Source organism: Sorex araneus, chromosome 9 (assembly GCF_027595985.1).
Source record: "Sorex araneus isolate mSorAra2 chromosome 9, mSorAra2.pri, whole genome shotgun sequence".
NCBI classification, from domain to species: domain Eukaryota; kingdom Metazoa; phylum Chordata; class Mammalia; order Eulipotyphla; family Soricidae; genus Sorex; species Sorex araneus.
In genome coordinates, this window is record NC_073310.1 from 51,415,528 (window position 1) to 51,982,455 (window position 566,928).

Below are 566,928 nucleotides of genomic sequence, written 5' to 3' on the forward strand. Positions count from 1 at the left end.
AGCCCAGTGTGACATGTTCCCTGGCCCCGGTGCTCAGGAATAAGACTGACTTCCTGCTCTGGGTCTGGCAGGGTCTGGCCTTGGGCTGCCCGGGCCCTGGCTCACAGGTTTCTCCTCAGAAAGCAGAAGGAACAAATTTGAGGCAAGCCAGGAATCACAACTCTCCTCTTGGAGGTGCAGGCTTGAGGGGGAAGGAGAAGGAAGGTCTTTCCCCAGCAGCCAGGAGGAGGGCCCTGTGGGGAGGGTCAGTTGGGCTCAAGGCAGTGACGTTGGGAAGCGCAGAAGCAAGGCTCCCAATGCAGCCTTCCCACCATCACAGCCACTTTCCCACGGCGTAGGGGAGCCTGCAGCCCCCTGGGCACGGGGTTAGGGAGACACAGGTGGAGCCACTGCAGCCTCAGGACCACTGAGCTTGACTGCGTCTGGCCAGGAGATGGAGCAAGGGAGGAAATAGCGCACCCAAGGAACCTGATTTATAGTCGTGCAACTTTAATAAAACAGCTCTTTGACACAAGGCCTAGTAATGGCTCTCTGGACCCGATTCAATCTATCATGTCACCCTTTGCTTGTGGAGATGTTACGAGGCTGTTATGGACTCTGTCCAGAGCTCTCCTTTCACAAGTTCTTTGCTCAGAAGAACAACCGTATGTTGGCTCAGCTGATGCTCAAACCTTTGGAGGAATGTAGGAGGAAAAAAAGATTAAAGTGACTTTAAACCACAAACTATGTACAAAATGTATTATGGACTTCCATTCGCGGCTTGCTCTCTCCCCCACCCCATTCCCTCAGACAGCTTGAGGCGATGGTTTCCAGAAGAGCCTGTTGTTTGCACTGAAAGCTGCTTTGTAGAACAGTCCATGAAAAGGTTCTGTGGGTCATGAAACAGCTGGTCTCTTGACTAGGGGAAGGGTGGGGGAGGGGGGATCAGGTCTGGCTCTCTAGGGGACTCCTGCTTGAGCAAAGGTCAGAGGTCAGAGGACAGCACCAAGAGGTTTCATCGTGAGGTTGAAAACTGAGGTGCCAGAGTGTCCTTTGGCCCTCCTCTGCCTCCCTATGTTATAGAAATTTTTGTAGGAGCTTGTCTACTGTCTTTGTCACATTTCATCCTAATGAGTGAAGATTCCCATGTGGCCTTGAGACATCATCAACAGCTTCACCTTCTGGGAACTCCAGGTGCCTCAAAGTATTTGGAGCATATCGTGAGGTCATGGGCAGGAAGCTTGTTTTCCATTGAAAGTCTCTGATTTCTGCGGTCTCCCCCTTGCATGTCCCCTATGTGGTCAGTGTCCGTGGCTTCTCCTTCCAGAAGACTGTCTGGTCTCATGCCAGATGCTGAACTCATGGCTTTTTGCTCTAGTGGTAAGAGGACTCAACCCCTAATCTGGCTAAATAGAAAGTCTTGGACCCTTTATTCAGCCTCAGACCTCGGGGTCCTACAGGTGAGCTGGAGGAGTTGTAAAATGCCTCCACTGAGATGCTGCTACATCCTTGCCATTTGAATCTTGTCTTCACTAGAATCTCGTGTCCTTCAGGGAAATGCACATTTTGAAATTTTTTTTTAATTTAATTTTTTAATTTTATTAAATCACCATGAGATAATTACAAGCTTTCATGTTTGGGTTACAATCACACAACGATCAACCACCTATCCCTCCACCAGTGCACATTCCCCACCACCAGTATCCCCGGTATAACCCCCCTTTCCCACCCTCTCCCTGCCTCCATGGCAGACAATATTCCCCATACTCTCTCTACTTTGGGACTTTATGGTTTGCAATACAGATACTGAGAGTTTATCATGCTCGGTCCATTATCTACTTTCAGCACACATCTCCCATCCCAACCGATTCCTCCAGCCATCATTTTCTCAGTGATCCCTTCTCTATTCCAGCTGCCTTCCCCCCTCCGCTCACGAGGCAGGCTTCCAGCTATGGAGCAGTCTTTCTGGCCCTTGTATCTACTGTCCTTGGGTGCCAGCCTCATGTGATGTTATTTAATTCTCCACAAATGAGGATATGCACATTTTTCAAAGCATCCCTCTGGGAGCCCAGCTTCTGCCACCTGTCAGAGTGTCTTCTGCCTAGGCAAAAGGGTGTGTGGAGCCTGTTTCCACTCTCCACATAACATGTAGGTTTGAAGCTACACATCTTTCTTCATTCCTGGTCCAAGTTCCCATCTCAACTTAGCTTGGAATTCTAAGTTCTGTATTGCGCATGAAGAGGGCAAGTCATCCAGGCAGAGAGTCCAAGCAAGGACTCAGCTGTGAAATCAGTCGCAGAGATGTGCAAAGTGCACAGCACTGAGCCAAGGGGTGGGAGTCAGAGCCCCCAATTCTAATTCGGTGTCTCCTCTGAGCCCAGTTGTTTGGGCTGCTGAAGCAGAGTGGCCTATGTAACAGAAATGTGCCGGGTCACAGTTCTGGCATAATGACACAGAATGTGACACAGAGTGTGACACGGAGTGTGACACATTCTGACACATAGTGCTGTTACAGAGCAGCATTATGGTGTCAGGAGGCTTGGTTCCTTCTAAGGGTTGAGGGAAACATCTCTCAGGCCTCTCCCTTCTTTTCTGGAGAGGTGCCCGTAATCCCTGGCCAATCCCTGGCTTCTAGGCGCATCCTCCCAACCTCTGCCTTCATGTTCACATGGGCTGGTTCTCCCTTGGTGCGTATCTCTGTCCCTTTCTATAAAAACAAACCCAGCTTCACTAAGCCGATTGCATCTGCAAAGAGAACTGTTTCCAAACAAGGTCATGTTCAGCGGAACTGGAGAATTAAGACTCTCACATGGAATTTTTGAGGTCAGGGACACAATGCAACCGCTGAATGCCACCTTGGAGCTTGAGGGAGTGGGTGAACGCTGCGTCTTGTTTTCTCCCTCTGGGATGTTGCTCGTCTTTCAGATCCTTTCCTTCTCCTGAGCACGGGGAGTCTCAAAGTCTAGAGTGTGCGGTCATGTTTCATTTGCTCTCTTAATTGGTTTCAAGCAATTTTTTACATTGAATGACATTTTTATTATTTCCATTTGTGGGGAGGGTGGTTTCTTTGGGGGTGTTTCCCCAATGGTGCTCAAGAGGCCATGGGGCTCCTCCTAGGTATTCTTGGCCAACCAGGTCAGTAGTCCAATGGGAGGCCCAGGGGATGTGGTGCTGAGCTGGGGGTTACTCAGGCCACCCCAGTGGTGCTAGAGGCCTCCTGGGCAGCATCAGGGATGCTCAGGGGAACAAGTGGTGCCAAGAATCAAACCAGGGTCAGCTACATGCACAAATTGCTCTTAACTCCCAAACTTTCTTGCCAGTCCTCATCCTGTTAATCTTTTCACCTTTTTTCCACTTTGAAAAAGAAATCATTCAAATTGAAATTATTACCATCTGATATAAAATAACAATGCTTTGTTTCTTTGTTTATGGGCCACACCTCAGAAGGAGCCCTGTGGCTCAGGGGTTACTCTTGGCTCTGTAGTCAGGAATTACTCCTGGCAAGGATCGAACCAGGACAGCTGTGTACATGGCAAGCGTCCTACTCCCTGTACTATCTCTTTAGCCCCAACAGTGGTATTTTTTTCAAAAAGGCAAATATGGCTCTATCTATAATATGAAAATGAATCAAAGCCATGGAGTTCAAAGTAGCTATATTATTAATGGCAAAGCCCATAAGACTCAGAAACAGTACTTTCAGTTTTAGTTGGAATTTTATTATTATTATTTATTTATTTATTTGATTTTTGGGTCACACTTGACGATACACAGAAGTTATTCTTGGCTCTGCACTCAGGAATTACTCCTGGTGGTGCTCAGGGGACCATATGGGATGCTGGGAGTTGAACCTGGATCTGCCACGTGCAAGGCAAACGCCCTACCCGCTGTGCTGTCACTCCAGTCCCAATTAGTTGGAATTTTAATTTAAAAATAAATAAACCTTTTTAATGTTAGAACTTTATAGAAAATCTTCTCTGGTTATATAGTTTAAGAATGTTTTAAAATTTTGTTTTTGTTTTGGGCGCCACCCCTAGCTGTGTCTACGGATCATCCCGGTAGTGCTCAGGGTATGAGGGATCAAACCCCCAGTGGCTTTGGAGGCACAACTGTCCTACCTGCGCCTCATCTTTCTGGCCGGGTTATGAATTCTAAACTAGAGTGCATCTTTCTTGGCCTCTGAAAAACATTACAGAATATGCCAAGAGCCAGGAAATAAAATGTTTTTATGAATTTCATATTTGTCACTAGTCACCCACCCCAAGCCCTTGTGATACTTCCGTGGTGGCTCCTCATGTCACTCTGTTCCCTCTCATTTCAATAGGGCTCAGCAATTCAGGTGGCCTTGGACGTTAGGACGGCATGAAAGCCTTATGCATTTGAGATGGCCAGAGAGATAGTACAGGCCCAGGGCCTGGCCAGAGGCATCCAGATGGGACTCTCGGGCTGGGTTTCCAGTTGTGGGCAGGAACAGGGCAAACAAGGAGTTGAACACAGATTGCGAGTTTCCCCACAAGCAAATCCCAAATGTCCTGCCTGGCTCTAGAATATGCCCCAGGCGAGCACTGGACTCAGAGAAGAATAGGGCCCAAGGGCACAGAGCAGGCAAGCCGAGTGCTGGTCATTGGGGGCTGCCCCCAGCCGCAGCTCCCGAACCCTGTGTGGCACAGAGAGCTTTGATCACACAGAGTGGACCCTCCCAGCCCTTCCCCACTTTGACTCTCTCTCCTCTTGGATCCATGTGCTTCCTTTGCTCTGGCAGACGTGCAGCCTCATGGTGGGAAGGGCAGCTGGGCTGCAGTGAACTCAGGCAAGTGGCACCTGTTTACTTCAGGGAGAGACTCCCCCCCTCCACCCGCAGCCAGCAGTCCTGTCGGCTCTGCTGAGATTCCTCATTTGCAGTTTTGTTCAGGGACTTGGAAGAAGCTCCCTCCTCCCCTCCCCTGCACACCCCATCCCCACAGCTACTTGGCCAGGTCCTTGAGCTTCCCAGTGTCCAGCTCCAGCAACTTCGCCCCACTTACCACCATTGCTCCTATCTACAGAAAGCTGAGATGGCTCAGAGGATGGCATACATGCCTCCATGCAGGACCCCGGGTTTCATCCCTGGTACCACAGGGTCACCTGAACACTGCTGGTCCTGCCTTCACCTGCAAATAAACAAATGTGGGAAAACATAGCCTTATTGGTATTATGAAAACTTGTTTATTGTATTCTAGTCAGAAATTGAAACAAATACATCCCCACAAAGTCAGTACACGCTCCCCCTTTAAAGGCCACTTACCCCGTACCCCATCCAAGGCTACCAAGAGTGTCTCCCACACCCACCACATCCTAAACTCTTTTTGTAGATCAGCTATGCCTTCCCGAAGCAAGGACCCACTTCCCCATGGAGCTGACATATCCTCCTGAAGGAGAAGGGGACTGTTGAGGGCAGAGAAGGCTGTCCTGCTCAGGCAGCCAGACAGAGCCGACTCAGCCTGCCTCTGCCTTTATCTCCAGGTCCTCCGTGACTACATGATGCCCACATGCATGGCATTGGGCCAGCGCCCTCTAAGTGCACCCCTGTAGATGCTGAAGTCCTCCAGAAACACCCTTCCAGACAACACACCCAAATAACATCCCACCAGCCATCTGGTCAACCCACGTTCCAGTCAAGTTGACAGATGGACATAGCTGAAGAGGCATGTGTCATTCATGACATCTTTCAAATGACTTGCTTTGGCCAAATCCCTGCAGGATCTCCAGGCAAGGAGCTCCCACTAGCCTCCCTCTCCTTGGTAAAAACAGGTGCAGAGAACATTCGGGAAATCAGGGCTCAAGATGTCAGGGAGGTTGGTCTGTCTCTGTTTCAGACAGCTGGGGCCTGTTGTCTTCCTATCAGTGCTCAGAGTCAGACATGGGACACCTGTCAGGTTTGTTGTGCTCAAAGCCATGTGCGGTTCTGCCTGTCTTAAGCCCGGCTCAGAGCTCTAACTCTGTCCACAGTTGGCCCTGTAGGTGACAAGCATTAGCTGTCAAGGAGTCACAAGTGCGTTTGTTGGTGCTCTTGAGTGGAGAGATAAGCCCAACAGGTAACACCACCTCCAGTGTCCGTACTGTCACAGCTGCCTATGCTTCTCGCTCCTACCTGTCCTCCTCCCCATCCATCAGGGCTGAGTGATTGGAACGCTGTTGCCCGTCAGATGCAATCACTGGCCACTCACCATGCGGCCAGCTGCTCCACCTTTCTCCCCTGATGAACTGATGGCAGCATCTCAGGACTGTCTGCCAGGGAGAGCTAAGGCAGATGTCCCGACCCAGCAGAGACTCCGTGGGTGTTAGCCCCACACCCTTTCACGGTCCAATTCAAAGGGTCAAGCAATGTCCTGTTGCTGGAGAAGGCCAGAACCAGGACTGAGTGGGCACCAGGTAGATGCTGCCCAGTGTGCACCCCCACAGAGCTCAGATGTTGTTAGGGCACAGGGGGCTGAAGCTTGAGGTAGTGTCAGGAGGATGTCAGGGGTGTCTGCTATAACTGCCCATGCTAAAGAACAAAAGAACACCAGAGACAATACAACGCATTTTATTTGGGAATCTCTCAGCATTTTTATTTTTTTGAGGCAGGGGATGCCCATACAATATTCAGGGGAGCTAGGAGCCATTTCCAAGTGTTACCGGGCCTTCTGGGCTGAACCATCCAATTGTAGGACATAAGGGGGCAGTGCTTCTCAGGTCCTGCTATTCGGGGGACTGCGGGGCCATCCCTGGCAGTGTTCCGGGACCACACTCAGGGGTCCTCAGGGAGACTATACAGCACTGGGCATAGAATCAGCATCGCACACGTGCAAATTATGTGCTCCTAAACCCTGCATTATCTCTCTGACCCCTCTTAGCATTTCTATAACATCTGCTTTTTAAAATTCTCTGGCTTGGGTTACTAGTAAAACAAAGTGAATTCCCTAAGCACACCTGGATAGACAAGAGACGGGAAACGCCATCAGCAAAGTGACTCACTGAGAAATGAGCATTGTTCCAGGCACAGGACATGGACGGACCCTAGCAAAAGGTCTCGAAAATGCATAGCCTATTCATGGAGCAGAAGCACTCAGCCTCAGTGAATCAAGCTCAGGCACCCCTCGCCTCAGCTGCCCCTCTCTTTAAAATTTATCTTAAAGACCTAAAGGATATGTCATGGGGCTGGAATTGTAGTACAGTGAGTAGCACATTTGCCTTGCAACAGACAGACCCAGTTTAATCCCCAGTATCCCACATGGTCCCAAAGCTGACCAGGACTAATTCCTGAGCACAAAGTCAGAAGTAACCCTGAGTCCCATTGGATGTGGTCCAAATACTAAAAAAAAAAAAAGAAAAAAAGAAAAATCATGCCCCTTTTTACAGATTAAAAAGCATTTCAGAAAAAAACACAATTTGGGGCCCGAGCAATGTTTCAGAGCGGAGGGCCCTTGCCTTGCATATGGCTGGCTCAGGATTGACCCCTGGCACTCCATATTGCCCCTCAAGACTATCAGGAGTGATATGAGATCAGAACCAAGAGAAACTCCTGAGCACTGCAGGTGTGGCCCAAAAACCAAAAAAAAAAAAAAAAGATAATTTGCTCAAATTTCCACTAATCCACATGCCCAGGAGCCACATATTTCACATCTACTCCACACATGCACACACATATAGTCCCACATACCTCTCACAGACAACACACACACACTATGACTTGCAATTACACACCCTACATGAAGTACCACCCCAAAAACTCCATGCACACCACATACACACAAATATGCACATTCAAAAAATGATCAAAAAGATTAAAATAAAAATATGAAAATTTACTAGTATCCATGAAGTCTTTTGTGTAGTTTTCTTTCTATTTCTTACCTTCCTTCCTTCCTCCCTCCCTCCCTCCCTCCCTCCCTCCCTCCCTCCCTCCCTCCCTCCCTTCCTTCCTTCCTTCCTCCCTCCCTCCCTCCCTCCCTCCCTCCCTCCCTCCCTCCCTCCCTCCCTCCCTTCCTTCCTTCCTTCCTTCCTTCCTTCCTTCCTTCCTTCCTTCCTTCCTTCCTTCCTTCCTTCCTTCCTTCCTTCCTTCCTTCCTTCCTTCCTTCTCTGTCTCTGTCTCTCTCTCTTTTCATAGAGGGCTTGGGAATTGGGCTACTCTCCACTCTGGGCTTAGGGTCACCTTCACTCGCTCCAGGTGACAGAACAGAGTTAACTAGCACCTTGTGTTTCCCTCAGTTCCTGGGAGATACAGTGGGTGTGTGGGGAACACAATGAGGGCATCCTCATCTGGGATGGAGACGCAGGAGGAAGGAAGGCAGCTATCATGCGACCTTTCTGGAGCTGCGCATGGCAAGGCACACAGGGTGAGGGTGCTTCTCCACCTCCTCAGCTTTGCTTGGGGCTCCCCCATCACTGTGATGGCTGCCTCTCTTTCTGGAAACCTGGGTCCAAATCTCCATGCTTTATGACCCAGAAATCCATCGAAGACTTCAAAGAGAGAGGCACTCAAGCCCTGGTGTGAGGATGCCCACTACTGCGTGATGAATACTGAACCAAGTGACCAGAAGTTCCTGCCTTAGGGACTGGCCCTGAGGCCTCTGCCTGCTGACCAAGTGAGGCCCCCTTGAAGCCAGCCCATCTTCCGCTGCCCCTCCCAGTGAAGGGCCAGGTTCGGTGGGGACCCGTCTCAGGAACCTGCTTCCTTCAGGGCCGTGAGTCTGTGGTTGTTTCAGACTCACTACCCCACTCTGTCTGCTGGTCACTCCATTACAGGCAGGCATGTTGCTCTCTGGGCTTGTCTACAGCACTCATCCCCATTGTAGTGATGGGCTCCCTACTCCTGAAGGGGAAAGTGTGGAGGCTGGCTGGCCTCTTTACTCCTGTATCTCCAGCACCTGCCACAGGCCTGAGGAAGAGCAAGTGAAAGAAGGACCATGATTGAGTCTTAAGGCATCAATTCATACTGCAGAATGCTCACGAGTACAGTGTGGAATGAAGAAATGTCGTGTCTGTATCCAGCACAGCGTTAGCAGTATGAAATATAAAGGAACAAATGAAAACCCAGACCAAAGACTGAATGGTCATCAGCATTATTCTTGGCCATCTAAGTGTCTTCTTTATCTAGGCATTTCCAGCTCCTCTATAATAGTGTTACAATAAATATTCACTTCCTGTATAATCAGATGTGTGTGACAGAACCATGTGGATAGCTCAGTCACTATGAGAGATATAGGAAGGAACTGGGGCTTTTGGAACTAGCTACAGTTGGGGCCCAGGGTCTGGATGGTTGTGGCATCCCAGGAAATGTCCACAACTCAACTGGGACATTATGGCGGGCATTTCTGGAGTGGCTCGCAACCACCTGGAAATCCTCCCTCCTTTCTTATGGGGCCCAAGAGGCGAAGTGCAGCAGAGATGGAACTTGTGGTTTTAGAAAAATCATAATTGTTTGCTTTCTTCCTAACAGACCAAATTCAGGATACACGAGTCTTTTCTTTTTCCTCTAAGTCACCATCTCTTCCCCCACCCCCCCCCATTATGGGTAACATCAGAACCTATTTCTTGGTCCCCATAGTCTTCATTCACTGTTTTCAGTGTGTTCTGAAAAGCACAGGCCCTATAGGGGGTGGGGGGTATCTAGCACCCACCTCATCAGCCTTAGGAGTCCCTCCAGGCCTGGGAAGCAGCACACAGACGGGTGACCCATAGATGGTCCCAGGGAGGATGGCACCAGGGGGCAGAAGGTGGGGTGCCCAAGAACTTGAGATCGTGGTTTCAAGTCATTTTATTGTGTTTTAGTGAAGCAAGGTAGTTTTTATTGAATAAAACTTGCTTAGAAGGACATGAGAGGAGAGAAAGAAGGGAATTTTGTGTTCTAGAGAGAACACAGGCTTCTCCAGGGTGGAAACAAATGAGCAAAGAAACATCCAGATAAGCAAGTGAGATATGTGTTCAAGGGAGAACATGGGCTTGAAGAACAAGCCTCACGTCCGTTTAAAACTTGTTTTTATAGTGAGGGGCTGGAGAGATAGTACAAGGGGCTTGCCATGCATGCTGCAGACCCCGGTTTTATCTCTGGCACTCCCTACCATCCCCTGAGTGCTAGCAGGAGTAAGACCTGAGCACAACATAACTCCCTACTCCTCCCCCCATCCCCTAACCCCCACACCAAAAAAAAAATGGTGGTGGGTGGAGGAGTACTTGGCCCCACCTGAGGCACTTTAAGTTTTACTTCTGGCTCTGAACCCAGGGATCACTTATGGTGGGACTATGGGGCCCATATCCTATGCTGGGGACTGAACTTGAGTTGGCCACGTAGAAGGCAAGCACCATATCCACTGTACTCTCTCTTTGACTCCTGGCTTCAAGTCTTGATCTGGAGACTTCCATTGCTTGATTCTATGCACTCGCATTTCCCCCTCCATTTAGCCTGGAATGTTCCTGTACTTCTCTTAGCCAGTTTTAGGGAATGGTGAAATTTATAGCAGTGCCTTGGGGGTGGGGGTGGGGTTCTGTTCTCTGGACTTCTATCCATAGGTTTCTGTTAAGTCATTGCCTAACAAGGAACTGAGTGGCGAGACAGAGTGACGCTCGGTAGAGAAAGGACAGGGCAGTGGAACATAACGTTTGGCAGATCCTTTTGTACTGTGTGGTTTCCCAGGGCAGAGCTTAAGCTAGGAATGAAAGTTATAAAGTCTGATTTCTGTTTTTACTTTAAAAAGAACTTCTAAGAACAGAAAGTGAACCAGAAGGCCTCCATGGAAGGCAGTCCTGAATTACCTACAACTGAATATCTTAACAGGGCTGTTTGCTCATGGGACAGTCTATATAGAGAGGGTTCTTCAGGAGATGTGGGAGGGGTAGGGGGTCCCAAGCAGTGGTAAGAAGTCCCAGAGCCACTTGGTGATATTTGGCCACCTGGTTGGAGTGGTTCAATGCCAGAGCCTAGAGATGTGACTGCTCGGGCCCTGTGGGGCTAGCGGGGCAAAACTTGGTGGTGCTCAGGGGTCCATGTGGCATTAGGAACTGATGTTGGGTTCTTGGGCATGCTGACCTGACCTCCCTTCCCAGTCCCAGAAAGAATGCTTGCTCTAAACTCCAGACCAAATAGACAATCTGTAATCTTTACCCCAACACTAAGAACCTGTGTTTCTGCTCTTTGAATGTTTGACTCTGGGAACTGCTTGAAAATTATTTGTAATTCATCCTCTGCATCTCTGCAGCCAGGCCCAGCAAGAGCTGAAAATGCCCTCCTGCCTCCCTACGCACCTCCAATGATGGAAATGTGTCTTGCTTATGGTTGTCTAGTTCTTTCAGGAAAAGCTCTCATAAGGAGTCTCTTTCCAGAATGTCAGGACCACCCATCGTCTGCTTTGCTGACAAGAAGGATGAAGATTTGATTCTTCAAAGATTCCTATTCAAGAACTGACGTGGGAATTGAATCACCTGGAGGAAAAAGGATTGGGGGAGGGAGTTGGGACTGGCACCTCCAAAGTGTTTTGGGTGATATTGGTGAAGGCATCCAGTTTTGAGGTTTTTGGTGGTGGTGGTCGCAGCTGTTTCTCAGACATTGTCAGATCAAGTGATTTGGGAATCACGGAAGCATCATAATCTCACCAGAGACAACACTTATGATGCTGTAGGTTTGGGGCATTTAATGATTCTAAAGTAGAAGGCACTGCTGTGTACTCTGCATGACTGTGACTGGTCATGTGGGTGCTCCTGTAAGTTTGGCCCCAAATTTCCTCTGTCAGGACTTTGCTTCCTGAAAAGACCTAATATCACCTCAGAGAAGGGCTACATGCTTCCCGGGACCATTTTTTGGTGTCCTTGGGTACATAGAGAGTTAAACTCCCTTTTCCAACCTTTGTTGCATTTGGGCGTGGCCACATGGCTGAGGTCTGGTCAAGTGAATGTGAGCAAGTCCCTAAAATCTCCGGGGCAATCTCCTTCACATTCTTATGACATGGGAGAGGCCACTAAAAGACATTAGATAATGGAGTTTGGTCTTTGAATCACTCATCTGGTGTTTTCAAATGATATTTAAGCCTCTTATTGTTTCAAGTCACTTTGATTGGGGGGGTGGCCCATAGGGCTCACCCACCCCACCAATATACTTATGTGTATTTCCTGCTAAACTAGCCAAAGTGGATTTTCTTTTTATTTCTTACAGAAACTCTGCACATTTCATGTTCCTACTGTCAGGAGGCGAGGTGGTGTGCTTTGTCGATTACACAGTCACATCTGCAGGTGGGCCATGCCAGCTCGAGGCCGCGGGCGCATGCAAACCTCTCCTGTAATGCAGGAGATAGAGTGAACCAGCGGGCAGCCCAACCTGGCAGCCTACATTCTTCAGGAACACCTAAGTCTGGGGGGGAACAAGTAGCTTCTCTCTAGGCACGGGGGAGCCTGTGTGTTCATTCCTGGCCTGAATCCCTGACACTGAAGACATTAGCCACATTCAGCCTGGTACCTTAGGACTGTCTATAAAGAATCCTGCCCCCTCTTCATTATAAATCAGCTCTGATCAGGAGACCTGAGAGCGAGAGTCCCTTGCAACTTCGTGAACTCAGGCTCTGATGTGACCTAGCTACTAGCTTCTAGCAGGTCAGGTCAGCTCACTGCTCTAGGAGCCTCCGAGCACAGACCAACTGGAAGGCAGCCATATTCGTATCACGTGACTAACTTGCAACTCAGGTTTGATAGGACTAGGGCTGGACACATGATCCAAGCCAACACTAGACTACTCACACTTGATTGGACTAGGACTGGGCACATGACCCAAGCCGGCCCAATGGGATATTTAGTGCCTGAAATCTACCCTTCCAGAGTGGCCTGGCCCTGGAGGCAGTTTTTATACTGTGCTGGGAACCAATTGTTGAATGAAGCCCGTGTATACTGATAAACAGAGGGGAGGTGAGTGACTGGAGAGACTTCCTGTGCCCGGCTGCATCCCAGGCCTAGAGTCCAACCATAAAGCCTGGATTCATAAAATAAATAAAATTCTCCTAAAGTCCTTCCTATAACTCTGAAAACCTAACAGTCCTAAGTGATGCTAAAAGAAGTAGGAAAAAAAAAACAAAACTCTCCATCCTTCCCACCCTGAGACTAACCCTTGGCAGAAATCTAGGTACCTCCTGCACTGTTGTGAATACAGCACACAGAAACACAACCTGGGAAAACCGCGGCTGCAGAAATCTCTGGGGGCTGATGCATCCATGGAAAGGACCCGACTGCTTTGACAGTGCAATAACCTCGGCTCTGAGAGAGCCCAGACACCTGGGGTGAACTCCCCACATTGCCACTCTAGACCCCAGGCCCACCCGGCTGCAAAGCTCAGTGGACCCCCCCAACCCCCCCAAACCTGAAATTCCTGGTGGACTGAGCGTCCGGGTGCACATCTGCCCCAAGGAGCAGGGTCGTGTGCGCGTGAGTGTGTGCGTGTGAGAGTGTGAGTGCGCGCGGGTGCGCGCGCGCGCACACACGTGTTGCTGGAGCAGGTGACCCATGACGCGGCGAATCCAGGGTTGCCTGCGCACATATGCGCCCCGGGCGGGGCGCGGGAGCAGCTGCAGAGGCCGGGCCGCCCGCGAAGGGGTTGGGGGCCCCCTCGCACCCCAGCAGCCCGCCCCACCCGGCCCCGCCAGCCGGGCCTTTCAGAGTTAATTAGCTTTCATGAATATGGATGGAACCGCCGAGTGAATGCGGCAGAGAGGTCGCAGCCTGACCCCGGCGAGGCGGGCAGAAAGAAAAGCCCACTTGGCCCCGCTCCGTCCCTAATTGAAAGGCCGAGCGGTCAGGAGCGGCGCCGCCGCCCCGTTTCTCCCGGCAGAGGCTGGGGGCACCCCTGGGAGCCGTCCCTGCCTCGTGACCCGCGGGGATGTCTGTGCGCGGGGTCCCCCTTGTCCCCATCGTCCCCTTGACACCGTCGCCCTAATGCTATCTGCCCTGGGACTTCATCCCGCGGCTCCCCTTCTCCGTGATGGTTTTCATTTCCTGTCATTTGGCGCTGGAAGCATTTATGGAGCATCACATGGTTTCGTTTACACAGGAAATCAGCTGCAGTTGCGAGAAGATACCCACTGACTCCGGTCGTTGGTGTTTGAAACCCTCCCCACTCCCCAAACACGGAGACTGGAGGGAAAGAAAAAAAAGGACCCGCTCGAGGTATTTTGTTTAGACATCGGGTTCCTTTTGAAGCCCAAGTCCCCGTGCTCCAAAGTGGCCTGTGATTTAGACGGAAGATGCAGTCGCTTATTCTGACACGTGCTCCGGTGGAGAAAGCCCAGCTCGCCACCGGGCTCTTGCTGTTGTTGCAGAGGGGCAAGCTGGGGGGAGAGGACAGGCGAGGGGTGCGGCCCGCCGTGCCCGCAGCTCCGCCTTCTGGGGGTGGCGCGCGGGGTGCTGTAGGGTGCAGGCGGGTTCAGGCTGAGGCTCAGGGCAGGGGACAGCGAGGGGACCAGGCCGCCTTGCTCCTACTCTCCCGGGAGGAGGGCTGACTGCCCCCTAACCCCCTAGGACCACTCTGAACACTGCAGTGCCCTTCCCCGCTTCCAGGTCCACGGCACCTCTTGACCTAGTTCCATCCCATCGCCCCAGGAATCAGAGAGGCGCTGGTCTTCATCACAGACAAGGAAGTGGGTGCGTTTGTGGTTGGTGCTTTAAGCTCCGCCCTCTGGCTACCACACAGCGACGGACTCCAATCTAGAAGCACACCCCACCCCACCCCCCAAGACAGCCCTCTGGAACTGCCCTCTCTTGAGTAGGGTGATTCCTGTTACCCTTCACCCGTTCCTAGGGCAAGTAGACGGCCTTTGGCAATAGCGCCACCGTGTGGCCAGAATCCCCCTCAAGCGTTTCCTCTTGGTGGTCGGATGGAGCATCATTCAAGGAGCCGCAGAACAGAGCGGGTAGGATGGGCTTTACCTCCCTGCTTCCTGTTCCTGGAACAAGTTGAAAACTCGGGAGTGGCGGGTGGGGGCAGATTCTCCCTCCTTCTATGAGTCCTACTAGTTCTCAGCTATGGGGCTATTCCTTTCATATAAGACTGAACCCAGAAAATACATGGAAAATACCCTTGGTAAGATATCACTGGGGCCCCTATTTTCGGTTACCGGTTACTTATCTTTCCCCAGTGGGCTCCTGGAGAGAGACAAGAGACACATCCTGAGACTCCAAGAAGACAGGAGCAGGGACTGGGGTCCTCATCAAGGGCAGAGGGGGTGTCTTCTTGTGGGGTGGCAGGGGAGGGGCAGAGTACTACACACTTTCCAGGGTGGGGCGAGCAGCCAACCTGGAGTCCCCAGTGGGCCCCAGAAGCCAGGCTCCCCTCACCGCGGTCACCCTGGGTCCAGGCAGCTGAGACCCATTTCAGGGAGACTTGGAGGCAGGCCCTCTGAGACTGTCTTCTTCCGCTCCTCTCCCCCAGCCCAGAAAGCCACAGCCATCTGTCTGAACATGAGCCCCACATTTCTAATGGGCTGCAGGGGGAGGAGGGTTCAAGATGTCAGGTGGCCGCCCTTTTCCGCCTCCAAATATTAAACAGTGTAATGTGACCCCGTTCTTGAAACCAAATATTTGCAAAGACACCCAGAAGCCACCTGGCTTCTCAATCTCCTCAGCAGGCAGGACGTTTGTGCTGTGAAAATGCCACCAGGAAGGCCTCTGGGCTGGTGAGGGGACGGCAGACAACTTGCCCTTCCATTCTGCTGAAGCCTGACCCCACAGCTGTCGCAGGCCTGGGACTGGACCTGGGCATGTGAGCGGAATGCAGGAACCCCTGTTCCTCTCTGCAGCAGGCGGTCAGGTTCCGGCAGCCCTCACCAAGCTGCTTCCCTTCCCGGAAGCTGCATTGACCTCACGCTGCTTATTACCTAATTGATGAACTGTTTGCGTCAGCCTGGTGCATGGTGCTCCCCTGAGCTCTGACAGCTACCCCCTCCGGTTAGCTGGAGGACCTTGTGGAGAGCTGTGAAACGCGGGCTGAAGGCTGGGCTTTTGCACTGCCACGTTTGGCTTGTTGGTGGACTCTGCTTGACGTAGGTGCTGGGTGCCAGGGCAGTGCCCAGGGTGGAACACCCAGACCAAGCCTGCCCTCCTGACCCTGGAGCCATCTCCCCACACCTGCATCCCTACTAGTTTGCACTCTTCTCTCTGAAATCTGCAAGTCTGAAATGCATGAGTCTCTAGAAGGCAAGGGGGGCACACGCACAAACTTAATTACGCTTAGCCTTAGCCGAAGCCTGGCCGTGGTCCCTGGCTTTACCCTCTGAAACACAGAGAATTGGGGAGAGGAAAATTCAGAGGCCTGCTAGCATTTTATCTCCCAAACCTGAGTGTGGGGCTGGTTCTGTCCAGGTGGCTGACTGCTCTGGGAGCAAAAATGGGGTGCCTGCCCCCACAGTTTCACCCCTCTGGACCCCATTTTAAATAGAGTGACATTTCCACGTGTGTTCATTCCTGCTGCATTTACCAAAAAAAAAAAGAAAAAAAATTTAAGTGGGGGGAGAGGGGGAGAAGCCCTTTCTGGTAATACGCCAGCACCAGCGATATAACGATGTTGTTTAGCAGCAACTGTGCCGTTCGGTGTTGTTGACAGTAAAATAAATTAACATAATAAACATAATTCGCTCAAATACGGGAAGGCAAAGCAGATGGTTAGCACATTTCGGCAGGACCTGTTGGTCCAAGTTTGCACGGATGTTTAGAAGTGATGCTGCTGCGGGCAACAGATGCTCACGGGGCGGGGGGTGGGGGTGGGGGGAGACACGTGACGGGCACAGACCCCCAGCCTCCCGGGAAAGGGGGCATGGGGCGGCGGCAGCAGGTGGGGTCTGGCCTGGCGGCCGGCCCCGCCTCCCCGCGCCCCGACATTAGCATTCCGGGCCGGTCGCGCCCCGCGCCTCCATCCTTTGTGTGCCTGGAACAAGTGAGCTTTTTCCCGGGGGCGGATGGCGCCGCGGGCCCAGCTCCTGCCCACCCGCTTCCCAGGCCCTTCCGGGGCCGCGGCGCCGGGAAGAAAAAGTTATTTGCTGAAGGGGGAGGCCCCAGCCCCCAGTCTGGGGAAGGGGATGTGGGGGCGGGAGTCTCCCCCTCCTCCACCGAGACAAGACCCCCTCCTGCTCAGCTGCCGGACCGGTCCCCGAGTAGCATCCCTAGTTTCCCGAACAGCATTCAGACGCCCCTCCCTCCCGCCCCCGGCAAGGTCCCAGAAAGCTTCTGGAAATGTCTCGACCCTTCTTGGTTAACCCTGCAGCGGGGATTGGTGCTGGAGAGTTGCGCATGATGCATGATGCAGGCTGCTGGCGACACAATGCCCCGGCCCCCGGAACAGGCACGGGGAACCCGCAGGTGGAGTGTTGGGGTGACCGCGCCCAGCTGTCTGCGGGCCTATTAATCCTGACTGCCTGAGGGGTCCCGGGAACGGCTGTCTGGGAGCGCAGGGTAACACCCAGACCTGGGGCTCAAAGGCTCCCACTCCGACAGCAGAGACTCCTCTGGCCCACCTGGCCTCTGCCCCATCCAGACTCCCCGGGACTCCTTCCACCCGCGCGCTCCCCCCAGATCCTAAAGGGGGGGGACTCGGAGGCAGAGAAGTTTCCTTGGCATTGGCCATGGGAAGTTTATCTGGGAAGGGGGGAGAGAAGGAAGCGGCAGGCTCAGGAGGGACTGAGGGGACTGGGGGAAGGGAGGGGGCACACCAGAGGCTGTGCCACCCACGGGGCTGACAGGGGTCTCTCTCAGGTTCCTCTGAAGTGGTCAGGCAGCTGTGGCTTCAGGGAGGAAGCTGGGCGTGCTGTGCTCACAGCCAACCTGCACTCCACGGTAGGGATCCCTGCACCCCACACAGGGCATCCCTGCACCCCCACGCTTGGGGACCTCTGCAGCCTGCATTATGAGGATCCCTGCACCCCCACCAAATGTAGGTCCTCACGGACTCGCCAGGCCCCACCTGCTTTGTCACATTTGTTCTCCCTTCACTCCGCCATGGCCCATTTCGTATCTCTGCAGAACTGAGCTCTCCTAGTGCTGATCTAGGTGATGCCAGCAGTTTAAACAGGGTCTGCCCAGGGACCTAACCAAGGATCTGCCCAGGGACCTAACCAAGGATCTGCCCAGGGACCTAACCAAGGATCTGCCCAGGGACCTAACCAAGGATCTGCCCAGGGACCTAACCAAGGATCTGCCCAGGGACCTAACCAAGGATCTGCCCAGGGACCTAACCAAGGATCTGCCCAGGGACCTAACCAAGGATCTGCCCAGGGATCAAACCAAGGATCTGCCCAGGGATCTAACCAAGGATCTGCCCAGGGATCTAACCAAGGATCTGCCCAGGGATCAAACCAAGGGGCTGGTCAGGAATTTCTAACCAAGGGGCTGGCCAGGGGCCTAACCGAGGAGCTGGCCAGGACTCCGTGCACAATCACCAGGACTGTCCCCGCCTTCTGTAAGACTGCCCGGGGCCCTATCACCCCATCTTTCTCTGGCAGCTCCTCCCTGCACTCTGTTATCTGGGGCCTCCCTCATAGGCCTCCACAGCCCTTAGCACTGCTATTGTCCGTCTGCATCTTCTTGGGTGCTGAGTGTCTAGGGGAGTGTTCTCTGCGCATCTAGGCCATTGAAGAAGAAAACCTAATAGGGAGCATGTTCTGAAAAGCCAAGGATATCACCCACATTAAAGGGATTTATTCCTTATTAAGCCTTGCAGGGCTTTTAACTTACCAACCACTGGGATGTGCTAACACGCCAGTGAAGGATGATGGATTGGAACCTGCTTCCCCAACATCCCTTCTCTAAATAGTTTTTAAAAAAGCCTTTTGAATATAAAGGTCCCTTTTTTCTTCTACAGCCTAGAAGACTGGTTCAACTGTTAGAAATTTAGTTGTTACCAGAAGTCTGGGTCTAGAACATTACAGTAATAAATGCTTTGTGACCTTGGGCACTTTTCTAGCATAATTCTTAGGTTGCTTTGTAGTGGCCCAGGCAGAGTATACTCATAGCAAGTTCTTCTTTCTGACATTTATAAACAAATGTTTCTAATTGGTACTTACAAGCCCCAAGACCAGCAAAAATTTCCCTAGAGCCACACCCAACAACCACCTTAAAAACCCTGAGGTTTCCAATTATGCCAAATCCGGGTGACCAGCAGAATACAGGCGTCTCAGGACTGTATGTACCATGCTGGTGGATCATCCCACAGCTATTGCAAAAATCTGAACTGGGGCTCTGGCAGCTGCGGCACAGATGTTCTGCATAGCAGCTAAAGCATTGTTTAATATCAATAAACACTATCTCTGAGACACAAAACGTGAGCGAGCACAGAGCTGGAAATGGTGATAATGAGAGAGCCCTAAAGGCCATTTGCAGGAAAGAGGGTAAGACCCAGCCAGGCCTCCCTCCCTCACTCACTCCCAGACTGCCCCATTCCAGAGGGCTCCGGAATTGGGGTGTTGAGAGCTGGCAGGCTCCAGCCTTGGATCTCTGTGCCAAGTAGCCAATTTTCTCCTGGAGCTGGATGCCTGGAGTTTGTGCTAAACCTGGACACCCCAATTTGTGGTTCTCCTGATCAGAGCCCACCCTTCGGCACGGAGCTAGCAGATGTCGCCTAAGGATTCAACTCTGCCTGTGCTGATATCTGAGTTGAATGATCTGTGCTCAGCTCTCCAAGGTGATCTGGCTCCAGTTGGATTTAAAGAAATCACCCACTGCTAAACACCGTTCCCCCAGGACATCCAGCAAAAGCCTCCCTGCTCTCCTTTCTTCAGAGCAGGTCCTCCCTAGAAAGAACAAAAGACCACACTGAATCTTAAAGTCGATGATGGAAGATGATAGAGCAATTCACTTGTCTTCCAGTATCAAAGCCAGTTCGCAGAGTCAGTGAACTCTGGGCCTGGAGGGAACCTAAGAGATGAGCTACTCCAGCAGACACAAAAACCTCTACTAATGAGTGAAAAGACTGTCCAAGGCTATATGACCCAGTGGAAGTAGCCAGTACAGGATCCCAGGTCAGTCTGATGTTTAATCCCAGCATCTATTTTGATTGATCTTTCTCATCAAAGTAGTTGTAGCTCATCTTTTTTGGTTTATTTTTGGGCCTACCAAGTGGTTGGTAATCAGAGGGCCCAGGGACCATCCCCAGTTATTCTTCGCAGACAGGCTAAGATGCTAAGATCTATATTTGCCAGGGACTACCAGAGGCACACAAAGGTGCTTAGTGATAGTTGGGAACCTTTAGCATCCCTTAGTGATACTCAGGAAGCCGTGTGGTGCTGGGGATCAAACCCAGCTAGGCATGTGTACCAAATGCTGTGATAGCTCCTGACTCTGGACCTCATATTTTGTTTGTTTGGTTTAGGGCCACACCCAGGTATTACTCTTGACTCTGTGTTCAGGGATCACTTCTGAGAGCTCAGAAGACTATATGTGATTCTGGTGGTTGGAGCTGATGGCTGCACGCAGCAAGTGCCTTATCTGCTATACTAACTCACGGTTCCTTAGGCCTCATCTTTTAGGGTAAATCATTTTGGGGCAACTAGTACATCCTCAAAGGGAAAGTTGTCAGTCAATTTCTCACCTGGGTCAAACCTGAGTCAAACATGGGCTCTGTGGCCTTGAGTTCAAAGGTTCCAACCTGTTACATGGGAGTTTATAGACCCAACCAAGTCCAGGAACATTTGTCCCAGAATATAGGCACTCAGGAGCTTCTGAAAGCTCTGAAAGGACTAGGATTACATGGGTGATTCCAGCTGACTCTGGCATAAGTTGGGTCTGTGTGAGCCAGTGTTATGCTCAGCTCTGAAAATGGGTCCGGGGGGGGGGGGTCAGAGCAGGCAGATCCTTCCCAAGGACTTCCCAGTTCCATCTGAGTCAGGGCTGGCCTTCTCAGATCACCTGTGCATCCCAACTCCTGTTCTGGGCTGGCTCTGGGGGACAGTACACACTCACCAGCCTGGGACATGGTGACATGTCTTCCTTTGTCTCTGACCCTCAGACAAGAATGATGCCCTTCAGCCCTGCAGATATCCTGACATCAGTCTCCCTGTGCCAGGGAGGTGGGCACAGAGACAGAAAGGGTTCCTTGCTGAACTGGTTTCCTTTCTCATCTTTCCATTTTGGCAGGTGGTTGGCTCTACTGTACCGTGGACCTCTGGAAACCAAACTGGCCATGGAAAGCAGCTGTGACACAGCCCCTGCACTCCAGTGACCCAGTCTCATCAGAGAATGAAATGTAGTAGACGGGCATGAAAACAACCAAGCCCTTCTATCAACAGAGAAATGGGATATCACTGAGGGGAGTGGACCATATACCCAGGAAAACACGAGAAAAGGCAAAAGACATTTCTCTGTGACCCTGGGAATTCTTCTCTGAGAAAATGACATTTGAGTGATGTCCTCAAAATCCAGTAGAATTTGGAAGAAGGAATGCTTGGTGAGATCAGTATGCATGCCCATGGGCTGAGCCTTCCAGGGCATATTGGAGATTGGGGTCCCCTTCTAGGTGAGATGTGGAGGAGATGAGATGAGCCAAGCGGGAGAGGTGTGAAGTCTTGAATCCCACTCTTTAATCCAATAAGAAGTTTGTTTGGAAGAAAGAAACAGAGTAAAACTTGAGCCCAATGCTTCTATAAGGAGTGGGATTGTATGTGACCTTCTGCCAGTCCTGATATGTGATGCTTCAGGCAGTGCTGATTATTGAGTGCTCAGTGGATGGTTGAGGTAAGAATAGTCTTCTCATAGAAGTCACTGTTAAATATTAGACCCCAGGTAGCAGAAAAGCCCCAAACAACAAGCTTAATGCTTATGCTCTCTCACATTTGGAAGATTCAGAGATGTCAATCCCGTAAGACATCACATCGTGTTTCTTAGTGTCAGGGATTCCCATCATGTCTATTGGCCACACATGTTTCTATTCCCAATGATCCTCCTGGTCCAAGATGGCTGCTTCAGCTCCAGGTGATTCCAGGCAACAGGAAGGAGGAAGGGATAAGGACCAAGGAGTAGGGAAGAGCAAAGAGAACTATACATTCCTGGATGGTTTTTCCTTCTGCAAAAGGGGCTCGGTTGCTACACTCGACTGTAGAACTCACTGATCTATTGAAAGAGGCAGGAGTGATGTTATAAGGTCTTCAAATCTAAGGAAGCAGCTACTCTAAGAACATTCTCTTTGTAATATTGGCTGCCTTTTGACCTTCTTGATTGTGGTTCTAGAGAGTCTGTGTGTAGGGATTCTGGGTGACAGTTTCTGATAAGCCTGACTTTTAGGTTATCTCCATTGAAATGCCTTGAATATGAACAAAACCATGTTGGCATCCGTAGACCCGTCAATGCACCAGCTTAATATCACCAAGTGATCCCAAAACATGTGGAAGCAAAAACATGTTCTCCATTGGACTGTTTAAGGTTTTTACACACACACACAAACCCTGTAAAACACTAATAATTATCATTTATAACCATTTAATTTCATGGCAATTTGATGTATAGCCAGAGATAACCAGAACACAATTTGGTAGTTGAGGTGGGGTAACTACCATAATCAAGCCTAATGCCTTGGGAGGAGGTACGGAGCCAAAGCTGGGAGAGCCCTGTGAAGACTGTTAATAAAAGCTGGAAGCACCTCAAAGAGACTGTTGATGAGAACTTGGAAGACAGTGAGGAAAATGTTAATAGAGACTGGACAGAAAGCTTGGCAGAATTGGTGTCTACAGTAACATGGAAAGTAGGAAGAGTACCCAGTGAACTCATGGATCTGGCGGAGGAGATTCCAGGCAAAGGAAGAAACATGCCGTTGCCTTCTCTCAGCTGCCTGTGATAAACTGTGTGAAGAGACAGACAGAGCAAGGAAGGAATCTTAAGGTGCAAAGCAGAGCTCAGAGGAACTATAAAGTGGCCAGACCTTACTGGGTATCTCACAGTGAGAAATGGTTTTAGGACAAAGGTGATGTCCAGGCATTCTCTGTATAGCATGGCCTCAGGCCAAGGTTGTGGCACTAGGGGTTCTTTAAGATCCCCAAAAGATATGAGGGTATATCTAGTGGTTTATAAGTCTTAAAGACATGCATCTAGATTTCTGCAGTCAGACAATGGAGCTGTTAAGAATGTTAAGGGCTGAAACTCGAACACAAAAGTTTTCTAACATAGTTCACGGTGCACTGTACCGCTGCACTATAGTCCCATTCATCGATTTGCTCAAGCATGCACCAGTAACATCTCCATTGTGAGACTTGTTGTCACTATTTTTGGCATATCGAATATGCCACAGGTAGCTTGCCAGGCTCTGCTGTGCAGGTGGGATACTCTTGGTAGCTTGCCGGGCTCTCCAAGAGGGACAGAGAAATCAAACCCAGGTCAGCCAAATGCAAGGCAAACATCTTACCCACTGTGCTATCAGTTCACAGTGATTCAATTAAAAAAATAAAATAAAGAATGTTAAGGAATTGGAGCCAGAAGGATAGTACAGTAGGTAAGATGCTTCCTGGCATGAGGTCTACCTTGGTTTGGTCGGGGATACCCCATATGGTCTCCTGAGCCCTGACAGGAATGACTTCTGAGAGAAGAGCCGGTAATAAGCCCTGAGCACCACTGGGTCTGGCCTCAAAACAAAACAAAACAAACAAATAGAATGTTAAGGGCATTACCCACAGCAACTTCTGACTAAGAACAACCAGGATAAGCTTCCTGAGGGCAGGATTTGTTCCAGGCAGGAAGTTGGTGATGTGAGCCTGGCTGGACTCACCACTGCTGTGGGCCAGTCCCTGAGACAGCCTTCTTCTTCTCTCCTCTTCTCTTTTTCCTTCATGTCAGGTGGATAATGTGCCAAATGCATACCAAGATTCAAGGGCGGCACATGTCACAAATGTGTGAACACCCAATTATCATGCTTATGACCCAGAAAAGGATACTCTCCTCTTTTGGATGGAGTGTTCAATGAAATTTTCCTATCTCTTGTTAGTATAGGAAATGTCTGGGACAAAATAACCAGTTCCTTTGATTATTATAATTTTTGTTCATTTATTTAACACCTTTTGTGATTTAACAAGTAAGCTCTTGGTGACTTGATGACCCTATAATTGTAAAAAATGATTTTTTAATTAAAAACTTGTGCCACAACTCCAACGTAGATTGCTTGGACAGAACCCCCAGAGCAGGGAAAGTTGAAGAGACTTTCTTCTCTAACCATTCCTGCTTTTCCTCACTCCCTTGCAGTCCCTGCGAACCTCATAAGAACCAGGCACCTAAGTGAGAGCCAGGTCACAAGCAAGAAAGCTCTAAAGTCCACTGCAAGACACCATCTGGGGAATCCATGGTTTCTTCTGTTAATTGTGATCTGGGTTCTCCAATTCAGTTGTCCCCATTTTGACTTGGAAAAAAATCATTGTTCTTGTGTGTCCCAACTCTGTTACCATGGAAGTAGACTGGGAAAGGGGCCCCAGGTAAGCTGGTAAATGCAATCAGCCCTTTTAAATCTTGTCCACGCGAGGGCTAGTAGTCAGATAAATCACAGAAATGGCCAAGGGGCAGGCATAATGATACTTGCAAGGCTACCCAGATCAGTAATTTCCCCTTGGGCCCTATGCTTTGCCCAGAGTAGCTGGCAGTGCCCTGGCAGGTGTCAGAAAAAGCAGCAGTTCTCACCCATGAGCATGTGGCCTGAGAACAAAGATTGAGCTCCAGAAAGGAGAGACTAACCACGAAGCATATGCAAGAGACCAGCAGGCCACTGAGAACATCAAGACATGAAAGGACAGAGCCAGTGAGAAGCCAGCACGGAGCCTGGACAGAGGGCATTGAGGAACTGAAAACTTCTTTCACAGCTGTCAATTGTCAACTGCAACTTCATAAATATCAAGCTTATTTTTTAATATTTTAATTGGAACTCTGATTGACAGTACTATTAATAATGGTTTCTCACTCATGTAATTCCAATTCCACATCCCAGTGTCCTTCCTTTCAAACACACTGCACCTCCAAACACCCTCCCCACTTCTGCTGTTATGGGTTTTTGTTGCTACCTTGTTTTGTATCTTTCTGTAGCTGGATCAAGAAGTTGCTGTATATATACACAATGGAATATTATACAACTCTAAGAAAGAGAGATATAGAGAAATATTGGCGGTTTTATGTGCTCATTCCACATGCAGTGACTCAAGGGCCCAATTAGGAATTAGCCCACCCGTCATGGGGATATCCCCCTGACCAAATCACCATTGTTTGTAGTATGTGTGTGCTGAGGGCAGGAGGGGGTCTTGAGGGGGGAGGAGATACGAACATGGGAATCTCTCTCTACTTAACCTTCCAAACAAGAGGACCAAACAGACCTCAACATGCTTTAGGTAATGAGAAGCTGGTCCTGAACCGGAACCAGAAGCTATAATGGGAAGAGGCTTTGGGGAGGGGAGTTGGGGGAGAGTCTTTGGATATTGTGGAACATGTATGAGTAATTGGCGCCGGAGGGCTCTCTGTGGTGGATTAAATATGGCAGAAGTTTTTTGAGGCTCACCCATTGCATTCTGGGTATGGAACACAAACTAGCTGAGTTTTAGGATTTTTCACTAGATGTGACTTTATAGTCCCATTTAACTGCAAATGAAGAAAAAACCTTGTAGTTTTACCCCCCCCCCCAAACTTCCCACCCTGGGACCTACAAATAATCTGTCAGCACTTCAATTCCAGAAAATTCAGGGGATACTATGAGGGATGATAAATCTATAATCTTGTTTTGTAGGAATTGGGGGCTTATATGGGAGGTGGGAGCGAGCAACCAAATAGCATAGAGACCTGACCCCTGACCCCATGCTCAGCCCCAGCTCTCCCTCGGGGTTTTGGAGCATGCCTCTAGGTGGGAAAGGTGACAGAGGCTTGTGGACTTTGCTGTGACCCCTGTGGAAGGCTGCAGGCAGAAGAACCCCAGGGGCGAGAGAGCACGGGGTGCGTGTAGCTCTTAGACAAGGCTGTGAAAACCACTTCGGAAGAAGTGAGTTTCCAGGTCCCACTGAGTTTGTTCCCAAGACCTTTGCTATGGGAGTCTCTTGTCCATGGGAAGAGGAAGCACATTCTGCCAGTGACCCCAGGGATGTCCCCCATCTCCGCACACATTGCAAACAGCTTCCTACTCTAGAATCTCCCTATACATTTTCTTTTTCCTCATAGCTTTGAGACTGCATCCAATTCATACATCTCAACTCTTTCAATAGCACATTTACCTCTGTCCCCCAAGCACCGGTTTCAAAATGATGATTCCACCAAACCTCCGGGATTAAGATGGAGCTTCATGTGAATTCCACATGGCACAGGTTGGACACAGGCAACGCAGGACAGAGCTCAAAGGCTCCTGGCCGCCTTTCCCGCATTCCCTTTTTCTGCTCTGCAGATGCCAGGACCTCCGTTTTTGTTTTTCAAGTTCTTCCTCTGAGTAACTGAACCAAATGGATTTGATTGAGCACCATCATAATTGCCTGGAGTTAAACAATAATGAAGTTTTACTGCACCTCTGCAGCTCTGTTCTTATAAAAAGACAGCTAAGTGAAGTGTGCCAATTTAAGAACCTGGAAGCAAGGTTCCTTTGGGGACAAAAGCTAGAGCTGTCAAATATCCAGATGCAGCAAGAGCTGCGCTCCTCATTGTTGGAACGACAGCCAGCAAGAGGCAACAAAGGCAAGTTCAGTGGGAAGGAACGTGGGGGTGGAGAGTGCTCCCCAGTGGAGAGGTGGGGGGGCACAGAAGAATTGGCACATGAGTCCAGTCTTTATTTTCTCTTCAGAATTTTTTCCTTCATGAGCAAGTGCCCTGCTGTTGTTATGTCAGGATTTTCCAAACCATGTTCCAAGTAGACTCAATCGACTGGTGTTTGGGAGACAGTGCTTGAAAGCAAACTTTAGGGCCAGACCTCAGCACTCAGGCATGTGTGCCTATGTGCATGCGTGCGTGTTTGTGTTTGTGTGTGTGCGCGCGCGCGTGCTGGAACTAGAGTGCTAAGGCTCGGGACCGTGGGGTGCTCGGGATGAATTCTGGGGCTCCGGCATTGGGAGCGTTCACCCTAGCTGTTTAGTCCCCTTCAGATCTACCAGGCCCCTTCAAAGCTCATATTTTTTTACACCAAATTTACCTCAGCCTTGTTATAGAGGGGACCCCAGGCTTCTGATGGAGCCTGTCTGCTTCCTGGGCGTTGCTTGTCTATGCCCTCCTTTCCCCCCCGGCCCGTGCCCAGACACGGTCCCACATGCTACTGCAGGCAGGAGCAGGGCCAGCGCCTTGCCCGTGGTGTGTCTGTGCACATGGCCGCTGGGCTGCCTCTTGTGGGCCTGCAGTCTGGGCCCCGGTGTACCTCTGGTTTCAGGAAGCAACGTGGCCTGGGCCCTGATTGCAGGGGTGGAAGCACAAAAGCACCACAGGTCCTTTCTTTGCCAACAAAAAGGCTGCAGTGGATCCTCTAAGTTTCATTTCAAAGAAGACTGAGAAACCCTCTCATTTCCCCTAAATGCTGCCTTCTATTTATCTCTGCCCACTGCTTTCTGCACCCCACCTGCTTCGGAGGTGGTCTAATGGGCAAATGACTTGTGTCCTGCTAATCAGTTCCAGGATCTGGGGCAGGAACGTGAAGGCTGCCAGCTACTGCAGGGGCCGATGCACTGTTATTGCTGCCGCCTCCTTGTCCCCTGCCTAGGCATTGAACAGGCCTGATCTCTGCCTCACCTTAGGCCCAACACTCAGACTTCTGCCAAGCTCCGATCTGGGTCCAACTGGAACTTACTTGAATAGAATTCCAAGAATAGCTGTCCTCTGTCCCCTATTCACCCAGACCTCCCCAGTTGGCCATCTGGGACTGGCCTGGTGTGGGGAGTGGGCAATGTGCCTAGTCCCCTGTAGCCTTGCCGTGCCCATCAGCTCCTTACATGAATCAGATGAGTCAACTCTGGGATCAAACTCAGGGCCTTACATAAGCAAGGCATGGAATACACACACACACACACACACACACACACACACACACACACACACACACACACACACATACTGGTCTCCCAAGTGGTACTCAGGTGCCTGGGGGCCACTGCTAGAAATGCCCAGCTGACCAGGCCAGGATAAGATCCTATTTGGTCCCTGAGTGCTGGGGACCATCAGGGCTATTCAACAGTGCTCAGGGGGGCCTCTTGAATAGCATCCTGTGATATACTCCATGTCCTGGCAGGGCATGTGGTGCCAGGGATCAAAATGGCAACTGGCAAATGCCCTGTAAACCCTGGACTATCACAGCCCAGGACTGGCTTTTTCAAGGAATACTTTATTATAGTTAGAAAAAAGTGAAATTCTTGTCCTTCTTAAACTTTAAATTCTGCTTTCCAGAAATCTAGTATTTTGGTGATTGTTTGGGTGCCACACCTAGCTGTGCTCAGGGCTTACACCTGCCTGTGCTCAGGGATCATTCTTGGTTGTGCTCAGGGGACCATATGCAGTGCTGTGATCTAACTGGTATCAGCTGCATGCAAGGCAAGCACCTTAACCCTTGAAATAGGTCCAGAGCTCCTAGCAACCAGTTTAAAACATCTATTAATGTATTTTCTACTTAAACAAATTTGTATCATTAGCATTTTAAAAATAAATTTGTATTGAAGTAGCTGCACTAACATACGCCTCAGAGACCTGGGCCCTATGAAAACAGAATGAGAACACTATTCGGGTATCCCAAAGAGGAATCGAAAGAGCTATGCTAGAAGTATCATGTTTTGTTTAAGTGAGTTCCGACCTCTGTCGATGATCAAGAATCAGGGATGCTGTCTCATTTGCCAAGGTGTCAAAAATCAGATGGGCCAGACACGGAATGCGATTCAGAGACGACCGCTGGACTAGAGCTGAAACCAACTGGATTCCACAGGACATCAAAAGACCGCATGGCTGCCCACCTATGAGATGGTCAGACTTCTTCTTCAAAACCCTGAATTTTTGAGGCTCTTCGTGTTCCTGGGGTAAGCAGATACCGTTGGGCTACACTAGCATGCGACAGGGACAAATGGAGATGTTATGGCTCCCGCTCGAGCAAATTGAAGATCAATGGGATAACAAGTGATACAAGTGATTGAAGAAGCACCAGGCTACTTCATATGCATGTGTTTCAGGCTTACAGCGTTATAACTCAATATTCAGGTAGTAAAGTCTAGATTTCATCCATCACCATACTATTTTAACTCTTGGGGGGTTTGAGACACACTGAGCTGTGCTCAGGACTTAATCAGGAATCACTTCTGACAGACTTGAGGGATCATATGAGGGATTGACCCAGGGATTGAACCTGGGTCAGCTGTATGCAAGGCGAGTGATTTACCGCTTTACCTGCTATACTATCTCTGCAGCTCCATCATCAACATACTCTTAATCCCTTTGCCTTGTCATCACCCTCCAGCCCCTTTCCTTACTTCAAAAAAAAACACCCAATCTTGTTCACTAAGAGTTTGATTCATTTTGTTTGTTCATTTGCTATGTCTCTTTGTCTTTCACACATGAATGGAACGATCATGTATTAGTCTTTCTCAGCTTGTCTTATTTCACTGAGCATAATGTCACCAAAATCACAAGACTTTATATTAACTAACTTAGAACTTGGGTCCCATTTGGAGCTTTTGTCTTACTCACTTGGTCCCTTCAAAAGCATGAAAGGTTTCATGGACCGCCGCCCCCTCCCCCCTCGTCCATTCTATTACCCTGTCCCTTCCCTTGCAACTTAGACTAGGCAATTTTTCTTTCTCCCAGTTTACTCAAATGTCCCATCATCTTGGGGGAAATATGACTTGGAAGTATTCATTGTTCAAATGTGAAGTTTCCTCAAATGTCAGTACTGAGACTTGGCTCTAAGTGTATACAATTTTGCTCAAAGTGCTTTGAAAATGGCATGTACAATTTTAGGGTTCAGGGTGGAAGGCAGCAAAAATGTCTATCCAAGGCATGATTTTTGTAAAAGATGAATTTTTGGGGAGTGGTCCTGAAGCCAGAATAGAAGTAACCTTTGTATGAGACACTTACATGGGACCATCTACGTAAAGATGGTCTTCTAGGGACATCTAATCAGTGGGAAAGAATTTAAATTGTTTTATGGTGACTTCTTTGCCTGACCTTCCTTTTTTCCCAGAATCCATTTAGTTGATATATTTAAAAATGGCATCTGAGACCACATAGTGATTTAGTTAGAATTTCTGCGTTTCTATTATGTGTATAGGAGGCATGCATGTTATTAATGCATTTCTCTTGATTTTTTATCAGTCTGGCCCATGCTTTTTATTTGTCAAGTCTCTCAGGGCCCAAAGGGGTACGAGATTATTTCTTATTATTTATTTATTTATTTATTTTTGCTTTTGGGTCACACCTGGCGATGCACAAGGGTCACTCCTGGCTCTGCACTCAGGAATTACCCCTGGCGGTGCTCAGGGGACCATATGGGATGCTGGGAATCGAACCCGGGTCGGCCGTGTGCAAGGCAAACGCCCTACCCGCTGTGCTATCACTCCAGCCCCTTATTTATTTTTGACCACACCCATCAGTGCTTAGTGCTTATTCTTGGCTCTGTTCTCAGGATCACTCCTAGAAGGTGTGGAGGACCATATGGTTACCCGGAAGGGACTGAACCTTGGTTGGCTGCATGCCCAGCCAGTTCCCTACCCACTGCACTATCATTTTGGCCCTCAGGATGATTTCTTTGTACCCCAACAAGCACCAGATACCATGTTGATGATGTCGCCTGGTACATTTTAAGAAGAGTGCCTCTCTTTGTGCCCTGCTCCTCTGGTCACTGTCATTCTGGAAGGCAGGTTTAGAGCATGGGTCAATGTGGATCGCCAGCTTTGCAACCTTACCCTCAGCCCAGCGTGGCCAGCGCACCTCCATTGTCTCTCTCCCCAAGCTGACCCAAGAGCCTAGCTCTGTCCTCAGCTGCTCTGGGCCTGGGGATGAAGTGGGGGTGACTCGCTTTCATGGCCCCTTTCCCACCCCAGCCAGCCACTTGCTTCTGAGCCTCTGCTATTCAGTCCCTGGAGATCATCACCTCAAACTGAATTTCTCCAGTGGCAAGTTGTCCGTTTTGTAAAACCATTCTTGTTTTGCGGGATACTTCCCTTAGAAGTGATTTTTCAGCTGTGATTTGGAAGAAAAGGATCTTGCTAGAAAATTAGGGAAACTTCAAGCTTTAAATAAACATATACATCATGAACTTTTACAATACTAAATTATTAACAAAGTCTCTGGGGAATTTTTAAACAAGTCTCCTTCCCATGTTGTCCCTCGACTATAAGCAATGATTGTTAATGATAGTCAGGGGACCTGAGTTACCTGTTAAGAGCATCTTGGGTGTACCCCACCATTTACAGGCCTCGGTTTCACTAATAACACAGGTTTGGCATTGAGCAGCTTTGGCTCAGCTGTTGAAAACCAGTAGTTGTGTAACGCTGCCTAGGCAATTTGAAAGTTGCCCTTTGGGATCTATATATTTTAATTTCAAGACCTTAATTCACAAGCAAGTTTATTCAACGAGGAACAGGCATGGGGAATTGAGCAGAGCTAAGGAAAATGTCCACAAGGCCAATTATACCAGCTCTGGACCTCTCCCGGCTCTGGTGTTGGCTATGTCAAACCTTTAAAAAGCACACTTCCTTCTTGATGTGCGGGTTTGGTTTGCATGTGTGTTGAAGAGTAAAGATCTCTGCTTTCACTCAGGTTGATTTATTTTTCTTTTCTTTGGTAATTGTTAAAAAACAAAACGAATCCCCTGTGAGCTTTTGGAACTTCTGGAAAAGTCCCAGTGCTAAGGATGGATGGATTGGAGAAAAGTTGAGAGTTGAACTGGAAATCAGGTCTCCACATCCATTTTTATCGGGGGCATTTGGGTGCTTGGGGACCCCCTGGGGTGCAGGGAGCCAGCACGAGGCCACCCTGGGCAGTCGGCAAAATAAACCAAACCAGATTAGGTTTGTTTGGGCAGAAGGCACAAGAGAACTTGCTTACAGGATGAAAGGAGGACCTACCGATAAAGAGGCAAAGAGTCTCCCCTTCTAAGTACAGAAGAAAAAGAAACTACAAGCAAAACTGACTAAAATGTTTAAAAAGAAAACGTCTTTATCAAAGTTTCCATAGCCCCAAAAGCACCCTCGTAAGCTTTGAAGCTTAAGCTGCACCAGCTCCGGGCCCTAGAACCAGGCATTTCCCAGGTACAGCATCACTTCTAGGGATACCCAAAGGGTTCTGCGGAGGTTTTTGTTCCAGATCAGCATCCTGTAGTCCTGAGTGGACAGCTTTTAGGGCTTCTTGGGCCAGAGGAAGGAGGAAAGTCCTTGACATGTGAAGACAGGACAATTGTGGCCTCAAATGCCCCTGACCTTGGGCTCTGCATGGTCCCCTTGCATACAATCTCTCCATCTCTTCAGAATTCCTACCTCTTACTTTCTTTGTCACTAGAATTAGTGCATTGTCCTCAGCTTGACATGGAGAGGCTGTAGGCAATGGAAGAAAGGGTTTTATGTATCTTATGGCAATTCAATTAAAAAAAGAAAAAAAAGAAAGAAAGGGTTTCCCACTAAGTCCACAGACTGACAAGGGAACGGAGATCAATAGGGGTCATTCAGCAGTTAACACAGGGCATTCACGAAGCTCGCTGTCTTTCAGTGAATCACTAGGTAACTCATTTCAATATCTAGGACATCATCTTTACGACCCCAGCACTCATGTCTTTGAGATACTTCTCCTTTTTGTTATCATTGCTTTTCCTGGTTCAATTTTCATGGGAGTCAGTGGGGTAAGATGTCCCTTATTTGGGGTTTATGTCACATTTCCTGGGATACTATGTGTTTCTACTCCTCCCAACATGCCCCTGCCAAAGTTACCAGTCTCATAAGGACTGCCACAGTCTGCCAGCCTTTAAAAGTGGGGGAAATCTTGCCAAAGTGTTTCCTCTATTTCAGTTGATTTAATTTCTTTATATTACCACTTTCTAGACAACATTATGGTGACTCACATAAGGTGACTCATGGCAGGGGCCCTGGGAGATGTCTTGGTGGCTTAAAGCACTTGCCCTGCAAGTACTAAGTTGTGAGCTCTAACCACCTGCTGGTGCTGGGGGTTCCCAGGGAGAAAGGGCCTGGAAGATGGTACCATGCCTCAGGAAGCATCCAGGGTAAGTAAAAAGCTATGAGCTTAATCTCAGGGGTCATGCACGCTTCAAGATGATCCTGACCACCTCACAGTCTTGGGTCCCAGAAGAAGGAAAATTTGCAGGAGGAATTTTCAGCCACACCTGGTGGTAATGGCTATTCCTGGTTCTGTGCTCAGGAGTAACCCCTGGGTTGCTCAGGCGACTATAGGTAGAACCAGAGATTTGAAGCATGATTGTGGCCATTGCAGCTGCCTGTAAGGGCAAGTGCCTAATCCTCTGGTATAATCACCCCAGTCCCATTGTATTCACTTTTTTTGCCATGCCCAGTAGTGCTTAAAGTACTTGTTCAGTAGGGGCTACTCTGAGCTTTGCACTCAGGTACTATTCCCAGCAGTGCTCAGGTGACCATATTTGATTTCAGGTATCAATGTGTTCTACTGTTTTATGAATTCCAGCTTTTTCCAGGTTTACCAACCTGAGTTAACACCTATGAGATCCCTTTCACATAAAAGTCTGTACATATCCAAGGACTGGACAGATAGCACAGCAGGTAAGTCACTTGCTTTATATGCAGCTGACTCAGTTTGATGCCCAGCATTCCATATGGTCCTCCGAGCACTGCCAGGAGTGATTCCTGAGAGCAGAGCAAAGATTAATCCCTGAGAATTGCAAGGGATAGTACCCAAACGAAACAAAACAAAACAAAACAAAACATGTACATACCCAAGCCTGAAGTAATGCTGTAAGGAAGTTGTTCTGAGACTGTGTTCCGCATCTAGAAAGAAAGTCTTCCACCTGGTACCTCATGCTTCATGGTGCCTGGCTGCAGTTCTCTAACTTTGTACATGTAAATTGTTTTCACTCACTGGAGCCTTGAAGAAGGTATGATTAACTATGTCTGTATACACAAAAGAAGATTGTAAAACATGGATCTTTAGAAGGTATGTTAGCAGAATGTGGGCCATAGGAAAGTCCTGCTCTGGAGATAGTTACCTGTGAACATGGCAGCAAATGATCGAACATTTTCATGCTTATCCCCATGGCAGGAACCACTTCCCATATTCCCTGGAGTATTTCTGGTATTGTTTTCTTAGGGTTCACCCTTCCTGGGGCCTGGCCAGCACTGCAGGCCTAACAATTTGGTGCTCAGACTAAGGAGTTCTTGAGGACCACAAGGACTAGATATCTGGGGGTCCCTTATGTATGTTTAAACATTTGGTAGCACTTAAAAGGACTAACTCCTGTACCAGTTTAGGATTTGGGATTTGAAACTTAGGACTGACTGGTCAATTTCTAGTCTAACGTTCCTTCGTGGAAAAGTAGGAGGTAGCTGCTGGGGTTGCTGAGGGAACACTGAGAACCAGTCTCTGGGAGTGGCAGAAACAAGGAGGATGGGGAGCATGGTCCTCCTGGACTCAGTCTTATTATTGCTGGGTCCTTATTCTTTCCCACCGATTGGGGTCACCGACTGCCACAGCTGTGAAAGCATTTCTCAGTGGACGCCAGGTCTATGCCTCACTCTGTCAAAAACTAAGCCCTGGGATTTCATGTGTTGTGAAGCCAAGTGAGTGATTGAACTCCATCTTCCTTTCCAGCTGTCCAGTTCCATTGCAAGTGGCCACCTCACCTTGTAGTCCTGAAATCCTTCAAGCCCTGAACCCAGCAAAGCCCCCACGTCTGGTCCTCAGTGACTAGTTCATCTCCAGAGACCTCAAGTGAAAACTCAATAGCTAGTTTCTCTAGTGTGGCCAAGATTCTCATCCCCCAGAGTGAATTGTTAGACCCTAAGCTCAGCCTCAGCAATCTAGATTCTTCTCTACCTCCCTTGGGCTCACTTACTGGAACCCACGCACAGCTTGCCATGTCTGCCTGCTGAATGAGTATGTATGGTGGTCCCATTAGCTAGAACCAGGCAAGCTGCAAATATTTTAGAAATGCATTGATTAAGTGAAAGAACAAGTGAGTCATAGATATAGCTCAGTAGTAAGAGTAATGCCTTGTTTGCATGAAGCCCTGAGCTTGATCCCATATAATAACAAAAACAACACCATAATATATATATGCCCCCGTGCCTGGCTGTCTTCACTAGGGCTACTCAGATGGGGGTGGGTTGAGTTTCTCTTCCCAACCTGAGCAGAGCCCTGGCAGTTGAAGACCTCTGGAACCAAGCCATACTCAAGGCCTCACCCATGAAGGAACCAGCAGAGAAACCCAGGTGTGCAGGACCCAGGGCTGAGAACTCCAAGCCTGCTCGAATCGGGACTGGGCCTCCTCCACTCAGATCCCCCATTTTCCAGTAGCTTGGCAGCCACACCCACAAACTGCCTCTGGCACCATGTTATCCCATCAACGGCCAAGATCCAGAGACTATAAAACAAAGCTCCTGGAAGCACGTGGCCATATCTGAGGCCATGCGACCTCTTATAGCCTAGTTCTCCCTCTCAGAGACCCTGGCAAGGTATCGAGAGTATCCTGCCCGCACAGCAGAGCCTGGCAAGCTCCCCGTGGTGTATTTGATTTGCCAAAAACAGTAACAATTATGGGTCTCATTCCCCTGACCCTGAAAGAGCCTCCAATGTGGCACCATTGGGAAGGACGAGTAAAGAGAGGCTGCTAAAATCTCAGAGCTAGGATGAATGGAGGTGTTGCCCGCTCAAGCAAATTGATGATCAACAGGGTGACAGTGATATAGTGATATGAAAGCTGAATTAGAGTGATATTTAGTAAGTTCTTTCCTAGAGTTCTGAAACCATCTATAGCTATCCAAGATGAATGGGATGTATAGGATGTATACATATATATATATAATATATATACATATATATGTATATATATACATATGTTTTTTCTGGAAGCAGCAGGATCACAGGTTTATAGCTAGTACCCTTTGGTCCTCTTTTAAAGATCAGAGTGGGTTATAATTCCCAGGTCCATCTGTTTCAGATGATGAATGGAGAGAAAGATTTGACACCTTGGACCCATTCCATTCTAAATTGCGGTCAGAGACTTTTTGTGGATGACAGTCTTCCATGAACGGCTCTGTCTGAGCTCTTAGATTTTCATGCTAACCTAAGGCCTCTAAGTACCTACCAGAGGCTTCCATGATAAGCAGGTTTATATTTAAAATCATGGCTTTAGGGATTTGGTTCTGTGTTTTCAGGGCATTGCTTAGAACTTTTCTTTTTAATAAACAAAATAATGGATAATCCCAGGATCAAAAAAAAAAAAAAGATAAATGCTTCAGTGAGACTTAGCTGAGTGACTATTTACAAGGAACAATTCACAGACTGTCCCAACCAAATCTCTGCAGTTCTGAGCACCCTATTATGGATCTCAGGACTAACGTTACAGAAACAGGCCACAGTGGTTTATTCGATGGTGTCCAGCTCCTTCATTTCTGGGGACAGGAGGAAGCTGGCAGATGATCATGTGTCAGTACATCCCTGTAGAAAGCTGCTTATTTGTTAAAAGGCTCGTAGCCAAATGAGGAGAGTCTTATAAAAAAAAAAAACTGCCTGAAAAGGGTCTTTGAGAGAAACTTTCCCCTCCTCCATCTGAACCCAAGAGGAAACAGGCCCGAGAGAGCACCAAAAGACATCTTTGAGTCTGGAACTCAACTGCACCCCTCCTTAGAGGCACTTAAGAGTGTTGGAGCTCGTGCTGGTGAAGGAAATGGGGATGTTACTGACGCGAGTTCTCTCCAGAAACCTGGGCCTGCTCAGCCCTTTCTATGATCCTCAGTCCTGGTTCATTTTCCCCGACTGGACCTTGGTTCTTCCTCCTCAACATGCTCAGAGACCAAGGCTCACCCCACCAGGCCCCCTGGACTCGGAGGGCCTTTGGCTGTGCAGACTCCGCGTCTGCCTGCAGCCCACCTGTTCTCCAGCCCTGTTCCTGGATAGCCCAGAAAGAAGGGGAGGAGCCCCCTAGCCCCCCAAACTCTGGTGGGTGGGGGTGGCTAGAAGCTGCACAGCTGGGATTCATTTGGCATCAGCCCGGGGCGGGCAGCCAGGCCCAAAGTGGAAACTTGTTCTCCGTTAGCTATGGGCCAACTCCCTGGGCCCCACACCTTTCACACGGAATGTTCTGGTTTCTTTGGAAAGTAACTCTACACTCCGCCATCCACATTGAGGCAAGGAGTTGCGATTTTCCCCTCAGTCTATGGGAAAGGAGGAACAAAAATGAAGCAGCTTGCGAGAGTTCCCTTTTTGCCCGTTCCAGCACTTATTCCATGGCCTCCAGCTGGAATGCAGAGCATGTACCTCTGGGCGCATGCTGGAACAGCTGGAATTTATCAATGGACCCCTCTTAACCCATTAGTTCCAGGAGCTCAGATTTCCTATCCGAAGCACTCTTTTTTTTTTTTGCCTGGACTCTGAAAGAAGGTGGACACCGGGAAGGGTAAGATGCTGATCTGAAAGGCAGAAAAGGGCTTCTCCATGCACTGTGAGCTGCAAATACGGCTGCTTGGAGGGAAAGGAAGATACAATACAAATGGCCCTTTGCGGGCTGTTCTGACAGGTATGCCGAGGTCTCCGGTTTGCTGTCCAACCCAGGTCTTTGCCGCAGCCTTTGGAAAACAAAACCTGAAATGACACTCGCTCACTCTTGTCCGTCCCTGAACCCATTCAATCATGGGGAGATCTCGGTCAAAAGATATGAAATCCCTCTTCTCTCGGGAAGGGTGCTGGGAGATCCTGAAGAAGCTGGGCTCCTCCTCCTTTTGTGGTTTTGCTCTTCCCTGCGGACCCAGCAAGAAGGTGGGAGTGTGGGCCAGGAGTGGGGTGTTAGCAGGAGCAGGAAAGAGCAGGCAAACGTCTCCACTCCCCCTCTTGTCATCCAGTCTCCCTCCAGAGAAAACTATAGGCCTCCTGCGGGTAGCCAGCTGCTGAAGGCCTCACCCACCCGCTGCCTCGGACCAAGCACCCAAGTCTCTCTCCACAGAGGGTGGAGTGAGGGGCACGCACACGAGAACTCCTGCTCCAGGCTGGATGTGGTTGGAATATGTCCTGGATTGGGGGGGGGGGGGAATGCTGCTATTTTGCCATGAGTTGCAAATGTTTGGGAGTCAGTGGTCAAGTTTGCACATGTCTGTCTGCAATTCCCCTAGCTGGCCCCCTACTCCCTCTGCTAGACCCTGATTCAGATCAGAAGAACAGAGGCTGGTAAGCACTTCAGTGGGGTGCGCCTGTTTGGAAGACCCTCCAAGGCCCAGAAGAGTAGGGAAGGTGCAAGGACTTAAGAGAACACAGCAGTGCCTAGCATTTGTAATGAAAGTACTGGTCATAGAGGCAAACTGGGGCATGAGAGGGGCACTGAGGACATTTGCTGGAGGCAGTGAACATGGGTGAAGGGATGAGTGCTGGAACACTGCATGCCTGAAATACAAACTGGTGTAACTTATGGTGAATAAAGAAATATAAAATTCAGGGGTCGGAGCAATAGTCCAGAGGGGAGGGCTTTTGCCTTACACGTGGCTGATCTGGGTTCGATCCCCAGCATCTCATATGGTCCCCTGAGCACGACCAGGAGTAATTCCTGAGTGAAGAGCCAAGAGTAACCCCTGAGCATCACTGGGTATATATATATAATATAATATAATATAATATAATTATATATATAATTAAGCAATATAATATATATATTGCTTTTTGAGTCAAGCTACCTGTGGCTTATACAATATGCCAAAAACAGTATCAACAAGTCTCACAATGGAGATGTTACTGGTGCCCGCTTGAGCAAATGGATGAACAATGAGGTGACAGTGCTACAGTGCTGTACATATAAAATTCAATTTAATTTTTTTTTAAAAGAGAGAGGATGTGAGGGCGATCTGGCTGCGGCATCTGTCATGTCACCCCGTTGATCATCTGGTTGGATTTGGCTGATCTGGCTGACCAGGCGGGCGTCCCCTTCTTCCCTCACCACTCCAAATGCGTCCCTCTGAAGCTGTCTGCTCAGCTGAAGAGGACGGCATTCCCTGAAGAAAGACGACAGACCGTTCTTGGGTCGAGGGTATGTGAGGGAATACGAGTAGCTGCGCTCCTCTGCTTAGAACCTCAATGAGCTCTCAAGGTCCATTTGTAGGAGAACTTAGTGGAGTCAAGCTTCCAGACTCCAGACACATCCAAATGAAGTGCTGCACGTGGCAGTCTGCCTTTCTAAAGAAAAATAAAAAGATTGGAGAGAGAGACACAGAGAGAGACAGAGAGAGAACATGGCAGGGGCCTTGCAGATTCAGGGGTGGGGGGGGTTGGTGAGAGCAGCTGGTCTCTCCTAAGGTAGAGGCCCCTTTTCTGCACTATTATTTGTGGTCTTGGAGGTCTCAGGACAGGCATGATGGGATACTGGGATGAGGTGTGTGCTCTTGGCTCCATCTTTCCGTGCAAGTAGACGGGCAAGGTGAAGTCAGGGGTGTGCAGTGGAAGGCAAGAGGAGAGGGTGGGATCAGCTCTTCGGGGGCTTCTCCAAATGCTGTGATGTGAGGGACAGGAGACCCCGGAGGGCTCTCCATCTGGTAGGGTGGGGGACTGGTCTCCTGTGAAACGTGATTCCTGTCTCCCCAACGACGGCAGCTTCCGGGCTAGCAGAGCCGGCTCCTCTCAAACAGGCGGGAGGAAGAAGGCAAGAGCAGATGGGTTTGGTGATGGACCACATGGTCCCTGCTTTCCTGTCTTGCCCTGGACCTGGGGAAATTCACCTGTAAGGCAGCAAAGACACACAAAGCTCACAGAGGAGAGACGTGAATCCTCCGTCTGGCCCTGGCTTTCATTTGCTTCTCAGCGCCTCCCAGACAGCCTGGATTTATTTCCAGGTGCGAGAAGAGGTGGGGGAGCACGTGGGAGGACAACGCCAGCAGCTGGGCAATGAGGAGGGTCTCTGCCATGCAGCTGTGGGACAGCCCATGCATGCACACGGGAGCCGTGAGGGGGTGCCCAGGGTGGCAGGGACCCACCAAAAGCCGACAAATCAAACAGCCCCCTAGATATACCTCCCATCCCGCCGCAGGGCTCAGTACCTGGAAAGCCCTGATTTTTGAGAGAGAGAGGAAAGAGCTGACGGGCTTTCTTTCAGATGCAGCCAAAGCACACAAGCCTCTCACCGACTCTCCTGACAGATCATTTCTGGGTTGGAACCGCAGGGATAGGCCACATGCTAGCACGTGGGCAGAAGGAACCCAGTGGGCAGAGGGAGCAGCGGTAGGAGTGGGCAGGACCTTTCCTGCCCATGATTCCACCCATGGACACCAGCTCTCTCTCACGCATCCTGGCTCTGCCTCGTACACACCCTGTTCCCGCTGAGGAGAGAGAGTGCTCACTCCAGAGAGCCGGGTCTGAATCACCTGCTTCAGGAAGTGTGGACCTCACCCTCTTTGTGCTGACTTGGGGGTGACATGGGCCTGCGTGATTATGCTGCTTCTGGGAGACTGTTCTCCAGAGCTTTGTGGCCAGCTCCCCTGTGCCAAAGGGCCCCAGCACTTGCTGTCCTTCCCAGAGGGGCCAGCACCAGCCAGCCACTCCCGAAGCCGTTCCCCCTTCCCCAGGGACACGTTCAGCCTCAGGACAGAAGAGCACAGGGTGAGGGGCTGGCCTGCAGTCACGCTTCAGGCCTGGGCCATCGGGCTCAGCTAGGTCGGTGCTAAGGTTAGGTGGGGCTTCCTGGTCCACGCGCCACCCCCCCACCCCCCCCCTCGCCCCATGCTGCAGTTTCCTTTCTCAGCTTTTGTGGTCTGTGTTCATCAGCAGACACTTGCCACTGCTGCGATTTCACTGTGGCCACCAGCCCCCTTCTGTTCCGTGAGCAGAGACCCAGCCAGGGAGCTCTGGAGTCCAGCTCACAGTCCAGCGGGCGCTGGGCAGGAGGGAGGCATGAACAGGCATTTCCCAGTCTGCAGCCCCGGCTCCCTGGGCGGGCCTGAAGCCCCCTCTGCCGGCCACTGGCCTCCAGTGCAGCCGGGCAGTAGCTGGGGCAGGGCGCCCGGCGGGGTGGCTGTGAGCACGAGAGAACGCAGAGAGCCCAGAGGCCTTTGATTTATTTCTTTATCTGTGGCTCACAGGCAGGAGTTGTCCAGCTGGACACACTGGAACTCAGTTTCCTCATCGGAACGACCCACACTCTGGGGTTGTGTGCATCCAGTTTAGATGCATTCCTGGTTAGGAGAGGCGGGGTGGGGTGGGGGGCAAAGACCAGGGCACAACACAGCTCCCATCACGCTCCCCCAGCATAAGCAGTGCTGCTCGGGTTTCTGCCTTTGCTTGATTCTTCCTGGAGCGCTGCAGGGGCAGCTGCAGTGCTCCTGCCTGCGCGCGGGGGCCGCGTCTGTGAGCGGGGGCAGCAGCCACGGGGGCGGAGATGGCTTCTGCAGACATGCTGACCTGCCAGCCCACCTCAGGCGCTCACTTCTCGCCCCATTTGCCCAGCCTTGGGACCTCACCCGGGGGACCCGAACTTGCAAGTTGGAAATTCTAAGGCCGTCTCCCTGAACACACATCACGATGACATTTGCACAGGCCGGCCAGGCACGTAGCACCAAGTCGGGCCACACGGAATAAAAATAGTCCGATGACCTGCACGGCAATTTTTTTGTTGTTGTTGTTTTTTGGTTTTGTCTCTGGGGCGGATTTCCTGAGGAGTGCAAAAGCCCCGAGGCCTCACCGCTGGCCTCAGGAAATCCTGATCCCCAGATGGTGGTTAGAGCAAATACCTCTGCCACCTCCCGCTCAGAACCAGGGAGGCCTAACTGCAGAGCCCCCGGCCTGCTGTCCCTAGAAGGCCAGGGCACAGGAAGCTGGCTTGTGTGGTCACTGGAAATCATCAGCCATAATCTCTGAGCTGACCGAGGCAGAACTGCTGATGGCTGGGTCAGGGCGGCCGCACCTCACTGAGGTGGGCATGCGGAGCCCCCTTCTCTCATGACCCCTCTAGTTTGTGGTCAGCTGCGACAAGTCAGTGGCCAGAATTATTGAGGGGACCCAGGGACAGTCACTTCTTCAGGTCACGAGGGTGGGCGTATTCCAGACATGCCTCCTGAGTCAGGAGCTTCACTCCTTCCGCATCAAGTCTAGCTTCCCTGGGCAGCTCCCTGAGGCCTGTCCTCTCTGGCTTCATTTTTCCCTTTCCACGACAGACCTGTCTGTCCGCCTCCTCTTCCACTGTGCCCCTGACAGATCTGACAGATCTCTTCTGGTCCTGTCTCTTGCTTTCTGAACCGGCACCCATGGCCTGCCGCTCCTTCCTTCCAGCCCGCAGCACCCAGGCCACATCTAACTCCTTCATCTCTGGTCCTGTGGAATCGGAACTTCATGATTTCCTGCTTCTTGGACCTCCTGTGACCTGGCAAATTGGGCAGTGTGTTCTTCTCTGCAACTGTGCCATCAACTCTGAGGAGAGGTTCAGGAAGGCTGCTGGGCCTGTCACCTGCAGAACCTATAGCTCTGCTCCCAGCTCTGTGCTCCCTGTTGGCTCGGTGATAGAGGATTCTCCCTCTGGGGAGTCTCAAGGTCATGGTGAGGGGACTTGATTTTATCCTTCCAGAGGGCATTTTGTAATGTCCTGACAAGGTTTGGGTTGTTAGCACAGGGCAGTGTTCTGAATCTCTACTGGGTAGGGGCCAGGGATGCTGAAAAATATCCAACAATGCACAGGACTGTCCCCACAATACATCCGAATGTAAACCACGACAAATGACGCGAAGCTCACCTCTCTGCTCTAGTCTCTTACCTGTAAAGGTGGAAGATTGTGAAGAAAAGCACCTGAGCGGAGACGTGTGTACGAGATGGAAACTGCTAGTGCTATTTCCGTTCCGCACGCCAGCCCGCTGCCCGCTTTCCTTCTGGGAATGAGGGTACCGTGAGGAAGAGGGCTAACGGCAGCAGCGGGTGCTTATTGTGAATGGATCTTATTGAGCCTCATGGAACCCCCACTGCATGGCTGTCACCACTTTCCTCAGAGGGCTGAAACCATCACAGAAAGAGCTCAAAAGATTTCTGGATGGCCCCTCCCTTTAAATGACTACCTTCAGGGCAGAAGTCCAGTGTCTGTCGAAGTTGGACACGTCCATTGTACGTTGGGAGTCGCTGTCCGGAGCTTCTCTGAGTCATATCCACCAGCAGTATGGCCATGGGCAGCCCTTGGAGACTCACGAAATCCCCACAGTACATATTCACTAAGTAACTATTGATCATTTGATATTATTTAAGGCTGGAGCGATAACACAGTAGGTAGGGCGTTTGCCTTGCATGTGGCCTACCCGGTTTAGATTCCTCTGTTCTTCTCGGAGAGCCCGGCAAGCTACCGAGAGTATCTCACCCACACGGCAGAGCCTGGCAAGCTCCCCGTGGCATATTTGATATACCAAAAACAGTAATAACAAGTCTCACAATGGAGATGTTACTGGTGCCCACTCGAGCAAATCGATGAACAACGGGACGACAGTGCTAACGTCCTATAGTATTGAAATATAGAAGCCTAACATTCCTTCTGGTAATGCATCAGAACAACCTCCCAACGATAAGGAGATGCAGGCTGCATGCCTGCATCGGAAGAGCTGACATAGGAAAGACGTCATATCTCTCCCAAAGCACAGTCCAGGAAAGGGAAAATGGCAAACGAGTAGGCAAGAGGTTGGTTGCCATGGGCAGCGCACGAGGAAGTAAAGCTTCCATCAGTTCACTTGAAGGGGAGCACGCCACAGCGCCTCACCGTCCTCCAGGCCCCTTCCCACTGTAGTCGTGTCCCCTCTCACTCCTCTTCCCTCCCACAACCTTGGTCCCCCCCCACCCGCCCCTGTGCCTATTCACAGCTGGATTGACTCCAGATCCCTTCTGCCCAGAGACAGCTCACTATTCTTCTGAAACTCCCCTCCCTGTCATTCCTCACTTGAAAATTTCAGAACAACTTCAGACTGTCCCTGCGAAGCTTGGAAACCACATCACGGGATGCTTGGAAAGCACTAGAAGCCGAGTCTACGACCCCTGGGGAGGCTGAGACCTGTGAGTGAGTGGGCTCATGAAGACGTTAATGCCCCAGGCACAGGAAGAACCCGTGCTTCTAGTAGAACGCTTCTCTACAGAAAACCAAACCACCAGGACCCAGGCAGACAGCCCCAGAGCTGTAGCCCAGAGCCACAGTCACGGCATAGCTGTTCTTCACTGCAGTGCAAAGAGGTGTCATCTACAGGAAAATGTTGCCAAGTTCTCTTTGGGGGTACACAGGCCCATGAAGGTGGAAGGCCAGGCTTCAGCCATATACATGGACCAAACTATAATTGGCCAGTGTCTTTCTCTGTTTGAAGGGGGATGAAATCATTGAGCCTCATGACTTACCCAACTTTCAGGAACGTAGTTGTCATCATCATACATCATTTCCCCTCCCATCTGGAACCCACGAGATTCAATTTGTATTGGAAATGCTTTCTCTTTGGTTCTCTGCTGAGAAGCGTTCTGCTAGGAAAGGTTCTTCCTGTGCCCTGGGCATTAAAGCCTTCAGGACTAATGACACTGACAAAATTCTCTGAGCAACACACAGGAGACAACCTATTCTTTCTGGGAGGGAAACATCAGTCTAATAAGAAGATAACGTAAGGCCTATTCCCCTGTAAATAAAACAGGCCACATCAATTTCTCTTTTGCCTCTGAAGGATGACCAATTTATCAAGCATACACTGAATGATGTTGGTTCTTTTTTTTTCCCCCTGGAGACAGCAGCTCTTATGATAAAGTATTAGTGCTCTAGCTACATTATTATAAACAACATCTAATCTATGAGGCTAGGAAACAGATGCATTTCTTAGCAGTGTGTCACCACTATCTAGAATGAACTAGAAAATCTAGACTCATGTAAGTTTCTGGCTGCAAATTTCAAACAATTAATATTCCTATCAACCCATGCAACTCAAAATTGAGTTGCTCAATATAATGATTAAATTCCCAAGTTAAAACCAAATGTGACAATTCTTCTTTCAGACAGACGGAAGTGTCTGAGACATTGGGGCTTTGGGGTGAATTTTGAATGAAGTCCCTTCATCTCAGGACAGCGCTCCAATCTTGCCAGGCCTTCCTGAGGAAGATGAGTCACGGCTGCTTTCTGCAACTCAACATTGTGGCTGTCCCCTGTCTCTGAGTTAGTATTAAGGAGGTGGCAGTCATGTCCAGACCAAGCCTGCACTTGAAATGGGGACAGAATCTCTGAACGTTTCCCCTCAAGATCCCTTCAGTGAGTAGGGCTCTTGCCTTGCATGCAACTGACCTGGGTTCGATCCCCAGCATCCCAGAGCACTGCAAGGACTAATTTCTTAGCGCAGAGCCAGGAGTAACCCCTGAGTGTTGCTGGATGTGGCCCCAAACAAACAAATGAAAAAAAGAGATTGGGAGAACATAGGCTTTCATGGGAGCTGATCGGCAGTACAACCTTGTGGTGTTTACCTCGCATTAGCCAATCCTGGTTCAACTCTCAGCCTCTGTACAAGGTCCCCTGAGCTCAGAGCAGGAGTGGTCCCTGGGCACCACAAGGTGTGACCCCAAACTCCAAAAATGAAGTGAAATGAAATAAAATATATGCCCTTGAGAGTTGCGTCTGTGTTTCACTCCCCTGAAAGCTGAGGGGAGTGAAAAGTGAGGAGGGCAATGCTGCTGATGAATAAGCCATTTTAACCACAGGGCAACTCCAGGATTGAACATTTTATCTCTGATACCTCAGCCAAGGAGTGTGCTTTTATCGTTGCATTTGCAAAAACCATCTCAGTATTCAGCTTGCATTTGCCTACATCATTTGTCTCCCCGGTCACTACAGAAGTGCTGTCTTTGATTGAGTCTCTGTTGGTTCCCCTGGATACTGATGGACTCTAAAGATGAATTTCGCTCGACTGAATGTGGCCCATTGCATTTAAAGTGAAAGAGCTGGAAAGACACCATTGCTCACGGATAGTGAGAGTCAGGGAGAAGTGGACGCACAGACATGTAGCTTGGGAAGGCATACACTGCTGCCAGCAGGGCGAAGATAGGGTGGGGAAAAGAAAGGCACTATCAAAATCCCTAGTCGAGCCAGCCAGTCCATTCCCAGTTCACTTGTCCTAAAGCAGAGAAAAGAGAGAAGCTGCGCTCAGGAGCACTTGGCACTGACTGATGTTCAGCACAGGGGCACTGAATAAGCAAGCAGCCCTGCAATGCAGATACACAGCCACAAAAATCATGGTCGAGACTATATTACAGATGTATTGCCCAGTGCTGAGAGACACTTAAAAAGGAGAAGATGTCATGTCATGTGATTTTAACTGTATATGAAAAAGGGCATATCATATATCATTAACAAGGACTACCTTTTGTCTGGTGGAGTAGAGAGTTTTTGCTTTTCCTTTGTATCTTTCTGAATATTCCATTATATATGTATATATATATGTATAATGCACTAATGTCTATGATTAGAGACAAAGAAGCAATGTGATTATGGAAGAAGAATACTATCCAGGAAAGTTTCCAGAATTCTTATATAAACTTTCAGCACTGATATATTATACTATATTCCATTAGACCAATACCAGAAGGTTCTTTTAGTCTACTCTAAGGGATTTATTAGCAGTTCCAGTTATGATGTCCTTATAATAAGGAGAGACAGGGAAGGGAAAGTCAAGGTTTGCAAAGCATGGGGAATTAGAACTTTAAAAAAACATATAAATTTATTTATGAGATTCTACCTTAGAAAGATATATTTATGCTTTGATTTGGAATTCACCAAAAATCAGAGAGAAAAATGGTCAGCTTTGAGTCCTGGTAACGTTCATTAAATTTTCTGTGTCTATAGGACAGAGCTGTGAAACTAATACTAATTATGGCCCCTTAAACCTCTGAGTGGATTTTGTACCTGAAAGAGTGAGAGGAACGTGGACAGCTGGAGTTGGTGATCTGCAGACGTCCTCTCCTGGCTCCCTACGACTCAGCCTTAGGCCTCCAGATAAAAGGTATAGCAGCAGAGATCTTTGATAGCTGGCACCGTGCACTCCTACAGTCCCCTTTGCCTGCCACAGACCAACTGTGTGTGTATGCACACGCATGTGTATGTAGGCTGCGAGGTTCCTGCTTTGGCACCAGGATGGGTAAACCCAGGAAGGGGCAGTGTTGTGCCACTACCTTGCTCCTTAACAAATAGCTGCTTCCTCTTTTCATAGTTCTGAGTGCCCCATTTCTTAGAACTGCAGGATGCGTTGGAGGGAACATCAACTTCCATCAAACCATCCCCACCTCCATCTCCCCGGGTATTTCTCAACAGAGTTGTTATTGGCATCAAAGTTGGAAATTTTTTCGTTGCATCCACAACGATGGATGGACCCACACTGAAGCGCTTTCCTCTTCCTGATGACCCAGTGGGTCTCTTTCTGATCCTGTGACACCCAGAAATGTCTCCTGCTCTTCCAGGGTCATTCTGAAACCAATGGTTTGCATTCCAAATAGATTGAATTGACTTTTAAAAACCTTTAGACATACTCTCTCCTCTGTCTGCCGGTGACCTCCCCTCTCAGTGACTGAATACTTATGCATTTGCATGGTAGCTTTCCTGTTGGTTAGTCCCAGCTTTACAATACTCCATCCCTCTGCGAAGAACCAATTTTCTGGTGCATATAAAGGACCTGTGGTCTTACTCTTGCTGGTGATGTCACACCATGTATCTAAGTCAAGGATCTAAAATTTTGCTATTTTACTTTTTATTTTATTTTTAGGCCACACCCAGGACAGTGCTCAGGGCTCACTCCTGGCTCTGCACTCATAGATCACACCTGACAATGTTCAGGGAACTCTATGTGGTGCCAGGGAGTAAACCCAAGTCGACTGTGTGCAAGGCAAGTGCCCTACCCACTCCTGCCCCAGGGCCCCAATATTTTAACTCACTCATTATTGTACCTAATTTAACCATTGTTTTAACCTATAATGGGGAAATGAGTCAAAGGACTGGAGCCCACTCTTTACCTGCAGATGTCCCTGGTTCAGTCGCTTGCATCATGTGGTTTCCTGAGAGCTGCCAGGAGTAACCTCTTACAGCCGAACTCTGGACCTTTATAGCTTCGTCCACGAGGAACTAGCCACAAAGCACTGCTGGGTGTGGCCTTCCACCAAACTACAGAGTTTACTGCTATTTAGTCATGCTCTAAGGTGTTGTGATACAGTGGTGAGTGAGTAAGAAATCAATTAAACCATCATGTGAATAATAGACAATTGTAAGCTGAGACGCATGTTCTGAAGCAGGGGGAAAAATTTTGGAATAGATTTTTTTTTTAAAGCAGCCTCTTTGAACAAGCAGTCAGATTTTTAGTGAAATGATGCTTGAACAGAGATCTGCAGACCACGCAGGAGCTAGCAGGTTGGAAGGGTGGTGGGAGTGGCATTTGATCATGCCAGATGGAAGGGGCAGTGCATGCCAAAGTCTGATGGGCCTGGAAGGAATTAAAGGAACTAGTGTGGCCAGAGCACAGAGAACAAGGGGCATTTGAATAGGGGCTTTGTGGGCTGGCTGGAGAATTGGTTCTTATTTTAAGAGCAATGGAAAGCCCTTGGAGGGGGGGAGGCTGGGGTCAAATATGCAGTTTGGGAAGAGCATGATAGATCTATTGTGGGAATTCGACTGGGACAGAATCTCCTCGGCCCCAAAGAGACAGCCACCATAATTGTCCAGGCAGCCCTGCCCACAGTGATGGCCATAGAAGTGGGGCGCAGGGGGTAGATTTAGAGCCATTTATTTTAGAGAGAGGAATTGTTGCCTGGGTCTTGGTGACAGGTTGATTTGGGTGACAAGCACAAAGGAAGCACTAAGGAAGGCTTCCTTGTTCTATTTCAAAGATGGACACTGAGCCTGTTCAGGGGTGGGGAACCTCCAAGAGGGTCAGCAGTGGCTGGCAGCCAGAGCTTGGGAGAGACACGGAGTCGGTGGTGGTGGAGATGATCTGAGAAGTCGAGTCGGGCGGATGGCCCTGAACAGAGAAGCCCAGAGTACTCTGAATGTTGGACTCACGGGCCTTTCTGAATGTTTATTTTTCACTGTGTTTTCCTTTTCTTGATGGTTCTGGCCCCGGCAATGGGAGCAAACTTGGAGGGTGGTTCAAGAGATCTGCTGTCAATGCCTGAGGAAAACAAGAAGAAACCAGAACTCATGAGTTTTTGTTTGTTTTCACATGTGTTCAGAATAGGACTGACAGGTCCTATTTTATCCTTTCAAAATGTGAAATAACTGCACAACGTGTACATAATCTGGGATCAATTAGAGAACCTACAATATAGATAAATCAGGGATTAAAGTTCTAGGCAAAAAAAAGTCCTCAAGCGTTCTGACCTGTTACACCCCCAGAGTGTGGCAGAGACCTTAGCTCTAAAGGGAATGATGGGCTTGACTATGTCTGACCTCAGGAAGGTTCCTGAGGCCCTGGCTGAGGATTTCTCTTTGGTAATGCACATGTGTCTCTCTCACTGCTTGGGGTTCTACTCACTTTGAAAACTTACAAGGGGGTTGAGATGCTGTATTTTCCAGTGCCAATAACCAGTTTTATGATTTTTAACAACTCATTTCAGCTATCCAGATCAGACCCCACAGATTTCTGGCTCATGGTCACCCAACTGCCCTCACTTCAGAGATCAGTCATAAACCCTGGGCTTCTGATCAACAAACTGGCAAACCAGGATTTTTGGGATAATTTTCAAGAATATCTCATAGAACTGAGGAACACATTTCCTTCCTTCTGATCAACAAACTGACAAACCAGGATTTCTGGGGTAATTTTCAAGAATATCTCATAGAACTCAGAATGCATTTCCTTCCTTCCTTCCTTCCTTCCTTCCTTCCTTCCTTCCTTCCTTCCTTCCTTCCTTCCTTCCTTCCTTCCTTCCTTCCTTCCTTCCTTCCTTCCTTCCTTCCTTCCTTCCTTCCTTCCTTCTTCATTCCTTCCTTTGTTCCTCCCTCCCTCCCTCCCTCCCTCCCTCCCTCCCTCTCTCTCTCTCTCTCTCTCTCTCTCTCTCTCTCTCTTCTTTCTTTCTTTCTTTCTTTCTTTCTTTCTTTCTTTCTTTCTTTCTTTCTTTCTTTCTTTCTTTCTTTCTTTCTTTCTTTCTTTCTTTCTGCAGCCACACCTGGAAATGCTCAGGAGTTACTCCTGGCTTCACACTCAGGAATAACTTCTGGCAGTTCTTAGGGGACCATTGGGTTGTCAGAGATTGAAACCAAGTCAGCCACATGCAAGGTGAATGACCTACCAATTGTATCTCTCCAGCCCTGGAAACACATTTATTTTCTTTCTGGGTCACACCCAGCGATGCACAGGGGTTACTCCTAGCTCTGCACTCAGGAATTACTCCTGGTGGTGCTCAGGGGACCATATGGGATCCTGGGAATCAAACCCAGGTTGGCCACGTGCAAGGCAAATGCCCTACCTGCTGTGCTAATTGCTGCAGCCCCCTGGAAACATATTTTTATTTAATTTTATCTGTTTATTCTATCATAGGGGATTTTTTTAAAAAAAATTTAAAAAAAAGAAAAGAAAAGCTGAAGAATTCCATGGGATGAGGTCAGCAAGGTCTCAGGTCAGAGCATCCTGTGCAGTTGGGGTACAACATGTCTTTGTGCCAGTGGGCTCATTGAGGTTTGAAGACTTGCTTCCGGTCAGAGAGAGAGTTTTCAGCAGAGGCAGGATTCAAGTGTCAGGTGCTGATGTCAGCTCCGGTTCCCTTAGTTCTCATTGTGGGGGTTGAGGGCAAAAGTCTCACTCCAGATATGATCCCTGGAGCCCAGTTACACCCAAACAACAGCCAAATGACTTGCCCCAAAGACTAAATCAAAAAGACAATGGAGCAGAAATACTGAAGATATTTTCAATTTGTAGTTGTGTGAGATGTCATCAGCCATCTTTGCAGGTCTGGCAAGATGAAGGTGAATTTCCTCAGTTCTTTTCAAGTTCTCTGTCTGATGTTGCTGGGATCTTATTCAGGGGTTCCTGTGTCCCTTCCTGATGCAAACTGAGAGTCCTGTGTGAACTCTTGGCCCTAAGACACTCTCTCAGAAGCTTCCTCCTGCCTGGTTAGATGTCTCAGCACAACTTGGATGAGAACGTGGTAGTAAGTCCCCATCCACTGGCAGGGCCACGCTCTGATGCTCTCTCTCTCTCTCTTTTTTTTTTTTTGGTTTTTGGGTCACACCCGGCGATGCACAGGGGTTACTCCTGGCTCTTCACTCAGGAATTACCCCTGGCGGTGCTCAGGGGACCATATGGGATGCTGGGATTAGAACCCGGGTCGGCCGCGTGCAAGGCAAACGCCCTACCCGCTGTGCTATCGCTCCTGCCCCCTCTGATGCTCTCTTGAGGAGAAAACTTACCTCTAGCATGTGGGTGCCCTCTCATACCCCTTCTCTAACATACCTTAACTGTACTTTTCTCACTCTCTTGGGCCTAAGAGTTTTGTGGGGGAGGGAAACCCAAATTGTCCCATTGGGGCAACTCTCCCCTAGAGTCAAACGCACAGATCTCTCCACGTTGTCTCAAACAATATTCTTTCTGGAAAATCTTCCCCAGTCTTCCTCTAGCCCTCACTTCCTCTGCTGATGGCCTCCAACACCTCCTTCTAGCAGTGTTTTGTTAAACCTCAGGCAGTTACTGCAGGAAAAACAGATACATATTTAAACTCTTCCATTCCTCAAAGCTGTCCCACAGACACCCCAGAGGAGCTTTATATCTGCTTCCAGGACCATGACCCCGATGTGCAAATACCTTCCCTCCTCTTCCTCCTGGAAATGCTTAGATGGAGTCTCATTTCCATATATGGCCCTGGGCCCTCTGCCTGCCTGTCCCAATGGCTCTGCAGAGAGCTGTCAAATTCACCCGCTTTCAAGGGTTGCTGAGTCATTACAGGATTGCTGGGCATTTGGGTTGCTTCCAACACTATTATAAATAGCTTAGCTTCTGCCAGTTACTCTTGTATTCAATCACCCAAGCCTTAGCTGTTTAACTGTTTCTGGGGCATAGTTTGACCTCACCAGGGTAGGGATGTGGTTTAACTCTTTGAATCCCCTCAAGTCCACAAGAGTCCAGAGTGGAGAGAAGAGCTCGATGTGTGTGCAAGTGTGTCTGCACATGCATGAGTGCATGCATAAAATCACACACTCCATGCACATGTTTTATTGAATTTTTTCCCCATAGCACCCTGGGCTGTAGGTGCCAATATGCATCTCATTTCATAAACAGAGAGATCAGCCCTCCGGGGGGAGTGGGTGCTTTTCCCAGTTACACAACCAGGAAGCGTCTCTGGCCTTGGGCCCGGGTTGTACTGGCTCAACTGCTCTGATTAAACTGGGTTGGGCAGAGTCTGGGAGGGGTGTCTCCCGTGCCCCCAGCAATGTGACTTTGAGTTCTTACCAGCTGATGTGCAGCTCAGTAAGAAAGACGAGCCCTGCGCAGGATGGGTAACTGAAGGCGAATGTGCACCCTGCTGCTCATTCCATGGCCAAGTGGAGACTCTGAACTGCTATTCCAGTGCCTGGTCTGCAGGTGCTTTCCAGACCGGAAGGCGTGTTCCCGCTCCGATTCCCGCTGAGGGAGGGAGGGAGTCAGCATGGAGCCACGCTCACGGCATCAAGCTCATGGAGCTCTTGGTTCTGCAGTCTTAGAAGGAGCTGCTGCTCTCTGTGAAGCCCCGGGCCTGCCCCCAGTGGCCCTGGGCTGACGGGCAGTGAGCAGGGCCACAGCCAGACAAGCAGCGCAGAGCCCTACTGTGTGCCGGCATTAGTTGCTAAAGTGTTGCCAAGTGGAGCACGGGGTCCGTCCTCTGTGAGTCAAGTGGTCTTACCCAGGAGGCTCCCTTGAGCTCATCAGAGACCGGAGTGAGGCTTCAGCATCACACCTGATGTGGCCACCTGCCTTCCCTCATGGTGAGAGCAGTTAGGTTTCCCCACGACAGTGCTCAGGTCCAGGGAGGAGAACCGGAGGCCTCCAGGGGACGCAGACTAGCTGTCTCAGCCGCTGCTTTTGCACAAATACGGAGCTTCAGATTCGCTCTGGATTAGAACTGCCAGTTATCAAACGTCTTTGAAAGTAGCGAGAGGTTTCTTTCTGATGAGAAAAATAGCTCATTCTCATTTTAGAAACTGTCACAAAGGAAACTCCAAACTGTCCATTATCTCATCACTTAGAGATAACCCAACATTAACGTTTTGGTAGATTCTACACGCTTCTTTGTGTGCATGCTTTACACATAATTATGTTCATTTACATAAAGTTTTGGTGACCTACTTTTCTCATTTCACCTTAGGAATATTTTCCTGGACATTACACCTTTGCAAGCATGCTTTTGAGAACAGTGCACATTTTGTTTTATATCATGCCACACTTACCGTTTTGTATAATTGGAAGAAATTCTGAGACTTCACATTTTTGGAAGTTGAAATAAGGTCTTCCCCATTCCCCCCCACCCCCAACAACCTGGTTTGTTTAGTTTTATTTTGTGAAATTATCTAATAGGGACCCCCCAGACCTGGAATGACTGAACCAATGATGTGAGAACCTTGAAGTTTCTCAATTGATTGCTTGTGAGAGGAGCTGGTTCTTCACAATTTCTCGCAGTGGGCTTCCCTCCTTCCGCTCTAGTTTGAGAGCTCTCACTGAACATTTATAATCATTAATAAAATTATCAAGGCCCACCAACATCTGTTTTTTCTTCTGACTTCCAACTGCCATCATTCCTATCTGATGAGTACATTTAGAGAGCAGAGTTTCGTGGAGACACCCACTGGGAACGGTCACCTTTCATCCTCCCAGCACCCTCGGGCAGTGTGTTCTAGAAGCTTTGGCTTACATATTTTGCCGAAAGCTTCTTCATACTCGGCTTTCACCAGTATATGACTACTTGGGTGCCTTCACTACCATAAGGGAACTTTGCAGTGACAAGAGAAAAATCACACACCTTTAAAGAGTACATCAGGGACTGGTGCCATAGTACAGTGGGGAGGGCATTTGCCTGAACATGGCCAACCCGGGTTTGATCCCCATCATCCCCTATGGTCCTCCGAACACCACTAGGAGCAATTCCTGAGTGCAGAGCCAGGAATAGCTCCTGAATAACGCCCAGGTGTGACCCCCAAAGCCAATAAATAAATAAATAAATAAATAAATAAATAAAGAGTACATCAATCAGGATTCAGATGCTAATGTTGAATTCCTTAGACTAGCACTCTGTAATTATTGTTTTGAATTACTAGCTACCTCTTTGAGATCTGCCAGCTTTGTAGACTTTCTGATAGCGTGCATGAGAAGGATGACTCTTAGGAAGGATTTGAAAAAAGGTATCACTTTATAACAGAGGATGTAATGTGGTCTGGCTTCAAGTCTTGTCTGACATCTCTGTAAATCTTTAGCTTGTGTTCTCTATGAAGTGGATATTTTAGTTGTTATCATCCCCTGTGATAAAACTTTACACATCTACTCATTGCAGAAGACATCATGGAGGATAATTTATATCATATAAATAATTGGAGGACATCTCAGTTGATAACATATGGTCATTTATCTTACAGCACAATTGTGTTATAGCCAATTAATTATGTTGTGAAAAAGTTCCTGGCAAAGAAATTTACAGGGAATCTACCAAGATCCCCTGGTCAAGTTCTATTATTGCCTTTGCTTTGTAGATAAGAATAGAAACCAAGTATGTGAGTTGCTTCAGTCATATTTTAGAAATAGTGACCTTCACTTTGAGGCTTGAACTCCCTCTACCACCACCAGTCCAGTCCCTGTGTCAGGGTTAACCTTGGGCCAGGTCTGGGTCATTCTACTGTGTGTAGCTCTTGCCCTTAGTTCTGAGTGAGGAACCATGAACTAAGGACAGTTCCTTAGCTCCATGATTGTGGAGTCAGGGGACAAACCCACTGGGGCCAAACCAGCACAAGCAATGAAAACCTCTTCACCTCGTATAGGCTGCTCAGAATTGAGGTATTTGTGATGTGCCAGACTTTCTGCAGGGATGAGGATCAGAACAAGCTTATACACTAGGGGGTAGGATACCACATAATAATTTTACAAGATTAACTATGTAGGGGCCATAAAGAGATGAGGCAAAGATCTGAGTCTTAGGGAAGGGACTGACAGGCAAGAAGAAAAAAATTCAATTGAAGGGGTGTCAGATCAGAGTCCTAAGAGGTGAAGGAGAGTTGTAGCTGCTGGAAATTGCAGAAGGGGATCCCCAACCAGAAGACCCAAGTACCCCAAGAACGGAAAGAAGTAGAAAGAATGGCGGGGCATTCCAGGTGGGATGGAAGACTGTTGATTTCAATGTGGGGAGGAGGTTGGTGCCAGGCTCAGGGTCTGCTCTGAGGGATTGGTGTTTGTGTCCCACCATCTAGGGGATGATAAATACTCATGGGAAGGGAGGGGAGGTTGTGCATCTAAACACGAGATGAAGAGACTTGAACTGGGAGGGGCCTAGAAATGATAGTGATGGAGCAGATCAGGGAAGGTTTATGGAGTGGAGGCGGCTGGACAGAAGGGAGAGATTTCACTAATGATTGGCCGGAACCCGTCTCCTTCCCGTCTTCTGTCTCAATCACTCTCTCCCCCTTGCCAGGGCACCCGTGTCCTTGGTCTCAGCCACCACCTGGGCCCCATCATGGCTTTTCTTCTTCTCAGCGTTCACTCCTGACCAACTCCCCAGCTCCTGCGATGATACCCCCATGCCTTTTTACTGCAGGTAGAGTTAGGGAAGAGGGGGACATTGTGATCTGTCACTGGAACCAGGACACGTCTTATGTGAAAAGAAACACTGGAAAAAATTGGTCTAGACAAGGGCACTAACCAGGACCATCCTGGATCTACCTGCACTGGACTTCCTAGCCAGAGGGAGCATATATAAATGTAAGTTCCACCACATCATCTCAGCTGACTGGCTCTCTGCAGACAGTCAAACCCAAATGTCTTCCTTTCCTTCCAGAACCCTCTGCTTCTGGAAGGGCTCACATGATCTTGACAGCCATCCTCTTCATATTCCATTTTGATCAGTCCCTTATTTATTTTTTTTTGCAAGACCCCTAAGAACACTGGTCTTGTCCATCTCTGTATCTTAGGGGTTTTGACTGGGAATAGCAGGTGATGGAATAAATATTTATGGAAGGAAGGAATGGATTGGTTGGTTTTGAGCCTGGATGCCTGAAAACTGATTCCCTGGTTACACATAGATGGAGACCCCAAGCACCCCAGGATATGGACACCTAGTTGTTTCTTTTTTTTTCACTTTTTTTTTAATTTTAATTTTTTTCTTTCTTTCTTTATTTTTCCCTTCCCCCCACCTCCCCAGCCCCCCACCCCACATGTGTAACTGGTAAATTTCACTTTACTTTCACTTTACTTTGATTCCATTCAATATTTCAACAAAAAAATTCACTTAGTTGTTTCTTTTTTGGCCTGGCCCTTTTTATTCTACTAACAAGTTTTTTAGAGGGTAAACTTGTAGAATAGCAAACCAGGTCAGTCCATGCCCCATGTGACCTGGTCATGTGACTGAGTCTCCCCATCACTTCCTACCCAGATTACAACCACATCCTCATGACCCATTTGCCTAATTCCAGACTTAATCCCTCCCACCTAATTTCCACATTTCAACTAGAGTAGTTTAGATAAAAGATGTCAAATTCTTTCTTGTGTTAAGTGCTTCAGCAGCTGATCTTAACACTGAGCATGGCCCTTAAGCAAGTTCATTGTTTTACCTGTTGTACTTGACAGCCTCCACATCTTGTCCTTCTGGCATGGCATGGGGCCTCCCACCCTCAAGTCTCAGCTGGATTTCTCTGATGCCCCTCAATTCTGTCCCATCTTCTGGTCTACTGGGGAGCTCAATCTCCCTTAGGATTTTTCAGAGAGAGAGAGAGAGACAGACAGACAGACAGACACAGACACAGAGACACAGAGACAGAGAGAAACAGAGAAAGAGAGAGACAAAGAGACAGAGAGAGACAGAGAGGTCTCTTCTGGGGTCTGAGAAGAAGGCACCCGTACTCCTGGGTCTGAGTTAACTGCCTCACTTATAGGGTCACTTGTAGCAGTTCTTGTCACTAAATATTTAAATAGCCTGCTTATATTTTAGGTTCCCTTATCCATGGATTACTTCATAGTGGTTTCAATTACTCACTGTCCATGGTCCAAATTATTAGGTAAAAGAAGATACTGAGAGGGAGGGATCACATTCACATAATTTATATGACAGCGTATTGTCATAATTTCCCTATTTGATAGTATATCATCATTTTCCCTATTGCAGTTCATTTTAGCATACAAATTTAATAAACATCTTTATAGGTATGTTAGAATAAGGAAAAACAGACCATATGTAGGATTTGGTGCTTGTTGATGGTTCGAAGAACGACTTTGTCCATTTCTGCTCCACCAGGATGAAAAATCTCCAAAGAAGAATCAATTAACCTGAATGTGGGCATTAGGGAGATAGCATAAGTGGTGGGACATAAGCCATGCACGAGCAAGGCTGTGGGTTCCAAGTCCACCCCACATCCTAAGTTTGAAATGTGAGCACCACGGGGTGTAATTCTGGTGGTCTTAAACAATCCAGGTTGAACTCTGTTGAGTGGCCCCTGAACAATGCTGAGTGTGGCCCCTATAAAAACCAAAACAAATATTGGAAGTGAGGTACAAAGACAATTTCCTACCTCAGACCTTTGGGGCACAGCTGAGTAAGCTGTCTGTGGCAACTGTCTCTCCAGGGGAATGTTGTTGCTTCTTAGAGCTTGCTAGTTATTATCAGAACCCAGATTCTAAGAGAACATATTAACATACAGGAAATGAAAAAAAAAGTTTTCCCATTAGAGATGCAAATTATTTTTGGTGGCAAAGACTAGTCACACGCGCTAAGGGTGTGTGTGTGTCCCTCCCACACTTGGACTACATGGGAAGTTCTTGGTTATGTTAAGAATTTAGGAGGATGGGGGCTGGAGCGATAGCACAGCAGGTAGGGCATTTGCCTTGCACACGGTGGACCATGGTTCTATTCCTAGCATCCTTTATGGTCCCCCGAGCACCTCCAGGAGTAATTCCTGAGTGAAGAGCCAGAAGTAACCCCTGTGCATGGCCAGATGTGACCAAAAAAAGCTGTATCACTGTCATCCTGTTGCTCATCAATTTGTTCCAGGGGGCACCAGTAAGGTCTCCATTGTGAGACTTGTTGTTACTATTTTTGGCATATCGACTATGCTATGGGTAGCTTGCCAGGCTCTGCTGTGCGGGCAAGATACTCGGGCAAGATACTCATGGTAGCTTGCCAGGCTCTCCCAGAGGGGTGAAGGAACCGAACCTGGGTCAGCTGCATGCAAGGTGAATGCCCTACCTACCCACTGCGCTATCGCTCCAGCCCACCCAAAAAAGCTAAAAAAAGAAAGAAAGAAAGAAAGAAAGAAAGATAGAAAGAAAGAAAGAAAGAAAGAAAGAAAGAAAGAAAGAAAGAAAGAAAGAAAGAAAGAAAGAAAGAAAGAAAGAAAGAAAGAAAGAAAGAAAAAAGAATTTAGGAAGATAGGAACCAGGTTTGAATATACGTTTGAGATGTTATTAGCTCACTCCCCTGCTCCCACGGTCTCCCCTCTAGATTGACACAAAAACACACATGTTCTTGAGCAGAGCTATATTTTTTACCAGATCCCCGAAATGAACTTTGCCATCCTGTTGGTTTGTCATCATTTAATGATTGCAGTAAATCTCTAGCACACGCTGTGATGGGGAAGTAGGGATCAGAACCCTTCAAGGAATCTTCAAGGAGTGCTTGTTGCTGGCAGCTTCTGGGCGTGGCGCCTGCTTATCCCAGTGCAGGTTTCACGTCAAGATCAGGTCCAGCTGTTGACCCAGTAAGTCCCAGGGCTCGACAATTTTGCTTAGAAGGGCGATATCCGCCCTAGGCTGGCCTCCCCTGCTTTCTCCCAGCTCCTTCATCTAGGCCGTCCCCTTCCAGGGCGAGGAATTCCTAACATCCTTTGCAGGTTCTGCCTCCTCCTCCCGCTCCTGTCTTTCCTCTTACCCCAACATCCCTTCCAGCAAACGCTGGACATGGCTAACCCTGCCCTGGAGCCTGCTTCCTGGAGGCCCCCTCAGGAGGCTTCACCAGCAAGTACAAGACAGTATCTGTCCATGCTAATGTGCATTTAATATGTGGTGCTATAACAAGTGCTTAACACAGAGCAGCAGAACACACTATTGAGAAAAATATGTTTTTCTTGCTTTTAGAGGCTGGTTTATGCAACTGTAAGCCAACGCAAAGCTAAGCTGGGTCCCAGTGCTTCAAGGCAACTGGAAATGCCTCTTCCATCAGCTCCAAGTCTGGAGTGGTTCCATGTCATTCTTATTATGTGGCTGTCTCCACCAGACCTGATTTTTTTTTTTTTTGTGAGTCCTTGCCACAGGAGAGTAGAATGGGCAATGTGACAGGCAGGAAATGGAGCCTGGAGAGTGGTCCAGCTTGGAGCTCAGGAAGGGGAGGCCTCTGGGCTTCCACACATGCCTTCCTTCCCTGGGCACCGGGGCAGAGGGGCTGGAGGTCCTAGTTCACCAGGCTGAGTGGCAAAGGGCCTTGTTTTCTTCCAGGGAGACAGGGAGGAATTGGAATGCTAACTGTAAACTTCTCCCTCACAGTCCTGACAAAGAGAAAAAACAATCTATGAGACCCCAAATTTAAAAATCTTTTCCCCAATCATACCATTTTCTCTGGTTATTCAGCAAGCTGGAGAGATGCTTATGAATCATCCCCAAGTGGAGCTAACTTAATAGTTAGTAAATAGAATTTCGTGCTTTTCATCTGCAGAGAGCTACCTTGATGTTAATTAATTGATTCTAAGAAAGCTCTTTTGTTCTATACAGAAAGTCTGGTAGGGTGGGGGGCATTTATTTGAATGAAACCCCCAAACACAAAAGCATCGCCCACCCCAAACTCCAAGTATGCATACAAGGGAGGGATCCGCATAAGCAAGTCTTTCTGTGTCTTACAGATCCTTGGGTGGCCTCATGTCATTGCATGGTCTCTCTCAGTTTCCATCACTGCATTTTGGTCTCTGCGTCCTGTATCTGCTTCTAGAACATTCGTGCATCCCTGGGCAGTGACAGATTGAACAGAGGTAGCAGGGTACAAACTGAACCCCCAGGGCCACTGGATTCAGGTGTTTTTTTTTTTTTAATTTTGTCACGGGAGGGAGGGGTGGTGGTGTGTAGAGCTCACACCTAGCAATGCTCAGGGGTTACTTCTGGCTCTGCACTCAGGAATCATTCCTGCCGGTGCTCGGTGGACCATATAGGATGCCAAGCATCAAACCCGCATGCAAGCATACGCCCTACCCTCTGCACTATTGTTCCGGCCCAGGATTCAGGTTCTTTGCACTGTGGATACGGTGTCACTCAGGTGTTGGAGAGGGTGGATTTGAGGGACAATTTCTTATCCCACCCCCAGGCTGCAAAGCCTGGCCAGTTGCTTCTTGCAACGCCTCCTCGATTCTAGTGATGAGCAACAGCGCCACCTGCTGGCCCACTGCTCCTTCCTTCGCGCCGCAGCACATCCTTCCCCTAACCCACCTTTTCCTTCTCTGTCACGCCCAGCTCTGACTTGTGGCATCGCCAGTTGGAGGAAGGCACCGACAGGTTATTTCCAGTTGAGAAAGTGTTTTTTTCTGAGGGCCATTTGTATTGGGGCAACAAACAATCGGATGAAATGAAGTGTCGAAGAAACTCAAGGCTTGATGAAGCAGCCCCAGGAACAATATGCTTCAGACAAGGAACAAGCTCAGAACACAATGAGGACCAATCAATAAATTGTGTTTATTTGGAAGCTTTTATTTTGGAGTCCTATATGGCAAAAGGACAGGTTTAATGTTTACAACAAGTATCAGAAATTGAGATGTTTTTTAGTTCGACTATTTCGGAGTAAAATTATAGATAAGGTTCCAAACCATCATCAAAAAATTGCAGAGCAAATTGTTCTGTATATAAACTGTACATAAAAACAAGGCACTATACATTTGGGGGAGATATGAAGGTGGGGGTCGCAGAGTCCTCAGAGCCCGTGCCAAGAAGTGGACATTCTCTATAGGTTGTAGCACCGGAAGCAGTTCAGAGGCCAAGGGCGCGACCTCACATGGCAGGCGACACTTCATTGCGTGTGTGAGGCTACAACTTGGGGCAGTGCAAATTCCCCAGAAACAACTCTGTCTACCTTTTAATAGTATTTGACACCAAAAAAAAAAAACCTCTTAAAAGTGAATGAATACATATTTTGCATTTGTTAAATACATATTTGATTTATATGGTGTTTATATAAATATATATATTTTAGAATCCACAAACTATCAAAATAACACTTTATAAAGAGAACTGCTTAAAAAAAATAGGCGTGGCTTAGCTGGATCCGGAGGGCAGTGGGATCTTCGCTGCAAGGAACAGCTGCTTAAGTGCACAGAAGGATATCCATTCACATTACCTGCTGGATGGTGGAAAGAGAGTTTCCAAAGAGTTCTTGCCAACATTTACAAAATACACAACTCTAGGACAAGCAGTAGGGCTAAGAACTTCAAATTTTGAAAACTCTGATTAAAGAAGTTATTTATTTAATATATATATATATATATATGTACCAGTCCAAAAAAAAAAACCCACTTTCCTGGCCCAGTGGTCTGGAAATTGACAGGCGAGGTTCCAGCAGCGTGGGATGCTCAGAACAGACCTTTGGCTTTCTTCAGGTTCACCTGCTTCCAGGAGGGCAGGGCGCTGTATTCCTCCCTTGTCATCTCTAGTGCAAACTGCAGGAATGGGGAGAGAGGTGGGGGAGAGCATGGGACAGAGGCTAAGGTGGGCGCCTTGCATAGTCACCACTGGTTTGATCCCTAGCATTGCACGGTCCCCCAAACACTGCCAGAAGTCACCCTCACACACAGACTGGGAGTAGCCCCTGAGCACCACCACGTGTAGCCCAAACCACACCATCCCCACCTTTTTAAAAAATTTTCTTTCAATTTTCAAACTTTTCTGGGGCCAGAGAGATAATACAGTGAGCAAGGCCCTTGCCTTTCATACAGCCGACCTGGGTTCAATCCCTAGCTTCCCATATGGTTCATTGAGCCCACCAGGAGTTAGCCCTGAGCACAGCCAGGGGGAGGAGTGCTGAGTATACAGGCACAGGGACTCATGCTCATGATGGACCTGATCCTGGTTCTATGCTCAGCACCGCTTGTCCCCCACTAAGCACCAGTTACTGCTGGGATGGCCCTGGTGGGTTCAGGGGCTAAGTCTGAGGAGCCTGGAGCCAGCCAGCCTGTTGGCCTCACACACTCACCTCGAAGTCCTCGTCCGTGAGATAGATCTCCAGCTTGAGTGGGTCCACGCCCTCGGGCAGGGGCCGGGCCAGCAGGTCAGCCAGTGGGTAAATGGTTTTACAGAGCTTGGCTAGGACGTCCTCCACCAGGGTGATCTGGTTGGAAACTTCTGTATCCTGGAAGAGAAGGGATGCTGTGCGAGGACATTCCCGCACAAGCCACACCCCAGCTGGGAGCACTGGAGAGAGCCTGGCTGGGAAATGCAAAGCGCTGCCCGGTGTCCCTGACAGAGGGCTCGGCTCCCCATAGCGGCTGCCCGGGAGTCGGCTTCCGGGTATTTAGGGAATACCCGCCGCGTGAACCCTGCAGTGAAGATGACCGCGGTCTAAACATGAGAATCTTGCAAGTCATGGACCTCATGGACAAATGCTTTGAAATAATGAACGTTAAGGGGAACCACCTTCTTTTCCTGACCCAGTTCTCTCTCTTTGTAGCGGGAGTGGGGATGCGGGAAGTGGGGGGCATTCCCAGTGATATTTGGCCTGGGCGTATGGGCTGGATGGTTCAAGGTCTAAGTGCCACATTGTGCTGTTCTGGGAGACCAATGGGGTCCCCCCCAGCAGAGCTCAGAGGACCATGTGGTGCCAGGGATACAGCTGTGGGCCTCTGTACACCACCCTTCTCCATACCCGAGTCCCAAGGTTTACTCAGGAGGAAAGGAAGGTAGGAAAGAGCATCGAGAATACCCTGGGGCTGAACTGAGCTTTATGCAACTTCAACTTCCCGTGTGCGTTTCTTTAGAAGAGGTTGTTCCGGGCAAGTGATCTTCCTTGTTCTACCTGGGCTCCCGGTTGGCTGTCTGCCACTTGCTTGACTGGGCAATACAGGGCTGACAGTGAGGCAGGCTCAGTGACAGTGACCTGAGGTCCAGGCCTCGACTACTACACTGGAAGAATAAGGGTAAGAGTGGAATGTAGGGGCTGGAGAGATACTGTGGGAAGTGAGGGGCTTGCCTTGCATGTGGCTGACTCGGGCTTGATCCCTGGAACCACGCAGGAGCACAAGCCAGGAATAACAGCCCCTGAGCATCGCTGGGTATGCCCCCGGCCCCTCCCTCCCCCTCGAAAAGAGGAGTCTAAACAGACAGGCATGAAAACGAAAGACGAAGCAAGGTGTCAGGTGCCGAGTGCGCCCTTGGTGGAGGCTCATCATGACATGGAGCTGCCCTGGGCCGCTCTACGGCCAGCACAAACAACAGAGAACGTGGACAGTGGTGGACAATGGTGACGCCATCTAGGAACTCACACGGGCTACAGTTGCTGTCTTGTCACCGTTCTGAGTCTGTGTTGGCTACCAGGCTTCCCTTTCCCCGTCCTGGGCAGATCATGTTCATTGACTAAAAGGAGGTGCAGTGAGCATGCCGGGGTGCAACTAGGCAGCCCTGACCATCTTTCGGTTACTTTGTTCTCTCCACTTATTCATTCCTCACGTCCTCTCCCCCTCAAGAAGCCACTTTCGTGCCCAGAAAGAAAGTGAAAAGGGAGCAAACCCGTGTCCCATCAAGCCCCCAAGGGCCCTCAAACTGGCTATTGCTGGCAGGTTAACTCGGACATCCCTTTGAGATAGTAAAGCGGGGAGGGCGTTGCCCTTGCACGTTGCTGACCTGGGTATGATCCCTGGCATCTCATATAGTCCCAAGTATCACCGGATATGGCCCCCCAAACGAAACAAATAAAAAAGAACCAGAAAAACCAAGAAAATCTCCATTGGGGCTAGAGCAATAGTACAGCGGGTTTGGAGTTTGCCTTGCACACGGCTGACCTGGGTTTGATTTCTGACATCTCACAGGGTCCCCCAGAGCACCGCCAGGAGTAATTCCTGAGTGCAGAGCCAGGAGTAATGCCTGAGCTTTGCCAAGTATGACCCAAAAAGTCAAAAGGGAAAAAACCAAAAACACCAAACCAGACCAAATTACTCCATATTATTGTAAGTTGTTTCCTTTTCGTCTGTGTCATTGGAAATGAGGCTAGGCTGGTGGTTGTGTCTCGGGAATGAGAAGCTGTGATAAACGGTGTATATGTAGATTCAAGGAGGTCTCATAAAAGACTGTTCTCCTGAGACAGGACCCCCATGGCGACATGCCAGGAGAGACGAGGCACCTTCACCGATTGAGGACTTTGAACCTGTCAGTTCATTACTGGACCCTTCCGGAGCTCCTCTGGTCAATGTCTGACAGCTGAGGATTCTGTTCGTGTCTTATACAGACTCTGAAAATCAAGCGATTTTCAGCTAACAGAAGGAAGCAACGGCAGCTTTTTTTTCTTTCTTATCTGCCCTAAAATAATGAGATTCATCTTGGACTTTCTGAAAACATGAACACCCTATGCGGAAATACACCCAAAATGTTCCAGTGGCTTTTCAGGGTTTCCTTTCCCGATCTAACTCCACGGAGACTCAGGCGGGTGAAAGCAAAAAACACAACAAGGTTCTCTGTGTGAAAATCCCCTAGGCTGACCCCATCCCTGAGGTGTGTGTGTGTGTGTATGTGTGTGTGTGTGTGTGTGTGTGTGTGTGTGTGTTGGGGCAGGGGGTGGGGGACATGCTCACCATTTCTGTGATTTCCGCGATGTCCTCTCGGTACTCCCAGCTGGGAAACATGTTGGTGAAGGTCAGGGGTTCCAGGCCAGCATGGATCAGGTAAGCCTTGGGGGGTGGCTTCTTGGTACCTTTCCCTGCCATGATACAAAAGGCAAAGGTCCGTAGATCTGTGCGCTTTCATATGTTCTTTATAAAAGCGCTTTGCAAGAAGGAAAGCAATTTGCACATACTCGGGGAGACTAATTGAACACATCCTGGATGTTCAGTGAGGAATTATTGGCAACTTCATATTATATAAAATTATTATATTATACATTTATGTACAATTATTATATTATACATTTATAATATAATACAATTATTATATTATAAATTCTAGGCAGACAAGGTAGCAGAAACTGTGACTTGGTTATTACGAATTCCAGCCCATTTTGGGAGACTTCCTGCTTTCTTGACCTTGTGACACTGTATGTGAACTCGTGTGTGTGTGTGTGTGTGTGTGTGTGTGTGTGTGTGTGTGTGTGTAGGGAGGGCTGTGGGTCTCACAATAGGACTAATTCTAATTTCAAGAAAGGATTCGAACCACCCAGCGTATTCCACAAACCGACTTGTGCCTTGTACCTTGAGGGAAAGAACTTAGTATCCTTAGTATCTTCACATGTAAGAGAATAATTAATTCTGAAAAACCCTGGTCCACTCACCTCAGGAAGGACGGACCTCCAAGAGTTGAAGGGAAAGTACAGTGGTTCCCCCAGCGGCCCGCCCCCTCCCAGGAAGCAGCAGGCGGTGGGCAGGAAGCGGCTGGCCTCACCTCGGCAGTACTGCAGCACCGTCTCCATGGCGCTCTTCCTGTCCGACGCCCAGCGGATGCGGGCAGAGCCCGTGATCTTGTTCTCGATGGGCCACCAGCCTTGCCAGAGGTACACCTCGTGGTGATTGTCCACCAGGAAGAGCGCTGTGGGGGGTAGCAGCAGTGGTTAGGAGCCTCTGTGGGTGCTGGGTGCCAGCAGCCTATCTCTGGGGGACAGGCCCTGAGAGGGTGGAGGGGGGTGTCTCTGTGTCACCTGGGCTCCTGAGAGTAGGGAGGGCTGTTTGGCAGGGGGTGGTGATGTGGTGATGTTCATGCCTGAGTATCTCTCCTCCTCCTCCTCTTCCTTTCCTCTCCTCCTCCTCCTCCTCCCCTCCTCTCCATCCTTCTCCTCCTCTTCCTCTTCCTCCTCCTCTCTTTCTCTCCTTCTCCTCTCCCTCCTCCTCCTCCTCTTCTTTCTCCTTCTCCTCCTCCTCTCTTACCTCCTCCTCTTCCTCCTCTTACACCTACCCACTCCTCCTCCTCCGCCTCCTCCCCCCTCTTCTGCTTCCCCTATCCTGGTCCTCCGAGAACTGGTAGCTGTGGGCATTGGCATGAACATATGTGGCTTCCAAGGCTGCTGAAGCCTGTGGCTTGCCCATCATGGGCTCTCACGCCCCACCCATGACATTTCTGCCAGTCTAGGAGCCCACGGTTCCTTTCCAGAGCAAGTCCCTCTGAAAACCAACAGTGGAGCCTCTTCTCCTCACTTGTCTTGGCCACTAGCTGCCAGCCTGCCTCAGTCCACATGCTGCTGGCATTCACCACCGACTCAGCATACTTCTCTCTGTCCCTGCACCTGCCCGGGTCTGAGTGTGGAAGGCCAGAGGACAGAGTGCTCCATCCCGAGCTGTGGGGGGATGGCCGTGGAGGAGAGGGCTGCACTCAGCAGTGCTCAGGACTTCCTCCTGCGCTGACTCAGGGATCACTCCTGGCTCGGGGTGCCCGGGTTCAGACCTGCTTGGCTGCATGCAAGGCGACAGTCCCTCTGCTTAGTAGCTCCCACAGACTGATACCACAGTTGCTCCAGCTAAGCTTTCTGGGTGGTACCTTGGGGCAGGGCCCCCACTAGCAGCTCCAGGCCCTTGCACCCTGACTTGGGGGACCCCTGAATAAAGGGGAAATTCCTCCAACTACAGAAGGCAGGGAGTTGTCCACACAGCCCCATCTTGCAGTGACTCTTCCAACCAAAACAAGGCCCAGGTGTTCTGTCTTGAGGTGGTCCTGGACAGAAGCAGCCTTGATCTAGTTCTATAGCCTATCAACAGAGACCTCCTGCTCCCTGACCTTGTTCTATGGCCAATCATTAGAGACCCCCCAGCCCCCTGAACTTATTCTGTGGCCAATCAGCAGAGGCCCCCAGCATCTGCTTGGACACTTGCTTTCCCAAGTGGGTCTAGGACAGAACTCTGACCAAGGGCAGGTAAAGCAGATGTCCTCTGGGGCCTTGGGAAAGCTTTTACATTATATGATAAGAGAAGAGCCATGGCCATCTCGGTTCTTTGTCCCAGTCCCTCCTTTTTTCTGTCCTGAACAAAAGTGTGATGGCTGGAGCAGAGGCGGCCAGCCAGGGCCAGCAGGGAGGAAGAGCTGGGAAAACAAGGGAGAGCAAGTTGAACACTGTTGTTTTGCTCAGCCTATGCCTAAGTGACATTTGGGCTAATAAAGTAACCAAGTGGCATTTTCTTATACTACTAGATGTGGTAGCACCTTTCTTTGGGTGCAGGTGGAAGAGGAGGTGTGACAACGTAAGCAAGTGTTCATGTAATGTCCTTGGCTGAATGAAAGCTGCCTGTCAAAGGTGACAGTGACCTGAGAAGGCTTTTGGGGAAGTGTCTGCATCTTCTGCTGCTGCCGGCAGGATCACCCCCCTCCGCCCCACCCCCTCGGCCTGTACCTGGCTGTGGGGCGCTATATAGATCTTCCTGCAGGAAAGGCATAGAATTGACCACAGTGGGCTCTCGGGCCGGGTACATGAACTCTGTGGCTGAGAAATCTCCAGAGGAACTGCTGAGGATGAACAGGCGGGGCGTGAAGTTGAAATTTCCAGGATCTTTGAAAAGAAAGAGAGAAAAACAAGAGATAAAATACACGGCCATAAATTCCAGACAGACTGGAGAATTCATCTAAAATATACAATAATCAGCGAATCAGTACAAAGGTGGGGAGAGCTTCAGTGAGCTTGGAGATGGGGAAAATCTTTAAAATTGCAACAGTAGCAGTAAGGAGACTTATGTGATGGCAACATCCAAGGGGAAAGCTACATTATAAACAAAACCCTGATAAAACAGACAAGATGAAAATGCAAATGATGGGGTCAGAGGGATAGTACAGTGGGTAGGGCAGTTGCATGCCTCGCATGTGGCCGACCGGGTTCGATCCCCGGCATTCCATATGGTCTCCCAAGCACCTCCAGGAGTGTTTCCTAAGTGCAGAGTCAGGAGTAATCACTGAGCATTGCCAGGTGTGGCCCCCAAACAAAAACCAAACAAACAATACAAACCAAAAACTGCAAGTGTCACGGGAAATATGGAAACTTGTGAAAATCCTTGTTCTATAAGGGGATATAAAAGAAGATAAATGTCAATAAAAATGGGCAGAAGGCAAATAAACCATTCGCCAAAGTAGAAATATACCAGTAGAATACATATGGAAAGCATTTAACCAGACATTGGTTTTATTTTGGAGCCATACACAGTAGTTTTGGGGGCTTATTCCTGGCTTATTCCTGGCTCTGAGCTCAGGGACCACTCCTGGCATGCTCTGGGGACCACATGGGGTGCCAGGGGACCAAACTGGAGTTAGCAGCAGAAAAGGCAAGTTTGCCTTATCCTTGTGTTATCTCTCTGGCTCCCATATCTTTATTTTAAATGACATTAAAACTACTTAGAGAGTAGTTTTCCCTCTGTCAGCTTTGAGAAAAGACTGAGTTTATGACTGTGCTGGGGAATGGCACTTTTGTACATTGCTGGTAAAATGTGGCACAAAACTGCTGATACACACACACTCACTCACACACACACTCACTCACACACACACACACACACACACACTTTATCTTATTTTTGTGTGTGTGTGGTACCAGGGATTACATTTAGGACTTCCTACATGCAAGGCAAGTGCTCTACCACTGAGCCACCCAGCCCCAGCACCCGTCCTGCACTTGTATAGCTTCTGTAAGACTTGGGCCCAAACTAATGCAGCATCATTTCTTTATGTAGGAAGTAACTAGTAATGCAGGCAGAATTTTCTAAAAGAATTACTTAGGGGCTGCAGAGATAGCACAGGGCTTAAATAGGTGCTTATGACCAACACAGGTGTGATCCCCAGCACCGCATGATCTCCTGAGCATTGCCAGGGTTCTCTGGAGGACCAGCAGGGGCTGGTCCAGCTGATCCCAGCACCAAAGGGCCTGAGCAGCACCATGACCTCAGGCCCTTGTGTCCAACTGGCAGTCAGTTTGAAAGCCCCCGCCTCCCCAGTGACTACAACTCTGTTATGTTATAGCAACAAACCAGAAACAACTCAAATGCTCTCACTAGGTTGAAGCAGAGAACTGTCTACAATAAAGAACCCTCAGGAAACACCCCATCATCATTAAAAGCCTAAACATGAACTCCTTGGGAAATTATTCCTAATAAAGGGAAGGAAGAGGTTAGAAAACAGGATGCATCATGCTCTCCAGATCTTAGTTTTCAAAAGGAAGTTTCTAGGGTCTGGAGTGATAGCACAGCGGGTAGGGCATTTGCCTTGCATGTGGCTGACCTGGGTTCAATTCCCAGCATCCCATATGGTCCCCTGAGCACTGCCAGGGGTAATTCCTGAGTGCAGAGCCAGGAGTGACCCCTGTGCATCACTGGGTGTGACCCAAAAAGAAAAAAAAAAGGAAGTTTCTCTAAGTGTATAAGTGAAAGAGCTGTTCATGTGGTTATCTTGGATAGACATGGTCAGTAGTGACTTAGTTTCTCCACACCATCTGGTCCGTTCCTGGAAGTGCCCCTCTGGTACTCCGACTGTGTGGGGGTGTGAGAGTGAGAAGCGTTCAGTGGGAAGGGTCCTTGGGTTGGGGCGCTGATCAGAGCAGCCCACAGGTGGCCCAGGACTCTCAATCAAGACCCCCAGCCACCCCCTGATCAAAGTGTGCCACAGGACCAGAGGTTCTGGCCACTGCCATACTGTTCTGTGCTTTTGAATATATCCCACAAAGCAGCATCTCTGTCCGAGTAAGTCAGCACCTTATCATCAACTAGGTTTTCGACTAGATGGTGTTGCTCCCTTACAGGCTAACGGGAGCACCCTGAGCTGAGCAGTGCAGTGTGGCTCATGCATGTCCAGGGATGATAACCTTTGAGAGACCTTGGGGAACCATACCCCTCGCCTATGTGGGAAGATGATCTGAACTGCCCAACATAATTCCAGCACTGAGAGGCATCATTATTTTTGGATTAGGCTTTGGGCGAAACCCAGCTGTGCTCAGGGCAATAGGCCTTATTTTTAAAAAGCTGCACCAACATTTTGAAAAGTGGAGAGAGCATGCAATGGAGTGGCACAGTGCAGGGCCGTCTGCCCAGCTGCGGGCCTCTGCTTCTCTGTGCCTCGGTTTCCTCACAAGAAGTCACATGTCAAGTTGTGAGCATGAAATGAACGTGGGTGCTTGGATGGTGCCGGAATCATCCTGGAAGCTTCAAAAGGGTGAGTTTCTTCTACTAATCTGTATTTAAGTGACTATGTATCACTATCCTCTTGGTGCCCCGAAGGGGGGCTGAGCTATAAAAGCCCAGCTCCTGTGGTCTACATTGTCACCGTGGTCCACACTGTCACCACACATCGGGTAGTCTGTGCCTCCCCTCTCCTTCTGCTCCCCATAAGCATACCCCCACCCACAGCCCTGCATTCCCAGGGGCCCTGTGTGACTTTTCCTGCTGGCAGCAAATCTTTCTCCTTTTTACATAACCAACCCCTTCCCCTGGTGACTCTGTGAGGAAACATCCGCTTTTTTCTTTAGCACTGCAGGCACCTCCTGACCAGCTGGGAGGTGTGTGGAGACCCCGCTGAGGTTGAGGTCACTGTGCAGTGCTCCCTGTCAGTGCTCTGAGGACATCCAAAGGCTGGGGGTGGGGGGATTACCTTGAAGCATGCAGTCGTAGGCTTTCCTGTCTCTCCTTCCCAAGGCGTCCCAGAATCCCAGGGGCTCGGCTCCTTCGTCGCACTCGTGAATGGTCACTTTGCTGCTGCTGTGCAGGCCAGCCTCCAGAGGACACCTGTGCGGGAGAAGCCCGGCTGTCTCATGAGCCCGGGGAGCCCGGGCAGCAGCAGACCCGCTCCAGGCCGCACGGCCGGTCAGCTCCCTGTCTCTCTTCTCCTCTTCTGGCCGAACCCACACGGTCACAGAAACACGCGGGAGCTCGGAGAGGGCTGGTGTGGCCCTGAAGGGCAGGGCGGACAGTCACCTGGCAGTCACCGGGCCTTCCCCGGGTGGGGGTGCATGCCTGCCATGCCGCGTCCTTCTCTCCTGGGCACAGAGACTGACGCTGGTCACTCCAACGGTCAGGTCTGGTCTGTGCACCCACCTAGGTGACTGTGACTGATGGGGGTGGGGGGTCGTGAGGTCCTCACGGCTCAGTGGGGCAAGAGAAAAATCACTCTGGGCCGCGAATGCCTTTGGCACCTCCCGGACACACTCTTGGCTGCTCTGCTCTCCTCCTCTCCCAGCTGCTGGGTCGGGGTGCTGGGTCCGGGTGCTGGGTCAGGGTGCTGAGTCAGGATTCTACGTCTGGGTGCTGAGTCGGGATGCTGAGTTGGGGTGCTGGGTCTGGGTGCTGAGTCAGGGTGCTAAGTCGGGATGCTGGGTCAGGGTGCTGAGTTGGGGTGCTGGGTCTGGGTGCTGGATCTGGGTGCTGAGTCAGGGTGCTAAGTCGTGATGCTGGGTCAGGGTGCTGGATACTGGGTCTGGGTGCTGAGTCAGGGTGCTAGGGTGGGGTATGGGTCTGGGTGCTGAGCCTGGGTGCTGGGCCTGGGTGCTGGGTCAGGGTGCTGGGTTGGGGTGCTGGGTATGGGTGCTGGGTGCGGGTCTGGGTGCTGAGTCTGAGTGCTGGGTCCAGGACCTGGGTCTCAGAGTGGTGCAAGGGCTGCATGGACACAATGCACCATCCAGGCACCCCAAGAATGGGTGTCACCCCACTCGACTTTGGTGGCTCCTGGCGACAACTGCTCTCTGCTTGGATGTCAGCAGGATGCTCCAGGCCCCCCACCCCCAAGGAATGAAAGGGGCTCCTGGGGGCCATGTCCATTCCGCATGCGCTGCTGGGCAGCGTGCCACCACTGCCACTGCGTGGGTCAGGAGACCCAGCTGCCCCAGCGCACCCCCACCTGCTCTCGGTGTCTCCTCTCTCCACCGTGTTTCTCTGGCTCCCCCGGCTCCTTCCTGAGTGCCCCTCTCTGGTCACTTTCCCTTTGTCAGTGGCCAGCGTGGCTGCAGCCTGGGGACTCCCAACCACTCATGCAGGGGCGGTGGAAACGCCTGAGTGCTGAGGGTACCACGGGCGCTCATGCAGTTCAGGGGCGCCCAACTCTCCTTCAGCTCCAGGCCTTTGGACACCATGCCCCACGCTCACAAACTGAAACTGTTGCGGCACAAGCTGGGCCTTGGACCCAGGGCCTCACGCAGGCCGGCCAGGCAGGTCCCCCAAGGCACTGGATATACACCCGCTTTGAATACAAAGGGCTCCAGACTTGCTACTTGGCTGCTGGGTTGCACCTAGGGAAGAAGCTACGATGGATTTGGGGTGCTTCCCCCGCTTCCGTGCTTCAGACGGGCCCCTCAGAACCCTGAGCAACTCGGGGTATGAGATGGGATGGGGTTGGGGAGGGTTGGAGGGTGGAGTCCTCAGAGCGAACTGTCCCGGACTGTCCCTGTGGCTTAAGAGCTCTGGGACGTCCGCTGGGGCTCTTGGGGGCCCCTTCCCACCTGCCTGGGAGGACGCCCCTTCTTGTACACGCTGACCCCCCCAACACTCACTGTTCTTTGATTCTATTAGCCGCGGTCCTTCCAACCTCCTTCGTGTGGGCCTGGGCTTTGCATCCGTGCCACAGGTAAATGAGCGCCTTGTTAATGTTGAGGACCACCATGGACGTCCTGGACCTCAGGCTGCTGCAGTGACAGGCCACTTCCAGCAAGTTTCCTTCCATGGGCACTTCTCCCCGCACGCAGTACAGCCTCCACTCGCCTGCAGGGGGCGCCAGCGGCACGGAGTTAGGAGGGGTGCCCGGCGGGACTATGGAGCTGGCTACTACCCCACCGCCAGCACCATCTTCTGAGTTAGGGGGCGTCAGTGGCTCTCTTACGGGCAGGCAGTGGGCAGACTGGCAGTGGTGGTCTGCCCAGAAAGCAGCTCCTTCTGGGGGCAGAAGCAGATTGCCCACAGTCCACTGCTCTGAATAAACTTGCTCACAACATCCACATTTGGGACAGTCCTCCTGCAGGTATGGTTCAAATAGATTTTTTATTTTGCTTTTGCTTTTTGGGTCATACCCAACGATGCACACCAGTTACTCCTGTCTCCGCACTCAGGAATTACCCCTGGCGGTGCTCAGGGGACCATATGGGATGCTGGGAATCGAACCTGGGTCAGCCTGGGTCGGCCGCGTGCAAGGCAAGCACCCCACCTGCTGTGCAATTGCCAGCCCCATAGATTTTTTTAAAAGGATGGCCAACAAAAATCTTATAATTCTTATGATGATTTTGTGGTTACATGATTTTATCTATTTTTTTAAAATCATAAAATGCTATCAATTATAATGCTATCTCTTAAAAATGAGCCACCAATTGTCTTCTCTCCCTCTCCTTCCCGCTTCTGAGAAAGATTCACAAGAGCAGGCCTTGGAGGAACAGTGGCTCTCAGCACCCCGCAGGCAGAGCTGGGTTCCCAAGGCGAGTCCAGAGGAGGTGGGGCTTCTGAGCGCCCCATAAAGCTGATTTATGAGGCCCAGCATTTTAGGAGGCTTTCAGGGGTGAAGCCACAGCTCTGAGAACAGAGACAGCCTGAGAGCCCCGGGCTATAAAAATTCCTTCCTGGAGAAGAGAAACAGCTCATTCCTGCAGGAGAAGGACTTACTCTGTGCATTTTCTTCCTCTTCTTCCCGTCTCCCGGAGTGCACCACCATGCCCCCCTGGAAACACTGCAGGAAACAGGGGGGCTCCTTGCCCTGGAGAACCTGGACCTGCCCACAGAAATAGGGACGAGTGAGAGGCACATCTGTGAACGTTAGGCGTGCTTCAGGCAGAGACCCGGCCCCACCAACAGAGGCCCCAGGCCCCTAGAGGGGATAAAAGGAGAACTCCAGCCCTCAGCTCCCTCTCACAGTTAGCTGGGCATCAATTTTCCCAAATAAAACTCAGATTAAAAATAATTCTCTATCAATGTTTGGGCCACAGCCAGCAGTGCTCAGGAGCCACATGTGGCTCTGCTGGGGGACCATACACACACACAGTGCTGGGATTTAAGTCAGGGTCAGGACTAGCCTCAAGTTCGGCAAGTTCCTGCCCTCGCCTGTATCCTTCAGGCCTCAGGGTTGTTAGCTGATGCACTTTATTACTGTCATTTTTTTTTTTTTTGATTTACAAAATTGTTCATAATTGAATTGTTTCAGACACGCAACATTCCAACAAGGGCCGGCAGAAAACTGGGACTGCAGTCCAGCATTCTGAACAAAGGCTGACCATGATGTGATAGATTTGAAAACCGTTGTGTGGGTTGCTGTGAGGAACGCGGATGAGAGAAAGATGGGTTTTTACATGTGTCTGTGACATTTCCTGAGGTCATGTGAGAGTAAGAGGGATCAATGATTCCAATTTATGAGCATTTTACAGTTCTGGAGCCTCAAATTCTTTTCAGGCTGGTTGTTCCCACCATACTTCTAAGCAGACATGTACTAGTGGTCGCGTCTTACCGAGGCAGGTCCCTACAACTCCTTATGAACTGTAGCTGAAACAAAAAGAGCAATTTTTCTTTTTCACCTTTCAATTCTTTGATTATTAGCAAATGCAAATTTAAAAGAACCCCCCTTCATTGTACTGGTTTTGCTTTACTATTTGTAGATATAACATTCTGCTTAAGATCCTACTGTGTGTGTGTGTGTGTGTGTGTGTGTGTGTGTGTGTGTGTGTGCATAAAAGGTGTATCCTGCCCAAGGGAAACAATATTTGAGGCAGAGCCTGAATGTAGAGATGCCGAATCAGAAAACTAAGCTGCTTCTGTTTTTGGTTCTTGTTCCAGTGGTTCACAAAACACATGTATGTTGGGGGAAGAGTTTTTCTTGTTGATAAATAGATGGACCACATTGCATCCCGCAACTAAATTCTGGGATCATTCACCCATGGGGCTCCTCTCGCCCCAAAGGCTCTGGAGGAAGCTCTTTGCTGCCCACTTCCTCCTTAGGGGACCAAGCTGCCGCTCTCGATGCGCTGAGGACCTACCTGGGCGCCCCTTTCTTCATCCAGCTCCACCGTCATCAGGGCCGAGGTGCCCTTCTCACTCACAGTCGAGTGCCGGCCTTGCCAGAAGAAGTAGACGCACTTCTCTTTGCCGGCTACCCTGATGGCGTGCTCCCCCTTTTGCCGACTTCCCACTGTGAACACAGAATGGCGGAGGGCCCGTAAGCAACTGACAAGTCCAGGGAAGAGCAAATGCCCGCCCTCATTTCTCATGTCTCTGAGGACAAGCAGCCTAGAAATGGCTTTGGGGCCCAGGGTTATATGGCATCCATATAACCCAAGGGGGTGTAAGTGCTCCCCACCGCCCCCCCATCGGTGGGATAGAATAAAACCTCCTTTTTGGTGGGATTGGTGTTTGAATATTACCTGTAATGAACTACTGTGAACTACTTTTATGAAAATAAAATAGATGTAAAACTTAAAAAAAATTGGTGGAAGGTGTAAGCCCTTTGGTGGTGGTGGAGTTTATTAATCATAAACATTAATACTATTGAAACTGTTACCTAAATTATATTAAAATGAATTCTTTCAAAACTAAACAAAAACACCCTCCTTTTCTTCCTGCGAACTCATCCTGTGCCTCCAAACTGGAGGAAGAGGATTCAAATTCCCTTCCTATGCTCTAAGAAAAGATGTGTGTGCGCACGCGTGCGTGCGTGTGTGTGGTGGGGGGTGAGGGTGGGCTGTTCGAGGGGTGGAGCTGATCACCCCATGTGACGGGAAACCAGGACACAGCCAAGGCAGAAACAGCGGCTCCCATCGACACAAATGCACTTTCCAGATTGCACCATTCTCTGGCAAGAGATTAGCTGGTGGAGAAAAGATATGGAAAACAACAGCTGGGCCGGCTGTAAGCACAAAGGAAAAAATGATTGGTCTGTGAAAACTGTTCTAGTAAAAAGAAAACTACTTTGAAATTTCCAAGTTTTGGCAGGCCGAAAGGGATGGACTGCTGACATATCACTTTCACTCAATAATCTGGGATTTAAATAATCTGTTGCCAGGGTAGCAGCCAGGAGGAAGGACTGGTCATTTAAACTGTCTGGATAAATAGAAAGTGGACAAGTATTAGCAACACCCCCAAATGCGATCTTCCCAAAGATCAATCTGCAAAACTAGTTGGTCAAGTGGTCAATTCAGAGAGGATTTCAAAATTGTTTCTTTTCAGGCTGTTTCTCATTGCAGATAGCCCTTGTTTAGCCATACAACAAATATTTCTTGAGCATCTATTGTGTGCCAGGGACTCCAGGATTCTGGGGCTATAGAAAACACCACCTCCATTCCTTGTATGATCATTTCAGAGCAAAAAGTCCTATGAGGAAAACCAGCAAGATGCGCGACATGTGGTACATGGGGTGTATGATTGGGCAGGATGGATGTGGCATGGGATATGAGGTGGATAGAGTGGTAGTCCACACAGGGATGGTGGGAGGACCCCGTAATGAAGGAAGGCCTTTTGTCAAGAGGGGTGAATGGGCCCCAGGGCAATGACAAGGTAGGAATGAGATCAGGAAATGCTCAGATGCTTAGGGCTGGTGGCATTTCGTGGGGGCCAACCCAGAGAGGTTTTTGATGCTCTGATATCTCCACACCACACAATTAATGACTGCAGCAAATTCTCTTATCCTCCTTTCCTTTGAACTCCATTCCCATTCACCAAATCATTCTTGTTTGAGGTTTAAGGTAAGAGGAAAGCACACATATTTTAAGAACTGCAAAGGTCAAAGGCCATAATGGTTCATTTTGCACTCTATAGCAAAGGACTCTACTGTAAGAGTTTTCATAAACGATTTTCATAGTTTAAAAAGTATTTGGAGGAGAGGCCAGAGAGATAGCACAGAGGGTAGGGAGTTTGCCTTGCACATAGTTGACCCAGGTTTGATTTCTATCACCCCATTCCTGAGCACTGCCAGGAGAGACCCCTGAGCAGAGGAGCCAGGAGAAGGTCCTGATGAGCACTGCTGGGTATGGCCCCCAAACAAAGACAAAGAAACAAAATATTTGAACTAAATGAACTTCTGTAACAATACTGTTAGTCAAGTTGTGTACTTTTCTGTTTCTGTTTTTGGATACCTGCAGTGATCGAAGGATACCTTTGGTGGTGTTTGGGGTCCATGGGTAAAGGGGGTATGACTCTGGCCTGTTGAGCTACTCTTCCACCACCCCACCTCAATTCTGTGAAGCAGGCAAGTGAAGTGAACCATTAATAAACATATTGCAAACACCATCAATTATTTAGAAGCCACTCAACTGAAATTCCTGCTAATTTAGAGAAGCCAAAGCCTGTCTTTCATTAGCTATCCCATTCTCCACAGTAGTGAAAATGAGTGTTGAGTAGGTTATGGGGAACGGAGATACTCAAAATAGGCCACAGCAGTTGATATACACCTTGAAATTTGCTAGCATTTAATTATACTGTGTAACATCACAGAAACTGGCACACATTCAAAAGAACAAAAGCAACCAGTGCTGGCGTGGATGTGTGGAAAAAAGGATGCTCTTTCACTGTTGGTGGGAATGCTGACTGGTTCAGCCTTTCTGGAAAACAATTTGGACAGTCCTTCAAAAACTAGAAATTGAGCTTCCATATGACCTCATAATACCACTTCTGGGAATATATCCCGAGGATGTAAAAAAGCACAGTAGGAATGACATCTGCACCTATATGTTCATTGCAGCACTGTTCACAATAGCCAAAATCTAGAAACAACCCAAGTGCCCTAAAACAGATGACTGGTTAAAGAAACTTTGGTACATCTACACAATAGAATACTACGTAGCTGTTAGGAGAGATGAAGTCATGAAATTTGCTTATAAGTGGATAGACATGGAGAGTATCATGCTAAGTGAAATGAGTCAGAAAGAGAGGGACAGACATAGGACTGCACTCATTTGTGGAGTATACAATGACATCACATGAGGCTGACACCCAAGGACAATAGATATAAGGGTCAGGCAGATTGCCCCATAGCTGGAAGCCTGCTTCATGAACTGAGGGGAGAAGGCAGATGGAATAGAGAATGGATCATAAGAAAATGATGGGTGGAGGAATCAGTCAGGATGGGAGATGTATGCCGAAAGTAGATAATGGACCAAACATGATGACCTCTCAGTGTCTGTGTTGCAATCCATAATGCCCAAAAGTAGAGAGAGAGTATGGGGAATATTGTCTGTCATGGAGGCAGGAGAAGGGTGCGAAAGGGGGTATACCAGGGATATTGGTGGTGGGGAATGTGCACTGGTGGAGGGATGGGTGTTTGATTACTGTGTGATTGTAACCCAAACATGAAAGCCTGTAACCATTTTATGGTGATCCAATAAAATTTTTAAAAATACCGTGTAAGTGTATTGAATCACCTTGTTTATATTTTATCATCCTAAAATGGACTTGAGCCTTTCCCCCTAAACAGAACTGTATTTCTTTGAAAAGATGCCATGAAACCAACTTTTCTGTCATTTTCCTTACACTTTTTGTCAACATACCCATGTTTAATGCTCTACACAACTAAGTCTTTCATCTATTTACTTATTTTTGACTTTAGTGAACAATAAGGTTTTGAGGACCAGAGTAGCAGCTCCATGGTAGAGCATTCTCCTTACATGTGTGTGGCCCTAGGATTGATCCCTGGAAACACGCGCGCGCGCGCGCGCGCGCACGCACACACACACACACACACACACACACACACACACAGAGTAGCAGCAGGACTTCCGAGTAAGATCTTCTGGGTTTTTTGTTTTTTTTTTGTCACACCCGGCGATGCACAGGGGTCACTCCTGGCTCATGCACTGAGGAATTACCCCTGGTAGTGCTCAGGGGACCATATGGGATGCTGGGATTCGAACCCGGTCAGCTGCGTGCAAGGCAAACGCTCTACCTGTGTGGTGACAATTCAGGGGCGAAAGCCAGCAGATGGCTCACTGCACCCTGTCGCTAGCACACCGCAGCATGAATAATCCTCTCCTGTGTTTCCCTCACCTGCCCCGTCCGAGGGGCAAAGGGGGAGCAGGACTCGGGAGCGGCTTTTACTGGGGGTCGAGGCCTGTCATCTCTCCAGCCGGCGCAACATGGTCTCTAAGCTACTACAGCTGCAGAGAGTTGTTGCAGGCCCAGAGAGCATCAGCGAGCCAGACACCAGGAGAACCACACATATGCCCAGTGAGGCTGAACTGTGAGCTGAGCGTGACAAGTTCTCTCTTCCAGGTGACACAGTCCAGCCTCAGACAGGCAAGGAAGCCGGGCTCCGGGTGCAGAGCTGAAGGTCTCAGGTGCTGGCCCCTCACTGCTCCCTGGGACCTACGGATTTTTCTTCATGAGATTTGGTTTCTTCCAACAAGGGGGAGGGTCTGCCCCACGGCCCAGAAAGAACAGATAAAGGGCCACATGGAGAAAGAATGGAGAATGGAGCACAGAACACAGACTGGAGCCCTGCTGGGCATCCCACCCACCCCAGGGCTGGGGTGGACCCCCAGGTTGGAGCCCAGCAGGGCAGCTCTGGACACCAAAGTCTGTGCAGTCCCTTGGTGTTTGGCTTCCCCTCTGCAGGCAGGTCAACTGTCTGTGGAGGCAGCACTGCCTCGTGTCAGCTCTCCTGGCTCGACCTGCCCATTCTGTGAGAACCTCTGCTTCTTTGAGGCCAAACGGTCTCCACAAAGACTAGGTCCCCAGAAAGTGCTGTTCATTGATTAAGACACTTATTATTAGTTTGAGTTTTGAGGATACACCTAGTGGTGCTCAGGGCTTCCTTCTGATTCTATGCTCAGGGGTCACTTCTGGCCTTGCTTGGGGGACCACATGGGGTGCATATGGGGCACTGAATCAGGGTCAGCAAGGCAAGCTCACTACCTGCTCTACTATGTCTTTGGCCACAATAGACTTATTTTTTTTGTTTCTTAACTTGTTAATCATCGGGGCACCCCAGAGGGGGGCAGGCGAGAACCCTCCCCACCCTAAGGGACCCAGCTCCAGCAGCCGACCTTTATTACCCAACTGCTGCCATGCTCCATTATAAGACACTTCCTACCCATTTTCCATAATTACCAGACTATATTTGATGGAGTTCAGACAGTGGGCAACAAATCATAGAGAGTAATATATATATGTACATATATGCATACACACATATATATATTATATACATATAATATATATACCTATATACCTCTCAGAGAGCCTGGCAAGCTACAGAGACTATCCTGCCTGCACGGGCAGAGCCTGGCAAGCTACCCGTGGCATATTCGATATGCCAAAAACAGTAACAATAGATCTCATTACCCTGACCCTGAAAGAGCCTCCAATCATTGGGAAAGATGAGTAAGGAGAGGCTGCTAAAATCTCAGGGCTGGGAGGAATGGAGACGTTACTGGTGCCCACTTGAGTAAATCATCGAACAATGGGATGACAGTGATACAGTGAAATGAGGAAAGAGATCAAATGACTGTAAGTCTGTAGGAATTTGATCAGTCTCTGTTCCCTGTCAGCCTGAAGGAATCTCATCTGGATCCCAAAGGGGTTACACAGAGGTAAGGGAACAATCTTGGGAGCTAAATCTTAAAATCAGACTGACACATAAACTCTTCCTAAATGCTGTGGGATGAAGGACACCATGGGAAACCTGGACAATAGTTCCCTCTTGGCAAGGAAAAGGGATTCCCGTCTTTAATTCACTCACTCTTCTTCCTCAGCACCTCTAGCACAAAGAATATAATTAAGTGTTTTGCTATAAAGAGTATTTCATGGGCAGAAACCATCAAGAGCCTGACTATATATTTATTCTACCACATCCACAAGCCCAGCTGGTGCGGCTGCAGAGGAAACAGTCTCCTTTATTTAGAATAAATCCTTGTGTGTGCATTGCTTGAGACTTTACAGCACCGTTTGGTTTCAGTATAGGCTTCGCTTCACTTTCAAGCAGCATCTAGCCACAGACTAAGTATCACTTGGAGAGAACTCGTCAAGCTTTCCAGAAAACATCAGTGGACAGGGAACTGGAGGGAGGGGGTTGGGGTGGGAACTTCCTGTGTAAGTTTCAGGCCAAACTGGACACATCCTGGGGCTTGGTGATGTCCAGGGTGAGGAGTGGCTAGACTGACGACGGGGTAGCCAGCACGCAGGGCGGTGTCTGCGGGGCTGAAGAAACGTAATGCTCACTAACCTGCGGTGCTCACCGTGAACTTCCACTTGACCACATACGCGTCGCCCTCATGGAACTGCCCGATGCTCTGTTTGGGGAGTCTGCTGTAGTCAAACTCCAGGATGTGCCAGACGTCCACAGAGGCGATGGCAATCTCAAACTGCCTGCGGTCCTCCCCCTCCACCAGGCCGTAGCCCCGGCCCACGTTCACCCCGTCCAGCACGGTGCTGGCCATGGTCTGGGACACGGGGACCATCTGCATCACATCGTATGGCTTCACATCGGCCCTGGACTCCTCCTAGGGGCAATGCAACACATGCTCAGGGGCTTGTGCTCTGGAAACTGGTTTTCACATTTATTTTTAAATTCCATTTTAAAACGTTGGGGGTGGGTTTTTTTTTTTTTTTTTTTTTTTTTTTTGAGGCAGCCACACATAGAAGCACTAAAAAACTAATCCTGGCTCTGTTCTGGGTGGATCATATGAGGTGTCTTGGATTGAACCAGGATCAGTCCAATGCAAGGCAAGTGCCCTATCCCTGTATCTCTTTCTCTTTCCAGCCCAGCTGAGTTTGTTTCTCCTCCTTCGCTTTCTCCTTCTTCTTCTCCTTCTCCTTCTCCTTCTCCTTCTTCTTTTATTTTATTTTTCTTTTTTGGGTCTCACCCAGAAATGCTCAGGGGTCACTCCTGGCTCTGCACTCAGGAATTACTCCTGGCAGTGCTCAGAGGACCATATGGGATGCCAGGGATCACACCCTCATCAGCCGCATGCAAGGCAAATGCCCTACCCGCTGTATTATCGCTCCAACAGCAGCTATTTCTTGTCACCCACTGTGCCTTTGTTCGTCTCCTAGAATTACATGGTGAACTAGGCTTAGGAGGGGCCAAGAGTGACAGTACAGCAGGTAAAGTGCTTGCCTTGCACATGATCAACCCAGGTTTAATGCCAGGCATCCCATATGGTCCCCTAAATTGCCAGGAATGATTCCTGAGCACTGCTGGGTGTGGCTCCCAAATCACAAACAACAACAAGAGCCAAAGGAAGCTGGGCTTGCTCTCCCCAAGCCAACTCGGGAATGCTTTTGGTCTTATGGTTCATCCACCCCGCCCCCACCCTGCCCCCCTTCGCTGGGACCCAGACCAAGACCCCAAGAAGTGAATGCTACCTTCTGTTGGACAAGTTCCCCAACATTCTTCTCATTGGGTTTCTTCAGCTCGGTCCAATCAAGAAACTTCTCTTTGAACAAAATCGTCTCGTTGTGTTCTGTAAGCCTCCCAAATATGGCCCAGTCTGGCCGCCCCTGTCCTTTTCTGTGGGTTGGGGGGAAGAGGAAAAGAACCACAATTACCTATGTGGCAACAAAGACACATAAAACATAGCCACGACAGTGCTTAAAGAAACAGAGTACAGGAGTGGAGTCCAGCAGTGCTGTTGCTGGGGGTCCTATGACTCTCTTTGGGTCTCTAGGCCTTTTCAAGGGGGCCACAGGTGAAAATCATATAAAAGGGAGACAGGGGATCATGACAGGGCATCACCAGTCAATGGGGATGCTATAGGAAGGAAACAGACTGAAAAGGGGTCACGGAGGGAAGGGGCTGAGAACACTGATCTAATGCACTGCAGGAAAGTTTTAAACTACAACCATTATCTCAATCTGCTTAATCCCTTCCAAGTCCCCCATCTCTATGAAAGACCTAAAGAGATGGAGAACTGGAACAGAATGTAAGGTGCTTGCCTTGAATGCAGCTGACCCAGGTTCCATCCCTGAAACCCCTACGGTTGCTGGGGAATGGCCAGGAAGTATTCCTGAGCACAGAGCTAGGAGTAAGACCTGAGTACAGCTGGGTAAGACCCCAAACAAATAAACAAATGAAACTATAGAGATCATCCAGGGCCAAATAGAAGATAGCACCTGGGTTTTGAGTGATTAGCTGAGAAGTGGAAAATTAGGAGGAAATGCATTGCTCTGCACCTTGATCAGTGGCTGAATTTCTGACCTGGGCAGGCTTTTTCAAGATGAGAAAGTAGTTTGCTTAAACAATTGCTTTTTGGCTGCCATGACTGCACCTGAAATGCAGTGTGTGGGAACAATTTGTTCACTTCAAGAAGCTAAATGAAACACAGACATCTGTCAGATTTCCATAAAGAAGTAATAGGATAAAGCTAAAGAAATGCTCTCCTGGTGTCATTACGGTACTCCATGCAGTCACTGATAGAAATGGAAACCGATGGTGAGTGGCAGTGGTAGCCATGGTCAGAGGCATGCTGAGGGAGCCTGTGAGGGGTGGCACCACCTGAGTACCTGGGAATCAGCGGATTGCATTCCCCCGGGTCCAGTGGGTTGATGTCACAGTTCTCATAGTCAAAGGTTCCATTCCACAGGTGCTTGGCTAGCTGAAAAGCTACTTTCCGTTGTGCTAAGGTGACTTCTTTTCCATGCCAGACGTAAACCTCACTGCCAAAATCAAACACCAACACCTGGGAAAATGGCACAGAACCAGTTAACTACAAAGGAGAGAGAGATATCAAGCAAATCAATCAAGCTAAGCAATGCTGGGGCCGGAGCCATAGTACAGCAGGGAGGGGGTTGGCCTTGCATGTGGCTGACCCAGGTTCAATCCCGGGCATCCCATAGGGTCACTCAAGCTCCACCAGCAGTGATTCCCGAATCAGCCAGGAATAATTGCTGGGTGTTACCTCCCTTACCCGCCCCCATCCCGATTTAAAAAAATACTGAAGCAATCTATGCAAACTCAAAAGGGGCCCAAGATTCCATAACCAACGTAGCCTTGCCCAGGGCTGGGGTGGGATTGCTGGCTCATTGTCCTAGGCTAGGGTTCCCTCCTTGAAACTTTCAAACTACCTGAACTTTTGCTTCCTAGGAGTTATTCAAGCTATCTTCCGTCTTCCCATCCTCTTCCTTCTCCCCACTTCTCCTCTTTGGTTACTTATACATGCCAGGCACTAGAGTCCAGCAATATTTTTTTGTTATAATTCCAAGACCCACAAGGTGTCTTGCTCACACCCATTGTCAAACCCAGTGGGATATGCATGAATGAAAGTATTTCTCATTCTCCTGCCAATGTTATTTTCTATTCTTTCTTCCAAAAATAATCTCTCCTCCTTCATTTATTTCCAGCCATGCAAAACTACTTATTCCCAATCATGCCTGAGTTCACCTTGTTTTAAAAAATCATTCCTGATTATCTCTCTGTGACCTTGCCTTCACTCCGCACTTAAATGACTGTACAGTTTTGTACTGTATTGTACAGTTCATCAGGACTTAGAATATTCCTTTTTAATACATTTATTTTTGCCCAATAGGATTTGAGATATTTTTTTGTACCTAACCTTTTTTTTCATCAACACTGAAGTACTCACAGTGCTAGAAATGTATGTTTACTCATGAAGGAAAAAAATAGTACATTATTTGACAAATCCATAAATTATACAGACAGGCATCTATAAATCCTGAAACTTAAGGACTGAGAGATACTTTATTTTAATGCTTTAAAAAAATCAGAGGAGAAGAGTAAATTTTATTGACTATAAATGATGCTGTACAGTACACTGTAAATTTAAGGTACACTGTAATGGTTTATATATAGTGAAATGATTACCAGCATACATTTCGTTAACAACATCAATTCTCAAATGGGTACAGAAAGAATAACAATACCAGGAAAAAATTAGCAAAACAAAACAAAAACTCCAAAACAAACAAGTCTGAAACCACCACAAAACTCCAAACTCTATATTATGCCTAAAATAGCTTTAATGATCAACTGGCCCTCCTCTGAGCAATATTCTAAATTCCATAGAAATAGTTAAGAGTGCAGTAATGGCTTGAGGTCACAAATAAATATTCCTTAAAAAGATGCCAGTTGATGTGAACACGGGCTGGCATTTTGTAGGGGTACCTATGCCATTAATGGGCAGCCCTGTGCGAAGGCAGGGTCCATGCAGTGTACCTCTTTGGACTGCAGAAGGGAGCATTTTGGGATTTTCCCCCAGAAGTCATCATCAGGAACCAGCTTGTCATCCAGCAGGCGGTAAATGCAGTTTGTCTCTATTATGGCTGTCTCGTATAGTTCATCCTCTTTGGGGTCTCCAGCAGCTTTGGGGTAAGACAAGAAGAGAGCACTCTACGTCACACTGGCAAAGGGTTGGTTTTGGAAACATTAAGCAGAGGAGAAAGGTGATTAAAGTCATGCCACTCATTCTCCAAACACAGCATGGCCTTACATTGGTAACTGGCTTGGCCACCCAGAAGTTTCCAGAAGTCTTTGGCTGCATGAGTGTGAGTATTAATTCCTTCTTCAATAGTTTGGATATAAGTTGCTCTACAACCAAGCTCTCTCTTGGTCTGAATTAAAGTGGCAAGTTCTGAGGCCTAAAACCAAAGGGGAGAGGGTGATGAGACACACAATTACTGGGGTAAGCAAGCAAGCCCCGGGCTGAGTGGAGACCCCTCACCTGAAGTGGAGAGGAGGATGGCCATGTTTGAAAAAACCCTTGAGACCAAAGGGGGCAGTAGACATGGGGGTGGGGGTAGGGGTGGGGGGAGCCTAAAGGGCTGGCAGGACCTAGGGGGGCGGGGTGTATTTTAAATACAGTTGATAAAGTATCATGGGAAGACCAAGTATATCAGTTTCAGAGCAATAAATATCCTTCCATTTAAAAGAGCATTTATACATTTTTTTAAAAAAAATACCCATTGTCTTGGCTTTTCTCCCTGAGATTCATATTCAATAGGTCTGCAGAAGAATTTTGCTGGCAACTGGGATAAGAAGATTGACAGAGGCACATTGGCTCCTTGCTTCCATGGGAGTAAAACAGATCCAAGACAGAAACACTGGAGGTCCTACCGTTTCAACACCCCACCTCAGCACCCAACCAAAGCTTTTGTGAGACAATGCCGCACCAGGCATTGGAGAAGTGCCATCATGACCAGAGGCAACTGGTAGAACATTCTATGGGTATCTAAAGGAGCGGCCGAATGAAAGTATTTCATTTTTCAGATACCCACCTTTGCCTTTTCTATGACATTCGCAAACTCTCCGACCCACAGGAAGCAGAAGTGGGGGGACAGCAGAAGGAAGCAGTCCCCGCTGTTCAGCGATGAGGCGCGAGGTTCCACCAGTCTCGTCTGCACGTGTCTTCTTCCTGAACGCGAGGCAGAGATTCACTGTCTTTTCTTTTTTTTTTTTTTTTAAACATGTTAATATCTTTTTATTAAGCTTCTTTCCAATGCATTCAAATTCTCTCACCCCTTCACAACACAATATTTTATAAGAATTAATATAACTTTCTTTTTTTTTTATTTTTTTTTTTTTTATAGTTTATTTTTAATTAGTGAGTCAACGTGAGGGTACAGTTACAGATTTGTACATTTTTGTGCTCATGTTTCTCCCTTACAAAGTTTGATAACCCATCCCTTCACCAGTGCCCATTCTCCACCACCAGTAAACCCAACATCCCACCCCCCCTTCCCAGTCCCGTCTCCCCCCACCCCACACTGCCACTATGGCAGGGTATTCCCTTTTGTTCTCTCTCTCTGATTAGGTGTTGTGGTTTGCAATAAAGGTGTTGAGTGGCCATTGCGTTCAGTCTCTAGTCTATATTTGGCCCGCATCATCTTTCCCCCACATGACCAACAACCACATTTTACTTGCTGTTCCCTTCTCTGAGTTGCCCAGGATAAGAGAACAGCCTCCAAGCCATGGTGACAACCTCCTGGTACTTATTTCTACTATTCTTGGGTGTTCGTCTTATAGTCTATTATTCTATATTCCACAGATGAGTGCAATCTTTCTATGTCTGTCTCTCTCTTTCTGACTCATTTCACTTAGCATGATACTTTCCATGTAGATCCACTTATATGCAAACGTCATGACCTCATTTTTTCTAACAGCTGCATAGTATTCCATTGTATATATGTACCAGAGTTTCTTCAACCAGTCATCTGTTCTAGGGCACTCGGGTTTTTTCCAGATTCTGCCTATTGTAAACAGTGCTGCGGTGAATATATAAGTGCATATGTCACTTCGACTATACTTTTTGGCTTTTCTGGGATATATTCCCAGCAGTGGTATTGCTGGGTCAAATGGGAGCTCAACCTCAAGTTTTTTGAGAATTGAACCAATCCCAATGAAAAAAACACCATTAAAGACATCATTGCTAAAAAATTCCCAGAGCTAGAGAATGTGGACATCCAGATACAAGGAGTCCGAAGGGTGCCAGCTAAAAGGGACCCAAATAGAAAATCCCCAAGGCATATCATAGTCAGAATGATGGATGCCGTGGATAGAGACACAATACTGCAAGCAGCAAGATCAAAGAAGGAGATCATATACAAAGGTGCACCCCTTAGATTCACAGCAGACCTATCAGAAGAAACCCTCCAAGCCCGAAGACAATGGTGGGATATAGTGAAAAAACTTCATGAAATGAATGCCTCACCAAGAATACTCTACCCGGCTAAACTCTCAGTTAAACTTGAAGGAACCATACATTATTTCATGGACAAGCAACAGCTCAGGAACTTCATAGACTCAAGACCAAATTTAAAAGAAGGACTCAAAGGGCTACTATAAGACAAGGAAAAAGACCTATAAGAACAACAAACCCTACAGAAAAATGGCACAAAATCCAATGACAATAATCTCTCTTAATGTTAACGGGCTAAATGCACCAATCAAGAGGCATAGAGTGGCAAAATGGATTCGGAAACTAAACCCAACCTTCTGCTGCCTACAAGAAACACATCTGAATAGCCGGAACAAACACAGACTAAAAATCAAAGGATGGAAAACAATCCTGCAAGCAAACAGCCCCCTCAAAAAAAAAGCAGGGGTGGCCATACTAGATTCACTGTCTTTTCAGGGAGGGCGATTCTTCCCACTGCATGGACCAGCGAGCACCCCTCAGCTGATGCAGGGAGGACAGGAGTCTGGCTGACTCAAGCTCATTCCCAAGAGGCAAGCAGGGGGACTGATGACTGGCCCAGTGCTTTCCCAGACATCACTGTGTGTCCGGGGCCATTGCCAGTGTCCCTGACCAGCACACAGAGAGGACGAAGGCGCCCTCTCCAGGAAAGCGAGCACATCTGCCTCTTTCCCTCCCCACCTGCCATGTCTAATCCTTTCTGCTAGTCAAGCAGCTGGGCAGGGCATGCGTCACATGGCCTGTGCTTCTTTGGGGTTTTCACTTTCCACCATAGTAGAGTTAAGAAAAAACCCATATATATTATACGTATATATATTATATTATATGTCAGGCTGGAGCGAAAGCACAGCGGCAGGGCATGTGCCTTGCATGCGGCTGACCCGGGTTTGATTCCTCCACATCTCTCAGAGAACCCAGCAAGCTACCAAGAATATCTTGCCTGCATGGCAGAGCCTGGCAAGCTACCCGTGGCATATTCAATATGCCAAAAACAGTAACAAGTCTCACAATAGTGATGTTACTGGTGCCTGCTTGAGCAAATTGATGAGCAACGGGATGACAGTGACAGTGACATATATGTCAGGAGGGATATGGGAAAATTGGTGGTGGGAAATGTACACTGGTGGAGGGATGGATGTTGGAACACTGTATGACTAAAACTGAATCATGAAAGCTTTGTATCTCACAGTCATTCAATTAAATATATATATATATATATATATATATATATATATATTTTGAAATTTGGAGTAGGGGCTGGGCCACATCCAGCAGTGCTCAAGATCTGTGCTCAGAGATTGCTCCTAGCAGGGGCTCAGGAGACTATATGTGGGATGAGAGCTGGATCAGGCAAGCACCTTATTCTCATGCTATCTCTCTAGCTCCCCACAGCAGCAGAGTCTTGAGAGGGCTCGGGGGAAGCGCCAGCTTGCCTTATTTCCTATATCTGCTCCTGAGTGCTGGTTTAACTCATTCATCAATCACATTGAGGGCCTAGCGGCTGGGTCAAGCATGGGGAGTGCAGCATGGTGATCTGCATTTGTCACTTGCCTTTTTTTTTGGGGGGGGAGAAGGTGTTTTGGGTCATACCCAGTGGTACTCAGGGCTTATTCCTGGCTTTGTCTCAGATATCTATCCTGGCAGTGCTGGCAGACCATACATGGTGCTGGGAATTGAAGTGGGGTTGGCCGAATGCAAGGCAAGAGTTAATCTTGTGAGGGGTGGAACTAGGGAAATTGGGGACATTGGTGTCAGGAAATGTACACTAGTGAAGGGATGGGTGTTGGGCTCTTGCATGACTGAAACCGAATCATGGACAACTTTATAAATTTATCTAATGGTGATTTAATAAAAGAATAAAAAGAAAGCAGTTGTTAATATATATATTTCTAAAAACAAAGACTTTTAATCCATGTACTATCTCTCCAAGAGCATTGTGTAGAAATACACTGGAAACCTGTCACGGAAGTAGAGGGATTTCCATTCTTCCCTCTCTTGATTTATCTAAAACTGTGGCAACCTGAGGCAGCTAAGTTTCTCCTCACAGCCCAAAGCTTCTCTCCTGGCTGGTCAGGGACCCCCTGCTATGACGAGGAGTGAGAGCCAGGATGCCTTCATTTGCCTCTGCTTTCCCATGATTCATCTCTGAGAACAGGGCTCTAGGCCAGCTTCCACAGGTATCATCTCAATGAGGAGGACCCAAAGCATCAGGGTAGAGGTCAGAAGGTGAGGGGAAGAGAGAAAAAGTTGGGGTTCTGGAAGACCTGAGTTCAAATACAGCTCTGCCATTCAGCAGCTGAGGTGGCCCCAGACAAGCTATGAACTATCCTCTGAGCACAGCTGTACTTCCTCACTAGACTGGTATGCCTCACGCCTCCTGGGATTCTGTGAAACTCACAGAAGAGGCAGGCCAGTACCTAATCATTGGTTTTCGAAAAGCACACATCCTTGACCACGAAGGGGCTGATGGGACTTCTGGAGGCTATTGACTCAAACTCCTGCGCAGTGCAAAATTCCCCCACCCCGACTGCCTCCACCCACCTTTAATCTGTAGCAGCATCAGCTTCTTGTAGGGCACTGCGCTGTTGTTTGAATTCTGCTCCGTCAGGTTGACGCTGCGCAGACTAACGTTGCTGAAGTTTTCCTTACTGGCTAGGCCGGCCAGAGTCACTTCGGAGAAGTTGGAGTTGGAAGACACTGGGTGGGGGTTGAGAAAGGGAGACACAAGTCAGGGGAAGCAAGAGGTTCCAGTGAAGTGACAAAGTTTACACCTGGGAGTTATAAAACAGTTTATAGACAAGTGCTGCACCCACTGCCACGCAGAGGTCAGAGGTCACAATGGGGACTAGCTACTTTGAGATCCAACCTGGAGCTGGACTTAATCCCTGCAATGGCACTGCAATTGCTAGTGTTTACTTTACAGTAGGTAGATGTGAAGAATGTTTTCCCACAGGAGCACCAAGAGCTGCCTTTTACCAAGAGTCTTTACATGTAGCAAAACACTCTGTATGGGATGGATTACTAAACTTGCTTTTCTGGAGGCAAAGTGACCAACTAGACGATCTCTTGAGATTGTTGCCCTCAGATTTAAGAGGGTGATAAGATGCTGGGGGGTTCTGTGTGGGCCAATGAGCATGTGTCAGTCGTCACAAAGTCACCCTCACACCCCTAAAAACAAAGGTTGAATAAAAGTCTGTAAAATTTGCTCCAATAAACCTTTATTTCTCCAACGCATTGCTTCTTATTTTAAAATGTAAGTTGGAAAGTTCAGAAAATTATTTTGCTGGGATTAGGATCTCACACTGTTGAAACCTGGCAATTGGTGGGACATGGTGATTTTGAAATATATTTTAGGAAACTACTAGTAAACCACTTATGATAAAAAACTCAATCACTTCATATACAAATACTAAAGTTCTAAGAAAAACTTTAGTGGAAATAGTTTTATGAGTGCTATAGGAAACAGTAAGAATATGCAAACACAGCCTAATTTGCATGCTATGATCATTTCCCCCCATCCCACTATTTCAGAACCATGGAGCCCACATTCTTGGGCCAATGAATGCAAAACAGGTTAGTTTAGCCTGACATGGGACACAGGGGCTGGATTCTAATACCTCCTCATTCTCCATTCATGCCCTCATCCACCTCCTCACACTCTACACAACCCTTATCCCAAATCTGGGGACCCAATCAAAAAGATATTGAAAAGCACTGGTTGATATATTATTAACATAAACACCGAGGCTTAGGAAAAGCAGTAACTTAGGACATTGTCCTGTGAAAGCATAAATGATTTGCACCAAAGAAGGCTTGAGAGAGTGGAAAATGGTTTGAATCACAAAGCCCAGAAACAACATTTGCCCCCAAATTCTTATTTTTATTTGGGTGTGTTGATTGGGGAGGGACTCTTGAGAAATGATTAGGAGACCTAGGGATGACTCCAGGGTTATTTTTCCTAGCCAGGTAGACTAGAATGTTCTATGATTGGGCCTGTACTGTGGATGGTGCTGCTTGGGCCCAGCAGTGTTTAGGGTCATTAAGGCGACACCCTGTACTACTCAGGGTGCTGGGGATCAAACGTGGAGTCTCTGTATGCCCAGCCCCTGTCCCAGCCCTTGAAGCCATCTCCTCAGCCTCTCCTCCAGCCTTCTGAAGGAAAACTCAACAAAGCAAGTAATTTGTGTTAACCAGAGGTGTTTGTTCTGTGCTATGGATTTAGGAAATGCCCTAAAATTGCAAGGATAGGATGTGTGTGCACACACTAACTCATTATTGCTTAAGGTGTAGCTTCTGAATACCCAGAACTGAGCTCTGCCAGGCAGAGAAAGGAGCCAACTTTCATCAGAGCACCAGCTCCTCACCCAGAAGCAAGGAGATGGTTCCAGATACTCACTCTTTTCGACTTTCATCCTCTTTGACTCCATGAAGGCCACATTTAACCTCTGCTCAGTATATTCCTGAAGCAGATCTTCTCTCGCTGCCAGCATTTTCAAGGGGTTTCTGGAAGACTGAACCCGGCGTTTGGGCCTAACTGCTCGCTTGTGTTCTGCCACGGAAGAGGTCAGCCTGAAAAGGAAATCGGGGCTGGCCTCAGTCTGTGGCCCTCCACATCATCTGGCTTACTATAGCTCTCTCCCCTGGGTCTCCACACCCCATGCGACCTTATTTCCAGATTTTATTATAAGTCTTACAACTCCTCCATCCCCTTCCACTTCACTGAACTAAGTCTCAATATCTTGGAGATGAAAGAAGAGGCATGTCCATTTCAGCACCAGGCCCTGCTCTCCGGCCAGGGCAATGCCTGCCTGGGACCTATCGAAGCAGCTCTATCCACCTCTGCAGAGACTTCCTGGGCCTTGTCACAGCCATGTCTGTGTCCCATTTCTCTCTTGAGGAGCCCCCCATCCTCTGCTGTCTCCAGCAAGCCCCTGGAACTTTACAGGTTGCCACTGTCTCTGGATTTAATTCTCTTTCCTCCAAACTTCTCCTTTCCCTTTCCTCATCAACTTCCCTCTAACCAGCCTCATCTTGATTTATTGCTCCCTTGGGAAAGTAACCAAGATACTGTAGAATGCACTGAAATGAAAGAGGCTCTGGGACTGGAGAGAGAGTACGGCAGGCAAGGTGCTTGCCTTGCATGTGACTGACCTGGGTTCAATCCTCAGCACCCCATTTGGTGCCCTGAACTCTGCCAGAAGTGATCCCTGAGCACAACCAGATATGGCCCCCAAACAAAACAACAAAAAGGCGACGAACCACCTCCGCCACCATGTAAGCTCATTTACTGGCCTTGTTCCAGAGACTCATATAAATCTTGAAAGACATCAACTAGCTGCAAAAATTTCTCAGAGAACGTTCCTGGCTGAGACATCTGGGGCTCTCTCAGAGGGGGTGATGAAGAAATGGTAGTATAATCACTCTGCATACAAATTGTCAAAACATTATTTAAATGTGGTAAAATGGCCAAATTTGGGTGTGTGTGGGGGGCTACCCAGTGGTGCTCAGGGTTCAACGAACCAGATGTGGTGCCAATTTCATTTTTTTTTCCAGTAGAAATTTAAAAGAAAAATGGAAATTGGCAAGCATATCTGAGGCACAGCTGAAGTAAAAGTTGATAACACCAACACAGGCTTCTGGAAGACACTGCACTCTGATCATTTTGTAACACATGATGATAAATAAGGGGGGGGGTGGCAAAGAGATAGTACAGTGGTAGGGTGCTTGCCTTGCACAGGCCAACCTGGTTTGATCCCCAACACCCTGTATGGTCTCCTAAGCACCACCAGGAGTGCCTCCTGAGGTCAAAATCAGGAGCAAGCCCTGAGCACCACCAAGTGATGCCACAAAACAAAACAAAGAAATGATAAATATGGTGGCGAGAGCTGTAGGCTTGGGCTTATTCTCTCCTGCCTCTCCAAGAAACCTCATGATTTCACTTTGAGGGAACTGCCACACCCCACTTTTTGCCTTCCCCTTGGCCCTGAAGCTCTGGCCCATCAGCACCTTCCCTTCCCCTGGTTGCGCTGGGGGTGAACTTAGAGAAGCCCAGAGATGCTGCGAGGGCTGGGCCTACCCTGAGAATGCAGGCTCACTCCTGCATTTTTGAATGCGGGAACCCGTCCAACCTCCACAACTGTCCTTTGCTGAAATCAGTGCAACTAGGATGTTTTTTCTGGCATTTGCCCTCAAATAAAATTCTAACACTATCCACACTTTTATTAAGTGATTTAGTCACATTCTTATTTGAAGAGAAGAGAGCACCATAATACCAGGTGAACTGCATGCAGAGAGACCCTTGCACATCACAGAAAGCCAAGTCGAAGGTTTAATTCATTTTCAGGTTTGTGATACTGACTCCGGGTGATTCAAATCTCTTTCACACGTAGGAGAAGGCATTTAGCATAATGGAAAGACAGAAGGCTCTGTTAAATCAGTCACCAAAGACTTGCCAAGAAAATGATGTCAAAAATGAATATAGGATTTTTCTGGAAGGGAGCAAATATGCCAGGCACAGGCTATATTGCCAACTTTGTGCCTGAGAGCACCATTGCCCATGAGTCAAATCTCTCCCCATAGCTTCGGCCCCACTCTAGGGCCCATGGTCTGGCTGTCAGAAGGTCTGAGTGCACGAGATGAGGCATGAAAAGAGGTCCCGAAGTTAGCAGGTCAAGGAGCCCAGGGGAGGAAATGGAAGGACTCACTTGGGTGCACAGGAGTCGAGAATGACGTCGAAATCCTCATCGAGTGACACTGAACTTCGTAACCCTGCACAATCCACGCTGCGGTAAAATTTGGCAAAGGTTTCATCGTCGTCTAGTTTCATCACCTCCTTAACAGATTTACCGGTGACCGTGAGGATTGTTTCTTGCATCCCTGCCACTATCAACAAACATACACACACAAAAGATTTGTGGAAGAACGTTCCTCCCATGACACTTTGCATTATTTTTCACATATGTATGTAAAATATATAACATATACATGTAAATATATATACACATATATTTCTAAATTAATTTTTTAAAAATTGAACCAGAGTGAGATACACAGTTACAAGGTTCTTCATGATTAGGTTCAGTCATCTGTTCCAACATCTGTCCCTTCACGAATGTACATTTCCCACAATGTCCCCAGTTTCCCTTACACCCACTTCCCCATGGCAGCTACTTTTTTTTTTCTCTCTTTCTTTCCTCTCTGTCTGTCTGTCCGTCTGTCTCTCTATCTCTGTCTCTCTCTCTCCTACTCCCCTTTTGGGCATTTTGGTTTGCAGTACAGATACTGAAAGGTCATCATGTATATCCCTTTTCCTACTTCCAACACTCAATTCCTCTTCAAAGTGATTATTTTCAACTAGTATTGTCACACTGGTCCCTTCTCTACTCTAACTGCCCTTTGTTTTCCCACACACTTGTGGTAAGCTTCCAACCACTGACCAGTCCTCCTGGCCCCCCATTTCCCTGGCCTTGGGTATTGGATAATTAAAAAAAAAGTATGAGACTAATATTGAATATCCACTTCATATTATCCTAAAAGCAATTTTTCCTGTAGGTTCCAGGAACAAGTAAGCCTGAGAGTGAGGCTGTGAGGGGCTCGGATGGGTCGGGGTGGGGGCAGTGTAAGAATGTTTCCTTCCTGGCCTTCTTCTGAAAGGGATCCCTCAAAACCAAGTTTGTACCCTGAATGGAGGTGGGGAGGGAGCCCTACCTCAGTGCCCTGTCCATGGAACATGTCTGGACTTGCTCCTCTCTACCGCAGGCGGGTTTAGATGGGGGTTAGCACAGACTTTTTTTTGGCAAAGGACCACATTGGACATATTTTTGGCTTTGTCTGGGAGGCCACTGGCCAGGATGGTATCTGTTCAACTGCTGTTGTGTGCACAAGCGACATCTGACAGCATGTGAGCTAGTGGGTTTGATGGTGTTTCAATAAAACTTTATGTACAAAAACAGGTGGCAGGCTGGATTTATTTATGGAATCCTGGCAAAATGGCTATTATATGATGTCTTATGATTATTTATTACATGTGCAATACACTTTGAGTTCTTCCTGTTTCTTGCATTACAAGGCTCCATATATTCCTTTTCAACTTTTTCTTTTATTTTATAAGGTAGTTCAAAATATTTGATTCCATTTAATATTCAAATGGAACACCACCATTACACCTCCCCACCACATTTGGGATGTTTCCATCCCAAACCCCAATCCCTGTCCCAAAGCAGAACTGAAACAACATATTTTGTATTGTTTGTTATAAAATCCACTGAAAATGCTACAAAAAAGTATCCATAAAGGAAAGAGTTTAAAGATTGTTCTATTTTGACAGGGGTCCCATTTTTATATTTCACTTGTTTATTTATGGTATGACAGGGCTATTTGTTAGAAGTCCCTGTCAATAGTAAGGATTTCTAGGAATCAGTAATTAGTTTTTCAAGATCTGGGTGTCTTTATTAAGGGGTGAGGATATTTAGGCATCTTATTCTTTTATTTTATACACATTATTGACTTTTATAATGAAATATTTTTCTAATATTTTTATCAGAATTTTTTTGTAGGAAGTGACTTGCAATAATATGATATAATATCAACCACTGGCTTATTAGAAAGTAACAACAGTTACTTTTTACTAAGTTCCATAGATCCAAGATCACATTACCTTTGTAAGTATAATGATCTGCATTCAAGGTTAAAAAGTAAAATTATAGAGGTCAAGAGCTTGGCTAGATGGCATCCACTCCAAACAGTTTTTATATCTAGCGAAGGATGTTCTTGAGAGTTCCCAGTTTAGCATAATATCAGGGGAATCAGAATTTGGTAATCCACCCAGTCTTTTGTTTGTTTTGCTTTGATTTTGGTTTTTTGAGCCACATCCACCAGTGCTCAGGGCTTATTCCTGACTCTGTGCTCAGGGATCACTCCTGGTATTGATCAGGGGACCATTTGTGATGCTAAAAACTGAACCCTGGTTGGCTGCATGAAAGGTAAGCATTCTTACCTGCTATGCTCTCTGGCCTCTGTTAGTTTTGTTTTGAGCCCACATACATAAGTATTTTTACCCGCAAGTGCATAAGTATTTTTAGTTTCTTTTATGCTTTGTTTTGTTTTTGTCCATAGCCGGCAGTGTTTAAAGATTACTCCTGGCTCTGTGCCCAGGAGGACCATATTGGATGCCAGGGATTGAACTGGGTCAGTCTCATGTAAGGCCAATACCCTGCCCACAGTACTATTGCTCTGGCCATAGCACAAGGGTTGTTTCTGGTTCTGTGCCCAAAAAGTGGCTTCCGGTGATGCTCAGGGAACCATAGGCGATGCATGGGATTTGAACTAGGTTCAGCAAAATCCAAGACAAGGCTCCGTAAGTCACTGCACTATCTCTAATTCACCCACTCTTGGTCAATGACTATTTAAAAAAATATAATGAAAGCAATGCTAGGAGTATAAACTGGCAACGTCATATAGAAGATAATTTGAGAGAGGAGGAAAAAGTATTAGAAACATTCTGAGAGAGGAGTGGATTTCCCAAGGTCCTCAGCTATTCCATGAAACAGGAATCCCGGTAACCATGGAAACAGGAAGCATCAAAACCATGGCATCCCCCAAGCTTCTGGAACATACCTTTGTTATTCAACCTTCTCAGGAAAGTTTCCAGCCTGTCCAACTTCAGATCTGACTCTAACTGCATGTCTGGTCTGGCCTCAATGTCTAGACGAGTAAAAACCATCAATGAGAAAGAGCCACTAAGGGACTTTTCTGATCCGAGACCCACTGGCATCCCGCACACATTGGTGACTTACCTTCCAGGGGTTTGGAAACTGGCGTGGTGCCCCTGGTTTTGTTGCAAAGTGGGGATGAGACAGGAGTTATGGCCGTGGGGGATGCCAAGCCTGCAGAACAAACAAAGGGGCTCTTTAGCATCTAAGGATCATTTCTGGAAAATTGCTGGATCTCCTCCATTAGTCTCAAATCTCGCAACAAGCTGTACCCACAATTAACCCACAAGCACGCCTGTGGGCACATCTAAACGTGTATTTGGCAAGTACCTTGACCTGATAAGACAATGGCAAAGGCAGACCAGATTTTACTGTCCTAGGAGCTGCATTGGCGAACGGACTGTCCCTTCTATGGTGAACATGAAGATGCATGAGAAACGTGTCTGTGCCATGGAGACGAAGATAGTGTTTGTGGTGATCAGAATGTCTGTGGACACGAGTTATGAGCTTTGAAGGCGCTCTGAGAGGTGGAGAGAGTGGGGAAGAAAGCATATTTGCACCATCCGCCAGCACCCCATCTCCCAGAGAGAAGTGGAGAGTAAGCTGGACCACAGTGAATGGGCGAGTGGCCTGGCACTGGAGACCTCCACTGGGCCACAGTGAGCTTGGCAAAGTCTGGCCCCTGAGGGTGTCACTCAGAATGGGGTTCTACTGAGCCATAATCTCAGGAGTGCTCCCCTGTTATAGGAAAGACACAGAAGAGCGAACGTTTAAAGTCATTTCAGATTGCTGGGAGGCCATATCTGTTTTGCAGGGTAGCTGGGAATGGAATATACATTTTTGGTAACTACTTATTGAGAATGTAGAATATTTATTTAAAAGTACAAGTGGCAAGGGAGATAGGAAAGGGAAAAAAAAACAAAGAAATTTCAGTACAAAGAGGTTATCTGGCTAGATCAAAAAAACTTGATTAAAAAAAAGTGACTGCTTTTCTTTATGTAGAAGGGATTGGAAAGGAAATTGGTGCATTTATAAAGAACAAATCAGGTATTAGTATTCTTTGTACTTGATTGCAATAACTATGAAGTCTCTTGAAGATGTTGCCACTTTAAGCATTTCTTGCAGACCATCAAAAGAATATATGTCAGTAACATTAAAAAAAGAATGATTTTGTTTCTTTTCATGAGTTGGATACCATAGATATGTATCATAGATAAAAATATTTTGTTTTTGGGGGCAATACCCAGTGATGCTGTGGGTTACTACTGGCTCTGCACACAGGAATTACTCTTGGTAGTGCTTTAGGGACCTTATGGGATGTGAGGGATCAAACCCGGGTCAGCCACATGCAAGTTAAATGCCCTAACTGCTATACTTATTTCTCCAGCCCTTCATAGATAAACATTTTAAGGGGAAAAAATAGGATTTAAAAGTCAGGTGAAACTATACGCATAATTCTCAATATACTCATATATCTGTTTGATGATGTCAGTCCATATTCATTAGAGTTATCATATTGGCAAAGATTTTCTTCTGTAAATGAGTTTATCTTCAGGAAAGATAAGTAAATGCCAGCATCACAAGTAAGCCACAATGAGAAATTGAACAGTTCGCTAGTACCAAGTTCTTGACTCTGAAGCCAACACACAAGCCTGGCTCAGAAGACAAGCAGGAAACTTGGCCTTCAGCATTGCCAGGGTGCCCCCTGCTGCCCCCTGAGGCAGGGGCATGCAGGAGGGCTCTGGGAGGTGGGGCATCCTTCTTGGCAGAGAGAACTTGTCTGCTGGGAGAGGGCAGAAGGAGTCAAATCGCACAATGTTAAAACAAAGCATTTGTGTCCCTCTTTTTCAATGACTTCTACGTGCAATAATAACCAGTCACTAACTCTCTTGGCAATATTCTCAAACCTCTTTATTTCTTCCAGGAAAACCCTGTCACATCACACAAACCAATGTGTGGGGTGCCAACTCACAGAATCTAGGAACATATAAAAAAATGAAGGAAGTTCTAGGGCAGGTGAGAGAGATTATAGTGTTTTGGGGGGCAACAGAATGAAAATGATGGTACAGCTTGCCTCAGGGTAACTTGTAGGTAAGTAGAAACTCCTCGTCATAACCTGATGAGACAGGAAGTCTCTGTGGTGTGGTACTGATTGAGACTATTTCATTCTGCAGTGAGTCTAAATGGAATGCCAAATTACTATGAATCAAAACTGGGTGGTGACTCGAAGCATTTAAGCTAGTAGGTTGTAGCAAATACTAGAAAAAGAGGATGCAGTTCTTATATTAGATTGAAAATGCAGGGAAATGATTTCCCAAGCCAGCTACCTAGCACCATTAAGAAAAGATATTTGATTTATATGGGGAAACTGCAAAAGTAAATTTATCCACTAAGGGATGGTGCTTCTCTGGCTGGGTTCTAAAACTGCAAGAGAAAACCAAAACCTCCAGCATTGATTACTTGTGTGTGTGTGTGTGTGTGTGTGTGTGTGAGAGAGAGAGAGAGAGAGAGAGAGAGAGAGAGAGAGAGAGAGAGAGAGAGAGAGAGAGAGAGAGAGAGAGAGAGTTGAAGATTTTTAAAATGCTTGTTTTTAAGATGGCAGGGGGTTAAAAAAGAGTTAAGTCATTAGATTATAAAATCAGAAGAAGTTGCAAGATATGAGTTCTGGTTCAAGTTCTCATCTTGAGTTTTATTTAACTAATGTTACCACCTGAGGGCCTGCTTTTATGAGCAAAAACAGGGATGGGGTTCCTCTTAAGAGTATTTTAACATGATCGTACAGCTCTGTTATTTGGACAAGAGAACAGTAAATTCTACTTCATTCTGTGAAAATGGAATACCGGAGTTTTCCAACAGTTCTGTGATTAGTTAACAATAGATTTATTAGAAAGAATTCTTCCACCAAGATTTAAGAGAATTGCAATCTAAGAAGTTTCCCTTTCATCCTCCTGCAAATATTTAAGATCCTATGATGTCAGATCTATTTAAAAGGGGAGGATCCTAAAAGGTTTGAGAAGAGGGAAATAAACTCAGAAGGCTGAATAATGTGAAAACCTTTTCCACCATTTGTGAATTTTGCTGGAAAATAGTTTAGAAAATAAAGATATGTGCATGTAGGTGGGGTTTAGACATTGACCATTTTCCTACAGGACACAGACCCTGAAAGCTCTCTTTGGTGATTTTACAAAATCAGTGATGCCACTCAATTTCATAAATCTTTGGAGATAAGTTCCAAAGCGAGTACTAAGAAGAAGTCAAAGGCAGAAAACTGACCATCGGCTGAGAGAGTTCATTTTCTTGGACTTGGATACATCTTTTAGACATTTAACAAAATTTATGTGGAAATTGGGCATTGTAAGCCAGAGAACTCTCAGTATCTCAGAAATGGACCTAGGAAATGACCCTAGAGTTGAGAGAAGTTAAACTCTTTCATCGAGAAAGATTATTCTTTGACTTAACTGATTGCCAGATGGCAAGCAAATGGACATAACAAAGGTATTTATGGGGAAGGAATGAGATTCACAATTGCTTTGGAAATCAAAGCTCAATTTCCAAAGGGCCAAGTTCTCAAATGTGAAAAATTGACTTATGCCTCTTATTGCGACCCTCTTTATGAAGAAAACGTTTTCAGAAAGAAGAGCTTATATAAATTACCCACTTCCCCAATGTTTATGTAAATTCAGTAAGAGTAAGAATTAAAAAGACTATTTTTTTTTACGATAGACCTATTGTCCCCGGCACCGAATGGACCACGGTGCATGTGCACGCCAGCAGACAGGCGCGCGCACGCGCAGACATGCACAGAGCCCACCCACACTGACCTTTCTTCACCATCCTGCCAGCCACGGTGAACTGCGTGGAGTCGTTGGCTGCTCCTTTGCCTTTTGTTTTCCAGGCTTCTTCTCTCACGGTGATGAGGTGCTTTCTCTCTTCAATAGTCATCTGGCTCTCTCGGCTGTCACTCACCCGCTGCTTACAGACAGCACCGAGGAGACAGGGAGGGAAATGACAGATGTGAATTTCAGCCTGCAGCAGTTCTTGGGAGGAAAAACTTGCAAGCAAAAATAGGAGTACTGCAATGTCTGAAACTATCCACCACTGTCCGAAAGCGGTTTGACTTTTTAGCTTGGCCTTCACCATCAATAATACCCAAACTCCAAATGCAAAGGTTTTCTTTCAGCTATTTGTTTGGAATACTGCAACACTTGAATACGCTTTGTAAACATAAACAATAATAGATAGGTCTTTATGCCAGAAACTTGACAGCGTTTTAAAATTGTTTTGGTTTATCTAGCTTGTTAAATTCAGTCTAATAAAAATATTCATGTAGACTCACCACGAACATGTCAATCTAGAAGGTCTTGTCTGCTGAAGGTCATAGAAACGCAATCAGTTATAAAAAAAAAAAGGGAGAGTGACTAGGAATAGGAATAGTTATCAGGAAGTGTTCTGAAATTTGGCACGACTTTTCTGGGAGCAACCAGTTTATATCGTTTGGTAACCATCCCAGCCCATTGAAGTGATAGCTAAATCAATATACCGGCATAACCTCTACGTCAAAATAATCTGACATGGGGGGCCAGAGGGATAGTTCAGTGGTTCAGGCACTTACTTGCCTTGCGTGCCAGTTTCACCCCCACCTCCACCAAAGATGGTCTCCAGAGCACTGCCAGGCCTTACTCCTTAGCACGGAACCAAAAACAGTCCCTGAGCACTCGTGGGTTGGTCCCAAACTAAAGTAATCTGACTCTGAGGATGAATTGTGCTAAAGACACTCATAAACACATATACAATAGTTTATATCATATATTCATAACTTATAGATATAGGTATATATATCTATCCATCTATACTATATATATGTGTGTATGTATATATATATATATATATGTATGTATAGAGAGAGAGGGGAGGAAGGGAGGGAGGGAGGGTAGAAGGAGATCTAGAATTTAAGGAGACCAAGATAAAAAGGGTGGTCCTGTGGACAGTCTGAGGGAGGGTGATGAGGCTGTGATAAAAGATTAAGGACAGGAAGGAGTTTTAACACCAGGCTCAAGGCCCTCAGGATGACCAGGGCAGAAAGGAGTTCAGCAAGAGAACAGTGTCAAGTCCCACGACAACCGGGCAACCCCACCGTAGGGCAGAGTTTGCTTTCCTTCCTGCTTTCACACCTTTCCTCTTCTTTGGGGAAAGAGACCCATGCAGACGGGCAAGTGTGGTGGGTGTAGTGTTGAAGAAGGAAATGCTCCCCCTAGGACAGAAGGAGCCTCCCCCTCGCTATCCACTATAAGGTCATTCCTACAAAAGGACAGTCTATGCTTCTGTTCTGACCTCAGAATCTTAGCCCTAAAGAATACCATTTCAACTAGGGCATTTGCCTTCACAAAACAGGGAGTTCTCCTTTAAAGTCTTCTGTTCGCTTCTCCAGTTCCTCTGCCCACATCAGGCACGGTCCCCTTGGAAAGAAGTCAATGCACATCAGAGTGAAGGCAAAGATGCCCACAGATCCGGTGAAGACCCGGATGAAAACTATACCCTAAAGGGATAAATGGGTTATTCTTTCTTCTAGAAAGTAGTGTCCAAATTCATAAAGGTAGAAGGTAGAGACCTACATAGCCCACTTTTCTCAAGCCTGGAATGATGGAGGATACGGGAAATCTTTCTTCCTGTTAGTGTCAATAAACCACATCTGCATTCACATCAGTTGTCTGGATCCAAATCGGTAATGTATAACCAGAGCTGAAAGGGATTTTGAGATCCTTGGTAATTGAAACTGGGTTAAAATCTTTACCTAGAAACATGGTAATTGGATGTGATTCAGGCATGGATTCTAGATGGGATGGGCATATGGGCTGAAAGGGACATTACTGGGGACAGTAACACAATTAGACTATAGACTGTGGATTAGATAAACAGCATCCATGCTAAATTTCCTTAACGTGGCCACTGTTTTAAGGTTATGGAAATGCTATAGACTGAATGTTTGTAGTCCCCAAGTTCTTATGTTGGCATTAGGAAGAGATGAGGCCTTTGGCAGATGAGCCGGCCATGAGGATAGACTGCTCATGAGTGGTATCAGTGACTTTATAATAGACCCAGAGTAAGCCTGAACCCACTTCTACCACATGGACATGGCATTAGGGAGCAGATAACTGCAATCTAGGAAGTGTGTCTTCCTTAGATATTGAGTGACATGGTATGAGTATGTCTTTGCTATGATAGTGGGAGGTGATTTTTGGTTTCTGAGAATGTTCATTTTATTCCCACATAAATTAATGGCAAGAGCATCCATAATGAAAAATCACCTACCAAATCATACTAAGTAGAAATGTTCTACATTTGGAGAGCAGGAGAAACCTTGATTTAAAAAAAAAATAACATCTATATGGAGAAAGAAAGAGAAAGAGGGAAAGAGCCAGGCAGTAGAGGGCTGAGAAAGAAAGAAAGGAAGAGGAAGAAGCAGAGGTCAACATTTTGAGGCCCTAGGGAAGGGACCTTCCTATAGGGTTTTATACTCTATGCAAATAAAACGTTATCAAAAAAATTAAAAATCCTTTACCCCAACTTTCCCACTCATGATTGGCAATATGACCAGGATTCTAAGCCATGCCCTAAATCACATACCCTGTTTAAATAAACTGAGTTTCACTTGCCAAGAAGTGTTCCATCAAAACTCAAATAAGTGAATACATTTTTCTTGAAAATGAAGTTTTGGGAGTGAAATTTAATGAAATCAATATGGCCCTTGGCTAAAAGTATTTCACAATAACAAAGGGAGTGCCAAGAAAGTCTATTTCTTTAAAAATCTAGACATCACTAGTTCTGTGGTCGATTCAGTAACACATCTCCAAAGTCCTTGGGTGTGGTATAGGGTTGGTTAATGACTCAGAAAAATGGTATCCACAAATCAGCAATTTTATTCCCAAAGCAACAAAATCCCCCGACATGCCTATGAAAACATGATAAATGTGAATTCTAGGATAACACAGCTCTGTCAGCATTTAAAATGCCTAGCAGTTTCCATATTTATGTTATAAAAGCATTTTTCTTCCCTCAGAGTGATAGTATAGTATAGCATTGAGCATGAAAACTTTTGATTCTCGTTCACCTAGTGGCATTGGTTCAGGGGCCCCTAGTGATGCTATCTGACTTTGCATGGCTTTATAATGGAACACAGAATGTACATAGCCTGATTATTCACTGCATCAAAAGTCACATTAACATTTAAAATTAAAGATGAGAACAAGATGGAAACCTTTATCCATTAACTTTGGTTTTCAACTTCATTTTTTTGTCTAGTCTTGTTTTTCCCTTCTAAGTTTCTGTTTCCTCATTAAGAGAAGGTTGTAGTAATTATGGTGTCATTTTCCAGCTTGACTAGAATAGTGAGAAGCAGAGAAGCTCTACCCCTTATATCCTTTATTCTTTCAAATATAGATTCCATTGTAGAGAGATGGAGAGCAGGAGGGGAGGAAATGAGTATGTGTGCATGTGTGCATGCATGTATGTAAATGTGGGGGAAGTGTGTCTAAAAAGTGGTGTGATAGTTGGGAATAGCCAGAAACTTTGGGGGAAGCAGCTCAAAACTGTGCAAAGGCTCCATTTTTAAGAATGTTTTCAGGTTACCACATTGTTACTGATGAATTTGCCTCTAAACACCCACTGAGAAATTGTAGTGCAAAAATCATTAAGAGTTTCTAACATAAGAAGGTGATATACAAGGTGAAGAGAAAATGAAATGAAATTCATCAGTTATACAATTGGGGTGGGGGGCGGAGGGGTATACTGGGGATTTTGGTGGTGGAATATGGGCACTGGTGAAGGGATGGTGTTTGAATACGGTATAACTGAGACATAAACCTGAGAACTTTGTAACTTTCCACATGGTGATAAAATTAAAAAAAAAAATAAAAAAAAGAAGGTGATATAATATAGAAACAACCTTTCCCCCAGGGCTAGTGCAAATTGGGGGCAAAATTCTTCCACAAATGATTTGTGTACAGAAAATACTATGAAGTGGCTTAGTTGTTTTCATCCAATTTATAACTTAGTTACCAAATTTAAACAAAGAAATGATACAAGTCCATGTCAAATTGAACAAAAATTAGATGAAGGGACAAATCACTGCTTAGTTTTCAAATGCTGTCGCCAGTTAGAATTTTTTGCATTGTTCAAGAAAAAAAATTTAGCTTTTACCCTCAAATTAAGTGATTTCAATCTACTGTCAGTGTTCATGACCTCAAGTAACTTGAAAAAAATATGAAGCTTTAGAACTCAAAGCAACTATCATCTGGCCACTGTCTACGAGCATAGAGGAAGTTACAAGGGAATTCCCAGACTTTCTGCTCAGTTATGCTGTGGGCTGAACACTGTTCTAAAAAATAAGCCTGCACGGCAGACCCTGGCAAGCTACCCGTGGCATATTTGATATACCAAAAACATAACAAGTCTCACAATGGAGACGTTACTGGTGCCCGCTCGAGCAAATCGATGAGCAACAGGACGACAGTGCTACAGTACTACAGTGCTGTTATTGGTGGTGGAGAATGGGCACTGGTGGAGGAATGGGTACTCGATTATTGTATCACTAAAACGCAAGCATGAAAGTTTGTAAATCTGTAACTGTACCCCACAGTGATTCACTAATAAAAAATTAAAAAAAAAATAAAGAAGTGTGTGTTTATATGCAAATATATTTACACATTTCAAGAATTCAACAATCCTTTCTTTTAAAGTTTAACATGGACTTACCTAGAGGAAACAACTCATTGTCTCTCTTGGCGATCAAACAGTAAGCTTACCCCAGAGTTTTCAGGGTGGACATTGGCTGGCTATGTGGGGCCTGGGCTCTGACTGAGCATGAAGGAAAAATCACCTTAAGGAGAAGTATGTGGGCTCTCCACATGTAAGGAGGCCAGATGACAATAGAAGGAGCCACCAGACACTCATGTCAGGCAGCACCCTGACACCCTGCACTCTCATGCTTAATCCTGTTTCCTCAACTACCAGTGCTCGAGGAACAAACAGTGTGATCCCAAGCCCAAAATTTTAGTCAGAGACCACCAGAGAGGAACTCCTGTCCTGGAAAGCAGACAGAGTGACTAGGAAGTGACCAAGAAGTGACCAGGTGAGATCCCACCGACAGTGGCAGGAGTAGAGCCTGGACCCACGGCAAATCGGCAGCAGTTACTTTCATAGTGTTTTCCAGCTATGCGCTATGCCAGAGGAATAGAAAACCATCATGGGTTTGGGCCTGTTTAACTCTAAACATTATTGTGATTAGGTGCCAACAGAACCCTGCAGCCCAGTCTCCTGAGGTGAATTCAGAAGGGGCATAGCAGAACGGGGACCCAGGGGCAGGAGGTGTGTGGACTCTCATTTCAGCATATGTCCACAGGGCCTGCTTCTCTCTGCACCTCACCTTTCTCCTTATCTGTTCCACACTCCTCGCTGTCTGCACATCCTCTTACCTGACCAAGATAGACAAGACAACGATGAGGGGAGAGGGGTGAGGGGAGAGTTGGGGTAACCAACTCTCTCGGTACTGCTTGACATTTCATTTAGGAAATAAAGTATGGAAATTAAAAAGGGAGGCTTTCATTTTAGATCAGTTTCACAATGATGAGGTGAAAAATTAAGACTGTGAGGTCTACCTGCAATGCTGAGCCAAGAATTTGAGAGGTGGGACTGACCTGATTATAAGAAGAACTGATTAAATCCCACAGCAATCCACACCACACACACACACACACACACACACACACACACACACACACAGAGCACTCAGACACAGAAATGCAGCAAAAGGAGTGACTTTCCCACATAAAAACAAATTCTTTCCTTTGGCTCAGAAATTGCAATGAGACTTAATTGCAATGAGATAGGCTTTTCCTCACCTGATTAATAGATACAAAAGACAGGTGTTTATGGGCTGCAGGTATAGCAGGAGAATAAGTAGAAGCATACACAGGTTCCTACAGAGCAAAGCAAGAGGATTAGAGATGAAAAGAGAAGATTTATCAGAGCGGGGTAGGGAAAGAAGAGACCAAAAAAAACCAACCCCATGATTTATCTAGCAATGTTAATTTACTCATTGCAATTTCAGTTGTGAGATCTTACTATTTCTTTTAAGAGTGCTACAACAAACCTACACAAACACAGTAGATACAACTGAACCAGTTTTGTGCAGCACTTAAATAGGTTAGTGACAGTGTTATTGCTCTTTATGTAATATATTCAGGTATGGAGAGGGAACCTACGATTTTTATCCATAGTATTTAATATAAAATATCTTCTTCCAAATGTTTTCATTACATGATTTTTTTTTAAAGAAGACAGAACCTTAACCCACTATCTCCATTCAGGATAGTGGGAGTATCTCTCCTGGGGAAAAGGAAGCTACCGAATGAGCCAACTTGTAGCCATAGGAAGAGAATGACCCATGAGGAGAAATAACAGGCTAGCGTGTAGAGGACAGCGATGCTATGCTAGAGTCAGGCTTACCCAAAACAGATTAGAAACAGCACTATCACCTGCACGTCCTCCTTCTTCCTACAGGTTAAAACAAATAGGAAATGTTGCAGACTGTTCGAAGAGCAGGGTTAGGGTGTCACGGTCATTTGCAAGTTCTCTGTGTCTGGCTTTGTTAGAAGCTTTTTCATGCTCACACAGTCCAGTGACACAGACACCGAGGAAACGCAGCAGCAGCAGCAGCATGATTTCTTTCACCTGGTGTTCCCACCGTCAGCCTTTTCTCTCCCCTCCTCATTAGACTGACTCTATTTCTTGTGATTAGGAATTGGCCATTTCAAGGCCAGCCCCAGTGAGAACAGAGATGTGGCAGGTTCATCTTCCTTTTCAAGACCAGTGCTGGGGATGGAGAAGGCCTAATTGGCCTGTTGCCACGGAAGCAGGAGGACATATCAGTCCTCACTCACCACCGTAACAACCAACTATAAAATGGGATTTTAATTTCTGGGAAAGAAGTCTGATGTGTAGGATGATTATTTTCACAAAAAGGGTACAGGAGCCATAATACTGAATATGTATTATAATATAATACTGAAAATGAGGTGGGACTTTTAAATAATTAATTAGGTGGTGAAAATCAAGAATGGCAATTTAGTTGTAACAAAGGGTGTCCTGCCATGTCACTTTTTCCAAAACGCTGCTTTGTTTCATGTCCGATGGAATGAGTTTCTCTGGAACAAACTATCCACCAGCCAGGCTCCAGCGCACTCATTCCACACAGTGTAGAGCCAGCCGAATCAGCAAGCCAAAGGGTTTCACCATCCCAGCACTAATCATGTACGGTACAGAAGCAAACGTGTGCATCAGGTTAGTGCTGCCCTACATCAACTCAAGAACAGGAGGAAGACTAGAGAAGATGGGAGGGGAGGTGAAGGAGAGAGACTCCGAGCTTTTTGTCATGAGAAAGGACAGTCAGCTAAGTTATCAGTCCTCTTCTGGTCTGCATCACCAACCCTGATTCTGGGGGGAAAATGTGGAGAAGAAAACTGCTGGGAAATTATATATCTTCTAAACCATGATGATCTTTAAGTAAAAAGAGAACAATACTTAGTTCCTATATCTATTAATAGTTTCAAAGGAATATTTTCTTACCATATAGGACCTCAAAGGAGATGCTGATTTAGAAGATAACAAATTTGTTTTGTTTGGGACGTATTTGTAGAGACTAAAATAAAATGGTTATAAATTTTCTGGTCATCCTTTAACATTTCTTTGAATGTGGCTACTAGAAAACAAGATGGTGACTTATATGGCTCACATTACTTCTATTTTTTCTCATTAGAGCCCATTCCCTGGAGGTGGTGTAGGGGAAAGAGGACCCTCCCAATGATGTTCCGCCCCGAGGTACAGACCTGCTCGGGCCTGGGGGTATCCTGGGCTAGTGGGACCATGCCTGGGAGTCTTGGGGGGTTATGTGGAGTTGTGGACTGATCTCGAACTCACACATGCTAGGCCTATGCTCAGACACGAACCATCTCCCTGACCCTCGCATCACATTTTGATCAGCGGGCAGGGACTTGGGGGAGGTGGTTTACAGAGCCTCCTTTCCTCCCCCAGCTGCAGCTCCAGGGGCCAAGCACAAAATCCTGAGGAGGCCAAACTGGGAATTGTTTGGTAGCCACTAGCATATGCTGTTTGAGGGTTAATAATTGAGGCCCAAGCAATTGGCCCATCAAACTAATTCTTTTTTTTTTTTTAATCTTGGTGGAAAATATGGAAGGTTCTGGAGCTTGCTGTCCAGAGCAGCTTTGGATGGGCAAGTCCAGAGTCACTGCTAGCAACACAGTCCCCTCTGTCCAACATTCACAGGTCATGGGGCGGGGGGCGGTATCTTCCCATCTCAGGCAGTGTCTAGTCACCCAGCAAGAATCGAGGCTTCCTTGGGCTCGTGGATGCATCAGGCCTGAGACACCTCCTCACCTACCACATCTGAGCAGAGCGGAGGGTGACAGGCCCTGACAGCTGCTGGCCCTGAAGAATCGAAGTTGAGGGCGAGTCAGGGGCCATGTGAGAACCACTTGACCTCAACAGAACCTGAGATTTCTCAATGTCTGCTACAAAGGCCGAAAATAGACAGGTTTATTTTAACTTCAAAGAGGGGACTGTCTCGGGCCAAAGTGAAGTAGGTCACTGAGGAGGAACAGGATTAGCGAGTCCCTGACTGCTAGGGTCCACTGCCTCCTGGGGCCTAGAGATGTCCCTTCACACCTGAGCGCAGTGTTCCACTCCTCTGGCGTCCAGCTGGGGGCAATGGGAAAACTGCTGCCTTGGGAAAACCATCACTGAGCATCACTGTGATGCCAACTCAAGTTTCTAGTCAGCATACTGTCTATTTCCTCTATCTGGGAGCTCTTTAAGCATTTCACTTTTCAGTTTTTTGGTTTGTTTGTTTTGATTTTGCTTTCTGGGCCACACCCAGCGATGCACAGAGGTTACTCCTGGCTCTGCACTCAGGAATTACCCCTGGTGGTGCTCAGGGGACCATATGGGATGCTGGGAATCGAACCTGGGTCGGCTGCATGCAAGGCAAATGCCCTACCCGCTGTGCTATTGCTACAGTCCCACGCTTTTCAGTTTTAAGTTCCATGTGGCCAAACAGGGAGTTCAGCTTTCTGCGTCTTCCTAAATGATCGAGAGGTAAATGTGGAGGTATTTTCAAACCAGTGACTTTGGACCTTCAAATCTGTGGACATTGGGGCTGCATTATTCATAGTACTGGGTTCTCTTTCATCTGAACATTGCCTTTTCTCTCTAAAACCGTGTACAGATGCCTTTGAATGCCCAAGCACACTTGAGACCTTGACAAGTGGCTGAGAACGGAATGTCTTTTAGTCACTAGCTTTAACACTGTAAATGTCTTGAAAGAGAATTCAAATAGCTGTCCTAGTTGAACCTATGAAAACACAGAAATGCCATCACACTACAGGCAGACCTCCCATGGGGACAACTGCTGAGCAGATATGTTTCTGAGTGCATGAATGTCACATTCATAGCCTTTCCACAGAGGTTTCCACAGAGGTTTTATTTGTCTCTGCAACAGCAAAGGTTCATCTGACTGCAGTGTTTTTTTCCTAGTCTGTCTAAGGACTTTGGTTTGTTTGTTTTTGGCTTTTTGGGACACTCCCAGCAACGCTCAAGGGTTACTCCTGGCTCTGCACTCAGAAATTACTCCTGGCGGTGCTGGGGGATCATATAGGATGCCCGGGATTGGACTCAGGAAGACCACATGCAAGGCAAAGGCCCTTCTTGCTGTACTATAGCTCCACCCCTGTTTAAGGACTTTTGATCTTAGAACTCACTGGTGCTCAGCCTGCCTTGTATCAACATTTGCAATACCCATGCCAATCGGCGAGGTTTCCCATAGGTTTGAAAAGTGTGCACAGTTGGTTAAAGCTGGTAACCGTTACCGCAGTTCTTAACTCACCTAGACATTTGCACATGATATTCTGGCTTGGGCTGGTACAATGTGGTTCTTAATTTCATCAAAACGTGTATCATGTTTTGTTGTGTATCCTCAAAACAGGTGCCTATAAAGTAGGCTCAACACAATTACCAAGAATCTTTTGCAGATTACAATGATGGCCGGAGTCTCTATACTTTGACGTCTCAGCAAGGGGAAATTTGAGTCTGTAGTTTATGGGTGACTTGTAACTGTTCACTAACAGTCAATTGTTTTTATTGTAAAGGCTTAATAACATTGTAAAATTGGATTTCATCGAAGGAGGTTTTTAACCAAAGTAAAATACAGAGCTGAAAAATTAGAAGCTTGCTGGTGGCATTGCGTATGTGGTAGGGTAACCAGTGCACAGCACCTCAAATTTATCAGTTTTTATCAGGTTAAGCTGCTGTGTGACAGACTTTATTGTGTCCCCTAAAGGCAGGAAGTGCCAATGTTCCACAGAGTAGCGATTTACAAGGCCACGCATGCTCAACTCTTTATGTGGTGCATTTTGAAGCGTGATGTTAGAGAGAATGGTTTTCCCAAACATGGAGAACATTACCTTCTTCTTGAGTGACTGATCCATTTCTTGTATGTTCAGGCTGCTAGTGACAGATCCTTTGCCAAATTCCTGCTTTCTGCTTAATCTGTTTTTCCAATCTTCCTCTCCGCTTTTCTTCAATAGTGCTAACCTAAGGGAGAAACACACCAACCAAAGGTTTCAGCCCTGAACTTGGAACATAACCATCACTTAGATAAATTTGAATCGTTTAGACAAAAATGACCTCAACTAATGAATTCATCTTCTTGAATTTCCTTTAATCTGAAGAAAGTATTTCTAGAAAAATAATGAAGGTGCTCTTTTTCTAGGATGACCCAAGGATAGTAAAACTGATTAAAATGCACCCTGAAATCTGACTTGCCAGATCAAAGATGTATTTAACATCACCAAAGGGATGTTCTATTTTCTCTTGTCCTCGATCTGAGAATGTGGAGATCAAAGGAAGTGTCCCAGGGAAAATATCTTCCAGTGATCTCTTCTGGTCACTAGATGAAGAGACATTTCATGACTAGTGCTGAATAATAATTATTTGCAGAAAACATAGGAGAAATATGTTGAAAACTTAAAGATATAAGACATTGGCAACGTCTCTTAATATCATACCTTTCAATTATAGATACAAGTTGATATTTCAGACAGCATCTTTTGGGGCTGGAGAGAGTGGGTAGGGCACTTGCCCTGCACATGGCTGACCCGGGCTCCATCTCTGGCATCTTATATTGTCCTCTGAGCGCTGCCAGGAGTAGTTCCTCAATGCAGAGCCAGCGATAACCCCTGAGCATCACTGGAGATGATCCCAAAGCCAAAACCAAAATCAAACAAAAACCAGCATCTCTTCCTATATCCTAAGTCATGTTCTTCTCCTCCAAATGAACTTGATCTTTTCAATCTATCTTATTATAGACACTATTCTCTAAAACCCATTTAAAAAATGATTACTTAAAACTTCCCCAGGGAAAACCTATATACAAAAAAAGAATCTTATTAACTGAGTTTTTATATAACCTACTTCAGTTCAACTATGATCTAAAGCTGCCTGGACATTATAATCTGTGAACATTTACTATTGCTTACTATCTTTTGTGAACATGAGCTCTTCCTGCTAACCGTATTAAAGTGAATGAGAAACAATTAGGCATGTAAGCTGGAAAAACACAGGAAGGAAAAAAGGCAAAAAAGTGGTGATCAAAACATCAGGTCTTGGGGCTGGAGCAATAGCACAGCAGATAGGGTGTTGCCTTGCACGCGGCCGACCCATGTTCAATTCCCAACATCCCATATGGTCCCCTGAGCACTGTCAAGGGTAATTCCTGAGTGCAGAGCCAGGTGTGACCCAAAAAACAAAAAACAAAACAAAACAAAACAAAAAAGCATCAGGTCTTTTTTCTTCTCCACTGAGCCTGATGTACAGTTCCTTATACTTTATTAATGTAGAGTCATAGTATACTTTATTTTAGTATTTCAAATTTTGGGCCAAAAACTGCTTGGAGACCCAGGCCTAGCTTCTGAAAAGATAGATTGCACTCACCACTGTCCCCCCACTCTGCTAAAAATACCTTACAAAAGGACAGAGTTTGGAGAACTTTCAGGTTGGGTCCCAAATGATTTGGGACAATTTAACAGAATCAAATTCACCCACATGAACTGGGCTTGAGGATGTGGTTTTTTAATTTCGTATTTTTGTTTGGATTTTGGGTCATACCCGGCCGGTGCTTAGGGCTTACTCTTGGTGGGGCTCGCAAGACCATATATGGGATCAATTTGTGGTTGGCCGTGTCCCTTAATTCTGTACTCTCTCTCCAACTCCTGTTTTTTGAGGATTGTCTTCAAAAGAAGTTTCCAAATGTTTGGAGCCTCATTAGACAGTAGTATGGTTTCCTGGCTGGATGCACTGAGGAAGAGTAAATGAACTTAGGCAAAATGAAACTGTGGTTACTGTTTTCACATATAGCGTCCTGTTCCCCAGTGATCTACAAAGCAACTTCCAAGAAATGACAGAGTGCTTTCCCCAACCCAACAGGCTGGCACATGCTTGTGGGCCGGAAGATGAGGTTCCCACCTAGGGAGTCTCACCTCCCAGGCTGGGTCTGTTTCCCTCCCTCCCTCCGTCCATCTGTGTTCTAGCCCACTTGACACATTTCTGCCCTAATGTTTCATGAACTGCCCAGACTTTTGGTTTTCTTAGTTTAGTTTTTTTTTCTTCTTTTTAATATTCATCCATTCTAAGCAGCTCACATCTTGCTTTTAAATGTGCTGGCAACATCCACATCAGGTACTTCCAAAGATTACAGAGTAACCCAAATAATAAGGGCGCGTGTTCAACTGAGCCCACATGGTACTTGGAGCCAGCCCTGGTCTACCAAGAGCAATTGATGTATAACTAGAATCAACATGCACTGAAACCAAAATGCATTATTCTTGTCCCTCTCCATTTCCCTCTAGGTATTCCACAGGCAGAGGAGGGGGTGGGCCCTTCCTCTCTCCTGCAATACCACACCCCTCCTGGCTCAGGGCACAACACTGGGCATTGGAGAAGGTCGACCAGCAAACGTCTCGTCTGTCCCATGACATACATTACTGCTTTGCAATTCAAACAACTGTCAGCGCTTTCAACATCCACCCCGTCCAAGTGCTATTTGCAGGGCTGTGATGTTGGGAGCCTGAGCATCTGCTTAGTCTGAGGCTGAGAGCCCAGTGAGTGGCACTGAGTTAGCCTATTAACCCCAAGGCTGGCTGGGGGCCATGGTGCTGTGAGCTGGCCAGGCCGCCTAGGGCAATGTCTGCCCCTTTAGCCACAGCCCACGCTTTTGTAGCAGGGAGAACTGGCTTGGGACGGCTGTCCAGAGGCGCTGCTCCAAGAGGCCTGCAGGAGGAGGACAAGTCCTTCAGGCTGCCACAGCAGTCAGGGATAGGTCACAAATGGGACTGGAGAAAGACACGGTTTAAGGACACTCTTTCAATCCCCTTTAACATTGCTCCTGCTTCCCAGAACACCTTAGCACAGGTTCCAGATAGATTGTATTGCACTGATTAACACACGATCGGATGTTCATCTGGGTTGTGCCCTGATCTTGGCCTCGGTGCTTTTGCAGGTGGGTGGAGGGAACTGATACACCTTTGAAATGAGGACAGAGTGAAAATCAGAAAAGGAGGTTATGGGGGAATGATACCTCTCTCCCACAGTCTTACATAGATCTGGGGCCCTCTATTGGTGGAAACCTCCCAACTACTAGAAAAGAACCTGGACATGCTGGGGAAGCTTGAAGGGCAGAGGCTGGAGGGGCTGGGGCCTGGGGGGAGGGGGCACTCAGGAACCCAGCCAGCCCCTATAAGGCAGAAGCCTGCCAGCTGTGAGAGGCAGGGGGCGGGTTCCTTAATATCTCGGGAGTTCAGCCGAGACCTCATGCTCCACAAGCTTCTCCAAGCGGAAGGACAGCTTTCCTTACCTTTTTTAGTCATCTTCTCCCCCAAATATGACCTGAAGCACAGGGGCAGTTGTTTCCGTTATTATAAAAATAAGATTTCCCAAAGCCTGGTGTACTTTGAAAGAGGTAACAAAGGTTTTACCCCTTGATCACATCAACATTAATTTGATCTCCATGAGTTCTCAAAGAAATTGCCAAATAGAGATAACTTAAACCCAAATAAATCATTTAGGTGGCTAAGAACTTTTCTTAATTCATCTGGTGGGGAGAAAGAAGATTGTATTCTAAATTTTACATGAAGCATGGTTCAAACTTGACATTTCAGAAGTCAGGTAGGATAAAAAATAAAAAGAAAAGAAACTTGGAGGTTTGTTTTCTTCAACAAAAAAAGGAAAAGGAATTTATAAGTGTGTTTTCTTCACCATCAAACGTACTCTATAAGACACATAGCTTGAGGATTGCCCAATGATTCTCAGTTGTTACAATTTTCTAAGCCTTTTCCTTGAATGAAAAATGGAGATCATTGCCTCTTTCTTGTTTTGGTTTTTGGACCACACCTGGCAATGGTCAGGACTTACTCCTGGTCCTGGGATCACTCAAGGACCACTCCTGGAATGGTTTAGGGGACCATATGGGGCACCAGGGATAGAACCTGGTCAGCCACATGCAAGGCAAGCGCCCTACCTGCTGTTCTATTGCTTTGGCCCCCACCATGACCTCTCTCTAGAGGCAGGTGGTGGGGAGATCTGTGCCAAATGCCAAGACCAGACCAGCAGCCTCTGTGGTCTCAGGACACAGGACTCAACAGGTTCATGCCCTGTACAGAGAGAGACATAAAATCCAGGAGGAGGAAGGGAGAGTCACAGGGCAGGTCTGCTGTTACACAGAGAAAGGATGCATAGAAATCTACCTCGTCCTATTTCTCAGCCTGACTCAGGGAAGTGAAAGCAAGATTTAAAACAAGCCACTCAACAGGCACAGGAAATAGGGACAAGAATGCTGCCGGAGGTGGAAAAAACATTCCTAACATGACCAGTCATATAAGAAGGATTGGCGGACAGACACATACCATATCCAAAGTTCTCTGCCCCATGGGTGGTGTAGGCACTGAGGTGGGCAATTGCCAGTCAAAGCCTTAGAAAGGAGGATACCTATTCTTATTTTCTACTGTGATTTTAGTCCAGGAATATTGCTGATACATAAAACTTGTGTATAAGCGATACTTATCATTTACTTCTTTCAGAGGTATCTTTTCCTTTTTATCTAACCAGCTAGCAATGGTTAGATTTCTGCAAGGGAATTCATTGATTCTGGTTTCTTTATACTGGCAACTGCCAAATTACCTCCCCGAGTCAATAATTTAGAATATCTATTGTTCTATTTTATTTATTTATTTATTTTTGCTTTGGGGGCCACACCCAGTGAATTCAGTGATTCTCCGGGGGCTACTGCTCTGTGCGAGCAGGACTTTGAGGTGCCAGGCACATAACCTGAGTCTCCTGTATGCAAAGTATGTGCTCAGCTCTGAGAGCTGCCCCTAAGATATCACTTTTTTATCTCAATAATTCCTTATGTCCTAATAATTCCTTCATTCTAGTGGGTTTTACAAATTGTGAGTTTTAAGTAAGGTGACAGAAAATATGGTTTATAATATTACTAAGTTGTTAAAATTAAGGCTTCCTAGTACTTTATGAATAATGTTAAAAATCTTGGCTTGAATAACAGAATGAAGAATGTTCATCAAGATTTGATAGGCAGTCTTTGGTAGGTTGAAATGTGTCTAGAATAGGAAGAGTGAGTACACGGATTCCGCCAGACCATGGAATAATTGAAAACAGTGGGAGGTATCAAGGAAGACTCTAATGAGCAGAATCATAAAGGACAGACAGTGGAAACAGATCTAATCATACTGAAGAATCAACAAGAATTTCCTTACCCATTTTTCTATCATTATTCCATCTTTGCTATGGAATTCAAAGGCGGGTAAAGCTCAACAAAGGAAATATGACTTGAAATCTTTAGCACTGATTCTTTGCATCTGTCTAATTTAAAGTATTCAAACTGGACATACTTTATTATTATTATTATTATTACTGCTACTTTTAAACTGCTGTCACAATCCAGTTAAAATCCTTCACACACATATCAACCCTTTGTCATTCCTTTGAATGAAATGCAGTCAGTGTTATCTGATGCACAGGCGTCCTATTTCACAGCTCTGGCCTAGCAGAAAATTTCCAAGTGCAGCTCATCCATTTTACTTTCTGAAAAGTCAACAAGACTTAGTGTCTAATCCCATATACTGAACATATGAATTTATCTTCATTCTCCCTCTTAGACCAAAAGCCCTGAGCCACGTGTGTGCAATTTAAAGCCACAGATATATGTTGGACAGGGAAGGTGCTAAGACGAAACCTCGTTTCCTGTCTCCTGATGGTCAGGGAACTGGACCTGGAAAAGGGAAATGGAATCACAAACGAGAGAAGCAAGCTCCGTCTGTTTCTGCTTCTTTCCTCATCTAGATCTGAACGGGCACTTTTCTTGAGCCAAAGCATGGGGATAGAAGCAGTCCCTATTATTCTCTCATAAAAGCACACTCCCTCTGGCATTGGAGCCAAGATTTCATTTTTTCTTATTTCTTAGATCATTCCCTAAAAGTGAGTAGCAAGCCCCTCCCTACCAGAAGGAGCTGCCAACCGCTGGCATCCGATTACCTTTCTTTAATGGACATGGTTTTGCTGGGTGAGTCGAAGCTGTCCTCCATCATTGGCACTTTAATCTCTCCAGAGGCAAACACAGCATTTGGATTCTTGTAGAGCTTCTCCTGGGCTGCTTCTGCAGGATCCGGCTGCTTCCAAGATCCCGGGGTTGCGGGCTGAGCTACGTTTTTCCCGGCAGCTGGGCCCGTCTGCTCACACAGAGGCTCCCCAAACTCTGTTGCTGGGAAGGAAAGGAGCAAGGTCAGCACATACTCCTCCGGGCAAACAATATTCCAGCTATTCACCCCTCAACACTTCTGCACTTGGAGTTCAGTCTGTGGGGGCACATGGCGGGTTACCCAATCCAGGCCAGTTTATGCAAATCTGCAGCACACGCTCTTCTATGAGAAAGCCCAGTGTCACAGTGGAGTATTTCACACAGACAGTCCTTTGGAGACAAGTGACCTTTGCCTATGTGTGAGACACAGGCAACCAGCTTCAGACACAAAAACTTTCCATGCCTCCCCAACGGGACTCTTCCCATTAAAATCTGCTAGACTCACAAACCCAACCAACAAGGGTCACTTAGACAACATCCTTTGGGGGAATAAGAAAAGCAATGCAAGTCCCAGTCAGTAGACTTGCTAGCCTGCATCAAAGCAATGCAGAGGAAGATTCTGCTCAAAGAGCTCAGTTTGAGTCCTGACTCCCTGCACAGTCCCAGCTCTGCACCTTTGGGCTCAACAACTTGCCAAAGGGGCCCAGAGAGCAGGCTGCTGAGTGAGTGAATGGCTCAGCCATCAAAAGCTCTTATCAAGATGTGCCAATGAGGGGCTGGAGAGATAGTACAGTGGGTAGGGCACTTGCCTTGCACGTAGCTTACCCAGAGTCAATTTCCTGTACCACATATGATCTCCAAAGCCCCACCAGGAAATTCCTGAGAATGGAGGTGGAGTAAGCCCTGAGTATGAGCAAGTGTGGTAAAAAGAAAAAAAGAAAAAAAGAAAGAGAGAGAGAAAAAAGAATGAAAGAAAGAAAAGAGAGAAAAGAAAGAAAAGAAAGAGAAAGGAAGAAAGAAAAAAGAAAGAAAAGAAGCAAAGAGAAAAAGGAAAGGAAAGGAAAGGAAAGGAAAGGAAAGGAAAGGAAAGGAAAGGAAAGGAAAGGAAAGGAAAGGAAAGGAAAGGAAAGGAAAGGAAAGGAAAGGAAAGGAAAGGAAAGGAAAGGAAAGGAAAAAAAGAAAAGAAGACCAAAGAAGAGAAAAGAAGAGAAAAGAAAAGAAGACGCAGAAGTGAAACAGCCTTGGGTGCTTTTAATGCTGAGAATGTCTAGATTCACGGTCAAATGAGATTCAGAAGGAAGAGTCTGGGACACAGTAGCGTCACAGTGAGCTTTTGATCAATGCTACTTCTAAACTGCCTTCACCACCTAGTTACAGACACACTCACAAGCTCAGGCAAGCCACCACGCAGAAATAAACAACTACTTTCCAGCACTTGAGAATCCGTGGCTACTCACCTCTCAGCGAAAACCTTCTCTGTGCAACATTCTCTGTGTTCACCTTCTCCTCAAAGGGCTGCTTGTCCTTCACATCTGCGTTCCCCTGGGAAGTGATTTTAGCAGTGGAAAATTCCTTCGGTTCATCACCAACATGAGCAAAGGGAGGATGAGCCAGTTCCTGGCTTTCTTTTCGGGGCCCAGCATATCTGGGTTCTTTCTGACTCTCTGCTTCCCGGGCTCTGTTGAGGATGAGGTGAGATGCCTCTGCTTCCTCAAAGGACCCAGACTTCCTAACACCCCCATCTCCACCTGTCCACATTCTCTGTCTTTCCGATTCTCCAACCTCTTTTGATGTGCCTTTGCTCCCAGACCCCTCTCCTGAAGGCTGCCAGGTTTGAGATTTCAGAATGCTTCTGACAGGAGTGTCTGCATTTTCCAGGGAAGATGGAAACTTATAATCAGTGGCACTGGTGTGGTCCTCCACAGACGACTTTGTCCGGAGATCCCCTGCGTACATGGGTGTGACTGTGGGTGCCATGGTAGACACTGATTTGTTCACAGTAGGTGAGAAAGGAATGAACTTCCCACTCTGCACCTAGGAAGATGCAAAAAGTAAAAATGTTCAATTAAAAATGCTGTCTATAGGGGGATGGGGGGTAGCACCAGGGCTGAAGTACAGACTTGAACACAGCTGACTTTGGTTCGACCTGAGACAATTCACATGATCGCTCCCTGGAGCACTGCCAGGAGTGAGCATTGAGCATAGACTGGATTAGCTCCTAAGTACTACCAAATGAGTCTTAAACCTCTCCACTACCCCCACCCTAGTCCCCTGTAAATGCTGTGTCTAGAAAATCCAGTTTAAAGACAGACATTGACAGCAATACTAGATTTGGGCAATGGAGGGATAGTACAGTGGGTAGAACACTTAGCTTGCACATGGTCAACCTGGGTTCGATCCCCAGAACCACATATGATCCTCTGAGCCCACCAGGAGTGATCCCTGAGCATAGAGTCACATTTTTTTGGGGGGTCACACCTGATGATGCACAGGGATTACTCCTGGCTCTGCACTCAGGAATTACTCCTGGCAGTGATCAGCAGACCATATGGGATGCTGGGAATCGAACCCAGGTCTGCCACGTGCAAGGCAAATGCCCCACCTGCTGTTCTATCTCTCCAGCCCCAGAGCACAGAGTCAGGAGTGAGCCATGAGCATAGCTGGGTGTGGCCCTCAAACAAAAACAAACAAACAGTCCAAACCCAGAAGAGAAACATCAGGTTTGGTGCAGTTTCATTGTTGATCTTAGCAGGACATTTGCACAGAATTAGTTACATGCTTCCCATCAAAGTTGTCCGAGTGAGCAGCAGGCATGCATACTATTTTTCTCTCCAAAGTGGACTCACTCCAAATGATTTCAGCAAGCAAATTATGAAAACAAGAAAGGAGAAATCTATTTGGCATGATTGAGTTTCCTTTGGAATGAAGTTATTACCGAATCACTGACAGACAATACATATGTATAGCTTAGTCAATACCCCTTAATGGTAGTACTGCCTAAGTGTCACCCATCTCCTGTATTTAAAGACCCTCCACCCAAACTGGAACCGGGTCACAGGTACCTACCTGCTCCACCTCTCCGAGAGTGACGGGCTGAGTCTGATAGCGAGCGTTCATTCTCCTCTGTCTTATGTCTATTCTGTTCCGGGTAGAGATGGCTTTTGAGACTGGCTGCGACAATTTGTTAAACAATGCCAACTTCTCTGCTAAGCTGAGAGTGGAGGAATCAGGTTCACCTTGCTCAGCAGAATCACCGCCCTCATTTGCCTGGTCTCTGGCTAAAGCTTTCTGATGAGCAGATGCCTGTAAGCTGAAAGGGATAAGAACTCGATGAGAAAAATGCAGACCAAGCAAGAGCCCACCACGAATTTCATACATTGGCTTTTCTCCAAAGGGTAAAACGGGCCTCACCCCTCCCACTCCACGGATGCATTTCAAACAGGTGTGGGCGGTTGTTTAGTTATTAGAGAAGAGAATGGCATAGTCGGCGGGCGGCTTACGAAGAGCAGAGTCTTGAGTTCTAAACTGCCGCTACCAGTGGAATTTCCCGTTTAGTGGGATCAGTTGTACTGCCTGTATCAATAACAAATAAGGCTGCAGGGACGTATGACAATGGCATATTCATCTGAAAGCATTGCTCCCATGGTGGCGTTTCTGTTTTAAATAATTATGAAGTAAAACCATCTTTCTGCCAGAAATCTCTGAGCCCGGGGGCTTGATTTTCACTTGCTCGATCAACACATGGGGTTTAATTTTAAAAAGTCAACTGCTCCTCCTGTTTTGGGTCCTTGCCTAGGTCTCTCCCCAGAAGGGGATAAAAGTGGCTGGATGCTTTGCCAGGTGAAGGGAAGGCTTTCAGGACAGCTGGTGGCTGAGAGCCTTGAAAGAGACCAGACAAGCACCTCCATCAGGGCCAAGCCAAAGAATATCATGCCTTGCTTCCGACTCGCCATCCACGCACAAATTGTCCCAGCCCAAAGAGCAGTGTTTGTAGGTCCTGGGGTGTCATGAAGATGTGAACAGGGCACCCCAGATCTTCTGTCTTTCCTGAAGCTTAGTGGCCAGAGGGGCAGATGGGAAGGAGGGCGAGCAGGAACCTTCTTCCCTGGAAGAAGGGAAGGGCTATGGCAGCGCTGTGTCTGCACCCTCATTTCACTTCTTTCCATCTTTTTAGTTTTTCATCTTTCCCTTCTTTTTTTGTTAGCATTATCTGTTTTGGCCTATGTAAAGGAGACTGGAGATTTCCATGCTTCAGGGGACATGGTGTTAAAACATAAGAGCAAAACAGACAAGTTTCGTATCATGAATGATTAGGGCCAAGCACTGCTTTTAACATGGATTGTGTCCACAAGGAAATACTTTTTTAAAAATGAGGGTATAGAAGAATTTTAACCCTCCTAACCCTGTCCCCCTTTTGTGACGAAAAGTGCTCTCACTTTAGATGAAGAATGACATACTTTAGGGACGAGATGATTATGAAAGACAGAAACCGAACGAGAGGATCAGTGAGTTAGTGCCATGCTAATTCTAACACATGAAAGCAGCAGGTTGACACGGCTTTCTCATGCAAGTCCACTTATCCATGACCAAGTGAAATGTCACGCATCGTAAAACCGCTCACGACAGTAACTCGTTTGTCAAACAAGCGAAAGGCATTCAAGGTTCTGAGACGCATCCACCATGTAGCGCCTTTGAACGTGGAGCCACATGCAGCTATTTCTGTCCGGTACCTGGCAGGTTGCACAGGGCTCTGAGCTACAGTGGGACAGGGAAGTCTTGCCATAACAGGGTGGGTGGCCACAGAGCACGAAGCAGGGATAGGTTCACTTTAAAAGCAATTGTCAAAGGAGGCACATTCATAGGAGAGAGAAGAAAAGAAGCATTAAAGGAAGCAAGTTTCAGTTCAGAAATGTTACATCAAATATGGTAACCAAATTATTTGCTTACTACTTTGGAAACATCACAATTTTTTTAAAAGCAATTGCAAACAGGAACCAAGAGACAAAATAAATGATATAAGAATAGATCTTAAGCCCTGAAAGGTTGAAACATCAGGATAACATCAGCTTTAAGAAAAAAACCAAACATTTTTCAAAAGCTTTTTCGATCATCAGCAAATCAATAAGTGGCATCTATATTTCAGGATGTTTTTCTCATTCTATTTTTGAAAAGAATCTGTGTCCTCATATAATCTAAGCACAACAAAGTAGATTGAGTAAGTCCATTAAGGGAATGATTTTGTTTATATATATGGATCCTGTTTTGTTCCCAGGGACAGCTGCTTTGTTTTACTTATTTATTTATTTGTTTGTTTGTTTGCTTGCTTGGGTGGGGGAGGGGGTGATTTGGGCAGCATCTGGTCATGCTCAGGGTTTATTCTTGGCTCTGAACTCACATTTTACTCCTGGCAGTGCTCTAGGGACCATATGAGGTGCCTGGGTCTAAATCAGGCAGACCGTGTGCAAGGCAAGTGTCTTAACCCCTGTGTGATCTCTCTGACTCTGTATATCAGCTTTACTTCCAGCTGTGCCCCGTACTAACCCCTGTACTATCAGTTCTTGGGTAGCTGCATTGTATTTTACAACATCCACTCGAAGATCTAAACTCAAGTATTCTCTCCCAAGGTACATTAGAAAATAAAGAGCAGAGTGAGATTTTAACCTAAATAAATAAAAATTCAACACTCGGGGCCTGTAAAAAGGCTCGGTGGCTTTTATTCCTCCTAGCTACTAGACCTGTTCATGGCCAAGGGGATCCTGACAGTCCCCCAGACACTCCAATGCAGAGGAAAACCAGCAAATTTGATACAAGCTCCCACTGAGTGGAAGGCGCATACTTATTCATACAGATGCTGAGAAGTTGGGGACAGCTGGAGAAAGAAGCAGAGGCAGCTGGTCTAACAGTCATCGGGCTGTGAGCTAGTGGTCTCTGAGGAGTCAATGGCCTGAATTGCAGGAACATCATTACCTTAGGAAGGATGTGAGCGTGTGTGTGTGTGTGTGTGTGTGTGTGTGTGTGTGTGTGTGTATAAAACGCATTTAAAAAACAAACATGATGGCGTGGGCTGGGCCCTTGGTACAAGACAACAACAACAGCAACAAAACAGATCAAAGTTTTTGGTTGGGGAAAGCCGTTATCATTGAATGAATTACTTCAGGAAATTCATTCCATACACAGTGGCTCATGCAGCTCAGATTTGACTTTTCAGAGTTTAGAAAGTCATCCAAGGTCCAGTGAATGGAAAACCTTTTCAAACTTAAACAAACTGATTTAAAAAAAAAAAAAAAAGGACGCTTATCTTTGCAAGTTTCATCCTGAAATATTTTGGGATAAATTGATCAGGGGTTTGCTGGAAAACAAGGAAGGAGGACAGGAGCATGTGTGGAATGCACCAGTGCTGAATTGAAGACTACAGGGAGTCACTGACGAGAACATGGGGGTTCGCTCTATTGACCCATCTAAACTTAGGCTTTAAATTGTCCTTGAAAAAGAGATTTTAACTGTAACTGTACCTCACAGTGATTCACTAATAAAAAAAAAATTTAAAAAAGAGAGAGAGATCTTAAGAACATGCATATTAAAAACAAAATGTTAAAGATTCCTTTCCAACTTGTTCCAGAAGAGGCACTGTTAACATTACAAGGTCCTGCAACAACAGAAGATCAGTCTGGAAACATCCACGTCTCGTCTCTGTGACTTAGGATGCAAATCCGTAAATCTTTTTTTTTTTTGAGAAGGCAGTGGAACAAGGCCCAGAGGTCAGTGGGGAGACTTACGTGGCAGCGATGACGACCTCTTCCGTGGTGACAGGCTGGGTGTGGGATCTGTCTTGCAGACGCCGCAGCCTTTGCTCCACTGCTGCATTGCGGGAGCGACGCTTGGGAACGTTTTTCTCATCCAACGATTTTTCCATTTCCTAAAACCAGAAGCATAGCTCAGGTCTTCTAAACCCGAGGAAAGGAAATCGGAACAGCACTTGGTCCCCATATAGAACGCCCCCGAGTGGTGCAGACCAGTCATAGTTGTGGGCACCACATTCGCCAAGGACCCAGAGAGAAGTACAGGAAGCAGAATGTGATGTGGGCCCAGCAGTCTGGTGTCGGGGTGGGCAGGCAAGAGGTGAGAATAGTGGCACCCATCCCCACCCAGATGGGAGAGGCTTTCTCTAGGACCTCTGGGGTACACCTACCCTGAAAAGCAGCCTCTTGGCAGCCACACTCAGCTTGGCTCTCTCATCTACCTTTTCTTCATCTGTAAAAAGCCATAAAATAACAACTGAACATCCAGAGAACACCTAGGCAAACTGTCTGCAAAGTTTCTTAAAGCTCGCTTGGAAATCCACCTGAATATAGGGTGAACTAAATATTCCAGAACTTGCCAGTTTATGCTATGAACTAGAGATGTATAAAACATCATAAATTAGATGGATCAGAAATAACAAGACTGGCACTTCTTTCACTTCAGCCATTCTTTTGCTCACCTTTTAAATGAGAAAGAACTGGTACACTGCAATTAACTTGACAAGGCTGTCTAGACGGTAATTTCCTACTATGATATTTGAGGTATTGAGAGTTAAGAATAGATTTTATGGCCAAGAGTCTTTCTCCTTACAAGTAAATGGCAGTATTAATAAAAATCTGTTTCTTTCATTCAAATCGGTCTCCCCACCCCGCCAACCATTTTGCTCATACCATAGTTCTTGAACTCTCAAAAATAAGAGAACGTGTATCTGAGTATTTTATCTAGCATTTATTCTAGACTCAGAAAGAAAATGTAGAGGAAAGCAAGAAGTTGATGGCACTCTAGCCTGATTCTCTTAAAAGACAAATATAATCTGATTCTTTCAAAAGACTTATTACTTAGATCTACTCTTGGATGAGATGACCAAAAACAAACAAACAAACAAACAGACAAACAAATGGTACTTGCCATCAGCAGTTGGTATTTCTGGGTTTGAAGTAGACCTAGGAAAGATATTAGCAAATGATAATAATGAAAAATTAGCTGGTGGAATAGAATATACAGAGGGTTATATTAAAAGTAGAAATACAAGTGCAATCCACTTCCTTAAATATCATCTTGGAGCAACTGTGTGTGCACACGGTTATTGGCAGACATGGTGTGTAAGTGTGTGCAGGCAATCCAGACAAGTGGACACCTCATGGAGACACACTAGGATCACACACAACTCATTAAACGCAACCATTTTAGACAAACCCTGTCATTTCTGTGCATAGGCATATGACAATGAAACTCAAGTATGACAAGGATATAGACATTTACATAAAATAACTATAAAATCCCTGAGTTATTTTCACTGTAAAGGCTGGTAAATCCTCAGTCTGGATTCTGATTTAACAAGGGCATAAAACATCGAAAACACAAAGTGAATAAAAGCAGTATTTCTTGTCAATGTCTGAACACAATGTAAAAATGTGTGCTGGGATATAGTTGTAATGGTCAATTTTCTTGCAAAAATACATTAATAGAAGCCAAGTAATTGTCCTTTACAGATAAGAAGGAGAGATGATGGAATCACCACACCCCGTTTAAACAGCATCAAAATCCCCATGGTGGAAAGAATCATTTCTGTACAATTTAAGCTCCTGGGCTATGAAACTACACATACACACGCCTACCTATCTGATGCCTGTCGTTCTGCTGAGGTTATAGGTTGAGTTCTAAATCTCTCTGAAGTCTTTCTACTTTCACCAGGAGAAAAATAACGTCTGGGTTTCCGGGAGCCTCTCTCCCGTTCCACACTGGCAGGCCAGCCACTGCCTTCGGTTGACCTTTCAACCCGGGGTTGGCTTTTAGATTCACAGGGAGAGAGGAACACAGCCGGGGACAGAGAGAGAGAACAGAGCAAAGGTTTATGCATCTCAGGGAGTCAAGACACAGACACTGCCAAATCCCCCTGCATGCCTCTACCATGCACGGGAAGGGGGTGGAACATTCCAGAGACCCCCATCCTCTACTCCCCATTAGTAAGCGGAAGCAGAATGGTAGTTGTGGAGCCATTTCCTTGAGGGTCTGCCCGAACACTTGTGAGCTAAGCTTAGCTATGACTCAGTGTAGGTCACTGCACACGTGGACAGGTGAATCATTCTGATACGTGCAAGTGACACATTGGGGAAACATCACCTACAGTTCCGATTTCTTGCTGGCACTGGCCGACTCCAAAAAGGCATTTCGAAGCTGGGCGACTGACACCCTGGTGTCCAGCATGCCAACTTCCACTGGGGGCTCCCCGGCTTGGGCACTCTGTCTTCTGGAAGCTGGGTCTCTCGCCCTCAGGGCCTGGAGCTGAGAGGGGCCCGTGTAATCAGACAGGGAGCGGATGCGAACCTTGTGCTTTTTCGAGGATGCCTCCTTCGCCGGACCGATCACATCAATCTCCTGGGACACGGGCTCGTTCTGAACATACAAGACCACTTCGCTCCTGCCCATTCTTTCTGGGGGCTGGCGGTCGGCTGGAGGGGGCACCAACCGACTGTCCGGGTTGTTCCATGATTCCAAGGTGACGGTACTGACAGCCGGCTGACCCAGGCCCTCGTTTGCAGTGTGCTCTTGGTGGCTTCGTGAGAGCCGACGATTCTCCAGAGCCAACAGCGTTTTCCGGCTTTTCTCAAGCACCTCGGCAAAGAGCGCATCTTCGTCCGCTTGGGGTTCACAGATGTGGAGATCGGGGCTCTCTCTCCTTTCGCCTTCTAGAACCTTCATGGTGGGAGGAGGCTGGAGGGTGTTGGCGGGGGCTGAGCCCAGCCAACTCTGCTCAGAGCGGTTCTCTGGGGCTTCCGAAGACACCAGCTTGGCCGGATGGGTGGGCTCTGGGGGTTGCACGTAGCCCCGTAGAGGTTGCCGGGGGGCGCCGGCAGCAGCCTTGCTCACCACCCTATCAAAGGCCGAGTTTTCAGACTGAAAGGACAGGCAATGCAGGGGGGCAGGCTGTAGTCTCCTCTGAGTCAAGGACTCGGGGGCAAGTTCAGGGCTGCTGCGTGCACTCTCCTCTTTCACCAATCTCTCTCTAACTTTAACTCTTTAAGAAAGAAAAAGGATGTAAGTTGCCATGGTTACCAGCTGCTCGATGGGAGGAGGGCATGCGAGAATCAGAGAGCACCAGCCAGTGGACCTCAAGCCAGAGAGAACAGGTGACAGAGCATCTGGGGGAGGAAATGACAGGGATGCTTCCTGCAAATGACTTTTGCTCTGGGGTCACAGGTGGGTAGGTTGGATACTGCTCTGTGAAGAGGAAGGACTCAGGTCAGGGAGGAGGGCTCCTTTGGGACTCCCTCCCTGGACACCCAGAAGCCACAGAAAAATCCATGAATATGAGCCACCTGTAAGCAGGGGCCGCAGAGTGAGCCAGTGGCCATGGCAGGAAACCTTCCCCAGGGACGGTCTGCAGGAAGCTACAGACGTTCAGCTCTGACCAAATATAACTTCCTTGACTCCTGGAAAGGTGAGTGCATTTGTGATGATTTATTATCACTTTCAGTATTAAGCTCAAAACTCAACAATCACTCCTTTGTGCATAATCGTGACACATTCACACCCAATCATCCGCTGACTCAATCATAAGACCTATGACCAGCGTGGACATGGTCACTATTCATAATAGTAGCACCAAGTTGTTCAATAAAGAAATGTTTGTTAAAAGAATTCATGAATTGGGAAGGGTCTGTGGCTCACGCAGCCCTGGATTGCGCCCCTCCTCTCTATAAATTGCAAAAACAAATAAAGAACTAATGAACTGAGTACTCTCTCCCCTTAAGAACGACTATGATGTCCTTAATTAAAAATAATTTTTTTTCAAAAAGATAAAAATAGTTCTGGTTATTCTAGAGCTATTTAAATACCTGAGAGCAGATTTTTGTTTGTTTGGGGATCACACCCAGCAATGCCTAGGGGTTACTCCTGGCTCTGTGCTCAGGAATTTTTCCCGAAGGTTCTTGGGGAAACCATATGAGATGCTGGGGATCAAACCTGGGTCAGCAGCATGCAAAGCAAATGCCCTACACACTATCTTATCACTTCACTCCCAGATATTTATTTTTAATTCACTTTTTGGTTGGTTGTTTTGGGGGGGGCCACACCCGATGGTGCCCAGGACTTATTCCTGGTTCTGTGTTCAAAAATCAGACTTGGTGGAGCTCGGGGCTTGGGAGAACATATGTGGTGCAAGGAATCAAACCCACACAAGTGCCTTACCAGCTGTCCTGTCCCCCCATTACCCAGGTACTTATTTTAAAGTCTGTTTCAAAGTCATTCTTTTCCCCTTAATGCAGTAGCAAGAGAGTTTGACTGTTGAGTTGTAGAGATCTTGGTCAAAGTCTGGCTCAGTTTGATCTTTCAAGCTGTCTGATCTCATACAGAATGTCCATCTCAATTATTTTTCCTTTTAATTGGGAACTGTGATGTGGTGGCTGCAAAGCACATATCTTAGTGCTTAGCAAAGAGTTTGTCTGACAGTTTTAGCTAGTTCTTAGTTTAACCTTTTGAAATAACATGTTGTGACAAAGAAGAGCCTATTCAAGTCGTTTGAGAATAACTTACTGATTGGGGATCGATCATCTTTAAAAAGTAAATAATGAGTTTGAGGGATATTTAAAAAAAACCCTCTCATTTGCTTAAGGTTAGTTAGCAGAAATAATTACTTATGTAGAGGAAAAGAGTTTTTTGGGGGAAAGAATATTTCTTTAAAGGACACAGACCTCTTGCTAACTCTGCTAAGTACCCTAAGCTTTTCAACACGAGACGGAGTATCCATGGAGATTTCATTAAGGAGTCAGAGACGCAGAAAGGGCAGGTACAATTCAGAAAGTAAAAAAAGAAAAACAGTCTCTGAGTTGTTATTTTTTCCAGAGACTAGCCAGGGTGAAGGTTTTCATATTTATAAGCTTTGTTAATCAAAAAAGGCTGAAATGCGGTTCCAGTTCTCCTGTGGAATGTGTCCTTCTAATCAGAGACAATCTGAATGTTGTCTTCAAAAGAGAACAAAGTGACTGTTAGAAACGCAATAGATGGGAGCTTTGTGCTGTCAATGACTTATTCATTCTTACTCCTTCTGCCTCTCCCTGACCCCAATCTTAAAATAAAATTAAAAAAAAAGAAATGATAGGGGGTTCCTGTCTGTTTTTAAAACCACATGCCCGAAATGTAACTGTCAAAGATTATCAACTGGTTTAGAGATGAAAAAACAGAAAACATGGAGCTGGAAGAGACAAGTGGAAGTGAGTGGTGCTGATCGGCGGGACGTTAGCTGATTAGTCAGACTCCAGAGCAACCGAGAGACACGACATTAGGGTGGGTCTCGATGCTGCCCCGCTGGAGTCAGGGAACAAGAACAGGTGCCACCAATGGATTAGCAGCAAGAAAAAAAACGGGCTAAGGAGGGAAATGATTAGTGGGGATTAGGGCACACGTCGGAGAAAAGCCATCCTTAGCAGCAGCCCCTTGGACACATGTGATTTTGTGGTTTTCAAGTGCGCGGTCATGAAAAGAGGGAAAGGATAAGGGATCGTGGGACCATTCGTGGAGGAGCACAGCAGCTGAGCAGGAAAAGGGGAAAGGAAGCCACAAGCTTCAGCTTGACAGATACCTGGAAGGCCAGTTGATAAGTGATGGTGTGTCTCCTTCTGAGTCTTTCTGGAGAAACCACTCATGTTTGGGTTTCCCTGTACTATCATGCACAAAAAACAAGACTTTAGATAAGAGCTCTTCAAATGTCATCACACACATACAAGACTGAAGCATCATTTCAGTTCTGAAGGCTTTTGAAATGTAGAAGCATATTTTCGCCATGAGGTTTTTAATTTAGATTTCCAGAACACTGGAGCCCTCGACTAAATCAAGAGATAAAATTAAAACTACTGAAAGCCCACCAAGTAGTTTTTTCCAAGCAATTTAAAAGTGATAGACATTGTACATGCCTATGAATATTAAACACCATGGCTACAAGTACTAATTCAAATCTGGATAAATAGTGTGTACCAGATACTACCTATAAACTGGATATTGGATCTGTATATTATAGACATACTATCCTACAGATATACTATGTTATAGATATACTATCTATATACTGTAGATACTATACATAATAGGATCTACTATGGTAAGATCACCAAGCTAGGCTCAGAGAAAGAATAAATGTAAATCAGGCATCATCCCAGCCATTAAAAAGTTTACATGGCACTAGCCAGACTCATAAACGATTTGTACATTCTCCAACATGCCATTGGAGATAGAGTAAGGTTGAATATGGCAAAGTAATTATGACAAAACTGGAGCGATAGCACAGTGGGTAGGGCGCTTGCCTTGCACGCCACCGACCCAGGTTTGATTCTTCTGCCACTCTCAGAGAGCCTGGCAAGCTACCGCCTGCCAGATATAGTCTGGTATGCCTGCCCGCATGGCAGAGCCTGGAAGCTACCCATGGCGTATTCGATATGCCAAAAACAGTAACAAGTCTCACAATGGAGACGTTACTGGTGCCCACTCTAGCAAATCGATGAGCAATGGGATGACAGTGATATAGTGGTACAGTGATAGATGTTTTAGAGAAAAGTTGTAGGGAAGGAGACTCTTATAGCTTTGTAAAGCAATATAAGAGAAAGATTCAAACTAATCACTTGTCTTCTCCCAAAGTGCAGAAGGGAAAAAAAAAAGAAAGAACTCTGTGTGCTAGCTAGATGCTTCACCTGCTTAAAACCTTAACAATTGATTTCTTCATGATCAAACTGGAAATACATTTCAGTTCAAAGTGATTTCCCAAAGAAAAGACCATTAAGTATAATAAAATTATCTTAACTTTCTTAAATCCATTTTAGTTGGAGCTCCAGTTCACATTGACAGCACCAAAGATCGCTGGACCTTTTTGCTGAGACCTCTGAAATGGATTGAAGTTGAGGACTGGACCCCTGTTTCTTTAGTAACACCCTCCTGACTTCCTCAGCCCATCTTCCCTACCCCAGGCGCAGCGGGCATTTAGCCTGCAGTAAATAAAGCATCCAGATGTCTGGAAAAATCCTTTTATTTCCAGCCACACAGTCCAGCTTCTGAATGTCTGTTTAGTCATGGAACTAGCTGAGCCTATTTCTGCAGCCAAGGATGGACTCACTGCAGCGTAAAAGAGGAAAAAGTGGGAGAAGAAGGAGCTTTCAATACGTGTTCATTTGGTTCTGAACCCTAAAGAGGGCAGTCCCCAGTTATAAAAGCAAAACTCTGGGCCATGAGGGGGGCTGTCCAGGAGGGTGAGGATGTCAAGGGAGGAGGAACCAACAGGCATATGGTGACATGGGCTCCGCCTTCGTATGCACGCCCACTCTCTGACCTCCCCCTTTCATCACAACCACCCTACAGTTACACTGGGTCTGCCAGGATAACACACTCTGAGGATACTGCTAAAGGGGCCGGAGAGACAGTACAGAAGTTAACGCTCTTGCCTTCCACCCTTCTGACCCAGATCAAATCCTAGCACTGCAGACAGTCCTCTGAGCACTGTCAGGAATCACTCCTGAGCACAGAGCCAGAAATAGTCCCTGAGCACCAGTGGGTGTTGGGCCCAAACCCCCAACAAATAAAACTAAAACACAGACAGCATCACCATCAAACACGAGCTTAAGAATTTGCCTGCACTCCGACTTGCTGACTCAGCATTTATAGACTGACAATCAGGCACTGGCTAAGCTGCACTGATTCATCACAATTTTGATCTGGAGTGAGCCCCCAAAGTACCATTATGATAATGAATCCTCAAATTTTGATCTTTCACGTATATATATATATATATATATATATATATGTCATGAGAAATAAATAAGCCTTGCATAGATATTGTATTTTTTATATAATAGTCCTTAATGTCTTGATAGTCCTGAACAGTCCTTAATAGTCCTGCATGGCAGAGCCTGGCAAGCTCCCCGTGGTGTATTTGATATGCCAAAAACAGTAACAACAAGTCTCACAATGGAGACGTTACTGGTGCCTGTTCGAGCAAATCAATGAACTGGGATGACAGTGCTACAGTGCTACAGTCCTTAATGTAATGCTTAACTTTATTTTTATTACAAAGGCTTGCTTAAGAGTAACTGTGGGATGAATTTGTTTTATAAAACTTACAGATTCTAAGTCTATAAGACTGTTAGGCTACACTAACTAAATTAGGTCCTTGCAAATAAAGTCAAGCATTGAGCTTAGGGGTTGGAAGGATGGTACAGAGATTAAGGCCTTGGGGCCGGAGCGATAGCACAGCGGGTAGGGCATTTGCTTTGCACGCAGCCGACCCAGGTTCAATCCCTGGCATCCCATATGGTCCCCCAAGCACCGCCAGGAGTAATTCCTGAGTACAAAGCCAGGAGTAACCCCTGAGCATTGCTGGGTGTGACCCAAAAAGAAAAAAAAAAAGATTAAGGCCTGGCATGTCACTCAGCTCTCCTTCATTCGATGTTACCCAATATGGCCCCCTGAGCACACGCAAGGGTCCCTCCTGAGTACGCAGCTAGGAATAGTCTCCTGAACACCACTAGGGGTAGCCCAATCAGCCCCTCAAGGCTGAGGTAGGGAATGGGGTGGAGGCTTCGAAAATCCCTCTCCAGCCCTGCAAGGCTGATTTCCAGTTTGGAAAGCCCAGGAGACTCGAGGTTGGAAGTCCTGGAGATGCTAGCCCCAAAGGCTGGCGTGTATGTAAGCACGCAGGAACACAGAGTCAGATTCCTGGCATTGCACCATCCCCCAGCAACTGGGCAATATGGCAGAACCAGTGGAAATTTTTAAAAACTTCTCGCCTGGGAGTGATTTAGTTTCCCAAAGCATAGTGCCTTGGATTAGAGAGTCAGGAGTAATGAAAAGGTGGACAGGCAGAGTCTTCTCGGGGTAGAAGCAGGATGAACATGGGAGATAACTGATTTCGTCCAGGCTCCCTCCCTTCCCAGATAACCTGGGGCCTGATGGTCCACCCACAGCAGCTCCAGGCCAGTGAGGGGACAGCTGGAAAGCTCACAGAGGTCACTGACAGTGTGACTGTAGTATTCATGGCCGGGGGTTTGGGAGACATAAACTTTCCAATTCCCAGTGGGGTTTGGAATTTTTATTTTTTTAGGGCGGCACCCATACCTGGCAGTATGGAGGAGGGACCCTCTGGGGAGCTGGGGAATGAATCTCGGTCAGCCACGTGGAAGGCCAGCACCTTCTCCCCCTGTATGATGACTCTGCTTTGGGTTAAGATAGCTCTATCTCTTGCTGAGACTCGCCCCAGCCCCCAACAGCACAATCCAGGACTTTGCCTTGGTCAGGCCGAGATCAGCTTTGCAGGGCTGGAGGGTGAGTTTCAAAGCCCCCCACCCCACCCTACTCCACGCCCTGAGCAGCTAATGTTTTCTTTTCTTTTTTTCCCCCATCCACTTATCAGGACTCCCACCCACAGTTTAATAACATTTATGAGCACACTGATTCCAGACCACATAGACGAACTCCAAACTCAGACAAAGTGGAGGAAGTCTTGTCTTATAAACAAGAACTCCCCAGTGCATGCTCTGCTGATTGGTGCCACTGGTCCATGATTAGATAAAAGGCTGCAGCAGAAAGAGGAGAAGCAACATCACTCTGCCTGTGGTTTAATTCAGCTGATAGCTGCTCTGTAAGGGCACAAGTCCCGTTTAGATTGTGGGCTGACAAATGGGTTTCGATTTGGCTATTTCAAGTAGGACTTGCTATCATTTTGGCGACACTTAAAGAAAACACAGCAAATAGCAGGACATTCCAAAATGATGTACGGAGCCCTTTGGTATGTGCTAGATGCTAGACAGTAGGCAAAAAGGAGATTAAACAAAAAACAAAACTATAAAACAAAGTATCTAGCTTTGGATGTTTCTACTAAAGTAATGGCATCGTACCACATCCATGGGGCCATATTTTGAGGACCCCACAAAATTGCCACAGTCCTTTGCTGCTGGTGAAGCTGCCTCTGTGAGACGCCTCATTTGGTTCATGCTCTTTCTCCCATCGTTCCCTTTGGCAGAACCTCATCCACCCGAAGCCAGACTGATAACATTAGGGCTCCCTACTCGAAGCCAAACTTCAGCTTTTTAACTGCTCTGGGAACCTGACAATCTGATAATGAGAAAAACAGACTGGGTTGGATGTGCCAGAGAACGCACAGGACTCCAAATGTGATTCTAGCTCCTATTAAGACAGGGAGAAGTTTGTAAAAACCCAGGCGTGTAAAGAAGGCTGTGCCAGTGGGGAGGAAGACTCTGGACGCATTCTAGTTTGTCAATAATTCAAAGAGAATGAGATACCCAGATGCAATCTAGCGACTGCAGAACACAGGTAGATCAGCACTACCAGTGCAATGGACCGTTTGCTTTCATTAATGTACCCCAAGATTGGACGCGGCTATCTGGCAGTCACATAAAGAACTCACTGTCAAATAAAATTCTTAGGTCTGTTTCCCATGAACTGCTGTTAAATCAGGTTTGCCCAGTTTTATCCCTCTAAATACTGAACTTGATTAAATTTCATCTTGCAATTTCCAACCATTGTTGCAGGCCCATGTATTTTTGTCTTCAGTTTCCTTGTCTTCCTCCTCGCCCTCTTCTTCTTTATCCCTCTCCTCCCCTCTCCTCTCTCTTTTCTTCCTTTCATCAAACGTACTTACAAGTCCTTCCTTCAGAAATCTCATCACCATCTCAGGAACACTGATATCTCCTAGATTAGTTAATGAAATGTCAAATACAATCAGGTGCTTGCCAAAGTTCAACTTGGAACCTGAGACGTTAGAACTTCTTGTCTGGGTAACTACAACCACTGCAATGGCTTCCTTAACTGCTATCCATTCTCTTCCAGACTGACCCTCCGCACTTCCTCTGGAGAGTCTATGGTTGTTTTTCTGGGGGGGCCACACCCAGCGGTAAGTTCAGGTCCTACTCCTGACTCTGTCCTCAGGGATCACTCCTGGCAGTCTGGGGGACCAAATGGGTGAATAAAACCACAGTCAGTCACGTGCAAGGAAAATACCCTATCACTGTTCTGGCCCCAGGAATTCTTTTTAAAGTATATAATCAATCAGCCTCGCTTTAAAACCCATCATCCTCAAGACCCATGGAAATACCTTCTCCCTAAGGCACTGTCTCCACCTGCCTCATTCTAAAGTCTGCATTGATGGTTTGGGTTTGGTTTGGGGCTATACTCACCGGTTCTCTGGGCTTACTCCTGGCTCTGGGCTTAGGGATCACTTCAAGTGGTGCTCTGGAGACCATATAAAGTGAGGCAGATTGAACCCCAATTGACTACATTCAGGGCAGTGCCTTGCCCGCTGTGCTATTGCTCTGGCCCAGCCTGCGCTGATTATCTGAAAGCACTCTGCCCTCTATGTCTGACGATCTTACCACACCCTTAAAGAGACTTGATTCTTCAAGACAGAACAAATGCGTGATTTTGATTTCCCATGACACCCAACCCTAGAACCTTATTTAGGCCGTTTGTATTATAGCTATTCAGCCCATTAAACAAAACAAAACAAAACAAAACAAAAACACCATGTCCAGCAAGGAACATAGTGGTCATCACCATGTGAAAGTTCAATATAGTTTTCTTGAAGGATTAGCAAAGCTTACCCATGAAATTGATCTATTCTTTCAATACTCGTGAAGCATGAGTAGACAAATAGATGCTTGACAAATCTGAATCCTCCTAAATTACTTCTTTATTTTGTTTATGAGGATGAAGCTTTAAAAAACCCTTACACAAACTCTTAAAGTGGTCTCTATGATATTTCTGACTCTCCTAAAATTAACAGCCTTTAAAGGACAGTCATTTTTTTCCATTAAAAAAATGAATCAGACATAAATAATGAGAGGAGAGTATCTGAATATAGGATGGATATATGATTCAGGCTTATCAAAGTAGTTCTAATATTTTGATTCAGTTACTTAAGTTATTTTTCTTTGTTTTTCTTTTTGCTTGGGGGCTACACCAAGCTATGCTCAGGGCTTACCCCTGCCTCTAGGATCACCCCTGACAGCTGTAGAGGCCATCTGGGATATGCCAGCATAGGCCCCAGGCAAGGCAAGGGCCTTGTCCACTGTACTACCGCTCCAGCCAGAGTTATTTAAGTTCTTTAATCTTTACGGCTTCTTTCTCCTGTATAAAACAGATTGTTAAACTAAAGAATCTCCAGGGTTACTTTTGGCTCTGATAGCTTAACAATTCTTTGAAACAGAGAATTTGGCTTTTGTGGTTTTGGGATGAATCAGTTTTCCATGGGTGAATATGGAATATATAGAATCATGGATGAGACAGTAACTCGGTGGTAATAAGATTCTTTTATTTTTTTATGATGTGTCAACTGGCTATCAGATATTGTAGGAAACAAGATGTCACTCTAGCTTTCATAGAGGACAGGAGCCACTCATGGTTGTATCCCTGAGTATGTAATAGTATGCTTTAACTCTTCCATGACCCCTTAGAGCCAGCAGACTAAATAATGTCTCCAGCTACCTAAACAGAGTCAGAACCACCACAGAAAAATCCCATTTGGGTTGCTGGAGGGACCCAAATATATATGTCGTGGGAAGGGTGTCTGCGTGCGGCCAACCCGGGCTCCGTCTCCAGCATTACATCTCGAGCCCTGCCGGGAGTGAGCCCTGAGCGTGGGGCCAGGAAAGAGTTTGTGAGCTTGGCCAGCTGTGGCCCCTCCCCCAAATGTCTGCTTCACCACGTGTGTGTCCGGCTCCGCTTACAGCAGACCCAATCATTATAAAGTATTATTAAGTTAAGAAGAACAGCTATGAACTTTAGCCTCTTGTTGAAAGGAACAGTTTATCTGCTTAAAGCTTTCTGAAGGGGGAAGCTGCTGTTGCCTGCTGTGTTTACATGCACGGGCCTATGAACAGGGCAAAGTACATGGACACAGGAAATGCATGCGTGTGCATGTGTCAGACGTTTGGCACCTTAGGATTCAGCAGTGAGAATTTTAGGGGATACTCAGATTTAGTCCCAGGAACAAAAATTAATATTTTCCAGACTGAAAAGGAGTTAACTTAAAACATAGATATCAAGAGGCAAATACTAGCTGGGCAGAGGAGAGCAGATGTTTGTGGGGACAGGTACTGAGAGGTGAAAAGATCCCATCCCCATACAAACCTGTGAGGGGTCAATAGAGGTCTCCTGAAGAGAGAGAGAGGGAGGGAGAGAGAGATCCTTGGATATCTGTTCTAGAACATTCTGCTCTGACATGAGATATATACCAGAGATCAGGGCATCTTAAATTTTCCCCCCACATAACAGAGAATCAACATGGGTAGGAGCAGCCAGAAACACAATGTAATTTCTGACATGGTTGATTATGAATTGCTGAGTGTTCAGAACAGTAAACTACTGCCAATGTTTTGTCACCCCCACATTCAGGTAAGAGACTCTCTCTGGAGTTGTGACTGCAGCTATAGCTGAAGCTAGTCCTTGGCCCTCTCTGCCCTCCGGGAGAGGAGTGGGGACAGGAACACAAGAGTCCAGAGTAATTCTCCCGAGTGAAGACGTCCCAGATTGCCTAGCAGGAGGCCAACCCTGACTGGATCCCCAACATCACTAAGGTTCCCTGAGTACCACCAGGGTTAACTCCTGAGCAGAGCTGGGGTAGTCCCTGAGCAACACCGGTATGTCCTCCCTACCCAAACAGAGAAGAGTGCTCTCTCTCTCAGTATATCTCTTCGGTAGGCATTTCTAAACATGTAAAGGGACAGTTAAGCACCCAAAACCATGTGGGCTCGAGGCACTGGAGGCCACTGTTACACTAAACCTGATACTAGCAGATGGGAAAATGCAATTGGCTGGAAGAGCCCAGTATAAGAAAGACCTCTGCCTTCTTAAGGGGCTGGAGTTAGGTGCATGGCCCAGTTGAAATGAATGAGTCACCACCAGGAAATGGGGTGAGTCACAGTGAGTACAGGGGATGGCGGCGGAGGCTAAAGAAAACAGCAGCTATGGGACTTGAGGTAGTGAGTTCTCCACTCATAGAAGCAATCAAATCCATCTCGGGTTTGTTTATAGTGAAAAGCAAAGAAAGGCGGTGACTAAAGGCAGAGGAGAGACAAGGCCAAGGACGGCTTCTAAAGTGAGTTTTCACCCCCCCCCCCCGGCATCCCTCCCCCCTACACACACACATTCTGTTTATTTGATTTTTATCGGGGCCACTCCCTGAGCTGCTGGGCAGTCCAGCCATACAAGGCGGTGCCTGAGATTTGTGTGTGTATCACGCAGTGCTGGAGTCACACTCAGGGCTGTGCCACGCAGGGGGTGTGCTCGCCACTTGAGCTAGCTTCCCAGCACTTCAGTTTATTATTTAATGTATTTATTTCATTTTCTTTTCTTTTTTTTTTTGTGGGGAGAGGGGTTGGCTCACATGTAATGGTTCTCAGGGACACTCCTAATGGTACTCGGAGGAGAATAATACTTGGGACTGGCTTTAAATTGGAGTCGCCCCATGTAAGGCACGTGCGTTAGTCCGTGAGCTCTCTTTCTCATCCTTATAGTATTTTTATTGCGTTTGGGTCACACCCAGCTGTTCTCAGGGCTTACTCCTGCCTCTGCGCTCAGGAGACCACATCCCCAGGATCAAACTGGGGTATACCCTCTACTATCTCTCAACCTCTCAATTTATTATTATTATTATTTTTTAAAAAGACACAATAACAACAAAAGAACATGACAGCTCTCATTTCAACCTTGTAGACAGTTATCGAAAGTCATAAAAATGTCATTTCTCTGGAGAGCAGAGAAGCCCCTGGAATGCCCACAACCCCCCTCCACATACCCCATTCTGGAAAATAAACTAAATCATAAAAAATTGGGAGGCAGAGGGGAGAGTGGGCGTGGGCGCAATCGCGGGTCTTACCTGGATCGACCCTGGGCAGGGAAGGGCGGGTCCCGGTCCCCAGTGCCATGGCTCAGGGAGGCCAGGGTCACACTGGCCATGGGCTTCAGCGACCTGGGCGCTTCTCCGAGGCCGCTGTCTCCCGCGGACAGCAGGAAGCCCGCGGACGTCTCCCCGGCAGCGGCGCTCAGCTGTCCATCCCGCCTCTGGTTTTCCACGTTGAGCAGCATCTCTGCGTCGGAAACACGGTAGTCCTTGGACTCAGGCACATAGGTCCTGAAGCCCACGATCTCCGTCCTGGGGTAGGCAGGGCTGGACTCCTTGCCAGACTCATCCCATTTGTCTCCTCGGCCTGCCCTCTTGTCGGTGGCATCGGGGTCCTTCCTGGCCTTGCTGTAGCGGTAGGGAGTGTCGGAGTCCACTTCGGAATCCAGAGAAATCCCGTATTTCTCCGCCAGCTGCCGTCTCCTCTCGGCTTTGTACCTCGCGATCCTTTCCGCTTTGGACTCCAGCCCTTGGGGGTCCATGGGACCCGAACTGTAGGAGTCCCCCTGGACGCCCGGGGTCTCTGCACAGGGCTGGGAGCGAGTCTGCTGCTCTGTGGAAGATTCAGACGTGTTCTCTTCTTCATTGGCTCGGCCTGCAGGGACAGGAGAGCATATTACAGACAGGTGATGGTGAATGACACATTCAGAGCTTTCTGGGCTGGACTATTACACACTCAGACTCCTGGAAGGAGCTGGAGGGGAGGTCAGGGATTGACCTGGGAGGCTGAGGCAGAGAAAGCCTGACCCTGCTCTTTGAGCACCCCCCCCCCCCAATGCTATATGAACCACAGTTCAGTCTCTCACATCCGGGAGCTCTTCCATCCTTGCTCAGTACCCGCATTCCCTTATGCATCTACTGTTTTTGAGTTTACTATTTCATGCACGAGGCCAGATGACACATTCAGAGCCTCCAAGAAAAGACAGCAGAGAACTGAGCTGCTGTAATTTGACAAGTGACACATTGTGGCTTCACAGGGTCTGACAGTAACCATGATGATAATGGACCCTATTAATATTCACCAGGGTCTTTTGGTGTTTGCTTTTTTTTTGTTTTTTAAACAGAAGTGAGTTTTTTTTTTGAGTTTGTCTAATTTTATTGTTATCAAGAATGCAGACAATTTCTTTTTTTTTTTATTTTTTTTTTATTTTTTTTTTATAGTTTATTTTTAATTAGTGAGTCAACGTGAGGGTACAGTTACAGATTTATACATTTTTGTGCTCATGTTTCTCCCTTACAAAGTTTGATAACCCATCCCTTCACCAGTGCCCATTCTCCACCACCAGTAAACCCAACATCCCACCCCCCCTTCCCAGTCCCGTCTCCCCCCACCCCACACTGCCACTATGGCAGGGTATTCCCTTTTGTTCTCTCTCTCTGATTAGGTGTTGTGGTTTGCAATAAAGGTGTTGAGTGGCCATTGCGTTCAGTCTCTAGTCTATATTTGGCCCGCATCATCTTTCCCCCACATGACCAACAACCACATTTTACTTGCTGTTCCCTTCTCTGAGTTGCCCAGGATGAGAGAACAGCCTCCAAGCCATGGTGACAACCTCCTGGTACTTATTTCTACTATTCTTGGGTGTTCGTCTTATAGTCTATTATTCTATATTCCACAGATGAGTGCAATCTTTCTATGTCTGTCTCTCTCTTTCTGACTCATTTCACTTAGCATGATACTTTCCATGTAGATCCACTTATATGCAAACGTCATGACCTCATTTTTTCTAACAGCTGCATAGTATTCCATTGTATATATGTACCAGAGTTTCTTCAACCAGTCATCTGTTCTAGGGCACTCGGGTTTTTTCCAGATTCTGCCTATTGTAAACAGTGCGAATGCAGACAATTTCTATAAAATATTTCTAACACTTAATCAATAATTAAAATAAATATATACATCTTTTCATTTGTAAAGTTTTGATGTTATTATCAATGAGAAAATAAATTTTAATTTTTGCAAAATGAGAAATAATTTATTTACGCAAAAGATACAGTTATCAATGGAAACATTACAGAATTTTTTAATTTTTAATTTTCTTTTTTTGGGCCATGTCCAGCAGAGCTAAGGGTAGGATCTTGGTAGGATCCTGGAGATCATATGAAGGGCCAGGAATCAAACTGGGACTGGTTGCATGCAAAGCAAGTGCTTTAATCCCTATGCTATATCTCTGGCTAAGAAATGTAATTGAATGGAACAAAAAAAAAATTGGGGGGGCTTTTTGGGTCACACCCAGTGATGCTCAGGAGTCACTTTCCTGGTTCTATACTCAGAAATTACTTCAGCAGTGCTTGGGGAGAACATATGGAATTCAGGGGATAGAACCCAGGTTGGCTACATGCAAAGCAAATGCCCTACCCACTGTACTATCACTCTGGCCTAACAAAATCTTTTTTTTTTTAAATTGATTTGGAGCCATATTTGATTGTACTCAGAGGTTACTCCTGATGTAGGCAGGTGGATTAGGGACAGGTCCCTGTGGCAGTGGAATTCCTGGGGAGTAATAAAACCACCTAGCCCTAAGGTCATCAGGACTCACCTTGTGGCTAAGCAACTAGGACCTGATAAGACCTTTACCTGGCACCAAGAGACCCAGGGAAGGTTGGACCCCCTCAGAGAAGCTCCAGCAGAAACAAAGGCCACGAAAGGAATTTCAAAGAGGATCATGGACTACTCCCAACTCTCCCCTTGGCAACGGACTCTTACGTAGAAACCCCAAGTGGGGAAGCTTGAGGAAAAAACACTATAAAAGCCACCTTGAACAAAGGAAGGGTGCATGCTGGCTGAGCCCATATGCTACTTGTGCCCACGTGGCCAAGCACATATGGTGCCCGAGAAACATGTGTCACCCCATCTCTCTCTTGAGATGTGTACTGACGCTCTCTCCATCTCTGGAGAAGCCAGTGTCCTCTCTTGAGCATGTTACTCTCTCTTCCTTTGCTCTTCCTCTGTTCCCTTCATAAAAGCCTCCAAATAAAATTTGTTTTTACTTCACTGCTCTAACAGAAGTGAGTTTTGTCCTCACTGAAGCACACAAACTACATGTGGATGATGTTTAACATAAAACTACAGTTAGGATGGGGCTGTAGTGATAGCACAGCGGGTAGGGCATTTGCCTTGCACGTGGCCGACCCGGGTTCGATTCCCAGCATCCCACATGGTCCCCTGAGCATGGCCAGGAGTAATTCCTGAGTGCAGAGCCAGGAGTAACCCCTGTGCATCGCCGAGTGTGACCCAAAAACCAAAAAAAAAAGAACAAAACCAAAAAACTACAGTTAGGGGTGGGGGGCAGAGGGAAAGTCCAGTGGGTAGGCCGTTTGCCTTGCAAAAGCTAACCTAGGTTTGATTTCCCCACATCCCACATGGTCCCCAGAGCATCCCGAGGAGTGATTCCTGAGTGCAGAGCCAAGAGGAATCCCTGAGCATCATTGGATGTTACCCAAAAATAAATTAAAAAACAAAACAAAAACCAGTCAGGTAAATCACCACAATTACTACCTTATGACAACAAAGTGATCATTTGACAAACACTCCTTTATACGCTTTTAATATTTTATATAACAAATTTCTTCTTTTTGATACAATAATGCATGTAAAATTTATTAATATTTTATATAAAACCTTTTCCTATAGTTGGAAAGTTTACTTTGAACGCATCATTTTGTTCACTGTATCACTGTCCCTGTCATCCCATTGCTCATCGATTTGCTCGAGAGGGCACCAGTAACATCTCCATTGTGAGACTTGTTACTGTTTTTGGCATATCGAATATACCACAGGTAGCTTTCCAGGCTCTGCCATGCAGGCGGGATACTCTTGATAGCTTGCCAGGCTCTCCGAGAGGGATGGAGGAATTGAACCCGGGTCAGCTGCGTGCAAGGCAAAAGCCCCACCTGCTGTGCTATTGCTCCAGTCCATTCTATATTAATATAATCATAAAATCATTTTTATTGCTTTGTGTCAACTTTCATAGAGATTGAAATCCTTTATCTTAATTTCTGTGAAGTTCTTGTGTAAGATTCTCAAAGTACAAATGCTATTTGTTATTTACTTGTCAACTCACAGGGTCATTTATATCTGATATGAAAGTTCTTTTCCATTCAACCTGAATGAAAAACTTTAACCTGTGTCTTCATATTTCTAATTATTTTAAAAATTCATGGTGACTTGGAGATAATTTGGGGTGATGAAAGAGAGAAATTATCTCCTTCCCTGGCCCACTTCTATTTTGTGACAAAATTCTTCCTTTCCTCACTAACCTAGTATTGTTGATATAATACATCAACATTTTATATACACTAGGATTTATTTCTGGTTACAAATCTGGTACATCATCTATTACCACTTATTTATAAGTCATTTTTCTCCATGTATGTAACTCAAAAAAACCATCTGAGTTTTTTATTTTCCTGGCAATAGAAGATCAGAATCTGTAGAAACAAATCAACTGATCTTTTCCCAAGTGAGATCAACAACCCTCTCAGAAAAATACACCCTGAGAGAGATAAGGTAGATAAAATAGATCAAATAAATAAGCACCAGCTCTAAAAAGCTGCAGTGCAGAAAGCTAGAGGCAGAGGAGGGGACAGGAAGTGAAATCCTGGATCCCACACCCTCCCAAGGTCAATCTGAGTATCTGATGCCCAGAACAATGACTCGTAGACTAAGAAACACAGTCATATTGACACATGATCTAGTAAGAAATAGGCCATTAATTTTAAATGACAAATATACTGAAGGAGTTTAAACCAGCTCACTGCCGGGAAGCCTGGGCATGCTGTTTAAACCTCATGAAGAGGGCAGAGCCGTCCCTGTGAAAACTAAGGCACCAAATAGTGCTACTTACCCTAAGACCTGAATCACCAAACAGGCTTGATACCTAATAATTTAGTTTAAGCTTCTCTTAGAAATGTAACCTATTCGGCAGTCTGGAATGATCTGACCCACACTAATAAGTTAACCAGTACTAATAAAGTGTCTGCCTGAAAGGTCCCTTCAGACTCAAAAGGAGGGTGACCTAGACTTGATCCTTGTTTGCTGTTTCTTCTGCCTCTTTTATCTTTTTTTCTTTCTTGGTCTGGGGACGACATCCAGCAATATTTTAGGGCTAGTTCCTGGCTCCCTGTGCACTAATCACTCCTAGCAGTGCCTGGGGGACCATCTGCATTAACAGGGATTGAACTGGTGTTGGCCTTAAGCAAAGGAAGCACCGTAACCCCTGTTCTCTTTCTCAGAAGGGGACTGCTTTCTAAACGGGTGTGAGACCACTGGCAAGCAGGGCGTGGCTGATGGGTGTTGAGGTTTTAAACAAATGCTCCTATTCTGTGAGTATTAATTATCTCTGTGCAGTTTGCTCTCCACACCACGACAGGCTGCAGGGCCCTGCCGTAGCACTTCTGCTCACCAATGTGCGGGCTGGCTGGGTCGGAGGCACGCATATACCGGGGCTTGTCTTCCTCTAGCAGGCGGTGAGTCACCAGCCCCGTGCAGCTCTGCAGGAGGATGGGCTGTGCGTCACTTTCAATTCCTTCCAGCCTCCTGGCAATTCTCTCTTTTCTGTGCAAGACACGGAAAATGGCACAGTGAGCAAAGTGCACGGGCTGCTCTGCCAAGCCCTTCGACTACTTGAGTATATAGCATCAACGGCTTACCTTTTCATGGCTGGATATTCTTTTGTCTTTGGTTCAAAGAACTTTCTTAATTCTGAAACTGAAGCAGCACACAAAAGAGAATAAGACAGTCGGGTATTTAGTAGTGATGCATTCACTTTATCCACAAGGCAGCAGAGTTTATTTCACTCAGATTTTGGTCCTTGGTTCCCACCCAACAGCAAGATACAAAACTGACACAGTTCTGTTTGTGCACGCACGCATGCGCGCGCACACACACACACACACACACACACACACACACACACACACACACACACACCCTAAAAAGTAAAACCACAAGCATCAAAGATAGTGATAGTAATGAGTTCTATTTCACTAAAGAAAAGCTGAGATGTTTTAACCTAATCATTTAAAAATTTTATTACATTTCAGTAATTCAACATGCTATCCTTTTTATACAGAAAACCTCCAGCATCTACTTATGTAAAGACTGGCATTGGGAACCCCAACAGACCCACCAGCAAACTACCAACACGCTACTTCTGTAGCGTGTTGTAATGAATTCATGCTACTCCTGTTTCATGGTATCATTTAACCTGTAAATAGCTCTAATGCCCTGATTGTGTTTCCTCCTGTCCCGACTGTAGCACGCAGGCCTCAGTTAACCATGGTTGTAGTTCCCAAGCCTCCCTTGATGGGCTCGCTCTGAAAGAAAATGCTAACTTTGGCTTCCGTGCTCTCATTTAGATGGATGATGGCGAGAGTCATTCCCCTGCCTTTCCTGGTAATGCTAGATGACCAGGAAAATGCTTCTGGGGAGAGTGTGCAGTCTCATATGATCCTGACTACAAGGATCCTGCAGAGATGCGAAACAATTGCTGCTTTGGGGGAAACAGCCAAATTTGGTAGAGAATAAAGGTCTGTCTTTTTGTGGCCTCCTTGGTCACGTGAATTCATCAGCCTCTTCTGAGTGCTTCCCATTGAGTGCTGGGAGAAAGCGTGGATCACTCACAGCCCCAGGCCCTGCACATATTTTGTGACAGGCTGAGTCAAAGAAGAAATTCAAAGAAGTGGTTGTGAATACTTGGCTTTTCATTGTCCATGGCTTCAGATAGCCTTTCATTTTTTTTTAAAGTGGTCACTTTGAGAAATGATTGTGAATCACACCCACGGCCTTCATATTGTCTCCTAATTATACTCAGTGATGTTAGCCATGTTTTTGTGAGAGTTACGTTGAAATTTTAGTAGGATTGACTTATGTTAAAACACAGCTATCTTCAGGGGCTGGAGAGATAGTTCAATAGGTAGGACGCTTGCCCTGCATGTGGCCGATGCATGTTCAATCCCCAGCATCCCATTTAGTCCCCTGAGCACCACCAGAAGTAATTCCTGAGTGCAGAGTCAGGAGTGGTCCCTGAGAATCTCTGGGTATGACTCGAAGGTTAAAAAACAATAACAACAACAACAACTGTCACTGTCACTGTCATCCCGTTGCTCATTGATTTGTTCGAGCGGGCACCAGTAACGCCTCTCATTGCGAGACTTATTGTTATTGTTTTTGGCATATCCAATACGCATGGGTAGCTTGTCAGGCTCTGCCGTGCGGGCTCCATACTCTTGGTAGCTTGCCGGGCTCTCCAAGAGGGGCGGAGGAATTGAACACCGGTAGGCCTCATGAAAGGTGAAAGCCCAACCGCTGTGCTATCGCTCCAGCCCTAACAACAACAACAACAAACCTAAGTTTGGGCTGGAGCAATAGTACAATGGGTAGGACATTTGCCTTGCAAGTGACCAACCCAAGTTTAATCTTTGGCATCCGATATGGTCCCCTGATACCATCAGGAGTAACGTCTGACTTCAGAGCCAGGAATAGCCCCTGAGCATCACTGGGTGTGGCCCCAAAATAACAACTAACAACAACAACAACAACAACAGAAAAACAAAAACAAAAATAAACCATAGCTATCTTCAAAAATGTGGCTTTCCCCATTGGCTTTTCCAGGAACAGGGTGGTGGAAGGCAGAGGTGCACTTGCTCTTCAGAGCGCAGCCTGCTCCCAGCCAGGGATGACGGCCAGGAAAAGACAGTGCCTCGTCCTGTTTGCCACCTTTGGGCCACTAAGAGCTGACCTGTTAACATATTAGCTATTATGTGTGATGGTGATGAAACTTCAATGGGAGGTAATATACATCTTAAAAGTATTTTCAAGGATGATATAAAAATCCAAACATTAATTATATTATGTCAACCCCAAAGAAGAGAATGGAGCCTTGTTTTTCATAAGGCTACTCAAAAGGTGATTGCAGCCCAACCCCAAGCCCTCTGAAAGGAGTGCCTCAGATCCCGAGAAGCAGAATGGTTTGATAGGGTTCTGGCAAGCATAATGAGCTGTTTTTCTCATCCAAAATTATTTCAAAATTATTTGGTCCTCTGATCTAAATCATGTCTTTCCAAAATGCTTTGTCTTTTGGGGGTGAGGGGTGGGCAGTGCCCATGGGGCCGAGGTACCACTCTTGGCAATACTCGGTTCAATGCCCAGGGCCAGCTCTGCAGTGTAGCTCAGGCCCGGAGGTGCTGGGAGCCACCTGGACCATACCTTCTCATACAGTGTGGGGGTCAAACTCTGTATCTTGCACATGCCAGGTATTTGTCGACTCCTGAACCACATACTCAGTTCACCCCCAAATTCTTACTCTGATATCCTCACCTCCAAAGTGACAGTATTAGGAGGTGGAAGCTTAGGGAATGAGGTGCTCATGTAATTGGGACTATCCAGAAAAAGGACAAACACAGGATGCTCTCACTTATTTGTGGTATACAGAGTAACTGGATGAGAAAATACAAGGCGGGGGATGGGGGGCATGGGAACTCAACCACACCTGACTCCAGAATATAGGAAAGAGAAGGACAGAAAGGGAAGAAAGTGAAGGGGGGGTGTAGAAAAAAGAAGCAGATGGGATGTAATGGGGATAGGGGGTCAAGAGCCTCAGGTATATTAGGGTGCAGAGGTGCGATAGAATTATATATCCAAACCACAGTCAGTAACAAGGAAAGCAGAAGATGCAAATTACAACGAAACTTTAAAAAAGTATCTGTCAAGGAGGCTAGGGTGTGAGGGTGGGAAGGAACCTGGGGACACTGGTGGAGGGAAGTTGACACTGGTCATGGGTCTGGTGCTGGAACAATAAACAACTATAAATCATGGTACCTTTTTTTATTTTGGCTTTTTGGGTTACACCTGGTGATGCACAGGGGTTACTCCTGGCTCTGCACTCAGGAATTAACTCCTGGCGGTGCTCAGGGGACCATATGGGATGCTGGGGATCGAACCCAGGTTGGCTGCGTGCAAAGCAAACACCCTACCCGCTGTGTTATCGCTTCAGCCCCAAATCATGGTATCTTAATAAAAAAAAGTTAAAATAAGAATCCCCATAGAGCTGTATATTTAAACTTTTTATCATTTTTAGTACTGAGGATTGATCAAATGAACCCAGATGAGGGCCTTAGAACTAGGCCTCCCACAAGCAAGGCAGGTGGCATACCACTGAGCAACATTACTGCCCTCCCATAGAGCTTCTCAGCTCTTTTCACGAGGTAAGGGAAGTTGGTCATTTATACATTACTCAGTCCATCTGCTTGTTTGAGGAGAACAATCTTTTTTTTTTTTCTTTTCTTTTTGGGTCACACCCGGCAATGCACAGGGGTTTCTTCCTGGCTCTGCACTCAGGAATCACCCTGGCGGTGCACAGGGGACCATATGGGATGCTGGGAATCGAACCTGGGTTGGCCGCGTGCAAGGCAAATGCCCTACCCGCTGTGCTATTGCTCCAGCCCCCGAGGAGAACAATCTTATGAGCCATACAGTCTATGATATTTGTTATCATCATTTAGATGATGAAGTAAGCAGATGGGTAAGCAGAAAAATATTCCTATAACACACACACAAAGCGGCATGTAACTTCCACTGGGAAAACTCTGAGGTATGTTTTTTGGGGGATACTAATTTGAGACTAAAAATCACTTTCATTAAATTTTCATTTTTCTTCATAAATTATGCAGCTGAAGACATTAAAAAATTCCAGCATTAGAGGTGAAAAAAACCCTAAGCACAAAGTGGCTCCCTGACATTCTCTATTTTCCATCTTCTAGTCAGAAATATCAACTAATTTTGAGACTGTGCCAAAGCCCTATTCACCAGAAAATGATACTTCGGCTATTGTCATTAAGGCCCAATTTCAATATTCTAAAAGGACAAAGGTCATAATAGAAGAGAGTGGGTCAGACTTTGGTCAGATTACAAGAACTGGAACCCAGGAAACTGGAGGCAGTGAGATTCCAAGTCAAAACTCTCCTGAGTCAAGTGAACTTACTCTCCATATGATCTGTGTTCCTTTGTAGACAAGGCAGAATGATCAAGCCACCAATGAACAGGGCATCTGGTAACCGTTCAGTGTGGGGGGTGAGATGTCTTAGGGAAGCAACTGGCAGACACTCGGGTACACCTCTATCAGGTGGAAGATTCCAGATGCTATTCTGGAACACAGCCAAGATCACTTGATGAAACAGTTTTGCTGGTTGCTTGGCACTGCCCAGTGGTTGGCCCCTCTGACTCTCATACCAAAGGTCAAAACATCTTTGGTTGCTGTGACAGAAAAATGCTCCTGTTTTCCAAAGCGTCTCTCTGGGATAAGCTGTCCCAGTCTGAGAAACACTGATCTAAGCACAAAGACTGGGGTTACCTCTGTCCTTACCATATATGCCCTAGGAAATGCCAGGGACAGGGACCCCAGGTCCCTCACAGCCTCTTCTATAATCAAGCCTGGATTCCCCAAGTTAAAACTCTTTCAAGCCTAAAGCCTCCTAATCTTGGTCCTGTCTATTTATTAAGGGAATGAAGGGAGGTCTTAAATCAAGACCAAAACTGAACTGAACTATATATCATGTTAGTGACATTTTCTAGTGACCCTGAATTGAAAAGGAAAAGGTAAAGATGTCTCAGCCTACTGTTTCTAAGAAAGATATTTTCAGTACCGTTCTTACGGACTGATTTGTTTGGGAGTTTCATCTGGCTATGCTCTAGGCTTACTCCTGGCTCTTCACTCAGGAGTCAGAATCACTCCTGGTGAGTCTTGAGGGGCCATATAGTTCACCAAGCATCAAGCCCAGGTCAGCTGTGTGCAAGACAAATGGCCTATCTTTCCAATCCAGAAATATATTTTTAAGTGACCAACTTTTTGCCTTAATTCTATAAACCTGAGATTATGAAAGGCAAAAAATGTGGACAAGAAAAAGAAATAGTAAACATTTTTTGATTGACCTCCTTTCCCTGTTTTTAATTTAAAAGGAAAATTAGTAAACACATATGTCACATCATCACTGAATTTCATCTATCTTGAAGTAAAAACTCAATTGTGTAGGAAGATGGTGTTCATTCAAATTGCTGTACTTTTCCTGGAATTAAAAACACCTCACTGGGGCTGGAGCAATAGTACAGCAGGTAGGGCATTTGCCTTGCATGTGGCCAACCTGGTTTGATTTCCAGCATCCCATATGGTCCCGTGAGCACTGCCAGGAGTAATTCCTGAGTGCAGAGCAGGAGCAATCCCTGAGCATTGCCAAGTGTGACCCAAAAAGCAAAATAAATTAAAAAAAAAAAAACCTCACTTCAAAATGTAATCTCATGGGGTCTGTCAGTTAAATTTTTGACTGGGTTTATTAAAATTATTAAGAAGTAGTTGATGCTAAAAAATCATAGAAGATACTTATGCTATGAAATCAATATCATAAATACTATTTCAGTCTACAGACTAACCACAGTTTTCTTCTGATTAACCCATGCTATTAATGCAATAATAAACCTGAACATAGCTTATTATTATTTATAATTAGCCAAAAGATGATTTCTTTCCACTAAAATTTTTATATAATTTCAAGCTAATAGAAAAGTGTTGATTTTAGCATGTGCTTCATAATAGTTTAAAATTTTTCTATATTTGGTTTATTTTATCCCTCTGTTCTATTTTCACATGTATGCTTCTATATACATGATTATTTGTATATTTATTTTTCTGGATTGTTTTATTGCTGCACAATACTCTTGTCCTCTACATTCTTAAATGTGTTTCCTAAAAAGTAAGAAATATCACTGTCACTGTCACTGTTACTGTCATCCTGTTGCTCATCGATTTGTTCGAGCGGGCACCAGTCACGTCTCTTTGTGAGACTTATTGTTACTGTTTTTGGCATATCCAATATGCCATGGGTAGCTTGCCAGGTTCTACCAAGCGGGTGCAATACACTCGGTAGCTTGCCAGGCTCTCCGAGAGGGGAAGAAATATCAATTTTTAAAAATTCAATACAGGCAAGAGGGATAGTACAGCATGTAGGGTGCTTGCCTTGAATGTGGCTGACCTCAATGTTTGATCTCTAGCATCCTATATGGTCTTCTGAACTCGACAGGAGTGACTGCCAGGAGTAAGACCAGAGCACCACTAGGTGTGGCCCCCAAACAAACAAACAGACAAATGAAAATTGGATTCAACAGCCATAATTCAGTTGATTGTATGTTCTGGTCAAAAGAAGTACAATATATAAATGACTCAAGAAAGTAATATTCCTAGTCATCATACAACAAAAATATAAAGAAGAATTTAACCTTTTTAATGTATTTTTTACTTTTCTTTTAAATACATTGAGTTGTATGTCCAGGATATCATTTCTTATTATTCCTGTTCTCTCGGTCTACTGCTCTTCTTTGAGTAGTACTGTAGCACTGGCGCCTCATTGTTCATTGATTTGCTCGATCGGGCACCAGTAATGTCTCCATTGTGAGACTTGTTACTGTTTTTGGCATATTGAATATACCATAGGTAGCTTGTCAGGCTCTGCCTTGGTAGCTTGCCAGGCTCTCCGGGAGGGACAGAGGAATCGAATCTGGGTTGGCCGTGTGCAAGGCAAACACCCTACCCGCTGTGCTATCACTTCACTCCACTCCAAAGAAGGAAGGAATCCTTCTTTGAGCAATTCTGAATAATTCTGAATAGTTCACCTGAGGCAATATGAATTCTAGGATCTATTTCTTCAGTTTTTCTTTCTTTTTTTTTGTTTCATTTTGTTTTGGGGCCACACCTGGCAATGCTCAGGGGTTACTCCTGATTTTGAACTCAGAAATTACTCCTGGCAGTGCTTGAGGGACCATGTAGGATGCCGGGAATTGAACCTGATTCAGCTGTGTGCAAGGCAGTTGCCCTAGCTCCTGTACTGTGGCTCCGACTCCTTTCTTCAGTTACTTCTGATGAAATGCACTGGGTATCTTCCAATTTAAGAGGACTTAACATGAGGGTTATAATAACTTATAAAGTAATTTAACTGACTAGCATTCTTGGAAAAATTCGTAAATTCAGCACAATTTTATATGCCACATGCTTTTCTTGGGAAACACTTTACTTCGCCAACTTCTGAAAACCAAGTTATTTGATAAAATTATCATTGGCTTCAGTCTTCAAAACTGAATACAGCAGAATCTTCCTGAGAAATGTAAGTGATGAAAGATTATAAGAACACCCCTCTCCCTGCCTGCATCTGACAGTTTAAGAACACAGTGGAACTAGAATATTCTTTTTTTAATTTTATTTTATTGAATTACCTTGAGATAGTTACAAGCTTCCATGTTTGGGTTACAATCACACAATGATAAAACAACAATGGAATACTATGCAGCTGTTAAGAGAGATGAAGTCATAAAACTTGCTTATAAAAAAACTTGCTTATAAAAAAAGCAAAAAAACAACAATAAAAAACTGTGGAAGTGAGATAGAAATGATGACTAAAAAGTCTGGGGTTCTTTTTATTAAAAATTTATGATTGTTTAAGTCAGATAACTACAATAGTGTTAACATTAATTTTTTCCAGTTATTTTTGGACATACCTGGCAGTGCTCAAGGCTTCTCCTGGCCCTGTACTCAGGGATCACTCCTGGCGGGGCTCGGGGGACCGTATGGGGTGCCAGGGACGGAATGTGGGTTTCCCACTTGCATGGTGAGAACCTTACCTTTTATAGTATTGCTCTGACCCTAACAATTATGGTTTTGATGTACAAAACTACCACATCTCACCACCACCAAAATGCCTAAGACCTTACACCAATATTCTTATTTCCAGTCCATTTCTTCATCCCTCCCATCCCCATTCCACTACCCTGCCTTGCTAGGTAATCTGAGTTTTAAAATCTAGGGCAAAAAGTTTTTCATAGTTGGGAGTCTGTCCATTCACCTGTTTTGTTTCTCTCTATACTACATATGAGTGATATCTAGTATTTGCTCTTCTCCCTCCGACTTTCATTTAAAATGATATCCTACAATTCCATGCAGGTTGCTGCTCCGTCCCTCTCGGAGAGCCCGGCAAGCTACCAAGAGTATCCCGCCCGCATGGCAGAGCCTGGCAAGCTACCTGTGGTGTATTCAATATGCCCCAAACCGTAACAACAAGTGTGTGTGTGTGTGTGTGTGTGTGTGTGTGTGTGTGTGTGTGTGTGTGTGTTGGGGAGGCTGAATCTCAGGCATGCAAGGCACTTGCTTTTTAGATCAAACCCAGGAGTGTGCTCCACCCCTGAGCTATACCCCAGCTCTGACACTTTATAAAGTAGGTTTGAAACAAAAATCTTATGAGTTTAGCAATATAAATCTGGTCGCCTTTTAGTTATGAAAATACTTTTATGACAATATGATAACTTTTCTAATAAAACTAGCTATTAAATGCATCTGTTCTTATTAGTTTTTTTAATCTGAGCACTGTGATTTATAAAGTTTTCAATAATAAGAGTTTTGGGCATTCAATGTTCCAACTCCAAACCTACTACCTGGATCAGAATCCCTCTACCAATAACCTAAAGTTCCTTCCCTCTCCGCACTTACCGCCTCAGCAAACTTAGTTTTTTAAAAGTTTGCTTATTATAGTTAAGGTTGATTGTTTAAACTGGTATTGTCTTTAGGGGTTTTTGTTTTGTTTTGTTTCTGTGCCACATCCAGCTGTGCTCAGGGCTTACTCCTGGCTCTGCTCTTAGGGATCACTCCTGGTGGGTCAGGGGACCACATCTGAGGTTGACCTGGGTCGTCTGTGTATAAAGCAAGTATCCTACCTATCGAACTATTATCCCAAACCAACTCTTAAGATTTTGACGTATGTAGTTACCTCAGCCTTAGACCACAGACATGACCATTGACCAATGTCCTAATAGCCAGTCTGCCTCCCCCAACCCGTACCCCTAACCTCCCCTCCCACACCCCAGCACACATCCTGCAAACACCCTGTACACACTTCTCCTTCCTTGGCATTCTCATTTCTACACTCTAGGATAATTAGAAAATATCAGGGTAAGAAAGTAAGAGGCAGAAGAACAAACACAGATATTGCCAATTATCTGTAGTATGTAAAGAGTAACAAGACAAGGGAAGGGAAGGTTTTAAATGTACATGGCTTTAAATTTTGTGACATACAAAGTTGCACAAGCTCAGAGACTGAGAAAAGAGTCCTCAATGAAAATCAGATGAATTCAATACTTACCTGCCCATCTGCCCGGGACTCTAGTTAATCACTGAGGAAAAGACTTACCGTTAGGAAATGAAGTTGAAGGTACAACTTTTATGTGGTTAGCAACTTCTTTTTTATCTTCAGGCAAGAACCTTTTCTGAAATCTAAAAATAATTTTTTTCATTAGTAAAGTGTGCATATCATCATCATCATCAGCAGCAGCAGCAGCAGCAGCATCCCGTTAATTGTCAATTTTCTCGAGTGGTCTCAGTAACGTCTCCATTCGTCCTGGCACTGAGATTTTAGCAGCCTCTCTTTACTCTTCCTTCCAAATGGTGCTGCATTGGAGGCTCTTTCAGGGTCAGGATAATAAGACCCATCATTATTACTGGTTTTGGCATATGAATATGCCACAGGGAGTTTTTGAGGCTCTCCCATGTGGGCAGGAAACTCTCAGTAGCTTGCCAGGTTTTACCAGAGGGAGAACTAGGCTATAAAATGTCATGCGGCTGCTTGGCTCCCAGGAGCTTGGTCTTATAGTCTCTGGTGTTGTGCAGAGTCAACAAAAATCAAAACATAGAAAAAATGCAAAAGACCTCTGAAGTTCTATGATGGTATGACAGTACAGTTAAGTAGGCATGGAGAGGACAAGTGAGAAATTATAATTTGGAGACTTCATTAAACTTTTTTCTTTTTTTAATGTAGATTAATATGACTTTTTATGTGTGTGAGTGTAGTTATACGTGACTGTATCTTTGAGGACTGGAGCGATAGCACAGCGGTTGGGCATTCACCTTTTACTCGGCTAACCCGAGTTCGATTCCTCCGCCCCTCTCGGAGAGCCCGGCAAGCTACCAAGAGTATCGAGCCCACGCAGCAGAGCCTGGCAAGCTACCCGTGCGTATTGGATATGCCAAAAACAGTAACAATAAGTCTCTCAATGAGAAGACGTTACTGGTGCCCGCTCGAACAAATTGATGAGCAAAGGGATGACAGTGACAGTGATCTTAGGGGGCAGGTGGCAAAGAGTCAGGGGGTGAAGCATGCTGAACCAGAGCAGAGAACCTTGGTTCAGACTGACCATCTTTTCTCTAGCTCCCCTTTTCTCAGGACTCACTTAACCTTGCCATGCTTTGATACCTCAATAAAAGACAAATTCAAAGACAAAAGGAACAGGAAATAGTTCACATTGTATGTTGCCATTTAGAAAAAGAAAATCAGCAACTTTTCTAAGTGATTGACAAATGTTCCTTCTGGGTTGAAATGATGTCAAAGTATGAATGCCTCCAAAAACCCAAGAAACCAAGGCATGATGAAGAGGTCTGAGAGGTTCTTGAAAATTTGTCTGACGGGAAAAGAGAAAGTAAAAAGGGGAAGAACAGATAAGAAGAAAAGAATAGAGCTAGAACTAGATATTTTTCTTGTACACTAAGTATATCCCACGTGTCACCTCGATTATCTTTACAAGAACCTCACATCTCCTGAGCTTTGAACTCTTCAGGGATATGCTGATGGCTGGAGGCTTGAGAATTCCCTCCTTCTCCTCGCTTATATTCCCTGCCTGCAAAGCGTCTGTCTCAGGGTGTTTATTCCCAATACAGTCAGTTTCATGCTACCCCACAGGCCTGAGTGAAGCTAAAGTTGGAAGGGGAGTGCACCCAGGAACTGGTCTGGAGAAATCTAGGGAGACAGGGTGCTGACATTTCCAATGCCACGGCCACCTCTATGAAGGGGAAACAGGGCCCTAAACACACACTGGGGAAAGTTAGACTTACTAAGTCCTGAGTGTCCACTGGACCTGCGGGCATCCATGACTACACAAGTGGAAGAGAGGTCAGAAAGTGCTTCTGATGTGAAACACTGGAATAGTCTATCTTCCAGCTGTCAATCAGAGTTCTAGGAAGTGTGCGGAAATGCTCCCAAACATGCAAGTGTCCACTTCAGTGTCCTCAGAGCAAGTTTAGCTGAAATCTTAGTCACTGCTAATAGTGTGGCCTGGCTCATGTTGCTAAACGAGTACCAGAAATTACCATTACTGAATAAACGGGCTTGGGAATAAGGGTTTATAAAGCAGCCCCCGGGGGTCTAAAGATCCCAGGATACCTTCAGTTGGAAAAAGGATCAGTAGTGACTTAAACACAGTCCCATAATGCTGACGCAATTCATTTAAGTCTTTTGTTCCAATGGATGATTTTAGTATAAATTGAAAATTGAATGACGTCAGGAATGTAGTCTACTTAACGAATGGCATGCTAGTTGAATGGACTATTATTCAAACATTTGTTTAAACCACCTGATACTGATCTGTTTTCTTTGGGCCACCAAGATCTCCTTAGGGGAAAAATTCATGTGAAAATGAAATAAATCTCTGAAAAATTCAATTTTGGGGGGCATTGGATCCACGTCTCTTGTACTTCCAAAAATAAACCACTCATAAATTTCTATTTCTCCTCTGCTTAGGGAAAAGATCATTAAAGCCACTAATGAAGACTAACCTATTGCCTCCGAGTTAAACACTCTGATTAATGTTTTTAGAACTGGACTCGCAAATCATCCCCAGACACTCCTGCTTCTTTCTCGAAAAAGTGACATATGGTTCTTGCGCCAGCAGAAAGTTTGGCCTTCTGAGTTGGTCAGAGCCCAGTGGAAAAACCAGGATAATACTAGGAGAGACTTAGGCTTCCTCTCATGACTTCCAGACACGATGGCTGCTGCCTCTGCTCAGTCCCCTGCTCCTTCCTGGATCTCAGACTCACTCGGACTCTTGCTTCTGGCCTGGGGCTCAGGTTCCCTGTCACTTCCTCGAGAGGAAGTCTCTGGCCAGATCCTTTCCTATCACGCACCAAATCAATAATATACACCTTTGCGACTTTCCTCCTTTGTGTACTCAATATTTCTATTTGAAGCATTTATTACCAGTGTCTTATTTTATTTAAAATTAGGTGCTTTAAAAATCAATAAATATATGTTGAATAAGTTAAATACTATAAATACCATTATATTATAAAATATAATAAATGCTATATAATACAATATGTACTATGTATAAGACATACTTAATACAAATATAATACTTAATACATATATAATACAATGTATACTATATAAAATACATACATGTAAAATATATACTATATACTATATACTATATAAAATACACTATATACTAGAATTCACCCTGAAATAAATTATGTCTATACTTTAGACAGTATTGCTATAAGACCAGGGCAAAGCGTATTATAAATATTAAGAATCATTGAAAGGGCATATATTTATTAATATCAGTTAAAAATTTCATTCCCTCCCCTTTCTTTTTAATTTTCTCCTTAGAATGATGAGGAAAATATGTCCCACTACCTCTGCTCACCTTTCATACATGTATGAAAACATTATGTATTTGCAAGCATTTATTAAGCATTCTACTTTCAAGGCCTCCTGTTTAGGTGAATTTCATACTGGAATGTATGAAACCATCTTTACATTTGGTTTGTGCTTCTACTGCCTCTCTCCTTCTGCCACATGCCCACTAATTTCAGAGGAAGAACACGAGCAGGCAGGAAGAACAAGGAGAATATGTTAGAATGTGGGATTCTGGCTTCAGAAAGTCACCTAATCTGTAATGGATGCAAGACCACCAAATATCCTTAGGCTGGGAAATTTCTTTTCTTCACAGAAAAGAGGTGGACACGAACCAGCAGTGAAAGAAAATTGGTAGACACTAACTAGCAGTGAAAACGCAGGAACACATACATGCCAGCAGAGAACTCTAGACCAGTACTTCTCAAGCAGGGGCCATCCAACACTCTGCGGTCCCTTTAGGATAGTCCAAGGAGGTACAAGTGAAAAATCACATGCTTGGAAGAGCCATAGCCCGAGACTGAGAGGCCAGCTGGTGGGACAGAGGGAGGGAACAAGAAGAAAGCATGGTTGGAGCTGGCCATGGTTGGAAAACACTGAGAAACTCTGCTCTAGACCTTTGGTGAATGAGTAACTTTCTGATTGTCTAATGGCAAGAAAACCAAACTCCCACAGAGAACTTCACACACAGCTGAGTGAAGGCCAGAAGCCTACACAAAGGCACAGAACCTCCTCTCCCCGGATAAGTGAAGTGAACTATACTTGTATAACATAAAGACAAGTTGATAGAGGGTCATGGACACTTTGGTGGTGGTGGTGGACAATAACTTTGTACATATACAATAAACTTGAACAGTATTGTCACTATATAACCTAAACTATAATTTAAACCATTCAATTTAAAAGGCACCTTTTGTACTCTGTTATTATTATGTGTGTGGGGGGGTGGGTGGGTAACTCTCAGCTGTGCTCCAGGGCTTACTCCTGGCTGTATACTTAGGGGTTACTTCCACCAGGGCTTAGGGACCAGGAATGGAACTCGGCCAGGTCGGCTGCAAGCTGTACTATCTCTCTGGTTTTTAGTGCCGCTTGTGATTTTCACCCAACTCTCTTCATCTCTTCTACAATCTGTTCTTTATAACTGATTTTGTCTTTATACTGATCTTTATAGCTGATGACTCTCCGTTCGTTCCTGTCCTTCCCTAACCTACAGAGAACTGGCTTCTGTGAGATTCGCTTTTAATGTGTCCCATTAACCTACTTAATGGGCCTGCAGTGTCAACAAGGGGGGACATTATTCCAGTGAGAGCAGGATATTCTGTCATTGCCTTCTTTGTCTTACACAATGTGAGATTAGAGGACAATGCCTATGCAACTCCACAGGGTCCCTGAAATCTGTTGCTCTCCTCCTGGGGGTTAAAAGACAAGACATGGGAGCTGAAACCAATGGCCTCAATGTTTTCTCCACTGGTGTCTGGTTAACTAGAATTTTGGAAGGAATCAGCTTCTACCTCCTGCCCCTTCACATGCTACCATGGCAAGTGGTGGGCATAATTTTATGTTTTTTTTTTTTCTGTTTCTATTTAATTTATTTAAAGGCTGTTGGGCCATACTCAATGGCACTTGGAATCGCTGTACTTGAGATCTCTCCTGAAGTGCCTGGGACTGAATCTGGACTTCCTGCAGCAAAACATGCCTTTACCCCCACTTTGAATGATCTACTTGGTTCTTGGGTGAGGTGGGAGGCATGATTTTAATACCACTTCTTTTTTAATTATTATTTCTCAATTCTGGGCCCACTCCCAGTGTAACGCTGTCAACCAGGCCAGCTGGTACAATGTTTGGGCCTGGTGATGCTGGGGGCCACTAGATTCATCCCCACAGTGCTCAGGAGTCTTGCAGGGGTATCTGCAGTGCTAAGAACTGACCTAAGGGCTTTGAGTGTGCATGGCAAGTGCCACTGACCACTGTCCCAGCACCCACGGTTTTAAAAAGTTGTGTCCCTCTGAACGTCTGTCTACTGCAGTGTCTACCCTTCATCTTCCACGGTTTTACAGCTTGGAAACAGGTTCTGTCTGCCTTTGTTTCCATTTTCTTAGTCATGTATTAGTTCTTCTATAGCCAAGACAACCTTTGAGGGGCAGAGCAGGAACTGAGCTGCTACGGGCTCAAATCAGTGTTCTCCCAAATTCCAGTGCTGAAATCCTAATCCGTAAAGGTAGTGGGAACCTGTAGGAAGTGATTAGATCTGGGGCCCTAATAAGTTGAATCTATAGAGAGCCAGAGAGCAGACAGAAAGCTGACTGTAACCCGGAAGAGGGCCTGCACAGCAGCATCTGGTACTCTTTGAGTCCTGCCCCTCCATTACTTTGAAGAATGAGATGTTACTAAGTCATCAGTCTCTGGGACTTTGTTATGGAAGCCTGTATAGATGAAGACATTTTTCAAAATATTGGGGGAGGAGGGAAAGGGGGAGAGAGATAGAGAGAGAGAGAGAGGGGGGGGGGAGAGAGAGAGAGAGAGAGAGAGAGAGAGAGAGAGAGAGAGAGAGAGAGAGAGAGAGAGAGAGAGAGTGAGCTCAATCAGACCAGCCTGCCAAGGTCCCAGTCTGCTGCTGCATCACTGTGGCTGCTTCTAAGGTAGGGGTGAGTCTCCTTAAAGCATTTCCCTGTCTCATGCCAGCTCACCTTCCACTTTCAACTGCAGACCAAGGCTTAGCTGGATGAGGACAGCAGTGAGACAATTCACCCCAACACTAATAAAGAAACAATGTCATCAAGAACATCACGATGTGAGACATCAAGAACAAGAGCCTTTGAGTGGAATGGGGTTGACTGGAGTCGGTCTCACAGTGTAGCTTGCAGTGTCAGGGGGTCTCCACTTGAAAATCTCATACTCCACTAGGGACAGTAATCAAGTAAAAGCTCTATGCAGTACAGCTGTGTTGCTTGGCACATGGATGTGGTGGGTGGGAGTTAGGGCCATACCCAGTGGTGCTCAGGGGCTATTCCTGGCTCTGTGCTCAGGACTTGCCCCTGGTGATGTGGGGCTTCATATGGGAGGACTGAATCAGGGATGTAATGGAAAAAGCCAGAACCACAGCAAGAGTCCCCACTACCTATAATACCTCTTTGGCCCCTCTTCATTATATCAATGATGATATTCCGTGGAGTTTTAGCACACTAGATAAATCAAACCAGTAACCTTAATATCATGCTGCAGGGAATGGAAATGCAGAAAGGCAAGAGACCAGGCATTAAGGATTTACATGGGGAAGGATGGGTAGAGCAAGAGAGGAGTTAAAAAGGAGAAATTGTTCTGTTAAAACTCTAAAACAGTATATGCAGCCAAACCAGGTTCAATCCTTGATCCCACATATGGTCCCCCTTGCATTGCCAAAAGTGATCCTTGAGCACAGAACCAGAAGTAAGCCATGAGCACCTCTGGGTATGGTCCAAACCCACCCAACCCCCATTAAAAAAAACTGAAAGCATATTTTAAAAAGATTTCAAAAAGACAGTCTACTCTTGGAGATAGGAGGTAAAAGATACAGCAATGCAAGTCTACTATTACAGAAACACCTGTATCAGGTTCTGCAAAGAGTTTCCACAAGCAGCACACACTACAAAAAAGAATCTCTGCTTGCTGAACATACTGTTTAGTCCCCTTACTTCATTTAGTTTACTAACTCAAATGTTGGTGAGAAAACATAGTCAAACATTTAAACACGTGAATTAGACATTTAAGAGAATGATTTCATTTTTTAATTCAAAATTTTTTAAGGAATATTTTTTAAAGATAATACAAATATTCATAATTTTGTTCGATTTCGTGTGCAAAAAAAAATAAATAAAATTTACCTTGAAACTCTCCTTAGATTTGGGAGTCCAGTGAGGCTTAAGTATTTCTTGTTGAAATCTAGGAAAAGAAATAATGTAACATTGAAACAGCTATATTAGGAAGTAAAGAAAGAGAGAAAGAAAGACGGAAGGAAAAAAAGAAAGAAAGAAAGAAAGGAAGGAAGAAAGAAAGAAAGAAAGACGGAAGGAAAAAAGAAAGAAAGAAAGAAAGAAAGAAAGAAAGAAAGAAAGAAAGAAAGAAAGAAAGAAAGAAAGAAAGAAAGAAAGGAAGGAAGGAAGGAAGGAAGGAAGGAAGGAAGGGAGAAAGAGAAAGGGAGAAAGAGAGAAAGGGAGAAAGAAAGAAAAAGAAAGAAAGAAAGAAAGAAAGAAAGAAAGAAAGAAAGAAAGAAAGAAAGAAAGAAAGAAAGAAAGAAAGAAAGAAAGAAAGAAAGAAAGAAAGAAGAAGGAAGGAAGGAAGGAAGGAAGGAAGGAAGGAAGGGAGAAAGAGAGAGGGAAAAAGAGAGAGGGAGAGAAAAGAAGAGAGAGGAAGAGGGAAACAAAGAGGGGAAGAAAGAGGAAAAGGAAGAAGGAAAAAGGTTTGAAGTGATAGATAGTACAATGGGCAGGTGTTTGCCTTAGAAGCGATCGACCCGGGTTCAATCCCCAGCATCCCATATGGTCCCCTGAGCACTGCCAGGAATAATTCCTGAGTGCAGAGCCAGGAGTAACCCTTGAAAACCACTGGGTGTGACCAAATAAAGACATAAATAAATAAATAAATAAATAAATAAGAGGGAAAGAGATGAGAGAGAAGAAAGAGAAAGAAAGGAGAAATATAAGGAAAAAGAGACAGAGAGAGGAGAAAGAGAGAAAAAGAGAAAGAAAGAAAGAAAGAAAGAAAGAAAGAAAGAAAGAAAGAAAGAAAGAAAGAAAGAAAGAAAGAAAGAAAGAAAGAAAGAAAGGAGAAAGAAAGGAGAAAGAAAAAAGAACATCAGAACATCAATTGGAAAATGAAAACCATTAACTAGAGAAGAAGTAATACAAAAAAAAGTGACACCTAATAATCATAATCCACAAACACATTTTAAATTAGCAAGTTTTACCGTCCCCCCACCCTGAAAAGTAGTCAAGAAATTCTCTTGATCAAACAACAAAACCAAACCAGTTGAATACTAAGTATCATTTAAGCTCACTGTGGCTATAATAAAGGCTCAAAGCAATTAAATATTAAATAACAGTTGTAGACTCAGTGGGGTAGGGTGGGGGAGTTAAGCTAAGTATTGGTCAAGGTAGCCAGCAACGTGCAGTGTCAGCGCCGCCTGATATAACAGAGGAGGCTGAAGGCGTATATAGCACAGAGAAACCGACACAGCACAGGCGGACACCTCAGCTGTGATTTTACAGCCATATTCAAATCCGGACAATGGCAATGCATCAAATTAACTGTGAATTTATTTATTGTTAAAGACAAGATCTATAGTATGTAGAGATAGTTGGTAGCAGTTCCAAACAGCAGAGACACATATCCTGGGAGGATGGGCTAATATAAACCAGACATAGACGAGATTTATAACCAGTCTCATGGCAAGCAATCTGTTGGACAGCTTTTGACAGTGTAATCATTTGTCCACCAAGAAAACCATAAGTAGACCACTTAGAGAAACTTCTCCTAAGAAAGTGCCTCATATTGTTTAATATGGGGCGAGGGCAGAGGTGGGGGGGTAGTAGGGGGACTGTGGAAAAAAAGGTACAAGCTATACCAGATGCTAGAACGTTATTATCCAGCAAACTATATCCTGATTCTTAGAATTTAGAAATGCTGACCAAGTAGAAAAATACAATAAAAGGAGTGGCATAATGCCAACACCAAGATTTCTCCCCTGATTTATACAAGTATCCCATCTATCTGAAAAAAGAAAACTCACGCAACTATCAAATACTGTATTAAATAAAAAATCCTGAATCAAAGCCTGGAATTGTTCCTGTCACTTCCTCATAGAGAACCTGGGCTAGAAAATAATATATCATCACTGTCATCGCTGTCATCCTGCTGCTCATCCATTTGCTTGAGCAGGCACCAGTAATGTCTCCATTTTGAGACTAGTTGTTACTGTTTTTTGGCATACTGAATACGTCATGGGTAGCTTGCCAGGCTCTGCCGTGCGGGTGAGATACTCTTGGTAGCTTGCCGGGCTCTCCGAGAAGGGTGGAGAAATTGAACCCAGGTCGGCTGCGTGCAAGGCAAATGCCCTACCCGCTGTGCTATCGCTCCAGCCCAGAAAATTATATATATATATATATATATGTATATATATATATATATATTGTATTGTGACTCAATTTCAAAGGTAACATGCAAAATGACCTCATTGTTTCCTTCCTTTCTCATTCCATTACTGTAGTGAGCTACAGTAACTTCCAGTATTCCATGGAACCCAAGCCTTTTCATTTGCTTGGAGTCCAGGAGTTACAGGGAAACAAGAATCTGCCCGTATCTGAAAGGAGGCCACGGGAAAGGTAATATTTTGTTCTTTCTCATGTCTGTTAAGATTTCATAAAAACAAACAAAAAAGACCAAAGAAACAATCACCAGTAAAGGAACAGTATATCTACAACTTGCTCCCAATTTTGAGTTTTCCACTGTGCCGTGCAATTTTTCATTTCATGATATAGCAATCTCTTTTTCTTCAGCCATCACGAGGTAAGCCAACTGAGAAGCTCAGTTAGCTGTCTAAAGGGTGCACTGCAAAAACTGTGCAATTAACTGCAGAGAAGTAAGGTGGAATAGGGGAGACAAAGGCATTTACTACATCAATAAAAGAAGCACAAAGGGGCATTTTCTGTCTCTCGTCTTACCTTGTTTGCCAGGGTACTTGCAAGCTCCCAAACAGCTGGAAATCTCTGGGCTTCTGAACATGGTCGCATGGAGAGTTCAGTTAACAGAATATGCTCTAGGGCTTACTCTCCACCAGCAAATTCTCCACTAGCCCCAGTGCTCAGGCCATCTGGGCAAAACTCAACTGAGATTTTTCACAGGGCAAGGCGAGCGCAATCAGGCAATTGTGTCCTTGAGAATACAGACAGCAGCGGCACAGCAAGAAGCTGCAGGCTGGAAGAGCTCAAGCCCCTCATCAGATTCTGAGCAGAAATGAGGCATGTGGATGCTGAAACACAGTTTTTCTGTGATGGGACACTTAAGATGTTACCACTTCAAAGCAAAGGCCCAATCACGTCTGATGCTTCTGCTAAGCAGCCTGCGCTGCCACCTAAGCCCCCACAGGGGCACGGAAAACAACTTCTTTCCCTTAAAATAAACAAATGGAGAGGGGAAAATGTGCAGACTCTGAGCAGCCAGGCTGCTCCATGGCTAGCTTGGGTCGAGTTCAGTGAAATCTCATACTTAACACAGAGCCAACCCCCGTTAACAGTTAAGATTGATGAACAACATATGAGTGAAATTGTGGGAAAAGAAAAGGCAGATATTACTAGAAGTTCAAAAATTTTAACTGGAGGGTGGGGAATACAGCTCAGTGGTAGAGACTGCCCTCGGCTTAGCTTCTTATTATTAAAAAACACGCCTAATCTTTTTTAGAGGTGGTCTAGATTTGCTGCTATACTGAGAGGTAGATTTCTTATTTCCTCTCTACTCTGATTTATGATCCGTCAATATTTCCTGCTGGGGCAGTACACTTTTTTGGGGTGGGGAGTTGAAGAAGGGAAAGGGTGTTCCCTACCAGTGCTCAAGGGCCTGGACACCACCCCCTATAATATTGGACCCAGAAGCGGGGGCCCCACAGTTCATTGCGCAGGCCCAGAAATGCCATGCTGGCAGCCACTAGACTCACACCCAGTGGTGCTTGGGTCCATGTGGTACTTTGAGCTATCTCCCAAGTACCTGGAGTGGTACTTAAAAAAATTATTATTAAAGATGAACTTGCAATGATATATCTAATCACCTATTCATGATTTCCACTACTGGGTTTTATATTCCATAGGTTAGGACAATTATATAATGCCACATGTCCATCATTATAGTAGCAGACAGCTATTTTCACTGCCTTAAAAATCCTGTGCTCTGCCTGAATATTCTCTTCCCCACTTTCCCAGCAACCACTAATATTCTAATGTCTCTGAAGTTTTGCTTTATGTGGAATGCTGCATAGACAGAAGCAGAGCTTTTAGCTCTTTCTATTGGCTTCTTTCTCTCAGTAACATGCAAGTAAGGGTCCTCCATGTCATTTCACAGTTTAACAGCTTATTTATTTTTTAGTGCTGAATAATATTCCATTGTCTGGTTGGACCACATGTTCTCTGTATAACTTCTGAAGGACATCTTCACTGTTAGCGACTTTTGACAATTACACAGAAGGCTGCTACAAATATCTGTATATAGGGCTTTATGTGACCATATGTTTTGAACTCGTTTGGGCAAATACCAAGGAACACAGTTGCTGAATCATGTGGATAGTATGTTTAGTTTTATAAGAAACTGCCCAACTATCTTTCAAAATGATCATGATATTATGTATCTGCAATATACGAGTGGTCCTGTGGCTCCACTTCCTTGTCAACCTTATTTGTGTCTATGTTCTGGATGACTGCCATGCTAATGGATTATTGTGGTCATTTGCATTTTTCTGAAAACATCATGTGCTATACATTTTCATATTTTTTTTTTAGTGAGGAGTCTATGCAGGACTTTGACATTAATTCAGTTGTTTGTTTTTTTATTGTTGAATTTTAAGAGCTCTTTATATTTTTTGGATAACAGGTTTTGATCAAATGGATCCTTTGCAAATATTTCATGTCTGTGTCTTTTCTGATTTCCCTAATGCTCTCTTTCATATGGACATTGTTAAATTTTAATAAATCCCAGCTTATCTGTTATTTCCTTCACACAGCATACTTCCTGTGTTGTATCTTAAAAGGTGTCACCATAGTGAGGTGCTCTTCGTTTTCTCCTCTGTTATCGTCTAGAAGCTTAGTCTTTCGTGTTTGGTCTTTAGGATCATGAGGCACTTAGTGCTCATGTCTATGAAGGCTGTAAGGTCTGTGTCTACACTTCCTTTTCCCCATGTGGACATGCAGCTATTCCAGCACCAACTGTGAATATGTTATCTTTGCTCCATTGGGTTGTTTATGAGTCTGTGTTCTGCACTCAGAACCCTCTGCTCCCTTTCTTTGCCCATCTCTCCAGTCTCAGAGACAGTGACTTGGTCTATGTTCCCCCCTTTCTTATGGCTTGCAGAGGAGTTTCTGGTTCTTTATCCCATCTGTTTCATTTTATTACTTGTTGAATCGGAGTTCTGACTTCCAATCTCCAACTAAGAAGAATCAGAACCTGTAGCATAATCCTATTTACTTTCACCCTATGTTTTGGACTGAACCTGGCAGTGCTGGGGGCTACTCTAACTCAGTATATGGACACTCACTCACAGGGGTTTCTTAAACAAAAATTTGTAGCTGTTGGTCCCAAGCAGTTAAAAAAATATAACTATAATAGGGGTCGGAGAGATAGTGGGTGAGGTGCTTGCCATGCATGTGGCTAACCTGGGTTCAATCCCCAACAACCCATATGGTCCCCTAAGCCCTGCTAGGAGTGACCACTGAGCACAGAGCCTGGAGGAAGTCTTGAACACTACCAAGTGTGACTCTAAATCAAACTGAATTCATTAAAACAAATTTATTTATTTATTTTATATTAATGAGTGCTGGATATCATTGGTTTGTCCTTTCTCCCTTGCCACAGAGTTTGGGTTTATCTGGTAATAATCTCTAAACAATTCTAGACTACATTGGTATGTCCTGCTCCCCTTGCCATTAGGAGTTTAGGTATATCAGTCACGCCCATCAAAGTGCTCCCGAGTCACTCCCATTCCTTTGTTTATCTGTAACCACTTCTACCAGTTTATCTGCTCTTCCTCTAATCAAACTCTGTTAATTTGTAAGGTCAGACCTTGCTAGGACAGTGAACTTGTATTGTAAGTTAATATCGTCTTTCTCCTCTCTTATGTCTTTTGAATAGTTTATTTTAAAACAATATCTTTTTTGTATGGACAAAGAAAGACATTTATTAATATGCTTTGGTAACTTGGGATTCAATTGGCTTCAAATATTATTCATTTCTGGGCATCTGTTTTCTCTACTTAAGCCTCAGCTGCCCTTACTTCCTAGCACCCCCAAAATCAGGGTCCCGACGAGGGACAGGACGGACCCAGGGCAAGCGGTGAGTTATGTGCTACCCTGGCATCGAGATGGGCCTGGCCAAAGTGCCTAATGCTTAACTATATGTTAAGAACTTGGTCATGGACATGTCATGTCATGATCCAAAAGCAATGATGAGACTAGGACCCTGCTAGGGCTAGGAAAGACTAATCTGGCCTGAGCACTGTAGTCTGAGATCGAGGTTACCCCAGGAGAGCAATTCTATAAGCTTAATGCATCTCTTGCTGTGTCCATACAAAATGATTTATAATATGAATACTTATGTTAGTTGGACAAAGAGAGGAGACACACACCCATGGGATTCCACTCTTGGGCGGATGTCCTGCTGAGAGAGATTCTGTCCTAGTGAAAGCATCCCCTAAGGGATAGGACTTTACCCCCTAGGGCGGGGGGGGGGGGATTTAAGGTGGCTGTGAGAGGGGGCTGGGGGGAGTGCTGGCGAGTTCCAGGGGAGATCCAGAGAGTGAGAATGAAGTAGGAGGAGAATCAGAGGAGAATGGAGATAGGAATGGAATAAACTGCAACTGAGACCAACCAGTCTGGTCTCCATTCCTTCCTTCGCCTGCCTCATCATTGCCATCAACCTCCCCGGAGTGGGGGAAGCGGCTGGAGACTACAGAACGCAGGTGGTGGGAGAGTCAGCGCTGTTGCCCTGTGCCCCATGCCCAGCGCGGTGCGGTGAGGTGCTCCTCGCCCCTTTCTTTTTCTTTTTTGTGTTTTTACACAAATGAGTAATAAAATAATCAATCAAATAAACACAAATTAAAGCAAAACACTTTTAGAATTAAAGCAAAAAGCAATTCTAAAAATGAAAAGAAGCATTAAAGAAAACCTGGAAAATTTGCCTCATGTATAAGAGGAGGAAACAGAGGGTAGGAAAAGTAATTTGCTCATGGTGAGACATTTGGCTAGTGAGGGAGCCACAGCTTCTTGGGAAACAGGAGGTCAAGATCATGATTTGCCCCCAGTCACCTCCACCAAGAGGCCAAGTTCTGCAGTTTGTCTGTCTGACAGCTTCATGCTAAGCACTGTACTTGGTATGTAATAGGCTTATAGTGAGTGACTGCAGAATGGCCATATGAAATAGTGAATACAATTCTCTGAAGGGTAGAGCTCACACTCTAAAATGATTTGCATTTATTTTTTAATGTGATTTATTTTTTTAATTTTAAAATTTATTTTATTTTATAAAGTAGTTCACAATATTTGATTACATTTAATATTCAAACACCAATCCCACCACTGTATTTTGGATGTTTACATCCTGAACCCCAATCCCTGCCCCAAAGCAGAATCGAAATAATATATTTTGTTTTGTTTATTATGAAAGACCACTGAAAATTGTGCTTTCAAATCAGGATAAATCACTTGAGCTAAGTACTAGACTGCAAACTTCACTTGAAAAGGGAGAATTATATGACAAAATTAAGACACATTAGCAGATGGGTATTGGCTGGTATCAGGGCCAATGGTAGCACCTGGCATTTCTTTTATGCTAAAGTTTTCTCCAAACCTTAAAAGCTCGGAAGAAATACAGAAAACAGGACAGGGACAGAAAAAGTGAGCAAGGGCCATAAATAAATGTAGCAGAAACTTTATTGCTAGATTATAGCTAATGAGGAACAAAAAAGGAAAAAAAGCCACTGGAAGAAGAGAATAGGGAGGGAAATATAGCAGTAGCTAATTTTGGACACGGATAATCAGATGGCATGAGACAGTATGTATGTTTACATATAATATTTTATAAAGAACTTTATTGAAAAATGCAGTATCACTTGTTCATCATCATTCTGCTCCTGGGAACGATTCATCTTATAAAATAGTCAATGTTTTTGTTTCTACACAGGATGATCTCCCTTATCTGTGGTCTATAGAATAACTAGAGGAAGAAATGTAAAGTAGCAAAGAGAGAGTGCATAGATCACCCTTGACCCCAGAGCTTAGGGAGGAGCAAGACAGAGAAAGAAAGAAATCAAGGTGGGAAGGAAGATGAGAAAGGGAAGCAATAGGGACCGGGGCTTTGGGTCTACTGATGATGTGGGAGAGTTTATAAAGCACAGACTCAGCAACACTGAAAACATGAGATCTAAGCTGCAACTACTGAATTTTGTAAATGTGCCTGGCGAGGTGGCAGGTGCAGGGTGTGGAGGGGAGGGGAATAGGTGGGAACGCTGACGGAAGGGGACTGACAGTGGTGGTGGGACTGGTGTTAAAACATATGCCTAAAACTTGACTACTATGTCCCTGGACCCTCAAATTAGAAATAGTAAACAAATCAAAACATTATCTTAAAACGCAGACACATGTTTATGTCCCTCCCCCCCATCTTTATTTTTTAAAATTTCCAGACTAAGTGAATTGTTTTTGTAATTACCAAATGCTTCAGTATAAATAGAGATGAAGACTTGGGTTGCTCATCAGGGTGGAAATGATTATCTGGAATTGTGCCCACAGACCAAGGGCATGTGGGCCTGCCTCTCTATTCTACATGCATTTCTTGGCTACATAATGACAAGCACCAAAGTCCATGATAACATGCCACACACATCACCGGACAAGCAATGGCGTCACTGTGCTTCTTATCCTTGGACTCTGCCTCACTCCCAGCCACTCCATTTCTTCAATAGGCACACACAAAGAATGTATTTCTCCTTAACTGAACACTCCTACTAAATTTTTTTTTGTTTTTCCTAACTTGTAAACCAAAGCAATTTCTATTTTGGGGGGAGGGTGGTGTTGGGTCCTTTCTGACAATGCTCAGGGTTTACTCCTGGCTCTGAGATCAGGGATCACTCCTGGCAGGGTTTGGGGGACCTTATGTGGATTGTATCTGCTGTACTCTCTCTCCTGCTCCTTCTGCCCTTCCAAAATCAATTTCTTTGCAGAAAGAAAGAGGACAGAAATGTGAAAGATTGGTCAGGGACATTCTGTAAGAGGCAAAACAAGGAAAAAGAACTCCTGGGCTTCAGCAGTGGGCAATGATGATGGGAGTTCAGGGAAAAAAGAACACCTCTGAAATCGCCAAGGCACAAGCTAAGGCACAAGATAATGAAGGCGTGAGATCTTCAGGAAGGGGCAGTGCCACTGGCAGGGGCTCGGGACCATGCCCAGCAACACCAAGGGGCAAATTCTCCTGCCAGTGATCTGCTCACAACCCCAGGATGCCGCTACAAGAGCGAATAGTCCCCCCCACCCCCTCATGCCAGGGTCATAATCCTGGAATACAGGATATAGACATTATGGAAAGGGAAACTGTGGAACACCCAATGAATAGTGAGGGATTTTTGCCCCCAACACCTAGTATGATGATCTAGGGGTAGGACCCCAGAACCTTCCCAAGTCTTCACTATGGGGCCTTGCATACCACCAAGAGTCCTGAAGTGTTAGATGCCAAAACCGGTACGAGACGTGCTTCTGAACCCCATTTGCAGGTGAGAAGCCTGAGGTCAGCTGTGATGGAGGAGAAACATTCAGGCTTAAATGGGTTTCCTAAAATGTAGCCCTAAAGATAGAACCATCTTTTTCTACTCAGCCAGAAAATCAAAAGGGTAAAGAGGGGACTGGAGAATTGGTACAGGGGTTAAGGCACTTGTCTTACAATCAGGTGAACCCAATTTGGTTGCTGGCACCACATATGGTCCACCGAGCCCAGTCAGTAGACAAGCAGGAATAACCGTTGAGCACTGCTAACGTTGGGGTCAGGTGATAGCGCAGGGATGGAGTGTGTGCTGGGTAGGCAAGCTTGACCCCTACCGCTGTGCAGTCACCCAGGCACCATAGGAAGGGAGGAGTAACGCTGGAGCATCAGAGTTTGGCTCACAAAGAAAACAACAAAACAAAATTATATATATATATATATATATATAATATCTTATATATTTATATTATATGTTATATAATGAAAACAAATCATCTGTCTATTTTAAGAAGAAAATGAGCAGAGATTTTGATAGATAACACAGGATAGTGGGAAACAGTGACTAAGAGCTGTCTGCATGCCCAGTTGTGTGACTGGCACTTTTCTCAAAGGGAGAATGCCATGCAGCAATTTTAATGAGCTCTGCTGAGAGCTGCTAAAGGCAATGGCAGGACTGAAATTCCCCAGTGAAGGATGTGTTTTATAGTCTAGTAAAGAAGCCTTTCGTGAGCTAGATGCAGTCGTAAATAGTATTCTCATTTCTCTGGATTTTATTTATGTGTGTCAACTGGTAAGCTGGGGCAGAATCGCCTGCCAGGGCTGATCCTCCCAGTGGGAAGCTTGTTTTGTGCTTTTCATTTCCCTCCCCTCCCATTCTGGTCATCTATCCACTCCAAACCCCTTCTATCCTTACATCGTTCCTCGTGGGTACTTGGGCAAACGCTTTGTGAATTTTGGCTACAGGTAATATTTAGGACAAGTCTGCACATAAAATGTTGTGATGCATTACTCTGTAAGGTAATTTAAAACAGGCAAGTACTTGAGATAAAAAGACAAAAGTATGCTCAACAATGGGAAATGTTATGATTCACAGATACTCCTTGGTAAGATAAGATTCATGGAAAGAATCAGGTCAGTCTTACAATATTCAAGAAAAAAAAAGGTTTTTTTTAAAAGAAAAGCTTGCAATATAAGGAGAGAGAGAGAGAGAGAGAGAGAGAGAGAGAGAGAGAGAGAGAGAGAGAGAGAGAGAGAGATTGTAGAGGTATAAGGGAAACTGGGGACACTGGTGGTGGGAAATGTACCACTGGTGAAGGGATGGGTGTTGGAACATTGTATGAATCCAATCATGAACACCTTGTAACTGCATATCTCACTGTGAGTCAGTACAAAATTAAAAATGAGGAGCTGTAGAAATAGCACAGCCCCTGTGCTATTTGGGTAGGGTGTTTGCCTTGCACATGGCCGACCCTGATTCGATTCCCAGCATCTCATATTGTCTTCTGAGCACCGCCATGAGTAATTCCTGAATGCAGAGCCAGGAGTAACCCCTGTGCATCGCCGGGTGTCACACAAAACAGGAAAAAAAAAAATGAAAAGGTTGCAATCCTTTTAAAGACTTCTTCCTATTTTTAAATCAAGTATTCAAATGAGTTGGGTTCAGATTTGTAATAAAAATGGTGTTTTATCATTCCAACTTCTGGCCTATTTTGAATCCATGGCTAAATGATCCTTAGGAAAAATAATCCAGGTAGGTATTGTATAGGATGGCCAACAGTTTCTCAAAGCAGGAAACAAACAGACAAAGAACAACAGGCAGATCTATGTTTAAAAGATATACTGAAACATATGGCAATGACATATTAATCAACTTTTTGAAAAACAGAATTAGGGGCGAGAGCAATAGTACAGTGGGTAGAGACTTGGCTTGCACACAGGCCGACCTGGGTTTGATTCCCAGCAACCCATACGGTGCCCTGAACAGCACCTGGAATGACACTAAGCGCAGAGCAAGGAGAAACCCCTGAGCGCCACTAAGTGTGGCTCAACCTGCCCCCACCCCGCCCCCCACCAAAGGGAACTCTGCTTCAATGAGGATGCCCCTCCAAGACATTCTGTCCCATGAAAAGAGCCAGATATCAAAGGTCAAAGGTTGTCTGGGTGTACCTCCAGGCGGTGTGAAGAGAAGCCGCCTTCACCCAGACCCAAGGCCTAGGGGTGGGTGGTTGACTGGAGCCAGAGAGAAGAGCAGTGCTGAGTAGCTGTTTCAGGGCACAAAGTCTCAGCTGGGAAAGAGGAAAAAGATTTCAAGCAAGAAGGTGATGGTCACATAGCACCATGGATCCCCTTTATGCACTGAACCCTACACTTAAAAATGGTTAAAAAGCTTCCAGGATAGAGTTTCCCTTACCACTGGCTCCCACCCCCAGAGGTGATGGCAGAGACCATCACTAACACAGACAGGGACCTACATATGGCCAGTCCTTGGCGGGCCTCGAAGGTACCGGCTGTTTTTCATCTATGAAATACCAACACACCAAGAGGCTTTAGAGAATGCTGGCAAAGGTAGTTAGGGTGTAAAACTCAAGCTGGACAGCAGATCCTTGGGTGCAGAACAGCATCCCGAGACCCAGCAGGGCCCAGCACCCTCCCTCATCACTGGGTTTGGAACCGCAGAGGAAGGGAAGGGCTGACAGGGTAACTGACATTGAGGGGGTGGGAGAAGGCAGAGAGGCCTCTGTGAAGCACAGTCACTCAGCACTCCCCACTTGATGGTTTTCACATGACCTGGAAGCTCGGAAACACTGAATCATCCTACGTGAGACTCTTATGAGCCTGAAAACCCAGATGGCGGGGAAGGGGGCGTGGCAAATAGCTCTTGCTTGCTGCGCAGGAGCATAGCTGGTCTGGGGTGCTGCTGGAAGGACTTCATGGAAAGGGCTTGGAATGAAAGCTTCTGAATTTTCCTGTTCCCAAAGGGCATCCTGACATGAACCATAAATTGAATAATCTTGAAATCCTGAGAAAACTACACTGTCCCCGCCCCCTCGGGCCCCCTTCGCCATACCCAACATCTAGTCTTTGCAGGTGCATTTAGTAACCGGTTTATTGGCGGCCAAACAGAGAGCTTCAATGCCTCTACTGGTGGGGCTGACAAGGGTGGTGCGTAGTGCTTGTCTGTGACAGCTTTTCCCAGGAATTATAATCAGCAGGAAAGCAGACTCCGTACTCCGAGTGGCTGGCATGGGAAGGTTATGAGAGAGAAGTCAGAGACAGCCTAGTCCGTGTGTTGCAATCACAAGACACCGTTATGCGTGTATTTACGAGTACTGAAGTGTACTGATACTCCTATCAATGTATGATATGATACAGGGCACCTAATATCACCAATGGCTAAGAGCCACATGGGTGTCGGCTGATTAAAAAGGAAGGGCTCCCTGTCCAAGATGACTCTGGCTTACTCCACAAGTTTGTGAAGCACCTGGACAAAATTGGATGGATGAGTTTGATGAAAGAAGTCTTCTCTCTTTTTAATGCTCTGGGCTTTTTTTTGGTTTCATTTGAGGGCTATAGCCGGTGATGCTCAGGGCTTACTCCAGGCTGCACTCAGGAATTACTCGTGGAGGAGTTTAGGGGACCATATGAGATACTGGGAATTGAACATGCAAGGCAAGTGCCTTAGCTCTTGACCTATCTCTTGGGTCTAGGAAGGCTTCTTGGAAAAGGTACCTGGTTATGAGGAGAGAGGCATACCACGTAGGAGGGGTATTGTATGCAAAGGAGAAGGGATGAGAATGATGCCTACAAGGGTGTGAACTTGTGCCTCATTTAGAATGAAGGTGAGCTGGGACCCCACTAGGCTTTCCAAGGTGAAACAGGAGGCAACGGACTGATTCTAAGTTCATTATTTGAGCTCATTATGGATCTACTGTAGCTACTCACCTATTGAATAACTAAAGAACCAAATACAAATGATGAGAAAACACTACAGCCCATACTGACCAGTGATCAAATAATCTTCTTCCCCTTAGAGAGGCAAAACATTTTCATAATTGCTAAAAGTAGTGACTACCCCTCAAAAATCAAAGACTTTTAATCATGAAAGCTTTCTACCTACTGTTGAAAATCCAATCTGAAAATGTACTGCCTATATGCTAGAATTCTAACTTCTTCCTGTTAACTCAGATGCAAATATTTCAAGCAACCCTTTAAAAATTCACAAGGCAAGGGCATTCAACTCAGAGTTTAAGCTGCAGCTAGAGGTTCTGCCTACTCCTGGTCCACGCAGAAACTAGTCTTTGTTTCCTCTAAGGCTCCACTTCGTTTTCTTGTGAAAATCTGCAATGCATGAGTCTGGCACTTGTCTTGCATGCTGCCTACCTCAGTTCTATCCCTGACACCCCACATGGTCCCTAAGCCTGCCTGGAATGATCCCTGAGCGCAGATCAGGAGTAAGCCCTGAGTACAGCCAGGTGTGCCCCCACCCCAACCGTGATCTAAATAAATAAAGAGATAAATAAAATCTGCAGTGCAATAACTCCTGCATCCTGCACCCACCCCCCGCACCCCAACCCATGCCCCAGCTACCAACACGCTGTGCACAACAGAGGTTTAGAGCCTTCCAAAAATCTTAATGGTGCAGCAGTCTTGCACAGACCAAAGATGCACATGTTTGAACAAGTAACCCAAGGTCATAGCCAGCCTTGGGGGAGATAAACCGCCAACAAAACAATGCACACATTTAAAAAGTGCAAATAAATCAAGAAGGAAATGAAATAAATAAAATGAAAGGCAGCATTTCTTTTACCTGGTGGGGGTCAGAGGCTTGACCCTTGGTCTGCACTGCACGAGGAAGCAGAGACCTACGCGCATTGGAACAGAACAAGGTCAAAGCAGTCAGCAGCGGCCAGAGCAGCCTCCCTCCCTGGCATCAGTCCCCACACACAAACCCACATGATCTCAGCAGGGAGCCAGCCCTGCGGCGGCCAGCAGCCGTATTAACACCTGATTTCAGGAGGGAGAGAGGAAGCCAGTGTCAGGGTGGTGAGGCTAGATTGTGTCTTTCTCTTGGCACGGAAATGAAAAAGAGGGGCTGGGGAGAGTATAGTGAGTAGGGCATCTGCCTTATGCGCGATGAACTTAGATTTGATTCCCAGCACCCTGTATGCTCCTGCAGAGCCAGGAGTAAGCCCAGGTGTGGCCCCCAAACAAAAACAAAGAGAGGAAGGAAGAAAGGAAGAAAGGAAGGAAGGAAGGAAGGAAGGAAGGAAGGAAGAAAGAAAGAAAGAAAGAAAGAAAGAAAGAAAGAAAGAAAGAAAGAAAGAAAGAAAGAAAGAAAGAAAGAAAGAAAGAAAGAAAGAAAGAAAGAAAGGCTTTTGGACAATGAAGCAGTTGTGTAGTTACCTACAGCATAATTAACTAGGGCTTGCCTTCTTCTTTCCTTTGTTCATTTGTCTTGCATGAGCAAAACTGTTTTGCTTAATTTCAAGAACTTGAGTCTGAACAATTTATTTATTTATTTATTTATTTATTTTAGTATAGGAACTGGGAAGATTGCTCAAAGAGCTGCAATTATAATTGGCATGTAAGAGTCTGGGGTCCAAGCCACAGCATCACATGGCACTCCTATACTACCAGAAAAGACCCCCTGCACAAAAGCCCAAGCTGGGAGTAAGCCCCAGCACCCCGGGCATGGTTCCAGCTCCCACCTCCAAATTTTCAGTTTAGAAAGGTACCATTTTCCTTAGCTTCTAGAGAGTGCATCACATTTTGGAGAGGAAAAGCACCTGAAGAGAAAAGATGGATTCAGTTGAAAAGTTTTAATCATGCAGCTATTTTCCTGGCCTGCAAGGGAGTGCTATTAACCCTCCACACGTACTCTGTACTCTACTCTACTCTTAGGGAGAATGGGAAGGGAGAGAAGGCAAGGAATGCGATTTGTAGAGAGCGCTTGTGCTAGTGCTCATGTGCTCACCTTGCATTTACCGCATTTACCCTACAGGCCACCAGCCGTGAAAGTGACTTGTCCAAGGTCACTTAGGCTTTTTCCCTGGTGGATTTGGTCTTTATGGAGGGATAGCACTTAGCACATGCCACCCAGGGAAGTGTCCATTTCATCTTGGGAGTGTGTGTGTGTGTGTGTGTGTGTGTGTGTGTGTGTGTGTGAGAGAGAGAGAGAGAGAGAGAGAGAGAGAGAGAGAGAGGAGAGAGACTCCCCCCCCCTTTGGAGTCTCCATTGCTCCTGCTGCTGTGTTGCTATAATCAGCTTTCTCAGAACATTTCCCTGTGTGACAGTCCACATGTCCTAGGATGGTGCTCTTCCTTCTGACCTTCTTACTTCCGGGTGACAGTCCCAGGCTACCCGACATGTGACCGCATCACTAGAAAACCTTTGCCATGAAATACGAATGCGAGCCTAATATATGGTGGATTACTGGGAAACCTCAAATTTGTCTCGAGAAAGCACGTGCTCTGGGGATGAAATGTCCAGCCAAACCCTGAAGTCTGTGAAGCCCAATGTCCTGCTCTGTCCTTTGCAAAGTCACCTTCGCTTTCCCATCCAATCCAGGGTGCATGTCTGCCAAGGGGAGGGCATGACCTGCCACACCAGTGGCCCAGCGTGAACTGGGCAGCACTGGGCCACGTCTCCAGGGCCTGGCGCTCAGACTCTTTACAAGAGCCAGTGTCACCCTTTACCTCCTGTCCCCAGATGCCAGCACCTCCATCTGCCTAATAAGGCAACGTTTGAGTTGACTGGTTGGCTTCTAGTCACCCACTGTTCACTGTCCAAACCCTGGGCACAAGCAAAGCCAGAGGCTACCTTTTGGCAGACAAAGGGTTATCCATTGCCAAGAGCTTTGAAAAGGCAGCACTGTTGGTCCATTTACAGATTAATAGAAATTCTCAGGAGGACCCAGCCAGACTCAGCTCTGGGGGTAGGGGACTAGGCAGGCAGGGTAAGGGAATGCCAACCTCAGCTCTGGCCTGGAGCCCCAGCTGTGCAGGTAAGACTCCTTCACCTGCCCTCTGCTTCTCGCACTCCCCGGCCCCATCAGACAAGGAGGTGTTCGTCTTCAGAGCAACTTACAGAGCAGGCCTGCAGATTCACTAGGATTCAGGAAAAAAGTAGCAACTGACCTTTTCTAGATAAAATGCATACCCTGGGCACTCCCTGCTTCAGATGCAGGGATCAGCCTCGGTGCTCCAGAAAAGAAGAACCCCTGAAAAAGGAAGTACTGTGATTTCACATAAAGAGGCCGAGCAGCTGGCCAAACTGCGCTTGAATACGAATATCTTGCCTTCTCCGAGGTTCTGGACACAGCCGCTCCCAGCCCGGCTCCTCGGCCTTCTTCTATACATATAAGGGAAAGAATAGGTGGGTGGTGATTAACAGAGGCACATCCATCATTGCACAGGTTTCCGTCAGCCTTTCCTCACTGGTCTCTGTCACTCCGAAGGCATGCCACCCACTGGTTCACTGAAGCTTGACTGTTTCCACCACAGTTTTGAACACAGCCTGCCTTTTCAAGCTTTGACACGTATCCCAGAGAGTCTGAAGATGGGGCCACATGCGCAGCAACTCCCGAGGCCACAACTCAACACACGACATAGTCCAGAGTTACATGGAACACCCAGAATTCCATAACTGGAAGTGATCAGGGCAAACAAAGAACTCACCCCAAGGGTCGCATCCTTTCTCTCTGCCCCCTCTATGTAGGAACTTGCTTCCAGGCTAACAGACCTGTCCTTCATAGCTGCCTAGAGCCCTAGGGTCTGCAGGGCAGCCAGGCTTTGCTCCTTGGAGGCGTGAAGTTTGGAGTGTAAGAAACAGGAGTCACAGAAGGGAGCTGGAGGGGCAGTCCAGTGGGAAAGCTCGTGTGCAGCCAATGAGTTTCATTCCCAGTACTGCAGACGGCCTCCAAGCAGCCTGCGGGAAGGGATCCCTCCGCACAGCCGGGAGCAGTCGGGTGTGGCCCAAAGAGAGGAGGAAAATGTGGGTTAAAAAAAAGAAAAGGAGTCATAGAAACACATGGGGATATACGTACTAAATCTTTTTTGTGTATTTACAAATCTAGTCAGTCCCTAAGGGATTTTCTACCAGGGGTTATCAGAAATCTATCTAGAGACTCATGGCAAAAAGAAACAGCAAGAGCTGTGGCATACTTGAAAGCCACACTTAATCTATTAGCTCGGGGCAATGGTGGGAGTGAGGGTGGGTGGGAAGAGGACAGTGTTGAGAGTCATGGAAAGCAGAGTTTAAGAAAATAGCACCAGGGTCCAGAGCAATAGTTTAGGGGCACAAACACCTGCCTTATCAGTGCTAGGTCATGAGTTCAACCCCCTGGTGCCACCTCATGTGCCAAACTCAATCCTGGCAGCTCTGGGGTCTGTGAGCCTTAGGGCTGGGAGTGATTTCTGGCTGCATAGTGTCCAGAGGCATGACAACAAAAGGGCGGACCAACTCCTAACCCCATCCCACACCACCGCAGCAAACTGTAGGTGAGACCACAACTAGAGAGTAAAGCCCCCAGGAGGGACGTGCACACACCACAGCTAAAGGAAGGCAGCACAACTAAAGTGGAGCACCTGGGCCCAGTGAGTCTGGGAGCACCACAGCAAGGGGTGTGTGTGTGTGTGTGTGTGTGTGTGTGTGTGTGTGTGTGTGTATAAAACCTCAGTCTAAAATCCCAGTCATCACAACTGTGACAACTAAGCAAATCACTGGGGGTAGCAGGGAGTCAGAGGTGGTAAGAAGTTTTAAAAAAGTAACACCCCCTCCTCCAGCCCCCTCAAATGTCTCTGGGTCAACAATCAGCAACCAGGTTACTTCGAGGGCAAGCACTTCGGGGCTTGGCTGCTGTGCAGCTAACCTCCCATATATTTATTTTTATTTATTTTCTCTTGGAGGGTAGGTGGATTACATCCTACAGTATTCAGAGGTGACTTGGGTTGGTGCTTGGGGGGTCCCTTCCTGGAGGTCCTTGGGTGAGTTTGGGGTACCTGGGATTGAACCCCGATCTTTGGCAGGCAAAGCATCTGTTCAGCTGTGTGAGCCATCTCTTAGCCCCAATGTCCCCTGCTTTAAGGCCAAGGTAGGGAACGTTCACATACTGATCTTTCCCCTGAAGGGCCTGTCTGACTCATCAACAGTCCCTCCAGAGAGGAGGCCAGGAGAATAAAAGGAGGTGAGACCATTTAGCTATTGTCTACCAGGCCACAGAATACTCGGGATTATCGAAAGAAAGTGGTGGAGAAAGAGTCTCTCCAATAACCAACAAGGATGACTCAGCTTACTTTACATTTATTCTAATTAAGTTGAACATTAAAAGAAAAGCCCTCCAGTGTCTCTCCCCTTCACAATAAAGATATTCCCGGACCTACCCTCCCATTGCTCCAAGGGCCGGCTGTTCTTAAGCTGAGTTGTCTAACAGGTTTCCAGGACAAGAGAACTATTCATAGACTTGGACATGCTAAACCTGCGACGGACTCAGTTTGGAAGGTATATATTTAGTCAACATCCATCTAGCAGAATTAGATCCATCACATTTTCCTCCTAAACTTGAAACTGTGCCAATTACATAGGCAGAAAATGGGCTTGTTTTGGTTGGTTTTGGGGGGCCCTACCCAACAGTGCTCAGGGCTTACTTCTGGCTCTGTACTCAGGGGTCACTCCTGGCGGGAACAGGGAACTATAAGGGGCGCAGGAGATCAAACAAATATGCAAGGAAAGCACCTGCCCACTGAACTTGCTAGTGTCAGAATGATGTTTTTTTCCTATCAGAAATTTTCTGTTCAGAAGAAGAAACTTCTCGGTTTAACATGTACAGTGCACATTCCTGGCTACTAAACGGTGTTTGATAGAAGGTGTTTGATAGGATCATATCTGATCATTTATGGTGTTTGATAGGAGGCAGAAAATAATTCGGTTTCACTTTTAGTCTTCATTTGCTGTCGATTTTTTTTTAAAGCACCTCATTGGGTTATTTTTTTATGGCTATATTTTTTAACCTGCATACACTGTGTTAAGATTAAAATATGTTGATATACCCTTAAATCTCCTTCTGCATATTGATTTACTGCCCAGTTATTCACACCTAAGATATTAACTCAAGCACTAACCTTTTTTACAAAAAGAATTCCTTGGGGTAATACTCAAAGAACTAGCATGCATGTTTTGCATACAGGAGGCCCAGGTTTAAGGACCTCTTGGAACCACCCCTTAGCACCAAGCAGGGAGTAGCCCCTGAGTATTGTAGGGTGAGGACTGACAACAAAACAAAACAAAACAAAACAAAACAAAACAAAACAAAACAAAACCACCAAAACTCAATTCCTTAACTACCCTACATCATCCCCTAGTGGCAGAACGAAGTTGGTACACTTTCCAAAGTCAATTTTACAAACATTCTTCAAAGAAAGTCCTAAGTTAGGAGATGTTTGTTCATAGTCACTTTAATACGTCCAAGATATGTAAGAGCTTAAAGTTAGATAATATTTTATTCATCTCCTCAATTATGTATTGAGTATTTTAGAGGCAAAGCCCTATTCTGAGCAGACGAAATAGTGAAAATGAAGGGAGGGAGAGTGAGAAATTCGTGTTCTTACTAACAACAAATAGAACTGAAACAAAGGCTTTATTATACGCTAAATGAAAGGGACTTTGCCGTTTTCATATATTCATTTATAAAATTAAATATTCATAGTTATCAATTGAAGCATCTCCTAATAATACTAGGACTGGAGCAATAGCACAGCGGGTAGGGCATTTGCCTTGCACGTGGCTGACCCGGTTCAATTCCTCAGTCCCTCTCGAAGAGCCCAGCAAGCTACCGAGAGTATCCCGCCCACATGGCAGAGCCTGGCAAGCTACCCATGGTGTATTCGATATGCCAAAAACAGTGACAACAAGTCTCACAATGGAGATGTTACTGGTGCCCGCTTGAGCAAATCGATGAAGAATGGGACGACAAGTGCTACAGTGCCAGGTCTATATAAACATGTGTATACACTGAATATGTACTGAATACACTTTTATACATCATAATCACAGTATTCTGAATGCTTTATTTAGAATTTCATACATGAGGCATATATGAAACAATAAACATCAAATCCATAGCTGCAGAAGATGATTATTTTTTGTTCTATTTTTGAGCCACACCTGGCAGTGCTCAGGGATGACTCCTAGCTCTACACTCAGGGATCACTTCTGGTGGGAACAGGGGACCAGATGGGTGCTGGGGATTGAACCCAGATCAGCTGTGTGTAGACAAGTACCCTACTGGCTGTACTATTGCTCCAGTCAACATGATTTTTTTCTTTTTTTAATGGCAGTGTCCAAACAAAAATGATGCAATTAAGTATAAAGGTGTGCATTCATCCTTTCTTTCCTTCCTTATTCTTTTGGCTTGTTTGTTTTGAGACTACACCCAGTAGTGCTCAGGACTTACTCCTGGCTTTGTTCTCAGTTCTCAGGGATGACTCCTGGTGGTGCTCAGGGGATGAACATGTGGTCCCAGAGATCTAACCTGGTCGGTAACAAGCAAGAGAAGTGTCCAGGCCTCTGTACTGTCTTTCCAACCCAAGACACTAAGTGCTCAGAGATATGACAAACTAGGGCACCCCACAGCACCTCCACACCTACTTGGAGCACTGGGCAGTGGGTGAGTGAAGCACAGTGTTGAGAAGGGACCTACCTTCCCCGCCCTGGGAACATCCAGTGCCTGGGTGCAGTGGCTGCCACCTCGACTGGGTATGGACCACCCTGCACTCACTATCTCTGCTCCCGAAGCTCATGGCAGGCAAACAGGCTCCTTGGAAACCATGCCAGTGCTTAAAAGGTCTCTCTGTCCTTTACAGGCTCATTGTTTTTCAATATATTACATCACCTTGCATAAGCAAATAAAGTCACCACAAGGGGCAAGAAGTGTCTCCTTCAGAGCAGAAGCACCCAGGAAAGCCGGAGGCATGAGCTTCTTATTTCTGTTTAAAGTTCTGCCTGTTGTAATTAGGGTCAGGTGCTGTTCCTGGTGAATTCAAGGGTAGAAGCTTAAATGTCCTAGGGTTCTCACGCATGAGGTCTCTGGGAGAGATGCAAGAAACAGCAGGCTGTCCTCGGCAAGATCTCAAGTGGATTCCCGAGGCTGGGTGGTTCAGCGGGGAGGCCACTTACCTTGCACACAACTAGGTTGCGTCACCAACACCAAACATGGCCCCTCAAGCCCTCCTGGAATGAGCACAGAGCCAGGAGTAAGCCCCAAGATCTGTTGAGTGTGGCCCAAGACAGATAAATAAATAAATAAAAATAAATTCAAAGTAAAGTATGTTCCCAGTTGATAGTGCATATCAACAACTACTGCTAGAGCGTGCACAGTGGGTGAGCTTTGTTGGCTAAAATATCTCTCAGGAAAAAAAAAAACATAATAGAACTAGTTGATTCTTTTTGGTTTGTTTGTTTTGGGGTCACACTTGGCAATGCTCAGGGGTTACTCTTGGCTCTGCCATCAGGGATAATTCCTGGCAGTGCTCAGGGGAACCATGCAGCGTATCGGGGATTAAGCCCACCACATGCAAGGTAAGCAGCCTACCCGCTGTACTACCTCTCTGGCCACAAACTAATTGATTTTCAAGCTCAATATGTGACTTACAACAGGAGCAAACAACATTCAGACTTTTTCTGATGCTTCTTTCATGGCCAGTGCCTAAATTTAAGTTCAGGCACTTGTTTAGGAGTTCACCTCATTTTTTTTACGTTAGGGAGGGAAACAAACAAGAGTTCTTATTTATTTATTTATTTATTTATTTATTTATTTATTTATTTATTTATTTATTTATTTTGGGGTCACACCCGGCAATGCACAGAGGCTACTCCTGGCTTTGCACTCAGGAATCACCCCTGGCGGTGCTCAGGGGACCATATGGGATGCTGGGAATCGAACCTGGGTCGACCGCGTGCAAGGCAAATGCCCTACCCACTGTGCTATTGCTCCAGCCCCAAGAGCGTTCTAATTTACTGATTTGCTATATTACAGTTAAACAATCACAGGGCTTTGGATACTCAAGGTCAAAATAGTTATCAAAACACCCGAAGGAGGCTTAGCCTTGTAAGTCTGGGGCCCTAATCGCTGTTTACCATCCTGGATTGCAGGCCAGTTGGGATTTGCACAGTTAGAGGACACTTAGGCAGAAAAAAGAGGTGCTGTTGTTTTATCCCAAACTCTATTGGAAGGCACTGTTTTATTTAAGAAAGAATCTCACGATCTAAAAAGGGCAAATAAGGTACAAACTTTACCTCGATCCTCCTGCGGGTTCACAGGTGACAAGCTGGTGAGTGTCTGAAGTTCAGCAGCCCAGAAGCCATCATGAGAGCAATAAAATTTGCTGGTCCGGTAGTTTCTAAATGTTTCCTCTCCTGGACCGAAGGAGGGCATTTTCACTGCACACCTGCCCTCTTGGAAGTTTCCAGGCCAAGGGAAGCCAGGTGTGAAGTTCCTGGCTCCCAGGCATCGCAGGCCGCTGTTTTTCACTCAACTCTGACCAGATTGCTTATCAAAACCCAAATATGCCCAGTGCCCTCCACTCCCTGCTCTCCTGCCTCCTTTATCAGACACAGGAATTCACTGTGCTTGGGCAACTCACCTCCATCTCTTCCAGGAAGCAAAGCTGTACAGGGACATTTCCCACTCACAAAGACCGTTCCGGGAAATGGGTCCGATAGGATGAAGGATATTTTGCCACTACACCTATGTTAAGATAGCCAATACATACATCCTCAATTTTTATTACCAAAACAGATTAAAAATATTCCTAAGAAGTCCTCTGCTTGGGGTTGGGGCTCTGGGGTAGAGCCTCGCGTGTGTGATCAGAGGAAGCGTTGGTGGCTAAGAGGGGGACAAGGCCCTAAGTGGTTAGGATGGGGGCCAGGGCATCCATCTCTTCTCATGATTCATGTGAAAGGCCTGTTTGGTTTTACACAAAACGACTGCTTTCAAGTGCTAGGAACCCATCCAGGTGGTGAAGTTGGATTCCAGCGAAGGAAAGGGTGAAGTGAGAGAGAAAAGGCCGAAACAAGATTCTCCCGACATTCTTCAGGCGACAGATTTGGAACATGAGCTAATGCACACACCAGCCCAGCCAAAGCAGAACAAAAACAATGCTATCTCCAGCTGCCCTGGGGCATCTCTGGAGCACGTAAGAGCCTCTCCCACTTCCAATCTCTCTCTCTCTCTCTCTCTCTCTCTCTCTCTCTCTCTCTCTCTCTCTCTCTCTTTCTCTCTCTCTCCACCTCCCCCTCTCCTTTCCTCTTTCCTCCCTCCCTGCCTCCTCGCCTTTCTTTCATAGGAGGCCTTACAAGTTAATATATCATTCTATTTAGCTTTAGAAAATATTTGATCATGATGATTTGGCCAAGGGGGAAAAAAAAAGAAGCTTCTCTAGCAAGAATATTTCATCTCTGTCTTAACTCGTTGGAACAAGTTGGGGATGAGATGGACAGGAGGTGGCCTCAGCTTGACTGGGGGGGTCCCCACCCCACACAAGCCCAGCTCTTAACTTATCTCTGCTGGCTGATCAAAGTGCTTTGTTCTCCTGCCTGGAAAACTTAACAAAGTTCTGACTCCCAAAGCTTTCTTTCTTCCACCTTGCCTTCACTGTGTAGGGGCCGGGTGTGGGGCCTCACAAGGAGTGGTCTGGGGCCACTTCTCAGCCATATTCCACCCACAAGGCTGGGTGGTTCTATGCTTGGACCCCTCACTCTGGAGCTGCTCAGGCTCAGTGGTGCTCCAGGGCATCTAGGGTTACACCTGTTGAGCCAGGTGGTACGAGGCCTCTAACTCGGGGTCTTGCACAGGGCACCCCTCTGATCCCTGGGCTAACTCCCAGATCCCTCTTCTTTTGTTATTGCTCCTCCTGCTGCTGCTAAGTCCTCCTTTTTTCCAACTTTTCTTAGTCCTCCAGTCAAACCAAACCAACATCAATTCCCAGAAGCTGGCAGAGAGAAGATTCGCATTTCCTGGGGCTCTAAAATGCGAAAGAGAGGGCCAGAGCAATAGTCCAGAGGGGAGGGCACTTGCTCCACATGTGGCCCAAATAAGCATCTATGAGTGTGGCCCCAAAAGCTGTGAAGGGGGTTTGAGTCAGTATTACGTAGTGTGTTGCTAACGGGACTCCTCTTTCTTGTAACTGGCTGTTGCAGATAGAAGTGGTGGAGGGGGGGAGGGACAGCGCTTGCCCATCCCCCAGTGAACAGATCTAACACATCACACGTGGCACCAGAGACACTCGCTCTTCAGTACCTTGGGCTAGGAGAAGCTTAAAGAAATCACTGAAAACTTGACATTCTGGCCATTGGTTATGGATGACATCAACTAGAAAGCAGAATGAGGCCATCAGATTCTCTTGAGACCTGGTGGTAGAATCACCTTCTGGGCTGCAGGAGGCTCTGGGTGAGTGGTTCACTGCAGCAACTCTGGGCCAGTGGCCCATTGCAACAACTCTGGGTGAGTGGTTCACTGCAGCAACTCTGGGTCAGTGCTCCACTGCAGCAACTCTGGGTGAGTGGTTCACTGCAGCAACTCTTGGCCAGTGGCCCATTGCAGCAACTCTGGGCCAGTGGCTCATTGCAGCAACTCTGGATGAGTGGTTCACTGCAGCAACTCTGGGTGAGTGGTTCACTGCAGCAACTCTGGGTCAGTGCTCCACTGCAGCAACTCTGGGTGAGTGGTTCACTGCAGCGACTCTGGGTGAGTGGTTCACTGCAGCAACTCTGAGTCAGTGGCCCATTGCAGCAACTCTGGGTCAGTGGTTCACTGCAGGAACTGTTACGGTCTCCCACTGAGCCCAAAACCTCCCCAGGCTCCAGTCACACCTCAGTCCTCTGGCACCAGAATCTTTAGGCAGGGTCTGGGCTTGGAGGTCTTATTAGAGCTTCCAGGTGTTTCAGGGTACTGCAGGATGAGTCCATCCTTGAATCTCATCTGATGGAGAATTTGCACAGCACACAAGTGTCCAGGGACAACATGGAAGGCCCCCAGTCAAAAATTCACAGCTTTTCTGGAGTATAACAGGTAGGATACTTGCTTTGCACAAAGCCAACCTGGGTTTGATCCCTGGTACCCCATATGGTTTTCTGCGCCTGCCAAGAGCAATCCCTGAGCACAGAGCCAGGAAAGCTCAGTTTCTTAAAACATCAGCTTTATTCACATTGATTACAATGTGCTGGTGAAAGCTAAATTAGTATCAGTGAATGTAACTCAAGTTTTATGAGTCCTCAAAACTGGGAGGGAGGTGAAGGGGGAAGGACCTGGTTGAAAAATTGTGGAGTATAACTTTATGATACAAATCTGACTAGACAAAATCCCAGTGAACAAAGGAAGAAAACTGAGACAGTGGAGTAGTACCTAAAAATCCACCAATTGCTTCCTGGCTCTACGTAAGGGAGCTATTACTAGGGATAGCCAGAAAGGCCACTAAACCTAATCCATGGATGCATATATTCTGTAAGTTCCGGCTTATTTGTTTCTAATCACTCAGATAAAGAGCAACTCATTTTAAGAAATCTAATGTAGTCACATGACTTGGACAGTGCCCTTGACATCTGGGATACTTTTTTTCCCTCTCAAATCTTTCTTTCCTGGGTCCATTTCTTGCTGTCATAAAGATACAAAACTCATGTGCTAACTTGAAAGCCTTGTACTTCCTCGTGCCTTTTATCCTCTGTATTGGAGACATGTTTCTACAACTGTACATTTGTCATCCAAGGAAAACAACCAACAGCATCAGCTTAAATAAGTTCCCACAGCAGAGGTAAATTAACCCCCACCCCCTCAAAATTTATTTGTACCACTGTTTTTTTCCCAAATGCTACATGGCATTATTTTCCTCTAAATCCAATGCACCCATCAGATGCTGCAAAGTTCAGAACTGGAACTGAAAGTAATGATAAAGAGGAAAACATGCTGGCCTAGAGCAATGAAAGAATGCATCACACTATAATTAGCGAGTGGCAAATTAGAATGAAGTTCTTTTTTAAAAAAAGTGTTTTGGCTGCCAAGGAGTTCTATCCATCTTTCACCCAGACACTTTGGGGCCCAAGTTTGGGAGGGGGTGAAACAGGAGGCAGGATCAGCAACTATAAAAGGAAGTTCTAGGCTCATTCCAGGATTGAGGCCAGGGATTTTTTAAACACAGCATATACAGGATGCCCCAAGCTAAGAGGCTACAGGGCGAAGGGCTTTAACCCTCAACTAATGTGTTTGCTTACATGACTTCTGAGCTGACTACACCCCCTAATGGTGAAGGTCAATAGATTGATCTAAGAATCTGGGATACAAGATATATTAAGTCTCTTGAAAAAAGGTGAAGTAACTTTTATGCCAAACTCATAAACAAACACTATCGTAACCATGATTCTGCAATTAAAAAATGTCTACTGGGAGGAGCACTGGTTCAGGTGCGTACCTCCTCCTGTGGCATTATCTAAAGTTCTTTCCCTCTCTGTCTGTCTGTCTCTCTGTGGTGCCAGGGGTTGAAATGGGCCTCACCCTGCCAGGCAAGTGCTCTACCTCTAAGTTACCTCTCACCCCACCTGCTAATTCTCTTTGTTCCAATTCACTGCCTGTTAGAGTCACTGTCAACTCAACTTAGTCCAAATCACTGTCAGGGTTTGGAACCCAAGTGACAGATTTGCTTGTGTTCTTTCAAAACCTGGGGCTTAGATGAGAAGATTCTCTTTTGCCCTTTCTTACTGCTCGTGATCTGTGAAGCTCCTAGCAATCCCCAAAACCACTGAAGAAAGGCAGTCCTCATTTGTGGAGTTTAGATGATTTTTGCAGCATCTTTCACACAGGAGCCCCTTGTGGGCTCAGCCCTAACCCTGCCCCTGCCCCTCCCCTGACGTGGTCCATCTTAGGAGGCAGCCCCACACCAGGATCTTGTCTGACTCCTCTTCCCTGCCCCACTTCCCCAAAGCCCAGAGCAACCCCACGTGTTTCTGAAAGGCCTGGGAAACATGTGCACCATCAGACTAATTTCTTTGGGAACAGAAAATACCTAATTCTATTGATAAAGACAGTTATGCCTGTGGGGCCAAGCCTTCTAAGTCAAAATGTGCAAAATTCTGTAAATTTGGAAATTGCATTTTTCTCTGGCTTTGTAGCATACTAGTTAAAGATGCAGACTGTCCAGCCAGAAAGATAATGAAATTTAATTTGAAAAAGAAAGAGAGGAGAGAGAACAAAGCAGTCAATTAAAGTCTCTTGATCCTTAGAAGAGAATGAAAGACTTGTCCAAGGCTAGACTGCTAGGGGCTTTCTCTGCTTTCTGCAGGAGATAAAGGACCCTCTGAGCAGAACTCAGTTTCTTCTTTTTTGCATGAAGGACATTTTAGTTCCAGGTCAAAGGGTACTTTATGATGGAATCCCACAAGCCCTGCCTTTCTGTCTCATCCTCTTGCACAATACACAGAAAGAAAACAGAAAATAATACTTCTAACCCTTTCTTCTTTATAAAGAAGAAAAATAGGGGAAAGGGAAAAAAAAAGTTAAAACCATTTTCTTTCCCAAATGACTATAAATAGGCACCATGGTCTTTCCAGGAGGAATTTGGGGAGCATGGGGTACATAGGTGCTAATATGGGGTAAATGGGGTAAATAGGTGCTAATGTGCAACTTTCCAAACAAGAATGCAACAGCACCAAGCAGAAGCTTGAAGTCTCAGACATGGGAAAGTCATTTTGGCTCCAGACGAAAAAAATTCTCTCCAGAATGATATAACTTCTGTCAGGAGTTCATCGAATTCCTTCACCTGTAGTTTTGAATCATACTTGGTGTTCATATTTAATGGGGCAGCCCTCGGGATCAGGAGGGGGGTGATGAAATGGCTGAGGAATGAGTTGCCCTCTCTGTCTCTGCAACAACATCTTACTTAATCAAAGCACCCATCCGGGGCCAGCCAGGCCACGGTGGGAACAAAACATATATTGAACAGCACATTTAAGGGGTACCAGAGGCCAGTGTTTGCAAATGACCTAACTATTATTTTTGGATTTTTTACGTGATTCATATAAAATTATACAGCTAATAGATGTAATTCATAAAGCCAGAACTGGGTGTGCAAAGGTGACTCATAGCTGAGCCACAGTGCAGACCTTTCAAATCTAATTTAACTTATAATTCAATGCACATGATCCCAGTCACGCAACAAGGTAGGGCTCCATGAAAGAGTCCAGTGTGTAACCCACCCTAACTGCCAGCTTGTCACTTACCCCCCTATTTCACTTTATGTAAACAGAAAGGCCTAGAAACCAAAGAGATAGTATAGCCAGAAGGTGCTTATCTGAGCCAGGTACAGTATTTGACGCTGCACATGGTCCCTGAAGCACCACCAGGAATGGTCCCCTGAGAACAGAACCAGAAATGATCCCTCAGGGACCCAAAATATGCACACACACACACACACACACACACACAGAAACACACGTGCGTGCGCATGTATGTGTGTATGTGTGTATATGTGTGTGTATGTTTAGACCTGGTATAGGTAAAATTTATTCTTGCACATAGCTATTCATAAGTCCCAATACTTGTTTGTTCATTTTCCTCTATTGACTTCAAGTGACACTGTTTTCCAGTTCTGTACTAGGCTCCCCATTACACACTGGGAACCATTTCTGGCTTTCCAATCTCCTCCACTCCTGTGCCAGTACCACCTTCCGATTACTGAAAGCTTTGCGGATCTTGCACGCTTATCCACGGGAGCTGTAGAATCCCCTTGCCTAGCTTTCTGCTTTTGCTTAGTTTTGAGGGGGCTGCTCCTGGCAGTGCTCGAGGAACCGTGCCGAGGATGAAACCTTGGCATCTCACATACAAAGCTTGCATTCAGCCTTTCAGTCTATCTCTGTGGTCCTGATATTATTGGTCTATTTTATTAAAAAAAATTACCGGGACAGTCCTTCGGAGGCCTGGGGACCAATCTACTGATAACTGGCTGCCGTGCTGCTCAGACCTGATGCTGGTAGGGACCATCAAAGGCCACCTTGGCAGTGCTCAGGGCCTCTGAGGCCATAGCCAGTGATATTGGGGGACTCCAGAGATGTTCTAGGAGATGCTCAGAAACCCCAGGCAGTGCTGGGACCAAAGCAAGGTTGACCAGATGCAAGGCAAGCTTCTTAACCCTTGAACTGTTGCTCTGATGCCCCCTCCCCCTTTGTCTTACTGCTGTCATTCTTGCTCCAAATCCATCTGATCACAGTGGCCCTTAATGGCCAGTCTCAGTGTCTCCATCTCTACCCTTCATACAGTCACACACCAGCTATCCCCACACACCCCACATCCCTCATCCCCCATCCAGAGTGTCCATCATCCTCCCTTCATGACCCATCCTACCTCCATCTCTCAAAATCCTGCCGCTCTCACACCTGAATCTTCCTGGACACCCTCAGCATTGTTCCCCTGTCTGCTAAGTCCTCATCTGCCTCGCCCAACCATGGTTCCTAAGTAGATCCTCATCTGCCTCGCCCAACCATGGTTCCTAAGTAGACACTCATGGAGATGCTTCTGAGTGGCATACGGGGCCTCCACAACACCGAAGCACTGCCTGCTCAGCAACACTGCCCAGTTGCATTTGTGCATCAGAAGATGAGCTGGTTCCTCTTGCCGTGCACAGCAGCTTCTGTCTACTCTTACAACACGTCACATCCACTTTCTTTTTGCCTTACAAAACATGAAGCGCTTGTAAGACCCTGCCTTTTCTTTTCTTCAACATTTCCGGAGTGGACCTTCTCTCTTTTCCAGCCATTTCCTTGGGTTGCACCTAGACCCCTCCTATGGCAATTCTGTGTTGCTTTTGTTCTGTGAAAAGGAAACTGTGCTCACTCTTCTCCAATGGTGCCCCCACACTCACTTACACTGGACACAGTGTGGGTGTGGCTCCATCTCACAGAGGGACCGCACCAGGGAGAAGAGTCAGCAGTTACTCATCCCTGACTGCTCCCTAGCCAGGACAGGATGTGATAAGAGTCTCTTTTTAGCTTTGGCAGCCCTGTCCCAATGACATGATGATTCAAATGTCTCCCCCGTTAAGATAAAAGAGGAAAGAAACCAAAGCTGAGGAAGCAAAGTCCTTGGATTCAAGGGGCACCCCAAAGACACCATTGCTAGCATTGCTGTGGCTCAGCCAGCTGGAAGACCCCCTGGCTCTGCTGTATCTTATAGGTGAAGAACAGTGAGATACTAAAAGTCAAGCAAACTTGGAGAACTTCTGGCCTCCAAGAACTGGTTGACTAGTCTGTTTATTTTGGTTTGTTCTTTGAACCCAGGAGGTCACTCCTGGTACTTGGTGAACTATGTGGTGTCAGGGATTGAATCCTGGTGTTCTGCATGCCATATATGTGCTCAACCCACTGAGCTTTCTCTTTAGCTCTGTCTCAGCCAGAGATTTGAAGCAGCATTTCATTTTGGAAAACACTGACTTATTCACTTTAGTAGAAACTGTTGACCTCAGTGAATCCAGAATTTTCTCTAGATGAATGAAGATGCAGCAATTCATCAGCAGGTTGACACCTGAACCAGTTGAACATCCTGTTTCTGGTCACGCACGCGTGTTTTAAGGAATCTTCTTCAAGGTACTGAGATCACATAAACACCTTACTTGATTTTTAAAAGCTCATTCAACCCCACGTAGAGTTGGAAAGATTCCTTTTTCTGCTTGTGGGATATAGGGGGGTTTTATGGCTACAGGGTTCTCTTGGTAAACCAGCTAGTTAGACCTAAGCTCCACCTCCTCAGGAAACTGGCTTTGGAAAGAGCACTTGAAGACAGTGTCACTTTCTATTATTACAACTGATATAATACATCTTTCAACAACTTGAACAAATTCAAGGATATTAAATCATTTCCTTAGACTTGAAGGAAATCACTGGTTTATTATTTCATTTGCTTTTAACAACACTGAAGGTACAGAAAGCATTATAATTAATTTTTGTTTAAAAAAATCCTTATGACAAGTCTATAACTGAAATACGCAGATCACCTCCTTGAGGATTAGTACTCACGGGTGCTGGGCTAGAGCAATAGTACAGCTATAGGGATTCTGCCTTGTATACAGCCAACCCGGTTCAATCTACAGTATCCCATTTGGACCTCAGAACACCATCATAGTATTCCGAGTGCAGAGCCAGGAGTAAGCCTGAGCATCGTTGGGTGTGGTCCCCAAAGAAATGAAACCAAACCTATAAACAACCCACTACTTGAAAGGTGCTCAGTAAACCCTGCCCTGTGGCAAGTGCTGCTTTAGGAGTATTACATGCATCAAATCTTTTAATCCTCTAACTTGAGAGCAGGAACTATTATCATCCCACTTTGCAGATGAGGAACAGAGGTTAAATTCCCTAACATAGTGACCGTCAGTGTTGGACTCTTAAGCCATGTAAGAGCAACCAAGTAAACCTGCAGTTAGACATCAGATTTGAACTGTCAATGACGTGAATCATGAATCATGTAGCAAGATTTCAGGTCAATGACAGTTTCTATTTAAGGAACCCTCCTCATTTTTAGCTTGCCATTATTAAGAATGATCCGGTCATAACCATCTTATCTCATTTTCTTCAGATGGAATTACACAATTTTGCTGGCATTTGCCTCCTTGCTTTTAAATCTCTTAAAATTATCCTCATTCTCTCTGCAATTTCTTAAAATTCAGTGGTATATCTAGCATTATTTTCCCCATCAGCACTTAAAGCAGAATCAACGCAGCACTGGATTATCTGCCAGATTTGACTTCAACTTTATTGGCAGTACTGTCTGTGTTTAATTACTCATTGCATTAAAAGCTGAAATTGGCTATCACCCCTCACCGTCAGCTGCAGTATAAAAATGGAACCATGTAAAATAATCGTGATGACTTTTCTTTACTGGAGAAGCCCTGAGTGAATGAAATTGTTACAAAGCAAATTTTCACTAAGGAGCTTAGCAACCTGAGCTTCTGGTTTACTTGTGTGTCTGTGAGTATGTGTATGCATGTATCAGAGCTAGTGTGCCAATTAGGATATAACTTAGCATGGGTCAGATCTGGGTTGGATCCCTGGTACCACAGGTGCCCAAGCATCACTGGATGATACTCTTGAGAGGTCTCCTGATCACCAATGGGATGGTCCCAAGTCCCCAGCACCATAGCGTGTAAGCAGCAAAGCCATCACAGGGCCATGCACAGGGCCAGGCTGCCTGAGAATTGCTGGAGGAGCCTCCAGGTCTCTTGAACACCACTAAATAGAATTTATTTATTTTATATTTTTCCAAAGAAGAAAAAAACAGAGGAGAGAAAGAGAGAGAGATGTGATTAAGAAAGAACACTGTTGGGGCCGGAGTGATAGCACAGCGGGTAGGGCGTTTGCCTTGCACGTGGCCGACCTGGGTTTGATCCCCGGCATCCCATATGGTCCCCCCAGCACCGCCAGGAGTAATTCCTGAGTGCATGAGCCAGGAGTGACCCCTGTGCATCGCTGGGTATAACCCAAAAAGAAAAAAAAAAGAAAGAACACTTTCTTCAATAAAAGCCAATAAAATTGAATTTAATTGAAGCATCAACTGAAGTCTAGAGTCAGAGAGATAGTGCAGAACTTGCCTATTCAGCGTCAATACTATCAACATCTGGCACTTGCCTGGCATGTTATGGCAGCCGTGGCTATGGTTCAAATCCCTGGCACCAGAGAGTAGCCCCGAACATTTGCAGATGTGGCTCCAGACCCCCTCACCCATAAGTAAAATCAAATGAACTAAAGTTGATGCTTCCCCTACACTGTTTGCAAAATTATCTCATTATACCCCTATAATTAAATATGCTTCTAAGAAAAATCAAATTCAATTTTTTGTTTATATCTTTATCAACGTAAAGCTAATGGCTTTCCTGTTTTTAAGGCAAAACCATGTAAACCTGCTCCAGAACACTGAGGTTTAGGCAATTGTGTCATAAATGACACAGATATTTCAAAATCAAATCAAACCAACAACAAATTTATTCCTAGGGTATATCTCAGATCAGGACAACCTAACATAGAAAACATGTAACAACATTAGGATTTGCTATACTGCACTGATAGAACCTGATATAAAATGTACATCATGCTGTGTATTTCTCTTAAGAGGAACAGGTATTATTTTAAATTTCAATAATATTAGTCAGTGCTTTTGCACAATCCTCAAATGAAAGATACAAGGTGCAGCCAGAGAACATCCAAGTAATGCTTGATCTACCTGAATCAGGTCCACAAAAAGGTGAGGGGCACTGGTTGATATTCTCTTATGTGCCAGGTTCTCAACAGATGTGTGTGTATGTGTGTGTGCGCATATACACACACACACACACACACGCATGCATGCATGCATATTGTGTTCCTACTGTCTATTCAAATATAAGTCTGCTGGCTGGAGAGATGTTTTTAGTCCTTGGTTTGAGTCTAGCACCAAGTGATCCCTATAGCAATGCTGTGAGTGACTCCAACACAGGGGACAGAGTAGCACCTGAACACCACTGGAAGCAGTCCCCCAGGCCCCGCAAACAAAAATCTATGCCAACTTAACCTGTGGTTTTTAATATTTTTATGTTGAAAACCACATATAATATGGTCCTGGTTTGATGACTGTAAAACCATGAACCAGAGAACAAGCAAATTCACATGAAGTAATTCTATTAACCAAAAAGTCTACAGGAAGCAAACCAAGGAAACCAACTGTTGACAGTTATTCTTAGGGACCAGCACAAGGGGTTCCTGTGCCTCCCACAAGTCTCTGCTGTCTGTGACTCCATGTTTGAATAGGAATTAGACTTTTCTCAAATTAATTTATGAGGTTCTCTTGGGACCGGGAGTGGAGATGGGACGGAAAGGGAAGTGGTGGCTAGCAGCCTTACAGAGACCAAATTTGGTAGCAAAAGAGAACATCTGATTAAGGAGAGAGCTGCCTACTTGGGAATTCCCCAATTTGGCAGAGATGTTAGGAGGTTTTCGGGCGCTAACTCAGTCTATGTCATGGATCCTGTGAAAAGTCCTGGTAGTCTTCCATCGTGTGATCATATGATGGGGTTGCACCACGACAGAATGACACATGAGAAGACCTCGAAGGGGCTCCAAGGGGCTCACGTGAGCAAGAATGCAGAGACTGTTTTGGTGAGAGGCTGATTTATTCTGTCCTCTTCAGGGGGAGAGAAGGCTCAGCAAGTCTGAGTGAACAGAAAGCACTAAAACAAGCCCCAACCCCAACAGCTGTACAAAGCACCAAGAAAGATGACGAGCCCCACACATCATTCTTAGGAAGGGAAGTTTACTGACTTGCTTGTCAAGTTCCAGTTTTCCTTTATGTCAGAAGACCATGGAAAGGAAAACACTGTCTTCTTTGACTCCCACTGGCTGTTTGCAGCTCCCATAAAAAAAGGACACACTGAAGATAGTGCCACATTGGCTGCACACTGGCTGCACAAGAGTCAAAGCAAGGTCAGATGGAGCCTTCCAGGGCTTTGCTAGCCACACAGACCCCAGGCTGGACCCACTCAATCAGACACAGAGCCATGGATGGGTTATTCAGGCACAAAGATCCTGGCCGACCCCAGGGAACACACTGGGCCATTGCATAGTTAATAGTCTCCTGTCCCTTTTCTTCTAGGTGGGGGTGGCCCTGTAGGGAGACCGCAGGGTTCAACAGCCAAAAGCATGTGGCAGGCAGAGAAACTAGTGCTCAGGAGCAGCTCCGAATCCAGGTAACCCTGGCAACACTCAAGTGGCCAATTCCTAAGTAGACCAGAGTGACGGACAGTGATCACAACCCCCAGTGGAAGCATGGCCAGAGGGTGGGCAATGGATTAGCCTGGGAGTCTCAAGTAGAAACCACAAACGCTCTTCTGTGAATCCTCGACAGACTGACAAAGACACGAGGTACACAAACACCCCTCCCTCTGTCCATGTTTAAATTCTTTCATAGGCTTCCCTTGCTGAAAAAGACATTTTTAAGAACAATTTCAATACCCTCAAAGAGTTTTATTTTTCAAATGGTGGGGAGGGGCGGAGGAGGGGGGAAGGCAATGCCTGTGTGAGAAAAAACAAGGAATGTGAGGATTTGGATCTCTGTAATTTGTTGAGCTGTCCAACTTTAATGACTTTTCTGCCAAAATGATTCTGGCCAGTTGAAAGTAAAACTAACCAGACGTATAACAAATGTTTACAATAGGGGTCAAGAGTGTTTATTCGTCGGCAGTTAACTTTGAAAACAGAAGAGCTCTGACTAGGGATGCACCAAAGACAGCTGGGGCTGGGATTTAACACTCCGTGCAAGAGTCACAAACTCACAGTCCCTTTTTACCTGCCACCAATCCCCAGAATGAGCCATGAAGATAGACAAGACACTATCACCCTCCTGTGTCGATTTTTAAAGGCCAGAATTCATATACGTACACATGCACACAAGCACTTTAAGTGACACTGTTTCTCTCAGAAAGTCAGAACTGCCAATGATGATGTTAAAATTTCAAATTTGAGTCAATCAAACACTGAAGCAGAAGCTGAGGCTTGATATTCATACACATCCACGAAAATCCAATAGAATGCCATGGGCTGCTCACTTTCTGCTCCAGATTAGTGGCAAACTACCCTATGAAGTGTTAACTGGGTCTCTTTCTATTGCTTTTTATACATATTTGTATGTAGTTGAAGAAAACAGATATAAACAAAGGTAAAGGGGAAAAAATGACTTGTTCAGTCTAGCAAGAGATAGAAGACCCTGGCCACAAAATACAATGACATCTATCTACACATCATGCATCTATGGTTCAGAACATAGCCATTAAAAAGAGCATTTACAGTGTCAACAGCATGACTAGCAGACATATGTAAATAGAAAGCAACATCTCTATAGTCTTTAAATCTCATCATTAGATACATTAAAATCAGCAGCACTTACAGCAGAAATCATCTGTCCATGACTCTATGGCTTATGTCTTGACTGATCTTAGTTGAAGATGAAAGGTGGCAAAAGAAAATGACGGCATAGAAGATAGGAAGGAAAAGATGAAAAGAAAAGAGAGGAAGAGAAAGAGGATGAGAAGAGAGATAAGGCTAAGAAAGAAAGAAAATACAGAGAAAGGAGAAGAAAGGGGTAAGTTGGGAGGGGACAGGAGGAAAGAGGAGGGACAGAGGAGGCTGACTCTCTTTATAGTGTCCCTAAACTTAACTTGGCCTCCGCCCCCACCCCTACTCCCCCTGCCTGACCAAAGGCCAGGTGGTGGCTAGGAGAACCACCGTGTCAGTTATTTTAAACATTTAACTCAGCAGCTGAGCTCAGTTAGTTTTGATATATAGTCACCTAATCCAATTAAACGTTTATTTCATCCCCACTCGATGCAAGGGTGAACGGGGTAAAGGAGTAGTGATCAGTCCCCACCTTGGGAGCCTGGTGTCTCCTAAGGATGGCTCCATTCTCTTGTGGAAAACATGTCTTCTTGTATTTCTTGAGTGAAAATTCAATCAGGTCTATTTTAATTTTAGATTAACGAAAAAAATGTAGGGGAGTTACTTGCCTTTCTCATTTTATTCCAGATATCAGGACACTTGGATTTTCCATTAGCCTGTTCATGCAGGCAAACTGCTATGACACGGTGACTCTTGGGGGAGGGTTCCAAGTAAGGAAAGCCTAATTCTGAGGCTGGAACATTCAGGAGGCCAGTCAGAAGAGAGTGGTCTCAGGAGGGCTCTGGGTACAGGGCTGTCCGGAGAGCAAGTCACAAAACTTCCAGAGAACATCACACCAACCGTCCTGGCTGGGGCTCATAGGGAGGGGGAGGCCACCAACTTAGACACCTGGACGGCCTCGCCCCTTCTCAAGCATAACACCTTGTGATTCCAACATCCGCCTGGGATATGCATTCTCCTGTGCTGTGGGTTTAAGGAAAGCATGAACTCATACACACTCACATTCTTGCACTTAAGAGCCCCGAGAACTTCAAGACAGTGTAGGTCAATTGTCGTCCCTTGAGTGAGAGATGAAGGCACTGTATGTTCCTGAAGCAAAGGTCATTCTTCCCATCAGAATACTTAACCTTCAGAGGTATACAAGCTGAAGACACTGGAAGAAGATGCCGTATAATAAGTAGCCACAGTCAATTCTCTAAACAGGAAGGAAGGAAGGAAGGAAGGAAGGAAGGAAGGAAGGAAGGAAGGAAGGAAGGAAGGAAGGAAGGAAGGAAGGAAGGAAGGAAGGAAGGAAGGAAGGAAGGAAGGAAGGAAGGAAGGAAGGAAGGAAGGGTGGGCAAGTATTGTGCATGGAACCCTGAGTAAGCACAAAACTCTCACTGATGTTCACAAAAGGCTCCTACTCACACACCTCACAGCCCTGGGTCATATCCCCACATGTAAAAAAGTTCAAAACCAAATGCAGATGGGAAGTATCATGTTGAGTGAAATGAGTCAGAAAGAAAGAGACAGACATACAAAGATCACACTCATATGTGGAATATAAAGTAGCAGAATGGGAGACTAACAACTAAGAGTAGTAGAGATAAGAACCAGGAGGTCTGCCCCACAGCTTGGTAATTGGCCTCACATGCTGGGGAAAAAGGCAGCAGAGACAGAGAAGGGAACACCTAGTAGAGACTATTGGGAGGACCCACTCAGGTTGAAAGGTGCATGCCAAAAGTAGACTATAGACTGAACATGATGGCCACTCAATACCTCTATTGCAAACTACAACATACAACAGGAGATAGAACAAAAGGGAATGCCCTGCCGCAGAGGCGGGGTGAGATGGTGGGGGTTGGGGTGGGGGTGGTGGGAGGGATACTGGGTACATTGGTGGAGGAGAATGGGCACTGGTGGAGGGATGTAAACAAAATGCAAACATGAAAGTTCATAAGTTTGTAACTACCTCATGGTGATTCACTAATAAAAATTTAATAAAAAAAGAAAATAGAAACAATAATAAAGAGGTTTCTCGCAATACTCTATGACTTCAAGGAGAATACAAACTTTGTAAACAATGACAAAAGAGCCAAAGGCCATGTTAGGAACAGGAAATTACAAAACCCCTTGACCCTGTGCTGCATTCACACTCCTCCTGCTTAAGAGCTCAGTCAGCAAGACCCACTGGGGCCCCAGAGTGACGGGACCGGCCCTGCTATGCTCTTGTCAGCAGCGCATCTGTAAACCATGGGTCTCTGAAAACTCAGCTCAGTTGGGGAAGTGAGACTTAATGTATCCAGGGCCTCAGAGAAGCTACGAGACTGTCCCAAGTGCTGTACATTAGCACTGGAGATTATCCTATGGATTCATGGAAGGGATGGAACACTGGGTGGAAGATGGTCCTCTGAAAGAATAAGTTTCCATTTCCGGTTAAAGGCCCAATAGTTTGAACTTTTCCCTCCGCTAACCAACCATCACAAATCTCAAAGCTTTGCCAACCCTAGTGCATGGCTGCTCTCTGACTCCTCTCAGCAGAACCCAAGATTGCAGTCGGAATGGGTTCAGATCAGGTCAAGGTACAGCTTCAGTACAGAAAATTCTAGAAAAGTACCTGCCATAGGAGTATGTATGTGTGTGTGGAGGGGGAGGCAGTGTTAGTGGAATCGGGAGGAACACTTGGGACATTGATGGTGGGACATTGGTACAGTGGTGAACGGGTGGGTGTTGGAACATCATATGATTGAAACCAATCATAAATAACCTTGTCACTATGTATCTCGCTGCAATTCAATTTTTAAAAATTAATTAAAAAAAAAAAGAAAAAGAAAGAGCAAAGTTCTAGTGGACAGTGAAGAACCGGAACTGGACCTGACCTGAGGAGGTGGTGAGCCACTACAGAACTGAGGAGCCACTGTGCCCCCAGGCACTTTGTCTTTCCTTTGCTTTCGTTTTCAGGCCAGACCAGAGGAGTGCTGCTCTCCCGCCTCTACACGCAGGGATCACTTGCTCAGGGGACCCTACGGGATACCAGTGACCAAGCCGGGATCAGCAGTGTGCAAGACGAGTACTCTGCCAATTTTAAAGTCCTCGCCTTCTATAAGAGTGGGAATTTAAAATCAGATTGTACTTTTAGTTGTGTTTATTCTGTAAAAAAAGTTGTTATTCTATAAAATCATGTGTTTATTCTGAACTTTTTGGGGACTCCGAAGCCCTTTAAAGAGATGATGGCAATGGATATCTCCATACTATGAGATAAAAAAATAAACAATCCCCCCTCACACACACACAAACTAATACCACATTTCATGTAATTCCCAGAAAATATCCTCACCATCTAAAGTATCCATGGACCTGTTTGAAAACATCTGTTCAACAAAAAATTACCTTTTACTATGGTTCTCTGAAACACAACTTCCTGGCAATAATTTTGGCTTTCCTCTGCCCTAAGTAATCTATCTGTCACTTTTTTTTGTTTTTTAATTTGAGCTCACTAATTATAGAAATCATTGCCAGTTCTCACATTAGGCATAGAAATGAAATGCATAAAATTAACCCAGAAAACTCTTTCCATTAAAATTTCTAGGTAATTAATTTTCTTCAAATCATAGTGCATCCAGTCGTCTGTTTGCCATTTTCATCTGGAGGTACTGAATAGCCTATAAATCAAGACTGCTTTTCAATCTTGTGTATGAAAAAATGTGAAAAATAATATTGACATACAGTGTAGGCAGGAGAGCAGCTAATGTACTGTTTGGCATGTAATTGGCTTCACTTGGTGGTATATGTGACCCTGTGAATAATGTTAAAAAGAAATGCACAAAAAAGGCTTATGGGCTCCAAGATGTCTAAAATGACAGTTTCTCTGACACCAACGTTTACCAGGTACAGTTCAATCCCTTCTAAACTCACCTCAAAGCCTTTATTTTTATAGTCCTGCTAAGTTTAATAAACGTTTTCAGAGATAAAAACTATGAAAGAAGTTGATTCAAAGATTTATTTCTGGAGCAGCTTGGTTGAATGATATTAATACCAACCTTTGCTTGGCAATGAATCAACATTTTATGGATAGGATTTTATGACAGTGAAGAGAACACAAATTAAAAAAAAAATAGATTGGTGTCTGACTTGTACTTATATAAACTGAACAGGTATGTGTGTGTGTGTGTGTGTGTGTGTGTGTGTTTAAGTTCATTAACTTAATGGCTAAACATGAGGAAAAGAGAGAACTTTAGAAGACAAACAGGAACATAAATAAACCAACTATGTTCGTCCTTTGGGTTAGAAACCAAAATATACCTTCGAACAGATACTTTTTTTTTTTAAAGTTGTTTTTGTGACCACACCAACTGATGCTCAGAGATCACTTCTGGTGTAACTGGGGAATCTTATGGGGGTGCTGTGTATGAAACCCAGGTCAGCTGCATGCAAGGCAAGAGCCTGCTGTACTATCACTTCAGCCCCTGGAAGGTATTTTTTTTAAGTTTGTTTTTAGTGGGACCTGAGTGATGGTACAGCAAGTAGGGTTCTTGCCTTGCATGCAGCTGACCTAGGTTCCATCCCTGACACCTCATTTGGTTCCCTGAGCCATGCCAGGAATGATCCTTGATTGTAGAGCCAGAAGTAAGCCCTGAGCACTGCTGGGTGTGCCCCCAAAAGAAAAAGAAATATTAAAAATTTTTATTAGTCTTGAGGCAACATGGGTTACAACAGTGTTAATATTAATGTTTTAGGCATACAATGTTACACCACACCCACCACTAAGGTGCCAAGATCCCTCCAGTTCTGTTCCTAGATCCCTTCTTATCCTCCCCGTTCCTCTCTGCTCACCCTCTGCTTAGTGACTTCGGTTCTGATATCAGAGTCTAAGGATCTAAGCATGCTTTGCATGGACCGTTGTCTATCCCTTGCTTTGTTTCTCCATATTCCGCCTATAAGTCAGATATTTGTCTTTCTCCTTTTGACTTGTTTTGCTTAATGAGACCCCCTTAACAGTTCCATCCAGGCTGTTGCAAAGTGAAAGATTTTATCATTTTTTTTTTAAATGGGCTAGACCAATAGCACATCGGGTAGAGTGTTTGCCTTGGACATGGCCGACCTGTGTTTGATTCCTCCATCCCTCTCAGAGAGCCCGGCAAGCTACCGAGAGTATCCCACCTGCGCAGCAGAGCCTGGCAAGCTACCCGTGGGGTATTCGATATGCCAAAAACAGTAACAACAAGTCACACAATGAAGACATTACTGGTGCCCACTCGAGCAAATCGATGAACAATAGGACAACAGTGCTACAGTAGTAATCCTATGTGTATACGTACACAATTTCTCTAGCCACTTATCTGTTGGGCATTGGGTGGATTCTAGATCTTGGTGATTATAAATGGGGCTGCAGTGAACACATGGCAGGGATTTACTTATGTCTTTAAGTTTGTTGAATACAGATACAGAGCTGCAGATCAGGAGACTGAATCACTCTGGGGACTAGAGTGTGATTTTATTAGACCTTAAGCTCCCTGAAGACAGGTATTGTTTTCTCCACTGTTCTTTCTCTAAGACCCTAAAACACAGTGAGCATTCAGAAAATAGCTGTCACTAGAGGCCAGGCTTGACAGTGACCTGGACACTGTTTGTTCCTCTTGTGCACAGGAAAATTCTGTCTCAGGCATTCCTACCAGAGTTTGCCATGACTGCTCTAGGGCTTCACAGGAGAAAAAGCAAAAGATAGTGAGTATAAGTCAGGTGAAAGAACATTAAAGTAAAGAAACAATAAGAGCTTAATTTCAAAATATGGCACAGAACAAAGGATTGACGATGAAACTGGTGATCAAGCCTACCCAGTCATAGGAGTGGGCTGAATACTTCAGTAGAAGCAAACAGTGAGGGGACACTTTAAAAATACGAATTCTTGGGGCTGGAGTGATAGTACAGCGGGTAGGGTGTTTGCCTTGCACGTGGCCGACCCGGGTTCGATTCCCAGCATCCCATATGGTCCCCCAAGCACCGTCAGGAGTAATTCCTGAGTGCAAAGGCAGGAGTAACACCTGTGCATTGCCAGATGTGACCCAAAAAGCAAATATATATATACATATATATATGTATATATATGGATTCTTAATCACCACCATGCTATCGCCACAGGTTTGGAGAGCTTCATCCATGAGCGAATCTGTTGAAAAACTCAGGTATGCAGATTTTTGTGACTGAAAGCTCAGGGTCTCATGGAGTCGATGATGGGCGACCTCCCCCTCCACTCCCTGTTCTTCTGGGTTACTGGCAGTCATGCCCACAAACTGCCTCTGGTGCTATATAAACTAATTTATGGCTGTTATTCAGAGAATCACAAATAAATCTCAGAAGAAATCAACAAGCTGCAGAAATTCCTCTGAACCCCAAAGTCACCATCCAGTTAAAAATTTAACTCCAGCTGTATCACCCTATTTAAAATTTTAGAATTTCTAGAGTGTGTGGCCCTGATGTCTCATAATCTACACAATAAGGGCTCAATGGCTCCAGGGTGAGATACAACCAACTTTACACACTTTCTTCTAAGGAAAACTTTTCTGATCATTTTTAGAGAATTATTGACAACAAGCAATACAAAATAAATTATTTAGGGCCCATTATTGAGGCAGGCTTTGATGGTGGTTTGGAAAAATCAAAATAATGGTGGTGGGTAGGGTGTAATGGTGGTGGGATTGGTGTTGGAATATTGAATATAATAAATTATTGTAAACAACCTTATAAAAATAAAACTGAGTTTAAAAAATAGGGATTCTTGCTCAGGATAACTGCAACCTGTTCTTGCTCCCTGCTTAAGCCACCACCTCCCTGACACAGAACCTACTCAGGGAAGAAGAGACTACTTTCAAATTCTGGATTCCAGACTCCAAAATAATTCCATGGACCTTAGAAACCTTGCAGTTCCATGCTTGTTTTAACGGAGGAGGTTCAGAGAGATTGAGAATCAACCCAAAGTCACGCAGCTGTTTATTAAAACCAAGTATTCTCTTACTTACTCTGCCAATGCCTAGCAGTCCTCAGGGTCAAACGCCTTCAGTTTCCTAATGCCACTTGCTTCCACCATGGAGAATCCAGTAAACACTTATAGGACAAGTGGTGGGGTGTGGGTGGATAGGATACACAGCTTCCTTCTATCTGTTCCCCATTCTATCTTCTTATTGTAATTTCCTTTTGAAGTAACCATCAATGTCTGCAGGCTCCCTGAACCTTCCAGAGAGAACTGATACCAATCCAAATAAATTCCATCTCAAAGGGGAGGACCCTGTGATGGGGCAGACTGCATTTCATAAAGCTTACTCACACTCGTCTAAACGATCACAACAATTTTTATCTAATCAGGGAATTTTTAAATATTCAACACTTTTTATCAAAAATGTATGAAATAATACAGCCAAATGATCATGTGTCTGTGTGTAGCTGAGATGAACATCTGGTGGAAATTAAGACTTCGAGCCTAATTTGGGGGATATGTACCTCTTAATGACAAGTTTCTTTTCAAACCTGGCTCAATCCTACAAAGTCATTAGCGGTGTTAGGTATGGAAAGCAGTGCTTGCAAGCCAATAACAGACATTAAAAAGCCATTTGTCTTTGGACTTTATAAGAGTAACTGTTAGAAAAATGAATTCATTGCAAAATAAAGAAGCAGCAGAATTTTGTGCCCATCTTAGTACATAGAAAACTGAAAATCAATTGCAATGAAAAATTCTGTTTCTAAGAAAATCTGTACATAAAAGAAATACAAAAAATTTCAAAAGTCATTTTACCTCTTATAAAATACCTCATAATTCAATATATTTGAAAAAACTAAAAATCAACTGCCTTCAGTTTGATCTGTGGCTGGTGAGCTATGTGTTTTCTTACTGAGTGTTGAATCTCAATATTGTGCATATACAATGTAGGTGTATTTGGAATTGGGGGTTTACTGGTGTAAAACTAGGTATAGTGTTTTCAGAACGTGTGAAATGATCAGGGCTTCACATTTGAAAAGATTTAAAATCCTAAAAATAAAAATATGACTTATTTGTTCAATGGCCATATTTATCTGAGTTGAAGCTATTTGCCAACTTTTCACATTCAGAACCAAACTAAAAGTCCAGAAACAGGAGTCTTCTGATGACTTAACAGTTCACAAAGTGAAAGTTCAGTATTTTTAAAAGCCCTTTGGATCTTTAATAAGAAGCAAGTTACTATATTTTAAGAACATCATCCTGTCTATGTTGCTTGTCAGGGATACAAATCCTAACACAGTTAACCAGAAGTGATCAATAAGATGCAAATGAAAAGATTCTAGCTAAAATGAGTACATGGTATAATTCTCCATGTAAAGAGAAAAATAAAACTTATTCTTGATATGAAACCTGAGAATTCATATTTCTTCCTGAGAAGGAAGAGGAAAGCAACTGAAATAACAGAAATGATTCAAAACAGAATAACAGTGACAAGAATGCTCAAGAATAGAGCAATCTGGAGAGACCCAGGGTCAAGGCTGGAACATGAGCAACCTTAGAAGATTCATAATGCACTGTAGCACTGTAGCACTGTTGTCCCGTTGTTTATTGATTTGCTCGAGCGGGCACCAGTAACATCTCCATTGTGAGACTTCTTGTTACTGTTTTTGGCATATCAGATATGCCACAGGTAGCTCGCCAGGCTCTGCTGTGCGGGCAGAATACTCTCAGTGGCTGCCGGGCTCTCCGAGAGGGACAGAGGAATCAAACCTGGGTTGGTTGTGTGCAAGGCAAACGCCTTACCCGCTGTGCTATTGCTCCAGTCGGGAGACTCATAATGAGATCCTTATAAAGTGGGGCTCATAGGTAAAGGAGGGTGTGGGGATTATAGCAATGAGTTGTTCATGGAGGTTACTATGAGTGTTACTATGAGTGTTCAGGAGTGAATGGAGGGTGAAAGAATTGAGAGCCTGGCTTATGAAGAAGCTTTATTTAGGATGGAAGAAACTTGAGTATGTTTTCAACACTAGAAGCAGATACCAAAAGAAAAGACATTGAAGATAAGATAGAGTGGCAACATGTAGAGAGTGGGTAGAGAAGACACAAAATGCATAGAAGGGATTAGCCTTGGAAGACCCCTTCTACCGCCCTAGGAATCCTGCTTTATCCCCACTCAACCTGGTAGCTGCCATCCCAGTGGTTCCACAAAAAAGGAATTTTAAATAACCCAGAGTGGGTCTTTCAACCAGACATCAGCACCTCTCAGGTTCTTGTTGGCCGGCTCTCTGGCCCTGCCCAGACAGAATCAGAACCGTATATGAATAAAACCTAGCAGGGTGTGTGCTAAAATCTGAGAAGTACTTACTTAAAGCAGTGAAATATGGGTATTGAAATCAAAGAGATACAGAATCAAATCTAACTCTACCCTACCTTTGTGTCCACACCCTTGGGCAAGCCTCTCTAGTCAGATTTTCCTTCTGCAAAATGAGAGGCCACGATCCAGGCAGATCTCGGAGATCTTGCAAGTTCTGTTCCAGGCCACCATGAGAAAACAAAGATAGTAAAATGCAAGTGACATGAGATATCCAGTTTCCCAGTGCAAGGAAAAACAGCTTTTAAACTATGCTGCAGAATCAAGTACGCAAAAGCTTCATACTTTAAAATTTACAGAGTTCAATGCAAAACACCAGATTTCTGAAACTAGCCTTCCATGAGTTATAAATCTCCTTAGAGGTGGAGGGTCTTGGAAAAACATGGAATCTGTGAAACACAATAATATAATCTAGGGCCGGAGCAATAGTACAGCAGGTAGGGTGTTTGCCTTGCACATGGCGGACCCAGGTTCAATCCCCAGCATCCCATATGGTCCCCCAAGGACCACCAGGAGTGATTCCTGAGTGCAGAGCCAAGAGTAACCATTTAACATTGCTAGGTATTACCCAAAAAGCAAAAATAATAATAATCACTGTATCACTGCCATCCCATTGATCATCGATTTGCTTGAGCGGACCCAGTAACGTCTCCATTCATCCTAGCCCTGAGATTTTAGCAGCCTCTCTTTACTCATCCTTCCAAAAAGTGCCACAATAGAGGCTCTTCAGGGTCAGGAGAATGAGACCCATCATTGTTACTGTATTTGGCATATGAATATGCCACGGGAAGCTTGCCTGGCTCTCCCCTGTGTGGGCAGTAAACTCCAAATATAATAATAATAATAATAATAATAATAATAATAATATAATATAATAATAACATAATCTAGGCCTAGGGTGATCTTTCTCAGGGCCACTGTAAAACTGAAATGAGAGAATGACGGTAAAGAGTGTGGCATCAAGCCTGGTATTTGGCATCCCCCACCCAGTAATGGTGGGTAGAAAACATGGAATCTGGTGAAATGTCCCCTTTCCAGCCTATTTGTATACAAGTTTCATTATCTCCAGGCCTGAACCCCTTCAGGGAAGGAGTTCTCAAAGGACCAAGGGAATCCTAGCACATGCTCCTGAAGGGGGGAGGGGGTGGAGTGGCGGGGGAGGTCCTGGCCTGGAGTCTTGCCCACAGATGCATGGTCTGATATGGCATTCATCTGAGCACTGTGATTCAGACTGTGATAGGCAAGCAGCTCCCCCAAAGCCAAGCGGGAAGCTCTCTTTCACCCTATTCACACAGAAAACCAGTTAGATACAGGTTCTGAACTTATCTGGGGATTAAAGGATCAACTTGCAAAAGAGAATAAGCAAGTAACCAAGCAAAATACATTCCTCCTTCAAAACACTGCCTGTGATGGCAATGCTCTAGGAAAAGGAGCTAAGGAGCTCTCTGAACTGACCTCAAGGCACAGAATTCCCCTCTGAGGTCAAGGTCTGCACTCATACCACTCGGGAATACAACTGAATGAATGCCTGGGCAAGTACATGGCAAAGCAGGCCACTAGCTAAGTGCCTTTGGTTCAGGCAAGGCTCCAGCAATGAAGTGGCTGACTTCATTGAAAGGACCTTAATTTCCAATTTTGGCAAAGGAGCATATACAGAAACCCCACCAGGCTTGTAAGAGTAAGACAAATCTTTCTACTTGTTTTATGAGATCTGGACCCAAACCCAGAACTTATAACACCAACATCCACTTGTGTAGTGAATCATCTACAATAATGGCCAGACCATTTTATAGAACACTGTTAAATTTTCTTTCTTTTTTGAGGGGAGGGGTGGTCTTTGGTGTTTGGACCACACCCACAACAATGCTCAGGATTACTCCTGGCTTTGAATTTAGGAATTATTCCTGGCAAGGCTCAAGGGATGGTAGGATTGAACCTGGGTCTGCTTTGTGCAAGGCAAGTGCCTTTCTTACTGTACTATCTCTCTGTCCTCACAACAGTTAAATCTTCATATGGAAAATCAACAAGTCCTACTGTTGCCCCTTAAGCTAATCAATTCATATTTGTGGGACACCCAATGGGTAGTGGGCTGAGCTAGATCCTTGGGAGGCAAGAGGGCTGGCACCCAGGGGCCTTCTTGGGCACCTCCTCCAGAGGCAGGAAGTACCAGGATGTTACAGTATGAGCAGAAGTCAAGCTCTGGATGTAGGCACAGACAAATTCAAGATTCAAGGAAGGAAAACAGCAAAACGGTGCCTCACAGATCCCGCATGGTAGGCTGAGGATATGGTCAACCTTTATCCTTTGTCCATTTCCAACCACGGAGAAGGAGAAGCCACAGATCAAGTTTTTGTTTAGGAAACTCATTCTGAGGATGGTTAGGACAGCAGAGAACTTTGGGGTCGAACTGGAATAATTAGAAACAATTCAATCATTCACGTAAGGGGAAAGGAGGCTCAGGTGCTGGTGATGGGCAAGAGCATCAACCAAATTAGACTGAATGGGTCTGTATGGAGAGGACATGGACAGTGATGCAAATTCTTTTTAGAGCTACAAAAGAAAAGCATCTCGTATTTCAAAAAAGATCTCAGTCAGGGGATTCTCCTGGTCACAGAACACTCATAGAGAGTCCTAAAGAGCCTAGAGGGAGATGTCTTTGTGGGTGCCACCTTACTAGAGAGAGGCTTCAGGTGGCCCTTGTCTAGCAGTACACACAGCCCAGGTGTCTCAGCCCTGTTTACCCTCTGGAATTCTTTTTAAAGGTACCTTGTGGCACCAGTGTGGTGCTCATCTAAAATAGCGCTTCTCAGGCAAGAGAGGTAGTTCAAGGGTTAAGGCATTAGCCTTGCATGCAGTTGACCCCAGTTCAACTCCCGGAATCACAGATGGTTCTGATAGGAGTGATCCCTGAACACAGAGCCAGGAGTAAGCCCTGAGCACTGCCAAGTGTGGCCCAAATAGACTCAAGCAAGGCATGCACCCAACCTTGTACAACATGGTCCCTGAGCAGCACCGAGCAGAGCCCTGGAGGTCTCCAAGCACTGAGCCCAGCATCCAGGGCTGACTTGGAGGTCCCTGGCGCTGCAGGGCCTGAGGACCCCCAACTCTTTGGACCCTAGCATTCAACCATCTGATTTGGTGGACTGAGAATCCTAGCCTCTGAAGGCCCCCTGAGCACTGCTTGGGAGGTCTAAACCAACCACCCTGGCAGTACCTTTTGGGGTTACCCATGTTCCACTCACACAGGAGGCAGCCTGGACACAAACCTCTCTGTGCTCCTGTGTCCCCTTCCTCTTCAGAACAGAGAGAGGAGCAGTGCCACGGGATTCCCCAACCACGCTCAAGTGCCCTGGGAGGTGGGGAATGGTTGCCTCCACACACCTGCCTCCTGACTTCCTTACAGAAGGTAGGCCCGGGGACTGTAGGGGGACTGTACAGGACACAGATGGTCACTGTTCTCAGCTACATCTCCCCACTGTCAGCACCGTTCCTGACATGGCACCAGGAACCTGCCCAAATAGTTTCAAACGCCCCCTAGGGTTAGGGCGCTGCCTTGGGGTGAGACCCATGGCAGGATTCACTGATGAGGCTCCTCTCTATAAATACTCTGTTATTCTACTTGATAAAAATAATTAGTGCCCCTACTCATCCAATACGGTCTAAGTAAACAACTTTTTTTTTAAAGGGAGTAATGTATCAAAAGTAGTAAAATGTTCTTATAGCTCATTGCTGGTTTCCAGCCAAAGCAAATCACCAAGCTGAATTATAGAGAGATCACAGCTATCTCTAATACATGTGTGCGTGCATGTGTGTGCACGCGCACGTGTATGTGTGTGTGTATTGAACACAATCTGAAATGACAGTGATTCTTCTGCAAATTGAGTTTGAAGAGTCCTCATGCCAAGGTAAAGAACTCTCAAAGCAAAGAAGGTTCAAAATCTTCACTGGTTCTTTCTATTTCCAAGTGCATTAATAAGAGGAGAGAAGTGCCCTTCTGAACTCTCCCCATCCTTGTGATATGGCTACTGAAGTTCTTTATATTGTGATGAGATTCTTATCGCCCAGGTTTTAAGAGCTCACCCCGAGATAGAAGGTGGGAGAAAATCCTATCCATCAAATTGTCAGTGCAAATTCCCTTACCAGAAATTATTTTGCCTTAAAGGAAAAAAAAAAATCCAGTCATTCCACAACCCAAACCCATGCCCCAGGGGATATCTACCCAGAACAGGAACAGCAAAAACGAGCACGGACAGGCCAACTCATTCTGACACGGGCACTTCACGAGTCCCGAGGCTGCGTGCTCCAACAGAGCGCACCCAGAAACACAACTGCATTGAGACGTACAGGAAGAGGCTTCACTTACTTCAGATGTCTGTATAATCCTTGCTCCTCTAAGTTAAAGGAGGAAAGAGTCACACTGCCATCTCTTAGTTCTCTAATTAAAAAAGAAAGAAAGCAAACACACTCCGGGGAAAAAATTCTCCAATCCAGCTTGTCTTTGCGTCTCCTCTCCAGGAATACTACTTCCAAATGTCAAACAACAACAAAAGTGTCCCACATCAAAAGTAAGCCCCAGCAAGGTGGTACCAAAACCAAAGCAATAAAAAACCCCAAACAAATATCAAAATGCAAAGGAGGCCTCAGCAGTGATGATTCAGAACAGGATAAAGTTAGACCGGTGCTCTCCCGGAAGGGAAAAAGAAAACAAAACAAAACACTTGGATATCAAAGCAATTGGTGAAGGCTACATCCCCCAAGTTTCTCTGAGAAAACCTCGCTGGGATGTCATTAAGAAGAGTCTTCTTTTTGAAGTTTTCAGGGCTCTGGTGTCCTTGATGCTGATCGTCCCCAATCTGGCCTCGGTGTGACCATCCATTACTGAGTAAATCCACGTGAAACCTGAGGACAGCAACAGGGAGGACTCCGCCAGGGGCAGTGGGGCAACTCTGCAGGGCCCGGGCCTTTTATGGCCTGAACTCTGAGAGCCTTCATCCCAGCTAACCACCAGAAATAGCTCCTGAAGCTCACAGGAGCCCGGCAGCTGTTGCGACAGGCCTGGCCAGCCGCAACTCCAAATGCAATTAGATTGTCTACATTGTGTTTCAGCTGGTTCTTCCAGAGAACTTACAAATACAAAGCAACTGGGTTGTGAGCAGGGAAAACCGGGCTCTAACTCTAGCTTTTAAAAATATTAAAAGCTTAAAAATAATATTAATAAATACAATACATATGCATATACATAACCATATTAAAATTCAGATACTAAATGTTAAAAAATAAGCTACATTTATATATCTTTCTGCATGTATATATAAAGAGAGACATATATTATATAAATATATAATAAACAGGGGACTATACTGGCTCATGTCTACTTACAAACTGTGTAGACATCTGTGGGCTTCTACGCAATTCCAGTACTTGTCGAAAAAGAGTTATAAGATGAGAGAATTGAGCGAGAAAGACTTTCTCTATCTAAAACAACACAAGTAGTATGTCCTCAATCCAAAGACAATGCTTTATCCACACTGCCAAGGTGTAGCTTCAGCTGAATCTCAGGAAGCAAACCTCCCTTCAAAACAGAGGGACCTTAATGAAAAAAATAAATAAATAAATTCTGAAGTCCAACCACTTCTTAAAGACTACTTATATTTTTAGACCTTAAATAGTATAACTCTGTGTACAAAAATACTTACAAGGGAGGTATCCATGCAGCTACCAAGAGTCACACAAGGTCTCAAGGGTTCTTCCAAGCTTGGATAGAAGTCACAGTGCCCAGAGCCTTGGCTCCGGAGCGCTCCTGCCTGCCGAATGGAAACGCTGTTCTCAGCCCACAGCCGCAGGGGCCAGCGGAGGGCTCCTAGAGCAGCCTCGGAACGCCTGCTTCCAGTTAGCCTGTGAGACCAGCAGGCATGCGGCCTGGTGAGACGACAGCAGGCACTCTGGAGAGGCCCAAGAATTAAACACCAGCTTCAGGACTAGCTGGTGCGAAGGTTCACGTGATTTCATCCAAGGCTCCAGGCCAAAGTTTTTACCTGTCTCACACTGACCAACAGAACTTCTTGCCACCAAACCTTTGCTTTCTCATTTGTTTGGGCCTCATTTTATTTTCCTCTGGCCCATTTTGCATTTTATCCAGTGAGGGTTGTATCTGATATATTTTCTATTATAAGAATTATGCATCATTACTTAATAACAAATTTTCATTAAAGAAGAAATATTAATAATGTTACTTTATTTTTTTATTTGGACTGGAGCGATAGCACAGCGGGTAGGGTGTTTGCTTGCACACTGCTGACCTGGGTTCGATTCCTCTGTCTCTCTTGGAGAGCCCGGCAAGTTACGGAGAGTATCCTGCCCACATGGCAGAGCCTGGCAAGCTCCCCATGGTGTATTCGATATGCCAAAAACAGTAACAAGAAGTCTCACAATGTAAATGTTACTGGTGCCCGCTCGAGCAAATCGATGAACGAGACAACAGTGCTACAGTGCTATTTATTTCTTTATTTATTTTAAATTTTTTAATTAATTTTTATTAAGAACACCGTGATTTACAAAGCTGTTTATTTTACAGTTTTTTCAAGCATTTAGTATTCCAACACCACCAGTGTGATCTTCCCTCCACCAACATCCCGAGTTTCCTTCCTAATCCCAAACTGCTCCTTAGGCCATGTATATATTATTTCAAGCTCCTCCTAGAGCCAAGCAGGGAAAAAATTAATTACAACCAGGGGGCCCAAGAGATAACACAATGGGTAAAGTGCATGCCTTGCATGCTACTGAGGCAAGTTCAAACCCCAGGAATAAGTTCTGAGCACAGCCGGCTGTGCACCTCCCCCGAAAAGAGATAAAAACTTGGGAATAAAATAGTTGACTTTTTAGGGTCTTATGAGGAAAAACAGAAGGAGGAGATTAATAATTGTGACAAAGAACAATGAGGATTATTTTCCTAAAATAGATCCACTCCCACAAAATACACAATTAACTTGCCCAGGTCTCACAAGTGTTGCTCACCGCTTCTGCACCATATTTCATGATCTACCCAGGGGAAAAAATGGAAAATCTAGTATCATGAATGAAAATGATAAGAACTACACTTAAACCTGGAATTAAACATCTCCAAGATATTTGGTAACCATCGATCATTTGATATTATTTAATAGCACTGTAGCACTGTCGTCCCGTTGTTCATCAATTTGCTTGAGCGGGCATCAGTAACATCTCCATTGTGAGACTTGTTACTGTTTTTGGCATATTGAATATGCTACGGGTAGTTTTTCAGGCTCTGCCGTGCAGGCGGGATACTCTCAGTAGCTTGCTGGGCTCTCTGAGAGGGATGGAGGAATTAAACCCAGGTCAGCAGCGTGCAAGGCAAACGCCCTACCTGCTGTGCTATTGCTCCCGTCCATATTGTTTAATACTAGCATCAAAATACAAAAGTCTAACATTGCTTCTGGTAATGCATCAGAACTACCTCCCAATGATAAGGAGATGCAGGCTGCATGCCTGCATCAGAAGGGCTGGCATAGGAAAGACGTCACACCTCCCCCAAGCACAGTCCAGGAAAGGGAAAATGACAAACAAAAATGCAAGAGGTCGGATGCTGTGGGCAGCCCACAAGGAAGTAAAGCTTCCGTCAGTTCACTGAAGGGGGCACACCAGCCGGAGACGGGGCTGCTCTGGCTCCTCACAGCGCCCCACCTTCCTCCAGGCCCCTTCCCACTGCAGCCGTGTCTCCTGTGTCCCCTCTCACTTCTCTTCCCAGCACCGCTCAACCCCCACAACCTGTGCCCTCCAGTGCCCATTCTCAACTGGACTGAGTCCGGATCCCTCTACACCCAGAGCCAGCTCCCTTTCTTCCATGAATCCCTCCCCCCTTCCTCACCTGGACTCTCTCCACGGCACCTGACTTGTTCTGGCCATGTCTACCTGTGTGGAACTCGCTTCCCCCTCCCTTTCACTGTGGATCTTGATGTTTTAGTCAGGGGGCCACACATCCTTGGTTAGGTTCTTGGGAATCACACTTTTCTTCTTGTGGCACTGCAGACACCACAGGCAGTGACTTTGCCTCAGTCACACTCCAGCTGTGGGGATCAAACTCAAGGCTGGGGATGCTGTCACTGAACCTCATCTGGGCCCAGAAACTCACTCTTCTGAAGCATTTCTTGGACACGACTTTCTCGGGCTCTGCTGGGGCCTTGCTGGCCCCTCCCTCCCGCTGCTCCTCTCCCACTCTCCCTCCACTGAGTCTAACGTTGATCATCTCACTTTGCCTCTCCCAGAAGCAGATTCCCAGAGTTCCCAAAGCCAGCACCCCTCACCGAACATGAAACTGCACAAGCAATGCTCGTGCTTCCTCTTCCAACGTGGCCCTTGCTTCTGTTTTCCCAAGAGCCCACAACTTCCCAACAGGCCGCCTTGCCGAGGGAAGCCCAGCCTCGCTTCTACTTCCCCACCCCATAGATACTCTCACTCGCTCCCCTGGAGATATTGCATCAGTTAGTCCTTCATTCCCCAATCCCCTTCCAGCTCTACCCTCTCTGCTATTTCTAGAGTCTTCTAGAGAGCCCCAGCTCCTCTGCCAGACCCCCCACTGCATCACATTCCCTCTTCAGCTTTGTCTCCATGTGGGCTCACAGGTTCAGCCAGCAAGTTCTCACCTAGAGAAGCTCATGAGAATTCCACTTTGTGAAACGTAAAGACTAGGGCAAGAGTCACTTTCACCAGCCTGCATTTAGATCTCCATGGGTAAGAGGAAAAGGGGATCTGGTTTCGAATAAACACTGTGGAAACTGCACAGTATTTACTAACCCAGAGATAGTCTCACACAGACCTCGATCTAGGGGGACTTAATTTTGTTAAGCTCTGGGATGTATGCCTAACAATTGGGCTGATGGTTTGGCACTTGAATGTCTTGCTTTGTTGCAAACAGCGTATGTTTGGGTAGAACCAAGAGGCGTGAGCGTGTGTGCTTGTGTGCTTGTGTGCATGTGTATGTGTGTGCTCGAGCATACGTGTTGTGTGGCCCACATGTGCTGGTGGATAAAAAGGTCAGGAGGACCATCTGGTAGAAAAATTCTCAAGTCTCTCATCTGCTCTGTCCCTGTCCTCTCCCACCTCTTCTACCTTCTGTTCAGAAGGGGACAAAGAGACCCACTGATCATTGTCGTTGTGTTCAGGCTCTTCTCTCTGCTTCACATACCTGCAAGACCCGATGGTTTCTTGCTGCCACAGTCTATGGTTCCCATCCTAACCCATGTTTCCCAGAGTGGGCAGGACCCACCCAGAGTCACTGAGGAGGCCTCTGCAGTAGGAGCCTCAAGTTGGGGGCTGCTTTCCGGATTTGCTTCAAGAAATATGTTACGGGAAACCCTGAGCAGTTTTGGGTTTGAAATGGGGGTGGCGGGCCAAATAAGTCTGGAAATATCTATTGTTTGTTCCAGAGCTTGACCTCTTAAACTTGGGGTTGCAGAGCTGAACTATAGGGGGTTGCAAAAAAATTTTGACAAGAGTGAAAGCTTTCTGGATGTACAATGGCCAAAACCAAATTCACAATCATCCAGGTCACAATCCAAAATGCTTCTGGCAGCACTCACCCTGATTGCTTTTTTTGGATGAGAAGGGGTCTCGAGTGGAAAAAACTGAAGCAGCCCTAATATAGACTGGTCGCATGTGGGCGGTGGGAGGTCCTTCTTATCTCTAGCACCAGACACTGTCCAGGTCTGCCTTGATCAATGGAATGAATGTTTGTCACCATAGGGTTGAAAAGCAGACCGGAAACTGCCTGAGTTATATCAATTCTGTTGTCTTCATTCAGCCAACCCAGCACCTCTTTTTCCCAGGTTTGAAAAATCAATAGTTAATTTGGCTCTGAAGGTAGACATCAGGTTTATAGGTGGAAAATAAGAGGGAGGGGGGCTGGCACCAGCTAGGAGCCCTGCTGTCCATGTTTCTCTCCTTGCAGCACCTATTTCTAAAGTCAGGGTGATGTCAGTGCGGGACCAGAGCTGGAAGAGGCGAGGGAGGGAGCAAGGAGACAAAGCATTCTGTCCAGCTGTCTCTGCCTTCTGGAAAGTTGAAAAGTTCCACTTTCTAAATGGCAATCTACTAACTGGAGAAATCATTAGAAGACTTTTTTTTTTTAAGCTGCTCATGTCCAGGGATGAAAACACTAACCACCCAAGATCTGTATGGCCCTAATTTTTTGCTCCGACAAAACCAGACACAGAATCATTATTTTCTCAATAAGCACAGGATCCTGACATCTGTATTTAAACAGAGATATGCTTTCATCTTCCAACATCTACACTGACACTCCAGAATCAGTCTGGGGTTGTGAACATCTATATTTTCAACAAGTACTTTTATTGGGGGGTAAAGTTTTTAAATGACCAAAATGGGGGTGATTATTTTGGGTTCATGATATTTCCCAATTAGCCAATTTCCTTTCCTCTCAAGCCATCTATTAGTCTCCCAGTCTCTCTCTCTCTCTCTCTCTCTCTCTCTCTCTCTCTCTCTCTCTCCCTCCCTCCCTCTCCCTCCCTCCCTCCCTCTCTCTCTCTCTCTCCCCCTCTCTGTTTCTCTCTCTCTCTCTCTCTCTGCCTTTTTCAAAGCAGATAACTAACTTCACTAGCTTTGAATGACAATCCTGCAAGCTCTAAGGTCACATGTAGGTCACTGGCTTCAACAAGAGATGATCAAGCCAAGTCTTTTCTCTCAGGCTGTTGCCGCGGCTGCAGGAGCAATGGGTGGGGAGCAACACGGCTCAGCGGGAGCAGAATGTCTGGCCCTGGAGTGGAAATGAAATGTGAGTTTGCCGGGCAGAGGACCGGGCTGTATTTTATGGTTCCTGGCTGCAGGGACACAGGCTTTCATAGGGCTTGATGAGCATCACATTCCTAGACACCAGATTCAGAGCCTTGAGAGAAACCGGAGATGTACCAAGTGGGACATCCTATCTAAAGGGCTAGAGATTTTAAAATGTCATGATTTCTGTCCATTCATGGCATAGCAGAACCATGGAGGCTGCGCTCCAAGCGGAGACAAGAGCCACACGGCGTTGAGTGGCACTGCCCGACATACAGCTCAGCGGGAGGCTCCCAGCCACCCACACTGTCACTGATATCACTGATAGCACAGGATATGATGGTCACTGTTGGTCCCAAACAGGAAGAGGGAATAGAGTATTCTCACTCATGAGAGTACTAGGGAGTACCTCTGTTTCTTCTCAATGAGTTCTAGGAAGCCAGGGAGGTAGCTCAAAGGGCAGGAGCATATACTTCGTATGTGGGAGTCCTGGATTTGATTCCTGGCACCACTTGGTCCTCCAAACACTTCCAGCCTCCCTTTCCACAGGGCCCAAAGCTGACAATAACTTCAGAGAGCCTGAAGTTATCGGCTGGACCAGTGGCACGAAGTGGACCGATCATGGATGGAAAATGGCTTCAGAGTGGTTACTGACCAGTGGTACTGGTCACCATGTAAGGAGGTTAAGGTGCAGTTTCAGAGGGAAGTCAGCTTTCCCCAAGAAATCAAAGGATAAAAAGGGAAAAGACATGGGCCGAGGAAGACCATGGGCAGGGAGAGGAAGCTTCTGGGCCGGTACAGGTGCAGCCAGTTGGCCTTCTGTAGTTCTTGGGGCTACGGTGCTGGGAAGCTCTTGGACACGGTGACTTGAAGCAGAAAGCCACAGAGGGAAAGCAGGTCCTTGGGTGGGGACTCACTTCTCCCCCTCAACATTAGGACTCAAAGTCACTAGTCTAGAGTCTGCTGGGCTCCAGTCTGCGTCCCCGACATTCCTAGTGCTGGTGCTCAGTCCATGACATGCAGGTGTTGCATAAGCACAGAGACATGAGTCTGTTCCGGGGATTTGTTAATCCCCTGGCACCTGCAATAGTCCCTGGCTCCCTACAACTCATTGAGAAGAAAACAGAGGTACTCCCTAGTACTCTCACGAGTAAGAATACTCTATTTCCTCTTCCTGTTTGGGACCGGCAGTGATCATCATATCCTGTGCTAGCTTATGGGATAACAGTGACGGTGTGGGTGGCTGGGAGCCTCCAGCTGAGCTGTAAGTGCACTTAGCAAGTGCTCAACAAATGTTCGTTTGTTCAAGAAACAGAACAAATACAAGAGATCTGAGAGGGAAAGTGTCCAAACGTGGGTTCCACTGGAAGGTGACTTTGCCTCTCCTTGTGCCCTCACCCCGCCTCCAACCTGTGAGTAGAATCCCTGCCGCCTGGGGGAAGACTCTCTGCGGCCAGGTTAGCTGACCTCCTCCCCAGACACCCCAGTGGGAAGGACCTAGCCCATTTCAAAGCTCAGCACTCTGCAGAGTCATCTGTGTGTTCTGATCTTTTAGACGCAACATCAGTCATGCAAATGCACTGCCCTGGCCCTGCACAGGCCTTGCCGGCTTTGGGTGAGCTAAGTGACATGCTATCACCCCTGGAGGCAGGATTACTTTCCCGGAGTCAGGATCCCGCCAGGCCCTCCCCCAAAGCTTTCAGAGCCAGCCAAGTGGGCAAATACAGTCCTTTCTCCCCAGAAACCTGATCCCGCTTTCTATACCAAGTATTAATTCAAATCCCCCATGGGCACTCCAGGATATGAAAATGGCAGTAATCTAATCTCAGAGAGGAAGAAGCATGAATCATCATTACACGGTCTGACAAAGAGCAAAGTGATTAATCCCAGGTTGCAGGGGTTAGAGTCCACGGTGGGCCACTAAGCAAACAGCGAGGGTCCACCGGGCTGCCGGCAGAGCCGTGCCAGCAGCCTGCCTTTCCTCCCAGCGGAGGAGAAACGAGGAACAAAAACAAGGCCTCGCTCTGAAGCCCTTTTTCTTCCCCTCCGGAAAACTCGGCAACTGAGGGGCTGTGCAGACTGCAGTGTGACCGGCTTCAGTTCCGAAGCTACTGAGGAGGAGGAAGCGTAGGGGTTTGAACCTGCCTCTGCAAAGGAGCTTCTCCCCAGGGGAAAAGTGGAGCTGCAGGGGACAGGCCAGGCAGCGGATGGCAATGCCCGGCTGAAGGCATGTTCTCGCCACCACGTCACAGAACTGTACGGTTCTGAAGGAAGGCCCTGGCCGCTCTCTGAAACTTCCCCAAGGAACACCAGTGCTTCCTGTCTCCTCAGAGAACCCCCCGCCCCAGAGCTCTGGGCACTGGCCGACCGGGCGCCATCCCTCGGCCCTTCTTCACATTTTTTGCTTTAGCACAGCTGGGTTCAATTTTCTGTCCTTGGGGTTTTTGAGGGAACATTTCTTCTAGAGCCAGGATTCTCAAGTTTTATGGTTATACAACTCCCTTCCAGGGCCAAAGAATGTTTGAAAAGCCCAAATCCAGCAAAGAGAATTAGGGCAAGTATCCAAATGCGAGTGAAAGAAAAAGCTGAGACTCGTTCCAATCTCAGTTCCACCTCTTGACGAGTTGTACCTTCTGTTAGCTTTCCAAGATGTTTGCTATTTGTTTCTGAGGTGGAGAAGTGTGTGTGTGTGTGTGTGTGTGTGTGTAAGGGACTTTTCTAGAAGTCCAAAGTTATATTGATATTCTATAGTTTCTATGTGAATTTTCTATTTTACTATGAAATAAAATAGCAAAATGAACAATGGGACAACAGTGCTACAGTGATACTATGAATAAAATAAAAGATTGTAGCACTGTCGTCCCATTGTTCATCGATTTGCTCGAGCGGGCACCAGTAACGTCTCCATTGTGAGACTTGTTGCTACTGTTTTTGGCATATCGAATATGCCACAGATAGCTTGCCAGGATACTCTTGGTAGCTTGCCGGGCTCTCCGAGAGGGATGGAAGAATCAAACCCAGGTCGGCCGTGTGCAAGGCAAATGCCCTACCCGCTGTGCTATTGCTCCAGTATAGAAGATTACAAAGAAAAAAGGGTTTCTTTAAAGAGTTCTATTTATTTATTTATTTTGGCTTTTTAGGTCACACCCAGCAATGCTCAGGGCTTACTTCTGGTTCTGCACTCAGGAATTTGTCCTGGTGGTGTTCAGGGGACAATATGGGATGCTGGAGATTGACCCAGGTTGGCCCTGTGCAAGGCAAATGCCCTCCCACTATACTATAACTCATCATTCCTGCCCCTCTTTAGGAGTTTTAAGTGCTTCTTTTTCTTTTATATTCCAGTTAAGGATCTAGTATTGGGTAACAGACCAATACTTTGTTGTTGTTTGAAATTTATTTGAGGTACCGTGATTTCCATATTGTTCCGTATAGGGTTTTGTGCACACTTTTCTTCACCAGACCCTCCTCTGAAGTGTCCACTTCCCTCCACCACTGTCTCAGTTCCGTGCTCCTCCCTTTAGGCCACCCCCCCGCCCCCCGCCCACACCAAACCCTTCTTCCCTAGCTGTGAACTGAATTCTGTACACTGATTCACAGATTCTGTTGCCTTTGGCCACGTGTAATTCCCCCACTATATTTCTTTCTATCCCATACATGAGGTGGATGGTTCTCCGTCTGTCCCTCTCCTGGCTGGTTTCACTCCGCTAGGGCTAACTCCACACTGTTGAACAAAAAACAAAAAACAATTTCTCACTTAAAAACTCAAACAACTGGCAATTTTAATTGAACTCTCCAGCCTAAGCATATTCTCAACACCCCCAAGCCACGAACACACCTCCACCCGCACACACTCAGGCCCTGAGCCTGAGACCCTCACCGGCTCATCACACACACGCCAGGTTTCCTAATAAAAGCAGCCACCTCAAGGATCTCAGAGAAATACCTTACCTGTCCTCCTCGTCTCTCTTCCTGTCTCTTAGAACCCTCCATCTCAGAGAAACAGGCTCCCTGTCCAGGCTCGGGAGCTCAGCGTTCATGCTTGACCCGAGACTCACAAAGGCTAACTGCTGGCTTCTGAGCTGACAAAGCCAAACTCAGCTCTGGGGCCCGAGGTCTGTGACACAGCACACACCACCCACATGAGAGGCCTGGCGACGACCCAAGACAAATAAGACATTTTTGAGAAACCAAGTGATTTGCACAGATCCACCCCGGTGGGGGAGAACAGAAGCAGTTCTCCTTCAGAAAATGCGCTGGAATGTTAGAAGCACCTGCTAAGCCTCACCCAAGTTGCAGAAGGCGCCACATACTGACCTGGCCGGGTTGAGGCCATGACAGGGTTGGCCAGGGGCTCCCCACGACAGGCTCCCCGCAGGCATGAAAGCAGAAGCAGCACCCAGCACAGACCCAACACTTTCCCTCACTGGCTGTCACTTTCTTTTGCCCTTTTAAAACCCAGAGAGCAAACGTGCCCTTTAGCACAGCCCTGGAGTCAAATGAACAGGCTGGGGTACCTATGATTCCTCTCTGATAACCATTCTAATTACCCTGCGATAGGAAGGTGCCAGAAGTTAAAAAAGTCTCCAAACCCTGGGCGGAGAACAGCTTGGGAGAAAAATACCACTCAGGGTTCGAAAGTTAGGATTTCTTTCAGGCTGGGGCTTCCTCAGGGATGTGTGTCTAGTGAGTAATCACGCAGGGCTAACTAGTAACTTCATCTGCACATCACATAATAACACATCTTGGATTGGAGAAACAGTGCAGGAGCTAACGCACAGGCTTTGTGTGCAACTGACCCAGGTTTGATTTCTGGCACCAAATGGTCCCCCAAGCATCACTCAGGGTAGCCTTGGAAGCCCCCAAGGGTCACCTAGAGCAGCTCAGGAAGCCCTGAGTACTACACTGAGCACTGCAGAGCCCAGCAGTACTGAGTCCTCGCTACTACTCGGGCCCTTACATGGAACATGGAAGCCCATGCCTGGTTGACTGAGAATTGCTAGGGAGCACCCCCAAGGATCCTGAGAAGCACTCGGGGACACTATTCCCCCAAATCCTACGCATTTGTGGCAAAGAACCAATTGAGAAGAAAATTTTAAAGAATATAATTACTGAAAATTTCTTCCTTTGATATCTCTGAAAATACATCTCCTACAGACGCAGTGAAACACAACTACTAATAATAATGATAATAATGATAATAATAATAATAATAAAACATACCAGTACTTTTTTTTAAACTACATGCAAGAATGTACTTACAAAGAGCCTTTAGTGAAGGCTTGAAAAACAAGGATTTCCTGCCAAACCAGTTAGAAAACACTGGATTTAAAGATAGCATTTAGTGATAGGTCATTTGTATTCTAGAGAGGAAAAGGTAGAAATTTGAACTAAGAACATTTAGAAGTAATTTTAAAATAAGGCTCACCAAACAGCGTCATGGGACCCCACCCACACCCCCAAACACACACACACACCTGGTGAAAAAAAAAATACTGCTTGAACTCATCCCATATGAATCTAAACAGTCACTGTGCTTAAAATATGATGTTTGTTCAAAAAACATCCTATGAGTTTTAGAGCCTGAGGTGAAAATGAGCCCATTTTTCTCAAGAAAAGGCAAAGAACAGGTTTTTTACTTGAAGGTGAGTATATCAGAAAACATCATTTTCAGGGTGTCTAGATCTGAAGCACAGGGAAGGAAGGGAGTAAAGCAAAGGGCAAAGTTCACTGTCAAAGAGTTTTGAAGTGGAGGAAATGCAACCTACCTCAGATGTTTCTATGTACCATTTGAGAAAAGGACCAATTGGTCTTCTACCACTCCTGAGAAGCTGCTACCACCCATGTCCTCATGTCTGAGTACCACCCATGTACTCTCAATGGTCCACCCACGTCTGAAGAGAGGCAAAGTACCGATGGTATATGTAGTCAGAACTTTGCTTCATTAAAATTTTCTTCACTACACAGTGTGCCTTTTTCTCTTTATACTTATTCCAAACGAAGATTTAAAAAGTAATTCTAGGGCCAGAGCCATAATACAGAGGGTAGGGTGCTTGCCTTGCATGTGGTCAACTCAGGTTTGATCCTGCCACCCCATAGGGTTCTCAGCACCAACCAGGAGTGTTCCCTGGGTGCAGAACCAGGAGTAAGCGCCGAGTATAGCTGGATGTGGTTCTGTGCCCCAGGAACACTCCTGGTGGTGCTGGGGACCCTATGGGGTGGCGGGACCAGAGGGACCTCCTATTGCTACCGGATCTACCCATCCTTACCTACAAGTCAGTCTCCTGGATTTAGATCCACAAGAACCATATCTAGGGAAGAGATGGCTTTCAAACCTCACCAGCATTTCAGCTGAGCAGTGAGGTTCTTAGAGCAATTTTTGCCAGAATGACCAGGAAGACTTCTAGACACAGATGACACATTTCTTCTCCATTACCTCCCCTCCTCTTCTGTTTCTCTTTGTCTCTCTGTCTGTCTGTCTGTCTCTCTACCTGCTTCCTTCTCATCATTTCCTACAAATTCACCCACTATCTAAATGTTATGTCCAATCAGGATACTCTTCTCAGTTCCAGATTCATCTTTAGCTGACAATTTATTACTATAATTTGGATATTGAGCAGGTAAGTCCAACTTACTCTGTCCAAAACAGAGCTCTTGGTCCTCAGAGAAGACTCTCTTATAGAAACCAAGACCAAAAAGCCCTCTTCCTCCAGCCTTCCCATCTCAAAAGTTGTCACAGACCAAAGTTTAGGAGTCATTCTTAACTGCCTTCTCTCTTCACCCCTCATCTATCACCAAGAGCTGATAAGTAAACTTTCAGCACATTATCTTTTGTTTTATGTACACAGTTACTTTATTGATAGAATTAATACACCATAAAACTCTGCCAGTTTACACAATTTAATGGTTTTGAATCTATTCAGTTTTATTATAAGCATTTTAGAACACTTGTAAATACTTTTATCATTCTCTCCAATGAAATGACATTTCTATCAGCAATCACTTTCAACACCCGCCTCCTAGGCAACTATTAATCATTGTCTATATAGACTTTATTTGGTTCAGATTTTCATATAAATGGCTTGACACAATGTATTCCTTGTAGTTGGTCCCATCTTCCTTATTAAAATTTTAAGATTCAGTAAGGAATGTTGTTTAACTAATATCCAATATTTTCCAAACCTATTTGAACATAGACCTATCTTCCACTCCTGTCTCCTTTGCTTTAACTATCAAGGGCACTGTGTTCCTTTTGAGAAATATTTCCTTAAATGGATAACTCAGACAGCACAGATATCATACAGATGCCTCCAGGCCCCCGTAGGTGACTGGTTCTGTTTCTATCTAGAAAGTCTAACTTCAGAGCAGCTGCAAATTCTTGTAGCCAGAGCCCCATTAAAAAAAGAAATCTTCCATATTTATTTAGCTCCCCCTTCCAAGAGCTTCAAAAGAGTAGAGAGGCACATGACCACTGTGGAAAAAAAGACTCCTGATATCAAGAAGGCACCTCTCCCATGAATACATGTGTCCCCATACATCGCAAAAAGGGAGCTTCATGTCCTCAATGCTCTGGTCGTAGAAAGTAACCCATTCAAACAAATTCATTCTTCACAATGTTCTTTAACCTCTGCTCAGATTGTGGGCCAAGCCAATGTTGTGTTAACAATAGAACAATCATCTTTCTTTCTTAAGCACTTACCATAATGTGATACTAAATCATCGCTTCAGATATGGAAATATTTCAGAATTTTCATATTTGAGCTCGCCGACTCTTCAAGACCATGGACTCAAACCTTCTCTGAAAAAGGAGTAAAAACACCTTATTTGAAATCTGAGAAGAATCTAGCAATCAATGCAGACACAGACATAGGTATGAGTTAAACAGGCATGACAATCCTCTGCTCTGAGGAACTCACTCCCTATCAATTATTGATCTACATAGAATAGCACAATTTGTAGGCAGTGATGAGAGTATTTTTTTAAGACTTTTATCAAAAACACTCAATAATACTGTTTTTCCCCAATTCATTCTAATTCCAAATGAAGAAAGTCATTTCTATCTAATGCTTTTTTAAAGTTCTAATTTTTCTGTGGTGGCTGAAATGTTGTGTACCGGTCTCAAAGCAAGAGCTGTCTTGAGTAGGCATGAGTGCTTTCTCAAATGCAAATTTACATCAGGTGTATGTAAGGAGCTGGGAAAGAACTGCCTTAGAACAAAAGAAGACAAAGCAGAGGATTCACTGAAGACTTGGATGTGTGCCCTTGAGGGTTCACTTCTGCAGATTCCTTAGACAGATACAAGTAACTGTGTTAAATCAAGTCATAGGCTTTCCGTGGTTGCCCCTACACCACGAAGTTTGTAGGCTTCTTTCCTAGCTATCGCCCATTAAACAATACAGGAAAAGTGCAATCTACAGAAAGTTCTTTTATATTGCATTTGGCATCGTAAATAACTTAGAGATGATTTAGAGTGTACATACACTGCCGATGATGCATAAGCTCTGTGCCAACAATGCCATTTTTATGAGAGGGATTTCAGTCTCCTCCATACGGCTGTCTGCAGGGGGCCTGCAACAAATTTCCCCCCACAACCCCCACCTGTGGGCACAGAGACAGCTAGGAGGAAATGAAAAGGACCTGATTGCTCAGAGAAAGACAATAAAATCACGGACCAGAGGGACTTGTCTGGCATACCTGGCACAAAGTATTGGGCTAGAACCTGGTCTGAGTCATTAATCTTAAGAAGAAAAATCTTCAATCTTTATGTACTCTAAAGGCAGGGGACTAGGAGAGCAGCCCACCTACTCTGGAAGTAGAGCAGAGCAGAAGGAAGGCAAACTTGTTTCCCCCCTGTGATTTGTCTGGCTGTGGACAATGCACATAAAGAAAGGGCCATTTCTCTTACTCTGCAGGACTGGCTGCCTGGGTGGCATTCTGATGATTCAGCCTCAGAGTGTGTGTGTGTGTGTGTGTGTGTGTGTGTGTGTGTGTGTGTGTGTGTGTGTGTGTGTGGTGGTGGTGGTGGTGGTGGGGGTTGTTAGGATACAGCCCTGAGATCCCAGGCTGAAAGGAAATCCTTTGCTCCTTAGTTGTGAGTTGGTCAGTGGTTACTGAGGATTTGGGAAATCTTTTGTTTCAGGCAATGAAGGTGCTTCCTCCCATCTCCTCCCAACGTCAAGTCAGCAATTCCATGGATTCCCTGTTCACGATGTCATTTGAGAAAAGGATTCACTTGCGCACACCAGCCATCACCAGACAAACGACACAGAAGGCCTTTGCTGGCGCCAATCAATTCTGTGCTTCTAGAAGTATCTGGAAGGTAGGATGCTCAAAGTCTGTCTTACCTTGAATATCAAAAAGGGGATTTGCTTCCAGAAATCAGGTTCAGGGCGATTTTAAAGAGTCTGTACTTGTGGCAGGGTGAGGGCTTGGAAAGGCACCACTTGGAGTTCCCACAAAGCAAAACAATCATGCTGCCACCACTGCTTGGTGATGTTCTGGCAGCCATGAACCCATTACTTAAAGCCACAAAGATGGTTTCAGTAAACAAAGTAAAACTACTGGGTTTAAGTAGACTGCTTTTGGGGGCCCCCAAATATCTCCCTGCACACACATGCCATTTGCCCTGTTTATCACTAAAATGTTTTGGGATCTTGAGATGAAGACCAGAACAAAATCTTTCCTGTCCTGGGTTCCTCCTCAGATACAGAACAGACAGGGAAAGGGCGACCCCACTTCGCACACCAGGCAGAAGCCAAAGGGACAAGAGACAGAAAAAAACCAAGGGGCAAGAACAGGAGAGAATAAGTCTCTTCTCTACCCAGGGTCTTAGGCTTGCATCCTTGAGAACAAGGGTTCTCAAACTTGAGCAACTGAAGGCACCCCATTAAACACTACAACTGTAGTTTAAAAAAGAATATCTACAATGGAGACCAAGACTCCAAGGATCCAGAAAGAGTTTGGAAGATCTGTACCTGAAATTCTTGAACTCTAGGAATCAGTTTACCCAAAAACAACAGGAAAATCTCATTTACTAGGTAATAAAACTCAGAATACAGTCTTAGCACTGTGACAGGAAAACAAAACAACAAATCAACTTTAATGCAATCAAGATGGCTTGGGAAAAAGAAAAGCACAAGGGGCCAGGAGAGAGTTCAAAGCCTGGAGTTTGAAACTTGCATCTCTAGGCTGTGTGTTAGATCCCCAGAACACAGGCCTGAGAAACAAGAGTGATCCCCAGCTACCCTAAGCAACTGAAAGAAGAAAACAGAAGAAGGAGGGAAAAGGGAAGAGGAAAAAAAAGGAATAAAGGAGAAGGAAAAGAGGGAAAGGAGAAGGGGAAGTAGAGGAGGAGGGGGAAGAGGTAGAGGAGGAGGAGAAAGAGAAGAAGGATAAGCAGAAGTAAAAGCAGCAGCAGCAGAAGCAACAGAGCAGAAGCAGAAGAAAGCAGAAGAAGCAGAAGAAGAAAGAAGAGGAGGAGAGGAGAACCAGAAGGAAGAAGGGAGGGTAGGAGGAGAAGGAGGTGGAAGAAGAAGAGAAGAAGAAGAAAAAGAAGAAGAAGAAGAAGAAGAAGAAGAAGAAGAAGAAGAAGAAGAAGAAGAAGAAGAAGAAGAAGAAGAAGAAAAGGAAGAGGAGGAGAAAGAGGTGGAGGAGAAGGAGGAGGAAGAGGAGAAGGAGGAGGAGGAAAGAGTATTATTAGAAAAGAATTTAGTGGCAAGGAGAAGTTCAAATAACTAAATAACTAGTCATGGGGGGTATGGTGCTGCCAGCAATTCAATCTGTACATGCGGGGCAAGTGTATCAGCAGCCTGATGGTGCCTTCAGGCTTCCTGATACCCCCAAATTGCCACTGTGCCTTTGGCTGGATCACAACAACTTGGGACCAAGTTTACCAAGAAATTAAATGGCCAAAAGTTAGATATGTGGGAGCCATGCCCATTAACAACCTATGGCTCAGCTATACAAGTTCATTCATTGGCCTTATTTCGGAGATCCATAGACAAATCTAGAAAGAGATCGAAAGTCGCAGTTAATTTTGGAATCGCTCATGGCTGAACAGACAGGATAAATTGGAAGGGGGGGGGGCTTTGGCCTGGTGGCCCACTCAAGCAGAGCCCCAACAGCTGCTCGCTTCCACAATCCAAAATTGCCACCATATCTCTGGCCTGACTCCACTGTCTCAGGATAGACCTTACCAAGATATAATCTGTTGCAAATTTTGGTATGTGGGTTTTGTGACTGAAATCTGCAGGCTTTCTCAGAGTTGGGTGGGCTAACTCCCCCCATTTCCCAATACTCATGGAAGCACTGGCAGTCACTTCTGTGAACCAACTCTAGCGCCACCATGTAAGTTCTACTATTGACCTTGCTTCAGAGACTCATAAATAAATTTCGAGAGACATCAAAAACCACAGTTAATCTTGAACCTACACATGGCTGAACAGATGGGCAATCGAAGGGGAGTGGGATGGCCTATGCCTGCCCAAGCAGAGCACCCAGTAGTCACTTGCTTCCATAATCCAAAATCACCTCCATATCCCTGGCCTAATTCCACCATCTTAAGACGGACCTCAACAAGATATAATCTGTTGAAATATCTGCTATGCAGGCTTCGTGACTGAAATATCCAGGCTACTTTAGGCTGGGTCGAGATGGGCTACCTTCCCCCACCTCCCTTCGCTTCCAGAAGCCTCGGTAGTCACATCCACACTCCAAAGCTGCCACCAACTGAAAAGTTATTCCAGCATTACAAATGAAATACCAAGTGCCCTGAAAAAACACCATGACCTTTTAGCACCAGTATTGCAAACCATAATGCACAAAAGGAAAAGGAGAGAGAGAGCAAGAAGGAAAGTATGTCCCATAGAGGGGTGCTGGGAATGGGGGTGGGGGGTTGGGGTTTGTGGTAGGGAAACAGGGAACATATGTGGTGGGAAATGTACACTGGTGGAGTGATGGGTGCTGGATCATTATATGACTGAAACCCAATTATTAACAGCTTTGTAATGGTCTATCTCATAGATATCCAATTCCCATTGTTTATCGATTTGCTTGCGCGGGCACCAGTCACGTCTCCATGGTGAGACTTGTTGTGACTGTTTTTGGCATATCGAATACGCCACGGGGAGCTTGCCAGTCTCTGCCGTGCAGGCAGGATACTCTCGGTAGCTTGCTGGGCTCTCCGAGAGGGACGGAGGAATCGAACCCGGGTCGGCAGCATGCAGGGCCAATGCCCTCCCTGCTGAGCTATTGCTCAGCCATTGATCAAGCTGATTGAATTGGGCATGAACTACACATTACATTTTTAAAAAACATCTTTTAATTGGATATCCAAGTATGCTGAATAAATAGCATACTCCTAAATTTAAAAAAAAAACTAGTTAAACATGTTCAAAGACAGAAAGAAAAAAATCCAGAGAAAACCACAGTGATTGGGGGTAAGGAAAATCAGTAAAATTAGTATAGCAGGTAGAGACCTTGGGTTCAAGGTCAGGCCCAGCAGCTCCGGTCCTGTTCCTCCAGGGCTCTCTCAGCCTTCTCCAACTATTTCCCACCTGTCAAAATAAACTTGGGCTTGACCTTCAGATGATTAGCAATCCCTCTGACATAACATGGTGACTAATTCCAAACCAACTGCATCTGGAGGGGAGATAACCATGGAAAGACACTTTTAATGTTTCAAAAGACTTAGGATTGACAGGAGGCATGGATGCAGGTGCCCACAGGAAGCTTCTGATGAGTTTTATTCACATAGAGAGCCAGGAGCCTCTGTGTCTGGGGTCAATGCTATCCACATCACAGGTTCTTAGGAGAAAGGTGGCTTCTGGGTCCTAACTTTGACTCTGGACGCTTCCATCTTTCTTTCCCTAGGTGATTGGATCAGGGAATATATATTTCCAGGTATTTTTCACACCGTGGCACCTTCTCTCTTACCCCACATAAATCTCTGCATGCCTTTCAGGATTTAAATGCAGGATCCAGTTTCTAAGACTCCTCTCCAGATCGCCTCGCTTTTTCCACAAGATTTTGTTTCTAAAATTGCATTGAAGTTCTGTGTAATAATAACCACTAGATTTCCTTCTCAATCATTCAGCATAAGATTACCCAAATGGGTGGGAGAATAACAATCAACATTGTCATTTGAACATTAACGTATAAAATGCCTCCAAGACAACAAAATAATGTAACCTCTTAGACGGTATTGCTTAACTGGAGTCACACAATAACCTATAAGTGATCACTGGGAGTCTATAAGAGTATGGGGGAAATCCCATTTCATTACCCTTCAGAACTTCACCTGCTAGATTCGTGCTGTCTGCTAGCATTCATTCCAGTAACATCTAAGTTGATGGAAAAACCTTCAATGGTATTATGTTAGCTCCTTCATATAGTGGAGCCAAAGTGAGAGGGAAAGAAGCAATGACAACAATGGAAGGTATTGTAGGAGAGAAAGGTTGCCCCTTCAAAGATCACTTGGGCCCACAGTGATGCCTTAAGAAAGAAAGGACAGGAGCCAAAGAGATAGTACAGTGGGTACAGTGTTTGCCTTGCACATAGCCTATCTGAGTTCAATCCCCAACATTCCATATGGTCAATCCCCCACATTCCAAAGATTACCTGGAGTGATTCCTGAATGCAGAGTCAGGAGTAACCCCTGGACATCACTAGGGGTGGCCCCGAAAACAAACAAGAAAAAACAAAGACAAATAAAACAAAAGAAAAAACAAAAGGAAGAAAGAAAGAAAGAAAGAAAGAAAGAAAGAAAGAAAGAAAGAAAGAAAGAAAGAAAGAAAGAAAGAAAGAAAGAAAGAAAGAAAGAAAGAAAGAAAGAAAGAAAGAAAGAAAAAGTAAATGAAAGAAAGAGACGGGGGAGGGAGAGTGGGAGGAAGGAAGGAAGGAAGGAAGGAAGGAAGGAAGGAAGGAAGGAAGGAAGGAAGGAAGGAAGGAAGGGAGGAAGGGAGGGAGGGAGGGAGGGAGGGAGGAAGGAAGGAAGGAAGGAAGGAAGGAAGGAAGGAAGGAAGGAAGGAAGGAAGGAAGGAAGGAAGGAAGGGAGGGAGGGAGGGAGAGAGGGAGGGAGGGAGGGAGGGAGGGAGGGAGGGAGGGAAAAAGAAGAAAGGACACTATTAAGTGACTTACCAAGGTGACATTCGCAGCAGAGAGGGGTGTGGTGCACAGGGCACTGCTCAGGGATTACTGCCGGCTCACGGATCACTCCTGGTGGTGTTTGGGGAACCATATGCCATGCTGGGATCAAATTGGGATCACCTTGCAAGGCAAGAATCTTAACCCCTGTACTATATCTAAAGTCCTCATTTTGATATGAGTGGGAAAGCACAGAAATCTTGGAGAAAAAAACAAGATGGGGCCCTGAAAAGTGGAGATATACGTCAATGAGCTGATATATGCTTGTAGGAGGTCTAGGTTTGATTCACAGCACCATACTGTCCTCTGCATGCTGCGGGGGAAAATACCTAGATATAGAGTCAGAAGTAGATATATAGAGTCAGAAGTAGCCTCAGCGCACCACTAAGTATGGTCCTGGCAAACAAATAAAAAACAAAGAGACCTCTTTAAGAGGAAGAACCAGAGACCCATTTCATTTGTCAAGTAATTCACATTGTGATCCTAAACTACTGTGCTTCTACTATTTTGACACATTACCATTATTCAAAACTGATGAAAATTTTTTAAATATTGGAATTTTTACTGTCAATGTTGGTAGTGTTCCCTAAGGCAAGAGAATTTATGGCAAATGCAATTTGAAGTGTAATTTGACTGTGACCATCTCTTTGCACTCTATTTTTTATAACAAGAGGCGCCCATCTTGTCTATTTTGTAAGCACAACTCTTGTTATATTGTTGGTTTGGGGTATCTGGGAGCTATTAGTCCAGTGTCCACAGCAGAAACTGAATGGCTGACAAGGGTGCTAGTGGGCGCAGGGCACCCAAGCCTTCCGGCAATCAGCACACCACCAGCTGCAGGAAGATGCTAATCATCAAAATAGTAACTGACGTGGGGACACATGAAGGAGAAGAGAGCTAAAATAAGCACCATGATCCTCCCTGCTAAGATCCAGAAACTCTATTACCTCTTTGTCCTTGGGGATACGTTCCTACAGGGACACACTTCCCACTTTCATGCTGTTCTTGTGGTTGGGATGTATGTCCCATCACGGTGTAGTTCTTAGGAGGGAACTTCAGGTCCTCAAACATTTCAAATATGCACTTCAAAACCCTGGGAGAAATTCTACTTCAAGATCCAAAGTGGGCACCTAGCATCCAAAATCACGAGGCACAAATATTAACAGATGGGCAGAATTCTCAATTTTAACATTACATATGTATTATTTTTCAAACTCTTGAGTGCCTCTTATTACACAGCAAACAAAATGAATAAATAAGTAGCAGACAAAATGCCAGGAAGCCAATTGCTATCTAAATAGATACTGGTGGTACATAAGTATATTTAGGTAGATATATGTGCATGTAAAGTGATTTGTATTACTTATAGTATCCAAATACTGTGCTATGGATTGAATGTTTGTGTTCCTGTAAATCAACAGGTTGACATGCCAGTTTCCAATGTGATAGTTAGGGGTTTTTTAGAGGGCATTGGGTCATAAGAATGGTGCCTTCTTGGTGGAATTAGTGCCCTTCTCAGAGGGACAGAGGATTTTGCTGCTTCTCTCTGTACCAGGTGTAGGTGCTGTAAGAAGGCAGCTTTCTGCAAACCAGGAAGTAGGCCCTCACCAGAAACAAATCTGTACCTTGATCCTGAGCTTCCAGAATGGGGAGAAATAAATCTTATTTAAGAGCCTCACAGTCACTGGCATTTGTTTTGATAGTCAGAATTGACAATGATAGATAGAAAGAGTGGTTTTCACTGCATGTAAATTCTGTGCCAAATAAATATGATTTTTATAAAAGCAGCAATTAAATAACAAATTTATCTTCTGTAATGGTTCTGTTGTTATATTCTACAAGTTTTCCAAGCCATTTATCCAAATTCCTCTATGAACTCCCACTCCCAATTTCTTCTCAGGCAGTATTGATAATAAGATTACTGGTTGCATGTTCATAGAAGGAAAGATCTTATATGACTCCTTTAGTCATATAAAATTTCTTTTTTAAATTGAATCATTAATTATATAGTGATATAGTTACAAGCTTTCATGTTTGGGTTACAATCACACAAAGATCAAACACCCATCCCTCCACCACTGCACATTCCCCACCACCAATATCCCCAGTACACCCCCCTTTCCTGCCCTCCCCCTGCCTCTATGGCAGACAATATTCCCCATACTCTCTCTCTACTTTTGGGCATTATGGCTTGCAACACAGACACTGAGAGGTCATCATGTTTGGTCCATTATCTACTTTCAGCATGCATCTCCCATCCCAACTGGTTCCTCCAGCCATCATTTTCTTAGTGATCCCTTCTCTATTCCATTTGCCTTCTCCCCTCCACTCATGAAGCAGGCTTCCAGTTATGGGACAATCCTCCTGGCCCTTGTATCTACTGTCCTTGCATGTCAGCCTCATGTGATGTTCTTCTATACTCCACAAATGAGTGTAGTCCTTTTATGTCTGTCCCTCTTTCTGACTCATTTCACTTAGCATGATACTCTCCATGTCATCCATTTATAAGCACATTTCATGACTTCACCTTCCTAGCAGCTGCATAGTATTCCAGTCATATAAAATTTCTTAAAATAACTCCTGAACTGGGGGCTGGAGAGATAGCACAGTGGGTAGGGCATTTGCCTTGCACGCGGCCGACCCAGGTTCGATTCCCAGCATCCCATATGGTCCCCTGAGCACCACCAGGGGTAATTCCTGAGTGCAGAGCCAGGAGTGACCCCTGTGTATTGCCGGGTGTGACCCAAAAAGCAAAAAAAAAAAAAAACCAAAAAAACCCAAAAAAAAAACCTCCTGAACCTTTAGATAAGCATAGGGACTCTTCTGTCTTAAACAGACTTGAACATGTGATTCTTTCTCTTGGTGCTAACATTGTACCTGCTGATCTCTGAGGAAAGAAGGGAGGACTCAGGATTATGCCCTTTTACATAGATGTCCACTATAAAACTACTCGACTTCCAGGTTCACATGCAGTTCATATGTTCCACTATATGAGGGTAAAAGCAAGATTACTGCTGAAATCTGTAGGTCAGAAGCAAATTATAGTTGAATGGCAAGCTTTTAGCAGCGCAGAATAGTACAAAATATCACTGTACTATTGAACAACATAACTGTACTATGACATAATTTATAAGTGCAGACCAAACCATGAGAGGTTCTGGGTCCTTCCTTCACTTGACATCTAGCAGACACACCGTGGTTGTCTATGTTTGTTAGGCAATACGGAAACAATGAAAACATGAAGTCCTTGTTTTATGGAGCTCACATCTCAAATAAACCGGTCAGTCAATAAAAGACTGAATGTCAGCTAAAAACAGTTGGAAAGGAAAAGAAGCATCAGAAAAGGGAGGACTTCTATTTCTAAGTAGCTGGTCACATGTCTCTGTGGAAGAATAAACAACTGGTGAGTAACTAAAGAGAGTGTCCAGGTAGTGGAAAGAAGGACAAATGCTAAGAGTCTTGAGATGAAAGTATGAAGTGTGTACAAGGAACCAGTATAGCAGCCACGTTTTAGGAGTAAAGTGAGGCAAAGGGAAGCTGGCAAGACCTGCTAGTGAGTCAGAGCACAGCACAGGCCATGTGCCAAAGAGAGAGTTGGGGTTATGTTTGGAATTTCATAAGTCACTGTCAGGTATGGGCAAGTTCATCAGAAACATGAACTTGATTTACTTCTTAAGAATCACTCTGTAGCACTGTTGCACTGTCGTCTTATTCATCAATTTGCTTAGCGGGCACGAGTAATGTCTGCATTGTGAGACTTGTTGTTACTGTTTTTGGCATGTCGAATATGCCATGGGTAGCTTGCCAGGTTCTGCCGTGTGGGTGAAATACTCTTGGTAGCTTGCCAGGCTTTCTGAGAGGGACAGAGCAATTGAACCCGGGTCAGCCACATGCAAGGCAAACGCCCTACCCGCTGTGTTTTTGCTCCACTCCAAGAATCATCTATTGGAAAAAATTTAATTTCAATTAATAAACACAGTATAAAACATGTTTTAACAAAAGAAAAGGAATACAAATCCTCTAATCAGTCTGAGTATATCCAAAGCAAAGCAAAAACAAAACAAAAAGAATCACTCTATTTCAGAGGTTTCTAAACTTCATTTGGCCTATCACCCCCATTTCAGGAAAGAGAAAAATTACTTAGCACTCCATGAGAAATTTACCTTTTTCTTTTTTAAAAAATATTTTTTTGAAATTTACCTTCTTTCAGTGAAATATCAGAATATCACCTAAATGCATGAAAGGCTAATTATGCTCCCCCCAATTATTCCAGAAATTGGATTTGGGAAACATTGCTTGAGCTTTGTGGAGGAAAAATAGACTTGGTGGGGTAGGGTATGTAGAAACAAACCAGAAGAAATGGGGAACTGGATGGCAAGTTACCACTGCCACCCAGGCAGAGAGAGCAGAGATACCACGTAGGGTCTGGACAGGAGGAAATGAGAATCATCAGAATGGGCAAGTGGCACAGAATAGTGCTGCTGACAAAGAGAGGTGACGATAGAGCAGGTAAGTTCTATATCTAATTACACTCATCTAAGTTGCTGGAAAACATATTTCCTCTCAGGGGCAAATAGAAGTGATGATAGATAAATGATTAAAGAAAGATCAAGTGATTAAAGAAAAGCTTAATTAGACTCCTATAACATTACAACTCAAGAATTTAGAAGTTTTATCATGGAAGCCGTTGACTCAGACTCAGTTCAGATATTAATTCTTGTCATTAATAGAATGGCATGCCTACTGTCTAGGTTGAATACTGTACACAGCTACCAGAGTTATTTCTGCAAGAAACTATTTCTTTATTAGTGAACTTTCCAGGAAACAAAAGTTTCCAGTGAAGCTAATAAAAGCTTCAAAGCTTTCTAAAATACATCAACGATGCTTTGAAGATTACCTTTCTTTAGCTCTTTCTGAAAGAGGAGTGTCAGCAAGAATGTAAGACTATAGATATCCTTTACTATAATTAACTTATCAAAAATCTTTGTCAAACGGGGAAGAAAATCTAATGATAAGGAACTTTACTTAGCTTACATGTTAAAGCCTTTTGGGGGGTTGTTTTTGTTTCTGTTTTGGTGTCCAGATGAACCTTAGGTCTCCTACATGCAGGCACAGCATTCTACCACTAAGCCACAATCCCAGCCCTAAAGCCTTTTATATAAACACTGTTTGTTCGACATAATCCACATCAAAGTATTTACAGCTTTAGGGATTGTTCTCTGAGAAGCTACCCTAAAATTCCTACGCAAAGATATGTTTTCTGAGTTTTATGAAGCTTATTCTAATCAGAAAAGGGTCAAAAACACTACACAAAAGCACAACAGAATCAAGTTTGATTCCTTCCTGTTTGTTAGAAAGAGATGTAGGGGCAGGAGAACCAGTAAAGTTCTGCTTCCCCATTTGGGGTTCTTTATTCATGTCCCCAAGTCATGTCTATTTTATTCAAGACTCATGCCCAGGATCCCAAACACAAGGAAAAGTTTAAATTGTTTTGATTGGAATGACTGAAGCCCGCTAATATGTATGATGTCTTCCAGGAAGATATCAACTCCCATATTTTCCATCTTTTGTGCCCTTTTTCCCTCAGTTCAACTCTAAGAACAACAGCACAGAGCTTGGTGGGGAACCAGATCCAGCACCAAGGATGCCAAGCGAAGGGATCTCCAGAGACAACAGGCACAAACATAGCTCTTAATCTGTTCCTGTCGGTGAGAAAAAGCTTCAATCCAATTGGAACCATCCAATTTGAAACTCTTAGAAACGGAGTCTGCTTTTGATTTTCTAAATGTTGTACTCAAAAGAAATGAGCTCTCCAACAGAAACGATACTTAGTCAAGCCCCCACCCTCGGCCAAGAGAAAACTCTTCAGCCATGCAGGGCACCTAGTCTTTCATTTTGGTAACAATTTTTAAAGGGCTTTCATGGTTTTCCAACCCCGCTGAATCTCGAAGGAAATATTCTTGGAAATACGTGTTTTCAAAAAAAAAAATTATGGCTTAGCTTGATTCCTCACTCTATCTCTGGATTTACTGACATTTCCCACAGCATCAGCTATTAAAGACAGATTTTTTTTCTGACTTGTTGCTTTAAGATGTCAAGATGTATCTGCTTTTGCGGTCTGGTCCTCTTTTCACAAAGCCCTTTCTCATCACACTAACCAGATGTTTCTGCTTTTTTCCAGGAGACAGTGGTATCCAGGCTTTACACTCAAGGCTTCTCCCATCCCAGGTCATCTGTTTGGATATTTACTTTATTTCTTCGCAATGATCCCTGACAAATCTCTTATTTCTGCTTTGCTTTGTTTAATTTCAGAGTTAAAACACACACATGCCCAGTGTTAAATCCGCTTCCAAAATGGAGTGTGGTTTTCTCTCTGGATTCATCTATAATAAACTAAAGATGTATTATATCTGGATTCTCAGAGATCTGTTCAATATTAACCATGACGATTTGAAATGTTAGCAACTGGGGTCAATCTGAGGCTCCATTATTAATCTAGTATGCTATTACTTCTTAGTGATATTCAAGAACACATTCTGAAATGGTAACTGACTGCTCAAAAAGATAGCAAACCCTGTAAGTCCTCACTCTACCTTTCTAGGTATTTCTATATTACTGAACCAAATGATAGCAAAATTGTTCCTCTAGAACAGGAACCAGCAAACTGTAGCCCACGGGCCAGATCTGACTCATTGTCAGTAAAGTGTTTTTGTAACATAGCCATGTCCCTTCACTCCCATGTATGTAATCTATCCCTGTCTTCATGCTATAACAACAGAGTTGAACTGTTTGCTATTTGGTCCCTTCCAGAAAAAAAAACTGCCTTGACAATGCAAACATTGGATTTTCTAAGAAACATTGGACTTTCTAAGAAAATCCTAACTCCCATTCTGTGTGGCTTGGCAATGTCACTCAAGAAGATCATTTTCCAAGGCCAGAAAGATAGCTCAAGGGGATGGAACAAAATTCTTCTATGCACGAAGCCCTGATTTTTATCCCCAGCACTGTGTGGTCCCCTGAGCACCAGGGGATATATCCCTAGTGGCCTCTGGGCATGGCTGGACCTGTGCAGTGTTGCAAGGTAGGGTTTGTCCCTAGGAAAAAAGAAAGACAATCATTTTCCAGAAGGTAAAGGTGAATCATTTCTTGGTCTTTTGGCTAAGATCAAATGTAGAAGGCAAAGGTGAAATGAATTACACAGGGTTTGTTTTGTTTTATTTATTTATTTATTTATTTATTTATTTGTTTGTTTGTTTATTTAATGTTTTGGGTCACAGCCAGCAATGCTTAGTTTAGTGGTTATTCCTTGCTCTGCACTCAGAAATTACTCTTGGCAGTGCTCCAGGGGGACCATATGGGATGCCAGGGATTGAACCCAGGTCGGCCTCATGTAAGGCAAATGCCCTACCCGCCATACTATCATTCCAGCTCCCATGAATGACAGTTTCATGCAAGAATGTCAAGCTTAGGCCTGAGAGTGAGTGGGTAAGGGGCTTCTGATATAAGTCCTCTTTTTCTACTTGCCAACTTCCTCCTGATCACCCAATATCTGGCTCAAATGCCTGCTACTCTCTGCCATTTTCCTTCCCCCTGCTAAGCTGGATATTATTTCTTCTTTGCACCCCCAAATTTTTTTTAATATTGGCGACTATGAGTTCTCATTTTCTACCCATATGTCATTCTTCTCATCTAGAATATGGATTTCTCAGGGACATGTCCTATTTACCCACCCTCCATGATAAAGATATAGCAAAATCCTAGCAGAAATTTTCTCAGAGAATGAGTGAAGAAATTAGCACAAGAAATATTCTGAATTCTAAAATATTATTGGTAATAACACCCATGCTGCCAAGTAAATAATACTAGGCTCCCCAAACTGTCACACAAAAGAGCAATAGTTTTGTTTTTTGGCCATCAATTTAAGGTTTTTAACTTGCTATATACAAGTCACTATTTCAAACAAAGAACAAGCTAACACTTCAACAGTGGGCAGGTACAAAAAAGTTCCTGGAGGGCCTATATCTGGCTCAGTGGTAAAAACACCTGCCTTGCAAGAATGAGGCAGTGAGTGAGTAAAATCCCCAGGGTCATGTCTTTGCACGAGTGTGGTTATAGTAATTTTGCTGTTTGGTGTCCTGAGGACAGGAGACTGTGTGTGATCTCTGGCATATACACTACCAGGTAAGCACTGCAGTCACAGGTGTAATTGCTGGTTAGCACAACAAAAAAAGTGCCAATATTACAGCTGACAGGTACAGAAATGCTCACACATGCTCACCAGTTCTGTACTTTTAAATTTTTAAAAATTATTTTAAAATTTTAAATTTAATTTTTTTTAATTTTAAATTTTAAATGAATCAAATGTGTGATTTGTATGTGACCCCTGGTCATCAAAACAACATCAGCAGCAGTAAAATAGGGCTAGAAATAGGGATTCTTGAAAAAGAAATAGTCAAAGAAGTTCCCATAACCCAAAAGAGCAAAATAACTTGTTTAAACCCAGCAACTTAAAAGAAATCTAACTGTATCTCTCCTTTCTAAATGACAATGTAAAATATGGCATTGTTTACCTAGAGCAGGAAATTTATTTAAGATAATAAAGTGATATACTTTACTATATATTTTACTCCTTGAAAGATAGTACTTTTTAAAAAATTTTAAATGAATTTTTTAAGAGTAATGAACCAGGTACTGAAAGGGGTAGTGTGGTGATAATGGTGAAGAAATTCATTTCCTGCCCTTACTCTAGTAAAACAAATTAGCTTAGTGAGCTCTCTTAATTAATTTTGACAAGTTTCTTCTTTGAGTTATTTATATTCCATAAATTTTCCATGATATTGTATTTCATAAATAACCAAGAGGGTCTCATGTTTCCAAAATAGAAACAGGTTTCCACATTGGATAGTTTCCTATTATAACAGACCTCTATGCAGTTGGTGGATTAAAACAATATCAATTTATTATTTGATAGTACCAGAGGACAGAAGCTTGAAACGGGTCTTACTAGGCTAAAAAGCAAGGTATCAGCAGGGCAGTGTTGGAGGCTGGAGGCTCTAATAGAGAATCTATTTCCTGGTCTTTCCCAGTTAATAAGGTCACCTGCATTCCTTGGCTCGTGGCCGCCATCTTTAAAGCAGCAAAGATGGCATACCGCTATATTGAAATGTTCATTATAATATCCCTCATCTCAAGATCAACTAATTAGAGCCACAATTCCAACTGACATGTAATAGGAATAGCATTCTAGCATTCAGAATTAGAAAAAGAATATTTCCGATGGACCCTGATGCTTCCTGCCTCACATTATCTTTGAAGCAATCAGGTCAATTAATACAGGGTATGTGTATGACCAGTGTAAAACTTGAAATACCATAAGAAACAAATCCTCTTATCTGCAGAATATTGCTCCAACCAACAGAGGCCCTCAGAACTCCACAGGAGCACACTGTCTATCACTGTCCTGAGTCCCACCACACACTGATGTAATATTTCTAATAAAGTGATATTCCCTAAGTCACAAGCTTACATATCATACTTTGTTCTATCCATGCCCCCGTGTATTTTACGGATAAAACAGACTTATCCTTCCAAATGGTGAAAAATCACACCCTGCCCTCCATCCATTATAGCGAGTGATAAACCTCCCAAATGTTCCATAATGATGCATGATTCCCAAAAGGAGAGAGAGCGAGCAAAAGGGAATGCCCTGCCACAGAGTCGGGGTGGGGTGAAGGGGACAGGGTGGGGGCGGCAGGAGGGATACTAGGACCATGGGTGGTGGAAAATGGGCACTGGTGGAGGGATGGGTACTCGATCATTGTATGACTGAAATGCAAGCATGAAAGTTTGTAAGTCTGTAACTGTATCTCATCGTGATTCACTAATAATTTTTTTAAATAGTTTATATTACTGGTATACAATTTTTATGTTGTAAATCATTCTCCAAATTGTCTTTAACTTGAAAGTTGTTTATGAAATTATTTGCCACAAAGTAGTGAGATTTCTTCTTTCAAAATTGTTGTTTTAATTGGATAAACTCTGTTACACAACTCAAAAATAAATGATGCGTGATTTACAATAAAGACCTGTTACACCCATGTCCTTTTGCTATATATCATAAACATAGGGAGGATCATTCGACCCTCTGCCTCATTCAAAGAAGAGACATGAGCGCATGCCCACAACACTCACATGTGTGATATAATCTGCTCGCAAATAAAGACTTCAAGTTGCTAAGCACAGATTCTGTCAGTAGCAGGCAGCTAACCGACATTGCAGAGCTTACCATGTGGCCTCTGACCCTGACAACATGGCAAAGGCCTGTTTCTGGGACTGCATGGAGTCCACAGTGATCTTCTCTCCTCAAAGGAGAGTGGACAGAACTGGGTGGCGCAGCAGGTTCCTGCACGACAAGAGAGGTCATCCTGGGCCCTGAGACATCTCACCTCCCAGGGCCAAGCAGCTGGCTCTTGGAACACTCTGCTGGACTCTGACTTGGGAGAACGAGAGCCAGCTCGTCTGTTTTTGACAACGGTCCTGGGCCACACACAGGGCTCCATTTCAGTTGGCATGTGTCTAGGATCTAACACCCATTTGGCTCTGGAGTGGACTTTTCAACTCCCTTCGATTGGCACACACCTGTGACCTGGGGTACTGGAAGCTTTTATGAAGTAGCAACTCCAGTCACTTGTATAAAGGTTCTTCCTGGGTCAGAACCCATCTGTTCCCCAGACCAGAGATCACTTACCTCAGAAACATTCCAAAATGAGAATGAAGAAAAATACCCCGACCTGGGGCTGGAGAACTAGTACGGGGAGCTAAGGTGTTTGCCTTGCATTCTGCCAACCCCAGTTAAAGTCCTGGGCGAACACGTGGTTTCCTGAGCATAGCCAAGGGTCACTCCTTCACACAGAACCAGGAATTGCCATGGGAAGCACTAGATGGGGCCCCCAAATAAAATAAAATATTTTGACCAGTTGCTCCAGATAGCAATCATTTAAAATTTTTTTTAATTGTAAATATAAAAACGTAGAAGTCTGAGTTTTATTGAATGCAAGCATTCCAGCAATGTCCCCTTCTGAAAATTCACCTGTATCTTGTCCCCATTAGTTCAACAACCACCACTAGCCTGGGATCACAGAGGCCACTGAAAGCCATCTTTTTCCACGCCTCAATAAAATATTCAGGTATGAAAGGAGTAAATCTTGGAAGAGCCCCATTTCTCTTGAGCTTCTGTTCTGCCACACACAGCAATTCACCAGCCAAAGAAAACAGCCAATGAGGAAAGACATGTCCGGCCTAGCCCAGAGAACTGTCAGCGTCACCAAAAGAACATAGTTTCATTGCTCTGAGGAATTTCTTCAGAGGAGGTGGAACGATCGCTCCTTGAGCATTCCTACCTGAGCTCTCGGGCAAACATCACCACAAGCACATTCATGCTTGATGCTCCCTTCAGGGCCATCCATCTTAAAGCTCTACGTTCAACTCCGAAATGCCCAGTATGTGCATGAAGACACCTGGAGATCCTTCTGCCTCTGCTCCCTGCATCTCAGGGTAAAGAAATGCTTGTGAGAAATGGAGTAAAGCCACGAGGAAGCCATGGATCTCTGCATGACAGTGAGGCCCTCTCACGGGGGGAGTCAACAGGTCTGGACCAGTTTCTCCCAAAATGGAGGAAACCAACTACCCTTGGCGGGGGGAAGGGGGTTTGCTGGAATGATTCATGGGTAGGAGAGGCCTCAGGTTCCATTTGGGACAGGGTGCGATCTGTTTGTTTACATAAAGGAGGCATATTTCTGGGGGTCATACGAGCAATTATTTTCCAAAAGCAGGGTGTAGTAGGGCCAAATAAGTGTGGGCACGTCCCTTCTAGAATCTTCATTGCGAAAGCTGGTATGTGAGAGGGGAAGGAAGCTATAACCAGATCAATGCAGATAATAAAGCCTGAGGACAATAAACTCTTGTCCAGACAAAAAGAATTAAAGTGAGTAGAAGGCCTGAGTTTTGGGAGCACTGGAACTCTCCTGGCCTTTGGCTTCTTCCTGGTTCTCCTCTTCCAGTTTAGAAGGAGAACCCTGAGGAGTGGATGGAAGGCCTGGTTCTCTCCCTGCTGGAGCCTGCTTATAGAAGGCGACTCATGAAAGGTGCAACCTCTGGGTTTCTAGCTAGAAATAGAAGGATCACTCATCTCCACTAACACACTACTCTCACTCGCAGAGGAAGGCGCATGTGGCCCGCTGGTGTAAGAACTAAAGAAGTGGAGCAAGTTTCTGGCGTTACATCTGAGGAGAGTGGCACCCTCAGCTGGCATGCTTCAAGCTCTGCTTGAAGAGCAGTTGCTGGGACTTCATGACATTCATTGTTAGAAGAAGAATAAGCAACATCTTTGTGTCGAGGTTAAGGGGTCAAGGTAGGGGACAGTCAAAGGATGAAGGATTCAAAATGTCTGGCATTTTCTAGATGTCAGTGTGCTGCGGACAATGCGAGAGGAATCTGGCCCTGCTTTTACAGAAATCAGTTTGGCTGAATTGAGAGACATCAAAGTATAGTAGGGAGTTGAAGCTAAGAGGACTTTTATTTAGTGGGGTCTAGGGGCCAGGAACCAGAGAGCTTCCTGGCAGAGAGGTACCTGAATGACACCATAATAGGTTTAGCTCCTCTCAACAAAAGAGGAAAGTATTCCAGGTTAGTGGATTTAGCATTGCAATGCCCTAAGGATGCGAGTGAAGAGTGACGAAGTTCCATGATTCTAGGCCCATAACAATGTTCTGCATGACAAACAAGATAAAATGGACATGAGGTGGCACCCTGCATTCAAAGGTCCCTCCAGGCATGGCTCAGATTCTAAACTTCAGGGCTCAGCCTATACCCAAATATCTAGACCTCAGACAATGATAGAGGATATTACTCATTGAAGGACAGAGTTCCAGTCAAGCCTGGCCAGGCAAAGTGGAGAGAGGGAAGGAGTTTGCAAATGAAAACAAGCTTGCAAATTCCCTCCTGAGGCCAAGGGGCAGAAAGTAAGGGCCCTGAAAGAGAGAGGGGTGGGGGGCTTCCTGAGAGGGGCCCAGAGCACCAGAGGGCCTAGACCAGGAGTTTCCGTGGAGTGACTGTGGTTACAGCAGAAAAACATCAGCAGGGGACTGCCTAGGGGACTGGGGACATGGGCAACAAAACTAGGGCTGTCACCTGGGAAAGTGACAGAGTGGGGAGAAAGGGAGTGTAGTGGAGACATGGGCATGTGAGGACAGACTGCAGAGGTGACAGGCGCCCCTGGGGAGGGACCAGGATGGGCTGGCAGCAGTCAGGGGACCCGGGATGAGCATCTTAAAACTTGGCAAGGAAGAAACTTGAGCTGCCTCAGCACAAAGCCTGACAAGCAAAGGCACGTGTTTCTAAAATCAGACGCCTCACGTGCGTGTGTGTGTGTGTGTGTGTGTGTGTGTGTTTATAAGAGAAAGCATAAATCATCCAAAGTTTTTAAATTAACATCTCATGACTGCCTCTCAGTCATTCTCTAACCAATGCCAAAAGGCAACTATTCTTAAGACTGAAAGTGAAAATTCTGGTACCCTCGATTTCCTTTCTAGGTAAACTCACATAGTCTAGAAGCTCTGGAAACTTCTTTCTGTTTTGTTTTGTGGCCACAACTGATGGTTCTCAGAGCTGGCTCCTGGCTCTGCACTCAGGGTTTACTTCTGGCGGTGCTGAGGCATCATATGGGATGCGAGGGATCAAGTTTGGGTCCGCCTTGTGCAAGGCAATTGCTCTACCGGCTTTACTATCTCTCTGGCCCCTAGAAACTGATGACAACATCTGCCCGCACCCCTCCCCGCTCCCCGCCCTTTGGCTATTTGGGTCACACCAAGCAAATGCTCAGGGGTTACTCCTGGCTCTGAACTCTGGAATTACTCTTCGTGGTGCTGGGGGGACTACATGGGATGCTGGGAATTACACCCAGTTCGGACACTCAGAGACGGTGGGTAGGGCTTGGAGTTCTTCTCAGCCACGCCCCTTCTTTGGACCAATCGCTTACCACACTTAGCTCCCTCCATGCTCCACACTCACGGAAGTGGGGCCCCACACACAGGCATGAAAACAGAGCCATGGGGCCCCCTGCGTCTTCCGAGGGACAGCAATGTTGTCATCAGATGAATTGCCACATACATCCTCTCTGACCACAGGGGAAGACCCAGCAGTGAAAAGCTGCAACAGCCTTCCTGCCCACGCCCTCACCCCCCTGGAGACAGGCTGGTGGAACAGGGCAAGTGACCACGGTCTGCACAGACACCCGGCTGGCAGCTGATGCCTTTGACTTCCCTTCTCCAACTCCTCTGTCCACTCTCGGAAGTTTATAAAATGCTCAAATGCTTTGTGGGGCTGATGGGAAAGCTTACCCAAAGTCGGTAGGGCAACAGCACCAAGCACGCTCCTCAGCCCTACTGAGAGAGGGCGAGTGTGGGGATGGCACCCACTGACCAGTGGGGGTCTCAGACCAGAGAGATTTGTAATTGAGTAATACTGTCTCCCACAGAACTTTTGGGCTGGTCAAGGAGAAGCAATGAATACTTTGTTAAGTTAGTGCTTATCAAGCACCTGTGACTGATTGAGACACTGTTCTACGTGCTTCGCCGCAAGGAGCAAGTTTAGAGAAAAAGCATTTTCTGTTGCTAATATTCTCATGGTGATCAAAGAAACTTGACCATGAGAAAGTACTCAGAAGAACCCAGTCCCCGACAGAAGGCAGGGCGGAGAAGGTAGGGCAACAAAGTGTTGCATAGGAGGAGAAGGCAAAAAAAGAAGCACAACTGGGCAAAGCTGAATGTACCTCATAGTTCACATTACCGATTTCCATGGTCTTGGGCCGTTTAGACATTTTCAGAAAAGGTCACTGCGTTGTGCTTTATCTCATGTTTGGGGGTTAGTCTCCTGCCGTATCAAGGAATGGGAGATGGGGCAGCTGGGACAGAGGGCAGAAGAGGTGGGTTCAAAGGTCAGGCTAGGATATGTGATCAACAGGCTTCTCATCAACTCTTGGTAATCGTCTTCCTCCTGGCCTAGCAAAACACTTGCACTCCCCTACTTCCAAGAGCTTTTGATCACACCCCCACACAGGCCGCACCCCGGCTCCCAGGTCAAATTCCCCTTTCCCTTGTGCTGAGAGCCCCTGAACTGGGCCAGCCCCCCTTCTCCACCTGCATCCTGGGCTCCCCAGAAGCACTCCCAGCACATCAGGGAGACTGACCCTGGAAATGCTCACTGAGAAGAACATGCTTTGTTTTAAATTTTTCTAGAGCTTGTACAAGGGTGCAGGCGTGGCATATAGCTGGACCCAGTGTAATCCCCGACACCATACATAGTCTCCTGAGTGCTACCAGGAATGAGCACTGAGCTAGGAGTAAGCCCTGAGCACCACTGTGTGGTTCCAAAACCCGAAAGAAAACATTAGCACTGCACTGTAGCACTGTCGTCCCATTGTTCATCAATCGGCTCAAGCTGACACCAATAATGTCTCCATTGTTAGACTTGTTACTGTTTTTGGCATATCAAATATGCCACAGGTAGCTTGCCAGACTCTGCCGTGCGGCAAGAAAAACATTAATATCAGTAAATCAATACAGCATCAATTTCTGTATGTTACAGAAAATACCCCAAAGCCTTGGTTTCTTGTTTGCTCCTATTCCTGCTGGTCTCCATAACTACTGAAAACACATTCTGCTATAATCATAAATTACCTCTGTGGCATGAAACTCAAAAAGTCGTCACCATCCTTTTGCAATTTTCTTCTCTTGTTTTAGGAAACAGAAGAAGTGTAGATCGAACCTAAACATAAGAAAAGACATAACTTTCAAAAATGAAAAATACATATGCAAGATGAAATGTTTGTCTAATGACTAAAAATATTAAACTATATCCTTCTTTATCAAAAATACCTCTCATTCTCATTTGAACTAAAAGAGTGTGACTTAATACATCATTTCTATGTAATTCTCTTCTGGGGGAGGGGAGGGCACACCTGGTCATGCTCAGGGGATCATATTTGGTACTGAGGAACAAATTTGGATCAGCTGTGTACACAGCAAGTGCTTAACCCTTTGTACTACCTTTCCAGCTCCCTAAGTAATTCTCCTCTTTTTTCTTATATTTTTCTACTTGGTAATTTACATCACAATTAAAACTGCCTAGACTGAATCTACTTTAACTTGACAGCTTCAAATTTTTGCCATCAACTGTTGCAAACCACCAAGTTCCCTTCAGTTTCACCAACACCCAGTTCCCTCTCTTGCCCAATAGCCATCTCAGACAGTAATGCGGCAAGTTAAATCAAATAAGCAATAGAGTGTTGACCCAGAGGTAGAGGAATCAAGTCCCCCACAGACCAAAGGGGAGGTCACAGGTAAGAAGGGAAAGTGGCCATCCCCCCTCCCCCCACACCTGAAAGCAAGGGGAAGCAAGTCTAATTAAAACAGATGAATAGAATATCATTTCCCCAGGATGTCCCAATAAAGTGCGAGATCTTAGACAGATAGGAAAAGTGCTACAATTTTTAATAACAGAGGTTAACAAATTCTATGTGAGGCTTCTCTTGTGGTGGTAGTGGGAGGGTGTTTGCTCATCTGCTCCCTAAAACGGTCTTCCCTCCAGCAACGACTAAGGGCTTTGTTCTCAGGGCTGGACTCAAGGATTAGGGAGGCTCAAGGTCCCCAACCTTCCCAGGTGAGGAGACACAAGATGCAGTGTACAGGGGAGCCAGGCATCTGAAGAAGGCATTCAAGCCCTGTTTTCTGGGTCATTCCCTGCTTTCCTTGTTATTTAACGCCAAGCTCTCAGGAATTTCTGCATAGACGTCCTGCTGGCAGCAATCAAAGGAACCTTTTTGTCCCCCCAATTCTCCTTGTTCCTCCCTTTGCTACACTTAGCCAGACACTTTGCCTTAGTCTGTTTCTTCCTGTTTACAGCAACAGGAAAGGGCATTTAAATTCTGCAATGCACACAGAACACTGCTACATGTGTGAGCAGCATTTTTTATTTTTACAAAATTGTCTACTTGCAACGATGTCTATGATAGCAGCTCCCCCCCCCAAGGGCCCCCAAAGTACAGAGATGCTTGACTGCCCTGTGATCAGAATAAGCTTAATAAATGTTTATTCAATAGACTCTCTAGCAGCATTAAACAGATTTAAGTGTGGGGGAAAAAAAGAAAAGAAATTTAAGGTTCTGGTGTATCTCTTCTACCACTTAGAAGAGATAACACTACTAAAATTCTTGATCAACAATTTATGTTGTTCCAAGTGCTGATTACAACATTACCAAGAATATGATTACATATGGATACCGCAAGGGGGGGAATATATAAGGAGTGGAAGTAACTAAAATAAGTTGATGCCTACTTAACTCTAGGATTCTATGAAAACACAATGATATAGCTCAAGACACCCACCTTTGGGGGCCAGAGCGTTAGTACAGCAGGTAGGGTGTTTGCCTTGCACATGGCTGACCTGGTTTGATCCTGGGCGTCCCATACGGTTGCCTGAGTACTGCTAGGAGTAACCTGAGCATTGCCAGGTTGACGAAAAAGCAAAAAAACAAAAACAAAAAAAACAAAACCACAACACGCAAAAAAAAAAAAAAGACACCCACCTCCTAAAATCATAGAATGCTTTGATGAGAAGGGACTGGTTCTACCTTTTTCTGTTGCAGTGTAGACAAGTCAGGCTTAAACGACGTCCACGATCACACAGGAGCAGAACTGACACCCACACAGGGGTCTCCCCCTGAATCTGTCTTCTTCCAGTAGAGTACACTGCCATGGATTAATGCAAACAATTCAGGGGTCCTGATGCTCTAAATCTGCGGGAACTATTTCAGGAAACTATTTCTAGAAACCTAAAATGTTCCTAATATTTAATCATTCTGACAGTAGAATCCACTCTCAAAACTCCATCTTTGTGGTGGGAGAGAGTACAAGGTTGAGGTATTTGCCTTGCATGTGGCCAACTCTGGTTTGAATCCCCAGCTCTGAATATAATTTCCTGAGCACTGCAGGGAAGATTCATTGTTGTTGATATTGCTGCTGCTTTTATTATTTTAAAGCAAGATAGGTTTTATTGAAACTTAGAAAGATGTGAAGAAAGAGAAAGAGAGGAAGTAGAGTTCAAGAGAACATGGGCTTCTCCAGAATGGAAAAGCAGATGGAAATAGAGATTAACAAGTGAGGTACCAGTTTAAGGGAGAACATGAGCTTGAAAAGCAAGCCAATCCAGGGTCTCTCCTGAGCACAAAACCAGGACTCGCCCCAGAGCACTGCATGACGTGGCTCTCTTTCAAGTGCCCCACCCCCCAGCAAGATTTTATTTCCTCTTTTTCAGCATTTAGACCCAGTCCTGTTAGTCTTTTGTATCTCCCACAAATTGATGGGCATCCACTACTAGAGGTAGAAGTCAATGTTGTTCCCCAAAGACAGAATTTTCATGAGGCTCATCTAGCAACATTCTAGCTATCCACAGGCAAAACAAGGCCAGTTACTTAACATGACCAGTTTGATGAAGATACAATTGTTTAAGAGAAAAAAATTTCAGTTCCTGGCAACACAGTGATTAAAATACACAATGAATTTAATATTAAAGAACACAAAAGACCTCAAAGAAAAAAATGTAATTAAGATCTTGAACAAAATTTTGTAAAATCAGTCATTCTTTAAGATATAAATGTCAGTCATGATTGTATTTGATTATTGTTGTTGCTGTTTGGGTGCTGCATGTGGCGGTGTTCAGGTCTTACTCCTGGCTGTGTTCAGGGAACCAAAGGCCAGGAATCAAAGGCCAGGAATCAAACCCAGTCCTGGCAGTGTGCGAGGCAAGTGCCTGACCCTCGTTCAGGATCTTTAAAAATGCTGCAATGTACAATCATAAAATTTGGGTCCAAAGTTTACTCCTCTCAAAACAATCAACATTTGAAATTTGTGTCTTTCTCACTTGAAGGTCAAAATGATATTCTAACCTCAAATCGTAATCGCAGTTGTATTTTCAAACTTATATTTATCATTTTTGGCTAATTCTTTGGCAAGGTAAAGTTCCAGTGTTTTGTCTCATGATAATATGAAATATTCACTTAAATGGATTTACTTTAAATGGCTTTTTTTTCAAGTTTTCATTTTCCTCAGATAACAAGAACCTTTTGTAGAATTTTCTAAATGAATTTTTTTAACATATAAATCAGACATAAGGAACATATTTTTATCACTTCAAGTCAAGAATAATTTTAGAAGTAGGAACTTTGGGCTCCAAACAGGAATTAGGGGGCACTGTGTACATCACTTTGTCCCTGCATCATAAAAAATAATGCATTTATATCTTATACACAATAAAAATAAAGTTGACAAAATCACAAACTGCATTTCCCTCAATTCGTTTTAAAAGGGTCAAAGTATAATTATATTTATCTTCCTGAATAATATTACTGACTATCCAGTTTTAACATACTATTTTATTTTTTTAAAAAACCATGGAGACAACCTTTATATGGTGCTTAGTCATTACTTATTTTGCATATTGTGATTAGTACAATCATCTGCAATTATCTGCAGTTTCGTATAATTTGTGGTCTGAACTTCACCTGAGAACAATCAAGTTGGTTGTTTTTCTATGTTCAAAATGTTTATTACACAAAAATAAATATTCAAATTTATCTAACATTCATTTCAGCAATGACAGCTATTCTAATACCATAAAAACTCAAAGTTTCATTTTAGAAGCACTAATTATTTCATGGAACATTTTCTTCTAGAAGAATAAAAAAAATCATAGAACAGTTTTTTCATCACAAAAAATTGCAACTTCTATAGCAGATACTTTTATTTTCCCATCTTTCACAATATAAGGATTCTAAATAACTGATGATGAGCAATTTAAAGTATCTAGTATAATAAATGATTTTTAAATAATCACTTATTGGGATTTTCTCAGCTTCTGTGACCAAAACAATAAATATTATTTTTTTATTAATTCTGTCTAGAAGGCCAAGACTTAGTTTTGCTGTTGCTTCTCTCTTGGAGGAGTACAAATGTAGGTTGAAGATTATGATGTGACTGAATATTTCTTCTCAAGCACTTCAAAGGAAGCCCCCAACGTCCCAAGACCACCAGAGTCCAACGAACAGTGACATGAAATGCTTCCTCTGCTCTACTGTAGACTCTTGGATTATTTCCCCTCTGTGGTCTACCAGCAGTGAGAAGGGAATCTCAGAATCACCCTCTTGCATGCCCGCTACTCAGGCTAGGAGAATCAGGTGTGTTCCGCTCTGAGGCCCTGGGTGGAAGGGAGCTCGTGAACCCACTGAAATGCCAGCACCAGGAGATCCCTGTTCGGATTCTCTCAAACAACTTACTCTCAGCCCCACCAGATGGAGTTGTTGTTGTTGTTGTTGTGTGTTTTAGCTATAACATAGGGGCTGGGGCAGAGAAGTTTGATCAAAGCAGAGGAAACAAAAAGTGATGCTCTTTCATTTGGGGCAACTAGCTTAGAAACAGACAATCTGATGTCAACTGAGGAACGACTTCCTAGATTATCTAGCAAGCTGAAGAGATAATAGGATTAAGTTCATAAAGCAAATGAGTAGCTCAGCTCTGCTCCATAACGCTCTTCATGCCAGCCTTCCTCAGTCTGGAAGGGGGCCACGGTGAGCTCAGAAACCCCACAGATTATTTGCCTACCCCACCCAGGCAAAGGACTGGAGCTTTAGCACAGCTGGAGGGGTGTTTGCCTTGCATGCGGTGGACCTGGGTTTGATTCCTCCGTCCCTCTCAAAGGGCCCAGCAAGCTACTGAGAGTATCCCGCTCTCACCGCAGAGCTTGGCAAGCTACCCATGGTGTATTCAATATGCCAAAAACAGTAACAAGTCTCACAATGGAGACGTTACTGGTGCCCGCTGGAGCAAATCGATGAACAACAGGATGATAGTGCTAGGAAGACAGTGCTACCCAGGCAAAGGTCCTCGAACCTCTCAGCACCTCTTCACTATTCTCTACAGTCAGTAGAGGTGTGGGCTGGAGCAATAGCACAGCGCGTAGGGTGTTCACCTTGCACGCGTCCAACCCGGGTTCGATTTCCAGCATCCCATATGGTCCCCTGAGCACCACCAGAAGTACTTCCTGAGTGCAAAACCAGGAGTAACCCCTGTGCATAGCCGGGTGTGACCCAAAAAGCAAAAACAAAAACAAAAATAAAATAAAGTTAGTACAGGAACAAACTCGTAAGATCACTACTAGCTTTACATGTCTGCACAAAGCATATGCTTAGCACAAAGTGCTCAGGCAATTAGTTATTTCTTTGCCTGCTACCTCCAGAAGAAAGTCACTTTCTACTTTCTGGGAAGCTTGGAAGATGCTAATAGATATTTTCTCTCATTAAAGCTGATCTATTCCACTCAATACCATGACCAGAAATTTTAGTATTACTGCAAAATACTGAAAAACCAATACTTTTTAACCCAGGTTTCTAAAACTTCTTTTTCCCTAACAGTAACTCTAGAATATAGATAACCCATACAGGGTATGATCACCAGCACTGGAAGAGAAATAGGCCCTACAACTTCTCTGTGAACCCACTTAAAACTAATACTAATCTTCCAATAGAAAAGATGTTTGTGCCCATTTTACAGATCAGAAAACTGAGGAACAGAACCAAATCCAGATTCAAAGCAGATGGAGAGGCTCCCGAGTATGTATAGAATCTCTATTGTAGGGTGAAGGGACCCAGGTGATGGGGTGACAGGAGGAAAGGCAGGGATGGAAGAAGAGGAACAACAGACTGGGAGATACTGCTTCTTCCTCATGCGAGCACCTTCCCCCCCCCACATTCACAGCAAAGAAGACTCCAATTGTGCAAACATCAAATACAGTCTCAAGAGCTGGTTCCTTAAAGATAAACAGTTCCGTTCTTCTGGAAAGAGTGGTATTTTCCTAAGGATCCTTAGAGGAGGGGAAGACAAGAGCCTGGACACTATTAGGGCATGGCATCATGCCGAGGATACAGGCAGGGCCACAGTGGGAAGCAGGGGTGCCCTAGGACCCAGCGAGCACACAGGAGACACTGGGGGATTCCAGACCTTTCTCCCTCTGCAGGAGCTCCTCAAAGCTTTCCTCTGATGCATATTGCCAGAATACCAATCACTGCTGAGACATGTATGGGATCTATAGGTCTGGCTTGTACGAGTTCATGCCCAACATTAATCTACTTTCTCTTCATTGAAATGCTCTCCACTTCAGAGGGCAGCCAAAGAGACAGCTTTGTTCCTAGTCACGGAGTGACTGTGATATAAAGATGACTAAAATTCCAGAGCTAGGCTGGGCTAAACAGCCCCTCTGAGATTCCCAAAGGAGCACCAGTCATCCCCCCTAACTTGTGCAGACTCCCTGACAACCATGATGAATGATCAGTTCACCCCAATAAAAAAGATATGTGTATTGGGCTGGAGTGATAGTATAGCGGGTAGGGCATTTGCCTTGCACGCATCCAACCCGGGGTTGAATCCCAGCATCCCATATGGTCCCCTGAGTACCGCCAGAAGTAATGCCTGAATGCATGACCAGGAGTTACCCCTGTGCATCACCAAGTGTGACCCAAAACGCAAAAAAAAAATGTGTATCTACATTTATAAATGAGTATGAGAATATAAAAGATTAATGGTTCTACTGTAGTTATGACTAATATATTAGTTGTTGATAAGGTTTCCAAATTTTAATTTAATGCTCTCTTAACATAACCAGGTAGGGGAGAGTAGAAGTAAAATTAACAAATAATTTGGATTTAGTGGGAAACATCAAAATGAGCGAATGGCAAGCTAATATTCAGTCTGAATTGAACCACCCTTAGGCATAGAATTATATAAAAATTGGAGGTTTGGCAGTGACAGTGGACTCAGAACAGGTGAGAGATGGACAAGCTTCCTCAGGTCTCCATCCAATCCACTCCTCATGGTAGTTAAGTGGAAGAAATTATCACGCTCTAGTGGGTCAGAGCTTCAGCAGCTTGGAGAATGGTTTTTGCTAGAGACCAAGAGGGACCCTGGATCTCATCAAAATGAAGATAGAATAAGAATAAAGGGAAAGCCTTGCAAAAATTTGCCACTCTGCAGCCAGGAGCAGCAGCCATATTAAGATAGATGGGAATAGAGTAGCTGCTTATTTAAAACTCCTATTTGTCATTTCAAATTTCAAAAGGCCAACAACCTTGAGGTCTCTTAGGAACAAATCAAGTTGCATCGGATAAGCTCTCTTCTCCCCAAAGGGCAAATTTGGAAAAAAAAATTATTTGAAAAAAAAAATAAAGATCCTGTTTTGTATTTTAAAACAAAAACCTAGGAGCTGGAGCAATAGCACAGTGGGTAGGTCATTTGCCTTGCACACAGCCAATCTGGGTTCAATTCCCAGATCCCATATGATTCCCCTGAGCACCGCCGCCAGGAGGAATTCCTGAGTGCAGAGCCAGAAGTAACCCCTGTACATTGCCAGGTGTGACCCACAACACACACACAAAAAACCCCCACACCTTAGATGGCTAGATACCAACTACAGAGAGTGAATTTTTAGAAATAAACAAAAAATTGCTTGACACTTTCTTCAAGCTCCTTTCAAGAATTGAATTTGGTCTTCAAGAAAAAAGGCTGAATCAGAAGATAAGGTGATAAAACTCTGTACCCCATGTGGCTGCAACCTGTTTCAGAAGAGAGGAGCCAGCCTGGCTGCAAGACTTCCCTCATCAAATGGCACTGTCAAACTGTATTCAATATGCTGAGAAGACAAACTGGAGCAACTGGTTGACCAGCTGGAATTAACTCAGTCCTTTTGTCTGATAGCGAAAGAAAATAATAGGTTTTAATAACTGAACAACTGCTGTTTTGTTGTCATATATTTAATAATGGCTTTGGATGCACTGAATCCAAACTGCTTTCACAAAGATTTGCTAAACTTTTTAGCGAGAAGTGTTGGTGGCGGGGAAACATGTGATATGAAAGCAGCTGGGGCTACTCAGGCAAGCGAGTGGTGGCAGGCTTTTCAAGAGGACAGAAGCAGGCTTCCAGACTCATGGGTGAAATGCTCTTTCTCCAAAAAGTAATCAAGCAAAGGTTGGCCAAGAGTAAAACAAAGATAAAGTCCATTGGTTTACCTAAAGTAAAGACTCAAAATGAAAGCTTCGTTAGCATATTATTTTCCCCAACACCAAGGTTGTTTACTACTGTAGACAAAACCTCTGAAATAAAATAAGCGAACTTGTGAGCTGGGTGAATAAGAAATGCTGAGATTTTAACTTTATTCAAATAATGCCAGTTTGGGACAAAACTAGGGCCTGGAATGTGGTACAGCATGCCCACATAAGGCGCTGGGTTAGATCCCAACCCTGATGGTCCTCAAGGACCACCACCACCACGGCAAAGGGAAGCCAATGGTCAGCTACCTCTTTCTCTGAGAAAACCTTTGTCAGATGCTTCTTCTAGCCTCACACTGCTTCCAGGGAGATACATAGGCAAAATCTCTCCATCAATAGGAGCCTTGAAAATATCACGGGAAGAATTCTGGGCAACCCCCTTGAGTGAGTTTTCTCCCATAACTTATAAAGCAGTGATTGCAAGAGTCACTAAGAAGATAACTCTGACTGCTTCCCCCCCATGCTCCCCCTCTCCTCATATCAATAAGTCATTCTTGGGGCTGGAGCGATAGCACAGTAGGTAGGGCGTTTACCTTGCATGTGGCCAGACCCAGGTTCGATTCCTGGCATCCTATATGGTCTCCTGAGCACCGCCAGGAGTAATTCCTGAGTGCAGAGCCAGGAGTAACCCCTGAGCATCACCGGGTGTAACACACACGCACATACACACACACACACACACACAACAAACAAAAAGACTCATTCTTGTCTGTCCTGGTACTTCCATAGAAAAAACCTGTTGGAGAAGAGCACTGTACCAAGTGCTCAGTAACACCAAGCTCAACGGTTCAACTACTATCAGAAGGGTGAAGAAAGCCAGCGGGAGATATGCTGCCATTGTTCTGTATTCCTATCCCCACTTTGGAGCGGGACAACAGAAGGCACCCCGTGACAGCAGCCCTGTCAAGACATCTAAGGGGGTGTTTCCACTTGGGTTTTGTTTGCATTCTTCGGCTCCTCCTGTCTTCCTGCAAAGACAGGTTCCACATGGCCCTTCATTCTTCTGATCATGGCAATAGGCACATGACTCAAGCCAAAGACATTTTTTCCCCTCCAGATGACTTAGTAGCATTAAAAGAGCCTCCAGCAGTCATCTTCCAGGCCTTCTGTTAAGAGAAAGTGAGAACCTCCTATAGAAGGCTCTGAGGCCAGTTTCTCTGCTGGTCTTCCTAGGACACAGGGAAGGGATTCCATGTTTCCCTTAAAAGAGTAATAGTGGGAAAGGGGTGGTAAAACTCAAGAAATAGCTATTTTATTGACTTCTGGAAATATACCCAGTTAACCATTTTTCCTATTAAAAAGTTTTCTCTTGGAGCTGGAGTGATAGCATAGCGGGTAGGGCATTTGCCTTGCACATGGTCGACCCGGGTTCGATTCCCAGCATCCCATATGGTCCCCCAGCACCGCCAGGAATAATTCCTGAGTGCAGAGCCAGGAGTAAACCCTGTGCATCGCCAGGTGTGACCCAAAAGGCAAAACAAAACAAAACAAAATAAAATAAAAAACAAAACAAAAAAACCCCAGTTTTCTCATTTGGGCTAAGGCGTTTGCCTTGTATGCAACCAAACTCAGCTCCATCTTGGTAGCTCATTTGGCTCCCCCCCGCCCCCTCCCCACCCGTGTGCCCACTCCAGCACTGTCAGGAGTGATCCCTGAGCACAGACTCAGAAGTAAGTCCTGAGCACTTTCAGCTGTGCTTCCCCCACAAGGAAGAAAGAAAGAAAAAAGAAATTCTTTATTCAGAAAAGAAAGAACCTGTCATAAATCATAAGATGATCACTTAGGGGGTGCAAATTGATTTTCATATGATATTTGGAATATTTTATGCAAATGGTTAAATTATATGACCCCAAATTATCTCTTAATATCTTGTGACATTCAAATAAATTTAAAAGAACACATAAAATATATGTGTTTAAAATTTATTGTAGGAGCCCCATCTAGCAGTATTTGGGGGTCTAAGGTCACTTCAGAAAGATGGGTCCGATGGTTTGGTGCTTGGGCCAGTGGAGTTGTGGGGGGGACGTCTGGGGCCTAACTCAGCTGTGCTTGGGGCCAGCATGTGGTGTTAGGGATCAAAACAGGCCTTGCATTTGCTAGGCATTTGCTCTGTCACTTGAGCTATTCCCTGACCCCACATAACATAGTTTTTAAACAACTAGACATGCCTAAAAGTAATATTACATGTCCCACAAGACAGAATGCATTACTTTTTAAATTATGAGCAGGGCCAGAGAGCTAGCTTGAAGGGCAGAATGCCCAGGTTTGATCCTCAGCAAGTATCACCCTGCACCACTGAGACTGGAGTGGGCCTGGGTCCTGCTGCGTGTGCACCCCCCTGGCTCCCAAACAAAATCATAAACCAAGAGGTATTTCACAGTGAGCTATTCATGTGAAAGCCTCACAAAGATTTCCATAAAGGAGAGCAGAGGGGTTACCCTTGGAATGTGTGTCCCATCAAAACAAGAGGATCAGAAGGAAAAGTCACACTCAACAGGACCACCAACCGTTTCCCTACAGCATTCACAAAACCATCCACTGGAGACAGGCCGCAGAGACACTGATCTTGGTCCATAATTCTAAGAGAACCATCATGAACTGCGGAACACTTTCCCAGAGACTATGGTGTAGCCAGAAGTGGGCTTGGAGCCCACTTCGAGAAGGTACACCAGTTATGGTGGGGATGATTAACAAAGTTCATCAATTTCCCCAAGTCATCCAAATCTGCCATGGTGACACTGAAAACGAAATCCCGAATCCAGCATGGGTCTCGACCTTTGATCCCTCCTGACTCTCAGACACACTCACTCTCTATGGCCTATCCTGCTACAGGACAGGGCACCTCCACAGGGGGCTGCCTCTCAGCAGAGTCCATTCCTGGGACAAATCAACTGAAGGCTCACAGTGACACTGTCATCTTTACTGGACTCTGGAAGATATCTCCCCACCCCCGCCCCCTACCCACCCTCCCCAATTCTAGGAGGGCAGGGATGGCAACTTCCTGAATCCACTTCCCGTCCTGAGTGCTAAGAAAACTCCAAACTCCACAGGCTGCCAAACAAATCATCGTTAACTGAAGAAATTGTATTTCCTTTCACTGGGCTGTAAAAGTGACATAAATAAAATGAACAAAACTTGGCTCTTGAGATCTAAATCAAGATAATCCAAAACTACATGGGGGCCCGATGTAGGCTAAGGGGCAATGTGAAAAAATCTAGGTGTTTATTTTTAATATGGGGTAGGGGGGAGAAAACTTAGGGTTTGTGTAAAAAAAAAAGTGATGATTTTAAAAAAGCAAATCCATGACTCTCCCCTTTTCCAAGGGTGGATTTTTAAGATTTTTTTAATCCTCTGTATTTTTAGTTTCTCCAAGGCTCAATTACTAGGGTTTCTTCCTCTTAGGGTTTCGACATCTTAGAACCTAGTTCTCCCAGAGGGAGAGTTTCCTGCCCACATGGGAGAGCCTCGCAAACTCCCCGTGGCGTGTTCATATACCAAAACCAGTAACAATGGTGGGTCTCATTCCCTGGACCCTGAAAGAGTCTCCAATGCAGCATGGTTGGGAAGGACAAGTAAAGAGAGGCTTCTAAAATCTCAGGGCTAGGACGAATGGAGACGTTACTGAGACCGCTCGAGAAAATCGACGATCAAGGGATGATGATGATGATAATGATGATGATGATGAGGAGGAGGAGGAGGAGGAGGGTTGGGTTTGTTTTTGTTATTGTTTGTTTTTGAAATTAGGGAAAAGGGAAAGAGGATTCTTTGAAGGTGGATTTGAATGGGAGGCTATCAATATGAACCACTAGGTTCAAACAAAGACAATGGCATAGAGGGTTTTTTTTGGTTTTTATATTTTGGCATTTTGGATCACACTCAGCAATGCTCAGGGGTTACTCCAGGCTCTGCACTCAGGAATTACTCCTGGTGGTGCTCTGGCGACCATATGGGATGCTAGGGATGAACCTGGTGGGTCAGCCATGTGCAAGGCAAACACCCTACCCACTGTACTATCACTCCAGCTCCACTGACATATAGATCTCTATTTTTAAGAAGTAGTCCCCCAAAAAAGAATTCCCCAAAGAAAATGACTGCTTCTAAGTTTGCAGCAACAAGGGTACAGTATGAACCTGGAATTTATATTTTCTTCAACCAAAGAGATCTTGTTGTTTTCACCCGAGTGATTAAATTTGGTTTCTAAAGTGGGGTAGCCTAATATCTGCCTGTATGATCAAATAAGAAGAGCACAGTCTGACTCTAATAATTAGAAAACAACAGGCAGAACAGACTGCGGGACATTTGTCATGACCACTATTAGTTCAGAGTTTGGGGTGATGGGGAAGATTCATAAAAAATAAAGAACCATCAGAGTACTTCTCTAGATTAGAAGAGACTACTTAAGCAAAATTTAAAGAAAAGCAAGAACACTAACTGGTCTGGGTGGGGGATGTGAACATAAAAAGTTATTTGGGGACAATTGAAAAATTGTAAAGGAACTGGATATTATTATTATTATTATTATTATTATTATTATTATTATTGGATTAATGTTAATTTACCTCGGTGAGATAATGGTATTGTGGTTATGAGGAGACTGCTATGATTCAAAGGAAATGCCAGAATTATTTATTTAGTGATGGGTTCCATGATTTATTTAAGATGGGCTCTACTACTTACATTCAAAGGGTTCAAAACAAGGAGAAGAAAAGAGATCCACGTGAATAACGGCTGATAAATCTAAGTGAAAAGTCAGGGATTCATTAAACTGTTATCCCCACGTTTCTATAGGTATAAATGTTTTCAAGAAGTTGAATATTTGGAAGACAAGTTTCCAAGAAAAGACAACTTTAAATGTCTTTAAGTTTCATGTCATTAATTTTGCCCTTAAATAAGTTATGTGGATTACTATGTCTTTGTTTAAAGAGTTTGTTGTGCAGTTGTGGTAATAATAGTGGCAGCAAAAGTAACTGTACCACAGAAGCTAAAAAACAGTATTTTACAGATTAAAAGTGCTTTTAAAGTAATAATTAAATGGATTACAATCAGTTTAAAGTAATGTGGCATATATACAAATAATAGCTAAAACCACAATACTAAGTACTTTTCATGCATTATCTCATTTACTCTCATAGCAATCCTGGAATAGTTACTATTTAAAGAAAGAGATTATGGCTTAGAAAGGTCAAGAGCTATAATATATCAGAGCTGTGGCTTAAACATAGATAGTCTGCCCCACTAAAATGATGGTAAAACTTCTTTAAGATGTGTAAACTTACAATGAAAAAAATTAGTTATCAGGAAAATTGTGGTACTTTTATGAGACAATATAACCATCAATATAACCATAGAAGAATTGAAGATCAGAATCCTTAGAAAAATATACAATCTGAAAATAAAAGCTTAAATGTAAAAATATGATCTTCAAATAAAAACATCAATAAGTGGTAGAAGGTAAAATGATGTAAATCTCCCCAAACACAAATGAAATAGAGAAAAATTGAAGACAAAAAAGACAAAGAATGAGTTCAGGATATTTGACTAACAGTTCTGAAAACTACAGAAAAAGAAACACAGAAATGAAGAAATGATAAAAGAAATAACAGGGAAAAAACATACCAGAGCTAGATTCTGCTGGTTATGTTGCATTGCCTCTCAGTTCCAAACTACCGCCTTTGTCTTCTTTAATGATACTATAGGTTCTATCTTATTACTGGGGGATATATTCTAAGACCCTCAACATATATCTTAAACTACAGACTGTACTAAACCTCATACAAACTATGTTGTTTCCTATTTACGCATACCTATAATAAGATTTCATTTATAAGTTAGACATAAAGGGGTAGAGAGACAGTACAGTGGGCAAGGTTCTTGCTTTGCATGCAGCCAACCCAGGTTCCATCCCTGGCATCCCATATGGTCCCCTCAGATCCTCAGGATATTCCTAAATACAGAGCCTGGAGGAACCCCTGTGCACCACTGGGTGTGGCCCCAAACATAAATGAGACATAGAAAAATGTTAACAACAATAACTAATTGCAAAGAGAACACCAATGGCATTGCATATTGTCTTTAGGAATGTCTCTCTTTTTCTTCCCATTAAAGCAACTTGTGCATATTATTCTTGGACCTAGGTTGAACACAGGTAACCAAAGCACAGAAAGCAAATTGTGGCAAGGCACAAGGTGGGGGTGGGGGGTCTTACTGTATAGCTCTCCTTTGCCAGCTGACATCAGGTTAAGCTTTGTTAGGGTGTGGGGAAATAGTACAAGAGCTTCTTGGTTGGGCATGCTCTTGTTAGTTCTTTCTTGCTGTCTCCTGAGGGTGGTTTCCAGTGAGTCTGTGAATAGGGAGTGCCCCAGTGAGCCTCCTAGGTTGATTTCTCCTCAGGCACTTGGCTTCCTAAAAAGCTTCCTAGAGTGTCCCCAGGGCCATAGGGAACATCTCACCAGACTGTCTTGGCACAGAGCCACAGAGCCATACCATCTTCAGGAGGACATGAAACTCAGCTTTGGGGGCGGGTGAGGGAGGGGCAGCATTTTGAGGTCTGATGCTGCCTCAGTGTTCTTTTGACTCTCTTTACAATTCTCTCTACTATCTTCAATTCTCCTTTTCCTTAGCAGCCAATCCCATTATCCCTTAGTAGTCAACTTTTGTGCAGCTAATAAGCAATTCTTCAAGCTGTCCCTGTTCAAAGTTCTGTGATTTTTGTCTCCTGAGTGCCATCTGACTGTTTCACCCCTCAACTACAAGGGAAGACTTACCACCAAATACTTCACTGTAAAATTACTGTGAACTTTATTGAGGAATAAAGAAACACTTGGGGCTTGGAAAAGATTGAAAATATTCCAACCTTTAAAAAGATTGAAAAAATATCAATGTCTGGTCATCATTAATGGTCAGGCAAGGTCTCTGACATTCAAAGAAAAATGTATTTCAAACCTCTAAATTCATATTGATTGTAATCTACAAAGATGCAATATATGGAAAGTAAACCTCAATCTGAGAATGTTGAATGAAACTATATTCCAGCAAAATGAGGATAAAAACAAAAACCAGAAAGAGGAAATATAGTCTACAAGAGAGATAGAACAAAGCTGAGATTCAAGAGAAATTAGGAGAAGCAGACTTAGGAGGCCATGAGAACTTTAGTGTACTTTAGAACTTTAGGGCTCCACAAAAGAAAATCATCAAAAGGAGTTCATGTCTTCCAGACAACAGGTCAGCAAGTTAGTCACTAGAAAGTACTGGGGATGAGGTTATGGAGATACCTCATTAATGGAAAGTAAAGGTGGAAGGGAGAAAACACTCCAGGAAAAATCAACAAAATGAAAGAAAGATGCAGTCCAAATGTGACACAATGCAAAGCAACTGATAGAACTGAACAGAACAAACTCTTTAAAAATGACATAAAAATTTTGAGTGAAGCATGATATCATTGCTTCATAAATGAAAGGTCATGGCTGTGTTCCAATAAAACTTTATTATACATAAACGGGTAGGAAACTTGATTTGGTCAGTAAGCTATAGATAGGTTTGCTGAACTATCTAGTTCTGTGTTTCTAAAACTAGAACTATATGATACTAAACAAAAGGGGGTGGGGAAGAGTTTTAATGTTCAAAGAATTTAGAAAATGCTGAAGTAAGCAATGCCAAACAACAGATTTCTTTCCTCCAGGACGTCAATTTCTAAAGTGTATGTGATCCTATAAGACCAAGCTCCCGGAAGAGAGTGACGCAGAGTCTCTTGCCCCCCTGCGCCTAGCTGTCTTCACCTAGGCCCCTCAAAGGGGACGGGTTGCCTTTCCCTCCCTGCCACAAGCAGAGTCTTAACAGTTGAAGACCTCTGGAACCCAGCCACCACCATGCCTCAAGGCCACTCTCCACACATTCGGACAAGCCTCAAGCATGAAGGGACTGGCAGAGGAAACCAGGTGTGCGGGATCCGGGGCTGAGATTTCAAGGCCTGCTTGGATTGGGACTGGGCCTTCTCCAGCCAGACCCCCCATTTTCCAGTAGCTTGGCCACACCCACAAACTGCCCCCGGCTCCATGTAATCCAACCAACGGCCAACATCCAGAGACTATAAGACCAAGCTCCTGGAAGCGGCCTCTCGACATGTAATAATAGCTTTGTTCTCCCTCTTGAAGAACCTGAGAAGCTACCAAGAGTCTACTGCCCTTATGGGAGAGCCTTGCAAGCTCCCCATGGTATATTCATATCCCCAAATACAGTAAAAGATATATACATACCTCTCGGAGAGCCCGGCAAACTACCGAGAGTATCCCGCCTGCATGGCAGAGCCTGGCAAGCTACCCGTGGCGTATTCAATACGCCAAAAACAGTAATGATAGGTCTCATTCCCCTGACCCTGAATGAGCATCCAATAGTCGAGAAAGAGTAAAGAGAGGCTGCTAAAATCTCAGGGCTGAGTGTAATAGCCCGCTCGAGTAAATCGACGAACAATGGGATGACAGTGACAGTGATAGTGATGTGATCCTTAAGTACCCAATGATTACAGTACACAACATTTCTCAAAATTTGCTCAAACACATCAAAAAAGCATCAAAAGCTACTAGGGTATGGAACCTTAGTCTTAGAACCGTTAGATTTGGCACCCAATATCCATTAGGGAATAGTATCATAATCAAATCCTTAACCTATGAAGATGGATAAGGTTAGGGGAGTAGTAAGTAAATGTCTAAAGCTCCTCACAGGTTTGGTGAGCTGGTGTCAGAAGTGAGAACAGTGCACCAGAAAAGGCTGCTTGCAGCCATTCCAGGATGTCCATAGAATAAACCAGTGCTAAGCTAATAACACTAAGTGATAGCAGGAGATCACTTCTTCAAAACTAGGTAAAAATTGAGGAAACACCTAAATTTCAAAGTGCTAAACTTTATGGGTTAATATTTTATTATTTCCCTTAGAAAACACCATGAGGTGAGTTAAAGTAATGAGACTCGTTCACTGAGAATCTGTTTTCTCACCTATAACAAGAAAGGGGTAGAAAATTAGAAAAGGAGAATACAGTTCTCTTTTTGAAATTGTTCTACTGCATACAACTAAATGGCATTACCATACCTTGTATTGTATGACGTGAAAGTTCTAAGCAGCTACCAATTAGCTTTATCTGGATATCGAGCAATAAACAAGAGCAAGCACAGAGCATGTACTTGGCAGAGAAAAACTCAGAAGGATTAGGGACTATGGGTAAAACAGTTGGGGAACCTGAATTCCAAATAAATTTCCTTAATTTACTTAGTTTAATTTCGTTAGTTTAGGCTGGAGCGATAGCACAGTGGTAGGGCGTTCGCCTTTCACGTGGCCGACCCGAGTTCGATTCCTCTGCCCCTCTCGGAGCAACCAGCAAGCTACCGAGAGTATCGAGCCCGCACAACAGAGCCTGGCAAGCTACCCATGGCATATTGGATATGCCAAAAACAGTAACAATAAGTCTCACAATGAGAGACGTTACTGGTGCCCACTCGAACCAATCGATGAGCAACGGGATGACAGTGACAGTGAATTTCCTTAGTTTAATCAGGAGATCTGGGTAAGGTGGGATTTAACAGAGCCGGGGATAGCTACCCATTCTGAAAAATAACACCCAGTTAATTAAGGTGATTTCAGAATTTCAGGATGCCCTATAATATATATGCTCTATAAAATATCATTATTTTATTTTGACTTACGAGTTAACTCTCCATTTCTTTATGCTTTTCAAATGTATCAGCCTGTGATTATCAACAGAGATGGAGTCTGAAAATCTGACTTATTAAGGGATAGCTTTCTTCAAGTACCTTTAATTCGTGGTTTGAAATGAAGCCTGCTCCTTCCAGAACTCCAGGAATGTTACCTCTGCTGACAGAATTCCCACCCAATTAAGTCTGGGTCAGGTTGCTCCAGGGGTCAGGGGTTAGTAGCCCATGGGAAGAGGAAGAGCAGCTGCAGTTGACCTAAAAACCTGGCCTTGGCCCTGTCCCAAAGTTAACAACACACAAACTGTCCCTGAGGTCAACACATGTGCCCCGACACTTGTCCTCAGGCCTAACACTTTGGGAAGTCGTCCAATCCTTGAGACATGATCATCAGATCCTTCCGAGACCACTTAATTATACAAGGCTTCCTTTGCTGCTCTCTTAAAATTCTTGGATGTACAGGACTGGGCAAGGAGGAAGCAGTTGAGAAAAGTGAGAACCCATCTAGATGGGCCCTAGATTTCAATGCAAGAAGCTCCTGTCTAAAACATGAGTCACTGACCACACAAGCCGACCTGAAACAGGGCAAGTGCTATTGAGGAACCAACTGTTGAATTTCAATTGATTTTATTTATTTTAAAAAAACAGAAGCAGGGGCTGGAGTGATAGCACAGCGGGTAGGGCGTTTGCCTTGCACGCGGCCGACCCAGGTTCGATCCCCGGCATCCCATATGGTCCCCCAAGCACCGCCAGGAGTAATTCCTGAGTGCAAAGCCAGGAGTAACCCCTGAGCATCGCTGGGTGTGACCCAAAAAGAAAAAAAAAAAAAACAGAAGCAGAGTTGCTCTTCAAGACAGTGTTCTCCCTTGAGCACGAATCTTGCTTGCTTGTCTCAATGTTTATTCGCTTGCCTTTTTCCATACTGGAGAAGTGAGTGTTCTCTCTTAAGCACACACTTCTCTGTCTGTCTGTCTGTCTGTCTGCCTGTCTGTCTGTCTGTCTGTCTGTCTCTGTCTGTCTGTCTGTCTCTGTCTGTCTCTCTCTGTGTGTCTGTCTGTCTCTCTCTGTCTCTCTCTTTCTCTCTCCCTCTCCCACAAATATTTTTCTTAGTAATTTTCAATGAAAACTATCTTGCTTCACAAAAAATAAAAAAGGAATCAGTGCAAGCTATTTTTTTTTCCATTAAACACAACTACATCTCTGTGGCACTTTGCTGCACTGGTACAGAACTTATTGGGGTGCTGCAGTAAATGGGTCTGCACAGAAACACATCACTGTTGTACTTGGAGGTAATAAAATGATTCAGTTTAAATTATTGTGTTCGACACAGTGATGCGATTTGCATCCTCTGTACAGGCAGAACATTACAGCAATAGTTATATAAATCATAATTGGTAGTACTTGCTTTAATTAAAACAACTAAATTACATCTCTAATTTATAAAACAAATAGTCATACTTTCTCATTTGAACCAAGTCAGTACATAAACACCACACAGTGATATATAAAGCTTGTGCTAGAGTCAGAGCAATAAAGAAAAAAAAATATGGGACTGAAAGAAGTAAAAAAGCAAAAATGGGAGTCTGAAGAGATAGTATAACAGGCAGGGCACTTGTGTTGCATACAGCCAAGTCAAGTTTGAACCCTGGCACCCATATGGTCCCCCATGAACACATCAGGAACGATCATTGAGTGCAGAGCAGGAAGTAAACCTTGAACATTGCTGGATGTGGCCCAACAAATAAAAAAAATTTTTTTAATGTCATGAGAAATGGCAATTGAAATTTATTGTGGCACAGTAATGTGTTTTAAAACTCTATACATGCACCTAAAAGCAAATATAACAAAGTAGACTATATATTTAGAGACAATTTTAAGTAAAACATAATAATATTTTTGTTTTGTTTCAGGGCCACACATGGTGATACTCAGGGGTACTACTGGCTCCAAGCTCAGAAATTACTGCTGACAGTGTACTCAGGGGACTATATGGGATGCCGGAGATCGAATGGGTTGGCCAGGTGCAAGGCAAATGCCCTATCCACTCTGCTATCTCTCTGGCCCCTCAGGCATAATGAATGTGATGCTAAATTTCCTTTAAGGTACTGTAAAGAATGAATGAAGCCAGTTACCTCAAATTATTATCAAATGGCCATCAAAATGTTTTTAATTACTTCTTAAAAGTCCAAGACTGATATTGGCCAGCAATAAAATGTTCTCTAAATCAAACAACAATAACAAAGAGATTTTTTACAAAATGAAAAAAGAAATTATCATTTACAAGAGAAAATTTTGTAAGAAACTTATGGAAAGTTTTTAAAAGATATTCCAGAGTTGAGGGGATGGCTCAAAGGGCTGGCGCGCCGCGCGCGCGCGGGCACACACACACACACACACACAGTTTGATTCTTAGTCGCACATGGTCTCTTGAGCACTACTGGGAGTGACCACTATGCTGGGCAGAGCCTCCAAATACTGTCAGTGTGGTTAAAATTCTTTTTTTTTCTTTTTATTTGTACTTTATTTTTTTATTATTTTTTTAGTTTATTTTTAATTAGAGAGTCATCGTGAGGGTACAGTTACAGATCCATACATCTTTGTGCTCATGTTTCCCCATACAAAGTTCGATAACACATCCCTTCACCAGTGCCCATTCTCCACCACCAGTAAACCCAACATCCCTCCCCCCCTCCCCAGTCCCGTCTCCCCCCACCCCACCCTGCCACTATGGCAGGGAATTCCCTTTTGTTCTCTCTCTCTGATTAGGTGTTGTGGTTTGCAATAAAGGTGTTGAGTGGCCATTGTGTTCATATAAGTGGATCAACATGGAAAGTATCATGCTAAGTGAAATGAGTCAGAAAGAGAGAGACAGACATAGAAAGATTGCCTTTATCTGTGGAATATAGAATAATAGACTATAAGACTAACGTCCAAGAATAGTAGAAATAAGTACCAGGAGATTGTCTCCATGGCTTGGAGGCTGGTCTCTCATTCTGGGTAACTCAGGGAAGGGACCACCAAGTAAAATGTGGTTGGAGGTCATGTGGGGGAAGGGTTATGCAGGCCGAATACAGACTAGAGACTGGTTAAAATTCTTTTAAAGAAATTTCACAAAAAGTGAAAGCTGGTTTTGTTTTGGTGTGTCCTCCCAGGGGCCTCTCTTTATAAAAATCAGTCGCCTGGGCTGGGGGGGTCAGTGCTAACACCCAACGATGCAGCCTGCTCCAGCTCTGCAGTGCTGGGACGACCAGGGGCCCATTCAGGGATTTCCAGGGCTACAACCTGTGATGCTCAGGAGGTCAACTGGTGCCAAGGATTGAACCCTGTGCATACCTGTGCCCTAATCCCTGCACTATCTTCCCAGCCCCAAAGTGAAAGATTTTTAACTGTGCAACTAAACAACTGCCCATGAAAAACAAGGTTTCTTCTAATAATATTTAAGATAAACTAAAAAAAAATTACATCACAGGAAATGTAATAAATTACATTTATTTTAGTTTTAGATGAGTCATATATGGGACTCCTATGAGATACTGAGACATCAGACTTTGGGTATAATTCTATTTCAGCATGAGACATTGCCCAGTTAGACTTTGTGTATATTTCTATTTCAAAAAACTACTAAATTGGGGGTTGAAGAGAGAGTACAGTGGGTATGGCACTTGCTTGCAGGTTCAATCCCCAGCACCCAGCATGTTCACCAAGTACCATTATGATGATCCCTGAGTGCAGAGCCAGGAGTAAGTGCTTAGCACAGTGAGGCTCCCAAACTGAAAATAAAACCAAATAAAGCAGGAAGAGCAAGACGCTTCTAAATTTATGAAAATATGTTCACATATCTGTGAAGATCATTCAGAGTTTACAAAACCTGAACTTACTGAACAGATGGTTGTGAGTCTTTTATATCTGTCAAAGAATTATTTAAGCTAGAGATAAGTCAAGAAAAAGTGTTTAAGCTATATAAGGATCAAAAATACAAACTGACTGGATTTTCATTATGAGACTAGTGTTTCTATTAATGCTTCATTTTGTTTTGTAATATAATCTGTAGCTGGTTTTTAGAAGCACACCCATAAAAACTGTCCTGGTTATTATTTTTTGTTTGATATACAAGTACTTTGAATTGTCACCTTTCATAGAATCGCTAAGTCAAAGGCAATCAATTTAATAATCTTATGTCCTTTCTCAGTGGAAGAGTCTATTAAAGATTCAATGTACATTGGACTCCAACTCAACATTTTTCTTCAATGGCAATGAATACTTGCCAAATACTATATAAATACCAAAAAAAATGGAAGTTTGATTTATGTTTCTTCAAAAATACTGCACAAGCTAAATTTGAAGCTCCAAGAAAAAAAAAGCTTTATTTAGGACATAGCTAGACAAGCATAAAAATTTATATCAAAATTAATACTTTCTTTAAGAAAATACAGAATAATTGTTTTATATAGTTTTGCATCTTAGATGAACACAGAAAAATTAATTGAATTATGAGTACTGTAAAAATTGCCTTCAAAACATATAAGAAAAAATATTAATGCTATTGATACTGATAAAATTAACACTGGTTTTCATTTTTTATATTACCTATTGGCTTGATGTTACTAATTCTATGTTGACATAAGCTAATAAATTAACATAACTCGAAATTTATAGCTTAAAACAAATATATTTTCATTTCAAAGAGTCAAATCAAACCATTCAAAAGGATAATTTCGTTTTGACAATTTGGACGAAAACATTAAAGGAAACTCACATTTTAATATTTGGATCATTGGAAAAGTTAACTATGATTGAAACATGGACCAAGACTATCAGATAAAAATGTAGTTTCTGAAATGTAGATCACTATAACTCTGTCACTGTGCACTGTCATCCCGTTGTTCATCGATTTGCTTGAGTGGGCACCAGTAACTTCTCCATTGTGAGACTTGTTACTGTTTTTGGCATATCAAATGCATCACGAGTAGCTTACCAGGCTCTGCCGTGCAGGCGGGATACTCTTGGTAGCTTGCCGGGCTCTCCAAGAGGAACGAAGGAATCAAACCTGGGTCAGCTGCATGCAAGGCAAACTCCCTACTTGCTGTGCTATTGCTCCAGTCCACTATAACTAACAAACAAATTTCAAGGCAATAAAGTCAAAATAGAAGAAACCTCTATCACCAGTATTTGCCTACTGATCATATCCTAAGATAACACTACTGGTAAACTAAGTTAAAATGTTTATGATTTAAACTCATTTTATGTTTTTTATTTTTTTCAATTCAATGACTAAAATTTTACATTTATATTTGTGAGTCATATTAGTTGTAGGAAGAGAGCCACACCCAGCAGCGCTCAGTACTCAGATCTTACTCTAGGCTCCATGCTCAGGAATGCCTCTTGGCAGTGCTTAAGGGACCATTTGCAGTGCCAGAGATCAGAGTTGTCCACTGTGCACAAGTGAACACTACCTCTCTGGTCTTCAACTTATGTTTTTATGGAATAGGAGCTAACGCAAAATACTCTTTTTTCCAGACTCATCAGTATCATCTGAAAATTTTAGAAATAAGACTCTCAATCCTACTTAAAAACCTACTGAATAGAATAAGAATTTATTAAAAATTCCAAGTTTGGCCAAGACGAAATAATAGGAAACAGATAGACTTATACTTTTGCCAGAGATAATCAGTGGGGGCAGGAAGGATAAAGATAAAAGAAAAAAAAAAGAAACCAGACAAAAATTGATGAAATAATGATCTTCAGGAGACAGGATGTCAGGAAGCACGTGATGTAAACCCAGGACTGTCCTATCTAAATTGCCTTAGGAGATTTCCTAGCCGAGACACAGAGAGCTGAGCTCAGAAAGAGCCTAGTGGAGCCATTCTCAACACAGGTAGTTAAAATGCAGAACTGACAGGAGAAATGAAGGCAGCTCAAGTTTGGAAAGCCTATGAGGGAGATACATGGAACTCCGTAGATCTGCAGAGTAACCCTTGAATATTAAGCTGTATACTAATTTGCACATGTAATCATCAAACTCGTTGGGGAAAATATCAGAAAGAATTAGAAATAACATTCGCCAGTATTCAGACAAGGCAACAATAGCACTTGTGTCCAACAGATACTCGTGTAGATCATCCCTGCCTCTGTAGAAGGGAATAATTAGCCCTAGATTAAGCGCTTCTCTAGACCCACCAAACATCACTTTAAAAAGAAAGCACAGTCTTATTTTCCCTCTTGGAGAACCTGACAAGCTACCAAGAGTCTATTGCCCGCATGGGAGAGCTTGGCAAGCTCCCTGTGGTGTATTCATATCCCAAATACAGTAAAAGATATATACATACCTCTTGGAGTGCCCAGCAAGCTACCGAGAATATCCCACCGGCATGGCAGAGCCTGGCAAGCTACCCGTGTTGTATTCAATATGCCAAAAATAGTAACAATGGCTCTCATTCCTCTGATCCTGAAAGAGCCTCCAATCACTGGGAAAGACAAGTAAGGAGAGGCTGCTAAAATCTCAGGGCTGCCCAGAACAGATGACTGGTTAAAGAAACTTTGTTACATCTACACAGTGGAATACTATGCAGCTGTCAGAAAGGATGAGGTCATAAACTTTGCATATAAGTGGATCAACATGGAAAGTATCATGCTAAGTGAAATGAGTCAGAAAGAAAGAGACAGAAATAGAAAAATTACACTCATTTGCGAAATATAAAACACCAGGAGGCCTGCTCCACGGCTTGGAAGCTGACCTCACATGCTGGGGGCGAGGGCAGCACAGATAGAGAAGGGAATACCAACTAAAGTGCAGTGGAGGATCCACTGGGGATGGAAGAGGTGGGTTGAAAGCAGACTATAGATTGAACACAATAGCCACCCAGTATCTCCATTCAAACCATAACACTCAAAAGGAGAGAGAGAACAATAAGGAATTCCCTGTCATGGGGGATGGGGGAGGTGGGGGAGACAGCATGGGGGGAGGGACCCTGGGACCATCGGGATGGGTACTCGAGTATTGTATAACTGTAACACAGGCACGAAACTCTGTAACTGCACCCTCACGGTGACTCATTAATTAAAAAAAAAAAAAAGGAGTAGTAGAGATAAGTACCAAGAGAAGTATTCCACATCTTGGAAGCTGACCTCACATGCTAGGTGAAGAAGCAGCTCTGACAGAGAAGGGATCACCAAGCAAAGGGTGTTAGGCGGGCCCACTAGGGATGGGAGATATGGGCTGAAAATAGACTATAGACCAAATATGATGCTTGCTTAATACCTCTATAGCAAACCACAACACCCAAAAAGAGAGAGCGAGCAAATGGGAATGCCCTGCCACAGAGGCAGGGTGGGGTGAAGGGGACAGGGTGGGGATGGTGGAAGGGATGCTGGGATCACTGGTGGTGGAAAATGGGCACTGGTGGAGGGATGGGTACTCGATCATTGTTATGACTGACACGTAAGCATGAAAACCTGTAAGTCTGTAACTTTGTCTCACAGTGATTCATTAATAAAATAAAATAATAATAATAAAAAAAGCACAGTCTACTTTCCCCAGTCTCTGGTGACCCAGGATCACACCCATAAACCACCTCCTGCTGGCGCCAGATAATCTCGTCATTGACCACCATCCAGATCCCACGACTGCTTCTCCCGAAAGGAAGCATACCACGACTTCCCCATAACCATGCCACGGACTCCGCGCCAGGTTGTTTCACCTAGGGCACCCCAAAGGGCGGGCCCTCCCTGCCCCAAGGGACCCAGCCCTGGCAGCCAAAAACCCCCACAACCCAACCACTGCCAGGTTCAAGGCTGTTCCCCAGGAACCCAGGCTGAGCCTCACATGTGAGTAAACATTTTCCTGGACCACGTGGCTGCAAAGCAACACATCATGAAACACTCCCTACCCCCAGGTGTCTTAGTAGCACTGTAGCACTTTCGTCCCATTGTTCATGGAGTTCTCCATAATTACCATACCACATTTGGTGGAGTTCAGATGGTAGGCAACAAATCATAGAGGGAAATATATATATGCATATATACATATTTTCAGATATATATACCAAAGCTCACATCACCCAAACTTTAATAATATGCCAGTGATATCCTATAGGATGTCTTAATGGTTCCTGCCAAAACAGAACAATCTTCACACTGTTTCCTATATGAACACTTTTTTTGTAAGCACGTCCAGCAGTTCTTTATAACAGACAATAACAAAATATACTATTTTGGTTGTGTTCTGGGACAGGGCTTGGGGCTTGGGATAGAAACATCCTGAATTTGGTGGTGGGAAGGTGTTTGAATACTGAAGGTAATCAAACATTGTGAACTAACTTATAACATTAAAAAATTTTAAAAATGTAATGTGGAGTTCATGCCCAGTTCAATCAGCTTAATCAATGGCTGAATAAATAGCAGTGCTCCTACATTAAAAAAAACAAAAGAAGGCACAGAAAAGTTAACTGTGTCCCACTATAATTTAGCTATATTCCAAAGCAAGCCCAAGTACATTTACAGTAAATAAATACATAACATTACTCTAGGAGATAACATCGCCAATGTCAAGTATCCAATCAAAAGTTGCTAGGTTTTGAAAGAAGAAAAAAAATATAAATCAATAATGAAGAAAAATTCTGATACAAATTTAAGACATACATTGAATTAGCAAGCAAGGGCAAATTGCCAAAATGTAGACTCATGAATATGTAAGAATACATCAAATTTTAGAGGCTGAAAAGATAGTATAGTGAGTGAGTGGCTAGCCTTGCATGCCACCACCAGGGATCAATCCCGAAGACCACAATATGGTGCCTTGAGCACCGGCAGGAGTGATCCCTGGAGCACAGAGCCAGAAGAATGCCCAGAGCACGACCAGATGTGGTCCAATTCTCCCACCCCCATCATAAAAAGAAGACATCAAATTTCTGGAGATAAAAATCTACAAAGTGGGCTGGAGCGATAGCACTGTGGGTAGGGCGTTTGCCTTGCACGCGGCCAACCCGGGTTCGAATCCCAGCATCCCATATGGTCCCCTGAGCACCGCCAGAAGTAAGTCCTGAGTGCAGAGCCAGGAGTAACCCCTGTGCATATCCAAGTGTGACCCTAAAAGCAAAAAACAAACAAACAAACAAACAAAACAAAAGAAAACAAAACAAAAAACCAAAGCAAAAAATCTACAAAGTGTGAAGTGAAAATCATATTAGCTGGAGTTATTGTCAGAGAAATCGAAAAAAAATAGTGAATTTAAAAGCACAGAAATAGAAACTGCAGATGGAAAACAAAAGGAGAAAAAAATAACAGTGCACAAATGAGCTACTGAACAGCTCAAGCATCCTAGTACACATGTAATACATATAATTGAAGACCTTATTTAGGAGACAGCAATAATAGAAATAATGAAGTAATTTAAAGAAATAATGGCTGAATAGGTCCCTACCTACAGAGCAATAGCATAATAGGTAGGGAATTTGCCCTCCATGTAGCTAACTTGGGTTTGATCTCTGGCATCCCATATGATTCTCCAAGCCCCACCAGGAGAATCATAATACACCTGGGCACAGAGCCAGGAGTAAACTCGGGACCCTTTCAGATGTGCACCCACTCCTGGAAGGAAGGAAGGAAGAAAGAAAGAAAGAAAGAAAGAAAGAAAGAAAGAAAGAAAGAAAGAAAGAAAGAAAGAAAGAAAGAAAGAAAGAAAGAAAGAAAGAAAGAGAAAGATAGAAAGAAAGGCTGAAAATATGCCAAGTACAACAAAAACATAAATCCAAAGAAACAAGGAGAGGCTGGAGCAATATCTCAATGCACCGTTTTATGTGTCCTAGATTTGATATTCATCACCACATCCTTGAGCACCACCAGATGTGGCCCCACAAACAAGCAAACAAAGAGCTTGAGGAAACACAAGGAAAAGAAGCATGCACAAATACACAGCAAAATACATCACAGACAAATTGCTCAAAACCAGTGATAAAATTTTGTAAAAACAGAAGGGGAAAAATATATCAAGTAACAAAAATAATCATGAAAGCTGATCTTATGTCAAAAACAATCCAAGAATTAAAACAGAGAAGCATAATCTTTAAATAATTGACAGAAAGTGTTGACCTAGAATTCTATATCTAGCAAAACTATCTTTCAAAAACAGAGGCAAGTAAAAACATTGTCAGAGACATAAAGTGGAAAGTATGCATCAGTCTTACACAACAATATATGCTAAATAAAGGCCATTTAAACAAATGGAAAATGATCACTGAGAACTATGAATAACAATGAAATGGAGAGCATTGCAAATGACAATTTTAGAACTTTTCTTATTATTTAAATCTCTTTGAAAGAGAAATGATTTTCAAAACAAAAGTGATAACAACTCACATGGTGCTAATGACATATGTAAAAGTAAAATTCATGACAAGAACAAGTCAGTGATGGAAACATGCTATTGTAAGGGTTTTATACATGAAGATTCATGATATCACTATTTAAGGCAAGCTGTAGTAAGTTAAAATATGTATACTATAAATTGCAAAGCACCTCTAAAATAACTATAACTCAATTGATAACTCATCAAAAAAGATAAAAACAAAATCATAAAAAGCAACAATCCAAAAGAAAAATTTAAAAAGACAGAAGGCAGATAAACAGAAAACAAATAGACTTCAAATAAATGTTATCAATAATGGCACCAAATATAAATTATTTAATTATCCCAATTTGGACTGGAGCGATAACACAGCAGGTAGGGCATTTGCCTTACACGTAGCCAACCTGGGTTTGATTCCTCCGTCCCTCCTGAAGAGCCCAGCAAGCTACCGAGAGTATCCCGCCCAAATGGCAGAGCCTGGCAAGCTACCCGTGGCATATCTGATATGTCAAAAACAGTAAGAACAAGTCTCACAATGGAGATGTTACTGGTACCCGCTTGAGCAAATCCATGAATAATGAGAGGACAGTGTTACAGTGCTACCCCAATTTAAAAGACAGATTGTCATGTTGAAAAAATAAAACTACAACTATATGCTGTCTGTAAGAAATAAACTTCCACATAAAGACAAAATATTTCAAGTAAATGGACAGAAAAAAAGCACCACATCAATCCCAAAATGTTAATATCAGACAAGAATTTTTTTTTTTTTTTTTTTTTTTTGCTTTTTGGGTCACACCCGGCAATGCACAGGGGTCACTCCTGGCTCTGCACTCAGGAATCACCCCTGGCGGTGCTCAGGGGACCATATGGGATGCTGGGATTCGAACCCGGGTCGGCCGCGTGCAAGGCAAACGCCCTACCCGCTGTGCTATCGCTCCAGCCCCTCAGACAAGAATTTTAAAGCAATGACTATGATCTGATTTTAAAAAAGTCATCACTCATGAAAGTATTGAATTCATGAGCGGAAACTAATAATCATAAATATTGATTCACCTTTACAACTGTTTTCAAATACATGTAATAAAAACTAACAGAGCAAAGAGAAAAACAAATTCACAGATTCACATATTTTAATACAGCTTTCTTTGTATTAATAGAACAAGTGTAGACAGAAGTCAGTAAGTAGAAGAGGTTTGAACAAGGTTACCAAGTGACCTGTATGCACATTAAGATTTTGTAAATTCTAATCTATACTGCCACAGTAGACATATTTAGGTCAATTTCTGTCAAAAAATTTTCTCCTTACCATTTCATCACAAGTGATTTTCTTTTGTCTGACTCTTGAGAATTAAAGAAGGTATTTTTAGGAAACCTAATCTTAAAAACAAATTTTAGATTTTAAAGATGATAGAATTGAAGAACTAAACTTGCTCATCATATAGACATGTAAATAATACTAGGCCCCAATACTTAGATTTAAATTTCTTGAGGCTTAAGGTACAAATTGATAGGAGGATGATAAGAGTCATTGTAAGGTAATGTTTAGATAATGTCCATAGCCCAACATAGAATCCCTCAAGTACATTTACAATAATATAAAATATACATCATCATCCAAGAAGATAACATCACCAATGTCAGGAATCCAATCAAAAGCTTCCGAGTTTCATATATATGTATATATATACACATACACATATATATCTCCAATATATATCCATACATATCAATATTTCCATATATATCCTACATATATATCTCCATCCATTTATATATATATATATATCATCATCATCATCATCATCATACCATTGATCGTCGATTTTCTCCAGCGGTCTCAGCACCATCTCCATTCGTCCTAGCCCTGAGATTTTTAGAAGCCTCTTTTTACTCATCCTTCCCAACGGTGCCACATAGAGGCTCTTTCAGGATCAGGGAACTAGACCCATCATTGTTACTGTTTTTGGCATATGAATACGCCCTGGGGAGCTTGCCAGGCTCTCCCATGCGGGCAGGAAACTCGGCAGCTTGCCAGGTTCTCCAAAGGGGAGAATTAGATGTCATGCAGCCACAAAGCAACTGTGCACTTCCAGGAGCTTGGTCTTATACTCTCTAGATGTTGGCCGTCGATGGGAATTACATGGTGCTGTAATATATATGTGTGTATATATATGTAAATATATATACATATATATATATATTCATCTTACTAGTACTAGTTAGTGTGAGCACTTCTGGTGAAGAGTTTAAGCACATCTCATTGAATAATCTCACCAATATAACAAACATCAATGTCTTTAGCCACAAGACATGCCTACATATCTATTTTGAGCACTGAAATTCCTAAGAATTGAAAAAGTATTGGCTGAAATTCTTAGGAATTGACCAGTCAGTATTTTTCCATCTAACCCTAAAGAAAGATCTTTATTTGTGTAGCAATTTACATTTTAACAATTGTTGTCTTATTCTCTTGGGGGGTTAACAGAGCAAAGGAAAACGTTGGATAGATTTGTGATATAAATGAATCAGAGCTAAACATGAATATTGTAAGTCTGTGTTTAATTTTTTTTTTCTTTTTGGGTCACACCTGGCGATGCAAAGGGATTACTCCTGGCTTTGCATTCAGGCATTACTCCTGGCTGTGCTCAGGGGACCATATGGAATGCTGGGAATCAAACCCAGGTCAGCCCTGTGCAAGGCAAACATCCTACCTGCTGTGCTATCGCTCCAGCCCCTAATTTTACTGTAAAAATCTCTAACATTTGTCACTTACCCAAAGTAGAAGAAAAGAAAACAAGTGTTTAACTCCTACAGAGTACCACAACCAAGTATGGTTGACCTTGCTTATCAAAACAACAAAGAAAAGGGGTGATGGGTATGGGAGAATGAAAAAACTGGGCCAGTGGTTCTTACAAAGACATGGTTTCCAGGCAAGCATCGGTGGCTACCTACTTCCTTTATGGTGTTGAATAAAGCATTTTCCTTTGTGAGGCCACATGAGCCTTTTTTCACCTACAATTTCCTCACCTATAAAAGGTGCTTTTAAGGAATACCAAGCAAGAAGACAAACTCTATTGATCTCACAGAGAGCAAAAATAATTAAAATGAGGTGCATGTTAAGCCCTAAAATGTACTTAAATGCAAGCTATTCATTGCAATGACTATGGTTCTAGGACAGAAAACTCCCAAATAGCACGTGGCTATTTTTCTCCCTTTTAGAATTGTGCAGTACAATTTGTGTACTCAATATTGTCAATGACCATGAGTATTTAAAATTCAAAAATACCCCAAATTGTTACTAAAAATATATGTGTTCAAATCACAGCAGTAAGAAAAACTTTAATTTATCCAAGTCTATATCTATATTATAAAGCTCTAAGAGGTAAGAATTTTTCACTAAATACTTTTCCAAACTTTTCCCCAAAACCATGCTAGAAAGTTAAGAAAAGAGCAACAACTTAATATCTCAATAAAACAGGAGAAAGGAAAGAATGGAGAAGGGGGAGGAGGATGGGAAGAGAGGAAAGAAAGAGATAAAAGGAGGGTAGGACAGAAAGGAAGGAGGAGGAGATAGAACAGTGATGCTGATATTCGAAGGATGCGCACTTTTCTTTTAAAGAAGTTTTACTATTAGTTGGATGCAGATCTGGGATGACAAATGTCTTTACTAAAATATAAGAAAATATTTGAAGGGGCTGGAGTGATAAAACAGCAGGTAGAGCGTTTGCCTTGCATGTGACTGACCCGGATTCCATTCCCAGCAACCCATGTAGTCCCCCAAGCACCACCAGGAGTAACCCCTGAGCATCACTGGTTGTGACCCTAAAAGCAAAAAGGAAAAAAAGAAAGAAAATATTTGAATCCTATCTCTAAGGCCAACTCTAATGTAATAGTTTTACTCTTAAATTTACTACAATCAATATTGAAAAACTTCTGATTCCCAACTTCTGATTCCCATTCATATGACCTTCAGTGCAATATAGCCACCATTTATTTACTGGTTTCATGCACTGGAAAGTAAATGCTACTCCGGAGTTAGAAGCTCTAGATTCAAATTTCCACCCTCCAACCACAAGATAAATGATTCTGTCCAGGAACTTCACCTAGTTGAGCCTCCACCTCACTTATCTGTGAAATGATAGAATATCCACTGCACAGTGCTTTGTGATTAAGTGGCACAAGATTTGTGAGTCTTGAGGAGAGGTTGCTCTCCATACAAAAGTGCTCCTCAGGGGGCCAGAGAGATAGTATAGTGGCAGGGTGCTTGCCTTACACACAGTCAATCCACACTCAAGTCCCAGCACCCCATCTGGTTCCTCGAGTCCCACCATGAGTTATTCCTGAGTTCAGAGCCAGGAGTAAGCTCTGGGAGCTGTCAGGTGTGACCTCAAAACAAACAAAATAAGTGATCCTCAGTATCTATAAACTTTATAAGCATCTTGAAAAATAAAAATTCATTCATACTATGAATTATTTTTCAACTTTTAAACTATCTCAATTCTCTCTATTATATTAAAACTGACAAGTATTAAATCTTCAAGCACCCTCATGTTGTGGACACTTGCTAACAACCAAGTCTGTAAGTCTAAATACAACGGCTGCTACCTTTCCCCAGATCATTAACTCTCCCCAGTTGACCTAGCACCCAAAGCCAGCCAAAGCCACTTAAAAAGTATATTACGGGGAAACAGCAACCCAAGTAAATTTGATAAAAAGAAATATTTTTCAGTGGGGGAGAGGGTTTGGAAAAGAAAAAGGATTGGGTGATTATTTTATGATTATTCAAATGCAGTGCTTGATTTTCACATGTGTGTGGGGGGTGTGTGTGTGTGTGTGTGCACCCAGCGATGTGAAGTTCAGGAGTTACTGTTGGTTCTTCACTAAGGAATTACTCTTGGCAATGCTTGGGGGATGCTGGAGATTGAATCCTAGTTGGCCACGTGAAAGGCAAATGCCCTACCCGCTGTATTATCTGTCATGCTCACTTGATTTTTAAGTCAACTTCTAGCTGACATGGAAGTGATGGAGAAGAAAGTGTGCATTGGAAATGTCCTTAATGGAACAAAGGGGATTGTGAGTGTAAGTACTACATATACGAATGGGGTTGTGAGTGTAAGTATTCCAGACCCTGATAAATGGATAAAGGTGCTCCCATATGAACCTAGAACTGTGCTCAAAATGATAATGATAATGAGGAGCTTTCACAAAATGTTTGCAATTTTCTTTAAGTTTTTTTTTAAGCCACCTAGATACTGGAGATGGAACTAATTTGTTCATGGAAGAAAAAAGCACCTTCATCATCTGCTGTAAGTAACTCATGTTTTCTTCCAATACTGTGTAAGAACCAACTGTGGGGGGGGGGGAAGCAAAACCAAGTGATGAAAGCTTTTAGTTTTTATAAAAAATGATGAGGAAGTTTTTTAAAGACACAGATGTTTGGTTTACATAAATAATCAACCCAAACATTCTTCTACCATATAATTTTCTTGCCAAGCATAGAACATGTTTTTCTTTTTCCTGGAAACTCAAATGTCAGATGTACATGATGATAATTTTTCTTTTCAGCAGTCAAGTGGATAATTCTGGGGTCAGAAAGAAAAAGAGAGAGATTCCCAACTGTACATCCTTTACAAATTGGCCCTGGGTTCTTCACGACAAACACAGATTGATATGGAGACAGTAGAAAAGGCATAAACCTGGGAAGAAACTGATAGGTTCTCATGGTCGTACAATTTATGACCAGGATCTACATTCAAACTCAGAATCTACTACTTATTGCCTGAGTTACCTAAAGAATCAGGCTTTCACTTTTCATACTGTGCTGATTCAAAGAGCTAAACAGAGTGAACTAGCTTGCCAGTCAGCACAGGACACGGGACTGGGGAAATAGCTCAAGTGGCAAAGCACATCTCTAGCGTGCTCAAGACCCTCAGTTCAATGCCCAGTTCTATTCCATAGTACAACAGAATACTATGTATTATTTTATTATATATGTATTATATAATAAAATAGTATATAGCATAATATATTATAAGATAGTATCCGCCCCTTCCATTCACTGTGTTCCCATCTATGACACTGTCCTGTGCAGTGGTTGATGCTTGCACTATCTCTCAGATTGTAACTCCCTGAAGCCAGGATTCACTCTGTATTTTCAATACAAAGCATGCATAAGTGTAAAGGTACACACACACACACACACACACACACAACCCATGTGTTGAAAAATATTTGCTCAACAAATGAATGAACAAATTTTGTAACTACCTTCATTATTTTCTATATAATTCCAAGTTCAAAACTTCCTTCAGATGTTTCACCATGGCTAACCTGACAAGGTTTGCAGAATCTACTGACTACAAGACTCTGCAGCAGCATCAGTGAGAAAAGACAGATTCCTGGCTAAGCATCAGTCTGGACCACCATGGACCACCATAAGTTCCCATACCAAGGCTGAAAAGACACACCCAGATACACAGGAGCAAAGTGGGGGAATTAAAAAACCAAAAGTGCTTTCTGGTATAGGTAAGCATTCTTCCTCCTCTGAACTTACAAAAAGCAGTGAGGAGCAGGTTTGTGTGGGGGGAGGGTAGAGGAAATAAGGAGAAATTTCAATTCAATAGTGAGCACATTAAAGGTTTCAGGAAAGAGCCATTCTGAGCCAAGCAGAGAGCTCCAGATCCCATGGGAAATAAGACAGTTGCCCAACCCCCCCCCAACACACACACACACACACACACACACACACACACACACACACACACACAGTAGGAGCTTTATCAGCTGGGGACCCTGGGGTAATCCAAGCTTATTTCTGGAACAAAACACTTTTTCCTCAATTGGAGCCACTCAGTCCAGGATCTGCTAGGTCTACCTTCTAGTATGCTTTCTGAGCCAAAAATCTACTAGGAAATGCTCTCATTGAGGTTTTGGAACAAAAGGGCTTCGACACTGTTTCGATGCTAGGAATCTTTCTGACTGACACACAAGCCAGACTGGTCACAAAGCACCAACTCAACTCTGTTCCAAGATCTCTGCGAAAATATCACTGGGGGCAGGGACGGAGGAGGGGAGGTCAACATTCATTCTGCTGTGTGTGTGGACAATTTCTATGTGCCAGGGAAAAGTATCCAAAAGGAGCTTGTGTTTCACCAACTTTCCAGGTAAGCCAAGCCAGAGGAAAGCCAAAGTCAATTTCAAAATGTGTTTTCCACCCAAGTTCAGGCCTCGGCAATGCCCTGAGATGACCAGTTTCAAAACGGGTGTTTCCATGTCTCAGTTTACTGAACTGTCGTTTTAAAGCAAAGGTGCCTCTTGTGAAAAACCCAAGGGGCCTGAGACACAGTCCAGAGGTTGAGACACCAACATGTCTTGCATATGCAGCCAACCCTGGTACCCCCTATGGGCCCTCCACCCTGAGCACAGAGCCAGGAGTAAGCGCCAAACACCACTGGATATGGCCCCCAAACAAAAAGAAATGAAAAATCCTGAGCATATATGTAAAGTAGTGATCAAGCCATGTGGAGGCGACGGTCCCACAGAAAGAACTCTGGACAAATGCAGAGAGAGTTGCCATCGTGGGGAAGAAGAGACAAGAGAAAGAGCCGATTTTTCCCACCAGATGCACTGTCCGACACCAGGGAGACGGAAAGGAGAGACAGAGAGAGCAGCAGCCCCAAGAGAAACAAAGACACACGAGGGGGACAGCCTGGGAAAGTGCAGACACAAAGGCATGGCCTCAGCAGCCCAGGAGCCAGAAGAGGAATTACTGGCAGAAGCAACTAGAAGGACAGTGAGGGGGAAACTTACCCCATGTCAAAGAGCAGGCTGGGGGTGGCAGAAAGGCAATCGAACACCAATGACAGCTGGAGATAAGGGCATCCAAGGCAGAGTGTCCCTAAGACACTTGAAACCCGGGACTGCCAGGAGGTGGCCAGGCAGCAGCAACAGACCAAGAGCAGGGTAGCATGTCACAGGGACAACAAAAGGTTCCAGAATGCAGAGAGAGAGCTGCCAAAGTCAGAGAGTGGGGGCGGGGTCTGCTGGGGATGGGGTCTGTGGAGGAGGACTGTGGCTGCACCAGGAATATTCCAGAAGTCCTGAGCAAAAGCAGGGGTCCTGGTGGAGGCACTGCCAAAGCTCCCCCACCTCCTTCTCTCTCAGGGAAATAGCTGGTGTTTCGAATCTCTGAAAAGTGTCATGGGGCAGGGTCGCATGGTCACCAAGACCAAGCTGAGACGACTCCTGGTCCAGCAATCTCATCACGAAGAGGGTTTGTGTGCTGCTGTTTCTGCGGTGTTGGGAATGGGACCCAGAGCCTCCCACATGAGAAGCATGTGCTCTGCTGCGAGCGACATCACAGGTGGAGACAGTGTAGCACTGACAGTCCATAGGCATATGCATCTAGCAAGAATCAAGAGGCACTCCCTCCACTGGACAGGAAAACGCAGGTCAGTGCTGTCCACATCCTCCTCTGAAAGATGCTGCGCTGGCTGGTGGAAGAGGACAGGTCCCCTTCTCATGGCTGGGTGTGTCTCTGTGTGTGCGTGTGTCTTTGTTGAAGAGATCCAATAGCCATGAGAGAGAGAGGGGCGGCTGGTGGAGAGATAGCACAGCGGGTAGGGCATTTGCCTTGCACGCGGCCGACCTGGGTTTGATTCCCAGCATCCCATATGGTCCCCTGAGCACCACCAGGAGTAATTCCTGAGTGCATGAGCCAGGAGTAAACCCTGTGCATTGCCGGGTGTGGCCACCCCCCCCCCCCCCCGCGCGCGTGCGAGAGAGAGAGAGAGAGAGAGAGAGAGAGAGAGAGAGAGAGAGAGAGAGAGAGAGAGAGAGAGAGAGAGAGAGACGGAGACAGAGACAGAGAGACAGAGAGTGCATGTGTGTGTGTGTGTGTGTGTGTGTGTGTGTGTGTGTGTGTGTGTGTGTGTGTGTGTGTGTGTGTGTGTTAGGAAAAACAGTTGCATGTCAGAAAGCTCACAGCTGCACTTGGGATGAGACTTAAAACATAAGAGAGCAACCACACAGGGAAATGTACTAAGAGATTTATCGATACAGTCTGGGTGCTGCAGTGCCTTGCACACAAAGGAAGCCTCTGGAAGAAAGGGAGTCAGCCTCTAGCATGGTAGCAGTTGATCCTTCCAAGACTCCACCAGTGAGGGAGTGCTGAGTTTGTAGTCAGGCGATTTTACTTCTCATTGTAGCCAAAGATTCTCAAATCAAAGGGCCTCAGTTTCCCCTTCTGCCAAAGAGCTCCTCCCAGCCATCAGGTGCTGAAAAGTCTTACAGAGCTCTTTCAGGTTTCAGGTGAAAATGGTAAGGAGAAGCGACTGCAAGTCAGACACCACCATAAAGATCTAACATGACTGCAAGAAATGGATGAAGTCAAAGATCTGTGAGTGTGTCTATAGGGCCCAGAGAAGGATTAACGGGCTCAGAACCACCGGTGAACTCAGCCACTTGGAGGATCTATAGCCATAGCGGCAGTTTCTAGAATAAGAACCCCTGAGTAAGATGAGATTGAGTCAGAGGGTTTTAGACTTGTGCAAGTGATTATGGTTTATTTTATTACCTCTTAGAAAACAAAAGGATTGAAGTTGACCGAATCCCAATAAAGGATTGTGATTTATGCTTGAGCTACTAGTAGGCAATTTAAAAAAAAAAACACATTTGCATGCATTAGGGGGCAAAATAGACTACTGGGCCACTGTTGGGGAAAAGTATGGGAGGGTGGTGGTTACAGAGGAAGGCAGATTTCTCAGAAACATACAGACCTTCTCTCAGTACCTGCAATCCAAATTTTATAAACCAATAATACCTCTTCTATCGGCCTGGACTCAGATGCTCCCCAATTTTTACTGGCACATGAACCTGCTACTCTGGCTTTTTTTGAGCTGACTGGATTACAACAGTGACGTGATTACATAAAAAGGTGCCTAAAGAGGTCCCTTCAGTCAAACAGGCTGCCTCCAGCCGAGTTCTCCTCTTGTATTTGTTTGTATCTGTTATTTCTGAACTGGGCGTCCATCCAGGGCTCGGCCCAAGCCCTTATTCATCTTTTATAGGTTCTCCAGGCTCACTGCATTGTAAACACTCCATGTTAAGATTTGCAGAATTAAATCAAACAGCCAAAGCATCTTGGACATGTAACAACTTCTTAGAAACTCTTCTCAGGGATCGAAGATAAGGAGCAATAGCAAAGTACCTCCCAGCTTTCACAAAGGAAAAATAATCTGATCTTCTACAAACAACAAAAAAATATTATCAGATGCACATGGTCATATCCATGTATTTCATGCTGTAAAATAATTACAACTAAGTCTGATTCATTTGGCAACAGAAATAAAAACAACACTTCACTTTAACGTTAGGCCAAACCATTAATGTTAGACCAGATCTGTTCCTTTGTTAATTGATGAAATGTAAACACAGCCATCATTTTAAATCTGGGAAAACTATACATGCTAGTTAACCCAGGGTGGGGGTAAATTGTCCCTAAAAATGTTAATTCTGGCATTTCTCTTCAGAGCCTCTTGCCCAGACAGACTATATTTGGAGTAACAGTGACATAACAAATAAATAGGGCTGTTTACAATGGCTCCAATTTAACAAAGAGTGGAGGGAGATTTTTACCTTCCTTGGTTACTGACACAAAAGCAGCAAATGGAAGTACAGTTGCCCCAGCAGCTGGCAAGTCCTCTCCCATATGCGAAGAAGTTGTGAACAGCTGGGGAATGCAAGATGCTTTGGAACAAGCTGCTATGTGATCCGAAATAACCATTGCCTGTTCATCTTCTCCACAAAGGAAGCAGCAGCCCCGCACAGGTCTTGCGCGTGCCCCGCAGCTGCTTCCTTCTTCCCAGTCTCCTGCAACAAGTGGCTCCGAAGGGAGCAGATGCCCAAAGCAGGAACCTGGCGCCTAATTCTTTGCATGCTGTCCCTTGGATAGGCAGGCTGCCTCTCTGGGAGTTGGGGAGCTGCATTTCATTCCCAAATGCAACCCTTTTTAAGGCTTTAAATGGCAGCTACTACCTGTATTCCAGTCCCACAGTTCTTTCACTACCACCAAGTGGGGGGGGGGGGAGGCGCTAGGAGTGTTTTAATGACAAAAGGTTTCAACTCTTGAGCCCAAAATGGAGCCCTGATGGAGTTATGCATGGCCAGGGATATGACACCAGGGCAGTGTGTGTTTTGCATACATGCGGCTTTGGATTTGATCCTCTCCCCAACACATACACACACATACACACACACACAGACACACACACACACACACACACACACACACACAACCACAGGCAAAACGGGAAAATGTAAAAGCAAAATCAAAAACTACTCAAAAACCACCTCTACCTGCCATAGCATAAGAAACTAGTTCTCCAGTCAATTATACTTGCTGAATTGAAAACCTTCACATGAACTAGCTAGTGGCATTGACTGTTCAACTAGTTTTTAAGCTGATCTCAGTATTAGATTACATGCTACACATGTGTGAAGTCCCAAGTGTGGCCCATGGAACCACCAAAAAAACCTCAAAGTAAATAAATAAAAGTTAGATGAGCAACTTTCAGATAGAAGGCTTTTGTATTTGCACAAATATATTTTTTAAGGATTATCTCCCATTTTTCTTCCTCCCTTCTTCTCTCACTTTGGTGGCTCTCCCTTAAAGAGAAATTGATTCGGCTAGTACACACATGGTCCCTCTTACCAAACTATTCGCTGAAGCGAGTTTCCTTAAGTGTTCAAATTGGCTCGTCAATGAGCAAAGAAAACACTTTTCTCCAGTTTGGTTTTGGTCACCCCCTCACTTCCTCCAGTCCTGTCATTTCAGTGTTCAGGATTCAAATTTAAAGGAAAGAGAAATGGCTGGAGGGCTGGCCACAAAATTATACAGCGGTGTGATGTGGAGGGATACCCGGCAGTTCCGGAGTCCCTCAGAAATTCCTTCAACAGTAGACCAAGTTTTCCATTACTACCAACACACCCTCCCTTCATTTCCTAACCGAAAAACAGTAATAAATATAGCTCATACTATTTGGTGGTAATAACTAAGAATAACAAGTTCAACAATTTCACCTCTTAGCATGAAAGATTTCTTAAATCTTCCCGAAGAAAAGGGAAGACAGATTTCTTAAATCTGTGTGACTGGCTAGCAGCCTGGGGCTAGCTTCTGGTGTTAAAGACCTTCCTCTGGATGATCAAACTTAATCCTGCATGTTTGGAATCAACAGTGTCTGCTGTGACAGTTCTCTCTGTCCTGGAAGAGAGAAAGCAGAGTTTAGCCAGTCTGAACAACTTTCCTGGTTTTCTTTTTTTTTTTCTTTTTGGGTCATACCCGGAGATGTACAGAGGTTATTCCCGGCTGTACACTCAGGAATTACTCCTGGCAATACTCAGGGGACCCTATGGGATGCTGGGAATCGAACCTGGTTTGCCGTGTGCAAGGCAAATGCCCTACCCTCTGTGACACTGCTCCAGCCATATTGCTCCAAGCTATTGCTCCAACTTTCCGGTTTTCAGAGCTGTGCGTGACTGGGGGCAGCAGACAAGGCCTGCTTTTCTGCCTTCAGAGGCTTGCCCTTAATTACCATGCCCACTGTCTCCTCCACAGGCACCACTCTGAGACATTCTGAGTCACAAACTGTCATTCCAGAGAGCCAACTAACATCATCTTGAAAACAATACATGTAAGAACACCAGGAAGCCTCTGGGGGCAGAGCAGGAGTATAGCAGGGCACTGCCTTGCAAGCAGCCAACCTGGGTTCAATCCTAGCACTCTGTCTAGTCCCCCAAGCCCCACCAGGAGTGATACCTTGAGTGCAGAGCCAGGAGCTCGGCCTGAGCATCTCCAGGTGAGCCCCCATCCCCCGCCCCTTAACTAGTAATACGAAGTCTCATTTTATGAACTTAAGCTTGAAGATGCTGAAAGATGTGTCGATAAAAGCCATGTTCGCAGATCCTTACAAACGAAATGAAAGGGCTTTAACTCATCAGGCAGCTATTTCTGAGGTGGACTTCATCTTAAACACATTCATTCACCCCTGCTTGGGTAAGGAAGAAACTGCAACTGCTTGCAAACAGGGCAATCAGACAGGGATGGCTGCTGTGTTCAAGTCAACTCGGGGCCCACCTGCCTAGAGAGCCCCAGAAGCAAAGACCCACTATTTCTGACTACCTTTGGAGTTTTCAGATAACTCTAAGGGTTCTCAAACCTTTCGTTGGGGTTGCAGCAGATATATGACCTGAGCCTTCAATCAGCGGGGTTGGGGGAGAGTGAAGGTTGGGAAAGGAGAGGGGGAACTTTCTGGAAACATCTCTGCTCAAGGAACTGGGCTGAGCACCCAGCCTGTGAACCTCCTTAAGAAACCATTTCCTGGGGTCGTGATAATACAAGAGTTAGGACCCATGTTTTGAATGGAATGTCCAGGTAACATGACTTCCACCTGCATATATTGGTAGCACCACCCTAATGATCCTAGTGGTCTCTGGCTTAGCAAGACCAGAGAGTACTAGCAAAGCGTCCTGGAATCTCAGGGCCCAGGCCTGTGAGCACTCCCAAACACACCCCACACTCCCACACCCCCAAAACGCAAAACTTGTCCTCATCTGCAAAACATAAATAAGCACTTTGGAGGAGGCTGGAAGCTTTCGAAGAGAACAGAACGGTGCCCATCCTTGCAAAGGGGGTATTTATGTGCAACGCTCACATAAACCACTTCCTGCCCTTCGCTTACTACAAAGAGCTTGGAGGCAGATAAGAAAACAAGAGAATCCTATCCGCCAATGCCGGCGGGATAGGGTTGCATAAGCCAGCAAAAGACCGAGCTTTCTCTTCCGCAGCACGTTCTCACTTCGGCGGCCCAGTCACAGCAAACATGTGGCGCGCAGCGCAGATGCGGCCCCTGTCATTCCCACGAAGGCGCTGGTGCCTGCGCAGGGGAAGGGGTGTGTGTGGGGGGGGGCAGGGGAGGTTGTGAAAAGTTGCCACAACCTTAGGGTGGAAACAGGAGCGCTTCTCCATTCCCCCTGTTCTCTCCCCCTTCTGCAGAGCTTCAAACGGCAATAAACTGTCAGACTTCACAAGAACTGTAACGGCGACGCCGGAAGCGCTTAACCCCGCACCTGACCCAGATTGCGGCCTGGACAGGAGCCGCCGGGGGCCCCCCTCCCGCTGACGGTAATGCAATTACCGCCATCTGGAGAGCTGCGCTCGGGGTGCCAGGGTAGCGCTGCGCGCTGTCACCGGGGACCGCAGGCCGGCGGGCGGGGCGCGGGCAACTTCCAGTCCGCGCGGGCCCTGACCCTGGCACGGGGGAGGAAGGGATCCCCAGCGCCCCGGCTCGCCACCGCCGCTCGCCCGGGCCCTCGGGAGAGGAAACGGGTGGCGTCGCGGCTCTGCACGCACACGGACAGCGGCGGCCGCCCCCCACCCCCCGGGCCCGCCCCTCCTCGCGGCGTAACGGGCCGCCGCGCTAACTTCCCGAAACTCCGCCGAGGGAAATCCTGAGCCTGCCCGCATCTCCGGGCCGCGCGCTCCGGGCCGCGCCCGGGACGGAAGTGGGTGGAAGCCCGGGCAGCGGCGCGCCTTTGTTAGGGCTCTGGGACCCCGCGGCGCGGGCATCAGCCGCCCCCTCCGGGCCAGCAGCGCCCCAGCTCCCGCCGAGACCCCCCGGCCGACCCGGAGCGCCCCAGCAGCAAAGCTGATCTCACCTCCGGTCCCCCGGGGGACGCGCGAGGCGGCGGTGCCCCAGGCTGGCCCGAGTCCTTACGTGGCCCGTCCCCTGCCTACCCCCCGCCCCGGGCCACCGCGCCGAGCGACGAGCCTCACCTTCCCGACACCTCCGGGGACGCAGACCTGTCGCTTCCCGCCAGGTGGCCAAGCCGGAGCCCCGACTTCGTTAACGGCCCTGCGGTTCCCCCCTCGCCTGGGTTCCCCGGGCTGGGATCGGGTCCCCGCCCTGGCCGAGGATTTCCCGAGGCTCCTTACCTGGAGGCTCGCACGAGTCCCCTCCCCTCGGCTGGCCCGCGCGCCGCTCGCCAGCTGGCGCCCTCTGCCGGGCCACCGGGCTGCAGAGGAGTCGCGACGGCGCGCGGAGCAGGGCCGGCGGGGGTCAGCGACCCCTCCTCTCCGCGCCGGCTGCTATACGCGGGTCACGCCTGGCCCGGCGATCCGCCACCCTTCCGAGTTGAGATGCTCCGGCAAGAAAGCAGCCCCCCACCCCGGCCAGACCTGTCCCCGTGTCCCTCCGGGGTCGCGCCACTGGAAGGCCAGCTGCTCCAAACCACCAGCCCTCCTCCCCGGGAAAAGCGTCTCGAGGGAAGCGGGGTGACGCTTGTCTACACGTCCTGTTTGAAAACTAGAGAGGCAGTTCCGCTGTGCGATGCCCAAGTTTGTACCCAGTGACTCAGGAGAGTTAAAGGGACTGGACGGAGAGAGGAAGGCGGTGGCCACAGGCACGCACGCGCGCGCGCGCGCACCACACACACACACACACACACACACACACACACACACACACACACACACACACACACACACACACACACCCCTCCACCCCGGGTGTCAGAATTAGGAAAAGGCTTGGGGCGCGTTCCAGGTGCGGTCGCGGGCTGGAGATGGAGCCAAAGGTCCTGCTTACCGGGCCGGGAGGAGCGTCCCACCGACCCGCTCTTTCCCCGAGCAAACACCCTCGCCAGCAGGTCCGCCTCCATCCCTCCGAAAACCCCAAGTTCGAAACGGAACTTCGCAGAGGGATCGGGTGGCGGGGAAGGCCACCCGCGTCCTGCCGCCGAGCGCGTCCCCCCGAGTCCACTCACCTCCCGGGCGCGTCCTGCCGAGTCCCAGCCGCGCCCGCTGTCCCGGCACACCTGCCCGGGACGCGGTGGCTCCCGGCCCCCGGGGGGGGCGCACACCCGGCGCGACGGCACAGACCCCCTGCTGGCTGGACCCTCGGCGGTGAGATCCGGGGGAGTCGGCTCCGGCCCCCACTCTCGGCAGCGCTGCGAGTTCAGAGGCCTGGGCAGGGCTGACCCGGACGGCGCCTCCTTTCCCGAATCCCGGTGGCTGGCGGGTGCCGAGTATTAATTGTAGGGCCCCGGGAGCCGTCGGCCGGGCGCTCTGAGTGGCTCAGACCGCGGGCCAGGCCGGCGTGGCCGGCATGACCCACCCCTTAGGCGCGCCCCCGTTCTGGCCCGGCCCGGGGGCGCGCCCTGGCGCACGCGCCCGGCGGCTCCGGGTTCTCCGCGGGTCGCAGGTTCGCCGCTCTCGGGGGACGCTGCTGCCCGGAGGTCCGAGGGGCGCCGCTTACCTCCGACACCCGAGCGGCCCCTCGGAGCGACGACTGGGCTCGACCCCGTGCGCGAAGCTTGTGGTCAATAGAACTCTGGGAGAGTTGTCAAGGAGATCTTCCTCTCGTTCGGCCACTTGCTACTGTGACAAAGTTCCGCCCCCTTCCGAACGGCGCGGCTGGTCTCGGGAGCAGAGCCGTCACAGATCAGCGGCCACCGAGGATTTGTTAAGGCGCAGATCGCGGCTGTCTCGGCTCGCCCCCACCCTGAGCCCCGCTGCATTCCCGTTCTTGACGTCTGCCAAGAACAAGCCCCAGAACTTGTTTCTCACAACTTCCCAGGTGATGCTGAGGCAGTGGGGCCGAGTAAGCGAGTTAACGTTTGTCAAGGGCTCCGTAGGTAATCTGCAAAGTAGGAGATAAAATTAAACTTGCCAAAGCCAGTGTGCGACTTGTCTGTTTCAGTAGGTGGTTTTCACGCTGAATTTCCTTCCAAACACTGCTTTCTTCTTTCTTCTTCTTTCTTCTCCTTCTCCTTCTCCTTCTCCTTCTCCTTCTCCTTCTTCTTCTTCTTCTTCTTCTTCTTCTTCTTCTTCTTCTTCTTCTTCTTCTTCTTCTTCTTCTTCTTCTTCTTCTTCTTCTTCTTCTTCTTCTTCTTCTTCTTCTTCTTCTTCTCCTTCTCCTCCTCCTCCTCCTCCTCCTCCTCCTCCTCCTCCTCCTCCTCCTCCTCCTCCTCCTCCTCCTCCTCCTCCTCCTTCTTCTTCTTCTTCTTCTTCTTCTTCTTCTTCTTCTTCTTCTTCTTCTTCTTCTTCTTCTTCTTCTTCTTCTTCTTCTTCTTCTTCTTTCTTCCTCCTCCTCCTCCTCCTAGGGATAATTGACGTTTACTTGCTTGGTAGGCAACACAACACACATACACACACACACCAGTCTTCATTAGAGAAACTAAAGGTGAGTACACTACTTTTACGAAACCGGAAACACCATAGTAAAGTGTTACAGACTGGGGGAGGAGGGTTGTGAACAAAACCCGGCTATTTCCTAAGAGTGCTGGAAGTAGCACGGCCCAATACTCTGGGACTATATGAGGTTTTGAGGTAGAACTTGTGTTGGCTGCATGCAGAAAGCGCCTTAAACCTTGTACTACCTCTTTGGCTCCATTTGTCTGGTTTCTGTGTGTGTGTGTGCGTGTGTGTGTTTTGTTTTGTTTTGTTATAAAGACACTAGTTCTATGGAATTGAATGTCTAAGGGTGTGTGTGTGTGTGTGTGTGTGTGTGTTTTGTTTTGTTTCGTTATAAAGACACTAGTTCTATGGAATTAAATGTCTAAGGGTGTGTGTATGTGTCTGTGTGAATGTGTCTGTGTGTGTCTCACTTCCCTTGAATTACACTTTAAAGACCTTTCCTTCAAATATTGTCTCATTCTTAGGATTTTGACTAAGAAATTAGTGCATGGGGGGAACACACTATTCATAAATGAGCTCAATTGAGATTTAAAGGTCTCTTTAAGACCCTAGGATTGAACTTCCAGGGTTCTGTCCCTCTCGCCCTTGCCCCTATTCTATGCCGTCCCTGAGGCAGACCTTAGGATTGAGTAGTTAAGTTCGGGTTCTAAGCTAAAACCCTCTTAGAATAGCTTCAGGAATGGCTGGAGAGATAGCATACTGGGTAGGATGCTTGCCTCACATATAGGAGACTTGGTTCAATCCCTAGCACCACCTAGCACAGAGCCAGGAGCAAGCCCTGAGCAAAATTGGGTGTGAGTGTGGAGTGAGAGAGAGAGAGAGAGAGAGGGAGAGAGAGAGAGAGAGAGAGAGGGAGAGAGAGAGAGAGGGAGGAAGAAAGGAAGGAAGGAAGGAAGGAAGGAAGGAAGGAAGGAAGGAAGGAAGGAAGGAAGGAAGGAAGGAAGGAAGGAAGGAAGGGGGAGAAAAGAGAGGGAAGGAAGGAAAGAAGAAAAGAAGGAAGGAGAAAGGAAAAGGAAGAAAAAAGGAAAAAGAAAGAAGAAATGAAGGAAGAAAGAAATAAAAAAAGGAAGAAAGAAAATAATTTACTGAACAAAAGCTCTCAGTGCAGGTCAGTGTCCTTGGAAGCAGCCCCCACTCCAGTGTGGAGAAAGACTATGGAAATATCTGAGATTTGGGAAACCTACCCGACAAACCTTCCAGGGCTGGTCCTTCCCCTGTGTTAATGATTAGAACAGTCACCCTTCCCCTGTCTGCCTTTGCTGGAATTATGACACCACCTGGAACCAGGCCCTCCAGAATAAATCCATTAAGTTCATGAATTCATGAGGCAGCCCTCAGGTGTCCTGGGCTATGGGGGATGCTCAGTCAACACTGGATGAAAATTCCTCCTGTCCTTATCTCCAGGGTTCACATCTGACAGTTTGTAGCTGCACCAGGGACATTCCTGCTGCCTTCGAAGGAGAGTTCAGGTAGGTTCCCAGCCAGAGAGGGCAGATCAACACAAGCTGGGAAAAGGGCTGTTTGCACTGACCTCACACCAGCATGCATGTGATTGATCTACTCTGAATCAGTGATTTCCCTGGATTGGGGCCTTCCCCAGTCCCCTCTAGTCCCCTGCTGGACCTTCTTCCCATTTTTGCTTTGTAGGCAAGGCCAAACCTTTCCCTAAGCTCCACGCCCAAGCTAATGGACAAATACTCCAAACTCAGTCTTTCTGTCATGGAATCCTGTCCCCACACTGAGGACCACACCAGTGAATAGCACAAACATTCTAGTGATGCCTGCTAGGAACACTGGAGTCACCTAAGACATACCAGGCTTCTGTCTCCTTGCCCCCATGTCCCAACATCTCACAGAGCTTCCCTTCCTCCCTGCCCACCACTAGTCATTTGCCTTCCCAACATCCTTTCTAGCAGTCTCCAGTAGCTTTTTACATCTGCTCCTCATACCTCTGACTCCAGCTTGGTTTCTCCACCAGAATATTTGATGCTGATTCTGGGACCTCTCAGAACTATGTGACAGGTAGAACTCTACCTGTCAGTGCATCCCTTTGTGTTGCAGGAGGAACTTCAAGTTTCACACTTCGCCCTGAGCCGTCTCTCTGTGCCTTCCCCACAGCCAAAGGCAACACTCACACACAACAGGGCACCTGCCCTCCCACCATGCTGGTCAGGACTGTGTTGGTCAAGAAAAGTATCACTTCCTCTTCCAGCTCTGAGAAGCCAACTGTCTCCTCTGAGATAAGTCTCACTCATGGCCCTGGGAACGTGCACAAAGACAGCTGGGCCATTTTTTTGGTTTTTGCAGCAAATCCTGAGGTTCAGGAGAGAAAGGAACTTTATTCATTTGAGTATGTTTGAAATCTATATTGGACCATACTTTTATTTAATATATTTATTGTATATTTATATATGATATAAGCATGTAATATAAACATTAATATATACTTATGTAAAAGAATATATATTAAAATATAAATATATGTTTATAGATACACACATATTTAGACACACATACATGTATATATTTTGGGGAGGAACTCCCAAGAATGGTCAGGAGGTTCAGGGCTATACGGTGATTCCCAGCCAACCAGGTCCTTGGTTCAGACTAAGGGCTTGAGGATGTGTACCCACTTGGGCTTAGCTGCACTGGGGAGACCCACAGACACCAGCCATGCTGAAGGCCTCCAGGGATGCACCCAGCTAGGCTGGTGGGAGGGACCCTGCAGTGCCAGGAATTGAGCATGTCGAGCATCTGCTAGAGAGTAGAACTGCTGCACTAGCTCCCAGTTTCTGGACTTCATATTATTTTTTTAAGAAGTTTGCTTTAAGGAATGAAGGAGTTCTTGGGAATTTAGATTTGATCAAACCTCACGTTTGTTAGCCAATGCACTCCTCAGAGCAACTTTCACTGTTCTGATAATACTGTGAGAACACTCTCCCTTAAGTCATCTCCTGTTTGAATTATGGGCACTTCCATACTGGTACTTCCGTATTTTAGAATCAGTGATGGTCTTCTAGGCTTTCTAAATACACAGAGTTCTTGAGTTTTATAAAATGTGAGCCACACCATCATTTTTTTGTGGGTAAAGATGAGCACATTTTAGTAATTGGAGGATTTTTATCTTTGTTTTGGTGCCATATCCTCCACTTCCCTCAGGGCTTACTTCTGACATCCGCCTAGGGATCACTCCTGGTGGGGTCTGGGGAGAACAGATGAAGTGTTGGGAATAAAACCCAGGTCAACTTAGGTAAGGCAATTGCCTTGCTCACTGTACTATTTCTCTGGCCCAAGATGAGAATATTTTAGCAACATATAAAAAATAATACCAAAGTGCATCTTATATAGTAAATACAGTCATCATGAAAGTTTTGTACCAGTTAATTGTGTGTATGTGCGTGTGTGTGTGTGTGTGTGTGTGTTCAACTGGTTGTATTGTCAAATTTATTCCTCCTTGTGTGCCTGGGGTTAAAAAGTTGGATTGACACTCTTTGGCAGTGCTGGATCTGCGGTCACCAGAGGACAGTTGTTTATGGGGACATTGGTGAGTGGTTGCATTAAGGAGAGAGCACTTTCTGGCAAAACTGGACAGCTATGTGCAAAAAAAAATGGGCTTAGACCTCCACCTATCACCCTGTACAAAAGTCAGATCAAAATGGATTAAAGACCTCAACATCAGACCAGAATCCATAAGGTACATTGAAGACAAGGTCGGCAAAACCGTCCACAACATTGAAGCCAAAGGTATCTTCAAAGCTGACACGCCACTGGCCAAGCAAGTGAAAACAGAGATAAATAAATGGGACTATCTCAAACTAAGAAGCTTCTGCACCTCAAAAGAAACAGTGACCAAAATACAAAGACAATCTACAGAATGGGAAAGGATATTTACGCAGTACCCATCTGATAAAGGGTTGATAACAAGGATATGCAATGCACTGGTTGAACTCCACAAGAAGAAAACTGCCAACCCAATCAAAAAATGGGGTGATGAAATGAACAGAAACTTCCCCAAAGAAGAAATCTGAATGGCTGAGAGGCACATGAGAAAATGTTCAACATCACTAATCATCAGAGAGATGCAGATCAAAATAACAATGAGATATCATCTCACACCACAGAGACTGGCCCACATCCCAAAAAACAAAAGCAACCGGTGTTGGCGTGGATGTGGGGAGAAAGGGACTCTCCTTCACTGCTGGTGGGAATGCCGACTGGTTCAGCCCTTTTGGAAAACAATATGGACGATTCTCAAAAAATTAGAAATTGAGCTTCCATTTGACCCAGCAATACCACTCCTGAGAATATATCCCAGAGAGGCAAAAAGGTATAGTAGAGATGACATCTGCATTTCTATGTTCATTGCCGCACTGTTTACAATAGCCACAATATGGAAAAAAACAGAGTGCCCCAAAACAGATGACTGGTTAAAGAAACTCTAGTATATCTATACAATGGAATACTATGTAGCTGTCAGAAAACATGAAGTCATGAAATTTGCATATAAGTGGATCAACATGGAAAGTATCATGCTGAGTGAAATGAGTCAGAAAGAAAGAGACAGACATAAAAGATTGCACTCATATGTGGAATATAAAGTAGCTGAGAGGTATAAGCTTATAATGATGCAATTTCTGGCAGATATTTCTCTGAACTTAGTTACTAAAATACTAAAATGCAGAAATCCAAAACTTGAGGCTGCTAGTGTGGCCTCTCGACCTCATATCTCTTCATTCTCAGCAATGGAAAACAAATTATCAAATGCTTTCTTTTCAGCAGGTCGACTTTAGGGGGGAGAAACTCCAAATCAATAATAGTGAGTTTTTTGTTGAAATATTGAATGTAATCAAAGTAAAGTGAAAGTAAAGTAAAATTTACCAGTTACACAAGGGGTGTGGGGGGCTGGGGAGGTGGGGGGGAAGGGGGAGGTATACTGTGATTCTTGGTGGTGGAATATGTGCACTGGTGAAGGGATGGGTGTTCGAGCATTGTTTAACTGAAACTTAAACCTGAAAGCTTTGTAACTTTCCACATGGTGATTCAATAAAAGAATATATTTTTAAGAATATTTAATAAAAAAAAAGGAGAGAGCACTTTGTGGAAAGCAGCCTGGTGCCAGTGTTTAAATGAGGAATGTGAGGAGTCAAAAACAGTGCTCCCTCAGTACACAGCAGGCGTCCTCTGCATGCTTTCATGGGCTGGTGAAGATGAGAGAACATGCGCTCGCGGTGCTTGGGGAATTCTGTTGGCTGGACTCCATAGGGGAATAAAAAGAAATGAGATCAGTGACAGAGAAGGGGAGGGCAGCGCGGCCTGTCTCCAGCCAATGCTGGTGTTCCCAGAGGTTTCCAAACATGAGCAAGCGGCTCAGGCACAGGGGACTTCCCAACCCACTTTCCATCACAAATGTTCCAAGATTCCTAACAGATTCAGCTCGTATTCGCCGAACTAAAAGTAACGCTTTTGCTGTGATAGTTGAGAGATGTGAGAAGCACAGAATGGTCTGCAGAGCTCAGCAAAGTACAAGCAGTTGAGAAGTCTCATTTTCTAAACTCCCGGAGTGTGCAAGTCTGGGAAGCCTATTGAGAGAGGTGCAGGGAAGAGATAGGAGGATGTAACAAAGCAAAACAACAAGCCATTGAAAGTTACACCAAGTTTCCTCATCCGTATCAATTGTCCTTAGCCATGGATTCTAGATCTAGCCCACAAAGATTCAGAGGGCAAAGTTCTCACTCCCTGAAGTGTAAAGTTTAGAATCTATAAAAGGTGGTTGCCATGTCAATGAATAATGTACACTATTACCTTATTTTATTTTATTTTATTTTATTTTATTTTCCTCTGTTGAAGTCATTCTGTCTGGGTAGGTTCAAAGACTGAAATCTTGGGCCAGAGCCAGGAGATGGCTCCAAAGTTGGAGAATAATTTTTGTATGTCAGATCCTCAGGTTTGATCTCTGGCATTGATCATTGATAGTGCTCTGAGCACTGCTATGAGCAAACTTTGAGGATTCCCAAGTGGCCTGAAAATGGGGGGTGGCAAGAAGAGAACCAAAACAAAAAAATAAGGAAAGTTGGGCACAAGGATAGTAGCTGATGCTTTATTATTTCTTTAATTTTTAAAAAAAAATTTAATTAATTTTTTTTATTTTTTAATGAATCACCATGTGGTAGTTACAGACTTACAAACTTTCGTAGTAGCAGATGTTTAAAAGATACAAATAGAGGTGCCAGAGAGATAGTACAGTAAGTATGGTGTTTGTCTTGCATACAGCCAATATAGGTCCAATCCTTGGCACTTGCCCTCAGCCCTCACCATGGGGAGTGATACCTGAGTGCAGCAGATATGACCTTTCACTCCCCCAAGGGAAAATAAAAGGTGGGTCAAAGGCCACCAAAATTACAATAAAAAAGAAATTCTAAAAGATGGTTTCTCTATTTTCTAAATATACTTGGTCATGAATAGTATTCCAGAATTATATTTTGAATTTGGAAGATGGACAAAATCTGAAAGAAATCAGACTATAGCAAGCATGAGTTTTAACAAAACTTTAAAATCTGTTCCAGATTCTTCTTCAGTTTTGGGTGGGGGGACAAGAGGGGTAGAATCACTGGCCAAAGAAATGTGGTTTTGAAAAATTCTTGGAGGCTGAAATATTCTTTGATATTATTTATAACACTGGTCATGTCTCAAGCATCTAAACTAAACTAAACTAGATGGTGTCAGTTGAGTTTTTATCTCCAAGTAGAGTGAAGATTCTTTAGCTATACTTCATCCTCATTCCTTGTTCTGGGTAATTTTATCATTAATGATACCATCTTTAATACTTTCAGAATTAGCAATAGTTTTGGTCCCGGGAGGCAAGTGGGAACCCCCACTTCTCAAAGGCCTTGGCTATGCTACGTCACTTTCAGGAAAAGTGTTTGTCAGTAACAATTTTTGTGAACAGAAATAAATCCTAGAGAGTTTACACTTTCACTATCAAGGACAGTTAGGGAAGCATTTTTTTTTCCCAGCAGGCGTTCTAGAGATAGTCCTCCCCCCACAGACAGCCAGGGGTCTCTCCTTCCATGCTCTTGCCCAGAACTACTGTGTTTTTCCTATCATTTTAGCTTTGATTATATCTTACTATAATTTTTTCATGTCTTATTTGACACAACTTGACAGGTCTTTAAAATACTGACTTTAATTTTTTTTTAATTTATTAATTTATTTGCCTAAAGAGTCTGGCAAGCTCTCTGTGATGTATCCGACACGCCAAATGCAGTAACAATAACAGGTCTCATTCCCCTGACCCTAAAGGAAGCTCCGATCATTGGGAAAGATGAGTAAGGAGAGGTTTCTAAAATCTCAGGGCTGCAACGAAAGGAGATGTTACTGGTGCCCACTCGAGCAAATCAATGAACAACAGGATGACAGTGATAGTGACAGTGATAATTTTTTTTGAGGGAGGCAACTCTGGCACTGTTCAGGGACTATAACCAGCATGGTGCTTTGGGGTCACTCCTGGTGGTACTACCAGGGTAAATGATTTTTGGTGGTCTTGGGAACACCCCCAGATTTCCATGTAAATTAAAATGCCAGTTGCTTCTTCCCTTTGACACCATTTTGACTTACAGAAGTTCTGAAGTTCCCATGGGAACACTCTACTCTGAAACAGCAGGAAAAATCTAGATAAAACTGAAGAACATTCTGAAAACTGAAAGTTGAGACAGAGCAGAATTGGCTGTCCTGGAGTTGTTCATGGGGATCCTGTTGCTGTTTTCCCTTTGCTGATGCTTCTTTGGGCTGTTGAAATTCGAAGCAATTTCCTTTCCATCGAATCAGAGCATCTCCCCATTGGGATCCAGAGGGCTTGGAGGAAGTACCCCATAGTCACTGAAGGTTCAGTCAGGCCCTGGTGGTGGGAGATGTCTAACCTTCATGAGGAGGGATGGAGCAGTGGCATCTAATGGTATTTCCATTCTCCTGGAGCAACCTTTGCCTGAACCCTTGGTCAGTTGGTTTGTGCCTACTCTCTGCTCACCAACCAACCACTTCCTCTTCCTGAGGTCTCCTGGTGGCCCCAGCCAGTTAACTAGTTTAGCACTGGAAATATTTGCATCTGAATCCTCTGACAGTTGTGGAATCAGTTTGCTTGGACCCAAAGCTGTGTTATTTGTACTAGGAACATCTCTGTTCCTTAATTTTCTCATCTATAAGCTGGTGGTAATAATAGTACCTCCTCTCAGGGATGTTGTAAAGAACTTAGGACTGTCCTCAAACATGGTGAATGGTTAATGTGATTATTGTTAGTTCTCTTTTGTTTTGTTTTGTTTTGGCAGAAGAGAGGTTGACCATGCCCGTAGTACTCAGGGGTCACTCCTGGTGGTGCTTTGGGAATCATATATGGTGCTGGACATTGAAACCCAGTTGGTTATGTACAAGGAAAATGTCTTACCCCCTGAACTCTCACTTCAGTCCCTGTTTCAATTATAACTGACAATTTCAACCATTATTCTTTCAACCTATCACTTATTACTGAGAACTCTTTCAGGCTTTACCATCATTGTCACTGGTCTATGATGATACCAGGCTGCCCATTTCTCCCAGTTTGACCAGAACTATCACCAGTGTAGGCATGCCGGGGTACCTTTTAATGTATCCTCACCAGCATTTTATTTTTCTCAATGCTCTTTACTGAGGTCTCAAATCTGGTCCTAGACAGAAAGTGCTATACTGGCATCTTTATAATTAAAATATTAGCAGAAATGATAGCTGTTTGTCAATACAAACAGGTAAAGTCAGAGGATGTCCACCTGGTATTTATATGTCATTTTTTTCCGTAAAAGTCTTTTGTGGGATGACCTCTTGCTCAATCTGAGAAAATCCACTTTCCCTTGAGTTTCCTTTCAGAGTGATACCAGAACCCAACCCCCCACCCCAGACTGTCTGAGCCAGTTCCCTCACCCCACCATCAGAAGGACCTCTCAGGAGTCTCCATCAAAGCTAAACTCCGCAGCGCCTGACATCCAGACCCCTGTGCGTGTGTCTCATGCCTGGCCTAAGGAAGACTCGGTGAAATACGAGGTTGTCGGGAACGTGCAAGCAGCCAAGTGGTGGCAGCTGCTGAGAAGTGATCAAATGATTACTGCAAAAAGAAAGACAACTGGAGACGGTTTCTCAGCTGGCATTTCAGAGGTCTTGTCATACTCGCTGCTATTCTTGTCATTCATTATTACTGTGGACACTCATGTCTTCTGCGTTGCGAACACCACTACCTCACTGCCCACGGCCATGCTGCCGCACGCTTCTACCTGATTCTGCGAGACAAGGACAGCATTCCGGTCACTTCACATGGAGCTCTGGGGTGGCACACCTCACCACGCAGCCAGGCCGCAGAAGGGAATGCAGAGGATCCCAACCACATTTGGGACTGTTTGGGAAGCTTCCTGACTTGCTTTCAAGCCCAGTCTCATCCTAATCCCAAAAGCCGTGGATTAAGTCGATTCCCTTTGGCTGTATTCAGGGGCAATAATTGGCTGTGGCTCCTGCAGGGAATAATAATCCTTCCCCTCGCTGGAGATCCTTACTAAACCATTCTATCATGGGGCTACTGCGAAAAGAAGTTTCTGGTCCTTTCACCCGTTTATTAAAAACAATTCCTTTATCCCGCTTAGGAAAACTCAGCTAACTCTAAGCCAGGATTTTATTATGTATGGCAGGGTAAAAACTAAACCAAAAAATAAAACAAACAAAACCTAGCCATTCTCCCTTTCAGAATGAACAAGAACAATACAGGAAATAAAAGACATCCAGGCAGTGAGACCGGCAGAGAGGCGTTTCCCACCAGGGATCTAAGAATATGCCTTTGGACTCGAACTGGATGTGCCTCACAGAAAAAGATGTAAGAAAAAATTTAAAGGAATGAAATGCAGAAAATGAAAGCCAATGCCCGGGATTTAGTTGAGGCCTAATGAAATGCATGGGCACCATCATTGAGGCATCACCCAATCTGGTCTTAAGGAAATGGAAACACTTGGCCTCCTGCACTGGACATTGTCTCTGCAGTGATTCACCAGACACCAGCACCAGTGTCCTGAGATCTAGTGTCCCCAAATTTCAGCTCAACTTCCAGGCACAAGCCTCAAGAAGGTTTGAAGAGAAATAGCTGCTCTCAGTTTGAGGATCACTTCGTCTTGGGAACTCTGTTTGCTTTGCGACACTGTGCGGAATCTTTCCTGGCAGGTAAAGACTACAATTTCACAGCAGAATGCTTGTGTTTTCTGATTAGACTAGGTTTGCGAGGCAGTGGTCACATGCAGCGGGGGCAGGCCTCGGACATCACACATGCCTCCTGGATTATCATGGCCTCGGTGTCCTTGTCACTCCAGGTGCCAGCTATACTCCTTCCCCACTCCAATCTGATCTTCTTTCCCAAAGTTAGCAGAAGGATAGGCCTATCAATGAAATGTTTATTTTCTCTACTGAAAACAAGAGAATGTTTCCTTCCTTTGGCTTCAAGAATGGGGCTCCAGCGTGAGACATTCAGAGGGTGTGAGGGTTCACTTTGTCCTGTAGCTCTAATGTTGTCTCCCTGCTGGTTTTGGTTTCATAGACTGGTTCCAAGGCCTCAGGTCTGTGTTTGATAATGTCCACAACAAAAAAGAAAAGTTATTCCTGAAAGCTCTTCAAGACAGAAAATCCTCCCAAGTCCTAGGAATCTAAAGCCTCGGGCCACCTGTTATTGGCCTGTATCCTACATCCCTCACCAGCCAGAGAGGGGTCAATGCCCTTTGACACTCAGGTCACCCCTGGTTTAGAAGGAGGGGCAGAGACCTGTAGCAAAATAGGGTTATGTTATTCCAAAGAAAAAGAAGCAAAGGAGTAAGCAACCATGATGACTCAACCTTTCATTACAGCTGGATCTTGATAACATGGTTTCAAAGTGTGTTGGTCCACTCATATGCAAATTTTCCTCCCAACAAATGAGTTGAAAATTATATGTGAGATTTAGGAAGACTTGAAAAAACTCACAAACTGTGTTAACTTGAAATACCAGAAAAATGAAGAAAAATTAGGTATGTCACGACCGGCTAACTTAAATGTAGAAAATTTAATTTATCTATAATTATTTGTTGCCATAAAACATGCACAAATCTAGTCTAAAATCTTAAATTATCAAAATTTTTGCATACAACTATTAACAAACCATACCTGGCACCATTTTGGGTCCAGGAAAATATAAAAAAAGACAGATGCAGTGTCTTCACATCATCACAGGATTAACTTTGGTGCATAATATATACTGTATTAGTTCAAAACCACTACTGGTACTATGACAGTAAGCTAAAATGTTGAGAGCTGAAGCTTTTATCTCCCTGTACATCCTGTGACTCTGTGGTTAAAGAAAGTTACATTTTGATTTCAACCAGGAAGAGTAGAGTTTGTCCTCTAACCCTGACGTTTTTAACCCTGTAATCAAAAATATAATTTTAATTGCAATAAGAGCTGTGGTAATTATGCCAACCCCTAAATTTTTTTTTCTCTCTGCATCCTTCCTAGGCACATGACATCACTGTACTTGTTACAGCTGTGAACTGAAGTGACCGGTGAGATGTCTGGATCAGAGAGTTTAGTTGTTTTTATTACCTTCTCCAGGTAATTCTTTTCCTCTGCCACAGCGACAGCAGTGGTTAAAACAAAAGCTGCCTGACAGCCTGTGTTCTGCACTGGGCAGGCAGTAAGATTAAAGAAAGAAACACTTTTTTTGTTTGTTTGTTTGGTTTTTGCTTTTGGGTCACACCTGGCGATGCACAGGGGTTACTCCTGGCTCTGCACTCAGGAATTACTCTTGGCGGTGCTCAAGGGACCATATGGGATGCTGGAAATCAAACCCCGGTTGGCCGTGTGCAAGGCAAACGCCCTACCCACAGTGCTATTGCTCCAGCCCCAAGAAAGAAACATTTTGACTTTGAGAGATGGTTTGTTACTGTTACAAAAGGTCAGCACTATGCTGCTGAGGTAGTATGCAACACTTGTTGAAAGTTTGCTGTGTTACAGAGTTAATAACACACTATCACTAGTAGATAGGGATGCAAGATATTAGGAATATTAGGAATAGTGAAAGCTTCTCCCATCTACCTGGATCCTTAAAATAACTTCCTTCCTAAGCATTTGTACCAGCTACCACTTGTCTGACTATGTTTTAAAATACAAATCACCAAAATCATCCCATTATATACAAGGTAAATGACCTAAGGATTTGGAGTTGAGAATGTGTGTGTGTGTGAGAGAGAGAGAGAAAGAGACAGACAGACAGACAGACCAGACAGACAGAGACAGAGACAGCCAGACAAAGAAAGCGTGCACACAGAGGTCTTTAGAAAGAGTTCTAGAACATTCAGGCACACATACACAGTGGGGCTTCAATAAGAAGAGAATGAGAAAGACATGGTGTTACAATGCAATTCTCCATGGCTCTCTTGTTTTTCCGTGTGTTTTGTGGTAATATTTTTTGTTCCAAACTATCCTTTGGAGGGCATTTGTATACTAAATGGTGACAGAAGGTAGAGCCTATCTCCTCTGAGCAAAGAGCAAGCAATCTTGTAAAGAAGAAACATTATCTATCTAAGAGTGGGCTTTTTTTTTGACAGAGGGTGGGGGCACCCAGAGGTGCTCAGGGATTACTCCTGGGGGCTAACTCAGAGTATCATTTGCTGTGCTCGAATCAAACTCAGGTCGGCTGCCTGCAAGGCAAGTGCCTGATCCGCTGTACCATCTGTCTGGCTCCAAAGACAGCATCTTTCTGGGAAGCAAAGGCAGGAATATTTACTGTCCCATTAACAAAGATCAAAGATCATCTCTTCCCACCGAGCACAGCAGGCCCTCTCAGTGCCCACTATAAAATAGTCAGTCAGGCTCCTTCTGCACAGTGCTCCTCTCCCACTGTCTGTGGTACTGTCATGGCTCTGTGGGAATCAAGTGCAAAATTTTTAACACTGAGTAAGGGGCAATCTTTCCCCTCAGACCTGGAGACTCTAGATTCTGGTAACACACTTTGCACTTCGGCATGCTAACTTGTTACTTGTACTCAGTAAATCTCATGGGAAGTTAGGATCGAATTTTGTTTAGCTGATGACTCCCCCTTCAATCTTTCTCCCAATGCATTTTAGAATCATTATCCAGAGAACCTGTTTGAATTCTGGCAGACTCAGATAACTCAAAACTCTAAGATTGGGTATGGCCTTGGGGTAGCCATGCAGGTGCATTCAGCTGCTCTGAGCTGCTGGAATTTTTTGTAGCACCTCTGTATCCGCCTGAGAGGCTAAGGCACTAGACTATACAATTAAACCATAATATTCTCCAGGAACCTCTTCTTCAGGCTGTCAGAAGAACGGTTTGCTCCCTTCCCCTCCTGATTTGGCTTTGGAGAGCAGGAAATCTTGGCACCCCAAGTTTCCAAATTGTTCATGAAATCTTCTCAGGAAGAATTCTATCTGTATAGCATGTGAATTGATTCTAAGGACTTGGGTTCATCAAACATCTAATTTATAAATATGCCACCTGTCATGTTCTGAAGGAAGAGAATTTATTACATAGGATCCATGGGTTTTTGCAGAGCTTGTTCGACATCCAGGTACATGTTCACTCTCCACAGGTCAGTTGTCAAAAGTTAAATTGCTCCTTCCAAGACACTTCTCAGAACAAATGCAAGTGTCTTTTCCTTCATAAGGAACACATACAATAGAAAGCCACCTTTATGACATTGAGACATACCAAACGATAATCTTTAGACCCAAACCTCTGAGTCAGAAATCAATGAACTTTTTAAAATCAATATTTACTGTGTCAAAACTGCCTGCCAATCATATCTCTTTTATTAATGAACTGTTAATTTAATAAGGGCTCAGGGGAAAATAAAGGCTCAGTGAGCGAAGTGTCTTGCCTTTGGAAAGTATCTTGGCATAGATGAGTCTTAGCACAGAGTCTGTGGTCAGATGAGCATTAGCTTCCCCCCAGGATTGATATCCATTGACAGGACACACCCCCAGGAAGTGTCCAGCGCTGTGTCTGTCTCATCTCCTCAACTTACACCCAGATATCTGGGCTCCATCATTGCCAAGCAATGAATCCCAGCACTGAGAGGGGACCCCAGGCTAATGGGGAAAAGACAGGGACTACTAAGAGTCACTGGTGGAGACATTTTATAGGGCCCTTCCGCCCCGCCCAGAGCTTGTACCACTCACTGGGCTTGTAGGTGAGGGAACCACGATGCTCAGTCCAGCACCATTCTCCCGGGGCTTGGGCTCGCTGCTCCCCTGGCGGGCTGCACTGGTCAGTTCGCCCTCTGGACTCGAAGGCTGCTGGCATGGAGTGCTCCCTGCAGAGACCACAGGGGCAGTTCCTGGTGGTGGCAAGTCTGGGGAGCCATCATTTGGAGGAGCTCGGGAGAAGGCTGGGGCAGGCAAGGGTGAACCGATTTGGAGGGGTGCAGGTGTGTGCTGGAGGGCAGACGGGGTGGCACAGGGCTTGCTGCTTCCTGGTGTAGTTGGCGGGTTGGCACAGAGTCCACCTGTGCTTTGCTGGATTCTGACAACACCTCTTGCATAGATGGGTCTGAATCCTCCACATTCGCTATCCCCAGGTCTGAATCACAGCCATGGGCTCCTCAGAGCAGTCAGGACTCTAGGGGCCATTCTCTTGGAGGAGGCAACTGTCGGGGTTTAGTCTGCAAGAGAGCTGGGACAAACTAGTCTGTCCTGGCTGAGGGAGGAGGCAGTGAGCTTCCGGTCCCGGTGGATCTTATGCCTGAGTGCTGAACTTCCATGTCCTCCAAGCCTGAGGTTTTGGAGATGGAGTCCAGAGACTGCAGCTCAGTACCTGAGGTAGTGAGAAGGTTGAGCTCGGGGAATGAACGAAGCCCGGAGAGGGCCAGCGGGGTGAGCGTCCACTCATTCAAGATAGCAGACTTGTAGGGAGGTCAGAGGACAAGGACGTGAGTTCCTGCAGCAGGCTCAGGAGGAACTTGCCCTCCTGGGCATCTCAAAGCAGGGTGGTGGGCTGGTAGTACTCGCACAGTGGGGCCTGCTCCTGGAGGAGCAGCTTCAGGTAGCGCTCCATCAGGCCGTCGTTGAGGCCTAGGCTCAGCCAGGCCTGGCAACAGCCCATGTCTGTTCTCACGAAGATCAGGTGCTCCAGTTCCGAGATGGTGTGTTTGTGGGTGACAGCTCTCAGGAGAGGCCAGAAGGCAGGCTTCAGCAGGGGCTTCTGCTGGGTGTGCTTCTTCCTTTGTCTCCCGCCTCAGCGCGGATGTGCTTGGTGTGCAAACCGCGGATGTTGGTGTCGGCATCCTCACTCATCACCACTGTGTCTGAGGACACAAACTGCTTGTGCAAGGCATTCATGAAGCCCACAGACTTTTTTCTGATGATTGCCCAGGGTTCCAGTCCATTCTCCACCACCGAGAGCAGCTCCACCCTGGTTGCAGCTCTGCAAGGGTCACATGACACATTGAAAGAAGAAATGCATGAGCTGGCTTCCCTGCTTTCAAAACCCTTTGTCCAGGAGTAAACAGCAATCTATGCTCCTGAGAGACTTCTCAGCCAACCCTGCTGGCCAGCTCTCTGGGGCCTGAACCCAGTCCTGTCCTGGGCCGCGTGGAACAACAGACTGATGTCTCAGCCATGCAGCAGAGCTGCCACCTGATGAATCATGTTCTGCAGCTGGGGAAGTATGGCAAAGTTTGTGTGCATGGAGCAAGTGTGTGTGTGCTGCTCTGAGGTCATAGTTCCTTGTGTTCATTGGTGTCCCAAATGGTCAAAACTCAATGATCTGGCACCACAGGGAGCCAGGAGGCGGTGAGGGGCACTCAGGGCCTCGGCAGCCCCTCAGCTTTGCTCCCCATGCCAAGGCGGCCTCCCAGGCCCAGACAACAGGAAGCTGCCAATCATATCTTACCAGAATCTGTGAGACACAGTAGGGAAAACCTTCTCTTGAAGTAAAAAAAAATAATCACCAATAAAAAAGGCATTTTTTCGAACATCACAACTTACTTACTTTTAGCGATTAGGTTTGTTCATTGAAACATTCAACTTGAAAATTTTATTGAATGTTTATTCATGGACTAGGCTAAATCAGATACTGTACTTGCTCCTAGAAATGTTTTTTACAAGAAGATTTAATTGCAAAGTACATGAAGGGTTGTGAAAAGAAAGTAAACAGGGCCCTGAAAGCTGATAACAGGGCTCTGACCACTTCTGGGAGGTCTGGGAAAGTCTTTCCTGATTACAGGACTTTGGCGCTGAAAGCTCAAGGTCTTCAAGAGATTCACTATGTAAAAAAAAATGAGATAAAATAAAAGTTATGGGAAGAAGTTAAATTTTTCCAGGCTCAAAGAATGACTTCTGCTGATTTTCTTCTGCAGAGATTTGCATCTTTATCTTTACCTTGGAGAAGACTGGAAGGGTGATAATCAAAGATGGATCTGATTCGCATTTTCTAGAAACCCCAGTAGCGGCCCTGGGGAGAGGCAGCTCGAGAATGCGCAGTGGGAGGTCAGTAACAGGATATTGACCGTGCAGGGGAGAGACTGCATCCAGCTTTGTCTGGAATGATGGACAGCAAGAATGGCTGATTCTCTGGAGCTTCTAGAAATATTCAGGAAGTACTCCCACCTAGTGGGTGTAGAGAAAGATAGGGACTTGAATAACCTGGATGACTGACTTTATATTTCTGAATTGCCCAACTAGAAAACAAGAACTATTCACCTCTAGAAAAACCCTGGGAAAGGAAGACAGAAAGGAAGGTGTTCAGCCACAGGTGTTCTCAGATTGAGATCCCTTTGATGAATCCAAATGGTGGTATCAGAAAAGGTTATTGGATTTTAGGAGAGTGAATCTCAGAGACAGAGTCTGTGATGGAAGTCACTTGACCCCAGAATAATGGGCAAAAGACAGGCAACAGCCTTTTCATCTAGATATGATTTTTGTGAAAAGAAAACGTGGAAAGAAAAGAATGGCTACTAACAAGGGTGTCTGAGAATGGGGTCACCAAAAAGATGTTGAGATGAGCTTAGGAAGATATGGACAGGCCTTGATGAAGAGAAGGCAGAGGAACCTGTAACTGCCTTTGTGAATACAACTGGTGGGACATCCAGCTTACACGTCCCACTAACAGGCAGGAGCTATCAGCCCACCCCGGGGCTTTGCAGGGAGAAGGGGCCATTGTGCTTTCAGATATCTACCTTGTCTTTTTTGGGGGGGGAGTCACACCCAGCGATGCACAGAGCTTACTCCTGGCTCATGCACTCAGGAATTACTCCTGGCGGTGCTCAGGGGACCATATGGGATGCTGGGAATCAAACCCGGGTCAGCCAAGTGCAAGGCAAATGCCCTACCTGCTGTGCTATTGCTCAAGCTCCGATTTATCTACCTTGTTGTCTTTCTTTTCAAAAATGACTCACTTTTTTTGGATACTTTTGGTTTTTCTACTTTTATTGTTTTTAATTTGTTTACTAACACTCCCATCCGTCCATTCTCCTTCCTTTCGAGGCTCACTAGCCACAGATTTTAGGCTCACATTTTAGTGGTGATGTCACACATGTGCTCACTAGGGGTCACACACCCAGCCAGAGTGCTCAGGCATGATTAGAGGTAGTGTCACCAAAAGTCAGATCAAAGTGGATTAAAGACCTCAGTATCAGACATGAATATAGAAGGTTCATAGAAGAAAATGTAGGCAGAACTCTCCATGACATTGAAGCTAAAAGCATCTTTAAGGATGAAACAGCACTGACCATGCAAGTGGAAGCAAACATAAACAAATGGGATTACATCAAAATAAGAAGCTTCTGCACTTCAAAAGAAACAGTGACCAAAATACAGAAAGAGCCCACAGAATGGGGAAGAAAATTTACCCAATACCCATCTGATAAGGGATTAATATTCAGGATATACAAGATACTTGTAGAATTGTATAAGAAAAAAACCTCCAGGGGGCCGGAGCGATAGCACAGCGGGTAGGGCGTTTGCCTTGCACGCGGCTGACCCGGGTTTGATCCCTGGCATCCCATATGGCCCCCCAAACACTGCCAGGAACAATTCCTGAGTGCAAAGCCAGGAGTGACCCCTGAGCATCGCTGGGTGTGACCCAAAAAGCAATAAATAAATAAATAAATAATAAAAAAAGAAAAAAAAGAAAAAACCTCCAACCCCATCAAAAAATGAGAAGAAATGAACAGAAGTTTCCTCAAAAAAGAAATACAAATGGCCAAAAGGCACATGAGAAAATTCTTCACATCACTAGTCATCAGGGAGATGCAAATCAAAATAACAATGAGATATCATCTCACATCACAGAGACTGTCACACATTCAAAAGAACAAAAGCAACCAGTGCTGGCGTGGATGTGGGGAAAAAGGGATGCTCCTTCACTGTTGGTAGGAATGCCAACTGGTCCAGCCTTTCTGGAAAACGATATGGACAGTCCTTCAAAAACCAGAAATTGAGCTTCCATATGACCCCACAATAACACTTCTGGAATATATCCCGAGGATGCAAAAGAGCACAGTAGAAATGACATCTGTACCTATATATTCATTGCAGCACTGTTCACAATAGCCAAAATCTGGAAACAACCCAAGTGCCCTAAAACAGATGACTGGTTAAAGAAACTTTGGTACATCTACACAGTGGAATACTATGCAGCTGTTAGGAGAGATGAAGTCATAAAATTTGCTTATAAATGGATAAACATGGAGAGTGTCGTGTTAAGTGAAGTGAGTCAGAAAGAGAGGGACAGACATAGAGGGACTGCACTCATTTGTGGAGTGTAGGGTAACATCACATAAGGCTGAAACCCAAGGACAGTAGATACAAGGGCCAGGGGGATTGCCCCATAGCTGGAAGACAGCTTCATGAGTGGAGGGGAGAAGGCAGATGGAATAGAGAAGGGATCACTAAGAAAATGATGGCTGGAGGAAACAGTTTGGATGGGAGATGCATGCCGAAAGTAGATAATGGACCAAACATGATGACCTCTCAGTGTCTGTTGCAAGCTATATTGCCCAGAAGTAGAGACAGAGTATGGGGAATGTGCACTGGTGGAGGGATGGATGTTTGACCATTGTGTGATTGTAACCCAAACATGAAAGCTTGTAACTATCTCACGGTGATTCAATAAAATTAAAAAAAATTTTTTAAAAAGGTAGTGTCACATACGTGCCTACTGGGGTCACACTCAGCCACAGTGCTTAGACATGATGTTATACATGTATTTACTGAGGATCACATGCCTAGCCACAGTGCTCACACATGTTTAGTTCTGTTGTAACAGATGTTGCAAGTCTTCGGTGTCACCAAGGGTCCAGGCAATAAAGCTACAAGACCCCCTTAGGCACACGTGGGCAGTCCTGGGGATCAAATACTTGGACTTATGCTTGTAAGGCATGTACTTTTTGCCATTGAATCATCCCCTACCCCACTCCTCTCGAACCCCCTCTCCATGCCTTTCTGGTTTCTTTTCACTGGTTAGGCATGCTTCGTACTTGACCAGTGTTACATGAATGCTCCTGAGTTTTCTTCCTTCTCCCTTCTCTCAGAATTCCACAAACTATGTCCACAGGTCTGACAGACTCTTTCAAAGGTGATGGTTCTTTGAAAAATGTGTGCATGTTTTCACTCTTCAATAATGATTTACTTAGGTTTCCACTGCCGGGGAATTTCCATCTGAGGAACTAAGGCCTTTCTACTATATCTAGTCACAGAACAATAGCATTATGGCAACATTCAAGGTTTGGAAGAATTTCCTTCATGGCTCCACATAGTGTACTCATATTCCCAATGGCCTCACTTTACTCAGACTTATTTTCCACAAATCCTACCCTGACACCCCTCCCTCCACACACATATAGAAGGACATTCTTTTTCCGTCAGTGATTGGTCAGAGATTCCAAATTTATCAAAGTGGTCTAGAAGGAAAGAAAGCTGCTTGGAAATGGGAATCACAATATCTGGAGAAATTGCTCAGGGGATTCTGAGAAATTTAGAAAAGGATTTCTCACTTCACTCTTCTCCAAATTTAAAATTTTTCATTCTCCCTACAATAAAATAAGACTAAAAAATGTAGGTCTCTAGGATGGGTAAACTACCAGGCAAGGTCCTTGCTAATTTTTGCAAAGTTTTTAATTGAGCATTTCTCCTCTTTTTATGGTGGTGGTGGGGGGGGAAATGTTAGGGCAGTGATGGGACCCTAGAGTACACATATGTGAGGCATGTACTTTACTACAGAATCATGCCCCTATGGAATCATGCCCCTATTTATTTGTTAAGATTTTTTTTAAGTAGAAGTCATTTCTTTTTTTTAACATTTTAAATTTTATTTTATTATATTGAATCACCGTGAGAGAAAAAAAAAGAAAAAAAATACAAAGCTTTCAGGTTTAAGTCTCAGTCATACAATGATTGAACCCTCATCCCTTCATCAGTGCACATGTTCCACCACCAAGAACCTCAATATATCCCCCTCTCACCCAGCCCCCACCTAAGTAGCTAATGACCTTCATTTTATTCTCTATACTCCATTCTCTTCAATAGAGAACTCACTATTATTGTTTGGAATTTTCCCCCAACAATCAGGGCTGCTGAAAAGGCATCATTTAATAATTTCTTTTTGTTGCTGAGAATGAAGATTCTATGAGCTCTTCTGGTTTTGGATTTCTGATATTTTAGTTCAGTTCACAGTCTATATGTATTTCTGTAAGAAGCCGCTCTTGGGTGCCAAAATGGGTTAGAAGACCTCTTGGATCATAGTCTTTACGAGCAGAGGGTCTGTTTCATGAGCAGCAGCTCCGGATCTTATCTGGGCCGAGGGCATGCCCCCATCCCATGATCGCCTATGAGCCACAGCATTGCAAAGTTTCTACCTCTGGGTGGAAGTCTTAGGGGGTGGCTCTCACCATGTGGATGATGCTGTCGCTGCCATTTTCTGAGCAGAAAAACAGGGTGGAAAGGGAAAATCCCTCCCCGGGCAGCACATAGTCGTAGTACAGCTCACAGTCTAGATGCATGCCTGTAAGAAGCCGCTCTGGGTGCCAAAATGGATTAGAAGACCTCTTGGATCATAGTCTTTATGAGCAGAGGGCAGTGCTTTTCATCCTGACACACTTCTCATTAATTTCTCCAGAAAATTTCAGGAATACTTTTGAATCACATGTTCTTTGCCTTAGCTTTACTAATTTTGAAGCTACTGTCATTAAGACTATGTGATATTAGTCTCCAAATTTACTCACGCAAAATGAAGAAACAGAACAGGGTTCATGAATATAATCTTCCTCAACTTATGTTAGGTTCTAGTAACTTCATTATGAGTTGAAAATTATGGTTAAGTCAAATGCATTTTATACATCTAAGTTACTGAACATTCTAGCTTTGTCTATCCTACCTTATGTGTGCTCAGAACACTGACATCTGAACATCTACAGCTGGGAAAGATCATTGAACACAAAGCCTGTGTCATAATAAAGTACTGGATTCTCATGTAATTTATTGGATACTGTACAGAACCTAAAAAAAGTCTTAGCTCAAAATTTAAAGCATAGTTTCAACTGAATTAGTATTGCTTCAACATCAGTGTAAAGTACAAAAGTTCTAAGTTGAACCAACCTAAATTGGAAACTGTGTATTGACAATTGATTTTTGACAAAGATATGAAGGTAATTTAATGAGGAAATTCGATGTTAGTTTTTTTTAAGTTTTCATGATGCTAGTCATATTTATTTGCAATGCAATGCCTATGATAATGTGCTTGTATTCAGAATACTTAGGAAATTTGTACATAATGCAAAATGATCCAATTAAAAAAATCAAATGATTTGGGCAGAGGTTTCACATAAGAACAGCCGATCAGCATATAAAACAACACTCAATATCATTCGCTATAAAGAAACGCAAATTTAAAGCATCAGAGAAACAAACTGCCATGCATCCATTGGAATATATGAAATTAAAGTTCATAGCCAGTATTGGCAAAGAGGCAGAGCAACATAACTCTCACTCAACACTGGTAAGAGAGTAAAATAATGCAACCAGAATAGAAAATGGCCTGGCAACTGCTTATAAAAGTATACTTTGGGGAATACGCCTAGCATTTACCTCAGAGAAATGAAAGCATAAAACCACAGAAAGATGTGTGGACAAACACTCATAGAAGCTTAATTTATAAAAGTCAAAAGTAGAAACAATGGTAGGTTGATAGAGACACTGAGTTATTGTCACAATGAAAGATCAGCCAACCACTGAAAGCAGAATGCTCACAATGACTTCTGTGCACAGTAATATTGTTGGGCCTCAAAACATGATGCTAAGTAAAAGAAACCTTACACACCAGAGTATGTACTGTGTGCACTATATGATCTCACTTGTATGAAATTCCAGAAAGACAAATTTAATCTGTGATGACAGAAAGCAGATCAGGAGTGGCCTGGCCTGGTGCAAGGGTGGAGATTGAGAAGCATAGAAGGACTGGCTAAAAAGAACACAAGCAATTTTCTGGGGTGAAGCTAATGTTTTATACATATATAATTTTTCAGCCGCACTTGGTGGTACTCAGAGCTTAGTTCTGGCTCTGAACTCAGGGAAATACTCCTGGCTGGCTTGGAGAACTATATGGGATGCTGGTGATTGAACCCCTGTCAGATGCATGCAAGGCAAGTCCGCCAAAATATTCTATGTCTTGGCTGCAGACAGAGTTTCACAAAATGTACATATTAAAATAGAGTTGAGGGGCTGATAGTGCGGCAGATAGGGCACTGGCCTTGCACATGGCCAATCTGAGTTCAATCCCTGGCACTACATATGATCCCCCAAGCCTACCACGAATGACCCTGAGTGCAGAGCCAGGAGCAAGCCTTGAGCACATCTGGGTGTGGCAAACAGTACAAGCAAAACAAACCAATAAAATAGATATGAATGTGTTTTATTACTTTGAAATTGTACTTCAATGAAGTTGATTTGAAAGAAAACACTTTTTTGAGGTGGAAATACTGTCAACACACGCATAAAATTGTGAAAAGCATATACATAGAGGGGCCAGTGTGATAGCAAAGCAGGTAGGGAGTTTGCCTTGCACATGGCTGACCTGGGTTCAATCTCCAGCATCCCATATGGTCCCCAAGCATGACCAGGTGGGATTCCTGAGTGCAGAGCCAGGAGTAACCCCTGAGCATCGCTGGGTGTGACCCAAAAAGACACACACACCCAAAATATATGCATATATACATAAATTATATATATAAATACATACATAATACGCATAATAGGCATGCACAGAGATAGCAGTGATTCCTCAAGATTGCATTCTGATCTTTATGTTCACTTTCATGGCCACTTATGGGCTGGAGCGATAGCACAGTGGGTAGGGCATTTGCCTCGCATGCGGCTGACCTGAGTTCGATTCCTCTGTCCCTCTTGGAGAGCCTGGCAAGCTACCAAGAGTATCCTGCTCACACAGCAGAGCCTGGCAAGCTCTCCGTGGCATATTTGATATGCCAAAAACAGTAACAACAAGTCTCACAATGGAGATGTTAGGATGACAGTGATACAGTGATTCATGGCCACTCAAGTCCTTCCCAGAGCACCCCAAGTGCTTGCAATAGGATATGGCCCCTGTTTAGTCTCTCCAAACATCTCCATTTTTTATGTTGAGTCATTTAGAACACACTGCCCAAATTCTATTTCATCTCTTAGTGGGACGACAGGGCCTCCTGTTTTGCTTTCAGGTCCCTGTCTAATTTTCTGGGCCGCCACCTTAATTTCTTGAACCTCGGAACTCCAGGTGTGGAGAAGTGCTGATTTGCCTATCCAACTTTTTACCTAGAGCCCACATGTTTTTCAATAGTCACAGAGTGAGGAAACCCAACTCTTTCTGTTTTCCTTTGCCTTCTGCTTCTCTTCAGTACTTTTTCTATCTAGAAAACTGTGTCCTGTTTCTACTGGCACAACTTTATTAGAAAGTTCCTGCCTTCTCTTTTCTTAACACCCAATCCCCAATTTCAAGTCTCAACATCTGGGACAGAGTGTGTAGAGATTTGGGAGTTTGGGAAGATTGGGGATTACAACATGACCAAAGGCCTTGGAAAGGTTGGGAAGGCCCCAAAGGAGTCAACAGTCAGGCCCTGTTGGCACCGAGACTTTTCTGTCAAAGCTTCCTTTGAGGAATGCTAGTTGATTGTTCTTCCCCAAATAATCTATTTAAGTGCTATTACATTGAACATTTTCTCCTTATTTCTAGAGGGTACTTGCCATTGCCCAGACACCTGAGGCCCACCACCTGCACCCTGAGGATGCACAAGACCAACCCCGAGCCCCGCAGCTCATTCACCACATCATAATTCCAGGCACTGGAGCACAAATTCCAACAGAAACAGTATGTGTCCACTGTCCAGCATGCTGAGCTCTCCAGCTCCCTGAACCTCACAGAGACCCAGGTCAAAATTTGTTTCCAGAACTGCAGGGCCAACATGAAAAGACTGCAGGAGTGGGCTGGAGTGATAGTACAGCAGGTGGGGCGTTTGCCTTGCATGCGGCTGACCCGGGTTAGATTCCCAGCATCCCATATGGTCCCCTGAGCACCGCCAGGAGTGATTCCTGAGTGCAGAGCCAGCAGTCAGTCCTGAGCATCACTGGGTGTGACCCAAAAAGCCAAAAAAAAAAAAAGACTGCAGGAGGTCAAACTGGAGAAGCTGACAATGGCAGCAAAATCCACGCAGAGGTGGGGGTTCAGCCTCCCATTCTCCATCTTCCCTCTAGGGCATATCCTACCTTTTCCATAGACCTTCAACCCCCATGACCTTGCCCCCAGGCCATTACCATTACATCTTTGCGTTCACTTGGAAACCCTGCTCTTGCTTGCCCTTGCCCATAAGGCAATACTTCAAGCCTCAACTACCAAGTTCCCTTGTGGGTGAAGTGTGCTTCTCCAAGTGCCCCTAAATCAGCCAGCCTCCTTCACCCAACTCTTCACTCATCTCTGAGACTCCCTGATTTCCCAATCCCATGAGACCTCTAGTCTCCCCACTTCCTGCTAATTTGTCTTCAGCTCATCGAGGGCTCCTTCCTTTTTGCTCTCTTCGCATGGAACTCAGCTCTAAATCCCTAGTCAGCCTTCAGCTCTTACCATCACAGTGCTTGGTGCTGTAGGAGACACAGAAACTGCCTTTGGGTTTGTTTCTCTCTGCTGGAGCTTGCAGGCCACAAGATGGAGTGCAGGGGAGTTAGTATGACAAAAGTGCTCAGCAGGACTACAACAACTGCGAAGTAGACTTCAAATCAAACACACACCAATTTTTGAACTTACCTGACAGTAATCACCAATGTCCAGTGAGTCCCTGCTGTGTGCTTAGGGTCTGAAAAGCACAGGCACATTCCTGCACTTTCCAGAGGTGGCGATAGGGAGGACCATAAACTGGAGGGCTTACTAGTCCTTTATTCCTTCACTGCGCTGCCGGCCAGAGTCCAAAGGTAATGCAGGATTAGGGCTTTACTCCCTCTGAAGCTTCTGGGGAAGGCTCTTCTGCCACTTTTGTTGGTTGCTGGCACGTTTTGCTGGCAGTTGCAATGCTCTACTCTGCCAGAGGGCCTCTGCCCTGTGTGTACCCACATTGGTGGGTGCCCATGTTGGAGTGTGCAGATATTTATGTGTGTTCTCCTAGTGGTGTGTCTATATCTGTGTGCACATGCTTTTGTGTGAATGTGTCTGTTTTTTTTCTCACTTGTGTGCATATACATGTCTTTATGTGCATGTGTATGCATTCTCCTTGTGCACATGTATGCCTGGGTGTACACATGTCAGTGTGAACATGTCTGTGCGTGCCCCATCTGTACACTTATGTCTGAGTGTTCATCCATGCAGGCACATGTCAGTGCATATATGCCTTTGTGTGCACAGGTCTGTGTGTGTTTTCCCCTGTGTTTCTGTGAGTCTATGGTTCCTCCTACTAGGACACCCCTGACTGGCCCTAGGTTTCATCCTCATGCAGTGTTCGCATCCTCAGACACTGCAACTGACTCTCTCTGACGAGGCTCGTCCTCCACCTTGTTCTGAAATTCCAGGTGAGAAGCCAGGTGGGCCATTTAATCTCTATACATGCATAACCTCATTTAAACTTCACGACAACCTATGAAGTAAATGGTGTCACAGCGCCCATTTTTATAGATGAGTAGATTGATGTGTAGAGAGTTGGAATGATTGCCCGAGGAAACATGCCAGGAATGCCAGGAATTCTAAGTTAGAGCCTTTTGTCAGACTGCCCACTGTGATCTATTGCCTTCTGACTTAGAAAAAAACACCATTTAAAATGGCAATGTTTCATTTGTTGAAAAGACTATATGTAAAATAGTTGTTGAACAGATCAAAAATTGTTTATAAAATGAATGCACTGGTACCCAGAGCTCTACTCCAGAAAGGGGACACTTGGCAAAAAGAAACCCCTGCTTTGTCCCTCCCTGCACAGGTATGTATCTGAAATCACTCCCTGATAAAGTTGCTGAGGGTAACTTCCACCTCTGACTCAGCCTCCCAGGGAAACCAGTGCCTGAGAACTTGTACCGGAAATGGGAAAGCAATGGTGTGTGTGTGTGTGTGTGTGTGTGTGTGTGTGTGTGTGTGTGTGTGTGTGTAGTCAGGGAAAGAATGTAGCATTTTTACATGCGAAATATGTGTTCTACCACTCAATGACATCCCCTGCCCTTCCTCAGATGCCTTGTTTTCTGTAAATAAGGGAGCTGAAAAACAATATTTGTAAAGGGTTTCTTAAATGAAATAAATAAACCAAGGTGAACAAAATGCAAAGCATAGACTATTAACTGAGTCAGTCCAGACCCTTGACTTTGAATTAAACCATGGGGGGTGCAACTTATTGTGATAAAGAGAGATAAGATTGTAGTGTGCATGTATGTTGAAGAAATCCATATGTTCATTCTGGGATGTCTACCAGGTTCCAAATAGAGTTGTAGCATGGACCAATGGATCTAGGAGTCCGGGGTTCCAGGCAGAAGATGAGGCTCCAGGGGTTTGGGTGTCATGAGTGGCGTCGTGGCATGTCACAGAGGAAACAGATGCAAGAAGTACTAGCTGGGGCACCTACCTTACTGTTGCTCTGATAGCCTGTGTCTAAAGACTTTGCATTAGAAAGAGTTTGTGACTTTCCAGTGAGAGTTAGTCATGTTCATTCAAACTTGATGCCATCAAGGGGTCCCTTGGCAAGCTTAGAGTTAGAAGTTATGGGCACACAAGGGTGGACTTTGCAGTGATGGTTGATACGTATTCTATGTCCTGAGCTTCAAAAAATGTCCTGGAGCAAACAATGTGCCAAAAAGGTTTGAGAACCCCATGGCTTCATTTCTCAGTGCCTCCTTCCATTCAGTCACTGTCTTTAGTATATTGGTTTGTTGTTTTAACACTGCCTTCAGGCTCTAGGAGTGACACTCCAGGTGTGATCCAGACTCCCTCGGTGCTGGAGGTCACATGAATTTCTGGACCCATTTCTGCATAGGACCACCTCTCTGAGAGCTGTTCATGAATTGGCAGTTTTTGGTGACATGCGTGATTCTTGTGGGATGTATAAGTTGGAGAGCACAAAAGTATAGGAAGCTGGAAAAAGACCCCAGAATTTCCTTCCAGCTCTGAAAGGAGAGACATGACCTCGTCTCTCTGTATTTGGAGAAACGAATATCTTTTTTTTTTCTGTTTTTGGGTCACACCCGGCAAAGCACAGGGGTTAATCCTAGCTTTGCACTCAGGAATTACCCCCTGGCAGTACTCAGGGGACCATATGGAATACTGGGAATTGAACCTGGGTCAGCCGCATGCAAAGCAAATGCCTACCCGCTATGCTATTACTCCAGCCCCAAATGAATATTTTCTTTTCTAAAATCCAATTCCACATTCCTTTCTTTCCTTTGGCTGTGGCCATTGTGATATACCAGGGTCACACCAACCTCCTTGAGTGAGGTACCTGCAACATATGGCTGTGGGGCTTTGGAGGGCTGTGTATTGGATTGTGGTTCTCATATACTTTGGGGCTCCTTGGAGTGTGGGGGGTGTCACACTCCATCAGTTATGTTGTGTTCCTCACACATCTGGTTGCAGTGCTCACCCATGCTCTCTGTGGTACAATACTTACTGTGACTCCTGTCAGTGATGTTTCCTCAGCTTTTATTGTGGTGCTCTTTGGGGGTGCTCAGGCACACCCAGCTTCAGTGCTCCTGAGATCATCTATCCTTTTGTGGCACTCAAAAGAACACTGCTGGGATTGGCTCATTGTGTGGAGGTGGCACAGGAGATGCAACTTGGTTTTCACATTTGCAAGGGAGGAACTTTTGCCACTCAGCCATGCCACAAGTGTCAAGGGAATATTCACTGGGGTATTGAATGGGAATACTCCTCACCAGGCTGTTTTCTTTTTGGGATCCCCAGAGCGGGGTGGGTGAGAACCCTCCCCACCCCAAGGGACCCAAGCCCCAGCAGCCAACTTCCACTACTCATCGCCACCACACTCCAGGCCTCTTTCCAGACCGTGTGGCCACTTTGACACATTTTAAGACACTACCTACCCATTTTCCATAATTATAACACCATATTTGATGGAGTTCAGATAGTAGGCAACAAATCAGAGAGTAATCTATCTATCTATCTATCTATCTATCTATCTATCTATCTATCTATCTATCTATCTACCTATCTGTCTGTCTGTCTATATATCTCTCGGAGAGCCCAGCAAGCTATTAAGAATATCCCATCTGCACGGGCAGAACCTGGCAAGTTACCCATGGCGTATTCAATATTCCAAAAATAGTAATGATTGGTCTAATTCCCCTGACCCTGAAAGAGCCTCCAATAGTTGGGAAAATGAGTAAGGAGAGGCTGGTAAGATCTCAGGGCTGGGAGGAATAGAGACGTTATTGGTTCCCCTCTCGAGTAAATCGATGAACAATGGGATGACAGTGATACAGTGATAAGCAATTGAATGGGAAGAGGGGTAGAAGGGTACGTACATCACTGCATCTGGGAATTATTCTGTTCATGGCCAAAGTGTCCTATGAACAGGGGCCTCATCGGAAGGGTGTACCCTCTTAGAGCCTTAGTGCTCACCTTTCCCCAGCCCCTGTTAGTTTTGACTGATTTCCCTTAGCTACCTCATGTGGGGCAGGGGTGGAGGGAGGACACAGGGAGAAGCAGCCCTTTCAGAAGGTACAGGATCCTCTTTCTGAATGGGGAAGGAATCACGGCTCTCTCCATCTCCATCAACAGGCCCATCTCTTGATCTGGAAAGAGCCTTGGAACATATCCCTCGGACCAGCCCCACGTCCCCAGCATCCCCTCTAGTCAAACAGGAAGCCCAGGAGGGCAGCCCCTCACTCAGACACGTTTCACAAGGTACCCAGAGCATTCTTGAAATGCCGCAATGAAAGGGAAGCCATTTTACTTTTTCCAGCTGACGTTGTTTTGAAGAGAGTGCAGGAGCAGCCTCTCTCAGGCCTTTTCTGAACTCTGCCGGCCACTTTCTGCATGAGTCACATGGAGGAAAACCACCAAAAGAGGAAGGAGGCTGCCATAACTCATGGAGAAACCAAGAGAAAAGCTGGAACTCCTCGGCTTGCTTCTCCCTCTCCCATGGCAGCCTCAGATCAATTCAGCTGTCATTGCTCTGGCCCACATGGACGGGCCCCCTGGATCTCAGCGGGCACTGTGGAGACAAGTGCGGCTATAGAGGCCACTGGAAAGGCACAGGGACTCCGGGAGCCCCGCCTCTGGCCCCACCTGCGCTGCCAATTACTTCTGTAGCCTGGAGCTGAGTCAGGGCCCCGAGATCCACTTGATAGGAGAGCAATTCCACAGACACAGGGGAGTGAATATTCCACGGGCAGCAGCACTTCCTGCCCTGAGCAGAAAAAAGAGAACTTTGGAGGGCAGTAGAAAAACGGAGACTGTTGAAGAAAATTGGTGACACCTCTTTCACTGTCCAACTGTTTTCTTTCAGCCTTGGGAGACCTTTGTGGCTGGTATTTCTATAGAAAAGAAGAGTGTGGAAAATGTGGGTAGGATCTTGGAATTAAATGTATGCATATATAATTTTTATTTTATTTTTTATGCTTTTTTAGGTCATACCCAGCGATGCTCAGCGGTTGCTCCTGGCTCTGCACTCAGGAATCACTCCTGGCAGTGCTTGAGGGACCATATGGGATGCTGGGAATTGGACCCGGGTTGACCACGTGCAAGGCAAACACCCCACCCACAGTGCTATCACTCCAGCCCCTATAATTTTGATTTTTGACTGTGCTCAGGGCTTACTCCTGGCTCTGTGCTTAGGAATCACTCCTCATCTTGTTGTGGGAGTCAATATGGGGTGCAGGAACTTGAGTTGGGGTTCATCTCCGGAAAGGCAGCTCTTTACCCACTGTACTGCTCTCCAGCCCTTTGATATTGCTATTGTAAAAGTAGGAAGTCAGATAGCATAAGGGCTCAAGTGTCTGCTGAATTGCTGATACCATATGGTCCACGCTTCTGGGTGCACTCCCAGAAAAGTCTGACTCAGGAGATCCTGAGCACCTCATCTGTGGCCCAGGGAATCCCCAGGACCCCAGAGCTCCACAGCACCATGTCCTCTGCCCAGGATCCCATGGCATCTCACCCTCTGACCCTTACAGAGACCCAACTGGTTGCATGGCTGGGAATCCCTGGAGAGCAATTGGATGATACTGTCTTCACTCCACTCTACAAAGAAGAGTGGAAGACAGTTAAAAATGATACTGACAGGGCCCAGAGAGATGGTACAGTGGGTAAGGTACTTGCCTTGCACATGGCTGGCCCAGATTCAATCTCTGAACCATATAGAGTCACCCCCATCCCTGCCAGTAGTGATCCCTGAGTACAGCAGGGTCTGGTCCAAAAATCAAAACAAGGCCTTCCCCTCCAAATATATATATATATATATGTAGTGAATGCCCATTACAAATTCAAATGGAAACAGATTTAAAAAATAAAATGATCATTGTGTGATTGTAACCCAAACATGAAAGCTTGTAACTATCTCATGGTGATTCAATAAAATTTTAAAAATAAATAAATAAATAAATAATAGAGTGCAAATGAAAGTTTTGTCCTTATGACTACTTATGCCTACCAACTATGGAAAGACAAATGACACCAATAGCTTATCATCTATTATACTAGGCTTTCCTACGCTACACAAACACCGAAACTGTCGCAATATATTTTCACCTGTGTGATTAGATACTTTCTAGTGATAACATATTCAACGATATGTCTTCACATATTTTATTTCAACACGTAGATATTATGCTTGGTTCTTTTGGGCAGCTACATCGCATTCATATTTGTTGTTATTTGTTTTCCTACTTGACCACAACTGGCTGTCCTCAGGACTTACACTTGGTTTTGTGCTCAAGGATCACTCCTGGCTCTGTGCTTGAGGGACCATAGATGGTACCAGGAATCGAGCCAGGATTTTCTGTGTGCAAGGCAAGTGCCTTGCCCCTGTATTATCTTTCCAACCCCTATGAAATCTTTTACAGATGTCCTTTAACTTAGTTGCCTATTATGAATACTTAAGTTTTATTCAGATTTTAAATATATATCGACAATCATAAAACTGATAATATTGCAGAGAAATTCTTTGCTCATTTATTTTGTACAGAAGTGGTGTTGCCGAGTCAAAAGGTATATGTCTAAACGTATTTTCACAGATACTCCTCTACCTTCCTTGTCGAGGTCTTTATCTTTGATGGACAAGCTATGAAAGGGGCTATTTCCTTGCACCCTCAACCTCAGCCTGCCTTTCATTAAACTTTTCAGCTGTGGCTGATCTCAAATGAAAAAAACAAGAAAGTGTCTTTCTATTTCCACTTGCGTTTTCTCCCCGTAAGCTTCTTCATTTCAATCTTTCAGCAAGAGCTGCAGTACAGAGACAGATAAGCATTTGCAGCAAGAGTGAGGAAATCTAACCAAGGTAGGGGATGAGAAAGCATCTTTTGCAATGTGTGTGTTGATAGAGAATCTCCAAAGCCTGTGCATGTTCACAGCTGGGACTCCGCCCACCACTGCCTTCCCCTCTCATAGGGCACCAAGGATGAGGGAACCACAGACAGGTGGAACAGGGGCGTCTCAGCATTTGGTGAGATCAGGCCTGCCTGCTACAGTCTCCTCAGTTATTTCTTTGTTCTCACTTTGGGGAGGTGATGGTTGGCAGGGATTGTAGCTGCTAAGCATTTTTGTGAATAGGGTATGGTTGAGACGCCGCTTCTTTTCTTTCTCTTCTTTCTCCTGGCCCTGCAGAGGTCTGGTGGGGTGTATAGCAATCAGACATATCATGGCAGGTATAGAATGGAGCAATAGTACAGTTGGTTGGGCATTCGCCTTGCATGCATTCGACCTGAGTTCAATGCCCCTGGCATCCCTATGGTTCCACAAGTCCACCATCCATCCCTCCCTCCCTCCCTCCCTCCCTTCCTCCCTCCCTCCCTCCCTTCCTTCCTTCCTTCCTTCCTTCCTTCCTTCCTTCCTTCCTTCCTTCCTTCCTTCCTTCCTTCCTTCCTTCCTTCCTTCCTTCCTTCCTTCCTTCCTTCCTTCCTTCCTTCCTCTCTGCCTTCTTTTCTTCCTTCCTCTCTCCCTCCTTCCCTCCCTTCATTCCTTTCTTTTTTTCCTTCTCTTTACTTCCCCCTCATCTCCCATTTCCTGTTCCCTCCCTGTCTCCTCTCTTCCTCCTTCCCCTACCCTCGTTTCCCTTCTCTTCTCCTTCTTTCTCTTCCCACAGCTGGCTGTGCTCAGGACTTACTCCAGGCTCTATGCTCAAGGATCACACCTGGTGGTGCTCCAAGGACCATATGCGATTCTGGGGGCCAAACTAAGGTTGGCTGCATGCAAGGAAAGCACCTTAACCCTTGTGCTATCTCTCCAACTTATTTACACTTTCTAACTGGGTCTTATCATGCCCTTCTCTGGCTCTTATGTGTGGACTTGAGATACAGGCAGACTGAGGAAAGATTCTCAGTCTAAGGGTAGTAAGATTATAAAATGTCGCCACTGTATAGTTTCTCTGACAGGACACTTAAGAAGAAACTGGATACAGATATATTGGCCAAATGGAGAAACTGAACTGTGGGGTTAGGAAGGTACCCCTGTTCATTAAACAGGATGACGTGAAAAGAGATGGAGAGCCAGAATCTTCTCTGGTATCTAATACATCCTTCTGCTTCCAATGCCCAAATAACTATACTCATGCAATGAAAATAAGGAGGCAAAAATGAAGGATGCTGTCCTCTTCACTTATGAGGTAGATTCTTTATAAAGGGGATGTCTTCCATTTGGTGTGACTTAATTCACTCCCAAGGGCATTGAATGACAAAGAAATACCCATCATGTACACGTTGATTAAGCAGCACATTCTCATTCATACCAATTGTGTCATTTGGGGGATATAATCTGGAAATACAGGGGATAGAGAGGGCATAGATCACAGCAGGATGTATACATATAATCTTTCAAGAAGGTTAGGTGTTTTGCAAAAAACAAAAACAAACAAAACTGGCTTGAATTTCTCAAAAAGTTAACACAATCACAATAAATAGGAGATTGTCCTAGATGAAAGGAGTTTAAAGAGACATAAAACCCCAAAGCAGAAACCCCAATTAGGTCCTTGTTCAAGAAAAAAAAAGGCAAACAACCATAAAAGGCATCGGGGGACAATTGGGTAAATTGAAGTCTGTTGACTGTGATGAGACTATGGAGCCTTGTTACCTTTTCTGGGCATGATAATACCATTGTGGTCTCTAGGAGAAGGTTTTTGCTCCCAGGAGATGTTTGTTAAAATGATTAGGGGTAAAGCATGAGGATCTGGGGAGTGAATTTTCCAATGATGAGCTAAAACTTGAGAAAGTAAATGTGGCAAGTCTGTTAAGTTGTTGAATTGAGGCCTATTCTGGAGGAGATGTTAGAGGAAGGTTAATCCAGGCTGAATTTAGGTTGAGAACTGTCTACACTGTACTACTTTCCTCCTAAATGTTCTGTAAGTTTGAAAATGAACAAAATAAAAAGTGGAGGAGAAAGACATTTATAGATCTAGCACCTGATTAACATTTTGGGTGACTTTTGAGTGGATCAAATCTTAAGCTGAGCACTGCTTCTCACTTGAGAATGAAGGCAGTCCTTGGATATCATGCCTGTTGCTATAGTTGTATTTGTTATTGTTATTATTATTATTATTATTATTATTTGGTTTTGGGGGCTACACCTGACTATGCTCGGGAATTACTCATGGCTCTGCATTGATCATTACTCCTGGTAGTGCTTAGGAGAACATATGGGATGCCAGGGATTGAGTCCTGGTTGCTTGTGTGCAGGAAAAATACCCTACCCACTATATTGTCATTCTGACTCCCTATATTGGGTGCATTCTTGCTCAGAGTCATCCATCCCCCTGGCCTGGAGCCAGATCTCTATTTCAGGAGGACACAAATCTCCAGGAACTGTGGGATTTCAAGGTCTTCATACTGCAAAGGCAAGAGTCTCACATGTCTGATACCCTTCATGGAACTCTCCCTGCCTTCCATCCTCACTTGGTACAGAACACAAGACTAGCTTCTCTCCTTCTTTCCATGTCACCTGTCATAAATAAGATTGTGTGAGGGCGAAAGGGTCAAAGTTATCTCCTTACAGTAAGGAGCCTTGACATCATTGCTTGGCAATCCTAGGTTCTGCTCACTGTTCTAAGTCTATGTTCCTTGCCCAGAGGGATCTAGTCTTCTCACACGTGCATGGTTTTTATATCTTATGCTTAGATTTCATAAACTAGAATTAGCAAATCCAGGAAAGAAAACTCTGTCTTAATACAACTTTTAGGCATAGAGGCAGGTTGCTGAGAAACCTTTTGGATATAAAGGGCTTTTTATAGACTGGTACAAATCATTAGATCTTGAAAGTAGACACCTTCCTTGATGAGTTTTATACTGTATCTCACCAAGACAGAAATCTTCATTTTGCCATCATTAGCTTGCTTGTCGTAGCACTAGCCCACTTAACCTGGCATGACTGACAGGCCAACAGCAGTGGAACTCAGACAGAGAACTGTGATACCCAGACATCAATGTCTGAGACAATATTCAGTAAAAAAAATGGAAAAACATTATAGGATCAATACCTTTTGGTTTGTAGTAAAGTCAAAGCCAAATCAAATCTGTCATTTTCTATTGACATCACTTAAAGAAATGAGGTCACTTGAGTTCTAGACAAATAGAAAGGGCTTAACTGGGAAACAAGAGCAGAGAGCAACTAGGTTAACAGGATAAACTCATGGGGAAGGGATTATGACACATCTCTCATAGATGCTATATAAGAGAAGAGCAAGAAAGCGTCTGACAGACAGAGGAAAAGATCAGTAGCAAAGTCTGCTTCTGGACCTATTGTTTTGACATCTCAAGCTGTTGATACAATAATGAAGAGCTAAAGATTTACTTGGCTTTTGCAAACAACCATGCCACTGAACTCTGGATTCCAATGACAATCGCCTCTGTGTATGTAAACTCCCTTTATACACTTAAAATGCTCTTTAACTTATTTAAACAACAGCCAGCAAGGGTCTCTTGACATATTTGATCATCTCATTTCTCCTTTACATTTGAAACAGAAGCTCCCAAATGGATTCCTATATGATTGGCCAACACCCAAATGTTTGTCAACAGTCTCCAGCTAATTGGGCTGGATCTGCAACCTCCTGGGCCATGCCTGACCAAAGGAATCCAAAAAAAGGGGAAATATTATGACCCTTCTTAGAGTGTTATAATTATCTTCCATACAGAATCCAATCCAAATAAACAGATTCCAAATGAAATTGTCCAGGAGCAAGCAGCGCGTGTGACAGAATCTAATTCTGGAAACAAAATATGCAAAAAGTAGTTATGAAAATCCTATGTAATGGGACTGAATCATCTCCTCTCTGCTATAGGAAGAAGAGGAGGAATTAGGTAGGGCTCAGTGTGAGGGATGAAAACCCAAAACTAGAGGAGGGGAGACAGAAGGCTGCAGGATAGTGAAGGGGGCCCTGAGACAAAGCAGGATGCTCACAGTCTGCTGATTGGGCACTTGGAGCATCTCTGAAAAGGTCTATGCAGAATCCAGACATCACAGTGGTCCTGGAAGAGTATCAACACACGAGGTTTTCTCTCTTCTCCAGGAAGAGCATCGTCCATTGGGAACTTTCCTCTGGGGCAGTGGCTACTCCAGACATCAGATGCCACATGCTCCAATGTAGAGTTGGATCCAAGAGTGAAAGTAAAGAAATACTCACGGTCCCAAATGAAAAAGAGAGGGATCATGGGAAAAGAAAGGTGAAGAGAAAAGAAGAGGAAAGAAGGTGAGAGAAGTGAACAAGTCTCAAGAAATTTGTACCCCATAAAATCATTCCAATTTCCCCATAACCACAAAGCTTCTTTGGGGATATTTTTAAAAATTGTCTAGTTGGTTGGTACAGTATCAGTTTAGAACTCAGGTATTATTAGCATGGTGATAATTTTCAGTGCTTGCAGATACTTGACACTTCAGTTAGTAAAAAAGCAGGATAGAGAGATAATAGAGCGGGTAAGTCTTGCACATAGCTGACCCTGATTTGATCCCCTCATATGGTCTCCAAAGCCTGCCAAGAGTGATTGCTGAGTGCAGAGACAGATCACTGCCAAGTGCGCCTTACTACCGTCCCACCCCTCAAAGAAAACATGACAATGGGTTTTTTTTTAATTTATTCTTTTATTGAATCACCATGTGGAAAGTTACAAAGCTTTCAGGTTTAAGTCTCAGTTAAACAATGCTCGAACACCCATACCTTCACCAGTGCACATATTTCACCACCAAGAATCACAGTAGACCTCCCCCTCCCCCCCATTGCCCCAGCCCCCCACCCCACATGTGTAACTGGTAAATTTTACTTTACTTTCACTTTACTTTGATTACATTCAATATTTCAACAAAAAACTCACTGTTATTGATTTGGAGTTTCTCCCCCCTAAAGTCAACCTTTGGGAAAATTTCTGTTCATTTCATCACCCCATTTTTTGATTGGGTTGGCAGTTTTCTTCTTGTGGAGTTCAACCAGTGCATTGCATATCCTTGTTATCAACCCTTTATCAGATGGGTACTGCGTAAATATCCTTTCCCATTCTGTAGATTGTCTTTGTATTTTGGTCACTGTTTCTTTTGAGGTGCAGAAGCTTCTTAGTTTGAGAAAGTCCCATTTATTTATCTCTGTTTTCACTTGCTTGGCCAGTGGCCTGTCAGCTTTGAAGATACCTTTGGCTTCAATGTCGTGGAGGGTTTTGCCAACCTTGTCTTCAATGTACCTTAGGGATTCTGGTCTGATGTTTTGGTCTTTAATCCATTTTGATCTGACTTTTGTACCTGGTGATAGGTGGAGGTCTAAGCCCATTTTTTTTGCATGTAACTGTCCAGTTTTGCCAGCGCAATTTGTTAAACATGCTTTCCTTGCTCCACTTCACATTTCTTGCTCCCTTATCAAAGATTAGATGATCATATATTTGAGGGTGTGTGTCAGAGTATTCAACCCTGTTCCATTGGTCTGCAGCTCTGCCTTTGTTCCAGTACCATGCTGTTTTAATGACTACCGATTTGTAGTAGAGTTGGAAGTTGGGGAGTTGATTCCTCCCATTTTCTTTTTCCCAAGAATTGCTTTAGCTATTCGTGGGGGTTATTGTTCCATATGAATTTCAGGAATGCTTGCTCCATTTCTTTGAAGAATGTCAAGGGTATCCCTATAGGGATCGCATTGAATTTGTACAATGCTTTGGGGAGTATTACCATCTTGACAATATTAATTTTTCCAATTCATGAGAAGGGGATGTCTTTCCATTTCCTCATGTCCTCTTTTATTTCCTGAAGTAGCGTTTTGTAGTTTTTATTATACAAGTCCTTTACCTCTTTTGTTAAGCTGATTCTGAGGTACTTGATTTTTTGAGGTGCAATTGTGAACGGGATTGCTTTTCTCATGTCACTTTCTTCTCTCTCATTATTTGCATATAGGAAAGCCATGGACTTTAGGGTATTGATTCTATAGCCTGCAACTTTACTATACGAGTCTATTGTTTCTCAGAGTTTCTTGGTAGAGGTTTTAGGGTTCTCTAGGTACAGTATCATATCATCTGCAAATAGTGAGAGCTTGATTTCTTCCTTTCCTACCTGAATGCCCTTAATATCTTTTTCTTGCCTAATCGCTATTGCAAGTACTTCCAGTACTATATTGAACAGAAGTGGAGAGAGTGGGCATCCTTGTCTCGTCTCTGTTCTCAGAGGGAAGGCCCTTAGTTTTTCCCCATTGAGGACGATGCTTGACAATGTTTTTAAAGACATAGTTAATTTCTATTAAAAGCTACAAGGCAAAATTAAAGTCAAATATTAAGAAAATTGAAAATTTGTTAGGTCTACAGGTTCATAATTTCTACAACTAGAAAGTTGTAGATTTTAGCAGGAATAATAAATTATCAAAGATGTTTATCCATTTGTGGGTTACTTACTCTAGAAGCTGAGCTGAAATAAAAGGATTTGAGTTTGCATTATTTTTATGTTGTCAAAGAGCGATCAATAGAATGGGGGAAAGTGGGAGACCAAGGTAAAGCCAGTGTCAGGTGGGAACCCATGTAGGACATATGCATCTGAGTAATCGTGTCAAGGGGCAAAGGAGCCTAAGAATTTATACTCCAATCCCTGTCAGTGATTGCTTGAGCTATTCCCAGGTATTTTGTATCTCCAGAATTTCCAGCCTGCTTCGTGGGTGAAGAGAAGAGTCACCATTTGTCAAAGGAGCCCTTAGGCAAAGAGACAGAGATGTTGACAACTGCAAGTCAGCCTGTGCATTCCAGGTGAAGTAGGAGCAGGGTACCACAGAGTGAATGATGGTGCCTTGTCACTTCACAGGATAAAGTGACTCAACAGACACCTCCAGATGTTAAAGTGTCACCATATTAAGCTTGTTATCTCCTTACTATAATAAGAAATTAGATTCTTGATTTTAAATTATTTTAGATGAATTCTCATGTATCCTATCAAGCAGAATGATTTCTTTCTTGCAACATTAAACTTAAATATGTGGAGGTAGCTAAAATAAGAAAGCTCTTAAAGTTGGAAATTTTATGACATTTTTAAAAAATAAAGAACAGTCTTACAAAATCCCTCAAAAGTTAATTAAGCTTATCTGAGTTGTGGGGGAGGAAGGTTATTCAGTTAGGCTGACTAGACAAGGAAGCCATTTTAGCAGAAACATTGAAAATAGACACACTAGCAGGGACCTCCAACTTCAGTGCCAGTAAATATCAGCACAGAGTTCAAGGCATCTTGGTGAAAAGCCCTTGAAAACCTCTGGACTATTAGCCTGGGATGGTCAACGCTTATTAATAATGCATCAAAGCCACAAAATTTATCATGATTGACTGCAAGCACAAGAAACAGTAATGAATTTCACTTAGAATGTCTTAGAAACAACATTGAAAGAACCCAAGGTTTGGCACGAGTCCATGTGCTGCTTGTGCCCACGTGGCTGAGCACATGTGGTGCCTGAGCACATGTGTCGCCCACATCTCCCCTCTTAAGATGTATACTTTCATGCTTTCACATCTAATGATGGAATGTGTGTAGAGGCTCTCTTCGCCCTTGGAAAGCCCAGGTTCTCTCTTGAGCGCATTACTCTCCACTCTCTTCCCATTTTCTCTCTCTTTCTCCTTCCCTTCAAAACCTCCAAATAAAAACTGTGTAATTAAAAAAATAAAGAAGAACCCAAGATTCAGATTGGCATCTGATCACAGTCGTTGGTTGGTTCCTTTGAGTGAAAACAGTTCTGTAGGTGCTATCAAAACAGGTGAGTTGACCCCTTTCCATCATAATAGCCTCCGGGGAATATCTGCAGTTGTTGATTTCTGTTTCTCCTTAGTTATGTTTGTTCTCCTTTCCCTTCCTTTGTTTGTTATCACAATAACTAGACACTGTGCATACTAGAATGCGGTGTTCTCTGAGGGTCACCCATTTAGTTGTGGTGCTTGAATGATTTAGTCAAGATGTTTACACGCAGTTTTAAAGTGCTGTTTGTTGTGGAGCTGGGGATGTCAGAGGTTAGTGGTGCTGAAACTGAGCTTGGCACAAGTGGAGTGGTGCTGGGGATCAAATTCTTAGTCTCACACTAGCAAGTCAGGTTCTTTGTGCCCAAGGCATGCCTGGGTTCCTTCTTTTGTCCTATACTGTTTCACAAAGGATTCTGACTCACAAAATTCCTACTGCCAAGGACAGGGCTTCCCTTGCTGATGATTGGCTGTTGCCTGCTTTCTCCTGGAACACAATTCACACCATTTTCTCTTGTTTATTTCCGAGTTTTCTTTGTATTTGCTTTTTATCTCTGTTTTGTTGAACGTCTGTCTTACCTCTCCTTTATTGTATTTCCTATATAGTTCTTTAGAGCCTTACACATTGTTTAACCACCTTGACATTGAAAAAACGTTTACATCTTTAAGCAAACAAATATTCAAAAGTGTGTAAATTAGGTAAATAAATGATAAGTCAACTGCTCCAAACTCAATCACTCAGCATTAGGCCCATTGCTCAGGAATTAGAACTTTAATATTCACACTTTCGTGAGCTGTATAAAATTGAAGATGTGTGGAAATTTTAAATGTAACTTTAGGAAGATGAAGTCAACAAATTATTTTAAATATAAGCTTTTGTTTTTTTCTGGAGAAAGTCACCGTACAAATATTATGACTTTGTAAATATCCTGGACTATATACTTCAATGTTTGTGCACTTATTGGGCGGAATGAACATGTGAAATCTTGTCTGAGACTCAGTACTTTTTGTATCTGCTCATAGCAGGAAATATTACTAATACCAGTCTCTTGAGTTTATTAGAAAGACAATAATCATATAGAATTGCACTCAGTTTGTCTACTTTTGTGTAAGACAGTTTTATTCCTATTTGGAATAAAAAATTAAGACATAAATAAGTGTCAACTTCTGGGCCAGAGAACTAGTACAGAGGTTTCATTTCTTGTACTACATGTGGTATCCGAAGCACTGCCAGTAACGATCTCTGAGCACCACAGATGTTGCTTCAAAATGACAACAAAAAATCAGTTTCTGTATTGCAAACCACAACACCAAATCAGAGAGAGAGAACGAAAGGGAATACCCTGCCATAGTGGCAGTTTGGGGTGGGGGGAGACAGAACTGGGGAGGGTGGGAGGGACGCTGGGTTTACTGGTGGTGGAGAATGGGCACTGGTGAAGGGATGGGTTCTCGAACTTTGTATGGGGGAAACATAAGCACAAAAATGTATAAATCTGTAACTGTACCCTCACGGTGATTCACTAATTAAAAATTTTTAAAAAAAGAAAAAAAGAAAAAAATATTGAGATGGTGTTGGTATTACAAGACTGAAAATGTTTAAAAATAAAATTATTTTATATTCATATAAAAAATCAGTTTCTGACCACCAGAGACCCTCTCTCTAACTGTAAAGGACCTTCCCTGTGATGGGTGATGTCCAGGTGACACTGAGGGAGAAACCCCAAGCCTCATCACGCCCTGCCCTGGTGTCCACCAGCTGTTTCTCCTAGTGTGCTAGTTCTCTTCTCCTTTTTCTATCCATCATTATAAAATGGATGAAGAAAATACAAAAGTACCCCTTGGTTGTTGAGGGGGATGTTTGGAGAGCAGACCAACAGAGTCACTGCAGAATCAAAAGAAATAATCCAGAGTCACAGATGAATTTCATTTTAGTATCAAGCTCATGCCTTACTTCCTTTGAAATTAGAGTTTTCCTTTGCAGAGGTCAGGGCGAGCCATTTGTCCACACACTGTTGAACATTGCCTGCCCCCCTCATTTATGTCCACCCAAACTACTGAATGGAAACTTATTTGTTCTGGGTCTCTGTGGGAGTAATCAATGAAGGATCTTGAACTAACTCCAGTGACTGGTGTTCTTAAGAAGAAGATTGGTTGCCACGTGTTCATGGCCAGTCTCCAGAGGCTCAGAAGAAGCCCCCTCCATGAGAGTCTGCTGAAAACTCAGGAATGCAGCTTTTGTAACCGAAATCTCTGGGATCTCCAATGGGCGACCTCCTCCATTCTCCCTGTTCTTCCAGGAGTCTGGCAGTTACGCCCATGAACTACCTCTGATGCTACATAAATTCATTAATGGCTATGGTCCATAGACTCACAAATAAATTTCAGAAGAGAGCCACAAGCTCTCTTGTCACAAAATACAGATGCTTCTGGATCTCAAAGTCACCTCCAGTTGTATCACCTTATTTAAAATTTTAGAATTCCTGGAGTCTACAGCCACATTTGGGGTCATGTGACATTTCATACTCTACTCCAGTCACTGATATACCAAGAGTAACACACTAAATTTGATGAGGTGTAAAGTAAATGACAACTGATCTAGATCAAGAAAAAATATGTATATTAGCACATAAGGTTCAACCTGTAACAACATGTTAGTAATCTCTTATACAAGGGCTTAATGGCTCCAGGGTGAGATATAACAATCTTCAAACACTTTCCTCTAAGGAAACTTTTGGGGTTAATTTTTAGTGGATTATTCATAACAAGCAATACAAAATAAGTTATTTAGAACCTGCTTTGGGGGAAGGCTTGGGTGGTGGTGGTAACATTAGAAATAATGGTGGTGGGAAGGTGGTGGTGGGATTGGTGTTGGTATATTGAATGTAATAAATTACTGTGAACAACTTTATAAAAAATAAAATAAAAAAGAAGATCAGTGATTGAACGTTGTATGACTGAAACCCAATCATGAACAACTTATGTAACTGTGTATCTCATGGTGATTCAATTTTTAAAAATGGGAAAATTATTAAAAAAGAAGAAAATTCAAAAAAATGTTGAGGATATTAGAAGAAGAAGAGGAAGAAGAGGAAGAAGAAGAAGAAGAAGAAGAAGAAGAAGAAGAAGAAGAAGAAGAAGAAGAAGAAGAAGAAGAAGAAGAAGAAGAAGAAGAAGAAGAAGAAGAAGAAGAAGAAGAAGAAGAAGAAGAAGAAGAAGAAGAAGAAGAAGAAGAAGAAGAAGAAGATGAGGAAGAGGAAAAGGAATAGGAAAAGGAAGAGAAGATTAGGTACAGAGGCACAGAGAGAAGGTGGCCATGTGAATAAAGAAGCAGGGATAGGTGTCTCAAGCTAAGAAGGCTGCTACAAGTCACGGGAACTCAGGCCACCAGAAGCTAGAAGCAACAAGAAAGGATCTTCATCCAGGACTGTAAAAGGTAGTGAGTTTAGCCTTGTTGCCCCTTGATTTTGAACTTTCAGCTTCCCAGACTGGGAAAGATTCTATCTTGGTTGTTTCAAGTTTACCCAATTTTGTTACAGCAGCCTCTGGAAACTAACACAGGAGGAAAATAGAGCTGATCGCCATTTTAAAGAAAGGGAAGAAATACTAGAACTTTGCCTCCATCATCCCGCCTTTGCCTCCTCTGCCTTGTTTGCCACAGAGGAGTCATCCCAGTTCTGCTGTAACTGGGCTGTCTGGAAGGATGTTTGGCAGAACGAGCACTCAGTACACATGGGTGGGCGTGATGAATAAGTGAAGGAGTGGACTAGGCAGGTCTCCCTGTAGATTTGCCCGATGTATATTGTTTTCTTCTTATAAGGAATAAAGCTGAAAGAAAGCATCATAAGGGCATGGCAGGGAGATGACTCAGGGAATGTGTGCTACAGCTAAGGAGAGAAGAGCTACCTTGTATGGGCCGAGAGTTCAGGCTTATGCTGAGAAGGGATAAGGGCCTAGGAGGATAGATGGATGCTGAGGAAGGTCACATGTGGTGTAAAAATTTGGGTTGATCCTGAAGCAGTGGAATGCCACTGGGCTTAGGTTAACTGTTGAATGATGTGAGATTTTGAAGTTATCTTTTTGACTGAAGGGGAGAGAGGTGAGTGACAGGAAATAAAAGAGACAGTCCAGGGGAAGTGGCTCCTGGAACAATAGATAGACAACACTGAGATGTCCTTGAGATGTCCTTGCTCCCCTAACCCACCTAAAGGAGCAAGACAGAGCAGCAGCTAGCAGCAGCCTCCACGGATCTGAGTTGGGACTGAGTACGTGGTGCTGGGAAATACATAAAATGAAGCAAGTTTGAGGTGACCGTTGCAAGTCTGAAAGAGCCTGGACCGTTCTAATGAAGACGCCCAGGATCATTTAGACAGAGCGGTTTGGGCCCCAGGAGAAGAGTGCCTACTCAGGAGGTAATGTGGAGTGACCTCAGCAGAGATGAAAGTGGGCGCACAGATGAGACCACCCTGATTGAAGGCATAGAGGAAGCCAGGAAGCACGAGGCCAGGCCTGTTGGCAACAGGAAACAAAGGCATATTCTGTGAGCAGCTTGAGTCCCTGTGATGAAAAGCTGGTTGAAAATGCTGACAGTTCTTTAGAGAAGGGCCGTCTTTCGGTATTGTGTTAATATTTTTAATGACTCTGTTCTGTTTGTCTTCTATAAAGCTTATGAATAATCCACTAACATTACTAATGCGGACAAGATAATAGACTCCACAGTGAAAGAAAGATAATTATAATGAGGAGAAACATCAGACTCAATTATCCAAAATAAACACAGGAAACAGGAGTGAAGGACACGAAATTGAACTCAAAAAACAAACAGGGTTTCCTGTGAGTGGAAGAAAGCAACAAAAAGAACTAAGCAAATATCCTTTTTTTCCTGGGTGGCAGCCAGCACGTAGAGATGGCTCCTGAGCAGTGTGGGAAAATGCGGCTGTTCTTCCTATAAAGATGCCTGCTCCCTCCTTGCTTAGCCCCACCATCATCTCCGTGAAGCAATATGGGGGTTGTTCTTTGGAGGTCTGCCAATGGGAATTTGTGAATGCGTGGTAGGCAGGAGGAAGAAGAATGTGTCTGTCTGTCTGTCCTCCTCCTCACCTCTGTGTACAGCAGGTTTGTCAAAATTCCTTCTTTCCCTCACTTGCTCATCTTCTTGCTGGTGGTGCTCCCTAGAGGTGCTCAGAATGGTCATGAGTGATTCTCCATCGACCTGGACAGAGGACACCGTACTACTTGGTCCCTGCTTGATGGGAATACGTGGATAAACCCAGAGGAGCTTGGGGGTCCCTGTGGGGTGTTATCTGGCTCTGCTTGGGGGACCACATGGTGCTGGAATGGCATGAGGTCCCGTCAGACACATGTTAGGCATGTGCCCTGACTGTGTACTGCCACCCAGCCCTGCCTGCTCATATTTTAACACCGAGAGCCAGGAGCCAGCATTTCTAGGGACCTGGCCTGATTATCACACAGATCTGCATTCTCCCCAACACAGAAATGCTGAGAGACAGGAGGGAACGTCTTCTCTGCCACCCTGCCAGTCTGTCCCCGGGATTGAAGGCACTTCCCAGCCACCTGGTTGGCAGCCTTTCTCTATAGTGACCCTGGTGGGTCACGGGGTGATGTAGAGGGTGGGAAGGAATCAGATCTCTTTGCCATCTGCAGAGCTAACGTCCAGCATGGTTCTGTCCCTGAGATCAAAGACAGTGACTCTGATCAACTATTCTACTGTCCACGCTGCCAGGCATCTCTGCTATCATCCTCTGGGGGGTTGCCTTGCCCTCAGTCCTTGGCCCGATGCAGCTCTCTTCTAGGCCCTGCCTCTCTTGAGTCAAGGGAGGAGATACAGGAGAGAAAGAAAATGAGAAAGTGGTGTTGGATTAGAGGTGGCTACTCCATCCACAGCAAAGAGAAAGAGGCAGATGGAACCTGTCTGGGGCAATCACACCCGTCCCCCAACCTTCTGCTTCTGCCAGAAGGTCTTGGTTTTCCCTTCACTTGGGAAGCTGATGATTCAGGTGATGAGCAGGGATTCTGCCACGTGTTTGGACCTATTCTAGTTCTTTCAAGCCAGAACAATCAAGGAGCAAAATGCCCCCTCTCGGTCAACTTCCAGTGTCAGTGTGAAGATGCTTCTGAGTGTCAATTCTGAGAGTCAATGTGAAGCCACAATGTGAAGATACACTGTGAAGTAGCCTTCCAAAGGGTATTTCTAGCAATTATCTTACTGATCCCATTGGAATGCAAAATGGGTACTTTATTCTTTTAAATTTTGATGATTTATTATAATTTGACATAGTGACCCCCCAAGCTGTGGAGCTTTAAGTCCTGAGGCCATTTGCTGCAAAATTGGGCCAGTAGCACTGGGAGCCATTGGTCCCACATCCAGCCTGACTGGGAGGGAGGGTGCTGATGGTTCCTGGGGCCAACTTCAGGGCCTTGTACATATTAGGCAAATGCTCTGCAACTTCTGTTATTTCTATGGCCCTCTTCTAATTTTAATTACGTAAAATTTCAAACACGAGCCCAACTCAGCATCTTCCCTGCAAACATTGACTCATTTTTGACAATCCTCTTTCATTTGTTCCCTTTCTCTTTTCCATGAGACTATAGCAAATCACACGTAGTGGTATTATTTTCACAGTGCCTGCTCACACCAAAAAAACTAGAAATAATTATTTTTTAATTTCTTCCTCTTCTTCTTCCTCTTCTTCTTCCTCTTCTTCCCCTTCTTCTTCTTCTTCTTCTTCTTCTTCTTCTTCTTCTTCTTCTTCTTCTTCTTCTTCTTCTTCTTCTTCTTCTTCTTCTTCTTCTTCTTCTTCTTCTTCTTCTTCTTCTTCTTCTTCTTCTTCTTCTTCTTCTTCATCTTCTTCCTTCTCCTTCCTCATTCTCCTCCTTTTCCCTCCTCCTTCTCCTTCTCCTTTTCCATCCTCCTCCTCCTTCCCCTCTTCCTCCTTCTTCTTCTTCCTCTTCCTCCTCTTCCTCTTCCTCCTCCTCTTCCTCCTCGTCCTCTTCCTCCTCCTCCTCCTCCTCCTCTTCTTCTTCTTCTTCTTCTTCTTCTTCTTCTTCTTCTTCTTCTTCTTCTTCTTCTTCTTCTTCTTCTTCTTCTTCTTCTTCTTCTTCTTCTTCTTCTTCTTCTTCTTCTTCTTCTTCCTCTTTCTTCTTCTTTTTAATCCACAAATAAACAGAGGCTAAAAGGTGAATCCTGATTTTGGGGTGAGTGGGTGCTTCTGTTCTCAAAACCCTGCAGCGTTCAGGTTGGAGAAATGAAAGAAGTGGGAGCAATATCTGGGGAGACCCCGCTGTTGAGTTTCTCAGGAGATAAGATACTGCAGCTGCAGCCTTCATATTTTGTGTGATTTGTTCAAACCCTTGCCCAGGATCAACCCAAATAGTGCGTTGTAAACAGAATATCCAAGGTCCGCTTGGCCTCCTGCAGCTGCCCACATGCTGGGCGCTTCGCTTCGAGGTGCTCTGAGGGGGAGGAAGTGGTGCACTGTGGGATTTTCTGGATCCCAGGGACTTTCATGTTTTCCAGAATAGTATAAGCTCCACATCCTGTGCCATATCACTTCCTGCAGCCTGGTGAGTGCTGCCAGTGCACAGGATACGAGTTCAGAAAAGCGAAGGGAAAAATGCATGAGCTGCCACCCACCTCCTAAGGGAGAGGAAAGACCCCTCCCAGGTGATGCTCCCAAGATCAGATCCTGTCTCCGAGCCGGGGTCCTCAGCCATGTATGAGTATTTTCTTCCCTGTATTCCTGCTCTTGTTTGAGCAAGTCAGCTGTTGGAGTGCTTCTTGCACGCAGCTGATGTTCATTAATGGTTATAGCCAGAAAGCGAGGGGGACCGAAGGCATCATGCTGCACAGGGCCATGAGAACGGAGGACAAAAGGACGGCAGGCACAGGACAGCGGGGAGAGCAGGTCAGAGACGACAGGGGGGAGCCCTCAACTACAAAGTGTGTTTATTTTCATCGTCCTGAGTCATCAGCTTCCCAGACTGCCCAGCTGTATGGCTGTGTCACTCCTGATGTTGACATGTGGCTGGGAGGCAGGAAACTTCAGAATGGGGGAAGGGTGGATTTTAAATGACAACAAGCAACAGAGACATGCTAATTAGGTTGTGGGGCCAAGATGTGGCCCTCAGATGGTTTCAGAACCCAAGGACATTTCGGAGCTTCAGAGACCTCATTTAGATGGCCAGCTGAAGAGAAGGAAAGAAGCAGTGTTGTTTTCATTTGAACCTCAGGAGAAATTCAACTTATTATTGTGTGTTTAGCACTTAAACAGAGTTAGTGTTCATGCTGTAATGCTTTGGAACTCACATATACTTATTGCAAATTGTATGTATCATATATTATGTTATACATATTGTATGCTGCTGGAGCCTGCAGTGGTCATACTTTTTTGTATTCCTCCTACTAAGTACAACAAGAAGACCAGGAGATTGCACATAAAACAACATAGACTGAGAAGGGGAGAGAAGAAAGACTGGAAGCCCCAGGGAACCCAAGGAGCAATGCCATGATAAATTCTCTGGGTTTTCTGCTGCCTTATCAACACCAGGCTTGGAGCCAAAGAACAGAGAGTTAAAAATGTAATGGGAATGAACAAAGAAGCCCCAATAAAGCTTTATGTCTCTGCTCAAAGGAAAGCCTTGCAAGACTTACAGGCTTTACACACTAATTGCTCTAGGGAGAAACTGGGGATTGGAGAAATAATAAGGTGCTTGCCTCACACTTGGCTAACCCAGTTTGATCCCTGGCACATGTATGGTCCACCAAACACTAGCAGAAGTGATCTCTGAGCAGAGAGCCAGGAGTAAACCCTAAACACAGTGGGGTGTGGCCCCAAACACAAATTAACAGGCTAAAGAGTGAAACTTTAATTGATGTGGAAAATATATTTGACAAAACTCATTCATGAGGAGGGAGAGATTGTACATGGGGTAAGGGGCTTTCCATGCACGCATACAACAAACCCCTAGTTCAAACCCCAACACGTAAATGGTCCCCCAAGACCTGCCAGGAGTGATCACTAAGCACAGAGCCAGGAGTAAGCTCTGGATATGGTCAGGTGTGGCCCCAAATCCTACCAACAAATTAAACAAAATATTGATTTATTACTCATTTATGCCATAGATATAGTAACATGATAACTTCCCCAATTTGATAAAAACATTTATTCAAAATTGGTGGTGGGAAATGTACACTGGTGGAGGGATGAGTGTTGAAACATTGTATGACTGATCATGAACTTGATCATAAACAGCATTGTAACTTTGTATATCACAGTGATTCAATAAAAAAATAAATAAAAGTAGTTATCATCACTTTTATAGTGAAGGTTGGATATTTCTTCTCTCTCTTGATTATGAACATGGCAAGAAATTCCACTCTCATAATTTTTATTCATTCAATATAATGCTGTAAGTTCTACATCATAAAAAGTTATGCAGATTGAAAAGAAGTTTACTCCTATTCAAAATGAATTTATTTTACACATAGAAATTTCTAACAAAACTAAACAATGATATATCACTACATAATTACTGGAACAGTGTAAATAAAAATAATGCCAACCTCAAATGTGATATGTGATATGTGATAAAAAATGAATTATAATTGTATTTCTATTAAAAATATAAAATCACACAGATACTCTGGAAAGCAGGCAGTTCCTTGTAAAACTAATTAGTTTTTTATCTCTATACAATTTCTGTATCATTGAGAAATGATATTCTGAACATTTATTCTAGAACTTACTCTGAATATTAACTCTGAACATTATAACTTACTTTCACACAAGATACCTGTTTGAAATTTGATCATAATAAGTTAAAACCCATGAAGAACCCAGATATCTTTCAGCAGATGACTGGTTAAGAAAATTGTGATATATTCATATTATGGAATACTATTTGGCAACAAAATGGGAGGAATTACTGATATACACACACACACACACACACACACACACACAGAAAAACCCTGAATGGGGGCTGGAGTGATAGCATAGCGGGTAGGGCATTTGCCTTGCACGTGACCAACTTGGGTTCGAATCCCAGCATCCCATATGGTCCCTTGAGCACCACCAGGGGTAATTCCTGAGTACAGAGCCAAGAGTAATCCCTGTGCATCGCTGGGTGTGACCCAAAAAGAAAAAAAAACCCAAAAAACCCTGAATGAATTTTCAGAGAACTGCAGCCAGTGGAAAAAAGCTACTGGAGAAAAGTTACATATTTTAAGATTCCATTCACATAACATTCTTGAAATGAACAAATTATAGAGATGGCAAAGAGATTAGTGGTTGCCTAAGATAAATGAAAGAGTGAGAATGTGAAAACAGTAGGTGTGGTTAAAAAAAAGTAATGACGTGACTCTCAAGTTGGTGATAAAGACATCATTTACCTTGTCTGTATCCATGTCAAGATTATGGTACTGTATTAGAGTTAGCAAGATTTTGCTATCATTAGGATGAATGGGAAAGAATAAGGATGACTTTACATTATTTATTATAACTGTATACAAATATAAAGCTCCTTCAAAATAACAAGTTTCATTAAAATATATAATATACATTCAAAGGGGAAAAGCCCCAGGACATGTAGATGGTTCAATAGGTCTATCCTTCCCCCTACCGCCTCCACTTCTAAAAGCCCATCATTAGAGAAGTGGTTACCAAGTATTTTCTGTTTAAAAATAATTTATTGAATCATCATGAAATACAAAGTTACAAAACTATTCATGATCAACTTACAGGGGTACAATGTTCGAGCACCAGTCCCTTCACCAGTATCCATGTCCCTCTCTCCAGCAAAGTCCCCAGTTTCTCTAGGCCCCCCTAGCCTGCCTCCCTGGTAGGAACTTTTCTGTCTTTTTTTCTTTTATGGAATGTGGTTTACAGCAAGATTACCAATAGGGTATCATGCATATCATTTGACCTCCTTTCAGAACCCTGTCCTTGTCCAGAGTGACCACTACCTCTCTTCCTTCCCTGACCAATCCCTATTCCCCCACAGTGGCAAACTTCTTACTAAAGGCCTGTTTTCCTACCCTTCATTTCTATTGTCTTTGGGATTAGTTTCTTCCCTGCTATGTTTCTTGATATCCCACAGGGCGAGATCATTCTGTGTCTGTACTTTACTCATTGACTTGTTTCACTCAGCGTGATAATTTCCAGATCTTTTTTAACCATTCTAGTAGAATGAAGAGTATTAGTGCCAAAATTTAGTAGTTTCCATTCTGGCTGAAATTTAGAATCATTGGTGGTATAAAATACCCAGCCCCTGAAGGTTTTGATACATCTTTCTCCCCAGTCTGCAATTTAGTTCACAGCAGAGCCCAAGTCATTAGTATCTTTAAAATACTAAGGCCAAAGAAATCCCTCCAGACTTATTACTAAAATATCAGAAATCCAAAATGCTCTTCATATCAGCAATAGAGAACAAATGATCTAATGATGCCTTTTCGGCAAGTCTGAATGTTGAGGAAAATTCCAAATAATAATGGTAGGTCTTTTGTTGAAATAGTCAATGTGATCAAAGTGGAGAGAGAGTAAGGTGGAAATCATCTGCCACATAGGCGGGGGGGGGGGGGAGGTGGGATGGGGGGTATACTGGGATTCTTCATGGTGGAGGGTGTGCACTGGTGAGGGGATGGGTGTTTGATCATTATATGACCGACCGAGACTTGGACTGGAAAGCTTTGTAGCTGTTCTCATGGTGATTCAATTAAAAAAAGAATAATAAGGCCAAATTTTAAAATTACATAGAGGAAGGATAGTTTTAGTCATCATCCAGCTTTAATACTTAAAATTTTCCCTAAGTCTATTATTCCTATTGCCACTACCATCTTCTTTGGTTGCTGTTGTTAGAAAAATTTAAAATAAATCTTAGACATAGTGTTATTTTAGTTCAAATACCTCTGTTATATCTCTGACAAATATGGGCTATGCTTGTATATGTATGCATACACATGCATAATACTGCTACCACACCTAACAAAATGAACCATAATTACCTAATGATATAATTTAATAATCAACTTCCTGTCCAAATGATCCTGACTAGGTCAAAATGTCTTTTCATAATTGATTTGATTTATTGTTTAGAATTAGAATCTAAACAAATCTGCATACTATACTTGAGAGTACCATTTTTCTTTCTTTGTGTATGTGTATGTGGAAGGGGGTTAAACCCAGTGCCTCACACATTGCTCTTTCTTATGAAGTCATTTAGCCTTTATAAGTATGTAAGTAACTAACACTAGATTGCTTCTACATTTTTTGCCAGTGTTGGTCCAGAATTTAACTTGTGCTGTGCTACAGTGCAGCTAATTTATTATAAGCCAGTTTTATCTATTAGACCAGTATTTCTCAATGTGAGCGGTACTTCCTTTCCAGGGAGCTCTAGAAATATCGAGGGGTGGGTAGTAATTTCAGGTACAATTGAGTCACTTTCTCTTAGTTAGCTCAAAGAACGTAGAATTCCAGAGAGGTGTTTAGTAATTTTTTAAGAGGGTCATAAGCCAACTGAAAGGCCTCTTTACTAGACAAAAAAAAATAGGTATCATGTTTTTTATCTGTGATTCTCAATGTATGAACTCTGGACTGAAGCATTAACATCATGTAGAAATTTATTGGGATTGAAAATTCCCTACCCAGACCAAGGGACTGAACTAGAGACTCAAGGTATAATATTGAATCAGACAATTATGGTGGACATTCAATCCTAAGAATACTGTACTAAATGCCTTAGTACAGTACCTGGCACTTAATAGGTACTCTGCTTTAAAAGCACATTTTTGATTTCAACTAAACAGAGATTGTTCCCTCCAGAGACCTCAGGCAAGTCTGATGCCAGTAGAATCCAAGAATCCAAGGCAAAAAGCATCAAGACTCCTCTTGAAATCCTCTAAGGAGGAACTTATCTGTACCAGCAAACAATTCCTCATGCTGTGTCTCCCCTTCCTCTCTGACATGAGTACCCTTAATAATAACACACAAGCTTATAAAACTCAGATTCACCTTCTGACAGCAAGGAGTTCAGCATGACCGGTTCCCTTCCACTTGTTCCAGTTGTGTGACTCAGTGATCTAGCTTTCAGCTGAAGGTTTAAGTAAGGTAATTACTCCCACAACTCTGAAGGCTCTTGGCTGGTTTCCCTCTGGGTTGCTCGTGGTTGCTGTCATTGCTTAGTTGAAGAAAACTTAGCTTTTTCTTTTCCTATTAAGTGGCCGCATGACACATCATCATAAAGGGAAATATATGTACATATATGTATATATACATAAATATATATGTGTATATATATATATATGCCTCTCAGAGAGCCCGGCAAGCTATGGAGAGTATTCCGCCCTCACAGAAGAGCTTGGCAAGCTCCCCGTGGTGATTTCCATATGCCAAATACAATAACAATAACAGTCTAATTCCCCTGACCCGAAAGAGCCTCCAATCGTTGGGAAAGACAAGTAAAGAGAGACTGCTAAAATCTCAGGGCTGGGACGAATGAAGATGTTACTGGAGCCTGCATGTGTAAATCAATGAACAATGGGATGACAGTGATGACAGTGATACTAAGCCCAGGATATCTTTTTAAATGCTTCTCTCAGGTGAGTGAGTGTATGCCTGCATGTATATGGGTATGTGTCTAAAGAAGAGGGCAAGTATCAGGGGAAAATAAGTAAAGGTAACAGGAAGCTCAGTCAGGAGTCCAGCTGAATCCTAACTGGACACAGAGCATGTCCAAACCTAAGGCTCACATCACTCTCTGTAACTGCAGCTTTACCGACTTATTTTCTAATGCCTAGTTTTGCACTGGGCTCTCTTTCTGTGGATTTCTTCTCCCCACTGCCTTCTCTCTTCTCCAACCTTAGTATGCTCTGTTTGAACTTGTCAGCCCAATTTTCTTTTTCTAAGTGAGTGCTCACTGCCCACCTACCCCAGCCTGGTTCTTACTTGTCCCATTTCTCTTCTCAATGATCTCTACAGTACCATAGAAATGGATATAGTCATCTGTCCTTCACCTTTTTTTGTGGCCTATTTCAAATTACGTTTTCTCAGGGAAGAATCTGAATCCTAGAACATATTTTCAACTGTGATTGTCTCTCCCGCCATGTTTTGGTTGCCTCTCCCTTCCAAATTTTTGGTTGTATGGCATTATACCTTGTAGAAAATGTTGCTACCCTGCTAGATATCTTGGATATTTTACACATATACCTTTATGCATTTCACTATGATTACATATTCACACTATGTACTCATATATAATATATGTCATTGATAAATTCATAATATGGTCCATAATATGATGTAGTATGGAGTAGAATCCTGAAGATTGCAGAAATGCTTACATCAGAAAAGAACACAGGTATTCTAACTTACTCAAGATCTCTAGGAAATGATTAAAAACAAGTCAATATCCCTAACCCAGATACTAAAGGAAAACAGTGCTGGTTAAAAAATCGGGGAGGGGGGGAAGAAGAGTTTCAATATGATATATTAGAAATTATAGGGCTATAAAAACACATATCCAATTTCTTTTATATATAAGCAAGAAAATAATAATCCAGGTTCTGAAGGTCCTTATTTTATTAAATACAGTGATTTATTAGTCAATATTTTTGCTGTATTCCCAGAGGTACAGTTTTACTCACAGTCATGAAAGAGCTCTAAGTTAGGTTCTATTACATATAACACCCTGACTGGCAGGTTAAAGATTAAGCTCCTAGGGATTCATAGCAACAACGGATGTGGGAACACTTATAAAGAAAGAGGTGCAAGGGAAGATAGTGTTAGAGGTAAGTATGTGGTGGGTGAGGTCTTCTGGATTTCTGAATTCTACAAGAATGACCTTCCCTGAAAACTACAAGGCAGGAAATATTGCTCGGGATTTGGCTCTAAGGCTGAAGGGATAATCACTCAACCTCTGCTGACCTTTCCTTTGAAGTGAAAATAGCATTAACCTTTCCTGTATCCAAGATGCTATATGGGGTGGGTCATTAAGAACAAACCCACTAGCTTTCCTGCCTATAACACTGTTTTCTTTTATTTCTGGGGCAAACTGAGGGTGGTTGGGATCATATCTGGCAGTGCTTGGGTCCCAGCTCTGTGCTCAGGGGTCACTCCCCATGGTGCAGTGCTTGGGGAACTGTGTTAGGGTGAGTTGCAAGCAAGGCAAGTGTCTTAACCACTGTACTAACTCTCTGGCTTAGAATATGCTACTTTTCCTAATATGTAGTGCTCTCTGGTGAAAAGATAACCCACACAGGGTCTGGACCTGTCATGCTTTTTTTTGCGGTCCTTTTATTTAATGATTACAATTATTACAATTGAGATAGATAGAGCAAACTCTAGTTTACTTTCCGTGGAATTAGAAAGCCAAAATTGAGATTTGTTCCATTGATGCCTTGACGACTGGTCTCTAGAGGAACAAATAGAATGATATTCTTTTATGGGATGAGCATCCAAAAATTTCTTTTTTTCTCGTTTTTTTAAAAACTTTTTATTAGTGAATCACTGTGATGTACAGTTACAAACTTATGAACTTTTGTGTTTGCATTTCACTCATACAGTGATCGTTTACCCATCCCTCCACCAGTGCCAATCACCTCCACCAATGATCCCAGTATCCCTCTCACTCCCCCCCATCCCCTACCATACCACCTGCTTCTACAGCAGGGCATTCCCTTTTGTTCTCACTCTTTTTGGGTGTTGTAGTTTGAAATAGAGATATTGAGTGGCCTTCATGTTTGTGGACCTGTCATTCTTCACCAGGAAACTCGTCAGTTTCTTGACCCTGCTATTTCAAACAGGCTCTTTAAGACTTCTGGTCTAGTTATTGACTCCTTGAGAACTATTGTGACTTAAGAGTAGTACTGTGCTCATCGATTTGCTCGAGCGGGCACCAGTAACATCTCCATTGTGAGACTTGTTGCTACTGTTTTTGGCATATTGAATATGCCATGGGTAGCTTGCCAGGCTCTGCTGTGTGGGCGGGATACTCTGAGTAGCTTGCCAGGCTCTCCAAGAGGGACAGAGGAATTGAACCTACGTTGGCCAAGTGCAAGACAAACGCCCTACCTGCTGTGTGGAGTTAAGAATAGGAAAGAGCAATTAATAAAAAGTACTACTATACTATCATAGCCATACTGTTGGACCACAAGTACAGAAGAAACAAATAATGGCAAAGTAATTATGTATTTTCCAATGATGCCACCCCCAGATAAAAATCTTAGTATTTTTCACCTCAAGATATGTTACAATTCACTGTGTTTAGTTTTTTTTGGTGAAAAATTAGGCATGTATTTATTTTAGGATCCTCTTTATTGCCATGCTGCTGTTGGAAAAACTGTTTTTCCCATTTTTTCCCCTTCCATATCTGGAACTTCTGTCTCCAAAGTCTTGTCTGGGTTAAAAGTCTGACTGTGTGGAGCCAGAGGGATAGCACAGGGAGTAAGGAGCTAGTATTGCATGTGACTGATGCAAGTTCAATTCCCAGCACTGCATATGGTTCCCAAGCCCTGCCAGGAGTACATCCTGAGCATCACTGGGTGTGACCTAAACACCAAAACAAAACAATTCCTGACTTTTTATTATAAAACAGTATGTGCTTGGTCTATAAATCACTCCCCTTTAACTACTGACAAAGACAAAGAAGGGGGAAAAAACCTCAGTAGATATTGCCTTCATCCAGCCAAAAGAGAGACAGGTGTTGCCATCATCCTGTGACCAAAGAGAACAAGTGTCATGAGAAGGGGATACAGTGAAATCTGGTGTCCCCAGAAAAGGCATCAGCATTGCAATGATACGGCCTAGTGCAGAACTGAATTCTACCAGGAGAGCATCAGACAAGCCTGGCACATTCCCTCCAACACTTGGTCTGCCCTCTTTCAAGGTGTCAAGGTCATGGAAGTCCAGGATAGCACAAGGAATGTTCTGGATTGCAGAGGACCACAGATACACTATGGGGAAAAGTTAAGTGTTCCCAAGCACAGGTGGGTCTCATCTGCTATGGAAATCACTGGATTCTTCAATGGCTGAGATTCTAGCAGGGACTTGAGGATCTGGTGGCAGTAACGTGTCATGGTCAACTTCTTGTTGGCCAGCTAGTGGAAAATGTCCCTGCTCTGCCTCAGGAATCTGCAGGCAGCAGGTGAGTAACATTCTCTCAGTTTAGGGGATAAATTATTTTTAACCTTTCTATAAATTTATGAAATATATATGCTTATCACTATACAAATTTAATGCAATCCCTATCAGAATACCCATGACATTTTTCAAAGAAATAGACAAAACACTCCTGAAATTCATATGGAACAATAAACCCCCAGGAATAGATAAAGCAATCCTTGGGAAAAAGAAAATGGGTGACATCACCTTCCCCAAATTCAAACTCTACTACAAACTCTACTTCAAACTCTACTACAAACTCTACTTCAAACTCTAGCAGTAGTAACTAAAACAGCATGGTATTGGACTAGAAACAGATCCACAGACCAATGGAACAGAATTGAATATCCTGTCACAGATCCCCAAATATGTGGCCACTTAATCTTTGACAAAGGAGCAAGAAATGTGAAGTGGAACAAGGAAAGCCTCTTCAACAAGTGGTGCTGGGAAAACTTGATAGCTACCTGCAAAAAAAATGAATTCTGACCTCTGTCTAGTGCCAGGCACAAAAGTCAGATCAAAGTGGATTGAAGACCTCAATATTAGACATGAATTTGTAAGGCACATAGAGGAAAATGTAGGCAGAACTTTCCGTGACATTGAAGCTAAAAGCATCTTTAAGGATGAAACAGCACTGACCATGCAAGTGGAAGCAAATATAAACAAATGGGACTACATCAAACTAAGAAGCTTCTGCACTTCTGCACTTCAAAAGAAACAGTGACCGGCCGCCAAGATGTGACCCCGGGGGCTGCACGCATGTGCGGCCTCTCCGCAGCTGCACGAGCGTGAATCCAGACCCAGCTAAACTACTTTCATCATGGGCAGCTCCTCGCAGAATGTCTCCAGCCTGAGAACTAAGCCTCGGCCCCATGCCCGCCCAGGAGGGGAAAGGTATTTCTCTCTCTGCCTCTTCCTTTCCAGGGACGAAGGGCGTGGTGACTGCCATATTATGATGACCACAGATGGGGTTTACAAGCTTGATCCAATATCTGGAAGAAATCTCCGTGGACTTAGTTGTTAAAGTAGAGAAATCCAAAATGAAGAGACTTCATTTCTCTTCATAACAGGTCTGATTCTAGTGGGGTACTCCTAACAATAATAGTGAGGTTTGTGTTGTAATATTGAATGTAACCAAAGTAAACAGAAAGTAAAGTGAAACTTATCATTTATAAGGTGGGGGCAGGGGGCGGGATGGGAGGTGTACTGTGTGGTTTTTTTTTTTCGGTGGTGGGATATGGGCACTGGTGAAGGGATGGTTGTTTCAGCATTGTATAACTGAGACTTACGCCTGAAAGCATTGTAATTTTCAACATGGTGATTCAATAAAATACAATTCTTAAAAAACAAAAAGAAACAGTGACTGTTTCTTTTCTTTCAATAGCCAAAATATGGAAATAACCCGAGTGTCCTAAAACAGATGACTGGTTAAAGAAACTTTGGTACATCTAACACAATGGAATACTATGCAGCTGTTAGGAGAGATGAAGTCATGAAATTTGCTTATGAATGGATAAACATGGAGAGTATCCTGCTAAGTGAAATGAGTCAGAAAGAGAGGGACAGACACAGAAGGACTGCACTCCTTTGTGGAGTATAAAATAACATCACATGAGGCTGACACCCAAGGACAGTAGATACAAGGGCCAGGGGGATTGCCCCATAGCTGGAAGACTGCTTCATGAGTGGAGGGGAGAAGGCAGATGGAATAGAGAAGGGATCACCAAGAAAATTATGGCGGAAGGAACTAGTCGGGATGGGAGATGCATGCCGAAAGTAGATAATAGACCAAACATGATGACCTCTCAGTGTCTATGTTGCAAGCCATAATGTCCAAAATTAAAGAGAGAGTATGGGGAATATTGTCTGCCATAGAGGCAGAAGGAGGGTGGGAAAGGGGGGCTCTACCGGGGATATTGGTGATGGGGAATGTGCACTGGTGGAGGGATGGGTATTTGATCATTGTGAGATTGTAACCCAAACATGAAAGCTTGTACCTATCTTACGGTAATTCAATAATTTTTTTAAAAAAATAAACAGTGATTAAAATACAGAAAGAGCCCACAGAATGGGAAAGAATATTTACCCAATACCCATCTGATAAGGGATTAATATCCAGGATATACAAGACACTAGTAGAATTGAATAAGAAAAAACCTCCAACCCCATCAAAAAATTGGGAGAAGAATTGAACAGAAGTTTCCTCAAAAAAGAAATACAAATGTCCAAAAGGCACATGAAAAAGTGCTCCACATCGCTAGTCCTCAGGGAGATGCAAGTCAAAATAACATTAAGATAGCATTTCATACCACAGAGACTGGCACACATTCAAAAGAACAAAAGCAAACAGTGCTGGCGTGGATGTAGGGGAAAAGAGACACTCCTTCACTGTTGGTGGGAATGCCAACTGGTCCAGCCTTTCTGGAAAACGATATTGGCATTCCTTCAAAAACTAGAAATTGAGCTTCCATATGACCTCGCAATACCACTTCTGGGAATACATTGTGAGGATGCAAAAAAGCACAGTAGAAATGACATCTGTACCTATATATCCATTACAACATTGTTCACAATAGCCAAAATCTGGAAACAACCCGAGTGCCCTAAAGCAGATGACTGGTTAAAGAAACTTTGGTACATCTACACAGTGGAATACTATGCAGCTGTTAGGAGATGAAGTCATAAAATTTGCTTATAAATGGGTAAACATGGAGAGTATCATGTTAAGTGAAGTGAGTCATAAAGAGAGGGACAGACATAGAGGGACTGCACTCATTTGTGGAGTGTAGGGTAGCATCACATGAGGCTGACACCCAAGGACAGTAGATACAAGGGCCAGGGGGATTGCCTCATAGCTGGAAGACTGCTTCATGAGTGGAGGGGAGAAGGCAGATGGAATAGAGAAGGGATCACCAAGAAAATGATGGCTGGAAGAACTAGTCGGGATGGGAGATGCGTGCTGAAAGTAGATAATGGACCAAACATGATACCTCTCAGTGTCTGTGTTGCAAGCTATAATGCCCAAAAGTAGAGAGAGAGTATGGGGAATATTGTCTGTCGTGGAGGCAGTGGGAGGGGGGAAATGGGGGGTATATCGGGGATATTGGTGTGGGGAATTTTCACTGGTAGAGGGATGGGTGTTTGAACATTGTGTGATTGTAACCCAAACATGAAAGCTTGTAACTATCTCACAGTGAATCAATAAAATTTATTTTTTAAAAAAATGCTTATTTAATCGATGCCTTACATAAGAGCTAGAAGAGTTACTGGTTTTTCTTATGTTTTTCTGGGCCCCTCTGGAAAGAGTCTTCTTTGCTCGTCAGTCTGTCTTTCCCAGAGGCTTGATGAGTTCTGATCTCAGCATTGAAATCGAGCAGACAACAGTGCAAACAGCCCATGATTGCTGGAATTCTCCGTCTGGGCTGAGAGCAGCCTTATTTGAACTATATCATTTATCTCAGGCCAGGGCTTGGTGCAGGAACCACAAACTATATGGTATATCTTTCTCACACTGCTCACTGAAAGATGCCCCCTTTTTTAACTACAGAGAGAGAGAGGAGTGAGAGAGTGTATTTCTTTGATATAACCCTTCTACACCAAGCATGACCTTTTCCTAATAAGGCTGCCCACGCTCTCAGACAGAATTAGCCACCCAATGCAGCTCACAGTCTCTATGCACGGAATGCCAGACAGCAAGACAAACATCTATTTAAATGTTTAGTGATAATGATGTTTATCTATTATTTAATCATTTCTCTTACATTTTACAAAACAGGCTGTGTTCCTGGAAGCTCTCCAGGCCAGAGTCGTCCCCCCCTCAAACAGAGATCCACTGTGTGGCCCCCAGCGTGCAGCTACAGTTGTGGCGGGCCTCCCAAAGGACAGGAACAGATTGTTCGTGAGCAAGGCTGAATCTGGATTTGGATTTGGCCAGGGTCCTGGAATGAAGGCTCCTTCTTCTTTGAGTGGCATTTTATTCTGATCAAGGTGCAGGAGTGGGCCTGCTGGTAAAATATTGGAGGTTAGTGACAATATTGGATGTTAGTCTTTGGGGAGCTGGCAAGGGCAGGAAAAAGCCAATGCCATTATGTAGGTATGGAAAGGCTGCAACTTTCCACAGCCAGCCACCGATCTGTTTTTCCCCTCTCTGACCACATAGAGTTAACACAAGATGTCCTGAGCAGAGACCTTTTTAAGTGGGGACAGTGATTTGGTCACAGGATTGGATAAATTGTCAGAGGAAGCCCCTCAGGAAGAAGGCAGGGAACAATAGGGACAAAAAGCGGTGGAGAGGCAGTATTGGCACCTATGTGCCCCCCAGCACTCTGCTGGGTGTGGTCCCAAAGACCCCCAAACACCAGTGGAGTGTTCCAGGGAATCCACAGGGCAGTACTGCGTCCTCAATCAGTACTGCTCCAGTAAGCTCCGTTCAGATCAGCCAAGAATTACCAGGATGGATCCCCAGGGTACCTAACCAGAGCTTGGGAGTCCCTCCCCCATCCCAAGAGAAAGGAAAATATGGAACTTCTTTCAGTAACTCTTCCGAAGGGCTGTTGGAAGGAGTTACTATTCTTTAGATCCAAATATAGTTGATCCTGGGCTCAGAGCACTAGGACAGTGGGCAGGGCGCTTGCTTAGCATGCAGCTAACCTGGGCTCCTTCCCATGTGGTTTCCCAAGCCCCACCGGGAGTGATGCCTGAGTGCAAAACCAGGTGTGCATCCTGAACACTGCTGACCAAAATTTCCCCATCCTCCTCAAAATGCTCAATCAAGGATAATCTTGTTTTTGCTCTCCCAAAAAGAGACAGTATCTGTCTTAGAAGGACTCTGGCCTGAGGACAAAGACTTCTCTCGAACTCTGGGTCACACAGAGTGCTCACCCTGTGGGCCAGGTGAGGGGGCACCAAAGGCAATCCCAGAGTGGGAGGATGTCTCTGCAGAACTCTGGGCCCGCCAGCACACCGCGACACAGAGAGGGAACCGGCGTCTTTTTCCCTGTGTTCCTGTTGTTGTCTTGAGGATAGAAGAAGCTTCCCAAGACTCCCTCAGCCAGTTTCCCCACCTGTAACACCAGTGAGGCTTCTGGAGCCCCTCCTCAAGTCCCACTTCCAGACTGAGGTGTGTGTGTGTGTGGAGGACCCAGCTCTTCCACCAGGAGCCTTGCTCATAAACTACATCCGACATCCAGGACATGGTGTGCAGAACCAGCAAATACTGAGGGGCCCACCATGCCCACCCCTGCATCTCTGACTGCTGTATCCAAAGCTCAGAGAGAAAAGTTAGGTTCCTCATCATTGGGGAGGGCAGTGCAAACCCCACTCCCTGCTGATCAGAGTCTGAAGTCACTTAGCCACACAAACATGTCCGCTGCTATTTAGCACAGGCAGCTCTGTCCAAACCTTGCCCTGTGTCAGACCCCTTCCTAACCATGTTATGCTGTACCTTCCTTCCTTATCCCTTCTACCACTGCTGGCTTCAATTTTAGTTTTATTTTCTTTAAAACTTTTTTTGAGTTTTCTTGAGATACAGAGTTACAAAGCTGATCATGGTCAGGTTTCAGTCATACAGTGCTCCAACTCCCACCCCTTCACCAGCATACATTTCCCATCACCAATGTCCCCAGTTTCCTTACCTTCAGCCTGTCTCTATGGCAGACACTTTCCTTCTTTCTCTATCTCTGACTCTCTCTATCTTTGTCTCTGTTTCTGACTCTGTCTTTTCCCTTGGGGGCGTTATGGTTTGCAATATAGGTACTGAGAAGTGATCATGTTTGTTCCTTTACCTGTTTTCAGTATGCAGTTCTTCTCCGGAGTGATCATTTCCAACACTGTTTGTCAGGGTGGTCCCTTCTCTATTACAACTACCTTCTCCTCCTGGATTTGAAGTAGACTTCCAAATGTGGACCAATCCTCCTGGCCCTTGTTTCTATTGTCCTTGGATGTTGGTCTCATCTTGGTACTTTGTTTTCATATCCCACAAATGAGTCCAATTATTCTATGTCTGTCTCTCTCTCCTTCTGATTTATTTCACTCACCATGGTTTTCTCCACGTCCATCCATTTGTAAGCAAATTTTATAACTTCATTTTTTGTAATAGCTGGATAGTATCTCATTCTGTAGATTTACCTTAGGTTTTTGAATTCAATATTATTTTTATCTTTTTTCTTTTTTGGACCATACCTGGAAGTACTTAGGAGTTATTCCTGATTTGGTGCACAGGGGAGCATGCAGTACTGGGAATCAAATCTAAGTTTCTAACATGCCAAGTGTGCCCAGCCCTCCCTTTGGACTCTCTCCCAGGCCAATGTCTTCAGTTTTTCCCCTTGAAGAAACCAAGGCATGATCAGCTTGAGAACTTTATCAAGGTCAGGAAATTGGTCAGCAAGAGGGTTGAAATCAAATTGCACCAATTCTCACTTGAGGACTACATGAGGATACTTTTCATTATGTTTCATTACATTTCTCTTCCGTGATTCCATCTCACCAGACCATGAGTTAAGAGCAAACTTCTAGTACAGAGCATCTAGTCCTCTGTGATCTGTCTCTGGTCCCACTCTGCTTGGTCTCATTTCAGCTGTGCTCCTGCATCTCAGGCTCCAGATATGAGGAGTCATTTGTTTTTTGTTTTTGTGTTTTCACTGGATCAAGTTTCCTCCTGGGTCTGTTTCTTTGGTCAAGTAACCAATTCACCCCCATGATCATCTGGCAAATTCCTGATCAGATTTCAAATCTTGCACAGAGAGAGCCCTTGTATGTGGACTTTGCTGAGTTCTATACTCTGCATTATCTCGACAGGTCACTTCCCTTCACTGGGCTGAGCTCATGGTAGAAGAACTGCATGTTTGCACTCATCTGTCTTCCCATAGGATGGCAACCTCTACTGTATTTTACTTTTGTATTCCTGGTACCTATATACATTAACTAAATGAAGTTATATTACCAGACAATTTTGGATTTGTGTGCCTTTTCAAGGCAAATTTTTGACAATAATTCTATGGGAGATGAGAGCAAACTTTCCCCTAGAGCACATATACCAGTGTTAAGTGCATTGCTGGAACAAAGTAAGTAGGTGTTGGGTCATTGAATAAATGAGCAACTACTTTCTGAATAGACTTGGACATGAAATGAGTGAAAGGGTAATCTTGACCATAAGTGGGAGAAACAGAATCTAGAATTTCCTGGATATTACCCACAAGAGGATATTACCAATGAGGCGAAATGGAGTGGATGGCAAGAAATAAATAGATTCAGGAACATGGAGAAACTGAAGACTAAGCAAGAAATGTAGCTTTTGAGATCAGCAAAAAGAAATTTGTAAATAACCATCAATTGATAGTTTTTTCAAGGAGAAATGTGTCTTCAAGTTTTATTTTCCCTCTTGAGATTGTACAGCTTGCAGGAAACCAAAACTATTGACTAACCCTTCCACTAAATGCCCAGAAAGAAAGCACTTCCAACAGTCCAGAAAGACAAAGCCATTTCCTCTGTTCTTCTTTGTTTTATTTGTCAAATCGGTTCAAATAGACTTTATAGTTCTGTAGATTTTAAGGTGCTAAGATTTCTAACTGTGACAAAGGCATTTTAACAATTTACAGATTAAAAAAGATCTTGAAATGTTATGCTAAGCCACAAAGGAAATATCTAAACAGTGACAGATTCCTATCTATTTCTTTTAAAAAGGATTTACATGTCTTTTCAGTAATTGCTATTTCTCACTTCATGTAGTTTTAAAGGAAGCTCCAGCTTCGCTCTGAAATAAAGTTTTAATGGGTACCCAGACTTAATCAAATCACTCTCTAAAACTGCTTCCCCCTTAGAAGCATCCTCAAATTTGAGGTGGGAGTTTATTGTGTTTAGCAGAAACTATTTCTGTGACCTTTTATTTACTTCTCGTTGAGTTCAAAAGCATACAGTCCTGGGGGTGAGGGGCACAATCCAATGTGTGTTTTAAACATTTTCTTAATTGTTTCAGTATGTATGAAAAAGAGGACAGTTTTTTGAGAAAGAAAAGTCACGGACATTATTGGCAGATCGAGTCCATCTGGAAAAACATAAAATCAGAGAGGTTTAGTCCTGGCAGGGGTTGGTGATTTGGCCCTCCATTTTCAGATGGGCAAACAGAGACTTCACTGGGACTTTGAGATCTCAAATTACTAACACACAGAGGTTCCTAGTCCAGGCTTCCCAGTGCCGGGTCCAGCGGACCCATTCACTGTCTCTGGGTCTGGAAAAAGTCCACGTGTTGACCATGATTCTGAAAGAAACTGCTGGCTTAGGAAAATTTCTACTTGAAGAACCGTGAAGATCCTGGATAAGAAATCTGCTTCATTAGCTTGTACACTGTTCAGAAGCAGGAAATGAAGAATAAGTAGCAAGGAAATGAGGCCACTAATGCAAACACCTCCGAATTTAAAAGAGACAGAGAGAGACTTTGATAGGGGAATATTGGAACCAGATCTCCAGGGGTCTCTCTTCACCCTTGGGAAAGACAAAGTATTCATCTATCAAAAAGAATGTAAATTCCTAATCTTAGAAATCACAGCTTTTTTAAATTTTTATTTTTTATTTTTTATTGAATCACCATGTGGAAAGTTACAAAGCTTTCAGGCTTAAGTCTCAGTTACACAATGCTCAAACACCCATCCCCTTCACCAGTGCACATATTCCACCACCAAGAGCCACAGTAAACCTGCCTCTTAACCCCCACCTCCCCAACCCCCACCCCACCTGTGTAGCAGATAAATTTAACTTTACTTTCTCTTTACTTTGATTACATTTAATATTTCAACATAAAACTCACTATTATTGTTTGGAGTATCCCCCTGCAAAGTCAGATCTGCTGGAAAGGAAGCATTTGATAATTTGTTTTCCAATGCTGAGAATGAAGAGATATGAGGTAGTGTGGCTACAATAGCTGCCACGAGGTTTTCGATTTCTGTATTTTAATATTTTAGTAACTAAGTCCAGAGAAATTTCTGCCAGAAGATGAATCATTGCAAGCTCATACCTCTCTGCTACTTTATATTCCACATATGAGTGCAATCTTTCTATGTCTGTCTCTTTCTTTCTGACTCATTTCACTCAACATGATAGTTTCCATGTTGCTCCACTTATATGCAAATTTCATGACTTCATGTTTTCTAACAGCTGCATAGTATTCCATTGTGTAGATGTACCAAAATTTCTTTAACAAGTCATCTGTTTTGGGCACTCCGTTTTTTTCCAGATTGTGGCTATTGTAAACAGTGCTGCAATGAACATAGAAATGCAAGCTTCTGCACCTCAAAAGATACAGTGATCAAAGTACAATAACAGCCTGCAGAATGGGAAAGTATATTTACCTATACTATCCAATAAGGGGTTGATATCAAGGATATACAAGACACTGGTTGAACTCCCCAAGAAGAAAACTGCTGACCCAATCAAAAATGGGGTTAGGAAATGAACAGAAACTTCTTCAAAGAAGAAATCCGAATGGCTGAGAGACACATGAGAAAATGTTCAACATCACTAATCATCAGGGAGATGCAGATCCAAATAACAATGAGATACCATCTCACACCACAGAGACTGGCCCACATCCAAAAAAACAAAGCAACCGGTGTTGGCATGGTTGTGGGGAGAAAGAGACTCTTTTTCACTGCTGGTGGGAATGCCAACTTGTTCAGTCCCTTTTTTTTTGGTTTTGTTTTTAGTTTTTTTTTTTTACTATAGCTACTTATATATGTTTATTTACATAAAGAACTTAGAGGATCATTTCATTAGGGCATGTGGAATCATAGAAACTCAGCCCCAGCTGCACACATGTCTCCTGTAGCCAGCTGCTAGTTATTTTGTTTTTTTAAAATAATTTATTTATTTTTTAATTAGTGAGTCACAGTGAGGGTACTGTTACAGATTCACACATTTTCGTGCTTGTTTTTCCCTCATGCAATGTTCGAGAGCCCATCCCTCCACCAGTGTCCATTCTCCACCACTTAGAACCCAGTATCTCTCCCATCCCCCTGTCCCATTCCCCCCACCCCACTCTGCCTCTGTGGCAGAACATTTCAATTTGTTCTCTCTCTCTCCTTTTGGATGTTGTGGTTTGCAATAGGGGTATTGAGTGGCCATCATGTTCAGTCTCTAGTCTACTTTCAGCGTGCATCTCCCTCCCCGCTCGGGATTTCCAATCACATTTTACTTGGTGTTCCCTTCTCTATCTGGGATGACTTTCCCCCAGCATGTGAGGCTAGCTTCCAAGCCATGGAGCCAGCCTCCTGGTATTATATACTACTATTCTTGGGTATTAGTTTCCTACTCTGCCATTTTATATTTCACAGATGAGTGCAATCTTTCTATGTCTGTCCCTCTCTTTCTGACTCATTTCACTTAGCATGATACTTTCCATGTTGATCCACTTATATGCAAAGTTCATGACTTCATTTTTTTCTAACAGCTGCATAATATTCCATTGTATAGATGTACCAAAGTTTCTTTAACCAGTCATCTCTTCTAGGGCACTCGGGTTTTTTCCAGATTCTGGCTATTGTAAACAGTGCTGCGATGTTGTTCAGCCCTTTTGGAAAACAATATGGACGATTCTCAAAAAATTAGAAATCGATCTCCCATTTGACCCAGCAATATCACTCCTGGGAATATATCCCGGAGAGGCAAAAAGGTATAGTAGAAATCACAGCTTTTGACCAAATCAATCATTGACAGAGTCAGAAGGGAATGTAACAAATAAAGTTGTATATCTATCACAGAATCAGAAGGAAATATAACAAAGAAATGTGCTATACGTCTGCTAAGGGGGCTGGCTGGGGCATGGCAGGGATCCCCGGACACTGGAGGCGGGCTTGCTGTTGAAACATTGTCACTATCACTGTCATCCCGTTGCTTATCGATTTGTTTGAGTGGGCACCAGTAACATCTCTCATTGAAAGAGTTATTGTTACTGTTTTTGGCATATCCAATGTGCCACAGGTAGCTTGCCAGGCTCTGCCATGTGGGCACGATACTCTTGGTAGCTTGCTGAGCTCTCCAAGAGGGGCGGAGGAATCGAACTCGGGTCGACTGCGTGAAAGGCAAACACCCAACCGCTGTGCTATTGCTCCAGCCCTGAAACATTGTATGTCTGAAAAAATTCTATCATGAACAACTTTGTAAATCATGGTGTCTTAATTAAAAATAAATAATTTTTTAAAGGGAATGATGAAAATTTGGAAATGGATGCAAGGTAGATAAAAAGAACTTCAGGTTAGACCTGAGCCATGTGAGCTTAGAGTGAGAAATGGATGATGTACACATGGGCAGGAAATGTCAGATAAGGCAGAGATAAGAAGTGCCTCTTGTCAGATGTGGCGTTAAAGATCCCTTGAAGGCTCAGACAGCTGGGAGGTAAGTAGCAAGTACTTTTCTCTACTACTTGATGATCAAGCTCTCCTGTCCAAGGAGGTGGCCATATGGGAAATGAACAAAATGACAACTCAATAATCCTATTGATACATGAAGTGTATATTGTTTTGACTCAGAAATTGAACTCCAAAGAATTGTAGGTAAACTCATAAACATACATCAAGTGCATGAGCTATAGTAGTAGCACTGTAGCTCTGTCGTCCTGGTTTACATTGATTTGCTTGAGCGGGCACCAGTAACATCTTCATTGTAAGACTTGTTGTTACTGTTTTTGGTGTATCGAATACACCACGGGTAGCTTGCCAGGCTTTGCCGTGCAGGCGGGATACTCTCGGTAGCTTGCTGGGCTCTCCAAGAGGGACGGAGGACTTGAACCTGGGTCGGCCACATGCAAGGCAAACCCACTGTGCTATTACTCCAGCCTGAACTATAGTAGTAGTATTTGAAATTACAAAACACAGGAAATAACCAGAATTTCCACTGATAAGGAATAAGATGGGAAATATTTTCAGAAAAAGAAACGAGATAGAGAAATGATTTGCAGTAATATGCATAATATCCTTACTTTCATGTGAAAAAGATAACATATCATATATGTATAAAATTGTTCAGAAAGGTATGTAAAAACTATTATCTCTGGTTATTTCAGTGTCTAAGGAAATGGAAATAGTGATAATTACAGTATAATGTTATGAGAGCTTGTCTATGTATTTGATGTGAATTAACAAATGCTATCTTCACAGCAGTCTCTAAGCTAGGCATGGTGATTCCATGCGAGAGATAAAGAAACTGAGGCAAGGGTGTTGGTGGGGAGGGAACCACAAAGAGACATTTTCAATAACTTTCCTACTTCGCCCAAACAATTAGCAGAGTATATGAGTTTGAGCATAACCCATTTGAATGAAGAATATGCTCTAGCCATTACACCATGAACCTTCCTTTCCCTTGTCTATCCTGGTTAACTCTCTGAGTGTTTTCCATCACCATCCTTGCTTGTATGCTTTTCCAGTAAAGAGAAAAACAAATTAAAAAGTGAACATAGTCAAGAGGATGGTGCACTATTCATGCTGATGTTTATTGGGACCTCAGAAGGTCTCTAGGCAAAGCTTCCATTAAATAAAGCACATGTAGCTAGGAGCAGAGGCAGCTGTGAAGGATCCACAGGGACCTGTGTCTTCTGGGGAATGCTGGAGTGGTACCAAGAGCATGTATGTCAATGGGAGTAACAGATGACTCCTCTATGGCCTGCATATTATTTATTTTCTTATGATCTATTGCAATAAAATAGTTGATGGTTGGATCCTGCTGCAAAACAGCACCACTATGTTGCTATCTCCCCTTAGTCAGCTTGTCCACCCCATCCACTGTCATGTTTTTAAAAATAGTCATAAACATATTATTTTCCCCTACAACACTACAGATATTTGACCTTCTTATGATAAATAATGATTCAAAGGGATTTTGGGTTACAAGAGAGATTTCTGAAAACTTCAAATGTAGTGATGCAGTAAAGCAATCAGTGTCAGACTAAGAGCAGAAGAAGGTTTCCAGGTTTTGGATAACAGGACCACACAGGTTGCCATGTTCTATACTCACAAAGCCCATCAAGTAATGTGGCCTCTTTCAGCCATATTTTTTTCCTCAACAGTTCAATGTATTTCTTGAGACAAATGAAAAAACAATCCGTGTAATTTTACAATAAAAATACAAGAAAGTTTCCATTTCTACCATGACTTCCCTCTCCTGAGTGTTGGAGATGATAACTTCGCTGATGTTCAGTAATTTGGTGAACATTATTGAGAATTATTCTCATTATTTATTTATGGGGTTAAAACTGTGAAAGGTATGGGGGTGAAGGATATAGATTAAGAAAATTGGAGGGATGGGTAGGCAAATCAACTCACTTGAAGGCTTGTGAATTCTAGAATGGAATCTTGATTTTATTCTTATGGTTGCCACTGTATAATTTAAGCAGTGGAATGATCAGAACTGATTTGTGAGTTCTATAGTGTTACCCTGGTAACATCAGAATATGGATTATTGGGGAGAAGTAGAATCATCTAGGAGGCAGTTGTAATATTTCAGGTAGAAGACTTTATTGGCTACACTGTTCAGAGTGTAGGTGGACAATGAGAACTGCATAACTGGGGACATACCTTGGAAGTATAAGGCAATAGGATTTGTTGATTAAGGATCATCTCAAAGTTTAACATGGACCATGGGCTCTAATCATTAACTCCACATTCTAGGTAAAAGAAAGAGTTGGAGAAGGTCAGAGGTCACCCTCCCCATTGAGTCAGTCTGATGAGCTTTCCTTAGAGCCCTCCTGGCATCGTGTCATCTAGAGCTAATTACATGGCTACAGGAGAATATGGAAAGGGTAACCTTTGCATTGATGTGTTGCTCCCCTTAATAGCACTTATCCCCAGACTTCTAGATAATGGGCACAGTCCCTGCTATAGGAGCCATGCATGTGTATACTGAATGGTATTTATGGCCCTGGTGTCAGATGGTGACATGGTCCCAGAGGAGCGGACAATAAAGGGAGGCAGCATAAACACCTATGAAGATGCCTCTGGAAGATACGAGGGTTAAGCATGGTCTGGGATTGACTTATATGAGACTTTAATGTCTTATTATGGGACTGGGTGCTTTTTAGACCTTGTTTGTTCTTCCTCTGTTGACCCATTTTACAGGTATATAATTATGTGGTGTTTTACACACTAATCAGCAGCCTTTCTAGAAGACTTCATAAAGAAATACAGGCATCTTTGTCTTTCCTATAGTAGGAGGAAAGAAGATGGAAGATGTTGAGAATGAAGAAGGGAGGGAATAAAAAGAGTTATGGGATGGAGACAAAATGAGAGGCACAGAGGAGATTTTCAGGGTTATGGGGGAATGCCTCATTAATTGTCTAGGTGTATCCCCCAGACAAATTGAAACCTGTATTCAGACCATTCAATTTTCTTTTATCCAACTTTCCAGGATCTGTCTAGGGAGATGAACAGGGGACAATACTTGATTAAGAGCAATAATAACATGGGCATAAACAGCTGTAGGGAAAGAGGAACAAAATTCTTCTTGACTCCTTGTGATTGGTCTCACAGAAGATCCTTTTAATAATCGAAATAGAGGGCAAGAATCTTGGGTGTTTGGCTCAAGAACAGGTCTCTGTAACAGTCCTTTCTATTTTTACACCAAAACTGAAGTTGAGGGTAACCCCAAAGGTACATGTGAAATCAGTAAAGGCTGTTCTGTTGGAAGTAGGAAGCTTCATTGGCTAAAAATAGTTCCTGTCTCAAATGTCCTCATTAGTGAATTCTACATACAAGGAATCCTCTGTTGAGCCTTTTGACTCAAAGAGGCAGAAATGAATGATCCCAGGATACCTGTCGAAGCAAGGGTGACCATGCTCTAACGGAAGTACTTGTGTTGCTGATCTTCAACCAGGAAAGACCCTAGGAAGGAAGGACTAGCCCTTTTGCCAAGACTCCCACTTTCTTCAATATGGAGATGGGAGGGTGACCAGTGGGCAGTGCGAATGCACCCATTGGCATGTTATAATGTCAAAGTGCATCCTCTCCTCTGGCAGAATTTACCAGTGACACTGGGCTCAGCCACATGTCCTCCTACATGGTAGAATCCCCATATCCCCGTGTGGTAGCCCAGCTCCTACCTAGTTTATGTGCCTCTGCTGTCACCGTTGGGGGCTACCCTATGCCCTGCTGGTCACAGACAGACTCTGAGGAAGTTTTGTAGTGGGGAGAGGGCTTATCACAGAGCGGGAAACCTGCCATTCTCCATCCCTGGGGAAGAACAAGAAGGCAGCAGGAGGGATGGAGAGAGAAGCGCAGCCACAGTGAGATGGTCCCATGACAGCCTTTGCCAACTGCCTCTGGGCTAATGTGGCTCTCCAAGCTTAGACCACAATGGTCTAGCACCCGCACTCCACATAGATCCACCATTAGATGCGGGATTCTCCAGATGGAGTAATTGGGGTGAGGCCTCTCTGTGCTGCCAAGGCAGTCAACTGCTTAGCCAGTGCACCCCAGCAGCAGATATAATGGTCTTTCACTGAGGCACGATCCAAAAGGCACATCACAGTGCCACCAGCTACCCACCCCTGTGCTTCCATGGCCAACTTTTCTGTGAGACTGTCCTTAACTGAGTGGGAACAGGATGCGATGTATGAGGGGCTAGGGAGCATTGCATTTTGTGTGTTGCTTGGACTTTCAACTCCCTTGCTGTTCAGTAATCTTCCAAGAACTCTGCCTTCAGTCTTTTTTTGGACGGCTCCATCCTGAACCCAAATTAAGCACATTGCCAAAGGAAATGCTCTGTCATTCCAGCAAAGGCCAGAAAGGGCACGTGTTGGCTGGGTGTGTGGAGGCTGGCTCCCCTGAGGGAATATCTCCCTGGGGGTGGCTGTGGTGACAATCGTTCGTCACACTCAGGCTTTGCTGCCTGGTTCACTCTGAGACTGTGGATGTGAAAAATCCCACAGGGAGCTCAAGTCCAGCCTCAAGGAAGAAAGGCTCGAGAGAGACTTGGAAGACAAAGGGCAGAGGGTGAGAGGACTCTACAGGTGATGGGACTTAGCTCTTACTCCAGGCTCTGGATGGAGGAGGACAGCTCCTAGGGAAGCGCTTTGGATAGGGCCAGGCTTCCTGGACAACTCGGGTTCTGCTGCTTATTAGCTCTGTGTCCTCCAATGCTTGCTTTCCCATTGTGAAACGGGGTCTAATAATTGTCTCTACCCTCTAGCGTTCTGTTCATGATAAATGTGTGTTAATTCTTAGGAAAGCGTCTGCCATGTTCCCCCATCCTCTCTCTCTCTCCCTCTCTCTCTGTCTCTCTCTGTCTTTCTCTCTCTCTCTCTCTCTCTCTCTCACACACACACACACACACACACACACACACTCAGGACTTCTAGCTTCATGAAGGTGGAAAGCAGGAGGGATCTTACTGCGTTGGGGGTCAAGTTCAGGGCATCTCATCCTCCACAAAGCAGTAAAGCAGTAAAGCCATCTTTATGGAAGGGAGTCTCCTAGAGTTGGCTCAAACTTCTGGGAAACTCTCAAATGGCAACATGAGATTGTTTATCCACTTGCAACTGATGCATAAGACAAGTTTTGCCCTAGTAAATAGCACAATTTGCAAGGAGCTTTTTTTGTTTTGTTTGTGGCAGGGTGGGGTTGGGTTTGGGAATTGGGATGGGGTTCAGGGGTGTCCTGTTGCCTCATGCACTGTAGAGAAGTGAACAATGATCCAAATTCTGAATCAAGGGCTCTCATTTGTAAACGTCAAAGACCAAGTCTCAGAATTACTGCTTCATTGAATTGCTCTCTGAGCCTAATTTATTTTCAAACTATATTTAATAAACCAATTCAAGTAGGAACAGAACTCCTGCAGACCTGTGATGGAACTACATACAGACAAATGTGTAGCTTCAGAGTGAACACCTCTCTGTAGACTCTGACAGCCTCGATTCTGGTTCTAGTCTTTCTTTATGTCAGCACTGTGACCACGAGCAATCTCCCTGCTCTCTCTGAGTCTTTGTAGTCTTGGAGGTGAAATGGAAATAATCATTGATTCTTACACACCACACCATATGGTAGGGTACTTAAAGAGCTTGTCAGAGCAGAGTGACTAATTAGTAATAGTGTAGTGGTAATATAGGTAATACAAAGTAACACAAACATAAGAAGTTCAGGAATCACAGTACTAAGTCTATTTGTTCTCTACATTAGAAAGTATGAGGCTAGTTATGCTGCAGAAACAAAACTTTTCAACTCTCAGTGGCTTATTAGAGACAGGCAGGGGAGTCTGTTTCTCTCTCATTATGCCTGGCACATGTGGTGGGTGAGAAGGGTGAGCCCACAGAGATTCTTGGGGCTGCAGGTATAGCGTGTGTGTGTGTGTGTGTGTGTGTGTTGTGTGTGTGTGTGTGTAAAACCAATTCTTTTATATGATTCCCCCAGGAAGATCACAGATCACTTCTCATTTCTTTTTCTTTTCTTTTTTTTTTGCTTTTGAGGTCACACCCAGCGATGCACAGGGGTAACTCCTGGCTCTGTACTCAGGAATTACTCTTGGAAATGCTTGGGAGACTATATGGAATGCTGGGAATCGAGCCTGGGTTGGCTGCATGCAAGGCAAACACCTACCCACTGTGCTATTTCTCCATCCCCCACTTCTCATTTCTTACCAACCAGAACAAGCCACATAACCCCATGGAACTTCCAGGAAGCAGGGAAAAGAACTTGTCCTGGTGCCCAGAGTGAGGAAGAAACAGGATCACTGAGTCATAAGCCTTTCCCCAGAAACATGCCCCATTCTCCCACGCCCAGAGTTCACCAGCCTTTACAAATATTCTCTCTAACCCTCCCAATTTCCTGTCCTGTCCCAGCTTCTTTGTGGCCTTGAATGAAATAAAAATCGAACAAACAGCTATTGATGCTAGTAAAATAATAATAATAACTTGGGCTGGAGAGGTTGTACATGGGGTAAGACACTTAACTTGCAAGCAGGCAACCCAGGTTGATTCCTGGCACTGACTATGTCTCCCCAGCAATTCCAGGAGTGATTCCTGAACATAGAGCCAGGGTAAGCCCTGAGCACTGCCTTGTATTTCCAAACATCCCTACCTCATTCCCAAATGCTCTCTCTCTCTCTCTCTCTCTCTCTCTCTCTCTCTTTATCCCAATAAATTGCAAGGATTCTATGAGTAGCATGGTTAGGGACACTCTAGAATTTTAAAATTTTTACTAGACTTCCGACTACTATATGGCATTTACTATTAGAAGAATTGTTGAGAATTTAATGTCAACAATTTTTAATATAACATTTGAAGTGAAATGGAAAGTTTGGTACATTAATAATAAGCCCTCTCTCTTACACTCTTCCTCTCTCTCCCTCTCCCCACTTTTGGGCATTGTGGTTTGCAATACAGATACTGAAAGGTTATCAGGAATATCCCTTTACCTACTTTTAACACTCAGTTCTTGTCCAGTGTGATCATTCCCAACTATTATTGTCATACTGGTCTCTTCACTATGTTAACTACCTTCCACCCTCCACACACTTGTGTTGATTCCCCAGTTTTCCCTGGATGATGGCAGTTCATGCTCTGAACACAAGTGCCAGTTCTGTCCCTTTCTCCCTGGGAGCATAACTTTCTTGGATAGTGAAAATGAAGCTTTCAGCAGGATCCCAAGGGAGGAGAGAGAGCAGGAAGGAATGAAGTGGATGAGCTCCCTGACCTGAGGTGATACACAGACCATCAGTGAGAGGACACTAGAGCATAAACAGAACCTGTCCTGCCCACTCAGATAGGACCCAGGGGCCCTTAGGGAGGTCCACGGCACTTTTGGAAAGAGTTGATCAGACGAACAGGGACAGGCACATGCCTAGCTCCCATGAACATGAGCAGGGGGAAATGTGTGCAAATTATAACCTTCAAGAAAGCAATTGCTAACTGATTCCCTGAATCCCGGGCAAGGAGCAGCATTAACTGACTTTCTAGGAGGGTGAGGATTCCATTTGATTGAGCCTTCAGCTGTGCGGGCTAGGCTTCAGGTTACCCTTGGCACAGCTGGTTATCATTCAAGAAATGTGACTTTGGTCCCCTCTTCATTCCCACTTTGCCTCGGGATGGAAAGAATCCTGTGGCTGGCTGCTAGTGGAGACAGAGGCTTGAGGTTCTAGCTAAGTTTATGCTCTGGGCTGTGCTCCATCAGCTGAGCAATGTGGTCCAATGAGCGGATATCTTCTCTGTAAACCCTGTGGCCCGCTGCACAGTTTGTTTGAGTCCAGGGCATCAAAATACTTTTGTATATGGGCCGTCATGCCTCAGCACTCTGCAAGTCATTCCCCCGGCTCCAGACCATACAAGGTTAGAGTTTGTGTCTCCATCCTTTCAAAGTTTAGCTAACGGTGTCCTGCAGATCTTCACACACAGTGCGATGGAGCCTGGACTTCTGGTGCTCCAAGGAACAGAAATGTGGGAAATAAACCCTGTGCTGGATACATGGCTGTGAGTGACAGGGAGAATTTTGCATGTTCTCTGCAGGTTTGTCCAGGTGCGCTCTGCAACATAATTTACTCTCAAATCCTTTGTTTGGACAAAGTGCTGGTATTTCAAGCTGACAGGAAGTTGGCACAGCACCCCTGATGATTGGCCTTGGATGCTGCCCTGTCCCTGCACGACAACCTGCTTTCTAAGGGTACAGAAACAAGTCTGAGATGGTTTAGAGGTAAGCGCCACCAGGGTGTGCCAACTTATAAACTGAGTGTGTGATTCCTCACTCCCTACCCCCAAGGGGACACCAAGCTCTCAGGAGAAGGAAGCATCCAGAAATCCCCCCTGCGGGGTGGGGGGCTTTTAAGCCTTTGACCAAACTTTTGTGTCTGACTACCTGTGATAATCTTGCCCCCTTTTGCCCCCCACTTCTTACCCCAATACCTTTCCTCGTTTAGCTGTGGCAGTGTGAGCATGTCAGAGGCAAAGTGACAACAGATGATGTGGGGCTAAAGATTTGGGGGCAGAAGATCAACCCAGAAGGGCTGCTGTCTATATCAAAGACTGTGGGTTTGACTTTGGTTGAGTGATAAAGAACTATTTGCTTTTGGTGACACACTGGTGGTGCTTGGGGGACTGTCTCTGATGCCAGGATTGAACTCAGGTTGGCCTTGTGCAAGGCAAGGGCCTGCTGTATATCACACACACCCCGTCCCCTCCCTCCTTCCTTCGTTCCTTCCTCCCTCCCTCCCTCCCTCCCTCCCTCCCTCCCTCCCTCCCTCCTTCCCTCCCTCCTTCCTTCCTTCCTTCCTTCCTTCCTTCCTTCCTCCCTCCCTCCCTCCCTCCCTCCCTCCCTCCCTCCTTCCTTCCTTCCTTCCTTCCTTCTTTCCTTCCTTCCTTCCTTCCTTCCTTCCTTCCTTCCTTCCTTCCTTCCTTCCTTCCTTCCTTCCTTCCTTCCTTCCTCCCTCCCTCCCTCCCTTTCTTCCTTCCTTCCTTCCTTCCTTCCTTCCTTCCTTCCTTCCTTCCTTCCTTCCTTCCTTCCTTCCTTCCTTCCTTCCTTCCTTCCTTCCTTCCTCCCTTTTTTTCTTCCTACCTTCCTCCCTTCTCTCCCTCCCTCCCTCCCTCCCTCCCTCCCTCCCAAATAAGATGTATAACAAATGATAAAAAATAAAATATTAATGGTGTAGTAATTAAAGTTATGTGAATGTGAGTTTTTGCTTTCAAATATCTTATTCTAAACACTACAGTATTTTTAGACCTTAATTTACTGGGGCAACTGATAACAAAGATAATGGGGCTTACACCTAATAAAAATCTTTAGATGAGCAAGAGCTTCTTTAGCCAAATCACAGGGCAGAGTGCATTATTAATAAGAAAACTGTTAGACTATATAACATATGTGTCTATAAAATATATTATAAAATATTGCAAGTATTTATAAAAAATAACTTTCTAAAGCACATTGAAAGCCCAGTTCTTAGAGTCAGAATTTCATACATTACATTTAAATTTAATCCTCAGTATCATTCTATATTCAGGCACCGGATTTGAAGTACAAAGTCCCTGCTTTTAACTAAGTGAGAATTCTTTCTCAAACTTGCCTAGGTATTTATAATGTCTATGACAATTTTAAGAGAGTGGACCTCCACAGGACATTAGAACTTCCTCCAAATTCATATGAGAAAGGAACAATCCAAAATTCATGGAGCTACAATCTTAGGCGGTACACAAAAGAAGGACATGCAAATGGCTAGTACAACACTATTCAGCATCACTGAGATGTAAGAAAAACAGATGACTGTGATAATAAAACCACACTTGCTCAGCACAGATGGAAATGGTTTTGGTATTGTTAAATATTCTGTCAGTTCCAAGGGAGCCAGTTTCTGCCGTGGACAATGAGCAATATTTGTGACCCTTGCCCTTCACCCATTAATTCCTTTTAGAATTTAATTTATGGAACCTAAAAATTAATTTTTATCATATTATCTACTAGGAATAAAAGAAGAAATCCATCTGAAAGACCTCCAATAAGGAATTGGTGACATGTTATGAAATACCATAAAATGAGAGACATGGATAGTTTTAAAATATTGAGGCAGGTGAAAGAATTGACCTGTGATAAAAGTCTATCATAGATTATTATTTTTTTTTTGTTTTTTTTTGGTCACACCCAGTGATGCTCAGGGGTTACTCCTGGCTTTGCACTCAAGAATTACTCCTGGCAGTGCTTGGGGGACCATATGGGATGCCGAGGATCGGACCCCGGTCGGCCGTGTGGAAGGCAAACGCCTTACCCGCTGTGCTATCGCTCCGGCCCCTGTCATAGATTATTTAGTGACTAAGGGAAATGTATTTATTCTGGGTATCTTGAATAGACTTGTCTCAAATAGACTTGTTTGTGTTTAGAAAAAATGTATAGACTCACACACAAAACTGTTCTTTTGGGTATAAGATTTGGAAGGCTTTCACACGCTGTAATATTCTGCATTTCATTACCTTATTTGCGCTGAATGTAAATTTTTTTTATATAATTTATTTATTTTTAATTAGAGAATCACCGTGAGGGTACAGTTACAGATTTATACACTTTTGTGCTTATACTTCCCTCATACAAAGTTCGGGAACCCATCCCTTCACCAGTGCCCATTCTCCACCACCCGTAAACCTGGCGTCCCTCCCACCCTCCCCACTCCCATCTCCCCCCCACCCCACCATGCCACTGTGGCAGGGCATTCCCTTCTGTTCTCTCTCTCTAATTAGCTCTTGTGGTTTGCAATAAAGGTGTTGAGTGGCCGCTGTGCTCAGTCTCTAGCCCTCATTCAGCCCGCAACTCCCTTCCCCCACATGGCCTTCAACTACAATGTAGTTGGTGATCGCTTCTCTGAGTTGCCCTTTCCCCGGAACGTGAGGCCAGCCGCGAAGCCATGGGGTCAACCTCCTGGTACTTATTTCTAAGGTTCTTGGGTGTTAGTCTCCCACTCTGATATTCTATATACCATAGATGAGTGCAGTCTTTCTATGTCTGTCTCTCTCTTTCTGACTCATTTCACTCAGCATGAAACTTTTCATGCCCATCCACTTAACTACAAAATTCTTGACTTCCTTTTTTCTAACAGCTGCATAGTTGAATGTAAATTATTTTTAATCATAAATAGGTAAGAATATGTTATGTCATTGAAATTAAGATTGCTTTATTAGGATGAGAGTGCCATGTCTGACCACCTTTACCAGTTCCCCTTTCCCTTTCATCTTTTTTCTCTCACTCTTCCTTTCCTTTCCTTTCCTTTCCTTTCCTTTCCTTTCCTTTCCTTTCCTTTCCTTTCCTTTCCTTTCCTTTCCTTTCCTTTCCTTTCCTTTCCTTTCCTTTCCTTTCCTTTCCTTTCCTTTCCTTTCCTTTCCTTTCCTTTCCTTTCCTTTCCTTTCCTTTCCTTTCCTTTCCTTTCCTTTCCTTTCCTTTCCTTTCCTTTCCTTTCCTTTCCTTTCCTTTCCTTTCCCTCTGTCTCTCTCTGTCTCCGTCTCTCTGTCTCTCTATCTCTCTGTCTCTGTCTCTCTGTCTCTGTCTCTCTCCTCTCACTCCCTCTATTTATAATGATTCCTGGGACCCCAGTGAAGTAGCTCCAGGTTGTGTCCTCAAGATGGTTGTTGCACCCTTGTGGAGAACTGTGTCCCCCTCTGACAGGAATCTGCATCAGTCCCAGTGTCTACACAGCCACATGAGTTGTGATTGTGAGGCATCTCCTAACACCAGCTTTGCACAGCTCCATGAGGGCATGAGTGTGGCTTGACTGGAAAACAAGAATCTTTTTCAACTTTATCTTTTGCCTTTACTAAGAAAAGTATCTTGAAAGATTCATGAAGAGTGCTGCGGGATCATAATCTCTACATTTGGGGCAGCTGTTGGTGCTTAGCTTAAAAATCACATGGTACAGTAAAAAAAAGATGAATGGGATGAATGAATATGCATTTGTGACTGGTAGAAAGCTCTTTGTTCAAAACCGTCCTATATGATGGAACTAGACTTATTTGTGGTGGCATTTTACGTGTGACATTATGCTATACACTTACATCAGTAGGTCAACTCTTACTCAACTAAAGCTAAATAAAAATTAAAATTAATGGGGCTGGAGCGATAGCACAGTGGGTAGGGCATTTGCCTTGCACATGGCCAACCTGGGTTCAATTCCCAGCATCCCATATGGTCCCTCGAGAGCAGCCAGGAGTAATTCCTGAGTGCAGAGCCAAGAGTAACCCCCGAGCATCACCAGGTGTGACCCAAAAAGAAAAAACAAAACAAAAAAATTAAAATAAAAAAATCTCACAACAACCTGGGCTGGAGAGATAGATGTCTTGTGTGTGATCAACCCCTGAAGCCTGGTCCCACGGCTTCAGAGTCATACCACAGCCCCCCCCCCCTCACACCCACATGCATAGGCAGAACCATTGGCTAGATTGACTGACAATCATCAAGAGGAGCCATTGTCACTGAGGGACTGAGAGAAATGCAGGATGTTGGGCTCCCAGCCCCGATGTGCTGGATCTGCTCTGCACGTGGATATGAGTTCACTGCTCCCATGTGCACCTTAAGTCCGTGAAACACTGGTTTTGACATTTCTGGGTTTAGTGTTCTCCCCACCTCCTCAATGCCTAATTACAGAACTCTAGAAGCTTTTCTTGACAATGGACTTGAAGAGAAGGCCCTGAATACTACTCCCTGACAGCAGGAAGAGAACTCTCAAAGAACTTTCCTTTATTTGGGGGGTATACTGGAGCGATAGCACAGCTGGTAGGGCATTTGCCTTGCATGCAGCCAACCTGGGTTTGATTCCTCCGTCCCTCTCGGAGAGCCCGGCAAGCTACCGAGAGTATCCCACATGCACGGCAGAGCCTGGCAAGCTGTGTGTGCTGTATTCAATATGCCAAAAAACAGTAACAATTCTCACAATGGAGTTGTTACTAGTGCCCGCTCGAGCAACTCGATGAACAACAGGATGACAGTGCTACAGTACTACAGTGCTACTATCAAGGAGAAGTGTCTACTGTGTTCCTATACTGTGATTGGTCTCTAATGCTGCCTTAGTTTTGCTGCTCTTGGGTTCACTGGGACAGCTGGGATTACGGTAAATTAAGAAATTCCCCACTCTGTGGTGAATTTAGTAGCTGGTTCTTCACTGTGCCAGGCTTGCACCTGATACCAGCCTAGGGCTCCTGAGAAGCCTAGGGGTGGGGATATGTTCTTTATCCAGGAGGGAGCCCTGAGCTGAGCTCCACGGTCAGGGACAAAGAAGTGGTGGCAGTTCTTGTCCTCTGGCTGCTGGCCTGCCTGCCTAAGACCTAGAAAATCAACTCCTGTCAGGGAGCTCCTCCCAGATGGGGGTGAGGACAGACTGCTCAGGGGTGTTTGGGATGATGATGGAGGCCCTGAAAGCAGGAGTGGAAAACAAGGACTTGTTCCAAGCCCAAGTTGTGGGGATGAGCCCCTGGCTGATTTCCAGCAGATGGAGAATGTGCTCTGCCCTCAGCTGGGCTTCTGAGCCCCACACCCTCCTGAGGCGCAGGCAGGCCAGTGGTGGGGGGTGTGGCAGGGGCACCCATCCTCAGAAAGAGAAAAGTGGCCCAGTCTATTGTGAGTCAAAGATATGGGCATTAGTCACCAGCTGACAGAGAAGCTGGGATCTCCTCTCCTTACTCCCCACTTCGCTAAGCCCCCGCCCCACCCCCACCCCTTGCCTCCTGTCTTTCTCACTCCATTTATTCAGGGCCAGGCAGACGCAAGTCCAGTTGCTAACTAAAACAATTCTGCCTTCAGTTGCAAAGACTTAGCTATGTTATTGGGATAGTTCTGGCAGGGTAGACGCTCCAAAGAAACTGCCTGCCATCTTGAAGGTATCAAGGGGACATCTGTCAATCTCTCTGGAATAGCAGAGATGAGTATAATCCCAGTTTAATTTATCTAAGGTATGTAATACGTAAGTTTAATATAGTTAAGGTATCCAAGTTATATAATATATATTTATATATTCCAAATATATTTATATTTATTTATAAATATATCCATAACTTATATTTATAAAGGTTATATAATATATAAATATATCTCATATATCTAAGGTCTTTAAGGTACTTGGGTAATCTTGGAATTTGATAGAGGTAAAATACTGGTTCAACAGGAGAAAGAATTCTAGTGGTTCCGGGGCATTTTGTGGTTGTTCTTTTTAACTGAATCACCGTGAGATACACAGTCACAAAATTGTTCATGATTGGATTTAAGACATACAAAGTTCCAACACCTGTCCCTTCACTAAGTGTCCATTTCCCACCACTGGTGTTTACATTTTCTGTCCTCTGCCACCCAGCCTACTTCTATGGCAGACACTTTTCTTGGCATTTTCTAACTATACTACAAGTGTGTTAGAACTCCTTCCTTGAACAAAGGGTTCTACAGGAGTGTAAACACATTATTTCAGGTCCAAACTGAGAGAGGTTCATGGGCCACACACCACTGTGCTGTTGAAAACTGCCTGTTGCTTATCATTCACTCACTCATCTATCAACTGGAAGAATGTTGATTGTGTGATCTCCAGGCGGCTAGGGAACCATGGGGGCTCTCTCCCACCGCCTGCGTTCAGTGGTCTCGGGCCACTCCCCCACCAGGGATAGAAAATGCCATGGTGGACAAAGGAGGAACGAGGGTTAAGCTGGTTGGTGATCAGTTGCCGTTTATTCCATTTTCCTCATGCGCCTGTTCCAATCTCACTAAACTCCCCATTCTAGTCTCACACTGCCCCTCATTCCTGTCTCCTTCTGTCTCTCCCTCTCATCTCTCCACACTCCCACTCGCCGCCCAGGTCTCTCTAGTCTCTCACCAACTCCCACATCAGGGGTAGCCATCACACCTGGGTCCAATCAACATATGAAAGCCCTCCTTCTGCTCAAGGCCAAAATACCACCTAGGGATGTTTCTCCTCTCCTTAGTCCAATAACTTAATTAACATCTTAATTAACATCTTAGCTCTACTTCTTAATATTAGTTATTTTGTATGGATATAGTAAGAGATACATTGAGCTTGTAGGGTGGCTCTCCCGGGGACGTCTCACTGTAGATCTCAGACTACAGTGCTCAGGCCAGATGAATCTTTCCTAACCCTAGCAGGGTCCTAATCCAGATGTTACTTTTTGGATAATGACAGAATTTGTCCATGACCATGCTCTTAACTTATAGAGTATTATGTACTAATACTCATAATACATTCTAAGTATTATGGCACTTTGGCCTGGCCCATTTCAATGCCAGGGTAGCTCACAGCTTGCCCGAGGTCCATCCACTCCCTTGTCCGGGCCCTGCTTTTGAGGTGCTAGAAAGTAAGGGTAACTGAGTTACCCTTAAGTCGAGAGAACAGATGCCCAGGAGTGAATATTATTCGGAGCCAACTAACTCCCAAGTTACAAAAGCATAGCATTAACTGTCTTTCTGTGTCTTTACAAAAAGGATATTGCTCTGAATTAACTGTGCAAAGGACATAAGGAAAGAGAGAAGCAATATTTACAAGTTAACAGAGTCTGATTAGGAGATAAAGGTAATTGACCAGTTGGGAAAGCAGAACACAAAGAAAGAGGTTAGAAATAAACACAGATGGATGGGAGCACTGTGATGGGAGTAACCCAATAAACCTAAGTTCCCAGTGGCAAGGCAGAAAGGACAAACCAATGCTATTCCACACTTGATCACTGGCAAAATCTGAATTTTTTTTGGCTTTTTGAGTCACACCCAGCTATGCTCAGGGGTTATTCCTGCCTCTGTGCTCATATGGGATGCTGGGGATTGAACCCTGGTTGACCATGTGCAAGACAAACACCCTACTCACTGTACTATTGCTCTGCCCCCCCCAAAATCTGAATTTTTTAGTTTTTTTTAGAAGCCAAGAGGGTTTTGCCCATTGGCAATGGAAAAGGCAATTTTGATTTGATCAGAAGCTTGAGAATCTTGTCTTTGCATTTGAAATGCTGAAGCAAGGCACTTTTCCTGGGTCTGCTTGTTAGGTTGCAGAAAGGGCGGCCTGAGGTGTCGGGGTAAGGATGTTCTGGGAGGAGGAGCCAGGACCGAGGGAAGCCCCTGCCTTGTGCCTGGACCAGCCCCTAGCTGACAGGCTCTACAGGTCGTTTTGGAGTCCAACTTCTTTAGTTGCCAGTGGACATTACCACATTCACTACAAAAGTTTGTTGATCAAATGGATGAGCCTTCACAGAACACCTAATTCAGTGTTCTGTGTTGTCTAATACAACCATTGATACTGCTGATACCAGTAATTACTAGTTTTCACATTGGCATCAAGCATTCTCTGTGTAGACGTGAGGGAGAGAAATGGGGGCATCACAGTGGCTGAATAAATAATATTATAATAAACATTGTAATGGACTGGATCGATAGCACAGTGGGTAGGGCGTTTGCCTTGCATGCAGCCAACCCAGGTTCAATTCCTCTGTCCCTCTCAGAGAGCCCGGCAAGCTACCGAGAATATCCCACCCTCACGGCAGAGCCTGGCAAGCTACTCGTGGCATATTCAATATGCCAAAAACAGTAACAACAATTCTCACAATGGAGACGTTACTGGTGCCCACTCAAGCAAATCAATGAACAATGGGATGACAGTGCAGTGCACCATTGTAATAAGTCCCATCAATCAGTTTAATTTTATAACATTTACAAACCACAATTATAAAATCCTTTCATAGAATGTGTCTCCATGAAAGAATTGTAGCTGAAGACGAGTCAGTGAACACAGACCTCAGGATTCAGCTTACGTGATAAAATGAAGGCACCAGCGTAGGGTGACCATACACCCAAAAAGATTAGACTTTTTAGAGGATTTTTAATAAAATCAGCTAAGAAATTCTGCCTTCAAAATTCAATGACGTTCTTCCACAAAGGACTTAAAGTTCAAGATGCTCAGTGAAAGAAAATTCAAGATCTCACAAAAATCATAAGTCTAAAGAAAAGGACACAAAGTTTTGAGGTTATTGACTATGCACTTCAGACTCACGAAGCAACAGGCTGAGTTAGGAGTAGTGGTAGTAAAACGACTCAAGTGTACTGTGACAGGTTAGGCATGGAAAACCAGGGAATAACTGACGAGGCCTATTCTGTTTAGAAAAAAAAGTCTAACAGATCACACAAAAAACATGATGTAAAGTTCGTGTAGCAGCATATTGTGACTTTCTATTATAGATCATTTCTCCTTTCAAAGGAAAGGAATTTCCATAAAAAGAATGCAGTTATATCTGGAATTAGGCCTATTCAAAACTACTATTTTTAAGTATAAAGATTTATACTTAAGAACTACTTTACTGTATCATCCTCACATATTGGCTTTGCCCCATTAAAAGTCTAGAAAGCAATAAATAGTTTGCAATTCCAGTAGTATATGGCCTTAAGACTTATTCCAGCTAAGTTATATTTGGTCCAGAAGAAGCTCCTCTTATCTGTTTCTTGGTTCCCTTAGTCTTTCTTTTCACAGGGTAGGATTTCTCCCAAGGAGTGAAGTAACTCTTCCATGGGCTGAGACCTTATAGGATTTTACTTTTTTTTTGCTTTTTGGGTCACACCCAGCAATGCTCAGGGGTTACTCCTGGCTTATGCACTCAGGAATTACTCCTGGCGGAGCTCAGAGGACCATATGGGATGCTGGGGATCGAACCTGGGTCGGCCGCCTGCAAGGCAAACACCCTACTTGCTGTGCTATTGCTCCAGCTCTGAGACCTTATAGGATTTTGACATGCTGTGGTGCTAGCTTGATATGACAACTCTTGGCAGGGTGTTGGGTTGTGCCAGTGAATTGGATAATTTTTTTGTTGTTGCTTGTTTTTTAAACAACTATTTCACCTTCATTTGTAGTAACATCTTAATTGATAGGAAAGGAAGATGGAATTACCCCTCTTCCATGAGACCAAAAGATTGCTTCATCATCAGGGGAAGCTTTGGACTTGGAATCACAATTTCTCCTTCTGTGAAGTGGAACCAGGAACAGAGATAAAGGCAGGAAAGGATTAGGTTCATTAGGTTCATTTATTTGAGTACCACCAAGAGTGGTGCACCACCAAGATCTCGTTCCAAACCTTTCAGAAGAATCTCCATGATCATGAACTGAACTGGAGTTTGCAGTTATAAGCACACAGTCACAATCCAAACCAGAGGCTGCTATTCTGTGGCAATGTGGTCTTTATTAAAACCTGGAAATAAATGGTATGGGACACAAGCTATGCTAGGGAGCCCATGACATACACTGCCAAACATGACCCCACGCCCCCCATGTGGGGGGAATGATGCGCTGTTTGACTTTCACACATGCTCTAGCATCCGCTCAAAGTCGCACAGGCTGTGGAGAATCCATTCAAACTGCAAGAGCATCCCCAGATCACAGGCTCTGTTTTAGGTATATCCTCTCTCTCTTTGGTTAAGAAACCAAACACACAGTAGTAATGTTGTTCGCTCTTTCCTCTAGAGAAATTCCAAGGAAAACCCACGGGGTGGGGGGGGGACTTCCTCACTTTGTTGTTTCCCTTCCCTTCCCCTCCCCCCATACCTCTGGCAGAAGAGCTAGTAGGGACTTGCTTGCTCATTGTAGGAAATGAGGTGCCCATCCCTTTCAAGTCCTGGCAGCTCTAGGAAACTACAGCAGCAAAGGAGGATCAACCACTCCCATTTCTGGCTTGGGAAATATTCCAGGGCCAGTAAGCCTCATGGAAAATGAAGAAGGGGGGGGCAATGAAGGGTTTACTGAAAACCATTTTGAAACCAGCCACTCAAGTTGCTTTGCAAGTGAACTTTGTCTAACCTGATCATTTCCTGCCCAAAGTCCCTACCAGTATCAGGGGATTCTTAGGGTAAGTCCTTGGGATGTGTTTACAAACATTTTTTTAATCAGCAAAGCACTCTCTGTGTCTGATCCATACCCAAGCAAACAGTTGCCAAGGAATTGAAGCCCCTGGGCTGACGAAGACTGGTCCTGAGTTGCAGGGGGAAAGCAGGAAGGTACCTTAAGAGAAGCCTGGATTCCTTCCTTTGTGTCAAACTCACAGACCCTTCAACTGGGCACCAAATACAACTTTCAGATGCCTTCTCTCTGATGAGGCCTCGGGTGTGGGTCAGCTAAAGCGTAACCACACTAACTCATACCCCCACACATGCCAAGTGCTAAGCCTCACAGGTCCCAGTGGAGGAACCATTCTGATTTCCTAATGTGGAGGAACACCTGGGGGGGAAGAAGAGGACTGGATGTAGATCGAGATGGGAAAGGCTAGCCTTTCTCTTTTTCTTGCCCTCCCTCATGCTGTCCTTGTCTGTAATATCTTGCCTCTGCCCACCCCCACCCCATATATGACCCGACATGGACCCACAGACACAATTTCAAACATGGGATTCCTGGGGTTCTCTTCCTGCTGATTCTGTAAGACCCTGCCACCAATCTGCGCCGGCTGAACTATCTCCCCTCTGAGCCCTGGAGTTAGAAAATACATGAGAAGATGGACTGGCAGCCTGTAGGGGACCCCGTGCATGGGTTATTGTAGAGAGCAAAGGCAGGGCAGTGTGCTAGGAATGGGGGAGTGGAGAAAGATACTCCAATTACAGTTTTTTTTTAAATGACAAATCGCTGAGGCAGTGAAGAGTGAAATCCCAGAGGGTGGGTGGGGATGAAAGGTGCGGGAATGTGGGTGTCATATAAGAATGCGTCCTTAACACCTGGACTCTGGGGCTGTGAGTCTGGGCCTGTTTAGTCTGGAAGGACCCCAAACTCTGTCCAGCCTAGCTCATTCTCGGGGCTTTCTCACCATGGTAAGTGCAGCTTGGGTGTATGTGTGTTAAAATACATATGGCATTCACCACATTGTTTAAAGCATACAGTCTTGTGGCATTATATCTACACTGTTTTGCAGAATGTCACCACCTACCAACTCCAGGAGTTTTTATCTTTCTCAATTGTAATTTTGTCTGATAAATTACCTCCCTCCTCTCCTGGCAACCACCACTTGTCACCATCTCTATGAACTGGGTGACATAGTGACAGATGATAAAATGTGAGTTCTTTTATGCCTAATTTATTTCACTTAACACAACCAGGTTCATCTGTGTCATAGTTCGTGTCATGATATCTTTCCTTTTTAAGGCTGACAAGTGCTCTATCCACCACAGTTTGTTGATCCTTTTACCTATCAGAAAATATTCGGGTTGCTTCAAACTTTGGGACTTAGGGAACAATGGGGAACAATGCTGCAGTTCTACAAGACTGCAGACAAACAGTCCCTAAAGACTAGTTCTTCAGAATTCTGCTGTCTGCTGCTAATGGGCACATTAATTGTTTTGTTGGAGGGGTAAGGAAGCCAAAGCTAGGTAAATGAATGGAACCATCACATTTCCATGACCTCTTTAGTTAAGCTTGAGGTGAAGAAGAAACTTAAAGTGTAGAAGAAAGTTAACAGTGCCTTAGAATTCCAACAGCTTTGCACAAAGAAATTCCTTCTAATGTCTAACCACCAACCAACATTCTAAACCAGGGTCAAGAGGTACAATACATCCCCATGGCCTTGGTAGTTATGTATCATCCACAGAGCTGGCCACCATCATTCCTTCTCTCCTTGTACATGACAGACTCCATTGCCAAGAAAGCAGCATCTCTGCACGGTCCCTTCCAGCCTGATCCAGCTTCTGTGGTGAGTCTTGACCAACTAAACATGGTGAGCTAATTCTGTGCCAGTTCTGGCCAGATCCTATCAGAGGACTGGCTACTCCTGCTTTCTCTCAGAGGAAACAGCAGCTATGCACAAAGGACTAAGGGCCCTATTACAGTGAAGAGGCCCAAGCTAGTGGTATGGGGAGGGCACACAAAGCAGAACTGAGACCCACCTGACATCAAAACCCCAGCCACAAGATGCCCAAAGAATCTTTATCCATCACTGCCATCCCAATGGCGGGTTAATCCAATCCTTTGCTCTGTACAAATTTCATGGGAAAAGAAGAGTTGTTTTATGTCACTGCATCTTGATGTTCATGGTTCTGTAGCCACAGGGATAGATACAGCAGTCTAGCACCTCACTCTGGATTGTGAGAAGGTTTAGCAGTTCCTCTGTTATTCTGGGGATTTGGGAAGCTCAGCAGAAAAATGAGACAAATGAAATTTCCATTTTGACATCCTGTTATGCACATGGCAAACTATTCTGTGAAAAATTTAGATGTGAGGCTTTGTTAGCATTTTGCAGCTTCTCTTAAAAGATACCATCACCAGAAAGGAACTTCTACACACAAAATTCTGACAATCAGCAATTGACTGTCTCCTACTATTTCAGAGCCAGGGGCAAGCATGCAATTAAAGAGCTGCATACCAAATGTCTAGATACTTAGAAGCAATAAATCAGGTGAACAATCTGTTGAATTAAAGGAATAGGTTCTATCTTGCTGCTTTTAGCAAAAATACCTTTGTAAAGATACCCAATGCCCACTTTAACTTGGAATTCTTGATGCTTTGGTATTCACATCAGAGTTGTGATGTTAGGAGAGATGACTGTGGCTCCAGCCTTTATTCCATAGCCTGCCTGTCCCTACCTTCTCCTAAAGGGACTATATGCACGAGGCATTGTCAATAAGAGAATTTAGGGGAGGCTTTGAGATATAGGTTTTTGTTGGGGGTCAGTCACATGCTGCCCATGTGGCTGACATTGCGTGCTTGGACTAACACATCTGGAGGTTGAAACTGATACGGTGTACCCCAAAATCTCTACCCTAAGTCACACTGCTAAGATGAGAGGTACTTAAGCACCCACACCAAAACCAATATTCTTTTTACTAGGCATTATCTAGGCTGGTGCTTTACCGTGCAGAGGCCCAGGTTACCTCCCTGCCTACTCAGTGGAATTATTCTGTCCTCCCAGGAAATGATGTAATCCTTGTGCAGCTACACAGCAGAAGGGGTGGGCTGCGCACATGTTTCAGTGGGGCATAGGGAGAGGATGATGATACATGACCAGATGAGAGGCCCAAAATGGCAGGCCTGGAAGGAATCATGTTCCTCAAAGAATCAGCGGAGATTGGAGAAAAGCTTCCAACCAAATGGCCTGTGGAGCCATGTTGCTATGAGAGATGCCCAGAGTGACCTGCTCTGGGTATGTCTGCTGCTCTAAATCCAGAAAGTTCTGTGGAACAGGGGACATGTTCACCTGCATAATTAGAAAGCTTGGAAAAAAATTAAAGTTGAAGAGAGCAAAAGGCTAGTAGAGAGAGGAATGAATGCTTAAGTGGCTCATTGCACACAGGGTTCAGGTGTCATCCAAAACACTACCTTACAATCTCATGTGAGATGGGGAAACAGTTGAGCTCACAGCACGGGCAGGTTGGTCCACTGTGGCTATTGTCCATCTGCCACCTGGAAGGAACTTCTATATAACTATTATGGTCTTTCTCTCTCTCTCTCTTCTTTCTTTCTTTCTTTCTTTCTTTCTTTCTTTCTTTCTTTCTTTCTTTCTTTCTTTCTTTCTTTCTTTCTTTCTTTCTTTCTTTCTTTCTTTCTTCTTCCTCTTTCTTTCTTTCTTTCTTTCTTTCTTTCTTTCTTTCTTTCTTTCTTTCTTTCTTTCTTTCTTTCTTTCTTTCTTTCTTTCTTTCTTTCTTTCTTTCTTTCTTTCTTTCTTTCTTTCTTTCTTTCTTTCTTTCTTTCTTTCTTTCTTTCCTTCCAGACCCACATTGGATCTGGAAAGTCAAGGTATTCTTGTCATCACTTTACAGGTGACAGAAGGCTGGAAGGGAATCAAGGTGGACTGACACCTTAAACAGAAGATGCAAAAGGATCTTGACAGAACTTAGCAGCAAAGGACACTTGATAGGGATGAAGAGTTTAGCTGAGAAATATGATTAAGAGAAATATGGTTAATATATAATACTATGTGTATATATATTTAGATATAGTATGTATGAGTTTATATATGTAATACTCTTTAGCTTTAATTGCTTTTCTAACTCTACAGATGAATCTATCTCCTACTCCAAGGTACTTTTTAAGATTAGAATAGCAGAACTGCCTCCTAGAGCGGTTCACTCTTGGCATATCTCATTGGAATGTGGCTAGATGGCCATTTGGATGGTTGCTTTATGGGTTTCTGTTCCTTCCAGGCCTTACTCCATTATTACTGCAGGCATAAACATTATATCTATAACATGTCTAATACAAATTACATATATATGTTATATATCTACATGGTTAGGTTAGGGGAGACTCACCTTAATGGAAATAAACATGAAGGAAACTAAGATTTCCAGTTGTTACAAACTCCTATGAACTCACAACATAATTACCCCCACAATATTCATAGAACTTTACAATTCATGAAGGAATAGAAAGCCAACCAGTCAATGAAGGCAGCATCAGTTCTACAGTAGCGTATGCTGTCAGACACGTCTGGGGAAAGTGCCTGGTGTTTTATCTTCATAGTTTAACCATAAGATCCATTGGTAAATAATGATGAGTCTGGAAATCATATAATTCCAAATGAGTTAAAGAAGGATGGGATTTTGAGATGGTACCAAAAAGGCCTAGTGGATATATGTTGAACTTTCCTTGAATATTGGAGGACCTTCAGGGGATAAAGTAATAGATTTATGCTTTGATACACAAAGACAGAAAGATTGACATAAATAGCTGGATGGATGGGTGGATGGATGGATGGATGATGGATGCGGGGATGTATGGATGAGTGGGTGGATGAATGGGTGTATGTATGCATGGATAATGAATGAATGGATAAATAGATGGATAGATGGATGGGTGGATGGGTAGGTGGATGGGTGGGTGGATGGAATGGTGGATGTATGCACATCTGTATGGGTGGATGGATGAGTGAATGAATGGATAGATGGATGGATAGATAGATGGATGGGTGGATGGATGGATGGGTGGATGGGTGGATGGATGGATGGATGGATGGAGGGAGGGAGGAATGGAGTGTGGGTAGGTGAGTGGATGAATGGGTAGATGTATGTGTGTATGTATGTATGTATGGGTGGATAGGTAGATGGATGGATAGATGAATGGATGGGTGGATGGGTGGATGCATGGAAGTTACAAAAGTAATTTAAACTTAAGACAAGAATTTCTCAGCATCAAAGCCTGGTGTTGTATCTAACTTTTCATTCCTAGAAGTTTCCACTTACAGATAATGCAGAGAGCATTTTTAAACAGTAGAGGGACACTCCATTTGAACAAATGAATGCTGCCTAATGGCCGAAATTCCAAGCACTATAGCAGGCTGCAATGCTCATCAAATTAGACCATGCAGGCAGCTGTCTTTTACCCCTGTAGTAACAAAGGATGGCTCTAGTCCCAGAATTAGATTAGTTTCCCCCCACCCTCATTTGGAAGGTTAATAATAAATCAATAGTTTTGTTGCACCCAGACTGAGGTTCTGGCATTTCACATTGGCAGCAATAATTTTTCATTTGACTGTAATGCAATTGGAATACAATTAATTCACTTTCCATATGGTCAGGTGTGCAGAAAGCCCAGTCTCATTCCTTTTTTTTCCTGGATTGTGACTCTGTGTGTTTAAACATCTGCATGGCTCAGGAGTTCCTTTTTATGGCTGATGAGAAACTGAGATGGCCCGGGGGCCAACCGACACTCATTCCTCTATAAAACTCAGAGCAGCTATAAAATATAGCTCTTTTAGAGAAATCGTATCTCTACTATTTTTCACAGATACAATGTGGCACCTGCAAAGATATATCTGTTCTGACCTTGTAAAAGTTTGGCTTGGCTTTTCTTTTTTTCTGCAAAGAACACATTTGATGAAAATCAGATGGCGTTTGAGGTCATAAGTGGTAGTTTGCCAGTGGATTTGAACTTAAGGGATGGGAAAATAAAAACAAACGATTCACATGTCCTCAGGCTAAAACACTAATTATTGTGAAACAGACACTTTCTGAGGCAGGGAGTGCATTCACAGAGGAAAGTTCTGGGGGTGTTTCTGGGCCTGCAGGGATGGCTTAGCAAATATATCCCCATTATGTACTTGATGCATTTTTCCTGTGTTCTCAGCCTGGCATCGGGAGAATTATGCTGCAGCAAAATCCCAGAAGTTATCAGAAACAGTTTATATTGTGACCATACAGCGTATCCAGCCTAAGGAGAAGCTGGGCATTGGCCGTCTTCATTACTTGGAATATTAGCACATCAAAATGGGATGGTTGGGACTTGGCAATACAATAAGCCTTGATTGCATTTACTTCCCTCCTTCGACTCTTTTTTGTTATTTGGTTTTTTTTTTTGCATTTAAAAATGAGTTCTCTTTGTCTGGCATGTGTGAGACTCTGTATTTGATACCCAGCACTCCCACCTACCCAGCCTTCCGCCCACCACTCTAGCACTGCACTGTAGCACTGTCGTCCGTTGTTCATCGATTTGCTCGAGCAGGCACCAGTAATGTCTCCATTGTGAGACTTGTTACTGTTTTTGGCATATCAAATATGCCACGGGTAGCTTGCCACGCTCTGCCGTGCTGGCGGGATACGCTTGGTAGCTTTCCGGGCTCTCCGAGAGGGACGGAGGTATCAAACCCGGGTCGGCTGCATGCAAGGCAAATGCCCTACCTGCTGTGCTATCGCTCCAGTCCATCACACAATCTAAAAATGTATTTTTCACCTGGGGAGAAAATTCAAAGGCCTGGAGCTCATGTGTGGCATGTGGAGGCCCTGAGTTCAACCCCTGTCACTGCATGATTCCCCCCATTTTTCCAGAGTTCTGTATTACCCCTGGTGGTCCCCAGCACTTCCCAGTCAGAGCAGCACCTCCTCCTCAGGACCAAATATTGAATGGTCCTTTCTGCATCCATAATCTTTGAGTGGCTTCTAGGTCCCCTACATAAATAAGAAGGTCTTGCCTCCTCTAAATATTTAGTAGCCTTTCAAACTGTTAAACAGTTTAGCAGTCTGAGATAGAAACTGCCTAATACATGTCATATAAAGAGTTTTTCCTAAAAGAGGGATTCTTGGGCAAGTTCTTGTTGAGAACTTTCCACAGGCTAGCCCTGTCCCATCACCTGGGTTAAAGCCTTCCATGATGGAAGCTAAACCACACCCAGTGAATATCACGCAGGAAATTGTGCAGTGCCACAACACTACTGGCACGTCTAGCCCTTGTAAATGATGCATACTGTGCATAGATGAACATAAGGCTAGAGGTGTGCAAGGTGCAGGCAGCAAACCTGGAGTATGGGGGTAGGGCAGTGAATAAACACTTGACTCCTTAGCTACACATAATGCATCTTCTGGAGGAAGAACTAAAAGCGGACCTTGCTGACGGGGAGGAATATATTACAGTGGGTACTGCACTTGCCTTGCTATAGCTCACCCAGGTGTCATCCCCATGTATGGATCATACCTGGCCCTGCCAGGTGACCTCAGAGCACAGAGCAGGGGTAAAGCCTGAGCACAACTGTATATGTCCCCCCACCCCCACCCCCCAAAAAAGCAAGTGACTCGGAGGCTGAGAGAGAGAGGAATGAAGAATGTATTAGGGTTAATGTTCATGACTACCCAGAATTCTGGGGGTGACCCTGGTAATCCTTTTACCTCAGGAAATGAGCACCCCTGCATCCTAAGGTCCTTACATGAACTGCAGCCCAGTTAACCAAGGATTTCTGGGATGCATCACTTGGCAATCCCTTACCCCTCTCTCCCCAAGTAGAAATGACTCTGTTGTAAGAATCTATTGGGAAACTTTGGTTTTGGGATGAAAACAAAACTCCTACAGAACAACAGAACCACATCTACAAACAAGCTAAATTTTACACCAGAGCACTTAAAGAAGAATTTCTGGATTTCTGGGGACCACTAAGACCCAGGTTTCTGTACTGGTTAAGCCACATAAAGAACCCCAGATACTGGTGTGATCACTTTATCTTACAGATTGTGGTCACAGAGTTAACTTGGTCAGAACCAGAAGCTTCTTCTTCCTTCCTTCCTTCCTTCCTTCCTTCCTTCCTTCCTTCCTTCCTTCCTTCCTTCCTTCCTTCCTTCCTTCCTTCCTTCCTTCCTTCCTTCCTTCCTTCCTTCCTTCCTCCCTTCCTCCCCTCCTCCCTCCCTCCCTCCCTCCCTCCCTCTCTCCCTTCCTCCCTCTCTCCCTTCCTCCCTCCCTTCCTTCCTTCCTTCCTTCCTTCCTTCCTTCCTTCCTTCCTTCCTTCCTTCCTTCCTTCCTTCCTTCATGTCCCCTCATGACTAAGGACTGGCCCAGACATGTATTCAGTCCTCAGCATGACTCAGTGCCCATTCTGTGCCACAGAGAAAGCTACTGTCCTCTAGGTCACCCACTATCCCTCCAAAGATCAGTGTCTTTCACTGCTTGTCCACCACCAGCGCAGATCCACAGGTATATAAATGTTGAAAACCTCTTGTCTATATGTTCATTGCAGCACTGTTCACAATAGCCAAAATCTGGAAACAACTTGAGTGCCCTAAAACAGATGACTGGTTAAAGAAACTTTAACCAGTTTACATCTGCACAATGGAATACTATGCAGCTGTTAGGAAAGATGAAGTCATGAAATTTGCTTATAAATGGATAGACACGGAGAGTATCATGCCAAGTAAAATGAGTGAGAAAGAGAGGGACAGACACAGAAGGACTGCACTCATTTGTGGAATATGGAATAACATCACATGATGCTGACACCCATGGACAGTAGATACCAGGGCCAGAGGGATTGCCCATAGCTGGAAGACTGCTTCATGACTGGAGGAGAGAAGGCAGATGGGATAGAGAAAGGATCACTAAGAAAATGATGGTTGGAGGAATCAATTGGGATGGGAGATATGTGCCAAAAGTGGATAATGGACTAAACATGATGACCTCTCAGTATCTGTGTTGCAAGTCATAATGCCCCAAAGTAGAGAGAGAGTGTAGGGAATATTGTCTGTCATTGAGGCAGGGGGAGGGTGGGAAAGAGGGGGGTATGCCAGGGATATTGGTGGTGGGGAATGTGCACTGGTGGAGGGATGGGTGTTTGATCATTGTGTAATTGTAACCCAAACATGAAAGCTTGTAACTATCTTACGGTGATTCAATAGAATTTAAAAAGAAAAAATGAAAACCTCTTGTCCACCTCAGTAACTGTAACTGCAGTACCATGAGCCAACATGCGGACAAGTGCTGGTCCACAGGTGTAAAAAGAATGAAGAAGGTGCCACTAGACCAGAAAGCTGCATCAAAGGTGCGATTATTTATTAGCCACCAAAACAGGAAAGATGGACTAAGAAATAAAATTCCTTGTCTCCAGCCTGAGAACTAAGCCTTGGCCTCGTGCCCGCCCAGGAGGGGAAAGGTATTTCTCTCTCTCTCTCTCTCTCTCTCTCTCTCTCTCTCTCTCTCTCTCTCTCTCTCTCTCGCCTCTTTCTCTCCGGGGATGAAGGGCATGGTGTCCGCCATATTATGACGACCACAGATGGGGTTTTCAAGCTTGCAATGATCCAATATCTGGAAGAAATCTCCGTGGACTTAGTTGTTAAAGCACAGAAATCCAAAATGAAGAGACTTCATTTCTCTTCATAACAGGTCTGACTCTAGTGGGGTACTCCTAACAATAATAGTGAGGTTTGTGTTGAAATATTGAATGTAACCGAAGTAAACAGAAAGTAAATTGAAACTTATCAGTTACAAGGCGGGGGAGTGGGGGGGGGCGAGATGGGAGGTATACTGTGTGGGTTTTTTTTTTTGGTGGTGGTATATGGGCACTGGTGAAGGGATGGTTATTTCAGCATTGTATAACTGAGACTTAAGCTTGAAAGCATTGTAATCTTCCACATGGTGATTTAATAAAATAAAATTTTTATTAAAAAATAAAAAAGAAATAAAATTCTTCTCCTGAAGGAGAAAAGAAGAAAAAAATTAATGGGCAAAAGGGAGGGGAAGAGAAGTTTATATTAGGACACACACAAACATAAAAATATACACTTATCACTTAACTTTTTATAAGCACAATGGTTTTTGTAATCAGAAAATGCAAGTTAATATCTTTACCAGGTCAGCTCATACTGACCTGTGGGCGCCAGGATTAAAGATCCAGGCTTTCTGATTTGGTCTGACCCCACAGCTCTTAGAGATGTCAGATGTTAACTTTTTTTTTTTTGAGTCTTGGGTTACACCTGGTGATGCACAGGGGTTATTCCTGGCTCTGCACTCAGGAATTAGTCCTGGTGGTGCTCAGGGGACCATATGGGAATATGGGATGCTAGGAATCGAACCCGGGTTGGCCGCGTGCAAGGCAAGCGCCCTAACCACTGTGCTATTGGTCCAGCCCCAGATGTTAACATTTCACCAGCCAGTGTCTATTCTTTTGGCTGGAACTTGCGTGTTGAGAGTTCAGTTACTCATGAGAGGGAACATGTCAAAGCCTTACAAGGCACCGTCCTTTGGTGAAGCAGAATGTGTGAGGATCTTCCTGGGGAGCAACTTGGGTAGCTCAAAGGAGATGGGATAAGGGATCTGGCTGCAGGAGCTGAGTTCAAGGTCAAGCCCAATGGCAGAGCAGGGCATCCCTGGCTGGCAGGGGACTAAGCTGCTGTTCTCATCATTCCCGAAGATGGGGAGGGTTGGCTGCGTGAAGACGATGAGTGAAGAACTGAGTCCAGTCAGTGTGAGATTGGACTTCCCTATGGAGCAAGCAGGGACTTGAGAAGAATCTCTGCATCCACGTTGGAACTAGCAAAGGGCCTCAGTTGGAGGAAGAGTTGAGGGGAAATCTGTGACGTGGTAAGAGAGCATTTCTTAGCTCATGCCGAAGAAGTCCACTCGATGACTATCCATTGAAATTTCACTAGACATAGTTGTTTGTCTCAAATGAAGCCAATTATTCCCTCCAGGAGCCCACACATGTTGGTGGGGAGGGGCATGAAGGGGGTAGAGGGGGAGGGGGTGACAAGAGACAAACAATAAACCTAACCATGGTGGTTCCAAGTCTGAAGGCGTGAAGTGTGTGGAAAATTAAGGGCTTCTGAGCAAATCAGCAGGGTTGAAACAGTGCCTTTGAGCCTCTGAGACAAGAAGTAGGCCAGGCTGGTTCCCTGGACTGGACTTCGCTTCTGGATCAGTGGGCAGGAGGGGACTGGACTGTCCTTGCAGGAAGGGCAGCATCTCCCAGTGGGACATCCAGGGCTGCATTCTTGGGAGCTGCAGAGAGTTCGCACCGTTCTTGGGCTGGATGACCTAATAAGGCTTCTCCCATCCTGCCTGCTCAGACTCTGGCCGGAGAGGACTCCCTGTTCTCTCTGGCAGGCGCTGAGGCCACAGTGTTTAGGATTTTGGAGCACCACGCAGTGTTCCAGCCAAAATTTCTCCACGAGACTTCGTGAGCTTCCAGCGTGTATGTGTGTGTGTGTGTGTGTGTGTGTGTGTGTGTGTGTGTGTGTGTGTGATTCTGGAGAGAGGGGAGGAGGAAGGAGGAAAGGGAAGGTGCAGGAAGGAAGACTGGGAATAGGGAGGAATGCAGGGGGAAGGGAAAGGAGGGAGGAGGGAAGAGAAGGTGGAGGGAGAAGGGAAGGAGGGGAGGATGGTGTGAAGAGGGGAGGAGGGGCAGGTCAAGGAGAAGGAAAAAGAGGAGGGGAGGGAGGATGGAAGGGAGGAAGGAGGAGAGGAGGTGCAGGGAAGGTGCTGGGAGAGGAATTTCCCACGGGTCCCTGCCAGTGCCACAGGAGAGAAAGCTAAGGAAAGACACTGGGGCACCTGATCTACATGGAGAGCTCCACACAGCCCTTGAAGCTGAGGGGCAGGTGGCTGAGCAGGTGGAGTAAAGGCTTATTGAGGGAGCCTTTGCTTTGGAAGCGTTTCAGCAGCTCGTCCCTCTCCCACTAAGCCTGGTCTTTCTGGGGAGTGCATGCCGGGCTCATCACGCCAGCTTCTGTCTCGCTCTGGGAAGGACTATCCGGACGGGCAAGCCCCCGTGGGGACGGAGGAGTCTGGATCTTTTGCCCTTCCCTTCCCCTACCCTCTGTGGTGGTTGTGAGTGTTGCAGACACCCCAACTACAGTGTGTGAGCCCGGGCCAGCAGCAAGACTAAGTGTGTGAGCCCCGCAACCCAACATACGAGCGCGGTGAGCATTGCCGTTGGCGTGCGGGCACCGCCATGAGGCTGGCCTAGACTGTTTCCCCGAGGCTGACGCAGGCAGGAGCTGGAGGAGTGTGGAGCAGAGGTTCCCACTTGCTGCGAGCCCTGACGGGGAGCTGGGGCCTTCCTAGGAGCTGCACCAGACAGCGAAGCCTGGTCCTGCCCAAGCCCTGTGGTCTCTCTCGAGATTTGCATGCTGTCTGCCCTGCCAGTTCCTGGTATGCCTGCTCCAAAGACATTGCATTGGAGTTTCGGTGCTGTCTGGCCAGTAAGGAGCATGTTTCGAGGCCTGAAGATTCCCTGAAAGAGAGACAGGGAGGCTGGCCATGGGTGACACTAGACTCTAGCCAGTGTCATCAGCTTCCCGTGAAGGTGGAATCCGCGTGTGATGGTTTGAGCTGAGCCCACACCCCAGACCTGCCCAGGCCTTGGGGACCAGGTGGCAGCTGTCGCTCCCAGCAGACCCTCCGTGGCTGTGTCTCCCAGCACTCAGGGCTGGGAGCAGGCTCAGGCTGGCTGTGCAGAGTGCTGGTCACCTGCAGGGGCCACAGGCCAGGTCACTTGCAGGCTAAGTGACCTTGGACAAGTTCCTTTCTCCCTCAGTCCTTGTTTACCATTGTTTCAGTGACGAGAACGAACTAGACTTTGGTTTCTGGAATTTGTGCAGGTAGCGCACTGTCCAGTAGGAAGTTGAAGAAGGCTAACCATGCAGGGCCTGCCCAGCACTGGCCAGCTTTGCTCATGAAGAAATACCGTGTGGGGGGCAACGGGTCTGATCAACTGGTATCGGTATGTGTTTGGATTTGAAAGAAAACCCCATTGTCTCCAATGTTGGACTTCCTCTCCCACTCCCCCCCAGCTCGTCCTCTCACTGGCCCTGCTCCTATTACTCATTAAACGGGGCTGAGCTGTGCCAGAGAAGACTGGCAGCCTTGACTTTGCTTATTTAGAAGCCTGTAGAAATGCCAAGAATTCAGAGTCAGAACAACACCCTTTGGCCCTTCATTTATCTGGAGTGCAAAACAAATTCACTTGACAGATTGTGTAAGTCTCTGAGCAGAGAGACAGAGAGACAGAGGGAGAGAGAGAGGAGGAGGAGGAAAGGAGAGATAAGGGGTAAAGAGAAAGAGAGAAGAGGAGGAAAGGAGAGAGAGAGGGGAGAGAAAGAGAGTGAGAGAGAGTCTGGAGTTTGTCCTGTTCTGGCCCTTTAATATTTCAACTTTTACTTCCCTCCCTTCCTACCTGCCTAGAGACAATCCTCTACAGGTGAGACCCGAGGGGGCCTGGGGAGTTGGCAGCAGCCCTCATGCCCATCTCAGAATGCCCATAGGCAAAGTCTTATATGATCACAAGTTCTACTTCTTTTTTTGCTTTTCATAGGCCCATTACATTACAGTGATCAATGCCCAGTAGAACCTGTGGCCCATATGGTGCCAGGGATCAGACTCAGAGTCTCGTATGTCCTTGGCATGTGCTTTACCATCTCAGCCCATTCTCCAGCACTATCTATTTCTTATGGCTCACAACAGGTCTGACAGGGTGGTAATATGGGACCTAACAAAGCAGCAGGGACCCCAAATTTTAGTTGCAGGCAGAGTGGGGTTATATTGCTGAAGTGACCTGAAGGGACAAAGCCTCCATAGCTGGTCAAGCAGAAGGTGATGAGGGTCCAACCAGCCAAGGCTACCTCAGACCAGCAGCTGTACGTGTGTGTCTGGGGGTCCAGGCAGTCTGACCCCCATTCCCTGTTCTTCTCTTTTGGGAAAGAGGGACTGGGCAGTGCTCAGGGGCCAGCCACTCTGTACCTAGTGCCTCCTCAGGGAGGAGCTCCATCCTCAGGCCTTGGAGAGTGAATGTCTGAACTTGAAGCGGTTAGACCCTCAGGTGGGAGCAAGCTGCCTTCGCAGTACACTCAGCATTTCCACTTGCCCGTGTTGGCTTCACTGTTTTTCGCGTCACTTGGCGCATGTTTATTACATGTCCATCATGTGACCCACACGGTCTAAAGCTTGAGTGCTTGGGTGAACCGGAGAGACGAGACGCTTTCCAGGTGCAGCTGCTCTATTGCAGGTTTTGCCAACCCTCTCCTTGTCTTCCAGCTCTCCCCAGGAGCTGGGGTACTGGTTCGGCAGGACGTCACAGCAAAGAGGGCAGCCTGACTGGCCCAGGGGTCAGCACTTCCTACCTTGGGAACTGCTGGTCCAGAAGCAGGTGCTGCAGTGGGGAGGGGGAAGGCACCCACTGTCCCCAGGTCATGGTGTCTGTGCCACATCCCAGGAGCAGGCATGCAGGGGGTGCCTGCATGGTGCACTTTGGCTTCATGGAGTTGGCTGGTGTCTGTGTTTTGTGCAAAAGCTCACATTCCTCCTCCCAAAGCTTCCTAGATCAGGTGTATGACAGCCTCACTGCTGTGATGGAGACCCAGGGCTGTGTGACCTGAAGCCAGTGACTTAACACCTCTGGTCTCTGTGTGCTCAGTAGTAGAACACAGATGACGCTCATCCCTAAGGGACATCAAGCAGGTCAGGCAAGACAGAGGAAAAGGACGACAGAACTGACAGCTGCTGGCCCGCTCAGCAGCTCTGCTCTACCTTCCTCTTGGCCCCATCCAGCCACATTGACAACTCTCTCTCCTTGCTGGGTGACCCTTCCTACAGGGTGGCCTCCAGATATCATGGCCCCCTCTGGGATGGCCAAGGCAGCAGGCGTGAGGGTTAGACTGGAGACTTCTCTTAGCAGGAATCACTTGATTCCTCCTTGAGTTTAGTGCCTGAACATGCTGAACACATTCTAGCACAGAGGATGAAGGACTCACACCGGGGGATCTGCCTGTTCTATGCCCCATAAGGCCTTGAGTTGGCAATGGTCCTGCAGCAACCTCAAGTTCTGCTGGGGGTGTGGAATGAGCATGGAGTGAGGGCCTGTAGACTTGACTTTCTTTTCTCGGCCCTGGAGGCAAGAATCAACTAGCCACGCTGAGGGGAGCTCTGCACTCCAAGTCCCAGAAAAGATGCTGGTTGGAACAGTTATCTGTGTCGCCGCCCAGTCTGCCCGGTAGGGCTAAGACGCCAGTGGTCTCATAGCCTGCCCCCTGTGTTCTGTGTCCCCAGTCCATCTGCCCTATCTTCTCCTGGCAATAGGTGGTCCCTAGAGGCTGAAGGACAGTTGATAACATCCATTGTGACTCAAAACACATCAAAAATTCTATAGGTTTCTGCCCACAGCAGGCGGCAGGTAGGCCCGGCTACATAAGGTGATGGGAAAGGTAGGCTGTCTTCTATAGTGTAGCCAAAGTGCCAACTTAGCCCTGGTGACTCGAGTAAGAAAATGAAGCCATTGAGACCTCATATGAGAAACAGCCCGCCTGAAGGATCAGGTTAATCACTTTAATCTTCCCTTCCCATTTTTAGCTAGAATTTGGTTCTAATTAATCAAGGAAGAAGAGTCACCGGATTAATTTGGAAGAATGAAATGGCAGGTAGAAAGATGACAGATGGAGATGGGGGCTCATGAGTAAACAGCTTTTACAAGCTCTCCAGGACTTAAGGAGACTGAGTTGGTGAGGGATTTCTCATCACTCACTTCTTTTTTTTTTTCTTTTTGGGTCACACCCGGCGATGCACAGGGGTCACTCCTGGCTCATGCACTCAGGAATCACCCCTGGCGGTGCTCAGGGGACCATATGGGATGCTGGGATTCGAACCCGGGTCGGCCGCGTGCAAGGCAAACACCCTACCCGCTGTGCTATGACTCCAGCCCCTCATCACTCACTTCTTAAGGTTCATTTTAGAATCAGTAGATCTCAACTTCTTTTCTTTTTTCTTTTTTTGTTTGTGGTGATAAGGCCAGAGAATGTATATCATTTGCATACTCAGGCTATGGTGTTAATACATCCCCGTCGTAGCTACCATGAAACGGTGCCATCCAGCCAGAGAGCCCTGAATGAAAGAAGCAGAACGCTTCTTTTCAATCTGGGAAGGTCCTGGTTAAACCAATTAACTGTGAAATTCACTTTAAGCTTATTCTGGACTTTTGGCACAAGAAAGCCAAACTTCTCTGAATCTCAATACTTGGACGCTCTGAGTCTCTATGGGAGAGGGCAAAGGGTCTGATGCAAACTGAAGGCTTCATTTTTTTTTTAATTTTTAAAATTTTATTGAATCACTGAGAGATAGAAGCTTTCATGTTTGAGTTACAATCACACAATGATTAAACATCCATCCCTCTAACAGTGCACATTCCCCACCACCAATATCCCAGGTATACCCCCATTTTACACCCTCCCCCTGACTCTATGACAGACAATATTCCCCATATTCTCTCTCTACTTTTGGGCATTATGGCTTGCAACACAGACACTGAGAGGTCATCATGTTTGGTCCATTATCTACTCCGGCACACATCTCCCATCCCGACTGATTCCTCCAGCCATCATTTTCTTGGTGATCCCTTCTCTATTCCATCTGCCTTTTCCCCTCCACTTATGAAGTAGGCTTCCAGCTATGGGGCAATCCCCCTAGCCCTTGTATCTACTCTTCTTGGGTGTCAGCCTCATGTGATGTTCTTCTATACTCCACAAATGAGTGCAGTCCTTCTGTGTCTGTCCCTCTCTTTCTGACTCATTTTACTTAGCATGATACTCTCCATGTCTATCCATTTATAAGCAAATTTCATGACTTCATCTCTCCTAAAAGCTGCTGAAGACTTATTCTTACTCAACCATCTCATTTCTCCCATGTAAGATAGGGTCCACTGGGCTTGATAGATTTAATGCCACTTGGAATAATCTTACCTATTGATTTGGGAGAAAGCATGTGACTTATTTACTCAGAAATCTTATAGTATTGGGGGAAGAAAAATGTTTTTCTCCTTCTGTATGTGTGCTAGGTATATTGATCTGAAGCCTAGAATAACTGAAGTTATTTGTTACTGAAGAGAAATTCAGCCTAGGGGGCAGAGAGATTGCATAGGGGTTGAAGTGCTTGCCTAGCATGCGGCAGACTACAATTCAATCTCTGGTACCACATGGTCCCCTAAGTACTGTAGGGTACAGCACTGGAGGCCCTCAGTAGCCTGGGTAACTCCTACTACCTCAGGGGCAACTAGCATCACATCCTTGACGCTTTGCACTGAGCTTTGAGCAAGCTGGCTGAGAAACACCTAGAGGGCCCCTCAGGCCTTCCAAACAGCATGTGGGGAAACTCTTTCCTCTCAAAACAAATATCTAGCCATGTGGTTAAGCCCAGTGGATGGCATAAAAATGGGACCAGAATCCCAATAGCTCAGGCAAATTTAAAGTTTTTTTTTCATATCTGGACCTCTATTTGTGAAAACTAGCAAGCCCCTTTTATTTTCTAGATCATTTTGGGTTAGCAGTTTTTTTGCTTGTAACTAAAAGCATCCTAACTGGCAAGTAATAGAGCCCATTGACTTCTCAAGATGAGTGAAAATAGCCAATACTCTGAACTTGGCCTCTTCTTTGATAAAAAAGATTTTTGAAGATAAATTGCTTTCCTTTTCAAATAAATAGTTAGAGATTTTATAATTTATCAAGGGGCTTAAAGAAACTAGAGTTTTGCCTGTTATCAGTGAAGGCCTAAGCCTTTAAGTAGTTTCCAAGGAAGTAGAAAAATGAATTTAGATATGTTTTCAAAACATTTGTACCATGGCATGGGAGAGTCTGACTGATTAGAGAAGAATATGCAAAATAAGCTTGCAACTATAATGTCTTCTCCACTTCACAAGATCCATATGAGGATTCCATCTCAGGTCAATCACAAATGTTTCTCTTTTGATCACTGTATCACTGTATCACTGTCATCCTGTTGCTCATCGATTTGCTTGAGTGAGCACCAGTAATGTCTCCATTATGAGACTTGTTGTTACTGTTTTTGGCATATCGAATATGCCATGGGCAGCTTGCAGGCTCTGCCATGCGGGTGGATACTCTCGGTAGCTTGCTGGGCTCTCCAAGAGGGACCGAGGAATCGAGTCTGGGTCGGCCAGTTGCAAGGCAAATGCCCTACCCGTTGTGCATGATATACATGGAAAAACAATCCATCCAATCCATCGTGTATTATGATGCATGGCTAAATTGCATGGCTAAATACATCAATTGGGCATCAAGTTTCCTCAAACTCTAAAGTTACCTCTTTTCTTCTGAACTTATGATCTTTTATTCTCCTTCCTTTTTTATCTCTTCACCAGAGACTGAATGATCCCTAACCTTCAAAAATTTCTTTTAGGAATGCTTGCCTCAGCCACCAACTCCAGTAGAAGTCATGTAGGATTCCAGCATGTCAGTGTTGGGAAAATCTTAAACTTTGTCTATTCTGCCTGGTGCTCCACAAACGATATGTACATCCAGAACTTTGAAATGTGACCTTATCTGTAAGATGTGATTAGGACAAGGACCTGGAAATAAGATTACCGTGGCTTGTCACAGTGGGCCCTGAATCCAACCAGTGTTTGTAGAAGAAGAGGAAAAGAACAGAATTCTGTGATAATGCAGAGATTGGAAGGCACAGAGCTACAAGCCAAAGCATCTCAGGATTCCCCAGGCTAGCAAGAACTGGAAGAGAGGCACTGAACGGATTCTGCCCCAGACACTCTCTGAGGAATCAGCCCTGTTGGCAACTTGATTTTGGTCTTCTGTCCTCTGAATATGTAAGAAAACATGTTTCTGTTGCTGCACACCATTAAGATTTTGGCCATCTGTTATGAGGAGCCTGGGACATAAAAATATACTTCACTCTCCCATTTGTCCTTGTCTTCTTTGCATAAAAACTCTTTCAAGGATGGGCCTCTCTATTGGAGTACTAATTTTGTATTCAGATGGAAACTTCCAGCCAGCAAGAGCCCCTCCTGTCTTCCAATGTCTGTAACATAGTAACACCTTCCATCTGTACCAGTAGAGCATAATATTTCACCTCTGCCTTGGGTCAGTCCTCAAAAATGTCTGGCCTTGTATTCGTAACATCACTTAGGATATCCGTGAGAACCTCAAGGCTTTTGCACTTGGAATCTCACCAATTCTGTCAGTTCTTCTTTTCAAGTTTCAGTTTAAAACTTGGTCCTCCTGGAAGACAGGACTGAATGTACCCTCTGCTGCAGGAAGGTGCCCCAAGTCCATCCAGAGCATTTGTTCTCCTCCCCCCAGCCCCTTTAGAACTCACCCTCCTTCAATATACTTCGAGCTCTGCCTCCTCAGAACCTTCCCTGCTAAAATGTGAGCTCCAAAGATGGGCATTTGGCCTGTTTCTCCGTTACTACTTAGAAAGTGTTAAACACATTACATCATAGAGGAAGGATAAGATTTCTGAAATGCAAACTTTCATTTATTAAAATGTGCACATTTCCCAGACTTTCAGGAAAGTTGTATACATTGTGTAGTTTTATATTTGAGGTGATAAACGTGCACCACATGGGTTTCTTTTGCTGTTTCCTGTTCTCTTCCCAACTGGTCCAAGACATCATTCATAGCCCACAACCTCCATGGAGAGGCTGCAAAGGATGGAGAATGCGGAGTTGGATGGAGGTGGAGAATAAAAGCCTTTGCACTTGGTGTCCTCCAAACCATAGGTCTCTCTAGATGTATAACACACATCTCCACTGAGTGGAAATCGACCGTGTTTACTGCGAATGCCTTCCTTCCTGAGGATTCCCTGAGCCACTAGGAATAAGCTGAATCCCTGTGCTACCAGATAACTCTTGTTTATGCTAAACTGGCCGCTGAACATCCTGTCAGGGAACTCTCAGGATTTTCTTTTAAGAGCAGCATTGCTGACATCTAATGAACGTATCATAAAATGTACCCATTCTAAATGTATGGTTTGGTAAATCCTGACAAGCCTATGCCCCTTGTCACCACATCCACAGCAAACATGTTAAACATTTTCATTGCCCCCCAAGTCCCCACAGGTCCCTTTCCAGTCCTCCAACCACTGCCACCACACACATTGGCTTTAAACTGTGCCACTTTTTTACTTTGTCACTCTAGATTAGTCTCGCCTTTTCAAGAATTTCCTATAAGTAGAATCATATGTCATCTTTTCAGTTTCCACAGAAGAATCAATGCCAGGGAAAGCCCAACCAGCAGATTGGGGATCCTTGACGTGTGACCGCCTTGGCCAGAGAGCCTTGGCTGCACCTTAACTGGAGTCAGCTCATTCTGCAGTCCGCGTGGCATCCTCCTCCCTCCATGCCCACTTGCCCTGGCACCCTTTCTCAAAGGCTCTCTGCTGCCACTTCCTCACCGCCCCCTCAGAGCTCAATTTCCTTTGTTGGCCCACATCTGTCAGTTGGGAAAGTAAACAACCAATGACACTCCCGAAAAAGCATCTCAGCTAAGGGTTGGAGCGAACCAGGCAGGAAGTATGTCCACTCGGTTCGTATTGACATCCCAGATAATGTAAACGTTCATTTCCGCTACAGCTGGCTCAGGAGCTGGCCTCTTCGACACCAGAGGAAAACTTAGGTTTCTCATGAGTTTGTCAGGACTGGAAACCCACTTGTGCTCCTGACTCCTATCAGTCTTTTTCTTGTCAGAAGTCTTGTTTTCTTCATCTTGTTCAGTTCCAGATCGAAAAGAGTGTAAGAGTGAGCAATGGGCTGGTCCTTGAGTCATTTCCTCTTCTCCCCAAATCTTTCTGGTACCTCACCCATGTGCACAACATTTTTTATGGGCAAGAAGACAGAAACATGCTTCCGGAGCTCTGCTGACAGTTAACATATTGTTGTTCTTCTTCCCAGTAAAATTATTTCCACCAAAGTGCAAATGGGGGTAACTGTATGTGCCTGCTGAAAAGAGAAAGCGAATGCATAGTTCGTCCAAGCCTAAGTCCATCACCCTCCTCTGATGCTCTGAGTACTTCAGTACAGGCAGGAGAAACTTCTTGGCTATGTGTTCCATCGAGGATAAAAGGTAGTTGGCATCATCTGCTGTGTTCATTACCTGCCCTGTATGACAAGTTATCCCAAACAGTGGCTTTAAAAGCCAATAATCAGGAGCCTGAAAGATGACTTAAACCACTTCCCTGACAAGCATGAGGTTTTGAGTTCAAACCCCGGTGCTGCTGCATGCACTGATGTGATCAGGGCAGTGCAGTTTGTGATTGTCTATTGAGAATCCCCAGGAGATGTCTCAGCCTAAAATCCTTTTTAAGAGAGAGTTCACCTGTTCAAACCCTCATACTGCTCACTCCTAGAATCCCTGCTATTAGGAAACCCCAGGAAGAAAGGCCCAGAAGATGGCTGAATGGCTGAGTAAGCACTCAAGACCAGTGCGAGCTCATAAATTTAATCCCACATACTCCACATGTTTCTAGGAGAGATCCGGATTGCCTCACAGACTAGAGTCCCTAGCGAGAGGAAATATTAATTTAAACCCGGTAAACTTTTCTTTTTTTTCCCTTCGCAGTCTCCCTGGGTCAGAAACACAAGAGTGATTTAGGGAGGAAGACCTTGCCTCAGGGTCTCACATAAATTTACAGTCAAATGTTACCCTGAGTTGCAGGACTGGAAGGCTGTGCTGGGGCTGGAGTATCAGGCTCCCAGGAGCTTGCTCCCAGGCTGAAAATCTGCACGGGAGGTCTCATTCCCTTCCTTTGTTGCAGGAGTATCACTAAGACATAGGGATTGGTGTTCTTCAGAATATGAAGTATGTGTGTGTGTATGTGCGTGCGCGCGCGCGTGTGTGTGTGTGTGTGTGTGCAGGCATAAGAGAGAGAGACATAGAAACCAGATGCTTCTGTGCCTTTTAGAACCTTGTCTTTAAACCACATGCTATTGTTTCCCTTAAATATAGCTAGCAGCTCATCACTGAATCTAAACCCAACTCAAGGGAAGAAAACTAAGGTCCCATTTTTAAGCAGAGACGAGTGAGTGCCAAAGGAGACGAGTGAGTGCCAATACATTTATATTAAAAATATTGTCCCTGGCTGAGAAGTCTAAATTCTTGGGCCCTACTCCAGACCTAAAGAATCAGAACCTGGGGTGAATCAAGCCATGTTTTCACAAGCCCAGTGATTGCTTCTGATGCTGCTGAAGTTTGGAGAACCCCTTGGTTAGACTAGAAGGCATGGAGCAAAACCCTGTGCGCTGCAGGTCCCTGAAGCAGAGCTCTGTGAAATACTAAGGACACTGATTGGAGCAGGAGGGCAAGCAATGGAAAAGGAGATGAGATGCTGGAAACAGGTAGACAAAGACTCAAGACTATTGCACCTCTGGCTTTGAAGACAAAGGGGCATGAGCCAGGGAATGTAACATAGAAAAGAAAGTTCTGGAAACAGATTCTCCCCTAGAGTCTCCTGAAGAAACTCTATTCTGCCAACACCTTGATTTTAGCCCAGGGACACTCCGGTTGGACTGCTGGCCTCCAGAACTGTAGGAAATTAACTTGTATTATTGGAAGTCACCAAGTCTGTAATATTTGTTATAGCAACCATAGGAAGAAAATGCAAAGGGGATCTTGTCTGAGGCTTCTTTCTGAGAGGGCAGGAGTGGGAGTAGGATGTTTCTACAAGAAGGGAAAAAATGCATTTCAGTGTAGTCCACAGTTGTATAGTTCCCTATAGAGGGAACAGGCATTATTAAATATCACAGTCATAGGTGGCTTGATGAAACTACATCTCAATTTATAAAAAAGTATATGAAATCAAACTCAAGTTTCAACCCTAATATTTTTTTAATCTCAGATACTCTCAATTTTATTTTTATTTTGTTCTTCATATCCAGAATCTTTGTTATTTTCTTTTTTTCTTAAATGTTATTGAATCATGTGAGATTGTTACAAGCTTTCATGTTTAGGTTACAATCACATAATGCTCAAACACCCATCCCTCCACCAGTGTACATTCCCCACCACCAATATCCCCAGTACAGCCCCCTTTTCCACCCTCCCCCTGCCTCCATGGCAGACAATATTCCCCATACTCTCTCTCTACTTTGGGGCATTATGCCTTACAACACAGACACTGAGAGGTTATCATATTTGGTCCATTATCTACTACTTTTGGCACGCATCTCCCATCACAACTGATTCCTCCAGCCATCATTTTCTTAGTGATCCTTTCTCTATCCTATCTGCCTTCTCCTCTCCACTCATGATGCAGGCTTCCAGCTATGGGGCAATCCTCCTGATCCTTACTGTCCTTGGGTGTCAGCCTCATGTGATGTTCTTCTATACTCCACAAATGAGTGCAGTCCTTCTATGTCTGTCCCTCTCTTTCTGACTCATTTTACTTAGCATGATACTCTCCATGTCTATCCATTTATAAGCAAATTTCATGACTTCATCTCTCCTAACAGCTGCATAGTATTCCATTGTGTAGATGTACCAAAGTTTCTTTAACCAGTCATCTGTTCTAGGGCACTTGGGTTGTTTCCAGATTTTGGCTATTGTGAACAGTGTTGCAATGAACATATAGGTACAGATATCATTTCTACTGTGCTTTTTTGCATCCTTGGGATATATTCCCAGAAGTGGTATTACAGGGTCATATGGAAGCTCAATTTCTAGTTTTTGAAGGACTGTCTGTATCGTTTTCCAAAAAGGCTGGACCAATCAGCATTCCCACCAACAGTGAAGGAGCTTCCCTTTTTCCCCACATCCACACCAGGACTGGTTGCTTTTGTTCTTTTGAATGTGTGTCAGTCTCTGTGGTGTGAGATCATATCTCATTGTTATTTTGATTTGCATCTCCCGATGACTAGCAATGTAGAGCATTTTTTCATGTGCCTTTTGGCCATTTGTATTTCTTTTTTGAGAAAACTTCTGTTCATTTCTCCTCCCCATTTTTTGATGGAGTTGGGGCTTTTTTCTTGTACAATTCTACTAGTGTCTTGTATATCCTGGTATTGGGCTAGAAACAGACCTGCAGACTAATGGAACAGAGTTGAATATCCTGTCACAGACCCCCAAATATATGGCCACTTAATTTTTGACAAAGGAGCAAGAAACGTGAAGTGGAACAAGGAAAGCCTCTTCAACTAGTGGTGCTGGGAAAACTGGATAGCTACCTGCAAAAAAAAAAAAAAAAAGAACTCTGACCTCTGTCTAATGCCAGGCACAAAAGTCAGGTCAAAGTGGATTAAAGACCTCAAGATCAGACACAAATCTGGTACATAGAGGAAATGTAGGCAAAACTCTCCATGACATTAAAGCTAAAAGCATCTTTAAGGATGAAACAGCATTGACCATGCAAGTGGAAGCAAACATAAACAAATGGGATTACATCAAACTAAGAAGCTTCTGAAGTTCAAAGGAAACAGTGACCAAAATACAGAAAGAGCCCACAGAATGGGAAAGAATATTTATTCAAAACCCACCTAATAAGGGATTAATATCCAGGATATTCAACCCCATTTCAAGGGTACAATAGCACTGTAGCACTGTCCTCCTGTTGTTCATCGATTTGCTCGAGCGGGCCTCAGTAACATCTGCATTATGAGACTTGTTGTTACTATTTTTGGCATATAGAATATGCCACAGGGAGCTTTCCAGGTTCTGTCATGCGGGAGGGATACTCTCAGTTCAATAGTCAGAAGGGTACAATAGTCAAAGAGAACTCAGGGCTAATCTATGAGGGAGCACAGAGCCAGGCATTTCTGTCATTGTGAACAGTTTTTCTGTTTTAAATATTTGATCTTTTTCATCTCAGATAATTTTTCTTAAAAATCTCATTCTCTGGGGCCGAGTGATAGTACAGCAGGTAGGACATTTGTCTTGCATGTGGCTGACCAGGGTTGGATCCCCAGTATCATCCCATATGGTCCCCTGAGCACCACCAGTAGTGACTACTGAGTGCAAAACCTTGAAGTGTGGCCCCCCAAAACAAAACAAAACCCCAAGTCTCATTCTACATCATGGTCATGGCCATGACAGCAAATTGGTCTGTTGGGACTCCTTCAATTCTGTATTTATTCACAGAGTTCGAGAATAGGTTTTACAGCTAAATACCTACAACAGCTGCTAAGAGACCTTAAAAAGGACATTGTGAGCAACACAATAGTAGTTGGAGACTTCAACACTGCCCTGTCACCTCTGGACAGATCAAGAAGATTAAAACTCACCAAGGAAATACTGGCTTTGAAGGAAGAAATAGAAGAGAGAGGGCTAATAGATCTATACGGGCCTTTATGTCCCCCCAAAAAAGGAATACACATTCTTTTCCAGTGCACATGGAACATTTTCCAGAATAGACCATGCGCTGGGCCACACAGCATACCTCAACAGAATCAACAAGATAGACATTGTACCAGCTATCTTTTCAGACCATGATGCACTGAAGATAAAAGTTAATCATGGACAGTTGCAGAAAACCATATCAAACACCTGGAAATTAAATAGCTCGATATTGAACAATGAGTGGGTCAGGAAGGAAATCAAGGAAGAAATCAAAAGGTACCTAGAAACAAATGAGAATGAAGACACGAGCTACCAGAACCTGTGGGACGCAGCTAAAGCCGTTTTAAGGGGAAAATTTATAGCTCTGCAAGCATATCTCAGGAAGGAAGAAAGGGCCCACATAAATAACTTGACTTCACAACTCAAGACCTTAGAAAAGGACCAACAAAAGGAGCCCAAACCAGGCAGAAGGAAAGAGATAATAAAACTTAGAGCAGAAATTAACGACATGGAAACCCAAAAGACAATCCAAAAGATCAATGAAACCAAGAGCTGGTTCTTTGAGAAAATAAACAATATTGATAACCAACTAGCAAGACTCACAAAGAAAGAGAGAGAGAGAACCCTTATAAGCCAAATCAGAAATGAAAAGGGGGACATCACAACAGAAACCAAAGAAATTCAAAAGATCATCAGAGACTACTTTGAAAATCTGTATGCCACGAACCAAGAGAACCTAGAAGAAATGGATAAATTCCTCGACTCCTATAATCTCCCAAGGCTGAACCAAGAAGACCTGGAGTACCCGAATAGTCCAATTAACATCAAGGAAATTGAAATGGTAATCAAAAGCTATTGCCAGTTCTTCTCAAGCGTTTCCAGGAAATTGAAAAAACAGAAACCCTCCCAAACAGTTTCTACGAGGCTCATATCTCCCTAATACCAAAGGCAAACAAAGACACCACAAAAAAAGAAAACTACAGGCCAATATCCCTGATGAACACAGATGCGAAGATTCTCAACAAAATATTAGCAAATAAAATTCAACAACTCATCAAAAAGATCATATACCACGACCAAGTGGGATTCATCCCGGGGATGCAACGATGGTTTAGCATCCAGAAATCAATCAACATAATCCATCATATCAACAAAAGAAAAGATAAAAATCATATAATCATATCAATAGATGCAGATAAAGCATTTGACAACATCCAGCACCAATTTATGATGAAAACGCTCACCTCAATATAGTCAAAGCCGTTTATCACAAGCCTATGACAAGCATCGTCCTCAATGGGGAAAAACTAAGAGCCTTCCCTCTGAGAACAGGGACGAGACAAGGATGCCCACTCTCTCCACTTCTGTTCAATATAGTACTGGAAGTACTTGCAATAGCGATTAGGCAAGAAAAAGATATTAAGGGCATTCAGGTAGGAAAGGAAGAAATCAAGCTCTCACTATTTGCAGATGATATGATACTATACCTAGAGAACCCTAAAACCTCTACCAAGAAACTCCTAGAAACAATAGACTCGTATAGTAAAGTTGCAGGCTATAGAATCAATACCCTAAAGTCCATGGCTTTCCTATATGCAAATAATGAGAGAGAAGAAGGTGACATGAGAAAAGCAATCTCGTTCACAATTGCACCTCAAAAAATCAAGTACCTCAGAATCAGCTTAACAAAGGAGGTAAAGGACTTGTATAATGAAAAATACAAAACGCTACTTCAGGAAATAAAAGAGGACATGAGGAAATGGAAAGACACCCCCTGCTCATGGATTGGAAGAATTAATATTGTCAAAATGGCAATTCTCCCCAAAGCATTGTACAAATTCAATGCGATCCCTATAGGGATACCCTTGACATTCTTCAAAGAAATGGAGCAAGCGCTCCTGAAATTCATATGGAACAATAACCCCCCACGAATAGCTAAAGCAATTCTTGGGAAAAACAAAATGGAAGGAATCAACCTCCCCAACTTCCATCTCTACTACAAAGCGGTAGTCATTAAAACAGCTTGGTACTGGAACAAAGGCAGAGCTGCAGACCAATGGAACAGGGTTGAATACTCTGACACTCCCCCCAAATATAAGACCATCTAATCTTTGATAAGGGAGCAAGAAATGTGAAGTGGAGCAAGGAAAGCATGTTTAACAAATTGCGCTGGCAAAACTGGACAGCTACATGCAAAAAAATGGGCTTAGACCTCCACCTACCATGTACAAAAGTCAGATCAAAATGGATTAAAGACCAAAACATCAGACCAGAATCCCTAAGGTACATTGAAGACAAGGTTGGCAAAACCCTCCACGACATTGAAGCCAAAGGTATCTTCAAAGCTGACAGGCCACTCGCCAAGAAAGTGAAAACAGAGATAAATAAATGGGACTATCTCAAACTAAGAAGCCTCTGCACCTCAAAAGAAACAGTGACCAAAATACAAAGACAATCTACAGAATGGGAAAGGATATTTACGCAGTACCCATCCGATAAATGGTTGATAACAAGGATATACAATGCACTGGTTGAACTCCACGAGAAAAAAACTGCCAACCTGATAAAAAAAATGGGGTGATGAAATGAACAGAAACTTTCCCAAAGAAGAAATCCGAATAGCTGAGAGGCACGTGAGAAAATGTTCAACATCACTAATCATCAGGGAGATGCAGATCAAAACAACAATGAGATATCATCTCACACCACAGAGACTGGCCCACATCCCCAAAAACAAAAGCAACCGGTGTTGGCATGGATGCGGGGAGAAAGGGACTCTCCTTCACTGCTGGTGGGAATGCCGACTGGTTCAGCCCTTTTGGAAAACAATATGGACGATTCTCAAAAATTTAGAAATTGAGCTTCCATTTGACCCAGCAATACCACTCCTGAGAATACATCCCAGAGAGTCAAAAAGATATAGTAGAGATGGCATCTGCATTTCTATGTTCATTGCCGCACTGTTTACAATAGCCACAATATGGAAAAAAACGGAGTGCCCAAAAACAGATGACTGGCTAAAGAAACGCTGGTATATCTGGAATACTACAATGGAATACTACGTAGCTGTCAGAAAACATGAAGTCATGAAATTTGCATATAAGTGGATCAACATGGAAAGTATCATGCTGAGTGAAATGAGTCAGAAAGAAAGAGACAGACATAGAAAGATTGCACTCATATGTGGAATATAAAGTAGTTGAGAGGTACAAGCTTACAATGTTGCAATTTCTGGCAGATATTTCTCTGGACTTAGTTACTAAAATACTAAAATACAGAAATCCAAAACTTGAGGCTGCTAGTGTGGCCTCTCTACCTCATATCTCTTCATTCTCAGCAATGGAAAACAAATTATCAAATGCTTTCTTTTCAGCAGGTCGACTTTAGGGGGGAGAAACTCCAAATCAATAATAGTGAGTTTCTGTTGAAATATTGAATGTAATCAAAGTAAAGTGAAAGTAAAGTAAAATTTACCAGTTACACAGTCGGGGTGGGGTGCTGGGGAGGTGGGTGGTGAAGGGGAGGTATACTGTGATTCTTGGTGGTGGAATATGTGCACTGGTGAAGGGATTGTTGTTCAAGCATTGTATAACTGAGACTTAAACCTGAAAGCTTTGTAACTTTCCACATGGTTATTCAATAAAAAAATAATTTAAAAAAATAGGTTTCAGTAGGCTGGGTTTCACAGGCTTCTAGGGATACAGAGATATTATAGGATTCATGACACTGGGAAGAGTAGCTGTGGGCCCTTTGGTATTAAGAGAAAATAAGAGCAGAACTTCATCCTGGCTTTAAGTATAAGACGTTCCTCCTCTGTGCCTATTTATTGAACTCATGTTCCTGCGTTTCAAGAGAGAATAAACGTCTGAAACCCTAAACTGGTAGAAACTGGTAAAAAGCCCATCTTTCCTTTACCTTCTTCTTGCATGATCTTGGGGAAATCATTGGGCAAGAATCCTTCTTCATTCAAACCATGACCAGAAAAAAGACATCATTTGTAGTTGAATTTGAATTACCAGAATTTCTGGTTTTGTGAAGATTTCTTTAAAAACAGTCTTACAATCTTATTTTGTAGGAGGCACTTAATTTTAAAAGTAATATATTGGGTTAATAATTTTCCTCCTAGCATTAACTCAAATATTTTGCATTTATGTTCTCAAAAATATTTCATTTGGTCTACACACACACACACATATACCCACATACACACACACTACACATCTACATGAGTGCTGTTAGAACACTCCATGTCTGATGGTTACAGTGAAGTTTTTTAGTTTTTCTGGTCAAAATAAATGAAGCATAGATGATAGAAAAGAGCCATTAGAGGTTCCTTCAAATCATTTCATTCTTAAGCCCCATGACAGAACTGGCAGTCCTAGTGATTCAAAACAAACTGGCAAGCTATGTGGTAGATGCCTCCTATCTAGGGGGTTATTAAATGTCTTATTAAATATTAGAGGTATTGACTAGATTATAATTATACTTTTTGCCTCTGGCAATAATTTTGCTTTGATCGGGTGATGCCCTGCATTAAGACATCTCACCACCAGGGCAGAAGCAGAGCTTGATGAATGGAACAAATAAGTCCATTGACATCGCTTTTGTCAGCCCAGATCCTGTCCTTAAAGGGTTGGCCTGGGAAACCTGGCCTCTGCACTCCACTTCTCATCCTCGAAAACTTGGGTCTCTGTGTTTACAGATCTATGTTCCTTCTGAGCTCTGAAGTGCTTTGGTTACACAATTAACAAGTATAATACAAATCAAGCAATTTTCAGTTTTAAATTAAGAAGAGGAATCTGTCACATATAATCATAGTGACAGGTAAATTAGGTCATGTTTAACAGCTGGCATTATTTCCATTTAAATGACTAAGGTATTTACAACCATGTGTAAATGGGGGATGAGCATCACTTTAAAATACCACAGAGAGTGCAGGGAAGAGGTAGACTTACCTCCTGCAGCAGTTGAAACTAACTCTAAGACACTCCCCATTTGGTGTTCTGGTTGGTTGGTTTATATTGCCTCCCCACCCCCCACTCCCTCTCCCTTCCCCATGTCACAGCAGCCTTTGCAATGACTAGTTGTCTCCCTCCCTACGTCCCTCCCTCCGTTCCTCCCTCCCTCCCTCCCTCCCTCCCTCCCTCCCTCCCTCTCTCTCTCCCTCCCTCTCTCCCTCCCTCCCCCCCTCTCTTTCTCTCTCTCTCACACACACACTGATTCTAGTGCTCACACATCAGTTGTGGAGCTTGTACCTGTGTTCCAAGGTGGGATGAGGTCCACTCTCCCTAGAGTGGTTATGCTCATGCACTTTCTTATTGTCCTGTGGTGTTTACAGGTCCCTGACCTATTGCTCCAAGCTGCAGTGCTCACACATCTTCAGTCGTGGCACTCACTGGGTACTGCACACACCAGGGACAGTGCACTGAACATGCCTGCCATGTACAGAGACATACAAGCTATTGCCGTGCTGGGTGGGGGTTCAAGCAGTAGAATGGCAGAACCATGCTCGGAGCACGTGCACAGCACCAGGATCAAACTCCCGGCCTCACTCCAGGTAAGATGAAATCTCTGAAGCCGTCCCCTGGCTCCCAGTTCCCCTTATTTGAATGTGCCCCTTCTAAGACAGGGGGACACACCTTAGCAACCAGATGATAATAAGTTCATCTATTCTGGAAACCTGAAATAGTGCATGGTCTTTTTAATTTAATTTAATTTGGGGGGGGGTGGGAGCTCACCTAGAAGTGCTCAGGACTTAATTCTGGCTCTGTGTTCAGGGATCAATCGTGGTGGTGCCCAGGGGACCATAGGTGGTGCTCAGGATTGAATCCGGATCGGCTGCATGCAAAGCGAGCAGTTAACCTACTATGATATCTCTCTGGCACATAAATGTGCACTTAGCCATCTTCTGCAAGTACTGTCCTTTTTTTCCATTCATGCTTCCCATTCTTTGGGTGAGGCCTTGGATATTTGGATCCTGCTTTAAAAAAGAAAGAGGGAGATGAGTTGAAGGTGCAGTTACTTTGAAGCTGGTTATATTGATGAGGATTCACATCCAAGAGCTCTTGGAAACCGTTTGGAATTTAGGCTTTTCCATTCTCACAAAAAAACTCTGATGGAGGAGTTATCGAGTCAAGACTATTGTTAAGAAGTAAGAGACTTCTTACTTCTTAAAGAGGAGGAAAATTAAAAAGCCTGAATGAATAGTTTGTCTGTGAATAATCAGTCATTTTAATAACAAGCAGCTCTTTGGAATTAGGCATGTTGGGAACAAGGGCTTGGGAATTAAGTTGAGTTCAAATCTCAGTTGTGCCAACTGTGGATAAAGTACTTTTCTTTGAATGTGTTCCCTCATCCACTAACCGGGATGAGAGTATCTACCTCCCACAGAGGTCATAATTTATAAATGCCATAACACACATCTGTGCATAAGAGGCATAATAGTCACTCCATAAATTACAACTCAGGCTTTCTTTTTTTCTCCAGCATGACATGGAATATTCTCTTACAGAACACTTAATGTGGGATATAAAATATTCCAGGTCAGGAAAATGACTCCTTCAGAGAGTTGACTTTGGGAGGAGCCTTGAGATGTTTGAAAGAGGAAATTGGGGCTTTGGCAAAGTAACGGCTTACACAAGGCCATGCCTTGAGGGAGTGTCAAAGGCCCCAATTCTCCTGCCTTGCAGTTTAGTTCCAACAGGTGGGCTCCCTCACAGTGAAAACACATCCCAGCCAAGCAGGCAGGTTGTACAGTCGGCCCAGGAAGGGGGCCCTGGAGGACGGCCATAGAATGGCCCCTGTGCTCTCTCAGCACATAGTCCCGTCTCATGGAGATGAGAAGGAAGACACCAAGAAAAGTGAAATGTTCTCTCAGCATTATAGGACATTAAAGAACAGAACTTGAATGCTGTCCTAGTTCTCTGTGACCCCCAATGCCACGCCAACTCCCCCGGTCTCACACTGCCCTCGCCTCTCATGTCTTGGTTCTGCTTGGCAAACTGCAGCTGCAAAAGCTCTCGGCCTGTTCTTCCTTTCCTCCCATGGCAACCTTGTGGGTGCCTTCCAGGGCACTGTTGCTTGGGCACCTGAGAACCCTTGGAAGAACCTGCCTTAAAAGTATTCGTATTCTTGGCTTCCTTTCAGGGCTTTAGAAACTGTCACCATTTCCTCAGATGCATAAAGTTGAAGACTTGGTGAGGGACACTGGGAAGGAGTTTGCTGTCTGAGAAGTCACATGTCTGGAGCCAACCGAACTTCTGCAAATGTCTTTTACTTAAAAACTCCCTTCAGAGAGAGGGAAAGAGAGAGAGAGAAGTAGAGAAGGCAAGTGCCTACCATAGAGCCACAGAGGCAGGCTGGGGGTGGGGGTGGGGACTCTGGACACTGTTGGTGAGAAATGGACACTGGTGGAGGGATGGGTGTTGGATCATTGTACGGCTGAAACCTGAGCATGAACAGCTTTGCAGCTGTGCATTTCACGATGACTTAATTACAAAACATAAAGAAATTTAAAAGACAGAAGCAACAAATAACTCCCTTTAAGGTCTTTGACTTTCAGTGGGGGCTAACAAAAAATATCACTAGAGAAACTTGAAGGTGGTATACCATGACCAGATTCCTCCACCCAAGAGAATAAAATCCAAGCTTCAGAGTGCACATTTTCAGCTAGTTTTCACTTATGAGTCTAGTGTATAATTGCAGCTGTTAGGTAAAGTTTAGGTAGATGGGCTTCTCAATAATTCTGTCCAAGGGGGAGGGGCAGGGATAAAGAAAAGGAAGGGGAAGAGGAGGAAGAAAGGGAAGGAAAAGAGAGGGAAGAGCATCATTTCTTTTTTGGGGTTGGGGAAGGTTGATTTTTGGGGCCTTCCCTGGTGGTTCTTGAGACTTAATGCTGGCTCTGTGCTCAGCAATCACTTTTTGCTGGGTTTGGGGGACCATATGAACGCCAGTAATTGACCTGGGCTGGGTGCATCTAAGGAAAGCACCGTAACCTCTGTACTATCTCTCCAGTCCCGAGACTCATTCCCAAACAAAGGAAGTAAGTCTCCCAGGCAAAGTCACATAGTAGTGTAGAAGTGCTGATTGGAAGGCTTGTTATTCTGGTTTATTTGTTTTAAGGCAATTTGCTACTATATTAACAAACGTTTTAAAAGCTGCATGTTTCTTTATTCAGCATTTCAATTTCTAGGATATTTACCCCAAAAGAATTAAGAGATGCTGGTGAAAAAATCCATTTTGAAATTTATTGAAGCATTATCTTGGCAGCAAATATTGGAGATACTAGGTATCTACTCTTCAAAGTGACTGAGAACAAGACATTTTATTCATGTATATTTTCAATCACTAAGTTTCAATGTAGATTCATATTAACTAGTATGAGTCAATTGCAGTGGAAAATAGCTGCAGTTTTTCATATTCATAAGGACAAATGTTGAAAGAATTTACTTCTAAATGCATTCTCACTTAGAACCTTGGATTATAAATGATTGGCCCAAGTTTCCCTTTGTCCCTGATTTATTAACATTTAACATAACTGATGTTTTAAATTCTCTTTTGGGTCTTCTGAATTTGTGGTTTTGAGTATCATTATTATCGAATGTAAAACAACAATAAAATAGTCTCTAGGAAGTGCTCATTTAAAATGAACTGCAGGGGCCTGAGCAATAGTACAGCAGGTAGGGTGTTTGTCTTGTACACGGCTGACCCGGGTTCGATTCCCAGCATCCTATATGGTCCCCCAAGCACCGCCAGGAGGAATTCCTGCGTGCAGAGCTAGGAGTGACCCCTGAGCATCTCTGGGTGTGACCCAAAAAGAAAAAGAAAGAAAGAAAATGAACTGCAAAGAACCTCTGTGGGCTGCCACTTGCTTCCAAGTGAGATTAATCTCTGGCTGACATCACTGGTCCTACTCCAAATGGGAGACAGAACACCTTCCTGCTATATCCCAGCAGCCTCCACACCTGACCACTACATTAATGAGCCCCTACCACAGCACCTGAAGAAGCAGATCTACCCAGAAAATACCTCACTATTCACAGTTATACTTCCTGTTACTAGGTGAAGATGGCAGACAAAGAGGAAAAGAGCTCTTAGCCTAATCTTTCAGAGTCTCCCAGGGCATCTGACTACAGACTCACCCTCAACAGGAATACTAGAAATCCAATGGGGAAAACATGTAGAAGCCCATCAAGTTCAGTGAGTGAAAGAAATGACATAGAAAGCACAACCAATACCAACCAATTCTGCAAACCGTCAGAAAATGACTTAAATGAAACAACAATGAGGTTGTTTAGTGAGCTCAAAGAAATGATGGCACAGGTAATCAGCAAAGCAAAACAAAGTATGAGAGCCTAAATGAGAAAATTTCAAGCAGAAATGAAGAGTACGGCAGGTGATAATTAAAAAAAAAAAACATCTGACTCCGAGCAGCAAAATAACAGCAGCCAAGGAAAAGATTGAAGAACTCCAAGATGAGATGGAGAAAATGACAGAATGTGGAATAAAGTTAGAAAAGAAATAAACAGCACATCAGAGAACTATGAGAGGAGCTCAAGAGGAATAATACAAGAATAATCAGATCCCTGTGGACCAGAAAGGCAAACTTGATGACAAGCTGATGGTTAAAGGAAATCATAGCCAAGAACTTCCCAGGGTTGAGGAATAAAGGCAAACACAGGAGGGCCAAAAGGTCCCAATGAAAATAGATTCAAGTAGGAAAACTTCAAGACACATTATACTCATAATGACAAAGAACAAAGAGAGAGAATATTGAAAGCAGCAAGATCAAACAAAACAACTAACATCCAAAGGAAAACCAATAAGATTCACAGCAGACCTATCAAATGTGACTCTATGAGCCAGAAGAGAATGGAGAGATATAGTACAAAAAGCTCAATGAAATGAACACCTTGCCAAGAATGCTCTATTCAGCTAGGTTATCATGCAGGTTCCAAAGGACAATACATAACAGGCAACAATACATGGGCAGGCAATAAACAGCTTATGGAATTCATAGCCTTAAAACCAGTTTTGCAAGAAGCATTAAAAGAGCTTTTTTGAAGGGCAGGACAAATTTCTCAGTACCCGACACTATGTAAGACACTCACTCATGGAACTTATGGTTGCTCTCTACTCAGTTGGTAAAGGAGATTAGCTCGATTCATCTAGTAGTGTGTAGTTATCACCACTTCCACACATACAAAAAGAGATATATCCCAAAAGTGGGAGGGAAGAAAAGAAGCATAGTAAGAGAACATGAATCATTAAAGTCTTTGGAACTAAAGATTTCGTCTTTCAAACCGAGCTTGTCTGGGGTGAAGGATGGAGTATTGAAAGAGGTCACTGGGACATTGGTGCAGGGGAGCAAACTCTGGTGATGGGTCTGGTGTTGGAATGATGTATGCATGAAAAGTGTGATTAACAGTGTCCTACATTCCAGTACTTCAATAAATATGATTTTAAAAATAATAAAAAATTTCTTACCTTCCTCGCATATTATCTTTTAAGAGCAACTACAGCTGGTATTTGTTGGAGCAACTGTTCAGCTATCTTCAGAAAAGAACGTTCTCCTCTTCTGTTGTTAAATTCAGCTGTCTTCAGGATGGATTAGGACATTCTCCCATATTTTAAACTACCAGACACTCCCCTCCCCTTGACCAGAGTCAGCCGCTGAAGTCAGATGATTTGGGGGAAGAGGATCAAATATTGAGGAAAAATCATAAGATATCAGTAAACATGGATCTTGATAAGTAGGATGTATTTATTAAGGATAGTGGTAAATAATATATATTTCTTAACGGACAAATGAAGACTATACTTGTGAAAACTCGCAGCAGAAGAAAACATTGAGGGAAAAAACTCACATTCAGGGCTTTAAGAATGAAGAATAAGGGTTAAAAAAAATAGCTCACTGAGACCTGGGATATGGCTCAAATGGTAGAGTATATGTCTGTGTTCCTGATCCAACTCTCTACCGTAATTTCTCCCCTTAGTTTCTTTAAAAAAATTACTGCATTAGCCTTTTAAGATTTGGACTGGATGTGGCAATGCACTGTGGCAAAAGGGAAGTAAAGCAGGTAGCCTGAGGGAGAATAGACCTGGGGTGATAGACTTTTCTGTGGATTCCAGGGGGGGAAAAATTGCTTCCCAGTAAAATACAGTTTCCAGCACAATTTCTTTTTTTTTTTTAATTTTTTTTTATTGAGTCACCATGTGGAAAGTTACAAAGTTTTCAGGTTTAAATCTCAGTTATACAATGCTCGAATACCCATCCCTTCACCAGTGCACATATTCCACCACCAAGAATCCCAGTATAGCTCCACCCACACCCCTAACCCCCCCACACCCCTAGCCCCCCACCCTTAGCCCCCCCGCCTTGTGTAACTAATAAATTTCACTTTACTTTCACTTTGATTGCATTCAATATTTCAACAAAACTCACTATTATTGTTTGGAGAGTCTCTCCCCTAAAGTCAGACCTCCAGCACAATTTCTTGATGGCATGGAGGAGGGGACTGTGTTTGGCCATACTCAGCAGTGCTCAGGGTCTGTTTCTGGGTTTGAGTTTAGGAGGGACTCTTGGAAGTGCCTAGGGGACCTTGTGTAATGCTGAAGATTCTAATCAAGGTTGTCACACACAAGTCCCTTACCTCCTATACTATCTCTCTGAGCCTCTTGATGTCATTTAAAGAAAATTACACTTCTGCTTTTGAAGTCTTCTATATTGGTGTTACAGGACACAGATCAAGGACCACAGAGAGAAGATGGAAGATTGGATGTATCGAATCCAATTGTGACGGGGCCAGAAAAATGAGGCAGGGTAAATGACAGCTGAATGGAAGGTGCTTGCTTCCCCTTCTGAACAGATTTGATTTCAGAGGTTGCTTCCCTGCCCCAACAGACAGCTGGGGCTGGGCTACTGGGAGCAGCAGGCAGTGCCGGACAGCTGTTTGGCAGCTGCTAGCATTGCGAGAGAAAGCAATTCAAGAGGGGAGGGTGTTCCTATTGATTTGGGCAAAGGAATGTCTATTCTTGGAGAAGCAGGGGGCCTCAGATTCCCAGTGGCACCTACAGGGGTGTGTGTGACGGGGAGGAGCAAGGTTCATTAACACTGAGAATAGTGGACTGGGAGTTCTTTGGTCCCTCTGACCTGAGTTGGCCATTTCCATTAAAGCCGATCTGTACACAGATTGGCCAATGGGACTCCCTCCCAGAAATGGCCTTTCCCTGGACACAGGGCTCTGATTCGGTTAAGCCTTACCTTGATGGAGTCTCTTTCCGTCCAAATTGGGGATAACTTACTCCAGGGTGGGTTGTGGGGAGAAAAACAGTTCAGTTTAGTAAGGAAAGTCAGTCACTGACCCTCCCCAGTAACAAAGGAGGCAGAGGAACACCTGGGAGAAAGCCATAAGCCTGGCTGTGGTCTCAGCCCATTCTTAGTTCAAATCCCAGCCAGGGCTGGATGGGATATGGCAGGTCTAGGATCAGGGTCAGGTGAAAAGGGCTGTGGGCCGCAGTACCAGTTCTGCCTTTATTTAATACGCTTTTGCTCATGATGCATTTCCCCCGTTAATTAGAATTTTTTTCAAAAGTTGTGCATAAAGTGAACATTCTTCACCTGGAGCGGCTTGTTTGGGTTTCTGTTTCGGTTTATTTTCTACACCCCTGTACACACGCACCCTCACGGGCCTCACCTCATCAACTCACCAGCACTTGGAGGTGGGGAACCCCCTTGAAGCCTTGTTCCACCCTCCATAAAGAGCTGATGTGATTGGGGTTTGGAAAATTAAATGAGACCCTGCACTCCAAACAGGAAGCCCAGGACCTGAGTCAGAGTCACGCATCTGGGTCACAGCAGGGAGACAGCCAGGCTGCAAAACACCCCCCTTAGGCAACTTTGCTCTGGGGCAAATGTCAGTGTAGTTACACAAACTGGCATGGCCCAGCCTCTTGCACATCAGCCTGTGAGGCCCCCCGCCCTCCTCCCCGCCCCCCTCCGCCTATCTGTGGTCACTCGGGCTAGACTGTGAAGTGGCGTGAGACTCGAAGTGAGTATTCTTCCCTGGCTGCATCCGCCTACACCAGCACAGCTGTGTTGCTGGCCTGGCATCAGCATGTCCTCCTAAATGAGCCATATGCTTAAAGAAAGAACATGTTTCACACGTGTTCCAAAGAGCAGGTCCTCGCTGTTAAGAACTATGTCCTAAAAGGAAGAAAACGATCCCTCAACTCACTTCTGGGTCCTCCATGATAGTGCCCTGCCCATGGCCAATTGGGAGCCAGGCTGGCTTGGGCAGGGTTCCTGGTTGTAAAGAAACACGAACAAAACCACAGTTCCCAGAGTGGAAGAAAGGCCCTTGGCCACGCCTCAGACCTGAGCAAGGGTGTGGGTTGGAGATAAATGGCGAGGGCTCATCTCTGAGGCACTCTGACTTCTCCTGGGCACTGAGAGGAAAGATAGACTGGGAAATACCAACTGGGAGCACACTACAGCGGGAAGCAACAGAACAACAGAAAACGTTCTGCCTTCCATACACAGAAACCTCGGGGATGTTTAGGGTGGAATTATGGTGGAGACACACATTTTACCAAATTCTTCTCCCTTTCCCCCTATTCTTGGATATGATAGCTTATACTTTGCTGAGCATTTTCCTGTTTTGAAAAGACCCTTCGAGGTTGGGGATGCAGTTCCTGTATAGAACACACATAGCTCACACTGATGAGGCCTGGCATGTATGACCCCCGGAACTGCCTGGCTCCCAACACAATAACCTGCACCAGAAACAGATGAGACCAATGACTTGGTGTCTCACATGGATACACAATAGTCAAACCAGATGCATTTCATGTTTATCAGCAAAATTAAAAATATCTCTAGAAAATCTGTATCTCTTTCAACCAAATGATTTATTGTGAACTAGTGAAACTTGTGGTGTGGTTTTTATGTTAACAATTGCATGCATTGAAGTTGTCTGTGCTACCTCTTATGGAAAGTTCAATTCTGAAAAGATTAAGGAAGGGAAATGAAATTATAAACCTATTAAATAAGTAGAATTATGTAGATATAATTATACCATTTGGAGCTCAAACCTCTTTATTACCTGAAATCTCAAAATAACTGGTAGAGGACAGAGTAATGCCCCCCCCCCACTCACACCTCACCACCACTGCCATCACTGCCAAGATATCCATGTCCTAATCTTTAACCCATGGACTAGGTACCTTCCATGTCAATAGGGTAGCAGTTGCGGTAGAGTTAAGGATCTTGAAATGAGATCTTTCCCTGAAGGACTTGCAGGGAAAAATACTTGTCCAGGAAGGGTTAGAGAAGTACTAGAGAAGTATGTCTGCTGACTTTTAGGATGGACGCAGGGGTCACAATCCAATGAGTGTGGATGGTATGTGATAGCTGGAAAGGACCAGGCCGTGAATTTCTCCCTAGAAAGTCCTCAAGAGAAGATAGTAGCCCTGTTAACCTCTTTACTTTAGCCCAGGACACCTGTGGTGGGCCTCTAACACTAGAGCTACAGGCTAACACATTTGGGAGAAACTCTGGCAGCTTTGTTATCTAAGGAAGGCCCATCCACCAAACTGCCAAGATCTCTGGACTCTAAGTGGAATGGGGGCAGTCGAGCTCCCCCCACCCCCCCAAAGGCCCAGCGCTCCACCCATGCATATCTGGCTTCTGCCACTGAGAGAGAAATGGTCCAGCTTCACGACTGATCTCAGAGAGGCCAGAGAGACACCTGCAGTTGATAGTCCCAGCTCCAGAGCCCCTGAAGTGTGCAACCACATATGCAGCTGTGCAACACCCCCAAATTCACAGAGCTGATAGCCCAGGGGAAATGAGAAAATGAGATGGAAGCCCACCAAGCCCAGTGAATGAGAACAATAACACAGGAGGCTCCACTCACACCTAACAGCTCAGGAAATCCTCAGGTTATGACTCTAGCAACACCACTAAGAGATACACCTTGTAATAAGCAATATAAAATAAATCAGTTAGTGCCTGCTAAGGGAGCAGGCTTGGGAGTGGGTGAGAAACAAGGGACATAGGTAGAGGTAAAGGCATGTTGGTGGTGGGACGGGTGTTGGAATGTTGAGTACTTGAAACAACACTATTGTGAACAACTTTGTCAATCACAGTGTTTAAAGGATTTTTTTTTTTTTTTGCTTTTTAGGTGAAACCTGGCAATGCACAGGGGTTAGTTCTGGCTCTGCACTCAGGAATTACCTCTGGCGTTGCTCAGGGGACCATATGGGATGCTATGCTGGGAATCAAACCCGGGTCGACCATATGCAAGGCAAACACCCTACTTGCTCTGTTATTGTTCCAGCCCCTCACAATGTTTAAAGTTTTTAAAAAATTTAAAAGATAACATATTTGCATTGCTTTAAACTACTACCTTGGTGATTTACTATGGTCATAATAGGAAAATGAATAACTATATAGGCAATTTTTTTAACTTTTTATTAAATCACCATGTGGAAAGTTACAAAGTTCTCAGGTTTATGTCTCAGTTATACAATATTCAAACACCCATCCCTTCACCAGTGCCCATAGTCCACCACCAGAAACCCCAGTATACCCCCCGCCCCCACCCCCTACCCCCTACTGTGTAACTAATGAATTTCACTTCATTTGCTCTTTACCTTGATTACATTCCATATTTCAACACAAAACTCACTATAGTTGTTGGAGTTTCCACCCAAGAGAGACAGATCTACTACCAAGGAAGCATTTGATAATTAGTTTTCCATTGCTGGGAATGAAGAGATATGGAGCCCCACTGCTACAAGTACATAACTATTCTTCTTCTTTTTTTTTTCCTTTTTCCTTTTCCCCCCTTTTTCTTTTTTCACCCTCATCCCCCATCCCGCGCCTCATAGTATGGTGTACGCCGCGCCGCAATGGCCGGCGTGGGGCTTTTGCTTAGTTCACAGTCCAGAGAGGTGGCTGCTACATTAATAACCTTCAATATTTCAACAAAAACTTACTGTTATTATTTGGAGATTCCCCCCCAAGTCAGACCTGTTCAAAAAAAAACGTTTCACATAGCTGACAATTATAGATGTTAAGTCGCGCTGCAGCGTCCGCGCGGTTTTGGATTTCTGTATAAAGTCCAGGGAAAATTCTACCAGAAATTGCATAGCCCAGCTCACAGTCCCAGTGCATTGTTATTAGAAGCTGCGCTGGATGCCCGAAAGTGTTAGGTCTCTGGAATCAAAGTCTTTAGGCGCAGAGGGTCCGTTTCCCTCTCAGCAGCTCCGAATTTATCTGGGCCGAGGGCGTGCTGGTTACACCCCCTTCCCGTGAGTCCCTGGGAGCCCCGAGTGTAGAAATCGAGTACCTCTGGGTTAGGATTCTCAAAGATGGCGCCTGCCATGCGGTTGCTGCCTCTGCTGTTTTGCTGCCGCTGCCGTTTTCCATGCAGGAAGACAGGGTGGGGAGGAAAAAACTCCACCCCCGGGCAGCACAGAGCTGAAGCCCAGTTCGCCGTCCCAGTGCATTGTTATTAGAAGCTGCGCTGGATGCCCAAAAGTGTTAGGTCTCTGGAATCAAAGTCTTTAGGCGCAGAGGGTCCCCTATATAGGCAATTTTATGAATAGAAAATAGTTTTTATAATTTAAATTTAAAAAATTTGTTTTATTGATTGCGATTCTGGATTGACAATACAGTTAATGATTATTTATCATATAATTCCAACATAATTTTCACAAAATTCTAAAACTGCATCCTCCACCAGTGTACCCACATCCCTTCTCCAAGAACCCCAATGTTCTTTCCCTTTCCAATCTCACACCCTAACTCAGCTGTTTGGATCAGTTCTCCCATTGTGTTGCCATTGACCCTTTTTAGCACTCTTGCTGTGTGTAATTCTCACAAATGAAAGACATCATTCTGCATGATACCTTTAGTCTCATCAATGTTGTTGTAAATGGCATAGTTTTGTTCTTGCTTAGAGCTGCACAGTATTAATAGGAATCATTTCATATAGATGCCTTGATGGGCATTTCCATGGGGTCCTTTTGTTATGGTTATATGCAAATGAGATATTTAGAATCTGACCCTAGCATTGTCATTTTAAAAAATGCCACTGTTGGTTCTTGCATTCTAGCTTTCTTCTCCTCATTTGTCTCTCAGGATGATGTGACTTCAGATGAGTATATCGATGTAGAAAAGGAATGTGGAGTTATTTTGCCTCCTCCCTAACTCAAGAATGCTACTGCACATCCCACAAGCCCAGCGAGGTTGGAGGCTGCAGCCAAGGGAATTGGGCCATACAGAGCAAGATGTAAATCCTTGAAATCATTTCTAATGAAACATAAACATTGAATTAGCATGAGGGCCACAGTTTCTGGGTGGTTGGTTCTAATTTTGGCAATCAGGATTGAGAGGGAAAAATTCTCCAGTTATAATAACCTCCAGATGTTTGAGAAGTCCCGGCCAGAAATTTTCATCATTTATAGTTAATATTTTTGTCAACAGCAGAGTTTTATTGCAAGATCTCCAAATTAGTGGTAGTGGCCTTTAGTCACCAAATAATTCGCAAATAAAGGTTTAATCTTGGGGTCACTTTCAATGTCCCATCAAGCTGTATTGGCACAGCCTCTAGAAGTTTTTGCTTGTATGACTACATGGAGTGCAGGGTGAGGTCTTGGCAGCCCGTCTCTGTACATACCTGAGAACATGAGGCCCTGCTTTAACCACAGTTGGCAGCATGGACGAGGTGTAGAAGGAGATGAGGGTGTCTGGTGGCCATTGTATTGGACAAATGAAGGGCAAAAAAACCCCCTCTGTTCCCCATATGCCAACACACCCTGGTTAGGGATCTGAAAAAATGATCTAGTTGTACTATATGCACACTAAGAAAAATACAGGCATAAATCAAAGGTCTTGACAAAAGTTTCAGGGCAGCTTTTCAAGTTACAGCTTTTCAAGTTATAAGAACTTAATCATGGAATACGCACCCAAGATTCCTATGAATTGGGAAGCCCTTAAGTAATTATTTTTGAAAGACATTTTGGGGGTAGGAAGGGGAATTCACATGTAAAAATTTAAAAAGAGAACTTGTGTTTCCAGAAGAATAATATTATAATCAACTGCACTTTATGAATGGTGGTCAGCATCCTGAGATGTGGATAATTTTTATTAGGTAACATCATCTAAAATAAATCAATTACTTATATCCCATCTTCTCTCCTTGAAGAAAGCAAACACAGTCACCTTTCTGGAAGTCACCCCTGGGAATTGCTGTTACATAGCCACCTGGATCTGGAAGGTGAGGATCACAGATGCGTTTGGGGGTTGCAGTTGGTTCTTGTCACCGGTAGGACCCCAGCAGGAACCTGGGGAATCAGTTATGTTGAAAGAGCACCGGAAAAATCCCACTGTGACTCACCTACTAAAGAGTGGATTGAGAGCTGGCTGATAACTGGGTGCCAGAGTGTCCTGTCACTTTTATAAAGTGCTCTGATTTGTGCCTAGATTTGCAGGTGGGCATTGAGTGTGACTAAGTAATTTTTTAGATCCCTACCCAGGCTGTGTGGATTTATGGATAATTTGGGGCCTTGGATAATAGCCCCTCACATCACTTAGCAATGGAATCATTTGTGACTAGGATAAATAACAGAATCTCTTTTATATAAAATACATTGACAGTAAATCATGTGACTCTGTACTGTCTTTAATCAGACCCTCTTTCTGCCTCCCCTCACTGCCATCAACCTGCCTAGCAAGTACTTTAGGAGTTTCACGACAGATTCCTTGTTAGAATGCTAGAAGAAATAAAAACTAGTACGACAGATTCTAAATTCGCAGATCGACTTCTCAATGGGTTGATACCACTCCTTTCCCACAGTGCTTCCATTCTCCTCCAACTTGGACTTCAGGAAACCAGGTGGTGTAGAGATATAGAGAATTTAGGATCCACCGAACTTAAGACAGCATGAACAGAAGTTCTGATGTGAAAAGAAACACAGCAGGAGGTGAGCCAGCCCTACCAGGAGTGACTGGCAGGGCCTGAAGCTAGAACAGACAAGACTTTTTTTAAATGCATGTTCTGGTTTTCAAAGATTCATAATAGATGGGTAAGGACTTGTGAACATTTAAATCACAGGCTCATTCTTCTCTGACATGCTCAGTAGGACTTCACGGTATAAGATCTTTGATGATCCCCAAGTCCCTTGAGGCTCATTTTCACCTGCACATCCATCAACAGTCTCCTGGAGAGTCTCTTGATGTGAGAGGATGAGCTTTAGTCCTGATACACTGAGGAATCCTCTTTCCAAGCAAGGTGAGGCCTTTTTTGATGATGCATATCCCTCAGTTTTCTTTAAAGTCTGCAGAACATAGTTTGCCAGTTCCAGATCATGGAATACAATACAGTGTGATGTGATAGGAAGTGTAATGAAACTACATTCTCTTGTAATGTCAAATATCTCATATTCTCCGTCCCCCCCCCATCAGTACTTTGAAACACAGAGGGTGAGAATGATAATAAAAAGAATGAAGGGAATTATTTTTTATTACACATTGATTATGCATCATCCTGCTAAGTACTTTACCTTTCTTCTTTACCTTTCTACCTCCCAATTTTCATGACAGCTCCAAAGTCAGGTGCCATTGATAGATTCATCCCATTTAACTCCCAGATGGGCCTGAAATGGCTAAGAAATTTGTCTCTTGGATTAAACACTGCCTGTTCTTGTCTTTACCTTTCAAAAAGTTTTCACCCTTTCTTTCAACAAGTATTTCTTGAGCACACATGTGTCCTGGGCTGTTTATATATATATATATATAATATAATATATATATCACTGTCATTGTATCACTGTCATCCCGTTGTTCACCAATTTGCTCAAGCAGGCACCAGTAACATCTCCATTCATCCCAGCCATGAGATTTTAGCAGCCTCTCCTCACTCATCTTTCCCAATGATTGGAGGCTCTTTTGGGATCAAGGGAATGAGACCTGTTATTGTTATTGTATTTGGCATATCAAATATGCCACTGGGAGCTTGTTAGGCTGGATACTCTTGGTAGCTTGCCGGGCTCTTCGAGAGGGACGGAGAATGTATATCAGAGAATAAAAGAAAGTATGTTAAAACCAGATGCATGTGTGCTGCTTTGGGCACATTAGTGGACTAGACTATAAGAAGTTGCATGGCCGCAAAGCGGCCATGTACTTCCAGGAGCTTTGTTTTATATAGTCTCTGGATCTTGGCCATCGATGGGATTATATGGCGCCAGAAGCAGTTTGTGGGTGTGACTGCCAAGCTACTGGAAAATGGGGGGTCTGGGTGGAGGAGGCCCAATCCCAATCCGAGCAGGCTTGAAGATCTCAACCCTAGACTCCACATGCCTGGGTTCCTCTGGCGGTTCTTTTATGCGTGAGGCTCATCCCGAATGTGTGGAGAGGGGCCTTGAGCATGTCTGTGACTGGGTTTTGGAGGTTTTCAGCTGTATATATATAATATATATTTATATTATATTTATAATATATAATATATATTATATTTATAATATAATATATTTTATATTAAATTATATTTGCAATATATATATGTATAGGAAAGATGTGATTAAACTCAACAAGCCTCTTGTTCTAAGAGAAAAAAAGAAGTTGTGGAAGAGAAGTGGGCTGCTGAAAAATGAGTGAATGCAAACTTCCAAGTTTCCAGCCTAATGACTTCTGCCCCAAAGGACAGTAATATGAACCTCATCTCTCAGGTGGAAGTGTGATGCTCACTTTTTCTTAACTGGGACGGGGAGAGCATTTGAGGGGGGAGATAACTATCCCTGTAAGACTTTCTGTAAAACTAAAGAAAGCAGGAGGGTGGGTCTGAGAAATGGTGAGGGGGGAAGGAAAGGGGCAGATTTCCTGGCCTGAGAAATTTGACTAATAAATTTGAAATCTCAGTGTCTCCATTTGAAAGAACTTCAGGGCCCTGGGGGAATACTTCAGTGGTTTAGAATACTTGCCTTACAAATATAAGGTGAAGAGTTCAATCCCTGGTGCTATCACATGTGCAAAACATGATCATGCTATCTGTGATCACTGGCGCCATAGTGGTTTCTGATCAGACCATACTCTGGCGGGTGGAGGCACCATAGCATCCCTGGGGGAGCACTATAGCGAGAATGTGCAGAAGCATCACAAGTAGATTTCAATCCCCAGCAAACACATGAGCAAGGAGTGCAGCTGAGTGTGGGACCCCCAACAAGCACCACAGCATGATGTGTGAGCCCTCATGTGTGCTATCCTTGGTCAGTGCAACAAGAAAAGGAAGAGAAAGGGGGAAATATCTCTATTCATGTTCATATCTGTATATATTTGGGTCTATTCAATTTGTCAAATGAAGAGTTGGATGTAAGTGTGTTTATTTTAAAAATCAAAGCAAAGACCCTCAGTAGTCTGAGTCTAGCACTTAGTTCACAGGTACCTAAACTTATTTGGCCTTCTGCCCTCTTTACAAGAAAAGAATACCACCACCACCCCCTGAAATATACCTTCTTTAAGTACAGAGTGTGCCTCCAACTACACCTAAGGATCCTACTATCTCCCAGAATCCTTCCAGTGCTCCCCCAACCCAGGGATAGCATCACTTTGAGAAGTTGACTTAGATCAAGTCTCCAGTAAAAGATTCCCTGAGGAGAAGTGGTCAGAGTACTCTGTGAGTGCTCAGTGCTGAGACCCTTGATTTGAGAGTACTCTGTGCATGCTCAGTACTCTGAGTCTTGATTTCCCAAGACAGCCTTCTCTGGTCCAGAAGGATCTTCATGGCACTGAGTCAGATATCTGCCTCTACATCCCGTCCACTCATTCTCCACCCCCCCCCCACCCACAGCTCTGATTACTGATATCATGCCAGCTCAATCTAACTTCTCTTTCAGAAGTGCCCTAAAATATGAAATCAGTGATCTTGTCCCCACAAAGCTTCATTTTCTGCCCCTTCGCTATTCCTCCCTTAAGTGTTATGGTAAAGCCCTCCAGTTTCAGCTGGAGCAAGAGAATCTGGGAATTCATGCATGGGAATGGCCAAGGCTCACTGAGAAGTGCTATTAATAAGCACACTCTTAAATGACAAGAGGCTGTGAAGGATGGGCCAGGACATGACAAAACGCTTTTAGAACTGAAGAGGCCTCTGAGGTCAGAGCCCATCTGGCTGGACTTTGAGACCCAGCCTAAGGCTAAAGTCACTCCGAATCCTCATTAGGAGGCCAGGCTACAGAGCTTGGATGGTTTCAGGGGAGAAAATCAATGACTCCAACAACATATTTGCTCCTGGAGATTTAGGAAGTGGTCTTGGGGGAAAGTTTCATTTATAGAAAGAGAATGAGTGGAGATAAAACTAATGGATTATTGGATGCTCTAACCTTTCTTGAAAAATAATAACTACCATCAATCCCAATTTCTCCACCCTTATAAATTCTATCTTCCTTTATTTAGTAAAGGACTGAAACTGATAAAAGCTGTACCCTAACAATGATAATCCAAAAACATCTACTTCCTACCTCTCATGCTGATAATACCATGATGTCCCAACCTTTTCCCTTCTGCTAACTAAGGACTTAGACTGTATCTTAGGGATAAAACCAAAAGATCTAAGTGCAATGACATGTATGCCACACGAGTACTGGGAAGATAAACTCATTTTTAGTGCTACTTTGATATAATAGTAAGTTATTTTGTTGTTTGTCTCAGTGATATTTTGCACAGAAATTTGTTAGCTCCATGAAACTTGTTTGCATACAGACTGGTAGATTCATGGACATGTAAGTATAAGTGACACCAATTTTTCTTTGGTGTAATTCCCCCAGAGTTGCAGAAGATAAAGTGAAGGCACTTTGCTAAAACAAAGTGCTGTCTTAGCACTTTGAGGTGATGCCTCCTGATCCTGCCTAGATAAATGGGGGTATGGCATTAGGCCCATTTTTCAGATTAGGCAGCTGAGGCTTAGAGAAGATTCAGTGGCTTGTGGCTCTGAATTATGGATCCCAAGTAACTTGCCACCAGTCTTCTGCATGGCATTGTTCACCTTAGGAAATTCTTCAGAATATTTGCTCACAGAAATAAAGATGTAGGATTAGTCCCATCCACTGACTAATTATAAAGAAAAAAAAACCTTATTTATATCCTAAGCTCAGATAGAAGAAGGAAAAACATTAGACCTTTGAAAATTTCAAGGACAAGTGTTTTGGTTTGTTTTGTTTAAGAAAAAACAAAATACAACAACAATAGGTCTGGAAGAAAGTTAGTTGGGGAAGGCATTTGCTTTGCACATGAATAAACCAGGTTGGTCCTGGCACTGTGTATGGTGCTCCAGGCCTGTCCAGGTGAGCCTTGAACACAAAGCCAGGAGTAGTCTTTGAATAAACTGGGTGTGGCCCATCTCCCCACAAAAACAGCAACAGAATAATGGTTTTCTATGATATATGAGTGCTCCTGTGCTAAGCACTTATTTGTGCTGGATTGTCTAGTTCCATAAAGTTTTCCTTCTTTCTTTATCTAAGCAATATCTAAGAGTCTCCTAAGAGTACAGCACATAAAATGGTTTTATTAAATAAAATGTTTGGTGGTCAAAAGATTAATATCACAGAGATGGAAAACAGGCCTATCGCTGAGATTTGGTGACTGCCAAAGCCGCAAGTCTGCCTAACCTCAAGCTGGTCTCTTAATTAGAGTAAAATTTGAGGAGAGCTCTTTTAATTCTTTGGTGGTTTAAGATAAGTTCTAGTTGATTGGATACAATAATCTGTTTAACAGGGGGTGGGGTGGGTTGGCAATATTCTTTTCATTTTTACACAAGCTATGTGTTAGTCTTGGCTCTAAAGAAGTGATTTTTTTCCAAGATTCTTAAGGAACTCTTACAAGATTAATTCATTTTGGAGACATATCTTCTTTGCTTCTATTCTACAGAGATTTAAATGACTCTTGGAAGGAATGTTTCTTTTCCAAGGAAGGTGTGATAGAGTGAGACTAAATTTCTAATTATTTCAGAGTCTGTTGTCCACCTAATGGAAACTTCTCCATTTTATTTTGAAACAGAAAAATGTCAAGAACCATTCATGTTAAAAATCTGAATTCTCAAAATGTCTGAATAAGTACTGACAAAAAAGTTGTCTGAGCAGTCTTGAAGACAGTGTCCTCATCTGACCTTCCACCACACTTTCATCCATCCACCATATAGTCATTCATTCATTCTCCTCCTACCTACCTACCATCAGTACACTGCTCATTTATCCACCATCCATTTATTGATTCATCAATCCATCCATGCACCTATCCACTTATTTACCCATTGAGCTTTAAGTAGAGATAAGTACATGCATTTTGAAGTCAGAATTAATTGATTGATTAATTCTGGGTTAAAGCCATCTCATTTAACAGTTATAAGAACATGGGCGTGTTATTTAAATTCTGCGGTTTCCTTTCTTATCTGTATCTTGGAGATCATGATACCTCATAATACTATTGTGAAGATTAAGTAAGCTAATATAAACAAAGTGCTTGGAACAGAGCCTGGGTTGTAATTAGCACTCAGATGGTTGCTGTTGTATCATTACTTTTATTTATTCATGAAACAACTCAGGCCAGGAAAAAAAAAGTGTAGGTATAGGACAGACAAAAGTTACATTAGGATAATCTAATTATCTGATTTAAGAATCTACTTCTTTGTTTATTTCTTTTTTCCAGAAAGTAAAGGAGTGGGTAGGGAAAACTAAGGGAGTGGTATGAGAAAGAAGAGGTTTGAGACAATTTTTAGATGAATCAGTAATTATTTTGGTTTAATTTTGGCATAAAAGGTGAATTCTAGGAGTAACTTTTTTTTTCATTTTCAGTTTTGGCTGCTTTGCTTTAGTTGTAGATCATTCCTCAAAATATCCAGCAGAAAGTAAAAAAAACAGTATTTACTACCTACCTACTTATCTACTTATCATGTAGACCATGAAATTCCTCTGAGAAAGGATTCTGCTTCACTCCTACCTAGCATCCAGTGCCATCACCTTGGATCCTGATGGTGCCTTAAAAGTAGGAATAGACAAGATCATTATTTTGGAAGGAAGCATTCCAGAGACTAGTCATAGTATGTTCTCAGGGAAGGGGAAAACCATGCAGGAAATTCCTTAGAGAAAGGCCTAGGGGAGACTATAGGGTCAGTCTCCAGTGAGGAGGAGAAAACACTGGACACCTATAGAAAAGGACTCTGCCTCTGTATGTCCAGGGACTCTGCAGCCAGGACACCTATTCAGCCTTGAGTACTGTGAAGAATCATGGACAGACTAGAAAGTTGCAGAACTAATGAAGAGATAATAAAGCCAGCATGGCTGGAAGAGGCTAAGGAACATCCTCCTAATCAGTGTGATCCTAGTGGTATTATTGAGCACATAGATGGAGAGCACAATGGGCCAATAATGTTGTGGGGCCTTGACTGAGAATTATAGTCCAGATGATGCTTCCAGAGATGTGTCTAGTCTTGCCTACACAGTCCCCCTGTCCTTTCCTAATAGATATATGGCTACATGATGCTTCCAGAAAGCACCTCAATTTTCCTCCAAAGGTATCAATTCACTACAGTGTCTCAGAGCGTTTCCATAGAGGAGAGCTGGGGTCCAGACAGTCCTATTCTCAACCAAGGTGGTCAATTATCACAGTCTGATAAGAATTCTCTTGCTTGTAAAACTGTAAACTTCTGAGTCTTGGGGAAATGAGACAACTAGTCACCCTGATCTGGACTTACATGGGCACATACTTGACAGGGATAATACAGAGGGTTGCCTGAGTCATTGGTAGTTTGTTTACTTCTCTTAAATCTACAACCCTCTAGTGAGATTTGACTTGTTTATGGAAATAGCAGAAAGACTGGCGAGTGAATTTCTCAGCACTGTCCCCTGTGGAATATTTTATTGAAGTTCCCTTCATTAAGATGCTGTCAGCCAACTGCCAGGGTATTGCTCTCTGTATTATCGCCTGAACAGATACTGTAAGACCTACATCAGTGTGTCACAGTGGCTCCCCTCCTGAGCACCTGTGTTGTAAGGGGATTTCAGTGTTAGGAGGCTTCATATTCTGACAGCTAGAATGGCAGGTCTATTTGTGCTCTGTCTTTAGTGAGTTGGGACTTCTTGGAATGGGGAATGGATTCCTCTATTTCCCTACTCTAATTTTCTATTTGTCATAATTTACCCTTTTCCAAATAATGATCACCATTTTCTATAATAAATTTAGCTGTATAAATAGCATGAAATGTCTCATTCTAGCCATACATACCTGAGCTACTGACCAGACAGAGAGCTGGTGCTTTATGTTGTTTGTGGAAAATGCTCAATCACTGATTGTGATACCACATGGCTGAACCCCTCTGCCTGGTCCTATGAGAAGAGCACAGAGGGTAGCCATAGGCTACTAGAGGTGACTCTTAGGGCTGACTCTTGTGTGCAGACAACAGGAGCTATTTAAAAGAAATGGCACAAATACCAGGAGCCTTCTTCTGGGGACTGAAATAGAAGTCTAGTCAGGGGGCAGAGGTTTAACATTGTGTATTAGAGAAATTTTAATCCCTCATCTATTCTTGTAATCCTCGAAGGAGGAGAACCCCTCCCCCTTGGAGCCCTAGGAAGTAAAGATCACATGTAGAGGACGAGGTCTCAAACTGCATCAGGACACCATCACCACCTCTGGGTCAAGCCCTAAGAGAGGGAATGAAGGTCTAGTGGAATAAGTGAACAGAGAGGGTCTGGATCTCTTTTCTCCTGTAACCATCTCTGGGAAGGAGCCTGATCACTAAACAGAAATGGCTTCTTGGGGTCTCAACCATATGTGAGGTCTTAGCCAACTTCCCGAAAGTCTCTTAGTTTTCTGTCTCCCCAAAGCATCACAGAATCAGCTGTGAGACAGCTGGGCCTAAGATGGCCTTGGGGTAGTAATGAGGTAGCCTTGAGGGTGGTAGTCATCTGAGAGTAAAACTGTGACCTAGAGCATGTTGGAGAGCAGTAATGGCCATCCCTGCACCTGACCTATATCAAGTCCTCACACCTGTCCCCTGACCCCCAACACCCTGACTTTATCAAGGCAAATTTTTCCATACAAAAGGAGGCCAGCCTTTGGCCAATCGTCTGCTATTACTAGAGATGAATTTTCTTTGAAATGGCACCAATAGATTCCTAGTTGTTTTAGAAACATAGCGTTACACATGCTGATTTTTAATGATACATATATGAAATGTATGTGATGTTATAATGCAGTGTTACTTCAGTTAAAAAGAAAGCCAAGAAAAAAATTTAAAACAAACAAACAAACAAAAAAGAAAGCCAAGGTATCTAAGACTGCTTTTTTCTCACACCTGGTTTTGAGGTCTGAGTTGAGGATGATATGCACAGTGGTTAGGGTGATGACAGATCTCATTCCTGGGGGAGTTTGTGATGTGTCTGCCTCTCTGCTAGGCACTTGACATGGATTAACTCATGACATCCTTGCAAAAGCCCCCCTCTTCCCCAGGAAGCTCCTGGAGGTAAAGTAACTAACTGGCTCACATAGGAAATGGCAGGTTTGAATTTCATAATCCCAAGGACCCTTAGCAATACACTTGATGTTTCCAAATCCGTCTCAGAAATTCTTTCCTAATCTCCAAGTAAAACCTTCTTGTGGGTGTTGAGACTGTTTCTTCTTGTTTTGCTCTTAATAGGAAGTGTTAGCAGTTATTCATGTGATTCCTCTTTTCTCCATCTCCTTTTTTTGTTTGTTTGTTTTCAAGTCAAAACAGCATCTATCTCCTTCGCCTTGCCTCTGAATGGCAATGACCCAATAGACAACTCTCGCTATTTCTAATGTGCTCTCTGCTTTAGTTTCTGGACCTCAATTACAAGAGAGGTCAGTATGTGGTGAGCGTCTGAGGAAGCTTATATCTTTATGATTTCCAAATTAATGTGTTCTGGTGTTGAACCTAACTATTTCTTTCAACAAGAAGCAACCCATTCCCATGGTCTCTCATGGTTCCAAGGTCTGGGCCTGCCATGCTCTTATAAAGACTAGCCCAAGGGCTTTTCATCGAGCCCTCTGGGAAAGGAGCTATTTGACTTTATGAACTTGGCCTGTTGCCGAGCCTGTTCTCTATCTAAATTATGGTGATAGTGAAGATAAAAGAACAAAGACAGAAAAGTCATTTTTCTCCCCCCCAGAAACACTGTGATTCTTTAGCCCTCTCATTTTCTTCTGCTTTTTTTTGCTGATAACAGTGAATAATGGTTTCTGCTGCTGCTTTTATTGGCTTCAGATTTGGGGTCATAAGAACATAAATGTTTCCCCAAGGAAAAATACATTTGGGGGATTAACTAGAGGGCTTCTTTTATTTTAAATTTTTTACTTATGAAAAGGAGAAGGAATCTGCTGAACTAAACCAAGTCATGATCCTAAACAGGAAATAAAGAGCAGACCACCATTCATTTGGGTAGGGGCTCCAGGGAATAGAGTGGGTCGGCTCTAGAGGTCTCATTTTAGTTGGCATGGATTTAAAACAGTTCTATTTTAAATCCAAGGACTCTCAGATTTAAACAGATTCTTATCTGGGTCAGGTCACATGATTCACGAAAGTGATTTTGTTCGGCATTTCATTCCATTAGCAGACCCTTATTGCTTTCTTTTCACACCAATTTCTCAAAATATGGTGATTTGAGCAAATGGCTGTTGCCTTTTCCTCATCATTCATTCCTCAAATATCCTCTCCTCTGTCACTTATCTTCACTGCTCTCTTGAAATTGTTCTCTTTGAAATCAACAAAAACTGGGCTAAAGAAATAGAGCAGTGGTCAGGGGTATGTGACATGCATGCACAAAGAATGTAGTTCGATCTTTCGATCCTCATTCCCACCCCCAAGTTTAGTGTTGTTTGGGTGGCCCCCAGAACCCTGAGGCCAAGAGCAATTCCATATTGCACACCAAAGCATTGAAAAATCTGATCTGGTTGTCCAAGAATCACTGGGAGTGCTTCTGGGTCTCTCTGAGCATTGCTTGAAGTCCCTCAAAGTAAGAATTTTTTTTAAAAAAAGTCAGGGAGTTTGAGAGCTAGTACAGCTGGTAAGGCCCTTACTTTGAACACAGCCAACCTAGTTTTGATCCCTAGCACCCTATATGGTCCCTGAACCCTGCTAGGAGTGATCCCTGAGCACAGAGCAAGGAGTAAGTCCTGAACATGCCCCCTCCCCCTCAAAGAAAAAGAAATAAGTTAGCAAAGGTTTCCTTAGGGCCATATGGAAAGAACTCAAATGTTCTCTTTTGTTGCTAGCCATAAGGACGTTGGTAACCAACCTCTTGCTCCTTCAGACCCCTTAGTCCTTGGCTTCTTGGACAATTTTGACCATTTCTTCTCTCAGGAGGCACCATTCTTTTAGGAACATTCTCCAAGTCTTGATTCTGTCTGGAAACCTCATTTCCTCCTTATTTTTCCTATCTTGTTCTTTTGTGTTCAGCTCTCAACATTCTTTTTTTTTCTGGTTTTTGGGTCATACCCGGCAATGCACAGGGGTTACTCCTGGCTCATGCACTCCTGGCGGGGCTCGGGGGACCATATGGGATGCTGGGAATCGAACCCGGGTCGGCCGCATGCAAGGCAAATGCCCTGCCTGCTGTGCTATTGCTCCAGCCTGCTCTCAACATTCTTTATGCAATCAGGTCCACATCTAATATAGCCAGCTTCGTGGGAGCTCTGAGTCAGTATCTCTAGTGTCTTCTAATCAATTGCATTAGGTAATTGGCTGATGTTGATGTCTATGCTCCCAGTGCTCCCTGGGCCCAAAAACCCTTTCTCTTGAACTTCCACCTTCTCCTGAATTCTCTCCCAATGCCACTAGCATTGCATCTCTGAATCACTTCCTTTGTGGGGCTCTGGCTCATCTCTGCCTCTTCCTTTGACTTTAGACTCCACAGGGAACTGAAGAAGGGTCCACTAATTTTCCACTGTCCCCTCTGGAGCCTGGCATAGTGTTTGGCACATAGTAGAAACTTAATAAATATTCGCAAGTTATTGAATACATTTTCCTTTTCATTACTTAGATCATCAGTCATCTGCATAATTAATCCACCAGACAATCTGCATCTGTGTATCTGGGGACATTGTGCGGGGCTCATGTTGAAATGGAAGCTATTTCGTCAGACCTGCCAATGCTTGCACCTGGGCCCAGCTGCCTCCCAGCTAGGTGACCTTAAGCTTGTTACTTAATCTCTCTATACTTCAGTTCAAGGAAGGCAAAGAATCTACCTGGTGTGCTGGTGTAAAAATGAAATAAAATAATCTCTATAAAGTAGAGCCAGTAAGTGTTTAATAGACTGTGGCTTACAGATGTTGGTAATAATAATGGTGGTGGTGGTGGTGATGGTTGGTAGAGGTAGAGGAAGAGGAAAAGCATAAACCAGGTCTGTTGAGGTGCAGTGCACGAGGCACTATGAGGTCAACTCTGTCAGAGTGAGGGCAAGCAATAGCAGCAGATGCCAAGGTCTGTTTAGGACAGAGGGTAGGGAATCTTGATGAGTATGAAGCATAGTGGTTAGAAAAGGCAAATTGAATTTGACCTCATACGGACCTGAGCTCCTATGGTTAACTCAGGCTCTGGGTTATCTTGGATGGAACTCGGGGACTCAAGTAGAAATAGGGTGAGGTAGCTGAAGGATTGGGGAACATACAGGGTCAGGCTAACTAAATGGGAGGGGTGCTGTGGGTGGATTTGAGCAGAACTGCTTTTCTCCTGTTTTCACGTATTGGGTCTCTGTGTCAGATCACCCTTGAAGAGTCTCATTTCTTAGAAATGGCAGGAGAGTAGTTAATGTAGCCCTCGATGTGGCAATTTGAGAAGTTTGGACTTTGTCGGGTGAGTAATGGGGAAGTAATAGAAGCTTAGGTGGGGCCATAGTGATAGTACAGCAGGTAGGGTGTTTGCCTTGCATGAGACAAACCCAGATTCTATCCCTTGCATCCCATATGGTCCCTTGAACCCTGTCAGGAGTAATTCTTGAGTGTAGAACCAAGCTAACCCTTGAACATCATTGGGTGTGACTCAAAAAGCAAAAAAGGAAGGAAGGAAGGAAGGAAGGAAGGAAGGAAGGAAGGAAGGAAGGAAGGAAGGAAGGAAGGAAGGAAGGAAGGAAGGAAGGAAGGAAGGAAGGAAGGAAGGAAGGAAGATGGAACAGTAACAGCTAGAGTGACATTCTTTAGAGGGACTGGGTTTGGGAGGGTCACACTGACCATGCTTAGAGGCTACTCTTGACTCTGTTTGGGGGTTACTCCTGAAAGTGTTTAGGGAATCGTATGTGTGTCATGGGTCAACTCCTGTTAGCTGTATGTAAACTTTACACCCTGTACTCTCTTTGTCCCTTCAAAGACACTTTTTTTGTATGTTTGTTTGCTTGTTTTGGGGGTCACACCTGGTGATGCTCAGGGGCTACTTCTGGCTCTGTACTCAGGAGTTACTTCTGGCCATGGGCATGGGACCATATGGAATGTCAGATATTGAACCCGGGTTGGCCATGTGAAGGCAAGTGTACTATCACTTTGACCTCTAAGAAACATTTATATAAAACTATCTAGACACTGATTATCGATGGATTATAGAGCTGACTGAATGAAAATAAATATGTTCTCCAGGCAGAAAGGGCATTATAGGATTCTTCTCCCAAACACCTGCTATCTCTGTTCCCTTGCAAGCAGTCTCTTGGCCAATAATCTGTTCCCCCTACCATGTTTTCATGAATCCTGGCAGGAGCCCTCCCTGTCTGCCTCCAGACTCTGCCTCCTCCATCCAGGTATGCTCTCAGATTTCATCGTGTCCTTCTATTCCAGGTACCAAAGCCCCTGAGTTCTCTCTTGGTTGTGGAAGAAGATTAAACTTCTTGCTTGACACTGAAAACCCTGAACATGGCAAACTTCCTTTCTAACACCATCAACTACAAGTCACACCTCCACTCCCAACCCCCGATGCTCTTGTCACGACTATCAGCACTCCACACTGGAGTGCTCTGATGTTACTCTTGTGCAACTCATGCTGGTCCCTGGCCTTGAATTGCATCTCTCAACACACATGTGTGAAGATGCCTGCACACACATAAGTGAACACCCGCACACACACATATGTATTCAATTTACTGTCCCTGTAGATGTCCTGTAAGTTCTTCCAGCCCCTTGTTTTGTTGCTTCTGTCTCTCCTTGTACGGACACCCCAGCGAGCAGCCTCTTAATTACTTATCCTAGCAGCCAGCAGCTTGTTTGGGATTGCAAGTGTCACCTAACATCATGCTGGACTCATTGTACCCACAAGCCAAACTCAAGTCAGCTTGCTGCATGGAAACAGCCCAGATCCCTTTGCGCCCAAGCAGGATTTCCAGCCACCCCCCCCACCCAAAACCTTCCTCTAAGACCTGAGGTCTTATGAACCACCACTCCCTTCCTCTTAGCATCTCATCTCCCCTGCTGGCCTGTGACACTGTGTCACAGGAGATGGAGGTGGTGACAGGACAAGAACACTTACAGGGGTTGTGCCTATGATTTCAGAAGTGACACGAGGCCATTCAGCATTCCTTTTTCACTGGGACTTTTCATGAGCTCTTTCTGTGACAAATGCCAGAGAGGCTGAGATACACCCCAGCGTGGCAGACCTGAGCATCAGGCCATTGTCCCTCTGGGAGCAGTGGGCTCGGGAAGGCCCTAAATTTCTAAGCTCTGGGTCCTGCTGGGCTTGTGTGTCCCAGTGAAAGACCATAAAAAGGAGCTTCTGACCAACCAGAACACATCCTTCCCCTTCCCGGGGGCAAGTTTGGTAAAAACAATTTCATGACCCACCGCTGAGACAGAAAAATAGCATTTCCTGTGCCTTGTTGGACCCAGCCCCCACTAGAGTGGCTCCCCAGCACCACACACGGAGGCCCGCCATGTTTCATGGATGCCATTTCATCTACAAAAAAGCTCTCTTTTCCCTGGTAGTGTCTTTCTGGGGATAAAAAGACTCTTTGTAAGCCCGTATTGCTGACTTCCTCTTTCAAGTCACAAGAAACATGTCACAGATGGCCTTGGTGTCATCAAAGGGTCAGAACCAAGGACCTTCCTGAACTGTGCTGGTTAGCAGAAGACATCCCAGTGCTAGATACGCCAGGGAACTCCAGGTGTAGGTGGTATGATGGGAGCTGCCAGAAATTAAAATAAAATAAAATGTTTCCAGCTACCTCTGACAAAACGCCAGGACAGGCCAGAGAAAGTTAGAAGAGATGGGACACAGGCTGGGACCCACTGACCAGCAAATGACGGCAGAGGAAGGATAGATAGCGTCTTCTTGACCTTAAGCATGACCCTAAGGAGTGAGCAGCCTGAGATCAGCAGAGGTAGGAGGAGAACTGGATTCTACCTCAGATCCTGACCCCAGCTCCAAGTGGTGTGAGGCAAGCTACTTCTTAGGCATGCTACTCTCCTTCCCTGAGATGGACCCAGATTCTTTGCCTTCACTCCCTGCCACACAGCCCCCAGGAAGTGTTAACCTGACAGAAGAGGGAACCTATGTGCCCACATCAGTGGAAGGAAGCTCCAGGCTGGTCTTGCCCTCATGGTATATCTTGGGTGTCTGGCCACGCTGATCCTCTTCGGTGTGAAACTTTAATCTCCAGTCAATGATGAGGCCTGATATGGAGAATTGGTGTCAGCATCTCCAGGTAAGCAGGCTGCTGTCCCCTCGGCAGTGACAGGCAGACAGGGAGGGTACAGGAGACAATTCGTGTAAAGGTTGAAAGGAGGCCTTTTCCTGTGTGGATATGTCTGTGCCGGGAGCTTAGCCAGTCACCTCTCCACATTTCCACCTCATGGGAAAAACCCAATCCTTACGCAATTCTCAGCCCCCAACTTCAGTCTTGGTTTACAACATCTTCTCCATAAAATATTTGTCCAGGCCCATCAGAACGTGGCAAAACTGGATTTATATCTGCATTATCTTTCAATGTGTGCAATGAAGAAGTTAGCTGGCCTGGATCCAGCTGATGTAGTGCTCACTGTTTCCAGATGTAGAACAAGGGTGGTGTTGGAAGGCGAGCATCAAGGTCTCGTCCAGCACAACGTCTATGATCCTTACAGAGTATATCACTTCCCTCTGCTATGCTGCTCAGTGGGACATTCACCAAGCACTCAGCAATGCATGGTCAGTGGTTATAGCATCCTTTCAGGGGTTGGATGACCTTGGCCTCTCTCCCGACTCTGAGGGCCTCCTTCTGTGGTAGAGGCCACGTGAGAGAAGGTGAGTGCTGAGCAATGTCCAACTCCAGCCCCAGTCTCTCTGTATGTTAGTGCACTAATATGTGGAGAAAGTCAAAGGACATAGCTCAGTGGTAGAGTATGTGATTCCCGGGGTTCGATCCCCGGCACCATAAAAGAAAAAAGATAGAGTTTGGAGGTTAAAACGGGAGAAAGAAGACAAGAGGACTGTGGGAACCGAGTCAACACACTAAGTCAGGCCGGAGCGGAATGAACAGGTTTAGTGGACTGGGGACAAGATGGAGACTCTGGTTCTATGGGGGCCTGCTCCATGAGTAGAATAATCAGTGTCAACATTCTTATCAAGATCCAGCCTGATGCAAGGACAACCAGAGCCAGAGTCCAGGCGCTGAATGTGGATACAGCTGCACAACCGATACACTTTTTCTGGCTTTGGCCCTGGCTCAGCTCCCAGAGCCAAAGGAGGCTGCTCAGGCCTCCACACCTATGTGGTGGCCTCCCGGGCTCTTGGTTTACTCTCGGAGCAGTGACATCGATGGCTGACGTCTCAAGAAGTTGGATAGGAAACCTCTCCCTGTTTCTGCAGTTTTTCACGGGATACAGAGAGACTGACCAATTCTCCTTCTCTTTCTCTCTCTCTCTCTCTCTCTCTCTCTCTCTCTCTCTCTCTCTCTCTCTCTCTCTCTCTCTCTCTGTGTGTGTGTGTGGTAATGGAAGTGATGGTTTGGGCCTCAGGAGCTGCTCCTGGCTCTGTGCTCAGGGTTGACACCTAGTGGTGCCTGGTGGATCCTATGCAGTGCCATCGATTGAACCAGAGTCAGCTATATGCAAGTCAAGGACTTTCAAGGCAGAGAGACAGCCTGGGAATTAAAATGCTTGCCTTTCATACTACCAACCCTGGTTTGATGCCCAGCACTGCATCCAGTGCTGTGGTACCCCAGCACCGTCAGTAGCAACCCCTGAGTGAAAAGCCAAGAATAGCCCAGAGTGCTGCTGGACATGGTCCTCCCCAAAGGCTACTGCTTTAATCCCTATGCTGCCTATTCAGCCCCTTTGAACATTTTTTTCAATTGGATCACGTGAGATAAAAACCCTTTCAAATCTGTTCATGGTTGGGTTTCAGTCATACACTATCCTAGTGTATATCCCTCCACCAGTGGACATTTCCCAGGACCAGTGCCCCCAGGTTCCCTTCCATCAACCCCCACCCCTCACCCCACACCATGCCTCTATGGCAGGCTCTTTTCTTCTGTCTCTGTCTCTATCTCTGTCTTTCTGTCTCTCTCTCCTTTTGGTTTGCAGTTTGATACTTAAGGTTAGCAAGAATATCCCTTTACCAACTTTTAACCCTTAGATCTTGTCCAGTGTGATTATTCCCAGCTATTATTGTCACACTGGTCTCTTCTCTATCTTACCTACTTTCCATCCCACATACACTTGTGGTTGATTCCAACCACTGGCCAATCCTCCTAGCCTCTGTTTTCCCTGGCCTTGGATATTGGTCTTCTACTATTGGCATGATAGCACAGCAGGTAGGACGTTTTCCTTGCATGTGGCCGACCCGGGTTCGATTCCTCCATCCCTCTCAGAGAGCCCAGCAAGCTAGTGAGAGTATCCCGTCCACATAGCAGAGCTGGTGAGCTACCCGTGGCATATTCGATATGCCAAAAGTAGCAACAAGTCTCACAATGGAGATGTTACCGGTGCCCACTCGAGCAAATCAATGAACAATGGGATGACAGTGCTACTATATATTTGTTTATGTACCACAAATGAATGCAGTCATTCTATATTTTGAAGACTTTCTCTTAACTGTTCTCTCAAAGCACTAAATTTGTATTCCAATTGTTGAGATCAATTGTTGAGATCCATTGTGAGCACTTAGATTAATGCCAGGAGAACTGGCATTGCCGAGCACCTAGCAGTGACTGGAAGTGGATAAAAGCTTTCCAGCCCTCTATGTCCCCCATTTCACCCCCTGTCCCAAGCACCCTGGCTCTCAGCTGGGCTCCAGAGTCAGCGTGGTTGGGTGGCAGTAGGGAATGAGGCTGACCCATTTGGGCACCTGTTTCCTAACATGTAGGCCTGGCCTGTAGCTTATTTTCCAAAGCGGCCTCTTTACTGAGCTCTCTTCTGCCTCACAGGGCAGCAGCTCTGCTTCTGAGAATTCCTGTTTCCCCCAGCCTGGCTCCTCCAGCCTCAGAACACATCTCAGAAACTCTCTTGTTGAGGCTGTTTGCAGCTGGGCAAAAGCCTATGATTCTTTTTTTTTTTTTTTTGCTAGTTTCATGGACATGGGAAAAAGCATAAATATGTCACAGCCTTAAAACTTCGGTTGGGAGCTGGAGCAATAGCACAACGGGTAGGGCATTTGCCTTGCACGGGGCCGACCTGGGTTCAATTCCCAGCATCCCATATGGTTCCCGGAGCACTGCCAGGGGGAATTCCTGAGTGCAGAGCCAGGAATAACCTCTGTGCATCGCTGGGTGTGACCCAAAAAGCAAAAAAAAAAATAAATCTTTGGTTGGATTTTCTTGGGCTGAGCAGTGATTGCACAGCGGGTAGGGTGTTCACCTTGCACACGGCCGATTGGGGTTTGATTCCTCCGCCCCTCTCGGAGTGCCAGCAAGCTACTGAGAGTATCTCGCCCTCACGGCAGAGCCTGACAAGCTACCTGTGGCGTATTCAATATGCCCCAAACAGTAACAAGTCTCACAGTGGAGACGTTACTGGTGCCCGCTCGAGCAAATTGATGAGCAACGGGATGACAGTGACAGTGACAGTGTATTTTCTTATCAGTAAAAAGGATGGAGAATATTCTTTTATCTTGGAAACAGAGATAGGGCCTGGGATCCTAGGGGATGTGCAAAGGAATCTAATGAGTTCTGACATTCCTGAGACAAGGAAGCATTCTGCTTGATATCTCAGGACACAAAGGGGATGTCTGAAAGCAAAGAAGCTGATTCTGGTGGAAACGTTCCTGTCAAAGGGCATGAGCCCACATGTTGGTTGGACGAAAAGGCTGTTGACTGGAACATCTTTTCATTGGGAATATTAGGCATTACTTTGTCTTCTTCTCTTACCTGCATTGATGTGGGAGCTCCAAAATGAGCTTCTATCAAAAAATAAAATATTAGCACACAAGGCTCAACCTATAAACAGTATGTTAGAAATCTCTTATATAAGAGCTTAATGTTTCCAGAGTAAGATACAACAATCTTCACACACTTTCCTCTAAGGAAAATTTTTGGGATCATTTTTAGTGGATTATGCATAACAAGCAATACAAAATAAATTATTTAGAGTCAACTTTAGGTCAGGATTGGGTGGTGGTGGAAAAGTTTGAAACAATAGTGTTGGAAAGGTGTAATGGTAGGGGGTAGTGATGCTGGAATATTGAATGCAATAAATTATTTGTGAACAACTTTATAAAAATTAAAATTAAAAAATACAAAACAACCCCAAAAATGAGTTTCACTAATACTTGGGGAGAAAGGGAGTTGCATATCTATCTCCACATACATATATATCTTCATATATATGCAGACTGAGAAGACTAGAAAATTCATAACCTTCACTAGACTTTCTGAAAATGATTTGCTGGGGAATGTGCAACTTGTCTGCTGGCTTGGCCCCCATCCTGGGCACCCTCTGGATGTCTCTAAGGCAATCAGCAGTAGGATTTTCAGTTTTACCTGGGTGTCCATGGATTCCTGAGGGCTGTTTTAGAGATTTATATCTGGAAACCCCAGAATTTGCCACCAACACAGCCTTGGCTGCCAAGCTTGAGAGATGGCAGAGCTGTGCCAAGACTCAGATAAGTTTCTAGGAATGGCACCTAATGAGAGAGGACTGTGCTTCTCTCCCTGCAAGAATAGATCTGGAATCTGTGGGTCTCTTCAGGTGGGGACTCAGAGAAAGAACACAAGTGCTCACCGCAAAGCCAGGGATGCCTGGATGAAGGCTTGGATGCATTTGGTCTTGTAACTTTACAGCCAAGTGTCTGGCCTTAATTATAAGATCGACACTGAGAATTGACTAACATCCCCCCCACCCCATGCCCCGCACGTGCGCGCATGCGCACACACACACACAGACAGACTCACTCTCATACACACACACACACACACACACACACACACACAGAGATTACCTTCTGGGGTAACTGTCTACTTTGGACAGAAATAGTGGCTCTTGGAGGCCCAATAACTAAAACCTTTCTGTCCCAGTGAGTCTGCTCTAGTGACAAAACCTGTGTTCTGAGCCCTCCCCAAGCAAGACCAACCTGCGCCCCCACCCTACAACCTGCCCAGGGACATTTATCTGGCAGCCCTGACTCCCCCAGACCACTTCGAAGTGCCTGGCATCCCATCACTAGCCGCCCCCGACCCCTAACCCTCCACCACAGCTCCTGACTGACTGTGTACGGAAGTAAAAACCAGAAGCTGGAGGCAAAAATCCAGAGCCCGGGCCAGGGAGGTTAGTGCAGAATGAGGTTTAAAAGTTTGCCTGTGCATGTGGCAGCCTGTTTGATTCCCAGCACTGTATATTGTCCCCCAGGCCCCACTAGGAGTGACCCTTGAGCACAGAGCTGGGCATAAGCCCTAGAAGCAGTGGCTGTGATCCAAAAAAAAACAAAATCCCAAACCAAATCCAAATCAACATGGGAGATCAAAATTCACACTCTAGGTGCAAAGGTGAAGGGGAGCTACCCCTCCCTCGTCCTCGCTTTCCTGGGGTAGGAAGGTCTCGGTTGCACCTCAAAGAGCCACTGGAAGACTTGGCCCACAGAGAGGTTCACTCCAGAGAGCTTGGAGCCTGGAGGGGCTGAGAACTGCAACCTGCTGATGCCCCTTGGCTCAGCGACTTCATTCTGGTCTCAGATTTGCCAAGGAGGCCTCTTCCTGCTGGCCCCTGAGGTTGGGCATGAGCCCAGGGCTTTCCTCTGTTGGGGGCCGGAAGATGAAGGATTTGCCTCAGTCTTGGACCTAACAGAAGCAGAGCGGCCCAAGAGCCATGGATGGTGACAGGGATGCCTGGCCACCTTAGGAGGAGACTCATGGTGAAAGGAATGCTTCTGACGGGGGCTTGGAAGGAAAGGGGATGTGTGTGGTGGGAAGGCACTGTCAATCACTAGGGCTCCTCTGTCCCTGGTTTGGATGCCTTGCAGTGGGGTCTCCAGGGGGAAAGGGGTTCTGTGGCTGTGTAAGTTTGGGAAACTGCATATACTGTCTTCCCATTTGGAAGTCTGTAATATGTATTCAAGCATGAACGCAAGTCTGGAAAGCCTTCCCAGTCGAAAAGCAGCTAAACAACTTCAACTTGTCCACATGTCCCTCTGGGGTTGGTCGCAGCCCGATGGACCAGGGGTTATGACCACATGTCCATGCCCAGCTGCTGGGTCTGATGGTTCCTCAGGCACAGAGAGGCACAGAGTGGGGGACAGCATACCCCAAGGGTCCAAGACTCACACCGTCCAACGTGTGAGTATGTGGAGAGCTATCTGGAACAGAGGAAAAGAATCTCAGGAAATAATCCAAGGCTTGCCTGAGGCAAAAAAGTGGAGAAAGGCCTTGGGAGATGCGGGAAGAGCCTGAAGTGACCTTTAAGCAAAGGTCATTTAGAGCAGTGGTCTTCAACCAGCCCATGCACCAGTGTGGTCCTCAGATGTTGAAAGTTCAAGAATTACTGGCCTACTGCCTCGGTTAGAACGTATGCAGGACAGGTGTTGGTCCATAGGAGTGAAAAGGGTAAAGAACATTGACGGAATTTCTCACCTTTGTATCCAAGTGTGACCCTCTTCTTGCCTTGCTTCCTTCCTTTGGCCCCGTCACACCTCTTGACCCCCAGTCCCTCACTATGTCCTCCTTCTTTCCCTTAACATAATTTTTACACATGGCTCCTTGGATTATCCAAGGGGTCCACAAGGGCCTACATGGCCCATTGATGAGAAACTCTGGTTAGAAGTGGCTAAGAAGCTAAGAAAGCCCTGTTACGATCAATCCCCGGCATCCCCTATGGTCCCCAAAGCATTGCCAAGAGTAAATCCTGAGTGCAGAGCCAGGAGTAAGCCTGAGCATTGCTGGGTGTAGCCCCAAACAAAAACAACAACAAATGGAAGAGGAGATGAGGGGGTTAGGGAAGTGGTTCAAAGAACAGGAGCACGTGCTTTGCAATGATTCAAACCCTGACAATAAACGCTCTCCCAAACACTCCTGAGGGCAGTCCCCAAACAGAAATAAAAACAAAATACCAGGATAAGGGAGGTTAGAGCCGAATTCACAGAACAAGTGAAGATTCCCCAGCATGGCTGTTTTCCACCACCATCATATTCAGGAGCTCCATTTTCTATTGTATCTTCTTACTTATGCCTAACTCAAACTCTGGAAATAAAGTACCGTAATTTTTTTAACAGCAGAAAAAGGCCATTTTACACAAGCAGGTGTAATAAGATGGGTGTTACCATGTCTAGGTAGATCCCGGCACACCCACAGTCTCCCCTGCTGGCCACTGGATTATTACCAGCAATGGCATGTCCCGTGGAGTGAGGGAATTCTTGTTTTGAAAATTATTAAGATCTCCTTTGAGCCCCAGAAAAACTCTGGCACATGCACAAAGGACATTAGTGTCATGCAGACCATGAGGAAAGAGCAAGAGTCACTTGGCATGGGTTAGTCGCATAAGCAGGTGATGACTTGCAGTGAGACTCAAATTCAGGGCAGCAAAGTAGAAGTCCTGGGGTGCCAGGAGTGGTCAGCAGCTGGAGTGGTCAGCAGTTCTTTGGTGTCTGGCTGCCTTCCAGGAACAGGACTGGCAAGAGGACTCAGGCTCTGTATTCATAGGGGAACCTCAGAGGAAAGGACCCCTGGTCACTGCGGCTTGGTCAGCCAAGTTCCAGAGCCTGAGCCCATGGGACCCTGTGGGGTTTGTCCCATGAGGCTCCACCTAAGTAGCCCACAGGGGTTATGGAGCAATAAGGAGGCCAGAATGACACCTTCTCTCCCTCCGCTTGCTCCTTGGTGCTTTGTGAGCAGAAGCAGTGGACTCTGTTTTTCTAAACACCAACCCTTGCTATACCCCTGGGCTTTCCCCAAATTGGAAAGGCAGGTGCAAGAAACTTGGATCTGCTTAAAAGCTAATTGAGCTTCACAAAAGGTTGTTTCTGGGATCCTGAGCAATTAAGAGGGTGGGCTGACTACACTGCCTCAACCCCAGGGTCCTGAGAAGGGAGTGGGCAAGGAGTCAAAGAAGGGGCCCCACTTTATCCCTCTCCAGCTGGGGGTCCTGTGTGGATTGGACCAGTGTGGGAAAGCTGTGACTTCATATTTGGTCCAGCTGTGACCCAAAGTCCCAGGACCCTGGGGTACACTTAATCTACTCACAGTCCCCCTGGCCCAGGGTGGAAAGCTCTCAGAGAGAGGATAGAGGCCCGAACTGAAGGTTGAGTTGGAGAAGGTCTGAACACAAGCCAAAGCGGGTGTTCACTGGGGGATGGGAATGTGTTAAGGAGATTCCTGGTAGCAAAGGCCACTGAGCAGGCTTAGGAGAGGCAGAAATAGTTCAAGCAGAGTCAGGCAGGATAAGCAAGCTCAGGGACCTAAGATCAGATAATGTCTTGGACAAGCAGGCAGAGACAAGTTAGTAGTGTGGGGGTGTGGGCTCTAATGGGGTGCAGTAGTCCTCTGTGAATTTTAGCTGCAAAAGATTACTTGACATCACACTTGGAACAGAACCAAGAAGCAAGTTCAGTGAGCCTGAAGGATAGTCCTCTGGGGAAGTCAAGTTTCTTGGGTCACCACTTGTTTGGGACCGTGCGTTCGTGCTTCTGTGCCATGAATGATGGAGGAAAGGACTGAGAATGTGCCTTTGAAAGCAGAATCAGCTAGATGATTTGCATTAGCTGCTTGGGTCACAGAAGGAAGTTAGAGAAAGAAGATCTCCCCAGAGTCCCAGTTTCCTGACTGAGGAGCTCTGTGCTAATCAGCTCCTTCTTGTCAGCCAGACAACCCAATTCTTCTCCAGTCCAATGCTCCTGGCCTTGCAGGTCTTCTTTCAGCGTCAATGTCCCTATGAGTCTCTCTAGGGTGTTGATGCCTTCTCAGCCCTTCTCAGCTGCCTCCCATACCAGCCCTCAGCCCCCACCCCCACCCCAGGCTTCTCTAACCGCACCATCTGTCTGTCTTGCTAAGAAATGTTGTCCACAATGTGAAAATAGACAAGAAAGGAGAAAGGAGGAACACTCTCAATGGTGGGTTGAAGCTAGAGCCCAAAGGCCCTTCCAAGGATTTTTCAACAATGCACACCTGCACTGAGCTCACCAACTACTCTTGGCCCGGTCCAGATTCACTGAAGTAACTGGGAGATTAATGCCAGATGCAGATGCAAATTATTCATTTAGTAGAAAAGGTAACTCCAAAGGATGTATTTCCAGAGGTACCACTTTGGAAGTGGGGTGGTCTCAGGGATAACTCCTGGTGTGTGGGGGACCATATATGCTGCTGGGAATCAAACCAGGCATTCTAGGCAAGCACCTTACCCCATACTATCTCTGTGACACAAGAAATACAATTTTAAAAATCTAACCTCTGAAGAAGTAATACCACCCTTCTTCAGTGACTGTAAATACTGCGACTTCAAATGTTATTGGAATCAACTTGTATATCTGCTTGTTCTCTCACGAAATAGGCAAGTCAACATTTTACATCTGCTTATTCTGTTTACAAGTTTTTAAGCAACCATGCTGTTAACACTTCGGAAATTTGGCAGTGAGAGAGATTCTTCCTTGGAAAGACCCACGTAGGGTCCCTTGGTGTCAGCTGAAGTGGGCTGTCCGGGAAGGGAGCTGCACGGCTGGGGCCAGTCCTTGCCTCACTGGTTCCCCTCATGAGCCTCCAGCGGCAAACACTCAGTCTTTGCTAACCCCCTGGTCCTCTGCTCTTGCTGCCAGTAGGTGGTTTTCTATTTGTTTTATTTGTTTCAAATCCTGAGTCTGTTTTATTGTTGTTTCTCTTCTTTCTGGTTCTATGGCCAGCTCTCTTACTATGTAGAACCTACAATCTCTTTCCACAGCTGAGGGCCTGAACAGGTTGGCTTTCTAGTCTGTAGCCAACATGTTAGAGAGTAGAGCTGTGGCCTGAACTTCAGGGGACATGTAGTCAGGATTTGTGGTGTCCGACTGCCAGGCTGGTCTCCACTGCACAGCATAGGACAGTGAGGGTAATCAATCTCTCTCTCTCTCTCTGCCTGTCTCTCTCTGTCTCTCTTTCTGTCTCTTTCTCACTCTCTCTCTCACTGTGTGTGTGTGTGTGTGCGTGTTGTGTAGCTGGCAGTCCGTGTTGCCACCTGTGGAAAGGCCCTTAGCAAGACCTGGGAATAGGAATCTGACTTGTCAGGCTGACCATTGGTGATCCCCATGATCTGTGGGGTTGAGCTGTCTTTTTGATACTTACTTAGCTCTTTGGATCAAATCAATCCAGAAACAGTTTCCTATTACTGGGAAAGGGAACAGTTCTTTGAGACCTGGGTGGGTAAGGCTTTATGTTTCTGAATTTGCCTGAGGTGGCAGCTCTGACTGAAAAAAGTACCTGGCAGCTCTCAGCGGGTCTGGGGGCTGTCAATCAGGACCTCTATCCTTGTTGTGTCCCTGTGAAACTTATTTGACCTCTAGAAAGTTGGGCGACTTTGATACAGAATCTTTGAAAGAAGTTCTAATGTTAATGTATTGATAGCTAATATTTTTATATTTTATTTTATTTTCTATATTTCTAGAAAATAAAGAAAGTAGGGCCTGGGATATGGCTCATATCCCAGGGGTGCAGCCCATGCACCAGTGTGTGAGACATCAAATTCAATTCTTGCTTGCAGGACCCCCCTCCCCTGCCTCCTCCCTCCCACCAGGATTGCACCTGGTGGGCCCAGCACCTTGATTCCAGTCTGGACACTAAACTGTCAGGGCCATACTGCTGGGGAAAATGTCCCCAGAAGCGTGCTTACTTAGAAAAAAAAACAAAAACTAAAACTAAACTTTTAATACTTTAAACGTGCCAGTCTTTTAGGGAAGTTTAAAAAGTCTTCATAGGAATTGCTAGTTCAGAAATCTTATAATTCGAATCCAAACTTATATAAGTGAATTTTTATTTTGTTTTGTTTTGGGCCACATCTCGTGATGCTCAGGAGCTGGCTCTGCACTCAGGGATAACTCCTGGTAGGGCTCCAGGGACCACATAGGATGCCCTGGATCGAATCCAGGTCAGCCGCGTGCAAGGCAAGTGTCTTTCCTGTTGTCCTATCTCTCTGACCCCTATAAGTGAATTTTTGAACAAATGTATATTCCCTGATTTTGGAAGCAGTGAAATGGAATACATGTATATATTTTATTTCATTTTAAGGTTTGGAATTTTTCTCATGAAGAGACTAATTACAATGTAAACTTTCTGGGCTTTTTGTTAAAGTAGTTTACTGAACAAATAATCCTAGCAGCTGTAGGGGATCCCATTTAAGTGTATTTGTGAGAATTACTATAATCTTTGTGTAGGAAAGAGAATTTTCAATTCTTTATCTCCCAGTTTTATTATGGTAAAAATTGCAATTTGTGATCTCACTTACAAGTGGTGTAGAAAATAATTGGATGAGGGAATGCAATGTTTTAAAGGGCGGATAACTGGATCACCCTTGACCCTTGAGTATAGGGAGGAGAAAGGCTAAGAAGGAAAGAAATCAAGTTGGGGAGAAGAAATAGAGGGGAAGTAATGGGGAGCAAGGGTCAAGGGGATACAAGTACGTAGGTAGTATATAGGAGTCGTACAGCTAAATATACAAACTACAGAGTCAACAACACAGAAAACAAGAGATCCAAACTTCAACAACCAAACTTAAAAATGCCCTTGTCAAAGTGACCGACTGGGCATGGGTGTGGGTGGGTGGGAGGAGGCCTGGGAACCTGAAAGGGGTAAGACACGGTGGTGGGATTGATGCTGAAACGTAGTATATCTAAAACCCAACTGGGAATAACTTTGTAAATTATGCTGCTCTAATTAAATTAAATTTAAAAAAACTAAAAATGATGTTGTAATTTTAAAGTCATTCAATACAATATGCTAATGTGAGACTATTATTAGGTATTGCAGTACCTAATAAATGCAACTGTATATATAGAGTAAAAAATGGTTTTTTTTTGGTTTTGTTTTTGTTTTTTGTTTTTTTGCTTTTTAGGTCACACCCGGTGATGCACAGGGGTCACTCCTGGCTCTGCACTCAGGAATTACCCCTGGTGGTGCTCAGGGGACCATATGGGATGCTGGGAATCGAACCTGGGTCGGCCACATGCAAGGCAGACACCCTACCCGCTGTGCTATCGCTCCAGCCCCAAAAAAAGTTTTTTCAAGAGAAAAAAAAAGAATAGTTTTGCATTAAAATAACAAATAGTTTCAAGGTGTGAAAGATGAAAACTTTTAGAAAAAAATTTTACCTGCTCTGTCATCTTGTTGGTGGTTTGAGAAAACTAAGTTTATTTGCCTTAATTATAATACCTGAAAAATAATGAATCTGAAATAGATTAAAACATTGTGCAAATATTTGCTAAAGTTTACTCAGTTTTATGGATTTATTAGTAAGTCAAGTTTAATTAAAAAAAAAACAAACTTGTTACTCCTACCAGCAGAAAATTCCCCATAACTGGTGATCTGGTGGCAAGGAAAGAATTACTGAGGCAGTCAGAGCAATAGTACAGCAGGTAGGACCCTTGTCTTCGCACACAGAGAATCCTGGTTTGATCCTCAATTACAATGAGTTTATGCCCTATGTGGTTTCCCAAGTCCCACCAGTACAGACCAGGGCCAGAGCACAGTTGACTATGTTCAGAAGAAGAAGAGAGAGAGAGAGAGAAGAAGAGAGAAAGAAAGAAAGAGAGAAAGGAAAGAAAGAAAGGAGAGAAAGAAAGAAAGAGAAGAAAGAAAGAAAGAGAAAGAAAGAAAGAAAGAAAGAAAGAAAGAAAGAAAGAAAGAAAGAAAGAAAAGAAAGAAAAGAAAGAAAGAAAAGAAAGAAAGAAAGAAAGAAAAGAGAAGAAAGAGAAGAAAGAGAGAAAGAAAAGAAGAGAAAGAAAGAGAGAAGAAAGAGAGAAAGAAAGAGAGAGAAGAAAGAGAAAGACGAGAGAAGAGAAAGAGAGAGAGAAAGAAAGAGAGAAAGAGAAGAGAAAGAAAGAGAGAAAGAAAGAAAGAAAGAAAGAAAGAAAGAAGAAAGATAGAAAGAGAAGAGAAAGAAAGAAGAAGGAAAGAAAGGAAGAAGAAAGGAGAAGAAAGGAAGGAAGGAGGAAGGAAGGAAAGGAAGGAGGAAGGAAGGAGGAAGGAAGGAAGGAAGGATGGATAGGAAGGAGAAGGAAGGAGGAGGAAGGAAGGAAGGAAGGAAGGAAGGAAGGAGAGGGAGGGAGGGAGAGGTGAGAGGTGAGGAGGGAGGGAGGAAGGATATTACTAAGAATTTTGGTACAAAGAATTTGAGAGTGTGGAGGCACACAGGGCACATTTATTTCTCTAACCAAGCGGGAATTTGTGAATGGGGGACCCCGGACCTTAAGGACAGAACTGCTGGCTCCCAAGAAGCAGTTCTGCAAGGAGGGGCATGGTGTATAGCTTTCTGGCTGTGAAGTGTACTTCCTCTGAGGCCTTGTCCTTATAATGGTAGACATACTAGAACCTGGAAAAGAGAAAACTGGGAGAGAAAGCTGGTTTGCATGCAAAGTTTTTGCTAGCTTTTCTGTCCCGTGGGTTCCATCTGTTAATTTCGTCTAATGCTGTAGAAGTAGCAGAAGTGACTTTTTTTGCAATTTACACTGTTATATCTGTCATGACATATCAAGTCACAAAGGGTGACTTGATAAATGGCAAGGGGTGTTAAATTATAATGCTAACAATATGAGGCACTAGTTCTTTGCCCTGGGACTTCCCCTATACTGGCAGTAATATTTCTTTTTCTGGTATTATATTGATATTGGGCCTTGTTGGTTTCTTTTTAATTGAAACTACTATTAATATGCATATAAAAAACAATGATTCAGTTTTAAATTTTTTTTTAACTGAGTCACAATGAGATACACAGTTACAAAGTTGTTCAAAATTGGGTTTCCGTCATAGAATGTTCCAATACCCATCCCTTTACCAGTGTTCATTCCCCACAACAATGATTCAGTTTTGCTCATGAGGTTGCTTTGGTTATTTTTTCACTTTCTTTCTTTTCCTTCTAGCTTATCTGAAGTGCCTGTAGTATCTAGGTTAGAATTGGTCTTTAATCAAGGACAGTCTTGAAATCTACTGGAAAGGTTGTAAGAGTTTGATACTAGGAGATGTACACTCAGGGTAGTTTGCAAGTAATGGAGCTGCTGTCACTGTCACTTTGAAGAATTCTGATCATTTGTTGGCAGAGGATGAGTCCGATTTCTCAGTTCTTTCCAGTAGAAGAACAAATAACTTTGTAGATTGCTGACCCAGAACAAGAGTTAGTTAAGAGAATTGAATGGATTGGGGAGAGAAATTTAATTGTGGGTTTCTTAAAAATCATTGAAGTTTCTCTCAATGTTCTTTGACTTGGTTAGGATTCTTCTTTGTTGTGGGAAAATATGTATAACATAAAGTTACCATGTAATATGTATAACATAAAGTTACCATGTAACTGTACAAGTACGCAATTGAATAGAGTTAAGAATATTCGTGGTGTTGTGTAACATTACCACCATCCCATTTTCAGAATATTTTAATCATCTCAAACCCAAAAACCTGTTCCCATGAAGCAATAATTTTTACTCTCCCCTATCCCTAATCCCTTCCAATCACCATTCTACTTCCAGTCTCTAAGTTGAGTAACTCAGCAGAGTTAGTCTAATGCCTCATATAAGTGGTAGCATCAGTATGTGTCCTTTCACAAAAGAATTTTCCCCTTCTTCTCACATAATTTCCTCAGGGCTATTTTATGTTGCCATGTATCAAATTAAATTCCTTTTTAAGGCTAAATAATAACCCATGGCATGGGTATGCCATACTTTGTTGATCCATTCAAGTGCTTCTGCCTTTGGGAATGCTGCTGCAAACACAGGTGTGTAAATATCTGCTCAAGTCCTTGCTTTATCCCTTTAAAATATCAACCAGGAAATTATATTGTTGCATGACATAGTACTCCTATATTTCAGTTTTGGAGGCATGCTGTACTGTTTTCCACAGTGATTAGACTATTTCACACACCCAGTATCAAAGAATAAGGGTTCAGAGTGTTCCATATTCTTATCAACATTCATTTTGCTTTTTGTTAAACCCACAACTATCACCCTAATAAATGTAAAGCAGTACCTTATTGTGCTTTTGATTTGCATTTATCTAACGGTCAATGACTTTAGTGTCTTTTTATGTTATTTTTTTCAGGGAAACATTTATTGGGTTGTTTATGTATAGATCGCTTGATTATCTTCTATTATGCCTATCTCTAGCACAATTTAAATGAAACATTTAAATGATTTTTCTAGGTGGGGTAGGGCATTGGGGCCACACTTGGCTGTGCTCAGGGATTGCTCCTGGCTCTGTGCTCAGAGATCACTCCTGGCAGTGCCTGGGGGACTATGTGTAGCACTGGGCCCCAAACCCACCCCCACTGTAATGAGCATTATGTTTGGGGCTTGTTCCTCTCTGTGCTCAGGACACCATGTGGTGCCAGGTTTGAGCCTGCGGCTTCCACATACAAATCATGCACTGCAGCCCTTAATGCATCTCCACAGCCCCTAATTTATTCTTTTTCTGAGTGTCATTTAGAAGATCCTGTTTTTCCTGTCTCTTGGAGCAGGTCCAGAACCCATCTCTCTCCTTGTCATTCTCATGTCTTGGCATTTAGGCAGCCTTGTCTCACATAATCTCACAGGTGTTAGGTTTCTTTTAACTGCCCAAAGAGACAGTACTTGGGCTTTTGTCTGTCACACCAATTTTCCATTTTCACACCAATTTTCAAGTTCACTCATCTTTAACTCATAGAAAGTTAAGCTGCAGGGGAATCCTTTAGTTACAAAGAAGAGGGTAAGTGGTTTGGGTAGATAAAATATAAATAGTGTGATTTACTTTCTGCTCCTGTATTGACATAACACTTCTTCCTGCCCATGTATCTTTTCTACATATGGTTGCATCTTTGATTATAAATTCCAAGGCTGTGGGGACCATATGCCCCCCACCCTCTCTCTTCTTTGATGCTTCCCCAGAGGTGAATGGATGTTTTGTAAGTGCTTTTGATGGGGATAAAACAAAGGAAGAAATGTTTCTGGAAACAGACTTTCTGGAATTTGCCAGCGAAAGCTGTTCAGAGGGTCAAAAGGTGATAGTTTCTCTGTCTGAACCGGCTTTAAAGAACCCCCCCCCCCCTCCCTGGGGTAATGATTCAGCACTTCCCTGTCTTTATGCTCCTTCCAGATGCTTCCCTGAGGCACTGCATGAAGAGGTATTATCAGTGTCACTACCTATGAAGATTTTTGCTTAGAGCAACATTTTTGTTACTTTTGGCAGCTCTCTCTAGAGAATGGCCAAGAAAGGATATGACAAATTCAACAATTTAATTCTGAAAATCCCCATGTTTCAATGCTGGTCATTTCTAGTTAGAATTTTGTTTTTCCTCTTTGCTCATAATAACTGGACTTCCAGGGGAATATTTCTTCTTACAAACTAAGGAAATTTTCAAGACCAGTTTTCAGGTCTTTCCAGATCTTAAGAGAAAAAATAAAACAAAAAACCAACAATGGAAGAATAGTAGGCTTGGCTTTGAATAGCATCCAGGGACACTACACAAAAAGATGACTATTATTATACTTCCTAACAATGGAGTAAGGTTTTCCAAAATGTTTTTTTCTTTTTTGTTACAGAAGAAAACCTTTCCTTGGAGGTCCTTAAAATCTTAACTCTTTTATGGGCAGGGGGAGATTTAAGGAATAGATGTCTTTCGTAAGCAAAATTGGAACCGAAGCTGGAGACCCAAGTTTCAACAGCACTTGGTCCATTTCTTATCTGGAAGGTGTGTCATGAACTTGACCTGTTCCTAAACTTATGGCCCTGGATTTCTTAAGGGCCATTTCTTCTTATCTTTTGAGCCTCAACTCCATTTTGGTAAAGTAGGATAATCATGGGCTGGAGCCATAACACAGCAAGTAGGGCTTTACCTTGCATGAGGCCAACCCCGGTTTGATTTCTCTGTCCCTCTTGGAGAGCCCGGCAAGCTACCGAGAGTATCCCGCCCACACAGCAGAGCCTGGCAAGCTCCCCGTGGCATATTCAATATGCCAAAAATAGTAACAAGTCTCACATTGGAGACATTACTGTTGCCCACAAACTGGTGCGAACAAATCGATGAGTAACGGGATGCAGTGATACAGGATATTCATAACCAACGCACTGCAGATTAAAAACAAATAATAAGAGGATATTTGAGAATTTTCTGTGCACATGTTTTATCATTTAATCCTTTTAGCAATCTCTGATATAGAAGCTATTTTTCCTTCACTGTTTTACAGATGAATAACTGGGGCAGAGAAACATTAAGCTCCTTGCCCATGGTCTCACAGCTGGTAGGTTAATGGAGCTGGGGGTGGAATTTGCACAGTAGGATTTTAGGTGCTTCATCCAAGCACCATTCTACCTGCTGTCCACAGTAAACATGTAGAAGCATGTAACACAAGTCTTGGCATGTCATTATAGGCATTTCATTCATTGTAATTGGATCTGAACAAGTCAAGTACAAACCTAGCTTTTCTCTATAGCCCAGAGGCCTTAGCAGTGCAGAGCCAGTAATATCTGTGTTGTTAACATGGTTAGTGAAAAATATCTCAAGTATGTGTAATTAACATCAGGTGGTGTTTTCTTTTGCTGGCTTGATCCCAACATCTGTATTCCTTCTTCCACTGCCACACCTTCTAATTAACAGACTCCTCTCAGGAAATATCTGTCTTCACTCATATCTGCATTTCTGAGCTCTCCTTTGACTGTTGGCTGAGATGAATTATCTTTCCTTTATCTTACATTTATCTTTATCTTCACCTACAGTGATTCATGCCAAGTCAGTCTTAAAAAGATAGAAATGAGGCAAATCCAACGGGAAGCTTGCATTTCAGTGATTGGCTCAGAAGTCTACACTAAGACTAACAGAACATGCCAGACTATGCCTTCTTTGTAACCTCTAGAAACTTTCAGGCCCTAAAGTGCTCTTGGACTCAGTGATTCATCCTTATGAAATAAAGCTCCTGTGATTACAGTCAAATATCTTTTCATTCCAATTCTTCTCTCTGAGGATGCCAGCTCTTCCCTGCTGGGACTTTCTGAAAAGCTAGAGAATGAGATGGACTTTAGTTGATCCACACCTGTGCTGTCACTACATTGACCTATCACTATTTTCTTATCCTTGTTATGATCTACAAGGTGCAGAGCATTTCCTATTCTGTTATAATCAGACTCCTGCCTCGAGGAAGCTTCCATTCTACAGATCCCCACACACAGATTGAATGCTACGGTGTGTGCTATTTTTTTTTCTTTTTGGGTCACACCCAGTGATGCTCAGGGGTTACTCCTGGCTCTACACTCAGGAATCACTCCTGACAGTGCTTGAGGGATCATATGGAATGCCAAGGATTGAACCTGGGTCGACCGCATGCAAGGCAAATGCCCTCCCTGCTGTACTATTGCTCTGGCTCTCATAGTGTGTTCTATACCCCTTCAAAGAAGGATTGTGTCTGCCTTGGAAGAAAAGAAAAATGAAGTTAAATTATTGCAGTAGAGACTATTTTACCTCCAAAAGTTTTACTACTTGACTTTCTACTAAAAAACATTAGCCAATGTCTGGTCTCAGGGAAAAGACCTCTGAGACTTATATAACTGACAGATTAAGTAACGTAGATTATAGTATATAATCACAATACATCTATATATATATACATATATACACATATACACACACATACACATATATACTGAAGCTCAAGGCATTTGTCATAAGTCTCAGAATCCTTGAAGGGCAGTATCAGGAGAGGGGAGGAATCACTGGTGCAAAAGCCCATAGTCACAGGTAAGCTGGTCTGGAGGAGTGGATGTTGCCAATCTCTTTGCAGAGCTCTTTGCCATCTTGCCCACCACCAGCGCCTTCTATGTGAACATGGCAACGAAGGGTGGCATGGATTCCCACAGGCCATCTCAAGTGCAGTAGTGACTGTTGAAGAGCTAGTGCCTGGGGCCCACAAGGAGCTTGGGAGGTGACTGAGTCCTCAAGGTTACTTCCTGGCACCACAGCTGCGTCTTTGCCTCAAGTCATGCCCGGACACCCAGTTTTGCAGCATCTGAGGAAGTTCATAGCAGACACCATTCTGTGCTCCCACAATTTGCTTTCAAGCTAAAATCTACCAGTAGGGGAAGTTGCTCTCCTATTGCTAGATGACACCTTGAGTTGTCCTCTGACTTTTAGAAAACTAAGTCTTAAATAATACAATTCTGACAGTGATTTTAAGTTGTAAAAATGCAGTGCCCATTCAGGATGTCCTATTTTATGTAATAGTGACAACTTCCAACTTCATCCAGAATTTCAATGCCTACCCTACTGGTTGCTTCCCTCTTGGGAGTATGGTTCCTTCTGCCTTCCTGCCCCTACCTTTATCTCATGAGGCCAGTGTGGAGTTGGGGGTGAGAGGGTAGAGTACAGGTCACAGGAATAAGAGTGATGACTTAACTGATACTTCCAAGATAGCACTCTGCTTCCTGAATGTTGGCAATTGCCAAAAGTTGTTTGTCCCATGACACACTTTTGTGTGTTATTGTTATTTGGAGCTCTTATCTCTCTCCTGTGCCTTCACATCAATTCCAGAGACCACTCACTTGGGTGGTGTATTTGGAGGATTATGGTTATGTGCTCCTTCTACAGTTCTCAGAGGTTTTGACTACTTGACCTAAGCTGACAGCACTGGCTCTTGCTCATGGTTCAGATTGGGTTTGGGGAAAACCTCTTATTTGATCTTTTCCAACAAACTGCATGGGCAGCTGAGTTCTAAAGCCACACCTTAATTTTTATCTGCTGGATCATTTCAATTTCTCAGAAAATGAGATACTGATCAACTCTTCTCTATCTACCGTTCTATGAGGCTTGGGTATCTATGGCAAATGAATGGTTTCAGTCCACCTGATATTGATTTGAAGTGAGTGGGGACACACCCCCATTTCCTCCCTTGCACAGATATCCCCAGATAACCTGTTCTTATCACTCCTTCTTCTCTAAATCCTCTTTTGACTAACATTATAGTCTCAGCATGAAGGGGGGCCTTGAGAGTCCTGCAATCAGATTTTTGTTTCATTTTCTAATTTATTTTTCATGTAGAAATGAATATATTGCATCATTCTGCCTCAATCTGAATCTCCAGTTTCATATACTATATAGTTAATTGAAGACTTTCAATCAAATAAGAAATGTATAAATTGGGGCTGGATCCTGTTTCTAAGACAGAAGAGAAATCAGTACACTGGTTTTTCATCACTGTGAGAAAGTGGTGGGAGGCTTTTCTATTTATATGTCAAAGGCCAGTGACTTCATTCATCCAATAGACATGGAAATATCCATCAGAGGGCATTGAGGAAAGAATACAAAAGGAAGGCAGGACCTTAACCCTGGGTGGAAGCCACTGAATTTGCATTTGGGGAATTTCTCTGTGGCCATAGCATGAAGGGTGGATTGAGAGAAAGGAATTGGGGGACCTGAAGAGCCTATTATGGTAATCCAAGCAAAAACTCCCAAAGAGTAATTACTGCATGGACATTAGGAAGCAAGATGAGATTGCAATGATTAACAGAGTTCAAAGATGGTATTTGCAGAGCTTAGTGATGGAGTACATGTTAAAAGAGGAATTAAAAATGATTCCAGGTTTATGTTTTGGGCAACTGAGAATTTGAATTCTATACAAAGAGATTCAGAAAAGCAGATTGGTGGAGAAAAGGGTGCTCTTTCTCTGAGGGCCACGGAAAGGGCTATATTAAGAAAAGTAGAGAAAAGATCCTGGAATGATTTAGATAAAGCTCACTGACCCTAAAATATCCAGAAAAGAGGAAATGTTGAATAAGGAACTCTAAATAATTCAACTTAAGTCCTAAATTGGAGACTGCATTAATTCTTCATATCAGTAGTTTGACGATTAGAACATGGCTACTTAGTATTTCATGTAGAATATAAAACTACTGTGGCACTTTTAAATTATTTTCAGCTCTTTACTATTAATACTCCAGGATGGATCTTGGTAATAATTTCTCAAATGGAAAATGACATTTAAAAACCACAGGTGTAGGGGTTAGAGAGGTAGTACAGTGGGTAAAGCACACTTGCTTTACATGCGGCCAACTCAGGTTCGATCTCTGGCACTCTACATGGTCCCTTGAGCCACCCCAGAAGTTATTCCTGAGAACAGAGGTAGGTGTTACCCCTGATCATTGCTGGGTGTGGCCAACCCCACAAAAATCATAGGTTTATAAAAAGGGCATATCAAACCTTCTACTGGAATTCTCTTCTGTTGAAGCTTTTTCTATATTCTTTTTATTAGCAAACTCATTTCTCCTTTCAGATCTATCTTTATTCCTAGCTCCTTTTGGAAAATAAATCACAAAATCTTCCCATATGTATAGGCTCATGACTAAGGCTAGCCCAGTAGGAACACTCCCCTCTCTTTTTTTTCCTCAGTGTGCCATCCCTTTTATTGTATGATTCAATTTGAGTAAAATTCTAGAGCATGAAGACTAACATATAAATAGATAGCAGCAGTGGTCACATTGGGACAAGGGGTCAGAGGAGGATGATTATAAAAGGATAGGAGAAAAGGTTTAGGGAAAACAAAAGCTCAGCATTTTGACTGGTGGTGCTTAATTTGACACTCTCAATATATGGTTTGTACATTAGCCAAGTGCTTTTAAGAAAGTGTACTCTGGGGCAGGACCAATAGTAGGAGGGTAGGGTGCCTTGCATTTCTGGTGTCTCAGATGGTCTCCCAAGCACTGCCAGGAGTAATTCCTGAGTGCAGAGCCTGGAGTAGCCCCTGAGCACTGCCAGTCTACCAAATGTAAGCTTTTGGTTGACTGGCATGTTGTAACTGCACACTGACAAATATGCACCTGCCTGCATCTCTGGGCAGCACCTGGGACATCTGAGACCTCAGGTAGATCTCTTTGAGGTTGATGGAGTGCACCCGAAGTTTGTTGAGCAGCTGGCAGACTAGGACCCTATTGCGGAAGGTCTGTGCCAGGTCGAACACCTGCACTGAGTCCCAGGTCACCCGGTGGTTGGCTGACAGCACCCACAATGGATGAGCCACTGCGCACACTGCTGACACAGCTTTATGTCCTAGAGCACTGCAACTTGGCCCAGCTGGGGCATGCGGCTACGCTGTGACCTCCGCCACAGTTTCTCCATGCCCTGCCGAAGCCATTCTGTTTGAATCTTACAAAACAGCCAGCAATGTCCAGCAGGGATCACACACTGAGTTCTATGCCTGGCATGCTGAGCCACACAGTCTAAAGCGAGATAGTGGGCCAGGTTCGGGAGGGCACAAGGGGTGCGTTCGGGCAGCATCGCCACCATTTTGCCTCCAATCAAATATGGTGTGGTAGTTATGGAGAATGATTAAGGACTGACTGTCTTATGGTGTGTCAGTTTAGGAATATGTTCACTCATACGTGGAGCTTGGCGAGAGCATGTGGAAAACGACCTGGAGCGTGGTGGCGGTTGGCGGTTGGGTTGTGGAGGTCGGCTGCCAAGGCTGGGTCCCTTGGGGCAGGGAGGGCACTCACCCGCCCCCCCCCCTGGGGTGCCCCAAGCGAAAACAGCCTGGTTCAGAGTCCATTGGCATAGTTATGGGGGCCTCATTTTATGTCCCCTTCTGGGAGAAGCAGCTGTGAGTTCTACACGGTGGCCGATGACAAGATGATCTGGCCGAACATTCCTCTCTTGTACACAGTGATTTGCTCCAGAACAAATCTGTGCTCCAAACACATTCTTTCCTTTTATCTATCTTAGGATGTATAAAAGAGAAATTGCCTCTGTGCTGGGCTAGCTAAGCCCTGAATGGAAGTCTGTGGTTACTAGGTGCCATTTGGTCTATCTGTGGGTGTCTTTCGGAGGAGGCCTCTTCGCAAACCACTTTGCTCTGTTTCCCAGTTACACAAACTTATAAAGGTCTCATTCCCTTCTTTTTATCGTTTTAAAAATAGAGTTTGAGATACTTTTTCACTCACAGGCAAGACTTCTCTGACAAATTTACCTGGTTCCTCTAGGCTAACATTTAGGCCCCTACTGCTTCACTCCGGTATAGTCATGTGCCATGATGAACTTCAACCATTTTGCATTCAGTTAAGTCGTCTTCCGTATGTCCATGGAGATGCACTATTCACTATGACCTAATTTAAGGATATTGGAACTAATCCTTCAAACAACCCAGGAACTCTACATTCAATCCTCATTGATTTCACTGACAACCAAACTCACAACTATATGTGGACAAGATTGGGAGCATTCAGAGCTGTATGACCCTAGACTCTCTACTGTATGTTTCTGCGGATTTACCCATTCTGAACACTTCATGAAAATAGTGTGATGCTATCTGTGGCTATTGTGTGGACTTTCATTTAGCATTATGATGCTTTCAAAGTTCAACCGTCTATAGCATGGACCATAACTTAATTTATTTTTAGAGCCAGATAATATTTGATGTTTTGTGATATACTCATTGTTTGGTGAATATTTGATGTTGGAATTAATCCTAAATGTTTTAGGCTTCTTTAGTGAAGTGCTTCTTTTCCTCCTCCCAGAAAAGCTTACAATGCTCTTATAAGCACCCTTAATCCCCTGAGTTTATTTTTAGCCTTTCCTTTGTGCTCTACCTCTCATTGTTACATTCCCCAAGCCAGTCTTGCTTACTTAAAAGCCAAAACTTCTGGTGATTCTGGACTTTGTATTTGAAGTGAATTACTTGCTTTTCTATTTTCCTGAGAGCCTTTTCATTTTCTACCATATAGCAATGCTCTTGGCTTAAACACAGAAAGACCATTAATGCTGTGCTCCTAATATTTGGGAGTTGATTGACTCAAATACGTCTACTCCTGGGCATTGGTCACAATTACTTGGCTCAGGCTTTGGTTGACGTAGTTCCTAATACCCCAAAAAGGGAGGTCCCATCATGGGACCCGCATGGACCCAAGGCAAGTGACAAAGAAACTTGCATCAAAATGGGGCAGTCTAGAAATCATAAAAGCTCTGTCTTGATGCAAATTGTTATGACTTAGGAGACAGGACTCCCATGGGGAAGGACAAGCTGATGTCCTGAGGACTTAGTCTGGAATTTATGGTAAAATCCTTACATGCTCTTGGAGACAGAGAACCAAGTTTTGGAATCCATACCTCTTACTGTATTTATCCAAATAACTGCGAGTATTAATAAGTAAACTTCATTGTTTAATATGTACTAGTAAAGGGTAAGAGAAAAGGAATATAGATGTCTCTGGGAGACAGTGTCTCCTTGAGTTAACCCCCAAGAGAATTGCCTCCACCGAAATGCTTTACCTCTGTAAACAATCACACCTATATGCAATCCTATACCTTGAGCCCCTTCAGATGTTCTATAAGTATGCTGCCAGCTCTGTATTAAACGGGCCATTTTTTATCATCTATTTGTGGTTCCTCATCTCTTTGTTCCTCTGCTGGAAAAACCTGGAAAGGCTGCTCTTAACCATCGAATGCGTTGTGCACCCACATTTTGAACTCACAATTTGAATTGTTTTCACTTTGCTATTACTGTGAACAATGCTAATATGAACGATTGTTGACAAGGCTTTGTGTGAGCATAAGCTTTTCATCTGGGAGAATTGCTGAGTCATGTGGTGACAATATCTAAACATTTGAGGAACTGCCAAATTATTTCCCAAAGTGGATACATGATCTCAAATTCCACTAGAAATGTAGGAGGATTGAAATTTCTCCACATTTTCATCAACTCATATTGTCTTTTGGATTATGTCATCCCAGGGGGTGTGAAGTGGTATCTCACTGTGGTTTTCATTTGCATCTCCCGGATGGTTAAGCATCTTCACATATATTTTCTCAATGGTCATTTGCAATTTCCTTTGAGAAATGCTTATTTTAATTCTTTACCCATTTTATTCTTTGCTTGTTTTGAGGGTGGGGCACTCTCAGTTGTGCTCAGAGGATCCTGTAGTACCATGCATCAAACCTAGGACCCCTGCATCCAGAGCATACACTTTAGCCCTCTAAGTGCTCTCTCCTGCTCTCATTGTCTATTTTTCAATTGGGTTATTTATCTTTCTGTTGCTGAGTTGTTAAGATTTTTCATATATCCTAAATTGCAAGTATTTTATCAGATACATGATTTATAAACATAATTTAGTATTTTTTAATTGTATGGTGTTCCAAGAAATTTTATTTTGTTGTGTCCCATTTTGAATTTTGAAAAAACACAATTTGTTTTTTGTTTTTGTTTTTTGGTGGGGGGAACACTTGCCTGTGCTCAAGATTTGCTCCTGGTCTGTGCCTAGGGATCGCTCCTGGTTGACTCAAGGGACCTATGTAGTGCCAGAGATCAAACTTGGATCAACCATACCTACTGTATTATCTCTCTGCAAGCACCTTACCCACTGCACTATCTCTCTGCCTCTTATCTAATTTTCTTTTGTTACTTTTATGGTAGGTAAATCTAAGAAGCCACTGTCTAATTCAAGATCACAAGATTTGCACTTATTCTTTATCCTAGACGTTGCATGATTTTAGGCCTACAATTTACGTAGGGTCCATTTTTATACCTAACTGCATTTTGCACCTCCCTCTTTTTCACATATGTCCAACTGCACTATGCTTTTGGATATATACTCATAAAAATTTTACACCACCATTACAGTCCCCTGGACACTTTGTAAATAGCCAAGCATTTTGCTCATTTAAATCTCTGCAGGACTGGAGCGATAGCACAGCTGGTAGGATGTTTGCCTTGCATGCGGCCGACCCAGTTTTGATTCCTCTGTCCCTCTCAGAGCTGGGCAAGCAACCGAGAGTATCCCGCTTACACTGCAGAGCCTGGCAAGCTACCTATGGTGTATTCGATATGCCAAAAACAGTAACAACACGTCTCACAATGGAGACGTTACTGGTGCCCACTCGAGCAAATCAATGAACAACAGGATGACAGTGCTATAGTGCTAAACATATACATTTCAGAGAATATTAATAAGTACTGATGCCCTCCCATTGCCCTCCCTGCACTCCCATTGAGTATTTGAGCTTAAAGAAACTTGGGGAAATCTGCCAAGTAAATAACCCTCTTGAGGATTCACAGGACACAGTTGTTCATGAAAGTTCTAAATTGACAGCAGTAACCTATTCTGTTTAATCTAAGGGTTACAAACACTACAGTCAGGTAGATGCTGTGCTGTCCCTCTTAGGTGTTCCCTCAAAAATGAGCAACTTGGGGACTAGAGACATAGCTCAGCAGTAGAGCAGCTACCAAGCATGTGTGAGGCCTTGGCTTCAATCCCTGGCACCACAAAAGAAGACAAAGAGGAGGAGAAGGAGATGAGGAGGAGCATTTATTGTCTCAGCTGCTGGCAGTGCCCATGCAAGCCACCCCTCAGGTCCTTGGGGATTTGCCTCGATGAGCCACTTAGTTCAAGTTCTGGCACTTCCAAGGATGTATCCCATCCCAGAAATGATTGGCATGGGGTTCAAGGCCCGGTTGTCTTGCCTCAGCTCAGGACAGCTTTGGCTGGCTTATGTCCAGTATCTTAGCCATTTCTGCTGAGGCCACCCTGCGGCTTCCTTGGGGTTCAGGCTCTCCCTCCGGACCATCCAACCTTTCTTACTTTCCGTCTTCTGGTGTTGAACTTCAGCAAGCCCTGAGATTCCATTCCATGCAAAACTGCATTTCAACATCTGTTTCTAGGAGAACTCAACTTGTGACCAGAAGAATTTCCAAACATACTGTCGTGTAGACTATAACTTTTCTTAGCCTCCTGGAGAAGTAGTCACAGAAGTTTGGGCAAAGCAATAATGAAGTGTGGCTTGACTTCTAAACAGAACTGGTACAAAGTCTGATTTGTTTGTGAGCAAGCTGATTCCTCCTAAGCAAGATAACTTCTTCTGCAGGGGCTGACTTAAATTTAAAAAATGAGTTTAGTAAACTCTATGGGTAAGCATGTAGCTTCACATACCGTTTCATGGGCCCTTCAAAAGCTGAAGCATTTTCTCTGCTGTCTATATGACTCCACCTTCAATTCCTTGAATCATGCCTGGCATCTAGCATTTGAAAAATATTTGAGTCATTGAAGAAAATAGCACAGAGCAGACGTTGGAGAACTTTCACCGAGCTATGTTTTCAGTCCTTCTGATGGAATAGGTCACAGTGTTCTGTGTGAAGAAATAAGTGAAGACTGTCTTCTGTGCAAATGATCAAAGACTTGTTTGCTGACCTTTCACCCCAATGATTGGATACCATTTAAATACCAGCTCTGTGCCTCCTGAGTTTTCTGGAGTGATGTTCCACAAACCTTTAAATACAGTCACCAATTTATTTTGCTGACCTTTCTCATAATTTGAAGGCCAAGTCATATTCTCAACTACAAAAGCTTAAAAAAGTCACATTGAATCTTGCATTCGATTAAAACGAGCTTCATAAAATCTCAGTAAAATGACTTTGAAGCCTCATTAATTTAATTTGTATGGCATCTTGAACCTTATTGAGGAGAATCAAAACATAATGCCATTTTGTCCATTGTACCATGAGTGGAACAAAGAAATTCAACTCAATTTAGCCCATGACTTGTATTGTTAGAAGCAATTTCCTATTCCAAGTGACACCAGAGAACAAGCGAACAAAATTCCCCCAAGTTGCCTTGTGTGTGTTGGAATTTGGGCTTGAACATGCAAAAAGAAAACGTTTTTCCCAAAATCAAGATTTCAGCTAACAGGTCCCAATAGGATTTCTAAGACTCTTCTGGATACAAGCAAGGTTAGAGCATTGCTCTTCCCTATCAGATATAATTTAGTCAGAGAAAATCACAGCATTTGAAACTCTAGAGATAAATAAGGAAATGCTCCAAATGAAGAGATCCCACCATGAAGAAATGGGGAACATAGGATAGTGGTAATTGTCACTGGAAAGGCAACATAAAATAAGGTATGTCCTACATAGTGTGTTGAAGACTAAATATAATCTCTGAAGGAGGGGATAAGGTGGGCAAGACGTTCCAGGAAGGTAACAGCATAAATCTGAAAATGGCCAATTTTGAACATTGTATGATTGAAACTCAAACATGAAAGCTTTTTAACTGTATCTCATGGTGATTCAATAAAAATAAATAAATAAACAAATAAATAAGTAATGGCAAGGATTGGAAATAGAGAAGCTGATGTGAGAAGGAATGAGAATGATGAAGCTAAGGAACTTTATTACATGCAATTAACCACTGAGTTAGAAATGTCTGCAGTAGTCCCCACTTTATCTTTCATGTTCCAAGCCCTCAACCAAATATCACATTCTTTTAGGTCACATATAAATTCACTTTGAAAGAACATATCTGAAAGTCCGGCTCCTTAAACTTTGTCTGTCTGGAATAAAATCTTGAAGTGGCAGTTGGGGTATGTTGGGTCATACTGGCAGTGCTCAGTGGCACATCCAGTTCAGTGTTTCAGTGTCACTCAGTGGTTCAAGGGGACCATGTGGTGACAGGGATCAAACCCAGGCCTCCCACATGCAAACGTGCATTTAACTCTTTGAGCTATCTCCCTGGCCATGGAATAAAATCTTGGATGTTAAATAAAAATTAGGGGGTGTGGCAAATAAATGGAGGAGGGATTAGAGACAAGCAGAGGAGAAAGAGGAAGAATAGGAAGGGAAGATGAGAGGAAGAAGAAGAGGCAAAAGAGGGGGAGCAGAAAACCCACCATGAAGCAGTAAATTTTCATTTTATTCCTAAGTAATCACTGTATCACTGTCATCCCTTTGTTCATCAATTTACTTGAGCGGGTGCCAGTAATGTCTCCATTTGTCCCAGACCTGAGATTTTAGCAACTTCTCCTTACTCATTTTCACTAATGATTGGAGGCTCTTTCAAGCTCAGGGGAATGAGACCTGTTATTGTTACTGTTTTTGGCATATCGAATACGGCACAGGGAGCTTGCCAGGCTCTGCCATGTGGGCAGGATACTCTCGGTAGCTAGCCGGGCTCTCTGAGAGGCATATATATACACACACATACACACATTTCTCTCTATGATGATGTGTTGCACGGCCACAAAGTGGCCACGTGGTCCAGAAATATGTTCACTCATGTGTGAGGCTCGGCCTGAGCATGTGGAAAATGGCCTGGAGCGTGGCAGCAGTTGGGTAGTGGAGGTTGGCTGCCAGGGCTGGGTCCCTTGGGGCGGGAAGGGCTCTCCTCTGCCTCCCTCTGGTGAAGTGGAAACAGGATGGCATGGAATCTGGTGGCATGGTTATGGGGGCCTCATTTTATGCTCCCTTCCGGGAAAAGCAGCCATGAGTTCTGGAGGGTGGCCGATGAGCAGGTTATCTGGTGCCAGTGCTGGCAGGCGATGGCTTATGGGTATGATCCCCGCATCACAACTGAGAGCCCTCCCCACCCCAAGGAACCCAGCCCTGGCAGCCGACCTCCACTACCCAACCACCGCCATGCTCCAGGCCACTTTCCACATGCTCGGGATCAAGCCTCATGCATGAGTGAAGCCCCGTGGAACCCAGGTAATGCGGAGCTTTGTGATCTTGGACTCTGGGCTCAATGGGACTCAGGAACAGAGATCCTCTGCCTGCTTCCCCCAGTCTCCAGGGCGCCAGTAACATCTCCATTCATCCCAGCCCTGAGATTTTAGCAGCCTCTCCTTACTCATCTTTCCCAACCATTGGAGACTCTTTCAGGGTCAGGGGAATGAGACCTGTTATTGTCACTGTATTTGGCATATAGAATGCCACAGGGAGCTTGCCAGGCTCTTCCGTGGATTATTAACATTAACAGTTATTTCTTTTTAAAGCAGAGATCAACAGATGGGACTACATTAAACTAAAAAGCTTCTGCACCACAAAAGATACAGTGACCAGAATACAAAGACTATCTACAGAATGGGAAAGGATATTCACACAATACCCATCAGATAAGGGGTTGATATCAATGGTATAAAAAGCACTGGTTGAACTCTACAAGAAGAAAACATCCAACCCCATAAGAAAATGGGGTGAAGAAATGAACAGAAACTTTACCAAGGAAGAGATATGAATGGCCAAAAGGCACATGAAAAAGTGCTCTACATCACTAATCATCAGGGAGATGCAGATCAAAACAATCATGAGATACCACCTCACACCACAGAGACTACACACATCCAAAAGAACAAAAGCAACCGCTGTTGGAGAGGATGTGGGGAGAAAGGAACCCTTCTACACTGCTGGTGGGAATGCCGACTGGTTCAGCCCTTTTGGAAAACAATATGGACGATTCTCAAAAAATTAGAAATTGAGCTCCCATTTGACCCAGCAATACCACTGCTGGGAATATATCCCAGAGAAGCTAAAAAGTATAGTCAAAATGACATATGCACTTATATGTTCATTGCAGCACTGTTTACAATAGCCAGAATCTGGAAGAAACCTGAGTGTCCTAGAACAGATGACTGGTTGAAGAAACTTTGGTACATCTATACAATGGAATACTATGCAGCTGTTAGAAAAAAGGAGGTCATGAAATTTGCGTGTAAGTGGATCGGAATGGAAAGTATCATGCTAAGTGAAATGAGTCAGAAAGAGAGAGACAGACATAGAAAGATTGCACTCATCTGTTGAATATAGAATAACAGAGTAGGAGACTAACACCCAAGAATAGAAGAATAGTAGAAATATGTACCAGGAGGTTGACTCCATGGCTTGGAAGCTGGTCTCACATTCTGGGGAGAGGGCAACTCAGAGAGGGGATCACCAAGTATAATGCGGTTGGAGGCCATGCAAGGGAAGGGTGATGCGGGCTGAATGTGGTCTAGAGACTGAACACAGTGGCCACTCAACACCTCTATTGCGAACCACAACACCTAATTAGAGAGAGAGAGAACAAAAGGAAATGCCCTGCCACAGTGGCAGGGTGGGGTGGGGGGAGATGGGATTGGGGAGGGTAGGAGGGATGTTGGGTGTACTGGTGGTGGAGAATGGGCACTGGTGAAGGGATGGGTTCTCAAACTTTGTATGGGGAAAACATGAGCACAAAAATGTATAAATCTGTAACTGTACCCTCATGGTGATTCACTAATTAAAAATAAATAAATTAAAAAAAACAGTTATTTCTTTTTAGTTCCCCATATCTTTACAACTTTAGGCATCAAAGACAAGAGCAAGACATTCACTAGAAGAAAACAGGATTGGCTAGCTCAAGCAGTACTGGGGCTGATGAATATAATCCAACCTAAGAGAAGACCCTGTTTTGGATGTGTCTTTCACAGGTGCTATAGATATCATCAGAGACCAATCTCAAAATTCAATATTAATAATGTTTAGAAAGAATAATATGAAAAGACCCTAAATATCTCTATGAGAGGGCACAATTTTCTCTTATGTGTTCCATCCGAAGGACAGGCATTGTAAATGTTTTGTAACATGATCCCATCCTACATGGGAATACGTGTCTGTGGCATTTGACATTCTTCTACAATTCTGAGGGCAGAGATATGTCTCCAGAGTCTAGCATTGTTCCTTGAAGGTGGCAAGTCCTTGACAATCTATAAATCGATGAATGAGTATTGAGTGAAGAGACACATGGAAACTAACTATGAATTGATATGATTTATTTTCTATCAATTCCTTCTTATTGGGTATTTGAATATTTTTTCCTCCTTTGAACAATTATGTCATGTAAAATCTTTATCCATTGACAATAGTTCTTCCACTAAAAATTGGGTTATAGTACCTTGAGTGCATAGGGTTTATTCTATTCTGTAAAGGAACTCTGGGTGGGGATAGCTCTATAATGTCAGTAAGGGCACCCTCTTCTTCCTTTCACTCCAAGAGTCACTGCATACCTCAAGGTTATAAGATGGCTGCAGGAGTGTCACCCACCACATCAGAATTCCCACACAAAACACAAAAAAGGAGTCACTCACTAGTAGCTATACTTGCTTCATCAAACCCTTCAAACTATCCATTCTTTGGGTTTTTCCAAGGGGTTTTCCAAATGAGTCTTCTTGACCTTCTACCAATTTGACCCCTCCCTAACTATGTATCTCAAGCTCATCAAGACATAACTCCACAAACCCTAATATCGGAAAGGTACAGAACCTACCATTTCTATTACTTGATGGAAGCATTCAACAGAGTATAAAGCATGTCCACTGGATTGAGCAGACATGGTTCTTACAGAGGAAAATCTCCTTTAGATCCTGAGTGGAGTGAATCATGCTATTTGTTTAGCAATTCTCAGATGCCCTTGGAGTTCCACTGATAATGAGACGCTGGCCTACTGGCTCTTAAACTTGTCCACTGAGATATTTGTTCACTGTATCAGACAGCTCCACTCCTATGAAGGTTTCCAGGCCAGAAAAGGCCAAGTTCAGGAACAACAGTCTCCCTTCTCCCTAAGAGAACTCCATTAACTGAGCTTTACAGATGTGATGGTTCAAGCCAATGAGAATCAAGTTTCCACTGGAAAAACCCAACACAGCTTATTACAGGACAACAGAGAACCTGCTTTTGCCTCCGTGGGTTTTGTTTTTAATAGTGAAGTTTGGTCACAGTGAATAAACCCTTTGGGGGGACTTGATTTCTTTCCTGTTCGTTCTCATACATTACCCAATGGGAAGGAAAAAGAATTGCAGGCTGAATGGAAGGTTTAGAAAGACACTAGTTACAAATCAGTCTTATTCTACTTGTGGGGTGATGTGAGTATAGGCTTGGCTATTCTCCACCCAGCAAACTGGACAAAGTTTTAGCCAAGTCTCCATATGGTAGGCGTTCAATGCCTTACTCTTGATGGATTGACTGAGCTCTATTGTGCCAGATCAAGCCATATCCAAGTGAAAAAATAATAATTATGGGTCTCTCTTTTCCTGAGTTTGAAAGCACAATGTGTACAACATTCCACCGGTCCCTGAGACTGGCTTGAATGTCTTCCAGGCTAATTTAATCATTGAGGCGTCAGTACTTAGAGGAGGTGAAAGAAAGCAGAAAATACCATATCTCCCATTTTATTCTCAAGCAGTTCTATTAGCTTGCTGATTCCCTTGGATTTTCCTACTTCCTCTGTACCTATTAGTCTCTTCATTTGAAAAGGGGGAAGGCCCTCACCGTCACAACCGAACTTCTAGTCCCTTGTGTAAATCCACATTCTTATTTTGTTTAGCTTTGGGTCCACACCCAACAGTGCTCTGAGTTTACTTGTCACTCTGTACTCAGGGTTACTCCTGAAAGTTCTCAGGGGATCATATATTGGGTCAGCCACATGCAGGGCAAGTGCCTTAGCTATTATACTATCTTTCCAAGCCCCAAGTCCTCATTATTAAAGGAAATAATGTACACAAAAACTAAATTTACTGAGTATTCTGAAAGACTTGGGAAATCTGAGCTGTGGTCCAGGGAACATGTGGCCTCCAAAAGCCCATGCCTGTGGGCTAGCCAGAGAGGGAAACTGCTTCTCTCCTCCTGGTTTGGAGCTGTCATCTTGCTCTGCTCTCTTGGCTGGAATCACGTCTGCTTCTTGGATGTTGCTCCACTGCCTTCACCTCCAGGGAAGGGAGGTGAAAGGACTTCTGGCTGGACTTCCAAACTGTGAACAACTAGCTCTATTTTTTCAGGCCCCAAGAGAAGAGTGCAAGAAGGGTGAGGTCACCATTACATACCCCACATTTAGCAAGCACTTGAGGACCTGATGTTCTTTAGGTTCCGCTCCAAACGTGTAGCTGGCATTGTTGACCTTCCATCAAGAGTCAAGAAAGGTTAGGGGGCACTCTGATCATCCAGAAATGACCAAATATCAAGTTGCCAATGACAAATGCCACCAACTCTTAAACCAAATATCAGTCTACATGCCAGTCTTTGATGTGTGAACTCCTGTAGAAAATAGTTATGGGCATATTGGGAGAGGTTAAAGCAGAATTCCCTGGAACAAGGACAGAAGGGAAGCACTGTATTTTTTTAAATAAAATAAATGTTGAAAACAGATGATGACATGGTAATTTCCTCCCCTCCCCTCAACTTGCCCATCTTTGGCAAGACTCTAGACTTATTCTAGCTCCTTCCACACACTGTTTGGTGACATGGCTCCCATGGCAAGCAAGATTCTGGATAGAGCCACAGATGTGGCGAAGCCAAGTTATAGCCTGAGCTAAGGTCCTCCTCAGGCCATAGGTCTTAAATGCAGCCACATGATGTGGCACATGACGGCCAACTCAACTGAGCGTGCAGTTTTCGAGATTGTGGTGCCAAGGAGAGTCTCGGAGGGAAAATCCCTCAGCTTGGATTCAGAGGGTGGAAAGGTCTCACTAGGTTCTGCCAAACAGGCAGGAATGAATGAGGTGGGGGCCTGGGTTCACGTGTGACACGACTGGTGACTGCCCGTCCCCGTTTGCCCCATAGCATTCCTGGTTTTCGTACAAGAGATATTGCGTGCCAGGAGCAAGTGTCATGTTCGTGTGGTATTTTCCAATAACACCCGGCCCAAAGTACACAGTAACTACGTGCTTCGTTCTCAAGAAAGGGGCCAAGTTTACACTTTGGGGAGGCTAAAGTCACTGGCAGTTCATTTCTGGTCTTAGTAATGACTTGGAAAGGAAGCATCACCATTCTAGATAAGGCGATTCAAATTTTCTCATGCTATTATGATACCAGTTGATACATCAGCTTTACAATAATATTTCTTAAGCAGGCCCTTTATTTATTTATTTGCTCAGGCAAGTTAAAATCTCTATGCATAGGTTGTAGGGTTATAGGGTCGTCTAAGAAATATCAAAAGTGTTGTTGGAGATACCTGAATGGCAAGTCTTAAAAGATATTCTTGGCAGAACCTCATTTCACACAAGCTGATAGATCACATCCATGCCCCGTGTTTGAGGCTTTGGGGACCCCGAAGCCCTGGGCATCCCTTAGGCACAGGGGAGCATGTGGATCCCAGCCCTGTGCTCGCTCTTTGTCCCAGTGTCCTAAAGATGTGACTTCATTCGCTGTCACTAGCTTCCTCCTCATCCTCAAGCAAGTTGGAAGCTCCTGGAAAAAACAGTGAAGGTGTTCTATGATCTATCTGATGCCCTGCAGAGCTGGAAAGTGGCTCATTAAAAGGGACATTCAGGTTCCCTGTCCACCAAATGTAAAAATCAAAAGCAGTTGCCACCTTTCCCAGAGCAAAATCCCCAGCCAGCTGACAATCACATGTGTCCCGGGCATTGGCATGGGGGCAGTCACAGCCACCTGAACAAACAGTGTCCAGCTGCAGCCCCACGCACGCTCTGCTCCAGCCTGTGACCATGAACGGCCTCCTGCTGATACTGGCAGCCTCTCTAATTCTGGACATGAAAAACCACTGACTGCAAGAGCACCATCAGTTTCTCCTTCCTCCTCTCCCCCTACTCCCCCAAGTCCCCCTCCTTCCTCTTCCCTCCTCTCCTCTTTCCCACCCAACCATCCTCCACCCTCTCTATTCCAAATCTCCCTCTCCTATCCCTCCTCCCCTCCCTCTTCCTTCCTTCCCTCCTCCCTCCCCCTCCTCCCTCAGCCTCCTTCCCCTCCTCCTTTTCCTCCTCCTCTTCTGCTTGGCCCTCCTCCTTTCACCCATTCTCCCCTCCATTTGCATGTCTCCTTCCCCTTTTCAACTCCTTAGCCTTGATAGAAATAACTGTCGAGCTTTAGGCTATCACCATTTCGGTCCAATTTGCTCCCCCTGGAGGAGGGACCCTGTGTATTCTGAGTTCTTCATACTCAGAGTGCTCCTCTGCACCAAGTGCTCCCTGCAGTAATGGGCCCTTGTGACTCTGCTGGGGTGGGGCTCCCTGGGTTCACCTCCTATCCTAGTTCCTGAGGGAGCTTGGCCCCATCATCTTCTGCTCATTTGAAGGTGAGAAGGTTAGGGTGGAAGCTGAGGGGAGAGGCAGTCTACAAGCTGAAAACTGTTTGGGTAGCGCTTTGCCGTGGGGTAACATGGTTGGGTGCATTGGAGGCCAAATGCTGCACAGACGCTCTACAGTCCTCTTCCTCCTCCTCTTGTTTGGCCCTGGGCACTGAGCCACCATCCCTGAGTGCCTGGCCTTCTTGTCAGGCCAGGGTCCCTACAGTTGTGTCTGGGGCTACACCCTGCAGGAGGGGCCTGTGTGTCCCAGGCTCACGCCAAGTGTCTTTCCAGGCAACCGGAAGCTTACATGTTCTGCTGAGATTTTGTTTGCCCTATACCTAACCAGACAGCTGTCAGATCTTCTCCCTTTCTCTTTGGCACCATGAACACTTGAGTCTCTGCCTTTTCTAGCAGACCCTTTCTTTGCATTTCACCCGAGTTTTGCAGTTCATCATGGATGGACTGTGAAGGGCCTAGGAAAGCAGGGCCCTGGGCTGTGGTGGGATGCTAACCCAGGGGCCAGGAGCAACTTCGATCTCTAGCCAGAAGGCCAGGGTTACAAAGCTGCCAGCAGGCCCTGCCCAGGACCCCCAGGAGGCTGGCACAGCTGCCCGCAAACAGGCCCAGAGAGGATGATGTGGGGAGCACAGTACCCTGATTTAGGCCCTGGGTGGAAGGCCATGCAGGTAGGCCTCCCAGCTTGGTGTTGATTCCAAAATGCCCTGCAGCCTCAAGGAGCCTCCCCCTCTGCACAGAGAAGATAGTTTCCTTCTTGACAGTGACAGTTGAAAAGAGTTGGTCAATAAGGGGATATACTAATCATCTTTTTTATACCTTGTATCTGTATTGCAAATCATATGGCCCCAAAGGAAAGACGGGGGAGAGAGACAGACAGACACACAGAGGCAGAGACAGAGAGACAGAGACAGAGATTGAGGCGGAGACAGAGAAGTGCCTGCCATAGAGGCAGGCAGGTGGGACCACTAGTGGTGGGAAAGGTACACTGGTGAACGATGGGCTGTTGGAACATTGTGTAACTGAACCCTAATTATGAACAACTTTGTAACTGTGTATCTCGCCGTGATTCAGTAAAACAAGCAGACAAACAAAAGGAGTTGGTCCAGGTCCTTTCCTGGCATCCACGGTGCAGTTAGAGCGTGTGCTCTGTGCCCTTTGCTTAGAGAGCAGGAGGGAGGAAGCGGCAGGAAGCAGGGAATCGTGGCGAGGAAAGGGAGAGCAATTGGCAGCCTGGCAGACCCAGGAATTCACCCTGTGCTCATGAGCCCCTTTCAGCTTTGTCCGAGCAGCGCAGCCTGCGTGAGGGGCTGAGTGAGTGGCACCGAGTGCCCGCAGCCCTCAGGGGCTCCCAAGAAGCGAAGCCAAGCCCTCCTGGATCCAGCGTTTGTTGTCGAGTTTCTCCTTCCTCTTGCCAAGGCCCACAGCCATTTTCTTGGTTTGGAACTTGGAGCTGATGGCTGGGAATGACAAGGTTCTTTAAACATTTTTCTTTCCCTAGATGGAATATTCATTCCCATCTCAACTTGCAGCCTCCCCGAAGAGCGTCTGGCCCTCTTGGAATTTCTCCTAACAATTCCAGCTATCCCAGCTGTTCCTCCCAAGCACATGATCTCCCAGTAACGAGGGGCCGAAGGCTGGTTACACCGCCAGCCTTCGCCTGGTCCAACCTGTAAAACAGTTTGGTGAGGGGTGGGGTGGTGGGGGGTAGGGGTGGGGGTATCAAGGATGGGAACTGTGCCTGCAGCCAGCATCTCCTCCATGAAAGAAAGTGACCTTGGAGGAGCTCAGCTAAGAGACAGTTTGCCTTAGGAAAGCATGGCTGGTCCATTGGCAAAATCACTTCTTTCCCTCTTTGTCCAGAGTTAGTGCAAATAGGTTGCTTTCTTTCTCCCCCTCTGGTGAGGCTGAACTTTAAGCCTCCGCATTTACTTTCTGGACAAATTCCTCCCTGGATTAATCTGAGCTGCAGTGTACTCTCACAGCCTGTGGGAGGGGGGAAAGGAGGGGGGAGCTGGGGGAGGGTTTGTGGCTGCTTGTGACAAAGGTTTTCTTTTCCCCTTCCCTGCTGAAGTGTTCTAATTGTGTTTCTCTTTAGAAGGCACATTGCAGAGGGTGTAGCATACACACACACACACACACACACGCACACACATACACACACGCACACACACATGTATGCACACACCCATCTTTCCTTTTCTAGAAAATCTCAAACCCCGGGACGGTATTTTTAAAAGGCACGTGGATCTGTGCAGTGGGAAAACAATGCAGGGAGCTATTGTACCTGGCCCCTCGGGCCTCCTGGGATGCCAACGCTTTTGACTTCAGGGAGAAAAGTAGATGCTCAACCAGAAATATTAGCCTGAGGCCTGGGGACAGTCCTGGCTGCACAGGGAATGGCAGAGGCTCCCAGAGGGAGAGCCTTTGCTTGGCAAATGGAGGCCATGGATAAACATGTGAATCCATCCAAGCTGCTGATAATAATTAGGAGGGGGGAGGAGCAACAGTAAATCCAGACAGTTGGGTGCGTGCCTTGCAGAGTGCAGACCCAGGTTTGATACCCTGGCGCTTGGCACTTCTTTAGATCCCCCTAGTAGCACCTCCAGGACTCATCTCTGAGGACAGAGCCAGGAGTAAGCCCTGGCCCCCAAATGAAAAATAAACCAAATTCAGGAAGAAAAAGGAACATTCCCACTGGCTGGAGCTGCTGGAGATGAAGACTAGCCCAGAGCAGCTTTGCCCCAATCTTTCTTTTTTTTAAGTTTTTTTATTTTATAAAGTAGTTCACAAATTTGATTGCATTTAATATTCAAACACCAATCCCACCACCATTCAAATTTCCACCACCATATTTTGGTGTTTCCATCCTGTATCCCTGTCCCTTGGACTGGAGTGATAGCACAGCGGGTAGGGCAATTGCTTTGCACGCGGCCAACCAGGGTTCGATTCCTCCATCCCTCTTGGAGAGCCAGGCTACCGAGAGTATCCCTGTCCCAAAGCAGAACTGAAATAATATATTTCCCTCTAAGCTTGGTTGCCTCCTACTTTGAATCATATCAAAAGTGGTGCAGTACTCTTGGAGTATGGGTAGGGTGTGTGGTATGAAGTGTCCAGGAAAAGGTTCACTCGTGGGTGAGGCTCAGTCTGAGCATGTGGAAAGGGGCCATGGGCAGGGCTGTGGTTGAGTTGTGGAGATTTTCTGCTGCCAGGGCTGTGTCCCTTGGGGTGGGGAAGGGTTTTACCCACCCCTCTCTGCGTCCTGGTCTTTCTGCCCTTATTACCTGCTTCTCATTCCCAACCTCACTGCTGTCTTCCAGAAGGCCTTTGAATATCCCATTCTCCCTTCTCCCTTTATCTCTCCCTTCCTCTCCCTCTCTCTCTTTTCTCCCTCTCTCCTTCCTTCCCCCATCCCCTGAACCCATCATACTAAGGATGTGACACCAGCATGCTAAGAATTCTGCAGCCACGGACAATGAAAGGGAACAAGGGAACGCAGACACAGCAGAAGGGATCCAGTTCCTTACTTTTCCCTGGTGAGAAGTTCAAGAGCAAGATGTGAACAGGTTTGATTTCCCCTGAGGTCCCATCTCTGGTCGCTTCTCATTGTGTCTCTTCCTGGCTCTGACCCTGTGCTGCTGCAGATCTGGTATGAGCACCTGAGTCACGTGGAGTTAGGATTCCACCCTAGTGACCTCAGTGAACCATAGTCCTTCAGGGTTTTCCCTTCTTATACGGGTTTACAAGGGATTAGAGCTTCAACAGATGAATGGGGTGGGAGATGCAGTCCAACCACTACAAGTGTAAAGACGTCCTCTTGAATGGCTCCCAGGCATTCTTGAACTCAGGCAATGACTCAGCCACAGAAAATTCCAGAAAGTGCTCTTGGATAGGTATAAGGGTCTTAATGAGTTCATAGAAGCACACATCACTGGTAACCTCTAGAAGCTTACTCCTGAGTGGGTCCACAAGGAATTCCTGAGCTCAGACAAAGACTCAACACAGGAAGCTTCCAGAAGGTATACCTGACACAGGTATTCTTGAGCTCATACAGTGACGCAGTACCACTTACCAATAACACCCACCCTGTATGGATGTTGGGACACTGTATGACTGAAATCCAACCTTGTAACTGTGTATCTCATGGTGATTCAAAAAACATAAATAAATGAAACACCCGCCCTGTGAATGTGGGGAGTGTGACCTCAGGAGGATCAAACAGGACTCCTCAGATCTCAGGCAGTGCCCACACACTACCACAGGGCTGATTCGGGTGGTGAATGTGCTTGAGGAGAGAGTCCCATGACTCCAGCTGTGGGTCCGCTGTTTCCTGCCTCACCCAGAGCCCCAAGTGGCAGCAGGGAAGCGGACTTGCTCAATCTTGACAGGTAACAAAAGCCCTGAGGATATGCCTCATGACCAGCTTCCCGCCATGGCAGCCTCCTGCCACCACGTCCTGTGGATACCTCCCCCCCTAAAAGCACTCGGTTCTTTGAGCTGCCTGGGGTGCCTTGGGGAGATTCTTGAGGAGGGAGGGGTTCTGGCTTGAGTCCTCTGAGTCCAGTGGGGGTGACCGGAGGCTAGGGACTCTCACTGGAACTCTGTAGAGAAGTTAGTGAGAGTATTAGGACGTGCGCCCCAGATGACTTGCACTGACGTTGATACAGCCTTTGAGGGAAGAAATCAAATGCAAAGAGCGGGAACACTGTTCCATCTCCTTCCCTGAGCAGGGCCTGCTGTAACCACCGCTGGCCAGCAGGGGCGATTCCGTTTGTGCTGAGTGGGCACTGTGGGGGTTCCCCATCATCACCTCCTGAAGTGCGGATGGATGAAATGGCAAAACACACTGACGTCTTAACAGACTCCTTTTAACTTTTATTGTAATTTAGGAAATAAGATTGCAGTGGTGTTAGCATTAATGTTTTTAATGTAGAAAGTTCCTGCACCTTCATCACTAAAACCCTCAAGACCCTCCACCGCTGTTCTTAGGTCACTTCCGTTCCACTCCTCCCTGTCGGCACCAGATCCATCCACCCTCTGCATAGAAATCTCAGTTTTGCAGTCAGAGGCCAAGACTCTGGCCTCATTGGAGACTGCCCATTCCCTTCATTCATTTCTCTCTATTCCACAGTTGAGAGAAATCATCAGATATGTGTCCTTCTCTCTCTGACTAACACGACACCTTCCAGTTTCAGCCAAGTTGCAGTTAAATGTCGGATTTTATACTTTCTTACAGCTGCGAAATATTCCATTTTGTAAATATACCACAACTAAGTTTTCTCTCCTCCATTTGAATTTTGGGGCCTTATGTGTGGTTCTTTAGGGTCTATTCCTGGCCTGTGCTCAGGAGCGACCCTTGGTAGTATTCAGGGGACCATATATGGTGCCAGGGATTTGCTCCAGGATCACGACCCCTGCAGGCCCATAAACACAAGTATTTTACCTCCTGCACTATTTCTCTGACCCTATAAATATTCTTTAAGTTCTGCTCATTGTTTAGTTCTCATCCTCTTTCTGCAGTTTTCAGCCCCTCAGCTTCAAAAGATCAAAAAATCAAAATCTTGTGATGCTCTCAGACTCCTCAGAATACAGACCAAACTGTCCAGGATGGCCTGCAGAGCCCTGGCTTCCTGCTGTCTCTCAAAGTACTTGTGTAACGGTCCCAGGCCACCTGCCCTAATCCTCCCACCCTCCCCCCACACCTTTGCTGTCCCCAAATGCCAGATCTGCACCCATCTCAGGGCCTTTGCTGTTTTTGTGTCCTTTCACTTTCAGGACTTAATTCCAGATGTCCCCCATGTCTCTTCACCCATCCAAAAGTGCACAGCTCCTCATCTGCTCCCAATCTCTGTCTTAATTTCCCTCTTTAGCACTTCATATAATCTAACATCAATGTGTCATGTTTATCCCTCTGCCTTTCTCCTATATTAGAACATGAAGTTTGTGTCCACTTGATTTCTGGCAGTATCTCCAATGGCTAGAACAAGGTCTTGCAGATGCATAGATAGTTCTTGGCCAAACATGGCCCTTTCAGATAAGCACAGTCCTTTTTTTTTCCCCTCTCTGTATCCAGAAGAGATGACCAATATTGTTGGGCCAAGGCTGCCCTTGGGAGCTCATGGCCTCCAGAGCAATCACCGCCTAATGATTGCTCTTGGTTGAGCACAGACAGAAGACCTCTTTGCCAAACTCAATATTGCAAGAAATAAAGATCATTGATTGCCATGTCAATGGGATTTCTGTTACAGGATCACATCTCACTGGGATGCTGACCCACCTTCCTTTTCTTGAGGTTATTGCTGATGGCTGAATAACATCTGGCTCTATTTGTCATCTACACACTGAGGAGCCTTCTAGAACATTGTGTCTCACTTGGGCATTTGCCCTGGAGCCAGGCAAGTAGCCACAGTGAAATCCTTTGTCCTTTATTCAAGACTTTGGAGTCTTAGCAGGTGCTACTTCCTCAACACTCGAAGACACACACACACACACACACACACACACACACACACACACAGAGTGCAGCAACCTCCAGCAACCTCCGTCCTAGCAGAGCCCAGACTTTTAAAAAAATTTTTTTATTAGAGAATCACTGTGATGTAGTTACAAACTTATGAACTTTTGTGTTTGCATTTTACTCATACAGTGATCATTTACCCATCCCTCCACCAGTGCCCATTCACCTCCACCAATGATCCCAGTATCCCTCTCACCACCCACACCCCATCCCCCACCACCCCACCCTGCCTCTGTGGCAGGGCATTCCCCTTTGTTCTTTCTCCTTTTGGGTCTTGTAGTTTGCAATAGAGGTATTGAGTAGAGTCCAGACTTTTTTAAGGGCAAGACAAAGCCCTTTCAGCTGTGCTCCCTAGGGCTCCCCAGGGAAACACGCCGCACCCTGCCCAGATTTGGGGCAACTCTCATGGCCTAAGGATCTCATGACTTCTTCCCCATTACTCTATTAAAAAAAACAACTACAGAGTTTTCTCTGGCTTGTAGCAGAAGGAGCCATCTGAGAGATCTGGAGCGCAAGGAGAAATCTGTCAGCTTGCTTTCTGGCTTTGAAGCTGGAGGTGCTGGAAGAAAAGACTGAGAATCAGTGTCCAAGGGTTGGAGACCCCTCAGCCCTCCGCCAGCAAGGACATGTGCTCTGCCAACAGTTTGGAAGAATATTGGAAGTGGATCCTTCCCTGGAGGAACAAGAGAGAAGTTCAGCCTGGCTGACACCTTGATTTCAGTTTATGAGACCTTGAGCAGAGAGCCCAGTTGGGACCACCCAGACTTCGGACCTGTAGAGCAGTGAGCAGATAAATGGGTGTTTTTTTAAGCCTCTAAGCTTAGGGTGATATTCTCTGCAGCAACAAAAATTGAATAGTCAGGAGGAAGGAGGGAGTGCAAAAGTCATAGAGTCTGAAACTGAGAAGACCTGTAGTAAATTTTATTTAATTTCCTCTCCCTTTTGGCTCCCCAATGTTTTATATATTGTAGAAAGGGGCAAAGCTCTGATACACCATATCATATTTTAAAGAAGGTTAAATTTGTAGGAAGGACCATAAAGGCAGAGTGGAGACTGTCTTGGCAAGGGATGTTTGCGTGTAGATCTTTCCGTCCAGGACGTCTCTGGAAGACCGAATCCCTTTCGCTTCTCGGTGAGAAGGCGGAGGAGGAAATCCTCACAGCCTTGTTTGCTGTGCCTCCTTTGGTAGCTTTTCTAGAAAGCCTTCCACCCCTTCTCTTCCCATTATCTTCTACTCCAGCTAAGCTTCCTTCAAGATGGTTTTTGGAGCCACATGGGGGAGTTCCCCAGCTTTTCTAGGTCTCCCTCATGCATGCAGGACATATTATCAATTATGCTACGCTGTGACATGTGTTACCAATCAATTTCCCATTGCATTTTCTCCAACTTCTCTGTCTGATTCCTATTTGGTTACCCAGCTAGACTCCGGAGAACCCGGAGGGGTGCAATCTAGTTTTTTTTGTGCTCTGGCTGTATGCTGCTGCAGAAACAGTGCTCACCGAATGCTTGCCTTTCTTTCTACATTTCCCAGCCTTTCTTGTTGGGATATTGAGGTCACATCACTAATTTTGACATTTTAACATTCATTGGAAGTGATCAGTGCCATTTCTGAGCAGGGGGGATTAAAAACTAGGGAAGGGGCCGGAGCGATAGCACAGCGGGTAGGGCGTTTGCCTTGCACGCGGCCGACTCGGGTTCGATCCCTGGCATCCCATATGGTCCCCCAAGCACCTCCAGGAGTAATTCCTGAGTGCAAAGCCAGGAGTAACCCCTGAGCATCGCTGGGTGTGACCCAAAAAGCAAAAAAAAAAAACTAGGGAAGTTCTGTCCTTTTTTTGCTGAGAACATGATTGCTAGCTGCAAGAGCCCTGGCCTCCATCTGTCAGAGCTTGAATACTGGTTTGGAGCTGAGTCCCTATCAACCAATGCCACTGCTGTTCCAGACATATGACTGTTACAGATAGTGGTTACCTAATCATACACATGTTCTTACCCCGAGAATGCTGCATTAAAAGCCTTTTGAAGGAAACAGAGCAAATTCTTTCTTTAGCCATTTTTCTAAAGTAATTTGCCTATTCTTTACAGATCACTGGCCATTGGCCAATAAGATCAGAGTAAAATGCCGGTAAGCATTGCCAAGAGAAAATCAAATGATAAAGATAAGGTCATCACTAGCCCACGTCAGCAATAAAATATTAGTTTCATCAAACAAGATGTTCTCCTGCAACCATACACTTCTAAAAATTGAGGCCTATTTCTAAAATTGACGGCACTTTTAGTGCATCACTAATGTTTGCCGGATGGGTCTTTGTGTTGCTGTTTACCAGCCTGAGCTCATATGGGCTATTTGCCTTCTCACTTCAAAGATCTTCTTAGTCATCAGTGCCTTCACTTTTGTCCAGTGCTGATGGGACCTCTCACAGACAGTGACTTTCTCCTGGGCCAAGCAGAGCAACTCTTATTTCACTTCTGTTCAAAAACTCTAGGCTTAGCCCAAAGTATGTAGCACGTGGAGATTCTAGCATGAAAATCCCATCTTCCAGCTGTCTCTTTCACTTGCCAACCTGGAGTGACAGTGGTCCTTTACAAGCACCTCGAGGTCTGCCCATTGTTACTTTTTCTGGCTTGGGTCTTAGAGACTAGTGCCTACCTGGCTAGCTCTGCCCCACACTGCCTTTATACGCCTTAAATTGTGTACCCCAAAGCTAGAGAGTACAAGAGGTAAGGTGCTTGCCTTGCAAGTGGCCAACCCCAGTGTGATTCAAACTCCAGTTCCATCCCTACATTGCCAGTTGTCTCTGAAGCACCACCAGGGATCACTGCAGAGTACAGAGCCAGTAATAGCCCCCAGAAGACCCCCCCACCCCACCCCCAGCACCAGCAGATCTAGCCTCCACCTCCAAAATTGTATGTCCTCCTCCTCCCCCATGCCACCCTTCCCCGTTTGAATAGTACCATGTCTGAGTCTTGACCTGTTTCTCTCTAACCTCTCTGACAATTTACAATCCCTCTGTTTGTTCATATGGTTTTCTTCTTGCTCTTTTCAAATATAAATTCCATGAACTCCATGGACACGAAGAGGCTGAGACTTTGCTCTCCCCACAAGCTAACTCCTTTGCTGCCCAGAGCAGTGGCTGCCAGCAGAAGGCTCCTGGGAAATAGTATGAACCTCAGGCTTTGCACGGGATCCCTGGACCTCTCAGGTCCAGATGGGGACATCCCGGTGGATGCCACTGGTGCATAGACTGCAAGCCCTGGGCCATTCATATAGTAGGGTAGCATCACTGCTGAAGAGTCATGTGCTTCGGGAGTCCTGATAGTTTATAAAGGAATAGAAGCGCACCTGCCTGGTCTTGACGGGGAGAGGTCATCTTTATTCACACAAAGAAGACAAACCTGCCCTTTCTCTGGAGGGAGGCAATGTCTCTCTTCCAGGCTGCCTGGTGTAAAAACACGATGAAAAGAGAGACACTCTGCTGGCAAGAAACGCCCGAGAGAACTCTCTCTCCACAGAGGGCAGGATGGGGACTATGTTACCAAACAGAAGCGGCTTCCTCAGTGAGAAGCCACAGAAACTAATCCATCTGGGTGCCATGGACCAAGCAGAGATGGTGTCTTGATAGGAAACACAGAGCGATCATCTTGGGTCCCAGTGGCCCTCTGAAAAGACATCATTTTAACAGCATTCCTTCATCTTGCAAGTCTCTTCTGGATTTTGTGTTGGCATGCTATTACCCAGAGAACGAGAGCGAGCACATTTTAGACTGAAAATAGGCATCTCAGAAGAGGCTTTTCTCTGGCAGAGGCTCGGGTGCTGTGGTAGAAAAGCGCAAGTTTAAAGTTAGTTTTTATTTAGGAAACTTCAAAGTGATAATAAATATCATATAAGGAGAGGGAGAGTCCACAGAAGAAAATAATTGAGGGGATGAGGTGTGATGTGTATACAAGAAATGGTGTTAGATCTGATTGTCCTCAACACTCAAGACCTGGGACAATCTTCTAAGACAGATTGTCAAGAACAAAACCCGAGTCTGATCGTATAAGATTTACCCAATTCCTCATTTTTCATCAAGTCAACCACAACTCTTGTCAAATAGTTTTTAATTCTATCACCAGGGCTCCCCCAAAACATGGTATCACCTTTCTCTCCCTCTTTGATTATTTAATCAGATTTCTAGAAGATTCTTCTGCTTCCAGTCCACTGTTCACACCTCAGCCTAAAATGCAGTTCGGTCTTGTCATTTCCCCTTTCCTTAAAAAAAAAAAAAAATTAGGTGCGAGGACAGGGGGTCCCGCACCTCAGCCTTCTGCAAGCCGTCTTAGTCAGTCCCTTCCTATCGCCAGGTAACTTCAACTCCAGATCTATCGCGCTCTCTTCTTCCTGCCCCTCTGAAAGAACTCTCACGCTGGCTCCGCTCAGCCTGGGGGACTTCCGGCTGGTGGGGGTGTGTCCGCTACGTCAAGGGTCGTGGCCTCAAAAGGGGGCGTGGCCTATTGTCCCAGCGGCCGCGGCTCACATGGCCACAGTTATTTTTCTCTCTCTCCTAAAATCGGCACTTAGGTCACAAATCCCTATGACCTACTAGTCGAAGAACAACCTGGCCTTCTCAATCACTATATGCCTATAAGCCAGTAACTCATCCTAACTCCAGAAAAAGTGTCAGGAATACAACTAGGTACACAAAGCCCGCATAAACAGACCATAGCCTCAAGCCTTGACTAGAAACCCTACATAAACTAGGAACATCGCAGTAATGTAAGGAACTATTCTAGAAGGGGGAAAAGATTACCATTATCTGTTTAGCTTGCCTACAATCCCCTCCTGGAGCAAGAGGAATACTGATATAGTATCGGGAGCTTTCACCTCTATTGTTTTATAACAACATGAAGAAACATCGAAAAAACCCGCCACAAACAGAAAATGAAGAGATTCCAGAAGCCTCAATACAGGTCACCCACAAATACAACCTCCTCTCAGATAAAGAATTCAGAGAAGAAATTGTCAAGATGGTCGAGGAACTCAAAGCAACCATGGAACGGACAACCAATAAACTAAGGGAGGATATGAACACAGCCTTGGAACGGACCACCAACAAAAATACAGGAAGAAATGAGAGCAGAAATTTCAAACCTACGAACAGAAGTCACACAATTAAAGGAAACAGTAGATGAAATAAGAAGCTCAGTAGTAGCCCTCAACAGTAGAATGACTGCAGTGGAAGACAGAATCAGTGAGCTTGAAGATGACCTGCACAAATCTTACAAACAACAACAAATAATGGCAAAAGACCTCAAAATGGCTCTAGGGCTAATCAGAGTCCTAGGGGACGACCTCAAAAGGAACAAAATAAGAATCATGGGAGTACCAGAAGCACAGGGAACTAATCTCAATGAAAAAAAAACACAGTGAAAGACATCATTGCTAAGAAATTCCCAGAGCTAGAGAATGCGGTCATCCAGATCCAAGGAGCCCGAAGGGTGCCAACTAAAAGGGACCCCAACAAAAAAACTCCAAGGCATATCATAGTCACAATGATGGATGCCGCAGATAGAGACACAATACTGCAAGCAGCAAGGTCAAAGAAGGAAATCACATATAAAGGATCACCCCTTAGATTTACAGCAGACCTATCAGAGGAAACCCTCCAAGCCCGAAGACAATGGTGGGATATAGTGAAAAAGCTCAACAAAATGAATGTCTTACCAAGATTACTCTATCCAGCTAAATTCTCACTTAAACTCGAAGGAACCATACACTATTTCTCAGATAAACAACAACTCAGGAACTTAATAGACTCAAAACCAAACCTAAAAGAAGGTCTAAAGGGGCTGTTGTAAGACAAAGAAAAACCCTAACAAGAACAACAAACCCTACAGAAAGATGGCACATAATCCCATGACAATAATCTCTCTCAATGTCAATGGGTTAAATGCACCAATCAAGAGACACAGAGTAGCAAAATGGATTCGGAAACTAAACCCAACTTTCGGCTGCCTACAAGAAACACACTGAAACAAACAGTCAGAGCAAACACAGGCTCAAAGTCAAAGGATGGAAAACAATCCTACAAGCAAACAACTCCCTCAAAAAAGCTGGGGTGGCCATACTAGTATCTAACAACATAGATTTCAGACTGAAAAAGATTAGAAGGGACAGTGATGGTCATTTTCTATTCATCAAGGGATACGTACAACAGGAAGAAATCACACTCTTAAACGTATACGCACCTAACGAGCGACCAGCTAAATATTTAAAGCAACTCCTAACAAACTTTAGGGAGGACATCACTAGCACCACAATAGTAGTCGGAGACTTCAACACCACTTTATCACCTCTGGATAGATCAACAAGAACAAAACTCAGCAAAGAATCAATGGCCCTGAAGGAAGAAATAGGAGAGGGCTTATAGACCTATACAGGGCTTTACACTCCAAAAAGAAAGAATATACATTTTTCTCCAGTGCACACGGAACATTCTCCAAAATAGACCACGTGCTGGGTCACAAAACATACCTCAACAGAATCAGCAAGATAGAAATTGTATCAACCATCTTCTTGACTATGATGCACTGAAAATAGAAGCTAAGCACACACAGACACAGAGCACCAAATGGGACACCTGGAAACTTAACAATTCCCTGTTGAACAACGAGTGAATAAAAAAGGAAATCAAGGAAGAGATCAAAAGATACCTCGAAACAAATAAGAATGAAGACACAAGCTACCAGAACCTATGGGATGCGGCTAAAGCTGTGTTAAGGGGAAAATTTATAGCCCTGCAATCATTCCTCAGGAGGGATGAAAGGGCCTATATAGAGAGCTTGACTTCACTGCTCAAGATCTTAGAAAAGGACCAGCAAAAGGAACCCAAGCCAGACCGAAGGAAAGAAATAATAAAACTTAGAGCAGAAATTAACGATAGGGAAACCCAAAAGACAATCGGAAAGATCAATAAAACAAAAAGCTGGTTCTTTGAGAAACTAAACAAGATTGACAAACTGCTAGCAAGACTCACAAAGAAAGAGAGAGAACCCTAATAAACCGAATCAGAAATGAAAAGGGGGATATCACAACAGACACCAATGAAATTCAAAAGATCATCAGAGACTACTTTGAAAATCTCTATGCCAGGAAACAAGAGAACCTAAAAGAAATGGACGAATTTCTTGATTCCTACAATCTACCAGAACTGAATCAAGATGACTTGGAATACCTGAATAGACCCATTAATATCAAGGAAATTGAAACTGTTATCAAATGTCTTCCAAAAAACAAAAGCCCAGGCCTGGATGGATTCACTAGCGAATTCTTACAAATATTTAAAGAGGACCTGTTGCCAGTTCTCTTCAAGTTATTCAAGGAAATTGAAGAAACAGGGACTCTACCAAACAGTTTCTATGAAGCTCATATCTCCCTAATACCAAAGGCAAACAAAGATACCACAAATAAAGAAAACTACAGGCCAATATCCCTGATGAACACGGATGCAAAGATTCTCAACAAAATACTAGCAAATAGAATCCAACAACTCATTAAAAAAAATCATACATCACGATCAAGTAGGATTCATCCCGGGGATGCAAGGATGCTTTAACATTTGGAAATCAATCAACATAATCCATCATATCAACAAAAGTAAAAATAAAAACCACATAATCATTTCAATAGATGTAGAGAAAGCATTTGACAAGATCCAACACCGATTTATGATGAAAACTCTCACCAAAATAGGCTTAGAAGGAATTTTCATCAAGATAGTCGAAGTCATCTACCACAAACCCATGGCAAGCATTATCCTCAAGGGAGAAACACTAAAGGTCTTCCCTCTAAGATCAGGGACAAGACAAGGATGCCCACTCTCACCACTTCTGTTCAACATAGTTCTGGAAGTACTTGCAATAGCAATTAGGCAAGAAAAAGACATCAAGTGTATACAGATAGGAAGAAATCAAGCTCTCACTATTTGCAGATGACATGATTCTATACCTAGAGAATCCTAAAACCTCCACTAAGAAACTCCTAGAAACAATAAACTTGTACAGCAAAGTTGCAGGCTATAAAATCAATACCCAAAAATTCATGGCCTTCCTATATGCAAATAGTGAGTCAGAGGAAAGTGACATAAAAAAAAATCCCATTCACAATTGTGCCCCAGAAGATCAAGTACCTAGTAATCAGCCTAACTAAGGAAGTAAAGGACCTCTACAAGGAAAACTACAAAACACTACTCAATGAAATAAAAGAGGGCACGAGGAAATGGAAATATATTCCCTGATCATGGATAGGAAGACTTAACATTGTCAAAATGGCAATACTCCCCAAATAACTATACAGATTCAATGCGATCCCTATAAGGATACCCATGATATTCTTCAAAGAAATTGATCAAACACTCCTGAAATTCATATGGAACAATAAATGCCCACTAATAGCTAAAGCAATTCTTGGGAAAAAGACGATGGGAAGCATCACCCTCCCCAACTTCAAACTTTACTACAAAGCAGTAACAATTAAAACAGCATGGTACTGGAACAAAGGCAGAGCCGCTGATCAGTGGAACAGAGTGGAATATCCCTACATGCAACCTAAAATATATGACCATCTTATCCTTGATAAGGGGGCAAGAAATGTGAAATGGAACAAGGAAAGCCTCTTCAACAAATGGTGCTGGCATAACTGGACAGCCACATGCAAAAAAATGGGCTTAGACATCGACCTAACACCATGCACAAAAGTCAGATCAAAATGGATTAAAGACCTCAACATCAGACCACAATCCATAAGGTACATCGAAGACAAGGTCAGCAAAACCCTTCACGATATTGAAGCTAAAGGTATCTTCAGAGATGACACGGAACTAAGTAATCAAGTAGAAACAGAGATAAACAAATGGGACTATATTAAACTAAAAAGCTTCTGCACCGCAAAAGATACAGTGACCAGAATTCAAAGGCAATCTACAGAATGGGAAAGGATATTAACCAGATACCCATCCGATAAAGGGTTGATATCAAGGGTATATAAAGCCCTGGTTAACCTCTACAAAAAGAAAACATCCAACCCCATCAAAAAATGGGGCAAAGAAATAAACAGAAACTTTCTCAAAGAAGAAATACGAATGGCTAAAAGGCGCATAAAAAATGCTCTTCATCACTAATCATCAGGGAGATGCAGATCAAAACAACTATGAGATACCACCTCACACCACAGAGACTGGCTCACATCCAAAAGAACAAAAACAACCGCTGTTGGCATGGATGTGGGGAGAAAGGAACCCTCCTACACTGCTGGTGGGAATGTCTAATGGTTCAGCTCTTTTGGAAAACAATATGGTCGGTTCTCAAAAAATTAGAAATTGAGCTTCCATTTGACCCAGCAATACCACTCCTGGGAATATACCCCGGAGAAGCAAAAAAGTATAGTCAAAATGACATCTGCACCTGTTTGTTTGTCGCAGCACAGTTTACAATAGCCAGAATCTGGAAAAAACCGAATGCCCGAGAACAGATGACTGGCTAAAAAAGAAAACATCCAACAGAAAAAATTAAGCTCTTTGGTACATCTACACAATGGAATACTATGCAGCTGTTAGAAAGCATGAAGTCATGAAGTCATGAAATTTGCATATAAGTGGATCAACATGGAAAGTATTATGTTGAGTGAAATGAGTCAGAAAGAAAGAGACAGACACAGAAAGATTGCACTCATATGTGAAATATAAAGTAGCAGAGAGGTATGAGCTAACAATGATGCAACCTCTGGCAGAAAGCCCTCTGGACTTAGTCACTAAAATACTAAAATACAGAAATCTAGAACCTCACGGCCCCTACTGTGCCACACGACCTCATATCTCTTCATTTCAGCAATGGAAAACAAAATATCAAATGCTTCCTTTCCAGCAGGTCTGATTCTGGGGGGGAAACTCCAAACAATAATAGTGAGTTTTTTTGTTTGCATATAATCAAAGTAAAGAGAAAGTTAAGTAAAATTTATCAACTACACAGGCGGGGTGGGGGGCTAGGGGGCAGGGGCATGGGGAGGAGGTTTACTGTGGTTCTTGGTGGTGGAATATGTTCACTGGTGAAGAGATGGGTGTTCAAGCATTATGTAACTGAGACTTAAGCCTGAAAGCTTTGTAACTTTCAACATGGTGATTCAATAAAAAAATTTTTTTAAAAGATCAGAAAAAATTAGGTTTTTTCTTTTTTTTGTAGCTTTCAGGAATTTTTTCCTTTAGTTTGTCTGTAATTCTTTTCTTTTTTTATTGAAACACCATGTGGAAAGTTACAAAGCTTTCAGGCTTAAGTCTCAGTTACACAATGCTCAAACACCCATCCCTTCACCAGTGCACATATTCCACCACCAAGAACCACAGTAAACATCCCCTCACCGCCCAGCCCCCCACCCTGCCTGTGTAGCTGATAAATTTCACTTTACTTTCTCTTTACTTTGATTACATTCAATATTTCAATAAAAAACTCACTATTATTGTTTGGAGTCCCCCTTCCCCCAAAGTAAGACCTGCTGGAAAGAAAGCATTTGATAATTTGTTTTCCATTGCTGAGAATGAAGAGATTTGAGGTCATGTGGCCATAATAGCGGCAGCAAGGTTTTGGGTTTCAGTATTTTAGTATTTTAGTAACTAAGTCCAGAAAAATTACTGCCAGAAGTTGCATCACTGCTAGCTCGTACCTCTCTGCTACATTATATTCCACATATGAGTGCAATCTTTCTATGTCTGTCTCTTTCTTTCTGACTCATTTCACTCAATATGATAGTTTCCATGTTGATCCACTTATATGCAAATTTCATGACTTCATCTTTTCTAACAGCTGCATAGTATTCCATTGTGTAGATGTACCAAAGTTTCTTTAACCAGTCATCTGTTTTGGGGCACTCCAGTTTTTTCCAGATTGTGGCTATTGTAAACAGTGCTGCAATGAACATAGAAATGCAGATGTCATCTCTACTATACCTTTTTGCCTCTCCAGGATATATTCCCAGGAGTGGTATTGCTGGGTCAAATGGGAGCTCATTTTCTAATTTTTTGAGAATCGTCCATACTGTTTTCCAAAAGGGCTGAACCAGTCGACATTCCCACCAGCAATGAAGAACAGTTCCTTTCTCCCCACATCCGCGCCAACACCGGTTGCTTTTGTTTTTTGGGATGTGGGCCAGTCTCTGTGGTGCGAGATGGTATCTCATAGTTGTTTGGATCTGCATCTCCCTGATGATTAGTGATGTCGAGCATTTTCTCATGTGCCTCTCAGCCATTCAAATGTCTTCTTTGGGGAAGTTTCTGTTCATTTCTTTGCCCCATTTTTTTTATCAGGTTGGCAGTTTTCTTCTTGTGGAGTTCAAGAAGTGCCTTGTATATCCTTGATATCAACCCCTTATTGGGTGGGTATTAGTATTTTAGTAATTTAGAAAGGTAAATATCCTTTCCCATTCTGTATATTGTCTTTGTACTTTGGTCTCTGGATCTTTTAAGGTGCAGAAGCTTCTTAGTTTAAGATAGTCCTATTTATTTATCTCTGTTTTCACTTGCTTGGCCAGTGGTGTGTCATCTTTGAAGATATCATTGGCTACAATGTCGTGGAGGGTTTTGCCGACCTTGTCTTCAATGTACCTTAGGGATTCTGGTCTGATGTTGAGGTCTTTAATCCATTTTGATCTGATTTTTGTACATGGTGATAGGTGGAAATCTGAGTCCATTTTTTTGCATATAGCTGTCCAGTTTTGCCAGCACAATTTGTTAAACATGCTTTCCTTGCTCCACTTCACATTTCTCACTCCCTTGTCAAAGATTAGATGATCATATATTTGGGGTGATTTGTCAGAGTATTCAACCCTGTTCCATTGGTCTACAGCTCTGCCTTTGTTCCAGTACCATGCTGTTTTAATTATTACGGCTTTGTAGTAGAGTTTGAAGTTGGGGAGGTTGATTTCTCTCATTTTTTTTCCCAAAAATTGATTTAGCTATTCGTGGGGGCTTATTGTTCCATATGAATTTCAGGAGTGCTTGTTCCATTTCTTTGAAGAATGTCAAGGGTATCTTTATAGGGATCACATTGAATTTGTACAATGCTTTGGGGAGTATTGTCATTTTGATAATATTAATTCCTACAATCCATGAACAGGGGATGTCTTTCCATTTCCTCGTGTCCTCTTTTATTTCCTGAAGTAGCATTTTGTACTTTTCATTATACAAGACCTTTACCTACTTAGTTAAGTTGATTCCGAGGTATTTGATCGTTTGAGGCACAATTGTGAACGGGATTGCTTTTATCAAGTCGCTTTCTTCTCTCTCATTAACAAGTTAGGTTTTTTAGAATCCCTGGAGCACACATTCTCATTTTCAGTCACGTGACATCTCAAACTCCACACCACTGATATACAAGGAGTAGCACACCACCTTGGACGGGATGTAAAGCAGAAGGCAACCAATCTCGATTAAGAAAATAATAGTACACATGGCTTACCCTGTGATAACATGTTAGCAATCTCTTACACAAGGACTTAATGTTTCCAGGGTGAGATACAGCAATCTTCACACAGTTTCTTCTAAGAAAAAAATTTTTGATCGCTTTTAGTGAATTATTCATAACAATAAATATAAAAGAAATTATTTAGAGCCTGCTATTGGGGGAGACTTGAGTGGTGGTTGAGAAAGTTGGAAATAATGGTAATGGGAAGGTGGAATGGTGATGGGATTGGTGTTAGAATATTGAATGGAATAAATCATCATGAACAACTTTATAAAAATAAAAATTAAAAAATTTAATTTAATTTAAAAATGAAAATAATTTAAAAAATTTAATGAGGTATTACATGGGAAGGGTGTGGCTGGGAGCAACTCTTGAGACACTGGTAGAAAGAAACAGGCACTCTGGTGATGGATGTGGTATTGGAATGATGTATGTGCATGACAATCACAATTAGTAGTACTGTAAATTGTAACACTTCAACAAAAAAATGGTAAAAAATAAAATAAAGTTCATCACAAATACAAAAAATGAGGTGGTTGGGGGGAGTTTGGATTTTGAATTATGTCTGCCATTGCTTAGGGTTACTCCTGGCTCTGTGCTCAAAGGGTCTGGTAGAGCTCAGGGGTTCATATGTGGTGCTGGGAATTGAATCCAGGTCAATGGCATGTAAGGCCATGCATTACCTTGTTCTCCAACCCCACTTTCCAAAAATTTCTAGTGATTTTTCAATTCCAAATGATTGTGAGATTCTCTCTCCCTCTCAGTGTTTTTTTACCTCTCTCACCCCATTTGAAAGGTTACTCCTCTTAATTTTATCCACAACTTGCTTCTCTCTGCAAGAATTACTTATCTGCCACCTTTAGCAAATGCATGTGCTTTTAGGAATCTCAAGAAAAACCAGTTAAGAAACCAGGGAACTCTTCTCTTCCAGGATTTAAAGCCTAGCCATTAGCACAGAGGACTTTATTAGTCTGAAGGGATTCACTGCTCTCAAGTTGAAAGCAGAAACACTGACATATAAAATCATATTTTTTTAGTTTTAATTTTTTTATTGAGTCACCATGTGAAAAGTTACAAAGTTTTCAGGTTTAAATCTCAGTTATACAATGCTCGAATACCCATCTCTTCACCAGTGCACATATTCCACCACCAAGAATCCCAGTATAGCTCCACCCCGCACCCCCACAACCCTAACCCCCCCATGCCCCTAGCCCCCCCCCACCCTTAGCCCCCCCGCCTGTGTAACTAATAAATTTCACTTTACTTTCACTTTGATTGCATACAATATTTCAACAAAACTCACTATTATTGTTTGGAGAGTCTCTCCCCTAAAGTCAGACATGCTGAAAAGGAAGTATTAGATAATTTGTTTTCCATTGCTGAGGATGAAGAGGTATGAGTTCGAGTGATCACACTTAGCGGCCTCTCGGTTTTGGGTTTCTGTATTTTAGTATTTTAGTAACTAAGTCAGGAGAGATATCTGCCAGAAGTTGCATCGTTGCCAACTTGTACTTCTCAGTTACATTATATTCCACATATGAGTGCAATCTTTCTATGTCTCTTTCTTTCTGACTCATTTCACTCAACATGATACTTTCCATGTTGATCCATTTATATGCAAATTTCATGACTTCATGTTTTCTGACGGCTACATAGTATTCCATTGTGTAGATGTACCAGAGTTTCTTTAACCAGTCATCTATTTTGGGGTACTCTGGTTTTTTCCAGATTCTGGCTATTGTAAACAGTGCTGCAATGAACATAGAAATACATATGCCATCTCTACTATACCTTTTTGCCTCTCCGGGATATATTCCCAGGAGTGGTATTGCTGGGTCAAATGGAAAAAATGCTACTTCAGGAAATAAAAGAAGACATGAGGAAATGGAAAGACATCCCATGCTCATGGATTGGAAGAATTAATATTGTCAAAATGGCAATTCTCCCCAAAGCATTGTACAAATTCAATGCGATCCCTATAGGGATACCCTTGTCATTTTTCAAAGAAATGGAACAAGCACTCCTGAAATTCATATGGAACAATAAGCCCTCACGAATAGTTAAAGCAATTCTTGGGAAAAAGAAAATGGGAGGAATCAACCTCCCCAACTTCCAACTCTACTACAAAGCAGTAGTCATTAAAACAGCTTGGTACTGGAACAAAGGCAGAGCTGCAGACCAATGGAACAGGGTTGAATACTCTGATACATCCCCCCAAATATATGACCATCTAATCTTTGATAAGGGAGCAAAAAAGGCGAAGTGGAGCAAGGAAAGCATGTTTAACAAATTGTGCTGGCAAAACTGGACAGCTACATGCAAAAAAATGGGCTTAGACCTCCACCTATCACCAGGTACAAAAGTCAGATCAAAATGGATTAAGGACCTCAACATCAGACCAGAATCCCTAAGGTACATTGAAGACAAGGTCGGCAAAACCCTCCACGACATTGAAGCCAAAGGTATCTTCAAAGCTGACACGCCACTGGCCAAGCAAGTGAAAACAGAGATAAATAAATGGGACTATCTCAAACTAAGAAGCTTCTGCACCTCAAGAGAAACAGTGACCAAAGTACAAAGACAATCTACAGAATGGGAAAGGATATTTACGCAGTATCCATCCGATAAAGGATTGACAACAAGGATATACAATGCATTGGTTGAACTTCACAAGAAGAAAACTGCCAACCCAATCAAAAAATGGGGTGATGAAATGAACAGAAACTTTCCTAAAGAAGAAATCTGAATGGCTCAGAGGCACATGAGAAAATGTTCCACATCACTAATCATCAGGGAAATGCAGATCAAAACAACCATGAGATATCATCTCACACCACAGAGACTGGCCAACATCCCAAAAAACAAAAGCAACCGGTGTTGGCGTGGATGCGGGGAGAAAGGGACTCTTCTTCACTGCTGGTGGGAATGCCGACTGGTTCAGCCCTTTTGGAAAACAATATGGACGATTCTTAAAATCAGATCTTAAGGGTGAGATTTCCAGAACCAGAAAAGGAGAAAACAGGGGAGAAACTGATTATTTCATCAGTCCTTCCTGCTTGTATCTGTGCACTTGTGAAGAGTGTATTTGTGCCTTTGTCTTTTCACAATAAAATGAATACTTTGAAAACAGAATAGTTATGTCTGCTAACCCTGATATGAATCTTATGAGTGGTGTTTCAAGAAATTACAAGCTGTAGAGCTGCTCAGTCTACAGCCTGACAAATACACCTCTCCTTCATGCTAGCGGTATCTTTTGCTCTGAAAAATTACCTTTGATCCTTAAATCTGGTTGTGGCCCTCCTATTTTTTTTTATTTTTGTTTGTGTGGGTATGCATGTGGTGCATGCATTTTGATTTCGTTTTGGAGCCATACTGGGCAGAGCTCAGGGATTAATGCTGGCTTTGTTCTCAGGGGTTACTCCAGGCAGGACTCAAGAGTGCAGCACTGGAGCCTGAACTGGGGTCTGTCACATGTAAGGCAAGTACCCTCTCAATTGTACTCACTGTACTGTTGCTCCATCCACCATGTGCTCTTTTGATGCTGTTAGTAGCATTTAGCACATGGATTGGAGGATAAGTATTGATATTTTCAGGCAAGCTCTTGTCCAAGGGATGCTGAGAAAGCTCATCAGCCTTCTGTGATCCTCTGCCCTACTGATGAGGCACTTGATCTTGAGGCTTACTACAGGCATTGGGCCATTAGTTGGAGTGATGCCAGCAGCAAATATGACCAGGTCTTTCCACCAGGTCTTGTTCTTCACTCCTGGAAAGCCAGCAACCATGCTTCCAAGAAGCTCTGCGTGGTGAGAGGCCCTGAGGAGAGGCTGCCACAAGCCCCACTCCCAACCCAGGCCAAACTCTTGGCCAAGTGGAGCCGAAAAAGTTCATGCTCAGAACCCTGCTGATCTGCTCCAAATTCTGACAAAAATTCCACCCACAATATGAGAAATGAAAAAATTCATTGGCTCCTTTGGAAACCTCTGAGTTTTGCACGGCCATAGATAAAGTTAAAACACATCGAACTGTTGGAATCCCTGCTGGCACTGTTCCCAAACCCAGAACCCCCTGTTCAACAATCCTCTGGGAATTCTCCTCCAGGTGAGGGGGCTTCAGAGACACGGCTCGAGAGATTGGGAAGGACAGCGCCAAAAGAAGCACTATGTCCCCATAATTTGTTTCTGCTGTAGTTCACTAAACAGAGTTTGCTGTATCATTTGTCCCTCCCTAGTTACAAGCTGCTCAGGCTTGATTTGGGGCCTCTTCCCTCCCTCACAAAAAGCTTTTGTTAAGTGAATTGCCTACCACCTTGCAACCATTGCCTCCCCTCACTGCAGAGCTCCAGAGATCCTTCCCGTTCAGGGGCAACTCCACATCCCTGTGCTTAACTTCTCCTTTGTGCCTCACTTTCCTCTTTCTGTTAATCATCTATTGCTTTGTTTCCCATTCTATCCTTGTCTTCTCACTTTGCTCATAGTAGTTTGTCATTACCTATTCTGATTTTAATATAGTCATCATGGGCCATCAGCTTGTCCACCTTAGTACAGAACGCACCAGGGAAGGCCACTATGGGACGGTGACAAGTAGTGCCCGACTGGTGGACCCCCACATAAAGACATGAGTGGGATGACAGATTTTTCGGGGTACTGGGAGTTAGAATCCTAGCTCTAGCTCTACCCATTAAGAGGGGACAGAATCAACGTAGTGCCAGGCCCTCTCAAAATCTCTCATGCCAGAGAAAGTGTGCCAACCCCTTTATGGATCTGGTTCAGCATTTCTCTTGCAGAACTGGAGATCATGCTTCCTGGGACTTGCTCCAGTCTTGCTTTAAAATTGTCTATGTGGGGCCGGAGCGATAGCACAGAGGGTAGGGCGTTTGCCTTGCACGCGGCCGACCCAGGTTCGATCCCCGGCATCCCATATGGTCCCCCAAGCACCGCCAGGAGTAATTCCTGAGTGCAAAGCCAGGAGTAACCCCTGAGCATCGCTGGGTGTGACCCAAAAAGCAAAAAAAAAAAAATAATAAATAAAATAAAATTGTCTATGAATTACCTGTTATTTCTCTCTGCCAATAAACTATTCATTCTAGGAAATGACCTTGAGACCCACCTCCTTCTCAATGCGGACTCAATCCATGTTCTTGGAACCACTTCTCAAGTCCTGTGGTTAGTTTAGACTCAATTAGCAGCTACGTGGTCCTTGTTGCATTCAACAAACCTCAAGCTTCTACTTGCATAGGGGTCATTCATAAAAGAACAAGGTGACAGTCTAGGATTTTCAGTGTCTCCTGCTACAACTAAGAAACTAAGATAGCACAGCAGCTCTGAAGTTGGTATTATTTGGTTGGGGACATGGCCCAAGCATTAGAGGGCATAACCTAACACATACAAGGCCCAATTTTGATCTCTGACACCACAGGCCCAAATACCTAGAATCACTGAGTAAAGTATCTGTAAAAAATAGTACTAAAAAAAGTATTGCCACTTCTTTAATTTTTGCTGTTCTTTTGGAAGTTAGCATAGTCAAGTGGAACCCCCAACTGGTAACTTTTCTTAAAACTTTGCTTGGAAAATACCTTGACTTCCAAACCCAAGATCTGGCTGGAAAGAGGGAAACAAAAGATTGACTGAACCCAGGCGAGAAGTTTTTAATCAAGTCAGCTTCCCGCTCAACAACCCTGCAGGCGCTGTCACTGCCTCTCTGATGCTCCTGGAGACTTTATCTTCACCATCTGGCAATTAATCACTCGCCCAGTCCTCCACCTCTGTTCTCGTCTTCTTTGTGTTTGGTCCTACTCTTCAATTTTTCACAGTGCTTCTGTCGGGCTTCTTGATTAAACTCCCATAGCACCAAGCACTCATACATGAACTGTTCTAATGGAATAATTTCGCTCCAAGAAGCAGATCACAGGAGGGGCAAGGGAGACTGATTTTGAACATCCCATCTGTGGGTTATGCTGGTGGTGAGTGATGGAGCAAACTTATTCAGAGGGAAAATCATGTGCCTGTTGTCCTCAGCTATGCCCTCCTTTCTGCATCTGTCACTGGGTTATTTCCTGGTCCCAGGAGAATAGGCCTGGCTTAAGGCTTGGTCCCGAGAAATGCCTAACTCCAAACCTCAGACATGTGCAGGCTGCAGGATCAAATGAAGGGCTCAATAAGCTCTATATCTCTTTCTTGTTCTTTGATGCTCTGCCTTCACCGAAATTCCAAAAGTAAGGAAACTTCAGACTAACATGTGTCCTGCCAGTAAGAGATAACAACCCACGTCTCAAAACTGCATCTTGGATAGCAGAGTCTCCTATCCAGGAGATCTTTGAAGAGGAAATAGCCTGTCTGCATATTGAGAACATGTTGGTGCCCAACTTCTTGATTCTTCCTGTGCAAAATGTCACAGGGCTTAGAAACAGACAGGGACCCTCCTTCTTTTATTATTATTGTTATGGAATCACCATGAACTACAGAGTTTCAAAGCTATACATGGCTGAGTTTTGGGTGTTCAATGTTTCAATACCAATCCTTTCACCAGTGTCCACTCCCCTATACCAATGTCCCTGGTTTGTCTCCCACTCCCTGGCCTGCCTTTATGGCAGGCACTATTTTCTCTTTCTTGTATCCACCCTTCTCTACCTCACCCTTTAGGCACTATGGTCTATGAAACTGTGACTGATAGGAGATCATATATAAGGCACTTTATGTCCTTTCAGGATCCAGTCTAGTCCTGGTTCAGAGTGACCAATTCCTTCTAAGCAGACAAACTGTTCCTAAAACTTCTTTAATATACACTCTCTTAAAAATCATGAAAACATGCTGATTCTAAAAGAAAAAAAAATCCTGGAAATATTCTTTGGCTCAGTAAGCCTGGTCTGATTCTCATCCATTTTGTCCTTTTCCTTCCCATGGTATTTTCTGGATTATCCCCTTCGGGGAAGACACCAAAGTCTCATGCCAACATGGGCCTCCTGGTCCTCTTACCCTTCCCCGGAAGTCCCTGTGACCTGAGCCTGCATCTACCTGGAATCGTCCCCATTCCCAGAATTCTGAGATGATTCAGACTCCTGCTCCTGCACAGAGCCTGAGCAATCTCCCTGATGATAGGATGAGGATGGAGACATAGAATAGCACCCAGGTAGGGTTACATGATGCTGTCAAAGCAGAGGATACTTGCATCACCTTCTGTGTTTCCTTCTCCACCCTGGGAAGATTTGAAGGGAGTAATCCTGCCGGGGCCTGTGGGGAACCCATGAGGCAAGACCCAAAGGGGGAATACCAGAGGTAGAGAGACCCCCGTTGAGCAACATGACCACTGGTCCTCCTGTGGGAAGGAGCTACAGTCTCCCCAGAAGAGGCCCCAAGTCCTGGAGGCAACCCCAGCCCTGGGGATGCCTAGATTGCAGCTTGTGGTCCCCTGGGCAGAAGGTCACTCAAGGCATATCTGGGACTTCACATACATATATAGACACTATGAGAAACCCCATGGGACTGTTGTGACTATTAGTCCCATCTTCCCCTTTCAGCTCTCCTTCCCACAAGCAGCTCTATGCCTGGAAGTGGGGTGGGGGGCAGGAAAGTGTCCCTCAAACACGCCTTTGCCCAGCAGAGCTGAGCTCTGTTTCCACTTTCATCTCCAGGGTTCTTGCTGATGAACTGGAACATTCCTTCCATTTCCTTTTGCTCTCCCTAATCCCAAGTTTCCAGTGGACACCACACAAGGCCAAGGGTCTGCACGCTGCTGGCCCCAGGACCCCTCACAACAATCCTGTCTGTGGCTCCACAACATGGCACCTCTGGAGGTGGGCCCCCTGGCCAGTTTTAATACCCATGAAAGAGAGCATGAGGACTGGAGCCCAGGCTGAATTCCCCAACCTGAATTCTCTGCTCCGTGAGTTCTTCATATTTTCAAGCATTTCTCTGAATCAGGAGGGGGGGAGACAGAACTGGGGAGTTCCTGACTCACAGACTAGATGCGGGGGTCTTGGTTTAGAAAGCTGCTCCTCAGATGGGCTAGCATGCCCAGGGGAGTCCTGTTTCTCTGTCTTGTCTGATCCCCTTCCTTCCCAAGACAAGGTCTCTCTCTCTCTCTCTCTCTCTCTCTCTCTCTCTCTCTCTCTCTCTCTCTCTCTCTCTCTCTCTCTCTCTTCTTTCTCTCTCCTCTCTCTCTCTTGGTTTCTCTCTCACACACACATACATAGTCACACATACAGTCACACTCACACTTAATCATACTCACACATACTCATACACGTATGAGTCAGGAATTGTGCCTCTCTTCGGGAGAGGCTTCACGAGTCCTCTGGGCGCTGCTTTCATACCTTTGGTGTCATGATCCTGAGTAAGACCCAGAACAGTCCTGCCTTAGGAAAAACCTGGCATTTCTCCACCTCCATTACAAATACTTGTTCCTTGGGGACCAGCAAGCGCAGACAAGAAAATCCAAGAATAGAAAAGATATGTCAAGTTATGTTTTCTTTCATGACTGACTTTTTCTTCTTTTTTTTGTTGTTGTCGTTGCTATTGTTGTTGTTCTGGGGTCACACCTGGCAGTGCTCAGAAACTATTTCTGGCTCTATGCTCAGGAGCAACTCCTAGTGGGGCTCAGGGGATCCTACATGCAGGGCAGGGGATCTCAGCTGGGGTCAGCTGCATGCAAGGCCGGAGTCTTACCTCCTATACTATCTCTCCAGTCCACTTCTGATCAGCTTTTTAAAGTAAGTAATAGAAGAGAGGGGGAAGAGACCATTTTGACTGAAAGTAAGACTTGCAAAAAGTATTTTTCCTTAAGAGTGGGTAGGAACCGACTTGGTTGGGGGGTGTTGGTGAGGGCAGTGGGTGGGGCGGCCGAGAAGTTGCCAGTAAGTGACAGGCTCTAAATACCAGTCCACGTGGTGTCTTTGTTATCAAGCAAACACTGCGGGTCTGGCAAGCAGTTGTGTTTTCCTTTTCTTCGAGATAAGGAGAAATAATATCTGAACAGCCAAAGTTCAAAACCTGTGGATTCTTTCTGAGAAACACTGAAAACACATCCCTGAAGCTTATTCCTGGAGAGTTACCCTAAGGCTGACACCTCGTGCAATTTCACTTTACAAAGTGGGGGCTCTAGCGGTCATGAGGTCTATATTGGGGGTGGGGGTGAGGGCATTTGGTGCTTCTCTTACAACTCTCCCCTCACCATCCCAGGTGTTTTTGTTTTGTTTTGTTCCCCCCAGAGCAGGGAAAGGAAATGGTCTTTTGTTTCCAATTGTCTATTGGCAAGGATGCCATGGAAATATTCTTGAGTCTCAGAGATTAGTTGTTGTGCCCAAACCCGTGTCCCCATGCCCTTGCTTCTTCCCCGTGGTCCAGGAGCTCTGAATAGGAAACCTGTTTTCCACGCTTCACTCCAGCGTTCTCTTAGGAGAAAGTCCAAGCTTTCAGTCAAGGTTTAAGAAATCTTACGATGGATCCCTCCCACTGAGATTCCACAATTAACTTAGTCTTACTGTCCCTCCTCGGGACATATCTGTCCACCTCCCTATCCACCCACTCATCTTTCTTAGTTTTTGTGATGCACTGAAAAATTGATTATAGTCATCAGTCCATACCATTTCCTAAATATTCCAGCATATGTATCATTGATGAGAGTTCCATTTCTAGGTAAATTTGCAAAATTTGCACTGGATGGAAACCATAGATCTTCAAATGCCTGATGGCTGAGTCTGGGGACATGTATACAGCCTGTCTGTCACTCCTAATAATAGAGCTTTAGCTTTACTTCAGGAAGTTACTGAGTACCCCTGTTACAGTTATTCATGCCCCAATTCTGCTCTCAGAAGAACCTCTTCTTTGATTTTCAACCAGAGACTAGATTTTTTATTTTTTCTCCGAAGTTACGTAAGTGGAACAATACCACCTGCACTCTTGCAGATAAAGTTTCTTTCAGCACAGAATTGGAAGATGCTTATAGAGTGTTCCTTACTCTTAATAGCCAAGTCGTAGCCTCTAGCATCAAGAGATCTTGGCTTATTTATCCATTCTTCCATTGTTTCCAATTTGGGGCTATGGAATACAGAGGTGAAAATGAGACTAAATTGAAATAACAAAATATTAAACCAACAATAATAAAAATTCAGCATAAATTACCACGCACACAAGTACAAAATCTTAACTTTAAGCTAAAATTTTACTATTTCTTCTTACAGTTTCCCCCTCTTACATATTTGTTAACACACCTTAAACTTAAACTATTTCAGAGACTACCCTGGAAAAAAAAGGATGAGTTTTATAGGTGACCACATTATTTTCACATTATTTTCTTAACAGAAGAATTAGTTCAGAGTGATAAGAAAACAGTTTAGTAAACCACCCTTGCATTTAAAAAAATTACAAGACCCCAAGAAATAGTATTGGGATTAAAATACTTACCGACTTTTACTAATTTGCTAACTCTGATTCTATCCCCCGCACCAAGCATCTGAGCACAGAGCCAGCAGTAGACCCTGAGCATCACTAGTTCTAGCCTTTGCCACCTCCTCATAAAACACGAAGCTCTGTGTAACAAATAAAATTAATTTATTTTGTATATGTAAATGGTAGTGTCTGTTGGAATTGTTATTCTTAGGAATGTGATTTGAGAATACTTACAGGGATAGAGTGAGTTTGGGAGACTAGGAAGCATATCTTTGGGGTCTTATCAATTGTCTTGACTAGCAATCTTGAAGATGTACTCAAGTTAGTTTGGGGGACTAACAAGCACATTTTTGGGGTCTTATCAGTTGTCTTGACTGGAAATCTTGAAAATCTCCTAAGATAACCATATCCGGTGGAGTGAAGTCAGTTAAGGTCTTGGTATACTTTATATAGAAATCAATAAATGGTCATTCCTCTGATTAGTAATATAGTACTCATGGTTCATATTGGAGCACTGGGAGTATCTATTCTATGTAGGATAAGGGGGTTTCTTAATTTAATAGGTTTTAATTTTTATATTTTTAAAAGATCAGGTCATGCATGAAATTTGAAATAAAAACCCAACAAAAGTTTGAAAGAGTTTCCTCTTCCCTTTGTGACTGTTGTTGCAATGCGGGGTCACATGTAGCTGTGGTGTTCAATTCCAATTCATGCCAGGGGTTGCTGTGGCACATACACACAGTGTCCACGGTGGGGGTTGCGCCCCTTACAGTATTCCCACCACCACAGTGCAACTGCTCCAGTACTCACACGGAACTGGCTGTGCACCTGAGACCACAGGACAGGGGGGTTAGTCAGGAGAGCCACTTAGACTGCTCTCAGAACATGCAGGTGGCTTAGGGGCTCCAACTCACAGTCAGCCCTGAGTTGATCTCAAGTTAATCTCTGTGTCATCCCCTGCACTCACTCTCTAGCAGGGTGTTAGCAAAGAACAGTAGAATTTGGATAGTCAGCCCTGATGGCAATGATCGAAAACTGTACTCCATTCTGTTTCACACTTTAGTAACGCACAGTAGGTCTTCAATTCCTGAATAAATGGTCAGGGTTATGTTCCTTGGATACTTATCAACATTTGAGACTGTTCTGTGTCATCCTGCAAGCCTTGGTCCTACTGCCCACTGCTATCTGCTGGGCATCTCCACCCAGACTGGCCACCAGCCTCTTTTTTTTTCCAGGCTGCAATCACTTCTTTAGTCACCAAGTCTATATTTAGAAAACTATAGAACGCTTCACGAATTGCGCCAGGCCTTTTCTCATGCCACTCCCTCCGGCAGTGACCGTGTTCCATTGCTGCTGATTTGTCTCTCTATGGACCCTCATTCACTCCTTGCTCATTTGACCGAAGTACAGGCACGGATAAAGATAATATTGAATCTATGAATGGTCTCCAAAAAAATCTAAAAGATACAAGGACCTACATAAAAAATGATGGTTTTTAATTTTAGTTCTAACAATTTCTGAGGAAAAATCTTAGATATTAAAAACCTTGAGATGTTAAAAAATCTTACATCACTCAAATGAAGGAAACTTTGAAACAGGCTTCCTGAAATCTGACAATACTTTGATCTATTTAGGGGCCATTCCTGGGTAAAGAATTATGAATCTGCAAGCAATGTCTATCAACATTGCTATTATCACGAATAATACAAATTTAAAAATAAACGTCAAACAGGTCAGAGGAAAGACTACAGTATGTTTTTTATCTATAGGTACTATTATGAAAGGGCTCTGCCATAAAAATGCAAAGAGTATTCTACACCAAAAAAATTTTGGAAAAATGCATTCTGGAGTTGTGTGGGCCACTAATAAATAAAAGCAATATGTTGCTTTTTCTGGAATTTCTGGTGTTTATATGTCGGCAATTGTAAATTTGTCATGGTCTATTTTAGTCATTCTAATAAATGTTTCCTTTTATGATGAAGTTTTTATTTAATGTGGTTTATTTATTCGGTATTCTACTTTCCCTCTCCAGGGGCTCCTGACCAGAGGGGAGTCAGAATCGCCTCTGCAGACAGCACATAATGGGGATTAAGCTCAGGCCACACTTGCCCTGGACATTTCCAAAGCCACTAAGTCATCTTCCAGTTTATTCTTTCTAGAAATCCCAAACATCGGGGTTTGGAGTCACAGAAACTTGTGCCTGCTTGGCAAGCACTTTAAACCGTTGAGACATTTTCTGTATTTTATTTATTGAAGGCACTTCTAGAAGGTTATACATAACATTTAAAACTTGGATACAAAGGGCCTGAAGAGTATCTGGGAGGAATATGAAGAGTGAGGTTGGTCGGGGGGACGGTGGTAAGAGGGTTGGCAGGTCTGATTGAGATGGGAATTGAAGCAGAGGCCATGGACAGAGAGATTTGTGTTGGATGAAAACAAAGAGGCAAAGATTTGTGGTTTGTTTTTTAAGCAAGAGTCAAGTGGGAAGTCTCATTCATAGTATTTTTTTTCAAAATTCTTATATATATATTTATTAACTGTTTCACATGAACTCAATCTCAACTCAAAAAATCAATTTCATCTGCCAGTCTTGGGGCAGTCTTTCTCCAGGAGTTTGATATGCAGAATGGGTTTTTCCTTTGGCTTCCTGGCATAAGCCACAACCACAGTCTCCACAGTCGCCTTCACACTGAGGGAAGAGCATAACCCCACAGGGGAAGAAATCGGCATGGAGTATCCGCTGGGCTGGTGCACAATTTCCTCCATTTCTAAAGTTTTTGCCCCAATACATAATCTGGTCCCACAGGGCAGAGCCTGGCAAGCTACCCATGGCATATTTGATATGCCAAAAACAGTAACACAGTGGAGACATTACTGGTGCCCACCCGAACAAATCAATGAACAACGGGATGACAATGCCACAGTGCTACATAATCTGGTAGGAATGCCTTCCCCTTTGTATTTTTTTAGACATTATTCTTTCCTGCACTTGTTCCACCAGTTAACCAAGTTACATCTTTGTTCCCTCAAGTGCCTTGGACAGGAATGGGTCCAGCAGCAAACACATCTGAGAGACTTGTGTTACCCAACCCAAGCTCCCAGGTGCTCACCATAGGAAGCCAATTATTCCAGAGATAAGTGTTGCTGTGAGAAAAATAAGTTTAATTGGGTTTAATCATTGGAAAAATTCATGAGTTCATATGACCCCAAAACCATCTTAGTCTGAGATTGGGACTATGGTCTTACACCGACTACTTAGGGAAACAGATTAGAAGACATTCACCATCAAGGGCATCATGGACTTCTGTCTCGAAGTTGTTTGGGCTGGCATCAATGATTAATGGATACTTAGAGGATTTTGTTGTTGTTGTTGTTGTTGGGGGGACCACCCCTGCAGTGCTCAGGGCTTACTACTGGCTCTGTGTTCAAAAATCAGTCTTGGCATGGCTTGGGGAGCCATGGGGTGCCTGGGATTGAGGCCAGGTCAGTCACGTGTAAATCAAATGCCCAACCTATTTCTCCAGATCCAGGTTCCTTGGAGAATTTGTCTCTCCCCTGAGACACGGTCAGCAATCATTCTTTTCCAGGGCCTGTGGAAAAACTTTGAAAGGGCCAAAAAGATAGCATTGAGGTTTAAGTGCTTTGCAAGGGCAGAGCCCAGTTTCCTTCTTGGCACTGCATAGGGTCCCCAGAGCACCCCCAGAAGTGATCGCTGCACAGAGAGCCACAAATAAGCCCTAAGCACAGCTAAGTGTGGTCCCAGAACCAAAAAGAAAACTTTGAAGAGTTCTTCCAGAGGGGACTGTCTTTAACTATTCTCCAAGGGAAAAAAAGACCATTTGTCTATGATAAACCCCAGGAATGATCTCAGAAGGTTGCTGTTTATCCTCCATTCATAACTACATGGGTCAGCATCAAACAGAGCACGAGAACATTTCTTAGGGCTGAGGGAGTGAACAAAGACCAAAGAAGAAAAAGAGGTTGTAAGAAATATAGAAGTGAGGAGCAAGATGGCGTTTCTAATGCTTGCTCACTTGCACCTGTACAACTAAACTGTAGGGGCTTAAGTTTCCTAAAACACTGCTTCCTCCTCTGCTTCTTTCCCTTCTTTCTCTCCCTTCCTTTCCCTCTCCCCCTCCCCCCTTTCCTCCCATTCCCTTCCTTCCCTCCCTCCCTCCCTTCCTCCCTCCCTCCCTCCCTCCCTCCCTCTCCCTCCCACCTTCCTTTCCCTTCCCTTCCCTTACTCCTTTCCCGTCCCCTCCCCTCCCTCCCTCCCACCTTCCCTCCTTTCTTCACTCCCTCTCTCCCCTTCCCTTTTCTCCCTCCCTCCTTCCTTCCCACCCTCCCTCCCTTCCCCCTTCTTCCCCCTTCCTTCCTTCCTTCCTTCCTTCCTTCCTTCCTTCCTTCCTTCCTTCCTTCCTTCCTTCCTTCCTTCCTTCCTTCCTTCCTTCCTTCCTTCCTTCCTTCCTTCCTTCCTCCCTCCCTCTATTCCTTCCTTCCATCTTTCCTTCATTCCTTTCTTCTTTCCTCCCTGCCTTCCTGAACCTCAAAGTCAGCTTGCAACTTAAGGTCTTTGAATAAATATGTGAACACAGGAGAATTTCAGAACAGTAAGAGAAAGTGAGAAACCCATCCTCAGTTATTCCTGCCTTTAGCATCTCCTGGAAATCCCTTGGTGTGATGCAAGTGGAGATAAATCCTGATCGTAGTGATGAATCCTGTTTTCTTGCTCCCAAGCACAGCCCATGTCCTGAGCAGGGCCTGCCCCCACCTCTCTCTCTGTGTACCTGCCAAACAGCGGTGCTGCTAACCCAACCTTTCCTTTTGCTAATGGGACTTTTCCCCCTTTTCACAGATGGAAAAGATCTCAGAGGCTAATCAGTAACTGTTCCTAACCAGGCAGAGGTGAACACTTAGTGACCTTTCTGCAGCCATCACTCAATGCATTTCTGTGTCGCTGTGTCTTGCCCAGCGTCCTCTCCTACTTGTCTTGCGAGCATTAATATTTAGAATGCTATTTAAATGAGGCTGGGAGGCCAGAGTGCCCATGCACGCATAAATCAACAAACTTCATGCTCCAGCACGCCTGCTCCTCCCTCCGCTGGCTTATCTGATGAACACAGAGAGGGTCCTACAGGGGTTACATGTATGCCTGTTAGTCCTGAGTATGCTCATGGATCTCACCACTCTCTTGGTTCTTTCTTCTGTAGTTTTGTTTCTATAGAAGCCCTTTAGTTGCTGAAAGAAATATTTGTTACAGGTCAGCAGCCTGACTTTTTTTCTTTTTTTCTTTTTGGGTCACACCCAGCGATGCACAGGGGTTATTCCTGGCTCTGCACTTAGGAATTACCCCTAGTGGTGCTCAGGGGACCATACGGGATGCTGGGAATCAAGCCCAGGTCATCCATGTGCAAAGCAAATGCCCTACCTGCTGTAGTATCAGTCCAGCCCAGTTTTTGTTTTTGTTTTTGCTGACTTTTTAGCTTGTTATAAGATGTACCTTCTCTTGCTTATAGTATGCGGCTCTGTGACATTTAAAATTCTGTTGTAAAGGCCTCCATGAGGCCCCTCTCAAACTTTTCATGGAAAGTACTTCCTGGTGGCTCCAGGCCTTCTTTGGTGACCCCTGCCCTGGGAGGCAGCACTTTTATGACTAGATGGCCCCGATGTGTCCCCTAGAGGAGATCCATGTGTCTCTGCTTACACTGTTGCATAAGGAGGAATTTCAGAAATGCAGGGAAAGAGCATTTGTCTGAACATGAGAAAGGGCCGGAGAGATAGTACAGTGAGTAGGGCATTTGCCTTGTACACAGCTGACTTAGGTTCGATCCCTGATACTCCATATAGTCCACAAGCACTACCAGGAGTAAGTCCTGAGTGCAAAGTCAGGAATAATCCCTGTACATCACTGGGTATGGCCCCAAAACAAACAGGAAAATAGAAGAAAAGTCCTGAGTGTCCATCACTGAATAAATAGACAGAAAAATGTGGCCTGTGGGTGCCAGAATATTATTGAAGCATGAAAAAGAATGAAATATTATGAAAACAGACATGGATCTGGAGGGCATTATTTTAAATGAGAGGACAGAGAGGTCTGTATGATCTCACTTATACATGACATCTAACAGCAAAACCAAATACAAACTCGGTGCACAGATAGAGGATGGATTGGTCATTGAAAAGAACTGGGTAGGTGAAATGAAGAGAGGGGCTCAAAGGCCAAACTTTCATTTACAAAATAAATCCTGGGTGTGAAATATCATAGTGACTGTAGGGAGTTATGCTGTGTCACACAATTGAAAGTGGCAATGGATTAGATTTAGGGGAGTGAGCACCTTCCAAGCATTGCTTAAGGGACCCCCAGGGACACTTCTGGTGACACTGGCCTGGCTGTGTGCTTCAAAGTGCAGGCCAAGGATGCTGGGGGACAACCAGGACTGCCTTAGAAGGTGACTGGGCTAGCTAGAAGGTGCCCAATTTCTGTCTTAAGACTCATGCATGCCAGACTCAGAGCTATCTCCTCAACCTGAAAACAAATTTTATTTATTCATTTATTTATTTTTGGACTGGAGTGACAGCACAGCAGGTAGAATTTGCAAACAGGTTCAATTTCTCTGTCCCTCTTGGAGAGCCTGGGAAGCTACCGAGAGTTTCCCACCCGTATGGCAGAGCCTGGCAAGCTACCTGTGGTGTATTTGATAGTTTTTGAACTATCAAACTATCAAAAACAGTAACAACAAATCTCGTAATGGAGATGTTACTGGTGCCTGCTCGAGCAAATTGATGAACAATGGGACAACAGTGCAACAGTGCAGTGCTATTTATTTTTACTTTTTTCTTGACACCATGATTTACATAAAGTTGTTCATAATAGGGTTATTTTGGGCATACTATATTCTGATACTGATCCAACCACCAATGTCTCCTTCTCCCTGTCAATGTCCTTAGGCTCCTTCTACCCCACGTGCCCCACCCCACACTCTGCCCAGTAAGAGTAAATTTTAAAGGGTCTCATCACAAGGAAAGAAAACATTTTAACTATGCATGAAGTAAACAGATGCTGGCTAGACTTAACTGTGGGCATCGTTTTACCATATAGACAAAGATCGACTCACCCTGTTGTCTGCCTAAAGCTAGTATAATGTCAGTTATGCCTCAACAACAACAACAAAATTGAATGAAATAAAAAAAAGTAAAAGGAAGATGCCCAACCCTCAAATTGAGGGCCACACGTGCTCAAAGCTTCATTCTCTGGGTGTCAGACACAGGTCAGTCAGCAGCCTCACGAATGATTATTGTGGGGCTTTCCAGTCACTAATTTCTCCCCACAGAAAGAAAGTAGACCATCGCTCTCTATGTACAGGAAATCAAAGTTCAAAACAAGCCCTTCAGGTTTCTTCAAATGGCGCAAAAGAAATCCGAGCCAGGCAGGTCTGTGGAAACTAGACTCAGGTTGGAATGGCTGTTTCTGGCTTAGAGGGGGTGTGTGGAGCAAACTTCCGCAGGTCACGAGCGGACCTGACATTCCGAGAGTCTCTACAGTTCTTTGTCCCTGCTGTCCGTCTCTTCTGAGAGACTCCTGGACCATAAGTTGTCCCCCCGCCCCCAGCTCTTACCACCAGTTTGTCCCTGGCAGCAGAACCAGGCTCTGGAGAAGGAATGGGGCATTTCCCCTGATGGAGGATTTGGATACGGGATGGGTGAATCTCAGAAAAATTTCTGTGAAAAATGTCTCCCAGGTTTGTTTGCTAAAACCATTCCCTTTTTCATTTACCTTCCCAGATCTTGGCTTCCTGCCACCATAACACTCAGAGAACAAATCCATCATGGGGTCTGAGCAAATAAAGGAGGATGGGGCCGCCCGGCCTTGTTATCTGTGTTGTCCAAATGGTCTGAGGGAAAGCGGAGGCTCCTCTGACTGATGTCTCTGACTTCCCAGACAGATTATGATTCATTGGGAAAATGTTCCCTGTGGTTTTTAAAGTTTTCAAGTAACAGCCATGCTGAAGAGGCCTCGGGGTACCAAGACTAGTTTCTAAATGACACATAATAAACCTTGCTGCCGGGCAAAAGCTTTTTTGAAATCCGAAACTCCGTCCAGCTCCAGGTTCCAGCTGAGCTAAGAACATGTGATTTCACCACAATTGGTCCCAGACCTTTGACCTAGATTACAAACCATCGTGCTGTACTTGGGCCCTCCACGCGCGGGGTTCTCTTTTATTAAGTTTTGATACCATCCCCTGCCACATTTGGGGTGCACAGAAACACTTGGCCCAGGCATTAGGTTTAGGCCCACAGGGCTTGTGCCAAACACGATGTGTCCAGTGTGATTTGTGGCTTCCTTTTCTGGAGAAATTTCAGTGACAGCGCCTTGAAACCTCACCAAGCTATTCTGAAGAGAAGCAAGCCAAGCCCAAATCCCAGTCTGCTGCGCTGCTCTCTGGTGAACAATCAAAAGAACGTCCCGGTCACGCACGCTAATGCACTCCTGCATAAAATCTGCTCACTCAAACAGACAGGCTGCGACCCTTTCACGGGGGGGGGGGGGGGGACCTCTTCTGCAGGGGACAGAGAAAGCCTGGGACTCTCTCAACCCATGGGACAGATTGGAGAGAGGTTGCAAGAAGATGAGAAAATTCAAGTATGTGCTGGTGGCCAGGAGCGTTTTTCTCCACATTAAGTGTGGTTTTATCCCCCTTGCTTTTCTTTTTCCTTTTCTCTTTTGCTCTCCTAGCAGTGCTCAGGGGGCCTCAGGGGCCACTCCCATGGATTCTTGGCTCAGCTTCCTGGGTCTGAGGGCTTCATGCTTGAAGAAATGGGGAGCTGCTTGATTCAATGAGGCCGGGCTACAGGGTCTCAAGGGTAACACCCCGTGGTGCTCAGAGGACCCCAAAGCTATACCTGATGGTCCCCTGTGCTAATGTTTACAAAAATCAGAGCCCTTCTGGAGATTATTAAACATAAGACTTATTAGGGTAGGTGGTGATACACACACACACACACACACACACACACACACACTTGCATGAGCACTTTCTTGGGCAGCTCAGTGGAAAGAAAGAGGGGTTCAAAAGTATTTTCTGTGCATAAGGGTGCAGAAATGTTTTTCCAGATACAGAACAATAATGAGGGAATCAAAATAGCTGGAAATGGGAGACTAATTTGAGAAGCAGAGAGGAGATCTTGCCCTCTGCTTAGGCGCAGTGGCGTCGCAATACCTCAGGAATTTTGAAAACTCAGTGGAAGATTGATTTGGATGGCTGAAAGGTAATATTTCACGACATCTGAATACTACATCTAATACCGTAGTACTTTCCATATTTCTTTCCAAGTCGTCTCCAAGCTGTAAAATTGTTCCAGCATCTCCCCCAGGAGGAAAGGGGTATGAGGGTTCCCATTGCAAGGAGGAGTAAACCAAGGTTGGTATGTTTAAAGCATAGAACTGTCTTCTTTTAAGCTTTGTGCAGTGAAATTTCATCTGTAGATAGCCTAATTTCCTTTCTTCCCCATCGCCTTCTTTCTGTTAGAAATGTGGCCCAAAGCCATGCCTCCTTGCTATTGTTAGCAGATGAATATATTGAAAAGTGATGAGTACAAAGGAACTTGGCTGCCAGCCAGCCAGTATATTAAAAGGATGAGAATTCGAAATGCTAAAAGATGAACACTGTGTGGGATTTCCTGATCCCTGAAAGGTGAATACTTTTGCCACCCAGGAACAAACAGCAAGTTGCCTCCTACAAGCTGTGATCCAAAGGCATTAGTCTGCCTTGGCTCCACTTGACAGTCAGCTCTGTTGCAGCCCTCTCATCACACACACACACACACACACACACACACACACACGAGCACTACTTAAGGTGCCAGGAGGCAGCTATGGCTTCTAGAAAAGTTGACTCTGATCTGGGCTGGCTTATACCTCATCTCTGATAGAAGTATAGGATGAGCTCTGAAAGTGAGAGGAAAAGACAACCTCCAGATTCCTTTTGGACAAACTGTTGTCTACTTTCTTAAAAACACAAACAGTGCCAGGTATACAGTTCCAGACAAGCATTCCACTCCCTCTAGCAAGTCTCACTGGTTTATTCATTTCCTAAATAACAAATAACAAGGGAAAAGCAAAAATTTGGGGTGGGTAAGGTAGTACAGTGAATAGATTGCTTGCCTTGTGTGTGGCTGCTCAGGATTTTATCCCAGGCAACCCATCTGGTCCCTGGGCAGCATTAGAGTGATCTCTGAGCAAGAAGCAAGCCCTGAACATGGCCAGGTGTAGCCCCCAAACTCACAAACCAACAAACCAAAAAAAAAAAAAAAAGACCAGCTAGTGTGTGTGGTGCAGGATTGAACCCAGAGCCTCCACTGAGCTATCTTTCTGACCCTTGGACCTTTCTTTAAAAGATAGTACCACCGTGATGAGAGAGTTTCATGCAGATCTGGTGATTCTGACTTGTATGAATTTGCTCTTGTCTTCCTGTCTGGTAAATCTATATAAATTCAAATAAAAATCCCCTTCATGCATGACAAAAAAAGGTGAAATTTCATTATTTAGAGTTTGACGTGGAGGGCTGTCCAAAGGAAGAAGCTAATAGAGTTCTTACAGTTTCCCTTCAGCAACCTCCTGAAAATTCTAGATCTGAGACTCCTGTGACCAGTGGGCCATTTTCAGGAGAAGAGAGATATACATTTGAAATTAAAGTTAGAGGGCTGGGAATGTCGCTCAGTGATACAGCACTAGCTTGGCATGTGTGAACCTTTGAGTTCAATTTTAGAACCAAATAATATTGATAACAACAACGACAACAACAACAAAAGGTAGCAACACCTGTTTTTTGAGGGGAATATGGAAATCCCCAATATTCTGACAAAATAAAAAAACAATAATAACATTGTGAGCTTTGAGATGCTTAGCCCAGGCAGGAAAGAGTGTGGATGTGAGAAAGAAATAACAATTTGTAAAAAGCCGTGCTGCTTAGGTGAATGGCCTATTTCCAGCTGTTTGGTCTGGTGCTCATTATTGTAGCTGGTCTAGTTCACAGGTAGCCTCAGCAAGGGGCTGGAGAAGAGTCAAGCAGAGGATGCTGCAGCGTCTTTACAGTCAGAGCTGACCAAGAAAAGACCCTGCAAAATCCACCTCTGTGCCCAGATATTACCTCATAGTCTAAAAGACTTCAAATTACTGGAGTCAGAGCAATAGGATAGCTGGTAGGGTACTTGCCGTGCACACAGTTTGATCTCTGGCATCCCATTTTGCCTCCTGAGCTCCACCAAGAGAGATCCTTGAACATCGAACACAAAACCCTCAGCACAGCTGGGTATGGTCTAAAAGCAAAAAAATTAAAATGCTATGCACAGTCTTATACATTTTTAAGTTTACATCTAAGCTTTTTTTTTAATGCTTCAATAGCTGCAAAGGTACTTTTCACTGTGAATGTAGGGCTTTTTAAAACACCTTGCTGAGAGACCAGAGAGACAGATCTGCCACTGGAATATGGGCCTTGTACATGCAGGGAAGCGAGTTCAAACACAGAATCTCCCAATACTGCCCAATGTGCCTTGCTAGACCCTGAGCACTGTTTGGGAGAACTCCCCAAATACCAAGCAAATAGAAAGAAGAGAAACTCTTTAAAGTACATCTAGTGAAAGGGAAACACTTTAATGATATGACGTCCACTGGCATTCATTTAAATAAATGCATTCTGCTGTTTACCTATTAGACATTGAATATCTCTAAAATGCCTTTAATTCTTATTCTTTTGGCCTCCTGACCTCTCCCATGGAGCTTGGAGGCTCGCACACCCCAGCTTCTCCCCACCCGTCCTGTCCAGCTGCAACTAAGACTAGAAGAGGAGGTGCTCGAGGTGAATGCATGCATGACTGCCCGGGCATATTTCGTCAGGGGAGAAATATTTGAAGACTTTGGCCTGCCTTGGGGCCTCCAGCCTGCTCCTGCTGAATTACAGCCCATGGATTTATTGTGCTTCATTTCCCCACAACTTGGCCCCATTCATCTAGATATCAGCTAAGACCCTTCTCCCCGGCTTGCTTTTTTCCTTCCCTGCAGGGAAGGCGGGATGCTGTTTGGACAGTCCTCATAGGGCTCTCTCTCAGAACCTTCTAGGCAGATGTCTCAGGCAGAACTCAGATTCTCAGAGCTATGAAAATGGCCAGGAAGGCACAAACTGGTTCTAGGAAGATGCCTTGGTCTTGCTCCTTGCAAAAAGAAGTGTTTTATTTGGGGCTAACCAGTTGTCAAGACAGCTGGTACTGCTTGCTTCGCTCATCCCTTGACCTCAGCACTCATTCTTGTAGGAGGGAACACAAAGCAAATCAGGAGGGCGTTGGGTAGGGAAGCAGACGGGCAGGGGCACCAGCAGTCTCTGATGGTGAGAGAGGGACAGGAGTGTCCTGGCGGGCAGCCCGAAGAGAGCCTTCTCAGCAGTAAACACTCAGAGAAGGCATTTTGAGATTTGTGCCAAAGACATCGTTTTTCCTCGACATGATTATTGTCAAATTAGGTGTTGAGGTGGACGTCAGGAAGGAGACTGAAAGAAAAGAGACACATCCAGGAAAGAGTGCTGCTAACCTGGATCTAATGCAAACAGACACAAATATATTTTGTTAGCACTGACTACACTATGCTGAGGGAACAAACAAACAAACAAAAACCAGATCTTCTCTGAAAACTGAAACACGCAAATAGCCATCTTAGAGAAAATGCATTCAAATGCCAGAAAGTGGTTACACATTTTATTCAGAAAGTGTAAGGTTTCGAGGTGTGACTCTCCTTTGCTGGTGGGGTGCCTTGCCTGCCTTTCTGATTCTCCTACTCTCAGTCCCTCCCTGCTCTATCACGCCGACTCTAAGACTTCGTGTCCTTCCTGTGTCTCAGTAGCCGCTTTCCCCAAGTCTCACTCCCACTCCCGGATGTTGCAAGAGCTAAGATTTTTGAGAGAAGGTAGAGTTAGGATTCTCAGCATGCCGCTGGCTGTGGTGTGAGTACAGGCACATTGTTTCGATCAAGTCTCAGTTTCCCAAGCGGTCATCTACCAGCCCCGGGAGCCAGCTGGTTGGGAGGGAAAAAACAAAGAGAGGTCCACCCGAGGGGGTCTGGCACGTCTGCAGTACCCCAGCATCCTCAACTTTTTCCCTGTCCCTCGAGACAGAAAATGTGCCACCCTGCGCCTCACCCAGGTTTCGTTCATCAGGAGACTGGTGGGAATATCTGTTTTAAGCCAAAGTGCCCTCATCGTTTTTAACATTTTGAACCTCAAGTTCATTGTCGCCCTGGCAGGGTGATTTATGCCAGATCATATTTCCTCCTGCAGCCAGCCCGGCTTTCGTTCTGTCATCAATTATGCATGGCCGGACGGCTGGGTGCACGCTCCTCCAGCTGAGTGCCCAGCTGGCTGGGAGAGGAGAAACTGTTCTCAGGCAGCAGCATATGGGGACCGAGAGACAGACCAGTTGCCTGGCTGGACCTTGTGAACGTTATAGATTTCCTGTCCTGTGTTCAAAACCGCCAGCAAAACCCGACTGCATAGAGCCAAATTTGCGGTGGGGGGTGGGAGTGGGTGGGCGTAAGAGGCCTTCAGCCTCTGTGGGTTTTGGCACGGCAGGAATGCTGAGTGATTCCTGAAAGATCAAAGTGAAAGGCAACACGGGCAGTTGGACAGATGCAAAGAGTCTGCACCAGGGACCACAGATAATTCAACACAAGGATGGGCTAGTAGGGTCCAGGTGGACAATTTACGTAGAGGCTCAATCTTCCTATGTGGGTGCAGGGAAGGAGAGAAAGTGCAGGGGTTAAGACACTCACCCAGCCTGAAGCTGACTCCCTGCCCATAGTTCCTTGAACACTGCCAGGAGCAATCTCCAAGCACGGAACTGGAAGCAGCCCCTGAACACCACCAGGTGTGGCCCCCAACATCCCTCCCCAAATCAAAGTAATTCTGGATTACTTTGAAGAATGTATCATGTTAATCTGAGGTTGGCACTTCCTGGAAATCATAAAACCATGTGCTTGCTTCCACGGACAATGGTTTTATCATCTTGGAATAGCTCTTAGAAGTGCCACAGGTCAAATGGAGCCCATGACTGTCTGAGTTGTGATTGAGTACTTTCAGGGTATCCAGAAGCCCAGATTATAAGTGAGGGAGCAAGGAATACAGCACGTGCACGCACCCACACCCACCCACACACACACATACACACACACACACACACACACGTTCACCCACCCTACTACCACCACCATGATAGCCTGGGATGGGTGGTTCTAGGAGCCAAGACTTTGGAAGATTCAGTCATCAGACAAGAGATAGAGACCATCACTCCAGGTAGGTACTTGTGGGAATACTTTGGAACATGGGTTCCTGCCTCTTAGAGTGTTAAACTCTTCCAAGATGTTTCTACTCCGCCATATGTCAGAGAAGCTGAGCACAGTGGGATGCTGATGGGATCGGGGTGACTGCCAATGCTGGGCAGGCATCCCGAGATTGAAATTCCTGGGTAGATCTCACCAGACTGTGTCTTTGTTCCCTACTCTGTACAAATTAGTTGAGAAAACAAAGCAAATGTGAAAAGTTTAATTATAATGGGGAACAAACCATGCCAAAGAGGCCAGGATACAGCATAGGAGAGATCTCAGAGGGAGAACAGGCAGCAGAGGCTTGGTGACTTGTGAGAAAGGGAGCATGGCTGGAGTAAGTGGTCAGTGAGCCCCTGGGGATCAAAGGAAGGCACTTTTTAGAAGATGATTGGGCCTCTGACTTACCTCAGAGGGCCAGGTCTGAGAAAAGCCAGATCGGCTTCTGGGATAAACACTTGAAAGAAGCAGGAAGCAGGAGGGTGGGGAAAATCGTTCAAAGGACAGGACATATTTTGTATGTGGGAGACCCATGTCTGATCTCTACTGCATGGCAAAGCACCAGGAGTAGAATCTGAGTATCCTGGAGTATGGGTCAATCCTCTTCCCTTGCCAAAAAAAAGGGGGGGTGGAGAAGGAGGAGGAGAAGGATAAGAAGGAGAAGGAGGAGAAAGAGGAGGAGGAGGAAAAAGAGAAGGAGGAGAAAGAGGAGAAGGAGGAGGAGGAGGAGGGGAAGAAGAAGGAGAAGGAGGAGGAGGAGGAGGAGGAGGTGGAGAAGAAGGAGGAGGAGGAGGAGAAGGAGGAGGAGGAGGAGGAGGAGGAGGAGGTGGAGAAGAAGGAGGAGGAGGAGGAGAAGGAGGAGGAGAAGGAGGAGGAGGAGGAGGAGGAGGAGGAGGAGGAGTAGAGGAGAAGCAGAAGCAGAAGCAGAAGAAGCAGAAGACCGTCTGCTCGTAAAGACTGTGATCCAAGAGGTCTTCTAACCCATTCTGGCACCCAGAGTGGCTTCTTACAGACATGCATCTAGACTGTGAGCTGTACTACAACTATGTGCTGCCCGGGGAGGGATTTTCCATTTACACCTTGTTTTTCTGCGTGAAAAATGGTGGCGGTGGCATTATCCACATGGTGAGAGCCACCCCCTAAGACTTCCATCCAGAGGTAGGAACTCTGCAATGTTGTGGCTCATAGGCGATCATGGGATGGGGATGGTACCGGCATGCCCTTGGCCCAGATAAGATCCGGAGCTGCTGCTCGCGAAACAGACCCTCTGCTTGTTAAGACTATGATCCAAGAGGTCTTCTAACCCATTTTGGCACCCAGAATGGCTTCTTATAGACATGCATGTAGACTGTGAACTGAACTAAAATATCAGAAATCCAAAACCAGAAAAGCTCATAGAATCTTCATTCTCAGCAATGAGAAGAAATTATTAAATGATGCCTTTTCAGCAGGCCTGACTGTTGGGGGAAAATTCCAAACAATAATAGTGAATTCTCTATTGAAATATTGAATGTATTCAAAGTATAGAGAATAAAATGAAGATCATTAGCTACTTAGGTGGGGGCTAGGCGGGAGGGGGGTATATTGGGGTTCTTGGTGGTGGAACATGTGCACTGGTGAAGGGATGAGGGTTCAATCACTTATGACTGAGACTTAAACCTGAAAACTTTGTGTTTTTTTTTCTCACGGCGATTCAATATAATAAAATTTAAAAAAGAAGCAGAATCAGAAGAAGCAGAATCAGAAGCAGAAGAAGCAAAAGAAGCAGAAGAAGAAAAAGAAGGAGAAGAAAGAAAGAAGGAAAGAAAGAAGGAAAGAAAGAAAGAAAGAAAGAAAGAAAGAAAGAAAGAAAGAAAGAAAGAAAGAAAGAAAGAAAGAAAGAAAGAAAGAAAGAAAGAAAGAAAGAAAGAAAGAAAGAAAGGAAGGAAGACAGAAAGAAAGAAAGAAAGAAAGAAAGAAAGAAAGAAAGAAAGAAAGAAAGAAAGAAAGAAAGAAAGAAAGAAGGAGAGAAAGAAAGAAAGAAAGATCAGAATTTCAGCATGAGACCGAGAAGCTTTCTGTGTCTTGGTAGGCCCCCTGGTTTCCATACAGAGTGACCCTCCTGTGCTGCATGAAGCTGCATCTTCCCCTCAGCCTGGCCATCGCTGCCACTCAAGAGATAAACTCCCTTTGTTCAACCTGGCTGGAGGTAAACCCAGGCTAAACAAAATGGCATGCTCAGGTTTGAAGCCAGAACACAAGGACAAAGCCTGCAAACTTTCATAGGAGGCCCAGGATTTATGGACCCACTGTGCTCCCAAACCCCAGTATTCTTTGCTCAGTTCCAGCCATTAGCACACCTGCCAGATCCAGGGCCTCCTCCGGGAGCAAATCTCGAAGCTGAGCAAATGGAAACACATTAGCTGATGGCGGTGTTTGCAGAGAGTGAGCAGAGGTGGCCAAAGCAATATGGCATGTCATAGTAGAATGTGTTCCCCAGAGAAGTTTCTTAATAAGGATTTTTTTGCCTGAATAGAGTATAAAATGCTTTATTCCCTTCCTTTACTTCAAGAAAAATTAACTGCTCTGTTTATAAAACTATCATTCTGTTCATGTAGATATTTCTTCTCATAGTATGTTTTCCATGCACACTGAACTTGGTGTGCCTTGTGAAATTTTGAGTACATTTTATTGGCATTTGAAAGCCTTGCCATAAATTAAACATTTTAAAATGCCTATATCTAAAAATAATTATTGAATTTTGGCGAACAGAGAGAGCAAGCCCCAAGAGAAACATCAATTTCTTTGGTTGAAGAAAAGGCAAACATTTCTGTGAAAACAATGCTTTCTCCACACAGGGGTACATGTAGGAGTATACACGAGAGCCAAGGCGAGTACTTTTCCCAGGCAGCTGAATTGAGAAACAAGACAAATATTTTGAACAGCTCATATGTCAAGGAGACATGTGCAAGCTCCTCTTATTAAAATAATAGTGGTATGGTGGTGCACTGATGTGGTGCTTTCATCTTCAAAGCGATTTATGAGTGTTCCTGAATTGACTTGGGACAAAAGAGCAGAAATTGGCGGGAGGTCCTGGGTCTGTGATTTTGAGAAGAATGGATGGGAAGAGATCAAAGAAACATCCATCCACTCCCACATGCTTTGTTAATGGGTCCTTTTGGAGCCTAAAAGGAAGACTGTGGTTCTACCCCAGGGGGGCTGGTCTCTTCTGGACAGTGCAAGCTGACAATTTAATGGCAGGGAGTAAGTTTGTACCTGTTTTTTCACCAAATCTAATTTCCCAGGTTCTGTCCGATGATGGCTCTAGAACCAGCAAAATCCACAAGATGTGTTTCACGCCAGTCTCAAGAACCTCTTCACACCTGTGTAAGAGAAGAAAGATTAGGTCCTAATCTTCTACATCATTTGAGCTCCTTGGGCTAACATGGTCCCCACAGTGGGAAATTGATATCCTGATACTGATGTTATTTACTGAGTTCTTACAAAGTGTTGAACCTGTTTCTATAGGCAGTGTGTCTCTGACACTGCACAGCTCCTCTTTGAGCCAATCACTCTGATTTTTCCCAGTTTGTAGCTGAACACAGTGGGACACTATGTCTAAGGTACCTCTATGAAGCCCACAACTCTAGGCAGTTGAACTGAGATTCATTCTCAGGTAGTCAGTATCTGGATCTCACATTGTGAGCCCTACACCGTGTTGTTTTCGTATGGCCAAGAAAGGAAGATTATGCTGTTGCATGCTCTGGGATGATCCTTACCATCATTTCCAACCTTCGAAGAGGCCAGGTACCTTAGTCAAGTATTTTCAGAGCAATCACTCCACATTGGACTCTGGGCACAGTAAGTACTTGGGATAGAATAAGACAATGTCTTTGCTCTCAGGGAGCTTATGGTCTACCAAGGTTTATCATTTGACAGTTGGAACCTCAACATTTTTTTCTAATAGAAATCAACACTTTAAAAATTCTTGGGTGATGAGTATGCAGGTAACTATGACCTGATCTTACCTGAGAGCCAGGGAAGACTCTTGAAAAAGTGATGCTTAAAGTGGATACTAAGGAATTAGCTAGCCTAGTGGTTTTCAACCATTTTACAGTGGGCTGGTACTGGTCCATGGACCTGTGGCTAGAAGGCACTGAATTGGGGTAAAAACTGAGAACGAGAGGAATTCCTGAAAAGGGAACTAGCCAGGGGACAGCCAGGCCTGGCAAGGAGACCATGAGGCAGTGGACTTTGGGAAAGCTCAGAGTGGTTAGAAGTTGGGTAGAAGGCCATGGGAGAGGGCGAAAGCCAGGCTAGGACAGTATTCTGGATCAGGGGGCAGATTTGGCTTTTAATCCTAATATCAGAGAACAGTCACCCAATAGTATAATGTAGAATGATGGTACTAGCTGATGTACATTTTATTTATTTGGGGCCCACACCCAGCTATGTTCAGAGCTTACTTCTGGCTCTGTGCTCAAGGATCACTACTGGTGGTTTTAACGTGACCACATGCAATATCAAGGATCAAAGATGGGTAGACAGCATGCAAGGAAAATGTCTGCCTCCATACTATCTCTTCAGTCTGGTTTCTAATGATTACTTTGACTTTGGGGGAAAAATCCATTGGAAAACTCAGAGTGGAGGCAGGAGTACCCAGTGAGGACTCAGTAGTAATAATCCAGGTGAGTGAGAAAAGGTCTGGATTAGGAGCGCAGAGGAAATGGAGGAGATTGGAGAGGATCTCCAATCAGGATCGAGAATCTGCCTATTTTGTTCAGTAGGTAACCATCATCACTGCTATTACCAATCTATGGTGAAATTTGGAAATAAACAGATAAATGAGCAAGACATTTCCAAATACAGAAAGATATCTGCATAGGGTTAGCAATTGAAGGCTTTGTCTTATTACTCAAACCTGATCCACCACTACTTTTCTAAAAAAAGTTCTATTGGAACACAGTCATGCTCACTTGCTTTTATATTGCCAATGTCTGCTTTTACCCAGTGGATAGGGTAACTGTAATACAGATCACATGACTTTCAAAAGCATATAATATTATCTGGACCTTAATAGAAAAGTGTGCTGATACCTGTTCTAGATTATTATTCTTCCTGTTGCTGAAGCCGAATTTCCTAATCCTTTTTTTCTCTTACTAAGGACGTTAAGTGTCCTCTCTCACTTCTGCCCTTGATGTACAGGCAATTGTAGTCTTTCTAGGTGGTGCTAGAGAGATCAACAGACAACCTACCGCTATAGCAGCTACCTTTACTAGTTTCATGTTCCATGGTTTCAATTACCGTACAGTCAGCTATGATATGAGAATATTGGATACAACAATATGTTTGGAAAAATAAACCATATTGTTTGGATTAATATTATTATATTTTATATTGTTCTATTCTTATACTTGCTCTATTTTATTATGAGTTATTGATGTTACTCTTTTACTGAGCCTAATATATTAAACATTATTATAGTAATGCATAGGAAAAAGAAGTACATAAATAATAACCACACATAATGTAGTATGAGCACCTTTTGCCATCCATTCCCTGATATTTCAGAACACATCCCCATGCACTCTGTATGTAGTTCTACATCCTCTTTTTTTTCAAGTCAGTTCTAAAGATATTGTGAAAGGAGTCTCTTTTTCCTGCATATATGAACAATTTTAAATATTTATTTATTTATTTTTGAGCCTGGCGAGCTACCGAGAGTATCTCGCCTGCACAACTAGAGCCTGGCAAGCTACTCATGGCATATTTGATATGCCAAAAACAGTACCAACAAGCCTCACAATGGAGATGTTACTGGTACCTGCTTGAGCAAATTGATGAGCAACAGGATAACAGTGACAGTGATTATTTTTGCTTTTTGGATCACATTCAGCAATGCTCAGGGGTTACTCCTGGCTCTGTACTCAGGAATTACTTCTGGTGCTGTTTAGGGGACTATACAGGATGACAGGGATCAAACCCTGGTCGATTCCATGTGAGTCAAATGCCCACCTTGCTCAGAAAGCAACAAAATAAAACATGGTGATCTCTGACACTAGTATTTTGTTTCATGTTAGTATCTTGGGAATATACACTTAAGCTATTTATATTGGGTACCCCCAAAGTCCGAAATACAGGGAGCTGTCTCACAGCTGCTCCCAGAAGCTCCTGTGGTCTGACAGGTGAGACCCAGAAGCACAGCTGTGTCTGTTTAGGTGTCTCACCCTCTTCACTCCCTGCAACCGACAGCTGAATAGCTCAAGCTTGAAAACATTTCCCAAGGAGGAGGTGTTAGACTTGGCAGCTACACTCCACTGCCACAAGATTTATCAAGAACATAAAATGCAAATGCATCCAAACAGGTATTTGATTCACCAAAAGGCAACATTTTGGGTCCTGGGAAAGGGAGGTGGACTCAGCAGTTGGTGATGAAATTATAGAGACAGAAATCTGATGGGGAGGACTGGACTGGAACCACCCTGTGTGACTGCCACAGAGCAGCTGTATTCATGCCCTTCTCAAATACCCCCCCACCCCAAACCTTAGTTTCCTTGTTTGTAAGATGGAAAGGATACAAGTATTCACCTTATAGGGTGGTTCCAACAACTCTTTAGCAGACATCTACTAAATACAAGGAACTATTATTGTTTGGGAGATACATTATAGTAATCACAGAGAGCCTGTTTTCATGCCACTTCCATACTGAAAGAAGGCATGAAAAGTGCCTGGAAGATGCGGAGCACCTCTCAGAGTGAGCCAGTTGTCAAACACTCCATCAAAAACAGCTTACCCATCTCACCAAATCATTCCCTAGGCAGAGGCTCCCAGACTTATTTTAACCTATCTTTTCTTTTCAGAAAAATAAAAAAATCACCAAGGGACCAGAGAGTTAGAGCAGTAGGTAGAGCATTTGCCTTGCCTATGCGACCAGTCCAAACAGGGCTCAATCCCTGGAACCTCATGAAGTCCCTTAAGCAGCATCAGGAGTTACCCTTGAGCACAGAGCCAGGAGTAAGCCTTGAGTACCACTGGGTGTGGCCCCAAAACAACAATCAAAGCAAAGCCAAACAATAGAAAATCACTCAGTGGTCCCATGGAAATCTACCTTCTTTAACAAGTCAGCAAGCAGATGGCATTCTCCAATCGTACTGGGGCTACTTGTGTCCCCCCCTCATCAGACCTGGCCCCCACCCACAGGGCATGGTATCACCCACTCTGGAAACTATTAAGCACAGACTGTCTTTTGAACCCCAAGATTTCAGTCCTATGGCCATCTGAAAATTGTTTCCCAAACTCAAAGCCAGGCTTGAGCGGCAAGTAGAGGCATTTATCTCAGGCACAAAATTTCAGGGATCCAAACAAACTCAAAATCATGTAGAGGCAAACAGGTAAATGATATTTTAATGCAACATTGTAAAAATAAAACCCAATGCAAAACACCCCATGATGAATAAAAGTATCAAAATTTTTAAAGGAGGATCGAATCACCATGACTGAATTTTCCATTTGCCTCATGGTCCAAGGTGGCTTGGCATGGGGCTGCATAAACATCTCTCCAAGTTCACGAATGTTGTTCCCAGCCACACATTAACTGTCCCAGGGCACCGTCACATTTTTCCCTTCTCTTCTGAAGCATGACTTTTAGAGAAAATTCCAACAGCCAAGTGTATGTCCATAAATTCCCATTTCCTCTTGCCTTTTCAGATGCCACAAAGAAAGGACATTTTGCTCTATTTTTTTTTTTAATTTTCTAGAACATAGACCAGAAGTTTTCTGATTTTTGCTGACAGTGTCCAAGAAAGTAAAATCAGATAGATTAAAAAAAAAATAGCACGCATACCTCAGAGGCTATAAACCCAAGTAGGATGCCTTGGAGAGAGTTCACAAGGCAGGCCACAATAAACCCAGAATTCAGATATAGAAACAGATCCTCCCCTATTGGATCCCTGGTAATTGGACAGATTTCTGCTTCACCTCTAACATACACTGCTTGTGTGCGTGTGTGTGCATGCATCTGTGTGTGCACGTGTGTGTCTTTGTGTATTTAACCGACCATGTTTTCCAGAAAACTGAAACTTAGCCTTTTAGGTAGCTAGGACAACAAAGATCAAAGTGTTTTGTGTCACAATGTTGCAATTATATATATGTATGTATACATATATACACATATATACATATATATATGATTGAACAAGTAAAATAGGGTGTGTGTGCGTGTGAGAGAGAGAGAGAGAGAGAGAGAGAGAGAGAGAGAGAGAGAGAGAGAGAGAGGAGAGAGATAACAAAATCCCTCCTAGGAACACTGCAGACCCTGGTGAAGTCATTGAGTGGATGCTAATGCGCTGCAGATGTGGCTGCGCAGGGCCTGGCTGCTCCCTGACGCCTTGATGACAGTGAGCGGCCTCCATATTGTTGTTGGCATCGCTAACAACAGCGGACGCTGCTCGGTTTCATATTCACTCAGCCTGCAGGCCCGATTCATTAAGAGGAGATTTATGGGTGTGATGGTGTTTTGCTATAGAATCTGTCTCCAGAAGGAGCGCCTTCTGTGTTGCAAGAAGGAAAAAGGGCCGTATTCAATTCATCAAGTTCGAGTTCAGCTGCAGGATAAACAAGAACATTCCAGCAGGTTTCAGGGTGAAATGGAGAAATGTTTGGCTCATCAGTTTTCCCGGGAATTGAAAAGTAGACATCAGAAATCAATAGGCAGACTGGTGAATAATTTATCATGGAAAATAATACGCTCATTATTAACCAACAGCCACTTGCGGCTTATTCTGATGGAAGTTTTGAGAGAAAGGGATGAACGGTGCATTTCCTACCTTTGAGGAGCTCGTACAGTAACTCTGCTTGTGATTCAATGCAGTGTTTTGTGGTGATTTGTAGAACTGATTCCACAAACCACTCTAAGACAGTGTCATTATGTGGCAATTGGTGCAACTATTCCAGCATTAATTGGTAGGCAGGACATGGAACAGAAGAAAAATAGGTTCTGCCACCTCACACTCTATGACCTTAGATCAGAACTTCTTCACACATGGCCCAGGCCTGGAGCAAGAGCACCCACACCTCCTGGGAGCTTATGAGAAATTCAATTGTTCAGCCCCACAAGGAACCAGTTGAATCATGGATTCAACGTGATTGGATTGGAGTCCAGCTAACTGAGTTTAACAAACTTTCCAGGTGATTTAAAATTAAGAACCATGGGGTTGAAGAGATAGCAATGAGAGTAAATTGCTTTATTCCCTGGAATTACAGATGGTCCCCTTGGGCCTGCCAGGACTGATTCTGGAGCAAGAACCAAGACTAAGACCTGAGTATCAGTAGAGATGGCCCCAAACAAACAAAAATCAAACAAACAAATTTGAGTGCCATGGTCCTAGGCAGGTCTCTTTGGTTTTATGTTCCTTGTCCTGCTAAAAGTGTACAGTGAAGCAGAAAGATAGTACAGGGGCAAGGCCTTGCATTTAGCTAACCCTACCTTAATCCTGGCACCATATGGTATTCCAGGCATCAGAAGCAACAATCCTCCTGAGCACTGTTAGATGGAGCCTCAACCCCCACTCTGAAAAATACAATATGCCAAACCATTGATAGAGATCAGGTAAACTAACCAAAGTGCTTGATAGGAAAATACACGGACAAATTATGAATTATGATTCATTAGCATCAACTAAAAATGGAATGCATCTCTGAAGGAATCAGTGATTTAAAAAAAAATTGTTTTAGTTCATTCCTTTTTTCCCCCTTCTTTTTTTGTTATGTCCATTGTGCAATGTCAGGGGTTGGGGGAGGGTGTCAGATACTTGTTGTGGCACCCAGACGTCATGGGACAGTGCCAGGGATTGCACTCAAGGTTCCACACAGGCAAGCGAGTCTCCCTACCACTGAGCACGTCCCCTGGCCGGGGAATCAGCCATCTGGGCAACTGTTAGGGAAGCTCTTGCCAAACTGCACTTCAGCTTGGAAAATGTCCAAGAAGGGCTTTCCACACACGAGCGTGTCCTATTTGAAATCCCCACCTCACGATGGAGCCTCTCATGCCGCCTCAGTGAGAACTCGGCCTGCAGCCTCGGCCGCCTCTCAGAGGGAAAGGAGCTGTCGACATGAAGGCCCAGCAGGTGTGGGCGACACGCCAGGAGACTGCGGGCTGCCAGCTCAACCCTCCGCTACAGAATTCCTCAGAAGGGAGAGGCAGTCAGCTCAAGAGAGAGGCCTTCAGGCCAGCTGGGGGAAGCTGAGCGCTATTGCTTCCCAGAAAAGTTAAGTGGACAATAGCAAAAAGAAGAGAGAAATTTTCTTTGTCTAGACATTGGGTTGGGGGGGGCGGGGAGGAGAAGGATTATGTTGCTATCACACAGAAAACTATTCCTACTATTAAAAAAGAAATAAACCACTAAATCTAAGTAGAGCACCCAAAAAAGGACATTTTAGGAAATTAGACATTTCCACAGATCAAATCAGAAATCTTGTAAAATTTATTTACGCACATACAAAAATGAATTTCTCACATGACAGTGCTGTAACTGATTCTTCTTGATGTGGTCAAATCTGTCTCATGCTTCCATGTACTATTAGAACCACTTTCAAGGGCACCGCTGAGGCACTTGGGACACACTCTGCTGCCCCGAGTTGCTATCAGCCTCAACAACTCTCCAGAACCACGAACAGTGTGGCCCACAGCCCCTCCCCTGCCCGCTCACACCCTCCTCCCATCTGCCTATGGATTTATCCTCTCTCACTGACTGGGAGAAGAGGAACAATCCAACATTGTGACTGGCTGCCGTCACCCCACCTAATGACTTCAGGTTTCTGCCGTGTTGCAACATGTGTCAGGATTCCTTTCCTTCGCTGTTATTGCTGTTTATCTGTTTGTTTGCTTGTTTTGAGGGAATCGTTGGGACCCCATCTGGCAGTGCAGTGCTTGGGGATGAATAAGCCACATGCTCTAGCACTTATACCACATTCGCAGCCCTTTCCTTCCTTTTGAAGGCAGAAAAAAGTACCCTTGTATAGATGGTCCATGTTTTATCTCTGCGCACATCTAGTGATGAAAGTCCTTTTTCTCCTGTTTACACCCTCCAAAGGCCCAGTATAAGAGCTGCCATTTACCAAACACTCAACACAGTGCCCAGAACCCAATATGTGCTCCATAAATAAACACTGGCTGTGTTTAGAATCTCTTGAGTGAGGAATTCATCTTCACGCACATGGATGAACTGAGCCCTCAGCCACGAGAAGGAGTATCACTACCCGAGGCTGAGCAGATGTCAGTGTTCATGCCCAGCCTGTGGAAGGGCTGGGAAATTTGGCCTAAAATGTTTCTATCTAAAAAAATAAGTATGATCTGGACAATGTGACTCTGAACCTCGGCACTTATGGGAAGAACCTTGGCCAGGTTTTGAAATGCCAGACAAAAGGAGGCCCTGGTGTAGATGGATCCGACCCAAGATGTCTACACTGTGTGCTCTCATGATGACAACAAGGAAGTGTGTGTCAATGATAATTATTCTATTCTCCAATCAGTGTTGTTTTTTAAGTAACTGTCTCTTTTTGAGGGGAACAGGGCTTCCTAAGCAGTGGTCAGGAGGCCTAGGGTCCCTCTGGTGATCCTCAATTAGTCAGGCCAGTGATAAAGTAAAAAGGCCCAAGGACTCAGCAATGCTCTGGCCCTGCAGTGTGGTGGTCTCTGGGCCAAGCAGGTGGTGCTGGGGACCTCCAGGGCTGCATCCAGCAACACTCCAGGAACCGTATGGTGCCAAGGATCAAATGGGGTGAGGGGGTGGTGCATACTAGTCATGTGCCCTAACAGCTGGACCATCTCTAGCCCCCGGCAAGTTAGTGTCTTTCTGTTGGGGATGTTCAAAATGCTAAATCTGGGCAGGAGCCGATGTGTTATTACTTGTCCCTTTGTTCAGAGTCCGTTAGGACACGAATCAAAGCTGAATTTTATTCCCCTCTAAGGGAATTTCAGGGCAGTGTCGTCTACCAGCAGATTGACCATCCGTTCATGGGCTCAAGCTGTGATGTCGATGTCAGTCCCTCAAGAATAAGTGTCTTTATCAACAGAACTGCCACACCGGGTCCTAGGAACCCTGCCAGTCACCCTGACGGGCCAGGAACAGAGAAATCTTGGTATCTCACACTGCACCCAACCACCCTCCAGCCTGGCCTCTTTCCCCTCTGGCTCGGATTGCAGAGTGAATGGGATGCAGGTGTCCGCATGTCAAGCTCTGCTGCCTAAGCAGAATCAAGGGAAGAGGAAAAGTTCAAGTTCACATATGCAAGGGGAGTCAATGCCTCCAAGGGGAGAGGTACAGCCATGGCCAGCAATGAGGGGGGTGGAAGGTGTGTGCAAGGAAGAACATGACTGCATAATAGTCACTCACAATCAGGAGAGGGAGTGGGAGAGAGTACAGGCACCACCAATGGTAACCATGCCAGCAGCCAGTACTTGATCTGTACGTCGTTGGACTTGGCGTGCAAGGTTGACATTTTTCCAAATGAAAAGCCACAGGGGAGATATTATGCTTGGGGGAGAAGTATTTCATGTCGAAGAGTGTTGAGAGTAGCTCAGGCCCAAGGAATACCAATCTGGCCCACAAAGAGGCAGTCAGCTGGAGGTGGACTTGTGCCCAGCCCCTGGGGAGCACCATGCCCAATTCAGAGCTCTCAGCAGGAATGTTCACTGCCAGCCACTCGCTGCAGCTGCCAATTCCAGACTTAAGGTCCCAAGTTCATGCTCCCCCCTCCTAAAGACAACCAGGGAACTGCTGATTCCACAGGAGATGACTGTTCTGACCACACTTTATCAGCTAGGACAGAGCTAGGGAGGTCTCTCCCTCAAGCGCACCTCCTCTATTTTTTAATTTCCTGTTAACCAGAAATGAAGAACTATTCAAATGCAGGTGCTATCAAACCTTCCTAGGAAATTAGCTATCACTCTCTCCTGGAGTTTCTGATTTAGTGAGCTGAGAGGTGTGGACACTGACCTGAAGCTGTTACTCAACCGTGATTCACCCCTAAGACTAGCTGGGGCAGAAATAACCTTTTCACCACTGGTCAAAGAGGTGACCTCTTTCTCTTTAATTAGCAAACATTAGAATTCCTTTAGCTAAACCCATTGTTGAGGAATACCAAAGGTCTTATATTCTTGGGGGCTTTGAAATTCCCAGCAAAGACAAGAAACCCCAAGCTCTGTGCTTTTGTGCATTTTCTTCCCTGGTGTGCCAACTTCTTCCCTCACCTTTCGTCCTATCTCATTTACTCTCTCTGTCTCACTGTTCAACATATTTCTAAAATTCTAGCTTCTCTGTTAAGGTAATTAAGTTTCAAATTCATTTATTTGTGCATCTAATGTACCTCTCCTGTAAGGTTCTATAGTCTTTCTCTCTCTACAGCATTGATATTCTTGCTCTCTTTCTCTCTCTCTCTCTATCCCTCTCTCTTCCTAGTTCCTGTCTTCTTCTTTCTATCTGTACTCATCTTCCTCTACTCCCCACTCAGTGCAGAGAATAACTGCGGTCTAGAGCCTAACAGTCTAATTGCGTTTGGCAAGTATTAGTATTTGTTGAATAAATGAATGAAAGCATGCTAAATCACTGGAAAGATCACCAGAAAAATCACCAGAAAAATGGAATTGCAGAACTGGGACACAGAAAAAAAATTATTTTTAAATCTATCAACATCTACAACTTACCCTAAGAATTGAATTATCTGGTTTTTCTGGCTGACACTTAGAACATAAGTAAGGAGGAAGGCATGGGGTTAGAGTGTTGTACAAACGAATTCATGAAAAATGGACTTAAGAAAAAGGGAGGAACTGTGACCCGGCCTGAGCAGGAACTGCAGATAGTGAAGGCCAAGTGGGAGCACAGCAGGCCAAGGCCCAGATAATTCCAGTTTCATCTTATCAGACACTTTTCCAGTGAAATATTCCAATAGAGAAGGCTATCCAATAAAATATAGTGCAAGACACAAATGCAAATGTTAAAAGCTATTAAAAATTTTCCTACTATCTATATTAAACGAGTACAGAGAAACTGGTAGGTAAAGTCATTCAGAAGCAGATGGACAAAATAGACAATGATCTCTTTCATATGCAGGATATAAAGTGACATAGAAAAAGAACAACAAATGGTCAAAGATGACAGTCTGGTCTGCAAAACTGGTCTTCAGAACTGAGCTTACCATGGCAGTGAGATTTGGGGTGGGAGCTAGGGCGGGGGGTGGGGGGTGGTATAAGGAAGAGCACCTCTGGAGGAAGGCATGGGGTTAGAGTGTTGTACAAATGAAACCTTATTGTTGACAGCACTGTAAATCAGATTGACAATATAAAATCTGAAAAAGCAAAAGATTAGAAAAATGAAATGAGTAAACTTAATTCTATTGTGTTTGGGGATGCTCCCCAGCAGGCCCAGAGCCATTTCCAGCCATACTCAGCCTGGTAATGTAGGCCAGATGGTTCAATAGAGAGGCCCAAAGATGCAGAGTTTGGGGCCACCAGAGCCGCACTCAACAGGGCTAGGGGAGGAACCTCAGGGCTCAAACAGAAGACCAGGCATATCCTCAATCTCTTGGAACTATCTCCCCAGTTTCTAAGTGTACTTTTATTTTCTTACTTGTTTGGGGATGTGGGGTTACACCATCTGTGTTTAGGGCTTGCTCCCAGTTCTGTGTTCATGGATCACACCTCATGGGATTTGGAACACCATATGGAATACAGAGATGAGACCCAGGTCAGTTGCATGCGTGGCAAGAGCCTTACCTGCTATGCTATCTCTCTGGTTCCCCTGAACTTAATTTTAAATATGTTTATTTGGCACAGTATTTCAGAAATATCACTTGAACATGTGATGTGTATAAATATCATAAGTGAATTATTCTCTTTTCTTGTTTTTCATTCTAAGTAAGTCCTTGACACAGTGGATATATGTGATAAGATTGTCTCAATTTGGAATGGGTAGAGTTCAAGTGGACAGAAGACACGTAAGGCTACCAAATCAGGCAGAGGCATTTCTGAACAGAATTGATAGCATAGTGACCACCCTCAGTTCTGTTTGGTCAAAGGAAAGTGAGTCACAGGATGGAAAAAGCCATCATTCTGGACTCATCCACAGCCAGTCTTCGATGCTTTGGACTCTTACAAGAAGTTCAAGTTCTTTCCCAATGACAGATGAAGTCAATATGCACAGAGGAAGGAATTCTGGGCTTCTCAAAGTTCATAACGTATTATTCCACATCTGTATCTGGAGAGATTTTTTCATTTCTTCATTCCATACACGGCTGTATTTTGTAGCCTGCTGTTATAGGTAGAAGCATAAGAAAATGACAGAGGCCAAGGTATGGGATAACTTTATAATGAGTTCAATAATTTAAAAATATTTTTTAAATGTTCCCCTCCTCATATGTGTATTTAATTTCCAATTATTATAGGAGAAGTCATCTGCATTCCAGTAAGTAAAGAGCAAACAAAAATGATTTCAGTAAAAAATATGTTAGCTTATGACAATTCTTACTGCTTTACTCCTTGCCAACATCCTTTTCCAGTGAAATTACATGAAACTCAATATTTTCTAGTAATATTTGATCACTCATATATTTATTCTTCTTATGTCTGTTTATATTTTCCCACATCGTAGCTTTATGGAGCAATTCTGTCGAGTCCAACATTTTAGCCATCTATTCAGAATATACTTCGTTCTGGTGATTTGTTTATTCATTGGTCCCTGTTCTGTTAGGGCCAAAAATTGACCAGAAACAGCCCAGCTTACCAGGTCTGACACAATCCTTGGGGCATTTTCCCCAGGCCTCAGCAGTCTAAAAGACATCGAAGTGATTGCAAGTGGGTTATTTCCCACTCCCCTGATCATCCCCCCACCCACCCCTCACTTCCTTCCACCAGGTTATAATAAAAGCAAGCTTTAGGCCAAATCGACCCCACAGAGTGACACTTATTGACCTGAAAACCCAAAATTTGAAATGGAAAGCTTGGTGAAAGCCCTAGTTTGCTGTTTGCTTGGGGGTCTAAGAACCCTTTGGCGTGAAAAGTTTTCTCTAGAGAAGAACACATTTAATAGTTAGGAGTCTATTGACATTGGCCAACAAAAATGTCACTGAGCACTAAGCACCAGAAACAAGAGCATTGGAGTTGAACTTCTCGCTCAGGGGTAAGGAGTGTTTCTGAAACTGTTCCTCCTAGTCACAAGCCATGAACTCCTTCAGTGTTGCTACTGATAGCTTGTTAGTGAGATGGGGCGAACAGAGAGTTGATCAAGAGTAAATGACAAGCATGTGTGGTGCCCATCTTTTGATATAGATATATAGTGCACCCAGTTCATTAATATACTTATTACCTCTTCTAATGTCTATTTTTGTTGTGGTGATGCACATAGTAATTTCTACTTTCTTAGCAGATTATAAATATATAATACACTATTATAAACTGGAGGGACTGTTCTATATTGCAGAGTACCCACAAGTACTCAAGTGATAAATAAAAGTTTATACCCTTGGCCAGTGTCACCTTGTCCCCCTCACAACCCAGACACCGAGAACCATCAATCTAGTCTATTTCTCTGAGTCTTACATTTTTTCAGTTTCCATGTGTGAGTGAGGTAATTTGATACTTGTCTTTTTCCTGTCTGAATTATTTTACTTGTGACCTCTGGCTTTATCTTTGTGGTAAGACAGAGCAAAATTTTCTTTTAAAGATGAATGCTATTCAATTGTGTATGTGTTTATGTGTGTGTATGTATGCATGCATGTATATCACATATTCTATTTATTGATTTATCTGCAGATGGACACATGAGTTTCCATATCTTTTTTTGTGAATTTTTATGTAGTGAACATAGGAGTCCAGATAACAATTTGAGAAGCTGAATTTCTTCTTTTGAGCAGAGACATTGCTGAGACATTCAATTTCTAAATTGGTGGGGGACTTTCTCACTGTGTTTTATAGCATCCACTTCCACTGAGGATTCACATTACAGGATTTCCATGCTGTTTTCCATGGGACCTACTTACATTTCCAGCACCCACAGGTTTTCCTCTTCTTCACAACCTCACCAAGATGTGTCATCTCTATTCTTGATGCCAGTGACCTCCTAACAAGTGAAAGGTAGCATGTCATTAGGGGTTTTATTTTCAGATCCCTGGTAATTTGTGACATTAAGTACCTTTTCATGTGCCTGTTGACTATTTGGATATCTGCTTTGAAAGAGCTTGTTTGCTTGTTGTTAAATTGCAGTTGTTGATGTCTAATCTCTTAGGTGAAGGTACTTGGTAGGTAGGGTATTTTAACAAACCTGCACAAATAATTTCATTTTGTTGCTGCTAACAGAATTTGAGGTAAATGACAGACCCTGAAACATGTTCTGTATTAGAATAGGAATCAGGGGGATCTGAAGAAGCTGAGCAGAAACACAGACCATTGGTTGAGTAGTCACAGAGTTCCGCTAGGATAGAACAAATAAACTGAACTTTGAAGCAGAAGTTCTCAAACTTTCATATCTCCTTCTCAGGAAAATGATCAGTCAGTGCCCCTCAATCAAGTGAATAAAAAGAAAAGTGACCCCCCCAAAAATTGTTGCCACCTCCAGGGATTATTCCAGTGCCTGCTAGGGGGGATGGATTGCCCACTTGGAGAATGATTGCTTTGAAGAATGAATAGGATTTAGTCTCTGGATGGAGAAAGGCATGCAGTCATGAATAGGGAGAGAGGACCCAGAGATAGGACATAAGAATTCAATGGTCACAAGACAAGTGCCAGAAAAAGGCTTGAAGGACATGCCTGGATCTGGGATTCAGAAAAGATTTTAATCTGCATATGTTAGGCTTATTGATAGGGGGTGGGGATTAATTTCTGAGGCCCCCAAATCTTTCCCCTACACTTCTGACAATAAACTTGGACTGCGATGTCAGTGTGAATGAATATTTTTTTGTTGCTGGCTTTGGGGCCACACCCAGCGATGTTTAGGAGTTATTTTTGGCTTTGCACTCAGGAATTACTCCTGTAAATGCTTGGGTGACCCTATAGAGATCGCTTCTGGGTCAGTCCTGTGCAAGACAAATACCTTACCTGCTGTACTATAGCTCTGCCCCATGAAAGAGAAGTTTTAAAGGTACATTTACATTGCCCCTGTGCTTTGAACCTTCAAACCTGAACCACTTTTTAAATCTTTAATTTGACACTTATATTTGTACTTGCACATAGAAGCCTTTGATTATTGGAAAGAACCTCACTTTTAAGACAGGAATCCCTTGTACTTAACAATAGGGCTCAAATCTGATATTTCATCTCTCCCAAGTTTTCAGTCCATTGGCCATCTTCCCACCACTTGGCGCAAGGGCTTTGTGGGGAGAAGGGACTGACACTATCTGGAGGATAGAACTGCTTCTCCTTTAGACAAACAAGGAGAGCTGGCTTCACGTAAGGACAGGAATTGGTCCCTAGCACCTCTGCCAAAGATCAGATGTCAGAAATGCCTGCAGCTGCATTGAACGCCAGCGAGCCAACCATTTCCTCCAGATATGAGTTCATTAGGCTTTCACATTTTTTCTTTTTGTTTTCCATATCAATAGACAGTTGGGGACAGATGGGGTGAGTCTGGGTCTGGCAGGAGCTCTGGAATGCAAAAAAGTCTCCTGAGACCATGGTTCAGTGCAGAATTCTTGGGGTTAGGGGGAAACCCAGAAGAAGTTCAACAAGTCCCCAGGAGACACTGGTCACTGGTGCTGTTGATATTTAAGCCACATTAAAAATAATGAGTCTGCTTAATGGACATCACACTATGTTTGACACCACGCCGCGTTTCTTCCCTGGTGGCGTGGGAATGGGATATAAGGGGAAAAATTATGTACATGGAACAGTGGGACTCTGGTGGAATCTCGAGCCGGAGCCGATACCAGCGCAAGACCTTCGGTTCCAGAAACTGCTTGCAGACACTCTACTAGTCTATCAACTAAGCCAGAGCCCCACGCCTGCCGATGACGGGAAATAACCATCCTTTTCAGTTTTTTTCCCTTGTCAGGCATCGTGGCGATTACTAAACAGGCGTGAACTCGGTGGCGCGGGGCAAGGGGGAAAAAGAAAAGTTATGTAACAAACATCGGGACTTAATATCTCTATATTCTTAGCAGTGGAGAACTATCAAATGCCTCCTTGGCAATAGGACTGCTTTCCTTTTTTGGGGGAAACCCCAACAACGGTAGTGAGTTGTGTGTTGAAACATGGAATGTAATCGAGATAAGGCATAAATGAAGTGGAACTTATCATGTACAAGGGTGGGGACTGGGGAGGTGGGAGGGGGCGGCAGGTATACTGGGGGGGTTGGTGATGGGAGATGGGCACTGGTGAAGGGAAGGGTGTTTGAGAATTGTATAACCGACATAATCCTGAGAACTATGTAACCCTCCACATGGTGATTCAATAAAATTATTAAAAATAATAATAATAATAATGAGTCTGAATAATATACAGGAGAGGTCTTGGCATTAAATCCAGTGCACCTACAACCCAATATTGGAAACTGTGTTTGCCAACCTTAGTCCAGAACTTTTGTATTCATGACCCACCATAAAGCACAGAGAGCCTCAAGCTTGTCCATACTATGTATTGAATGTATTAAACATGAACACGTCTCTAATGTTTTACTGTTTTTATAAGCTGATATTGGTACATTATGAAGATCCATAGTTTGTATACAATCTACATTTGTATAAGGATTTTCTTCTTGTCTTACACATTCTATGTATTTTGACAAATGTGTATTGCCAAATGTCCATCATTAAAGTATCATATGAACAATTTTACAGCCTAAAACTTTTTCTGTGCTCTTCCTGTTTATCTATTCATCTTCCTAATTCCTGAACTACTGAGAATCTTTTTCTGTCTTTTTTTTTGGGGGGGTACACTTATGGTGGTACTCAGAGCTTACTTCTGGCTCTACTCTCAGATATTACTGCTGGTGGGTTTTGGGGGACCATAATGGGTGCCAGGATTGAATTCAGGTCAGCAGCATGCAAGAAAAATGCCCTTCCCGCTGTATTATCTCCCTAACTCCACTTCTTAATGTTTCCATAGTTTTGGACTGGAGCGATAGCACAGTGGGTAGGGTGGTTGCCTTGCACGCAGTCGACCCAATTCCTTCATCCCTCTCGGAGAGCCTGGCAAGCTACCAAGAGTATCCCACCCGCACAGCAGAGCCTGGTAAGCTACCCGTGGCTTTAATATGCCAAAAACAGTAACAAAAAGTCTCACAGTGGAGATATTACTGGTGCCCACTCGAGCAAATCAATGAACAACGGGACGAGGACAGTGCGAGGACAGTGTTCCATAGTTTTAAAGTATGTGGACCTCCAAGGTTGAGTTATGTGAGGTGGAAAGGAGAGAGACTGTCACTTTTTTTTTTTTTTTTTGCTTTTTGGGTCATACCCAGTGATGCTCAGGGGTTACTCCTGGCTTTTGCACTCAGGAATTACTCCTGGCAGTGCTTGGGGGACCATATGGGATGCCGGGGATCAAACCCAGGTCGGCTGCGTGCAAGGCAAATGCCCTACCCGCTGTGCTATCGCTCCGGCCCTGAGACTGTCACTTTTTCCTTTCACCTCAGCCACCCCAGACCAGCTGGGACGGCTAGAACTGGTAAAGTCTGTGTATGTGCCCCTGTATAGCATGGGCCCTGCCAGCCCCACTAGGTGGCCATCAAGCAACACCTAACATACTCTTAGTCTTCTCAGAATGGGAGTTAATCCTCATCACCCAATATCTCAGGGAGCCATGGACTCAGGCTGCAGCAAAGAATTGTTCTTTGCAGGAAAAGAAACTCAGTTTCAGAGCTTATTCAGGGCATCAAAGTCTTTGTTCTATCTCACAAAAAAACATTTCAAGAGTAGATGAGCAGTTAAGTAAAATCATTTTATTTGGAGGGTTTTTAAGGAAAAGGAAGGAGGGAGAAGGGAGAAAAAGTAATGTGCTCAAGAGAGAGAACATGGGTTTCTCCAAAGACAGAGAGAGCCCCTACACACATCCCAGCATTAGACATGAAAGCAAGAAAGTTCACATATCATTAGGGGAGATGCGGGTGACACATGTGCTTGGCCACATGGGCACAAACAGCACATGGGCTCAGGCAGCATATGCATGCACTTCCTTTGTTCAAGGTGGCTTTTGTAGAGTTTTTCCCAAGCTGCCCCACGTAGGGCATCTAACTAGCTAAGAATCCATTGCTAGAGTGACTGCCAAGGGGGTTGAGTTGGGAGTGGTTGATAGTCTTCTTTGAAATTCCTTTCCTGGCCTTTATTCCTCCTGGAAGTTCTTGGGGAGAGGGCTTTTTGGGGGGAGGGGCTCCAGCCTTCTTTGGGTCTGTTGGCACCAGATGAAGTTTTCTCAGGCTCCTGAGCTCACAAGGTGGGCTCTCTTTGTAGCCTTGCTTTTATTACTTCTTAGGAATTCCATTGCCACAGAGGTCTTTTCCTGTCTATCTGCCTACATTAGTTTTATCTCCCACAAAATGTCATGTAATTGAAATTATATAGTTAATAGCCTTTTTTTTTAAAGAAATATTTTATTGAACCACCGTGAAAACAAGAAAAAAAATACAAAGCTTTCAGGTTTAAGTCACAGTCAAATACTGATTAAACCACCATCCCTTCACCAGTGTACCCGTTCCACCACCAAGAACCCCAATACACCCCCCTCCCACCCTACCCCCCATCTAAGTACCTAATGATATTCCCATTATTCTCTCTATATATTGAGTACATTTCATATTTCCATACAGAACTCACTATTGTTGATTGGAAATTTTCCCCAACAATCAGGCCTGCTGAATAAGCATCATCTAGTAATTTCTCTTCCTTGGTAAAAGTGAAGATTTTGAGTCCGCGCGGCCGCTATTGCGGCTGCGCGGTTTTGGGTTTCTAATATTTTAGCTCAGTTCACAGTCAAAATGCATGGCTGCAAGAATCTGCTCTGGTGCCAAAATGGGTTAGGAGACCTCAGGATCACAGTCAGTAGGCGCGGAGGCTCTGCTTCTCGTGCCGCGGCTCTTGGTTCATCTCTGGGCGGAAGGGGCGCCGGGAACACCTCCCCTCCCAGGATCACCTACAGGCTACGTCACTAAAGAAAGTCCTACCTCCTGGTGGAGGGGTCTTAGAGGGTGGTTCTCACCGCGTGGCTGCTGCCGCTGCCGCCAGTTAATAGCCTTTTTTGATTGATTTCTTCCCATATAATTTTCTTTTAAGTTTCTTCCATGTCATGTTGTGATTCAAGCTTTCTTTTTATCACTAAAAATTACTTTGCTGAATGGATGGGTTACTGATTATCTATGTATTCATCGAAGGACATGTTGGCAGTTTCCAAATTTGGTCAATTATGAATTAATGTGCAGACTTTTGTGTGGATGTACTCATCTGGGTAAATAGCGAGTGACTTGGAAATACCAATGAGTTGAGACACCAAGGAGATCAACTGTTGGACTGTACACTGAGAGTAAGTTCAGCTTCACACAAAACTGCTGAACTGTCTTCCAAAGTGTTTGTCCTATTTTATATTTTGCTAGCATTGAATGAAAGCTTCTCCTGCTTGACTTCATTTCTTAAGTGTTACTCTGATCTAGTCATTCACTTCAAAATCCTCTCCTGACTCCTTGCTAATTCACTGTACAGCCCTGGTGTATCTTGGGGGAAATCCCAGCACTGCATCCAGCTAACAGTATATTTTGGGCAACTTCCTCTTCCCAAGGGCTGGAGCAATAGCACAGCGGTTGGGTATTCGCCTTTCACGAGGCCGACCGTGTTCGATTCCTCCACCCCTCTCGGAGAGCCTGGCAAGCTACCGAGAGTATTGAGCCCGAATGGCAGAGCCTGGCAAGCTATCCGTGCGAATTGGATATACCAAAAACAGTAACAATAAGTCTCTCAATGAGAGATGTTACTGGTGCCCGCTCGAGCAAATTGATGAGCAGTGACAGTGAATGCGACAGGCTTCTGTTGGAGGTGACTCGGATGGGGCTGCATGGGGCAACAAGGCTTGTGTGTTCAGACCCCTCCCCCTATTACGTGGGTTTGGCTGGCTCCTCTCTGCTGCACCCCCGTCTGGGGACTTGCTCCCATCACCTGCTGGCACTTCTCCCAAGGGGTTGTGGGGTACCTGTTTTAATTGGTGTGAGATTCTGCAGGCCCTGACCCTGCTCTGACAGTCCCTGTCACTGCCTGAGGTTCAGGGACCTCTCTGCATGTCCTTCATCATTGCCCCCCGCCACCTTCTGCAGTGCAAGGGCAGCCACAGGACCCATGTGTCTCTGTCTCCGCATACCCCTGCTCCATCCCTGCCCATCTGTCCCATTTGCTGCACCCAGCTTAGTACTCAGAGCTGGTGCCCAAAGGTCAGGGCCCAGGAGCCTTTACTGTGTCCAGTGGCTCCAGAAACCAGGTCGCAGGTGGCAGGAGGATAGAGGGTCTGTTAGCCACTGTCAGGGCTCACCCGTGGGATGTCTGGGGCCCTAGAATGGGAAGCACGACGAGGCCTGGATGGAGCTGAAGCAGGTCCATGACACCAACATACACGCCAAGGGGCACCCCGAGTGCATCTTCTCAGCAAGTTTGGCCTGGCCCAGTCGCTGGCCTATCACCACTGACTCCACCCCCACCCACATCCCTTGGCCCCGATTCTCCCTCCCTACGCCATCTCCCGGGGCTCCTTCCCCTAGGCTTCCTGGAGGCCCCTCTCTGGACACCTCTGTCTCCTTCCTAGACGGTTCTGAGCAGCCTCCCCCCACCCCTGGCCAAAAGGGTAGGAAGTAGGTTCTCCAGCTACTCAGCCCCTTCTTGGCCCCAGGTAACCCACTTAAGATGATTCACCAGGAGGATGAGTTGATTGAGATCTAGTCAGACACGGGGACCTGGTACCAGCACTGGGGTTCCAGGCCTTGAGCTTGGGGGACCAGGTAATGGGGGATGGGGTGGTAGGAGGGGAGAAACGGAGCAGGGCTGGACCTGGTGTGTGGGTGACTTGGGGGTGCAGGATACGGATGTGGGTGCAGCAGCTGACCAACTCATTTGGGGGACTTTTTCTCTCCTGCTTCAGACCCATTACACTGATGATGATGGGCATGTGGTTTACTGTGTCCTTCAGGTGAGGGGCAGGGACTCGGAGACAGAAACGAGCAGAGTAAGAGCTGAGGTAAGGGGCTCTGTCTTCTCTGACTCTCCACACTAACTCACAGGCAAGGGTCTGGAGAGCGTGCAGAGGGAAGGGCACCTGATCTGTAGGCATCATACTCGTGTTCCATCCCCAGCACCCCATAATGGTCCCCCAAGCCCTTCCAGGAATGATCCTGACTCCTGAACACAGAGCCAGGAGTAAGCCCTGAGCATCACTGGCCCCCTGAAAAGAACAGCTGGTGAAGGGAGAGGGTGAGCAAAGCCTCGAAGCATCTCCTGGGCCCTGGACTCTCATTCATGCTGCCCTGTCTGATTCCATCTTCCCAGACACTTTAGCTACTATGGCCTGACCGTCTAGTTCCCTGACATGATCCGCTACCTCCAGGCTGTGGACTATGCAGCCTGCACCGAAGTGTTCCCTGGAGAAAGTGTAGAGCATGTGACATTCAACTTCACTCTGGAGAATCAGATCCACCTCGGGGGGCAGTACTTCAACGATAAGTATGTGGGGGCTCACCCCTCACTCTGCATTGTCCCTCCCCTTTGACTCTTGTGGCTGCAAGCTGGGGACCGAGTCCTCATGTTTCTGGCATGTTCCTTCTGGGTTCAGCCGGGAAGGGTGCGCCTCTCACCCCTGCCTTGTAGGTTCATCGGGCTGCGTCTGAAATCCGTCATCTTTGAGGACTCCTTCTTTGAAGAGTGTTATTTCAAGGACGTCACATCCACCAACAACAGTTTTCCGGAACTGCACTTTCGTCAATACTGTGTTTTACAACACTGGTGAGCTGGGTGTCTGGAGAGGGCAGACTTGGGTGGTGGGAAGACACTGGCCTTATCCCCTCACTCTAGTTCTTACCTGGACCCTGTGGGCCTTCCAGCTATCAGCAGTGGGTCTCAGTCGTATGGAAACAGTATTTTCTGATGGGAGCCCGAGTAGTGAGATATCCCATTTCTTTACCTCTGGCCAAAATGAAAGCAGCTCAGCCCACTGACCTCAAGAGCAAAATTATTCAGATCATAAAGATCATTCAAAAATCATTCAAAAATAATTTAACTGGGGGCCAGCGCATATCGGACAGTGGGGAGGGCATTTGCCTTGCAAGCAGCAGACTCAGGTTCAATCCCTGGCATCCCATATGGTCCCCTGGAGCACTGCCAGAGGTAGTTCCTGAGTGCAGAGCCAGGAGTTACCCCTGAGCATTGCCAGGTTGCCCCAAAAAGCAAAACAAATAAATAATAAAAAAATAAAAATTAAAAATCAAGAAAATTCACAGTGCAAAAACAGCTTGGGGGGAGTGGAGAAAAACAGTAAAAGGGATTTACTGGACAAAAGTTGAGAATTGTTTTGATTTTTTTTAATTTTAGCTTTTTGGGTCACACCAGGCATTTAACATGAGTCACTCCTGGCTCATGCACTCAGGAATCACCTCTGGCAATGCTTAGAGGACCATATGGGGTGCTGGGAATGGAACCTGGGTCGGCTGCGTACAAGACAAATGCCCTACCTGCTGTGCTATCACTCCAGCCCCCTGTTTTGATTTTTTTTTGGGTGGAGGGGAAGCACACTTGGTAGTGCTCAGGGATCACCCCTTGTGAGCTCAGGAAACCTTATGGGGTGCCAGGGATCCAGCCTAGGTTAGCCCTGTGCGAGGCAAGCTCTCTACCCACTGTATTATGGTCCCAGGTTAGGATTTGTCACATGAATTTTTGTATAATTTTTGAACTACACAAGGTGGTGCCCATGGGCTGTTCTGGCTCTTTGCTTGGAGTTTGCTTTGGGCGCTGCTGGGAACCATGTGGTATCAGGGGCAAACCCAGGCCTCCCGCATTCAGGCCTTTGAGCCATCTCCTGGACCCCTGAATCCTTTTGATACTTCCTTTGTTTTTGCATTTGGGACACAGCCAACAATGCTCAGGAGCATGTTTGCCCCTCGAGGTGCTTAGGGAATCAAACCAGGGTTTGATCAAATCAAATCAAATCAGCTATATTCAAGGCTAGTGCTTTAATCCCTGTCTTACTTCTCTGGCCTGAATCCATTTATTTTATAATCGTTCACCAACTATGTGCACAGGAAATGCTGATTTTGTGAACTCACCTTGAATGGACTGGAGCGATAGCACAGTGGGTAAGGGATTTGCCTTGCACACAGCCAACCTGGGTTTGATTCCTCCATCCTTCTCGGAGAGCCCGGCAAGCTACCGAGAGTGTCTCGCTCACACAGCAGAGCCTGGCAAGCCACCTGTGGCATATTTGATACGCCAGAAACAGTAATAACAAGTCTCACAATGGAGATGTTACTGGTGCCTGCTTGAGCAAATCGATGAACAACGGGATGATAGTGCTGCAGTGCTAATGCAACAGGCTGTTCACTGCAGGTGGAAGGGAGAAACATACACACGAAGAAGGATGGTTCTAGTGCTTCTGTGCATCTCCTCTTTCTTTCTCTCTCCAATGTTTTCCATCTTTCAGAACAAAGTTATATAATTTTCTCCCAGATTTTCTAATTTCTCTCTCTCTTACCAAATAGAGTTGGTTTCTACCATGTCCCACTAATCTGTGGTTCCTTGTCTATTTCATTTTATGAGCAATTAGTTTCTTAAGCACCTTAAGAACATTCTTGTGATTTGGCCCATGAGTGAAAATTCAAGTGATAGGTGTCCACACAAGTATCTACAAAAAAAATAAATAAACACATAAACAAGTTGTTTACTCCTAAGGGAATGACTTTAAGGGTCCTCTTTGAGGAATGCCTTCAGAGCTAGTTTATATTCCCACCCCAAGGACTTCCAGAAAATTCCAGTGTTAGTGAAATGATTCTTTTTAGAGATAATATTTGTTTGATTATACTTTTTAAGGTTTGATACTTTCAGTTTTTAATCAGTTCTTTTTATTGAGAACCTTTAACATTTTCTTGCTCAGAGGGTGAAAAAAGAAACTAAATGAAAAAATTATTCTTTGTAAACATAAAATAGTAGATGATTAAATAAACCTACAAAAAAGGGAATGCAATGAAAAACTTTAATACATTGAACTATTTTCCTAACAAGGTGCTTTCTAAGTAAAAGCATCCAAAGTTCCTGTGATAGAGGCAACAAAAATCATCGCTCCATTTTCCAAGATCTAAAATTAAAATTGTCTTTCCAGTTTTCCTAGAAGTAATCAAGATAGACTTCAACTCTCACTTCCAAATCTCAGGACTTGGAGGTTTATTCAGGGATTGAATATATTAACATGAGTAACTACAGCAGGGGCTGGAGCAATAGCACAGCAGGTAGGGCATTTGCCTTGCATGTGGCCAACCCGGGTTCGATTCCTCCACCCCTCTGGGAGAGTCTGGCAAGCTACCAAAAGTATCTCGCCCACGTGGCAGAGCCTGGCAAGATACCTGTGGCATATTCGATATGCCAAAAACAGTAACAACAAGTCTCACAATGGAGACGTTACTGGTGCCCGCTCGAGCAAATCAATGAGCAATGAGATGACAGTGACAGTGACAGTGACAACTACAGCAGCCTCAAGTCAGGTGGGGGTGACATCGGGAGAACAGAGACAAGACTCACATGTTTTTCACCCATTGTAAGAGAGAGCCTCACTGCTTGGCTCTTTGCTGGTCTGCACTTACAGTCTCCTCTGGGGATGTCAGTCTTCTCTCTAACTCATGGACCATGAAGAGCAAAGTCATTGGTCATAAGGTTCTCGGGTGCAAGTTTACTCAAACTCCACCCAGACAGTTTCTCAAGGGAGAGCCGAGAGTGCCTCAGAGGGTCGGTGGCACTGAGGCAGATACAGGGGTGGGGAAACAGCAGGCAAAACTCCAGCTTAGTGACAGTGCAAGTTCCTTTCTCTGTTGGGACTCATCTGAGGGTTCCTAAACTGATTTTGCTCCTAATCTCAGACCAGCTGGGGTGGAAGCTGCTGGATTTCACTGGGGTGTAATGAAGAGTCTGTCTTCAGGATTACGGGAGTCGGCACGTCAGGCAGACTCTATCCCAAGGCCAGGCTGACAGCAGCTGGAGCCGTTCCTCTACTTTATAAGGTCTGAGTAATCAAGAGAATGTGTGCTCTTGAATCATCCTGCGAAATTCCCTCAGTAATATACAGATGGAGTGAAATAGTGTATGGTTCGCCATTCAAAGCATCCCCACAAATCTGTGAACTGTATTTTCCTTTGTCTTGACTTTGCCACTTACTTTTTCTCCATAAAAGTGGCAGCTCACATTTCGTGAGGGGGATGTCGAATGGCATTGATCATGTTGCAGACAATCTTTTTTACTACTGTTTCTATTTCTACATACCGGTGGGAAACATGTCTACAGAACCATGCGACAAATCCTACGTCACATAGCTGGACCGTGGTAGAGCCAGGCTACCCCTTCCCTGTCTGAGGGCTGCCCTTTCACTCATATGCAGATCAACCTCACCCACTTCTCCCATTGATACTATGCTTAACTTTTCATTTTAGAACATCTCTTGATGGAGAGAAGTAAACACTCTGGTGGAGGGTGGAGTGCTCACACATTGTATGCATGAAGTTATCATCAACGGTACTAGAAATCATGATGTCCCAGATATTTTTTATGACTCTTACAGAGGCCAGAGAGATAATAGTCAAGTGGGGCACTTGCTTTGCCAGCAGTTGGCCTGTATTCCATTCCTGTCACTATATGGGGTTCCCAGGGCACCACCAGGAGTGATCCCTGACTCTCTAGAGAGCCAAAAGTGAGTCCTGAACACAGGTGGGTATGACTTTCCTCCCAAAATACGTCTCTTATAGCTGTTTTTCCATATCATCACATCTTTTGTGATGTCATCACATCTTTTTAATGGTATATAAAGTCTATAATTCCATTCTATGTATGCTTTGTGTTTAATTTCATACAGCATTCGGGTTACTGCTCTCTTTAATGGGGTGAGGGGGAGGTTTGGGGCCACACCCAGCAATGCTCAGGGGTTACTGCTGGCTCATAGCACTCAGGAATTACTCCTAGTGGTGCTCAGTAGACCATATGGGATGCCAGGAATAGAATCTGGGTTGGTCATGTGCAAGGCAAACACCCTACCTGCTGTACTATCAGTTTGGCCCCTGCTGCTTTCTTTTCCAACAATGCCATGACAAAACTCCTTAATCTTTCTGTGAGAATCTGAATACACAGTTCATATGTCTAGAAGTATAATTACTGCATCAAAACTTATGCATCTTACCAGCTACAGTCGATAACTGGGCAATTGCCCTCAATTTTGTGCTCTCACCACTGTGTAGGAGAACATCAATTGAAAATTACTCCAGGCATGGCCAGTGGTAAAATTTTGGCTAGTCAGAGCAATTTGAAGTCATTCTCAGGTTTTCCCCATTCCTCAGGGGGTAGAACAGCATATGGATGTTACAAAAGACCAGCCACTTCCAGAACTAAAACCAGTAACTCTCCCTTTTGTGCTCCTAAACCAGCTCCACTCCTGAAACTTGCATGAAAACTAAATTGGCAGAATGTGTTTTTAACCCTGTGACTTTCCTCAATAGAGTCATTCTCTGAAAGGACAGACTCTGTACTTGCAGTAAAGATGGTCAAGTACCCTATGCCTAAGCTCATGGCTTATGTGTGTAAAAGTATGACATGTATGAGCACTGCCAGACTGAGACTCAGTCACTTCCAGCACACTTAAAGCCTCGGCACTAGTTCTTTCCTCAAAATACCAGCTGTCTTGGACTTCTTTTACAAATTTTATGATAGTGTGAGTACCATGGTTGCAATGATATTAAAGTTTATGCTTTCAGTATACAAAGTGACTCTCCTTCACCACCACCAAGGTGCCAGAGGCCCCCCACCCCCACTGTCCTGGTGTCCGTGTCACTGCTAGTTCATTATCTTTCTCCTTCACCCCCCACCCCAGCCCCCCACGTCTCACCGTTGGGTAACCTCAGTTCTGCAGTCGAAGTCCAAGGGTTTGTTTTCCTTGGACACAGTCCATTTCCTTGTCTTGTTTCTTTATATACCACAAATGAGTGAGATTATCCGGTATTTGTCCTTCTCCCTCTGACTTATTTCACTTAACATGACACTCTCCAGCTCTGCCCATTGGTGAGAAAAAGCTGTTCAGTGTTTGCTTATGGCTCTATACAGAAACTTCTTTATCCATTGCTTGTCGTTGAGCAGTTGGGTTTTGTCCAGATCTTGGCTGTTGGACTCAGAGCTAGAGTGAACAAAGGTGTGAGTGTATTTTTTTTGAGTTAATGTTTTTGTGTGTTCTTGGGATAGATGCCAAGAAGTGGAAGTGCTTGATCATCTGGGAGTGCTCTTATTACTTTTGTCAAAGTCTCCATATTGTCTTCTAGAAAGGTTGAACCAGACAATATTCCCCCAAACAGTGAATAAATGTTTCTTTTTCATCACATCCCTGCCCCAACACTGGTTATTTCCAGCCTTTTTTGATGTATGCCATTCCCTCTGGTGTGAGATGGTATCTCATTTTCATTTTTATGTGCGTTTCCCTGGAAACAAATGATGAATTTTTTTCATGTGCCTACTAATAGAATGGATAGCCCCTTCGAAAATTGTCTTCTCATCTCCTCTCTCCACTCCTTGATGCGGTTATTAATTTTGTGGTTGTTGAATTCTATGAGTGCTTTATGCATCTTGGATATTAGTCCTCTATCTGATGTATGGTGTGCAAATATTTTCTTCCATTTTAGCAGGGTATTTTTAATTTTATCCCAAATTTCATTTGCTGTGAAAAAAAAAAGTTTTCATTTGATGTAGTCCCATCTGTTTATTTCTGGTTTTTTTATTAATGGGGTCAAAATCTTGAAGACACATCTGAGGTCCATATCCCGGAGCATTCTGCCTGTTTCCCTGGATGCATTTTATGGATTCTGGTAGAATCTTGTAGAAATTAGTGTATTTCTAATTAACTTCTGTGTATTCTACTGTCTTGATTTCTGCTTTTGAACTTTCTAAATGGAATTAGAAAACATGCCCTCTTGGCTAGAGACTGAGCACAGCGGCCACTCAACACCTTTATTGCAAACCACAACAGCTAATTAGAGAGAGAAAACAGAAGGGAATGCCTTGCCACAGTGGCAGGGTGGGGTGGGGGGGAGATGGGATTGGGGAGGGTGGGAGGGACACTGGGTTTACGGGTGGTGGAGAACGGGCACTGGTGAAGGGATGGGTTCCAAACTTTGTATGAGGGAAGTATAAGCACAAAAGTGTATAAATCTGTAACTGTACCCTCACGGTGATTCTCTAATTAAAAATAAATAAATTTAAAAAAAAAAAAAAAAAAAAAAAGTGGTAGCCATCTCTCTAGACTGAACTAAGCTATATCCCCACACCGGCTGAGAAGAAATATCCTTCTTTCTCGGGAAGAAACGCGGCGTGGTGTCAAACATAGTGTGATGTCCATTAAGCAAACAGACCTGGTGGCGTGGGAATGGGATATAAGGGGAAAAATTATAAAAAAAAAAAAAAAAAAAAAAAAAAGAAAACATGCCCTCTTTGGGCCTGGCTTTTTTTTCAAGCAGAGTAAAATGTCTCATGGGGTCACGGGGTGACCTAAGAGAGTACTATGCCCAGGGCCCCGTGCACCGTGCACCAGAGGATTCCATGGTAGGGTTTTATTCACCATCCTTTCGACCATATGACAGTGACAGTTCCTCTGTGCCTTGTATTCCGTCCAGGGGTACTCCGGGGTTTGCGCACCCTCAGGGACACCCAGATGGACTGTGACAGGAAGTGCCGTGGGCATTCTTCAGTTGCTAGAACCCCGGGGAATTCTCTTATGGCTGTCGTTCCCTATGTCACCCGGGGCAGGGTGGGAACAGATCCACCGATACGCCAGCTGTGCAACCACACCTACTTACCAGGATGCGCAGGTCCTCTGCAAAGGCTCAGGGTAGAGCCACAGAGGCACAGAGGACTGCAGATGGGCCGGCTTAGGAACAGGCTGGCAGGAAGACCTCAGAGAGCAGAAGAGACAGCAGGAGAGGCACTGCACAGCGGCTGGAGGCTGCCCTGCCAGCGAGGGTGCTTGCTGAAGTTATTCAGGATGCAACAAAGGAGAGTGGATTTGCCAGCAGCGGTGCTGGAGAGCCCTGGAGGCAAGAGCAGATAGCCAAGTTTTTTTCTTAATAAGGAAGAAAGCTGGAACAGATATCATTTAAAGAATAAAAATATGATGATGGACATTGTATGTCAAAAACCCAACTTCAAATAGCTTTGTAATTGTAATGATTTAAAAAATTAAGTTAAAAATATTTTTTTAAAAATAAAAGCAGTGCAGGGGGTAAGATGTTGGTCTTGCACACAGTTTGATCCCCAGCACTGCCTTAGAGTCCCTGAACACAGAGCCAGGAGTAAGGAGTAAGATCTAAGCACCAGAAGGTGTGACCTAAGCAGGAAGGAAGGAAGGAAGGAAGGAAGGAAGGAAGGAAGGAAGGAAGGAAGGAAGGAAGGAAGGAAGGAAGGAAGGAAGGAGGGAGGGAGGGAGGGAGGGAGGGACGGAGGGAGGTAGAAAGAAAGAAAAAAGTCTACCCTGAAACAAGACATTCATGATTTGGGGAATTCTATTTGAAAGCATGAAATTCTACCCACAACTGTTTGAGGATATTTGGAACCAAGAACCAAAAACTGCATCTACAGGAAGAGTGAGGGGAGTTAGACTAAGGGACATGGTCCCATCTGGAATGTTAAAGAAAGCAAGTGTTGTGTAGTTACAGCACACACACACACACATACACACATATTCTCATTCTCTCTCTCTCTCTCTCTCTCTCTCTCTCTCTCTCTCTCTCTCTCTTCCCCGCCCCCATGCACCAGAACAGTTCACACAGATAACACATGAAACACAAAGTGCATGCACTTGTAACACACATTGTGCAATGCATATGCACAAAGCACACAATGCAAACACTCACGCAACAGGCAGTATGCTAACACGCAGTTTGTGCGCACCAAGTACCTACTCAAGCATTTCTGAGAGACGGCCGCCAGCACCGGCACTTCCAACAAACAGCCAGCAGGGGTCAGCATTGCCAAGGCTTTGGCGGACGAGGGCCCGAGGAGTTTGTCTGGAAGAAGGTGCCTTGAAGAGGCAGCCTCCGAGCGGGAACTTGTGGGTGGAGGTTGGGGGCCAACGAGGAAAAGTCAGTAATGGCTTACCCTATCAAAGCCTCCTAGTAGAGGGGCCTTAGCCACTGACAGCGAGGAGCAAAAGACTCCTCCGAGACGGACGCGGATGCAGGGCGGCCGCCTTAGGTCCAGGAGGGCCGGGGCTGCATCCCGCAGCCGGGCCAACCCCACGGCCCAGGCACCTTCTCCGCCAGGGCAGCGTCGCCGCAGAGAAATACAACACCACCCACAAGTGCAGGTCCCCCAGGCATCTTTCCGTTCTCCAGGAATGCCCTTAAGGGTGAGAGAGGGGCTGCAAAGCTCCCACAGTGGGTAGGGCACCTGCCTTGCATGTGGCCAGCCGGGGCTCCATCCCGGGCATCCCGTATGGTCCCTTCAGCATCGCCAGGAGTAATTCCTGACTGCAGAACCAGGACTGAGCCCTGAGCATTGTGATCTTCAAACAATAAACAACAACAAAAAGGGGGAGGGGGTAAAAGAAATAAGGAAAACTTATTTTAACATTCATTTTATTTAAGTCAATGTGTTCAACTTATATCTCAATGTTTAATATACAATATTGAATAATTTGGGACTTGGAGATGACTCAATTGCCTAGCATGTGTGAGGTCCTGAGTTTGATCCCGGGACCCTACCCTTAACCCCAGCATTGTTGGGCGTAGCCCCCAAACCCCACCATAACACCATCACAAAGTATTGAGCTATCTTGATTTCATATTCTGTGTAAGAATTTCAAATCCGGATGTAGTTATTGTTTAGATCATATCCCAGTCAGGATAGGTCATGTTTCAGGGATGTCATGTGACCAGCGGTGACCGCACTAAAAATGTGGAAGTGGGTCTCATAGCACACTGGGCTCTGAGGGTCTGTCCCCACAAAGACAACAAACAAATGCTGGGCCCAGAACCACTATATTAATTCTGTTCTCTTGAAAACCTGAACTATCGCCAAAACACCACATGTTAGCCTAGCTCTTTCCCTTTGTTTTCTAACAAGCACTTCCCTCCCTACACACACACACACACACACACACACACACACACACACGTATGCACAACCACACAGTCGTATATCCGTACATTTATACACACATACACAGAGAGCTACAAAGCATGCACCCACATAAAGATACCTGATATATAGACACACACAAATACACAAATTCACACAACTGGAGGCACAATTCGACTCTGAAACATTTGAGAACTGAGCTTGTCTCAAAACAGGTGTGTTCTTGATGACCCGTTTGCTCCCAGGGTCTCCCTGCCCTGTCTTCCTGGGTGTCTGGGGCCAACAGCTCCTGCCAGGCATGGGCACGCGCTGCCCTCTAGTGTTCAATGGCCGACACACGCTCTGCTCCCCACCAGCGGGGCAACCTCCTTCCCCACCCCCCTCCCTCCCAGCATCTCAGCATAAATTCCATGAGCTTCACATATATGCCTGCTCTCTCCCACAGCACCATCCATTTAGAAGCCCAGGGCACCTCCAAAACAGTTCTTGTCCCCTCAGAAACAGAGCAACCCCTTATGCTAGGTGTTTCAAAAAGCGTTTGGATGTACAAGAACCTTAGGGGCCCCCGTGGCCGCTGCAGGCAGCAAGAGGAAAATGATGTTGAATTCAGAAAAAGAGTCTGAATCCAACTGGGCTCTCAGGCACTAATGTGCTGGGGTGAGGTGGGAGGGGGCAGCAGACACAGGCCAGCCCTTCTTCCGGGCTTTCAGGATGGGGCAAGGTCAAGGGCAGAGGAACCATCTCCTGGTGGTGATGCTGGGGAGCTTCTAAGGGGTGATCAGGAGGCCTAGAAATTTCCTAGAAACTCACCAGCAGCTTGAACAGGTGGCTCACAATGAGGTGCTCCATGGGCCCTGTAGTGCTCAGTATTATCCCGGACTCCCTGCAGAGCCTCACCCTGTGATGCTCATGGTACCACGTAACGCTCAGGCTCAGACTAGGCAAGCACCCTCAGGCCCTATGCCCTGTCACCAGCCCTGAGAGATAATCTCTTGAGGTCACCCTCTCCAGAAGATTGTTGAGATTCCCAGCCTTCTGCAAATCAAACACTTCATGAAGAGCCCAAGGTCACACCGGTCCCCTGGACCCTTGTCATTGGCTCTTGTTCCCGTCTGCAGCTAATAATACCCTAATGTGAAAGAAGCAGCCTGACTGAGATGTGATCTAAAAAATAACTACATCTGGATTTAAAATTTCTACTCAGAAGGTAAAATCAAGATAGCTCAATACTTAGTGTTGTAGTGGGGTCTGGGTGCTACACCCAACAGGCTGGAGTTGAGGGTGGGGTCCCTGGGATCAGGAATCAGACTCAGGACCTCACACATGCGAAGCATTTGAGTCTCAAAGAAACATAAGTATCTGCTTTGCACACGTATGTCTGGAGGCTCCTGGATCTGTGCTCCTGACTCTACTTTGGCTGACTGTTTTTCTCCTGGAGGATACTCTTGCAGGAATGGAAGAAGCACAGTGGGAAAAGCACAATCAGGGAAGCATTTTTTTTGTCTTTTTTTTTTTGGTCATATCCGGCGATGCTCAGGGATTACTCCTGACTCTGCACTCAGGAATTACTTCTAGTGGTGCTTGGGGAACCATACGGGATGCTGGGAATCGAACCCGGTAGGCCATGTGCAAGGCAAATGCCCTGCCCACTGTGCTATTGCTCTGGCCCCCGTGGGGCATTATTCAAACCCTCCTTGAGATCACTTCTGCTAACACACTGCCCAGGCCGAGCAAGTGTTGGCCCGCAGGGGGAGGAACTGGGAGAGAGGCGTGTGGTTTGGTGAGCTGACGTCTGTCCAGCTGTCTGTCTGCAGACCTCTGGGCCTCTGAGCGCTTTCATGGCCAGAGCATGCAGAGCCAGGCGAGCTGGGGCCTCTTCTTTTGCACACCAGCTGAAAAAGGATTTGAGGGCATGTCTCAGAAATGCATCATTGGTGCCTTTCCTAATGACAATGCAAGAGTGGGCAAAGGACACCAGCAGCCTGGCAGAGGCTGGGGTGGAGAGTGGTCTCCCCAGGCCAGCACGCAGAGGTGTGGTTGTGGCCTTATAGCGCATTCCCTGAAGGGGGCGCCCCAGAGGCCCGCTTCCTTCTGTCACAAGCTGCTTGAAGAAAGCTATCACGAAACCTTTTTTTTCTTTTCATAATTAATCTTTACTCCCTACCTGATAGAATGCCAGGATTCCAGCACCGGCCCTCTGATGTGGCACCTCTCTGAATTAGGAAGGAGTAAAAGGGCGTCATAAAATAGTACAGAAGACAGTACAAGCCTATCCTGTGCCTGGCTGCCATTCAACCCCAGCCCCACAAGGGCCCCCAAGCATGACCAGGTGCAGCCCTGGAAGGCCCCAAAGCTACCAGGGTGTCTGGTACCGCAAAGGCTGAGCTGCATCACATCTCCAGGCCTTGGTGTTGAATTATGAGCTGGTAGGGCTCCAGGTCTCTGAGCACTGCTTAGAGGTGGGGATGGGAGAAAAAAGAAAGAAAGAATGAAAGGAAGGAAGGAAGGAAGGAAGGAAGGAAGGAAGGAAGGAAGGAAGGAAGGAAGGAAGGAAGGAAGGAAGGAAGGAAGGAAGGAAGGAAGGAAGGAAAGAAGGAAGGAAGGAAAGAAGGGAGAGAGAGAGGGAGGGAGAGAGGGAGGGTGAGAGAAAGAAAGAAAGAAAGAAAGAAAGAAAGAAAGAAAGAAAGAAAGAAAGAAAGAAAGAAAGAAAGAAAGAAAGAAAGAAAGAAAGAAAGAAAGAAAGAAAGAGAGAGAGAAAGAGAGAGAGGAAGAGAGAGAGAAAGAGAGCGAGAATGAGAGAGAGAATGAGAGAGAGAAAGAGAAAGAGGAAGGAAGGAAGGAAGGAAGGAAGGAAGGAAGGAAGGAAGGAAGGAAGGAAGGAAGGAAGGAAGGAAGGAAGGAAGGAAGGAAGGAAGGAAGGAAGGAAGGAAGGAAGGAAGGAAGGAGAGCACTTTACCAATTTTATTCAGTGGAGGTTCCCAAACTTAGTCCAAACAGTTATGGGAATGAAAGAACAAGTCCCATCCGATTGAGCTGCTTCCCCCACCGTGCAGCCTGTGCTGTCGGAGTGGATCTGGATCCTACAGAAAATGGGCACAAGATTCCTCAGGGAGTACCAGATCTTCCCAATAAGACAGTTATGTTAAAATGTTGGCTGAACGGGTGTGGCACAGCCTGGGTGTGACTCCAGCAGAATGTTCTGGATGACTCCTCGAGCTTTCCCGAACAGTTTCACACGCTCCTCCAAACCACATGACACAATAATGGTGCCTCCAAATGAGCCCTCCCCTCTGCCCCCCTCCAGGCCTCCCTTTATCTCCCTTTCCACACAACCACCACAGGTTTCCTTTTCACTTTCTAACTTCCTTTCTCAAGTTCCAGGTCAAACCTCCAGAATAAATTTTCTCTTTCTGCAAAATAAATCCTGTCCTACTAGGGCCATTTAAAAGAAAAATAAACACTTAGGATTGCAAGGCATTGGCGGATGAGAGGCCCGGGGTCTTCTGGTGAGGTTGCAGTCGCTGGAAGGTCATGTGGGAGCTCCGAGGTCCGCTCCCAAGTGACCTCCCCTGCCACAGGCAAGCCCCTGCTGGTTGTTGGCAAAAGACCAGGGCTCCCTCCCGTACCATAGGCCAGTTGCGTGCCCTCCTGACATGGCAGCTGGCTTCCCTCAACGCGAGGCCTCCGAGACAGCAAGCTGAAGCCATATTGTTCCTTAGGAGTTAGCTCACACTTCACACACCATCACTTTTGCAATACGCCAGTCGCTTACAAAGTTCAGCCTTATTTAGTGTGGGAGGAAATTCCAAAAGGACTTTCTTCTGGAGACAGGCTAACTGCTGCTCCCTCGAAGGGCCTTGCAAAGGAGAAACTCCTCTCACCTATTACAAAGAAAAAACTCTCTTGTGTCAGAAGCTCACTCTTCAGAATGTTTCATTTCCAGAGTGAATTTCAGTCAAACATCACCTCCGCCCGCGCTCGATTCCGGTCAAGATGTGGCAAAGGGTGTAGTCCTAGAGGAAGGAACTGTGGCCCCAACCTGGGAATGTAGAGCCTCAGCGTTGCTCCAGCTGAACTTCGGGGCAGATTTGAGGGGGAAGCGGGTGGGTCCCGGTGAGTGTGAAGGGTTTAGAGCGAGTCACGTGTGCTCTGCCGACTTTCTCCAGTTCTGGGGGCTGTTTTTCACCCATTCCACAGGGCTTGGGTGTCAGGCTGCAGAAGGTGTAGCCGAGGCTGTGTGGTGGGAGCCTCGGGGGAATTGGTTCCCACCTGCTCAGGCCCAGATATGGTCCTGCCTGCACCCACCCCAGATCTCTCAATACTGGACCCTCTGCTTGGCTAAAGCAGACTTGGAGATGCCCTCCCGATGCCCTCTCTCTCCTAGAATACAAACAATCCCACCATTTGTTTAGTCAGTTTGTTTCTTTACCAGTTAAAAATCTGAACTGGAGCCATAGCACAGCGGGTAGGGTATTTATTCACCTTTCACTCGGCCAACCCAGGCTCGATTCCTCCATCCCTCTCGGAGAGCCCGGCAAGCTACCAAGAGTATCCCGCCCACATGGCAGAGCCTGGCAAGCTACCCGTGGCATATTCGATATGCCAAAAACGGTAACAACAAGTCTCACAATGGAGACATTTTTAGTGCCCACTCGAGCCAATTCATGAACAATGGGGTGACAGTGCAGTGCTACAGTGTTCTATTTAAAAATAAGTTCACCCAGTGGTAAGAAGCTTCCAGATTCGTACTGTACTTTTATTGCATGGTGCTGACTTCTTGCTCTACTGAACTACCTTGCTCCCTCCCTAAAGTCTGAATGTGTGTTCTTGCTTGGAATAATTGCTGATAACTTGTTGCCAAAAGTTGGCATTTGTGGGGCCTTTAGAAAATGGAGCTGGATAGTCATGACAGAACAACTGCATCACCTCTCATCTGAACTGGGTCAAAGGCCTTTGGTCTAGGCCCAAAGCAATTCTGGGCCCTCAGAGAAACAGTTGCTTGGGCTTTCATGCAGTCATCCGGATCTCCAGGACTGATAAACATGGACTTTGTCGCCGGGTGAGACGCTCAGTTAGCACTGGTGCATAACCAGGAATAGTTTGAACTGGTTAGGACGAATTAACTCTTTTTGACAACTCATCTTTCTCATCTTCCTCTTTTCCTGCCATAAAACCACCCCCTTTCTCCCTCCCTTTTTTCTTCTCTGGGGTGCATATTTGATTCTCCCTGAATCTATGCATCTGAACTGTCATTCTTTGATCCCAAATAATGCACTTTGCCTTAATTGCCTCCTGAATTTTTAAATTCCCTTCAACTTTGCCACCCCCCTCTGAATGTTCAGATTGTCTCTGTGAGGTTGAAATGTGTCATGAGCTGTGTTAGTTACCTCTGTGGGCTTAGACACCATGCATTCCTCAGCAAGTTTGTTATCATACAAGGAGAAAGTGTTATGTATATTCTTAAAACACATAGGCACACGTATGTATTTAAACATGAGTTTATGCATTCTTTCAGTGCATAAAAGATGTATGCACTTAAACATGTATATGCACATAACGGGGAAGGGTATTCTGGGGTGATCCAACCTGCATGAGTCTGGTCAGGTGGGTTTAACAAAGTATCAAAGGCCGGGTGGCTTATAAACCATAGAACCATACTTTTCACAGTTTGGGAGGCTGCTAGTCTGAGAACAGGGTGTCCACACAGTGGGTGGGAATGATCTTCTGCTTGAAGATTTCTCATTGTGGCCATGCACGGAGGAGAGACTGAGGGGACCACTAGGGTCCTTCATTAAGAGCATCAATCCCATTCTTCAGTTCTACTTATAAGACTTCAGGCCAGAGAGATAGCAAAAGGGTTAAGGAAATTGCCTTGTATGAAGAGGATCTGGATCAATCCTGGGTACCACATGTTTTCCCAAATACCACCAGGGGTCACTCCTGAGCCAATAATAATTCCTGAGTCTGGGTTTGACCCAAAGTCAGTCTCTCTCTCTCTCTCTCTCTCTCTCTCTCTCTCTCTCTCTCTCTCTCTCTCTCTCTCTCTCTCTCTCTCTCTCTCTCTCCCACACACACACACACACACACACACACACACACACACACACACACACACACAGCTCGCTCTCTAATGCTTTCACTTTTCACTTTGGGCATTAGGTTTCAACCTATAAGCTCTTCTGAATAAGATCACATTCAGATCATTGTTCCAATTGGACCAGGTCAGGGAAGCTACTGCTGACCCTGAGGCATAAACTAAGAGCCCCCTGGGGAGTGAATGTTCTCAGGGGATGAGCTGGCTAAGGCGAGGGGCCCTGGGAGAGACAGAAGGCCTGATGTTATCCCTCCCAACTGTCTAGGGATGCTCCTGTTGGATTCATGGGAAGAACTCGACAGAAAAGCAGTGTCCTAGTTCCCACGCCAGATGCACTAAATCAGCCTGTTTATCTCTTTTAACAAGTTCCAGGCATGGAGACATGCACCAGGTTTGGAAGCCAGCCCGAGATCTCTACTGTGCTGCTCCAGAGCTCTGGGTGACTCCAGAACCAGCTCAACAGGGTCCCCCAGGGGCGAAGGGCCGTATTTCACTGACTATACAGGCACAACTCTTTTTAACTAACAGGCACAGTGAAATATCTCAGAGACTAGGATGCACTTCTAATCAAAGACAGGGATCATCTATTCCACAGAGTTCCTTTTTCAGCATGAAAAGTCATGGCATGACTTTAGCTTCCTTGGAAAACTGTGACATCTGCCCAGCTTTCCTCAGCTTCTCCTCTCCTGCTCTGCTGGCACTCTCCCCACCCAATCAGAATGGCACTGTTCACCCTCTTAGAGAGACCCACCCAGGCATATTCTGCCCCCTGCAGAACACGGGAGGCTGCTAATACACACTGGATGCACGCTACCGTCTGGAGCAACTTTCTGCCCTCTGACACCTTTGTTTTCTTGTGACTCCTGCGTCATTCAGGCTTTTAAGTCATGAGGAGATCTGGCCAAGAAATTTAAAATGTGTTCCTGAGATGTGTCTTCTTCAGCAGAGACACCTTTGTGGGGTGAGTCTCAAGAACCAGAAAAGAGAGCCAGGATCCCTTTCCTGTGACACACGGGGGTTGAAATCAGCAAATACGCAGAGCGCTCTTGGTAGAACCTGCCATTCAATTTGCTCCAAGTTGGATTTTTGGCTCCAAGTGGTAGGCAGCAGGGTTGCTGAGGTAGAGAGGCTCCATCTGGGGTGCACAGGATTCTCCTGGAGAGGATGCCGGAGGCTGCGATGCTCTGTCCAAGTTCGTGTCTCCTGTCTCCTGTCCCCTGTGCTCCCCCAGCCTCTCACCCACCTTGGAAACTTCCTCCTGAAGGCCATGGATTGGGACCTTCCACACAAAAAAGAGCCATGGGTTTGGTCAACTGCACAGAGTTAGGAAGAGGGCACAGCAGTGAGCAGACAAGCCTCAGCAAGGTCTGAGGTCCAGGACGCTGGCACCAAGATTGTTTCTGGCTCACTTTTCTCCACACTCCTGTCAGAGCTTCTCCCAGGAGACTAAGGACCTTAAAATCAGGGAGTAAAGGGAGCTGTTCCTGGCCGGGCACAGTGGCCTCACTGGGCTGAAGGCACTACAGGAACCTTCCCCATTCTTCAGGCAACACATTCAGACTTTGGGAGACAAACCTCCAGGTGCCCATTGCAAACATTCCCACAGAGAACTGGGAGGTCCCATGAACTGCTCAGTGCTCCTGGCCGTGAGCATCCGGCCACTCTGATGAGGTGAAATGCTGTTGTCACTGTTATCAGTAAGAGATATTTGGGTATCCAGCTAAGACCTACAAAGAGATCCTACGTTTCCCAGACTCCCTTCTAGCTCATTAGAACATATGACTTGCTTCCAGCAAATAGAATACAAGTGGAGGTGTGTAGGATTTTCTGGAAATCTCTTTAATGGAAGAATTCTTCCTCTGCCTGCTACCTGGGAAGTGTTCAAGATGGCTGGCGCACCAGCAGACATTTGGACCATGAGGTTAGCTTGAAGATAAGGCTCCCCTATGAGGAACATGGAGCCAGTTCCCCAACTGCCATGGGGCTGACATGCTGCTTCTGGACTCCTTGAAAGTATGAGCAGAGGGGCCAGAGAGATGATAGTACAGTGAGTTTGCCTTGCACATGGCTGACTGGCGTTTGATCCCTGGCATCCCATTTAGTCCCCCAAGCACTTCCAGGAGTAATTCCTGAGTGCAGAGGCAGGAGTAACCCCTGAGTATTGCCATTTGTGACCCCAAAAGCAAATTTTTAAAAAAGTGTGAGGGGGAATAACCTGCCCTCCCATTTAAGCTACTGTTCCTGATTCTCTGACATGAGCAGTTGAGCCTGATCCTAACCAATGCACTTAGAGTTGTAAGCTAAGACCTTTGAATGTCAGGAACTCACTGAAAGATTATTTTATCATGCTCCTGGATAAAGCCAAGGAAGATGAACAGCATGGACTTTGTGGTATAGGAATCAGCAGGAGGCAGGAGATAAGCAACGTTCGTTTCTATAGCCTCTGTCCTTGTGAAATGATGTGCATACAATCAGTTAACGCATCTAACATCCCAGGCCACAAGTCCGTGTCTGTCTCCTTGTATTCCCCACTTCCGCATGTTCTGTTTAAACACTCAGAAAGAAACCCTGGGTAGATGTTCAGTTGGATTTATTTCTACACATGACTGTCCCTGCTATCATAAAAAACACCTAGGTCAGGTTAGGTAAAAATATCCCAATTAGTGCAGCAGGATGCTTAGGACAGAGGGAGGGTTGAAGATAAGCAACAGCAGCAGGGGGTGTGGGGTGACCCCATACTCACCTCCTTTAGCTGGAGAGCAGCTAGGCCCTCAACTGGCACTAACCCAGGGCCAGCGAGGCTGGTGCTGTATTCTCCTGAGTCCGTTAACTCCCCCAGATGCTGAACTGGGGGAACAGCAGGGTAACCACTAGCATTTCCATTCTGAAATACTACCTGGGGAAAGATTTTTATGTGGGGCAGAGGCAGGAAGTCATCACTTCCCTGGCAAGACACACACACATCTCCCCATCTAAGTTCATTTGAAAGGCCCTTAGCTAAGCAGCCAGCTGTGAGCCAAGCAGCTTGACTGACACCGTGGGTCAAGGCCTTGGGCTGATTGCCAGGCTCAACAACATCCCGTGCCCTGATCTAACATAAGAAAAGTACGTTGGCTAATTCAGCAGGGACAGCCCCTTGGCTGGTCCATTGCTAAGGCCAGGAGCAGAAAAGAGAATTTGTTGGAATGAGGTGGTCCATGGACCACCTCGGTGGAAGAAGTGATGATGGGACTTCTACCCCCAACCCCATGACTTGGTCGAGGAGAATTGCAGCTTTCCAATGATTTCGTTCAGGGACCCTCTGGCAAGACACAAGCCCCGGTCCTGGACTTCCGGTCCTGCTCCCCTCCCCCACCTCGCTAAAAGTTACAAATGATGGGGGCTGGACAGATAGCACAGTGGGTAGGGTGTTTGCCTTGCACGTGGCCAACCCAAGTCGATTCCCAGCATCCCATATGGTCCCCTGAGCACTGCCAGGAGTAATTCCTGAGTGCATGAGCCAGGAGTAACCCCTGTTCATTGCCGGGTGTGACCCAAAAAGAAAAAAAAGTTACAAATGATCTTGCAGTTGGAAGGATCCAGCTCCTATTGGCTGTCTATGAACTTATGAACTAAGGAATTTATAACTCACTATGAATTTATGCTTCCAGAGGTGATGGGGACAGGGCAGGTCACAGCTTGTTAAGGTAGTAGGACCCGAACTGCTCCAATTACGTTTTATCTTAGAACATTTATCTGATCCAGGTTTGTTTTTTTAATTTTAATTTTGGTTATACTTTAATATATGAATTCCATCATCAGCCATCTGGGACTCTCACTTTCAAGCTTGCATCTGAACATGCTCTGACACGTAGATTATGGAGAGAGAAGACCCATCCGCATGGAGTTAAACAATAAGGTCAAGGACCCGCGGGCATCTATGGAAAGAGAAGGAGCTGAAGTGGGAAAAAAGGACATACTTTGGGGGGAATCTGAAATAACAGCTTGTATGGTTGTGGGTGACTGGAAACCACGAAGTGAGAGCCCTGTGAGATCTCAAATTTGCATCTGCTTCTAGAATTTTGTTACCTAAAATAAGGAGGTGAATTCCTCAGAGAAGATTAGGCAGGGTCTGGATTTCAAATCCTACAGGCAGCATACGAGCACTTCCTGGTGTAGGTCCACCTGTACTTTCCCTGCAGGCCAGGGGGTGGGTATCTAGAGACTTGATTCTTATGTCTGATCCTCATGGCGGATAGGGATTCTGACTTCCTAACCGTCAAAAATCCACATAACAGGATTGAGAGATTGTGCAGTGGCCAGGGTACTTGTCTTGTATGCAGCTAACCCGGGTTCAATCCCCAGCATCTCACAAGGTGTCCTCAGCCCAGCCAAGAATGATCCCTGAGCACAGAGCCAGGAGTAAGCCCTGAGAATCACTTGATATAGCTCCCCAAAATAGCAACAAAACAAAACAACGAAAGTCCACATGACTTATTTTTCTATAGGTTACACATGGCGGTGCATGACAGGGCCACCAAGGCTGCACTGAATAGGGGTTAGGGGCCAGTATAGTGCTAGGAATATCAAACTCAGGGGCTCATACATGTTAGACACGTGCTTTACCACTTGCGCTAGCTCCTGCTCCTTCTCCCATATATGTCTTCCACTTCTTGTGAACTTAACTAAAGAGCCTGTTTACCAATAACAGTTGGTTATCCAATATTCTGTTATATATATTATATCTTTAGCTGCCAGGGCTCCCCAATATTGTTATATATATCTTCGGCTGCTAGAACTCCGGCAGCCAAAGACCTCCGGTACCCAGCCACAGCCATGCTCAAAGCCACTCTCCACACGCTCAGATGAGCCTCACACGAGGAACCCAGGTGTGCGGGACTTGGGGCTGAGATCTCCAAGCCTGCTCATATTGGGACTGGGCCTCCTCCACCCAGATCCCCCCTTTCCCAGTAGTTAGGCAGTCATACCCACAAACTGCCCCCGGTACCGTGTGATCCCATCAACAGCCAAGATTCAGAGACTATATTGTCTATTCTCCCTCTCAGAGAACCTGCAAGCTATTGAGAGTATCCTGCCCACATGGCAGAGCCTGGCAAGCTCCCCGTGGTGTATTCGATATGATAAAAACAATAACAATGATGGGTCTCATTCCCCTGACCCTGAAAGAGCCTTCACTGTGGCTCCGTTGGGAAGGACGAGTAAAGAGAGGCTGCTAACATCTCAGGGCTAGGACAAATGGAGATGTTACTGGTGCCTGCTCGAACAAATTGATGAACAATGGGATAACAGTGATATTATATCTTATGATAAAGTAACAGAAAATTAAGAAATTCAGGGGCTGGGTAGTATCGGAGGTACCTGTGTTGCTTGCAGCTGACCAGTTTGGTACCTGGCATAGCATACAGTCCCCCAAACACTGCTAAGGGTCACATCAGAGCACAGAACAAGTAATAGTCCCAGAGCATGACCAGGTGTGACCCAAGGCCCTCTCTACTCACCCAAAGCATAAATTCAGAACAAAATTACACTCACAGCATTGTAATGTATTTATCGGAATTAAAGACACCGATTTTCATAGGCAAGTCTACATTTGGCTGAACTTGTTCAATCCTGCTCTGCTCAAGGGCCACTTGTGTCTTCAAGGAGTCAGAGAGACAGGAACAAAAGGAACCAGGAATCAGGAATGGGATTGTTCCAGGTCATGTGATTAGAGACGGAGTCAAAATTCAAACCTTGTCCCCAGATCGATTTCAGGTCTCTTCCCACCA

At 44.7% G+C, this 566,928-nt stretch overlaps 1 protein-coding gene and 1 non-coding gene across 6 annotated transcripts; both read right to left on the reverse strand.

Moving 5' to 3' along the window:
• Positions 1-23,766: 23,766 nt before the first annotated feature.
• LOC129399043 (small nucleolar RNA U13) lies at positions 23,767-23,868 on the reverse strand. The gene has a single exon (XR_008626887.1). It is a non-coding gene; the product is annotated as a small nucleolar RNA U13 (small nucleolar RNA).
• A 37,014-nt stretch (positions 23,869-60,882) lies between these two features.
• On the reverse strand, positions 60,883-294,098 carry SVIL (supervillin). Of its 5 annotated transcripts, XM_055147551.1 has the most exons (40): positions 293,507-293,678; positions 249,175-249,262; positions 226,998-227,096; positions 162,607-162,664; positions 155,471-155,553; positions 145,901-145,958; positions 145,654-145,805; positions 140,225-140,843; positions 130,934-131,014; positions 127,481-128,371; positions 126,972-127,142; positions 126,262-126,296; positions 125,522-125,583; positions 125,109-125,248; positions 123,063-123,158; positions 121,399-121,642; positions 119,790-120,366; positions 118,290-118,515; positions 112,151-112,280; positions 101,441-101,588; positions 97,704-97,793; positions 97,525-97,611; positions 94,614-94,791; positions 92,306-92,478; positions 90,451-90,606; positions 86,492-86,628; positions 85,708-85,855; positions 85,434-85,579; positions 83,765-83,940; positions 82,628-82,772; positions 81,486-81,762; positions 75,313-75,464; positions 73,952-74,057; positions 72,856-73,063; positions 70,965-71,098; positions 67,735-67,890; positions 65,802-65,945; positions 65,000-65,124; positions 62,413-62,568; positions 60,883-61,879 (listed from the first exon to the last, which is right to left on the reverse strand). In XM_055147551.1, exons 6-40 carry the CDS (start codon positions 145,906-145,908, stop codon positions 61,793-61,795), a joined length of 6,561 nt encoding a protein of 2,186 aa, XP_055003526.1. In that variant the 5' UTR covers positions 145,909-145,958; positions 155,471-155,553; positions 162,607-162,664; positions 226,998-227,096; positions 249,175-249,262; positions 293,507-293,678; the 3' UTR covers positions 60,883-61,792. The 5 variants fall into 5 exon arrangements, with proteins under 5 accessions (XP_055003526.1, XP_055003525.1, XP_055003522.1 ...); XM_055147550.1 differs by lacking the exons at positions 126,972-127,142; positions 127,481-128,371; positions 130,934-131,014; positions 293,507-293,678 and adding an exon at positions 293,998-294,098; XM_055147547.1 differs by lacking the exons at positions 126,972-127,142; positions 127,481-128,371; positions 130,934-131,014; positions 293,507-293,678 and adding an exon at positions 293,998-294,098 and having other exon boundaries at positions 101,441-101,591.
• Between the last annotated feature and the right edge of the window lie 272,830 nt (positions 294,099-566,928).

Excerpts from the sequence above, each read along its gene's own strand:
- SVIL (XM_055147551.1), bottom strand. Across the intron at positions 125,249-125,521 it reads CCAAGAGGCTGCTTTTCAGG|GAAATGGAAAAATCGTTGGA; the intron begins GTAGGTGTACCC and ends TTCTGGTTTTAG. Across the intron at positions 120,367-121,398 it reads CTCTCGGAGAGGTGGAGCAG|GTGCAGAGTGGGAAGTTCAT; the intron begins GTAGGTACCTGT and ends GCATCTTCCTAG.